At 39.0% G+C, this 462,997-nt stretch overlaps 5 protein-coding genes and 5 long non-coding RNA genes across 26 annotated transcripts; 4 read left to right on the forward strand and 6 right to left on the reverse strand.

The window, feature by feature from the left end:
- Window positions 1-5,425: 5,425 nt before the first annotated feature.
- On the reverse strand, window positions 5,426-32,733 carry LOC138924208 (uncharacterized). The gene is made up of 4 exons (XR_011438971.1): window positions 32,647-32,733; window positions 32,479-32,543; window positions 8,002-8,123; window positions 5,426-7,759 (listed from the first exon to the last, which is right to left on the reverse strand). It is a non-coding gene; the product is annotated as an uncharacterized lncRNA (long non-coding RNA).
- Window positions 15,536-17,585, reverse strand: LOC111773442 (uncharacterized). Its single transcript, XR_002807831.2, has 3 exons — window positions 17,463-17,585; window positions 16,082-16,272; window positions 15,536-15,946 (listed from the first exon to the last, which is right to left on the reverse strand). It is a non-coding gene; the product is annotated as an uncharacterized lncRNA (long non-coding RNA).
- Window positions 32,734-59,097: 26,364 nt separating the features above from the next.
- ATP1B1 (ATPase Na+/K+ transporting subunit beta 1) lies at window positions 59,098-82,368 on the forward strand. Its single transcript, XM_023640511.2, has 6 exons — window positions 59,098-59,853; window positions 64,195-64,323; window positions 75,326-75,481; window positions 77,086-77,270; window positions 79,870-79,950; window positions 80,945-82,368. The coding sequence occupies exons 1-6, from the start codon at window positions 59,757-59,759 to the stop codon at window positions 81,206-81,208; spliced, it is 912 nt and encodes a 303-aa protein (XP_023496279.1). The 5' UTR covers window positions 59,098-59,756; the 3' UTR covers window positions 81,209-82,368.
- Window positions 70,052-315,344, reverse strand: NME7 (NME/NM23 family member 7). Of its 3 annotated transcripts, none has more exons than XM_070266293.1 (12): window positions 315,103-315,344; window positions 258,781-258,888; window positions 257,850-258,016; window positions 246,318-246,428; window positions 242,267-242,317; window positions 239,825-240,032; window positions 231,027-231,132; window positions 189,041-189,105; window positions 185,975-186,043; window positions 179,242-179,343; window positions 128,454-128,561; window positions 70,052-70,072 (listed from the first exon to the last, which is right to left on the reverse strand). In XM_070266293.1, the coding sequence occupies exons 1-12, from the start codon at window positions 315,103-315,105 to the stop codon at window positions 70,067-70,069; spliced, it is 1,104 nt and encodes a 367-aa protein (XP_070122394.1). In that variant the 5' UTR covers window positions 315,106-315,344; the 3' UTR covers window positions 70,052-70,066. The 3 variants fall into 3 exon arrangements, with proteins under 3 accessions (XP_070122394.1, XP_070122395.1, NP_001288072.1); XM_070266294.1 differs by lacking the exons at window positions 70,052-70,072; window positions 315,103-315,344 and adding exons at window positions 82,176-82,460; window positions 312,095-312,274; NM_001301143.1 differs by lacking the exon at window positions 70,052-70,072 and adding an exon at window positions 82,184-82,460 and having other exon boundaries at window positions 315,103-315,188.
- LOC111773444 (uncharacterized) lies at window positions 87,516-98,896 on the forward strand. The gene is made up of 2 exons (XR_002807834.2): window positions 87,516-87,650; window positions 98,632-98,896. It is a non-coding gene; the product is annotated as an uncharacterized lncRNA (long non-coding RNA).
- Window positions 158,409-161,390, reverse strand: LOC138924209 (uncharacterized). Its single transcript, XR_011438974.1, has 3 exons — window positions 161,311-161,390; window positions 160,439-160,588; window positions 158,409-158,548 (listed from the first exon to the last, which is right to left on the reverse strand). It is a non-coding gene; the product is annotated as an uncharacterized lncRNA (long non-coding RNA).
- Window positions 315,259-337,125, forward strand: BLZF1 (basic leucine zipper nuclear factor 1). Of its 2 annotated transcripts, XM_005609636.4 has the most exons (8): window positions 315,259-315,440; window positions 315,543-315,736; window positions 316,775-316,849; window positions 325,487-325,926; window positions 327,776-327,975; window positions 329,938-330,066; window positions 331,728-331,947; window positions 335,746-337,125. In XM_005609636.4, the coding sequence occupies exons 3-8, from the start codon at window positions 316,819-316,821 to the stop codon at window positions 335,929-335,931; spliced, it is 1,206 nt and encodes a 401-aa protein (XP_005609693.1). In that variant the 5' UTR covers window positions 315,259-315,440; window positions 315,543-315,736; window positions 316,775-316,818; the 3' UTR covers window positions 335,932-337,125. The 2 variants fall into 2 exon arrangements, with proteins under 2 accessions (XP_005609693.1, XP_023496278.1); XM_023640510.2 differs by lacking the exons at window positions 315,259-315,440; window positions 315,543-315,736; window positions 316,775-316,849 and adding an exon at window positions 319,930-320,085.
- Window positions 337,126-341,086: 3,961 nt separating this feature from the next.
- Window positions 341,087-385,620, reverse strand: CCDC181 (coiled-coil domain containing 181). 9 transcript variants are annotated; one of them, XM_070267652.1, is made up of 8 exons: window positions 385,487-385,620; window positions 385,040-385,101; window positions 383,495-383,595; window positions 380,362-380,497; window positions 370,723-371,673; window positions 360,843-360,989; window positions 343,363-343,517; window positions 341,087-341,429 (listed from the first exon to the last, which is right to left on the reverse strand). In XM_070267652.1, the coding sequence occupies exons 4-8, from the start codon at window positions 380,476-380,478 to the stop codon at window positions 341,267-341,269; spliced, it is 1,533 nt and encodes a 510-aa protein (XP_070123753.1). In that variant the 5' UTR covers window positions 380,479-380,497; window positions 383,495-383,595; window positions 385,040-385,101; window positions 385,487-385,620; the 3' UTR covers window positions 341,087-341,266. The 9 variants fall into 9 exon arrangements, with proteins under 9 accessions (XP_070123753.1, XP_070123755.1, XP_005609698.3 ...); XM_070267654.1 differs by having other exon boundaries at window positions 343,363-343,514; window positions 385,380-385,581; XM_005609641.4 differs by having other exon boundaries at window positions 385,380-385,581.
- A 10,619-nt stretch (window positions 385,621-396,239) lies between these two features.
- LOC138924210 (uncharacterized) lies at window positions 396,240-402,751 on the forward strand. Its single transcript, XR_011438978.1, has 2 exons — window positions 396,240-396,344; window positions 401,520-402,751. It is a non-coding gene; the product is annotated as an uncharacterized lncRNA (long non-coding RNA).
- A 1,433-nt stretch (window positions 402,752-404,184) lies between these two features.
- Window positions 404,185-436,363, reverse strand: SLC19A2 (solute carrier family 19 member 2). Of its 6 annotated transcripts, none has more exons than XR_011438975.1 (10): window positions 435,934-436,363; window positions 429,090-429,692; window positions 421,597-421,819; window positions 420,277-420,469; window positions 419,770-419,911; window positions 417,392-417,836; window positions 410,639-412,374; window positions 409,027-409,194; window positions 408,343-408,433; window positions 404,185-404,530 (listed from the first exon to the last, which is right to left on the reverse strand). XR_011438975.1 is itself a non-coding variant. In XM_014739500.3 (6 exons), exons 1-6 carry the CDS (start codon window positions 436,138-436,140, stop codon window positions 417,708-417,710), a joined length of 1,497 nt encoding a protein of 498 aa, XP_014594986.2. In that variant the 5' UTR covers window positions 436,141-436,363; the 3' UTR covers window positions 415,800-417,707. The 6 variants fall into 6 exon arrangements, 1 of the variants encoding a protein (XP_014594986.2); XR_011438976.1 differs by having other exon boundaries at window positions 410,624-412,374; XR_011438977.1 differs by lacking the exon at window positions 404,185-404,530 and having other exon boundaries at window positions 407,560-408,433; window positions 410,624-410,670.
- Between the last annotated feature and the right edge of the window lie 26,634 nt (window positions 436,364-462,997).

Here is a 462,997-nt window from a genome sequence, read left to right on the forward strand (position 1 = left end):
AGATTAAACATATGAAAGAGAAGGAAAATGACATAGAGCTCGAAAGTGAATGTCCAGCATGAGCCCCTGAGAGAGGACAGAAAGCACAGGGGTGGACGACATCTAACAGATAATGCCCAAGGATTCTTCTAGAATTGGTGAAAAGCATGAGCCCTTAGATTCTGGATACACAAAGAAGACCAAAGTGGAGAGATAAAAATTGTTTTACATATTTTCCCCAGGTTTTATGCATGTTTTTGGCTATACAGATAAATCATAACCAGAAGCAAAAGTTAACATTATTCTTTAAAAATGGAACTTCAGGCATTAGTAGGAGGCAAGATGGAAAGATTTCAGAGGAGTAAAAAGCCTTCTCACCATCCCCCAAGTACTCATACAGGCGGCTGCATGTTCTCTCAACCCTGTATTCATTCATTCATTCATTCGTTCATTTGTGTATTTAACATATAAACCATGAGGCCTAATAAGTGCCACGCACTGTTTTGGGAACTGAGAACAGAGCAGTGGACAAGGCAGACAAAATCCCTGCTCTCCCAAAGCTTTTATTTGAGTCTACTCTTTGAAACAGACAGGAAATAAATAAATCCAGCAGACAAATTCCGACAGCAATAAGTGCTATCAAGAACATAAAACAGAATAACAAGCAGAGTGGAGGGTTGAGGAGGTGGTGGGTGCTGCTTTAGTTGGAGTGCTGAAGACACGTCCCCCAGGCAGGTAAAGAGTAGGCTGGAGTCTGAACACTGAAGAGGAGACAGCGGTCAGGGTCTCAGGAAGAGGGAACAGCGAGCGCGCAGGCCTTGAGGCTGGAATAAACCTGTTTTTGTGTAAGGAAGAGAAAGAAGGTCAGAATGCCTGGAGCGTGGTGGCTCAGGGCAGGTGCCATGACGTGAGGTCAGGCAAAGCCAGGGACATTCATGAGGCCTTGTGGGCCACGACAGTGCATCTGTATTTTATTCCTGGTGCTACTGGAAGCCACAGGAGTGTTTTTAAGCAGTGAATGGTGGGATCTGATTTAAATATGGCTCCTGTGCAGAGGCTAGATTCCAGATGGGGCAAAGGATGGAGTAGAGACCCCAGTTTCACCCTTATTGCAGTGCTCCAGGAGAGCTGGTCAAACTGGGTCAGAGTGGCGGCAGTGGAGATGGGGAGAAGCAGACAGATTCAAGAGATGTCTTGGAGGCAGAATCAACTCAACTTGTTAATGGGTTGGGTAGAGGAAGAGAGGAAAGGAGAGGAATCAAGGACAACGCCTGGGTTTGGGGCTAATTCACCTTAGTGTATGGTAGAGACACTTCCCTGATACGGAGGAAAAACGGGGAAGAAGAGGCTAAGGTGGAAAAGTGAAGGTGCCTATGAACAGTGTGGAATGTTTATCAAACAACCTAGTAGACAGGTCAAGAGGGCAGCTGGTAATCTGCTCTGGAGATCAGAGGTATTGTCAGGGAGTTAAAAGCATATAGATGGCATCTGAAGACTCAAACTAGCTGAGATCACTAGGAGGAAAGTGTTGATAGAGAAGAGGTGGGATGGGAGGAGAGAGAGGGAAAGGAGGGGAGAAGGGCAGAGAGGGAGGAGAGGAGAGGATGGGGTCAAAGATTCAGTTCCGGAGCCACTAATGTTTAGAGGTCTAATGGAGGGAGGGGGTGGATCCTGAAAAAGCAATGAAAACGAATGGCCAATGTTTAGGGAAAAAACTCAGTCAATAAATTTACAGAAAGCAAAGACTGTGTAGGAAGCTGCCAACAGGTAAAATCAAATAAGGATAGAATAGTGACCATGGCATTTGGCAGGACGGAGGGCACTGGTGATCTTGACAAGAGCAGTTTCAGTACAGTGGGGAGGACAAATCCTTACTGGATTTGGCCAAGGAGAAACAAAGAGGTGAGGAAAGGAATTAAAGTCAGGTTTTTTCCAGTGTTTTACCCAAAAGTGTATGGGTAGTATGTGAGATATGGATTTAATATAGAAAATATCGTTTGCATTCTGATGGTTACCACCTCATGAATGGAGACACTCCACTCAGAGGAGAGAAAAAGCTTGGTTGTAGAAGCCAGTCTTTGAGGAGCCTGAGCAGTGGGGAGGGCTCGGCCCTTGATAAGAATGTGATGCTGCATACCTTGTGAGACAGAAAGGCAGAGGATGGGGGTGCAGATGAAGGAGGGGATGCGGGATCCCTTGTCTGATTGCTACGGGTAAGGCAGTGGAGTCCTGTGCCTCTGAGGCCAGGATGGAGAGCTGAACCCCACTGGACCAGTTACTTCTTTTCATTTCACTGACTGGCCCTGAGTGCAATGATCTGCTTAATAAATGGGTACCCTTTTGTGATTAAACCAGAGAAAAATTGCTAACAAAACTGCAAGCAAGATGGCCACAAATCAGGCACTATTCCAGGCTCTGGAGGACAAAGTCTGGAGACTTGCTGATGGACTGGACACAGAAGAATCATGGGTAATGCCTGCATCAATGAACAGCAATGACAAATAGATCCCTGTCCTCATGAGCTTACCTTCTACGGGGACGAAAGAAGGACAATAAATAATACACATAATAACAAGCCAATTACACTGCACGCCAGGTGATAGCTGCTACGGAGAAAAAAGAAGAGCTGGGCAAAGAGGACCAGGACTGCAGTGGACAGGGGAAGGGGCAGCTGCAGTGTTGAAAATGGTGGTCAGGCTGGGCCTCATGGAGAAGGGAAGACTTGAGCAAAGACTGGTGGGAGGTGAGGATGTGTGAGGGGCAAGGCTGGGGCAAAGGCCTCACCATGGGAGTGTGCCTGGAGTGCTGGAGGAACACATGGGGGCCAGCGTGGCTGCAGCAGCGGGAGCCAAAGGAAGAGTAATGGGCAAACCTCAAAGAGGTAATGGGGTCAGCTTGTGACTGGCCCTGTTGGACACTGTGAGGACTTTGCCTTTTGCTCTCATGAAAACTATGGCATGGTTTGAGCAGAGGAATGATATGATCTGTTCAGTAAGTTAGGGCCCCAGAGGGAGAAGAGGGTTTGCAAGCAGGAGAAAGAATCACACATCTCAACAGGAGAATTCTGAAGTTCAGGGATCAGTACAATAGCCCAGGGAGAAGGTCCAAACCCTTGCTGCTCCCAGCAGTACTCCACAGAGCCACGGGGCTGACATTTGTAGAAGGCGAATGTGACCACGTACCTTTCCCGCTTAAAAACCTCGGTGCCTCCATTGCAGGGACATCCATAAGCCTTCAACAAGAAACACAGGGCCCAGGCCTGTCTCTGAGGGGTCACCTCCCTGCCTTCCTTCCCTCACACACTGCCCTCTCTGCCCACAACGCCCTCCTCCAAATACCAAGCTCCTCCTCATCCTTCACAGCCCAGATCTGAAAACTTCTAACACCACTGCATCCCCTCCGTGGGTCTCTTCTAAGGCAGAACCAACCTCTTCCTCTTCTGCAGACTCAAAGCCTTCCGTGCACAGTCCCATTACCCCTCCACACAGAAATGTAATGTGGACCCACATACCTGAGAGGCAGGCTCAGCAGTGGAATGACCATGGGCTTCAGAGTTAGACTAACCAGGTTAAAACCCAAGCACTTGCTTGCTGCATGTTATTTCATTTCTCTAAGTTCAGTTACTTATAAAGGTAATAATGCCTATTTTATAGGATTGGCGTCGAGATTAAGTGAGACAACGTGAGTAAATCATCCTCTATAGGGGTTGGCACACAATAGGTCTCGAAAAAATAGTATTCGCCCCCAGATCCCAAGCTCCTCCAAGACAGAAAATACGTTTTATGTATATTATATACATCCCGTTATCAGCTGGTCCCCGGCACATAAAGGTGCTCGATAGACGTCACCCTGAATGAGCAGACCCTGTCTTCTCAGAAATGTCTGTGCGCGCATCTTAGAAGGACAGCGGTTCCGAGGTCACGATGGCGATTCTAACCTGGACTGTGGCCCAGATCACCTCGGGACACCCATGGAAAGTTGAGTCCCTCAGGAGCAGCAGGGAGCCTTACTGTGTCTCTAGGGAGCATTCATGGTCCTCTCCAGGAGTACTTTCCTCAGTGCTCTTTGGAGCTTCTGTCGTGGCGTTTCCTCTCCCTCCTTCTCAGCTTTGCCCCACTCCTCCGCCTTCTTTGTCCCGTCTCCCTCCACCATTTTCACCATACACCACATGGCTCTTCCTTGCTTCACAGGGGCTGCAGGCCTGCCCTGGGCACTCGGGGCCCCCTGGGGCTGCTAACGCCCCTCCCGCCCGCAGCCCTGCCCTGAGCGCGCTGGCCGACCCCGAGCCTTCCGAGCATCCAGCCGCAGGCCGGGCGTCCAGTCTCCCACATTGAGCCCAGTGAGAGTGTGTCGAGCAGGCGGTGATCTTCCAAACACGCTGTGATCGACGGTGTGTTTAATCCCAGAATACTGAGACACCTGAAAGGCCCATACAGAAAAAAGCATTTTTCCCCATTTTTTTCAGCCTCCTCCTGTGTCAAAAGAGGCAGCCCCCGCCCCCCTCGCCCCTGCGCAGGGGATGGGGCGCCCGCTCTGGAGTCACGTGGACCTTTGCGTGCCGGCTCTGGACTTTCCCACTGTCATCCTACTCGTATATCTTAAATTCTCTAAATCTTAGTCTCTTCATTTGTAAAATTGAGATAGCAATACCTGTCATGCAGTTATTAGTTGATAACCTGTGTTTTTTAATCTATTAATGCATGACAAATTAGCTCAAAATCTAGTAGCTTTGAACCCCAATGATGGTTTTTGTGGGTGAGGAATTTTGAGAGCGGTGGAGCTAGGCTCCTCTGACTGAGGTCTCTCCGGAGGGTGCAGTCAGCCAGTGGCTGGAGCTGGGGCCATTTTAGAGGTTCTCTCATTCACATATGGCTTCCCTCTGGGGACTGGGAAGACAAGAGTGGGGGCTGCAGCAGCTGGGGCTCTCAAGGCATCTGTCCTATGCTTGGGGACCTCGCCATAAGGCTCTCCAGCTCGGCCCCTTCAGGGTCACTGGGTTTCCTACATGGCAGATCAGGGCTCCAAAGGCACACATCCCAAGAATCTGTATTTTTGTACAGGTGAAACTATATCCCCTTTACTAGTCTGGCCCTGAAAGTCATGCACATTCCTTCCACTGCCTTCTATTCCTTAGAAGCCAGTGGCTACTGCCAGCCCATAATCAAGGGAAGAGGGATTAGCCTCCTCCTTCTTTTAAAGGAGTGTCAAAAATTTGTGGACATGCTTCAAACGCACTACAGTATGTGAAATGCCCGGTCTTCAGTGAATAGTGATATGTATTTTTTTAAATTTATCTGATGACCTGAAAAATAAGACAGAAGAATGTCTCTGACCCCTACCATTCTTGCTTTTACTCCCCGCAAACACACTCATCCTGTGAGGAGGCGAAGGTACTTGTCAACTTAGGAAAGAGATAAGAAGCAAGAATGAAAAGGAGAAGCAAAAATAAAAATAGTTGACATTTACTGATCACTTGCTACATATCAAGCTGGGTGTTAAATGCCTTACATACATTGTCTATTTTAATCCTCAGAACAGCTCCATAATGTTCTATCATTAACCTCCTTTGTGGAGGAGAAGGCCTCAGTCTACTAAGGTTAAGTGAATTGTCCAGGGTAAGATAGCTAGTAAAGGCGTAGCAGGAGTGGAACCCAGCTGGGCTGACCCCAGGGCTTGTGTTCAACCACTGTGCCCGCTGCTTACATAATGTCAGCTGAGATAATTAGCCAGGAACCTTTGACTCAATTTCTCCTTCCCTTGGTTACTCATTTGAGAGGCAGGGTATCTGAGTGAGCAGATGGAACAGAGCCCAAAAATTCAAGAAGTTTTTGAACCCAGAGAGAGAAAGGCCAGGTAGAGGAGACGGAGAGAGGGCAGAGGACTTAGAGGCCCCCAAGCAGACAGCCAGGTCACCGGGGGCTGGGATGCTGTGCCCGCTGGCCACTTACTTGGCACAGAGGGCCCATGAATGGTCTCTAACAAGAGTCCCTTCCGCCGCCGCTGTGCCGGCTCAGCTATCTCAAGTTGAATGGTTCAGCACTGCCTCCCAAACCTCCTCTCACCAGGAATAATTTGGGGGCTTTCCCACAATCTTTCCTCCCAGATGTGGAAACCACCCCCTTTGAGTTTACTAGCATCTTGAAAATTTGCTGGATAATTGAACAGGAAAAGGTAATAGAACAGGGACTGAGGAAAATCTTGTCATCAGATTCGGTCCTCCTGGCTGGGCCGTGGGTGCAGTGCTAAGGGGATAGAGCACAGTTCTGTCCCGGGCCCACAAGAGCATCCCCTAGCCTAGGCCTGGAGCCCAGAAGTGCTCACACAAGTAAAGAGGAGCTGTGTCCTCCCATATGGCTCTTGAGGACTAGAGCAGCACCTCTGGGAGTGGGCCTTCAGAGATCTGCCCCGGGCTTCCACAGCCCCGTCTTCAGTTGTTCCTCTCCATTCCTTTGGTGCAAACTCTTCCTAGAGCCCAGTTGCCCTCAAAGCACTTTCCTCTCTCCTGCTCCACTATGGCCTTTGAAGTATTCGCAATTCAATGTCTGCAGAGTCAGTCATTCCAAGAACACTTAGGAAGCACATACCATGTGCCAGACGCAGTTCTAGGCCCTGGGGAGCCAGCAGGGGACAGGACAGGTGAAGTCCCTGGCTTCGCTGAGCTGATATTCTAACGTTCTAGGGGGCTTTTCATGAAGGGAGAGTTTAGACTTCACCACAAAGGAGCCTGTCTGGATGGGGGGCCCACAGGAAGAACTTACCGAAAATAATGTCACCAAATTACCCCAAATAATCCCTTTCTCATGGGACTGAAACTGCAGCCAGCCAGGGTCGATAAGGCACAGTGCAAGTGAGACACTGTCCCTGGAGTTGAGCAATGGCCTGGGGCAGGTCCCTTTAGCTCTCAGCCGTGATGGCTCAACCCTTTCGGGAGTCACCTATGTGGCCCTTATCTGAGGTAGGAATGTGGTCTGTGCTCCGCTCTGTCACTGCCACCTGCCTGGAATTTCCAGGCTGAGGACTGGAGGAAGGAAAGGTTGCTCATCCTCCCAAGGTACTTCCTCTTGCTTAGACCTCTTCCACGTTTGCAGCAGTGGACCTGTGGCCCTTTGCAAGTTCTGTCCACACACTGCTCCTGGAAGCAGGCGCCCCACCTGTCGGCATCATCAGGCGCTCCCAGGGGTCGGGGTAGTGTTACTTCACACTGAAAATTTGCAGGGGTGGGGGACTTAAGTAATTCAACTGGCAAGTAGGTAAAATACTAGTTTTACATGAAGAAAAAGATATTAAGAAATAGAATAAAAATTTCACATGAATTTCAAAGTTAAAGACTTAAGAAATCAAATAAATGTTAGCTTTTTGTCTGGCAGCTTTAAGGGTTTTTCTTCCCTCCCCTCCGCCCTTTGCAGATGGGTTTAAAAGCCCTAGCGTGAGACCTGCACTCTGAGGGCACCGTTGCCTTAGTGCTGCCTTCTCCCAAACGCTCTCCAAGCCGGAGGGAAATGTGGGCGCCAAAGAGGCAGCTTCATCAGCAGTTGGCAGGCTTTTGTAACAGCAAACCCAAACAGGGTGGCCTCGAGCAACAGGGACAAATTATTCTCTCACAATAAGAGCTTCCAAAGCAGAGACATTCCAAGGTTACTTAAATGAGTGGCTCAAAAATGTCATCGAGGACCCAGGTTCTTTCCATTTTCTCTCTCTACTATCCTCAGCTTGCAGGCGTTTGTCCTCATGGTGTCTAGATAGCAGCTGCAGTCCCAGCATTGTGTCCTCACACGGGGACCTGCAGAGGCAGGAGAGAGGGACCCCTGCTACCTTGCATCCCTTTTAAAGAAGAAGAAAACCTTCCCCAGTTGGTTTCTCCACCCTAGTAGATCTCCCCTCACATCACAGTGGATGGAATTATAGCCCAAAATTACTGGCAAAAGGAGTGGAATTGCTGTGATTGAATTACCTAATCCACTTTCTCCCACCTCCTGGGCCTACGCAGGGACCTGCCATCCTCCAAAGAGTAGTCACCAATACCTGAACCAAACCAGGGTTCTATGAGCAAGCAGAGTGCAGCTGATGGGTGTCAGCAGCAAAGGCAACCAACAGAGTGAGTAAGTCGCAAGGCCATCTTCCCTCATCCGCCATCGCAGACAGCCCTGTGGGAAAAGTGGGATGATTAACTGGGGAAAAATAAATGTCAAGTGGCTCTCTGTTCCAGAGATGAAAGAGCTTCATTCCAATTGCTTTTAATCACATAATTTATGCAACACTTCATCAGGCAAGTCCATCAGACTGCTTTCCGAATTTGAAAAGTTGTTTGAACTTGGACGAAAGGAACAAGCCAAGGTCAGCTGAAGACTGAACTCTCTCCCTGAGCAGGTTATGGATGTGTCTCTCTATTGAGTGTCTATGACACCACTTGTACCCCAGAGTCACTCAGAAGTGCAATCAGAAGCCCAGAATGTGAAAGTTGGATCTTATTGATCATCCACTCCCCGAGACGTTACACATCTCATTACACAGATAAGCAGACAGAAAGCAGCCAGCGAACGGGCTTGCCCAAGTTCAGACAGCAGGGCGGCGGGGGCCAGAAGGGAGCCCAGGATGTTGTCCACCTGTTTTCACAAAGCCTCTTAGCTTCACCTCAGGCCTATTGACCGAAGAGCTGTCTCACAATTCAATAAATACCTGTAAATAACCTAGAGTCCCATGAATATCCCACAGCCCATAAAAATAGAAGGACAGGAGTGGGCGATGGGGAGAAGGGGATTGGAGGTGACCTTCCTGAAACATAAACATCCCTCAAAACATGCAGAAAGTGGGCTCATCTAATCTTGGAGTTGGCTAAAACTAGAACCAGTTCATCTTCTGTAGCTTATACGGATAAGGAAGAAAAGAAGTGCAAAGAGCATTTAGTGATGCAGTTAACAATAGATGTGATACTAGACTATAATAGGTGAATGTGGGTTTAGACTAGAGAAAAGGTCTTTGTTCCTGGTTCACATTCTCCATTGATATAGACAGAGCTGCCTAATATCCCACAGGCCCTAAAAACTTCCTTTTGGCGGTGCTACCCTTCATCATAGCAAGCATATTAAGATGCACCCTTATCACATGTTAAAAATAATTGATATACAACTCAGTAAGAGTTAATTTGCATTGCAGTTGACTAATTAAAAGAAACACATTTTAGACATTTACTTAAATATTCATAACCTTTTTTAATATTGTAGTTATGTTCTGAGTTTATATTTTTTCCATGTCTCACATATCTTAAGTATTTTAATGGACCCCTGAAAAGTCCTAAGCCCTAGGCCCTATGCCTACAGCATCAAGTGGATAAAATGAGAAACCATGGATCTTGAGACCCGGGAACTCCTCAGAGAGGGGGTGGTGGTTGAGTTGAGGAAGGCAACCATTACACCAGTCACCCACCTCAGCAGTATGTCCAACAGGACTGATTCACACCTGCCTAGTGCTTTTCTACCTCACCCACATCTGTCATGTATTTGGTTTCATTTGATTCTCTTCAACAGCCTAGTATATAGACAGTAAATTTGTTTTATTGATAAGAAAATTTGAGTTAAAAGAAATTAAATTGTTTAACATCACACAACTAGTAAATGAAGGAACCCAGATTTAAAGGTCTCACCACTCCAATAACAGTGCACCTTGGACCACAACTTCAACTCCTTATTGACAACCATCTCCTGAGTTTTCTACATGACTGGGAGAGGGAAGAACTAGTTGACTCCACTTCTCCTGGAAGCAAGGGGCCCTCGCTCCTCCTGGTGGAGTGCCATTTTGTCCAGTAAAATAGAGTCCATCAGAAAGAACTGTCCTGTTAGAGGCCACTGAGGATTCACCCATGCCTTTAGTTAAAGAAAAGTTCAATGGTGTGTTCCAGGATGTGGCTGTCCTACAAATTCTTTCCCAGTATCAGCCAAGCACAACACATTTTCTTGTATTTCTCTTTGGTCTGAGTTTTACCAGGATGAGCACTAGCATGGTTGGCGCTGTAGGTAATGCAGGAATCCAGAAGTAATATTTGAACCCTTTGGATGAGGCTGCACTGGAGTGGGAAGCCTGAGGGAGAGATGTCACACTGCTTGGGATAGCCAGCAGGTCTGCTAAGGGATTAAGGAAGATGCCTAATGTAAACCAAAAAAGCACCCTCTTCTGGATGGTGTTTTCAACATATCACAAGGTGAATGGCTGTAAACACAACTCAACACTTTGACCCAAGGCCTGAATCCCAGGAAGGATGAAGCAGTTTGAGAGTTCTGATTTAAGGGAGCATTTGAGGTATCAACCTTCTTGTGTAATGGCAATGCTAACTCTTAAGAGTTTAAGGCCAGTGTCTGTGACAGTGCCCTGGAACATAACAACCACCCAACACATGCCTGTGGAATGAAGAACTGAATCATAGGTGATTAAAACAGGAGCCTGCTCCCAGTCCATCAATCCTACTTCCGGATTCCAATATTACCTGCTGATACTGGGAAAGAATTTGTGGGACAACCATATCCTGGAACAAACCACTTGGTTTTTCTTTGACTAAAACCATGACTGAACTCTCAGTGACCTCCAATAGGACAGTTGGGAGCTTTCTGATGGACTCTATTTTATTAGACAAAATGGCTCTCCATCAGGAGGGGCTAGGGCCTCTTGCTTCCAGGAGGAGAGGGGTCAGCTAGTTGGAGTGAGACATCATTGGCTGGAGTTCATCAGGTCCAACTTGTTCATTTGAATAGAATAAGATCAAATGTCTTTCTCAAGGTAACAGGCCCAGACTCTGAACTCTAACATGCCGGCCTACAACCTCAGAGGCATTTAAGCATGAGCATCTAAGTTTTCTCTACACAAGCTATGTGCAACCTTGTTCTTCTTCCTAATAGATGACTGGTATCAAAAAAGGGGCAGTGTGACATTGGAGACAGGCCTGTACCCCTATAAGAAAACTGAAAGTTTGGGAAATGACCGTGACAGGCAGGGTTCCCAATGTGTGCACAAGCGTCATGCCAATGATAAAAGCATTGGGTGGGCAAACACACACCATCCCAGTTGGCTGCTCTATCCCAGGCGTCTGGAATAAGCCTGTGGGAGGGAAGGACAGCGTATAAGGAGAATCTCAGCTTTCTTGCTTAGCCAAGCCTCATTAGTGATTCATAAACTACTCTCCAAGTCCTCATCCCTTGACCGGTTTCAATTCTGTGTGACGTGTCAGTTAGAAACACCAAATGGAGGTTGTACACACTTTAGCTGTTTGTTACGGGATTGTTCTGAAGTACTCTTGCTGCTATCCCCACTATAATATCTTTTAAAGTCCTTGAGGACAGGGACCACTTTTACATTTTTGCAGCCACTGCAGCATCTATCACAGTGCTGAGCATGGCGTAAATGCTCAATAAATATGTGTTTATTTTGACCCTGCCTCACTCTGGCTGTGCCACTAGAGGAAGTTCAGTGGGAGATGAGTCATTTCTGAAGATTTCACAATTGCTCCAATCAGAACTTCCTTTTAAAACATTCTTCCTTTAAGTTCTCCTTTGAAGGCCATTTCATTATATGAATAGCGCTAATCCTGGAATGGTAAATCCCATTCTCAACACAGATAATTTACAGCCAGACACAGTTCTTTCAAAAGCCCAGAGATTTCAGAGGAAATCAAACACTCATCCCGCATCATTCTCCACTCCAGCATTCTTTCCCTCACTCTAGAAGGGACATGATGTCGTTTCTGACAGAGATGAGGGAGTTGACATTGCATGTTGCCTTCCTGTGACTTCTCCCTAAGATCCAAAACCCTTCCCACAGCTCCTGCCCACTTCTCCATTCTCATTTCCTGATTCCTAATTCTCTCCTCTCCCTCAATATGCCAGCCACAGGACCTATCTTAATCAATTTCTTGAACACACAAGTCTCTTTTTACCATCAGGTCTTGTATTAATGTGACCTCCTTCCTTGACCACAAAAATGTGGTAGATTTGCCCCCCACCTTTTGTCTCTTTTATATTATCTATACTTTATCCTTTGCAGCTCTTATTGGAATTTATAATTGAGTGTTTTGTTGCCTTCTGGGTCTGTCTCAGTAGACTGAAAATGCCTGAGAGCACACACCATGTTAACCTTGTTCCTGACTGGGTCTCTAGTGCCGACTACAGAACTTACGCCAAGGAGGGCCTCAGGAAACACTCGTTGAATGGATGAATGAATGAGTGAATGAATGAATGCCTTGAGAGAATTTATCCCTTGCTCTCTGGCTCTCCTTCCTATTTGCCCATCTCAGGCTGAGGAGCATTTTCTTCTAAGAAGAGCGCTAGAAACATCTTGGGATATCAGGTAAGTGTATGTGTGTGGCAGGGGACAGATTAATTGGTTCCAACCAGCAGAATAAGGTATGAAATGGACCAGGAATGAAGGAAAATGTACAGAGGGCAGGTTGGGAATCACGGTGAATTCAAGAGCCCTGTTCCTGGGAGAAATATGTCCTTACAATCGAAAGAAACCACTCATTTTAGAGCTCACAGCTTAGTAGGTGGCAGATTGTACCCTCTATGAAATGTAGGTCATATGCTGCTGAAAGAGAAAACCCTGTCCTTCTCTCCCCAACAGAACACCTCTGTACTCCAAATGTGTGAGGGTTTGCCCCACACCGAGCCATTCTTTGACGCCAGCGGGGTGTCCTACAATTCAACTCAGTTCTGACATTATCTCCCTAGAGACAGCATGGGTTCCCACAGGACCGCTTTCCCTTCAGATGGCAGTCACAAGTCCCAGGCTGTCTCCCGTGCTCTCACAGACCAGCTATAAATTGGAGGTTCCCATGACCCCCTCCTCGGGTTTGATAATTTGCTAGAATGGCTCACAGAATTCAGGAAAACAGTTTACTATTACTGACTTGTTACAAAAGATATTAAAGCATACAAGTGAACAGCCATATGAAGAGACGCATAGGACAAGGTCCAGAAGGGTTCCTAGAGCAGGAGCTTCTGTCCTCGTGAAGTTGGCGGTGTGTCACCCTCCCGGCACCTGGAGGCATTCTTGTTCACCAACGTGGAAGCTCTCTGAATCCTGTACTTAGGGATTTTCATAGAGGTTTCATTACACAGGCATGATTGATTAAATCATTGGCTATTGACGATTGATTCAACCTCCAGCCCTTCTCCTCTCTGCAGAGGTGGAGGATCTAAAACTTCCAACCCTCTAATTCTGTGGTTGGTTTTCCTGGCAACCAGCTCCCATTGTGAAGTTATCTAAGAGTTTTCCAAAAATCAGTTCATTAACAAACTCAGGTGTGGTTGAAAGAGGCTTGTTACGAATAATGAAAGACTCCATTTTCATCTTTATCACTCTCATCTCTTAGGAAATTCCAAGGGTTTTCAGAGCTCTGTGCTGGGAAAAGGGACAAGACCAATATGATATATTTCTTACCATAAATCACAATCTCACAGCCATCCCGAGGTCTGGGGCTCCATGGTTTCCAGCTGTGCTGGGGGAATGTGTAGGCAACCTAACCTCCTTGCTGTCCCATAGTGGGCTCGCAGTCCATTTGTTACCATATCTCCTCTGTCTGAAGATCCCAGTTTTTCCATGTCTAATTGTATTATAGTTAAGATTGGTAAACAGAGTTTCCATTAATATGTTGCCTATCACACTAACTCTGTGACCACCTTGGGAAACTTACTTAGCTTCTGGATGCCTCAGTCTCCTCATCTGTAAATGGGGATAATATTAGTATCTACCTCACAGAATTGAATTAATTAATAAATGAGCTATCATACGGAAAGCACATAGAAGTGTTTAATAATAATTAGTGCTCAATAACTGTTAGCTAATATAATTAATATGACTGTATCATTATTATTTCACCATTAGCTCCTGTAAGGGAGGAAAATGAACTTATTCATTCCTGTGTCCCAGGGACCTGAGTCAGTACCTGACACATGGAAGTGCTCAACAAATATGTGCTGAACTGAATAACTCCCCTAGCATTTATTGTCTGCACCATTCAAATGCTGCTTGTCACCTCGATGCTTGCTCTGACTTTCAGTGTGCAAATTACATAGCCCCCACTAAGCTGTTGTTTCCTAGGGGTACAGGATATCTCATCCACCTTTGTACACCCACACCATCTGGCTCGTAGTAGGTGCTTGATACCTCTTCGCCGACTTAAACTGACTACATTCCTTAATCATGATAATAAGGAGATCATGTGGGATATATGTAAGAGCAGCTGGCATGCGTGCATTTATACTACAGTGATGCCATAATTTAGGAGTCGAAAGGAGATGTTCAAACCATCAGGGGATTAAGATTGGGGCTGACAGGAAAGTGGAAGCTGAGACTGGTTACCTAGATTGTATGCTACTTGTGGACAAAGACCATGTTTCCTTCTTTCTCAAGCACCTCGCACAGTGTAAGATGCTTTGGGCAGCAAAGGATAGAAGGTCCAACTACAAGTGGCTTAAACAAGAAGAATATTTATTATTTGCATCACGTGAAGTCTGGAGGTAGGACAGTTTCAGAGTAGGTTAATTCATTGACATAGAGACATCATGGATGTAACTCAGCTGTTCTGCAGCTTTCTCCCACAGTCCCAAGATCTGATGTAGGTTGGGCCTCACATACTGTCAACAATCTTCAGAGAAAGAAAAAAGGAACGCCCCTGGCTTGTGTTCCTCCAGCAGACGTCCCTCATGTCTGCTTGGCCAGAATCAGCCCAATCTACCCATGCTTAAACAATTGCTAGGCAAGGCAAGGCTACCACAATGGCCAAAATCAATAAAGGCTCACCCTCTAGGGTTGGGTAGTCCCTAAAAAGGGCATAACCCCTATAACTCCTAAGAGGAGGGCAACCAAAATCAGGCTTTTGACAGCAAGGTAGAAAGGGAGAAATGGCTCCCTGGTAGGCAACCAACAGTGTCTGCAACAGAGAAGGTTGGCGCCATTGATCTCTCTAAGGAAGGAATGAGTAAAATTACGCCAATTTTAGGCTTAGAAAAATGAAACCATTCTAAGACAAAGATTCTGCTTAGTCAGAGCTATACTCTGGTTGAAGAGATAAAGCCCCTCCAAAAGCATTTCCTCAGAAAGGCTCTACCATCGATACCCATGTGGGCTAGGAGCAAGGCCTTGCCAGGATCTCTAGTTTACAAAGTACGGAAGCAGGCTCACCAGTGTAAAGAAAACAAAATCTTCTTGTAGTGCCAAGTCACATGGTTTGATGGTATGCACATCCTGATTCCAGATAAATGTCAAGACTGAAATGGTGATATTTGGCCTCAGTTTCAGTCCCTCATACAAAATTGCCCAATTCCTCCCTCTGGAGAACAGAACACAATAATTTTTTTTAAGGACAAGAAATACAATTTACAGCTTTACTGGAGACTCTGCTAGGGATTTTATAAAGGTTCTTTGGAAACACTTGAAATCTTCCAGTTGCTTATGAAAAAAATAGTACTTTTACAAAGAGAAATATGTTAGGAAACTGAGCCTGAAGACACGATTATAAGTTTTCCTCTCTAAGATTTAAATTAAGCATAAAATTTGATGGTCAAGTTGCAGCTCCCTGATCACTCATTATTTATTCACTTTACCTTAGGTTGGCCCATCTCCGATTTGTGCTTTCTGGGATCTGGCAGGACCTTGGGAGCTAAAAGCTCAGATCTCCATCTTGCTATTCTCAGAAAGGCCAAAAGGCAGAAAAGGACACAGCCTCTGGGAGCCTCCTCTGACTTGTCTACCTCCTCCCTGCCTGGAAGTCCTCCCCCTTAAGTCCTTCCTCTTCCTACAGCAGGCCTTCCTGCTGTGCTCTCCGCCTGTGAGAAACGCAAACCAACGCTCGAGAGGCCTCGGCGCTGAAGAACCAACACTGTCCACACTATGAAATCTCTTCTTTCCCTGACTCTGCTTCTCTCCAGAGAGGGTTGGGGTGTGTTCTGGCTCAGGTCACAGGGCAAACTTTCTCTGGAAGAGCCTAGAAAAGAAGAAGTGAGTTATGGAGCTTCAGAGTTAAGTTACACAGAAAACTCCCCTGAGAAAACAGCTGGGAGTTTTCAAAGGGGAGTCCAGTGCCTCTGCTGTGCCTTGTCTAAGAGAAGGAGGCCTCTACCTGTCAGCAAGAGTTGGCTGAAAGCGGAGGGATGAGGTAAGTAAACTTTCAGGAGTCCTGAGTCTCAAATGTTCCTGCCAGACAGGATTAGATGTCCTCGCCAGGTGTCCTTCTCCTAGGGCCCATGGTATCAGCTGTGTGTGGCCCTTTTTGAGGGAAGAGAAGTGGAAATGCCCATCCATAGTTAGGAACTGGGGATTAAGATGAGAGAAGAGAGCAAGTATCATTCAGCGTTTAAAAATTCAGCAGGTGACCAAAGTTAAAGTTCCCGCTCCACCACTTACTAACTACATGGCTCAAATGCATTAATATCTCTAAGCCACCATCCACTTATCTCTAAAGTGGGAATAACAGCAGCTACCTCACCAAACTGCTGGGTGGAATTCAGTAAGGTAAGGTAGTAGAGCTAACAGAATATGGGATGCAGAAGGAGGTGGGTAGCAGCAGCAATAGTGTGGGTAGCTATTAATGAAATGGATGACCAAGCAGAAGGACACAGTACTGAGAGAGCCACAGCATAGCTTAGCTCTGCACTTCTCCATGGTAGAGAGAGGAGGAAGTAGAGATGTGGGTGAGGAAGCTGGGAGCCAGGACAGAGGGTCCCCGTGGGATGGAGGAATGTTGGGTGGAGCCAGCATTAGACATCACCCAGACAGACACGGAGGTTCTGGGGAAACAACCCCAGGCACTGGAATTTCCCTCTTTGTTAACAAAGTTCATTAACAAAAGCAAGCTAATGCTTCTCGCCCTAGAAGCAGTCAAGTTACTTCATCACAGAAGCAATCTTCCCCAGGAACTATTGCACTTGGAATCACAACAACAAAACCACCTCAGACACACCCGAGGGCAGCAGCCCAAGGCAAACGGCCCTGCCACAGTGGGAGAGCCCGATATTGTGAAAAGTAGACTGAAAAGTAGGAACCCCTCCAGTTAGGTCTACAGCCAGGCCCAGAGGCACAGAGAGAGACCTTCCAGAAAGACCACTGCTGGCCAGCCCAGCCACAGTGCTGTGGTTGGTGCTTGTCAGACTGTAAGCTGATCTTAACCAGGAGGTTCTCCCTTACCTGAGGAAGAAGAATGCTAGAAAAGTCAAGAGAAAGGTGAAGGGTATTTTTCCTCAATTAACAATATATTTACACAGGCCCTAGTATCTATAAAAGTTAGTGGCCCTCAGGAAAGAGATGGTTATTCATGAAATGGTTATAGTGAAATCATTTATTAATGGGAAATATTCAAATCTGAACCTCATTATAAGTCTGTGTAAAACTACTTTCTAGACGGATTAAGAATTTAATGTTTATAAAAAGCAAGAAAAAGAAAGAGACCAGTAACAGCAGCATAAACAGGCTAGGAAAAAAATGTAAATGTGCATTTAACTTACCGTGGGGTAAAGAGGCAATAGGAAAATATGGCCACGAATTCTACACTACATCTCCCACAAAGCTCACTTGAATCTGGGAAGGCTTGAGGCTGCCCCGACTGACAGAGCAGCTGACGTCCCAGGCTGTCATAAAGGGGCTTACAGCGTCTGCTTTGTTTGCTGAACACTCACTGTTGGAGCTCTGAGCTGCCATGTGAGAATTCTAACTACCCCAAGGCCTCCGTGCCGGACAGGCCACAAGGAAGCACTCAGTGGACAGTCCCTGCTGAGCCCAGGCTTCTAGCCGTCCCCACAAGGCCCCAGACATGTGAGTGACGCCATCTTGGACTCTCCTAGTCAGTCAGCTGATTAACACTGAATGCCTTCTGTCCACACCGAGTGAAGCAGAAAAATCACCAGCTGACCCTACCCAGTTCCCTGCCCTACAAATATAAATATAATTAAATGATTATTGTTTTAAGCAGTAAATTTGGGGTCATTTGTTATGCAGCAATAGATAAATGGAACAGGTAGAGAAAGACCTTTCTAGGCATAAAAGCTTGGTAGGAATCAAAATAAAAGAATGGTAGATTTGAAACTGTAAACCGCTCTATGTCGATTATCATCACATACAAAATTAAAAAGCAATGACAAACTGGAAAATATCCCTGTAACACATCTACCAGGCAAACCGTTACGAAGAAAATTACAGTAGGAAAAAATGTGCAAATAACAAAAAGCAGTTATCAGAAAAGTTAACAAGGCAAAAAAGAGAAAACATGTTTAACACTATTCATAATAACATAAATGCGTTTTAGATGACAATAAGATACTTTTTTTGCCTTTAAACTTGCAAAGATTTTTAAAATGATAACACTCAATGCCCACAAGGCTGCAATGAGGCAAGAATTTTCCACTGCTGGTGACAGGAATGTAAATTGGTAGTCTTTCTGGAGAAGAAGTTGATGATAAAAATCAAGCCTTAAACACCCTTTGCTCAAGTATTCTCACTTCCAGGAATTAATGAGACAGACATGTGGTCAAGCATTCTCATCACAGCATTATCCATAATAGTGAGAAATTTTAAACATAAAACATTCAACAGAATTGTTGCTAAATTTCAAATAATTGAATACAGTGGAGTTATCAAAAATCACAGTTTCCAAGTTATTCAATGACAAGGGAATACATTCATAACAAAATTAAAGTAGAGGGGAAAGCTAGTTGAAAGTGTATAAAAAGAGCCACAATTTTGTTTACATAGGTGGATAGACAGGTGGATAAAAAGACTGGATGGAAGCTCACCAAAATATTTGAGGTGTCTTTAGAAAAAGGGTTTAGGGAGGCATTCTTTCCTCCTTTCCCCTTCTCTGAGTTTTCCTAATTTTCCAACATAAAGCTGTATTAATTTTATAATCAGGAAAACATTCTTTTTTAAGTAGGTAATTAAAGAAAAAATTCCAAAGCAGTGCCTCTAGCAAACTTGATTGCAGGGACTTTCAAGGACGAGGAGGTCTTCGCAGAATGGGGGAGCCGTCCCTCCACAGACCCGCTGTGGTCTGTGTCAGACGCACCTGACTTCCAGGCCAGGCCCTGTGGATCCCCCAGCTCCAGTTATCTCTCTGCTGTCCCTCCCTTTTTCCTGCCACATCTCTCCACCCCAGGCAGCCACATGCACAAGTAAACATTTTCATTCCTTCTGTTAACATAGAAATCACAAACTGACAGCGTGGACCAAATAAAGTCAATAGATTTCTTTCCTTTGCCACTCCTTCCCAAAATGTGTTCATTTTATTTTTAACTAGTTACCAACAATAAAACATGAAGAGAGATTTTTCACTTCCAGGAAGATGGAGCAGACATACTTTTTTCTATTCCTCCCACTAAGTACAATTAAAAACCCTGGACATCATATATAAAACAAACATGGGACTCTGAAAAATGAAGAGACGAGGCCAGCTCAGAAATGGATCTCAGGACCTGAGGAACGACACAGTAGTGAGTTCCCCGGGTTTTCATTTTGACTCATACGTCCCAGAGTTGGAAGTAAAGCAGCCCGCAATCCAGAAATGCCAGCAGGTGCAGACAAAAAAGGCCCCAAGAAAAGCCTGCTTTTCCCAGCCAAAAGACAAAAAACCAGGCAGTCTAACAAGACAGAAAACATTTAGATAATAACTGCTCCACTCCAGCCAGACCACAGAAAAAACTGTAGCCCAGCCCCACCCACAGCAGCCAAGCCAAGTGGGGAACCTCATCTTCCCCTGTTGAGAGGTTATAATGAGGCCTCCAAACCACCCCACCGGGTGCTGTCAGAGATGGCCAAGCAGAGAGCCAGGCCTTTCATCCACCATAACTGATGGGCAGCCCTAACCTCCCCCGACATGGGGAGTCTCTCCAGCAGCAAGGAGGCACACCTCCCACTCCTCAATGGGGAGGTGTCAGCAGAGGCCTAGGGAAGAAACAGAACTGTCACCACCACCCAGTGGTGATGAGGACACCCTCACCACCAGAATTCCCACCCCACCAGCAGGAACAAGGAGCTTCCTTACCCACCACCACTTGAATGTCAGTGGAGGCCAGTGGTGAACCTGGCCTTCCACTCCCGCCTGACTGTGACAAAATGGCAGCCCCACTTCCCCTGCCAGATTGTTGTCAGCAGAGGCCACCTAAAAGAGTAGCTTTAAATAAAATCCAGAGGTTCATAAAATAATACCAAAATGTCCCGATTCCAATCAAAAATCACTCAACACCCCCAAAACTGGGAGGATCTCAAACTGGATAAAGAAAGACATTCAGTCGTGCTAGCACCAAGATGACAGAGACGTTAGATTTATCTGACAAAGATTTTAAAGCAGCCCGTGATAAAAGGACTTCACTGAGCAATTGTGAACCTGCTTGAAACAAGACAAAAAAATAGAAAGCCCCAGCAAATAAATGCAAAGTGTCAGCAAAGAAATAGAAGATATAAAAAAGAACCAAATGGAAATTTTAGAGCTGAAAAATACGGCAATCAAAGTAAATCTCAGTGTATGGACTTAAATTAGTTTTCTATTGCTACCGTGACAAATTATCATAAATTTAGTAGCTGAAAACCATAAAAATTTATTATCTTAAAGTTGTGGAGATCAGAAGTTCAAAATGGGCAAATGCCAAGGTGTGTCAAGGTTACATTACTTTGTGGATGCTCCCTTGGCTTTTCCAACTTCTGCAAGCTTTCCTCATTCCTTATCTTATGGATCCCTCCCATCTTCAAAGCCAGCAATGTCTGGTCAAGTCTTTCTCATTTCACGTCACTCTGACACTGACTCCTGTCCTCCCTCTTTCACTTATAAGAACCCCTGTGGGTATATTGGATCCACTGGGAGAACCGAGGATGATCTCCCCAGCTCAAGATCCTTAATCACATCTGTAAAGTCCTGTTTGCCATGTAAGGCAATATATTCACAAGTTCTCAGGACTAGGTGTGGGTATCTTTGGGGGGCCATTATTCTGCTCCCAAAGATGCATGCCTGTCCCACATACAAAATACATTCACCACATCCTAAAGTCCTCAGAAGTCTCAACCAATTACATCATCAACTCAAAGTTCAAATTCTCACCAGCTCAAAAGTCCCAAATCTTATCATCTAAGTCATTTAAACAGGTATGGGGAAGACTCTAGTTACAATCCAGCCTGAGGCAAAATTCCTCTCTACCTATGGACCTGTAAAACTAGAAAACAAGTTATCTGCTCCCAAAATACAATGATACGACAGGCGTAGGATAGCAGTTATAGACATTTCCATTCAAAAGGGAAAATGAGAGGAAGAAAATTGAAGTCCCAAGCAATTTTGATTTTTTTTTTTTTTTTGAGGAAGATTAGCCCTGAGCTAACATCCGCGCCCATTGTCCTCTACTTTATATGTGGGATGCCTGACACAGCATGGCCTGACAAGCAGTGCGTACGTAGGTCCACACCGGGGATCCGAACCCACCAGGCCACCTGAAGTGGAACGTGCGAACTTAACTGCCACGCCACCGGGCTGGCCCCCAAGCAATGTTGAAATCCAGCAGGACAAATTTCATTACGTTTCATGTCCTCTACGGCTCAAGGCTCCATTCTCTGAGCTAAGGGCTCCACCCTTGGGGTTAACCTTTCTCTCTCACGAATGGTGGCACTGGTTTGCAGCTGAATAGTTTTATCAGCCTGTTTTATATCTATAGGGTTTTGGAGATCCAACAGTTCTGTAACTCTTAAGAAAACTGAATTAGTAATTTAAAAAAACCGAAAAAACCTCTTCAAGCCCAAATGGTATTACTGGAGAATTGTAGCAAACATTTAAAGAATTAACATCTACTCCACAGAATCTCTTCCAGCAAAAAGAAGAGGAAGAAAAACATTTCTCAATTCATTTTCTGATGCTAGCGTTACCCTGACACCAAAACTAGACAAAGCACAAAAAAACAAAATTACACACAGAAATTAAATATCTCTCATAAATATAAATATCCTTAACAAAATATTAGCAAATAAAATTCAGCAATATATGAAAAGAATTATAAACTATGACCCAGTGTGGTTTTTTTCCAGGGATGCAAGACTGATTCATTATTTGAAAATCAATGTAATCTACCATATTAACAGGCTAAAGAGAAAAATCATATGCTCATATCAACTGAAGCCAAAGGAGTGTTTGGAAAAGCTCAACACTCATTTATGACTCAAAACTCTCAGAAAAATAGTAACAGAGAGGAGCTCCCTCAGCTTGATGAAGAACTTCTCTGAGAATCCACAACTAATGTATACCTAATGGTGAAAGACAGGGCTTTTTCCCTAAGATCGAGATCAAGGCAGGATGTCCGCTCCCACCACACTCATTCACCACAGCATTGGACGTTCTAGTCAGGGCAGTAAGGCAAGAAAAGAAAACAAAAGGCATGTAGATCAGAAAGGAAGAACTAAAACTTTCTCTTTTAGCAGCGACATGATGATCGTAGAGAATCCCAAGGAGTCTACAAAAACAGAAAACAAAATCCTGCCAGATTTCATAAGTGAGCTCAGCAAAGTCTCAATATTCAAGATAAGCATACAAAATCAATTGTATTTTTATGTACTAGCAATGAATACGTGAAAATCAAAATTAAAAATACAATATCATTTACAATTGCTCAAAAAAACTGAAATACCTAGATGGAAATCTACGGCAACACGTACAGGACTCGTATGCTGAAAATTACTCAGTGCTGATAAACGATATCCAAGAAGGCCTACATAAATGGAGTTGGCAAAGAGAGAAACACCTACATGAGTGGGATGTAATAGACAACCCAGGAATAGACTCACAGAAATATATTTTTGATAAAGGTGCAAAAGCAATTCAATGGGGGAATGATAGCTTTTTCAAGAAATGGTGCTGACATAATTGAGAAAAAAAACTAGCTCAAAATGGATTACTATGTAAAATGTAAAACTATAAAACTATTAAAAAAATCATAGAAAATCTTTAGGATCTAAGACTTGCCAAAGAGTTCTTAAATTGGATAACAAAAGCATGATCCATAGAAGGAAAACTTGATAAATTGACTTTATCAAAATTCTTTTTATAAAGAATCTGTTAGCAGAATGTAATGACAATCTACAGAGTGTAGAAAATATTTGCAAACACACATATAACCAAGAACTAGTATCTAGAATAAACAAGGAACTCTCAAAATTCAGTAAAAAAAAAAAAATCCAAGTAGAAAATAGGCAAAAGGCATGAACAGACATTTCACAAAAGAGGATATACAGATGACAGATAAGCACAAGCAAAGATGTTCAATGTCATTAGCCACTTGGAAAATGCAATTTAAAACCACAAGGAGAGATCTGTACAAATCTATCAGAATGGCCAAAGTAAAAAATAGTGACCACACTGTATGTTGGTGAAGATGCAGAGAAACTGGGTCCCTCATACATTGCTGGTGGGAATGCAAAATGCTCAAGCCACTCTGGAAAACAATTTGACAGTTCCTTAAAAACCAAAACATGCAACTACCATATGAGCCAGGAATTGGCTCCTTGGGCATTTATCCCAGAGAAATGAAGGCTTATGTTCACACAAAAACTTGTACAAAAGTGTTTAAAGTAGTTTTATTCATACAGGCCCCAAACTAGAAACAACCCAGATGTCCTCAAATGGATGAATGGTTAAACCATGGTACATCCATACCACAGACTACTACACAGCGATAAAAAGGAACAAATTTTTGATACATGGAACAACCTGGACAAATCTCCAGGTAATCATGCTGAATGAAAAAAGCCAATCCCAATATAGTGTATAATTTCATTAAATAACATTCTAGAAAAGTCAAAATTATAGAAATGGAGAACATATTAGTGATTGCCAAGGATTAAGAGGTGGTGGGGGATAGGAGGGAAGTGAGTGCAGCTGAAAAAGGGCAACATGAGGGATCATTGTGCTGATGGAAATATTCTGTACCCTGACCTTATCAGTATCAACCCTGGGTGTAATACTGCAAGATGTTACCATTGGCGGAAACTGGGTAAGGAGTACAAGGGACCTTTCTGCATTATTTCTTTCAATGGCATGTGATCTACAATTATTTCAACATAAAAAATTAATTAAAAAATTTTTAATTGTAATTTCACATAAAAATCTAAATCTCTGTCTTCTCTGGAAAAATCATAATGTCTGACTCACTTTCACATATGGCTAAAATGGGCTGGAGCAGAGCAGCAGCTGCAACTCAAGCTTGGGCGTGCACTTACCAGTTTATCCCAGTCCTCACCATTCCCTATTGTCTTCCTATCACCTAGGCTCAGGATTCTCTGCTATTCATTACCAGCTTGCCCTGCTAATTTTCTCACATCCAGTGAAGGTCCCTTGTCTCTCCCCTATAAGCATTTGAATTTCCCATTTTTGTGGATTCCTGACACCAGTAAAGCAGGGTGGAAGCAGAGCTCAGTCATGCTAACACATTAGCTCATGGAAACACCTTAACACTTTATAGCTCACATCCAAAAAAATGTGTACCCGAGACATGATACCATATAGTGGAAACTCCTGGAAGTCAGACAGACTTGAGCTATAATCATGGTTTTTCCACCTGACCTTCAGCAAATTATTTGAATTTTCACATATTTACTTATCAACTGGGAACTGTTAATTCAATCTAACTAAAACACCTACCCCACGTAGATGCTCATGAATATGTTCTCCCCATAACAACAGGATGCCTCTCTTCTCTTATTGCTTTGTGATTCCGCCTTAGTAGCCAATAGCTTCTGCTAACAGAGGTTGGCTCCCACTGGAGTTTGAAACACATGTTTACCACTAACCAGGAAGGTAGGCGCCACTTTGCTTAGCCTCTTTCCAGCACTCTCACCATCCTCACAATAATCCTGCAAAACATGATTACTTGTATTATGCTCATTTTACAAATGAGGAATTTGAGGCACAGAGTTATTTGGTTATTTACTTCTGCCAATAAATCTGACTCTAAAATCTGCATTTAACTATTTTTCCACTGCCTCTCTCTGTTTCAGGCTTGGCAGAATTTTGGTAGAGCTTTTCTTTCCACACTCTCCCCAGGGACCAGCCCGTGTCTTTTGCACGTCTTCACCTATCAAAAAGCTAAGGTCAAGGATAACTTCCCGGGCAGCCCCAGTTTGTGGCCATGGGGAGACTTGGAAAACCCCGTCTCTTTTTTCCCTTCTTCCCTTGACCCACGGAATCTCTTAGGATGAGTGTGTGACTCAGGTAGCTGCAGGTTGCACTGTTTGAAGATTTTCAGATGCCATGCACCGAGCACGTAGTGTTATGATGGAGAACATTCTCCTATAGTAGTTTTATTGGCATCTCTTCACAATCCGATGCTCTTTTCCTGGCACGAACTTATATTGGCAAAGAGAAAGGGACAAAAAACACACAAAACAGGCTGAGTGAAATACCAGCTCTCCCCTGAGGATTGGTTGCTGGCTGAGCTCTCAGGGCTTGTCGCTCACCGGAGATGAAGATACGCAAGAACAACAGGGCACTCCCTGCCTCTTGACAGAGTGTCCAGGAGCTTCCCAGGATATGAAACCGGAGAAACGTCTTCGGCTCACTTCTCAGTGGTTGAGACTCTCCAGTAAGACAAAGCTGGAATGGATTCCTGGCTCCTCGGCTTCTCAGCTGTAGGAACCTGGGCAAGGTTCTTAATGTCTCTTGCTAAGTCTCCGTTTTCTCATTTTGTAAAATGGAGGTCATAATCATGGTAATGCCTTCTTTACAGGGTCTCTGAAGGAAATAAATGAGGTGATACAGGAAATGTGTTTACCCCTCTGCCTCATATGCAGCAAGCACTCAATAAATGTTAGTATTATTATATTAGCAGTGGGATTTGTGATAAGCCAGAAAAAAATAATAGCCATTAGTATAATCATAAGCTGTGGGCTTTGTAATATGCCTGAAAAAAGAGGTGGTGGTGAAGGTGGTGGTATTTTAACCATTATCAGCACAAAAGCCAGAGGAAAAAAAGATCAGACTTCCACAAGTGTTCCAGAGGTAGCTCACTTCCCACAAAAGTTGTATTTGTCGGAGATTCTCTGCATTTAAATATTTAAAAACTAAAACATGTTTTCCCATTAGATGATAATTCCAGGAATGTTTTTTGTTCAATTTTGATAATTTTAACTGTTTCATTTAAATAATGTCCTGTTTTCACCTCTTTGTAGCTTTGTAACCTTGGGCAACGTTATTTACCTCTTTAACTATCAGTTTTCTGGTCTGTAAAACTTAAGTTTTGGCACCTGAGACAGTGTGCACTTTTCATAAGTGCTCTGTGAAAGTGTAACCCCCAAAGAAATGCTGAGTTATAATGGCTCCAGCGCCACGCTCCTGACTTGAGCCATTTGTAAGTGAGGTATACTTTCAGTTAGAAAATAACAACCACTTAATTTGTCCTATAAAGTTCAAATTTTGTACAACATATTATCTTAAAGGAAGGCAAAACTTTAGAGGAAAACGTGCTAATGAGATACAAGCATTTAAGTGAAGAAGAAGATTTGAAAAACTTGATTAATGTCTTAGGAAGATGAGAAAATTCTCCCCATTTCACAGGAAGGTAGATTGATGGTTGAAGAACAGAAGAATTTCTTAGTGGTTATCACAAAACCAGTCTCTTTGACTTCAGGTTCTCCTATTTCCCAGGCGGCCTGAAAAATGTGACCAAACGAATCCTACTCACACACTGGTTTTCTTCTTACACTCCCCTGCTCAAGAATCCCCAGGGTCCCTAACTACCCACCTGGAAAGCTCCAGCTCCATAGCCGGGCATTTAATTGTCTTCCTTTATAACGTGGTCCCCTCCCCTTCTCTGGTCGGGCCCTTGCCTTTGCCCTAATCTTCGTCTTCTCCCGCATCCCTGCTCCATTGTCTCCTGGGCAGGGCGCGCTCATCTCCGAGGCCAAACATTTGCCCCTGCTAGACACTCACCTCCGTGCTTGTCCTTTCACTCTATTTAAATCCTACCAACACCTGCTTATTTTCTTCTTTTTGCCCATCTGTATTTTCTTAGTTTTCTGCAATGTTTTTTACTTAAGTCCTAGGGCCCAGCACCCACACTTCCTTCTCCAAAAGTCTTGGCTGACTTGTATGAGTCCTTCCAGAATTACTATCTGGACCACCTACCAGAGCTCTTCGCTCTCCTGTGGGTGGATCTCTCTCCCCAACCAAACCCTTCGGCGGTAGGGCCAAGGGCCAGGCCTTTTCTTTCTTGTGAATTGTGTTTTGTTTGTTCTATGACTCTTTCCAGAAAGGCTTTAGGACAGCTTACAAGAACAAACACACACACAAAATAACAGCGAAACATAAATAGTAACAGGCAGAAGAGGAGGCCAATGAAGATAAACAGGCAGTGTAGACTCTGACTCAATCCCAAGTATTCTACATCCTAATGTCCATGTTACCACCTTTTCCTGAAACCGTAGCAAGGAGAGAGCAGGAAGAAAATCAAACGCAAGTAAAAAGAAGGACATTGTAACAGAAAGAATCTCATATTCTGAATCCTTCATTCATTCATTTATTCCTTCAGTCAATAAAAATTTTAAGCATGTATTATGTACCATGTACTGCTTATATAACTAGTCCCATAACTTGATCATTTAGCCTCATTTGTTAGATGATAATTTGTGTGTGTGTGTTTCTTCCCTATTGAATGTAAAATGAATTTGAAAGAAAGCATTATTTCTAGATTATCTAACATGGAAAGCCAGGACTGGTCCAAGTGTTTGAAATCTAAAGCTAATTTGCAAAGTAAACATTGACCCTAAAAGTCCAGTGTTTGCTGACTTTTCTTTATAGTTCATGTGTGGTAGGTTTTCATGGAAAGTTGCATTTATGAAGAGAATTGGGTAAATCTAATGACCAATGAACATACAAAAATTCGTCAACCTCACTGGTAATCAAGTAATTGAAAATGTGATGTCATTTTTAAACATAATGTAAAAGCACAATGAAATTTCACTACATACTCACTAGAATGTCTAAAATTTAAAACACCAAATGTGGAAAGGGTTTAGAATAAGCAGGTCTCTGATAAGTATGGAAATTGGCACAACCATTTTGGAAAACTGTTTAGAAGTTTTATAAGAAGTTAAAATGGACATTTACCCTATGACCTAGCAATTCCACTCCCAGCTATTTGTCCAAGAAAAAGGAAAATATTTGTCTACAAAAAGGCTTGTATAAGAATATTCATAGCAGCTTCATTCACAGTAGCCAAAATTGGAAACAATCCAGATGTTCTCAACATAAGAATGAATAAACAAGATGTCACACGGAAAATGTCAAATGGAAAGATATTCACCAATAAAAAAGTAACAAACTACTGATAGATGAAACAATATGGATAACTTTCAAAAATATATGGAATGAAAGTATATGGTATACGATTTCATTTATAGGAAATTCTAGAACTTACAGTGATGGAAATCAGATCAATGTTTGCTTCTTGAGAGGTAAAGGGAGATTAAGAAAGGACACCAGGAAAATTTCTGATATGACTAAAATATTCTGTTTTTTATTTTAAAGATCGGCGCCTGAACTAACAACCATTGCCAATCTTCTTTTTTTTTTTTTTCCTGCTTTATCTCCCCAAACCCCCCTGTACATAGTTGTATATCTTAGTTGCAGGTCCTTCTAGTTGTGGGATGTGGGACGCCACCTCAACGTGGCCTGACGAGCGGTGCCATGTCCACACCCAGGATCTGAACCCTGGGCTGCCGCAGCAGAGCGCGCGAACTTAACCACTCGGCCACAGAGCCGGCCCCTATTCTGTGTTTTGATATACATTCTTCAAAATTTATTGACAGTAGGTACACATAAAATATGACCATTTCACTGTATTCTATCTCAATAAAACAAACAAACAAACTTTAAAAGGTAATGCTGAGGGAAATTTTGGGAGTTGGAATTGCTCTAAAACTGGATTGTGTTAGTGGTTTTACAACCGTATAAATGTATTAAAAAATCATTGAACTGTTCACTTACAACGAGTAAATTTTATGTCAATTATACCTCAATACACTATTAAGTAAAAGATAATGCATTCAATATTTTACTGGAAGTACCAGCTAATATAATAGGACAAGAAAAGGAAATAACAGGTATACAATTGGGAAGGAAGAAATAAAACTGTCTTTGTTTACAGACGACATGGTCATCTACACAGAAAATCCAAAAGAATCAAACAAAAACAAAAAGAAACGTCTGGTACTAATAAGCAATTATAGGAAGGTGGCAGAATACAAGGTTAATATACAAAAGTCTATCACTTCCCTATATACCACCAATGAAAAAGTGGAATTTGAAATTAAAAACACAATACCACTTACATTCACATGCCCAAAAATGAAATACTTAGTTATAAATCTAACAAAATATGCGTAAGACCTATATGAGGAAAACTACAAAATTCTGAAGAAAGAAATCAAAGAATGAAATAATTGGAGAGATATTCCATGTTCATGTATAGGAAGAACCAATATTGTCAAGATGTCAGTTCTTCTCAACTTCATCTGTAGATTCAATGTAATCCCAATCAAAATCCCAGCAAGTTGTTTTGTGGACATCAATAAAATGAGTCTAAAGTTGATATGTAGAGGCAAGAGACCCAGAATAGCTAACTCAATATTGAAGGAAAGGAATAAAGTTGAAGGACTGATGCTACCTGACTTCAAGACCTACCTATCTTTCTGATGCAGTAATCGAGACATGAGGCACTGATGAAAGATAGACAAATAGACCAGTTGAGCAGAATCGAGAGCCCAGAAATAGGCCCACATAAATACAGTCAACTGATCTTTGACAAAGGAGCAAAGGCAATACAGTGAAGCAAAGATGGTTTTTTCAACAACTAAACATCTACATTCAAAAAAAACAAAAATGAATCTAGACATGGACATTACGCTCTTCACAAAAATTAACTCAAAATGGATCATAGACCTAAATATACAACTCCTGGAAGATGAAATAGGAGATCTAGACGACCTCGGGTATGGCGATGACTTTTCAGATACAAAACCAAAGGCAGGATCCATGGAAGAAACAATCGATAATTGAACTTCATTAAAATCAAAAACTTCTGCTCTGCAAAAGACGATGTCAAGAAAATGAGATGACAAGTCACAGACCGGGAAAAAATATTTGCAAAGGACACATTTAAAAAAGGACTGTTATTGAAAAAATACAAGGAACTCTCAAAATGCAACAATAAGAAGACAAACAACCCAACTAAAAAATGGCCAAAGATCTTAACAGATAACTCACCAAAGAAGATATGCAAATAGAAAATAAGCATATAGAAAGATGCTCCGCTTCATATGTCATTCGGCAAATGCAAATTAAAACAACAATAAGACATTGCTACATACCCATTTGAATGACTCAGATCCAGAACACGGACAACACCAAATGCACGTGAGGATGTGGAGCAGTAGGAAGTCTCATACATTGCTGGTGAGAATGCAAAATGGGACAGCCACTTTGGAAGACAGTTTGACAGTTTCTTCCAAAACTAAACATACTCTTACCATGTGATCTAGCAATTGAGCTCCTTGATATTTACCCAAAGGAATTGAAAACTTTGGTCCACACAAAAACTTGCACACAGATTTTACAGCAGCTTTATTCGTAATTGCTAAAACTTGGAAGCAACCAAGTTGTCCTTCAGCAGGTGAATGGATAAATAAACTGTGGTGCATCCACACAATGGACCGTTATTCAGTGCTAAAAAGAAATGAGCTATCAAGCCATGAAAAGACATGGAGGAAGCTTAAATGCATATCAGCAAGTGAAAGAAGCCAATCTGAAAAGGCTACATATTGTGTGATTTCAATTATGTGACATTCTAGAAAAGACAAAATTATGGAGACAGTAAAAAGATAGTGGTTGCCAGGATATGGAGGATCGGGAGCAAAGGAGGGATGAAAAGAAATAGCACAGAGGATTTTTAGGTCAGCCAAAAACTCTGCACTGGACCCACCCAGTGGCATGGCGGTTAAATGCGCACGTTCCACTTCCAGTTGGCAAGCCACGCTGTGGTAGGCGTCCCACATATAAAGTAGAAGAAGATGGGCAAGGATGTTAACTCAGGCCTAGTCTTCCTCAGCAGAAAGAGGAGGATTGGTGGCAGATATTAGCTCAGGTCTAATCTTCCTCAAAAAAACAAAACAAAACAAAAAAAACACCTCTGCACAATACTATAATGATGGATACATGTCATTACACATTTGTCCCAACCTATTGAATGTACAACACCAAAAGTGAGCCCTAATATAAGCTATGGGCCTTGGGTGATTGTGACGTCTCAATGTAAATTCATCAGTTGTAACAAATGTACTCTGATGAGGGATGTTGGTAACGGGGGAGGCTATGTATGCGTGGGGGCAGGGAGTATATGGGAAATATCGTACCTTCTTCTTAATTTTGCTGTGAACCTAAAACTGCTCCCAAAAATAATATCTTTAAAAAAAAAATAATGCACACGGCTGTTGGGGTGCAGAAGATAACCACTTACAGATTTCTGGGTACAACTGTTTTCAGAGTGGTTGGATGACGCATATCAAAGGTCTTCGGGCCGAATAATTCCTCTTTAGAAATTCCCCTGCAGAAAATTTCCCCCACGAAAATAATCAAGGACATGCACAAAGATTTATTTAAAAGATGTACATTGAATTGAAGGTCATTTGTAATGGATAAAAACTGGAAGCAACTTTATGTCTACCATACCACATGAGTGAATAAATGTGTATAAATGTGTGTACAAACTGTAGCTAATACAATAATGCTGTAAATTAATGTTCATCAACATGGAAAGCTGTTCACAACATATTAATAGAAAAAACAGGTTGGAGAAAATATGCAGAAAACAGCATGGTTACTTTTATTACGTAGTACTTTTAGTATTACGCAGTAGTTTTATTATGGAGAGAGTTCTGAAGGGGTATACAGAAGGTGAGGACGGTAACCATCTCTGGGTGGTAGCACTATGGGGATAACTTTCTACTTTTTCATAATAATTATACATGTCTTACAAAAGATATATATGTTATTTTTCAATTTTCAACATCTTTAAAATGAGTTAATGGGAGAAGACAGAGATCGTCAGGACTGTGGTACGTATGTGGTAAACATGGATTTCTGATGAGTTCTGAAAATTTGGTGCACGCTACTTTAACCCAATAGATGCGTGTAAATTGGATTGCATTTTCCATTATGTTAATGGAAGAAAAATCTGCAAGAAAAGTAGAGAATCATTTGATAAGGTGAATGACTGTTGCCCCACGTTTCTGTTTTGGAAGCTCACATCATTTCAACTTCCAGTACTGCTTAAAGCAGAAAACACTCAAATCATTATTCTTTTGTAATATCCTGGTCAAATTCCTAATCACAACCATTTTAAGAAAGGCCAAGGGTCAGTGTTGTGTTTTCACTTTCCCAATTTACAGAGTTTTCACTTTGCCCATTCTCAACCACGCTGGAAACTGTCTGAAAGGGAAGAATTCACATACTTGGAGAATTTGGTTGATTTCTGGGATGAATGAAACTTGTCAGATAACTCTGCCTCCAACGGGCTCTGAGCAGGAAACAAACAGGAGAAAAACAAAGAAAGCAGGCACATCTGGGTGAAATCAACCACTCAAAACAACCCTTCCTAGAAACACGGGAAATAAAGACACCTAGAGTGTAGCTTTCTCCAAAGAGCTGGAGCTCCAGACGTGGATCACTGTGGTTGCACTGTCCCTGTCTGAAGAGAGAGTGAAACTGAAGATTAGCAAGGACAATCTGCCTGAGGTCATGCCAAAAATCAGTAGTGAGGCTCCAATTAGAATCCTTTGTCTCCTGGAAGTGCCAGAGGCTCCAGTAAGTAAAGCAGACAGTGTAGTGTGACGAAAAGACTCCTGAACTAGGAGTCAGGAAGCCTGCATCTCAGAGATGGCTTTGTCACTTCATTAGCCATGTGTCCTTGGGCAAGCACCTACCCTTTCAGGGACTGTGCCTCTTTGCCTGTAAGATGAGAAGGTTCTATGAGACAACATTTAAGGGCTCCTCAGATCAAACAGCCTATAGTTTCTAAGCAGCTCATACCCTCCCCTTCCCTGCCTCCTTCAGCTTTAGTCCTTGGGGGCATTCTTGCCCCTCCATCCTCCTGCTGTCCATAGTCCCTTTGGATGCAACTGTCCTCTGATGACGAAGCTGTGCAAGGTCAAAAGGATGTTCCATGAGCTGCTCAAGCAGGTGGTAAAATATTTCCCCTGTTGCTATTTAGCTAGTCATTCACTTTTTCTGCCTAACTGGATTAACCAGGCACACATATGTCTGTAGACAGAACGCTATTGAATACACTTTGCAGAGTAAACAGAACTTTAATTTTCCTTAAACAGACACCAAGTGCCTGTGAACGAGAGTGATTTTCTCAGGCTGCCTGCCTCTCCCAGGGGATGGGGCTGCCCAGGTCCTGACCCAGAGAGGAGGAAGAACATGATGCAAGAAGAGACAGTTCTGCCGCATTCAGCTAAACCAAATCGCAACTTGAGTGAAAGGAGAGACAGGACCAGGTTGTGTTACCAATCGATTTTCAACTTCAGTTAACTTTATTGGCATGACAACATAGACATATTGCCAAAGTCAATACAGTAGTTCTGTGTGCCTAAGGTAGGCTGGTGCTAACGGGGGTTTTAACGCCAGACATTATGTCCTCTGAATGTTGCCTAATGTCCTTCTTGGTCTCCAACTGCCGTATGTTGTGGTGAGGATCTTGCTATTGAAGGTCATAAGATTTAAGTTTTGCAGGCTCAAACCAAACTTACGGTAAGGGTCTTCTCTCCCGAAACTCTTTTATACTATTGAAAAATCTTGCGAATTTACACTTTCATTTTGTTTAACGTATAGTGCATAATAATAAAAAATAAATATTTTCAGATAGGATAGTACTCAGATGTCACTTACTAGGCAAGTTTTTAAAGTAAAAGATGTCACTTAGAAACCTACCTAAAATTTCCTTATCAAAAATATTGCTATAATGTTTACATTTCTAGTAAACATCTAATCAAGCTGCTGATATCTAGGCTCTTCCTGCAAAGCACCTCTATCCTTAGGATAAACGGAGAAATGATTCTCTTCTGGTTGGACAAAGTTTTACTTTGCAATCTTAGTGGCACAGATAGGCACTGTATTATTATTATTATTAGGAGCTTAGGCCAAGAAGTACATATAGGCAATAGATAAAATCAGATCATGAGCAGATCATGACTCTGGCCAGCAAGTATGTGCTAATGGCCAAGCTTAAGGTTTAAAGAAATATTTGTTTTAAAGGAGGTGAAGGTAGGAGTATAATAAATGTTTCAGATATAACACAGGTATGGCATAAACCTACCATTTGGAGCACATGACCTATAGACAAAGCATCACCCTCACCTGGTGGCAGCATGCACTAATTATACAGTTATTATTTTTTGTGAGCTTTCTACAATAAATGACTGACCGAATGCATTTTTACCTACAAAAGTTAGAATATTTAAGTTGTAAGGAACCTACTAAATCAGATAGTATAACGCCTCTCATTTTACAAAACCAGAGATCCAGATATTTTTATTTTCATATTTTGCTTAAGGCCAACATTTAACAGCTAAGGTGATACTAGAATTCAGGTCCCTTGACTCTCGGAACAATTAATGTTCCATTGTATCAGGATCCTATTGCACATTTGGATTCTGTGCTTTGGCTTTAACATATTCATATAAAAGTTAAAACTTAAGTCTATAAAGAGGCTGAGGTGGGCCCTGCGGCCGAGTGGTTAAGTTCGCATGCTCCACTTCAATGGCCTGGGGTTTGCCGGTTCAGATCCCAGGTGGGGACCTACGCACCACTCATCAAGCCATGCTATTAGTGGCATCCCACATGGAGGAACCAGAATGTCTTGCAACTAGAAGACACAGCTGTGTACTGGGACTTTGGGGAGAAGAAAAAAAAAGAGGAAGATTGGCAACAGATGTTAGCTCAAGGCCAATCCTCCTCACACACACACACAAAAAGTAAGCCAAGGAGAGCGGAGGGGGAAAAAAAATCTATAAAGAGGCCAATGTCCACCAACAGTAAATCAACCAATAACTCTTACCCATTTTTCTGCTTCTCGCAGTGATGTCCTTGTTCATTTGAAAGTCCTTCTGAAGAAAGGGGTTTGTTGGTTGGTTGGCTGAGTTTGTTGGTTAAAGATACCCATTATCTTGGGTATGACACAAACACTCCAGCTCTGGACTTTTCTTTTTTCTCCCAATCAAAGGCCTTGGGAAATTAACAAGTTCTCTGAGTTAGGATCTTAAGTATTTCTGCACACTCCAAGTGTTCTTATGTTTGGGGTCTTTACTAGTTTTGAAGGTGTCCAGATTAAGGGACTGGCGTTAATCGGTTAGGATTTCTGGTTCCCAAGCACTGGGAGCTGTTATCTGGAATCACACATTATCCTTCGGTCAGGGCCGTTAAAATATTCTCCCAAGGTATTCTATTTGTAAAACATTTTCCAAATTGAATTCCAGTTGCAGAAATATTTTTGGCAGGAAAACAGCAGGGGGCTGAGAGCTTGGTCTCTGTCAGTGTTGCTGACTCCAGCAACCAGGGGTGGAAAATTGGGCTGGAGGGGGATAAGAAGGACTGGTCAGACTAAGCCAGCATGAGGAAGGGCAAATGCTCCTTGGGCAGCCGCTCTTTAGCCGCTGGGCACCCCTGTCCGCTCCCCAGACTCCAGGGCAGAGGGAGTGCTACAGTGAAAAGTGCATGCTGGGACAGAGACAGATAGGTGAGGTGGGGAAGAGGTATCAGGTACTGAGGCCCTGTATAAGCTACTGCCTGAGGCCCAGTGAATCTGAAGGAGGCACAGTGGGAGCATGAGCGTGGGCCCACTAGAGCTCCCTAAAGTCCACACGGGAGCCAGCCTGGTACTACTGCTAAACCTTGGTGCCTGGTGTTGTTCACGGCTGGGTCTTGATGTCCTCCTATTGAACAGAAATAATTTCATGCAAGAGCAGAGCATGCTACTCTGTGACCATCATGGAGCAAGATGAAAACAAGAGCACCTTGTGATCATGTCTGAAGAGACAAAAACACGAACGTTGTCCAAACCCCCAAAATGACTCAACAGCCCCTCTCCTGACTAAGATGAATGACCGCAATTTCTGCACTGATCATGTCATTAATCTCACTCTAGTCGTCCTCCACAGTCACAGAATTACCTGTGCTTCCTGGCAGCATCCAATTCAGAGCAAAGTCCTGCTTCTTTAAACCCTACCCAAAACCACCTAACACAAGCAAGCCCAAATCTTCTCCGAAGTTCTTTCTAACACCTTACTGAAATGCCCGATGGTTGCCCATGGTGCACACTCTCTCTTGTTGCAACAAGCAATAAACTCAATTCGTTCCACTACAGATGCACTCCGGCTGGTCTTCAACTGGAGGGCCAGATGACAAAAGTGCGTTTTCCGTGCCAGCATTGTGCTGACTTCCGGGCTTACAACTCTGAGCAAAATAGCTTGTCCTGGCCTCAGGAAGCTCACATTGTAATGGAAGAGACAGGAGCAGCAGGCAGAGCGACCCCAAGAGTCAAAACAAGCCAAACAAAATTCAACAGAACATCAGATTAAACAGCCCTAAGGGTGGCATGCTACTGAAAATGTGAAAGAATGGAAAACTCCGTCAAGGTCAAACGTAAGTTAAAATTAAGAAGAAGATAATGTTTATAAATCTTAGAATTCCATCAGGTTTAAGTTAGATTTACTCGTAAATATATTTACAAATCTTAAGGCATCAAGGAAATGTAAAAGCCAGTCAAGTTATCCATAAGAATGGGAGCAGCAGACTCCCTTGAGTGAACATAAAATTAGATGAAATGGCCAGGGACCCAGCAGACCAGCCTCTTCAGTGTGAAAGACTACAACTTTATACCCATTAACTAAATTCCATCAAGGTCACCTACAAGCCCATGTCCTGGCCAAAACTCTGCTCCTAGATAACTGGGATGGCAAGTGGCTTCCTTTACACAGTGTGTGTGTTTCTTTTTCCTTTTTTTTTAAAGGGATCTTTGGAAGACCATCCACTGGTAAGTTGGGCCTCTTCTTTTCTTTTTAAAGTTATGCTTTTTGGTGAGGAAGATTGGCCCTGAACTAACATCTGTTGCCTATCTTCCTCTTTTTTTTTCTCTCCAAAGCCCCAGTACATGGTTGTATGTCCTGGTTGTAAGTCCTTCTAGTTCTTCTATGTGGGATGCTGCCACAGCATGGCTTGACGAGTGGTGTGTAGGTCCCTGCCCAGGATCCAAACTGGCAAACCCTGGGCCACTGAAGCGGAGCACTCAACTTAACCACTATGCCACCAGGCTGGTCCCAGGGTGTGTGTTTCTTAACACCAGGAAAATTGAGATTAAGTATAGAAATATTTGAGAGGACTAAACCATAGTATTGACAATTTTGCACTAAGAAGAAAATTGTGTATATTTGCTGTTTTTGTATTTGTAATTTTTAAGAGAATTGGGCCAATTACAGTGATAGTCTGTAATGCCAATTTAAAATACAATTGAGTAATTGATGTGGAGTTTTATGGTTCCAAGTTGAATTCTTGCTAAGTTTATGGGAACATATAAGAGAACTTTAGGACCCCATATTTATAAATTTAAGGGCTTATGTATATAACTATTGAAGAACTCCAGAAAGCTTTGTTTGTTAATCCAAATATATACATATATTTATATAAAATTTATATTCACAGCTTAAAATGTTTGAAGGTGATTAACTAATTGTATTCATAGTCTCTTCAGAAGTGATTGCTAAGCTCTGCTAAATTAAAAAATAAAATAATTATATCTGTAAGCTGAACTAAAATAAACTATGTTTTTCTAATTTTAACTTTAGTAAGTGGAATACCAATTTTTCCCAAAAGTAAACCTTTGAGTAATGTTTTCTACTTACAAAAGCCCCCTTCAGTGACTCTAGAAACTCATATGGACATAGCAAATGCTGTAGTGCGTGATGGCCGCTGTGACAGGGAAAGACAAACACTCTCTAGGAACCAGCAGGAGGGACGATGCCTGGGAGCGTGGAAGAGGGCCCTTAAGGATGAGGAATAGGTAAACTGAGAAAATGGGTGAGGATGGAGGGAGGGACAGGAGAGTCACAGGAGGCTCATTCATTGACGAATGCTGAGTAGTACCAGACACAAAAATAGGGGCTGAGAAGACAATAGCAAACAAACAAGGTTCCTTCCTCATGGAGCCCAAGAACTTGGGTAAGAGGGAGCTCAGTTTCTTGGGGGAACAGAAGGAAATTTAGTGTGAGGAAGCCCATCCTGGGTGGTGAGAGGATGAGAGAAGGATCCCACCCAGGCCCCCAGACAGGGGAGCCCCAGGGCGCTGATGGACACATGGGAAGTGCCCGACATGGCTCTAGGAGCCAGAAGGCCCACAGCAAACCATCCCTTTCTTCTTCCAAGTGTCTCATTGAAGTTCTTTCTGCTTTGCAGGTCAGAAAACTATTTGTAAATGAAACATTTAAATTTTCCTTGGTCTCAAAATTCCACATTACCAAACTACCCACCCCTTAGCCCAAGGAGCCCTGAAGCCTAAACAGGCTGAAGACAAGTAAGAAGCTCACTTTTGCTTATGCCTGAAGTCCTAGGCTGTAGGAACCGGCATGATTGGTTCATAAAGACCCCTGAAGCCCTGCAGGAGGAAGGCCCTTGTCTCTTAGGGTTGCCCTGGGGACTGCTGGCTAGGTTAGCTGAATACTCTGCAGATAATGGCTCTTTTTAAAAGAGAAAATAGATCCCATTTTCCAAAGGCCAAACAGGAGGTGAAGCGGTGGTAAGGGGGGAACAGAAGTTCTATGAGGGTCAAACGTGGGGACCAGGGTTGGCAAACTCTGCCTGAAGAAGAAGGAGGGCAGAGACAGCTCCAGGGTGAGGGAGCTGAGAACCATTCCAACCCACCCCAGAGTTTAGGCCTCCACCACAGGATGTTGGCTTTACTCATACAAAGGATTTTATACAAGGGAACTGTAGATCTGGGATTCACAAAACTCATTTTCCATTTCATAGGCTACAGCCTTCAAATAACTCTAAGCTCCATCACCCATCTAATGGAGCAGACACGTGTCTCAGAGGGAGTCCTGGAGAAACGTTCCCTCCAAAGGTCCTAGGGACACTGTGAAATGGGCTCCATCACAGAACCATCTCCATCAGTGTGTACAGGCCCTCTGCGTGTGTGTGCAGTCCTTTTTGTCTGAGGTTATCAGGACATCAAGGCCTCTCACCCCTGGGAACACTGTCTGGGATTGTCTGGCGGCTATCTGGCTATAAGGCTTTGGACATTATCCCCAAATCTTTATGGAAGAATTGCCCTTGTGTTTCACATCAACAATAGTTGAACCAAACTGCCTTTGACATCCCTGAAGTTATCTGATCACCCAGGTGACACTGAACAGAGCTAGATGACTGGGAGACGGCAGTTCAGCCCTGACATCTGCCTAAGGCCAGCAGCAAGGGTTCCAGGAGTTATATGAGCCACCAGGTCCATCCAACCTACCATCTGTCACTGGCTTGCCATGCCACCTTGGGTCACTGATTTCTCTACTCGGTGCCATCTGTGAAATGTGCATAATAGCACATCATGTCCTTCTGTCCCTCCTCTCCTGCTCATGCTCACCCTCCCCCCCCCCGTCATCTCCCCCCCTCCCGTCATCTCCCTCCCTCCCATCATCTCCCTCCCTCCTCCTCCTTCTCCTCCTCCTCCTTCTTCTTGTTTGTTGTCTCTCTCTTTCTCTCTCTCTCTCTCCTTCTCTCTCTCCCTCTCTCTCCTAGAGAAGAAGATAATGTGTCTACAAAGTCCTTTGAGCTCCTTGGAGATAGAGGGTCTATAAATATCAGCTGTTATCACTGTTACCATGGAAACACTCACAGAGAACTGTGCTTCATTCCTGCATTTGCTGAGCATAATTCTGGCCTTCTCACCCTGCTGGTTTCTTGAGGCTGTTAAACAATCCACGGTTCCACAAAGCGCTGTGGTCAGGTGGTGGGGGGCACAAGAGGGCACAACTGGTTTGCTTCTCAACTCTTCTTTATGTCAATTTTCAAAAACTGTGTTTCTGTTTGCTAAGGTAGAGGATGGCACAAGATTGGCCAGAGTCAGCTATTAATCCAGGATGCAAGTCATGACAGGTGTAGGTGTGCCACCCAACCAAGGACCCTAATCTCTATCAAGGTTAAGACAAGGGAGAATTCCAATGAGTTTCAGAATAATATTCCACCCATTTCCTAAATTTGTTCTGAGTCCTGACTCCTCCATTTCAGAACTAGTGGTGGCTAAATATTGGGGTAAAGTGGGTTACGCGTCTGCCCTTTCTGCCAGTCTGTGACCTTCTGGAAAGCAGAGGCTACGTCTTTTTCATTATAGTCTCTGCGGGGCCTAATACAGTGCCTGGCAGATAGCAGATGCTGGACAGCTGTGTGTGAAAAAAAAATGAGCAAGCGGCTGCCATCCTCTCTTACAAAGTGTTGCTGAGCCAGACACGTGCCATTAAACGTTGGCTTGGACTCAAGATCCCAGAGCACATCGGTTCCTGCCACTGCTTGGCTGCTTTCTCCACTTCCATCCCCATCAGTAAGTGGCACAGATGCGATTTCACCTCTAGTTTCATTGGTGGTCCTGGGAAAGTTATCCATAACCGAAAGCCTGATATGGGAGAGTCCAGAGCAACATATCCTGGATGTTAACCAAACAACTGTGAAAGGTCCCGTGCAAAAGGTGAGTGTGGGAAAATGGTGCAAAAAGTCATTAGTCCTTTCAGGCAGCATATGACCTCAAGGGCAAGGTTTCCAGGCCTCAGATGAGCATAGGTAGGAAAATGGAAATGGGCCTGCAGTCAGACAAATCAGAATTCAATGCGTGAGCCCTGCCACTTACCAACTCCCCTGAGCCTCAGCACTCCCCTGGGTGAAATCAGAATCATAGCACTTATCTCACAGGTTTGAGGTGATACTTAAACAAAATAAGTACACAAAGCCACAGCTCAGTGGCTCACAGCAGTCAATGATTAACACACGTTCATTCCATTCCATTAGGTTGGCAATATGCATGAAGAAAGCAGTTTATTTTGAAAAATGCACTTACTTGTTTTTTCTAAAGGCCCAACAGATGTTTCAGATCCCACCAAGATGTGGCGTGCCATAGCCCTGCCTTTGGGAAGCGATGGGGACTTATGGGAGAGAGAAAATGCCCAGGCACATGCAGGGAGCCAGGCAGGACCTGCTACACAATCTGCAGGGGCCAGTGCAACATGAACACATGGCGCCACTTGTTAAAAAATTATTAAGAATTTCAAAAGGGGGACAACAGAGCCTTAAACCCTGTGCAGCTGCACAGGTTGCACATCCACAAAGCCAGCCGTAGAGCCAGAGGCGACGGTGAACTTGACCTTAGTTCCTGGCCCCGGTAGAGAAGATCATCCTGATGAAATAAGCTGAGCGACAATTTTACTGTGTTACTCAAAAGCTGTTTTTGTTGTCACTGTAGGTCTAATACATTCAGAGAGGGCACTGGAATGTTTTCTACAAAATGCTTGAATACACTGAATTCATATTCTAAGCCAAACCTAAGCTGTGGTAAAGGTCATTTCAGGAGGGGAAAGTTCATAAAAACAACTAAACTCTTATAGAAGTGATTAATGATTGTATAAAATGTGTTCAGAGGTTCAGAATGCTCCCATATCCATGTTCACAGAGGTACAGGGGTGAGGGCAAATTACAACCATATAAAGGACATTCGTTATTTATTTAATTGCTATTTAATAAGCCCCTCCTGAATACAAGTCAAGGCTCTAGGCCATGTAAGGGAAACAGAAAAAGAGATCATCTTCAGCCAAAAAATGGGAAGGTTAGACTAGATGATGTCTAAAGTCCCTTTCGGTTCTAACATTTTAGGATTCCTTGATGAAGACATGGGGCCTACCTTCAGGGAACAAGTCTACCGCAATAGCAAAACTAAATTGAAGTTGCTCTGATAGAACGCTTTTAAGTGGAGTGCTTAAAATCTATCATTTATATTCATATGTATGTATTCCTACCTGCTAGGATTTTTATATGGTCTTTCACCTAGATTTTTACTGAGCCCTTCAAACACTGGGAGCCATTGCCTTGTTTTTGTTTTTGTTTTTTTTAATATCTAGTAGTAAAACTAAGTCACAGAGAAGACAATGGATTCTCCTGAAGTCAAATAATAAGGTTGTGGCAGAACATAGCCCCCTCTTAATTAATTATGTGTGGGGGTTCATTCTCAATGGTCCCCAGTTCTCCTCCACTCTCCATCCGCTAATAAAGAATGTAATTAAAATGGGCCATATTCCTTTCCTTGTTGCCAAGGTCTCGCTATTAATGGCAGACCCTTTGCATGAATGCATGGAAGCCAATTTTGAGCGCAGGCTTTAAAAACCAGACAAATCTTGTTCGGATTCTGGCTCCACCGCTTATCAGTTATTAGTGATCTGGGAAAATTACTTAATCTTTTGAAGCCTCAATTTTCTCATAAGTTGAAATGTCAATTCTTCTCCAGTTTATTTGAGGATAAAAGCATCTAGCAGTGCACGGCACATAACAGCCATTCATCTCATGTTGAACCCACTCCCTACCCCTCTGTCTTCCATTCCTTTTATAGGGCCCACTATGGACAGAATGTCATGGGCCTGTAACGGTCCCATCATTTCACTGAAAAATCTGGCCTGTGGAAGGGCAAACTACCCAGAGATAGAGCCAAGAAACCCAGGATAGATGAGACAAAAGACAGGCACCGATCTGATGAAGTCTAAACATTGCCTTCATTTTCACCTTTGAATGGGCAAAATCCTGCCGAGGGGCTCTTCTGCTGCCCCTCAGTTTATTATAACCCCTCACTGTGCAGTCCTGGCACTTTATTTGACCCAGGCCTTGGAACAGCTGGGTCAAACGGTCAACTTTAAAAGGAGGAGAAAAGGGAAACAAGGTTGGGAGAGTAGAGACCCAAGAGTTCTACCCATTCTTCCAGGGGACGGGAGCCCTGAATGGATCTAAGCTTCTCTGAGTTGTCAGCTGGTGGACCCATCAGCCATTCTAAGTGAGAGACTAAAACTAAAGGAAGAAACAAGATGCTATTTCTCTCACCAGACTATTATCTTGAAATGAGGACAGAGAGATGCTGCTACAAGAAGCCAGAAGGACCTGCTTGGGTGTTATTTGCAGGGTGACAAAATTCCCTAACAGACCAAGGGTAACAGCCAAACTGGCCTAAAATTCCTCCATTACTAGAGATTGACATTTAATGATAAGACATGAACCCCAAGGAGTCCCCATTGCACACGCACACAGCGGAACACACAACTTTGAGAGAGTGGACCCGGGATGCGGGAGTTCTGATTCCATAAGGAGCCCACTGGCAAAATATGCAGAAAGAGAATGAAAGCCTGCCAAAGACAGGTTAACACACTTCATGGTTTTGCCTGGAATCAGGGCTCTCAATGGAGGCAGCTGAGAGCACTCAGGACAGCTCAGAACTGTCACGTGGGGGCAGTTCTCATTTCATCTCACCTTACAGCCATCATGGTCAGAACTGCCCTACTCTTCAGTGCTTGTGTTTAGTGCTTGCTCTGAGCCCACCACTCGTTGTCACGTAATGTTTATCTCAAGCTTCACTAAGATCTGAGAGATTTAAGGTACACTTTTCTACCTGGAGCACTTGGTAAAAAGAACAGTTTCCCACTCAAGCTAATTCAAGGAAAGGGGTTTTTAATCTAGACACAGAAATCTGATAGGAATCCAAGGCAGGACTACCTGGTGCTGCTGGGCCCCATGAGAAGAGGAAATGAGAAGCTGTTCACAACTCCGGCAGAGGTTGCTAACTGTCTCCCAGATCTCATTCTTCCCTTCTTCTTAGTAATAGAACTTTCTGTGTTTTATGTGGGCACATGGCTGCCAGTTGTGCACTACAGTTTGCAGCCTGCCTTGCAGCTGGGTATGACTCTGTGAGTAATGGGGTATAAACAGAAAGGAGATGTATAAATTTGGCATCTTCCTAAAGTCAAAGCCACGTGTCCTGGATTTCTCTTTGCAGTAAGACGGAAGGCAGATGCTGTATTGACAGCATTAGTCTTGCACAGAAGGACAGCGCCGTAGAGGAGGCAGAGTAATGAGATGGAAGAAGTCTCCCTGGATTAACCCCATGCAGCAGAACCACCCTGCCGGCCTGGGCTGTTCATCACCTGGCTGATATGGAAGAAAGAAAGAACTGCTCTTTCCTCTGAGCCACTTTAGTTTTGGGTCTCTGTTACAGGGGCTCGGCTTCATCTTAACTGCTATGAGAATCAAGGGCTAGCCCACAGATGGAGCTTCCCTGGAGTCAATCCGCCCTGGTCCACTCTGCCACAGCTGGGTGGAAGGAGCACTGTGTTAATTGGCTCAGGCTGCTGTAACAAAATACCGGACTGTGGAGCTTAAACAACAGACATTTATTTTCTCACAGTCCACGATCAGAGGGACAGCATGGTTGGGGAGCTGGTAAGGCTTGCAGAAGACAGTCTTGTTGGATCTTCACTGGGCTGAGAGAGAGAGAGCTCTGGTGTCTCCTTCTAAAAAGGGCAGCAATCCCATCATGGGGGCTCCACCCTCGTGACCTCACCTAAACCTAATTACCTCCGAACGGCCCCACCTATACCATTACATTAGGGCTTCAACATATGAATTTTGGGGGGACCCAAACATTCAGTCCATAATAGGGACCGTGGTAGAAACAGAGTTGTTCAGGCACTCCTACCTGCAGCATGCACTCACACAGGTCATGCAGTGAGCCAGTTAGCTGAATAAGCATTTGAACTCACAATCCGTCACTCAGTCTAGGTTCCTGAAAGGCTCCTAGCAGGAGGATATTAATTCTGTAAGCATCATATTCTAAAATCTCAGATGGATCATGTTTTCTAGGTGCAAGTCATTGATTCTCAGGCACTGAGCGCTCAGGTCATTTCTAATCAGAGCACAGAAGAGTTTCATACATACCAGTGGTTCCAGTTTTCGAACTTTGGCGTGCATCAAAATCAACTGAAAGATGTGTCGAAACATTACTGGCCCCCACCCTCAGAGTTTCTGATTCAGTAGGTCTGGGGTGGGGCCTGAGAATTTCTATTTCTAATAAGCCCCCAGGTGATGCTGTTGCTGCTGGTCTGGAGATCACACTTTGAGATCTGTTGATATAGGCCATCTGCCTGCTGGTCCCACATGCTGTGGAGTAAACATACAGCTGTTGCCGGCACATACACAGTCTTAAAGTGAGATGTTAATAGAAACACTAAACACTAGACTATTTTAGCATATTCAAAATGCAAGGATACAGTTCTGGTCTGGGACTTGGTAAGTAAACAGATACATCATTTATTTAACAATTATTAGTAGGTGCTTATACTGTGTCAGGTACTGGGAGGCAGCAGGGATAAAGCAAACAAAAATACCAGCCCCCTGGGGCCAGCCCAGTGGTGTAGTGGTTAAGTTCGTGCACTCTGCTTCGGTGGTCAGGGTTGGCAGGTTCGAATCTTGGGCACAGACCTACACACCACTCATCAAGCCATGCTTTGGCAGTGTCCAACATACAAAATAAAGGAAGACTGGCATGAATGTTAGCTCAGCGACAATCTTCCTCAAGCAAAAAGAGGAAGATTTGCAATGGATGTTAGCTCAGGGCCAATCTTCCTCACCAAAAAACCAAAACAAAACCCAGCCCCTGTGGAGCTTAAATTCAAGTGGGAAAAGCTATCATTTATTGAATCTCTATTATGTCCTAAGTCTCTTACACTAATTATTTCAAACTCCCACAAAGACAATAAAAGATAGGTATCATTATTTCAATTTTCAAGATGAGAAAGTTGAGTCTCATATAGTTAGTAACTCACAGCATCAGATGGCTATATTTCCAAAAGCCATGTACTTTCCATAATACCACAATGAAATATATTTGGCTAACACTACAAAGGGACTTTCAGCAGAAATACCCTACATTTTTTCAGCAAAGGATTTCTTTTTCAGTTCCATGGCCTGGAAAGATCCCTGAAAGATTTGGGACCTTTCAAGTGTAAGATCCCAAGGACTGGGAGGGGAGGATCATGGCCTGCAAGGAGGGGACAGTTGTCCTATCTCTTGACCACAACCCACTGTCTGGGTCATCTGACCAGGTAAGTTACTGCTGAGCCACAATAAACTTTTTTGGGTCCAGAAGAAATTTACTTAACACCAATATTGCATTAAAACTAGCAGGTCCCTGGTTAAAACTGGAGATCCTTCCTTCAATCACTTATTCACTAAATATTCCTGGAAACCTCAGTGTGTCAGGCGCAGTGCTAGGAACTGTGGAGAATTCGAGGTGAGACTTTGTGCCCGTTCTCAAGGAGCTTAGAACCTCAGTACAGCGACGTCTCCCCAGCTCACCTCCAGCTACCACGTTTGAGGTCCTCTTTGAGACGGTAATTTTTGTCTTATGTCTTGTGGTTTGAACTTTTTATTTTTATTCATAATCCCAATTCACACATCTGTTTGTTTTTTTAATGGAGCTATTAATATACAAGAGTTGGGTATTTGGTGAGACAACATAATAATTTTTATTTTTTTAAAGAGAAATGACAGTCATTGTCCAAGATCTTAGGGAAACATTAAAAAGAGGAGGTGGGTCCTGGGGCAACTGGAGAAAGCGAAAAACTCCTTGGAAGGTAAAGAATCTATGATCCTTGAAAAAGATAGGAGCCCTCCCTCAAGAAGGGAGAGAGCAGAAGGGAATCTTAGAAAGAGGAAATCTTTAGAGTGAAGTAAAAAGAGCAACTGGGTGGGCAGAAAGAAAGACAGAAACGCTGGGTAGGACTCTTGCTTTAAAGGGCTTTCCCGCCATCTGTTGAATCCCGTGTTTAGGCCTCACTGAGTGTGGCTGACCACGCGCATTGTCAAGTCCAGAGCACAGTATACTTCAATTTTTTTTTTCAAGAAAACAATTAAAGTTTAAAACAATTAAAAGATTAAAGTTTATCAGCTCATAGGTTGGGATGTCTCTCATAGGTGAATATTTGTCTTATTAAGTTTGGAGGCTTGAAATCAGACCCAGGGTTCCATGGAGGACTCAGTTCGTGATTCAGAAGGCCCAGCAAGAATGCTATGTCGCCATTCCACCTGGGGCTGAGGCTGGGGGGAGAAGAGAGCAAGTTACTGGTAACAATCAAGTCTTTGTCTGCTTCTTAAAAGCCCTCTGTGCAAAGGTGCTACACACATTATTTTATTTCCACACAACCTTGACTGTCTTAGCTCAATGAACGCTGTCTCCAAATTTTCCAGGGTGTTTTCAAATCTCAAAGAACAAAGTTGTCTTATAGGTTTCTTCTCCAAATTTAAGCTTACTGAGATAGTCCTTGAGTACAACAGTCTTATCCCAGAGGTGCAGTCCTGTGCCCAGCATGGGGGTCTTAATAATACAAGGGCTCTCACACACCCTATAGTGGGGCTTCTCACACCTTATGGTGCTTAACAGTCACCTGGGAAGCTTGTTCACATGCAAATTCCTGGGCACTATCCAGATAGAGGTTCAGTAGGATGGGGATAAAGTCCAAGAATTTGTACTTTAAAGGGGTTAACCAGGTAAATTTGATGCAGAAGATTCATGGTCAACATATGGAGGGAATCTGTGCAATTGTAAGAGAGTTAGTGAGAAAATGTGCGGGGGAGAGGTGCACTTCAAGCACTCAGCTACATTTATTGAGCATATACTACATGCCCTTCCCTGTGCTAGGCACAGCGGATGCCATAATGGACAAAGCCTGTCCTCATGAAATTCAGGTCTCAGCAAATAACCACACACATGAATGTGGAACTACATCTGTGACAGATGGCACAAAGAAGAGTTAGACGGTGCCATGAAAACCTGTGGCTGAGACATTTTCCCTAGTCCCAGATGTCAGGGAAATCTTCCCCTGAAGGCTCAGTAGGTATTATCTAGCCAAGAGGGGAGAGATGAACATTCCAGACACAGAGGGAATAGCATGTGTGAAGGCCTGTGGCCAAAGGGAGCTTGGAGAGTCTGAGCAAATGCCAGAATTACCCAGTGGACTCAGTAATGTATAGCCCAGTGTTAGCCAACCCCAGTCAGACCTTCACACTCTAACACTCCATCCTTCTGGAAGGCTGATGAAATTGAAGAATTATTGATTTGCTAAAAGTAGCTCTTAATTTACAATTAAATGTGAGCTGCTCTAAGACCCACTGTGTTAGTAGGGCAGCTGGCGTGCCGGGTCTGGGTAAATCCCATACCCTGTGCCACGGCAACCTGCACTAAGATTAGACAACAGCTGTCTCAACCCCACAAACCCCCAGAGAGGCAGGCAGAGATTGAATCCACTGCTGCCACAGGAAGTCGAGAGGTGGTGGGCAGGCTATCAGCAGAAGCAGCCCTTGCCAACAGGGCGGAGTCACAGACTGTGCCCATGGCACCATCTGCAGCCCTTTTCTGCAGACCCTTTTGGAGATCTTTTCTGACTCTGCTCCTCTGCTCCTTCCAGAGCCACCTCCTTTGACTCCAATGTCCTGGACTCTTCTAATGGTTTACTCTTTAATGAATGACTTGTCTCTCTTTCCACAAAAGAAAGAGATTTGATGTGCTCATTGGACAATCAAATGTTAGATAATGGTGTCCCTCCCAGGATTTGTGTTTTGGAAAAGGCCTGGACAATACTAACTCAAAAGAACAAATCAACGTGTCAAATTTCCCTCCCTCGTTGTGGCATAGATAGGGACAGATGCTCTAATTTTCAACTGGGCAAATGGAGCTCAAAATAAAGACTGTATTTCTCAGCTTCCCTGACAGTCTCGTGTTGTCCTCAGGCCAAGTTCTGCCCAATGAGATGGGAGCAGACAGTTTCTAGGACAGATGTTTCTATAAAGGCAGTTGGCACTTCTGCCTTTCCTCTTCCTCTTAGTTCTTTCTTCCAGCCTGGCTGTGATGACTGCTGTCCTAGACACCTTCCTGGGCCATGAGACCAAGGGCCACATAGGAGGGATGGTAAAAGGTTGAGGTTGAAGGGGCCTGACTCCTCGAGGACATAATGGAACAGAGCCATCACCCGGGGCCTGGACCATCTTCCTCTAGACTTGTGAGAAGAAAGCAAATTCTATGTTGCTGAGGCCATTGTTATTTTGGGTTTCTGTTACTCACAGCCAAACTTAACTCTTACTGATAAAACCATCATGAAGATTTTTCTTTCTTTTCCTTTTTTCTTTCCTTTTTTCTTTCTTATTGGAGGATCATAGTGAAGTTTCTTCTTAGGGTCCCTCAAATTGGGCAACAATAATCTCCATCTTCACGTGTGGCTGCTTCTTCAGGTCAACCCAAGCTGCATCACAAGATGGGGAATGAACATGGACTGGGACACGAGGCGTCCGTCTGAAGCCAGCCCTGCCACTAGCACACCAACCATTTTCCCTCGCTGGGCTTCCACTTCTTCATCTGAAAAATAGCCTTGAAGTCCTCTTACAAATCTGATAATTTTTAAGACCTAGAACCCTCGGCTTTACCCAGCCCCTGTGCCCACTCTGCCAGTCAAAGGAAATTATTAGAATGAAGAGGGGGCCAGCCTGGTGGCACAGCAGTTAAGTGTGCACATTCCACTTCTTGGCAGCTTGGGGTTTACCGGTTCGGATCCCAGGTGCGGACATGGCACTGCTTGGCAAAAGCCATGCTGTGGTAGATGTCCCATGTATAGAGTAGAGGAAGATGGACACGGATGTTAGCTCAGGGCCAGTCTTCCTCAGCAAAAAGAGGAGGATTGGCAGTAGTTAGCTCAGGGCTAATCTTCCTCAAAAGAAAAAAAAGGATGAAGAGTTATCATCTTACCAACAGGTTGTGTTTTACAAGTCTATACATTACTTGCTTGGAACCAGTAAAGCATTTTTTCCAAAGGTCAATAATGTATATGAAGGTTAGGTTCCCAAGCAAATTCCAAAAAGATATTTAATCAACATGCAGTTAAACTATAGTGCTGGGAAGGTCACAGACCAAAATAATGTGTAAAATATTGGTGTGGGGGAAAGCGCTCAGTTTCAAATTGGAAAGGGGGCCAGAAACAGCTTCTCCTCCACCCTCCTTAGAGAAGGGGACACCTCCTCCCTCAGCCCTGGATTCTGGTGGTGGAAATAAGCACCTCCAAGTAACAGCACTTCCCTTTCACATCCAGGTCCATATGAAAGCTAAGACAATGAGAGTCTCGGGAGGCGTCCAACATCCTATGAGACTCGTCTGGTTTTCTTCTGTCTAATCCTGACTTCATTTGAAAACTTGCTCTGTAGGTAAAATAAAGCCCATTTTCTGAGCGTGTCCAAATTCCCTTAAGCAAACATTCTGCAGAAGGCCTGGGAGAGGCAAAGGGAGGACAGATGCTTTCCTTTGAGGCCATGGTGCCGTACGGTTAAGTTTGCCCTGTCCTCTTGGCCACAGCGGCACAGAGTCTGGGCGTCACCCACGTCACCAAGGGAGCACAGCGGTGGAGAAGCAGTTAGGGGCAGACCTGATTCTACGCGCTGGAGGAGCTGAGTGTCTTTCCTTCCTCCCCCCCACGAATGTGGGACTGCTGAGAATGCAGTCCTGCTTTTCCGATGAACTCTGATCTGCGTCACTCCAGTCCTTGCTTTAGAAAGGGCAGTCTAGACTCTGTACCTTTCAGTTTTATCTTTCACTATTAAAACAAAATCTATATCCCAGTCAAAGGCGTTCCCTCAATCTACCCTGATTAAACATGGCCCTTTGCACAAGTGTCTCCTCCACCTGCCTCACTTCCTTTCAGGTTAACTCTTCCTTGTCCGGATCACCATCTTTGGGAAGACTCCCAACTCTCAGGAGGTGTTAGGTCCTGCTCCTGTGCGCTCCTAGCAAAGTGACCAGTACGCAGTAAGGTCCATCAATGTTCAGTGAATGAGAGAACCAGCGCTTCTTCCTCTGCTCCTTCTCTTGGTGCTATCAGAATCTTGTTCAGGGCCCACCTCCTCCATGGGTTCTCTCTCTTCTCTAAATTCCCATTGTACCGCTTGTCTGTGGTATCCATTGTGGAATATAATCACTTACCACCTTGCATTGTGGTTTGCTCATTCCTGGGTATCTTGCCTCATTGACTTGATTGTCTGCTGCTAACAGGTTCAGACAGTACCTTCTCTGTCTTGTGTGATTCCCTCAGTTTCCAAGGCAATTCTATATATATGGTAGGCAATTGATGAATGACTGATGGACAAGCACATGAATCCAAGATAGGCTTCTTTAAATTGTGACCCAAGGAAGACTTACATTATGTTGGAGAGGTTTTTTTTTTTTTTTTTTGCTTAAGAAGATTAATCTTGAGCTAACGTCTCTTGCCAATCTTCCTCTTTTTTTGGCTTGAGGATGATTAGCTCTGCACTAACATCCATGCTAATCTTCCCCCACTTTATATTTGGCTCACCACCATAGCATGGCTGACAAGTGGTGTAGGTCCACGCCTGGGATCCAAACCCACAAACCAAGGCCACCAAAGTGGAGTGCACCAAACTTAACCAGTACACCACAGGGCCGGTCCCTGTTGGAGAGCTTTTAACATTAAAAACAAAGAGGCTTTCCATGACTGCACCCTTGGTGCCATGAGTGACACTTGAGGTCTCTGTGTCTACATCTTCCTTCTGAAGAGGCAGGTAGGCCTAAGGGTCTGAGCCTGGGCTCTGGAGCCAGGCTGCCTGGGTCTGAACATGGCCTTCCTTCTTGTCAGCCTTTGGGATTTAATCTATGTGAGACTCAGTTGCTTCATTTGTAAAATGAAAGTAATAACAGGATTTGTTAGTCAGGATTCTCCAGAGAAACAGAACCAATGGGATATATAGAGATGTATAGAAGAGGAGATTTATTATGGGAATTGTCTCACACTGTTATGGAGGCTGAGGGGTCCCATGATCTGCCCTCTGCAGCTGCAGAACCGGGAAAGCCAGTGGTGTAATTCAGTCCGAGTCCACAGACCTGAGAATCAGGGGGCCGATGACATGAGTCCTGATCTGAGTCTGAAAGCCTGAGAACCAGGAGCACCAGCGTCAGAGGGCAGGAGAAGATGGTGCTCTCAGCTCAAGGAGGAGAGCGAGTTCACCTTCCTCTGCCTTTGTGTTCTCCTCAGGCCCTCAGTGTGTTGGATGATGCCCACCCACATTGGTGAGGGCCAACCTCTTCCTCAGTCTCTGGATTCAAACGCTAATCTCTTCCAGAGATGCCCTCACAGACACACCCAGAACGATATTTTACCTGCTATCTGGGTAACCCTTAGCCCAGTTATAAATTAGCCATCACAAGGACCTACCTCGTTAAGTTGTTAAAAAGGTAATATGAAGCAGAAAACAGAAAAAAAGGTAATCCCTACTATATACTTGGCATAGTGTCTGACTTAATAGTGTTTGATAAATGTAGTTATTATTCACCAGTATCGCTTCCAGTATGATGACAGAAGGCTGAAAAGGGGCCAGAGCTCTTGGGGCACCCAGGGCTCAGTCAGTGGTCCTGGTCTCCTTGTCATTCCACTCACTTATGCGGCCAGTGTCCCTGCGGGTGTTGCTGTGAAGACAGGCACAGCAATGACTTTCAGAACCAGGAAACCGAGTGTCCTGGTGGGTAGTGTCATGCCACGTCTGGGACTGAAGATGCATGTCATAAACTTCAGCCAAGGGGGCCTGCCGTCCAGAGGGAGCGTCAGGTGCAATGCCACGTAGATGGTAAGCATGCAAGACTCATTGTTATCGCTTATTAATGAAAAAACATGCTGCTAGCTAGCTGGGATACAGATACTACGAACAGCCAGTTTGCCTCAAGGATTTGCTCCTTGAGAGCACAAAATCCTCCTCACACCTTGGTATAGAGATGAGGATAGATCAAGTTGTAATCCAGTTCATACAATTTTTTTTTTTCATTTTTCTGCCTCCAAGCTCCTCCACAAAGTAAAATAAATGCAACACAGGTTTTTTTTTTTTTTCATTTCTTCCCTTTGGTTTGATCCCTACAAACTAATCATAGTAAAGTGCAATATTTCTAGAATGATGTGGAAAGAGGAAAGAAGGAAACTTGACAGATCTGGGGGTGTATGAGGTTCTTTGTTCCATGTGTTTGTCTGCCTGCTTGTCTGAGTGTGTGTGTCCGTCTTGTGCCAGCCAATAGCCAGGCACCCATTTTGACTCCGCATCCCAGCCACATTGGAAGGAGGAACCTAGGCCAAGACGGTTAGTGCTGAGGTTTCCCAGCTACCTAGGACCTGGAAAAATGGCGTCTGTGCCAACCTGACTCCCTCCACCTGGATCGAGACTAATAGCAAAGTAAGACTTTGCTAGTTAGCAATGGGAATTGCAGCTGCAAGGCCATGAGAAACTCAGGACCATAAAAGCCCTGGCTGGCTGACCTGCACGGAGGCCACAGCTGGGCACTGGGGGCAGCCAAGGACGTTGAGGGGTGGTGAGAAGGATGTGGCAGCATGCAGACTGCAACTGAGCCAGGGCAAAGGGCAAATGCCAGGTGAAGATCTCCAGACCCTGGCCCGGTGCCACCCCCAGCACAGTCCCTTCAAGGTCAGTGTTTGCAGCACTTCACCCTGGAGCCCAGGGACTGGTGTCCCCTGCCCACACAGCTTCATGTGTATCCACTCTCCGTGAGCTGGATCTCAGGTGGAGGGGATATCTCTGTTTTTTGAAAGTGCAAGAGCTTGTTCTAAAACATCCATCTGGCTTCAGTGTTAAAGAGGCCTTGGCTAAAAAATACCATGAAGGTATCATGTTGGGAGAACAGTAATTGATAAAAATGACAGCATCCAGGTCACACATAAAAATTGGCTCCACTGGACTCTGAACTTCTAGGAACCAGGCTTGCTTAGAAAAGGACATCAACAAACGGGAAAATGTGCAGAGGAAGCTAGCTGCTACGATGAGGGTCAGAAACCAGCTCTTACAATAACTGAAGAAACTGGAAACTTTTTATTTTGAAAGGTAAAAATTAGGAAGACAGGAGAGATGTTTACAATATACGTAGAGTGTACACATGGAAGATGCCCCAGACTTGCATCATCTTGCTCCAAAGATGACCATCAGGAGTGGACAGAAGTTACAAGGAGCTAGGCTTTAGGTCAGAGTCTCCCAACAATGGAGGCTTCCACTGCAAGGTAGGGAGTACACAGCCGCTGGAGATGTTCAACTGGAGGCTGGTTGACCTTGTCCCAGGAGATGGGAGTTTGGACCAGAGTTCCTCTGACATTATCGTCAGCACAATGAGTTTATCCATATTGACTGCCCATTACCTCCAGGCCCTCAACTAAGGCTGCAGAGAGAAGTTGAATATTAAGCAGACCATGGAACAGACATTCCTTCTCGTCCCGGGAAGACGTCAAGCGGTCCAGCAAGAAGGGATCATAAAATGCCCCAGATCCTCATTTCATCCACATCTGTCCCTGAGGCCAGTAAGACCGGGCCCTAACAGCAAGCATGACATCTGGTGTAGAATGGTGTCGTGAGACCTCCCCTCTTAGCCTTTCAGAGGCAATGTGTGCGTCTCACCTTTTAAGCAGATGGAAAATTCTGGAATTTTCTAAAACCTAGAGAATGCACTGGTTGGTGCCAGACATTTTCTCGAAGGAAAAAACAAATTCAAACTCTAACCCACCGCCCCCCCCCCCGCATGGGGAAGTACAAAGGAACAGGTAAGCTGGTTCTGAAAGCTCTAACAATAGGGTAGCACCAGGCCCCTACTGGCTTTCAGTCCCAGCACCCACCACATCATGAATATTTGAATGCTTGCAGAGACCACGCACCTCTGTGGTCCAGCCAGAGAATATCAAACGAAAATCATTCTCATTCTCTTATGTCCTCTGCTCTCTACTATGGTCTCCACCATTCACACACCTAAGAACAAACTGGCAAAGAGCAGGGAGGGGTGGAGAGAAATCCTGACACATCTCCCCAACACCGTGCATGCTTTCTGGACTCACCAGCTTCCTGACTTACAAGTTAGGAAACAGCGGAGCAGAAAGCAACTTCTGGAAGTCTGCAGTCAGGGCCTGATGACTCAGGTGGCGAGCAGGTAACCTGTGACTTCCACTGATGGCAGGAATAGTCCACTTTACCAAGTGGGCCTTGCTAAAAAAGCTCCTTCTTCAGTATTTTCATACTATATCCTCACCCAGGACAAGAATTCAATTACAGACCCAGTGAAACAGGAAAGTGCCAGAATGACTTTAGTGAAAGCAATGAAGAGATATTTCTACTTGTCCCCATTCAGGGTCTCTGGCTTCTTTAAGAAACCAGAATCATTCCAGAGCATGATTTGTTTTTCTATCAACACGCAGGGTCCATCGTGCAGCACAGAATGATGCTCTGTGGAGCACAGGGTGCGGTGATCGACAGTGTTAGGTGTTAGCCAGGAATCCACCCACATCCCCCTCTGTGACGTGACAGGTCCAGCATTTCCCGGTGCTCTTCTCTCCCAGGCCTCTTCGCCCTCCATGGCAGAGCTGTGCACCTCGGCTGCTTTCTACTGCAAACAGAGCCTGCCATTGAGCCATTTTCCTCAACACGGCACAGTTTCTGCTGCCAGGATGAGTCACCATGCGACACATACAGTCACCCCCTCCACTCTGTACTTAAAATACTCTAGGGCTGGCTGAACAGAGCCCCGCTGTGCGTGAGCACGTGTGTGAACGTGGGCTTGGCAGCTCAGCTCTCCAGAGCCCTCTGCAGAGTAGACAGCATGGTGTCTGGCCCAGGAGATCAGAGGGCCAAAACCCTGGGTGGGTTGGGAGGGGGCGGTTCTGTTTTCAGATCTCCGTCTCCATACGCAGCCTGTCAAGTTGGACTCTCTCTTTTGCAGGCAGGTGAACCTCCATTTTAGCCTCTCTGATCTTGAGCAGAAGTAGCTGACTGCTAGGGGTTGATCTTCCCGCCTCTCCTCCCAGCTCAGCTTCTGACTGGCCATCCTGCTACAAATAGGACAGTCCTAGCCTGCTTTCACCTTTGGGGCCCTGTCTCAGCACCAGGGTAGATTCTGCTTCAATCACAAAACTGCATCTGGCTGTTTCCTCAGTTAGAACCTGTCATCCTCACTTGGACAGAGGTCCCTAACTTCCCTCTGCTCTCTGCTGCCCTTCCTGTGCTCTGCTTCCCTCTCTATCCACCCACACACAGCACACAGCACCAGCCTTGGGCAGAAAGAATCACAGCGCTCCAGAACCATTCCTCTTCCCTCGCCTGCACACACACACATGAAAAAGTGTTCTCTTTGCCCTGAACCTTTAAGGTGAGCTAAACAATTCGTCCTCCTTCTCTCCACAGAGAAACACTGGCCCTCCACAGGCATGTACTGAACAGCTTTCCTAGTTCCCTGGTCCACACCTCCCCCACCCCCACACCCAGCCACACACTCCACCTGCCAGAGGCACCCCTCCCTCCACGGAACCACACACTTTCCGCTTTCAACCTGCTGCTACAGCACCCTTCACAGAAGGGGCCTCAGAACAAAAGCCCAGCCCAGCACAGCCCAAGGGACACGATGTGCTCAAGTTAGTCATTACTTGAGTTAGAGGAGGTCACAGAGCAGGAAGCACAGTAAAAAGCCAGGGGAAAGGTGGCATAGAGGGTGGGGAATTAGGCAGGGTGACCTTCTAAAGGAACTTGGAATCCGGGGGGGGGGGGGGGGGGGGCTGTGTATCAGAGTGGGCAGGTGGCAAAGTCAGAGCAACAGCCCCAAGGTTAGACAAGGTCAAATGGAAACAGCTAATTATAATTAAGCTAGCTACTTAACAGCTCTTACCATGCACCAGGCCCTGTGCTTAACACTTTCTCACATTTCTCATTTAATTCTTGCAACAACGTATCACTCTAATTATACAACTGAGGGAACTGGCCCTGAAAGAACAAGTGACTTGCCCAAGGTCACCCAGCTCCAAGTACTGAAGCCCGGAGTGTGAATGGAGGTCTGCCTGGCTCTTCACCAGGTTGCTCGTGGTGACACGGTCAGATGGGTGAAGCACTTCTAGGCGTCTGGAGTGGCTGGGCGGGTGGAGTTTGAAGCTGGTCCCCATAGGGCTGAGATCATGTTCTCTAGCTGTAACACCAGTTTTTGGTGGAAACATGGAGGTTCCTAGGAAGCCTAGGGAGGCTGGTTTAGAAGGAGATGCTGCACCGGCTGTGAAGGCACGACCCTCAGGACTTGTCAGAATTCCGGAAGAGGAATGCAGAGGAGGGATGAGGAGCAAAGCTGGGGAGCTAAGATTTGAGGGGGGAATATCCCCAGAGCAAGACAGCACGTCAAGGACAAGAGGAAAAGCTCATCCTTGCCAGACGCAGGATCAGTTACTGGGCATTTGCCACAGCCCCAGAGAGCCAAGGTAAGACACTTCTTTTTTAAGAAAAAATGGGAGTTCCAACGAAAAATCTGTCACTGTGAGCCTTTTTCCACCAACTTTGTTGTACCACATGCTTCTACTGGAAAAGAGACAGCAAGAGCAAGAAAGAGAAGGAAATCAAGGGAGGGGGCGATGGGAAGTGTGGGGGCACCCCCCAAGCCCTCCTCCCTTCCCACAGCTACCTCTGCCCCTACTCATCCTTTTTTGCTGACTCTGCCCACAGGCTTTCCTCCCTCTTACAGGTAGTGGGCACTTAATAAACACATGCCCCTCCCAGCGGCCTGTCCTGCTGGAAACTCCTCAGTGAGGCAACTTCTGCCAGGAGGGGAGCAGGGGCATCATACGTGCAGGTGCAGCCTCTTCCTGCACTTATGCCACCAACTTGGGGCTTTTCCAACATAAACACTGCAGGGGTAAAGACGGGGCTGGCTTCCTTTCTCAACACACTGTTCTGGCTGTCCTTGAGAGAGCCCTGTATGCAGCAGGCCCTGTGGGGCTAGGTGGATACATGGCTGCTTCTCGCCTGAATTTCAGGAATTTTCAGGTTTGCCCAGGTCTTGTAGGTGGGCCTTGAGGATTAGCGCAAAGAGCTCATTCTCTATCAGTTCAAGCTTGTCCTTAGACCTGCAAGGTTGACCTTGGAGACAGAAAGGTGGCCCAGACAAGCATCCCCGTATTAGGTAATTCCTGTATATGGGGCCGAGAAATCTCCTTTTCCAAGGGTCTGTTTCCCCCTGGGGACGGGGCTTCTCTGCAGTGACTGCAGAGCCACCCCTGCCGACTTCTACTGTGTCACCGCCCTGAGAGGGATGTATAAGCTGCTCAGGGGTTCAGCGGAGGGACATGAAACTAAGGAGTGTGGCTTTTCAGCAACAGGGGATAAGGGATGGGAAGGGGGACCGCATGCCCAGGACTGCCCTCCAACGACTCGCCATTTGTGCTGGGTCCCGCCAATCCCTTTTGGCCCAGGGATTTACAGCAGAACAAAGTGGTCAGTGCCCCCAAGGGGGCATAAAGGCATTCAGCGAGAATACCAGCCACCAGCTGGGAGGAGGAGAGTCCTCGATGGCTGGGTCACGTGCAGACTTTGTCACCAGGGGTCTAGACTGGCATGAGCCGCCTGTGCAGGGCGACTGGTTTCCGATGGTATGACCCAATGGGGGCTGGGCAGCCTTCTACACCTCTTACCCCTTCAGTTCCAGTTGCAGGTTGCCGCCCTGGGTGGGTTTGGCAATCGTCCTGCTTGAGGTGGTTCAGGCCGCCCACAAAGAACACCGCCGGGCAGGTCGGAGCCGGGGCTGCCGGCTGGGCTGGCCTGGAAGGAGAGGGACGGGCCGGAACTGCAACCGCAGCGGCGGGGAGCGCGGAGGGGGCGGCAGGTGCAGGAGCGGGGAGGCGGGGCGGAGCTGGGCAGAGTCCCCGACTCTCGGGCGTCCCGGCGTGACCTTCCCGGGCTCCGCCAGGGCCTCGCTGACCTGCAGCGGAGGGCGGCCGGGAGCGGGCGGCTGCGGGCAGGCGGGTGGAAAGGACCGGATCAGGACAGCCAGACCAGGGTCCCCGGGCGTCTGCGGGCCGCGTGGCGACGCAGGTGCGAGGCGCCCACCCCGGCAGGCCGGGCTCGCGGCCCGCAGAGCGAGCGGGGGGCTGCGCGGTGGTCTGCGCGCTCCTCGCCGCTCCCCCCGCCCCTCTCGCCGCCGCGGCTCCTTTGTGCCGGCCCCGCGCCCGCCCCCTCGGGGCCTAGGCCCCGCCCCCCAGGTCGGCGATTGGCCACGCGGGCCTCTAGTGGGCGTGGCCCCGGGCCGCCACGGCGCGGTATATAGTAAAGGTAGGGCGTGCGCCTTCGGCCAATTTCTCGGCTCGTGGCCGGCGCTCTTGTGCTGCGTTCGCAGTCCGTTTGTCCGTGCTTCCCTCTGACTTTCTCGTGCCCCCTGTCTGTCTCTGCAGAGGTCACAGGAGGCGGGGGCCGAGCACGCGTCCCGAGGGGCAGCTTCGGGTCCGCAGAGTCCCCGAACCCCCCGGGGCGAGAGGAGTGCGTGGCGGACCAAAGAGAGCCCGCGAGCGGCCGCGCGCCCACCAATAGGTGCGGGGCTCGGAGCCGCCCAGCCTGCGCGGTCCCTCCCTCCGCCCCCCGCCCCCGCCGCCGCCTCCCCCTCCTCCTGCTCCTGCCTCTGCTCCTCCGCCGCGCGTCTGGCACTCGGAGAGCCGCAGCGGCAGCGGCGGGTGCGCCTGCGGAGAGCCAGGCCGGGGACGCCGACCGGCAGCCGGGGAGGACGCGAGGGCGCACGCCGCAGTCACTCACCCTCAGCGCCCGCGGCAGCGGCTGACCCGCCAGCATGGCCCGCGGAAAAGCCAAGGAGGAGGGCAGCTGGAAGAAATTCATCTGGAACTCGGAGAAGAAGGAGTTTTTGGGCAGGACCGGTGGCAGTTGGTGTAAGTACGGGGTCCGCAGCTCGCCCCCGGCGCCTTGTCTCTCCCGGGCGGCGCATCCCCTGCGCAGGCTCTGCAGACCGCTCCGCACCCGCCGCGCTGGCAAGGGTGGAGGGGGACCGGGTGGTGGGCTCTGCTTGGATCGCGCTCGGCAGGGCTTGTCATCCTGTGCGGAATGCGGAGTCCCCAGGATGGGCGCGGGCTGGGGGCGGGAGCACGCCAGGCAGAGGGTTCTGTATATTGTAGCCGGCTTGTCCTGGTAATTTGCAGTCTATCGGAGCATCGCTTGAGCCCTTCCCTCCTGGGAATGGTGAAGCTCTGGGAGACTAGATATGTCTCTTCCTGTAGTCATGTCCCAAGTCCTTAAAAAAAAGAGAGATTGAGGCTGTGAGAGAACCTCATGAGGGTAACGGGATCTAATGCAGGCGGGGTTGCATGTTATAGCACCTTTCTTTTAGTCTAAATATATACCGCAAAAGGCGGGGGGTGGGGAATCCGTCCACACTGCAGTATTTCATAGCGATGCCCAGAGTTTCCCCTGGTGACCTCCCCTGGAGTCATCGCAACCCAGAAATGGCTCATGAGGCTCCGAAACATGGCAAAGGCTGGTTGTTTTCAGTGTCCACACAGATGCACAATCAGTGGCTTGGGTTGGTTATAGTGAAGGGTTAGGCTAGGAAATAAATGGCACAAAGGCAAAAGCAGCTCTTCTTTTGAGATTTTGGGCAGCCTGTTGCTTGGTTGGATGGATATTGTTTCTTTTTCCCATTGAAAATTAGATACCTTACTTGTTTTCCACCTCCCTACCCCGGAAGGGTGACATGGTTTTTTTGAAAAAGGTCATTTTGAAGGGCAGAGTTGTAGGCAAATCTATAAGAGTCGTGACTGCGGAAGAGAGAGAGGGAGGGAACTCCCCTCTCCTGCATCACCTCCCCCTCCTCCTCTAATATCATCACCACCATCGACACCACTAGCACCACCACTGCAGCCACTGAGGGAGCCCTGGATAGGGGCTGATGCCCTGCTCCTGATTGGGAGGCTCTCTGGGCATCGGCAGGAGGATGAGTCAGGGAAATAGTGCTTGGCTGACATTTTGAAATGGAAGAAGCTGGATTATATGATTTGTGTAAAGAAAAAACATGCGGCCTGTGGTGGGTCTCTCTTGATTGAAAAGTAAAGGGTTAATAATGCATCATACTTCAAGGTTAGTCAAGGTGAAACCTCATTCCAGGGTATAACTGGGGAGCATAGGTAGCCCTGAGCCATGTTAAATGTAGGTCTTTAAAGTGATGGCTTATAGCTTTTATTTTATTTCGGGGAGACCATGCTCTTCAATGAGATTATTGCCATAGTTTCTCGCGCATAAAGATCGCTCTCTGTTTTGTTACTGTGGAAGGGAAAACCTGGAGAACTCAGGGTATGTGTCCGGTGAACAGCTCCGGGCCAGGGCCATCTCCTAGCAACTCCTGGTAACTTGAGTGAGGCCTGGGGGGTGCACTGTGGAGTAGGGCCCCCTTTCCCAGATTTCCCGGAGGTCCCTGCCCTGGTGGTCTGACCCCTGCCTCATCACGCGGACCAGGGCTGCATTGACTCCAGGCATATTGTGAAATTTGCCCTCTAGTGTTTTCTTCTCTCATAAAATATATTTCTTTCCTCATTCCAATTCCAGAATAATATTTGCTTTAGAGGGTACGGCAATATGGAACGACTTGTTCTTTAAGCCGACATTTAATGGGGCAGCACCTCTGTATGACAGCAAGAGAAAAAGAGAGAGAGAGAAAGTGTGTTGTGTGTGAATGAATATTTGTGTCCTGATACCACATCCAGCAAGGTGCCAATGCACTGATTTATGAATGCAGATCCCAGGACTGGTGTGCTTGTCTCATCTTTCCTTCTATTTTCCAAGGTGCAGATACTGGGCTAAAAATCCAGTTTTTATTTTGCGCTAATATGTCTATTGCTTTCTGGCAATGTAAGAAACGACAGAGCTCCTTAGACAGAGAAAGGGGCAGCAGTTGCTGTCTCCCATGGGGAAAATGCCACCTTCCCAGCACTGGGCCCAACACAGATGCCCTTGGGACGAGGGCAGGTTGCCCTTGGCTCAGTTTTGCTTAAGGTAGATTTTCACCAAGATGGACGCAGGAGCCTCGCCTGTCACCTGCTGGAGAAATGGCAGTACGCAGGTCACCTGGTGCTGTCCACGTTTTTATTCGGTTAATACAGGCATTGGCGGCTTTTTATGTTTGCTGCTGGGCCCAGATGCCATTTTTTCCTTCTGCCTGTGACTCTTTGAAGGGTACTCTTTTTTTTTTGTTGTTCTAACTGGAAAACCTCTATATTACTTGTATTTTTTAAAAGGAAAAAAAATTGCTTAAAAGGAAAAAATGCCCCTAAAGCTTATCTTCTGGGTAACTGTGGCCGGTTGGTACAATCTGTCCAGCTTTTTTCCGAAGCAGCTGCTGGTGGCCTGCGTGTTGGTGAGCCCACTGCACCGGCCCCGCCAGACCTGCCTGCTCCAGTCTGAACACGTGACCTCACAACAGTAATGGGAGACTTTGCTAAGTAACGTCTCGGTGCAAAAGAGAAAAATTCCTCGCTTGTAGGCTGTAGTATCAGGCAGAATAGAAAAGCTCTGTCTTCTTAAATTTAATCAATATGCTTGCAAAGTGGCTTGTTTTTCCATTGCTAAATTTGTATTTTAAATTATAGCCTCATTTACATACCTTTTTATGTTGTTAGCATTAGGTGTCTGGAGTCCAAGGAATGAGTATAAAAATGCTCCAGTTGTTGGAAGAGCCAAATGTGGTTAAGCTCAGAACACCAAGCCAGGGTGGGGGGCGGCAGAAAAAAAAAAAAAAGAGGCTACAACAGTTCTCTTCCTGACCCTGTTACACCAACTCTGGCACCTCTGAGGAGCGTTCCCTGGAAAAATTTTCCAGATCTCCTGACGTCACGGCCTTGCCATTAGCCTGCCGCTGCTTGGATACAGAATGCGGCGCTTAACCCCTGTCCTGCCATGAGGCAGCGTCCAGCTGGGCAGCCGTGGCGCCAGCTCATACAGTGCATTTTTCCTTATCTTTCCCTTTTTCTTTGTTCTTTTTTTCTTTTTTGATAGAGGAGAAAAGCAATTATGATTAAGCATTTTGGTGTGGTTTTATGTGTGGTTCGCTTGTTTTTATAGCTCTTGAGCATGGTTTCCCTGAACTCTTTATTTGGTGATGGGAAAGAGGGGCTTTTAAATATATCAAGAGGGCATCCTGGCTAGTTCCGCCCCACTTGCACACACACACTTCTTTTCAAGAATACTGTGTTCTGTAGCGTTTTCCCAAGGACCCCAGGCTTTGCTGCACGCGATCTGGACGCTGCGAGAACTCCCCACGGCACCCCTGGGCAGTCCTGTTTCACACCCATAACCCCTGGTGCGCCATTCCCCCTTCTGCATTCCCGCTGAGTTGTTTGGCTGGCGCAAGGCTACCGGGCGATGCCTAGTACAGCCTGTTACGATGCAGCTAATCGGGAGATAATCCCTGTAAACCGGTAACTGATAGCCTCATTCCATCTGTGAGCGGCAGGGTTTTCTGTTTCTCATTTTCCTGCTTTTGCAGCTCTCGGCCTCTGTCCTGTTATCCTGTTAACTGTGGGAAAAGAAAATGCAGCCCATGGAGTCAGTTATTACTCTGGGTCCAGGCAGAGGATGAAATAAAAGTGTGCTTGCCATTTTTACTCTAGCATCTCCTTTCTTTTTCTTGTTTGGTGCCCCTGAAGGGAGAGACATGTGCCTAGTCTGTGATACAGATCCAAGGCAGCGGGGTGGTATAGAGCTGGGGCTCTTCCCACGGTTTCTGGGTGTCCGTTACTCCTCGCAGCATGAAACCTCTCAGGCATTTGAGCATTTGGAGAAGCAGCAGAGCCTGGCTTGTGGTGCTGAAATGTCGAGGGATAAGCAAGCACAGAAAACATCCGTCTCTAAGGGAGTCTGCTGTCATATGTGAAATGCATTGCATAAGCGGACAAACACAGCCCTGGATTTTATTGGTGATCTTCTTGAAATTCTTTTCTTTTTTATTTAGAGAATGAAATTATTTCCTATAAAGAATCTTAGTTCTAGCTGAACATGCCCCCCCACCCTCAACCACCCCCAATACGCACACTATAATGGGGGCTGCCCATCCCCCCATTTTTCCCTACCATCTGGGAGTGGGGTTCACCACCTTGATCAGTGTTGAAGAAGGAATCCCTGAAGACACCACCCGGGCGGAAGCCCGTCGGTCTCTGGGAAGACTTAGACATGCGTTCTGAGCATGCGCCTGCCTCACAGCTGTGTTCTCTTTGCTCTCCTTGCAGTTAAGATCCTTCTGTTCTACGTGATCTTTTACGGCTGCCTGGCTGGCATCTTCATCGGGACCATCCAGGTGATGCTGCTCACCATCAGTGAATTTAAGCCCACATATCAGGACCGAGTGGCCCCGCCAGGTAAGATGAACCTGAATAACTTCCGTTCTTCCAGAGGGGAAATGGGTGTCACTTTTTCACTTGAGGAAAATTTCTTCTGAAAATCATGTGTAATATAAGAGGAAGCCAAGCCTGTAAAGGACAGATAGGGACTTCTCTCTGATGCGGCCACATCTCCTGCCTGCATTGCAGGCAGAGCTCCCGGGTTGCAGACACCTCATTGCACGGCTCTGCAGTGAGGGGGCAGAGCCCTGTCCTCCACCCAGCCTGCCCCACCCCCCCAGCTCTGGGGGCCCCCCTGTGGCCTCAGTCTCTTCATTCCTAACACCCAAGGGGTCGGTCAGTGGGATCATGACAGGGCCTTTCCAGTTCTCACACACCTGCTTCACTTTCTTGAGGCGACTATGACTCGGATAAATCCTTTGAACACCTACGTTGGCTCCTGTTTTTAAAGGTTAACTTCTTTTCAGGGGTGATGAGAAGCTCTGAAATGGCCAGCTTCTCACAGGAGGAGCCATGACTGCAGGGCGCGTTCTCCCACCTGCTGTTGACTTGCAGTTTGACCTTGAACAGAGCCACCCTCTCTTTTCACTTCTCAATCTTTATACCTGTTTGTTTAATAGGAGTCTTATTGACCAGCTTTCTGGACCTGCTTTGCAGTTTAATTAACTAGCTCTTTTAGCTCTGAAACTTGGGTTGACAAAGAGGTTGGCATAGAAACCTGCCACCTGAGTGCCTGCCGGGACTTGGGTGCTGGCACTGTTGAGTGACGTGCACTGTGTGCACGGATGTGCATTTGCACACGGGTCACTAGCCCCAGGAGGGCCCCCTGCTGTGACACCCAATACTAACAAGGACAAGACAGTGGAGTGACCACAAACGTGATTGTACTGTTTGTGATTGCACGGTCTGGCTCTTCTAGAAATCATTGTCAGGAGGACCTAGAGAGAGAGAAAATGTGGCATAACTTCCAGGTTCTCACTTTATCAGTGACCTTGAGGCTGCCTCTGGGCGGTGACAATGATGTGTCCCCTCTCCACTTTCCCCGGGCAACAGTTTAGTAACAGCTATGTGTAGGTGACAGTCTTGAGGCTGTCTCCATGGCACTGAGCAGCAGCGGTGATTAAGTGTGCCTACCCGTCACAGACTTGTCATGTCCACCTCCTTCTTGGGTATGGGAAAGACTGTCGGAAGAAAATCTTCAGGCCATGAAGATGGCAAACATCATCTTTTAGTCCCAAGTCAAATAATCCTGTACTGTAAGAAAAACCCGAAACATTTCCAGATAAATTTAGATCTAGGGGGTTTTGGAAGTGGAAAAAGAAAACATGTAAGTATATAAAATGACTTAAACCCGCTTAATAATCCACAGTTTCCAGCAACTACTCCCTGAAAGAGGTGGGTGTATGGAAAGGTTGCAGCACAGAAACGCAGGATCGGAAATAAACGTGTTGTGCGCTGGCTTCTGCACAGTAAAGCTCGGTGTGTGTTTTCGTGTCCTCTGTTGGAGTGTTGTATGGTAGCATTCATAGTCGTAATTTCGACTGTGGAGACCTTTTATTGTATTGTTTTTCCATTTAAAAGCTATTCTTCAATCATTATGATATTTTACAGTAAGTCTTATACTTGAAGTCAAAGGTGACCAAAAAGTCAAGCATTTTCTTTAATTTCTTAAATTTAAAAAAATGTTCCTTGACATTGAAGAGGCAGCCTTCAATAAAATTAAATGTTGTCTTCAGGTTCTTGCAGAAAGGGAAATTTCACTTTCAAAAGGAAACAGCCCGAGTGCGGGATTTTTACCTAGGGCCTTGCAAATGACCTTGCCGGGAAAATCTGGTGAGCTGTCAGTCCTTCCAGCACCCTCCCTGCCTCCCGCTGCTTCCTCCCAGCCCCTTCCTAAAAGACACATTCTTCGTACCTATATTTAGTGTCCTTGCAGCAGTTGGACTGACCTGACAAACCGTGGCTTCTCCGGAGGAATGCTGCTGGCTCATCTTGGAAATATGCATTCCTGTCCTTTGGTCTGAGTCACAGGGAAAGTGTCTCCTCAGTCCCCCAGCTTCCCTTCGTGTTGCCTGGTTCTTTGTCATTTCTCTGTCTCTCTTCTTCCACATCCCCTCACTCATTTTCTTGCCAGGAGAGTCTAGGTCGAGCTCCCCTTTACCCTTGCCTCTCCAGGGGACGCGACATTCATTTGAGAATAGGATGGTCTCCGAGTGCCCTGAGGGACCCCAGCTGGTCCCTCCTCTTGGCATCTTTCAGTGCAAATCTTAAGAATTTGTCTTTTTGATAGGCAGTAACAATTCCTTCAGGCCACAGATGGAACAAGCGTATGGAGGAACACCATGGCGATTTGGGGCTTCAATTTAATATACCCTAAGCCTCTATTTTCCTGACAGTTGAAGAGGGAAAATTGTGTATTCAAGTCAAATGAACCTAGTGAGTGCGAAAGAGGTGGTATGTCATTTAAAGATTGAAAGACTTATTAATGCTATTATTAACTGATTCAAGGCATGAACACAAGGCTGGCCTGGCTGGGTTCTGACTGCCCTTTGCACGCTGGAATACCTTGTAATTAGATCTCTTCTGAATAATGCGTGAACGTGACCAAGTTAAGTGGTGGTAATTGTGCAGTATTTGGGGCTGTGTGTCTATAATATTGGATAACCTGATAGGTGAAACATGAAAGTCTCAGAGAAAGGACTAAATCACAAAATGGAAGTGACATTTAAGAAGAAATGGACAACGTCCAGTTTCTTGGCCGGAGCAGTGGTGGCCATTAGGGTGTATGATGTTCCTTACAGAGTCATGTTGCTCTGGGATTTTGGAACCAACCTGTCTACTCAGCCTGGAAGGTATGGGCTAGAGCCTCAGCTGAGATGGTAGGTTGAAACATATTAAATTGCTATTTTTGGGCTCAAAAGCCATTGCTTATTGCAATTTCATGTTGCCTAACCTCAGCGTGAAAGCAGCCTGAGTTCCTAAGCCATTACCCGTCGGTTTGCAGTAAAGTTGACCGAGAAGGAAAAGCAGGGCTTTTGGAGTTGGACACAATTCCCACCATTCCACACACTTCTGACTCTCGCTGGGCCTCCGTTTTCTCATCTATAAAAGGGGAATAATACCCTGTGAGGATTAAAGGAGGATGAAATGATAAACGTGTGTGAAGTGAGTGGTACTTTACAGAGGCGTAACTAAAGGGTGGGTGGCTCTCCCCACTAGCCTCCGTTTTTATAGCCCTGCTTCGCTGGAAGCGTAGTTCTTCTGGCTCCTGAAGTCCGTGTTCCCGGGCTGTGAGCTCTGGGGATAGAGCAAGGATGCATCGTACACTTCTATTTCCATGAAGTTAATAGAGTCTTAGCTTTTCTTGACAAGCAGGAGAAGTTGGATTAGGAAACACATTTAAAAAATTGAGTAAATTTAAGTGACATTGTATTTGTTCTGTAATCTCTCCCTTTAAAATCCCCGCCCCTGTTGGGTTAGCCCCTGCCAGCTTTCCTCCAGGGATACCCCCTCAGGAAGGTCCTCAGTGGTGCTCAGAGGCCTCCCCTCCCACTGTTCGTGCTGTTGGATCTGGAGATGCTGCTGTCGGCCATGCGGGAGCAGCCCCGTCCCGATTTGACCGGGCTCCGGGCTGTGATGGGAAAGTCCCCCTTTCATCGAGCTGCCCATCCCCTGCCCCGTGCTCACTTCACAGCAGTGGAAGGAAATGAAGGTCACTGGGTGTCAGCCGGTGGGTCCAGGGCAGATTCCCAGCTGCCCTGCTTCCTGATGAGCAGGTCTGAAGGTATTCCACTCCTCTCCTTCCGCTCAAGGTTGTGGGCGGCTTTTGGTTTTGCTTTGAAGTAAAGATGGCTCAGCGCTGGAAGAATGCGTTTTAAAAGGGTCATATTCTTGGTGAGATGGGAACCAGAGGGACCAGCAGGTGGGTGAGGACTAGCAGACCACACTGGCACCCCTAGGAGTTTCGGTTACATCTTGATTGCGAGAGAGAAATATCGTGTCTTAAAATCCATTAGGGTACAAGGCATTATAATTCAAATCTCAGCGTGAGTAAGCAAAATTCTTGAGAAGGCATTACATTGATTTCAGAATTGCTTTTTTTCAAGCTGCATCACACTCCTATTTTTCTCTCTCACTTGAATTTCAGAGGGAGAATTGGAAACACTTGGCTTCCTTGTACTTGGGAGCGATTGTTATTTCAGAGTGCCAGTCAGGTGTTTTTCTGCTGTTTCCAATTATACTCCATTGATCTGTAATCCAGGAGCTGATATGATAAATACTCAATGCTCGCCAGGCCCAGCTGCCTCTCAGGCTCCCGCTCCTTCTTTCCTCCCAGCCTCAGATGGATCCTGCACCAGCCCCCCAAATCCCCCCCACCCGGCCCCCAGAGTCTGAGGCTGTGGATGAGCTAGCACTGGTGGCAGTTGGGGTTTGCAGAAGCTACTGCCCAGACTCAGTTTGGTGAAGGGTTTAGGGCGGCAGACTGCAAGTTCTTATTCCTCAGAGTGCCCCAGCCTTGCTTTTTGGCTTCAGCAACTCACCTACCCATGTTCCTGTTTCTTCATTTCTAAAGACCAAGATACAACCAATAAGTTAGCTCTTGGGTACCTAACAAGCCTAATGATTAACTTAAAAATATTCTTGGAGGTATAGAAAAATGGATCCTCCAGTGTATGCTCATTTTAGACGAGAGAGCAGAGACCCCTGATAAATGGGACCAGGTAACAAATTCCATGGAGGGATGGGGCGGGGTGTAAAAGATGCTGAACTGATGGAGCTTCCTTTAGGGCTTTTCTGCTGCGCTCACCTGAGGGAAGGGCTCTGTCGTAGCAGGTGGTCGTGGAAAGAGCACCAGCTCATGGCCTCCATTTCTAGGTCATAAAACAGGATGGGCTTGGACTGGTTGATGCCATGATTCTTCACTCTCATCCTAGCAGTCTTGTGACCTAAGGGCCCATCTGCGGCTGACAAGACTGGAGAGAGGCTGGGGAGATGCAAGGGGACAGGGGTGATGCTCCAGTGGCTTCAGACCAGACTAGTGTGCCTCTCCCCACATAGACGCAGGAACACACGTCATCAAATATCATGTATAATGTGGTGTCTTATTTCAGGATATTGGTCACTTCGCCAGTGTTGCGTTGTGTATCTAGACAAGTCAAATATACTATATGTGCTTGTTCTGAAGTTTGGCCTTGAATAAAAAAGCATAATTAATATAAAATACTAGAATTTGGCTGGAACAGTGGTAACTTTTATTTCACTGGGAACATGCACAGTTATGAGCTGTACAAAATATCAAAGATATGTCCCTATGAAAGCATATGCACTTTTGAAGATAGATCCTCGGAACGAAATAATTCTCTGTTCGTCTAAAAATGAATATGTGACGACAGGAAAAAGTCTAATGGTAAAGGGTAATTCCATAAACGGAGAAGGGCCTTCAACCCGAGTCTGTGGCTTTTTGCCTAGATAGGAGAAAAGACTTCCATGCACCGAGGGTTGTTGAACATCCAGATAGGCTGTGGAGGGAGTCCAGCCACTCATCATAGAAGGACTTTTCATAGGGAGCAGGTTCGCTGGCGTGAGGAGGGTGTAGCCATGTCCCTGCTTGGAGGCAGGGGGCTTGAGTCAGCTGATCCCACGTCGCAGTCAAAAGCTGAGCCTGAGACAGAAGGTGCGGCAAAGGCAGCTAGTTTCCAGAAAGCACAGAGGTGCCTTTTTTTTCCAGTGCCCTCCCTGTATTTTGTTAGGTAAATTGATATTAGTCCTGCAGAGGTCAAACAAAAATTAAAAACAAAAACAAAACCCATAAATATCTTAGTGGCACTTGAAGGAGGAAAATGTGTGTGTTTGTGTCTATGCATATATATGTGTACGTAGATAATGTATGACTGTGTATAAAATCATACCCCCAATTTTTTTAAATGAGAAATTACTTCTCAATGTGGAATACACAGGAGACACACGATATGGAGGTATTGTGTGCATGGCTACGTTTATAGGTGTGTCTTTGCTTCCTGTGCTCTCGTTAGTTATGTGGGTACCCTCCTGGAGGATTCTATGGAAGATGTCTGTTTGGTCTAGTGATATATTAAATGACAGGTACAAGCATCTGTGCTTTGAGATTTGTTTGAGTAACTGTTACAAGGTTAAAAATGGGTGCATTCTAGTTTAAATACTTCGAACTCACAAGTAGATTGAGAAATTATAAACTTGCTACATTATAAACCTAATAAGAAACAAAGTACTTCTTTCTTAATGAAAAGCCTTTCTTTTCTCTCTCCTTTCCCTTCCTCTTTTACTTGTTGGTTCCCTCTCCTGCCATGAAAACCTGCTAAAGCCGAAGACTGAGTGTTTTCCTTATTTATTTCTCAAGAGATGGGGGACCAAGAAAAGGCAAATGTAACTCTAAAAACCAAGTGCGAAGCCAAAGGTTTTTTTTTCCTTTAAACTCCAAATCTTACGTAAAGTTGACATATTCATTAGAAATCAAATAATTAAAATTTCAGATAGCCAGATTATTACTTCAGTCCTTTTAAGTGGCTTTATTAAATAAGAATCAATATATAATTTAAGGCAAATGGTCATAGCAGAGCAAAGCTGTATAGAGCCCAGCATGGTTCATGTTGATTCAAGGTCAGAAGACAGGAGAGGCAAAGGTTAGATGTGTTTCCCGGAATATAATCTGAAACGACCAGCCGGCGAGTGGGTGTTCTGCTATCTTTGGCCTCTGGGAGTTCCCAGCAAACAGAGCTCATCCTCGTGCGAAGGTACAAGTAACAATTTTAAGGAGTAGGCAGTATGGAGAGGGACAAGCTGAAAGTATCCAGTCTCGTGTGCAAACAATGGATGAGGACACCAGGCAGCAAGGTGGGGTGTGCGCAGCCCTGGGAGAGTGTCACCATTGCTGAGGAATCTGTGTGTGGACTCAATAAGGAGGTTGCCAAATCCACTCCCATTCCTGTCTGTGTCTTCTTTCCTTTAGGACTGATAAAGTAACTGATTTAAAGGGTTTAGCTATCAGGTCAAGGGCGCTTCATCTGCCTCTTGTAAGTAATTGCTTTAGAGAAATGACTTTTGAGAAGAGGAGTTTTCCTAATGGGGTAGAGAGGATCTCATCAGAGAACTCTCCTAGTTACGATGACCCAGAACAGGACAGGCCAGGGGATTGATCTCTGGTGGCTTCCAGGAAGAGAAATTCTCAGGCCAGCAGGCTCTGGACAAAGAGAAGAGAGGAGGCAGAGGTGATGGGTGATAGGGCAAGAGACCTTCCAGAAACGTGCGGACAGAGAGCAGAAGAGCCCACCAAGGAGGTGGTGGCCACAGTGGACTCAGGGTGGCCTCCTGGGGCTTCTGTGTGCGTGTATGTGCTCCACAGGTGAGGGCTTAGAGGAAGGAGCTGGTTGTGTGACCTAAGTCCAAACCATTTTTGCTTCTTTTCTGGAAACATTCAGGTCAGAAACTGAGTTTCTGAAAAGAGTGGTTGCTAAGGCTTATGTTAGTTACATCTTCAAGACCCTTCAGCGGCTCCAGAGGGAAACGTTAGCCTCCAGAAGGCAGTAAGGTGTGGCTGAGCTTCCTGAGCTCATTCGTCATTCCTGGGCTCCCTCCTCTGCCAGCATTCCTGTCCGTTTCACCTCTTGTGTTCTTGGTTTCACCAATTTCTGATGCTTCTCTGTACATAACATGGCCACTATTCTTCAAGCGTCTTCCATCTGCATTTCTCTCACATGCTGACATACAGGCTTGGCTGGGCTTAGATCTTGAGCCAGGCTCACGGATGGATTCGGGCTCTTGGGTGGGAATTGGTGTGATTCCATTGTTTCTTCTTTACCTTATCTAGAGACACGAGACCAGTTGTGTATAACTGTTTTCTGGGCCAGTGGTACCCTTGTGCCTGTAATGGTAATATCTACTATTTCCATAAATCAGCTCTTAGATGATTAACAGCAGAGGTGCTTGCTAATGAACAAGGCTGGTATAAGTCTCTGGGTAAGCACGAACTGAGTTCTGACCATAGCTCTTAGACTTCTGAAAAATGCACTTGCTAAGTGCCCTTTTGTTAGTAAAGAGCCCAGAGCGCTGGGTGAGAGGAGCTGATGCTCGGGGGTCTCGCACGTGGTACCTGGTCTCTTTTAATAGTCAGGACCCTGGACTTGGCGTCATGGGGGAATGAGAAGCACTCTGCAGAATCCCACCTCCTCTTGCTCTCCTTTTTCTCTGGGGGGGAGCTGAGAATCGCTGTTCCTCTCACACACTTCAAGGAGATGGCACCCTGAGCAGCCGCTGGAAGAGAGAATGCAGAAGGAGCCAGAAAGCGAGCGCCGACTGCTGGGGAAGGGGGCCGGGGGGGCATCGCCGTGTGTGCAGTCCCCTCGTGGTTTACGTGCTACCGTGTTTCTCAACAGGACCTTCTCGGTCCACATTCCTCTTTTTAGCTCGCTGGGTAAGACTCTGCGCATCTCACACCAGGCTCGTTGACATTCGGTTAGGATTTTGTTTTTGCTGAGTCACCCGCTCTGCTGATGCACTGCGCCTGGCATCATTGTTACTCATCACGCTGATGTCCCTTCGGTCAGCTGCTGGGTTCTTCCCCGCCTTCCTCCCTTCCGGAAGGTTAGGTGAGACTGCTCCTTGGTTGCTGACAGTTGGTCTCCTCCTCTTCACCCTTCTGTCCGTCCACCACTCTCCTGTCGTCTCTTTCCCGAGCCTGGAAACGGCGTTTAGCCCGGTGAACACAGATCTTCTCTTAGTCCATTTCTGCCCCCCACCCCCACCCCCATCACACAGGATGCCTGCAATAGGTCCCGGCAGACGTCCTCGCTGACACTTGCAGAGGCATTTGCCTCTGGGTTCTCTGGCTGCCCGTGCCCTGCTCTGCCAGTGGTCCCTCCCCTGTGAGTGTCCCTCAAGCCGCCATTCTCCCCTGACTTCATGATTATTCTAGGAAAACACCTCCTCCTGCATTCTGTTAGGCCTCTGGCCCTGGGCCCGCCTCTGTACTTCCCTCAGGTCCAGGCAAGTCACCTTGACTTAAATGTCTTGTTAACAACTCAGACAAGAAGGACCCTCCCTCGCACTGCCTCAAGCATGAAATCCCAGTGGAAGCTTCTACTCACCTTTGTTTATTTTACTTTATTTTATGTTTGCAAGTATTGACCATTTTTATTATATTGCCTCTTTGCTCTATAAATGATCGCAATGCCAATTTTCCAACTTATTAATGTGGGAGAAGATTGTTCAGGGTATATTTAAATTGCTTTAGTCATACAAACAGTTTTCTATGGTTTGTGAGCATTTAAAATAATTTTTAATGGTAGTAGCTTTGTTTATTTTTAACTGAAGATTTTTTTATGAGGAAATTCTGCTACTTCCCCTTTCACTCGTGTCCGTGACTCTTGACAGCTTGCCCCTGAATTCCTCAGGTTCTACCTTATCCTTTTTGAGATGATTCTCAATGTCGCTCTTGAAGTAGTTTTTCTCGGGCAAGCCTCTGCCTGGCTGCAGACCGTCACATGCCTTGTCTCCATCTCATCCTTTCCATTCCTCTGGGAACTGCAAGAATGGAAGGACTCTCCCATTCGGGCCCCTAAGCCAGGCCCTCCTCACTTAACCAGTTTGGAAGCTCAAAGCCAACCTTACTCACTAGAAAAAATAACAGCCCTTTAGCCCAGCCCCCACTGACGCCTGTTCTCAGGCCTCACAAATGGTGCTGCTGAAGAGTTCCTGTCCTCTAGTTGTCCCTTCCGCTTTAATTATGTCATTGTCTTCATATCTCCTCACCATTGCCACGCTCATTCCCTGAAGCAGGGGTTCTCAAACCAGGAGTGCTTAAGGATCTCTTCAGGCATGTTAAGCAGCAATTCTCGAGTCCCATCCTTAGGGATTAGGATGGGGCGGGTCTGGAGCGAATGTGCAAGGCTGCTTGTTCAACAGGCCCCAGGTGAGAGAGTGCGGCAGGAGCTCGCAGGCGCTGTGCCCAACAGGCAGAGGGCAGGGCCGGGAGTGGGGGCTAGAATGGGGTTGTCAGACTTAGCAAATAAAAATACAGGGTGCCCAACTAAATTTGAACTTCAGATACACCACAAATAATTTTTATAAGTATGTTTCATGTTTCAAATAAAAAATTATTTGTGGTGTATCTGAAGTTCAGATTTAACTGGGCGTCTTGTATTCGATCTGGCAGTCCCAGAATAGAATGCAGTGGTGATTGACTCTCCGCCCATGGCCCCCGGAGTGTGCTTGTAACACTGTTCACATATCTGTCTCAGAAGTCTTGTGATGGCGGAGGCTTTTGGAAATTGAAGAATCTAAAAAGTTGGTTAAAGAGTGGAAATCCAGGGTGCACATACTTGGAATTTTTCCTGGCTGGCACGTGACTTGCTCAAAGTAACCGCTTCCTTTTGGAATGGAAAGCAGGAGTGGAAAGTGCACTTGAAGCCCATATTCCTCCAGTTTAGTTAAAAGACCCAGAGAGCTCTCTGTCGAGTAGTCTGGAGTCCGCTAGACTTTGTAATGGTCATAAATTAATTGACAAAAAGAAGTGTAAAAGGAGACCTCTGTGCTCAAAGGCTTACGTGCTTTAGAGAAGGGAAAGCCACCTGCACAAAATGCTAGCTGGCAATGCAGTCTTTCGAATGTGGGCATGTGGGGGTTCTGGAAAGATAACAGGCTTTGGAGTCCAGCGTACTTGGCTTGGAATTCTGGTTCTACCACTTTTTCTGTGACCTTGGGCCAGGCACTTAATCTTTCTGTGCAAGAAGTATTTTCATTCATAAAATGGAGATAATGCCGATCATGAAATATTGCTGGGGAAATTAAATGGTATATGATATCATTTAGATCTAAATGCCACAGAAGTGATTTCATAAGAGAGGCCAGAGTTTAACCCGTTCTTTGAGCTGGGTGGGATTAGCACTGTATGTTTTGTACATGAAGAGTCTGCTTTTGAATTATCTTGGTTGACTGCCTTCCCACGAATGATTTCCTCAGTGTTTTTCTAACTCTTTTCCTGCTCCAGGATTAACACAGATCCCTCAGATCCAAAAGACTGAAATTTCCTTCCGTCCTAATGATCCCAAGAGCTATGAGGCGTATGTGCTGAACATAGTCAGGTTCTTGGAGAAGTACAAAGATTCGGCCCAGAAGGACGACATGATTTTTGAAGAATGTGGCAGTAAGTAGACTTATTTTGGGTGTCTGTGGCTGGTTAATTCTTATTTCTTGTTTCTCTTTGTTGCTTAATGATTGAAAGATACGCCTGAAATAATTAAAAGACTGAACTCTGGCCATGTTGAGAGGACACTTTTTTTAAAAAACACGCAGACATTATGGTGTAGGCTTGGATGCAGTGGGAGAAACAGTGTAGCCTCAAGTCTTACTGGCACCTGCACTTGAGAGGCGTCTTCCTTTAAAACACTCCCAGCCACCTCTGCTCTTTATTGCTCAGACTCAGACCGCACTACAGTTCTGGTTCTCTTATTGATTTTGAGAAGTACACTTGCTTATATTTCCAGATTTCTGCCCCTTTCCCCCATCCCTGTTCTCCCTACAGAAGAGAGCACAGGGCTCCTCTCACCAGAATGACCCTTTGGAGTGATTAGCTAGAACTGAGCTGATATTGATGGAGGAGCATTCAGTCGGTACATTTATAGACCCTGGTTGGGATGGGTAACGAAATATGTCTCAGGCAGCTGAGCATCTGGATAAGGAAATGACTGATGAATGGTAAGGGATAGCTCTTGGTTCATTAACCCATTGAAATGAATACGCATGCTCCTCCTTGCCGGAGTGTGAATTTCCCAGCTATGTTGTCTACCCACCCAAACACGGTACCTCTCTGAGTTACTAAGTGATAGCAGAACTCAATTCAAGCATTTACCAACTCCAGTTCTTTAAATGGCAGGCTGTTGCTTGGTCGCAGTATGGGGTGAATTGCCATTTTAAGTCATTTTGAAAAGATTTAGTAATTTAAAAGGAACACTTTCACTAAATGGTTCTCATTAGAACTTAAATGAGGTTTTCATCTTACTTTGCAGTAATTAAAAGGCCCATATGATAGATAATTAGGGTAAATTACTTCATAGGAGATGGACTGAATTGAGGCTTTGTTATGGTATGAATCAAAAATACAATAAAATTTCTCAGGTGAACAAATGCTTATAAAAATTCACAGCTTTAAAAGGCAAAATCTCAGAAAAACTTTTTTTTTTAAAACACCTTGAATTGTGGTTGAAAAGGGAAAAAACAACTCTTTTCTATTCCCTCTTTACTGTCTAACATGCTAAATGGGCATGGCTCCAGGAAATTCTGATCAAAAAACTTGCAGTTCTGAAAATTATTGACAATCCTTTTAATTTGTGTTCTAATTATAACGTCCCTGTTGTTGAGCCAAGCTGATGATGACCCGTGTAAATGATGCTGCTCATGAAGAGCGATCCAGTTTCCTTTCAGTCTTCTGAATAGCTGAGTCATCCATTATTTAAAGGAAGGGCAATATTGCCAGAGACCAAACATCGTGTGCTGATCATCAAGTGCCGTGAAGCCTTGGTGTGGGGTCATGTGTCAGCTGTTGTTTTTGTTGCTTTAAAATACCTTTTCAACATGAGTGAAGAGATGAAGGGGCTTGCTGGAAATCCTTGCTGAATTCAGACAATGCCTTAAATGTCGAGTAGCAGTGTCTTAGCATAGGGAACCGTGACGAGAAGGAGCGCCCCTTCCTTTCTCAGTGGTGCTAAAGGAGTTGTTGGTACAATGTGAAGATGGTGTTTGCATTTTCAGGTGTGCCCAGCGAACTCAAAGAACGAGGAGAATTTAACAACGAACGAGGAGAGCGAAAAGTCTGCAGGTTCAAGCTTGAGTGGTTGGGAAATTGCTCTGGAATAAATGATGAAACTTACGGCTACAAAGAGGGCAAACCATGTGTCATTATAAAGCTCAACCGAGTTCTGGGCTTCAAACCTAAGGCAAGTAATATTTTAAATCCTAGAATTTAGCTGAGCCATTCACATTTTGGATAAGGTACTTAAACAGTATGAGAAGAGAATAAAAGGAAATTTTAAAATACACTCAGTGGCGATTTTGAAGCCTATTCTGTAGAGTAACATCGAAAACTTCTGTGTCCACTTTGAAATTCTTGTAGTTAGGTCAATCATCTCATTTTCTAAAGTTAGAGAAATTCTGAGTGGCAAAGCCAAATTCCGAAGTCAGTCCTGTGGCCCTGCCCTGTTCTCAACACTTCTGCTCAGCATCCAGATAATAGTTTCTATTATGCAAACTCTTCCGTAGTAAAAATAGGAAAAGATATTTCTAAATTTAAAAACTACCTGCGTGTACCTGCAGTCATACTCTGGTTTTGGTGCTCTTGGAGCCAGAGTATTTAAAACAAATTGATAATCTGAAAAAACAATTTCTTTTTGCTGAGTGATGATTTCATTGCAAAATTAGAAGCTGAATACTATGTAGGTGGAACTTTGATAACCATGCTGTTGGCTTTTGACATCATTGTAGCTTATAACAGGTAAACATTACTTGAGATCACTGAAAAGTGGCAAACTGCCATTGCTTACCATTTGGTGAGATGATAGTAATTCTTTAAAAGAAGGAAAAGTGTATTGGTGTTCTCTCTGCCTTTATAAAACTGGTTATTTCATTCTTTCCTTCAGGTCATGAGTAAATAAAGCTGTCCTTTTCCCTTACTCATGGCTTCTTCAGCAGTTTCCCCACTCGCCCGTGTAGGCATTACCATTATGAGTGGTTTTCCAATCTGATAGGACTTGACTGCTGTATATACTGTTATATGAACAACCTCACTTCATTTCTGGAATCTGGCTCTTTTGTTCATTAATTTTCTATTGTTTGCTATTAATTTGTTTCCACAATGATTGTTACCATGAACAATATTTTCAAAAGAAAATCTCTATGGAGATGGAAAGTTTTATAAACTTAACTGAAGGATGCATCAGAACTCTTCTACTGCCACCAGGGGCAAAAATGGACCAGTGGGTGGATGGATGGTTGCCTGGCTGGCTGGCTCGATGGATCTCCTACAGAAATTAACATACCTCTGAACAGAATTTTAATCTTCTTTCCTCTTAGACTAGGATATCATGAGAGAAAAATGGTGAGAACCATGATAGCACACTTTTGGTTGATATTCATATTGCTGGGGAACACTTCCCCAAGATAAATCAGCTATTTGCCAGTGAACGGGATTGGTCTGGTGTGTTCGAAGGAACAGTAATCCTAATCTTTGTTCTCTGAATCCCTCACTTTTGGTAATTCCTCCTCATAGACATCGAGTGATACCTGTAACCCACAGAGGCGGTCCCTGTAGTCTATCGTGAGTCACGTCTCTTCCCACGTCTGTAGGGATAATCTGTTAAGTGATGAATTCAGCTACTCTTTCTTTTCTGTCCTTTTTTTCTTTGGTCTCCAACTTGGTTATCCATTGCCGCTTTCTAATTCATCACTCTCCCCCCACCCCAAATCCCTAGCTCTTTTGTTGTTTGAATTATTTGTGTCAGAGATGGCAGCACCCCAGCATCTCCCTTGATGTGCCTATTTCCTCACCCTCAGAGGACAGAATCTGGCAACTTGTTTATCAATAAGCATATTCTCTCAAATTTTTAAAGATAAATCTATTGCTGGCAGAAAGTTCCAAGAGAGTCAAATCTAGACGATCATTTTCTTATATTCCAAAATGGAGAGTAATGCCAAAAATATTAGTTCCTTACTGACGGAGAATTGTCCATTTTATCTGACTTTGATTAGACTGTGTATCACATCTCATGTCAAGACTCACGTGCTCTGCTGATATGAGTAAGCAGGCGGCTGTCTTCCAGGGATGTGTGCTCATCACACCTCTTTCTGAGGTAGACTTGAGCCAGGGATATAGGAAGGCAGGCTCTGGATACTTCGCTACAGCGGGAATTTTAAAGTGTATGCTGGGTCCCTTCAATGGATTTACCCCTTCACAAGCCCCTTTCATTTAGGGCAATGCCACCCTTACCTGTTTTACTTAGTAGACTTTCCTAACAGAATTGGAAACGCTCCTTAAATGTCAGTGCCTCCAGTGGAGATTCAAAAGCAAGCAAGCAAGCAAGCCTACTTGAAGAAGGTCTCCTTGGAGGAAAAGGATGGCATTATTTATTCATGGCTCGGGAGAAAAGCGCAAGTTTTATAAAAACAAATGTCAACCAGGTTTTCCATCTAATTATTATAATCTTAGCAAACGAGGAGCTATTATTTCTGGGTTGGCTCGTACTTCTCAGTGTCCTTGAGTAAAGCTTATAATGGGTTAGTCAGAAATTCCATTTAGTACTGAGCTGCATCACAGCTTAATTGTAGTGGCCACAAAACCTAGGCAATTAGTTTTCAAACTACAACATGGCCTTTCCTAGACTGGTTAGGGGAATCGCTCATTCTGCTATCTCCAAGTGTTTTGTTATTTCAGTTGACTTACCGTGACCAATGTGTACTTGTTTGGGCTACAGATTAGTTTTATTTTTCAGAAATTTAAAAAGTTATTTACAAATTATTGACCAACATGGGTTTTATTTTTAGCCTCCTAAGAATGAGTCCTTGGAGACTTACCCAGTGATGAAGTACAGCCCGTACGTCCTGCCTGTTCAGTGCACTGGCAAGGTAAGGAGACATTTAGAGTTACTGGAGGAGGGGCCGCGGAAGTGGGGGGAAGAGCGCGAATGAGCGAGGTTATTTTAAGTTACAGGTGAAACTCTCATATGGGAAACAAGAAGCATTGCCTCCAGGAATTAGCCTCAAACTTGTTAAAAGAACAGAAGGATGTAGCAAGAATAAAACCGTATGTCAGTTTTCCCACTGGAACAAGAAACTGAAACATCTGAATTTCATCAGTTAGAATATTGGTTTCTAGAACTGAGAGGTCAACCAGCCCACACAAGTGCTTCTCTGGCCCACAAGGTGTCTTAAAAATTGGAGGCCAGCATTTTGTTTTTTTAATCGACAATTTCACATAAAAACAGTTGTGTTTTTGGCTTTTCTTTAAAAAATACTGAAAGATTAAAGTAACAATCAAGATGTGTCCCCTTTAGACTGGAAAACAGGTACCTGATGGATTGTTTTGAGAGAGAGAGGGCAGAATAAAGAAAGGGAATCTCCAAATAGTCCTGTTTTGTGGTGGTAGCAAGCAAAGAAACGGACACAGGAAAACGAGAGGCGATGGTTAAGCCTTTGGCGATAATGTCACTGGAACTGTCATCTGCTGGACCAACACCAACCCGCTGCTGCTGTTCAGTGTTGGTCCTGTTTCTAGCAGGTGGTGTCGGCTGGGAGGAACACCTGGCTGGCCTTTGCCACAGTTTCCCCCTTTGTACAATGAGAATAGCCTCCTTTTACGACCATTTGTCCCGGCTGCTCTGGATTGGACTGCGTATGTGTTGTTTCCTCTTGTGTCACGTACCGTCCTTATGTCCTCCCGAGGTTAATGGTCACCTACTCTTGAAGGTAGCTTTGGAGCAGCCATGTCACAGCATGACTGGCGTCCCTCCAGCAGAGGTTTGCAGATTCCTCCGTGGGATCCAGAGCCTGGTTTGTACGTGAGTACAAGTAGTGATCCAGGATGCGAGCCATTAAAATCTCATTTCCTCCTGGTTTTTAGCGTGATGAAGATAAGGAAAAGATTGGAAACGTGGAGTATTTTGGACTGGGCGGCTACCCCGGGTTCCCCCTGCAGTACTACCCCTACTACGGCAAGCTCCTGCAGCCCAAGTACCTGCAGCCGCTGCTGGCAGTACAGTTCACCAACCTCACCATGGACACCGAAATTCGCATAGAGTGTAAGGCGTACGGTGAGAACATTGGGTACAGTGACAAAGACCGTTTTCAGGGACGCTTTGATGTAAAAATTGAAGTTAAGAGCTGATCACAAGCACAAATCTTCCCCACTAGCCATTTAAAAAGTTAAAAAAGATACAAAAACAAAAACCTACTAGTCTTGAACAAACTGTCATACGTATGGGACCTACACTTAATCTATATGCTTTACACTAGCTTTCTGCATTTAATAGGTTAGAATGTAAATTTAAAGTGTAGCAATAGCAACAAAATATTTATTCTACTGTAAATGACAAAAGAAAAATAAAAATTGAGCCTTGGGACGTGCCCATTTTTACTGTAAATTATGATTCCATGACTGACTTGTAGTAAGCAGTGTTTCCGGCCCCTAAGTATTGCTGCCTCGTGTATTTTATTTAGTGTACAGGACTATAGGTGCACACACTGGTCATTTTTCAAGCCATGTTTTATCGTATCTGTTTTCTACTTTATGTGAGCAAGGTTTGCTGTCCAAGGTGTAAATATTCAATGGGAATAAAACTGGCATGGTACTTTTTTTTTTTCCTTTGGTTTGGCTCTTTCAAAGATAATGGCCCATCAATGAGCATTTTTAACACACTCCATAGTCTTTTCCTGTGGTGTTAGGTCTTTCTTTTTTTTTTTTCCTGGGGTTGGGGGTGGGTGGGCTGTCATGGGGGAACTGCCCTTTAAATTTTAAGTGACACTACAGAAAACACACAAAAAGGTGATGGGTTGTGTTGTGCTTTGTATTGAATGCTGTCTTGACATTCTTCCCTCGTCCTCCAGTATGTTCTGAGCTATGTATGAGATCTGGATCGCCCGTCACTTTGGCTGGTGACAGGGCTAATTAATTTGCATTGTACATTTTCTTTTACTTTCCTTTTTCCTTTCTCTGGAGGCATCACATGCTGGTGCTGTGTCTTTATGAATGTTTTAACCATTTTCATGGTGGAAGAATTTTATATTTATGCAGTTGTACAATTTTATTTTTTTCTGCAAGAAAAAGTGTAATGTATGAAATAAACCAAAGTCACTTGTTTGAAAATAAATCTTTATTTTGGACTTTATAAAAAGCAATGCAGTACCCCATAGACTGGTGTTAAATGTTGTCTCCAGTGCAAACTCCATGTTCTAACATATGTAAGAAGCCAGGAGTACAGTGCTCTTGTTGATCTTGTATTGAGTCAGGTTAAAACAATGGACAATAAAAGAATGAACACATCCTCATTGCGTGAGTCACTCTTGTCTAAATGCTCCAATCTGGGACTTCTTTACTTTCTATACTGCTAATTATCCAAGATCTTGAAGAAATACTGAACCTGAAAGACAAACCACATGATTTCATTAGTTCCTATGGAAGTTTGGCCTTTTCCACCTACCAGAGGCCGAGAGCTGGGTCTGGACTGGCCACAGACTGGAACACCAAAGACGGCCCTTCCCAAAGAGACTGGCGAATGGGAGGCGGAGACTCAACAAATGAAGCTTTAGTTTAAAGTTCAAGTTTAGAAATATTTTGCAGTGCTGCTTCACTAGGTATGTCTGTTTAAAAAAAACAAGTCAAAGCTGTTGTTAGTAGTTCAGTGTAAAAAAATGAGGTTAGGTTTGAGGTTCAGTAAATTAAGAAGGTTCATACCTAGCTTTTTGGTTCATGGTTTGGCTTAAGTCCTTATTTAGCCATATTTAAAGATTAGCCTCAGTGTGAACGAAGACAAAAATGAGCTTTGTGAAAAACATTCTTCAGGTATAAGCAAGCTGAAGATTTAGTATCACTTAACCAACAGGGGAAATTCCCAAACTAAGACCATGGCATCATTTTTCTGGAAACGGAGAGCCTGTCACAAAGTCTGTGTAGCTAGAGCTCGAGTGACTCCTTCCCGCCTCAGAGCGGTCCTGAAGCGCCCCTCGGGGTGAGGCTGAAGTGCTGCTCCCCTCTTGCGGACAGAGAGACCTCGAGGCCCAGGGCCATGTCTCTGAAGGCACAGCTAATTCAGAAATAGCAGTAACAGCCTGATTCTCACCTTACTGCCCCACATTCCTAATCCTGCTCATCTCTTCTCTTGTTTATTCTTTAAAAACATTGCCTGAGACTGCTATCTCTAGAGCAGCAGGTCGTGGGATGGCAAATTAATACTAGAAGAACAATGAGTCCTTTTAACAAAAAATAGCAAACGCTGAGCTGCAGTTTTTAGGAGCCCGCCTTACCAACTGAGGAAATACAGCAAAATCAATAAACCAACAACATACCTACAGAAAGCTGGCTTCTCCAAAAGTAACCCATGGCTTATAGAAATAGAAGGCATCATTCCTCTAACACAAGATGGTTTGTCTTGCTGGAACATCAGCTCATTTTGCAGGGTGTATCTGAGTCTTTGCGTATAATGTTTGAGAACAAGGGGAATGGCTTTAGGTCTGGGGAAAGGGGAGCATTCATTCAACTTGGAGGATAGTTCGCATTTTGGAGGCTGTTCGCAGGTCACAAACTTGGTCAGACAAATGTAACCCCTGCGTCCTGTGTACCCTGTACCTTCTGTTCTGAGCCACTGTGTGCGTGTGAGCATGTGTACGCGTGTGTGCTCCCTGCCTAGCAATTCCTTCAAGATTCTGTCCAAATCCTCCTTCTCCGTAACCTCTCCAGACTGTGCCAGTCCAGCCCCACATGTGATCCCTGGGGTATAGCACCACTAGGAGATGGGGATGTGGTTTGCACTCTGTGGCTCAGTAGAGACTTGTTCACGGCCTGCTCTGTGCCAAGCACTCTTCTAACAGCTAGGGAAAGATCCTTGAGTGAACAGAACACACAAATCTGTCTTCTTTCCCCTGTGGCTCACATTCTGTTAAGTACCTGCATGTTTCTGGAACTCTCGCTTCTATGCATTTATCGTGTCTTTCTCTTCTCAGTTTACTCCATCCCTTGTCAGGTGGCACATTTCTTGGGTGTAGGGAGAGTGCCATCTACCTCATTTGAGGTGTTCTTATCGCATCCTGGAAAGCGGTTCTCACACAAGTCCAGTCAATCAAATACTTAATTTCTCACACAGAATAGAAAGGGAATGAGTTTGTCCAAGGCAGTGTTTCCCAAAGATGGGCTGAGTACCACTTGGAATCCAAAGCATTAGAGGAAGAGTGGCTCTTTCTTCACTTCCTTCTCCATTCACCGTATTTTCCCTGAAGGAACGCTTCAGTGTGGCGTTAGTATGTCTTCAGCCCACATTCGTCTCCCTTTCATGTGAAGGGAGACGGGCCTTAGGCTCAGAACCTGTGGCAAGCGGTCTTATCTAGCTAGGATTTAATAACTTATTTTCATTGCATTTATTTTATTACCTTCAATTAAGGACAAGTAATACTAGTTTTATGGCAGTAAAATAAATTTATTCAAGTATAACTGAATGGATTTAAAGAAAAATAGGAAATAAAATTTCAGATGGTACTCAGATATGGTAGAAATCATGAAAGTGAAAAATGGCTGACTGTAATTTAGGAAACTCTGCCCAAAAGGCACGGCATTAACAGAAGCCACGGTTTTCTCCCGTACTTGTTCGGGCAAATCTCATTTGAACTCTTCTAGAACGGTAACATGCCTGCCTACTCAAGCTGTTCTTATTACCAGAGGGAGCTGCTCCAACTCCAAATTGAAAACATTATCAGTGATCAGAGACCAAAACCCAGTTTTCAAAATCTTTCAAAGTCCAAAGATAGCTCAAATTCCCGGCTTCTTAAAGGATTAGTAACATTTCATTATCAGTGTACATTTGGCGCATGGAGGAGAACTAAGTGAGGTTACTTTGAAAATCCAGGATGAAGGACCTTATGAATACAGAGGGAAACCATCCAAGAGTGTTCAAGAACAAAGTGAATTGAGTGAGTAGAGTGATCTTGGTTTCAAATGTAACAGAGAAAATGTGACTCTCTTGTCTTCCTTAGGAGGGGGCTAGTATTAACCAGACATGTCACCTGCCCTCCTCTAGGCTCTGCAGTGGGAAAGATGACCAGGAAATAAGGAGACAGTTGAGCCTGTTATTCTCCCAAGTGATGGCTGCAGTTAGCACCTATATCCTACCCAGTGTGAAACAAAGAGGGGTAGCCCTCAAAGGCAGATACCTTGGTTTATGTTTTTTTGTTTTTTTTTTTTAAGATTGGCACCTGAGCTAACATCTGTTGCCAATTTTCCCTTTTCTTTTTCTTCTCCCCGGCCCCCAGCACATAGTTGTATGTTCTAGTTGTGGGTCCTTCTGGCTTTGCCATGTGGGACACCACCTCAGTGTGGCTTGACACGTGGTGCTAGGTCCACGCCCAGGATCTGAACTGGTGAAACCCCAGGCTGCCAAAGCAGAGTGTGCAAACTTAACTACTCAGCCACGGGGCCAGCCTCTAGTTCATGTTTTAATTCGTATTTTTCTCCCAGAGATTAAGGATCTCATTAAGGTACTGACTCTGACTACAGAATCCTGCTATTTTATTTAGCCACAAATTAACGAAAGCAGAAGTACTGCAAAGTGTAAGGGGACCAAATACACACAGGCCCCCAGCTCCGTCTGATCGAAAGCCACACAGGCACAGTGCTTGGGGTTTCTCTTTTACCATTAACTATTTTATAGGGTTCTCAATCCTCATCATAATCCCAGTTCCCCTGTGTCAATATATTATGATATTTTTCTGCAACTTTATCAGGATCGTGAGTTGCCTTAGGAAGGGGTAGTTTTTGCATGCCTCTGCTCCTGGGTGGGTGCCACCATTTACCTCCTGTCCTAACAGGCCTAGGATAATATCTACCTCCTAGAAGGACCTGAGGAGGGAGTGTTCTCCTTTGAGGCTGATTATTAGAAGGCTTCCTCCTTGAGGGCTGTCCAGATTCCCTTACCGCCTTTTCAGGATGGGGTCAGAAGGTTTTTTCCCTTCAGGCTGCTGCTCCCCTGAACCTTCCCTAGAAGGCCAGGTTACATCAGCTTCTTTCCCCTGCTTGGAGAGATTTCCCACAAGATATCCCACGCACAGAAAAAGAACAGCGAGAGCAATACTGCTAAGATTAGTAGCGTGAGTAGGACCAGGAGCTGCCGACCGCCATCTTCTGAGGATCCCCCGTGCGTTCCCTCATCTCTCTCCCGGACCGTGTCCTTGGGTAGAGGCTTAGCTGGCTGGTGGGCGGCTCCTGGCAACAAATGAATCCCATACCCTAAGAAAAGGCCCATATTGTAATAAAACTGTGACGTACTCTCTCCAGCTTGGTTTATCACAAAGTCTTTCAAAAACTGGGTTTTCATAAAATCAGGACTCTTACAAGCAGTCTGCAAAGAGCTACCTTTTCCAAGGAGGTGCATGTCTTCCTCTCGTGTTGGTCCTATGCAGACCAGACGGGAGGCGGCATGGGGGAATCTGAGACCCCCCGATTCAGCCAGCCGCCGTCCCTGATATAGTCATTATTGGATTGGTCCTTTGGTTTAGGTGCTTTAGGGATCAAATATTTCATTCCTGCGAAAGGTGGCCCTTTAGTGCCCATAATTTGTTGCAGGGATTTATGGTTATTACACTAGCGAGTGATGGGGAAGCATGAGACAGTCCTGCAGAAGGCGAAGTAGGATCCATTCCTTTTGATAAGGAGCAGGGGTTCTAAATGAGCAGGGGTGAGGCTCAGGCCTTGGGGAGGGCCTGATGGTTCTGCCCTGGAGCCTCTGGGAGAGAGAATAGCACACAGCTAACAGACACTGCGGGTTGTGCAACAGAAAATGAAATATAGCATGAGGAGAAGTCCATGCAACAGAAACCTTTGTCTGAAGCTGACCTTTCTTCGTTCCTTTCATTCACAAATTTCTCCTGAGCCACCTGCAACGTGCCCAGCGCTGACTGTGAACTAACTGGTGGAGAGGAATGTCCATACAGACAAGGTTCCTGTTCTCCTGTAATTCCTTCCTTCACACTGCTAAATATCTTAAATGGCCTAAACTATTCTCACCTATGCTTGATTCCTTTCTCCTCCTTCTGCCACGCATTCACTTAACTAACATACTGAGCACATCCCATCCAGAAGTCAGTGTCGGGTCAGACCTAGTCCTCAGAAATCTCATAGCCTAGAAGGAGGAAAAGCTGTGCAATCAAATAAAATCACTACAGTGTGCTAAGGTATAAGCAGAAATAATTAACTGCCAGCGGGGACACAAAATATTTCATTAAGGGATTAACATTTAACTTGAATTCTGAGGATGAAATGATTTGACATAGATGGAGGAACAGCACATTTTAGCCGAATATACAATTGCTATGCTAACGTGATGGGTAAAGATACGTTACTAACCTGAAGGTTTGTTCTCTGTCACTGTTAGATTTAAATAAGAACAACAGCTTACATTCATTTCATATGTAAACTCATCTCCTTCCCAACAGCACTGTGAAGTTGGTCCCCTCATCTCAGTCCAGATCAGGAGCCTGAGGCTCAGAGGTCCCCTGACTTCTCTATATAATAAGTGGGGAACTTGCTAAGTCGGCAGGACTGGAACTCCAACCTGTATCTTCCAACGGTAAGCCACACTGGCTCTGTGATCTCCCCTCCAGTAGACTCTGTATTTGCAGATGACTCTCTAAATTACTGCAAATTCCGTAACAATGGGATTCAAATACATGTAAATTTTTAATAATTGCTTCAAGTATAGACTCAAGAAAAGCTTCCAGAGAATCTCTCATCTTTGCTCTGAGTACACTGCAGAGCAAAAATGGGTCGCGATGCTGCTAGTGATTCTAGTCCTGTCTACCACTTCCCCAGTGGAACTTCTGGTGTATGCAGCTAGCATGCAATCTCTGCATGTTTTATTAAGTCTGGCTTGGTATCAGAGTCTCCAGTGGAGCTTACACTGCTGATGCCCAGGCTCCGCCACAGACAACCAAATCAGACACTTTGCAGGTGGAACGCAGACATCTGTTTGCCAGTGGTTCTTAATGTTGGTTGAACATCAAAAACACCTGTAGAGTTATTCTTTTTTCCTTTTAAATCAGAGTATAGATGTGCTGGATCATTCACAGAATTTATCCCACTGTCATGGAGTTCCAGTACCTGTGCCATAGAGTTTCAGATAAAATCTAGTCAATCTGAAGTTGACTGAGGTACAATTTTGTTAGTATTCCACTAATATGATATTGATTTTTAAATATATCCAGCTTATTCAGTAGAGAAGCAACTTTCACCTTCCTTGTGCCCCTTGCAGCCAAGGATGGCTTTATTGGCATGTTAGCTGTCCTGCTGCACAGGGCCACGTGCCCATTTAACGTCCGCTGTCTCCCTCTTGAAGTTCTTAATCTTTGAACGAGGGGCCCCACATTTCCGCTCTGCACCAGTTCTGCTTACAGCCATAGGCCTCTACACTAGGGCTACTTTTGCTTTTCCTGTTGGCTGAGTGGACAATGTGGTTGAAAAGGCTGCTTTTAAAACAAGCAATGAACAGGTCTATCGTGAGAGCTGGTGGGTCGGGGAAGATGCAGGTTGAGGCAGGCTATGGACGATGAGAGCTGGCGGACCTGCCGGGAGAGGAACAGAGGCCCAAGCCTGCACGTCCCAGCCTCGAGCGGGCGAGGAGCAGAGGGCTGAGCTGCGGGGACGGCTGCAGAGGCTGTGCACATGGGAGCCTGAGTCCTTTCTGAACTTTTGCTGAGTCCCTCTGCCTCTTTGTCCTCCCTCTCCAAGTCACTGCTTATTTTTGGCTCCCAAAATAAGGAGCTCAGAAGTGGACACTTGTGAGGAAAGAGGTGGTAGCTGGAGGAAGTCCACAGGTCTCCAGAAGGAAGGGCTCAAAAGAAACCTTCAAGCCTTGATAGAAAGGAGAAGGAAACTATCCTTGTCTGCTCTCGCAGTGGAGAGCCCAGAAAGCCCTCGGGCTGCAGACGTGCCCCCTCAAATCTACTCACAACCTACAAAAGATAAAGCTGAACTTAGTCATACGACTATCTCCTGCAGATACGTTTATCTTCTCCATAGGTTCAGAAGCCACATTTGAAATGTTTTAAGATAAAATGAGAACTTCATATGAAAATGACTATATATTTCAGTAATTCTGTAAACTCAGTGTCCTCAGAGTTCTCTTTTAAAGACCTCTTGATTTTCTTACTGCCACCTACATATGAAAACAGCGCTCTTTTTAAAGCTGGAAGGTAATTACTCCTCCACCCAGAATGCTGCTGGTCAGAAGGGTGCTGCCCTTCCTCTTGAGGGGAAATACATACCTCTTTTCTAATAGAACCAAAGACACAGGAGTCCTTCCCAGAAGTTCATTCTAAAATTGTGTTTTGTGACTCATCATTGTTTGGCTTCTTCCGCCTTGAAGGTGGTTTTGGTTGTAATTAGCCCCTCAAAAAACCTAAAAAATAGATGTCTGTTGCTTCTGTTCCCTTCTCCTCCCCGCCCCCAATGATTACAGAAGTACTCTCTGAGAGCTGCTATATCTCAGTGGGAGTCACGCATAATTTTTCAATGTTTACATTTAAAATTTTACTTACTCTTAAAAAAAAATGGAGTCCTTGCAACATATTAAATGCTTTAATAGATTATCTTGTGTACTCGTTACAACTAACGTTATGAAGTAGATATTATTAGTCCTATTTTTCAGTTGATGAGACTGACGTTTCTAGAGTTAATAACTCGCCTAAGGACACACAACTCTGTTTAGTGCCTCAGGTTCTGCCTATGCTGGTTAATGCTCACACTAGGGAGGGAGCCTGGCTGTAGGGTTTTGACTCCTGGCCTTGCCATTTCCTGGCTGGATGACCCTGAGTAAGTTACTTAACTTATCTGTTTCTCAGATTCTACGTCTATAATATAATAATACCTATTATATAAAGTTGTTATGAAGATTAAATAGTTAATATATGGAAAGCGTTTAAAACAGTGCCCAGCATATAGTAAATCCTACGTAATAAATATCATTATTGGTTCTCCAATATTTTCGCAATGCTGTGGCCCGTCCTGCGGTATGTCAGTGAAGCCATGGGTTTCTAAGCAATTCCATCATGATCTGAGAGCCAAAACTGCTGGGGCAATTCCTGCCTGTCAGAGGAGAGCCTACATAATTAATCTGGTCATGAACAACAAAGGCAGCTGAGGACCTTCAAAGACAAAGACAGTAAAGAGACACAACCAAATGCAGCATGTGATCCTTGCATGGATCCTAGACCAGAAATATTTTTCTTCTTTTGCTACAAAAGACATTTGTGGATAAAACTGGTGAGATTTAGTTGTCTGTACATAGACAGTAGTACTGTATTAATTTCGAGACTTCTAATCATTGTTCTGTGGTGATGGAGAATATCTGTGTTTTAAGAAACATACAGTGAAGAATTGAGAGGTCAAAGGGAATCACGTCTGTAATTTACTGTCAAATATATAATAAATAATTAAATAAATATATAATAAATAGTTAAATTAACACGTACACAAAGAGAGAGAAGAGAGGACGATTAAGTAATGTAGTAAGACATTAATATTTGGAGAATGTGGGTAAAGGGTTTGTGGAAATTCGTTGTACTATTTTTGCAATTTTTCTTTAAGTCTGAAATTATTTAAAAATAAAATGATAAAAATATTAATCAGTAGGAAGAATAGCACAGGATAGTGAAAGAGTACTGAATGTGGACTTGGAAGATACGAGTCTGATTCTAGCCACTATTTCTTAGTGTTCTTAGGCAAGTCACGTAAACTCTCTTAGCCTGTTTCCTAATCTGAAAATCGAGGATAATAAAAGCTACTTCATTGGGATGATGGAGCGTGTAAGTTTATGAGTGGACTTATAAAGTTGCAGCACATTGTACAAATCATAAACTTTCACGAAGCAGCTCAGATGGGCTCTGCCACAAGCCAGTGACAGTGCAGCTAAGGGCTCACCTGGGAGTGTCAGGCAAGCAGGGGAGAGAATTCAGGTGAACTGGACACTTCATGCTAGGAATTTACTTTTGCCGACTCCCTACAGAGGAAAGGTTTTCGACAGGGAACATATTCGGTCCTTAAAATTAAAAAAAAAAAAATGCCTTCAAATATAAAAAGAAAATGTAAACAGAATGATCAATTCTTAAGATTACTTATTTTCAATCTGGTTGTACATCAGAATCACCCCCTGAGCTCTAAAAAACAACAAATAGAAGCTTGGACCCCATCCACGTGGATTCGCATTCATGAGGTCTTGGGAAGGTTCTAGACACCTGCATTTTCAAATGGCTCCACAGATACTTGTGATGTTCATGGTACTGCAAACCACTACCCCAGATAGAGTTAGGAGGTGCCCAGAAATCGGGGCTGGAACCAAGCCCACCTGATATTGCCATAAGTGATCTGAAGGAAAGAGAGAAATCTCCAGTTAACTTGGCTCTGGCTAGTACCAGGGGCCCTCAACATGAATGATGTGCCAAGGTGAAGGGTGAGGCCTCACACAACGAAATGGGGAATGTGGGCAAGCAAAGGAGACAGTGAACTTCAACAGGGTCATCTTGGGCATTCACAAGAAAGAAACCAAAGCAGGCTCACAGAAAGAGTTTGATAAACAATAAACAGTGACTCAGGGAAGGGATCTTGGAGTATGTCCTGATGGTGCCCTAAAGACTTGGGCCTAACGGACAATTGCTGTCTGGGAGGCCCTCACTGTAGACTGACCTCATAAAAGATACTGGAAATTAGGGAAAATACAAGGAATTACAGTACCCCCCCCCTTTTTATTTTTGGTGAGGAAGATTGTCACGGAGCTAACATCCATTGCCAGTCCTCCTCTATTTTCTATGTGGGACACCACCACAGCATGGCTTGATGAGCAGTGTGCAGGTTTGCACCCAGGATCTGAACCTGCAAACCCTGGACCAATGAAGTGGAACAGGTGAACCTAACCACTATGCCACCTACAGTGTATTTGTTTCTTTGGAAGTTCTTGTTGCTATACTTCATACGCATTTCAGTTAGAAAAGCTCTAAGATGAAAATAATCAAATTAGAAATTAGAAAATAGTAACTAAAATTATTTAGAAGACCGGATGTTGCTTTTATTTTTTTTTAATTAATTAATTATTTTTTGAGGAAGATTATCCCTTGAGCTAACATCTGCTGCCAATCCTCTTCTTCTTCTTCCTGAGGAAAATTGGCCCTGAGCTAAGATCCATGCCCATCTTCCTCTACTTTATATGTGGGATGCCTGTCACAGCATGGCTTGACAGGTGGTGTGTAGGTCCACACCTGGGATCCAAACTGGCGAACCCTGTGCTGCCAAAGCGGAGCATGCGAACTTAACCACTGTGCCACCAGGCCAGCCCTTGGGACATTGCTTTTATAAAGCCATATTAGAAAAGTGAAAAAACCTCTTAGAGGAGATAAAAGTTGAGAGACTATATAGTCAGAATTTATTAGATAATGAGAGGATCAGTTGGGATGGACTTTTTCACTTAAATCCAGAAAGAAACTGAGCGGTAAATGTTGAGGTAATTTAAGACTTAAGAAAAAATGACTTCCTTACATCCAAAGATTTAAGGGATCGAAGTGGTTAGAATTATATGTTGATAATATCTTTTGAGGGACAATTTGAGGAAGATGTTGAAGGAATATTCTTAATCTTTGCTAACAATGTTATTAAAGCCAACTGCCATATTTTCTATAAAATTCTTCACTGTTACTAGCAAAAAAAGTTATCCTAGGCTAAATATATGTAAGTGAAATTTCAAGCTTCTCATTATGTATTTAGAGTTTGTCGCACAGGTAAGGTTAATTGAGACAATGACCCTGGGCTGAGGTGGCCAGCGCTCGGGTGGGTAGATAGCAGCTTGGGAGACAGCTGCAGAAGGAGACAGAGATGAGTCGCCAGCGAACACGAAGAAGACAGGGAGGCTCCCAGCCTGTGCTCCACCCACCGCCACTGTCAGTGCCCGGGGCAGTCTCTGAAGCGGACACAGCCTCCCTGCACACTGACTGCTCCCCAGCTCAAGACCTCCACTGGCCCTCTGTTTCCCACTGTCTTACATCAAATCTTCTTTGCTTGGCTTTCACGAGGCCTGACAGTACAGCCCACTAAAAGCAGAGGCTTTTGTCTCCAGTCACTCTTTCTTTCCTGAGGCCCAACAGCAGAGGAAGGCTTCACCGCTTGAAATGCCCTTTCTTTCAGAGCTTCAGGGCAAAGCATGTTCCCCTGCAAGGCGAGGGGTGCCTTTCTTAGGTCTTCCTACACTCTAGAATTCCTCACACACAACAGACCACAAATACTTGATGATGAAATGTCTGCAGCATGTGCTCTCTCTTTCTCTTCCTTTTCACACTCTATCACTCACTCTCCCCAAGTTGGCCTCAGATTAAAAAGAGGCTTCTTGCCCAATCTCCATCACTGCCTTCTGCTAATGATGCTGATACAACAGCAAACACTTACATTCATGAACAGAATGGAAAGGACTCTGTCCCTAGGCCAGCAAAGACCATGGCTGGTTTGCAATGAACAATTTAGGGCAGTAAAGCACTGAAGAGGATTTCAGGAGGGTAAGAAATGAGTGGCTACATTCCTATTAAAAAAGGAAAGTGAATAAGGCTTCCAGAAAGAAACAAGTATGACAGAGAAATGCTTCAGACAAATACTTTTTCTATCATGAATTAATTTATTTGGGGGGCTGGCCTTGTAGCCTACTGGTTAAGTTCAGTGTGCTCTGCTTCGGCAGCCTGGGTTCAGTTCCTGGGTGCAGACCTACATGACTCGTTGGCTGCCATGCTGTGGTGGCAACCCATATACAAAATAGAGGAAGACTGGCACAGATGTTAGCTCAGAGTGAATCTACCTCAAGCAAAAAGATGAAGATTGCAACAGATGTTAGCTCAGGGTCAATCTTCCTCAGCAAAAAAAAAAAAAAAAAAAAGAAGAAGAAGAAAGAAAATAATTTATTTTCAAACAAGAATATCAGTGGCCCATAAAAACTCCAAAAGTTCTTTAAGTTTCTGGAATAGCATAAAACAACGAATTATTTAAAGCCTTATCAGTTTAAACATTCCAGTTAGAGTAGCTCGGTCCTTAGTTCCCAGCCTTATTTTGAATGGTATATTTCTGCTTTGGCCCCATCAAAAGTCTAGATAATGTATTTAAATTAATGTTTCATATTCTCTTAAACTACTTAGAACAGAACAGTAATGTCAAAGGCTAAAACAGAACCCAACCAATTAATATAGGTGACTGTACTACTGGCATACTCCTCTGGTGCTATTTTCAAGATTAATGTTGACAGATTCAAGAAGCGATTTAAAACAGGGAGATGTCCTCTTTTGAGGGATTCTGTCTTTGGGAACTTTACAGTAGAGGAAGGTGACAGTGTCTCAAGGTAACAACAGTAACGAAAGGAACAACAACACTGAAAATAATGTGGCAGAGATCGCCAGTGCCCACCCAGTGCTCATTCTCCCTTTTCCTCTAGAAAGAGAATTTTGATTCTGTGGGGGTAACAAAGTGTACAGCCTCTGTTACAGGCGTGGGGGGGCAGGACTGGGACCAGTTTCTGACCAACGTCATATATGCAAAAGCCATTGGGTAGGGCTTACAGGAAAGCCCCTTAAAAGCACGCACACTCAGCTCAGAACATCCTTTTGCCCTTTACGCTTCAGTTCTTTCTGCCTGGAATGAGCATCTGATGGTAGAGACAGAGTAGCCACCTTGGAACTAAGAGGCAATTACGAGGAAAAGGCCAAGATTACCACAGAGATTACAGGCCTGAATTCTTGAGCTGCTGAGCCAAAGCCTGTCACGGCTACCTCCTCACTTCTTGTTTCATGATAAGAAAACCTCTAATTTGTTCTATTTTTGGCACTTCTGTTCCTAGCAACCAAATTCTTAAGGGATATGAATAACAGTAATAACCATGACAATAATGGTGACAATGACAGTACTGTTCTAAACGCTTTGCATTCACTATCTCATTTAATACTCACTGACCCATGATTATGATCTTTGTGTGACAGTTTAGGAAAGTGAGGCTTGGTCCCATAGCTAGTAAGAAGCAGAGTTAGGATCTGAGTCCTGGCAATCTAATTTCAACTGTATGTGTTGCGCCTTTGACCACCTGCTAAGCGGAGCACAACAGCAGTAGCGCAGTTGGGGTTCTGGGTTATGTGTGCTGTTCTCCACTGCTATTCTCCTTTATGCTAAACACATATGTCCAGTGTAGGCACCTCCAATAAAGATTCCTAAAACATCCAGAATTAATGTTTAAAAAGAGTGAAGTCAGATCAAACAGAAAGAAAATCTTCCCTGTGTGAGGATTCAGAACCATCTGTCCTGGGTCTGTCAACTTCCTCCCACTTCATCAGCCTGGGCATTTGAGCAGGAGCTCATTCTCAACCTGGAAGAGTCTAGGATGAGATCTTCATTGACGTTCTGAAGCCTTACCCTTTTAGATGAAACCATTACCAAGGGAGCTAATTAGTGCCAGCCTCAGAGTGTTTTCTTCAGTGCAGGCACCATGGCCACCACCTAGGACCTGTGACGGCCTTAGCACAGATGGAAATGATCTACCTTTAGCAGGATACACTTGAGTTGATTTTGAAAAAAAACAAAAAACAAAAAACAAAAAAATACCACTCTGAAAACTGCCTATGATATTTCCTAAGGGGATTTTTCAGAGGTGCTTTGTAAGCATGGAATGACCTTTCTGATCACAACTGCTCTTTGAATCAACTGTAACACAACAGTAAATTTGAGGGAAATTTTTAGATACTGGCTATTATGGTTAGGTCAATTTAAAATTAACTGAATAGTTTGGAAAATCAGAGTCACAGAAATTAAGAACTGAAGAGACCAGAGAGAATTTTGTACAATTTCCTCAATTATATTTCTTTCTCTTTTTTATGCACTTGCCATTTCCTAAAGATGAATAATAGCAGAAAATGCTGATGTTTAACATTTCCAGTTCACAGAGATCCATTTTGGACATTAAAACTAGAGATGCTTATGACAAATCCAATTAGAGATGGGACATACCAGTTTTCTAACCACTCTACTTTTGATCTTCTTGCAATCCAGTCTCTATGCTGCCACCAGAGTTTTCTTGCCTCCTTCCCTACTTAGAAAACAAAACACAACCCATCACAACCTGGACCTAGTCTACTGCTCCACGTTCGATCAGAACCACTGGCATCAATTCTACCATGACTACTTATTCCACTCAGATTTTACACTCTAGCTACTCTAATTTAAAATAATTACCTGAATATTCATTTTCTGTTGTATTTCTGGGTCTCTAGACATGCAATTCCTTTTGCCCATAATTCTCTTCCTGGACCCTCTTGCTCCCATACCCACTTTTGCACTTTGTGACTTTAGAATCTTTACTTTAGGCCACCAACCAACTAACAAACAGAAAACAAATAAAGAGAAACTCTTGTGGAACTTAAAAAAACTGATAAAAGGTGGGGCTGGCCCCGTGGCCGAGTGGTTAAGTTCGCGCGCTCCGCTGCAGGCGGCCCAGTGTTTCGTTGGTTCGAATCCTGGGCGCGGACATGGCACTGCTCATCAGACCACGCTGAGGCAGCGTCCCACATACCACAACTAGAAGGATCCACAACGAAGAATACACAACTATGTACCGGAGGGCTTTGGGGAGAAAAAGAAAAAAATAAAATCTTTAAAAAAAAAAAAAAAAACTGATAAAAGGTCAAACTAATCATCCAAATCAGGAGTCACCAAACTTTTTCTGTTAAGGGACAGAGTAGCAAATATTTTAGGCATTGTGGGCCACGCAATTTCTGTTGCAACTACTTAACTCTGCTGATGTAGCTAGAGAGGAGCCACTGACATTATGCAAGTGAACAGGTGTGGCTGTGTTCTAATAAAACTTTATTATAACACCAGGCAGTGGGCCAGATTTGGCTAGTGGGCCCCGGTTTGCCAACTCCTCCTCTAAATTATGCTATGTCTAAACAACACGTCTCTACCTGGCAACATACAACACTTCCCAAGAATATATTAATAAAAAGCAAAATCATATAATCATATACAAGAGAAGATATTTTATCACAAGTCATATCTGCCATCTGGGATGCCTTCATACTTCTTATCAAAAAATCTAATTAAAAATAATTTAAAAACCCATGGAAGCTAATTTTTTAGAGGATTATTGATCATACTTGAGTAAGTGATATAATGTACATTTATATCATTTAACAATTCTTAGTACTTAACAAATGCTAAAGATTACACCAGTTGAACCCAAATGGAATACAAATTCACCTTGTTATTGGTGAATTACACAAGGTGTTTTGTTTTTTCATGTGGCTCCCTTCCTTCCTCACTCCTTCCTTTCTTTCCTTCCTTCCTTCTTTCAAGAGAATTGTCTGACCCAGAGAAGGAGCAAAGACCAACTCCAACTTTGATCATGGCACAAAGCCAGGTCAATTGTAGCTCAGAAAGAGCAGGGACTTAGAGTCTGGTACTAGTGAAATCGGTGCCTTACTATGTTTCTTAATTGATACAAAAGGCTTTGAGTTCTCATCACAGCAGCGATCTAAGGAAAAGGTCTTATTTGTCTCCAGGGGACATTGTTCCCTATAAAGATTAAATATGTCTGCTGCATTTGTTTAAGTTCCTTGCACTGATATTACTTAAATATCATTATCTGAAAAACACTCCTTGCTTTTTGGAAAAAGCACTGAAGTGCTTCGAAACTATTTCTCCATTTAGTTCTGTATTGATAAATCACTCAATATTTAATATGCAGCTAATGCCTTCTTTCCCCCCCCAACTTCTCTTCTTTAGCAAACTTTACGTGGCAGTTAGTCTCTAACGATGGCCATCATGAGTCACATCATGCAGTTTTCGTGGCCTTAGGTATTCCCCCTACACTGAATATGCGCTGGCCTAGGACTCACTTTAACCAAGAGAATGCGACGGAAGGGACATTGTGCCAGTTCTTGACCTAAGCCTTAAAAAGGCTTTTGGCAGTCCTGAGCTGCCATGTAACGAGTGTCTCTGCTGGAGAGACCTCCACGTGGAGAAGGAGAAGCTCTGAGCCTACATGGAAGGAGAGAGAAGCTCAGCTGTTCCAGCTAAGCCCTCTTGTAGTTCTCCTCTGTCTAAACGTCAGACACGTCAATGAGCTATCTTGAACAGTTAGCCAGTTGAACGGCTGGGTGACTGAGGCCCAGCCAGCATCACATGGAACAAACAACTAAGCCCAATGAACCACAGAATTGTGAGAGAGAAGATGATTATTTTTTCAAGCCACTGAGTCTTAAGGTAGTTGATTATGTAGCAACAGGTAATCAAAACACCTTGAAATGATTACAAAGATTATATTAATATTGATGTTTCTTTTCTGGGAACCATTGCAGAGAATATTCTAAACACATAGAGTTCCACCTGGAGTTAGTAAAAAAGAAAAAATATATATTCTTCTGAAAAAAGCTTACTGACTCAGTCTTGACTTGGCCAAGAAGAATACAAAGTGAAAAACTAGATTGCAGAATGGGGTAATTTGGGGATTACCTATAATAAGTGATCAGTCAACACATTTTTTTCTACAGAGAGAAGAAAACAGGTGCTGTGGATACATCATCGTGCTGGAGTCGAATGCAGACCTAGGTTTGAATTCCAGCATTGTTTACTTACTGTGGGATCTTGGGCAAATCATTTACTATCTCCAAACCTCGGTCTCCTCAGATCCCAAATGAGAATACTGGCAGTCCTTTCAGGACTATTTTAAGGATTCAATTAGATAAACGTATGTAAAATTCTCGGCACAGCGTTTGGTACATAATAGGCACTCAATAAATCTATTTTATTGCCTTTCGGAGGTTTCGTGATGAGAACACGGCTGAACTGAAGGCATAAGCCTTGGGGCAAGCCTCTGACGTTGGGCTACGTAGCTCCTCTGATCACCACAAGGTAACGAGCAGCTCCTCAGTGCTTTCCAAGGAGAGGACGGGATGTGGAGAACTGAATCCTGCCTCTAACCAACAAGTATTATGACGTCCAGCTTCGACTACTGTTTTTAACTTCATTGTGTTCCCCCCAAATCCATGCATACCCCAAACACCTCCGAATGTAACTATATTTGGAGAAGGATCTTTAAACAAGTGACTAAGTTAAATTGGGGTTGTTAGGGTGGATTCTAATCTAAAACGACTGGTGTCCCTTAGAAAAAAAAGGAGATTAGAGGACACACACACACACATAGTGAAAACAGAGGGAGAAGACGGCCATCTAAGAGCCAAGGAGAGAGGCTCAGAGGAAACCAAGCCTGCCGGCGCCTTAACTTTGGACTTCCAGCCTCCAGAACTGGAGGAAATCAATTTCTGTTGTTCAAGCCGCCATTTGTGGTAGTTTGTCAAGGCAGTCCTAGCAAACTAACATGGTTACTCTGAAAAAGATTCAGGTCAATGAGACACGCTAATAAACTGCAGGTTGCGAAGGGCGTGGAAAGAAAATATTGTACTGATCACTTCCTAGAAGAAGGAGAGATGGGGAAGAAACGAGAGGAAGGAGACAGGCCTCCGCACTTGGGGAGCTCGGGCTGCGACGGTCATTTGGGATCTGCCCAAGACCGAGTCTGAGCAGGGAAGGTGAAAGGTTCACCTAAGGACAGAAAACATCGAAATAAGTAAATAATAAATAGATAACACCTCCACACCAAATGCAGAAAGAGAGAAAGCTCTGTCACTTGGGACCCCCTTTCTTTTGAAAAGCTTTAAGACATCTTATAGTACAAGTAGAAAGGGAAAACGCTTTGCTATTCTGAGCCGCTTCTTTTGCTTTTGTAAAAGACATCTGTGATGTCAACATTCAGTGAGAGCTATTCAGAATTTGGCACTTTAATTTATGTGAGAATGCCAATTCCAATGAGTAAAGAAGATATTAGAGTTACATTTAACATGAAATGCAAATATTGCATCGGAGTGGGCTAGGGATAAAAATGTCAATTGTAGGTAAAATTAAATACCACCTTCTTGAATCATTTGTCTTGGCATCATGGAAACTTTTTCAGCCTTCTCCAACAAGAATGTCAGATCTTGGTAACAGTAATTCATAAATGGCCAGATTCCACAGTGAGTCACAGTGACTAAAACACTCTGGATAAACACTTCACTTATTTATATTGTTGGGTCAAAATCACAATTTATTTAATTATCTATGTTGGTAACATTTTTCAAAGAGTTACATTTACTACTTTGCATCCTCTCAATGTGCCCCCTATGTTGTTGGCACACACAAGAAACAGAGTGGACGAGATTAATGGGATACTGAATGGATACCCCTAAGTATTAAAAGTCAACAAAAAGAGGATTAATAGGCAGCCACAGTGATTATATTAAAAAATAGAGTTTATTCCCAAGAACAAATGATCTGGGCTTCAAAGCATGACTTTACTACATCTTTGACCCTGGGATTTCTAAAATAACCTCTTTTTTAGTGAACAAGCGACATTAAATTGAAACTTTAATTTAAATTATGGGAGAGTATAAGAATGAAGTTCTTTAATCAAAAAAACCAAGCCACAGGGGCCAGCCCCATAGCCAAGTAGTTAAGTCTGTGCTCTCTACTTTGGCAGCCCGGGGTTTGCTGGTTCGGATCCTGGGCGTGGAACTATGCACTGCTCATCAAGCCACGGCGTGGAGGCATCCCACACAGAGGAACTAGAATGATCTACAACTAGGATACACGACTACGTACTGGGGCTTTGGAAAGGAAAAAAAAAAAAAACAAGCCATAAAAATCTAAAGTTTTCTTTTTTAAAGATTGGTACCTGAGCTAACGTCTGTGGCCAATCTTCTTTTTTCCTTCTTACCCCCAAAAGCCCCCCAGTACATAGCTGTATATTCTAGTTGTGAGTACCTCTGGCTATGCTATGTGGGACGCCGCCTCAGCATGGCCTGATGAGCGGGGCGTGTCTTCACCCAGGATCCAAATCGGAGAAACCCTGGGCCGCCGAAGAGGAGAGAGCGAACATTACCACTTGGCCACTGGGCCGGCCCCCAAATCTAAGATTTTAATGTAACCTCTTTTACTTCCTTTCAAATTTGAAGTTCTTCAGATCATAGAGAGACTTAATCTCTGGTTTAAAATTTAGTGCTAAATATGAACCAAAGGGTAAGGCCTCTGAAGCTGAGATTAAATATGTACTCTTTCAAATTAACCCTGCTGGCTGTTATATTCGTAAAGCACTGGGAGAAGAGCTACGGAGCCCTACTGTTTTACAATGTTAACTTTTCTAACGTTTCTCTTATTTGTGGGTTTGGTTAGTAGTGGAGGGAATCTTTTGAGTTTTTCAGTAACACTGCAGAACTCCCCCATGCTTCTAACTTGGAAATACTCAAAATAATAAATCAGAAGTATTGATCTCTACTTGCACAGGTTATTTTCTAATTGTTTTTGTCTCGATTTATTGATTTAAATGTAAAGCAATATTTTTAAGTTGAAGCAACCTGAATCTAATCTTTGATATGTTAGGGAATAAAACATGCCCCAGAGGCCAGCATGACAGTTACCGCATGGCTAAAATATCATGTGCTTGAATGAGGAAAACTAATATGTATTCATCTGAGCAGAATGTAAAATAATCATAAGATTTCTAGCTGTAAAATGCTTACCATTTGATTTGCTATCATTCTCAAAGGACAAATGAAAATCTCTTTATGTCACTTTGAATAGAAAAAATATTCTTTGCTTCATTCCCTTTAGTTTATAAATCTATTATTTATATCTTTCTTTTAAAAATTTTATCCTTGTTTGGATGGCACTGGAATGGCATGGGCTCAGAATGAAAGTTTCTTAGCCTTAGGTCTAATTTAAAATATTGTTGACCTGAAATTATAATATGCTGTTATCAATGCCCAGTGGTATTTTGTGGTGGAGCCATTAAGTAACCTAGCTAATTTCTATAATCCATTACCTGGTTCCCATTATTGTGCCATTAAATATTACCAGGGTTTTAGTATCGACACATTCCAGGAACTTAGCACGCAGATGTGGTGTGTAGAGAAGTTTGACTTACAGAGAAAAAAACCTCTGTTTGCATTTAATTCCTAATCAGTAGATCATGCTTCATTCGTCCAGCAATCGACTCACAGGATTCTTGGCGGTACTTCTAAGATTAAATCACAACAAAGATGAAGGTATTGGAATAAAAGCGCTTCTGCTAAAAGCAGCTAGGTTACAGAGGGCTTGATGTACCCTCAGGAAAATGCCACACAAGATCCATTCCATGAAAAATTTCACTTTTCCTGTTAAAAGCATATATTCATGATTTCTACTGTACTTCCGATAGGTGTTAGAAAGCAGACAACACTTCTTTTGATAAATGAGATACTGGATGAGGAATATTCCTTCGACACGGTTCCAAACTTTTCCTATCGTTTGCTCTCTAAAGAGGCCAGTTTTGGACTTATGCCACTGAACAGAGAAACCTACCTACCTAAAAAGATTTTGAGGCAGATTTTATAAAGCTGCACTGAGGTATTCTATATGAAATAAATCATTCTGTTTGTGAAATTCTAAACTCCAAACCTGAAAATTAAAGATTCTCTATCTTCTGGCACTTATTTTCTTACTTAAACTTATCTTCCATTCCTGTTTCCCACTACATGGGCCCTTTCACTCCAGCCAAAATGTGTATTCATGTTTCTCTGAACATGTACATTTTTTTTCTTCCAGGTATTGATTCAAAATAATCCTTCTTTGTAAAATACTCACTTCTTCTAATGTCTAGCCAAGTCTCACCCCGGTTTAACACTTTTCTCTAAATGTTGTGGCCCCTCAACTGCTTCTCTCTCCTGATCTCCATTTATATTTATCTGGGAACATACAATGGGGATATATTTTAAGAAACAAGATGATATAACTAGTATTATGAAATATTGTCTCATGTATATGCACTTGCCTCATATCTTTGGATCTCTAGGAAATATAGGAGCTCAAGGAGCATTTGTTGGTAATAACGACAGAAGGAATTTCAGAATGTGAATACCCAGGCTTGCATTTGCTGAGGAGGCTTATACAGAGCATAATGCCAATCTAAGTTTCTACCTTAGAAAACTAGAAAAAGAAGAGCAAATTAGATACAAATTAAACAGAAGAAAATAAATAATAAAAACTAGACCAGAAATCAATACAATTTAAAACAGGAAATCACTAGAGAAAAATCAACAAAACCAACAGCTGGTTCTTTGAAAAGGTCAATAAAATTGATATGCCTCTAGTCAGGCTAACTACGAAAAAAAGAGAGAGAACAAAAATTACTACTATCAGAAATGAAAGAGGGAACATCACTACAGATCCCATGGAAATCAAAAGGATAATAAAGGAACATTATGAAAAAATGTATGCCCATAAATCTGATATCTGACATGAAATGGACCAACTCCTTAAAAGACACAATCTGCCAAAACTCACACAAGAAGAAATAGACAATCTGAATAGGCCTATATCTATTAACAAAATTGAATCAATAATTAATAACCTTCTAAAACAGAAAGCACAGGCTTGGATGGGTGAATCATACCAAATACTGGTGAATTCTACCAAACATAAGAAATTATACCAATTCTCTACAATCTCTTTCAGAAAACAGAAGCAGAGGGAATACTTCCCAACTCATTCTGAGAGGCCAGCGTTACTCTAATAGCAAAACGAGACAGACATTACAAGAAAAGGAAACTACAGAACAATATCTCTCATGAACACAGATGCAAACATCCTCAACAAAAGATTAGCAAACAGAATCCAAAATACATAAAAAGAATTATACACCATGATCAACTGAGGTTTATCCCAGGTATGTAAAGCTGGCTCAACATTTGAAAATCAATTAATGAAATCTATTACATGAACAGGCTAACAAAGAAAAATCACATGCTCATATCCAGACACAGAAAAAAGCATTTGATAAAATCCCGCAAACACTCATGATAAAAATTCTCAAAAAACTAGGAATAGAGGGAAACTTCCTCAACTTAGTATAGAATATCTACAAAAAGACCTACAACTAACATCATAGATAATGGTGAGAAACTCAAAGCCTTCCCACTAAGATCAGGAAAAAGGACATCCTCTCTCACCACTGCTTTTCAACATTGTACTGGAATTCCTAGCTAATGCAATAAGACAAGAATAGGAAGTGAAAGGTATACAGACTGGGAAAGAAAAATAAAACCATCTTTGTTCACAAATGACATGATCCTTTATGTAGAAAAACTGAAAGAATTGACCAAAAACCTTCTGGAGCTAATAAGTGATTATTTCGAGGTTGCAGGTTATAAACTTAATCTATAAAAGTCAATAACTTTCCTATACCAGCAATGAACAAGTTGAATTTGAAATCAAAAACACAATACTATTTATACTACATCCAAAAAATGAAATATGTGTAAATCTAACAAAATATTGTAAATATCTATGAGGAAATCTACAAAACTCTAATGAAAGAAATCAAAGGAAAACTAATTCTCTGAAAGAAGGATATACTGAAAACATACACCAACTATAAAAGTACAGTAACCAAGACAGTGTGTTATTGATGAAAGAAGAGACAGATCAATGGAACAGAATAGAGAGCCCAGAAATAGACTCATGTACATATAGTTAACTGATCTTTGACATAGGAGAAAAGGAAATACAATGAAGCAGTTAATCTTTTCAACAGATAGTGTATATCACCAAAAAAGATACAGAGATGGCATATAAGCATATGAAAAGATGTTCCATGTCACATTTTGTAGATATCAACAAATTGATTCTAAAGTTTATTGGAGAGGCAAAAGACCCAGAATAGTCAACACAATATTGAAGGAGAAGAACAAAGTTGGAGGACTGACACTACCTGACTTCAAGACCTACTACAAAGCTACAGTAATCAAGACAGTGTGGTGGTGTTGATGAAAGAATTGATAAATAGATAAGCAAAACAAAATATAAGCCCAGAAATAGGCCCACATAAATACAATCAACAGTTCTTTGACAAACGAGCAAAGGCAATACAATGAAGCAAAGACAGTCTTTTTAACAAATAGTGTTGGAACAATTGGACATCCATATGCAAAAAAATGAATCCAGACACAGACCTTATACCCCTCACAAAAATTAACTCAAAAGGGATCACAGACCTAAATTTAAAACACAAAACTATAAAACTCCCAGAATATAACATAGGAGAAAACCTAGATGACCTTGGGTATAGTGATGACTTTTTAGTTACAACACCAAGGCATAATCTATCAAAGAAATAATTGATAAGCTGGACTTCATTAAAGTCAATATATTCTGCTGTTCCATGACAATGTCAAGAGAATTAGAAGACAAGCCACAGACTGGGAGAAAATATTTACAAAAGTCACATCTGACAAGGGACTGTTATTCAAAATAAACAAGAACTTTTAAAACTCAACAGTAAGAAAACAAACAACTCAATTAAAAAATGGGCCAAAGGCATTAACAGATACCTCACCAAAGAAGATATACAGTTGGAAAATAAGCATACGAAAAGATGCTCCGTGTCATATGTCATCAGGGAAATGCAAATTAAAATGATGAGATACCACTACACCCTATTAAAAGAGTCAAAATTCAGAATACTGACAACACCAAATGCTGGTGGGGATGTGGAGAAAAAGAATGCTCACTCATTGCTGGAGGTAATGCAAAATGGTACCGCCACTTTGGAAGACAGTTTGACAGTTTCTTACAAAACTAAACATGCTCTTACCATATGATCCAGCAAGCACACTCCTTGGTATTTACCCAAAGGAACTGAAAACTTATGTCTACACAAAAGCCTGCACATAGATGTTTGCAGTAGTTTTATTTATAATTGCCAAAATTTGGAAGAAACCAAGATGTCCTTCAATAGGTGAATGGATAAACTGTGGTACATTCAGACAATGGAACAATATTCAGTACTAAAAATAAATGATCAAGTCATGAAAAGACATGGAGTAACCTAAAATGCTGATTACTGAGTGAAAGAAGCCAATGTGAAAAGTCTACATATTGTAAGATTCTAAATATATGACATTCTGGAAAGGGCAAAACTATGGAGACAGTAAAAAGATCAGTGGTTGTCAGGTGTTGGAGAGAAGGAGGGATGGACAGATAGAGCACAGAGGATTTTTTTTTTATTGAGTTCATAATAATTTACATCAATGTGAGATTTCAGTTGTACATTATTTCTTGACTGTCACCACATAAGTGCTCCCTTTCACCCCCTGTAACCACGCCCCTTCCCCTGGTAACCACTGAACTGTTTTCTTTGTCCATGTGTGTGTTCATATTCCACATATGAGTGAAATTATCTGGTATTTGTCTTTCTCAGTCTGGCTTATTTCGCTTAGCTTAATTCCCTTCCATGTTGTTGCAAATGGGATGAATTTGTCTTTTTTATGGCTGAGTAGTATTCCAGCATATATACCACATCTTCTTTATTCAATCATCAGTCAATGGGCACTTGGATTGTTTCCATGTCTTGGCTATTGTGAATAGTGCTGCAATGAACATAGTGGTGCGTATGTTACTTTGGATTGTTGATTTCAAGTTGTTTGGGTAGATACTCAGCAGTGGAATAGCTGGGTCATATGGTAGTTCTATTTTTAGTTTTTTGAGGACTCTCCACACTGTTTTCCATAATGGCCGTGCCAGTTTGCATTCCCACCAGCAGTGTGTGAGGGTTCCCTTTTCTCCACACCCTCTCCAACACGTGTTATTTTCAGTCTTAGTGATTATAGCCATTTGAACAGGCAGAAGGTAGTATCTTAGTGTAGTTTTGATTTTCATTTCCCTGATGATTAGTGATGTTGAACATCTTTTCATGTGTTTATTGGCCATCTGTATATCTTCTTGGGAAAAATGTTCATCTCCTCTGCCCACGTTTTGATCGGGTTGTTTGTTTTTTTATTGTTCAGTTGTGTAGATTTCTTAAATATTATGGAGATTAACCCCTTGTCAGATATATGATTTGCAAATATTTTCTCCCAAGTGGTGGGTTGTCTCTTTGTTTTGATTCTAGTTTCTTTGGCCTTGCAGAAGCTCTTTAGTCTGAGGAACTCCCACTTGTTTATTTTTTGTTTCCTTTGTCTGAGAGGACATGGTACTTGAAAAGATCCTTTTTAGTTCCATGTCAGAGTGTACTACCTATATTATCTGCCAGGAGTTTTATGGTTTCAGGACTTATCTTCAAGTCTTTGATCCATTTTGAGTTTATTTTTGCGCATGGCGTGAGATAATAGTCTACATTCATTCTTTTGCTTGTGGCTGTCCAGTTTTCCCAACACCATTTATTGAAGAGACTATCTTTTCTCCACTGTATGTTCTTGGTACCTTTGTTGAAGATCAGCTGTCCATAGATGTGTGGTTTTATTTCTGGGCTTTCAGTTGTGTTCCATTGATCTGTGTGCCTGTTTTTATACCAGTACCATGCCGTTTTGATCACTATGGCTTTATAGTACATTTTGAAGTCAGGGATTGTGATGCCTCCAGCTTTGTTCTTTTTTCTCAGGATTGCTTTAGCAATTTGGGGCTTTTGGTTGCCCCATATGAATTTCAGGATCCTTTGTTCTATTTCTATGAGGAATGTCATTGGGATTCTGACTGGGATTGCATTGAATCTGTAAATTGCCTTGGGTAGTATGGACATTTCAACTAAACTTCTTCCAATCCATGAGCAAGGAATCTCTTTCCATTTCTTTATGTCATTATCAATTTCTTTCAGTAATGTCTTACAGTTTTCACTGTATAAATCCTTCACTTCCTTTGTTAAATTTATTCCCAGGTACTTTATTCTTTTAGTGGCGATTGTAAATAGAATTGTATTCTTGAGTTCTCTTTCTCTAAGTTCATTATTAGAGTAAAGAAAAGCAACTGATTTTTGTAAGTTGATTTTGTACCCTGCAGCTTTACTGTAGTTGTTAATTATTTCTAATAGTTTTAAGATGGATTCTTTAGGGTTTTCTATATATAAGATCATGTTGTCTCTAAACAGCAAGAGTTTCACTTCTTCACTCCCTATTTGGAGTCCTTTTATTCCTTTCTCTTGCCTAATTGCTCTGGCCAAAACCTCCAGTACTACGTTGAATAAGAGTGGTGATAGTGGGCATCCTTGTCTTGTCCCTGTTTTCAGGGGGATGCGTTCAGTTTTTGCCCACTGGGTATGATGTTGGCTGTCGGTCTGTCATATATGGCCTTTATTATGTTGAGGCAATTTCCTTCCATCCCCATTTTGTTAAGAGTTTTTATCATAAATGGCTGTTGGATCTCGTCAAATGCTTTCTCTGCATCTACTGAGATGATCATGTGGTTTTTATTCCTCAATTTGTTGATGTGGTGTATCACATTGATTGATTTGCGGATGTTGAACCATCCCTGTGCCCCTGAGCACAGAGGATTTTTAAGGCAGAAACTACTTTGTATGATACCATAATGGTAGCTACATGTCTTTATGTATTTGTCCAAATCCATAGAACACACACCATCAAAAGTGAACTCTAATGTAAACTACAGACTTTGGACAATAATGGTGTGTCAACGTAGGTCCATCAATTTTAACCAATGTACCACTCTGGTGGGGGATGTTGATAATGGGGAGTCTATGCATGTGTGAAGGCAGGAGGTACATGGGAATTCTCTGTACCTTCAACTCAATTTTGTTGTGAATCTAAAACTGCTCTAAAAAAAATGAAGTCTATTAAACAACATCAACAACCAAAACAAAAAAAAATAGTATAATGTTCATGTTAGATCATTAACTCATTAGTAACCACTTGATCTATAAAATTACATACAATACTACATTGTCATTTTATATACTATTTTGCCAATTGTCATTTTCTGCGTAACTGTTTCATCATCTTAGAATGTTAGCTCCATGAGGTCAGGAATTGTATTTTATATAGCAATTCCCTACTGATATATCTAAAGCTTTTAGCAATTGACTTACTTTTAAAGTCCTTAAATAAAATGTGATGCAAAGAAATAATACAATGTAGAAAGTTTTCTGGATTTTAAATGTAGTTAAGTAGGTATCCACGAAATATTTCTTGAATAAATAAGTGAATAGATGATTTTTTAAATTTTATTTACTCTAAACATTAAATTTCAGTTCCTCATACTGACTCTGAAGATAGCATCCTTCTTTCTAAATGTGATCGGTTGGAAAACATAAAATAGAGAACGAAATAAAAATAGTTTGAGAAACTTATGCCACCAACTAGATGTAGGAGAAAGTCACGTTACATTACCCTTTGCTTGACCTTCAAAAGCCAAGTCAAATGCCTAAGCTAACCGCTCTTCTAGTTAGTTGCAAAACTGCTGGTATATTCTTATAAGTCACTTTTGATTAGATCTTCCTATCCTTAAGCAAAAATGGAGTACAATATAAGAATCCCTAGGTGAAAAGGACATTTGGAAAACAGGTGTCCTTGTGTCAGAACAAACAAGGAACTTTATAATTGACCTAGTAGTTTGTAGTTTCTTTTCATCCCAAAATGTGATGGGGAAAAAAAAGGATATTATTAAGGTTTCTGGGTGCCAAAGGCATTTCAGAATAGAAGGAAATGAGTAAGAAAAATAAATAAATAAAAGAGGAGAAAAATGAAAATAATGGTGGTGAGAGCAAGTACTATTGATACAATTACTTTTCCATTAGCATTTAGAAAATAATAATATGGGAATGATTGTAACATTTACAATTTATTCTAGGAAAGAAGATTTAGCCTGTGTCTAGACACCTAATAAATCAACTAGCTGTTTACACCTGAATGCTGTAAGGCATAGCCCATCACAAAACTGTGAACTGAACTGAGTCCTATTATTTTAATTCAGTTATTATGATAACTGAATTAGACAATACATAGAAATTTGCTTCATTGCTCACTATCGTCTTGACGGGATCTTATAAATAACGGGTTCACAACATAGATATTTATTTTTAATTGCATTCCCAGAGTACATCCCCTAAGAACAGAAACAAATCAACCTCTCATGGTTAATAAAAGTTTACGTAGTAAATTATGTGTTGACATTAAGTGATACCTGTACTTCTACTAATATACCAATAGCAGTAAAACCAACAATAACTACCATTTACTATATGCCACACCCTGGGCTATATCTTTGTGGAAGATACTTAGATTGAGTCTCTCACCTTCCATTTCATCCATCTTCTGTTTGGTACCTGGAAAGCTACAAACTACATTTCTCAAATTATCCTTGTAACTAAGGCTTTTGTTACAAATTAGGCTCCATCAATTAGATGCATTCATGCAAAACTTGCAAGACAGAGGCAAGACAAAGGGAATCTTATTGCTGTGAATGCTGGCAAGCAAGTCAGAGGGAAAAGTGTTTGCAGTACTAGTTGGATTCAGCCTTCCAGTGTCTTGTCATCAGGTCCATGGCTGTGAGAGGCAGACATGTCCGTTGTGACCGAGGTGGCAACAAGAGCAGCTGCCTGACCTCTGGATGACAATGACAGTAATGTGGGAAATCAATGGGCTTGTGTCATCCCCACCCTTCCACTGATTTTCCCGGTATTAAATCCCTGTCTTCTTGAAACATCTAGAGTGGTTTCTGTTTTCTACACTGAATTCAGATGATATAGTTCTTGATACGCATTGCCTCTTTTAATGTTTACTATGAAATGTCATTATTTCAGTTCTGCAAGCAGGGAGAACTAGTCTGAGAAAAGTAATTTTTCCTAAGTTACGAAGTTCATAGGTAAAGAAATTAGGGATGTGAACTCAAATCATCTGGCTGCAGAGCCTGTGCTCAGAATCGCTCCACTTGTGGGCCTGCTCGTCCTTTAGACCTTAATGAAGGCTAAGGGGAGCCCACTTGGCATCCCAAGATTCAGATTCAACTTTAAGTTTTGATTGACCTTTGAACTCAAGTTCAAATCAAGTATAAGTTATTAACAACTCAGCTAATTTCTCTTTCTACTCATCACTTCTAAATGCTTTCAGACTTTGGACTGATTTAGAAACAGAAATGCTAGTCCTGCGATATTTTCAGCTTATTCAGAATAAAAAAGTCCTGTTCACCTGGGAAGTTACTTCTAAGATGTTTTCAAGCTTCGAGTTTTAGTAAAAAGATGTGTGATATCTTAGAGCAATACACTTTACCAGTCCTCAAAAAAGAATAAAATGTATTTCTGTTCATAACTAAAGGAAAGTAAAAGAAGCGCCTGCAATCCTGATAATTATGATAACGAATTATCTTATTACAAAGGATATAAAAGTGTGGCATATTAGGAAAACCCAGCATTACTGATTAGGAGACTAATATTCTATTCACTGAGACATGTGATCTTAGGTAAGACGCTTTCCGTTTTGGGCCACATTCTTCTTATTGGTTAAAAAAAAAAAAAAAAGGCGAGGATTAGATTAGAATTTGATTTCCTCAAAACCTAGAATCATGAACTGTTAGGGCAGAAGAGGGGTTTAGGGTGGGACTTCTCAGTCTCTGTCACCTCATGGCACGCACAGAAAATGCTAATTCCTGTGGGGCAGGCACACTGAGGCCACCACAGGAAGCAGTCCAGTGTGGGAGGAACCACTCCTAGGTCTCAGAGGATCGGTTTCTCAGCTCATCTGTGGGGAAGTCTGAGCTCAGAGAACCAGAAGTTCAGCCTCATCAGTTTCCACACAGAAAAACTCAAACAAATTTACAACAACCCATAAATTAAAGTATATCGTATCAATGTATTTTCAGTTGTGACACATATATTTGACAATTTTTCCCTGACGAGTCCTCCTTCATCTCATTTTCTACGTAGCAAACAGGGAGATCTCTTAAAAGATACAGACCTGATCATGTTAGAGCCCATTCTGCCCAACAATTGCCCCTCGTTATTCTTAGGATAAAGACCCACATTCTTTATCCTATTAAAATAGTCCACCAGGCCCTGCATGGCCCAACTTCTGCTCCAGGGTCATCTCATGCTGCTCTCCTCACTGCACTTTAAGTTCCCCTTTTCCTTTCCCAAAACACACCAAGTACTTTCCTGCTTCAGGCCTTTAGAGTGAGGAGTCTATTTCACCTTTTTCCCCAGTTGACACTTAACTGATTTCTTCAGGTCTCAGTTCAAATGTCACTTCCTCCAAGAAAACCTTCCTTAAGCCCCCTTTATGTCAGGTTCCCTGGTACATCTCATCCTATCTTTTAGTAAACAGCACTGGTGGCAGCTTGAACTTGTTCATTTCTTTTTGTGACTATCTGATCAAAGTCTGTCTTTCTCATTAGACTCTAAGCTCTTTAACAGGGACAGTGTCTCCTTTGATCACTACCACCTCCTCAGTGTCTAACACTGTGTCACAAGCCATTTTTGAATAACTGTATCCAAGATCCGACACTCTAGCTAGAGAAGGTTGGAAAATTTTCCATGATACCAAGACAAACAATTCAAGAAGATGGTTTGATTAAGCTTTGTTCAATGAATGAATTTATGGTTTTGTTTTGCTATATATAGGAGTCTTCCTGGCAACTTTAATCTTTGAAGTGATATAGATCTGTACATCAAACTTCTAATGATGTGAAACATGGATATGGTAATGCTTTACTTCATTCTAATTAATGAACAGTATGGTCACTCACTTAAAACCTTTCAGTGCAAATATTCTTAACAATTTTTGGATCGCAGAACACTTTGAGATCTAATAAAGCTTTGGAGGGGCTGGCCTGGTGGTGCAGAGGTTAAGTGTGCACGTTCTGCTTTGTCGGCCAGGGATTCGCAGGTTCAGATCCTGGGCGCAGACATGGCATCACTTGGCAAGCCATGCTGCGGTAGGCATCCCACATATAAAGTAGAGGAGGATGGGCACGGATGTTAGCTCAGGGCCAGTCTTCCTCAGCAAAAAGAGGAGGATTGGCAGCAGATGTTAGCTCAGGGCTAATCTTCCTCAAAAAAAAAAGCTTTGGATACTTTTCCCAAGAAAATGAAATGTATTTACAACATTTTACAATGTCAGGCAGTTAGTCTATGGACTACCCCTGCAAATAAATTCCAAGCTCCTAAACATGGCATAAAATAATCATATGACTTGACCCTTAGCTACCTTTCCAAGCTTATCTGCCATCCTCCAATATTGTCTTAAACTCTAATATATCAAACTCCATGTAGTTTCCCAGCATACATATCATTTCCTCTTCCTGAATCACCATCCCCATCTTTTTTTTCCTTTCAACACCTGGACCAGGGCTCATATCTTCCAGGCACCTCACCTGACTCCCATGCTGGGAAATAGGTAACTTGTAGGGACTCCCGTGACACCCATCAAGGATCAGCCTCCTAGCATTTATTTCCTGGTGTCAAAACTACCTATTTAGATGACAATCTTTCTGAGAGAACATTAAATTCTTTGAGTATAGGGACCGTATCTTAATCACCCCTGGTGTTTGGAACAGTGAATGGCACAAACAGGCCTTCAATAAATGTGTGTTAACCTGAACTGTTGAAGGACCAAAATTAACAATGGTATAAAAGCTAAGAAAAGCCATAGGTAATATCCCTCAAATGAGAAGACAAACTGGGATAACAGTAAATAAACTGAATATCTGCAATGTATAATTGTCAATAAACCCTATTAACACAGAAGGCACATTTAAAATATCAGTGTCACTATGGGTGTCTGTCACAGAAAATCATCATACAACCAATAGAACAATGGAGTCTTTATTAAAATAGTTTGAAGGCAACACTCAGAAAATGTACCATTATGATAACCTTATGGAAAAGTTCAATATCATGCTGGGTGCTACTGCTGTACAAAGTTTTACAATTCTCATTGCCCCATGAATAGTAAGCAGCAGATTTTAGTTCTCAGATGGTGATTGTACTATAACCAAAGAGTTAATGTGTAACAAGCAATGAGGGGAACTTTGCACAGAGAGTTATGTACACTGATATTCCAAGCAAAGAAATTATTTTTGCCACTTTAAACCTGAAGTTGTTATTCATTTACCCAGCAGATTAAGCTATTCGTAATTCTAAGGTTGATGCCAAAGGGGACCAGTATTTATGATGAGAAGGACTGCGATTCCTTACACAGCAGACTATAAACATATAGTCTTAAAATGTTTTTGGGAAGGACTCAATGAGATGGCCAATTCATACATTTCTGTTTTACTAACTCTGGAACTCATCTCTTATGCCAGATTCACTGCTGTCATAAGGTCAGTTATAGCAGCACAGTGAGGGGTGAGGTAAGAGTGGGGTGAGGCAAGCGACAAAAGCATTATCAGAAGCTTCCACGGAAGAACAATTTTTACTGCCCCCCTCACCCCACTAAGAGTTGAAACGCTCACTTCCTTTCCAAGTCCCATTCCAGCCCGCATTCCCACTCAAACCACTCTGGAAATGAGACAGAATAGACTATGTTCTGATGGAATATATGCAGATAATGTTCTGTATATAAAACAACAGGGGCAATAAAAAAAAAGTGAAATAAGCTAAAATGTGGTGAAATATGGGAGTATGGTCGAGACTGGGAGAAAAGGGACATGGAAGTGGAAAGATACAGTATTTAATATTATTGGGGGAAAAACCCTGATGCTGCCACGCTTGTGTCAAGTAATAAACAAATCTGTACTTTTTAAAAAAATCAACCGTAATTTTCCAAGGCAGACTTCCTAGCCTATATCTATACTATGAGATAGAAATTTGGACGCTCCAATGATTTGGGGCCACCTACATAGGTATTTTGTATAAATTCAGCAAAAACGAATATGTTTATCAATAATTACAGATGAAGCTCACTACGAGCACAGCCAAAGCCCTTTGGAGGATGACATAATTATGTAACAAAATTGGGTGGTGTACCTAGGGGATAAAATATAACACACATACTGTTAGATTCCCAATGGCCTCTTCCCCGGGCCTAAGTCATAGGAGCAGTATCTAGTCCAGAAAATACCATATATGTGTGTGTGTGTGTGTGTATATATACATATATATATATATATCTCTCTCTTTCAAAGTTTCCATGATTAAACCCAATAACCTCTTGCTAAATGTAAAACAGATACACAATGATACGAGCTTTATATCTGCCTGCCTGCCTCACACCTTCCTTTCCTTCCACAAACACTTGTCAATAGTCAATCAGGTTATTGATAACCAGATGCTAGATTCTTGGGATACAAAGGTGAGTAAGACATGGTTCCTGCCCTCAAGGAGCTCACGTTGAAGGAAGAACAACTTAGAAACAGATAATTATTTGACAGTATGCCAAAGGCTTTAACAGAAATATGTATAGGAAGATCAGGAATCAAGAGGAGAAAGTGTGTGTGATGTGTTAGTCATATGGCACGTTACCAAAATGAGAGATGAGCATTATGCACTCAGTCACTCAACAACTACTGACTGTGCCCCTACTTCGGGTAAGCAATTTATACACTAAAATCAGAAGAATCTTTTGGCATCCCAGAGGCCCCTGATGTTCCCTTATTCCCCTTGAAAGCTTAATGGCCCATTGCTGCTGACAGTGTAGTAGGCTGCTGGTTGAGAGAGTCTTGAAAAATATATACTTTGATATTTTTCATCTAATACCGAGGGGTACAAGTTCATGAATAAAAATATAAGTTAATACAGATAAAATACATGTAAATATCCAACCATCCCAATTATTTTTGAGGGAGGCCAAATATTCTGGCTCAATATTCCGTAGTATTTTCCCCAAAGCTTAATTTTTGTGCTCTCATTCACCACTCTATCACAAACTCTGGAGAAACAATACTCGTTACATTTAAGATTATAATATAAAGGCAGGGAAATTATAAAATGTAAATTCTGAGCCCAGACTCCGTGGGTTCAACCTCCCTTCTGTGACGTTGGGTAAGTTGCTTAACCATTCTGTGCTTCAGTTATTCATCTGTAAATAGGGTGTTAATATTTACTTCAGTGACAGTTACCTATGTTAACATATGTAACACAATGCCTGGCACACAGTAAGTACTCGCTAAAGCTAGTTAACATTGCCACCATACACATGCATAAAAATACAAAATTAATAAAGCTAGTTAACATTGCCACCATACACATGCATAAAAATACAAAATTAATAAAGCTAGTTAACATTGCCACCATACACATGCATAAAAATACAAAATTAAAAAGCAGATGACAGGATGGAATTAATACAAATCACTATCACAGCATAGCTATCTTTTAAACTTAGCCACAAACATGACTGCATCAAGTTCCTAACTATATGAAGTGAACATTTGTTGAATATAAGATTTAAAAATAAAAACTACAGCAGTTTGGATTTCATCTATACTTGCATCAAGAAAAGAAGGCGTGACTTTGCTGTGGATAAGATGCTTCTAAGATATTTTCTAGTTGCTACCTTCATGGCTGAAGGAATATTGGGGTAAAAGGAGAACAGGAAATAGCTATTGCTATCACAACTATCTCCCAGAAAATTGCTTACACAAAATTAGTGTCTATGTGATAGGACAGGTATTTGATATTTGAAGACTAAAGTCCTTTCAAATTGCTATGAAAGCTTTACTTAACCTGCAAAACCTGCTCAGTACATTTGTTCTTGAAAACACCGGGCCTATCATTTTCCTTCCATTAGTCTATTCCTCTTTCCTCTCTTGTTAAATCACAAATGGCCATAACTGTCTAACGGACAAAGAACAGTAGCTGGTTTAGAACCTTTACTCTGAACCAAGTGGGAGCAGCAATAAGAGTTTATGAATGAAAAAGAGGATGAATTTGACTCGGTCAGCAACGTTTTAGGCTCCTTTCCATGTCCTCTCTAAGGACTTTTAATTAGTCACCTGAGAGTTACTTATTAACTCAGATCATGCTTAGTCACTGGCTAAAAAATGAAGCAGTGTGCATACTAAAGACAAGAGTTCAGAGTCAAACTGCAGAGAGCAAAGGACAAGTGGACAGTTCCACCTTCCTGCTCACTCCTCTTTCAGAATCAGGGAAATGAAGGGACCGGACGGCCTTGGCAGGTAGTGATGTGAATGCAATATCTGATGCGCTAGGTGAAGAGACACAGACAGCTCAGGTTAAAAAGGGCACTTTGTCTCCCATACTTGATATCAGGGTCAAAGTCATGTACCGCTACGTGTGCTGGTCTTGTACCTTTTTTCTTTTACTGGATGCCTGTGTGCATGGTAGACACTACACGAAAGCTATTCTAAAAGTTCTTTCAACTCTAAGATTATTGGAAATAAAAGCACTAGCGAGCATATTTATTTATTAGTTTTAAATAATATTTAACTCAGGTTACTATTTTAGCTAACACATTTCTGTCTGTTGCTAGAGGATTGTATTTGGCTATACTACAGTCTTATCAAATCTAGATTATATAGTCCAGGGATAACTCAGTCTTTTAACTTTTTTCTAGTTTGTGACTTTAGGTCCCTTCCTGATTCTTAATCACATTCATTCAATTACAAAATATTTATTTTAAACCCACAACGAATATTTCTGTGCTCTATAAGATGGCTAAGAAAAACAAATTTAAGGGCAAAAGAGCAAATCAGTTCACTTAGATAATTATTACCAAAAAAGTAAAATGTCACTTGGTGAACAGGTTCCAATTAATGGACTAACGGTTGCTGGCATCTCTCTGAATTTCAAGTACCCTTCCTAACCCCTTCATTTCTCCGTTAAGGAAAAGGATACAGAATTGACCATACTCATTTAACTTAATATGTCAGCATTATTGAAGATCATCATGGTGAAGGGTTACAAAATAGAGGCAAGCATTACACAGTGGGGATGGAAGACAGTTTTGATTTTGTTTTTCGTAAACAGTAGCCAAAGGGAAGTTTTGCTTGTCTAAATAAAACATGTATTCTCATTCCCTTCCTATTAGCTCATCCAGCTTTTGCCTCTCAAGCCTCAGGTACAAAAGGAATCATCTGTGAGTTTCATTTCACTGCCAGGTGATAGACAATCGAGTTTATACAACAAGACAAGAGGTTGGAAAATGAAAAAACAAGGGGACCCAGCTTAGCTGGGATGGCCCTGAGGCTAGCCCCTGGGGACTGACGTTTGGATCTCCTGCAAGGGAATATAACCTGATGTTCATTAGTAAAGGGCTAAACTAAAAGAAGAAAGGTTTCTTTTATTTATATTTAAAAACATATTATCGGGAACCAGGTCTGTATGTGCTCTGTACTTGGTGAAAATAGAATTAAGTAGTTTCTGACAGTGAAATTATACTCAGAGTTTAATTTAACTGGATACTGTTTGTAAAAGAGCCTAACAGGCCTGACATATCCTGGCCATGGAAGTCACAGCCTTCCACTGACTTTGATAAATTGATTTTTCCAATGGTCAAATGAAGTAATAGTAAAGATTATGATAATAATGATAAATATAATAATAACCAGTAACATTTACTGAACAATTCCTATTTTTATTGATTTACATATATCAACTAATTCATTTCTTGCAACTATCCTCTAAGATAAGTGCCGTTATTATCCCCACCTTGAGGATGAGGGAATTGAGGCACAAGAGTTTAAGCAACTTGCTTAAACAGCTAGTAAGTGGCAGAGCTAGAATTCAAACCCAGGTGGTCTGGTTCCAGATGTACTTGCTGAACTGAAAACACTTATCCCAGTGCCTGGCACAAAGTAAGTGCCTATTATTATTATTACTATCACTATCTTTTTTTTTTAAAGATTTTATTTTCCCTTTTTTTCTCCCCAAAGCCTCCCAGTACATAGTTGTGTATTTTCAGTTGTGGGTCCTTCTAGTTGTGGCATGTGGGACACTGCCTTGACACGGCCTGACGAGCGGCGCCATGTCTGCGCCCAGGATCCAAACCGGCGAAACCCTGGGCCGCGGAAGCGGAGCGCGCGAACTTAACCACTCAGGCAGGGCCCGGCCCCATCACTATCTTTAATATTACTAGATTTCCTTGAGAAAAAAAACGTATTGAGTGCCTAGGCACTGGGGAATTAAGCAATGAACAAAAAATGCAAGGTCACTGTTCTCACTGAGCACAGAGTTTAGTGGACAAGATGGAGATTATTCAAAAAATTGTGCCTTTTACAGTAAAATGGATTACTTAAAGTAGAAGAATATTTCTAAGTGTTTTAGGTCCCTAGGTCCTTAAGACTTTTCACTGGATGATTAGAGCATGTGAGTCCATTATTCCTATTATCTATTCACTCAAACTCTGCTCCTGGTTAAAGTTTTGGAAACTCTATCAGATCATTGCCCTATTCAAAATCCTTCAATGGCTTCCAGTTCTCTAGAGCCCAGGTAGCCACTGTGTCATACATACCAACAAACTCCCATCCCTCATTTACAGCAGACATCAGTATTCTACCATGCCTTATTTTTTTCTGTTTAGTTGACTAGTAGTTTTGGAATCCTATCAATAAATCAAGAGTTGGTACTTGAAACCTTTTGCAATCCCTGATCTGGTTTGCTGGGTAGAAGTAGGGTTTTGGACTTAAGGCAGACGTAGGTTTAAATTTCAGTCCCACGCCACTTATTTGTGGTGTGATGCTGGCCAAGTCATTTCACCTCTGGGAGCCTCACTCTCCTTACGTGTAACAAGGGAATAATAGGAGCTACCCAGTAGGGTTTGTAGGTAATGCAGGTAAGCCATTTAGCATAGTGCCTGGTATATAGTGCTCAGTAAACTGAGCAGGTACCATTTTAATCTCCATTATCCTAATGTTCATTATTGTCATCAGAAAGAAGCCTCTATAATCTAGCTCAAATTTACATTTCCAAATTTATCTACCATATGCTACCATATGCATAACCCTCCACTGTAACTAGATTTGGGTAACTCAGTGTTCTCCCAAAACTAGCCTGCCATCTCCTCTTCCTTTCCACATATAAAAATCTACCTTGTTCTTCCAGGCCCTTTTCAAGTGCCATTTCGTTGATGAAATCTCCCTGATCCCTTCAGCCACAGTCACACTGCTCGCCATTAACCTCTCATGATACTTAGTGTCTGTTTCTGACACTTCATCACTCACTCACTGTATGGCAACATTCTCTTGTGCTGGTGTTTAATTTTATATTACTATTTAACTTTATATGTGTATTTATCTTGTTTTCCCAGCTAAACTTTCAATTCCCTAAAGGCTGGGGTTCTATAATGCTTGTGTCCTCAAAACAACACCCAGCGAGATGACTGCACATTCTCATCAATGAATGAATGAAATTGAAATAAAATATATGCACGTTTCAGTCAACTTAAAAATTAGTCATAGATTGAGAAGAGAAAATTAATTTTTAATTATTTATATTATGTTGAAGGACTCAATGTTATAAAAAAATCTCTGGCTTTCTACTTTGCATTAGAATATTCTACCTTTTTGTCAATTTGTCATAATTAAACAAAGAGGTTTTGTTTGCATTCATACCTATGATATCATATCTGTGCCTAGGTGGTCTAAGGTTAGAAGATGACTCTACCACTCCAAACAATTAGAAAGGATTTTTGTTCTTTGTTTTTTGAATGTTTTTTAAAAATTTGTACAGTTTTCTTTAATATGGATAAAATTACCACTCTCAGGACTAAAGAAATCTCAAAAAATTTATATTCCTCTTTGACTTAAGAAACATGATATATGTTTTCCATAGCAGGTTTCAATACAGTTAAGAATCCAAAGACTCCATAGTCACACAGAACTTAGTGCAGTGGCTCCTGTCTACGGTTCCACTGGTGATGCTGGTCCAGAATGACATTTCACTGCTCTCTGGCAAAATGCGGAAAATCAAGGCAATTAAACAGTGGTAAACCAAGGGCTGGCAGGAGTGGTCCACCCTGGGGAGGGAGCAGTATATTCCCACTGACATTGTTTGGAACTGCCTGTGCATGGTGAAAATAAAAAGCAGACAAGCTTTTAGTGGATTCTATTATCGTTTCAAAATTATCTACAGAAAATGCGACCCTGTTTTCTTCTATCTGCAAGAGAGTGCTTCTGCCATCATGCCCTTGGCATGCTACAGCAATAAAGTGAGCTTTGGGAAAAGCGGAATTTATCCAGTTGAAGAGACAGCCCATCATTCTATGATTAAATAACTTTTTTTAATGTCCTCATTTGGTAAATTTTAAAAAGTTGATTGTCAATCCCCAATGTGGGTTTGTTACTGTTGTTCAATGCTTGGTTTGTTTGCAGAAATGTCCCTGATCTACAAAATCCCAAATTTGAGAACAATTAGCCAAGAGAACAACTCAACCTAATAGTCTAAGAGTGTGCAGTGGCTTTTGGCCTAGGGCAGTGGTTCTCAAAGCGTGGTGCTCTGGACCAGCGGCATGAGAGCTAACTGGGAACTTGGTAGAAACGCAAATCAGATCCACTGAATCAGAAACTTTGGAGTGGGGCCCAGCAATCTGTGTGTTTAAAAAGCCCCCATGGGATTCTGCTGCTGCTGAAACCCAAGGACCACTGTGACTGAAAAAGCGCTGAGACAAAATGCTTAGAGATTCTTAAATGTCGCTTTAAGGTCATTTTTAGTCCAATGATTCTGCATCTATTTATTTCACATGGATTTGCCATAGTTATTAATTAACCAATCTTTCCCAAAGAAATTAATTTAGATTTATTTCCTAACATCTACAATGAATGAGTTTATAAATGCCTATACAAAGTAAAATACATCATATTAAATATAGTCCTTAAGTCATTAGGCTTGTTATTTTTCAGATTGAGAAGAGAACCAGTCTAAAGAGGGCTGGAGCTGGGGCTGGACTTGAGAAACTGAAGGCCTTATGGACCTGTAAACTTCTTTTATGGAATGTGATTTCAGTCACTATAAGGAGTACATGGACATTACAGTACTAATGTCTATAGAAATTTCCATGAAGTAAACAGGATTATGATTCTTTGGGAAAAATTATTCTAGCATTTTATGGAGATCCACTGTTGCCTTTAATAAAGGTTAAACTCCTACCATACTAAATGAGGGAAATATTAGAGATCCATTTATTACTGAGATAGTGTGAGGACTCACTGGGGTAGAAGTAATTGACGTAATCTAGCAAGGAACACGAGCTCCACACGTGACAGCATACAGGAGGGAGCACAAAATTGCTTCTTAGTCCAAGATTCCTTTATCTGAGACAATAACTAGTTCTGAAATAATAACTGGACCATAAAGAATCACAATTTGATAGCCTAATGCTTCTTACATTTTAAGGATGTTTTTAAGGTTAATGTAGAGACTTTTGAAAGATTATGTTTGAGCGGAAGAAAATCTACGTAAACCATGAGCTTTCCACATGCACGTATTTCAGGTTTTATCTGCTTTCACAGTCAGCAATGAAAGAAGCTAGCAGCAGCTCACTTTTCTGACAACTGGTAAGAGGAGGGAGTAGTGGGATGTGGCACTTGAAAGTGGGGCTCACCCTCATCAGGGTGTGACATTTCAGCCATATGAAAAGAGAAGGGGGACGGAGGTGCACTCTCCTCATTCACGATACGTTGCCCCTGCTAGACAGGAGTAGAGATATAAAAGTCTGTGCGAGGTCCAGGCCCTCAAGGCACTTACACACCCATCCGGAGAGAAATACATGGCTCGCTCTCTTGCACCCCTGTGAGTCACATGTCCCTATTAAATGGTGAGTGCAGATTTGAAGGACTTGAGAAGAATTGTTTTCAGCTGTGAGAGACCCAGGGCCTCTACCCTCGTTAGCAGCAGAATGCATCGATGTGTGCATGTGAGCACGCGTGTGGACACACACACACACACACACTCTAGGCCTCTAGTCCCTCCCTGGGAAGGCATATGGCAGCCTAAAAACTGAGACTTCCGCCAAGAAATCCAGGTAATCAACAAGGTGATGGCTGGCTCCTTCCGGAGAGGCCAAAGCCTCCCCCCATTCAGAGACCAGGACTTCCTTGAAAGTGTTACAACCCCTGGCAGCAGCTGAGTCCATTGAGAGAAGCTATAGATCCCTTCAAATTTCAGAGGCTGCCGTTGTTTCCAATTCTAAGTGAGTCCTGACAGCAAAATAATCCCTTTGCTGGCCTGCTGACAGGGGCTAGGTTTTCCTCAAAAGCAGAACCATGGCCAACTTTTTCCAAAAAGTTCAAAGGGCAGTGGTTTCCAAATGTTAATTTAATTATTAGCTATATCAGAATCACCTGCAACACAAAAACCCACATATAGGAAGCTCATCCCAGACCTACTTAACCAGAATCTTCTATGAGAGAGCTCCAGGCTTACGCAATTTTAAAAACTCCATAGGTGATGCATTCTATTGGCTGGGAACCATTGCATCAGGGCAGTGGTTCTCAACCCTTAGGGGCACTGGAATCACCTGGAGGTCTGGATTCCTGGGTCTGACCCCCGGAGTTTCTGAATCAGTAGGTCTAGGGAGGGGCCAGAGAATCTCATTTCCACCAAGTTCTCAAGTGATGCAGATGCTGCTGATCACGGGAGGACGGTGGAGAACCACCATACTGGGGAAGAGCAGCGGCCAATTCTACTGGAAACCTGGTCCCTAGCTAAATACCCGTTATCCTTGCTGTGACCGCTTCTGGAAGATACTCCTCTTCATCTCCCCAGTGCTCATTCTCCCTTTCTTCCTTCTAGTACAAACTTGATTTTGTTGGAGGTTGCAATGTTCTCAACTAACAGAACTACATTTACCAGCTCCCTTTGAAGAGGAGGTGGACATGTGACTAAATTCCAGCAAATAAATCATAAGCAGAAGTTGTTGGGTGGGGCTTCCGGCTTCTGAAAAAGGTCTTTAAAGTGAGCGGGGAGGGGGGTGCTGACTGAGCTGGCACTCTTCACTTTCGCCCCTGCTCTTCCCCTTCTTCGTGACTGGAACGCAGGAGTGATAACTACAGTTCCAACAAACGTCCCGGGAGCACACGGAAAAAGCACATGCTAAGATGACTGAGAAGAACAAGAAGGTGGAGGCTGGGTTTGTGACAACATTGGGAAGCTGCCATACCAGGCCTAGGCTGCCTATCTTCAGACCTCCAATTATGGGGCAGAAAAATAAAAGTCCTGGTTTTTAAAGACATTATTTTGAGAGTGTCTATTACTAGTGACCAGAAAAACAATTATTAACTTGCAACACCCCCATCCACCAAGATGGAGACCATTCTAGTCAACTATGTTCCCTCATCCTGTTACTCATACATGACTCTGGAATTCCTCTTCCCTCCTCCGATGTCTCACTGTTCTTGCTCCCTCTGGTAGTTCAGTATCAAAGTAAACTCCCTTGAAACTTGAACTTGTTCACTAAGCCTCCTAGCCTTAAATGAAACCTGGACTCTTGGAGGGCATCACTTCCTTGGGGCCTTCAGATGAAGCATCTGTGCCCATGATGGTAGAAGTAGCCTTCTCCCTGCCCCCAAGCATGAGTCCTGGACTCTGAGGCTATGCCAGCTAGCCAGATCCTCTCTTCTTGTCCTTCTTGCTGTCACTTCTCAAATTCACGTCTCTCCTGTGCTGAAAATTTGAGACTTTGGGTCACCATCTTCCTCTCCATTCTGCCCCCTGGTCTTGATCCTAGGTGACTTTAATTCCACTAAATACTAAAGCCTCCACAACTGTGGTGACCGAAACTGACCTCCACTCCACACTGGCTACCTCTTCTAAGGCCACACCCTGAACCTTAGCACCACCATGAAAAGCTCCACCTCTGAAACTTTCAATTTAAACGAGTCTACTCTGACCACACCTCTCTCCCTCTCTTATTCCAGGACCTCTGTCTGAAAGCCTCAGAAAGGCATTCAGTCCCTTTCTACTTTCTCCCTTGACTCTAGCACCTCCTGCCATCACATCTTTCCTTATTTATAACTTCAACCACTCTTGCTAACATCCTCAATGATCTTTCCTCAGTGTACCTACCTGTAAAAATCTCGCCCCTGGATCAATCCAACTGTTCATCAGAAAAACAATAAAATCATAATAGATATAAATCTCCCAAATCAACTGAATCCTAAATATGTATAAATCCATATTCTGTAATCAGCTCTTTCTCCATGGCTGTTTCAAACCTTCTCCATTATCTTTTATTCAAAACCCCTGGTGACAGATGTTTTGAAAGTTAGAATAGTAACATTGTATACATACTACATATTATATAGAAGTCACTGAATGTATATACATATATATATATACACACACACATACATACTATATATTACGCAAGGAGTCTGGGAAGTTTCCCATAATCTAATACATTAATATTTCTGCAGCAGTGTGAATAGTCACACTAAGCGGGCTATACAAAAATTATACATAGTCATATGTAAGATCAGGTTAGGCTTTGCCATCAAATTTATGAAAAAACTTTGGTTTTCAGAAAGTTTGGTATCACAGATAAGGACGGCAGTCTCTGTACCTCCATCTGTATGTGGGGATGGCAGTTAATCTTGTCTCATTGCCACGGGCTACCCTTCACTTCCAATCACTCTCTGAGGCTGTCAGTCCTACCCTCCTAAATGTCTTCTGAAGCTCACGGCTTCTGGCTATCCCTACTGCTATACCCATTCAGACTACCAGAATCTTCTTCTGAATTACCTTAGCAGCGTTCTACCTGGTCTCTCTCCCTCAGATTGACCCCATCCCACCCTCCTTTGATCTGTTCTGCAGACTGCAGCCAGCGTGATCCCTACAACACAGATACTACTGTGCTACGCCCCTGCATAAAACATTTATTTGGATTCCCATTGCCCTCTGGATAAAGTTCAGATGTCTTAACATGACTTTACAAGACCTTGCTGACTTTTCCAGCCATATCTCTTGTCATTTTTCCACCTCAAGGTCAAAACCCCAGCCTTACTAAACTATTTTTAGATCTCTTAGAGAAAGCTGTTTGCTCTTGTCTTTGTACACGTTGTTCCCTCTTTGACAATGTACTAGTAAAAATCACAACTCTCCTTTCCAGATAGAAACTAAAACAAAAGATAAATGATGAGTGTCAGTGTGTGCAGAGCCTGTGCTAACCACAGCCAAGAAATCTAGGCCTGTCCACTCGTCTTACTCACCCTACAGCTATGCTGATTCCTGGTAGATGCTTGATTAACTCATTTTTTTTTCCAGAGTGTACCAGAACAAGAATCAATGCAGAAATAATTATATATAGAAATTCAGATTTGTTTTGATCAACTATTTATACATACAATGAAATACTTTATATACTTCTTAAATTTTTATTTTGTAACCACAAGTGACATAACCAAGTTAAAGAACATTTGGAAAAGAAAAACGGGAAAGATTCATATTTTTATCATTCTACAAAACAATTACTATGATGATTATCTTCTATAAAGTCATGTAACTTTAAGCCAAGTAGTACTCTGCAAATAGTTAATCCCTAACTAAGAGAACATCCCTTGGTTATATCAGCATTCTTTATTCCATTTTATTGAGAAGAGAAGCGAGGCATGGAAAGAAAAAATGACTTATCCAAGGTCACATCAAGTATGAGTCACTGGCCACATGAGCAGAGGCTGCAGGAGCTCCAACTTCCAGTTTTTGATTAATCCTCTAAACCACACAGTCATTAATTTGCAATTAAATCATCTGTGCAATTAGGTTAGAAAGATTTTAATCATTTAGAAAATGGCTTTGTAAACTGCAGGCAGTAACAGTCTGTTTCATATTGTATGAGCAAAATCACAGGCATATTTTGGATAATGTTTTTTAATGGGCATAAGTTTCATGATTAGTAATATTTCAGTTTCACTGAACAACAGCCTGTATTCAAACCTAGTCTATGGGTCCTCAGCCATCAGAAGGTGAAGGGAATATTTATAAAATAGGTGAAAATTTAAAATAAATATTTAATCCTTTGAGTAACTGAAAAATGAAGTTTGTTATGTTTTTATATTTCACAAGAATGTCAAAATTTCATACCTAAGTACACAGTTTAGATAAGATTTTAGCAGATTAACATGTTGGATTATAGCAAAAAAATTTTTATGGAGCTAATGGAGTCATTCTCTTTAGCAACAAAAACTGATGAGAATAAATTTCACAGGCTATGTCCACGATTCATATTAAAAAAGACTCCACTGCTTACACAAAAGGAGAGGCATAGACCAATGCAGTGGAGAGACTCGCTGTGATAGATACATCACTCCCACATTTGCTTATGAACATATTGTAACGTTAGTCAAAGTCCCATTGCATCCTGTGGGGGTGGGGTAAACAACTTGGTAAACTCATGTAAAGTTCGTGTGGAGGAATCAATTTAAGAGAAGAAACTTTCTTAAAGTTAACTAAACTACAATAATAAAAATAGTATTTTGCCAGCACAGGCCAATGGAATAAAATTGAAAGTTCAGAAACAGGCAGAGGTGTATATAAGTACTCAATAAATAAGCAATAACAATGAAAGAATGCAAGGATTTAATAAACAATGCTGTGACAGCCAACTAGATCCATACCTCATGCCATAAGTCAAGTAAATTCCAGGTGGATTGAACATTTCAATGTAAGAAAATAAAATGTTTGGGGGAGGCTTTTCTATGTATGACTTCAAAGGTAGAAATTAAAAAAAAAAGACTGTGATTTGACGTAAAACATAATACTCTCTAAAATAAATATGTATTATGGATATCAATCATTTCCATGTCATTTATACTATAATCCCTTAAATTTATTATCTGTCTTTTAATTTCACTAGTTCCTTTTGATACATAAAAAATTTTTAAACTACAAGGAAAAAATATCAGTCTTTTCTTTAAAGTTTCTTTGCTTGGCCTAGAAATGACTTTCTTAACCCTAAATCAAACAAATTTTCACTTATATTTTCTTATAATTCTTTCATTGTTTCTTATTTTATGTTAATCACACATATGAGAGGTCAAATTACGATTCTGTCCTATAGTAGCTGTTTGATTTGAGGATGTTACTTAACATCTCTGAGTCTCAATTTCATTTTCCTAAAAAAACAGTCATAATAATACCAACCTGTTAGAGTTTCTGTGAAAATTAAAAGAAATAATTTATACAAAGCATTTATCGTAGTAGAATTTAGTATATAAAAAGAGTCAATAAGTGGTAGCTATTACTTTTACTGCTATCACATTGCGTGTTCCACTTAATTTTCATTGATACATTTTCATGAATAACAACTGAGGTTAATGGTATTTTTACCTGATTTTAAAACAAATATTTAAACAAATTTCACATTATTTAGTTGATGCTGTAGTTTTTTACTTTTTAAACTATTTTTAAACCATAACATATGCCAATCAGAAACATCTCTTTTAATTCTTTGAAGACGATCCAGTTATATCCAGCATCCTACAATTTGGTCTTTTAAAGTTGCAGTCTGAAGTCATTAGACGGCCAAGTAACAGCATAATCCAAGAATATTAAATGGTTTCTTACACACCAGAACTGCTGAGGTTATTTATGAGCTTGAAATAAAAATCGGATGTTTACCCTTTATCTTACCTCTAAGAGGCCATCCTCCGGCAGATCAGTACAGTGAACAGCATTCTGGATCTTGGTTTTACCAAAGATCGCTCTGAGTGTTTCAGGGCGTAAATGCCGGGCAATTTCCTATTAGATACACATTCACACAGAGATTAAAGTTAGTCGTAAAATTTTAGTAAGAAAAACATCAGCTATATGAAACACTTGAATTATTTGCTTATGAAATACATGTATACATTGATGGCGCTGACTTTTCCTGAAAATAGCATGAATGTATGAAAAGTTGGAGCACTGAAAACTTTCAGTTCACTCTTAAGGCTTTTTCTGTGGCCCAACATGAAGTCCACAGTACTCTATGCTGAGGGCAGTAACAATTTTTTTCCTTTTTTTTTTTCTTTAAAAATTGGCACCTGAGCTAACAACTGTTGCCAATCTTTTTTTTTTTTCCTGCTTTATCTCCCCAAATCCCCCCTGGTACATAGTTGTATATCTTAGTTGCAGGTCATTCTAGCTGTGGCATGTGGGACGCCACCTCAGCGTGGCCTGATGAGCAGTGCCACGTCAGCGCCCAGGATCCGAAGCAGCGAAACCCTGGGCCACCAAAGCAGAGCGTGCAAACTCTACTAGGCCATGGGGCCAGCCTGGCAATAACAACTACATCTCTTTTTATCAGTAGATATGGGAATCCCATAAAACATGAATCCAGTTCATTATTGTGAAAGACTTGTATGTTATGAAGACAAGAGAGAGCCTAACAACTTGATTTAAAGTGAACTAGTTTGACAGCATGATTTTAAGTTACAGTTGTATCAGCTTAGTACTAGCTCACAGGAAAAAAATGATTACAAGTAATTCATAAAATTGTGGGTAAAAGAAACACGTTAAAAACATTAAAGATGTGGGAGTATTAATGACCTTTGTAATAGTCTTTAAGCTAAAATTTTTCAAAAATCCTATTTTATTTTCGAAATATATCACACATACACGAAAGGTATTTAATATATATGAATATTTTAAAAATAATGAAACAAATACCCGTGCACCCACTATTAAACTGAATTAAAATAATATTACAATAACTTCAAAGTCCTCTGTGTACCCCATCCTCATTCCATCCCATGCCTATCTCCACCCAGAAGTAACTAAAAGTTTACTTAAAGATTCCCTTATTTTGTTTAGTTTTCAAAACACTGTTTTTCAGATCTCTCCATGTTAATGTGTATAGCGGTAATTCATTTGTTTTTATTAGTATATAGATTCCAATGTATGATTGAGCATATTATTCATTTTCCTGTTGATGGGCATTCAGCTAATTTCTTGTCTCTCTCTCACATACACGCAAGCTTGCACACACATACAATCACAAAGAATTCTGCTGCAAGCACTCTTGTACGCGGTATGGCACATGTACAAGTGTTTTTCTGGAATCTTAGGGCACATATACATTCAGTTTTGCTAAGTACTGCTAAACCATTTTCTTCAGTGGTTGTAACAATTTTCCCTCAACCATCAGAGCACAGGAATTCCCACCATACACAGCAAACATTTGATACTGGTTGACTTTTTAATTTTTCCATTCTGGTGGGTGTGAAATGGCACTTATTATGGAACTTTTCATTTATGATTTGTGCTTTCTGTTTCTTAAGGAATTATTCTCTACTCTAAGATCATAACAACACTCTTTCCTATTGCCTTCTAAAGTTTTTAAAGTTTGCCTTCCACATTAAGTTCTTGGTCCACCCAGAATTATTGACTTTTGGCTATGAAGTGAGGTAGATACCCATTTTCATTTTTCCCATGTGGATATTTAATTGTCCTTGTACAATTTTTGGATAGTGTCTCACCTTCCCCACCGATCTCCAATGAGAGCTCTGTTTTATACAAGGTTTCCATGTATGTATGGGTGTGCTTCTTGGTTTGCTATTTGGTTTCACTGGACGTTTTGTCTATTCTTACATCTACACTATACTGTGTTAATGATCATGAGTTTAATAGGTCTTCATCTGGTAGGGCAAGTCCCCTAGATTTTGGTTTTGAATGTGTTAAGTTTGAGTTGCCTATTAGATATCCAAGTGAAGATGCCAAATACGTGGTTAACTGTGAGTCTAGAGTTCAGAAGAGTCCTCCACACTGCAAACAGAAATTTGGGAGTAAAGAGTAAATGTTTGTTATATAGGGTATTCAAACTTATCAGTTGGACGAGATCATGAAGGCATTGAATATAAGCAAAGGAGAGGAAGCCCAGGGGCACCGTATCATTAAAATTCAAGGAGATGAGGAGAGGTGAGCAAAGGATACTGAGAAGTAATGGCCAACTAGGTAAGAAGAAATGTGAGACAGTCCTTTCCTGGAAGACAGTGAAGAAAAGTGCCAAGGACAGAGAGTTATCAGTAGTGGCAAATGTTGTTGATATATCATGTAGGGTAAAGACTGAGAACTGACCACTAAATTTATCAATATAGAGTCACTGATGTCCTTGACAAGAGCAGTTTCAGAGGAGTAGAGAGGGGCAAAAGACTGATTATTGTGGTTTCAAGAAAGAATGGGAGCAGAAGAACTGGAAAAAGTGAAAACAGGCAACTATTTTGAGGAACTGTGCTGCAAAGAGGAGACAAATGGAGCAGTAACTGGAGAGGGAAGTGGGATCAAGAGAGGTGGTTTTGGGGGGAAGGGGATGGTTTTCGTTTTTGGTTTTTTGTTGAGGAAGATTTGCCCTGAGGTAACATCTGTGCCAATTTTTCTCTGTTTTGTATGTGAGACCCTGTCACAGCATGGCTATTGATAGACAAGTGGTGGAGGTCTGCACCTGGGAACCAAACCTGGGCTGCTGAAGCAGAGCATGCTGAACTTACTCACTAGGCCACTGGGCCTGGCCAAGGGATGTTGTTTCTAAAGTGGGAGAAGTAATGGTACATTTACATGCTGAGGGAATGATCCAATAAAGGGAAAGACCAATGAAACAGGGAGGAGAAGAGAGAATTGCTGGAGTGATGGAATCAAGTATAAGTAGAGGAATTGGCCTTATCTAAAAGGATGGAACATTCTTCCTGAGCATCAAGACAGTATATGGGCCCAGTGGCAGGTAGGTGGGTGTAGATAGTGGTGGGAACTTATGGAAGCTTTTTCTCCATTTTAAATTTTTATTGAGTGATAATCTACATACAATAACATGCATTGGTTTTAAGTATACTGCCCCATGAATTTTGTCAAATGTATACACTCATGCAATCATCATCCTAAACAAGAGATAGAACATTTCTAAAGTTCCCTCTAGAAGTTCTCTTTTGACTGATTCTATTGTCTAGTGAAACAGGCAGCAAGATTATCATCAGCTGAGAGGAAGAATGGGGAAGAGGTTTTGGGATCTGAGGAGAGAAGAGAAGGTATAAGATATATTTTAAGAAAGCAGGAAAGTGAATGGACTAGAAAAGCATAATATGTTTACTGAGCAGCACTAAGGGCCCTCTTGAGGTTAGAGATCATGAATGCAAAAGGAGAACATTCAGGATCTCTGTGTATTCTTCTCCAGCCATGTTGAGCTGTAGGGGTGCAGGCAAAGATTAGGTACAGAGTTGAATTTAATGAGTGTGGGGGATTTTACCAAGAGAATACAATCAAAAAAAGAGAGGGATAAGGGAGTTGATAGTGTATGCAAGGGAATGATTATAATGATGGACAAAAAAATTTAAATTGAATAAGAAAGTAAGTGAGGACCTAGGGGTTGGAGGGATGAGAGACAATGAAAAGGTAGATCAATGGGTTAGAGCTCCTGTTGGGAGGGGATGGTTACTGAAATCAGTGTGTTAGAGGAAATGGGCTGGAAAGTTAAGAGATAGGAAACTCGAAACTGAAACACGGGAGGAGAAGTTACAGTGATTTATAATGGCTAGTTTCAAGGTTTAATTGTGGCTAAGGTCAGGTGGAGGGCAAGAATGTTGGAAGAAAGGAGGACGACAGATTGAGAGGCCAACGTCTTGAATGGGTTACCACTATGGCTATGGAAGTCACCAAGAATTATGACAGGTGTAACTTATGGTACAACGGTGCTGAGCAGTATTCACACCGGTGATTTCAATACTTAAGCATGTTTTAAAGGCATGCATTTATTTAATTACTTAAGTCTTATTTTCAAGATTTTCATCAAATGTCAGTTGTACATGCATTAACTTTAAGAAAAACATTTTGATAAATTAGAAAATAAGGGTAGCTTTATATTTTATTTCTATTTATTACTTTTACTCACTAGACTCTCAACCCTTAACATGATATAAAACTTTTTTGATATGCTATGTCCTACTTATGAACACACAGTAAATATTTGAAACTATTTCTTGACTGACATAAAATGACAAAATTTCTATTCAGGGAGCCAGGATGGAGTAGGAATGAAGAGCAATGGTTGTGAAGGAAGGCTCTCTGGGTTTGAATTTCGCCTCTGCCACTTACTAGTTGTGTGACCATGCCATGTACTTAACCTCTCTGTGCCTGCCTTAATCTTCTCATTTGTAAAATAAGCACACAAATAGGACCTAATTTACAGTGTTGTTGTGAGAATTAAAGGATTAAATACATATGAAAATATTTAGAACAGTGTCTGGCATATGGTAAACTTTCAACAGGTAATAGCCATTAATTTTATTATTTATTTATTCTTTTTTTTTTTTTTGAGGAAGATTAGCTCTGAGCTAACATCTGCTGCCAATCCTCTTTTTCCTGAGGAAGACTGGCCCTGAGCGCACATCTGTGCCCATCTTCCTCTACTTTGTATGTGGGACGCCTACCACAGCATGGCAATTTTATTAATATAACCTTAGAATAAAAGGAAATTAAAATGAGACAATTTTTAAAGAGATCCAAAAAAAGGATATATTTTGATATTTGTCAAAGAGAATCCAATCAAATATTCAAGTATCTTTTAATATATATCATCTCTCAAGAATTTTCATTATAATTTTAGAATAAAGGTAAAAGTTTAAATAATCAAATAGTAAGACATTTAAATTAGATAATACTCTATAAGTAAACAAGCCTCAGAAAATATGAAATATTTTTACTGGTATAAGATATTTTCTTTAGGTAAACAGTAATGATGAAGCATAAAGACAGAACAACAAGTATCTTCTTCATAGCTGCTGTTAAAATTTAAGCTTTCATTTTAGCCCATTTTTTGGGAAAATTTATTGATACACTGATTTTAGTTTTGATTACTATAAAATATCATACATGCCTATAAAAGGAAAACATACTGAAATACTAAAAATAAAATTCCAGAAGAATCCTCTACAGATTTTCCCCATCCATTTCCTGGCAGAGTTTCCCTGATTGTTCCTAACAGATTCCTGCTCCTCTCGCTCCCGTGCTCCACAGTGAAAACCACCCCACCACACACAGCCCCCTCCACACGTGGAGCAGAAATAAGTATCAGATACACAAAAGCAACACAAAGAGCCAACAAGCAATTTTCATTTAACACCATGAACAATTTTTTAAAAGTCAGTATTTATAAGTGATGGGTTATGCTGAGAAAATGAGACTTTGTAAAGCGCAATATTTGTTTGCACTTAGAGGGTGTACAGTCTTTCAAACTCCACCAAATTCCTGGCATATTCACCCCCAGCTACAACCTTGCCTGCTCAGCCCCACGAAGTCAAACCCTTCGTTCTTGTATGGCCCATCGTAAGTGCTAAAAATTCTGCTCAGGTAATCCTGTAGTAGGAGGAAGAATTTTGGCTTAAAGAATGACCTCTAAATCTAAGACATGGAAAAAATGCACTAAGGAGAATGGTGATTAGCAAAATACCGAAAACAAAGAAGAGAAAGGTTATGTAATTATTCTATTGCTGTGTGCATTATAAAGCATATTATTGTTCACTGAATAACAGGTCTATCAGACAGATAACATACGTCTGGACAAAGAAAACAAATTGCTTCCATAGAAAGCCATTCTGTTTCAGTTCAAGAATACAGGAGAGACGCTAGAACGAAAATGACCTTCCACTTAAGGCATGAATTAAATTTGGAAGAGATTTGTGAAATTTACTATCTTTTAAGAAAGGCAACTTTGTGAACACCTATAGAATACATTCCTATAATGAGTGGTACATGGCAGATAATCTCACCTGCCCATTAGTCTAATTTTGGGAAAATTCTAAGTAAAAGGAAAAAAGTCTTCCCCAAACTAAAGGACAACCACGTCAGCAGTGATATGATAAACGGACAAATATTAAAAGAGGAACTAGCATAGCTCCAGTCTTGGAAACCCTAAAACAGCTGTGAAACAAAACAGAAAATCGTGTTTTCATCACTGCCCTCATTTCATAGGCAATGAGGGTAATAGAACTTAACATCAAAGGCCAACGAAGCAACTACCATGATTAAAACAGCAAATAGTCACGGTTCTACCCAATACTGATATTTTTCAAAAATGCGTCCTGTGATATTAAAAAGTACCTGCTAAATCCCCTCCTTGACTCCTCTGATACTTCAAAGACGTCTCAGCAAAGCTGACCCTAAAATGGCTTTTCTTATTTGCATCAATATTATATTAACTAAGTTATTTGCAGGTTTATATTCCTGGGAGATAAGCAACATCAGACTAATTCATAACTAAAACAAGATGATGAAACACTGGAAGGAATTGGAAGCAGGAAAAGAAACCAGAGAACAGAGCCAAAGCTTACTTTCTGTAAGTCTAAGGATCCTTCTAGAACCTATGCATAGGATTCAGAAAGAGTAACTGCAAAATTAAACTTAACTACTTATGTATTACTCTCATTGAATGAGCCATCAGAGAATTCACAGTAAACACACTTATTAGCTCTCAAGATCACATAAATTGTTCATATATGAGGGATCATTAAAAGATCTGGTTTGTGAGCCCTGACAGGCTTCACATCTCCCTTTTCATTAAATAGGAATTAGCTGTAATGTAAATTTATAGAACTTGAAGAGAGTCATAATTTTTTTTTTAAATTTCTTGAGGAAGATTAGCCCTGAGCTAACATCTGCTGCCAATCCTCCTCTTTTTGCTGAGGAAGACTGGCCCTGAGCTAACATCCATGCCCATCTTCCTCTACTTTATATGTGGGATGCCTGCCACAGCATGGCTTGCCAAGCGGTAAGTAGGTCTACACCTGGGATCCGAACCGGCAAACCCCAGGCCGCCAAAGCAGAAGGTGCGAACTTCACCGCTGTGCAAGCAGGCTGGCCCCAAAGAGGGTCATAATTAAATGTGATTTCAAGTGAAACATTTAGACCACTTGATGCTGTCTTTTCCACCAGCCTTCAACAGACCGCATGCCAGAGTAATCACTGCCTGTTACTGAGCTGTTGGCTACTTCAGCCAACAATAGGCACTGGCTGAAATACAGCCGGCTTCGACACAGCTGTTATTTTAAAACGTAAAATGATGATTCTCCTGTTATTAAATAGTTGGGGAAAATCTCTTTGCTCACTTTTATGTAAATTACTTTATATTTTAACAAAAACCACAAGGACTCATTTACATAAGTCAAGTCTGAGAACAAACACTAGTACAGAGAAAAATGATATTACTTTTTGGTAAATATGTTCCTATTTCTTTTTTTTCTCCCAAATACTACCTTATAAGAGATTTAACCTTTGCAGTATAGTCAATATTACTACTGAGAAACTCGAGAGGCATTCTCAAGCTCTCCCCCAAAAAGAAGTGCTCTGCACCGTCCCCCACATCCTGATAAAATAAAGAACTGATAGACAATCTTCCTCTACTCTCCTAAAGAAATCTACAGCTCAATACTCGGAAACTTCCCTAAAGGAAGAAAATAGTAAAATAGTTGAGCCCATTCCTGTCACCTCTATCACCCAATTCATTGCCAAGTCCTGTCAACACGAACGCTGAAATACAGACCATGTCAGTCTACTTTTTCCTATCTCCACTCTGCCACCAGATTCTCTTGGATAGACTACTGCTTCCTTAGCTTTCACTCTTACTGGTCTGTCTAGTCTCCTAGATTCTACTGCTCCCGATACATATATCCTCCACAGAGCAGTCAGAGTGAGCTTTATAAAACATAACTGAATCATATCACTTCCCTACCTAAAACGCTCTGATGCTTTCCTTCTTAAAAGAAAATTCAAAATTCTTAACATGATCTGTAAAGTCCTGAATGACCTGACTCCTGCTTCCCTCCACCCTCACCTGAGAGATCTAGTCACATCAACCCCTTCCAGTTTTTCAGAGCCACCAAGCTCTTTCCTATCTCAAGTATGAAAACGTATGCTATTCCCTTTGAATATTCTGGCTCAGAAATTCTTCTCCTTCTTCTCAAGTACTTCATGTTCCCTACAAACGGTTTAGAATAAGCAGCATAAGTCAGGTGTGGTAGACTCTACAAAGTGGCTCTCTGAACACTTCATCCTGTGCTCTTTCTGGATGGAGGTAAGAAATCTAAAAGCTACATTCCACTAACACCCTTTTGGCTAGAGTTCTTGATGTCAATTAGGTGCCACCAATGAGATTTGGAAGGCAGAACCATGCAGAGGCCATCTTCCTGCTAATGTTGCTACGGGCAGACAAGGTGGGAGCCTTGAGTGTTTGGAGGCAGTTGTAGTAGCCAGACTCAGTGCCTAAGTCACCAGATTCCTGGGTACAAGAGTCTGTGCTGAAGTCAGCAGTGGAGGCAGCAGCAGCAACTCCCGGCTTCTATACGCAGGGATGGTCAAGTGACCTTGAAATCAGTAGTTCCAATGGCAACTCCTGACTTCAGGGACTACAGCCCTTCCAGTGAGTCTGTAAACATCTTCCCTGTGTTAAATCCCTTTTTCAAAAAAAACCCCCAGGGTGCTTTCTGTTTCCTGCTCTGAACCTTCAGTGAGACTCTGAGGTTCCGTCTCTCTTCCTCACCTCTACCGAAATTGATATTCCCTGCTCCTACTTAGTAAGAACCTTCTTGCCATCTGGCTTTCACCTTCATCATTCTCTTGAAATTGCTCCCTCAAAAGTCACCCAAAACCAATTAGTCCTCTTGCTGAAATCTCTTACACAGCAGCAAAGTTATAAAAGTGTCATCAGAAATAGCAGTGGTCTAACAAACTCATCCTACTATAGGCACACTTCAATTTATAAAATAGGACGGAGAGTTTTATAAAATTTAATATGTTTATTTATTCTATAGTAGCAACATAAATCTCAGCAGTTAGTGGAAAGATCTTGATGTCTTAAAGGCCTGGTTCAGTATACCACGCTGAATTAAATGAGATAATGCCCACAAGTGTCTGGCCAAATTGGAGATACTCATCAGTAAACATAATCATTGTCTTCATAATATTATAAATAAACTCAAAATTATAGCTAACGATAAGGCACTTACATAGTACTTTCATTTTGAAAAGCATGTACCAGTTCATATGAATCTCACAACCCTCTACTGTGTTGACAAAGGAGATTTTTTATAGATATAGATAACCTTGTTCTATGGGCAGTCTTAGACCTCTTATCCAGCACTGAAGAAAGAGAGTAACCAAAGATCCAACCACTTACCACAAACTCTCTCCAAAAGAGAGTTTACTTCCCTAAACTGCCCCAGGCCTCTACAATACTCCTTAAAGTCACTGTGAGCAGCTAAGAGTCAGTCCGAGGTTAGTAATTCTGGAAACCATCTAATCATCTCCCATAACTACCAATGACAGTGCTGTCCAATAGAAATACAATGTGGGTCATAAGAAAAAGTAAAAACAAAAAGTGAAACTAATTTTACTAATATAACTTATTTAATCTTTTATATAGCCAGCCCTGGTGGTGTACTGGTTAAGAATTGGTGCTCTCACGACCTTGGCCCAGGTTTATTTTCCAGTCAGAGAACCACACCATCTGTCTGTCGGTTGTCACACTGTGGCAGCTGCATGTTGCTGTGATGCTGAAAGCTATACCACCGGTATTTCAGATACCAGCAGGGTCACCCATATTGGACAGGTTTCAGTGGAGCTTCCAGACTAAGACAGACTAGGAAGAAGGCCCTGGCCACTCACTTTCAAAAAAATTGGCCATGACAACCCTATGAATAGCAGCAGAGCATTGGCTGATACAGTGCTGGATGGTGAGAGGATGGTGCAAAAAGACTGGCAGGGTTCCACTTTGCTGTTCAAAGGGTCCCTAGGGGTAGGAATCGATTTGACGGCACTGACCACAAAAAAAGCCTATATATCCAAGATATTATAATTTCAAAGGGCAGTAAATATAAAAATTATTAATGAGCTATTTTATATTCTTATTTCCTACTAAATCTTCAAAGTCCTAAGTGTATATTATATGTACAACACATCTCAATTCGAACCAGCCATGTTTCAAGTGCTTGAGGGCTACATGTGTCTAGTGGCCACCATATTAGACAACAGAGATCTAGAGACTAGTAGCTCTCTTCCTTGACCCACATATAATTTCTCAGCGACATTCTATCTAAAAGCTGAGCCACAACTGCTCTCTGCAGTATTAACCTCTCTGACACTAAAAGAGACCTTGGTCTACATAGGACAACAGCCTTGAGGTCAGTCAATCTAACCATGCTTCTCACACTGCCATCCCAGGCTATAATCCTATCTATCTATCTAATCTATCTAATCTATCTATCTATCTATCTATCTATCATGGCCGTTGCCCACTTATCTTCCACACCTGGCATTGCAAATGTTCGCCATTATCCTCAAACTTCCATCCTTAGCTACATCTTTCATCTCAGCAGACAACTTTGTTCCCTGCTTCACAGAAAAAATTGAGACTATCACAAGTCACCTTCTTAAAATTCCTATACCCACAGTTATATATATTTTTATCCTCACCTCGTCTCCTTCCATTCAGTGTCAAAGGAAGAAGTGTTTCAAACACTGTATGATTTCACTCATATGTGGAAGATAAACACATAGACAAGGAGAACAGATTAGTGGTAATCTGTTCTCTTAGAGGGGGAGGGGGTGAGGAGAGGGCGAAAAGGGTAAAGGAGCACATGTGTATGGTGACGGAAAAAAACTAGACTATTGGTGGTGAACACAATGCAGTCTGTACAGAAACTGATATATAATAATGTACACCTGAAATTTACACAATGTTATAAACCAATATGACCTGAATAAAATAATTTTTTTAAAACGTTCACCCTCCCATCTCTTGGCCACTCTAGGTCAGGAAATTTGCTCCAATATAATTTCCTTTCTCCTTATTTTCAATCTTTCTCTTTCCAATAGCTCCTTTCCTACATCCTATAAAAATGCTGATGTCTCTCCCATCATTAAAAATTAAATAACTTTAATTACTGCCCCATCTCTTCCCTTCCCTTTTTAGTAGTCTTGATAATCTCCACTTCTATTTACTCTTTAACCTTCTGCCCCACATCTCTACCTAAACTGCTCTGGCAAAGGACACCAATAATCTTCTAATTGGCCACAGATTCTCTCCATTTGTGACTTCTCTTCAGCATTTAGCTCTATGGAACATTCCCTTATTCCACAAGCTCTCCCTATACTCAGCCCACATGACACCCAGTCCAGGTTCTCCTCCTGACAGTTTCTCCTCAGGCTCCTTTATTTACACCTTCCTCCTGCCTAGGGTTCCCTGTTTGCTCTTTTCTTATCTCCTGGCTCTCCCTGGGCAATCTCATTCACTAGTAATCATGTCTCTTCAGATGACCCTCTAATTTCTAAATTCAGCCCAGTCCTCTTTCCAGAGTTCCAAACTGGAATATACAATTGCTGAACCAGCTTCACCTGGGTATTGTACAGAATTCATACTCAACTTGCCCAAAACTAATATCATTATCTTTGCCCCAAATCCTCCCTTTCCTAAATTCCTTCTATTCCAGAATAGCACCACCATTCAATCAAGTTACCTAGGCCAAAAACTTGGGAGTCATCCTAAGACTCCTCTCTTCCCCTCGGGCCCCATATCCAATCTGTCATTAAGTCGCATGGATTCTATTTCTTTAACATAGCATCCTTTCCTTTCTTTCCAAGTCTAGTCTACCCCTACTGCCACAGTTTACTCTTATCTTGTTTAGACTATAGTGGTCTCCTAACAGGCCAGCTTGCCTCTACCATGAAAAATTTATTCTATTTATTTCTTTACACATCTGTCCCACTACTCTTGTGGTATGTAAACTCCTTAAGGACAAGGACTATAACCTTTGTATATCCAACACGCAGAGAATGAAAGGATGACACTATGATGTCAGAGAATGAAAGATTCATTGAGTAACAGTAGTAATGACTTAGTGCAAGAGTGAATAAATGAATGAAATGACCAACATGCCCAGATTTATACACTTTATTAACGTAGTTAACGATAGGGTAGAGAAATTAGGCCTCTTGGTTACCAAGGGTCCAGGTCCCTTTGACTATATTACACTCTTCAGATGTGCCTATTTTAAGGAACCCCAAAGCAACTCCTTTTGAAATGTAAGTAATCACACTTAATTTATCTATTTTGTGAGTTAGTGGTTTTGTGTATCAGATTTTCTCAAACTAGGGCGCACCTGTCTAAGAATGGAATCAAGAACTCTAAGCACTAATCTCATGGCTCTGAAAGTGACTTGCTCTGTGACCTTGATTGAGGATAATATTACTATTTCATCACAGATACAAAACACCATGTGGAGAAAATGAAATGAGATGGGAGCAATCCACCAGAGTAGCGTTAGATCACAAGAGACTTTTCCAGTTGGAATATTAAGACACACCTAAATTCCCCGAAGAACTACTGAATCTTCCAGTGACTATCCATAGTGTAGAAAAGACCAATTCACTCTAAACATTAGAGGTCACATTATAGTAAAAGATCTTTCATTTAATTTGTTGAACTTCTCTAGTACGTATTTTTAAAATATATACTCCTTTATTCCTCCATAATGCTATAACTCACATTCTTACATATAGCCTTGAGGGAAGATCCTTATTTATAAAGGAAAGAATAAACCATAGTTGCAATGTCGAGCATATTTTCTTGGTAACACATTTTTTAAAAGCACTCTTTCGTGTACAGAATATGCTGAAGTATTCTATAAATGAGAACATTTAATAAATCGGAGTATCCCATTGCCTAGATAATTTGGATTAAAGTTGTTGCCTTCAGAAGTATCTTCTTAAGCTTCCCCAAGTCTTTACTGTAAAAAGACTTTCTTCAGGAGTTATATTCTAAAAGGTAACTTTATCCTCCCCTGAAATTCATTTTCTCTTCCTAATAGAATTGTAAACTATGACAATCATCTTGAAACACAAAATTTATTTTGTTAAAAAAAATTCCATCTCCTTAGTCATTCTCTTCTAGACTTTCTGATCTCTGCTTCTCCCTGCCAGAGCAATGTTCAGAATGCATTATAGAAATTAGATTTCTTTTATACTGCTGGAATAAAGCAATCTTTCTTTTTTTTTTTTTTAACAAATGATAACTTTGAAATTCAACTAGTCTGTATAGTTGCATATTTTAGGAAGCCACAGAAAAAGTGATTTCAAAGCTGTCATTTGATAGTAACTGGACTGAATGCCAGCCATCCCAACCCTGGTCTTCTGCTAGCACCTCAAATACACGTCCCAAAAGAATGATCTTCCCTGACTAGTCCCCCAGCCTCCCCGATTTCCTCACTCCCTCCTCCAATTTATCATTACATTGCACACATTTTTATAAACTGCTTTAAATTTTTACTTAAAAAAGGAAATTTAAAATAAATGAATATATTAATGGCAATGTTGTAAGCTTTTTAGGAAATATATGGAGTTAACTTATAATACAATTATCTATACTAACAGATATTTTATATATTATAGTGACACACAACTGCAGGCACTTTCTGTTGCAAGCATTCTTAGACAACAAATGTTTAAAAAACCACAAAATTGCCATAAAAGTCAACAGTAGGGGAGTAGTTAACTAATTCATATGCTGGAATACTACGCAGCTCTTAATAACCATGTTATGGAAGTATGTTTAATGACATCAGAAAAGAACACAACATATTTTTTAATTAAATCAAGATGCTACAAAATAGTAAATATTGCACGATCTTAATTTTATTTTTATAATATGCATAAAAAAGATGTTTTGGTTTGAGGCCAAGATGTTAACAGTGTTTAATTCTGGGAAGTAGAGAAACAAAAGTGGTTTTTAAATTAGTTTGTTTAGTCTTGGTTCTTCTCCACGATTTTCCTTATTTTTGTTTGCTTTTTTAGGGGGTGAAGGTAATAAACATGAACAGCTTCAGTAATTGAAAAGCAAACAGTAGAAATTATATTGAAAAATGTTTCACTTCAGGGCCTCCCTGGTGGGACAGTGGTTAAGTTCGCACAATCCACTTCGGCAGACGGGGTTCGCGGGTCAGGTCCTGGGTATGGACCTCCGCACAGCTTGTCAAGCCATGGCAGGCATCCCACATATAAAGAAAGTAGAGGAAGATTGGCACGATGTTAGCTCAGGGGCCAATCTTTCTCAAAAAAAAAAAAACGTTTCATTTCATCACTTAAGAACAGAGATGTCGTCAATTTTAGTTTGCCTGATTTCACTTGTGAGGAACTGAAATAGATTTGGGGCCTGGGGAGAGAGGCATTATAAAAAAATGTATAGGCCAAGTAGACTCACACCAAATAACATTTGGCACTTACATGTCACAAGAAGGAAGCAAATGAACTATTTCTAGCAAAATATCCAGAAAAATGAGTCCTACTTGGATAATTAAATATTGGCAATCAAAGTTTGAGGTATATAATCTCCTAGGATTATCTTCAATGCACTCTCTATTTGGGGAAACGAGAGGGATAAGGAATACACTCTGCAATAAGGAGCACGAGTTTCTTGGTTGCCATTGAAGCCTGAGGACTCAGGTTCATTGCTTGTTGATAATTCCTAATGGCTTACTTTTGAGTGCATTGAAAAAGGGAAGGAAAGATTTTTATAGGATTTATAGTAAGTATATACATAATTCTAGACCCTGAAATGTGATACCGGAAGTATCTGAGTTTACCAGGAAAACTGTTCCTAAAAGCTAGATGTCCTGAAGGAGAGCAAAAGAGAGAAAAAGACTGGATAGCTCAGATAACTGGAAATGTGTTATAAAGGCTTTTGCTTTCAAGCCGAAATCTAGTGAAGGCAGAAATAGAAGTTATTCACATAAAATCTCACCCGGTCTGGTATCTATTAAGATGGATAAGCTAACATCTATTCCTATTGATCAGATAGATATATCAGAAAAAAACAAAAGACATCCTACATCTTTAATTATTCACAGAAATCGACTTACTGCTGTTTTCCTATTGCAGACAAATGAAGCATGTAAATTAAAAATTTAAATCTTTTGTCCTTTTTTGACACAAAAAGCATCATCAACAGACATCTGGTGAAAGTCTGCCAGAGACTTGACACTTGAAGTGTGGTCTGTAGGCCAGCTGTGTCATAACACCTGAGAAGGTCATAGATGCAGAATTTCAGGCCCCAGCCTACACCGACTGAAATACAATCTACAACTCAACAAGAAAGTTGGAGAAATAGCATGTTAAAGCATTTTTCTGATAATGCAGATACCAAAAAGATATAACACAGGTCCTCTAATTAGTATCTATACCAGGAGGTGAGGAACATTCATAAAAGATAAATTATACAAGGAGCATTTGCCAACTACCAAATGAGAGGTGTAGACAATAGTAGAGGCCTTTAAGGGAAGGCAAAAGTTACTCAAGGCTGGGGCAATTAATGGTGTCTTAAAGGAAAAACAGTACTTGGAAAGAAGGAAAAAAAGCAAGTATGTATACTCAACTCTCCTTTGCATAAACTTACTCTCTGGCAGTTTTGTAAATCTGACATACCTGGAGGTCTGAGGAATGAGTAGGGTCAGGAGAGAAACTATCTAGTCTGAACAACTTAGTTACAATAACTTGAAAATAGCAGACTGATCAGGGAGCAAGACTTCAGAAGACGATGGAGTGAGGAAATCTTGAGATGACAATGGTTTATCCTGAAATGCACAACGTTCTGTGAGTGGAGCAGGCTGTTTTACCCATATATATGTATTTTATGCTTTGCATTAAATGTATTAAATTTAGGTTTCACTTAAAATGTAAGAAAACCTCTTTTTGAAGCACTACTGAAAGGATTCTATTGGAAAGTACAGAATTCTTCTACAATATGAATAGTCAAAGCCCTGGTGGTCTAGTGGTTAAGATTTGGCGCTCTCACTGCTACCACACCACCCGTCTGTCAGTTGTCAGACTGTGATGGCTATTTGTTGCTGGGATGCTGAAAGCTGTGCCACCAGTATTTCAAATACCACCAGGATCCTCCATGGTGGACAGGTTTCAGAGGAGCTGCTAGACCAAGACAAACCAGGAAGAAGGACCTGGCCACCCACTGCCAAAAAATTGGCCATGAAAACCCTCTGACTATCAGCAGAGCATTGTCTGATACAGCACCAGAGGGTGAGAAGATGGCGCAAAAAGTGGGCACTCTGCTGTACACAGGGGCACTAGGAGTCAGAATTGACTTGATAGCACTAACGATTCCTAAATTATATGTACTATGACTTGGTATTTTCATTATATATTAATTAAGTGCTTTCAAAAAGATCATGCCTGTACTAACTATCAAAGAGCAATGATCATTGTTTTGCCATCTAGTGTCACCAATCAAATATCAATATACAAGGGTGAAAAGGTGGCACCTGTCTATGTCGTTACATTTAAGGGCCCCCAAAGTCCTTCTCTTTGGCCTTGCAAGTGGTAGGACTGTCTCACTGAGATATAAATAAAATGCCTTACTAACAACATCCTGAGAACACCGTGGCTCAGTACTATTCCTGCCAACTGTAACTGATCCTGGGCTCAAACCTGGCACTGGTGTCAGTAGCTTTTACCTACTGATAGACTGTTAAGGTGGCAGGCTCTTTTGTATCCAAAAATGGTAATTTCCCAGGCACTCAAGTAGGTTTAAAAATATTTTCCTTCCATTTCAACACAAAGCCTACTGTCTTGAAGTAATACCACCAGGAGCTGACATTTGAACTGACAAGCAGCACATGTGCATTAGGGAGATAAGGGCCTGGAACATGCTGCTGCAGCCTCCCGGGATTTTAAAATGCCAGCAGCTCCAGCTGGCGGCTGTGTCCCATCCCCAGTGTGCACTGCTTTGGGGAAACTCTAGCCCCTCCTTCTGACTCTGATGGGGACCTGTCTGATTGGAATATGGTTATTTTTGAAGATATTCAGAACAAGTGATCTGCTCTATGGATAAAAAGAAAATGGGAAGGGAAAAAAAAAGAGGCAAAATGTGAAGCTAAGAGATCTTAAAGGAAACAATATCATTTCATAGCAAACAGTTAACGCAGCCAAAGAGGTAAAAGAATCACCAGGGAGGAATATTATTTTTAAAAAAAGGAAAATAAATGACAGGGAACCAAGGAAAGAGAAAACTTTTTGTGAGAATCCTTCAGATAAACATGCTGGAAAATGGTGAGGCAAAGGATGATAACATAAGGAATGGGGAAATGAGGGGCCGGACCAGCAGCACAGCGGTTGAGTTTGCATGTTCTGCTGTGGCAGCCCGGGGTTGGCTGGTTCGGATCCTGGGTGCGGACCTACACACCGCTTGGCAAGCCATGCTGTGGCAGGTGTCCCACATATAAAGTAGAGGAAGATGGGCATGGATGTTAGCTCAGGGCCAATCTTCCTCAGCAAAAACGAGGAGGATTGGCAATGAATGTTAGTTCAGGTCTAATCTTCCTCAAAAAAAAAAAAAAAGGAATGGGGAAATGAAAACCAGTTAAATGCCAAAATTACACATACACATACACACCAAACCAGAAAAAAAAATAAAAAGAAAAGGTCCACTATGGAAGAAAGAAGATAGTTACCAAAATTTCGCAATCCCTGTGGGGACCAAAGTGGCAACTATGGAATAAAGGACAGGGGACAAGGAGCTGGGGGTGGGAGTAGAGGGGCACACAGCACTTAGCCATAACAGAAGAGGCTAAGGCCAGAGGAGCGAGCAAAGCCAAAAACCTTACAGGGAAAAGAAAATTCGAAATCTTAGGAGAGTCAGGAAAAGTGCCAAATCCAAAAAGATACGTAGGGAAGCATCTTCAGAAAAGTTAAAAGTCCATGGGTGACAGTTTCATGATGGGTTACTGAAATAAATTGGAATGTCATAACTAATCTTTTGAGGTTGGTGTCTAGAATGACACTACTTTCATCTTCAAGATATCTATTGGTACTATTGTCACTGACAGAAACCATACTTCAGAGACCAGAGACTGATCCAGCTGGAGAATTACATTCTTATGTGCTTTGCAGGCATTCAAAATGTTTCTTGCATAACAGGCAATTAAAATTTGGAGAAATGACATTATTGAAGTTTTGAATCATAAAAAAATTTAATATGGAACCAGGCAGAATGGAGTTCAAATCCTGGCTTCAATTTTTAATGGGAATATGTCCTTTGACAAATAAAAGATACTTAAGAAAATGTTCTTAATAAGCCTCTCCAAGCCTCGATTTCATCCTTCATCTGTAAAATGGGCACCAGAAAATCTACGTAGAAGAGAATCAAGGATTAGAGTGAATGAGCATACAGCTTCTGGGTCAATGACCGGATATAGCAGCCACAATATAAAGTACATGAGATGTATATTTAAGCAATTCAAAATGAATATTCAATTAATATTTTTCCCTATGCTAACATTCATTCTTCCAAAAAGTAAACGTTGAGTACCTACCATGTATCAGATACTCTCTGGATATAGAACCAGTGAAAAAATAAAAACTCCTTCCCCTCCCGGAGTTTACAGGCTAGTGGGAGAAAGTAAAATATAAACGTGTTCAGTAGATAAATGATATAGTATGTTTAGACGCTAATTATTGTTACAGAAAAAAGTAAAAGAAACAGGGTAGGATAAGCCATTGAGAACGCCAGGGTGAGGCGCCTGTGAACGGCAGGGGAGGGGCAGGTTAGACTTCTTTCAGGGGAGACATTCATGCACAAGGGCAACCAACACGCATAACTGATGTAACTAAGTACCAATCTGGATTTCTGCAAGTAAACTGTGGACGAGACATAAAGAGTTTTGTTCTTGTTGTTATCCAAAGGCTTAAATAAGCTAGATTTGCTGTAAGCATCTTACCTTGAAATATTCTAACAACTGTATTCCACTTTTCAAGCTATTCTTAATTTCTCTTTTGCCAGTCAGAGACCAGTGTTCATTTAAAGCACAACCATTTCTTTTGACCTTGTAGCAGCAGCACTTGGCAAGGCCACGTTCACTGGTAGTCTTCAGGGGCTGTCCTTCTCAAAGCACTCCCCACCTCCTTGTTGCCTTATTTTACTTATTTGTTTGTTGTCTGTCCCCTCATTAGAACAAGAACTCTGTGAGAGCAGGGATTTTTGTCTTTTTCTTTCATTGCAGTAACCCCTGGCTTAGCATTGCCTGACAGACAAAAAATACTTGGTGTGTGGCTAACTAAATGAAAGCAGTAATTAAGAATTGTTTTTAGAAAGGAACCACAGTTTGGAAAATCATTAGGATATTTTCACAACTAATAAAAGCCTTGGGATTCAGAAACTTAACATTTGTGGTTTCAAATACTTAAGAATGCTGAGGTGTGTGACATGCAATAATTCTTAATGCTGTAGAGGCTGGTGAATGGGAGCAAGTCACTTAGAGCGTGAGCACATCCTACCAAGCTGCTTAGCCTTTGACATAACACGTGGCTTTGTCATTTTCTACCGGTGACTGAGCACGTCTGTACGGAGCAAGTAATTTGCTAGAGTGGTGCAAGAACTGGAGATTCAAGGCCCCAGCATTCAGCCCTCTTGCTTTATAAAGAGACTTTGATATCAGCAAATGCTGATTCCTAATCTAACAGTACAGAAGCAGCCTGGTGGGGTGGCCAGAGTACAAAGGGGTCAGGAGATCTGTAGACTTGGCTTAAACTGCGTGACTGACCCTGGACAGGTCGCTGCATATTTCCATACTGCAGTTTCCTCACAGACAAAATGGGAAAGACAGTAATATTAGTAAATAACAATACCTATATCTCACCAATTTATGGTTAGGGCCAAGTGAGGTTGTGTATATTTAATTGTTTCATAAATTGAAAAGAAACTTTGGAAAAATATATTATTTTGCAAAATAAAAACTATGATTAATATTTAGAAAAACTTCAGGTTTATGTAATACCTGGTATTCATATTCATATTAATATTTAAGTATGTAATTCTGGATTGAATCATTATTTCTCATGTCTGGTTAGCTCCATTATCATGACTATAAAATTGTATTTTACTCAAAAACTGTTGAAAAAGAAAAAAACCTTATGTGTCTTTTGGGATGTCAACATTCTTTAAAAAAAATAAGACAGAGGCTGGCCCAATGGCATAGAGATTAAGTTTGCATGCTCTGCTTTGGTGGCCCAGGGTTTGTGGGTTCGGATCCCAGCATGGAGCGCTCATCAAGCCATGCTGTGGCAGTGTGCCACATACAAAATAGAGGAAGACTGGCAGATGTTAGCCCAGGGCTAATCTCCCATCAAAAACAAAAAAAGAACAAAACTATTTTCCCAAATTCCTTTAACTGTAGATAATCCTTTTCACTCTATAATTAGATAATAGGCTTAAAAATGCAAGCATTTGTGAATGTTAGAATATCAGGATGGATAAATATCAGCAACAGGACAAATGGCTACTTTCTAACATTTATGAGAAACCCAAAAGCACAGAAGCCTCAAAGTGAGTGCAAAGATGCCCGGCAGGGGGAAGGGAGAGTGCTGGACTGAATAAGCTAGAAATAAAGAAGACAAAGTTGAAATTTGGATTTATGTAGCCCTGTTTATCTTTCTTCTTCCCTAAAAAGTAAAAGCCACATTTGAAAGTTCTTTATGTTCTCTTCATGGTCCCTGTTGGCAGCTTAGCCAAGAATTATGGTTTGGAATTTCTTCTTATCCTGATTGTCATCTCTAACTTTTGGCAACAAAGTTGGAAACCACGTCATATCAGATGCCCTCTTTGGAGATTCACAAAGTATGTTAGCACTCGAAATGTTGTAGAGTCCTGCGGTAGAGAAATTTACTTAACTTCTTCACCCAGTATTTCTCAATCTTATTTGATCATAGACATATGTATCAAATGGAAAAAAAAGTTTATCATGGCAATTATAAGACTTTACTGCAATTACTGATTACACAATGATTTCCTTACACTGGGATTTAAGTTCCTCTGGCTCAAGGAAAATGTCTTCATCTTTTCATTGCCAATGCCCAAGAATATTAGGAAGCTGGAAGGTTTTTTTTTCACTAAATTTTTTTTTCTTTAATTTTTCCTTCTCCCCAAAGCCCTGCAGTACATAGTTGTATATTTTAGTTGTGGGTCCTTCTAGCTGTGGCTTGTGGGACGCCGCCTCAGCATAGCCTAATGAGGGGTGCTAGGTCTGCACCCAGGATTGGAACCACTGAAAACCTGAGCCGCCAAAGTGGAGCACGCGAACTTAACCACTCAACCATGGGGCCGGCCCCTGGAAGGTTTTTTAATGTTGTTTATTTGGTTGTTTGGTTGGTTGGTGGTTGGTAGGCTGCCTGGTGGGTTGATTGGTTGAGTGAATAAACAAATCAGAGAGAAGAGAAGAATTGCGTTGAGCCAAGTTTACTGTGTATATTACCTCTGCAACATGTAAGGAATCTTCAGAAGCCTGATGAGGTTAACAGTGGGCAAGGATAAGAAAGGAAAAATGGTTGTTATCAGTAAACTTTTCAGTGGAAGTCTATACACATAGCTACATTTAAACTAAAATAATAGTGAAATCTTCTTACTGAAGAAAAGGAAGGCACATTTCTATTCTAGTCATTTCTGTAGCTTTGAAACTGGAGACTGTCCTTAAAGATTCAATCAGCATTTCATTTGCATTCTGTGCAAGATTAAATATGATTCCCAGTAAGTGTTACAATTGCTAGCAGTAGATTACGGTAATTAATAGGAAGGTTTAAAGGCCAAAACTGGGAATAATCCCAAATGGTTTCTAAATGTACCCTTTAATGGCTTGGAATACATTTATAGGAGATAATAAAGTAGTAAAAAGATAAACATAGTGTTACAGGTTTAGGAAAATATTAGTTGGACTTCAACGCTGTAAGGTTTTAAAGAAGGCTTTTTCATAGTCCATCTGCTTCTGGATTCTAATCAACTAATCCTACCCACTTCTGAATCCCCAAAGCAGAACTAACAGGAGAGCAACATATGCAGATTACAGCAGGGTGATATAGAGCATTTTTGTTTTTACAAAACTTGAGTTAAAAAAAATCTTCAAAACTAAAATTAAAATTGAAGGAGCTGAATAAGCCCACGATCGCCAGACTACTTTCTTTAAGAACAAACAAAACAGACACACTCAAGAACTTTTCCATCTAAGACCAATGGGTTCCAGATTTACTAAAAGCTGATAGATGCCTAAGTAATATAGTTTAAAATCAAGATTGAATGTTTTTTTTTCTATTTCTATCTCTTACTTTCGAGAGTAAAAGATATTTATATGTATCTAAAATTTAAATTAATAACTCAGGAAGAACATTTCAACAATGAAAACAGTTAAACAGGCTTTGGTGTTTTAATCAAGGTTCTGTATCTCTTCCAAAATATAACAGTCCCTTCTATCGCAAATTTCTTTATCTGTAGTAGATAAACTACCTAGCTGCTCATGCCCACACCCAAATCACCAAGGTCTGCAAGCTGCCCGTCCAAAATATATTTTCAAAACCTTCCCCTGTCACCATCCAATGCTGGTTAGAAGCCCAGGGTGTCATCATCTCTAGACAGACTATTTTGCTCAGCACCAACCAATTTTCCACACAGTAGTCATAGTGGTCTTTTAAAATGCAAATTTAATCACATCAATCCCCCACTCAAACTTTTCCATACAACTTCCCATTGCACTTGAGTAAACACAACTAGTTAACTCTTTCTTCAGTCACATAGTACGCTGCCCTCCTCTTTGCACTCTAAGCTAGAGCCCAACTGGACTTCTCTGAATTCCTAGAATGTGGTAGGTTATCCCCAGATTTAGGGCCTCCACACACATCTGTTCTCTACCCTTCAGATTTTAGAATAAATGAGAACCTTTCAGGAATCTCCCCACTTTAACCAAGCTAAAGCCTCCTGTTCTAAACTCTGGCACAATGATCACACTCTGTTATAGCCCTTAACCATAGTTGTAATACACACGTTTTCATACAATCATTTGCTTAACGACCATATTCCTCATTAGACTATCACTGCCACATGGACAGAGCTAATGTCTATCATCTCTCTGCTGAATACCCCACACTCACAGTATATTCAGTAATTTTAGTTGAATGAAATAAAGTAAATCCCAATCCAACAAAAATGGAGGTAAAAGAACAAAAATCTCTTAAAGTAAAATTTATTTCTACTATACTCTAAGTCTGCACCATAGTGAATCTCTGGAAGTTTTATTCACAAAGGAGACTTTTCTGTATTCTCCATGATACTAGAAGATATACCTATATATACATATTTATATATATATATGTATATATATACACACACATACATATATAGATAAAACTATAAAAGCCAATTATTGTTCTTGTTGCTTGAGACTGAAGCCTGGAAATGTATCACCCAACCCAGAGAGTGTCCCAATGCTTGGTTCCTAGGTGGGGTGGATAGTAAAAACCAGTGTGACAAAATAATTCTTATATCAGAAGCTTTATCCCCTGGGAACTGGTGCATTGGTATTCATTTGAAGAAAATATGTTCTGACTTTGCCGCTTAGATATTCTTTCAGTGGTAGTTTCAGATCCTCTAAAAAAAAAAAATCACCCTTGCTTTTTTTTTCCTTTGGAGGGTTAATAAGTACTGGCTTTTTAATTGTATGGCCTGATAAAATTCTCAAAGATCCAAGTTATTGTTTAAACCATTTATAATAATTTTGTGTGTGTGTGTGTGTGTGTGTGTGTGAGAGAGAGAGAGACAGAGAGAGAGAGAGAATAAAATGTATTTTTTTTTTTAAAGATTTTCTTTTTTCCTTTTTCTCCCCCAAGCCCCCCAGTACATAGTTGTATATTCTTCGTTGTGGGTCCTTCTAGTTGTGGCATGTGGGACGCTGCCTCAGCGTGGTTTGATGAGCAGTGCCATGTCCGCGCCCAGGATTCGAACCAATGAAACACTGGGCCGCCTGCAGCGGAGCGCGTGAAATTAACTACTCGGCCACGGGGCCAGCCCCTAAAATGTATTTTCTGCATCTCATTTTTCTCCTTCTAGATGGAAGATAATTAGCCTTTTAGAGTGATTAGTTCATATTTGTCTAAAACCAGTTGTCTCTCATGTCCTTTCTTTTTTTGAGAATATAATTTACATATAACATTATAGTAATTTCAGGTGCACACATAATGATTTAATATGTGTATATATTGTGAAACGATCACCACAATAAGCCTAGTTGACACCTATAACCACATATAGTTATAATTTTTCTTCTCGTGGTGAGAACTTTTAACATCTACTCCCTTAGCAACTTTCAAATATATAGTCATGTGCCGCATAATGACGTTTTAGTCAATGTAGACCACATACACAACGGTGGGCCCACAAGATTAGTACCATATAGCCTAGGTGTGTAGTAGTCTATACCATCTAGGTTTGTGTAAGTTCACTCTATGATATTCTCACAATGACAAAATCACCTAACGACACATTTCTCAGAACATGTCCCTGACGCATTAACTGATGTGTGACTATACAATACAGTGTTACTAACTACAGTCACCATGGTGTACATTACATCCCCAGGTCTTAGTTATTTTATAACTGGAAGTTTGTACTTTTTGACCACCTTCACCCATTTCTAGCAACCACTAATCTGTTCCCTGTGTCTGTTCTCAGTATTTTTTAGATTCCACATATAAGTGAGATACAGTATTTGTCTTTCTCTGATTTATTTTACTGAGCATTAATGCGCTCAAGGTCCATCCCTGTTGATGCAAATGGCAGGATTCCCTTCTTTTTATGGCAGAATAATAATCCATTGTATATACAGACTGCATTTTCGTTATCCATTCATCCATCAATGGACACTCAGGTTGCTTCCATATCTTGGCTACCATAAATAAGGCCACAGTGGAGATGGGGGTGCAGATATCTCTTCAAGTTAGTGTCTTTGTTTCCTTCGGATAAATACCCAGAAGTGTGACTGCTGGATCATATGGTAGCTCCATTTTTAATTTTTTGAGGAACCTCCGTACTGTTTTTCATAGTGGTTCTACCAGTTTGCCTTCCCATCAACAGTGCTCCCCTTTCTCTACATCCTCGCCAAAATATGTTATTTCTTGTCTTTTTTGAGAACAGCCATTCTAACATGTGTGAGGTGATATATCATTGTGGTTTTGATTTGCATTTCTCTGATGATCAGTGATGTTGAGCACCTTTTCATGTACCTGTTAGCCATCTGTATGTCTTTTTTGGAAAAATGTCTATTCAGATCTTCTTCCATTTTTAATCAGATTTTTTTTTTGCTATTGAATGTATGAGTTCTTTATATATTTTGTATATTAATCCCTCTAAATATATCATTGTTAATATCATAATATACATATTTTCTGTCAGAATAAAGGAGTACACTCTAAATACAAACTGCCAAATCAAGAACTGTATGTTACTACAAAATGACAGTCCTTCCCATTTATGTTATCATCACAAATAAAATGGGGAAAAAAGAAAGAGGAGGATGAGGGAAAATGCTCTATGATCAGAGGGCAACGTGATGCCCCTGGAGATTCACACACTGAACACTTCTCATCAGCTAAGCTGGCCCAATCACTCTCCCCTACTGTTTCTGCTGAGTTCCCCTTGCCTCATGGGGCTCCCCCTTTGTCTCCAGGCCAAGCTGAAGTGAGACTTCTAGACCCACTCCAGCTCACAGGACTATCTCTTATTCCCACCCTGGCCTATTTACAATCCCTTGTCTAGATCACAAGTTCTTTGAGATGAAAGAATACATCTCATGCTTTCCCTTTCTTTTCTTTTCTTAGTGTCACAGTTTATCATAGTATAATATCTTAGAAGATTGCATGACAGATCTTAATTATCACATTTGATGGACTATATAATGCAGAAGTGTTTAAGAAAACTCTGGATTATATAAAAAAAAAACCTTTGAAAAGAATTAAACATAAACACTATTCAACATGTATGTATAAAAATGGTGTTTAAATGGTTTTATAGGGGAAAACATTATTTTGTTTCTGTATATACAGTAAGCCATATCTAGGAGTTAAAGTGAGATGGTATAAGTTCCTTTTATCTTTACTCCAATTTTTTAATGTTTTCTTGAGTTTTGACCACCTATCTACAATATAAGTAATTATGGATATATGTAATATGAGGATAATACTGTCATTTATTTTGTGGCTTTTGGGTCAGCTTGTAGCTAAATCACTCAGAAAAAGATTACACAATCTCTAGTTTTAAAACTTCATAGAGAAGAAAGTACTTCTATATCTAATTTTCAAAAGTCACTTGATTTGTACATGTTTTAGGCCCTGGTAATATTGTGACAGGGTCTCACAGAAATGTCATAAGACAGTATAATGTAATGGTTAAAGGCATGAACTTGGAAGCAACAACATAAAGGTTGGAGTCCCAGTTCTGATACTTAATGGCTGGAACAACCAAAAACAATTTTTTTTTCATTTTCAGTTAATTTAGTTGAAAAATCTACACATTACCAGAAAAGGATATGTAAAATTCCAAACATGTTACTTGTAACTTTAAATTATATCTCTTGCCTTTTCAGGAAAATATTGCTGTTGAATCAGTAATATTATAGTTGAATGAAACTTTGTTTTAATTGTCATGGAAAAATATTATAAAATGTTATTTTATTTAGTAGTTTAATGTCAAGTGCTTTTCTATTACTCTCTTATTAGTTCACATTGTTTCATCTTCTTATAATCACAGAGAGAATTATTATCTTTGACAAGTTTTGGGGCTGTGTTATTTAACACCAAAGCAAAAGAAATCCAAGACAAATAGTTATTCTGAAACGCAGAATTTTCTAGCATGTATTTTGAACTTTTTCAAGCTAATTGTATTAAATCTCTTATAGCCATCTACTCTTTAAGAAAAATTATTTTCCTTATCCAGGATATTTTATTAAGCGGGCACTGCTAATTATTTTTGCAATTTATTTTTCTTTTAGAAAAATCATTTAAGCTTATTGTTAAAAAATGAAGAAAATACAGTCAATCCTCATTATTCACGGATTCCACATTTGCAAATTTACTTACTCACTAAAATTTACTTGTAACCCCAACATAAATACTTGAAGCACTTCCATCGTCATTTGTGGACACGCACAGAGCAGCAAAAATTTGAATCATCACAAATGCTCCCAGCTGAGGCTGCACAAAGCAACACTCTGCCTTCTTGTTTTAGCTCTCAGACTATAAGCAAGCACCCTTTTTGCAATCTATTTAGAACCACGCTTTTTGCATTTTTGTGTTTTTTGGTGATTTCACTGTTTAAAATGGCCCCGAAGCATAATGCTAAAGTGCTGCCTAGTGTTCCTAAGTGCAAGAAGACTGGTATGCCTCCCAGAGAAAATACATGTGTAATATAAGCATCATTCAAGAATGAGTGCTTTTGGTTGTTGAGTTCAATGTTACTGGATCAACAAAATATATTTAATTAGGTGTCTTTAAACAGAAACCCACATAAAGCAAGGATACGTGTTGATTGCTTGATCACACAAAAATGATGTGACCAGAGGTTCATAGAAACCTAACCTTATATTTTCCCTATGAGCAATATTTCAGTATTCACTGATTCAGTGTTCATGGTGACTGTATGAAACATACCTACTGAATAACGAGAATCAACTGTATAAGGATGAAAAAAAATCTCACAATACTACAACCTAGAGTGTCATTTCTACACTATGATTGCCAACACTTAATTTTATCTACCTTTTTAAGTTTTGCTAATTTACTGGTTTAAGAAAATTATATCAGTGTGTTTTAATATGCATTTCCCTGATTAACATGGCTAAGCATGTTACAGGAAACAGATATCTTTCTGTGAATTGTTCCCCATTGTTTTGTTGTTTTTTCTTCTTTTGTCTTCCTCAAGTATAGAATTATAACCAACCAAGCTTTAAATACATCAAATGTTAAAGGAAGGCAGAGAATGAGTACTGAAGAAATTTCCCTGTTCTTTAGCTGGTTGATTGTCCAAAGAGATGAAGATGACTGTTTAGGCCAAAGAGACCCACCCTGATCAGACAGGAGGCCCAGTTAAAATCACTTCAGGTGTTTGCCCAGAGTGTTGTCTCGTAACATTGGCAAAATCTTCTTAAAAGAAAATATATACACATACACGGTGGAAGTTCTGTTAACTAATCTCAGTTCACAGACTCCCAATTACCCACTGCTATAGCGTCATTCCCTTTGTGACACATATTGACTGACGTGACGAGCTCACAGATGTCCATGGCAGTCAGCTACCTTCTGGTAGCACAAGCGTATCTCTTGAAGATCTGTACAAGCAGCCCTCCTTCTGAGAACTTCAAAAGTTAATTAAGAGAACCTTAGTCCTCATTAGGTCTTGAAAGCTGCAGGACAAACCAAGATATGCTAGAAGGAAGTGGTTTGAAGACGGAGCTTACATGTGGGAACGGACTTAAATTGAGCAGATGACCTAGAAAAAAGTCTCAATATTGTTGTCCATCCTTAGTCCCTATAAAAAGATTGGCAGCTCCTTTTCTAAGGTATTCTCTGAGCCTGGTGAAGAGGGGGACAGCAATACCCTTCTTGCCATCACCGAGCCAGAGCTATCACGTCTGTGGCTCCTTCCCTAAGGAAAACCTCCAACTTACTGTTGTAGGCTTTGGAATTAGACGGAGTTCAAATCTGTGAGTTCAAGTCTGTCAGTGTGTGACGTTAACCTCTCAAAACCTCAGTTTCCGCATCTGGACACTGGAATAAATGTACTGGATTGCTGGGAGAATTAAATGATATAATGGCTTTTAGTGCTTGGCAAATACAAATGCTTCATTAATGTGAATATTATCTGTCACCACTGGTCCCCCTTTAGAATGTCACATCTGTTTAAATGGCTTGCTCACTTAAAAATTTTAAATACAGCAAAACTGATAGGTTTCAGATCTTCTTACAAAGGGACTGGACTGATATACGGTATGAGAAAAAAATGCTTCTGGTAATTGAGGGACCCTGCTAGTACATGTAATATTCCTGTTCCCAAGAAGGAATTTTATTCTGTGAGTCTTTTCATTTACTCGGGTGAATCAGCAAAGAAAGAAATGGAGGATCAATCAAAAGTAACTTACAAGATTCAGGCTGCTGAAGGTCAATTGTAGGAGATGGAAACAAAAATGATAGAAGAGACATGAAAATGGGTTAAAAGCTGTGAATATAGAACTTAAGTTATGAATTAATAAAAATAGCAGGCCAAAGTAAGCTGAAAACAATATGCAATTAAACCAGCTAAAAACAATTTATATAATTTATAAAACCATAGGATCTAGCATAAAACCTCAGAGGGCTAAAAAGGTAAAGTAGGTAATAGCAAAAAGTCCTAAACTTATGGGAACAAAGCAATTTCTCTAGACAAGAGCAGTCCAATAGAACTTTCTGCAATGGTAGAAATGTTCTATAGTCTATGCTATCCAATACGGTAATCTTTAGCCACATGTCATTACTAAGCACTTGACATGTGGTAGTGTGACTGAAGAATTAAATTTTTAATTTTATTTAACTGTAATTATTTTAAATATAAATAGCCATCTGTGGCTAGTTAGTGCCTACTGTACTGGATAACACAGCTGTAGACAGAAGTAGCTCCCACAGCCCAATTCCAAGACAACTGTCTTCAGGGCTAAGAGGAGGCCTCTTCCTCTACTGCAGCGCTTATTAACTGTGGCCCCTTTGCAGTCTTCACGTAACTTCTCTCACCTGCAAAGAAGAAAGGAAGCCTCGCAGGACCACAAGCATGAGGGTGAAATGATTTTCCTTCATTCAGTCTTTGACTCAGCTAGAAGAAGTAAAACTTTTTCACGTGTATTCTACATGATGCAAGACGGACCTCAAATAACCTTGTAATAGAAGAAAACCATGTGAAAATGACTGTCTTCCGTCTACCAGTCCCATCGCTCTCTCTGCCCCTTCACCACAAGCTCGCTGACAGAGCAGTCCTAACCCCTCGGCGTCAGCGGCCGTTCTGTGTGCTCTCACAGTGCCATATGGTGACTATCTTAGGCCTGCCATACATTTTAAAGGTCTGGTTTATTTGTTGCTTTCCCTGAAACCCCCACCACAGAAAACAGCTTGAGAGCAGATACTGTATTATTCACGAGTGTATTCCCAATGTATATTCCAACACGTCTTAAATAATAATTAATATTTGATTTATGAATGAATTGAATATACTATGCTTTCTCAAAATCTTTTGTTCATTCCACAGCACATTTGCAGCCTGGCTTCTGTCCTCACTATTCCACTGAAACTACTCTTACCATTTTCATCAAGACTTCTAAATATGCTAAGTTGGATACTTTTCAAACTCTATTCTTTCCACACCAAAGTCAATATGTCCCAAAATGGAATTCAATATTTTCCTCTTAAATTGATTTCTCCTCCTGTATTCTCTAGTTCAAGTAATGGCACTACTTACTATTACTCAAGTTGCCTAAGATAAAACAATGCTGAGTCACCCTTGACACTTCCTATACCACATTCAATTGACCTCTATGGATTCCACATTCCATGGATTCTCCATTATTCCTTAACATGTTTTTAACCTGTCGTTTCTTCTCTACCTACACAGCCACTACCTTAGTTTAGGCCTTCAGAACTGCTTATCCACATTTTTTATAGGACCTTCTCTTTGCTTCCAGTCAAGCTGCCCTATAATGGGTCATCTACACTACCCTAATATTAACTTTTCTAAAATGAAAATATGATCACATAATTGCCTTGCTGAAAACTCACTAAATTCTCCCCACTCTTCACCTTCTACTCCCCAGCTTTGGGAATTAAATCCCAACTCTGGCATAATTTATAAAGCCTCTTCTAATATGGCCCGTGCCGACCCCTCTGCATGCATTGCCACTCCTTTGGAGTGGGACATGCAGTTGGAACTCAGGGTAAGACACATTAGTTGTATTCTGGCCAAAGGATCTAGGAATCTGACTCCTACCCAAGATTCTGGCTAATTCTCTCTAAAGTACCTGAGAGAAAATATGCACAAAGGAGTTAAAACTAAGCAATATAATACTTTATTGTTTGTTTTGACATCAACTCCAGCATAGTACTCCAATAATCGCAGCTAGACTATGGGGGAGGCTCGATATTTCTAAGCAAGGTCTGCTGGAATGGCCCAGATCAGCACTGTCCAATATGGTAGCCTCTATGTCACAGCCACTGTCCAATATTACAGCCACATGGGGCCATTAAGCACTTGATAGGTGGCTAGTGCAAATTGAGATGTGCCCTAAGCGTAAAATGAATGACAGATTCCAAAGACTCAGGAAAAAGAATAAGAATGTAAAATATACCATTAACAATTTTTATATTGATTAAATCCTTATAATATTTTAGATATATTAGGTTAAATAAAATATATAATTAAAATTAGTGTCATATATTTCCCTTTAGTTATTTTAATATGGCTACTAGAAAACTTTAAATTACATATGCAGCTTGCGTTATGCTTCCACTGGATAACATTTGCCCAAAATCATCCAAACTGTGAGGCCTATTCTATATCTATTCTATCCCCCTCTTCCATTTCATTCCCTCAGTCTGAGAACTTACCATATCAGAGGGATGAAAAGTCACAACACAAGGAAACAAGACAAAGAAAGTAAAAAGTATTAGCCCCATGGCCTTCTCCTCTTTGATATATTTCAGAAAACAAAAGACTGACATGTACATTTGAATCAATTCCAAGGTGTAGCACCTTTGTGCTGGTTGCACATCCTCACCTGCCACAGCCGAGAGCTCCACTCTGATCTGCAACGTGAGCTGCCTCCTCCAGGCACCCGCAGGGGAAATGTGCCGCAGGCTTAGTCTCCTTTTCTACACCCACCACCACCACCACCAAAAGCTTTAAGGCATACGTGATTTTACTGAAGCTTTGGGAAGAAAAAGAGGACTTATACTCCAGAAACACAAATATCTTAGACTTAAATTTTAGAAATTCTATTCTGCAAATCCCTTCACTCTCCCAGCCTCTGCACTTGGCTCCAAGTGCACTCTTTTCCCAGGCTCCAGCCTCTGTTGATGGCTTGAGTTCTTTCTTCCCTTTATGTCCTACCCCCAAATTGCTAGTCATTCCTTATACTGAACACTTTAGTTATACTTTTAGTTTCTTATCACATTCCCACTTATTCCCCCAGAGCCTCACCTACTTACCTTCATACCCTAAAAGACCTATGCACATCTTTCTCCATACAAACCACTTCCCACATGAAAAGAAATACTAGTATTGGTTATTAAGGTACGTTTTTTTTAATTTTTATTTTTAGTTGTTGTAGTTGTTTTTTGATGTATATTATACCCCAATGACAGAGCAGCTTGCCTCAAAGCTTCTCAGAGACAGGCAACCACCCTACGAAAGGAGAAAAACCCTCTGCAGAGAGTATAGCCAGGCCCTTTTCCAATAGAAATGAGTGGCCCCACTTCTTATCACTAATACCAATGGAAAGAGAAAAAAAAGGCAAGAGACCAAGATTACAGATTGTGTGAGCGATATCACTTTGGAAAGCAACTCTTTCCTTAAGATAAGTGCCCTGGATCTTGAATACAAGTCCTCTTCCTATAAGAGTGAAATTTCTTACCCAAGATCCAGACTTGCCTGAGGGTAGTAATAGCGAAGGCAGATGGCAGGAGATTTGATCTCCCATTTGGAGCCAGCTCAAACCATGGTCTCTCACCCTACAGTGATAAAAAGGATCTCTTTATTTCTCTGGAACCTTCCTTCCTCACCTAGCCAAATTTTACTCATTACACCTCCAGGCTTCATTTACTCAGGGAAGTCTTTCCTGAATAGTCTCTTCTTTGGAAGCCCATCCCACCTCTTCTCTTCCCAACACTGGCTGGGTTGGGTATTCTTTCTATGTACTTCATTAGCATCCTGTACTTCTCTCAAAGATAGGCATTATCATTTCTGATTGAAATTTATTTGTCTGATTCTCCCATTAGACTGAGAGCTCCTTGAGGGTCCCAACTGTGTATTACTCATCTTTGAATCCCTAACTGATAAGCATTACATCAGGTTCATGGCAAGTTTTCAGTAAATGCTTGAAATTATGAATAAAGAGTAATAGTTGAAATGAACAAGTTAATATTCATTTTAAATCTCCCATTCTGAAACATGTACCAATCTCCACCTTAAATGATAAAGAAGCTACAGAAACTTGACAGAATGCAGGTTAGGAAGATCCTCTGAGATAGGTTTTCCTTACTTTCCTTTCATTTTGATTCTCATCCTTCATGAAAGATTTTCATCAGTCATAACTTTAAGTTGCTACTTCCATTTCAGTTCTGCATGTTTTCCCAAACTCTGCACTTTAGCTTTCAATCCCATGTGTTGTTTTGGGAAACGGGCCTCTACTTAATATCCCTACCTGTAAACAAATTCCAATGAAAGGTTAACTTAAAAAGCAAATAAAGACAGTTTTTAAAACTGACATTTTTAGAACCGAAGCTAAGTAAACTTCTTTGGAGAGGGGCAGAAGTTTAACTGTACTTCCCCTGAACTTTTATAACTTAATACAACATCCATTTAAAACTTCTTCTTAAATGAATGTGAATAGTTAAACCTTCGTTATAGCTTGCTTTTAAGAGATATCATGCAATAATGAGGTAAGTTTTTTGCAGTGGTCTCCCACCTCAGTTTGCCTGGGACTGACAGATTTCAATCTCCGCTCCTTGGGTGCTAAACCTGAAAGGGTCCTGGGCAAACTAGGACAGTGTTGGCCACTCTGCCTGGTACACAACATTGAGATAAGTGGTTCTTGTTTTTTCTGTTAGAGAAATGATTCTTCATTCAAAACATGATAATTTACAACAGGATTATTTTTAATTGCTGAATCACTCAATAGGTATTGTAGGTTATTACATACAAATCACTTTGAATTAAATAAATTACTATCATAAAATTTTTGCATACTACTCTACATTCTTATTGTACTTGGAACACTTTCAATTTTCTTACTTTAAAAATGCACTTAAGCCACTTAATGCTTTCTGAAAATGTATTTTTTATTTTTGTATTTGCTGAAATCAATAAAATGCTTATAAAACAATTAAGTTGATTAGCCTAAGAAAAATGTTTCTTGTATTTTTACTATAAACTAGCAATAGAAATCTTTGGCCTGCTTTAATCTGTGAATATGCCTGTTATCTCTGGTCAGGCATAAAGGCCTTCTCTAATTGTTATGTACTAAACTGACAAGGAAGGAACAGGTATTCACCTCCACTCATCTCATCAATAGACTGAGACCAAACCAGAGCAAAGCGAAGAAAATTCTGTTCCATTCTATTTCCATCCCTTAGAACTAAGGATTCCTCCAAATCCTCTCTCTAGGATTTCACTGATTTTAATCTTTATCCACTAGAGATAAAAAGAAGGAAAGGGTAAGCAACCGAGTAAACACCACCTGGTAAACAACTCAGCATGTCCACTGCTACCATCCTGGTCCAAGTGACCATCATCTTGGGCCTGGATTACAACTTCTCCTGTAGTATCCCTTTAGACCATTCTTAATACAGCAGTCAGAATGCTCCTTTTAAAAGCCTGATCATGTCACTATTCTGCTCAAACTCTTTAAAAACTTACGGTCTCACACAGAGCAAAAGCTAAAACTATTACAAGGGTCTACAAAATCTGCCCCAGCCCTTATCTCTCTGACTTTCTCTCCCATTTTGTTAATTCCTTGGAATTCCCAGATTACCTCAAGGAAGCTCTTCTCCCAGGGCCTTCACATTGGCTGTTCCCTCCGCGTACGATGCTCCCCATTCAGAAACTGGCATGGTTGGCTTTTATCCCTTCAAGTCTTTTCATAGACATCATCTTCTCATTGAGACCTTCTCTGATGACTCCAATTTAAAACAGAATCCTATCTACACATCCTTAATTCCAGTCTCATTTCCTTCCTTCATTTTTCTCCATATGAAATACTATGCATTCTATTTTTTTCTTTGTTTATTATCTGTCTCCAAGTAGAATATAAGCTTGGTGCTCTGTGAGGAGATTCTCTGTCTCTCTGGCTCTTCCCTCCCTCCCTCCTCCCAGTGCGCACACATACACACACATACATACACACACTTGTGTTGCTCACTGGTGTATCGCCAGTACCCAGAACTGTGCTTGGCACACAGTTGGCATTCAAATATTTATGGATGAATGAATGACTGAAGGGTAACTAAGAAGTCCCTTCAGTCAGTTTCTCTTTCCTCATCAACTTCATGGGGTCTAAACCTCCAAAATTGGAATAGTTTCTCTTTTAAGACAAAAATAATGCATTCTGCTTAAAAAAAGAAAAGGAAAAACCGTAGTGATAATAAATTAATTCTGAGTAGTAATTTGCATCTCAGTGTGACTGAATTTACCAGATCTGATTAGAGACTTTGTTCTGTTAAGAAAGTAGAGGAAGCCTAGGACTTCCTGGGACCGTGGAGAAGGGAGGAAGGAGACAAGGAATACAATCTGTTTCTTCTACACTTTTCAGGGAGGCTATCCTTGACTTAAGGGACAATAATCTTTTATTATTTACTTATTTTTAAGCTTTAAGGACCCCACATTTTATTTTTGTTTTATTTTGAAACAATTGTAAACTTAGGGAAAAGTGCAAAGTACAGAGAACTTTTTTTTTTTTGCTATAAACCATTTGAAAACAAGTTGCCAACCTGATACTCCATTACACCCAAATATTTTAGTGTGCATTTCCTACAAATAAGTATAGTCTCCTATATAACTACAATACAATCATCATACTTAGACGCCACTGAGGTTTCACCAATTATCCCAATAATGTCCAAACATATTCATCCATTTACTTTTTCTACCATCAACAATTTGTCAAGTGCTTTCCACATTATAAGTACTCTGCTAGGTGCTAGAAATACCAAGATGAATAAAATAGATCTTACAGGCAACCTTTAAGGAGTAGGCAGACAGTAAATAAATAAGTACAGTAAAATTTAACAGGTGATGAAAATAGTATATATAGGGTCAAGTGAGAGTACAAAACAGCAAGTGGTAAATTGTGTCTGACACTGAAGTAACCAGGAAATAATTCTCAGATGCTTGTACAAGAGTTGACGTGGTATCCACGCCAATTAGAGAAGAACATATAAACAGAGGTGCAGTGAGGGAGTGAAGAAAGACACTGGTTTATTGAGGAAGAATAAGCAGTTTGATATTACTGGAGAGTCGAGTACAAACGTGGAGGATAGAGGAGAGACTAAACATTGCAGTAAGAGATGAGACTAGAAGTAGTAAGAGATGTATCATGGAGGTCTTTGCATGCCTTCCTATGAAAGGTGAACTTTGACTGTAAGCAATAGAGAGCCACGGCAGGGCTTTAAGCTGAGGAGTATTAATTCTCTATTTATATTTTAGGAGTGCTGCATCAGGAATGCTGATGGTGCATGTGAAGGGTAAGACACTGTAAACTGGAAAAAATTTAAGAGACAATAGAAATAACGAGGTTAAGCAATAAACTAAGTAGCAGTGGGGATGAAGATAAGGAGACAGATACTTAGACACAAAAGAAGTCTATGTTATGGACTTGGGACACAAATAGATGTGGTGGGATGAAGGAAAGAAGCGAGTTTCAGATGATTCTCCAGTTTCCAGGTGGCGTGATATTAATGACATCCATAAATATAGGAGAATGTGTGAGAGGAGGAAGAAATATGTAGGAAACATGGAGTTTTAGAAACGCATGGGCCACAGGAGAAGGTAGGGGCTTGAGTTATGGATTTTGGAGTCATTGGCCTATTAATTGGTAGATAATGTACTGTTATATTAATATTAATGGCATCAACCAGGGAGAGCTTATAGACTTTGAAAGAAAAAAAAAGGATGAGGTCCTCAGAACACTCTCATTTAAAGGACAGGTAGTTAAAGAGTTTAGCCAAGAGGACCAAGATAAATGAGTCAGAGAGATAGGAGGAGAAGAAGGAAAGAATGATTCTCACAGAACTTAGTGCAGGGACTTCTGGCTTCCAGTCACAAGAATTTGCTTGTACTGGATAAATATACAGAAAATTAAAAACTCTACTGTCCCCAAACTCTAGATTATATATATATACAAATAGGAGAGGACTGAAGAATCAAAAGATTCAATCCTCGAAAGAAAGAAACCACACTGAGATTTATTATATATATATGTTTTCCCATGAGATTACTCCACAGTCAATGTGACAGAGCTCAAGCAGAAAACCTCAGTATTATTGGCCTCAGGAATAGAGGATGGAGTCTGGGACAGCCAGAGCAGCTGGAAAGTGAGTGTGGCAAAATCCTAGGAGGAGGGAGCCAAAAAAAAAATCTATGGGTAAACTTCCCTCAAATCCTTGACTGATCCCTGAACTATGCATGAGTGGGGCAAGATCCCCAAGAGGGAAGGGAAAAACAACAGTCAGAAAGCTGAACCAGCTAAGTAGAGTTTCCACAGCTATTCACTGCAGGGAAGAATGTGGAGTTTGAATATGTCAAGGTAGAAGGCTTGGTAAACACCCTCAATTGGGTTTTCAATTGAAACCTCAAAGCATCATGCCTTAGGAAAAAACATCAGGCCAGGACTGAAGGAATGACAAAACAGACCCACTCTGACAAAGCCTAAGAAAGATATAACTGTCTACCGGAACTAAACCCAACACACTTCATAAGAAGATAACAGAATCCAGAGTTTGCATAACATATTTTACATAACGTTCCAATATATAACCCCAAATTACTAGATTTCCAAAGCAGTATGTGATTCACAGTCAAGAGAAAAATCAGTCACAGGTCCACAGACTCACAGACAAACCAGATGTTAGAATTAGCAGTCAAGGACTTTAAAATAGTTATAATAAATAATAATAAATATGTTAAAGAAGCCATAGGAAAAGATGGATATAGTGTGTGGAAAGATAGGGAGATTAAGGAAAGTTACATTCTTTGTAAAAATGAACCAAACATAAATCTTAAAACTAAAAATTACTATATCTGAAATTACAAACTAAATGGAACAGAAGAAAGAATCCATAAATTCGATGGTAAGTAGAAATAACCCAAACTGAAGCATTAAAAAAAAGATTTTAAAAAAATGTACAGACACTCAATGACTTGTATCACTTGATCACATATGTAATCAGAGTCACAGGACAGAAGAGACTAGGAAGGCTAAATATTTGAAGAAATATTAGCTGAAATTTTTCCAATTTGATTAAAAAGAGCAATCTTAAGATATAAGAATCTCATTGAATACCAACAGAATAAATACAAAGAAAACTACAATAAGGCACTAACAGTCAAACAGTAAAAAACTGAAGATAAAGCCACACACTGATTAATATTATGTGTATTGGTATAAGAATTGATATACTGATTAATGCAACTTAACAAATAACTTAGAAATAAGGTATCATAAATCAATAGAAAACAAAAAGAGAATTCAATAAATGATGCTATCACAATTGGTGAAACTTGGAGGAGTGAGGGAGTCAGATTTTCATCTTGGACCACAACCAACAACAAAAAATTCAAATGCATCAAATAATTAAATGTAAAGAGTGAAACCAAAAAACTATTAGGAAAAAATATACTTCTCTAATGAGGAAGTATCATCAAAGTTTTTGTAAAAGCAACAACCATAAATGAAAAATTAACAGATTTCACTACATATTAAAATCTTCTCTACATTAAGTAAATTAAAAATTAAACTGGGAAAATATTTGAAATAGAACTCTAATATACAAACAGCACGTTAAAATGATGAAAAACAGTAGAGAATTGATCAAAGGACATTATAAGACAATTTACAACATGAGATATATAAATAGCCAATAAATATGTAGAAGGTTAATCTTTATAAATAATTAATATTAAAACAATGAAATCACAATTTAACCTATTAGAAATATTTTAGCTTAATAATCTTCAATCTTCATAACTATACATTCTTATACATTGCTGGCAGGAATGTAAATTGGAACTGAAAGTAGGTGAGTAAGCACCTGGCTTCCCCAGCTGTGCAGGATGATGCCAAAGAAGCCCATTTCTCTCTCACCCCATTCAGGCTACTGAATTGTTAGCTGCATGACTAGAGGGTGGGAACAGCTGGAAAAGTAGCAGATAGGACTAGTGGAGAGAATTAAAAGGACATGAATCCTAAAAACTGTGTCACAGACTTCATCAAGAAGCCCGCACATGAGCTCCTAGAGACACCCCACCTGCACATCCCACCAACTAGCCCACAGGCACCATCAGCACGCTCCCTCACTCACACACACCTCCCACCCTATGGCCAGCTCCCTGTGTCCATTCCCAACAGCAGCAGAGAGAGAAAGCTTTGGCAGACAGCACAAAGCTGGTAAGAATTTGTGAGCCAGGGAGAGACCACAGACTTGAGCTTTAGTAGCACCTTTAGAAAAATAAAAGAGAGGCTGCCAGCACCTGATCTGGTGCATTGCAAGATCAAGAGAAGGCATACAAGTTTAAAAATTCTGCCAAAAGACGGAGTAATAAGTGTGGAGCAGGTGCATCCATACAAGTTCTGAGAAAGCCTAGAGTCCCTAGCAGGGCTGACAAAAGATATTTCTCTCCCAAAGGCAGTAAGTAAAAAAGGAAGGAGGTGACTGCTACTTCAAATGCGAAGTCAGCAACACAAAACTTCAAGGAATATGAAACATGAATGAAACATGACACAGCCAGAGGATCACAACAATCTTCCAGTAACTGATCCCAAAGACATAGAGACCTGCTATTTACCTGATAAGGAATTCAAAATATCTGTTTTAAGGAAGCTCAATGAGCCTCAAGAAAACACAGAAAGATGATTCAAATAAATCAGGAAAACAATACAAACAGAAAATGAGAACTCTAACCAAGAGACAGAAATCATAAAAAAAGAAAACAGAAATTCTGGAGCTGAAGAATACAATGAATGAAATAAAAAAAAAAAAAATGCACTAGAGAGCATCAGTATCAGAATGGATCAAGCAGAAGAAACAATCTGTGAGTTAGAGGACAGGAACTAGGAAATTACCCAGTTAAAGGCAAACAAAGAAACAAGGATGAAAAGAGTGAAGAAAGTCTACGTGACCTATGCATACCATCAAAAGAAATCATTTGCAAAGTATTGGTAGTCCCAGAAGGAGAAGAGAGGAAGATCGGGGTAGAAAGCTTATATAAAGAAAGAATGGTGGGGAACTTCCTGGATCTGGGGAGACATTTTGATATCCAAGTTCATGAAGCTCATAGGTCACCAAATAAACTCACCTTAAACAGATCCTCTCCAGGACACATCTTAATAAAACTGTCAAAAATCAAAGACAAAAAAAAAGCAACTTAAGAGTAGCAAGAGTGAAGAAGCTTGTAACTTACATAGGGAACCCCAATAAGACTATCAATGGATTTCTCAGGAGAAGCCTTATAGGCCAGGAGAAAGTAGAATGATATATTCAAAGTGCTGAAAGAAAAACAGTGCTAACCAAAAATATACTATCCAGCAAAGCTGGATAAAGACTTTCTCAGACAAATAGAAGCTGATGGAGTTCATCACCCCTGGACCTGCCTTACAAGGAGTGCTGAAAGGAGTTCTTCAGGCTGAAATGAAAGAGTGCTAAGTAGTAATGTGAAAAAATACAACACACTGGTAAAGATAAGCATATAGTCAGATTCAGAATACTCTAATACCGTAATGCAGTGGTATGTTAACCATTTTAGTATAATGTTAATGGATAAGAGTATTAAAAATAACTATAGGTACAATAATTTGTTAATAAATCCACACTATAAAGAGAGGAAAATTGTACACCAAAAACATAAAAGGGGGAATAAAATGATAGAGTTTTTACATGTAAAGTTAAGTTGTTACTAGCATAAAATAGACTGTTATATCTTTAAGATGTTTATGTAATGCTCATGTTAACCACAAAGCAAAAACCTACAGTAATTCACAAAAGAGAAAGAGAAGAAAACAAAGCATATAACTATGAAAAATCATCAACACATGAAGGAAGACAGCAAAAGAGGGAAAAAGGAATGTGTGAATTACAAAACAGCCAGAAAACAATTAATAAGATGGCATTAGTTAAAGGATAGTTAAATCCTTAACTATCAATAATTACTCAATGTAAGTGGATTGAATTTGCCAATCAAAAAGCATAGAGTGGCTGGATGGATATAAAAACAAGACCAAACTATAGACTGTCCACGAGAGACTCAGTTCAGCTTTAAGGACACACATTGGCTCAGAGTGAAAGGATGGAAATGATATTTCATATGCAATTGGAAACCAAAAGAGAACAAGGGTAGCAACAGACACTACCAAAACAACAGAAAAGATCAATGAAAGCAAAAGTTGGTTTTTTGAAAGAAAAAACAAAGCTGAAAAAATTTTAGCTAAATTACTGAGAAAAAGAGAGAAGACTCAATAAATAAAATCAGAAATGAAAGAGGAGACAATACAACTGATACCACAGAAATATAAAGGATCATATAAGTTTACTATAAACAATCATTGCAAACAAACTGGATAACCTAGAAGAAATGGATAAATTCCTAGAAATATAAAACCTACCAGGGCTGAATCATGAAGAAACAGAAAATCTGAGCAGACCAATAATAAAGAGATTGAATCAGTAGTCAAAAATCTCCCAACAACGAAAAGCCCAGGACTAGATGATTTACCTGGTAAAATCTATGAAATATTTGAAGAAGAATTAATGCTAATTCTGTCAAACTCTTCCAAAAAATTAAAGAGGGAGGAAACACCACCAAACTCATTTTATGAGGCCAGCCATTACCCTGATATCAAAGTCAGATAAGGACACAACAAGACAAGGAAACTAGGGGTCAATATCCCCGATGACTATAGAGGCAAAATTTTTCAACAAAACATTAGCAAACTGAATTCAACAGCCCATTAAAAGACTCACACATCATGATCACATGGGATTTATACCTGGAATGCAAGGTTGGCTCAACATACACCAACAATAAATGTGATATATCACATTAATAGAATGAAACAAAAAAATCATATGATCATCTCAATAGATGGAGAAAAAGTATTTGAGAAAATATAAAATCCTTTCATGACAAAAACTTTCAACAAATTGAGGATAAAAGAAATGTATATCAATATAATAAAGGCCATATATGGTATGCCTAAAGCTAACTTCATACTCAATGGTGGAAAATTGAAAGGTGCAAAACCTGGGCTGCTGAAGCAGAGCATGCGAACTTAACCACTACACCACTGGGCCAGTCCCCCAACTTTTTCTTTCTCAGGATATATAATTTCTAGATATTTGGTGGTTCTATACAAATTTTATGATTGCTTTTCTGTTTCTGTGAAAAATGCCATTGGGATTTTGATAGGGATTACATTTAATCGACAGATGGCTTTGAGTAGTGTGGACATTTTAACAATATCCATTCTTCCAATCCATGAACATGGGATATCTTTCCATTTGCTTGTGTCTTCTTCATTTTATTTCATTAAAATCTTATAGTTCTCACTGTACAGATCTTTCACCTCCTTGGTTAAATTTATTCTTAAATATTTTATTGTCCTTGATGCTATTGTGAGTAGGGTTGTTTAATTTCTTTTTTTTCGGATAGATCATTGTTACTGCATGGGAACACAACTGATTTCTATATGTTGGTTTTGTATCTTGCAACTTTACTGAATTTATTGATTAGTTCTAGCAGTTTTTTGGTAGAATCTTTAGGATTTTCTAATATAAAATCATATCATCTGCAAACAAAGATAATTTTACTTCTTCCTTTCTGATTTGGGCACCTTTTATTTCTTTTTCTTACCTGATTACTCTAAGACACTCATTACTATGTTGAATAGATGTGATGAGATTGGTCACCCATTTCTTGTTCCTTATATAGAGGAAGATTGGCAAAAGATGTTAGCTCTGGGCCAATCTTCCTCACAAAAAAAAATGGAAAAAGAAAAATAAAGTTGGAGTCATCACACTTCCTGATTTCAAATTCTACTGCAAAGCTATAGTAATTAAAACAGTGTTGTACTGGCATAAAAGCAGATACATAGACCAATGGAAAGAATTGGTCGAGCCGAGAAATAAATGCTCGCATATATGATCAACAAATACTTGACAAAGGAGCCTAGAATACTCAGTGGGGAAAGGACAGTCTCTTCAATAAACAGCGCTGGGAAAACAGAATCATCACATGTAGAAGAATGAAACTGGACCCCTATCTTATACCACTCACAAATAGCAAAAAGAAATAAGTGGGACTACGTTAAACTAAAAAGCTTCTGCACAGCAAAAAAACCCAATCAACAAAATGAAAGGCCTAATAAATGGGAGAAAAATATCTACATATCATTTATCTGATAAGGAGTTAATATCCAAAATACATAAGGAACTCACACAACTCAATTGCAAAGAAAACCCAAACAATCTGAGTAAAAAATGAGCAGAGGACTAAATAGACATTTTTCCAAAGAAGACATACAGATGGCCAACAGGTACATGAAAAAGTGCTCAACATCACTATCAGGGAAACACAAATCAAAACCACAATGCGATACCACCTCCTACCTGTTACAATGGCTGTTATCAAAAAGACAAGAGATAAGTATTGGCAAGGATGTGAAGAAAGGGAACCCTTGTGAACTGCTGGAGGGAATATAAATTATAACAGCCACTATGGAAAACAGTTTGGAGGTTCCTCAAGAAATTAAAAATAGCACTACCACATGATCCAATAAACCCAGTGCTAAGTATATATCCAAAGGGAATGGAATCAGGCTCTTGAAGAGCTGTCTGCACTTCCATGTTCACTGCAGCATTATTCAGAGGAGCCAAGACATGCAAATAACCTCAGTGACTATCTACAGATGAACGGATAAAGAAGACTTGGCGTATATATAGATATATATATAAAATATATCATTCAGTCATGATAAGAAAATCTTGCCATTTGCAATAAGACGGATGGAACATGGGGGCATTATGCTAAGTAAAATAAGTCAGAAAGAGAAACCTAAGTACTGTATGATATCACTTACATGTGGAATTTAAAAATCTAAAAAGAGCCAAACCCAGAGAAACAGAGTAGAATGGTGGTGGGGGAAGGGAGAGATGTTGGTCAAGGGATACAAACTCCCAGTTAGAAAGTGAGTAAGTTCTGGAGAGCTAATGTGCAGTATGGTGATTATAGTTAACAATATACTGTATTATATCCCTGAAAGTTGCTAAGAGAGTAGATCTTAAATGTCCTCACTCCAAAAAAGAAGAGGTAAGTATGTGAGGTGATGGAGGTGTTAACTAACCTGTGGCAATCATTTTGCAATAAATAAGTGCATCAGGAGCCCAGCCCCGTAGCCAAGTGGTTAAAGTTCCACACACTCCACTTCAGCAGCCCAGGTTTGTGGGTTCGGATCCCAGGCATAGACCTACTCCACTCACCAGCCGTGCTGTGGCACTGTCCCACATACAAAGTAGAGGAAGACTGGCACAGATGCTAGCTCAGGGTTAATCTTCCTCAAGCAAAAAAAAAAAAAAAAAAAGAGGAGGATTGGCAACAGATGTTAGCTCAGGGCAAATATTCCTCAGAAAGAAGTGTATCAAATCAACACATTGTATACCTTAAACTTACACATTATGTGTTAATTATATCTCAGTAACACTGGAAAAAAAGAATGCTCAGTATAATTTGCTTATAGTTATGAAATTTGGGCACACAACTGCAAATGATATAAAAATTGTTAAAAAATTATTTCATACTATAAGATGACATATAGCCAATCTAGTAAAATTATATCCTTGAAAAATTTTAATGACATGAGAAAACGCTCAATATTATATAGTTTATCATGAGCTAGAAAGCAGTATGTACACTTTGATCCCAATTTCATTTATAAAATTGGTAACTCTTGGTGATAGGATTATGGGCCACATTTTCTTTATTAAACTTTATTTCATTTCTAATTTTTCTACCATGGTCATATATTACTTTTACAAGCACAAGAAAAAAACATTATTTAAAAAACACAAGTTCAGAAGAATAAAGTCTTGAAGGGAAGACAGGAGGGGAAGGATAAAGATCAGGTGGAGAGTTTTAAAAGAGGAGAAAAATACATTTCTTTGGGACTGGAATGAGGAGATGAGCACAAGTACAGAAATAAATAAATGTCATGAAGGTGGAAATTTAAGAGGTCCTATTTTTCTCTATGAAATAGGAGATAATGCTATCATTTTGCGGAGAGAAGGATGATTTGAAAAAGAGTTGGGGAAAATAATGAAGGTTTAAAAGAGCTATTATGAGAATTAGCAGAAAGAGAAGAATAGAGGAATGAAAAAAGATTTCTGGGGGGCACAATTGGCCCAGCTTTGTTTGGAGATCATAACGTCTATCAACATGAATCTAAACAACAGAATAACTCATCTCGTAGAACCTTTCAGTCCATGTATAAGAATGAGGTAGTCAGATGGTTGACTTGATCTAGGGTTAGTGTTTTCAGGGAGCGGCCAAAGGACAGAGAGTAAAGATCCTGAGAATGCTAATAAGAAGGATGATCAAAGAGACGAACAATGGTTCAAAGAGAAGGAAGTCAAAAAGTGGCAGTAGCGTCAGAAAATGGAAGGGTCCAAAACCTGGAGGTTTCACTGAAGTTAAAGATGCACTGTGAGGAGGATCAAGAGCCCAGGGGACCACAAAGCTATGACAGACATTACTATATTAGAGATTAAGTTTGCAGATGTATCTCTGCTCTCGATATCAACAAAATATAGAGGATGGCTGTGGAAGAAAGCTGAAAAGTAGAAATGATTAAAGATAATTGACGGAAGGAGTCTATTGAGCTCTGAGGCCAAGTGTTGGGTGGATCTTTCATATGGATGTTCTTTTGCCCAAGTTGATGGTAAGAAGTGGCACGAAGAGAAGGACTATTATCAGGGTTTCAGTGAATGAAGGAACGTGACCAGGAAGTCAACAGATGACAGAAGCAACAGATAGCAGCTCCCAAGCATCTCTTCTCCAAGTTTACAACAATGTCCTACACAATTGTGAAAAAAGACTTGCATTTCAAAATACCACAGTACTTCTACTTTAGTCCTAAAATCAGTAAAGCCTACTAGACAATAGGTAAAATACCACTCTCACAATCAAATGAATGGAAAACGTCATTAAAATTTGAAGAGCTACTTTTTGTGTATGAAAATATTTGACTCAATTCAATCTGGAGATGGGGTAAAGGTTCCCAAAGTATGGGAGCAGATGAGGGTGGATGTTTGCTTGACAAAAAAAAAAATCAGATTACCTTAAATAAGATCCTTTACATAAAATATTTCACAAACACATTTTTCACACCATAAAGGATATCTATGGCAGGTTATTTGGCTTGTCATACCAGCCAGTCCAAGAACAAATACATTCCGCATAATTTTTCCAGACAATTTACCACTTCTTTGGTAACTTTTTCAGTTTCCTAATAGCTCAGCAGGAAAACTGCCAAGCTACTCAACAGTGAAATTCTTCAGCTACAGTCTTCAGGTGCAATCAAAGCTGCTTCCAGAGGCAAATCTGAAAGAGGTTTGCTGCCTAAATGGACATATTTAACGCAAGTGATGGTAAGTGAACGCTCCTCTAATTGTAAAGAAACTTGGGATAATTTTTCTATTCTATGCAGTAGCCAACATTTTTCAAGCATCCTTATCAGAAAAATATGCATATACATCAGAATATGTATATATTTTTAATAGATTATATAAATGTACTTTTATCAGTCCATACATTAAATTTTATTACAACTTAATTTCTTTCTTACTTTTTACATAATAAATAAATAAAAATGGAACTGGAAAGTCTAATACTCCTCTACTCCCAGTGAACTGTCTTGTGCACCACTCCTCTTTGGAGAGCACTTCTAGAGAGACTGGAAGAAATTTTGTTCATACACAATGAGAGTTTCCCTACAGCTCTAAGACAACAGAGAAGAAGAATCCGCCAGTACACAGACATCAACGATGAAAGTGACGTCAATCTGCAACATACATAGTTACAAAGTGGTCTTCTGGTCACCGTTAGGCTGAAAGTTCTTTTGAATCAACTTAAAAAGTAGTTCTACATCTTGAAAAGAATAAAGAAAAAAGGATCCACTTTGGTAGATAAAATACCTTTAAATAATGAGTATCAGATTTTAGGTATGCATACAAGTATAGCCAGTCAATTCATTAATTCATCAAATACTAATTACATGGCCACTATATGCCAGGCATTCTTCCAAGCACTAATAATATTTACATGTATTGTAACTCAGGGTCTCTGTTTAGATATGGGAATGACCACGCAGTGAAGAAATAAATTTCTAAATTATTTTAATATAACACAATACCTGAATAGATTAGCATACCTGGCAGTTTAAAGTGAGATTGATATTTAACTATCATTTCTACCTCCCAGAGCTGAAGCATAAATTCCTCAAAGATAAGGACTGTATTTGTTTGATCATTAGTATAAACCTAGTGGCATTTACCACAGTGACAGGCATGTAGTAAGCATTCAATACCTATTTGCTGGAGGGGTGGCAGAAAAGGGAGAAATGAAGGGAGAAGAAGAAAATGAACCAAATGGAGTCTCAAATCAAACTGAAACAGCCATTTTACAGTCTCTAAAGCATAGTTTGACTATAACTACTAACGGTATTTCCTCTGATTTGAAAAGACCCATCAAAGGCACATGGCTCTGCTTGTAATTCTGTACCTGTACTTAGAAATTCAGGACCTAAGACTCAAGAGGAGAAACAGCCCAACATCACTCCCAACTCCTCATTTAAAAGTTAATTCACTTTCAAGTTTTATGATAAAATAAAAAGTATTTTTCTTATTATAAAAGTAATACAAGTACTTTAAAGAAAATTTTTAAAATATAGGAAAGTAGAACTTAACATTCATAATTCTACCACTCAAAGACAACCACTGTTAATAATTTATATGTTAAACTAGTACCAAATTTTAAAATCTCTGGGGTACAACTTTCTATAATGTGATAAGGGGCTCATAAATAACTAAAATTTAAAAAAAAAAAAAAACAGGGTAATTTCAGCTATGCTTAATGAGGAAAGACTTAGGACCTTGAAAGAGTTTCCAAACTAAGCTCTCATAAGATTATGAGCTCCTTAAGGAAAGATACCTTGTTCTAGTCATCTTTATTATGGCCCAGCCATGGGACCAAGCAGTAAGCCTGTACATACTATTCCTTGCACAAATGTTCATTGATTAAATATCTAGGAATAAAGGGAATCAGCAAATTTTTATCATCAGAACTCATCCTTTATGATTACTCACCTGCTAACTCCCCAATGACCTCATCTTCTGTCATTCACTGCCTTGTACTTTAGCTACAGTAAAAATAAAGAGCTTGGGGCAGCCCAAAAGTGATGCTGTTTTTATACATCTATAACTTCAACTGCATCACTTCCAACCATCTTCATTTACCTAAGTTCTACTCATTCCTCACAATTCCTTTAGATGTCAGGTTCGTTAGGAAGTCTCCCCTGACCCTATCACCCATCCCCAGGCTGAGCTGAGTGCTATAGTTTGGGACTCCCATAGTCTCCAGTGCAAACATCTAGCAATACAATTGCCACAGAACGTGGAAACTGGCCACTTACATATTTTGTCCACTCATATACCGTAAGCTCTTTGAGGCTTCTGTCTTTACATTCACAAATACTAGCACAGATTCAATAAATATTTATTGAATGAACAAAAGAATGAACAAACTCATCTCATTCTTTTTTTGTTCTAGTTTTTATCTCTTTAATTCACCCCTGTTTGTTTGGCCAGTTGATCACTCACAACTTTAATTATCTTAAAAAACAAATGAACAAAAACTCCTCTTGGTCATCAAACAGAAAACAGATATAAAAATGTCCAACACCAAGATCTGCTTATTCATCTAGACTAAAAGTATCTCTTCCTAATTTCTTATGATTAATATTCAATAAACACTAAACATGATCACCACTTTCTTCTAATGTCCTCTATAGCAGAATCACATTTCAATAATCGCTCTTTTACAACATATAGTACTTATTTCTATTCTTCTTTCTCCCTGAAAACATATAAAGTAGGTCCTGCTGCCTCTTTCTCAACTGCTGTCATTAGGTCTGCTCCTTTCTGTTTTGAAAGTCCCTGCCTTTAATCTCTTCCAATTTAGTTCACTCTTGTTGCATCAAAGGGATAATTCAGTATACTCAAAATTAAGCTAAATGCAAGGAATTTCTATTTCCTACTATAAGGGATTCTAATTATACAGAATCCACTATTTTCAGACTGAGTTTTAAAGCAATGCATCCCATAATCATCTCTATTAGCATTCTCCACCTTATTTCCTCTAAGAAAATATATTTCCTCATGCTTCCACGTATCCATTTCCCATTGAAGCCAAGCAAATATTCTGGCTGTATACCAGAGCAAATTCGCAATTCCTTCATTGTTGCCTTTGTACATACTTTAAAGCTTTCTTATTCTCTTTGTGCCTTGATTTGCCGTTAAAATCCCTGTGTACATCTCTCTTCCTCTAACAAAATTTTCTCAATTACCTTCAGGTCATATTAGTTGCTCCTTTTACTAAACAACTTTTCAACATTTGTATTTTACCTTAACTAACAATATTTTAGTCCTTATTTGTGTGTTGCTCTGCAAGTGTTGTAAAAGGTCTTCACAGGTGTCTCTTTCTGTCTCTCGTCCATCATTGAGAACAGCTGTACTTTTCTCCCCTACAGCGCTTACTCTAGCAGCAGTCTCATACAAGCTGATCTCTTAATAGGTGCTGTTAACTATCTTACATCGAAGGGAACGCAATAAATGTTGTCTAAATGGAATTGGCTGCTCATCTTCAATAAATTATTTACAAGTGACAGCGAAATAAATGAAAGAGAGTAAATTTGAATTATAGTTCATTTTTAAAATCAGTAATAGTTCCCATAATCCTACCCTGCTTAAAACATCTGTGTGGAGCTTTCCCATATGTATCCCAATACTACCCCTGCTTTCAACCCTGTGCCCATCTCTGCTCCCCTCACCACCAAATGTCCACTTGAAAATCAACCCAAATTGAAAGGTATACTAGAGAATATTGAGTTTCACATAAGTCTCACTGCCCGTATTTATTTCTGTATCTGGTATGAGGCCACAATATCAATATTCTTTACATTGAAAGCCTCATTTACAGCCGCCCCATGTCCAAGGATAATTAATGCCTTAGATAATTTCTATCAAAGAGCTTGACAAATTTACTTAACCAGACAAGTTAGCATGAAAAAAACAATAAAATAAAATAAAATGCTACAGTAAATGCTTCTGCCCATTCTATATTGTCACTAGGCAAATAAAAATTTCACTTTTTCTTTGAATATTACATAAAAAATAAATTATGTAAAATGCTATTTGGAATAAAAACTTTTGTCTATTATATTCACTTTTGCATTATTCCTTTTAAAGAACAAACTAAAACTATCAAACCTGTTAAGATAGTTAATGGATAAAACAAACTTCATTAATACGTTAAACAATAACTTACAGGATCAGCAGGTCCACAGAATTCTCGAAATGTCTTTGTAGGATTATTTTGTTGAATCTCTATAGCCACGCAAGGGCCAGAATACATTTCTGTCACCATCTCCTATAATGTATAACATACAAGTAAAAAAAAAAAAAATCAATAGAACTTAATAATCTTTTACTCCTCCTCTTTTAATTGTACCACTATTTTACTAATCTCAAAATATTAAGGTTATCTTTGACTTCTTCCCCACCTCTTCTACCCTGCATGCCAAGCAGTTCCCAAATTCTATTTTTCCTGCAAAAATACATTTTAGATATGTTCCCTCATCACCATTCCTACCACTGCCACCATTTTAATGTAATGCTTTGCCATTTGCCATTTCCACTATTTGAAATGATCTTCTAGCACATCTTCCTTTCATGGGGCTCTCTCCTCTTGCACACAGTACTATCAAACGAACATTTCTAAACATATACATTCGAAAATCTTCCTCCCAAAGAGACTTAAAAATCATAATGAGTTCCAGCAATGAGGAAAAATAGGGACCACATTTATTCTATTAAACATCTAGAAACTAGACAATATATTTGAAACAACAGTTTTCAGACCCTGGATGACAGGCAGCAAGGTACTACGATCCCCGAGAAAAGGGAAACATAAGGTAAGCTGTATGATTGCCCCATCTTACTGCCTGAGGGCAGTTTCCAGACAGCGGGACAGGAGAAGAAACACAACAGAACCCAAAATTCTCAGTAAAAGAGACAAAAGTTGGGGTTCAGGGAGGTCAATGTAGCTAGAATCCGTAGGACAGAATACTAGGGGTTAGGAGGAGTAATAAGAGAGTAGTAGCTACAGGGATCTGCAGAGAAGTTCACTTGGGTGTTTGGCTGAGTCTGTGGATGTTTAGAGGAAACTACTGAAGGCCGAGAAAAGAACTACCAGAAAACAGTACATGAAACAATTCACAGAGAGGGCACAAGGCTGGGACAAGTTTGCATCTTTTTTTTTTTAAACTTAAGAAGAGACCCATGTTTATTATCTGATTTACATTTGACAAAGCAAAGGCAGGTGCACAAAGAGCTGTTTGACAGAGTCAAGCCCAGATATCCAACAGCAGTACTTCCCCGGCCACCCCAAGTTTGCACTTTTAAGAGCTGGAGTGAAAAGCCCTCATATGATACACAGGGCATCAGACGGAGTCCTCAGAAGGGGACTGCACCATCGTAGGTGGCCTAAATTAGCCTTAGATATGAGATGCTCTGTAGACATCCTATAAAGCTTAAAGGTAAGTCTTGAAACGGCCCTACTGATACCAAGTTACTTAACTGAGCACCAGGACAAAGTCACTCTTCAAAGGAATATGACATACCATGTAACACTATACATTGACAATATCCAGCATCCAATAAAATTACCAGGCATGCAGAGAAGTAGGAAAATATGAACCATCACCAGAAGAAAGCTCAATAAAAAGATACAGACCCAGCAACGACAGAAATGATATAGTTAGATAAGACTGTTTAAATAGCTGTTTATTGCCTTCTATAAATAATTATTTGTAGAATTATTTCCTTCTAAAAAAAACATGATGTAGAGAAAATTGATTTATAAAATATTTTAATCACATTTAATATTTATAAAATCAATTATAGTCATTTACGTTATGAATTTTTATTTATAAATATATTTATGAAAAACAATTTGTTATTACTTATAACTTTCTAGTTATTTATAAATATTATTTATATTTAATTATCTAAGTAGCATAACTATATAATATAAATATAATTATACACTATTCATAAAATCAATTATAGTTTACAGTTAAAGTAATTATATAATTATTTATTCTATAAGTTATTATTCTATAATTATAGAATTAATTGTAGAAGGTAAACATAGGAATGACACAGAGAAAATCAAAGATATTAAGAAGACCCAAATGGAACTTCTAGAGATGAAAACTACATCTGAATTGACAAGTACACTGGATGGGGTGAACAAGAGAAGGCGCTGCAGAAGAACAACGCATTGGAAGGCATGCAATAGAAACTATTCAAAAGCAAGCATGGAGAGGAACTTGAATCAAGGAAAGTGAAAAGACAAATGACCTGTGGGAAAATCTCAAGCTGTCTAATATATGTGTAATTGGAGTCCCAGAAGCAGAGAAGAAAGGGTGATGAACAGAAAAATATTTCTAGAATAAATTGCTAAAAAGTTTTCAAAATGGATGAAACCCATAAGCCTACATATCCAACCAAATCCAAGGAGGATAAATGTAAAGAAAAGTACAGTAAGGCACATTATAATCAAATTGGCTAAAAAACAAACAAAAACTCAGTTATAAATAGTAAAATCAGTAACAGAAAACTCTTAAAAAAAAAAGCAAAAAGAAAAAAAGGCATATAACAGTAGAACAAAGATAAAGATGAAAATAACAAAACAAAAACCTGTCAACCTGGAGTCCTATATGCAGGTAAGAAGATATTTTTCAAAATGAAGGAAAAATAACTTTTTCAGACAAACAAAATCTGAGAGAATTTACTACCAGCAGCCCTATACCATAGGAAATGTTAAAGGAAGTTCTTCAGATGGAAGGAAAATAATACCAGGAAAAAATACGGATTTGCATAATATAAAATACATTTTTTCTTTTCTAGTTGCTGTGAAAGGTAATTATTTGCAGCAAAAATATTAAAAGTGTATTGCAGGGTTTATAACATATAGAGAAGTAAAAGGTCTGCCAACAACAGCATAGGGAATAGGAGGGGAAATGGAAGTAGATTATTTTAAGGTTCTAACTCCACATGTGAAGTAGTATAACGAAAACCATGGTCAAAGCAAAGTGCCCCTCGTAGTGTCTGGAATACTCAATGAATGTACTTCTCTTCCCCTTAAGTGAGGAAGAAAACTTCAGGCAGAAGTGAAAACAAATACAAAGACTTTGAGGCAGAAGTATAGGTGGGGGGTCTATGAAGACCAGTAAAGAAGCCAGGATGTTAGGAGCTGAGGGAGACTGTAGGAAAGCAGCAAGAGATGTGGACGATCACGGAGGGCCATTTGAATGACTTTGGAGGGTTTATGATACACAATGTCAAAGTAAAATAAAGATAGTTTATTACAGAACATTCAAATATTAATCCCAACTCAGTCATCACATCCACTAGAAATGCCAGAAGTTAAAAGAGAAGAGAAAGGACTTCATAATTAATATGGTACACAGAACCCTACTCATTAGAAGCCCTAGATGTATTCCCTTGAAGTCAGTTTGCTATTTCACAAAGGTCATCAGTAATTTATTTTTTATGGATAATTATGTTGAGGCTGATTTTCTGTACTGCCTACACATAAATGTCAAGAGGCAAGTTCTCAGTAGGGGTAGAAGACCTGAACACATTATCCAAAAAGAGAGGGTTGAGTTTTGTCTCCTTTCTTTCGTTTGTCTCTCTTTCTCTCTCTTTTTCAGTGTTAATAACAAATACCATTAAAAATAGAAACGTAAAGGGCTGCACAAAATGAAAAGAAAAAACATGTTGAAAAAAGGGCTCCATCAAAAGCGTAACATACTCCTTAAAAAAAGGACTCATCAGTTCATTCTCAAGTCACCTAGGTTTTTAATTAAGTAAAAAATTATCAAAAAAAAGAATCTGTTTCCTCCACAGCCCCTGAGTACTCTCCTCAGGCAGCTGCACTGGAACCATTTGATTTAATGTCTATCCTCACCAGAACACAAGCTCCATGAACGCAGGTAGTGCGCTTTTTTGTTGTTCATCTCTACATCCCTGTATCCAACACATTGCCTGGCACATAGTCGGTACTCAATGTATGTGTGGTAAATAACTGGACCATGATTACACTATGAGACAGAAATTATTACCTTTTCATGATTGCAAATGCTGAGGCAGCAAATATACGTGTAAATGATCAAGATGGAATCTACTACAGAGAATTATATCAGATATAATAATAATAGTAATACTAACAATAGCTAATATTTGTGGAGTACTCTCAATATGTGAGACTGCTTTACATTATCTCATTTGAAGAAAATGAAATGCTGCATACCACTATGCAGCATTCCATTCTATAAAATCGAAATAATGCTACTACTTCTCATTTTATAGATGGGTAAACTAAGGCTCAAAGAAGGTAAATAACTTGTCTATGGTCACAAAACTGGTGGATTTGGGATTTAAACCAAGCATCTCACTCCACAAGCAAAAAAAAGGAAAGGTCTACAGTTTGAAGCAAGTAATGTGGGAAACCCTAGAACCAGAGTTGAGTTACCAAACAATGTCTGTACAACAATGTCAGTGACACTGTACTAGTTCACACTCTATATGCTACATTTAAGAGGATCATTTCACACCCTTACACAAACATATCTTTAAATTTAGCATAATAAAATGGATGGAACCATTAATATGATCTTATAGCTTATCATCTACTTTAGAAATAAAAATCTGAAGACAAGGTGGGTAAAGTCTTGTACCAAAAGTCAGAGTAAGAATCATGTTTTTGTCCCATTAGACTATATTGCCTCTTACGATTATTTTTACAGGCCCTACTTCATAGTTGGATAAACCTCCTACAATTAAGTGGTATGCAGCATTTAAAAATTTACCTCTTCTTTGAACTTAAACTCAAGTCCTGGATATTAACTATCATGAGGAAGAAGAGGCCCATCAGGAAACACAATCACAACAGCAAGTGACCCTCAGGATTTGCTGACATTAAAGAATGATTTAATGATTTTGCTACTGTCATTCAAGATTTCTTAGGGGAAATGACACATCTATGCAGTGATTTTTATCCTTGCCTCCAGAATCCCAAGATCCAAAAATCAGAAGAGTAAAGGAGTATTACACAAAAAGAAATCACATGTATGGTATTTTTAAAGCACAAAATAGGAGACTTATTAAAAGTTAGAGATGAGGTTTTTTTTCAAAAAGTTGCTTTCCAAAGGGAAATATGGCCTAACTCAGATATACACACAAAACACTAGTGCCCTCAACTACTATTTGTTATCAAATTCAATACTACATGATAGTGTATGAACATATGACTAAACATCAAGGCTGCTGTGGGATATGTCTCCATGAGTTTATCTTACATACAAAAAAATTATAATATAACGTGAATTAATGAAAGTGGCTGCTTTTAACCATATTTTTTTTAAATCAAATTGAATAAAAGAAAATGTATAAAAGAAAGATTTAAGAAATGGAAAAATGTTGTGACTGGTTGAATAACTGATGTTAAGAAAAGTACACATTTTAAAATCTTCTTCCATTTAAGAAAAGAAAAGGCATAACTTTAAAGTGAAGAAGCTGGTAAGATTAAAGTTCGATAAGCTATAACAAAAGGAAAAACACTCTGGTTCCCCTTAAGAAGGGTGGAACACTACCAGCATGCCAAATGCAAAATAGAGTATTTCACTACTGGTGAGCTAAATAAGATGTAGAGCTAAATAAAATGAAGGCTCAGGCCAGTTCCTGGACCAATATGTCACTGACTAATTGCTGGAGGAACTCAAGGGTGGGTTTGGAAGTATTTAACTGTTTTCCAAATTTCCTTTCTCCTTTTGTTATCTTAAGGAGATGCAATCACCAACCACCCAGACAGACCAAGCCTCAGCATGAGAGCTACACCTATGACCTTTGCCTTATTTTTAATGCTAAGATCTCTCCAGGAGGAGCTTAGGCCTTATTACCATAACCTGCAGTATATGTGGAAGCATCTTTTCCAGCTGAGCCTGTGCAAGCAAATACCCATCTCTCCCTTTTGAAGATTCATTCCCCATCTGAAATAAAAGGTCCCTGCTCCCCTTTGTTCAGGGAAAGCCGTGACTTTGGAAATGATTCTGTGTGGTCTCCTATTTGCTGCAAATATACTTGACTTTGTGAGACAACTACTTCTGGTGGAGAGTCTGAGTTAACTTGCCAGGAGGTGAACACACAGTGGCTTCGGTAACAAGTGCGTTTTTCTTTTTTTAAGGTAGATTGGAAGGAAAGGGCACCGAGACGTGAGGAGAGGGGACTCCAGTCTCATTGTCAGGAATAGGGAACTTTATGCAAAAAGAAAAGCCAAAACTCTCTATAAAACAACATGGGTGATGAGGCAGGCCACCAGCATAAATGTATCTAAGATACCTTGATAAAGATGGCAAGGAAACTGACTTTGATTAAATATCTACTATGTGTTATTTTAAGGAACAAGATTTGGCTCGTTTGAATGCAGTCATTTGTTTTCGAGAACGTATTTCATTGCCCTCTGAACAAATCCCTTTAAGTCTTATTTCTTCAGGCTCAGCCACATTTTCAGATGAATCTATCTGCACTTGTGTCATTGAAGTAGCTATGAAGTACTGCTATGGAGTTATAGGATAATGTTAAGAACGATTTGCTTTATCCTCTGAAAGTATTTTGGACAGTCTTCCACTCTGTGAATATTGTAAACTTCATATATAACATCAACATGTGTCAATATGTCAGCAAGCCTTTTTTTTCTTTTTCGCATTCCTGTATATTTTGTTTCATAAATTAAACAATTTCATATTTTTAAAACTCATCCACTGGCTCTCAGGGATAAGAATGCCTCAATCACTGGGTATGATAAGCTGGCAACTGGAACAATCACAAATACTTTAAGGAATACTTTCATGATTATAAATTATACTGAGATCTCTAAGATATGAGAGCACAAATTGTTTTCAGTACCAATGCTTTACTTTTAATCTGATACTTACGTTATACTCAGATACTACTCCTTTATAAACTTCATAAAACTCTTCAACATTAACCCGATCCATGTTGAACTATATTTAAAAAATAATAAGAAGCAGCCAATCAACAAAAGAGAACAAAATGAGCCACACTTAGTACTCAAAATTTATGATTTCTTGGGTATATTTTCTTTACTTTAAAATGTAAACCTTGCATAAATTAAACACTCTGAAGAAAAAATGTTATTAAAGATCAGCTCATCAATAATAAAAATGTGTAACATTTATTGAGTACTTAAGGTGTCAAGCATTGTTCTAGGTCCTGTACATGCATCATCTCACTGCACCCCCACAACAACCCTACGACAGAAGCAGTATCAGTAGTGTTAATAGCCCCAGTTTACAGATGAGGCTAAGACTCTACCTCTCTCTGAATAAAACCTCATTCTTGATACAAAAAAAAGACATACACAGTGTAATGCTGTTTACTGATAGATCAGTGTCACAACAAAGAAATATTACTAAATAAAAGTACTTCAGATTCGTATTTCAGATTTGTAAAAGGTGCTGAAAATAATACCCTTCTCCTCACAGGCATTCAGAAAAATCCTTAGTTAGTCTGGTTCATAATAAAGCACTTATACAAGTCATCTGGAATTCCTACTACTCTTCAAAAAGAATTGTAAGACTATGCTCACAAGATAAGCCCATAAAGATTCATCCTTATCCAGACTGGATTCAAACTTAGTTAGAAATAAAGTTTCATTAAGTTCTAGAGTCTCAAGAACTAAAACCTTAATTTTTTAAAAAATAGCCTCAGAATTTCCAATCTATTTTCCCCCTTACTTTCCTTCTTTATTGTTGCCAGGATTGAAGATCCCTGAGGAATTTATGCCTACTCAGACAATAATTCAAACTAGGAGGATTTATTTTCATAGGCAACATAACTATCACAGAGAGGGAATTTTGTTTGATTTCAGTTTTATCCTGTTGACAAATAAAAATGGCAAGTAATAGGATATATTGGAGTACATGAGGAAGCCATTTGGTGTAAACCTAATTCGACCTGACCTTGTCTTTCCAAAAGGGCCTGACCAAGGCCTTTGAGCATGCATTGTATATCTGCTTTAGAGATTCCCCATGGCAAGAACAAAGGCCCTTGACATAAAGGTGTAACTTCCCTCCCCCTCCCAACGTTGGCATTTCTTTAAGGATTAAGCATCTTTCCTTAGGCTAGAAACTGATTGCTGCTGCCTCACCTGTGACCACCCAGCTCAAGACAATAGACTTGCCTCCTGCTACGCCTGCCCACCGAGAGAGCAGACCCACTACCTGCTGTGTCCATCAAGTGCTGTGCTGACAGGGCAATCTTGTGACTATCGTGGGACATTTCAATCATATGTGAAATGTCCCGTGTGGGGGTATATAACCACTCTGTATACCTCACTTCCTTGGTGCCCTTTCTTCCTTCGGGAAGAAAGGCCCCGGGCCATGGTCCTCAGATTTCAGCTCAGAATAAACTCACCCAAATTTTCATTTATAGATTGGTTATGGATTATTTTTGTCGACACTGTAAATTGCATTATTTACTTGTTATAATACAATGTGTATTATTAATACAACAAAATAATAACAGAACATATAATTTATTAAGTACTTAGCAATTTGCCCTGGAAATTCTATACAAGGCATTGTGTAGGGTTATCGCACTTCATCCACAAAATAATTCATTGAGGCAAATAATAATGTTCTCATTCCCTAGCTGAGAAAACTAAAGATAAGAATGCTTAAAATTTGGCCAAGGTCACAGACCTAGAAAGTAGCTGACCCATGATTCAGAAACAAAGCTTTCTGACTCTAAAAATCAATGTCTGCAATTGCCACTAAACTACCATGCCTCAACCAGAGGTTCGATTAATTCTTTTTTTATTATTCTTGTTTTTACTGAGCACCTATTATGGCCAATCACTAGGTTGTAGGCCTAGAGTTAGATGTTTAAATGTTTAAATCTAAAATTTCCACAATGAATATTATTTAAGTAGGCTTACTTTCTACAATCCTGTGAATACGTCACCAAACTAACACTTTGAGAACGTTTGGCTAACAATTTCTTTATAGTCCTAGGTAACATTCTTCAAATATCAACTTCCTCATCAATCTCCAAGTTGCGCCTGATGACTTTGCAAACTAGTTCATATTTCTGACCTTTTTTGACTTACGGGCAGTCCCACCAATCAGGGACACAAAACAGGCAGAACCCCAATTAGTGCCCTGACCTCTGATTTCAGATGATCCTAAGACTTCACAAAAATCAAAAGCAGTTCCTTTTCAGAAAAAAGAGCACATAAATTTCACTGGTAAGAAAGTTCTCGGCTTCAAAATCAATTTTTCCCTATCATAACAGCATAAAGTTGCTGGTTTTCAAACATTGTAATTTTACCCAATTCTCATCAAATGCACTGGTGAGTACAGCACAAAGGTATGAGCCCTGCAGAAAAGGACACTGTTTCTTCAAAGGAATGTTTCCCGGAAACGTGTCCACAGGGCAGTTGCGAATGATGGTAGGCTCCGGACACCCAGTGGTGTGACTGCCAACAGAGGGACGGAAACATGCTAACCCCAAAGAAGGTCCTAAGGGAATGTCCAGAAGGCTGCAAAGGGCCCTGGGCAGGGACAACATCTGAACTGATTCGCTTCCTCCATTCTCTTGTTAGTCACGAATCCAGACAACAGAAAACTCATTATAACTACTCACCTTAATTCTATTTTGTGTTTGTAAGAACTAAATACATTATTTTGGTCTGAATTTATTTTGCAGCTAAAGTTCCAGGAATTGTATAAACCTACCTTATAAGCTTAAATTAGGTGTACCATTTGAATATTAGTTCTCTCCGTGAAAGATGACATGGGTAAAATCATTTGAAAAACATTTTTTATTATAAGGTTATCAAGCTCAGTAAATATATCTTTGCATTTTGAATGTGTTGAGTTCTAGAGTGCACACAGAAAATTCAATGTAAAACATTTTAAAGCATACTTCAAAAAAAACACAATTCCTCAATAAGTTATGACTCATCGCAAACTACTTACCATCTGCATAGCTGAGATTTCAAAACCTGCATCTCGGATAGCCATCAGGATCTTCCCCAGCAGTCCTGAAAATACAGAACAAGTGGGTGCAAAAATACAAAATTTCTAAGGCATTTTAGTTTCTTAGAAATGCAAATTTTCTACATCAAAGTACTTTGCTTACACTCTATACGAAGAAACCCCACATTTCTGCAGGGAAACTAAATCCCTAATACTGAGCATTGCATGTATTTACTTAGTAAGAGCTTCAGGAATATCAACAACAATCCTGAAGATTAAAAACTTTTAAGGGAAATTTTTCCTTTAAGGCCCCTGAGTCTAGTGATACAGAGCACATAAAAGTCAAACAAAACAATGTCAAAAAACAATTAAATGCCAAAGTACCAGATACAGAAGGAGTTCAAAGGAGGAGTTCAAAGCAGGAGAAAGATCAGATTAAAATTGAAGAGGTGGCCAGAAGTTTCAAGGGAAAATGAGAGCATGAACTGGTGGTCTTCAGAGGTTTTAGATAGATGGGATTATATAGGGACAGAGATAGAAAGGAAGACAAGCACAGATCTGGGAAAATGTGAGCATGTACACATTGACTTAGTGTTAAAAAAAAAAACCACAAAAGCTGAAAAAGAAAAGAGATTTAATCCGAATTGATGATGGCCTTGGGTGTCAACATGAGGAATTAGGTCTTTTTCCCACAGATCAGTGACTTTTATAGTGGGGTCTGTAGACTCTGGGTGTCTGAGTCTGATTTTGAGATTCCGTTAGTTTGGCACAAAATCTTCTAAGTTTCTTTTTTTCAAGTGAACTAAAATTCTCTGTCTCCCCCCCACCCCAATATTCTAGATCATCTGGATGCTTACTTTGTAACCCCAAGTCACCAAGTAGTATCAGTGCCTGAATATGCATTTTTATTTACTCTCTTACTGCAGTCAAGTAGTACTATTTTAATTCCAGCAGGCTGAGGGATGGAAAAAGAAGAGGAGGACAGACCTATTTCTCAAATGATACATTTGTACCAAGTGAAGGCCAAATGATATCATAGTATACTATAGAGACAAAGGCTTCTCAGAAGTTTGAAGAATAGAGCAGGCCCATGCTGAACTCAGAGCAGTCTGTACAACATTCATGTTGAGCTTGGTAATTTAGTTTTGCAAATATCCTTTGCCACATTAATTTGTTAACTTAAATTTTATCCATTTTATAGTTTTGTTTGTAATGAATTCGTAAATTGTCTTAGTTATACAGTTGTATGTGCAAAAGAGCATGTTTAGTTTTATCTTTGGACATATTTAAGTTGCATTATAATTAAAATAATTTATGTCAACACTGGGATTCCATCAGAATATTTTTACTCCAAAAGGAAACACTGTCAAAAGAAATGGAGAGTCACTGAAAACGTTGAACAGGAGAGTACAGGACAAAAGTAATGTTTTAGGAAGATGACTAATGTAATAATGATGGGCAAGCTGGTCTGAAGAAAGGAACAAGGCATAGTAAGAAGAGCAAAGGCTTTGTGGAATCAGCTAGCATCCCAACTGGACTTGGACGGCGGCAGACAAAGAGAGAAGTAACGAATTTACTACATTTCCAAACAAGAAGTAACAGGACGAAACTGGACACCGAGTGTGAAGATGAAAGAACAAAGGTTGTGTCTCTGTTGACTGGAAGAACGATAGCACCTTTAAGAAAAAAAACACCAAATTAAGGAAAACGGCATTGAATTATTTTGCACATAGAAACAGAATTTTAGAGCAGATCACTGATCAGCATTTGAGGAGACAGCATATCCAATGACTGAAAAAAATCATCAAAGAATGAATGAACAAACTCCTTACACAAAATTAGTGATATGGGATTGCACTCCAATAGCTAGAGAGATGTAATGAGGGGTACAGAGAGGTTAGAGCTGAAATGATGAGAATGGATGACTGCTTGTTTAACAAAAAGAAGGGCCAAAGCAAAAAAGAGCTGACAGGAGTGAGTTTTGAGAAAATATCTGAAGTTTGGAGATTGAAGAATGAAAATTAATAAAGAAAGATATGTAAAAGGAGATGTGCAAGAGAATAAAGAATAAAAATACTACAGTAGTTTCACAATATCAAATGCAGAAGGAAATTTTTAGAATATAGGGATAGTCAAGAACTAAAGGAGATCAAAGACCCTGGGACCAGAGATAAAGCCTTTGGCTTAAGCAACATGGTCTGCTGATATTAAAGACATTTGAGAAAGTTTTGTCAACAGAGTGTTAGGAAAGAGAAATTAGATAGTCTCCTAGAAATCTGTAACAAAGACTCAGATGACATTGGATATGGGACTGTTAACCAAAATTCCACATCTTTTATCGACAGGAAAAATATAGCCAGGAGTTAGGAAGGAAAAAAGTAAATTAACAATTATTGGGTGCTGAGCTCTTTCATATGAAATTATCCATTTAATCCTTAAGGAAATACTTTCAAACTGGGGCTACTATCCCACTGTAAAGATATGAATATATCAAGGTTTAAGGACGATAAATAACTTGCCTAAAATCACAAAGTTATTGGGTCTCTAAATCTCACTGTCTTTCTACAAGTTTTAATAAGAAAAAGGGATGCATTTGTGGAAATCTGATACATAAAATTCACTAGACATTATCTGTAAGGCAAGGACCATGTTCATCTTAGTAGTCATTGTACCTCCAGTGCCTGGCATAGTGTCTGGTATGTAGCAGGTGTTCAATAAATAGTTTGCTAAATTATAAAATTAATAAAAGGAATAACCAAAGAAACATATAATCATAGCTCTGCTTAATGCAAGTCTAAGGAATTCTAAGGTTCTTCAGAGCACAATTTGAAAACACTGGCAAACTGTAAAGAGGTAATTAAAGTTAGAGAAAGGAAAAAGACTTACTAAAAAATATTGGCTTAATGATTTGAGAAAAAAATTTCATACTTAATTCATGTCATATGCAAACTAATCCAAAATTAATTTAAAGCAAATGTAAAAAAATAAAGGCAGTTGAGTAGAAAAACACATAAGTGACTATTTTCCTCTCATGATAAAAGTAGCCTTTTCAAATATAAGCAGCAAAAAAAAAAAGAGAGCTCTGTTTCTGCTATGGCTGAGTAGCTCCTTTTGGAACAACCTTCTCACAGATAACTACAAACTCTAGAAAAAACATAAAAACACAATTACCTGGAAGCACTGAGTGGGTTCCCTGTTTTTACGGTGTTTAGCCTGGGGGAAAACCAGTCTGCAAGGAAACTCTGATTGAAAATCCACATAATTAGAAAGCTTAAAGAACTAAAAGATAAGAGTTTTGGAACCACAGCCACTGGAAAGTGAGTACATAGATACTCCCATAAAAAACAAGAGCCAAAGAAGGAAGCCTGAATTCTGTGTATAAGCTTTGCTCAAATCTTGGGAAAACTGAAGCATTCATGTATGCAGCAGACTCCAAGAAGGGCAGCTAAGATTAAAAGAAACGAACTGAGCTTTGAGTTACCGCCTCCTAAAGTAGAAACAGAGATTACCTGATCAATTTAGCAAGTTTACTGCTAAATCCTGCTTGCATTTAAACTATCAATATACGTTAGAATAAGATGACAAATTCCAGAATTTCTACACTATATCATTCACAATGTTCAGGATTCTATCCAAAAGTATTTGATACATGAGGAAACAGAAAAACACGACCTACTGACATGACAAAAGGGAATCAATGAAAAGCTTACCCTGGATGACACAGATGTTAGAATTAAGAAAGAAAGATTTAAAAATTACTTTCATAAATGCTTAATGAATGAAAAATATGCTCAAAATAAATGAAATGATAGTAAATCTCAAAAAAGAAATAAAAACTGTAAAAAAGAATAAAATGGAAGTAATAAAACCAAAAACTACATCTGAACTACAAAATTCACAGTAGAGACTTAGCAGAATAGGCATAAGAGTAGAGAGAGTCAGTGAATCCAAAGAGAGATCAACAGAAATTATCCAACTTCAAGAAAGAAGAGAAAATACTTGAAAAACAATGAATAGTAGCAGAGTGAAACAACACCAAAAGGTCTAACATACATGTAATTGGAGTCTAAAGTAAGACAGAAAATATGTAGAGATAATGGCTGAATTTTTTTCTAAATTTTGGTGAAAGTCATAAATTTAGATTCAAAAGGCCAACAAATCTCCACCAGGATTCCTTTTTTTTTTTCCTAAAGAAAACAACTGGGCTGTTTATATAATCCAGCTGCTGAACATCAAAAATAAAGTGACCATCTCAAAAGCAACCAGAGAAAGATGACACATTGTACATAGGAAATAACAATTTCAATGACTACTGACTTTTCATAAGAAAAATGGACGCCAATGGACAGCTGAACATTTTTAATGTACTAAAAGAAAAATAAAAACAGTCAACTTGAAATTCTCTGTCCAGCACAAAATCCTTCAGGAATGACAGTAAAATAAAGACATTTTGAAATAAAAGAAAACTAAAGGAATTTGTTGTCAGCAAACCCATACTTCAAGAAACGTTAAAGGAAGTTATTTAAGCTGAAGGGAAATGAAACAAGATGGAATTAAGATCTTCAGGAAGAAATGACAAGCATAGTTAAAGGTAAATACGTGGGTAAATACAACAGACTATTTTTTCCTCTTAATTTCTTTAAAATACATATACTCAGTTAAAGCAAAAATTGTATTGTATTGTAATTGTATTACAACTAAATTGTACTGTAAATTCTAAAATGTATGTACATGTAATATATATATCAGAAATCTAGCATAAACCTGGTTAGAGAGAGTAAATGGACTGACACAATTAAACAATTTCCACATTTTATGTGAAGTGGTACAACATCAAGTCTAAAAGAAAGATTGTGAAAATTAAGTCTGTGTATTTTAATCCTTTGAACAGTGATTATCAAAGAATAGTCCTCAAACAAGCAGCATCATCACCTGGGAACTTGTCAGAAACGCAAATTCTCAGGACCAACACTAGACCCACTGAATCAGAAACGTAGCGGATGGAGACCAAAAAGCACTGTTTTAACAGACCCTCCATGTGATTCTGTTACACACTAAAGTTTGAGAATCATAGTCCTTGAGTAACCACTAAAAAGAATAAAAGAAAAGATATATACCTAAAAGGCCAATGAATAAGTTAAAATGGGATTCTTAGAAATATCTAATTAATCCAACAGAAGGAAGAAAAGGAAAGGAACAAAAGAAGGGAGAAGAATAGAAAATAAATAGTAAAAAAGTAAACCTAAAAAAATCTATTAATAATTACATTAAATGTCAGTGGACTAAAAATTCCGATTTAAAGGCAGAAATTTTAGATTAATTAATAAAACAGGATCCAATTATATACTATCTACAGGAAACCAATTTTAAATATAAAGACACAGGTATGTTGAAAATAGATAGATGGAAAAAGATGTACCATGCAAACAATAAGTATAAGAAAGCTGGAGTAGTTATATTAATTTTATATTAAGTAGAATTTATGACAAAGAGAATTACCAGAGATAAATGTCCCAAGAGGCATTGGGAGATGGTACTTTAGACAGAGAGCTGGAGGAAAATGAGTGTTCATAGCAAAAAGAGCACTGACCAAAGGTACAGAAATGTAAAATAGCAAGGTTCCTTTGGTCGAGGGGACATGAAACATAAGAGAATGTAGGAGAGTTGGCAGAAGCCATATGACGGAAGTTTTGGACCACATACAGAGGTTTGGATTTTATTCTAAGGCCAGAAGTTCTCATAACTTTTTGGTGTCATGGACCCCTTAACTCTTAGAAATTACTGAAAACTGTAAAAAGCTTTTATTTATACAAGTATACCTATCAATGTTATATTAGAAAACAAATTTTAAAATATTTATTAATTCAAATACAACGAATTCTTTACATGTTAACATAAACACCATTTTTGTGAGAAAAATAACTATATTTTCCAAAAAACAAATTAGTGAGAAGAGTGGCTTTGTTTTATATTTTTAAAAATCTCTTTAATGTCTAACTTCATGGAAAGCAGCCGCACTCTCACATCTGCTTCAACCTTCAATCTGCTGCTGTGTGTTGTTTTGGTTAAAGTACAGTGGAGTATTTTAATAACTTTTAATATAAGTATATAGTCTTTAGTTGACAAATGGTAGTTTCTTAAAAGCACATTGCAATACATAATTTCCAACTTCTTACCAATGAACTTTGTTTTTACCTTGTTACGTTCAAATCCATTGGTCTATCTTGTACTTTGAACGAATCTTTTGCCCATGCACGATTTCGTAACATCACACATTGATCATTTGGAAAACATCAGTTCACGGAGTTACGCAGATCTGCCAAATGCTGACTCATCTCATTACACCACACCAAAAAGACCGCATTTGTCAATGCCACTACCAACTCCACCAGAACAGTCTGTCAGTACTGGGAAGCTGTCAAGCGCAAGGTGGTGAACACAGCTTGCTAAGATTCTAATTGTTATTTGTAATTTTATCTTTTGGATTTTTATCTCTGGCAACAACTATTGTCAGATGTCATTTCTTTGAAATGACAAGCTTACTTAATTTGAAAAAAAATAAATGCCTGCCAAATACCCAAGTCTGAATAAACATAGTTTATCTGTCAGTCATTCTTTCAAGTAAAATGGTATTCCATGAAAAAGGCATCTAGCTGAGCTTACAATTCAAGCAATTGTACCCGTGCCTTCCCTAAAGGCAGCCTTCTATTTCAGCACGGAGTAAAAGTGCTTTGTGTATACTTCGCATTTCTTCACAGAGAAGATTAAAAAGGCCTATACTTGAGGGTCAAAAATTTATAAAATTAGTGATTTTTACTGCTTCTTGTGAAGTGAAAGTGGCTTTTTTTTTTTTTCTGCAAGCCTATGATGGTTAAAAATACATTAACTACTAGTAGAGTTTGCTGCCACTATCTGGATTTGTGCTAAGGCACCAGCAGTGTTCCCTACCATAGTTTGTGCACCATCAATGCAAATGTTAACACATTTTAAAAGGCAAATAAACTCTTAGCATTATTATGAGAATAGATTTGATCTGAAGGATATCTAAAAGGTCTTACTATAACCAAGGAAATTCTTTTACATGATTACATAAGAATCCTGATCTAAATATCAAAGTAGTATCAAGCCCTATGCATTATAATCTTTATCTATTATAAAATCTGTAATTGCATTTAACTATGCCCTGTGGAACATATCAATTGAACAGAATAATTCTATTCAAAGAAACACCAAAAAAAGTTATAATCCAAGGAACATTGCCATTCTGCCAAGAACAGTCAGACACGAGTCAAGGATATTGCTTTTTTATATTCAGTTGGTTATGTGTGGAGGGAGCATAGAAGGCATTTAAGAAACCTGTTCTGTGTTTAACAGCTTGAAACAACAAACTGTCAATAATCATATGTCCTTTACTTTGTTCCAGATAGAAAATGTTCATGTGACTGAACAAATGACAATAACTATGTAAATGAAGTAGCAAACAAATAAAAAGTAAAATTGCATGCCACGCAGAGTTCAAGTGGGTCACATAAAGAGGACAGCTTGCTTTATTTGGCTGATGTTTGCATAGCTGATTTGCTTTTATAATGGTTTGCTTATAGCTCCATGAACACTACCTCTTATATGTTTGAATGTCAAATCACCTCTCCATCTCCTCCCAGTGCCTCGATTTATATCCTTATACTTTTCACTTGGATTGTTCAAAGCCTCTTTATAAGTGGCCACTCTGGATCTAATCAACAATATCAGACACCTATTGCTTTGTCCTTATAAAAGCTCTTGCTTCTTCTAGGATCAGGAGCACCGTATCCTCTATCAGGAAAATTCATCCCACAAGCCACTTGATTGAAAGGGGAGCTGCGATCCTCTATGTGACCCTATAATCATGGCTTCAGTGAGTGGTCAAGTGGGCACGAGACCTAAACAGGGTCAATCTTAGCACTCTGCTTCCTAGGCCATTCACCTAGGATGGGCCTATAATTGGCATAAGCCAATCAGAGTCCTTCCCTGGGAATTTTTTAGCTAGAATCAGGAAAAAAAAGCACTCTTTTCACTGTTTATAAGTATATGTGCCCTGCACTGCTGGCAACCTCCCCCTCTCCCAAAGTGCTGGGAAAAGCTTACCTAAAACCAGACAGCTGACAGTCAAGAGAAGCAAATATGAAAGACAGAGAGAACAGAGATACTGACCGAGTCTCCATCCAGAGTCCTCCTTAAGCCCAGCTCGACCCCTGTCCTCCTTGCAGCAGTGTGATTGAATGAGACAGTATTAGGGAATTCAAGTTGGGTTTCTATCAGTTGCATAAATAGCGTCCTCATGAAGCCACCTCATTCATAGAGGAGGCAACGTACTGCAGCCTGGGAAGACAGGTTGTAGTAGGAGGGGTAGAAAAAGAACAAATAGTAATTTTGAAAGCTGCTGTATTCTGAGTGTGCTGATTCTGATAGAAGAAGAATTAAGAGAGGGTATCAAAAATCCTATGCATGCCAAATGACCAAAAAGTAGGATTAGAAGAAGATCCCTGTGTCTATAAAGTTCATAAAATGCTTATGGCTGGAGAGGATAAAAGAAGTAACTGACAATAAAATACTCAGGTACATTAAAGTTCAAACAGTATTTTTAGCAATAGTAGACTTAACCATTTAAATGAAAACATGCTTGCACCAAATAAGGGAAACAAAACTGCAAGATAATTGAACAAAACGGGCAGTTTAACACTAACTGGTGTCCACAATATAAACGGAATAGTAAAGGTTTTCACACAATTCAATTCACATAACACAACATGTCCTGTACCACTTGGGGAAAACAAACTGGCCTTGGGCTTATAGGATGCAGGATGGACGCACAGGTGCATGATAAGGTATCCTAGGTCATCAAAGCAGGTATAATGGGTACAGGTTTAATGAGGAGATGGTATAATGTTCAAGAGTCATTCAGGAATGGAAGCGGCAACATTCTGAAGGTGTCGGGGATCGGGACAGGCTTCTGAGAGTTACTGCGAAAATTCAGCTTGAACCTCAAGTGGAATCAAAGTTCAGATTTTTTTCAGTTTTAAATTAATACATAAATTGAAGTAGAGTATGTATTTTAAGAATCCCTTGTTTCTCCCTCTAACCTGGTACCTGGTCAGGGTAAACAAATCAGTGTTAACACATCTGCCTTGATTCATCATCTCCGCAAGGTTGAGAGGCAGCCCTTATGAATTGAATTAGGATTACATTGCTTATAACAGCCTAGAGTTGAAAATCAGTTGTTCTCTCGCCCCTTACAGCTGCCAAGGAGGAGTAAACCCTCCCACAGCGAAGGCATAGAGAGAGGAAGACTATCAACAAATTAGTACACATGACATATTTGGCCGGTGGCTAAGTGTATCAATTTGCTCTCCAGGCCACAGATGTAAGTGCTAGCAAATTATCCACTTTGAAGAGACTTCTCCTTGGTCTAATTCAACTTAACGTCTCTATAGCATCAGTTTCTTTCCTCTTTTGTAAAAGGGGGTAGTTCCTACCTCACAGGGTTCTTATGAGATTAAATGTGTCTTATATGTAAAATTCATAGCACAGCCAATGGCACACAATAGCACTATTAGGTAATGTTAGCAGTCACAGAGTAGGACCAGACCCAATACAGTCAGAGGCGAGTTAGGATGAATTCAGCTGACTGCACAGCTTTGCTTACAGAATTAACAGGAATTTAACTTTTAGCAGCACTATTAAAATGCAAGCGTTTTATATTTCCCATTTCACAAGAAAACATTGTGCTGCCAAGGTATCTCAAGGAGGCTGATGCTAGTGCCCAGGTCACACCTAATGAGATGGCTGCAGCGAGTGACGAGAATCAGACAACCAGGGTCACAGCAATACTCAGTTGCAGGCACAACAGGGCCTGACAGACCCACTGGTTCTCAGAAGGAAAGCCACTGTTGTCTAAGCCAGCAGTGCCTGGCAAATACAGAGACACATGCAAGTGGGAATCAGAGCAAGAAAAGAGGGAAAAAAGGGGGTCTCACATGGCACTTGACAAAGTTAGGCCTAAGTCTCTCTCCCACTGGGGACTCCTGGAAATATTTGAGGTGAACTTTGTAGAGAGCTGGAGTCCAGTACTAGCAGACGGGTGCGTGTGTCAGTGAAACAATTTCTACTGGCTCATACAGAATACTTAAAACTTTAAGAAGAATTTGAAACAGAAAGTTTGCCTATGAAAATACCTACAAGGGGAAAACTAGCAAGATCACACGTTACATACTGTTTTTGTTTTTGGTGAGGAAGATTGGCCCTGCGCTAACATCTGTGCCAATCTTCCTCAATTTTGTATGTGCGATGCCACCACAGTTTGGGTTGATAAGTGGTATGTAGGTCCACGCCTAGGATCTGAACTTCTGAACCCAAGGCCACCGAAGTGGAGCACACGAACTTAACCACTATGCCACTGGGCTGGTTCTGATTAAGTCAATTTTTTTATATCAATTATTTTTTTTATTGAGTTCATAATAGTTTACATCAATGTGAGATTTCAGTTGTACATTAATTTCTTGACTGTCACCACATAAGTGCTCCCCTTCACACCCTGTGCCCACCTCCCATCCCCCTCCCCCTGGTAACCACTGAACTGTTTATATTCCACATATGAGTGAATTCATCTGGTGTTTGTCTTTCTCAGTCTGGCTTATTTTGCTCAGCATAATTCCCTCTAGGTCCTTCCATGTTAATGCAAATGGGATGAATTTGTCTTTTTTCTGGCTGAGTAGTATTCCATTGAATATATACACCATATATTCTTTATCCAATCATCAGTTGATGGGCACTTGGATTGTTTCCATGTCTTGGCTATTGTGAATAATGCTGCAAGGAACATAGGGGTGCATATGTTATTTTGGATTGTTGATTTCAAATTGTTTTGGTAAATACCCAGTAGTGGGATACCTGGGTCATATGGTTGTTCTTTTTTTTAGTTTTTTGAGGAATCTCCACACTGTTTTCCATAGTGGCTGTACCAGGTTGCATCCCCACCAGCAGTGTATGAGGGTTCCTTTCCCTCTACACCCTCTCCAACATGTTATTTTTAGTCTGAGTGATTATAGCCATTTTAACAAGCAAAAGGTGGTATCTTAGTGTACTTTTGATTTGCATTTACCTGATGATTAGTGATGTTGAACATCTTTTCATGTGTTTATTGCCCATCTGTATATCTTCTTTAGAAAAATGTCTGTTCATATCCTCTGTCCACTTTTTGATGGGGCTGTTTGTTTTTTATTGTTCAGTTATGTTAATTCCTTATATATTATGGAGATTAACCCCTTGTCAGACATATGATTTGCAAATATTTTCTCAAAATTGGTGGGTTGTCTCTTTGTTTTGATTTTAGTTTATCTGACCTTGCAGAAGCTCTTTAGTCTGATGAATTCCCACTTGTTTATTTTTTCCTTTCTTTCCCTGTCTGAGAGGACATGGTATTCAAAATGATCCTTTTTAGTTCAATGTCAAAAAGTGTATACCAATATTATCTGCTAGGAGTTTTATAGTGTCAGGACATATCTTCAAGGCTTTGATCCATTTTGAGCTTATTTTTATGTATGGCATGAGGTAGTGGTCTACCTTCATTCTTTTGCTTGTGGCTGTCCAGTTTTCCCAAGACTATTTATTGAAGAGACTATCTTTTCCCCATTGTATGTTCTTGGTACCTTTGTTGAAGATTAGCTGTCCATAGATGTGTGATTTTATTCCTGGGCTTTCATTTCTGTTCCATTGATCTGTGTACCTGTTTTTGTACCAGTACCATGTCGTTTTCACTATGGCTTTGTAGTACATTTTGAAGACAGGGATTGTGATACACCCAGCTTTGTTCTTTTCTCTCAGGATTGCCTTAGCAATTCGGGGTCTTTGATTGCCACCTGTGAATTTTAGTCATTGGGATTCTGATAGGAATTGCATGGATTGCATTGAATCTGTAGATTGCTTTGGGTAGTATGGACAGTTTAACTATGTTTATTCTTCCAATCCATGAGCAAGGAATCTCTTTCCATCTCTTTATGTCATTATCAATTTCTCTCAGTAATGTCTTACAGTTTTCATTGTATAAGTCCTTCACCTCCTTGGTTAAATTTATTCCTAGGTACTTTATTCTTTTAGTTGCGATTGCAAATGAAATTGTATTCTTAAGTTCTCCTTTCTGTAAGTTTGTTATTGAAGTATAGAAAAGCAATTGATTTTTGTAAGTTAATTCTGTATCCTGCAACTTTACTGTAGTTAATTATTTCTGAGTTTTCTGATGGATTTTTGGGGGTTTTCTATATATAAGATCATGTTGTCTGCAAATAGCGAGAGTTTCACTTCTTCACTCCCTATTTGGATTCCTTTTATTCCTTTGTGTAGCCTAATTGCTCTGGCCAAAACCTACAGTACCATGTTGAATAAGGGTGGTGATAATGGGCATCCTTGTCTTGTTCCTGTTCTCAGGGGGATGGTGTTGAGCATTTTCCCATTGAGTATGATGTTGGCTGTGGGTTACTCATATATGGCCTTTATTGTGTTGAGGTAATTTCCTTCCATTCCCATTTTGTTAAGAGTTCTTATCATAAATGGCTGTTGGGTCTTGTCAAATGAATTCTGTGCATCTATTGAGATGAGGACGTGGTTTTATTCCTCAATTTGTTGATGTGGTGGATCACGTTGATTGATTTGCAGATGTTGAACCATCCTTGTGTCCCTGGTATGAATCCCACTTGATCGCAATGTATGATCCTTTTGATGTATTGTTGAATTTGGGTTGCCAAAATTTTGTTGAGGACTTTTGCATCTATGTTCATCAGCTATATTGGCCAGTAGTTTTCCTTTTTATGCTGTCCTTGTCAGGCTTTGATATCAGAGTGATGTTGGCCTTGTAGAATGAGTTAGGAAGTGTTCCATCTCCCCTAATTTTTGGGAATAGCTTGAGAAGGATAGGTATTAAATCCTCTCTGAAAGTTTGGTAGAATTCCCCAGGAAAGTGATCTCGTCCTGGGGTTTTATTCTTTGGGGTGCTTTTGATTGCTGTTTCAATCTCTTTCCTTGTGGTTGGTCTATTCAGATTGTCTGTTTCTTCTTGACTCAGCTTTGGGAGGTTGTAAGAGTCTAAGAATTTATCCATTTCCTCTAGATTATCCATTTTGTTGGCATATAGTTTTTCATGGTATTCTCTTATAATCCGTTGTATTTCTGTGGAGTCTGTTGTTGTTTCTCCTCTTTCATCTCTGATTTTGTTTATTTGAGCTTTCTCTCTTTTTTCTTTGTAAGTCTGTTTGGGAGTTTGTCAATTTTCTTTGTCTTCTCAAAGAACCAGCTCTTTGTTTCATTGATCCTTTCTACTGCCTTTTTTGTTTCAATAGCATTTATTTCTGCTCTGCTTTTTATTATTTCTCTCCTTTTGCTGAATTTGGGTTTTGTTTGTTGTTTTTCTAATTCAGTTAGGTGTAATTTGAGATTGCTTATTTGAGATTTTTCTTGTTTTTTAAGGTGTACCTCTACTGTGATGAATTTCCCTCATAATACGGCTTTTGCTGCATTGTATATGAGTTAGTACGGTATGTTATCATTTTCATTTGTCTCCAGATATTTTTTGATTTCTCCATTAATTTCTTCAATGATCCATTGCTTATTCAGTAGCATGTATTTTAGTCTCCACATCTTTGTCCCTTTCTCAGCTTTTTTCTTGTAACTAATTTCTAGCTTTACACCATTATGATTGGAAAAGATTCTTGCTATTATTTCAATTTTTTAAATTTATAGAGGCATGCCTTGTTTCTGAACACATGGTCTTTCCTTGAGAATGTTCCATGTGTACTCGAGAAGAATGTGTATTCTGCTGTTTTTGGATGGAGTGTTCTACATATATCTATTAAGTCCAACTGCTTTAGCTTTTTGTCTAATTACACTGTTTCCTTGTTGATTTTCTGTCTGGATGCTCTATCCACTGATGTGAGTGGGGTGTTCAGATTCCCTAATATTATTGTGTCATTATTAATATCTTCTTTTAGGTTTGTTAATAGTTGCTTTATGAACTTTGGTGCTCCTGTGTTGCATACATAGATATTGATAAGTGTTATTTCTTCTTGATGGAGTGTCCCTTTGATCATTATATACTGCCCCTCTTTGTCTCTCTTTACCTGCCTTATCTTGAAGTCTACTTTTTCTGATATAAGTATTAAAATATTTACTTTCTTTGTTTTCCATTAGCTTGGAGCATCATCTTCCACCCCTTCAGTCTGAGCCTGTGTTTGTCATTGGAGCTGAGGTGTGTTTCCTGGAGGCAGCAAATTGTTAGATCTTGTTCTTTAATCCCTCTTGCCACTCTGTCTTTTTATTGGATAATTCAATCCATTTACATTTAGTGTGATTATTGATGTACAAGGGCTTAATGTTGTCATTATATCACTCATTTTCTGGTTTTGCTGCTGTTCCTTTGTTTCTCGTCCTGTGTGTTTTGGTCTACCCATCGAATTACATAGTTTTTTATGATGTGTTTCTTTGTTTTTTCCTTATTTATTTTTTGTGTCTCTGTTCTGCTTTTTAGGTAGTGGCTACCCTGAAGTTTGTATGCAGAATCTCGTGTACAAGATAGTCCATTTTCTGATGGCCTGTTATTTCCTTAGTCTAAACCAATTCAGTCACTTTCCTCCTCCCCTCCTAAGTTGTTTTTCTCCTGTCTTATTCAAACTTGTGTTGTGAATTTGTGGTTAAATTGACAAGATTGTCTTTGTTTGTGGTGTTTTCCTTCCCTTTAGCCTAACGCTATAGTTGAATATTTGCTATCCTATTCTGATTCTTTCTATCCATTTATCTCCTTACTCTGTGTTTTGTGACCCCTTTCTCCCTTTTTTTCTTTTTTCAGATATGAGGGCCTTCTTGAGGATTTCTTGTGTGGGGTGGGGCTCATGGCTATGAAGTCCCTTAGCTTTTGTTTGTCTGGGAAAGATTTAATGTCTCCCTCATATCTGAAGGATATTTTTGCTGGATAGAGTATTCTTGGCTGAAGATTCTTGTCTTTTAAAGTTTTGAATATGTCATTCCATTCTCTCCTAGCTTGTAAGGTTACTGCAGAGAAATCTGCTAAAAGCTTGATAGGGGTTCCTTTGCAGGTTATTTTCTTCTGCCTGCTGCCCTGAGTATTCTTTCTTTGTCAATCATTTCTGCCAGTTTTACTACTATATGCCTTGCAGTAGGTCTTTTTACATTGACAAATCTAGGAGATATGGAAGCTTCTTCCACACAGATTTCCCTCTCTTGCCCTAGATTTGGGAAGTTCTCTCCTATTATTTCTTTGAACACACTTTCTCCTCCATTCTCCTTCTCTTCACCTTCTTGAATACCTATAATTCTTATGTTGCATTTCCTCATTGAGTTGGATATTTCTCAGAGACTTTCTTCATTTCTTTTTAGTCTTACTTCTCTCTCCTCCTGTTGGGAGTATTTCATTATGTCTATCGTCAATTATGCTAATTCACTCCTCTATGCTGTCCACTTGAGCGTTCAGGGAATTCATATTTTGTTTATCTCTTCCATTGTGTCTTTTATGTCTAATATTTCTGATTGAGTCTTCTCATAGTTTCAATCTCTTTTTTGAAGTAGCTCCTAAACTCGTTGAATTGTTTTTCTATATTCTTTTACCTCATTCAGTTTTTTGATGATGGGTATTTTGAATTCATTGTCATTTAGCTTACATATCCTGTGTCCTCAGCACTGAGTTCTGGGTGCTTGTCATTTTCTCTCTGGTCTGGAGATTTGATATAGTGCCCAATGTTAGAAGGTTGGGTCTTTCTCATTCTGATATTATGTGATGGTAGTTCTAGTCTATCACTACTGCATGGGGGTTGAGAGCCGCTTGTTCTGAGGTCTCAGGCTTCAGCCAAGATGGTGTGTGGCAGGTTGGGGGAGGGGCGCTTTCTCCAGTGTGCAGTCCAGGATTTCTTGATCAGCTCTCGATTTCTGGTCTTCTGGGGTCTTGGCTTGATGAGGTCACCCCCCTGCAAAAGCTTTCACCCCATTAGAGGGCTTCCCTCTAGGCTACAAGGGCCCTAGGGAGTCCTGGGTGATCCCAGAAACAAGCATGCCCTTCCCTACTCTTTCCCTCATGGAGCCTACTGTGGCAGCAACCACAGTCTTTACCGGAGGGAGCAAAGATCTCTCTTACCTCGTTCCAGCTCTTCCAAGGGGGCCTCCAGCCTCTCCACCCTCCGTCGTGTGGCTGCATGCCTCTCCGAGGTTTTTGTGTTGTTAGGATATCTTCTGTTGGAGTATGGTTGCCCCTTTTTGTTGTATGTTGGAGGGGAGAGAGTTCTGGGCAAGTTCACTCCACCATGATGCTAATGTCACTCCCCAAGTCAATTTTTAAAATAAACAAATCAAAATCACAAAACAAGATGGCAAAGGTAGGATCAATCAGTTTATAAACCCCCATCTAAAGACAGTCTCTGTTTGGGGTAAATGCTAAAGCCCAACTATGCTCTATTTACATGACATAGAATGTAAAATGAATTTAATGTGAAAATTTAAAGGACAATGATGTAGCAAGCAAAACCAAAATACTCAAAGGAGTAGAATATTAACAATGGACAAAATGAAAATTGGGGAAAAAAACATCATTGGATAAAAAAGGCAAAACTAGAATATCACAAGTTTATATACATAATACATGACATAACATATTTGTAAAGAAAAAGAATATTAGAAGTAAAGAAGAAATAAACAAATACCATTCTCAAGCTCCTAGACTCAATAAAAATATTAATAAAATATAGGAGATTTTTACAAAAATTAAGCATATTCTAAACAGACCATCAACATAACTCTAATAAATAGAAATTATTTGACCAAAATATAATAAAATGAGAAAATTTCCATAAAAGTTAACAACAACAAAATTCAAAATCTTGGAAATTTACAAATACTCTCCTAAAATCCAGTGACATGGCCATACAAGGAACATTAGGAAATATAGTCTCTGACAGGGCAGTCACTTATCAGAAGCAAGTCTACACTGTGGAAGGATAGCAGAAATTCTGAGAGACCCGCTAGTCTTCTCTCTCCAATGTGTTGTATCCGCAAGTCTTATTACTGCATGTAATCCTCACAACAGCCCTATGAGGGGGGTCCTATTATAAACTTCATTTTATAGATGTTTACCATCTATACTCAAGAGTTAAACAACATGCCCTAATAGCTAGTAAGAGATAGAACTAAAATTTAAACCCAGTTTGGCTTGCCCCCAGAATCTGAGATTACATTATATTACAATAAAACAGTCAAAAATATGTAATTGGCTTATACATAACACTCAATTAAATACTTCATGTATATTGAAGGAATTTAGAACATGCTACCCCAAAATAAACTGCTCTGGAATATTGACTATTTTGAGCTAAAGGCACTTGAAAAACAGCAAATACAAGAAAAACATTCTGACCTTCCTTCTTTTTCTTAAAAACAAGAGATGAAATTCCCAAATGAAAGATGTCTTCCCTATACCAGAAGAAAGCAGATTCTTAATATTAGGGATAAGAAGTTGAGACAGAGAAAATTCTATACAAACTGACCTTGTTAAAATAATTCTCATCTTCCTTTAGCCTCCCCATATAGTTTAGTCACTTTTCCACAACTGGCACAATTGTCTCTCTTTGTTCAACCTAATATAAAAACAAATAGGCCTTCTCCATTTATCTGGGTATTCATTTCTTCTGAAGCCTCCTGTGTCATGTAAAACTTGTATTATATAAATTTGTATGCTTTTCATCTGTTGATCTGTCTTACGTCAATTTAATTCTCAGGCCCAGCCAAAAAAGCTCAGAGGTTAAAGCGAAAAGTTTGCCTCCCCTACAATATGCAAAAATATACATTATTTATATGTGTTCAACTTATCTTTTTTGATCTTCTGGACAGAAACTCTAAAATTGTTAACAGAGAAGAACATAGAATATAAATGTAGTAAATTTTGAATTGTTCAGAAGATCATCACCCAATTTATTGATTATTCAGAGTTTAAGGTTTCCTTCCTTCTTACCATTTTGATACTTATCAAATTTGAAGGAAAAAAGAGAGAGGAAACAATAATCATTTTACTATTTATTAGTAGTTCTAGATAGTTTTACAGATAGAAAGTCATTAAATTGTTAACAAGGTAAATGGACAATATTCTTCAAAATTATGGTAAAATTGGTTTTCACAGTTAATAATCCAGTAGTTGCAATTTTGCCACAAGTCCCTACATAAAAAAATATTTCCTGTGGAAATAACTAATTCTCATGTTAAGGTCTCTCCTGAAGTGTTGATATTTTCTGTTGATTTCACAGTTTCTATACTCTACAGGAACCTGTACATCTGAAAGCAACCTTGCAGCCAAGGAAGCCCCCTCTCTTATACTGTGGAAAAACTTGAAAAACACCTTTACCATGAATGTTAAACTTACTCCTTGCAACAGTAAGGTAAAATAAGAAAAGAAAACCCTACTCATAGAAATGAGAGCCTGTGAAAAGGATGCTTTGATAAGCAAAGCAACTTACAGAACTAAACTTTAAAGAAGCAGCTGGGTTGTGGTACAAGACAGTTCACCATAACCTGGATGGATGGTGAGAAATTAAACCGAAAGAGGGGAAAATGTCAACAAAGAAATCTTGCATTTTACTGGGTAAGATCCTATCAAAGAAAAGTTTACTCCTGATATAGCCAAGAATGCATGAACTAACAAAATTGATACATAAATAGATGATATGTTTAATATTAGTAACCAATTTAAATCAACTTGGAGAAATTTGATTTCTTTTTAAATTTAATTCTAGTGAAATAAAATTAAAAGATATTTTAACTAAAAAATAGGTCTAATGTGTCTTTAAAATGTGACTGATTTAAAGCCAAACCAAAGCTAGAGATTATAACAGTTTAGATTAATTTTCAATGCCAAAATACAAAAGAAATCACAAGCATTACTATCCAACAGAAGGAATTTAATACTAATCCTAGCAAACATGCATAACAAATAATCTTAGGTATAAAAAACAGGTGGGAAAGCTTTCTGTCTCCAGCTAGCAATATGTTACTAGGCAATACCACTTCACTGATAATCTTCCAGTAATTTTTAATTAGATGAAAAGATAAACTCACAGATCAGTTTGGGTGCAAATGCCTGTTATAATTTTCTGCCTTCTATTAAGCAAAAATATTGTAAAATCACATTAAATCAATTGCAGATGAGAGTTTGGATTCAGCAAAATTGTTAAATTGAGAACTAATGAGGCACTTAGGTCTTAAAAGATCTCAAATTAATCCATTAGCTGATCATAAAATCTATTCCAGTAGTAAGTAGGCTTATAAACGATAGACCTAATTCTAATGCTAATCCAATAGCATTTCTGATTCTCCACTTATACCACACACCCAGATCTAAAATACACGTTTTTCCTTCCCAATGTCCTAACAACCATAATCTGTAAATTTCTTACAGGGCAATCAAAAGAGTAACCGATATAGCTTTATAGATGTACCCACAATATGGTAGCTCAGTATATTAAAATTCATCATAATGTAATTAAGAGAGCAGGAAATAGTAAAGGCAGCCTCCACACCAACATAGGAACAACAGAGAAGACTCATAGGATCTAAGATCTCTAGGAAAAGGCAGTCAAGAATCCTTCCCTACTGGGAAGACAAGGATAGACTCAGCACAGCAAAAGAAGCCAAAAACAGCTAGCATGGTTGGAATAAGATTGTAGTTTTAAAATAAGGGCAGTCTAAGAAAAATAAAGTAGGGTACTGGATAGATAGGCCAGAAACTGAAAATTTTGTAATATCAGGCAAATAGGCCAGCACAAGTCCAAAGTCAAGGCCAGGTTACCACATAAAACAAGTCAATCACACAATCACAAAGCAATGCTAAGTTTCTATACCACAGAACACTGCCAGCTTCTGGGTAGGGCGAGACCCTTCCTAATCTTACAAGAGGCCAGGCCCTCTTGTGGCAGGTGGAGTAAGCACAAGTCCCACTAGAAGCCGACTTCATGTTTCTAGGAGATTTTCATGAATATGATTATACAAGTGCTATAGATGTTATAACTCATCAATGGAAATCTGTTAGTTTTATAGCCAAACACAATGGAAAAGACTGAAAAAGTAATTCAATACCAGGTTTCCATTAACTCTAACATGAACAAAATGAAATAAATAAATCCTTTCCTTTCCTTAAAACTAGTTCTGCTGTTTGTCGCCTTTCTAAAAGACATATAAAGAAAAAGGTTCTCAAAGTTAGTCTTTCCACACTTTTTTTTAAATAGGCACACTGATTTTTATTTATTCCAGCTATCCAAAGTCACAGTTAAGGAGATCCACAAATTTAGGGATCTTATTTCAAGAACATTGTTTCTTCTGTTGATTTTAAATGGCTCTATCTGTTTTCCCCAGCTGGCAAGACCTATATTGCCAGTCATAGACAGGCTTAAAAACAGATGAAATGCCAAAACATGGGCCATAAATTATATAATTCATGCTCCTTGTCTGTTGGAAGCACATACTGCATGCACTGGATACGGACCTCCATTTTTGCTGTTTCCCAGCATAGTCCTTATGGAGGGGGCAGCTTTGCTGTCTGGTGGTTCTCAAAATGGGCTGCCTGCATAAGCAGCATTAGCATGACCTTGAAACTTGTCAGAAATGCAGATGTTCTGAATCAGACACTCTGGAGGTAGAGCCCAGGAATCTGAATTTTAACAAGCCCTCCAGGTGATCTGGATGCACACTAAAATTTGAGAACCGTGACTGAGCAAGATCTCTAAGGACAACAGAGCACCACGGTGACCACTCTCCTGGCCATGAAAAAGGCTAACGTGTGCTGAAAAGCCTGGGATTGGAATTTTCAGTCACATTCTTCCCTAATCCCACTACTTCAAACCTACATAATCTTAACAAGGAAGTCATAAAAGTGTTAAACTCTTAAATTTTGAAATTTTTGTCTTAATTTCCCCCACCCTCTATCATTTAATGTTTAAGAACATCCTCCACTGGAAAACATGCAAAATGGGAATAAAAGGGTACGTAGTGAAAGCAAGTCTCCCTCCCATTGCAAGCCCAGTCCTTCTTCTCAGAGGCAATCACTCTTGGTAATTTCTTACATATTTTCATAGAAATATTCAACATCTGCACAAATATACAGACACGGCTTTTTTGTTTTTAATGAAATGAGAACATACTATACCATCTATACTATGTCTTGCCCAATTTCTATATATTTGCTGTAAAATATTAAAAGTATATATTTTATGGTAAAACATAACAGATATGCTTAGTCTAATAAATAATTTTAAAGCAAATACCTGTGATAACCACCACTCAGGTCAAACACAAAAAAAACAACAAAAACAGAACATTGCCCGTACCCCAGAAGCCCTCTGAATGCGCCTCCTATCATCACCATTTCTCCCCTCAGCAACTACCTGACTTTGAAATAACCTTTTCCATGCACTTTTGTACTCTTTACTACCTACATTTACATTCTTGAAAAACACAGTTGACTTTTGCCTATATTTGGACTTTATGTAAATAGAATCACATGATATACATCCTTTTATGTCTTGCTTATTTTGCTCAACTTCATGATCGTGAAATTCACCCATGTTGTCGTGTTTGGCTCTGTTTGACAGAGAAGGAAGAACATGCCACATTGTAAATAGAGTCTCTGAATGGCAGGACTAAGTTATTTTTAAAATAAACATTTTTCTGTATTTCTAAATTTTCTATAAGGTGTATTACTTCTATTAATACAAGAAAAATCCCAGTAAAAGCTATTAAGGCAAATTGCTGGCTAAAACTTGGTATTACCCACCTCTGTATCTCTTTGGTGTCTATTCCTTAAATGAAGCCTTCTGGTAGTTTAAATGGCTGAAGAGCACAGTTACTAAGGAAAACATTCAACTTTATTTAATATATATCAGTGTAAGATGTTTTTCTTAGAGTCATGACTTTTCCTAAAGAACTCAAATTGGTTTTACATATATTACCTAATTTATCCTCACACATACTTGCAAAGAATTTGAGGCATGTATGTGGTACCACATTAACTAATAGCAATCAGATTAAATTAAAACTATCATTAATACAAAGCCAATCACTGTAAAACTCACAAAGAGACGTTGCAAACCATCCCTTTGATAACTAGGCTATTCTATAATAACTACCATGAAAACAGCTCTGAAGAAATAACAGAGTAATCCACTCCCCACTTTCCATAAACACAAGCTACAGTATGACCACACAGAGATGTAGCAGATGTAAGTTGGTGATACGTTACAAATGAACTAACCACCAAAACAAGTTTGAACCACGGGCTTTCTGGAGTAAGAAAGATGTACGCAGGTGCCCATCAAGGGACGAATGGATAAAGAAGATGTGGTATATATACACAATGGACTACTCCTCAGCCATAAGAAATGATGAAATCTGGCCATTTGTGACAACATGGATAGACCTTGAGGGTATTATGCTGAGTGAAATAAGTCAGAGGGAGAAAGTCAATCAGAAGTAGAAGATAAAAACAACGACAAACAAATAGCAATGGAGATTGGATTGGTGGTTACCAGAGGGGAAGGGGGGGAGGGCAAAAGGGGTGATGAGGCTCACACGTGAGGGGATGCACTATAATTAGTTTTTGGGTGGTGAACATGATATAATCTACACAGCATTTGAAATATATTACAAGGTACATCTGAAAGCTATATATTGTTATGATCCAATGTTACTGCAATTAAAAAAAATTAAAAACTAAAAAAAGATGTATGCATATGTAGAAAAGCAGACTAACATTTATTAATCCACTCAAAAGGCAATTACAGCAATGATGTCCCTTTAGCATTTGTTTTGTGTCAACTCCCATCTTTTAACATGTCATTTGGAAACTCGAGCTTTTTAACAGAACTTTTTGTAAGGTACCATCTTTTCTTTAGATGTGTGCCCTTTTTCTTCCTCATAAGAATCAATTATATGATCAGAATTTAAGCATTTATAATCTGCCATGTAAACTGAGTCATCTTTTAAAGTCTTACAAGAAGAGATCATGCTAATTTGGCCTTTCATCTTTAAAATATTTTCTGAGAAAGTAAACCATGTGTTCTGAATCCCTGGATCCCAGCTCCACAGGGATTGGTCCAACTCCTGGGGTGGAGGAAGGCAGCAGCCTGAAGAACAGGACCACAGCCTAGGCGGGAGTAACTCCTGTCTTCCTTCTGTCACTGTGCAATTACACAGGCAGTTCTGCAGAGGAGGGTGAGGAGACAGAATAAACCAGGAGCAAGGGTTCCTCCAAGATAGTGGAATGGGAACACACTACCTTTGCTACCAACTCTTTCAGATATGTTTTCCTCAAGGCTAGATCACATCTAGCTATGTTCAGCATTAGTTATCATGAGTTCTAAAATTACATGGTCTTCTAACAAACAGGTGCATGAAAATTAGGCAAAGGCAGCGGTACTTTGTCATCAAGTTCTGCATAAAAGCTGGCATTGATCCTGTTCCTGCTAGAAGTCTCTGCACATACCTAGAACCTAATAGGTCAACAGATCAATATTTCAAAGGCATATGTGTCAAGTTGCTTCAATAACATCATTCCCTGAATGGTGACTGCTGAATCCTAACGTATGCAAAAGTGAAACGAAGGAATGGGAAAATGAAACTTCCAACTTGTTTTCAAATGAAACAACCCTCCTTCCAATAATCATCATCCCTTAAGCAATACAGCATGTTCCACAAGTCTTAGTGCAGGTTTTAGTAACTTAGAAGTATAAATGCTACAATTGTATAATAAAATACGATTTGAGAGTTTAATCATATAAATGTCTTTTTAAAATGTTTACCAAAACATAAACGTTATCCAAAATACAATAAAATGGAATAAATATAAAAGATATTTAAATAATTAAGCTTGCAAATGATAAGTTTGTAGCTTCTATACTTCTAAAGTTATAAAAGCTTAAAACGGCATTAAATGGACTTTCAAGACACCTACCCTAGAAGTCACTTTCCTTAACGTTACACTTCCTCCAATGCTCTTTCTTTCAGTGAAACTGGGTTTCATTCCAATCTCACTAGAAAGCAATGTCAATCTAAGGACTGTCTAGCGGCAGATCAAACTTTTCTGTTATTGTCATTAAACAACTGCTGTACAGGTAGAAGAGTATTAGAGAAGCCACCTTGTCAGAGCAGAGTGCCCTGGATACCCAAATTTTCCATCAGGCCAAGAAATTCTCTCCAATCTAAAATCTAGCACAGGAGACTGCTTCTGAGTTATAGGAACAACTGAAAACCAAAGGTGACTCTTCCCTAACCATCCCCATGGCCGTCCTTAACCTGCCACAGGGAACCACTATATAATATTCATAGGGCTAGCCTCTGCTAAGGCAGAGCATCAGAGGAAATGCAGGGTACTCACCGCCCTCAAATCTTCTGATAAATGATTCTCAAACTGGGTATTCACTGGGACAACCTGGAGACACTTTTTTTTTTTTTTTTTAACATTTTATTTTTTCTTTTCCTCCCCAAAGCCCCCCCGGTACATAGTTGTGTATTTTTTTTTAGTTGTGGGTCCTTCTAGTTGTGGCATGTGGGACGCCACCTCAGCATGGCCTGATGAGCGGTGCCATGTCTGCGCCCAGGATCCAAACTGGCGAAACCCAGGGCTTCTGAAGCAGAGCACGCAACCTTAACCACTCAGGCATGGGGCCGGCCCCGGGACTTTTTAAAATGCATATTTCTGGGCTCTAGTCCAGTGATGTTAGGGCCCAGGAATATGCATCCTAAACAGTACCCCAAGTGGTTCTGGTGCACATTAAAGTTTGAGAAGCACTGTCTAACATACGAATGGCACAACACTGCTAGTTCAGGTTCAAGTATCACGTTGCAACTATGTGAAGGTCTTAGGATGCTTCATACCACTTGAGGGAGACTGCTACACTGGTGGTCCCCAGTGAACCATAATTCCTGATATTCATGCCTTTGTGTTATCCCCGCTTATATTGACTCTGGACTCGACCACGTGACTTGCTTTAGCCATTGGGACATTAAGGCATGAGGCAAGCAGAGGGTTGATGAGCACATGCACATTGAGGACTGTCTTGGAATGCTCTCCCTAGAAGCTAGCAACCATGACATAAATTTAGAAGCTCTGGATGATGAGCTACTGAATAGGATAGACTACTGAACGAGGAGATGCCACATGGAAAGAGTCTCTGGAGGACAAGAAGCCATCTTGTACATTCTAGCTCCAGCACAGCTCCTAGTTGAATGAAGCCACACAAGTGACCCCAGATATACCACAGAAGAATCTCCAGCTGAGGCCAGGGAATCCACAGAATTGTGAGAAATAATAAACTGTTTTTAAGGAACTAAGTTTTGGAATGGTTTGTTATAAAGCAATAGATAACTGAAACACTATTAACTCAAATTTTAAAAAAATGCATCATGTGATATAATCTCTAAAATGACTATTACTAATAGCTAACATTTTACTGATCCTTACTATGCAAACCGTTCTAAGCGCATCACGTGTATTAACTTACTTGTGAAGTAGGTTGTCACCTCCATTTTGCAGATTAGAAAAACGAGGCTTTAGAGAGGTCAAGAAGTGATTCCAAGATCATACAATTTGTAAGTGTCAATCCACAAAAGTATAACAGACATTCCAAACAATTACCCTTGCCAGGCACAATAGGATTTTCACTGAACTTTTTGCCATTCCTTTATCTAGATTCTCGCCTCTTCTAACTCAGACAGATGAGTATAGATCTTTTGCTTGAAATCACATCACTGAGCTCTGAAGAGAGCCTGTAGTTCCTGATGCACACATCACAGTTGCTAGGTGCCAGTGCTTTGGCTGCCTAGCAACAGATGTTTCTTTATTCCAGTCAAGTGTGAAGAACAAGCCCTGACTTGCAAAGATAAAAGACACAATGACTTCATTGATAGAGAACCTATAGTTATAAAGCCACAGTTAAGCCTGGAACCAATCTATTCAATTGTCCTGCTTTCACAAAGCAACATATTCAAACAATCAAAACTATCTACTCATCCTCGAACTGTCTCCAAAAAGGAGACCTCAGATAGAACCAGGTTTATATGTTAGGAAGGACTTCTTGACTCTGAGTTTGAGACACTATAACATAGTGCCAGAACTGTACACTCAGAAGGTGTGCATTTTATGTTATGTAAATTATATATCAATAAAGCTGGCTAAAAAATAAAAGTTAAAAAATAGAATTAACATTCTCACACCAATTACTTGGAAGATGGGAGGAGACGATTTTAGTGGCTATTTACAGCATTCTAAAGTCTCTGTCTTTGGGTCTGGTCTGGTGGCGCAGCAGTTAAGTGCACACATTCTGATTCTCAGCAGCCCGGGGTTCGCCGGTTTGGATCCTGGGTGCAGACATGGCACCACTTGGCAAGCCATGCTGTGGCAGGCATCCCACGTATAAAGTAGAGGAGGATGGACATGGATGTTAGCTCAGGGCCAGTCTTCCTCAGTGAAAAGAGGAGGATCGGCAGCAGTTAGATCAGGGATAATCTTCCTCAAAAAAATGATAATAATAATAATAATAATAATAAATTTAAAAACATATATATATATAAAAATAAAGTCTTTGTCTTAGGAAAGATCTGGAGAGGGTGAACAAGTTTACATTTTACTAATAAAATTTAGAGTTAAGTACTCGTGCTAAAATTTAGGTAGAACCAATTAAAAATATATACTCTATGGCAGACGTCAGTAAACTTTTTCTGTAAAGGGTCAGACAGTTAATATTTTAGTCTTTGTAGGTCATACTGTATCTGTCACAACTACTCAAGTCTGCTATTGTAGCATAAAAGTAGCCATAGATAATACATAAATGAATGAGCATGGCTGTGTCCCAATAAAACTTTATTTACAAAAACAGGCAGCTGACCCAATTTGGCCAAAGGGCTGTAGTTTGATGCCCCCGATCTAGGGCTTTCAAACCAGCAGATAAACAAAGGAGAAAGAAGGCAATAAAGAAAACTTTATCCATCCAACAGAATGCTGGAAAGAAGCGGGGGGTTGGGGAGGAGTGGCAGGGAGGCAGGGGAAAAGAAAGAAAAAACTTTAAGCAAGATAAAGAAAGGACTCCAAATAGATCAGTAATCACAATAAATGGCAGTAGGTTAAATTCAACTATTCTATGACAAGACTACTAGATTGGACTAAAAAAATAAGAATTTTAAAAATAGAAATGAAACAAAATTCAGCCATAGTGACTATAAGATACATATCAGAAGCAAAAGGCTAAAAAATAAATCAGAAAAAGATAATGCCTCTCTTTAAAGTAAATGCATAAAAGAATTAACAGGGATAGATTAAGACATGCCATAATGAGTAAAAAGATATAATAATCCCATATAGCAACAAAGCCTCAGGATATGAAAAGCCAAAACAGAAAGGAGAAACTGACAAATTTATAATAGGCAATTTTAACATGGAAAAATTTAACAAAGCTTTTTTCAGAAGCTGACAAACCAAGCAGACAAAAAAACGTAAGGCTATAGATTTGAACGACAGGTTTGAATCAATAGTTTTTTATGTATAAAGAGAGAACAACACAACAAATACCTTCTTTTCAAGCATACATGGGAAATGTTTCTTAAATTAACCCTGCACTAAGTAACAAAGGATATCAACAAATTTCAAAGAACCAACTGTCACAGAGCGCATTCTCTGACCAAAAGAGACTCCTAAATAACACGTGGGCTAAAAAAAAAAGTTACAGTGGGGAGTACAAAACTTTCAGAAAAGTATGACAATGAAACCAACACTGTCCCGGCAATCAGAGTTTGTAATCTGGTGGAGGACACATATAATGATCACTAGTCAAAATTAATATATTATATACTGTAGCTGTATATTAATCATATAATAACAGAAACAGTAAACTGTGCTGAGTGCTACGAAGGAGAAGCAGAGAGCGCCAAGAGAACAGGTCCCTTGGGAACCTAGCATTTTGTGGGGGGGGGGGGGGAAGTTATTAAGTTAGGTTTCCCTGAGGAAATGACATTTGGGGGGTGGGAGGAGGGGGAGGGGCTGCTCAATTTAGGCAGAGGGAATGTAAAGTCATACAAAAAGGCCGTGAGGAGAGAAGGAACAAGGGGTGTTTATGTAACTGAAAGGCAGACAGTATGCTGGAGAGCAGGAGCAATGGAGAGAGTAACAGGGTAAATAAATCATACCCAGGAAAAGCAGATTCTTGAAACAGAAGAAACAAATAACTGCTTTAATCAAATTAAACATCTTTAAAAATATGAAAAGGATTATTCCTATTTAACTAGGAAGTTTGAAGAAGGTATTCTGAGTTTGTAATTCTCAGGAACTTGTTCGTTATTCATCTCTTAACTGCCATCACCTGGGCCAGAACAGCAGTAATTTCTCTAAGACCTATCCTACACTCCAAGTATTTTTCACGAGTCAAGATGTAGGTATTAAAATCACCCTTCATACCAATTATTAGATAACCCTCTACCAGGAATGCCCTTCCACAAGCAATCAGTGGACCTCGGTATTCATGGAATAATGCAAATAGTCCCAGCTGTGGAATCAAATAGCTCTGGACTTCAGGACGTTACCCACCCCTTCTGATTCTTAGATTCCACACCTTAAAGTGCGGTTAATAATCAAACTCGATGATAGGGATTTATAGGGTCCAACTGATAACACACGTAGAGGCAGAATGGCACAATGTGATAGAGTGAAGACGAACCATGCAAATCCCAGCTCCACTGCCCAGGAGCTGTGTGACTCTGGGCAAGTTACTTAACACCTCACTGTCTAGATTTCCTCCTCTGTGACATACCTAACCTCACAGTTTTGAGAATTAAGTAATTCATGTAAAGTACTTATCATTCCATAACATGAACTGCAATTAGTAATAAAACTGTTTTTGTTGTTCTATACTCAAGAAAAGTCCTAACAGTTTCATCAAGAAAATTTGAGGAGACCTTCTTGCCCTCTGCTCTCAGTCAAGTCATTACAACTGATAATCATAGGAATTCTCATTTTTCTCTAAAGCTTATTAGATGTTGGAACATATTTGCAAACAATTTCACTATTTCTAAATGAAGTTTTTTAATAGCCGCAGAAAGACCTACTTTTCAGGACTTGTACAAGTGATTAAACGTAATCCTTCCTGGGGGTGCAGATTCTTTTGCGGGGACTAGCAGAACTGTTGAGATTCCGTATAAATCAATATATCGCAAAGTTCATTTAAAGCTCCCCTAACTTACAAACTCATTAGACATTTTCACTGTCTATAATTTTGTGTCTCAAAAATGCATGCTAAGCTCTATGCATTCGAAGTCAGGGTCTTAGGCGTAGTTCAATGTACTTGGTGCATGTGTTACAGATTCCCTTTAATTGTCTACTCTCTCAAGTAGAACATAAAACAATCACAAAACTCCAAATCTGTGACATTCTAAGCAAAACCGGGCCCACTCCAAGAATTTTTAGTGAAACAGAGTTAGATTTACAATATTTAAATCCACTCTCTTTACACCAAAAAACTTTACACCTCTTCCATAGTATCCCAGAAGTTGAAGTACTTGAAGGAAATCTAATACAAAAAAGCTGGGAACTTAACCAATTCAATCAGCCCAAAAGCAGGGGTTCCACATGGTAGAATGAGCCTTCTAGGGCACGTGGCCTACCGAGCATCAAAACTACCGCTCAGGGTGTAAATTAAAACTCTAAAAGAGGCTCTGAGGACTAACAACGCAATTTTTAAAACTGAGAAACTTGATAAATAAAATCTTCCTGATACCAGTCCTGTTTTAATTAGCATATCAGAGACGATTCTGGCATTAAATTTACAAACTGGCCAATATTCTAAGAAATTATTTGCTTCCTAACTAATTAAATGTAAACTGACAACTCCAAGACTGTCTCTCTGTCTTTTTATTTTTTTTTATTTATTTTTTTTTTTATTAATGTTATGATAGATTACAACCTTGTGAGATTTCAGTTGTACATTTTTGTTAGTCATGTTGTGGGTACACCACTTCCCCCTCCGTACCCTCCCCCCACCCCCCCTTTTCCCTGGTAACCACCGATCAGATCTCCTTCTCAATATACTAATTTCCACCTATGAGTGGAGTCATATAGAGTTCGTCTTTCTCTGACTGACTTATTTCGCTTAACATAATGCCCTCGAGGTCCATCCACATTGTTGTGAATGGGCCAATTTCGTCTTTTTTTATGGCTGAGTAGTATTCCATTGTGTATATATACCACATCTTCTTTATCCAATCATCAGTTTCTGGGCATGTAGGCTGGTTCCACGTCTTGGCTATTGTAAATAATGCTGCGATGAACATAGGGGTGCAACGGACTCTTGAGATATCTGATATCAGGTTCTTAGGATAGATACCCAGTAATGGGATGGCTGGGTCATAGGGTATTTCTATTTTTAACTTTTTGAGAAATCTCCATACTGTTTTCCATAGTGGCTGTACCAGTTTGCATTCCCACCAACAGTGTATGAGGGTTCCTCTTTCTCCACAACCTCTCCAACATTTGTTGTTCTTGGTTTTGGATGTTTTTGCCAATCTAACGGGGGTAAGGTGATATCTTAGTGTAGTTTTGATTTGCATTTCCCTGATGATTAGCGATGATGAACATCTTTTCATGTGTCTATTGGCCATATTCATATCTTCTTTTGAGAAATGTCTGTTCATGTCCTCTGCCCATTTTTTGATCGGGTTGTTTGTTTTTTTGTTGTTAAGCAGTGTGAGTTCTTTGTATATTATGGAGATTAACCCTTTGTCGGATAAGTGGCTTGTAAATATTTTTTCCCAATTAGTGAGCTGTTTTTTTGTTTCAATCCTGTTTTCCCTTGCCTTGAAGAAGCTCTTTAGTCTGATGAAGTCCCATTTGTTTATTCTTTCTATTGTTTCCCTCAACTGAGGAGTTACAGTGTCCGAAAAGATTCTTTTGAAACTGATGTCAAAGAGTGTACTGCCTATATTCTCTTCCAAAAGACTTATTGTCTCAGGCCTAATCTTTAGGTCTTTGATCCATTTTGAGTTTATTTTGGTGTGTGGTGAAAAAGAATGGTCAATTTTCAATCTTTTGCATGTGGCTGTCCAGTTTTCCCAGCACCATTTGTTGAAGAGACTTTCTTTTCTCCATTGTAGGCCCTCTGCTCCTTTGTCGAAGATTAGCTGTCCATAGATGTGTGGTTTTATCTCTGGGCTTTCAATTCTGTTCCATTGATCTGTGGACCTGTTTTTGTACCAGTACCATGCTGTTTTGATCACTGTAGCTTTGTAGTATGTTTTGAAATCGGGGATTGTGATTCCGCCGGCTTTGTTTTTCTTGCTCAGGATTGCTTTAGCAATTCGCGGTCTTTTGTTGCCCCATATGAATTTTAGGATTGTTTGTTCAATTTCTGTGAAGAATGTTCTTGGGATTCTGATTGGGATAGCATTGAATCTGTATATTGCTTTAGGTAGTATGGACATTTTAACTATGTTTATTCTTCCAATCCATGTGCAAGGAATGTTTTTCCATCTCTTTATGTCATCGCCTATTTCTTTCAAGAAAGTCTTGTAGTTTTCATTGTATAGATCCTTCACTTCCTTGGTTAAGTTTATCCCAAGGTATTTTATTCTTTTCGTTGCGATTGTGAATGGGATAGAGTTCTTGAGTTCTTTTTCTGTTAGTTTATTGTTAGTGTATAGAAATGCTACTGATTTATGCACGTTAATTTTATACCCTGCTACTTTGCTGTAGTTGTTGATTATTTCTAATAGTTTTTCTGTGGATTCTTTGGGGTTTTCTATGTATAAGATCATGTCGTCTGCAAACAACGAGAGTTTTACTTCTTCGTTACCTATTTGGATTCCTTTTATTTCTTTTTCCTGCCGAATTGCTCTGGCCAGCACCTCCAGAACTATGTTGAATAGGAGTGGTGAAAGTGGGCACCCTTGTCTTGTTCCTGTCCTCAGAGGGATGGCTTTCAGCTTTTGTCCATTGAGTATGATGTTGGCTGTGGGTCTATCATATATGGCCTTTATTATGTTGAGGTACTTTCCTTCTATACCCATTTTACTGAGGGTTTTTATCATAAATGGGTGTTGGATCTTGTCGAATGCTTTCTCTGCATCTATTGAGATGATCATGTGGTTTTTGGTTTTCATTTTGTTGATGTAGTGTATCACGTTGATTGACTTGCGGATGTTGAACCATCCCTGTGTCCCTGGTATAAATCCCACTTGATCATGGTGTATAATCTTTTTGATGTATTGCTGTAATCGGTTTGCCAAAATTTTGTTGAGGATTTTTGCATCTATGTTCATCAGTGATATCGGCCTGTAGTTCTCCTTCTTTGTGTTGTCCTTGTCAGGTTTGGGGATCAGAGTGATGTTGGCTTCATAGAATGTGTTAGGGAGTTCTCCATCTTTCTCAATTTTCTGGAACAGTTTGAGGAGAATAGGTATTAAGTCTTCTTTGAATGTTTGGTAGAATTCTCCAGAGAAGCCGTCTGGTCCTGGACTCTTGTTTTTGGGGAGGTTTTTGATTACCGTTTCTATTTCCTTACTTGTGATTGGTCTATTCAGATTCTCCATTTCTTCCTGATTCAGTTTGGGGAGATTGTAGGAGTCTAGGAATTTGTCCATTTCTTCCAGGTTGTTCAATTTGTTGGCATATAGTTTTTCATAGTATTCTCTTATGATCTCTTGTATTTCATTGGTATCTGTTGTGATTTCTCCTCTGTCATTCCTGATTTTATTAATTTGCGATTTCTCTCTTCTTTTCTTGGTGAGTCTGGCTAGGGGTTTGTCAATTTTGTTAATTCTTTCGAAGAACCAACTCTTTGTTTCATTGATCCTTTCTATTGTCTTTTTTGTTTCAATATCGTTTATTTCTGCTCTTATTTTTATTATTTCCCTCCTTCTACTGACTCTGGGCCTTGTTTGTTCTTCTTTTTCTAGTTCTGTTAGGTGTCGTTTGAGGTTGCTTACGTGAGCTTTTTCTTGTTTAGTGAGGTGAGCCTGTATTGTGATGAATTTCCCTCTTAGGACTGCTTTTGCTGCATCCCAAATGATTTGGTATGTCGTGTTCTCATTTTCATTTGTCTCCAGATAATATTTGATTTCTTCTTTAATTTCTTCAATGATCCATTGTTTGTTGAGAAGCGTGTTGTTTAGTCTCCACATTTTTGCACCTTTCTCTGCTTTTTTCTTGTAGTTGATTTCTAGTTTAATAGCGTTATGATCAGAAAAGATGCTTGATATTATTTCAACTCTCTTGTATTTATTGATGTTTGCTTTGGTTCCCAAAATATGGTCAATCCTTGAGAATGTTCCATGTGCACTTGAGAAGAATGTGTAACCTGCTGTTTTTGGATGAAGTGTTCTATATATATCTATTAAGTCCATCTGGTCTAATTTTTCATTTAATTCTATTATTTCCTTGTTGATTTTCTGTCTGGATGTTCTGTCCATTGGTGTTAATGGTGTGTTGAGGTCCCCTACTATTATTGTATTGTTGTTGATGTCTTCTTTTAGTTCTATTAAGAGTTGCTTTACAAATTTTGGTGCTCCTGTGTTGGGTGCGTATATATTTATAAGTGTTATGTCTTCTTGGTGGAGAGTCCCTTTTATCATTATATACTGTCCCTCTTTGTCTTTCTTTATCTGTTTTGCTTTGAAATCTACCTTGTCTGATATTAGTATAGCGACACCTGCTTTCTTTTGTTCATTATTAGCTTGGAGTATTGTTCTCCATCCCTTCACTCTGAGTCTGTGTTTGTCTTTGGGGCTGAGGTGTGTTTCCTGGAGGCAGCATATTGTTGGATCTTGTTCTTTGATCCATCCTGCCAGTCTGTGTCTTTTGATTGGGGAGTTCAATCCATTTACATTTAGAGTGATTATTGAGACGTGGGGGCCTACCACTACCATTTTGTGTCTTGTTTTCCGGTTTTCTTCAGTTTCCTTTGTTTCTCGTCCCATGGTTTAATCTGTTCTGCTGTAGAGCTGCTACTCTCTGTTGTTGTCCTTCTACTTATCTCCTCTGCTCTTGGTTTTGTAGCCCCTTTCCTTTTTTGGATTTTTCAGGAATGAGGGTTTTCCTGAGGATTTCCTGAAGAGGAGGTTTTGTGACAATGAACTCCCTTAATTTTTGTTTATCTGGGAAAGTTTTTATTTCTCCATCGTATTTGAAGGATATTTTCGCTGGGTAGAGAATTCTCGGCTGTAGGTTTTTGTCCTTCAGATTTTTGAATATATCATTCCACTCTCTTCTAGCCTGTAAAGTTTCTGCTGAGAAATCTGCTGATAGCCTGATGGGGGTTCCTTTGTAGGTTAGTTTCTTTTGCCTGGCTGTCCTTAATATTTTCTCCTTGTCGTTGACTTTTGCTAGCTTCACTACTATATGCCGTGGAGTTGGTCTTCTTGCATTGATAAAGTTTGGAGATCTATTGGCTTCTGTCACCTGAAGATCCATCTCCCTCACCAGATTTGGGAAGTTCTCAGCCATTATTTCTTTGAATAGGTTTTCTGCCCCTTTCTCCTTCTCTTCTCCCTCTGGTATACCTATAATCCTTACGTTGCATCTCCTAATTGTGTCTGATAATTCTCGGAGAGTTTCTTCATTTCTTTTAAGTCTTGCTTCTCTCTCCTCCTCTGCCTGCAACAATTCTATATTGCCATCTTCCAAATTGCTAATTCTTTCCTCCATATTATCGGCCCTACTGTTCAGAGCATCTAGATTTTTCTTAATCTCCTCTATTGTGTTCTTCATTTCCAATATTTCTGTTTGGTTCTTCTTTATCGTATCAAACTCTTTTGTGACATAGCTCCTGAACTCGTTGAGTTGTCGGTCAGAATTCTCTCTTAACTCAGTGAGTATTTTAATGATGGCTGTTTTGAAGTCATCATCATTTAGGTTATATATCTCATTTTCTTTGGGATTGTTTTCTGTGTATTTGTTACTTTCTTTCTGTTCTGGAGATTTAATGTATTTTTTCATATTGCTTGATGATGTTGATTTGTGCCTTCGCATGGAGATAGAGTTTAGTTGCTCCTTTCACTTGTTTCAGCTGCTGCGGTGGGGGGAGCAGCTGTTTATACTTCACCAACCAGGAACCCTGTCCGTAGTTGCTAACTGGGCCTGGGCCCCTCTTCGTAGCCACAGTGGCCCTTTGGATTCCCTCCTCTGCCGTGGGGGCCGTCACGGGGGGCTTCAGGCTGCAGGTGCCTACTGTTGTTGCCCACCTAGATGCGCTCTCTCCTTGGGGTCTGCAATGGTGTTATGGGCTTTTCCAGCGGCCAGGGGTGGGATCACTTATATTTGTCGCTCCGTTGCTGTCGGCACCCACCAAATCTCACTTGTCCTCTATGGGTCGCAGGAGAGCTATTGGCATCTTCTACAGTCTGTGGTTAGTACACCTAGCTATGCTGCTTTTGCCCTGGGGTCTTCCAGCCTTGTGGCTGGCGGCTGGGTGCCTTCTACTGGTGCTGTGCAGAGGCTTTCCCTAAGGCTTCTGTGAGCTTGTAGGGTTTCCCCCTGGGCTACTAAGCTGGGTCTCTGGAACTCTCTCCAGCCCCAGTCCTCTCTGAGATCTCCGGCAATCCCTAGCCTCACCGGGCGGGCAATGGCAGCTGGGGGTCGCCCCGCCCTCTGGGCTTCTCTCCGGGCCTCTGCCGGGAGCTCTGAATGCTCAGCGTGGCCCCTCTGCTACCGGCAGACAGAGAGTTTTGTCTGCTGCCTGGTGGAGCTCCGGCGCTTCCCCTCCGGGTCGCCGAACCGGCCTTTGAAAGTTCCCCCGCCCCGGTCCTCTCCGAGATCTCCGGCAATCCCTAGCCCCACGGGGCGGGCAACGGCAGCTGGGAGACCTCCGTGCCCTCCGTGTCTCTCTCTGGGACCCTCCGGGTGCCCCGAGCACCAGGCTGGGTCTCCCCGCCAATGGCGGGGAGAGCCTCTCCCCGCGGGCTCAGGTGTGCAACTCCAAAGTTTCCCTCTGCGTTTAGGAGTAATTGCGGGGGGTTTAAGTAGGGTTCTGGTCACCTGTTTCCACCGTCGCTCCTCTGTTGTGTTCTCGCTCCTGCCCTAGATGTGTGTGGATCCTCTGGGGGCGTCCGTTGGAAGAAAGCCGCTTGCGGGTACTAGGCTGCCCGTCGGGGTCGGAGAGTTTTCACCTATTTCCACATCCTCCCGGAGGAAAGTCCGTCCGCCTTCCGATGTATAGTCGCGTGGGTGTCTCAGACGTCCTGAGATGCTGTCTGGATATCCTTTGTCAAGCGATAAGTGTCCAAATAATTGTAGACTCGAAGGGCGAGAGACAGAGGACTACTCAAGGCGCCATCTTGGATCTTCTGGCCTCTCTCTGTCTTTTTAAAAATAAAACCTAAAATTGCTTTGAAACAGTCTGACAAATAAAAATGGCAAGCAATAAGATATATTGGAGTATATGAGGAAGCCATTTGGTATAAACCTAATTAGGCCTGACTTTGTTTTTTCCAAAAGGGCCTGACTGTGGCTGTTGAGCAAGCATTGTATATCTGCTTAGACATTTCCTATGGCCAGAACAAAGGCTTTGAGATAAAGGTGCAACTTCCCCCCCATATTAGCATTTCCTTAGGGATAAGCATTTTTCCTTAGGCTAGGAATTGATTGCTGCACTCACCTTTGACCACCCAGCTCACCTGTGACCAGTCAGCTATAGACAACAGACTGCCACCCTGCTGTTTCCATCAATCGCTGTGCTGACAGAGCAGTCTCACGACTATTGTAAAAGGGACATTTCAATCCTACGTGAAACATCCTCTCTGGGGGTATATAACCAGTCTGCGCACCCCACTTCTTTGGTGCCCTTTCTTCCTTCGGGAAGAAAGGCCCCAGGTTATAATCCTCAGATTTTAGCTCAGAATAAACTCACCCAAATTTTCACTTATAGATTGGTTATGGATTATTTTTGTCGATAAGTCTCTATGAAAATAGAATTTCTACAGCCAAAACACAACATTGAGATACAGAATACAATTTTCTTCTATAAGAATTTTCACAGAATAATAGAATATCTGGATTTAAAGGCTGAGAGGAAATTTTAAACCATCTTGACTCATTTTACTGAGGAAGAAACTAAATTTCAGAAGGGGCAATGTTATGAACAAAGCAATAAAATTGTTTAATGCATAAATCTATTTTAAAAAAGAAAAATTTCCAACAAAACTTCAGGGTTCTAATACTTCAAAAGGCTAAATTTTTTGGCCACTACAAGTGCAAAAAACAGCTCTCCCAGATTTGGCTGTCACCTCCTGCCCAATGCCAACCGTAATGGACAATCAGAGCAGGTAACAGCTGAGGGCTGCTGAATCCATTAGATGTAAGCAAGAATCCTACTGCACGGACTTACATTAGACCCAGACTTTAACTGAGGAAAACAACAAAAGTACTTCGTTCCTTGAACAATGACAGGGATTTTCTTTCTTTCTATGGATAATGGATGTGGATGCTGGATTTTATTAGCATTGCAAACTATTGCTTTGTTATTAAGGAGTCATTCAACTTAAAAATTAAAAGATAATGATAGTAGTCATAGTGGTAGCAGTAGCAGTAATAGAGTAGTAATCATGATAGTAATGATGTCTAACACAGATATAGCACTTAGCTAAGTGCTGGGCACTGTGCTTAGGACATTAGTCCCTACATTTAATCATTTAACCACTTCATCATTACATTCAATGCATTTAATCCTTACAGTTACCCAGCGCAGAAGGTATGCTATTACTCTCATCTTACAGATGAGGAAACAAGGTACAAAGAGGTTATGTAATTTATCCAAAATTCCACGGCTAGTAAGTAGCACAGCCAGAAATTCAGAGTATGCAGCCTGATTTGAGAGTAAAAATAATTCTTTTCAGCGATGGAATTAAACTAAGTACATATGAAGGATACTGAGGACATCAAAACAAACACATTGCATCATTTTGAATTGAACAAAGAAGACATGAACATTCACCTTTTTTCTTCCCTTTTAACCTGAGCCCCCAAATGATAAAATATATTTCAATATAGATATATAAAAAGATCACAAATGCTCCAAGTATACCTTATTATTTTTTCCCTCCACCTACTCCACAAACTAAGCCCTTTTTTTCTAGCTCTCTTAGAAGTGAGAAGTGAACCTCCATAATCTTATAGATTAACTACAGGACTAAGAACTAAGGCCACCTACATCCACATTACTTTATCATTTGTGCCAAGAAATTCTTACTCACAAAGATAAGGCTGTAAATCAGTAAATAACTTCATTGTTTGCTTCAGGAACTTCCCAAAAGTCCATTTACCCCAACAATAGACTACTCAAACAGTCCCCTTCTCACAATATTCCTTCGGTTGGGCAAACAACTCACTTATCAAATAACCGCGTACTTAAAAGACTTGGTTAAAAGCCTTGCCTCGCTGTTTCCATTCATCCTAAACTACCTTACCATGAACTTTGCCCAGTTTCAATCAGATCACTGCACTGGTAGACCTACCTTCCATCTCTCAGGGTCATACCCGAAACTACAGTGTCTCCCTTGTAGTCCACTATGACTCCATCAGAGCTGCTCTCCTCACCATAGGACCAAGAAACTTAGTTTTGCTCTATCAACAGGCTAATGTGGCCTTCTGTGGGGCAGTCAGCAGTCAATAGAAGGGAATGACCCTATTCCATTTCAGTTGCTTTTTTATCAACAACTTTTTAAAAAAATTTCTTCTTCTCTCATACGTATATTAGATCACAGGTGAAATTAAATATATCACAAAATGAGATCACTATAGAAAAAGATAAACGTAAATCAGCAATTGAAAAGGGAATGAGCGAATCTAATAACATTCAATATGAGACAGCAAACTATATTTCACTGTAGCCACAGTTTAAGCTGAATTGGGTTAATTACATATTTCAAAACAGTCTTAAAGTCTCCCTAAAATCAAGATTTAGAAATAAAAGGAAAAAAAGCCCTAAAATGTCAAAGTTTAAAGTATTCTGCCATCTGATTAGATTTTACAAAAGTTTCCTTTACTTTAACTCATATGCCTCTAATGTTATATATCAAATATGAATATATGAAATATAGTTGATCTTTAAAAAACAGCTCTGACTAAAAATAATTTAAATCTGTATAAATATAAAATTAGTCATTTTTTTATTTTATTTATTTATTTTTCAATTTTTATTTTTTTCGGACGTACATCATATTTCGAATTCTGTATACACTACATCATGTTCACCACCCGAACACTAATTATCGTGCATCCCCTCACATGTGACCCTAATCACCCAAATTAGTCATTTTGACATCACCTTTTATTTATATAATCACTTTTATTAGATTTCAGTTATATTTATTTATGGAATTATTAAAGTATATAACTAGTATTTATTTTAATGTTATTTGATTTTATTTCTGACTCTTTCCATGTATCATATTTTTCCTTAGAAAAAATTAAATCAGATGAAAATCAAATTGGATGTATTAAAATGCCAAGCTTTTTATAAAGTTGAAGGATTTAGACAAGAAGAACTTATCTCTTCACATTAAAATGTGTGTATATACTGTGTGTGTGTGTGTGTAGGTACGTTTATATATATACATCCCCATCTATCCCTAGGTAAGAAAAATGAGTGCAACATAAAATATCTAATTTTTTTCATAGATTATCAACACCAACCATCTCAAATATTACTACTACTTTCCATGGAAGTGTTACTAACTATGTGACATTTTTGTTGTTATTGCCGTGGAGCAATACGTGTAGTGTAGAGAACAGAACAGGGAGGTTAAAACAGAGCAGGGTTTGCATCCTGGGTTCCCTACTCTAAATTGGGGGAAATAACTTATATAGCCTCAGCTTGCCTATCTGGAAAAGAATGATATATCCCCCTTCTTGACATAAGTGCTGTGAAGATTAAGGAAATAATACAGAAGGTACTCAGTCTACTACCTAGGACATAGTGGCAGTTCTCCATAAATGTTTGTTACCCATCATGCATGTTAGTTCCCTGTAATTATGGTCCTAAGTGTCTATAAGATATTGAAGTGCTTCCTAAATAATTAAAGAAGTATTAATTATGCAACAAGATCTCTAAGGTTCATATTCTTTCAACAAATAATTCTACCTCTAGGAAACCAGCCAGAGGAAATGATTAGAGATATTCTCAAATATTCATGTACAAAGAGTCTTCAAAACTCTTTTTTTTTGGGGGGGGGGGGAGTGAGGAAGACTGGCCCTGAGCCAACAGCTGTTGCCAACCTTCCTCTTTTTTGCTTGAGGAAGACTGTCCCTGAGTTAACATCTGTGCCAATCTTCCTGTATTTTGTATGTGGGACACCACCACTGCTTGGCATAATGAGCAGCATGTAGGTCCTTGGCCAGGATCGAAACCCACGAAACCCAGGCTGTGGAAGCTGAGTGCACAAACTTAACATCAAAAAAATGGAAACAACCTAAGTACCCAAATATTATACTACATCTATTTGGCTGCATACTGTACAACTATTAAAATATTCATGAAGAATTTAAGAGCATTCAAAAATGCTTCTAAAAATTAAAACAGCCTGTAGATCTACATGTTAACAATTACATTCACGTGTGTCAGTTACACATATATACATATGCAGAAGAAAAGGATTGGAGAAGATATCAAAATATTAACAATGACTAACTCAGGATGATGGGAAAACAGGGCATTTTGTTTTATTTTTTACTTTTTTTTATTTTCCAAATTTTCTACCATATACCTGAATTATTTTAATACTTAGAAAAAATAAAATTTAAACAATCTATTCAATTATGTTTATCATTTAGTATATTCTAGCTTTTTAAGGGGGATCTTTTAAATTATACCCCATCTCATTTTCAAAAGATTTGAAATAGCTGACAGAAATACACATAACAGACTAAAATAAACAGATGAAAAAAAATAAAGAAACGTGCAGACTCTCAGCATACATCCACATATACATATTTATCTACCTATCTATTTATCTTATGCATGTGTGTATATATATATATATACATGTCAGTCAAACTTGGTTTCAGATACTGAAAATGGAAGGAAGTTTCTTCAGCTTTCTCAGAAAGGGCATACTGCAGATATGATACACATTGTTTCAAATTGTACATAAGGAGTGCTATTTAAGTGAATTAAGTCAAACACAGTTATGTGGTTGGGAGGAGAGGAGGTAGATTAAAAGTCAAGAAATCAAGACCTGTAACAAGATGAGCATGACCATGATCAACCACCCAAAGAACGCCTCTTAAAAGTGCACAGATACAGGGGCCAGTCTGGTGGAGTAGGGGTAAGTTTGCACGCTCCACTTCAGCAGCCTGGGGTTCGCCGGTTCAGATCCTGAGTGCAGACCTACACACCGCTTGTCAAGCCATGCTGTGGCAGGTGTCTCACATATAAAGTATGGGCACAGATGTTAGCTGAGGGCGAATGTTCCTCAGCAAAAAGAGGAGGATTGGTGGCAGATGTTAGCTCAGGGCTAATCTTCCTCAAAATAAAAAGCAAAGTTACAGGGTCAAGCCTGGTGGCATGGTGGTTAAGTTCACACACTCCATTTCAGTGGCCCAGGGTTTGAGGGTTCAGATCCCAGGCAAAGACCTACACACCACTTGGCAAGCCATGCTGTGGCAGCATCCCTCATACAAAGTAGAGGAAGATGGGCACAGATGTTAGCTCAGAGCCAATCTTCCTCACCAAAAGAAAAAAAGCACGCAGATACAAAGATAAAGAGAAATCTAGATTTAGACAGATTTTTCCCTCATATTTTGACACCCTTATTCATGTGTCTTCAAAGAAAAAAATAAATGGAAATATTAAAATTATACTTTAATTTCTACATAAAAAATATGTCAAGAAAATAAACATTAACAAAATAAACTCCTATTAACAAAACATATTGGATATTGTGTAGCGCTTACCTTCACTGATAGCATGGGGCTTAATAATGCAACAGGTACAATCGGTAAATTTAGCAGTGTTTGCTGGCCCACAAACTCCACTCGAAGGAAAAAATAACTCCATTTCCTAAACACAGAGAGAAATGATTTTGCATACGTAATCTCTTATCTTGAACTCCTAAGATGGTTATGTAAGGAAGAACTATACAATTCTTTTAAAGTTTCATAATATAAATTCTTTGTTTCAGACTTTCTAAAAATGATTTTTACAAAGAATAACTGAACACTGTTTCAAGTATTCTAATCAAAAGAATATATAAGAAGTATAATTAAAGCAATAAGAATATGTATCAGGGGCCAGCCCAGTGACATAGCAATTGGGTTCGCACACTCTGCTTTGGCAGCCCGGGATTCGCAAGTGTGGATCCCGGGCGCAAACCTGTGTACCGCTTGTCAAGCCATGCTATGGCAGGCGTCCTACATGTAAGATAGAGGAAAATGGGCACTGATGTTAGCTCAGGGCCAATCTTCCTCAGCAAAAAAGAGGAGGATTGGCAGCAGATGTTAGCTCAGGGCTAATCTTCCTCAAAAAATAAAAATAAAAAAGAATATGTATCATTCTGTCCCGGTATTAAAATTGATAATGTCTTATATTTTAAGCATTGGAAGTAATCAACATAAAGTTCCTATTTTTGCTAAAGCATTAGTTCATGAGACAGGTCTAATTTTAAACTTTTCATTAAAATATGTAAAATTAAAAACTAGGAAATCTTTATATAAACAAAGATTAGTATTCAAGAATCAGAAGTATAATTAGTTAAAACTAATTAACCTACTATGGTTCCAGTATAAAATCAAATCACATGAACCTTACTTCATAAGCAGATTCAGGGTGTTATTTGCTCTGCATATGGTTTATTAAAATGACAACCCAGCAATCGGAACTAGCCAGAAAGATGGTCACACTAATCAGTTATTTTAATGAGACAGACGCTTTTCAGCCTCTAAGCTTTTACTACTATTATTTCTACTATTCCCTCTAAAGCCCTCTGTCCCAAAGACAATGTATAAATGGCCAGTTCAAATAGCACCTCCTCCAGGAGGCCTTTTCTAATACCCTCCATCAGTACCCTGTGCTCCTCCAGAGTTGTGGTTATTTGGGTAACTGTCCTCTACTAATTATAAATTAGAAGAAAGGAACTAACTCGTGTAGGTTTGTAGGTCCTTTAGCACCCAAAACAAATGGCTCAAAGTACTCATTTTATTGAATTTAAAAATTGAAAGATCATGTTAATGCACCACACTGATGTGTGTGTGTGTTTCTGTGCGTGTGTGTATATATATATATAAAAGATTGGCCCTGAGTTAACATCTGTTGCAAATCTCCCCCTCTCTCTCTTTTTTTTTATCCCCAAAGCCCCAGTACATAGTTGTATATTCTAGTTGTAGGTCCTTCTAGTTCTTCTACATGAGCTGCCACCTCAACATGGCTACTGACAGACGAGTGGTGTGGTTCCATGCCCAGGAACCAATCCCAGGCCGCTGAAGTGGAGCACACTGAACTTTAACCACTAAGCCATCAGGACTGGCTCTGATGTATATTTTAAAAAATAACTTGGGAAGATGAAGAATTGCTTAAATAGTAGTATATACACTTGAGCAATTCTAGTGCTAAGACATTGTAGAAGAAAATTAAAATGTTCTATCCCTTAGACACCAAGTACCTTTCCATGATATTGCTGCCTTTGTTTATTACTCTTCTTGATCAAAAACAACAGCAACTATAACTTCCAGTCCTGCACCAGATGCTTTCACTACATATTCTCAGAGAACCTGTATGGTACAGGTGCAGACTCAGAGTCCTGGCAGGTAGTCAATGAATGAATGAAGTAAACCTGGAGTGACAAGAAGGCGCGGTAGAGGGCTACAAACTGGGAAAGGCATCCCTTCTAGAGTTCCCATTTGTCTGCTTCCTTCACAACAGAGCTTCTCAAAAGAGATGTCTTTATTCTCTATCTTTACTTCCTTTCTTCCATTCTCTCTTAAACTTACAACCAATTAGGCTTTCATTCCACCAAAGCTGCTCACCAAAATCCCTAACCACTTCCATGTTGTCAAGTCCCCTGATTAATTCTCAGACCTCATCTTACTTGACCAAACAGTATCTCACACAACTGATCACACCTATACCCTGGAATACTTTCATCACTTGGCTTTCTTCCTGCCTCACTGCTTGCTCCTTCTCAGTCTCCTTTGATGGTTTTCTCCTATCTAGCCGACCCCTAAGTGTTGGAGAGCTCCAGGGCTCCATCCAGTCTTGTATCTATGGTCACTCTCTTGGAGAGTTCCTCAAGGCCTATGGCTTGAAACGTCATCTATATTCTAATGGCTCCCACATTTTTACCTCCAGCCCAACCTCCTCCCTAAACTCCACACCCATATAGCTATGCCACTACCACTATAGACATTTCATATTTAAAATGTACAAAACAGAACTCCTGATTTCCACTGTGTCCCATAAATCTGTTCGCCTCACCCTATTTTCTCCATCCTTCCAACTGCACAGGCCAAGAAAGAAAAGGCTTAGAGCAATCCCTAAGTCCTCTCCTTTTCTTATCCACCCATCCAGTCTATTTGGAAATCCTTTAAAGTATATCCAAAATCCAACAGCTCCACATATGTCACCCTGGTCCATGCCACCACCAACTCTCTTTAACGATTGCACTAACCTACTAACTGACCTCCCATTCCAGCTTCCCACAACACACCTACCCCCACTCTGCCTGGTCTATTCTTAAGACAGCAGTCAGAGCAAAACTCATAAAAACAGATCCTGTCACTCCCCTGCACAGAACACTCCAATGGCTTCCTATCTCATTCAGAAGGCATTTCAAAGTCCTATACGTCTTACAAGGCCTTATGTGACCTGGCCCTTGGCTATTTTGCTGTAGTTGTTAGTGCTGTGGAGTGGATTCCAACTCCTAGAGACCTTGTGTGAAGCACAGCAGAACTATACCTGGTCTTTTTGAGCCATCCTCTCACCTTCCAATGTTATATAAGCCAATGATCTGCTGCTATTCCCATGTTTTTGGGTGGGTGGCCTTCTTGCTAGTCTGTCTTAGTCTGGAAGCTCTGCTGAAACCTGTACACCATGGGTGACCCTGCTGGTATTTGAAATATGGATGGCACAGCTTTCAGCATCACAGCAACATACAGCCACCAAAGTCTGACAACCGAGAGACAGACAGGCGGTGTGGTTCCCTGACCAGGAAATGAACTCAGGTCATGGTGGTGGGAGCACTGAATCTTAACCACTAGACCACCAGGGCTGGCTTAAGTATCTTAAAATGAGATAATTCTAGGTTATCCATCAATATAGGCCCTGAATCCAATGCAAGTGTTCTACAAGAGAAAGGCAGAAGGAGATTTGAGGTCGATAGAAAAGGAGAAGACACAGACACACAGAGATGGCCACGTGAAGACAGAGGCAGAGATCGGAGTGATGCAGCCACAAGCCAAGAAACTCCTGACCTAATCTCCTATTCCCATGAAGCACTCACATTTCTGCCCCAGCACCACTGGCCTCACCAACTCACTGTTCCTTGAAGACAGCAAACATGTTCCCATCTCAGAATCTCTGCATGTATTATTCCTTTCTTCCTGGAACACTCTTACCTCAGATATTTGCATAATTTTCTCCCTCACTTCCTTCTGACCTCTGCTCAAACCAGAGATCATAAGAGTTTCCTGAATATCCCATCAGTCATGCGTAGCTCAATGGTGGGGATAAGTTCTGAGAAATGCATCATTAGGCAATTTCATCACTGTGCAAACATCACAGAGTGCACTTACACAAACTAGATGGTATAGCCTACTACACACCTAGGCTATATGGTACTAATCTTACGGGACCACTGTCGTATATGCGGTCCATGGTGGACCAAAACGTTGTTATGCAGAGCATGGCTGTATTTAATAGCATTCCGCTCAACACACAATCCTTCCTCACCCTGGTCACTTTCTATCCCCTTCCTAGGCTTCATTTTCCTCAGAGCAGTCACCACCTGACATGTCATATGTCTATTATTATCTGATATCCCCCAATCAGAAGAAACATAAGCTCTATGTGAGCCAGGACTTTTGTTTTGCTCACTAGTAGCTTCTCAATAAACATTTTGAAATGACTGAAACACAGAAACTTATAAATTCTGGATGTGCTAAATGAAATATATCCATCCATATTGTATAAATGAGAAAAATGACACTCAGAAATCTCAAGTAACAAGCCCTTACAAGTCAGCAAGTGGCAAAGCTGGAATTCCAATCCAGGTCACGCCAGCCCCAAAGCTCTGAACTTCTTCTATCATCTGTCTTTCCAAAGTCAAAGCCAGGCCAAATTGTTCTCCTCTAGAGGAACCAATTATTTTTGTCCCAACTTCCCTCTAGTTTCTTCTGTTGCTCAGTTTTTAAAAATAAAATGCCAGCTTTCCAAGTACTCATTTACATGTACTGAATAAATATGTATTTAAGGCAAGGAATATAAATATATCTTCTTGGTGAAAGTGAGTAATTCTATTTTATGCCTTTGCTCTCTCTTTCTCCCTGTGCAGGTTGTCATATCTTTCCCAACTATTAATCCAAGCTAACATTTGCAAGAGTACTTTTACTAGGTCATTGTCATGGCAACTAACTCAGGGACTTCATGAAACAAACGTAAAGTTGCACAACAAATTTTCATATTCTTTTGTGATTTGACCAGCTTAAATATTTTGCATAAAGCTTCTCTCCTTCCAAGGGTCCCTGCTATTACCCTTAGCCTTTTATATGTCCCTAATTGCCTAGCAGGGAAGAATAAAGATATGTAACTTTCCAAGAAAATAAAATTCAGACAGTAACTAACAAAAATTCAAGGTCAAGGAAAGGTTATTTGGGGCTGCCTGTGTGATGTTTTTCAATCTCCGTTAACATGTGCGGTCCTCATCTCCTCGTGTATGATGTGTGTTCCAGCCACAGTATATCTCTCCTTGATAGCTAGTCAGCTAACACAGTGTCCACAGCACTCGCTCTTCCCAGACAAGAGTCAAGACTATGTATATACTAAAGCGTTGACACAAATGATGGGGTATTTCAGGGACAAATGTCAGAAAGAACTAAAAAATTTAAGTTCACAAAATAGGAACAAATATGTTTAAGACATTTCTTTAGGATAAAGGATTATGGGAGATAACTTTGCAGAAGCTTCTCCACTACAAAAAGAGGGGAAAAAAGTCATTCTGCAAATTGTATTTGCAGATAGGAATTTTTCTACCAAGCTTGTACATGCGTTATGTATGTGCACGCATAGAAAACCACAAGCATATGTACTTAAGGCAAGTCTAGCTTTAGCAACGTTAAGGTACAAGACTTTCCTTGCATTTCTGAATCCACTTATTTTCAGCATCAATAGTATTACTGAAATAAATGTACAATGTACATTACTATCCAATAAAGACATGGTATAGTTAGAGTCAAGATTGCTGGTACTTCATAAAAGGCAAAGAATATTTGAAAGGTAAAGCATCTTGAGAAAAATACCAAAATGATATGCTGACATTTTTCCATTTCTTTCCATTTTACTTAGATTATATCAGAGTTTTTAATACAAACACTTTAAAAATACATTGTTTACTAATGGGATGTAGCTAGGGACCTTAATGACCAGTATCAGGAGAATTAATTCATCCAACAGAAATACTGATGAGCATTTATTATGTGCCAGGCAAGTTCTAATGATGAAAACAAAACAGATAAAGATCCCTGCCCTCTTGGAACTCACCAGTGGGGTCACTGAATGTGTAAAACAGAGAGAGCCTAAGTTATGTGAAATCTGACAAGCATATTTGTGCTCAAATTTATTAAATGAACTGGTGGAAATAAAGAACAAAGAAATAAATGGGGTAAGATGGTAACGGGGGGAAACAGGAAAATATAAATGAACATGGTCAGTGATTTTCAGTTCAGCCCTCCATTATTTCCTTCATTAACTATTTATGCCTATCATTTTTATAATATCCTAAAAAATCTGGTAACTTCACTATAGAAAATAATACTACATTTACAGTAAACATTTCCTACTAAGATCAAAGGTCGAAGACTACAATCACTCTCTTGGCTACACCCTTGACTACCTCGACCCTCCTATCATATTTGCTTCACAAAACCACAGCCATGGTTAAAGCCAACTCGCCATTTGCTCTGCACCTACACCCATGTAGGCAAACACGGCTGGAGAACGACCACACTCACCATTCACCACCATAACATCAGGGGGGCCATTAATTCAGCACAGCAATCATACCATATTTCCCTAACCTGTTCCTTTTCCTAGTCTTTTAGATGACTATTTCACATCTCCTCTCTCTTGAAACCAACCAATACCTTCCCCTCATCCTCACTTTTAGCTGACCTGGCTTCCTACTTTCTTATTGAGAAAACTGAGGCAATAGGAAAAGAATCAGCATCTACGCCCACATACTCTGTCTTCCCATTTGTTGCGATAGCCGACTGCCCGCGCAATAATGTGCGGTCAGTCTGGGCTCTAGTTTCCAGTCCCTCTGACCCAATCAATGGCATTGCTCCAGTAAGCCTCCCTCTTATTCACACTTTATCAATTTTTCACATCTGTAATTCTTTGCATCTTAAAAACACTGTTCTTGCTTTTCCTTGCAGTTACCACCTCATTTCTTTGCTCACCTTTGCAGCAAAATTCCCTAAAAGAGTTGTCTATATTCACTGTCTCCAATTCCTGTCTTCCAATTTTCTTTTAAATCCACTCCAAGCAGAGCCTTGCCTCCAACTCTCTATCAACATTCATCTTACCAAGTTCACCAATAATCTCCGCATTGCAAAGTCTAATGGCCAATTCTCAGTCCCCTTCTTCTTTATATGCCTGCCTCCTTTGACACCACTCATCATTCTCTCCCCTTAGAATATTTTCTTCACTTGGCCTCCAGGACACAAAAGCTCCACCTTTGTTCTTTTTCCTCTCTAGCTACACTTTCTCCTTGGTAATCTCAACCAGTCTCATGGCTTTAAATACCATCTATTTGCAAATGACCCCCATATTTATGCCTTTAGTCCAGACTTCTCTCCCAAACTCCAAAAACTCAATTTTTTGCTCAACATCTCTACCTGGATAATTAACATACATGTCAAGTTTGCAGAGTCCGGAATGTAACCTCCAATTTTCCATCCATACTGACTCTAGCCATAGCCTTTCTCATTTCAGTTTATGTAAATTCTATCCTTTCAGTTGGTCAGGCCAAGAACTTTGGAGTAATCCTTGATGCTTCTCTTTTTCTCATACTCTACATTCAATCTGGAAGGAAATCTTGATCATTTGACCTTCAACCATTAAAATACATTTTAAAACATATCTTAAACATATATTTTTAAATATATCTCTATATTCCTCTCATTGCTACCACCCTAGTCCAAGCCATCATCTCTGTGGATTATTGCAACAGCCTCTTAACTGGACTCTCTGTTGGTACTCTTGCCCTCTACAGTCTATTCTCAATGCAGCTGCCAGAGTGATCTTTTTAAATGGCAAGTCAAACATGTCAGTCCTTTTTTCAAAACCCTGCAGTGGCTCTCCATTTTCCTCGGAGAAAAAGCCAAAGACCATGTGATATCTCCCTTGATTACTTCTGTGATCTCATCAGCCCCACCTTCCTTCAATCTCAAGCAACCACATTGCTCTCTTTGCTGTTAATTGAATACGCCAGGCAGAAATATGCTATTCAAGGAATAGCAAGATGGTCAATGTACCTAGGACACAGTGAATAAGGAAGAGGTGGGTCAGAGATAAAGATGGAGAGATAGATAAAGGCCAGATTAGGTAGAATTTTGGAGGCTACAATAAAAACTTTAGATTTCTACAAGAAAAAAAATTCACTAAAGAGTTTTCAATAGTTGAATTGTCAATCTGATTTGTTTTAAAAAGATAACTCTGGGCATAATTTCACTTGGGCAAGGTAAAATTTCATAAACTGAGTGTAAGAGGACGAGAGGAAAGAAGAATTAGGAAGCTTTGCAGTAGTCCAGACAAAATATAACAGTGATTTAGACCACAATGATCAGACTCAAGGTCTAATTTGAAAGGAGTGCTGAAAGGATTTGTTGATAGAGTTGTAAGAAAAAGAAAAAAAAATCAATTATTATAAAACTGTCCAATGTTATTTCCTTGCAGACATGACCAGACTAAAAATCACCTTAAATTGGGTGAGGAACTTTTCATGATGTTAAGAATAAATTTGTACTTTGTCAGTTCAATGTCAGTATAAACCTAGTGTAATATTTTATTTATACGGATTTAAAATAAGGAGTCATTTTAGAGAAACTTTTTCATAACAGTAACTGTAAATTAGAAAAGAAAAAGATGCTAAGTTTGAAAATACAGTGTTAGGTCTTGGTCAAAGAGAGAATGTATAAAATGATGCTTTCTTTAATATTTACCATCTATAACTGGTATTCGTACATGAATTCAATAATTCAAACATTGATGAGTCTCAGTAATTTAATTCTTTGGAACAAGAAATGGGACAACAAGTGTTTTAATTGGAGAAAACATATCTTGACCATGACCAGCTTATCAGTTCACAAAGGAGAAATATCACTTGAAACACTGTTTGATCCTAAACAAAAGGTCAAAGGTTTTCCCTACTACTAGTTCAACTGGATAAATCCACCCTAAGTCAGCAGTGACAGAAATGCTTTACTTTGACATAAAACATTTAACAAAACTGAAACAGAATTAAAATATTTTTAGAACACCTTACTCTGGCAGCACAAGCAAAAGAATCAGGGCCATGAGCTGCGTTTCTTATGCCGTCTGTTCCAAAGAGGGCTCTAACGCTTCCAGGAGCATCTGTACGTGCCACCCCAGAGTTTGCAGGTCCAAGTAGTCTTTTCCATTCACATATAGCATCATCTCTTAAAATCTCCATGGCAATAATAGGACCACTTGTAATAAACTGGATCAGCTCACTGTAAAACAGGTAAAAGATTAATCTGCTTCCTTTTTCTGTCAACCTAGGTATCTCTCTTAACAACAAGGATATATTACAATTTGAGTATTTCAATGCACATGAATATTATGATCTCAGAACTATTGGATATAGTGAGTTTTACATGGGTATGAGAAAATTATCATAAGTTGAATGCCGTGCAGGAGCCTGAGTCACTACAAAACACTAATGTTGTCAAATCTATTAGTGTAAGCAGAAAAATCATTTCATTGAATTAAGACTATTTCATTGACTTAAAATGCATATTGTTGATTTAAGCTTTTCCTATTGCTTGAAAGGTACAGAAGAATCTTCCTTTTTGTTTTCATGTGGCTTACCATTGTAGTCAAATAAAATTTCATAATATAGAAAGTGATGAGAGTGATGTCTTATAACATATTTGCAGCAAGAATTTATTCTTTTTGTGTACAACTCTTAGAATTCCAAGAATGACAATGAACTTTCAATCAATAAGCATTGAGTTGTTTTAGTGATTAAAAAAAAGAAATCAACAGGTCTTCAAGAAATATCCTTTTATTATTGTAAAAACTACTCTGGCTTATTCCTACTTTAAATTATTAAAGCATACACATAGGTTCTTGATTAAAAATCCAGCACTGAGTCACAGCACCCAAAGGCATAAAAAACAATACCTCATTTTATTTTTCCACTTCTCTATAAGGCAGCAATGACAAGTTTAACTGTGAAATAAGTGACACCATTCCTCCTACTATGTCAAGCAGAGACAAAATACTTTTTAAAGTAAGCCCAAGTTTCTCTCTCATTCAAACCAAGAGAAGGACAGGACCCTCCCGGAGAAAGGAGCATGGTATGACAAGCCCTTTTGTGTCTATTACCTCCTAATGGTTTTGCACATTTCCTTCCCTCATGAACCATGTTACATGAGCTAACCCCCTTCAGCACTTCCTTTTTAAATCACTTCAATTCATTTTGAAGAATATGTCTAAGAAAATAGCAAGTACAAGGAAGTATTCACACCATCTATCCTAAAAGGCCCACATGAGCTCCTCATACATGTTCTGCTAGGCCTTAGCTGCCAAAAAAAAAGGAAATTAGATTTAAGGAACTCAAAGCAAGGGGACACCCATGCTTATCCATTCAACGAGCATTTAATGATTATCTACTACAAATCAGACTATGCTGTAAAACAAAATCCTTTCCTCAAGAAACTTATAATCTAATGTCCTGTTAATAGGAAGTTCTCCGAACACATAGCAGAATGGGGCCATAATAGCAGTGTGGCACGTAGTGATGCAGGGAATGGTGCGCCTGATCATAACAGACACTGCTTCACAAATCTATTTCCCATTACTACAGCTACGTCTTTTGAGTTTTTCTCAATAACAGAAAACTAGTTAACTCATTCATTTAATACAATTTACTGCACACCAGTAATTACATATAAGACACTAAACTAGGAGCGATAATATAATGCTACAAACATACACAAAAACTATAACAAAGAATAATTTCCAAGAAAATTATATATGCCTCTTCTAAAAAGTCTTAGGAATATTTTATAATGCATGATTTAAAATAATCTAAAACATAATAATTTTCTCTTTAAAAAAACCACTGTTCTGTGCAGAATAACAAATGGCATGTCTATTGTGAGGTCTTGGCTAATATCCCTCTTCATGAGACACGTATAGCACTCCCTTGTCAACATAATATGAGCTGCATAATAGTCACTTAAATTTAAATACATCCCAAATATTTAGAAAATAAATTCAGTTTCTAACATATATTAGTTGCTATATTTTAAGGGATAAAATGTATATCAAACTATTTAGTCAAAATATAAGGGTTCTAGGAACATTGTTTTATGTACATGAGAATACCAAAATAAGGGTTTAAAAGCACAACAAAAATAAATATTCAACATAAAATATAATTATCACTTTATTGTAATCTACTGAAATCTAAAAAAAAGCTATGCTATTTATAATTTAAACGACTCATCTCATTTGCTTCTGATTAAAGTTTAAAATACTTAATGATGAAATAAGAATTCTTATCTAATAAAAGGACAGAAAAAGCAATTCTTAAAAAAAATGTTCTCTACAGTTGTAAGATGCTGCCAGGGTCGTCTTGACAGATTATTCTCATGTAACAAATTTTTGAATTGTAAAAGTCTCCAGTTTTCTGGGATATCCTCCATTACACACCACTCACTCCAAATTCAGCACCTACTTTAAAAACGGCCTTGACTGATGGTCTACATGAAAATCCGTTGCTTCTTTCCTATAAAATAATCAAAAGGACAATAGTTAAGAATTGTGTAAGAATATTATTTTAGCTCACTTTAATATAATAAAATAAAAATGAAATCTATTTATTTGATCTGTATGTGAATTGATTAATGATTTTTCACCAAATATTCTGCTCAAATCCCCCTTCCTTTCAAACTTCTTGCTAGTAGGGAGGATATCTATGTTAACATGTAACATTAAAATGAATATAAGAGGCTATGTTTACTTTTCTACTCATATTCATACCTATTCTCTTCCTTTTCACCAGGATCTTTAACATTCTAGAAACAAAGTTTAACACTTGACCAATAAGAATTATTTGTTCTATTTAGAGTTCAAATAAGTTACATCAAAAAATGCAAAGCCATCTTCAAATTCAAAATTTGTCAGTTTCTTCTACTGGCTTTAAACTTGAGAGGTCAGGCTAGAATTTTAATACTTACAGTTTTCTTTCTTAGATAGATCTCTCCAAAGAAAAGACTATATACTTACATTTTTAAAAACTGCTCGACAAATTATGCATATCAATGTATTCTTATTGGTTATTAATGTATTAAAAACTAATACTTTAACTGATATCACCAAGGGGATAATATGGAGATATTCAGAATTCCGGATTTATTAAGGGAAATAGGGATTTGCTTTTTAAATGTATATCCCTGTTAAAGAATATCTATAGAGAAAAATGAAAGAATAATGGACTTTAAACTGATTCGCTGAAAAGTCTAAATCTCAAATCAGGTGTCTCTCAAACTCGTCGTTTTCTTAAAGGCTTTAAAGTGAGTTCGTAGTATGTGACAAATATATGCCAACATCAACTATGTCCTTTTTTCTTTTTTTTTTTTCCACTGAGGAAGATTCACCCTGAGCTAACATCCGTGACAGTCTTCCTCTATTTTATATATGGGTCGCCACCACAGCATGGCCAACAATGAGTGGTGTAGGGAAACAAACTCAGGCTGCCAAAGCAGCATGCATGGAACTTAACCACTAGGCCACAGAGCCATTCCATCAACTACTTTTTAAAATAGCAAAGAAGTTAAAGTGTCCTCTGGCAAATGATTAACCTTTCAGACTTGACAATTTAGTATGCAATGGTTTAAGATCTTACATGCCTATTTCAAAATGAATTCACATAGTAAGCTATATCAGGGCATCCTCTTATTGAAACCAAATGTACTGAAATATTCTGTTTGGCTATGAAGAGATTATGAAAGTATACTATGCAAGTACATAAAATAAAATTCATCCCAAAAAATGGGAGGGGAAGAAAACACCTTTCTAGAGCCTACCATATGCCATTAAATTATTTTACATATTCCTCACAACAATATATTGAAATAGGTATGATCGCCTTCCTGTTACATATGAACATAGGTAAGTTCAGCAGGATTACACAACTTGTCCAGGTCAAAGTGCTAGTAAGGGAAGCAGCACAGGGGGAGCTGAACCCAAACCTCTCTGGCTGCAAATCTCTGATTGCATATACCCTTCCTATTACCAACTGCAGAAAAAAAAATTCTAGAGGGTAAGGAGAAAAATTCACGCAGATGAAATGGATGTATTGTACTGCAGCCTAAAATGAGGTGAAACTGAACACCTAAAAAACTCAGGTGGGGAATATTTTAGAAGAGTTAGCAGCAAGCGTGCTAAAATGACCAATTCTAAACTTTTCAACACAACTGCACCACTAAAAAAGAAAAAACAATCATAATCTTTAATATCAATGAACCGAAAAGTCTCAATTACTGAAATTGCTTCATTGTTTTCTTCTAACATGTCACTAACCCCATAGTTATCTCCATTCAAAATCTAAAATTGAAACCAAGATGAGAGTTCATGAACTTTTCCCCATCAGTTTTATCTAATTCTTCTCCTGAAAAGTTTAGACAGAAATATTAACAAATGCATCACCACCTAGAGAAATTTTATTGTTGTCGTTTTGTTATGTCTTGTTGTGTTTTTATAAAGAAACTCACCATTCTCTCGCAAAGATCTATCTATTAATTCTTTCATGAAATATTTACTTAGTGCGACCTTGAATCAGGCACTGATCCAAGAACTAGAAGTACAAAGTCAGATGGAACTCAGCTGCTACCTTTCAGATACTGTCATGACGGAGGAACTGAAGTTTGAGCAGATAAGTTCAGAAAAGATTTAAGCACTGGGACATACTCCTCCATGGGTCTCTGGCACTTCTAACATGGCTTACTGGGTATGCCAAGAATGCAAGGCCCCAGCTGCTCTTTATTCTAACCATTTCTCAGAGTTATGTTTACAGTGAGCAACTTTGATGGATGAGGTCATGTCTCTCTTCAGTACAAAAAGCAGGCTTGTTTACTGCTTGCAAATGAAGCAGTGGGTAACCCAAGTTCAATGCTCCTCAGCTGTGATGCAATCAACTGTGTATACAACATCCACCCGGGCCCATATCATATTATTCCCAAGGGACATGGAGGCAAGGGGAACCAACAAAAACATGATGCTCATGCTGCTTGCTGTACCATAATAAAGTCCTTTGTCTCTAACCCAGAAGTCTCACGTCTTCTGCTGGCATCCACAAAAGAGTAACAGACTGACTTATTAGCTTTTAAGTTGGGTAAAATCCAAGAGTCAACAGTAATATTAATAGAGATGTATGAGGGGCTATGAACAATTAAAGCAGCAGTTACATTTTCTTGGGCATCTTTATTATGGGAAGTTTGATGCCAAATTATCAAGCACTGGATGTGCAGAGATGCAAAAACTTTTTAATCTCACTAAAACTATTCAAAGTCATCTCTCCAGAATTCAGGCCCATTGTACGCTATATGAGCAAGCATTCTCCATATGTACAGAAATACGACAAATTTCACCACTTAAAAAGGGTTATGACCTTGGTTTCCACTAAATAATAATGATATCACTAGTACTACAGCTAATAACAATAATAGCTAACATTTATATACACTTACTTTGTGCGAAGGTTTTTCAAAGCACTTTACATATATTAAACTCATGTGACCCTCATAACAACTTTTCGGACAGGTGCTATTATAAGCTCCATTTTGCAGATGAAGAAACTGAAGCACAGAGATAAATTGTTCAGAGTCACACACCCAGTAAGTGGCACAGTTACAAGCACTGTGGCTCGAGACTCTGTGCTCTGAAATATAAGCCTCCTTGCCTTCTAGAAAATAAGTAAACTGGGAGATCTTACATTGGGTGAAAATTTAAATTAAACATATGTCGTTGTTGGGGTAAAAGTGAGGATGTTTTGTTAAGGTTTCTAGGGATCAGACTTATCAAAGCTGCAATGAACATCTATCGTTATCCATTGTCCCTGTTCTCACAGAGACAAAAAACAACCGTCCCATGGAATAGATGTCCAGGAACAGCAGTAAGAAGACGTCTGACCAAAAACAAAGAAACAGTGGAGAAACAAAAGAACACCACGGGAGCCAGCTCTGCCTGGCTGCTACATTAACGCCCCGACCTATAGGGAAGTCTTATTTTCACGAAATAACTTAGAGAAAATGGATTGCTTTTCAGAGTAGTAAATAGGTATGTTACCAATTATATATATTGGGAGGAGCTGACTATAAACATTTCCAAACGCATCAGTTTTGGAAATTTCAACAGTAACAATCTCTTGTCAAATAGAAATCAACATTCATTTCCTCTTCTATGATTTTTATACAGTGTGTTATACTTGTGTACTAAGAAGAAGAGATTACAGTTATCAAGCATTGGTGTTACAAAGCACACGGGGTTATGGAAGACAAACAATTAATGAGGCATGTGGAATCTGACAACTCCCAGTTGCGTAGAGTTCAATCATTATTTATGCATCTGATTGCCTGTTGTCTCACATTTTCTCATTCCAATACTATACTATTCTTTGCCATTCAGTGGGAGGTTTTTTATTTTAAACAATGACATGAAAGATAGAAGATGAAGTTTTTAAAAACAGGAACCAGACATTACATAATTTAAAACGATCAACAAATTACCTTGAAAGCATCATCATTTTGAGTTTAGTTATAGTAAATCCAGCTTTGTTTATCATTTCAATTATTTCTCCAGCTTTTGATATTGCATCTGGTTTAATCAGGGCTAACGTTCTGTAAAGAAATAAAAATACATGTGAAAATAAAAATAGTTCAGCAGTTTTTACTTATAATTCTCAAGCTGTGCTAATTTCCTTAATCATCCTAGATCATCCAACATCAAGATGAATTATAAAGTGTATTAAAAGTCTCTTAAAAACTTATACAAAGTAAGTTAATTATTTTTCCCAAGGAAATCAAAATTAGGAACCCAACCTAAAAATAATTATAATAAAATCTTAGGGGGAAAAAAATTAAAATTGTCATTTTGAATGTGCCCAAATTAGAAAACACAGGTGTTTAAAATTTCTATTTCTTAGAATACATTTTATAAAAGAGGAAAAATCTCTAAAAAGTTGCAGTAAATATATTATGAGCCTGACTTTTGGTCTCTTAGACTTTAACATATGTATGCTATGCAGTCAGTTCAGCATTGATTTGGAAATAATTACAAATTCTTCTGTTAACACTTTATTCATTGCATGAGCGATGCAAAAAGAACCAATATCTTCTCACCTGATAAAATACATGGAGAGCGAACCCCAGGCTAACCTTTACAATCACACTCTTCTTTAAGAGGATACATTAGAGCAATGCACTCTCCTCCTCTGAAGCCACAGAATTAATAGATTTTTGGAGATGGAGATCACCTGAGTGCCCTCATTTTACTGAAGAGGAAACTAAGCCCAGAGAGGTAACTTGCCAAAGGCTACAGAGCTGGTCAGTGGCATCTTCAGGGCAGGGCAAAACACCCAGCTCACAAGACTCCCAAGTCTGTGCTCCTTCCACACCACAAATAATGTCACTATTAATATTATTAAAAGGAAGCATAATCCCAAAACCCTCAAAGGTATTATTTGCAAATGCAAGATAAAAATCAAATTAGTTGGAGTAATTCAACTTATATGACATGCAAAATTATGATAAAGAATTGCTGCCACTTTCCCCTCTTTATGTTCAATTGTTCTGAGACATTGGCATTAACTCAAGGAATCTATAAAGGGAGAATGGTTGGCCTTTTCCCAGGTGGTTTTTCTCACCAGTGAGACAAACTCAGTTGAAGATATGATAATTCAATTATCATTACTTACAAGTGGATATAACTTATGGCTGGCCTTTAAAGCTTTCCAATAACAAAACTTGGTCATCTTACACTGTTTATTATAAGCCATACTGGACTATCTTTTTCTTTGTTTTGAGGCAAATGAGTCACTTACAGTATTTTATATTATATGGCTTCATTGAAGATACAATTAAAACTTGTCACTTTTTAGCCCACATTATTTAAATATTATAAGCCAAACTAAATTGTTTATGCTAAACTCTGGAAGAACTTTCATGAACCATCGTTCTTAAAGAAAATATGAAACACATCAACAGTCATCAATTTCTGTGAACAAGCAGTAACATGAAAATAAAAAACAGACAGAACTTAGTTTAAAATGCAATTCCATTTGCTCTTTACATGACGACAGGAGACAAAGAGTTGATTACTATGATTAATTACTCTAAATAAATTTCTCTGTCATGTCTTCAGTGCTTAATTGCTCAATAGATAATAATTAAGATGTATTTGGGAGGGAAAACAAGACAGGTATCAATCATATGTGTTATTTAAAAGTGAAGATGGCGCACAAAGAAAACAGGGGCCACAAAAATGTATTAACAGTGCCAGTGTTGTCTGGTGCTGCATAACAAACCACTCTAAACTGTAGTGGCTTAAAACAAACAATTTCTCAAGCTCTGTAGGCTGGCTGGGTGGTGGTTTCACCTGGGATCATTCACGCAGCTGCACCTGGCTGGAGGGCTCAGCTAGGGCCTGGGCTCAGCCAGGACAGCTAGGCTTCTCCTTCCTTGCGGTCTTTCATCCTTGAGGAGGCTAGACCAAGCTTCGTCATGTAGAGCCACACAGGGTCCAATATACACGCACTTATCGAGCATCCCCTTGAGCCATGTTTGCTAATATCCTTTTCACCCATGCAAGTCACATGGGCGAGTCCAGAGTCAGCGTGAGATGGGACTAGACAAGGAGGTGCGTACCAGGAGGTATGATTCATTGGGGACCATCACTGTAACCATCTATCACACAGTAATCCTCTCTCCTGCATTAGGCATGCACTGCAGGATGTAGTACGAGAAGCTCTCAAAAGAAAACAAAAAAATAAGAAAATTGTTCTTTTACATTAAAACTTCTTAGCAATGGAGAATGAAAAAAGTTTACACAACCTTCAAAAAATTCAGACAGGTTACAGATTTCTGAAAAATAATAATTCTCACAGAGCCGTGCAAAAAATGTGTCTTCATACACCATCAGGCTCTGAGCAAAAACTGCAGCAAATATGTGTGTGATAAAGATGACTAATCAATTGCAGTGTAATAAACATCCTTGATAATATAATGCTATGGACTCTGAATGCTGTCCACCAAGAGGAATACATTCATAAACTTTAATCCACATTAATTTACGCAAATATTTCAAAAGGTATTCATATTTGCCTTAAGCATATAAAAATCCATTCTAAAACATCAACCGAAGGCCAAATTTATGGTTTCTTTTATGTTTTTTTGGCAAGCATAAAGTGTGCACTTGCCCAACAAATAAAGGAAAATAGTCTTATATGAGGCACCTGTGGAGGAAACTACACTGAGCCAGAGCTTTCAATTGGCAACAATGGCAAAGTTATTCAGAGCAATTCTTCCACTGAAAACTAAAAACAGTGTATAAGATATCTTTTAAATATTTTTTAAAAGCAAAGATAGATTGACTAGATACTAAGTAATAATTAGTACAAAAGTGAAAGAAAAAGAGAGTCCGGAAAAATGAGAATGAAAGTTGTACTTGCCTTGACAGCACCGCGTGTCTCGCAAATCTGAACTTTAATTTGTATTATGTCACTGGGAGAGGGGATCAAAACTTAACAGAGGAATCTCTCTGGGACCAAGGCTATATCCTAAGGGTGAACAGTAACAACCAGGCTTTGTGTGGTCTGGCAGCACAATTTCATATCACCTCGGTGGTCTGGGAACTTCCAATTTTGAATTTAAGAGTCATCCAGATTGCTGATGCCTCCAGGACACAGTCCGAAGCAAACACAATTCCTCCCTAGGAGGAAAGTAACTTCATATTGTACCTCAAATAATTCACATATAGATACACAACACACATATATCACACACATACACGCACCCAAACACATACACACACATGACAAGCAACATCACACAAAGATAACCACGCATACACAGACACACACACACAGAAAACACCAGCATGAGGGAGAATGAGAAGAAACAACATGGAACAGAGAGAGACCTACAAATACTCAGATACAGGAAGTATCAGATATAGTCCATAAAATAACCATGCAAACTATGCTTAAAGGACTAAAAGACAACCTGCAAAATATCATCAGGCAACAGAAAACTATAAGCTATAATGAATAAGTAGATTTGAAAAAATCTATTATAATATCTAGTGATAAGAACAAGAACTAGACAAACGGTTTCACAGAAGAATAGATGCAACCAAAGAAAGAATTTTGAGCAGATTCAGAATGAAGCACAGAGAAACAAAAAGATACAACACAGACTGGAGGGTAGTATCAAGAATGTAAGTGAAATAAAGACATTCTCAGATGAAGACAATACTGGTAGACATGCTTCTAAATGACTAATGGATCAAAGAAGACAACATAGGAAGATTAGAAAATATTTCAAACTAAATAAACATTATAAAATTTCATAAAAAACTGTATGTGATTATAAGCAGTATTTAGAGGGAAATTTATACTCAATTGCATATATTAAAAATATTGAAAATTGATGGAATATATAATTCTCAAACCAATAATAACAGAAAAGAGGAATAAAGGAAACTTGACTAGCTATAAACCTCAAATTGTATACCTAGCAAACGCATCATTAAAGAAGAACGGCCAGGGGCCGGCCCGGTGGTGCAGCGGTTAAGTTCGCATGTTCCACTTCTCAGCGGCGCGGGTTCACCGGTTTGGATCCCAGGTGCAGACATGGCACCACTTGGCAAAAGCCATGCTGTGGTAGGTGTGCCACGTATAAAGTAGAGGAAGGTGGGAATGGATGTTAGCTCAGGGCCAGTCTTCCTCAGCAAAAAGAGGAAGATTGGCAGTAGTTAGCTCAGGGCTAATCTTCCTCAAAAAATAAATAAATAAAAATAAAGAAGGAAGGCCAAACAAAAAACAGAGATTTTTAAAAAAGAAAAACCGAGATAGTTTACTACCAAGAAATGAAGGATAAATTTAAGAAGAAAAATGATTCCAAAGCACAGTTGGATATGAAAGAAGAATTGATGAACAAATGTGCAGCTAAGTCCAAATAAAACTCTATACATAGAATTATATAAACTCCAAACCAATAGAGAATAAATACAGTAGGCAGAACAGTAGCCACACAAAGATGTCCGCGTCCTAATCTCTGGACTCCGTGAATGTCACCTCACGTGGCAAAGGGACTTTGCAGATGTGATTAAGATTACAGGCCTTGGGACGGGGAAATTATTCTGGATGTTTACTGTGGGCCCAATCTAATCACATGAGCCCTGGCTGCAGAGAACCAGGGAGATGTCAGAGTGAGAAGGACCCAGGCTGCCACCACGAGCTTCAAATATGGGCGGACACCACAGCCAAGGAATGTGGGTGGCCTCAAGAAGCTGGAAAAAGCAAAAATGGATTATTTCCTAGAGCCTCCAGAAAGGAAGGCAGCCTTACCAAAACCTTGATCTCAGCCTGGTGAGACTTGTGTTGCACTTCCATCTACAGAACTATGAGAGAATAAATTTGTATTGTTTAAGCAACTGAGTCTTTGGGAAACTCTTATGGCTTCAATAGAAAACTACAGAGTGGGGGGAAAAAACTGAACTGAGAAAAAATACCCCAACTAAACAAAAGAACCAAAAATATAAAGAAGAAAAAACAGAAAAGCACTAAAATAGTAGAAATATGTACAAAAATACCAATAACACATGTAAACGTGCATTTATTAATCTTACTAATGAAAATCTGAATGTTTTCAGATTAAATGAAAAGGAAAAAAAAAGAGCTATATAGTTTTTGTCCAGTATCTCAAAGTTCACTTTACATTACTTCACTTTTATGAAAACCTACATTAGTACCTGCTTTTGCTAACAGAAAGAAATCCGAAGAGGATTTTTGCTTTTATGAAAAAAGGCAAAAAGCAAAAATAGCGTTCAGCATTTGTTTTGCAGCGAGCTGTTACAGAGGCTAAGCAGTCAAGCACACTGTCCTATTTCAGGCCTTCCACAGCAGCCACAGCAGCCACAGCAGACGGCGAACCCCCACCTTCCACGTGAGGCAGGCAGACGTGGAAGAAAGAGTAGACGTTAGTGACCGGCCTGCCCTGGTGGACTCAGAAGGTGATGAGATGTTGGCAGACGACCCTCTTCCTCTCTCTCCTACACCCCAGTCCCCTGCAGCTCCCACCACCCAGCCTCCGACAACCTAGCCTACCGCACGTCCTCACCACCGCCTCTCAGCCTTCCAGTGTGCTCGCTGCCTTCCTGGTTCAGGTAAGTGAAACTACGTGGTGTGCACGTTATTTCTACCTTCTGTAGGCTGTGTATTTATCATATCGTTCCTGCTTTTACTATATGTTAGCGTTACTTTAGGCTTTATTTGTAATTTGGTATAATCTGTTAGGTTATTTTGTAGGTCTGGGAATGTTCAAAAAATTTTCCCATACAGATTAATGCTAATTGCTTCTTTGCTTTACACCATTTTGGTTTACAAAAGGTTTCACGGCACTACTCTACTTTGTACTTTCGGATAGCAAGAAACACCTGTATGCTGTTTACAAGAGACATACCTAAAATATAACGAGGCTGAAAGAAAGGTGGCAAAAAGACATTAATTAACCCAAATACATTATCAATCAAGCCCACTCTAGGGAAAGATGGCTAAGGCTGGAGCTGAAAAGGAGATCCAACTCTAATCTGTTAACTGACCAAGGGTTCTCTAATTGAGAAGTCAGAATTTAATTTTATTTTACAGAGGAAGGAATCTTCATTTCTCCCTGGGAATTTAATAATGGGAAGGCGTTTTTCAACTTACTTTTTGGGGTGCAGTTATGCTGTTGTTAGGGCTATCATATCATCAATAGTAAGCCACCTTGGATGAGACCATAGATAAGTAAAGATGAGAAAAAGATCAGGGGGCGAATTTTTAGCAAGGCCTTGGTAATTGAATTAAGGTCTTATTCTAATGCATTTCAGTGCCTTTTAGCAGCCAAAACTTAACTGCTCCCCCCTGGTTTAGGAGGATACGTAAAGTAACAGTAACTGGTCCTGATGGAGTAGCTTCCCAAAGGTGAGAGCAGAGCTGAACTAATATTCTGCTGTTGTCATCCCCAAGAAGCTGCATTGCCTGCTCGAAATTGTAAGGCCAACCGGCTCAAAGAAATAAAACTCCTAAAACAATGGGAACATGTGTGCCCTGGATCCTCATGAGTAAAGTGACTTCTACTCCATTCCCAGGAGAGAGCGCCCTGTCTCCACCCGTTCATTTGCTCCTTCACATCTGGCCACACTTAAGGGTCTCTGGTTCCATGCGGCCCTGCCTCTTCTATCAGACCTGCAGGCCCTCAAGCAGGGCATAGTCTATAGTTCTTCTCCCACTTCCACCTGGTTCACAGCTGAGTGGGAGTCCAGCATAGAAGCCTCTCTGGTGCTCCATCTGCTACGCCCGATGGGCTGTGAGGCAGGAGGAAGAGCCTGGGCAAGTGCTCTGAAGGTCTGTCCTGCAGATCCATCTCTCCCTCAGGCAGGCCCCAAGGTCCAGATTGTGGAAGGAGTGAGGGCAGCGGGTGGGGTGGGAGAAGATGGAATAGGAAGAAAACAAAACCATTTTCAAATGTAGCTTATACCAAACAGTCTAAATAAAACTCATACCACTTTGATCTTCATCTGGCTCCTGTGTCAGAGCTCCATCAGTTAATAATTTGGAGAGAATAGGGACTGAGCTCAAGAGATGACAAGCAGCTTGTACCATGTCTTCACTTCTAAACAGTAAAACCGCAAAGCATCAATTCATTACTATCTAAAATTAAAATCAAATGCTCTGACTCACGGACAACTAAGAACATTTACCCATTTGATTTGAGGAGCTTTATAAAGACATGATAGATTAAAAACTAGCTAAAAGAGTAGGTCTTAAGTTCTCTTACCATGAAAGAAAAATCAATAAAAAAACAAGAAGAAAGGGAGCGGGAGAAAACTTTTGGAGATGATAACTGAGTCTATATCCTTGATTGTGGTGATAGATTCAAATGTGTATACTTATCTCCAAACTCATTGTATGCATTAAATATCCATGGATTTCTGTATGTTGATTACACCTCAATAAGTGATTTTAAAAAAGAGAGAGGATAGAAATGTGAATCAAATGTCAGGTTGCTACAGTCAAGGCAGGTGGAAAGGTGAGGCTAGCTTGTGAGCTAAATTGAATTATATATATCAAGGATCTGGTAGTTGCCTCAAATTTAGCTGACAGGCACCATGGAGATCAACTCTCCTCCTCCCTCTCACTACTCCTCCCTCACTCTCTGTGACTCCCTCTCACTGCTCCTCCCTCACTCACTGTGACTCTCACTACTTCTTTCTGGTGTAAAGAAGGGAGTTGAGTATGATGAATAGGGATGTAATTAGTTCATGCATTTTCCTTGACACGACACAGAACTGAGAACTAGACTAAGTTACAATTATTACAAAGAAGCTATTGCTATGAGGCCATGACAGACATACATGTATTTCTCCATATGCCTACTTCTTTTGGTCATCTACATGAAACAATACATTTTAAAACTCTTGAATTCTGAAGAAGTTTACTTAAATCACCCAAATGGTTGCTGGATTTACTAACCCACATGCAGTCAAGAAAGAATCAGAAGAGAAAATGGTGAAACAATTTAAGTCAGTAAAAATGTAACACTGCATATATTTTCATTAATTATATTTATAAAGCCAAATACTTAAAATCTGTCTTCACATTCTTCTGTTCCTCCTGTTTTGAAATCATCCTCATTCAGTAGTATTTACGGACATATTAATGAGAGGTTTAATAGGAAGAAAATGATTGCTAGAGTCAAACACAGCAAGGCTTACTGGTTTCCCTTTACTTTCTAGCTGTGTGGTGATGGTCATGTTACTTAACCGTTCTATAAAATGGAATCAACAATATTCACTTTAGACAAATCACAGTTAATATATATATAAATTACAATTGTTATAGCTATTATTATTTTATTTTGATTGCATCACATTATTAACCCCATCTCCCTAATTCATTTACTGTTGCATTTACTTTTAAAGGAAAACTTAAAGTAGTCGAACTGAGATGCATATGAAAAGTGCCTATCACTGTGACAGGTATAAAAAAAATGTGCTCAAGAAAATTAAAGCTGTAAACATTTACCACTTGCAAATATAGGAATTATGGTTGATATTTCTTAATCCTATAGACATTTACCATTAGATCTCATAACAATGAGAGATTTCTATTTAACTGATATCCTAAATTTTTTTCTCACTTCAGAGTCATCCTGGGAATCTTTGGTCTTCCTTTTTTATGAAGCATTCACCACCCCAATGAGCCATCACCACCTATGTACCAACACCCACACTGAGTATCAAACCACCTGGAAAATTATAAAGGGCTCATAAAGAAGTCACAGAAAGAATATTACTATGAGAGTGATTCCGATGATATGTAATCAGCTAGTTATCTGGGTGGGAGATCTCAAAAAACAGTTTGGCAGACTTTTTTTCCTATCTAATTACTTTTGGAGGTTTTTATACAAACAGCCTTAACTAGCACTGGTGATTGTGTGTGTGTGTGTGTAAGACGGCTCTGAGCCAACATCTATTGTTGCTGAGTTAACACCTGTGCCAATCTTCCTCTGTTTTTTGGAGGGTTTTTTTGAGGAAGATTAGCCCTGAGCTAACATCTGCCACCAATCCTCCTCTTTTAGCTAAGGAAGACTGGCCCTGAGCGAACATCCATGCCCATCTTCCTCTATTTTTCATGTGGGATGCCTGCCACAGCATGGCTTGCTACGTGGTGCACAGGTCCACACCAGGGATCCGAACCGGCAAACCCTGTGTAGCCAAAGAGGAATATTCGAACTTAACCATTGCACCACCCAGCTGGCCCCTTCCTCTATGCTTTTGTATGTGGGACACTGCCACAGCATGGCTTGATGAGCAGTGTGTAGGTCTGTGCCCAGGATCCGAACCCACGTACCCTGGGCCGCAGAAGCAGAGCATGCAAACTTAACCACTATGCCACTGGGATGGCCCCCAGGTGATACCTATTTTTAATCACTGCAACAATCACTCCACAAATGCAAAGAATCCACCAAAACAATACAAACTACAAGCCACAGAAACCAGAGCCAAGAAAGATGACAAAAGAATTAAACCTCCAATTCAAATACAGTCATTCTAGTCTCAGAAAGTTGCAAACTCATAAATGTAGAGATTGAAAATTATATATTTTAATGATACTGAAAGTTGACATTCAGAAGAAAAACACTATTAAAAAGTCCTTGTTTTTGGTATAACCTGATTTTCAGCTGCATCTCCAACTTCTTCTCTCTTCTAAATTAAAACTGAGGAAAAGCCAGAATGACAAATGCAGCTTTGACAATCAAGAGAGAAGACTAAAGAGCCACACATGGAGGGCACCATGCTGTGGCTTCTCTACTTCAGAGGAAGAGCCATGTGCAACGGGATGGAGGGAAGTAGATACTGAGGCCAGCCAGCAGCTCTTCCTGCAGACATGGCCGCTATTCACAGTGATAGAAACTCACTCGCTCAATAAATGTGTGAATAATTTCACACATTTGAATAATTTACTGTTCGAGGCATCACTAGAATGGTCTTAAGGGACACACTTGTGAACAAGACAGATAAGTTTCTCTGTATCACTTTTTTAATGTATTTTTTTCCTTCAATTGATCAGCCAATATTTACTGGACATACGTTAAGTCTGTGAATAAAGCTCAAGAATAGACAACATCTGGTATGAACAATCTAGACAAAAACATCTTTGTTGACTAGATCAAAGGTCATCATTTGAAAACAAGGGGGAAATAAAAAAGAATAGATAAATTTTAAATTGTTATTCATTGATCCATTCAGCCAATACAGACAAGGTGCTTGTACCGCGTGAGGAGATGTGCCAGGTGCCACAGGAGACACACAAATGAACTGAGACAGAAAGAGGGCACCTACTTCCAGGTCCTATCCATTCGCCTATGACTAAATCCTCCCATTCTTGATTCAGGCCAACTTCGGGCTTTAATCTTGCCTCTACTCTTGACCTTCAGCAAGTAACTACCTAACATCTTGAAGCCTCAACTTCCCCATCTGTGAAGTGGAACTAATCATAATATAACCTTTTTTATTAGGTTGCTGTGGGACTTAAATGATAGTTACAAATCATTTTAACACCATGCCTGATATAAGAATAGCTAACAGTCAATGAGTGCTTATTATTACTCCTATTACTCTACTTTTGTTAATCGTATACTTTCCTTCCTCTTCAGACCTATTGCTACCATCCCAATTCAGGCTGTTATTTTACTAATTAAATTCAAAAGTTTTTTTAACCACCAGCCTATCCAGCCGAACAACGGCTCATCCCAGCACCTGACACACAATTTCCCACCTCTGAACCTTTGCTTAAACTCATGCCTCTGACCAGCATCCCCTCTACCTGATCTAACCAGGTAATAATTCACTCCATCTTTCATTATCCAGCTCAAATACCTTCACAAAGCCGTCTCTGCTCTTTCACAAGAAATTACATTACTTTCTTCTGAGTTTCCATTGAGCATAAGGCACTCACTACTTTTTTCCCCAGAAGCCATGTTTAACCTATACACCAAGACATTTTATATTCAAATATTCTCAGTTCCCAGTTAGATGCATGTTTCAAAGAATGATGAGGATGTATAAAAAGTTTGTATTTTTTCCTCCAGATATAATGTCTGCCTAAGACTATGGGCATCACTTTGTTATCTGAGTGAAGGGCAAATCACAGAATCTGCTCCACAAAATTCTAACAATGTCCTAACACTGAACTGCATCACTGAAAAATATCTACACTGTAAAAACACAAGATAGAATCGAGAAATTAGAATTTGATACCAAGAAGGACCTGGTCATCCACTTCTGAAAAAAGTGGCTATGAAAACCCTGTGAACAGCGGCAGAGCATTGTCTGATACAGGATGGAAAGTAAGAGGATGGTGCAAAAACCCCAGGCAGGGTTCTGCCCTGCTGTCCACAGGGTGCTAGGAGGCAGGATTGACTCAGAGCACTGACAACAACACGCCCCGACATATATAATATTTTAAGAATGAAAAAAAGATTCTACAATTTTCTTACTTTTCTTTCCTACTGCCCAGTTGACGAGCTGTATACTGATCCCCATAGTCAATCAGCACAAGTTGTCGAGAAAAGATATTCACTTTGTTGCCTATAAATAAATCTTCCAAGTGAAGGTCATCATATTTGGTCCGCTTTAAAAAGGTGCGATGATTCTTTACATCATGCTGGAACCAAAAACAATACAATACAACAAAGAATTATCAATGGGGAACGTTAATCTTATTATAAACTAGAAATAGTTCTTAATTCTACTTTATTAAATATAGGTTACATTGTTTCATTTTCGCTACAAATACAAATCATAATTTCTTTTATATTATAACTTCTGTATTTCCTAGTAACATAAAAACTTCTTATTACAAACTTAATACTTTAAAAAACCATAACTAGAAAGATTTGTTTATTGCCAAATCATTTCAGCAAATTAGTGCCCATGAAATCCTGGAGAAAAAATTCCAAATTTCTGCTTTCCCGCCTACACAAAATCCCAATGCCAAATAGATTCAGCTGTAAAAGGGAATGCCAGTGAAGGGACACAAAGAAAGAAGTGGGACTCTCTCAGCTCGATCCTCTTCAGTTTGACTTTTTGTAGAGAGAACAGTTTTCAATAATGGTGATCTATTTATGATCATGATAATCTTTATCTATAACCGCTTTCTGATTATTGCTTAACGCAAAGTATAAATAATCCCACTTCAGCTTCCTAATCAAAAAATATTAACTTCTATTTTTGAAATTAAAAATAAAGGCACAAAGTTATCTTCTTGTATTGGAATTCTAATACCAAAAAACAAAAAGAATTTCCACTAAATATACATGTATGTATATGTATGTATTTTTAAAAGCAACTACATAAAAGGCAATCCTATTCTTCCCATCCCACCTTCACTCTCTTTCTCAATTTTTAAGCAAAGAAAGGCTTATTTACCATTTCAACAGATCCATCCCCCGGGTAAAATAAAAGCTCATAGCGTCGAAAAAGTGAAGCATTTGGATCATACCACTCTGCAATGAAAACGAATCTTTCACTATGATTCTGAAAAGAAAAATAGAATAATTTTAACACTAACATATAAAATATAAGCACTCTTATATAAACCATACAAATTGAAAGCAAGAATTACCAAATGTTTGCAACAAACAAATCTTACTCCTTATTTATTATAATAATTCTGCTTTTCAATAATATATCAGTTATCAACACACCCTCAGAAATACTGCCTTCTAATTTCTTATTGAATATCCTTAGAATATCTCAAAGATGACTTACGAACTCCTAAATACTTCACAGCCATCCAATCACCCCGAGTAAATTAATGTTTTAGAACATGAGCTCCTGATCTGACTACTGCAATAATTCAGTCCTTCTGGAAGAAACTGTACTTATAAACAGATGATCAATAAACTGGTAAGAGAAAAAATTTCTGAGAGGCTAGCTCTTAATTACATGAAGTTGTCACTGTCCTAAATTTAAGAATACGGCACTATTAGAATATTGTTGTCATTAAAACTATAGTAAACACCCTTTCTCTCCTTAGTAATTTCACACGATCTATCTTTTTATAGCAATAGCAGAAGAACGTGCTAGTCTAGGTCCTCCAAGCAGACGAAATGCCAAGACAGGATTACACATGCAAGAACTTTGTTCCTGTAAGGGAAATTCCTGTGAGAAAATGGGAAGGGACCCAGGGAAAGCTGACAAAGCAGAATACAGATCTGACCCTGAGTGAAGGAGAGAGGGAAGGAAGACTAGATGGAATCCTCTGGTATTGCTGTACAGTCTAAGGGAGGTTCACAAGACCAGCAGGGAGTGCTGCAGCCAGTTCCTCTGAGAGGAGTTCCCTGACTTCCAGGCACAGGCCTGCTTCAGTATCCCTGTGCCTCTCCCCCACTGCCGGGAGCAGCCCTGGGGTAGCATGCCCAAAGTGCACAAGTAGCTGCGGATTTCAGAGCACAGTTGGTGGGGCCCGTGGTCATTTAAGCTCCCTCTAGTTGGGGGTCTGTGAGGTGCATTCTTATGGCAACCACAAAAGATAAAATGAAAAAATAAGTCAAAGATGGGCCCTCTTTCCTTGACTATTAAGCAGGATTTCCCTCATATACGTTATTAAAAGTATCTTAGCCCCCAAAGGTCCTTCATTACAATAAGTAAATGAGAATATAAGGAAGTAGGGAATCTAGGAGTTTGTTGCTAGCTCTGGATTTAGCATCTGATTCTCTGGTTAGGGAATATGGATGGGTTCCTTTTATGTTAATAATTTACTTATAAATTCTAATAGTAGAAGTTGTATGTCTAGTTGTATCTATGACTATATTCATAAACTATAATGTAGATAGTTTTTAAGATGTTATTTTATTTTTCCCACAATCATCCAAAAAGACACATTTAAACAATGCTTATTAGTCAAGAGAAAATAAAGGTAAATTAAGAGACATACTATGACATTTGTAAAAGACTTTCTTCATACTTGTTTTTTCATATTGATTCTTACAAATACAGCTTTTTTAGATTTCGGTTTCACTGTGCACACTAGTATTGTACTTCCATTTTAATATAAAATTTAAATATTAGTAGCTTATTAAATTTTTTACTATCTATATTAAAATATTCATTCACTCAAAGACATTATTGAACTATGGCCTTCACTAAAATAAATAAAATTATAAAATGGAAGAAATGATGGCACATCTAACTGAAGGTAAAAGGGCAGAATGATGAGGTAAATTAAAAACCAATGAAACTTGGCACTTCCATTTATCCAGGTGGCCTAACCAAAAACCTGCCAATGACACCATAATTCCAAGGCAGGTAGTACAATTTTGCACAATATGCTATCCAGAAAACAGTTTTAATACGAAGACGATCAACCGAGAACTACTGTTTCTGGCTGACAGAGAAGCTTATGGCAAACCAATGCTATTTTCCAAGAACAACTAGAAAAGTGGAATATGAAAAATAAATCTGTTTGAAGACCTTGAAGAGCCTCTAAGGGAGCTAGGATTTGAGCATCCAAGATCCAGGAAGACGGGAAGCTCACTGAGGTGAGCCCAACAGTCTTCGTGCTGCTTTTCCCAGATGACATGTGCAGAGTCTAAGTCAGGAGGGACAACAGACTGAGAAGCCCAAGAAGCTGGCAGAGGGAAGCTGCCAAGAGGCAGAGAAGCCAGCAGAGCTTTTGACAATCTCACAGGGTGAGGAAGACGAAAACTGGAATTTGGGCCTGCCAAAGCAGCCTAGACCTGAGGGGCAAAGACCTTGCAGAGAAGGAAACCAGAGAGAAGTGAGCTCAAACATGTGCTTGCTCCATAGAGCTTTCAGTAGTCTCACAGCACTGGGGAAAGACAAGAATTCAAACTCACCAAAGAGGAGATCCCACTGACCTTTCTGTTAAGACTCCTAGAGCATCACATTCCAGGAGCATGGGTAAACTAGAGGTAACCTGATCCTTTCAATGTTTGAAACAAGTCTTGTGTTCACTCAACACTTAGTTCTTGATCATACTGAGGTGAGATTTCCCTCATTCTAGCTCCCTGCATCTCCAGAAACTCTACAACTTTTCATACTCAATGTTAAGCATTCAAAGATAAACTACCAGATATAGCAAAAAAGAGTACCAAGTGAAAAAACAGGCAATACAAAGAGATCCATGAATAGCCTAGTTATTGTCTGACAAAGGCTTCAAAATAACAATGATAGGTATTTAAAAAAAAAAACAAAACATGTTGAGATAAAGAATTTCACTAGAGAGTCAGAATCTTGAGAAGAAAAAATAACTGCCAAAATAGCATTCTATAACTAGCACAAATACCCTTCAAAAGATGAAGGTGAAATAAAGACTTTTCCAGACAAGCAAAAAGAGAAAATTTATTGCCAGTGTACTTGCATTAAATGAAATTCTAAGCAGAGTTCCAAAGGAAAAGGAAAATGATACCAGATGACTCAAGAAATTGAAGAGAGGACTGAGAAACAATGGAAATGTAAATATGTGGGTAAATCTAAATAAATAATGAGTACACAAAATAAAAATAATGTCATATGGGATATAAAATAAGTGGATTTGAATGATGTCAATAAGACTATAAAGGTTGTGAGTGATAGACAGTGTTCTTCAAATGATATAAAGCAAAGGAAGTATCTCCTATATCAGCTGCTAAACCTGTTCTCAAATTCCAATGAACATTAGTGAACAAGAATCTCTCAGAAGATTAACAAACAAATCAGGGATCTTCTGTTCAATTTATCACCCTCTGTTCTATCTAAATGACTTTTCTTCCTCTCCTACTCCTCAGATAACAAGAAAGCATTTCTCAGAAAGTCTAATAAGTCAGTGATAGTTAAATTTAAGAAATTAATGATAACCATTAATCATGTCAATAACCATAATAATAATTTTTAGAGCACCTAATAAGCAGCAGCTTCTTTACATACATTATCTCATTTTGTTCTCACAACAGACAATGTAGGTAGTATCCCTATTTCATGGACAAGGATAGCAAAGCTCAGAAAATTTGAACACTGGCCCCAGGTTATACAGCAAAGAAATGAATAAGTCAGAACTCAAACTTTGGTCCTTCAAATTTTTCAAAGCCCATGCTCTGTCCCATTAAACAGCACTGCCAATGGAAAATGGGCACAAGTCAGTATTAACACAGTAATCATTCAATGAGCATAATCCAATGATGAAGTGAGTTATTTAGCTACTCCTCCATGTAAAGTTAAACAATTCTACACAGTGTCAAGTTTTGTAAACTTTAACAATCATCTAGGAGAAGTGAAATGGATTATGAAAAAATAGGATGAGGAAATCATGTCAGTCCCTGTAACATCAAATGTACTTAACAAAATATCTCTTTTCAATTATATCTCAATTCCAGAATCTTAAGGAATCAAGAGTCAGTGACATGATCCGTGTAAGACATCATCAGTTTAAGGTAACCAAAAGATTTTACAAAGCAGATCTTCTCTGGGAAATTATAGAAATTATAGGCTGTGTTGCCCATAAGTTGCTGCTTTGAAACCATTTTCACTGTGAGCATTAGTTGTTCTAATGTAGTCATGACCTCTAGGGAAAAACAATAAAAACAATTTCTTTTATTGTAAAGGAAAAAGAAAGTAAATTGATACCAGAGGTTATCAGGAATAGAGTTGTGTTATCTTTTTAAATTCCATCAGAAACCAAACCACTTAATGAGGTGTTGAAGGGAGAGTTAAATAACACACCAGTTAAATAAATCTCTGATAAATAACCATCACACAGAAAAAGAGACAATGACTATGTCCACAAGAGTTCAAAAATGCCTAAGCTCTTGGGTCTGACCTCTTAGAGTTTTGAGCTAGAGTTTTCACAACAGCACCTACATACAAAGGAAAAAAAATCTTTCATATTCTCTCAAAAAACTAGTCCATTCCTTCATCTATAACTGTGATTTACCTCAATGATATTGTTAAAAACTATATAAGAATATTAACGGAATTTCTGTTTATAGATGAGGAAACTAACTCTCAAGCAAGGCAGTACTGTTTCCTCTATGAAAAAAGGTTTATTATGCCAAGTACAAACTGCATTCAAACTTGATTTAAACTTAACTTTCTGATTTGCCTTTGCAGTAGAAACTCTGATTACTTCCCAGAGTCAAAAGATGTCTAGAAATATAAAGTGGTACTTCCGGACTTGGCCAAAACAATGGTACCTGTGAACATCCCATTCAGGCTGGCCTTTCAAGTAACTGCCTGACTACACATGCACACGCACACGTAAACATACCCACATCCACACATCTAGACTATACCTCATCACCTTTGAAATTAAAAATTTTACTGTTCAGTTAAGTTGAGCCAAATCTAGCAAAGAACTTGACTCCTCTTTTTGGTAAATGATTTCAAAGCTGAATATCATTTTGTTAAACCCCTTCATTTTATGGATAAAGAAACTGAGGCCCAGCGAATATAAATGACTCTCATAAAGTGACAGAGCTAATTAATGACCCAGCCAAACCCAGAAACCACACTTGCTGTGACTCAGATCTTTCCGTAATACCAGACTTTCAGGGCCAACTCAAGAAGGAGAAACAACACTTTAGTAGCACATAGAGAGACCTCCAGTTTTTTGCCACAGATCTTCTAATAAGAATATGACTGCCTAGATGATGACAGGAACAATAAAGATTTCAGTTTCCGTCAGAAATAACATTATGCAGAATGGTTAAATATTACACTGAGGCAAAAAGAGACTTTTTCTTCCATTCTCTCCTAGCCTGTAAGGTTTCTGCAGAGAAATCCACTGAAAGCCTGATAGGGGTTCCTTTGTAGGTTATCTTCTTCTGCCTTGCTGCCGTAAGAATTCTTTCTTTGTCATTCATTTTTGCCAGCTTTACTACTATATGCCTTGCAGGAGGTCTTTTTACATTGACATATCTAGGAGATCTGGAAGCTTCTTTCACATGAATTTCCATCTCCTTCCCTTGGTTTGGGAAGTTCTCTGCTATTATTTCTTTGAACATGCTTTCTGCTCCATTTTCCTTCTCTTCTCCTTCTGCAATACCTATAATTCTTATGTTGCATTTCCTCATTGAGTCGGATATTTCTTGGAGACTTTCTTCACTTATTTTTAGTCTTAGTTCTCTCTCCTCCTCTGTCTGAAGCATTTCAACATTTCTATCTTTGATTAAGCTGATACACTCCTCTACGATGTCCACTCAAGCGTGCAAGAAATCTGTATTTTGCTTTCTCTCTTCCATTGTGTCTTTCATCTCCCATATTTCTGATTGATTCTTCTTTATAGTTGCAATCTCTTTTGCGAAGTAGCTCCTGAACTCACTGAATTGTTTCTCTACATTCTCTTTTACCTCGTTGAGTTTTCTGATGATAGCTATTTTGAATTCATTGTCACTAAGATTACATATCTCTGTGTCCTCAGGACTGAATTCTGGGCATTTGTCATTTTCTCTGTGATCTGGAGATCTGATATTGCTAGAGGGGGTGGCTCTGTTCTTATGCATCCTGGTATTACTTGATTGCAGTTATCTGCTATCGCCACTGGGTGTGAGGTCAAGAGTCACATATTCTGAGCCCTCTGCCTTCAGCTGAGATCCCCAGCAGTGGGGCCACACTGGGCGGGTGGGAGGAGGGGCACTTTCTCCTGCATGCACTCCAGGCTTTCTCAATCAGCTCTCGCTATGTGGTCTCCTGGGGTGTTGGCTTGATGAGATCACGCCCCGTGAAAGCTCTCCCCCTGGTAGACGTCTTCCCTCTAGGCTGCATGGGTCCCCTGGGATCCTTGTTGTTCCTGTGAATGAACAGCCCCTCCCCTGGTCCTTCTCTCTCGGAGGCCTCCTGTGGTCTCAGATCAAAGTCTTTAGGGCAGGGAGAGAAGTTTTCTCTTACCCGATTTCACCCACTCTGAGAGGGTTCCAGCCTCTCTGCCCTCCATCAAATGGCTGTGTGTGTCTCTCTGACATTATTTGTGTTGTATTTGGATGTCCTCTGTTCGAGTATGAGTGTTTTTTCATTGTATGTTGGAGGGGAGAGACTACCCAGAAAGTTCACCCCGCCATGATGCTGACGTCACCATTCAAAACCTTTTCTTAAAAAAGCCAAAACCTTTTCCTTCTTCTGAACGTTTTAAATATAATTTACATATAATAAAACAGTAGATCCCTCACATTCAAGCGCACTCTGTTCTTATTTTGTAAATCATCAATAGTGTAATACATTGAGTATTAAACTGAAGGAGTTTGAGAAAATGGCAGAGGCGGGGAGGTTACTCTGACCTTTACCCAACCCTTTTTCCCTGAAACACATCACAAAACTCTCATGTAAGATGTACCCTCCCCATGCCCAGAAGAAAGAAGGATTCCATCTCCAAAGACAAAGGGACACTGAGAAAAATCCCAACAACCGGACCTTGCTAAGTTGCCCCAGTTTACTGCACTCAGCTCATATTCTTTAACCTAGCATGTTCCACCAGGACTGTCCAGTCTTCATCAAACCTAGCATTAAAACGCTCAGGTTGAACTCTTTCTTCAGGTCCTCATTTCCTTATGACAGCTCTTGTGTCACATAAAATTTACAGTAAACAAATTTGTATGCTTTTCTCCTGTTAATCTTGGTCAGTTTAAATTTCAGACCCAGCCAGGGACCCAAAGAGGATCTTGGAGAACTTTTTCCTCCCCTATACATGCTATAGTCAGAAAGCTAAAAGAGAGCCAATAAAATGGAACAGAAGCTTTCATGAGCTGCAGGGGGTTAGGGGTTGTGTGGAGAAACAGAGGTAGAGAAGTTAAGCAGCAAAAAGCACAGTGATTCTGCAAGATGATAAATAATAAGAAACAACACCAGTGGTTATGTAACAATAGTTAACCCTGATACAGAGTCGGGAAACTATAATTGGAATTATTATTAACCCTAAACAAAAAGGGGTTCTGTTCCTACTGCACAAGATCAACAAAGAACAACATAATGATCACTCATTTTCATTGCAAAGGAACTTGAGTGATGATAACCCAACTCTTTAACATTCCATTTAAAATCCTAGTATAGGTATGGAACAGTTTTCTGGAACGACATTCAAAAATATGCCAAAAGTAGTTGCCACCGGGGAGTGCCCAGTGTGTGAGGGGGTGGGAGGGCACTGGAGAGAATACTTTCCAACTTACACCTTTCTGAACTGTTTGGCCCTGTTTGGTGCTTGTACTACTTTTTTTTTTTAAGATTTTATTTTTTCCTTTTTCTCCCCAAAACCCCCCGGTACACAGTTGTATATTCTTTGTTGTGGGTCCTTCTAGTTGTGGCCTGTGGGACGCTGCCTCAGCATGGTTTGATGAGCAGTGCCATGTCCGCGCCCAGGATTCAAACCAACGAAACACTAGGCCACCTGCAGCGGAGTGCGCGAACTTAACCACTCGGCCACGGGGCCAGCCCACTTGTATTACTTTTTAAATTTAATATCAAGAGGGGTTTAACTGTTTTCTAGTTTATAGTCTTCTTTATAGTTTAATTTCAAATTATATTGAAAAACAGAAGCCAGTTTTTTTTCTTTAATTAGGTAAGGACTAATTAAACATCCAAGAACGATATCACTTGTCAGCAGACCCTTTCTCATATATCATTAGAACCTTTGGAGTTCTTGCTTATTAACCACACTATAAAATCAGAATGTGGAGACAAAAAAGAAACAAAAAAAAATAACAAACAAAAGAAAAGAATATGAATGTTACAGAAATATACCAAGATATAAACAGTTAAATTTGGGTGGTAGCATTCTGTAATTCATCTTGGCCTTCATGTGGTTATTGTTTGTGTTCTCCAGATTTACCATTTGTTTATAGAATCATAAAAGCAGCACCTTAAAAATCAGTCTAAACAATCACGTATCAAATATACGGTACAAAAAGAAGGGGAAAATTTACACACAAAGTCTAAGAGTCATTTTTCTTCTACTTCTCTGTATCTTCTAAATTCTATATAATAAATATCAATTTCCTTATAAAGAAAAAGGTTATATTCATTTTAAAATATTTTAGATGGTAGAACTTTTGGCGACTACACAATTAGATATACAGTGTTGTTTATTTTATATAAAATTTACCCCCTCCCCTTATAAAAAATAGTAGAAAGATAGATTGGGGTTGGGGGACGGATGCTTTGAAGCAAAATGCATTCTTAAGTAGCAGTGGAATGCAGAGGAAATAACAGAGGACAAATCCCCAACACAAAAGCAGAAAGGAGAATATCCTTCTGCATTACAGACAGAGGTACATCCACTAAAAACACATCTAAACCCATGGTTTTGGGACTAAGAAAAAGGAAAATCAACCAGATTTTTAAAAGAAAAGCCTATTAGTTTTATAAAGGTCTCAATATAAAGCACAGTTGTGTATGTGAGTTTCTATACGTTATATTAAAACTTGGGTTTGACTTCCAGTTAATGTAAACATTAGCCAAAATAAATATATGTGATGTTTGGAGCATGGTCCTGGAATTAAACAATCTACAACTAACTAGCTCCTAGCTTTTGTATGCTCAGTCCCCTCATCTGGAGAATGAGGAAAACCATACTTATTACAAACTGTTGTCAACATTAGCATAATCACATTTGTGAAAGGATCTGGCACATGGTGTCGAAAATAGAAAAAGTCTTCTGTTAGAACCAAAAGGCACTGATTGGCTAGTGTTCAGCAGTAAACAAAACAGCGAATTTTTAACATTGTCAATAAATCATCATGATTAAAGATCCGAAACAAATCAGCAAAATTACAGGTCAGAATTCCATGGTGAAATGATCACTCTCTAATCTCAGAGCATCTCCAACATCTCCAATTCTTGTAATATTTAAAATTAGAGTTTAGATTCTATGAGAAATAAATACAGGTTCTGCAAATTAGCATTCACTTGAAGGCCTGCATAATAGATTTTTCAATCTCATGTCTGCAATTTAAATAGTGTATTTCAGTATTCTCTGAATTAATAAAATGCTTACAATTGTCAAAGTGACTTGTTTCAACCTATTTACATCTTTATATATAAACTTACCATTGTTTCAGTATTGTCCTCACCATGTGCTTGCTAAAAAGGATAAGGCAAGGCCATCAGACCTTTATACCTTATCTGATTCCCATCCATCAATTCATTCATTCAACAAATTCAGCACTTACCATGTGCTAGTGTTATGCTAGGTACCTGAGCTATGTCAAGTTATAACAATGGCGATTAGAAACAAACACCGCCCTTGCCTTCACGGATCTCATAATCTAGCAGGGAGGATAGCCAATCAAACAATCACACAAATACATCTTATTTGATGAAAATAAGGGAAACTGTTGTATTGTGTTACTCTCAACTCACTTCATGTCCAGCTTTGAATTCATTGTTCTTCTATAAGTCACAATTGACTGTTAAGATAGGTCATTTAATTTTTCTCTCATCTTACTCAAAATTCATTCTACACTGTTTATATAACTCTTCATCAGAATGTGCTGTAAGGCACTTTACAATTTTTATTTTTAATTTCCCTTTGATAGTATGCATTTTTAAATGTAGAAAAACCTCAGATTATTTTTCAAATTTATTTTGTTACGCTTTCTGAAAAAGGAAAATGTCATTTTAAAATGCAGCATATGAAAACTGCTGTCTATTCAAATGACAGTCTGGTATGAGTCATTTCCCAGTGCTGGTATTTTTTTTTTAAATAGTCAGATGATACCAAGCATGTGCTGATTACGTAGGTAAGTTTCTTCCATTTATTTTGAAGACATTTTCCCTTCTTTCAATTCTTTTTTCAAAAAAATAGGTGACAACCAATAGAAATAATAATATTCTTTTGTAAAACAGGTGAAATTTAAAAAACATATGTATATTGATTATAAACATGACAATGACTGAACTTGCAGATAATGCTGGGAGAAAGAACAGGACTAACACAGATGAGTTAGCCACATCTTGGCCCTTATTATTACCTGAAAGTATTCCACCACCGAACTCAGTGATCCAAGCATCTGTTCACTGCCCATATCCTCCTGTCCTTACAGCTAGTTTGTTCAGCTTCTCCCTCTTTTACATCATCAGGCTTTCCAGTGCAATGGTCCTTTTACACATTCCCAATTCATCAGCCTCTCTTTCCTTCACTTCCTTATCCATCTTAGATTCCTTGATTTGTCAAGGAATGGATTTCAATCATACTCAACTCTTTTCACTGCATTGTTTAGCCAAGACCCAAGACTAGGTGAAGTTAACCACTGTGCTTTCTCTGTGCTTGCAGCAGAGTTTTATAGTTCTGCATTTTACATTTAGGTCTGTTATCCATTTAGAGTTAATATTTGTGAAGGATGTAAGTTCTGTGTCTATTCATTCATTTGAGGTATCACATACAGAGAGAGAGAGTGAGCAAGTGTCTTCCTAGAGCATCAGTCATAATGGTAAGTAATGTAAGCAATTTTACATTAAACAAATATGTATACATTATTAAGTAGAATGTAAAATTCACATAATTTGCAAGATAAAATATGTGATTTTAAGAAAATTTCAACCAATGTTGGAATTTCAGGTGAAATAATATTTGAAGAGCAACCAACCCTTTGGAAAATCAAATCATACCACATCTCTCGTGGCAGTGCTTAAAGGCACAGCCCCACATGGATCATGTGAAACTAACAATCTTTTCCATGTACATGTGCTTAAAAAGACACAATCCCTTAGTTCAAGAGTAAGTTTATCAAGCTTGTGCTATCAAATATAATTGTGCCTTGATCTCCTACATTTCAATATTACTGATCAGAAAGAGCCATTCCATTCCTGATGACACTATAACAGTAAATCAACAAATACTCATTGAACCTGGCCCTACCAGTATTACTGAGTGCAACGCGTGTGTCAAATTGAATTGCTGCTGCTGCTCTTGCTGCTCTCATTTGCTAGCAGCCTATGGCAAGTGACACGGCCCTGAACTATGTTGCTTGAAGAGAAGATCCAGGAAACTATAAAGGGTTTTCTTTTGGAGTCAGATGGGGAATACTTCAGAATGGCTACGACCATGCTCTAGAGTCAGACAGACCTGGGCTACGTGACCTTGGACAAGATACTTACCCTCTCTAAACCTTAGTTTCTGCCTCCGTAAAATGGGCATGGTAATAGTACTTTCCTCACAGGGTAGTTGTGGGGATTAAATGGCTTAGTGTACATAAAGCCCTTTGGATTTCTGTTGCCTGTCTCCTATAGCAGTGATGGTGGCTTATAGGGCTACCAGTGACCAAAGCTGCACAGAGCACACTTATCTTCCCACTGGTCTTCTTCTGATATACAGGAAGGGCCTCTCTTGACTTGCGATGCTACAGCCTCAGCTGCAGCAAATCCTAAGTACTTTTTAATGGTCTTTGTAGAAAATATCAGTATAAAGGGACAAAGAATTTGTGATGGACAGAAAAAATAGAAATGTGACTAAAGTTATCTTTATTATGAAAGGAAAAGATATTGAACATATATAGTTATTTCTGCAATAAGTAATTTTTTGTAAAGGAAATGTAATAAATCAGAGTTCAAATTCTTGCCTTTTAGGAAGCTTTACCAATAAAAAATTGAGTAACAATTTTTTAAAATTTTATAATACCATCTGTTACACATTAATCATTAGTATTATAATTCAAACTTCTCAAGGAAAAGGCACAATTGAAAAAAATCATAAATTACATTAATCAACACAAAATTGTGGCTAATTGTAAATGCGAAAAATTAAATGCTGTGCCTTGGCTTGGCACTGAAACCAAACATGCTATGGAAAATAATACCAAAGCATTTACATTTTATAGTTAATATTTAAAGTCATATAAGACATTATAGTTATTAGCAATCTATATGTTCAAAAGAGCAGGTATCATATCTTACTATTTAACTACTCTAAGATGCAAAATTAATTATGTGGCCAGGTTTCCAGGACCAAGCAGGAATCTGAGGAACTGTGTGAATGTTTATGAAATAGGAGTAAAATCTGAAGAACCTGCCTCCAATTCCACAAAGCAAAGCAGAAACGTTCTATATTTTATTTAAAAGACAAATATTACATATGAGAAAGCACATACATCCAAGGTTTCTCCAGGATCAAAAATAAAGTGCAGAAAGTTTTTTCCAAATAAACTATCTAAATCTCCATTTAATGGCTCAACAGTGAATTAAAACGTCTACTTAAGGCATCTTTTTTTCAAGTAATTTTTCACTCTTAATAGCAATAAACCTGGGGGAAAGGCAGGAAAAATTAAAAATCATACTCATGATCTAACTGCACATCAACTATAAATTCAGAGGAAACAAAGCAAAATATTAATATGGGTGAAAAAGTATTCCTGGACCCAGTTCATAAGCATTTGGGATGAAGGATGAGTTTATGCATTTGTGTGCATGTTAAGATATTTCTGAATAATACATGATAATAGAATAAAATTACCTATTGCTTTTTAAAAATAAATTACCAGGTATCTAAAGAGGAGTTTTCATAGTAAATTGCTCCAATATAATGGAGCCCCTTAACAAGTAAAAGTTCCTTATTCTTCCAGGGACCTTGTAAGGACCTTCTCAGGCCTTCGGGTAAGGCCTCAAGAGGATATAGGAAAGTAAGATAAGGTATTAATTCAGCACACACTGACAAAAATATCATCACCTTTAAGAACTGAACACTTAAAATGATTAAAAAGAAAGAAAGAAAAAAAGGCAGGCAGGCAAGCAGACAGGCAGTGCCATTACTGTTTGGGAGTTTTAGAGTACCAACCATCATTAGCTTGCAAGAATCAGTGGGATCCACTGTTTACAGTTGACTGCTTGTACTTTTGACTCTCTTAGTGTTCTTTAAACTGCTACCATTTTAATTAACCTTTACAAATCTCACTTACCTCTCACAACAGTTAGAACCAAATATTAAGCAGGTAGGGAAGGAAGGAGATAAGCTAACAGTATGTCAGGTGTTTGTAATACACTCTCTCGGTTGATTCTCACCACACCTGTAATGGAGGTACTCCCCCTATTTTCATCAGTGGGGAAACAGAGGCTCAGAGAGGTTAAGGTTAATTTTTCAGAGAGTACACAAATCAAACAGCTAGTCAGGGCCGGAGATGGGATTCAAACAAAGGTTTGTTTGATGCCAAAAATCAATGCTCGTTTCCAGACACCAAAAGCACTGAATCACGAAAAATACCAAAATCAAGAGTTCTGGATCAGCCAAAAGAGCAGCAGAGATGGGAGACAGTGAAACAGGTAACCTGTCTACAAGGTATAGCTGAGCACAAAAGCAGACAGCAAAAATAAGAAATCAGAGGAGATCACTAACAAGGGAAAATCGGTCTAGCCTCGATCCTAGAAAGAACAAAAATCATTCCAGAGTTACATAAGGACTCCGACAAGGTTACTGAAGCCATTTTCATGTTCCTGGTGTTGCATTTAAGATGTGTCGTAGGAGATCAAGGACCAGGAGTTATTCAGAGTCAATACCAGATTTCTAGGGAATGAAAATCAGTTCATGGAATACAAAGGCATACATGGAAAAGAAAAAATGCAGTGGCAACAGTAATATGATGTGGTGGTGTGCGCTCAAAGACACAGATGTTTGTCTCCAGTATTTTGCAGAGTATTTTTGCTGGCTATAGAGTTCTATGGTATAGAACTAACAGGTATTCAGGAATGCATCCTGAAGAACAGTACTTTGGATTCTTCCACCCTAAAACAGTAACTGAGAAGACGACTATCCCAAGTAACTTCAGTTTTTCAAAGAACTGCACTTGTTAAAACTTAATGACATGATGCACTAATGATTTATTATGTCTGACACATAGTACTGTACTTCTATGTCTGAAATTATGAAAGATGAAATTTTCAAATAGCTGCTGCTTACATATTTTATAATTACAGAACTGCAAAGGGTCATTGTTAAGGGATAAATACTGCTTGAGAGTCATCAAAGTGCAAAATAGTATATTAGGCACAGAGGTGAGGAGTGGAAAACGTTTACAAAGTCGAACGAATACGACTGTTGAAGCTTGGAATCTAATTTAGAGCAGACTCAGTTATTAAAGTTATTTTTAAAAATCACAGAAAGCACATATGATTAGGAACAGTTACTTATTATTGTATCGTTTCTTTTCCATATCTTTAAAAATCCATTATAATGGGGGGCTGGCCCCGTGGCCGAGTGGTTAAGTTCACGCGCTCCGCTGCAGGCAGTCCAGTGTTTCGTTGGTTCGAATCCTGGGCGCAGACATGGCACTGCTCATCAAACCACACTGAGGCAGCGTCCCACATACCACAACTAGAAGGACCCACAACGAAGAATATACAACTATGTACTGGAGGGGCTTTGGGGAGAAAAAGGAAAAAATAAAATCTTAAAAAAAAAAAAATCCATTATAATGGCGGCTTTCAAACTTTTGATTATTACTCATAATGACAACCTCACCTCATGACCCTAATACACACATACATGTAAATATATTACTGAAAAATTTCACGCAGCAATATTTACCCTTCCTATGTGTGGTGTACTATCATATTTTCTATTCTACTATTTTTAACACACTGATAGAGACCCACTTATCTGATTTCATGACCTACAAAAGGTCAAAACCCTTTGAAAAACACTGTATTGCCACCCAAACCCTCCCTCCACATCCTCTCCTTGACTCTCAGGCCCACCACCCTCAAAAAAAAAAAAACTTTTTCCCTACTGGAAGCAAGCAACATATCAGTCACTACAATAAATGTGCTGAGTCAAAATCAGGCTACAAAGGGAAACAATTGTATATTCAAAGAGCTGGAGGAAATCATTTCTGAGGGATATTTAATTCACCTTGGCTATTGACTTATCCTTGTACAGACACAGTAGTAGCTCAAAAGGAAGAGGACAATACGACTCTGTAGTTCAATGAACAGATAAGCACATGAGCTTCTCAATTAAATATATAAGGCTGTAAGGAAACAGGAAGTAGCCTGTGGTGCTACTGGACTGTGTGGAACAATGAGTCATGCTGCATAAAATTCTCATAGAGGGGCCAGCCTGGTGGCACAGTGGTTAAACTCACACATTCCACTTCGGCAGCCCAGGGTTCACCAGTTCAGATCCCAGGTGTGGACCTACACACTGCTCATCAAGCCACGCTGAGGCAGCATCTCACATAGTAGAATCAGAGGCACTCACAACTAGAATATACAACTATGTACTGGGGGGCTATGGGAAGAAGAAGAAAAAAGAAGAAGATTGGCAAGAGATGTTAGCTCAGAGCCAATCCTGAAAAAAAGAAAACAGAAAGAGCCAATACATTTCACTGGGATTAAGCAATTATGTTCTAGCCAGCAGAAAATCACTTTAACAGAATTAGTTTAATAGCTAAACATCAAGTGTAAAAAGTATATTATTTGAATATTTATTTGCATATATTATTTGAACCTATGAGATCATCACTCAATGCCACTTAGAAGTTTTTATTTCTTCCATCAAGCAATGAAGTACTTGGTAAATTAAAAAAAAAAAGCGAAGATTTCTTAGCATATTTCTCATTCCTTTTCCCCACTTGCCCAAGAATTGAGAGTGAACCTTTGCAGCTTCCCTCACTTCCTACGTCATCTCACAATTCAGCCTTCTACAAATCAATACAAGTTTAACAAAATATTCACATATAGTAATTTAAAATTCAAAAAATAATAATTTAGCGGACTGTAAGGAACTAGGAAATTTGGGCTGAAGTTTTGAAATACCAGTTCTCCTTATGACTGGACACCAAATAAACACCCTCCATTACTGTACTTCAGTTTACTACTTAATGCAAGGAAACACCTAAGATCTAAGCAATGTAAAGCTGTTTACACAGTTCATCTTATTCTAGTCCTTCTACCTTCATCCTCTTTTCCACCCTTCCAAATTTCAAAGTTGTTAAGTTTAACACAAACGTCTTTAATTAAATCCTCTGTTTATTGAGCAAAAGCTATGAAAAAAGAGAAGAAAATCTCTCTCACACAGATTTGCCAAAATAAAAGCCCATCTGCTCAGGAAAATGGTTAGCCTTCCAACTAGCTACACTCCCCGTCATGAAACTACAATCGGAATTTCCTCTTCCTTTGGAGGCACCTAGCGACTGTCTATGAAGGGTGGGCCAATGGCCAGCCACAAACTGTTATTTGAGGGGGATAAGTCAGGGAACTAGTTCCTTCCCATCATCAAATCCTAGGAAGAACTGGCCAGCTCCTTCTGGATAGTAAGTAAAGATGAGTACAGAGTCTCTACCATAATGCTACGTAAACAACTGGCCTATTTAGTTTTTCCAGGAACAAACCAAAAAAGGATCACACTTCAGTTCTGAATGCTGCTGAAATAAACCCTTAAATACTCTGCAGACCCGGATTAATGATATGTACCACATATCTTGTTATTTACAGCACTTCTAAACCTTTGAACACCCTCTCTCAGTTCCTTCAAAACCCTTATATATCTTCTTGTTGACAATTCAAATTCCACCTGCTCGATAAAATTCTCCTTTAGCCTCCCAGATGAAAGGCATTTTTCAGTACTCTGAAAACCCCTTGCACTTTATCTGAGCTTTTGGAAGTATATTTATAGTTGTGTGTGTGTATATATATATATCTCTTATCTGTCTACTGTAATGTAAGTTCCTGAGGACAAGATTGAGGGCCTCATTCATCTTTATATTCCTCAAAGTGTCTATCCCGGTGCCTTCTACAAGTCAGCACTCAGTCAATACCTGGTCAATGCTTCAATCTGAGACTCATTGAAGAACCAACCCCTATTGAAAACTGTTTACACAAGACATTTGAGCAGGTTTTTTACATGATTATTTTATCTGTTGTTGCAAGATGACAAAAAATTTCACTGCTTATGTATTTCTATATCTTACTACTGTACTCCCACTTCTTAAAAACTTTACCTTGCCTATCTACTAACTTAGGTGATAACCCATGGTTTGTCACTAACATTTACAGGGTTTTTTTAATGTGCTTCAGCCAAATCGTATATATATTTTTTTCATTCAAACAAGAATAAATTTAATTATTCAATGAACAAACAAAATAGCACTTTCTAAGCTCCTATCAGGCCCATCTTTCAGGTGGCAAATGAGGTGCCCACGCTCAACCCCTACAAACACCAGTGTGGGGGAGGGAAAGAAGAGATATGACACAGGGCACTAACCTTACTCTCCCTGTCTGATTATTACTAAAAGTTCAACATCAGATTTTCTATTTTTAACAATATAACAAACAGCCTATAAAATATGCTGACAGTGTGAGTTCCTTTCACATGGGCTGATCTTCAGCAGGCTCTGTGCAGACTGAATGGATAGGGGGACAGAATAAGCGCCCTTCCAGACTCAGCCCTAGGTCCTGGGTAGAAGGAAGGGGCATTTGCAGAGGTCAAAATAATGATCCTGATCCTCAGGTGCTTTGCAATCATCCTAAATTGACAAATAAAGACCAATACACATGAAACAGCAGCAAAAATACAACATAAAAATAAGTCAGAGACTGGCTGTATTTCACAAAACTACAGGGTTTTGAAGGTGTTTAAAGAAGAGCAGTCCATATGGTAACCACAGCAAAAGCCACAAGAACACAGAGCTGGGAACAGGCCTGGGTGTGAGTAGAAACCCAGGGGAATGGAGCTTGCAAGAAGACATAGAAAGTTTGATAAGTGATATGCTTAAATTTTAAAAACACAATGAAAACAGTGAACCATTGAACCAGTGAACATTATGAGTAGAGAAATATGATCATGGGGCTAATATTTAAATAATATTCCTCTTAATATGGATGTGGGCTCTTGAAGGAGGGACCATACTGCCAGGGTCTAGAAAAGCATCCGGCAAAAGTAGGTGCTCAATGATGTTTTCCAATATAATGGTTGGATGGATGGATGGATGGATGAGAGCTGAGTCTAAATCAGGGAGACCAATTAGGAGACCAACTAGATGTTTAATTCAGGCCTAAAGGAGTGACAGTAAGAATGAGGAGGAAATGATGGATGCAAGAGAAATTTTTAAGTAAGCAGTAGTAAGTCAGTCAGTAACAGAAAGGGAAGAGATATGGGAGTAAGAGGTAGGGATTGATCAAAGATGTTTTTAAAGTTTCAAGCCAAAGTGAATAGGAAAATGGAGGACCTTTTCAAGGTAAAAATGATGAAATTACATTTGGGCCTGTAGATCTTGAAGTGAAGGCAAATTTTTAATTATTATAGAAACCATTTGGAGCTATGGGACTAAAATCTGAGCAAGACAACGGAACTGATGATTTAGGAATCAAAAAAAGAGTATTAGAATAGATAAAAGCTGGCAATTTCAAGAAAAATTCCCAAAGGAAAAATATCTTCCAAAAAACATTATCATCATCATAATCATAATAGCAATAACATAACTCTAATTTATTATCAGTATTATTATTATAGCAGCTAACATTTATGGAGTGTTTATTATGTACCAAGCACCATAAGTTATTCCTATGTATTATTGTACTTAATCTTTACAATAACCCTACAAAGTTGTTATGATTATGCCCACTTTCCAGAACAGGGAACTGGGGCACAGAGTAAGTGAGTAACCGCATTTATTTAGTACCAGAACCAGGACTTAAATCAAAGTCACATAAAAATATCTTTTTCAATACCAATAGTCTCTCAATTTCTATACCAAATAGTCTCCAAGATCCTACTGGGGGATGGGAAATTTCTATTTTCTATTTTTTATCTTAACCTATTGAAGTGTCTATTATTATCTATTACTTACGATATATATATTAATACAGTTGTATATAAATTATAACTAAGCACTCATTTATGAGAGATATCCTTTTTTTTCTAATAGGAATGTATGATCAAAGTAGCTTAGAGATTGAGTTATATATTCTGCCTCCTGTCTACCTTTGTTTCTACAAGAATTCAATGTCAAGCAGTTTTATCTTTTTTTCCTCAAAAATAGACCACATATATACCCAAAAGAATTAAAAGCAGGGTCTTGAAGAGACAATTACATACCCATGTTCAAAGCAGCATTATTCACAATAGCAAAAATATGGAAGCAATGTGAGTCTCCATTAATGGATGAATGGATAAACAAAATGTGGTACATACATACAATGGAATATTATTCAGGCTTAAAAAGGAAGGAAATTCTGACATAGGCCACAACATGGATGAACCTTGAGGACATTATGCTAAGTAAAACAAGCCAGTCACAAAGAGACAAATACTGTATGATTCCATTTATATGAGGTACTTAGTCAAAATCATAGATACAGAAAGTAGAATGGTGGTTGCCAGGGACTGGGAGAGAGGGCAATGGGGAGTTATTGTTTATCAGTTATCGAGTTTCAGTGCTACAAGATGAAAAGAGCTATGGAGATGGATGGTGGTATGGTTGCACAACATGAATGTATTTAATACCACTGAATTGTACACTTAAAAATGATGAAGATGATAAATTTTATGTTGTGTGTATTTTACCACAACAAAAAAAATTGGGGGTGAAAAAAGACCACAGATGATCAGATACCCCATTCACCTATTCCTTCCAAAAATATTTATCAATTGCTTATCTTGTGTCAAGTTCTGTGGTACATTCTGTGAATTCTAAGAAACAATCCCTGACTTTAAAGAGGTCAGCAACGTAAAACCCTGATATGTAAACAGATCATTAAAAATCAATATTAGAAGAACAACAATAGTGATAGTCAAGAGCTAGCACTTTCTATTAGGTACTTGCTACATGCTAAGTACCCAGTCCTCCTAAACACTTAGATATTTTATCTAAACAACATTACGGAGCGAGACATATCATTATCTCCATTTTACAGACAATAAAACTGAGGCTCAGGCAAGTCAAGAAACACGCCCAGATGACACAGCTTATAAACAGGTGAACCCAGGCGGCTTGATTCCAGACCCCGTGCTCTTAACTACACTCGTTGGAGTGGCGAAAAGGGCTCTGAGGGAAATAGGACCAAGCAGCCTACCATGCTGTCTGTTTGCTAGGTCTCCAGAACTCGCAACCATACCCTTCCAAGTTAATTGCCTATTAAAACAAGTCAGATCTTAAAAAGTAACACAACAATAAAAATCAGGCCATACTTTTCAGACTTGTAATCCTAACAATGCATTGAGAAATGGATATTGCACTCTCTAATGCTTATTTCAGGAAAAATTACTCACAATAGGCAACATTTTTGTTCATACAAAAGTGCTCCCTTGCTTAAATCACACTGACACAAATTTATACATCATGGAGAGTAGTCTTGAACAAACTAGAAGTCTGATTTTCAGAATTTGCATGTTTAAGAGTCAGTAACTGGCCTTAATCTATTTTAAGACAACTGCTTTGTGTGACTTCATATACATCCGGAGTAAACTATATAGACGATAAAGTTTACAGTTCAACAGGTTTCCAAAGTCTAATTTAAGTCTCCATCAATATTCCGACATCCACCCTGAATGACAGACATTATAACAGAAAGCAGCAGTGGATGAGAACCTGCCACCTCGAGCCAGCTGCTTCCAGTGTGGGTTAGCAAAAAGTGGTTTCCAAAGGACAAACTTCACTTTGCCTTGAACTTTGTGAGAACATAGTGGATCATTAAAGATTTATCACCTGACACGGTAGGCAAGTAAACACAGCAATTCCTACTGCTTTCCTTAGATGCCACGGTGATAAGTACAACAGAAACAAAAAGACAGCACCAAAAGGTTTGTATTTTCAAATTACCACGGGTTAGACTTTAAGCAACAACTTGCTTTGTACCAAACAGTCTTCCTCCACGGCTTCTTTCGAGGATCAAGTACGCCCTCACATTGGATTGTGTCAAACATTAACTTTCCTTTCGTGTGGCCAGAACCAGCTCTGAGCCTGTCCAGACTGTTCTCAGAGGCCATTGCTCCCTCATAAATCCACCTTGAAAGGCACACGGAAGGTGAGTTCAAATGAAAGGGTCTTCATGTGGAGTTCGAGCTTAGCATTTCTCATTAATAAAGTCAGATAAACATGTGACATTAAGAGGAAAAGGCAGGCCAATTATTAAACTTAACTAATTATCCTATTCCACTTAAATTGTCTAAGAACTAAGTAAAACCGGTGCAATCACTTTTATCCTTAAAAAAAGTTAGTTTAAGGCCAAATGTCTTCTTCCTTTGTGAAAAATAAAATGTTCAACATGAGGATTCCACATATTTCCAAGGTGTTATTTTCTTTAAAACAAAGTCATCTGAGATAATATCTCAGAAGTTGAATGCATTATTATTTGTCTTTCACAGAAAAAAGTCAAGCTGCAGTGAACAGAATACAAGCTCAGGTTTTTCCCCAACTGTGATACTTAGGAAAGCACTTTCAACTTAATTCCTGCTTAATTCTGTTAAAGACTGGAAAATGCCAGAAAAGAACCATTTCCATAGTATAAGCGTAAATCAGGAAACTGATAAACGAGATGGAACCATTTTTAAAGGCACACATCCAGTTTCAGGGAAGAAAGGGCTTTTTCAAACTTTTTCAGCATGGGCCACGTATATCCTTGAAAATTCTTCCTCTCACAGTTCTGCAGATCACTACTGTAACCTAAGTCCACATGTTGCTATCTAAAAGAATAACACTGCATGATGTCTACCAGGGGAAACCTTCTCTTAGAAAAACGATGCTGAACTTTGCTTTAGCTATCTTAAAGAAAACTCAATTTTTGTGTAGTCTTCCCAGACCAACCCCAGCCAACTGATATTTCTGTACTTGGACTTTGATTTTCACAGAATTTCAGAAATCAAAGAAACATTAGTGATGAGGAAACAGACGCTCAAATAAGTTAAGTGACTTGGCAAGAGTTTTGAGACTTGCTAAGCAGCAGAGCTTAACAAAGACCCTTGCTTCTTGATGGCCAGATTGATGTTCCCACAGTAGAACAGTGGGCTGTCATCTGGCAGGTTTATGCAATGTAAATCCTCTCGCTAACCAAATTATGAGCTTCTGGAAAATAGAAACTACATCATCTATTTCTTTTAAACTCCAGCTTGACTTTCCTAGTTCTAAGACCTTAAAAAAAATCAAATAAATAATACGAAAAGATCAAAAGGAGTAAATAAACGTATTTAGCACTAGATCTTGATAAAATGGAAAAAACTCACTCTTCAAGTTTCAAAAACACCCAGCACTCATTTGTTTGCATGTCCGTTTATTTCTATTTTCAGAAAAATTCTTAAAGAGGACATTTTTTTCTTACTTTTTTGTATAAGTATAGCTTCTCTGACTAGCACTTTAAAAAATATCCTTGACAAAGTATTAAGTAAATCCAGGTTATTCATCAGGGATGTCTTGTCAATAATTAGCTGAACCACAATACTCCAAAAAGAGCAATGGATCTGAAGCTAAAAATAATACTGGGTCTAATTAGAGAGGCAAGAGAATATTTAAGCAATCATACATTATTCACTTAATATTCAATTAGAAAATTGACTCTATTATTGGGCTAGAAATCATCTGAAAACACAGAAAATTACAATATAAATGGAACTTTAAGTTTGTTGATCCAAATAGCTGTTGTCAAGGGCACAAGGATACCAGGCCACATCTTGTTATGCCTTTCTTGAACCCATAGCCACTGCACCACTGAGCCTTGAAGTGGATGTGCTAGCCATTTTCCACTGGTCCCTCCAGACCTTCACTCTACTCTTGTTCAGTTTGCTCTGAGCTTGGCCAGCCAACCAGCATAAACTCATCAAAGGACTCCCTTGCCTTTGGACCCTCACAAGGGTATAGCCAGGGGGAAGCAGTGGCTGAAGATCAAAGGAAGAAAAGTCAAGATATTTATTCTCCCAACTTCCTCCCTGCCAGGTTGCATTGGTCAGTTGCCCCCTCTACCAAAGACCATAGCTCCTATCGGTCGGCCCTTCCTTTACAGCTACTCTCTGGGAGCTCTCTCCCTTTGCCCTGACGGGCCTTGAGGTGGTAATGGCTGCTGCTGTTGCCAGCCCCTTTCCTCATACTCAACCATCTCGTTAGTTTCACTTAACTCTGCTCACACCTTTGTATTGGTCTGTTTAATAAACTTCTCAATTATCCACACTGAGTATACCCTGTCCATGTCCTGCTAGGACCCAAACGATATCTTGGAATAGAGTTGCTTGCTGCCTTACATGCTAAGTTCCAGGTCATTTTCATTGCAAGAGAGGGTTTGATCAGGAGGGTTGGGAAGTAAACTTTGATCACTTGTGCTTTTGTTGTCATATCTAAGAAGGCTTTACCTAACCCAAAGTCACAAAGATTTATTCCTATATTTCTTCTAAGAGCTTTATAGTTCTACCTCTTATATTTAGGTCTATAATCCATTTTGAGTTACTTTTCATTTTAGGGCCTAAATTTATCTTTTTGCATGTGGATATCCAACTGTTCCAGCACTATTTGTTTCTTCATTAAATAAGAGTAGCATTTTTGTTGAAAACAACTTACCATAAAAGGTTTATTTCTAGACTCAACATCATCCAAACATCCAGCCCTATGCCACTACTACCCTGTCTTGATTACTGTATCTTTATTGTAAGGTTTGAAACCAGAAAGTGTAAGTCCTCCAGTTTTGCTCTTTTTTAAAAAAAAAATTGTCTTAGCTTCTGGGTCCTTCACATTTCCCTATCAATTTTAGGATCAGCTTGGCAATTTCTACAACAATGTCAGCTGAAATTTTGATAAGGACTGCACTGACTCTATTTACCAATTTAGAGAAAATCTCCACCTTAATAATATTGATTCTTCAGATCCATGAATGGGGAATGTCTCCATTTACTTAGATCTTCAATTTTACTCAGCAATGTTTTATAGTTTTCAGTGTACATCTCGCACTTCTGCTAAAAATTTTCCTAAGTATTTATTCTTTTGATGTTATTATAAATAGAATTGATATCTTTAATTTTCTTCTCAGGTTGTTCATTGTAGTATATAGAAATAAAATTGATTTTTGTATATTGATCATATATTTTGCAACCTTGCTGAAAATCTTATAGTTTTTTGTTGTAGATTCCATAAAATTTTCTACATATAGTTTCATATCATCTGTGAATAAAGACAGTTTTATTTCTTCCTATCCAATCTGGCTGCATTTTATCTCCTTTTTTATTGCTGACTACAATGGCTAGAATATCCATTACAATGTTGTATAAAACTGGTGAGAGCAGACATCATCGCCTTGTTCCTGATCTTAGAAGAAAGCATTAACATTTTCACCATTAAGTATGTTAACTGTAGGTTTTTCTCTCAGTCAGGTTGAAGAAGTTCCCTTCTATTCCTAATTTGTTGAGAATTTGTATTATGAATATAATTGGATTTTGTAAAATATTTTTGTGTCTAGTGATGATCATGTAGATTTTGCTCTTTATCTTATTAATACGGTGTAGTATATTAATTGATGTTCAGATGTTAAACCAACTTTGCATTCTTAGTATAAATCCCACTGGGTCATGTTGTATGATCCTTTTTGTGTGTCACTGGATTCAGTTTGCTGATGTTTTGTTAAGGACTTGTGCATCTATATTCATAAGGGATATTCGTAGTTTTCTGTGATATCTTCCTCTAGCTTTGGTACAAGGGTAATACTGGCTTCATTAAATAAGTTGGGAAGTATTCCCTCCTCCTCTATTTTCCAGAAGAGTTTGTGAAAGATTGGGATTATTTATTCTTTAAGTTTTTGATAGGATTCACCAGAGAAGTCATCTGGGTCTAAGATTTTCTTTGTAGAAAGATTTTTAATTACTAGTTGCTTTGCTTGGTATAGGTCCATTCAGATTTTCTCTATCTTCTTGAGAACATTTTAGTAATTTATGTCTTTCAAGGACTTTACCCATTTCATCTAAATTGTCCAATTTGATGGCATAAAGTTGTTCATAGTATTCCCTTATAATCCTTTTAATTTCTGTAGGGTCAATAGAGATGGAACCTCTTTCATTCCTGATTTCAGTATTTTGTATCTTCAAAACCTCTTTTCTTAGTCTAATTAAAATGTTATCTATGTTAATCATTTCAAAGAACAAATTTTTGGTTTCATTATTTTCTCTATTATTTCTCAGTTTTCTATTTTATTGGTTTCCATGCTAATCTTCATTTCTATCCCTTTTGTTTTAGGTTTAATTTGTTCTTATTTTTTCCTTTTTCTAATTTCTTAAGGTAGAAACTTAAGTTACTGATTTGTAACCTCTCTTATGTTCCAATACAGGCATTCCTCCTTGGTTTCTTAATGTTAAAGTACCCAAGGACTTGGTCTTTAGACCTCTTAACTCTATCTACATTCATTCTCTTGATCTTATCTGATCTTACGGCTTCAAATACATTCTGTACACTGACAGTTCTCAGGCTAGACCTCGTCCTCTAAATTTCAGGATCATATATCCAACTGCCTCTTACCCTGGATATCAAAGAAACATCTCCAATTTAACAAGCTCCAAACTGAACTCCTACCCTCAGGCCCCTTACCAAACTTGCTCTTTCACCAGTATTCAACATCTCTCTTTATAGCAAATCCACCCTTACAACTGCACAGGCCATAATCCAAGGGTTATCTTTTAACTCTGTCCTTGACTCATTCTTTCTCTTAGACCTCATATCCAGTCCAGGAGGAAATCCCATTGGCTCTACCTGCAAATACATACACTCTAATCACTTCACTACCTCCACTGCAACCACACTATTCCAAGCCACCCTACACTCTCACCTAGATGAGGTCTTATAACTGGTCTCTCTACCGTCCGCCCTTTTTTTTAAATTGAGGTATAACTGACATACAACATTTTATATTAGTTTCAGGTGTACAATATAATGATTCAATATTTGTATATATCAAGAAACGATCACCATAATAACTCTAGTTAACATCCGTCACCATACATAGTTACAAATTTTTTTTCTTGTGATGAGAAATGTTAAGATTTACTCTCTTAGCAACTTTCAAATATGTAATACTTATTATTAACTATAGTTGCCATGCTGTATATTACATCTCCATGACATTTAATTTTATAACTGGAAGTTTGTATCTTTTGACTTCCTTCACCCATTTTGCCCACCCCCTACCCCCTGCCTCTGGCAACCACCAATCTGTTCTCTGTACCTATGAGCTTTGTTTTTGTTTTGTTTTGTTTTAGAATCCACATATAAGTGAGATCATACAGTATTTGTCTTTCTCTTACTTATGTCGCTTAGCATAATGCCCTCAAGGTCCATCTATGTTGCCAGAAATGGCAAGACTACACTCTTTTTTATGGCTGAAAAATATTCCATTGTGTGTATATATATATACACACCACATTTTCTTTATCTGTTCACCCATTCATGGGCACTTAGGTTGCTTCCAAGTCTTGGCTATTGCAAATAATGCTGCAATGACCACGGAGGCACATATATCTTTTTGAGCTAGTGTTTTTGTTTTCTTTGCATAAATACCCAGAAGTGGAATTGCGGGATCATATGATAGTTGTATTTTTAATTTTTTGAGGAATCTCCGTACCGTTTTCCATAGTGGCTGCCCCACCAAGTGCACAAGTGTTCCCTTTTCTCCACATCCTTGCCAACACTTGTTATTTCTTGTCTTTTTGATAATAGCTATTTTAACAGGTATGAGGTGATAGCTCATGGTAGTTGATTTGTATTTCCCTGAAGATTAGTGATGTTGAACATCTTTTCATGTACCTGTAGGCCATCTGTATGTCTTCTTTGGAAAAATATCTATTCAGATCCTCTGCGCATTTTTTAATCAGACTGGTTTTTTGCCATTGAGTAGTCTGAATTCTTTATATATTTTGGATATTAACCCCTTATCAGATACATGATTTGAAAATATCTTCTCCCATTTAGTAGGTTGACTTTTCATTTTGTTGATGGTTTTCTTTGCTGTGCAAAAGATTTTCAGTTTGATGTAGTCCCACTTATTTTTGCTTTCACTGACTTTCTTTTGCTGTCAAATCAAAAAAATCGTCGAGACCAATAGCCAGAAGCTTATTGCCTATGTTTTCTCCTAGGAGTTTACAGTTTTAGGTCTCACATTCAAGCCTTTAATCCATATTGAGTTAATTTTTGTATATGGTGTAAGATAGTGATCCAGTTTCATTCTTTTGCATGTTGCTCTCCAGTTTTCCTCTACTTCCATCTTTGACCTCTCCCACATCTATTCTCAGAAAAGAAGCCACAGGGATCCTGTAAAAATGTCAGCTGAACCACCTCACTCCTCTGCTTAAAACCTGCAGACTCAGATTTCCTATTTCTATCAGAAAAAAAGACAACCTGCTTCCAAAGGCCTACGAAGCCCTACAAGATCTGGCCTCCAATGCCCTGTCTGATCTCATCTCCCACAGCTTTCACTCTTGCTTACTTTGCCCTAGCCACACTGTTCCTCGAACACAGGACATCCTCCCACCTAAAAGCCTTTCCATTGGTTGTCCTACTTCCTGGAATACTTTTCCTCCAACATCTGTATGGCTCATCCTTTCTCCTTCTCAAGTCTTATGACATTGACACTAGCCATGTCCCTTTAAATTGCATTTACAACCACTACTAGCACTCCCAGTGTTCATTACCTTGTTCATTTTTCCCTATAGCATTTAATACTTTCAAATATCATGTATATTTTACTTAATATGTTTATTATTTATTGTATCTCTCCCTCAATAGAATGTAAGCCCTTTGAGGGCAGAGATTTTTGTCTATTCTGTTCATGGATACTGCAGGTTCAGTTCCAGATTACCACAATAAAGCAAATATTGCAATAAAGCAAGTCACACAAATTTTTTGGTTTCCCACTGTATATAAAAGTTATATTTACACTATAGTATAGTCTGTTAATTGTGCAATAGCACTATGTCTAAAGAAAACAACATATATACCTTAATCAAAAAATACTTTAGGGGCCAGCGCAGTGCATAGTGGTTAAGTTCACACACTCTGCTTCAGTAGCCTGGGGTTCACAGGTTCAGATGCTGGGCAAGGACCTACACACCACTTGTCAAGCCATGCTGTGGTAGCACCCCACACACAAAATGGAGGGAGATTGGCACAGATGTTAGCTCAGGGCCAGTCTTCCTCACCAAACAAAAAAAAATTTTATTGCTAAAAAATGCTAACCATCATCTGAGCTTTCAGCAAGTCATAATCTTTTTGCAGGTGAAGGGTCTTGCTTCACTGCTGATGGCTGCTGACTGATCAGGTTGGTGGTTGCTGAGGCTGGGGTGGGTGTGCCAATTTTTTTTATTTTCATTTTTGTTTCTAGGGAATGATTTGCTCTGAGTTAACATCTGTTGCCAATCTTCCTCTCCTTTTTATTTCCCTCTCCAAAACCCCAGTACATAGCTGTATATGCTAATTGTAAGTCCTTCCAGTTCTTCTATGTGAGCCACTGCCACAACATGGCTACTGACAGACAAGTGGTGTGGATCCATGCCTGGTAACCAAACCCAGGCTGCCAAAGCAGAGCATGCCAAACTTTAACTACTAGCCATCAGGGCTGGCTCAGCAAGCTTTTAAAAATTATTTTATTGAGGTCACATTGGCTTATAACATTGTTTAAATTTCAGGTGAACATTATACATCAGTTTCTGTATAGACTACATCATGTTTACCACCAATAGTCTAGTTTTTATCCATCACCATACATATGTGCCCCTCCCCACCTCTCTCTCCTCTGGTAACCACTAATGTGTTCTCCTTATCTATGTGTTTGTTTATCTTCCACATATGAGTGAAATCATAAAGTGTTTGTCTTTCTCTGTCTGCCTTATGTTCAACATCACTAATTTTTAGGGAATCACAAATCAAAACTACAATGAGATTTCACCTTACACACATCAGAATGGCTATAATTAACAAGATAAGAAATAACAAATGTTGGAGAGGATTTGGAGAAAAGGGAACCCTCATACACTGCTGGTAGGAATGCAAACTGGTGCAGCCACTATGGAAAACAATATGGAGAGTTCTCAAACAATTAATGGTAGAAATATCATATGCTCCAGGTATCCCACTACTGGGTATTTAGCCAAAGAAGATGAAATCAACAATCCAAAGAGATTTATACATCCCTATGGTTTTATCACAGGATTATCATAATAGCCAAGACTTGGAAGCAACCCAAGTGCCCATCAACGGATGAATAAATAAAGAAGATATGGTATATTATACACACATGCACGCGCACACACACACACACACACTGGAATACTACTCAGCCGTAAAAAAGACAAAATCATGTCATTTGTGACAACATGGATAGAGCTTGAGGGCATTATGTTAGGCAGTTTTTTAAAATAAGACAACAATGAAGTTTGCCAGAATGATTTACTCTTCCTTTCAACTGATTTTTCTGTAGCATGCGATGCTGTTTGATAGCATTTTACCTGCAGTAGAACTTCTTTTAAAATTGGAGTCAATCCTCTCAAATCCTGCCACTGCTTTACCAACTAAGTTTATGAAATATTCTAAATCCTTTGTTGTCATTTCAACAATCTTTATAGCATCTTCACTAGGAGTAGACTCCATCTCAATAAACTACTTTCTTTGCTCATGCATATCTGTTCAAGTTTTATCCAGAGATTGTAGCAATTCAGTCACATCTTCAGGCTCCACTTCTAATTCTAGTTCTCTTGCTATTTCCACCACATCTGCAGTTACTTCCTTCACTGAAGTCTTGAACCCCTCAAAGTCATCCATGAGGGTTGGGATCAACTTCTTCCAAACTCCTGTTAATGTTGATATTTTGACCTCTTCCTATGAATCATGAATTTTCTTAATGGCATCTAGAAGGCTAAATACTTTCCAGAAGGTTTTCAATTTACTTTGCCCAGATCCATCAGAGGAATCACTATCTATGGCACCTATAGCCTCATGAAATGTATTTCTTAAATAATAAGACCTGAAAGTCAAAATGACTCCTTGATCCATGGGCTACAGAAGGGATGTTGTGCTAGCAGGCAGGAAAACAATGTTAATCTCACTGTACATCTCCATCAGGGTGATGAGGTGCATTGTCAATGAGCAGCAATATTTTGAAAGGAATGTTTTTCTGAGGAGTAGCTCTCAACAGTGGGCTTAAAATATTCAGTAAACAATGTGCTGTCATCTAGACTTTGTTGTTTCATTTAGAGAGCACAGGCAGAGTATATTTAGCATAATTCTTAAGGGCCCTAGGATTTTCAGAATGGGAAATGAGCATTAGCTTCAACTTAAAATCAACACCTGCATTATCATCCTGTCCTTTGAAACTTTGAAGCCAGACACTGACTTCTCTTCTCTAGCTATGAAAGTCCTAGATGGTATCGTCTTTCAATATAAGGCTGTTTCATCTACATTGAAAATCTGTTGTTTAGTGTAGCCACCTTCATTAATTATCTTAACTAGATGTTCTGGATCATGTGCTGCAGTTTCTACATCGGCACTTCCTGCTTTACTAATTGTTAACGTAATTAACAATTTTTTTGTGTAATGGAGAAAGCTTCTTTCCTTAAACCTCATGAACCAACCTCTGCTAGCTTCAAGCTTCCTCACCTCTCTCACCCTTCACAGAACTGAAGACAGTTAGGGCCTCACTCTGGATGAGGCTTTGGCCTAAGGGACTGCTGTGGCTGGTTTGCTCTCCTATCCAGACCACTTTCTCCATATCAGCAATAAGCCTGTTGTGCTTTCTTATCATTTGTGTGTTCACTGGAGTAGCACTTTTAATTTCATTCAGGAACTTTTCCTTCGCATTTACAACTTGGCTAACTGGTGCAAGTGGCCTAGCTTTTGGCCTCTCAGCTTTCAACACACCTTCCTCACTAAGCTGAATCATTTCTAGCTTTTTTTTTTCAAAGATTGACACCTGAGCTAACATCTGTTGCCAATCTTTTTTTTCTTCTTCTTCTCCTCCTCAAAGGCCCCAAGTACGTAGTCCTATATTCTAGTTGTGAGTGCCTCTGGTAGTGCTTGTGGGAGGCCACCTAAGCATGGCTTGATTAGCAGTGCTGGGTCTGCACCCAGGATCCAAACTGGCAAAACCCTGGGCTGACAAAGTGGAGTGTGAGAACTTAACCACTCGGCCAAGGGGCTTGCCCCCTATTTCTGGCTTTTGATTTAAAGTGAGAGACACAGACTCTTCCTTTCACCTGGGACATTTAGAGGCCATTGTAGGGTTATTAATTAGCCTAATTTCAATATTGGTGTATCTCAGGGAATAGGGAGGCCTGAGGACAGGGAGAGAGGCAGGGGAACAGCCAGTCAGTAGAGCAGTCAGAACACACACATTTATCAATTTAAGTTTGCTGTCTTATAATGGGTAGGGTTCATGGTGCCCCCAAACAATTACAATAGTAACGTCAAAAATCACTGATCACAGATCAGGGGGCCAGCCCCACGGTGGAGTGATGAAAGTTCCACATGCTCCACTTGGCAGCCTGGGTTCACAGGTTCAGATCTCGGGCATGGACTTACTCCACTCGTCAGCCATGCTGTGGAGGCATCCCACATATAAAATAGAGGAAGAATGGCACAGATGTTAGCTCAGGCCTAATGTTCCTCAAGCAAAAAAAAAAAAAAAGAATCACTGATCATAGATCACCATAACAAACATAATAATAATGAAAATGTTTTAAATAGTGTGAGAATTACCTAAATGTGACACAGAGACACAAGTGAACAAATGCTGTTGGAAAAATGATGCCAATAGATTTGCTTGATGAAGGGTTGTCAAAAACCTTCAATTTACAAAAAACACAGTATCTGCAAAGTGCAATAAAGCAAAGCATAATAAAACAAGGTATGCCTGTGTATGCATGGCATATAGTAAGTATTAAATATTTGTTGAATGAACAAATAAAATTTATGAGCAGAACTTATCTACTGGCCATTATCAAATGAACAGTTAGTCATGCCTGAAAGTTGACTTTATTCATTCCTTCATTCAGTCAACAAATAGTGAGCTACTTCCTTTTGCCAGGCACTGCAGCAGACACTGGGGACATTCTAGACACAGCTTGCCTCCTAATTATCCATCCCTCCTCACATGATGTAAAAAAATAAACAGTATAATTCGTGTAATAATAAGTGTTACAAAGACAATAGAATATATAAGTAAATGTGTTAATAATTAAAGACAGAGAGCTAGGAGTTCTCCTTGAACTAGAATCGACAGGAAAGCCATCTATGAGGAGATGTCATATGAAGCAAAACCAGGATGAGGGGAAGCCATTCACGCAGAAACCTGGAGGGAAAATATTCCACGGAAACAAAAAGTATAAAACTTTGAGGGGGAAATGGAGCTTTGTGAATCCAAGAAACAAAAAAGCCAGTATGACCTGAAAGTGGCGTTAGAGGGCAGATACAATGGGAAGGCATCCTGCCTCCACTGTGGAGGCTGCTAAACCCATCCTGACCCTCACTTTTTAGCAACTTAGACGGATCCTGGAATGTTATTTCTTTTATCACCTCCTCTCTCCTGTGCTCCCTCTTCTCTTTTTTCTCTCTAGGAAAAGTGCCAATGGCACTAAGTGCCAGTGTCCTTGAGGTGAAATTTGAGAAGCCCGTTTGTTCTTTAGCCGACCTATCACTTCTGTGCAAATCAGAAAAAGTTGTGCTTTCCTCGGAACATTTTACTGACATCTATTTAAAAAATATGTAATAAATAAGCATATCTCCAATTCACTCATAGTTGTGCAGTCAAACATGCATGGCAGGACGTAATGGCCCTGGTTGCAGAGACAGAGGCGGATAGCGCTATGCAAACCAAACTGGTTCCAGTTTTCCTCTATTTCAAATACCAAATGCTGCAAATGCAAAATATGCACGTAGATTTGCATGCACTACAAATTAGTACTATTCAGCATTAACTAAAATTGGCTACTGATTCTGTTATCAAAACCCTCATGAGAAAAGGAATGAGTTTGAGTACTTTTGAGTATCAGTCATTGGAAAAAATACTATGTGCATGGTCAAGTGATGCAGGTTCAAGTGGCTGTGAGCATGAATGTGCCTCTATACAAGTGGTGAAAGCCTTGGCCCTACCAGCAAGGGTTAGAAGTACCGATCACCAGACAGTCTATCTGAGCAGCTACAGAGGATAATCTTTTCTACCCTTTGGAATGCTTCTGCTTATATTATGTGATTCATAGATTATTGTAATGTAGTAGTTTACGGTTTTAGGGGTTTTTTTAAAATAAGATAAAGGATATTTTGGTGGAGCAACAGATTCTAAAAGAAATTTTCAAGTTTAATCCCAAAGGAGGCCATTCTTTTCATCATTTAGGCTTCAGTTTTCTAATTTATGAAAGGGAAAAGTGTACGATTATTATGAGACATAATATGTGGTCCAGTGTCCTTTGTGCTTTCTAGATGAATGGTATTCATATGTCACATCAATATGACTAAAATGAATAAGCAACTAATAAAATCCGCAAAGAATATCTTTTTCTGAAAGAATGTTTCCAATGATGGAAGAGTGCCACCTAATGTTCAATGAGGATCTCAACATATCCATGCCACACAGTCATTTTACATTAAATCATAATAATTTTTTAGAGGCCCTAATTGAGTATCAAAGTATGAATTACGACTTGTTGAAGAAAATTTGTATCACTAATTTGGTCTAGAAATTGAGTTTTCAACAAGGAAATCAAAAGTCTTCGCTTCTCTCTGTAACTACAAAAATGCAGAAGAAAGTTACACCCTAAAAAATGACAGAATTTGAAACCTCTTGGCCCCAGTTGTGGTAGATGAGAAAGTGCATGGGTTTCCAGGCTAAACAGGTTCGAATCCAGGCCCTGGCCCTTGCTCGCAGTATAACCTCGGGTTTATTTCAACCTGAAACTGTACCCTTACATGAAAAGGACTTAATACACAGTAGGCAGTCAATAAATTATAGATATTAACTATTAAGAAAAACAGGTTTCCCATTCTGATTTATAAGTTAAAAGTTTCTTTTGGTTTTTAATATATCCCCTCCAGTCATCAGGGCTTTAAGAAATGTTTGAATGAAAAAGCACCAGATGCCAGGTCAACACTTCCACTTCCGTCTAATCCCTTGCATAAAAATGTCTAACCTGAGTTCTTTTTTGATCCTTCCCCCAACCAGCCCCAAGTTTAAAGGGTTTTTTTTTAGCCCTGAAGAAATTATCAGTTCAAACAGCCACTCTTATGGAAAACGAGTGACATTCAGTGAATCCTCTGCACCTGCTTTGTAACACCTAATAAATTACAAAACAGGGCTTCAAGCAATTAAAAGGATTTTTAAAATCCTGTTAAACTATTTTGATAATATCTTCCTTGTGACATTTTAAAAAAGATTTAATCTGGGCAGGGGTAGGGGTGTGTGTGTGAAAGAATCTTTTTATTAACCCTTGGATTAATTTCATCAAATTTCATGAATCTACCCTTAGAAATTCTCCAAAATTAAATCTCTGTTGAGCCTAATCCTCTATTTATTCTTCCTATAAGTAAGAATTTAGCTGTAAGACACAGGAACAGTCAAGCAAACTGTTTCTGAGGGCCTCCAGGCCTGCGAGTGCAGAGGAGCATAAGATAACCCTGCTCTCTAGGAGCCTACTCTCCTCGCTGGGCTCATCACTGAGTCCTCACTCTGAGAGCCAGAGGGCAGGTTTTAGTGGTAAATTCCCAATGCACATGTTTGAAAGTGGACAGACTCACTTCTCCACCAGCACTGCCTTCCCAGGAGGCCAGGGCCTTTGGGAAGGGGCTGAGGGGCTCGTGGAGACAGCAGGAACAGAAGGCAAGGCAAGGATGTCCTACTTCTCTCTAACCCTTGGCTGTCTCTCTATTTTCTCTCCTGGATTTGGGATGCCTCTCCCTTTCTCTCTTTTTCTCTTGGTCCCAGATTTCTTTCTCTCCCTTTCTCTCTGTCTACTTTGTATAGCTTTCTTTCCTAGAGAAGTAAAAGGACATTTAAGAAAATAGAGAAAGTAAAGGAAAATAAGACAAACGGTGTAAAACAGGATCACAAAACACAACTGAAGTGGGTACTTGTTGATATGGTATTGACTAAATAAAGTTGTTTTTTTTTTTTTAGTTTAACCATGGTTGTATTTTACCTTTTTTTCTTTTAAAGATTGGCACTTGAGCTAGCATCTGTTGCCAAAATTCTTTTTTTCTTCTTCTTCTCCCCAAAGCCCCCCAGTACATAGTTGTATATTCTAGTTGTGAGTGCCTCTGGCTGTGCTATGTGGGACGCCGCCTCAGCACGGCCTGATGAGTGGTGCCATGTCCACATCCAGGATCCAAACCAGCAAAACCCTGGGCCGCCGGAGCGGAGGGCATGAACTTAACCACTCAGCCATGGGGCCGGCCCCTAAATAAAGTTTTTAATTCCTTCTCTTCATTTAGAAATTAGAACTAATTCAGTGTGGAGTCAGTGATACCAACATACAGACGCATACTGCGTGTAGACGGGAGCCGAGGGGAGCAAGAATACCACACCAAGGGAGAAGACACATGGGCCTTTGAGGACGTCCCAACTCAGTTTCCTCATCTATAAAACTGGGGGATAAGACTAGATCAGTGGCTCCCACACATTGTCTTTTTTTCTTTACCAGAATCTAAGAACCATAAGCTCCATTAGAAGCAATATACACACACACACGTGTGCACACATGCACACACCTCACACCTGAAAAATGTTCCATGAAACAATTTTTATCCTCTGTACGTGCAATATACTAATATTTTATACTGGTTTTTAAGGCTAGTTGCTGTTTACAATTTAGAGTTCACAATCTACCAATGGATCACAACCTCAGTTTGAGAAACACTGGTCTTAGAAAAATCCAAAGTCTCTCCTTATGATTTCACACCACACAGGGCCTATGTGATCTGACCTCAGGCTACCTCTTGACTGCGTTTCTGCCACGCTCCCCCTCATCCTCGGCTCCAGTCACGTTGATTTTCTTGCTGGTCTCTGGATAAGCTAAGCAGACTCCTACCTCAGAATCTTTGCACTTGCTATTCCCTCTGCCTGGACTCCTCTACTGCTAGGATTACTAGGGCTCTCTACTGCATCACGTCATTCAGGTCTCTGCTCAAATGTCACTAAACTGTTGAGGTTTCCCTGACCATCCAACTAAACACCATCCTCCTCCTACTTTATTCACTTTTTTCACTTTTCCCATAATCTGTTAACTTTTTCATTTGTTGTTAGTGCCGTGGAGTCGGTTCTGACTCCGACAGACCCTGTGTGCAGCAGAGCAGAACTTTGCCGGGTCTCTTTGCGCCATCCTCTCACCTTTCAGCGCTCTATCAGCCAATGCTCTGCTGCTGTTCATAGGGTCTTCATGGCCAATTTTTCAGAAGTGGGTGGCCAGGTCCTTCTTCCTAGTCTGTCTTAGTCTGAAAGCTCCAGTGAAACCTGTCCACCCTGGGTGACCCTGCTGGTATTTGAAATACCGGTGGCACAGCTTTCAGCAGCACAGCAACATGCAGCTGCCACAGTGCGACAAGTGACAGATGAGTGGTGTGGTTCCCTGACTGGAAATGAACCCTGGTTGCCTGGTTGTGGTAGTGAGAGCACCAAATCTTCACCACCAGGGCTGGCTAATTTTTCATAACACCTACCAATACCTAACATTGCATTATATGTTAACTTGTTTATTGTGTGACTCGCTACACCAAAAATTTGAGCTCCACAACAGCAGGACTTTGTCATTCATTGATATATCCTGGATGCTGAGAACAGTGCCCAGCACATAAGAGAAACTTAAAAATAATTGTTTAATGAATTAATGAATCTAGAGTTCTCTCTCAGAATAGAAGTCTTCTATTTTCAACTTTGACTTCTGGATTTTCTCTGGTCATGAATAGCCCTCAATCAAAAATAGTTTTCCACTCCTTGTCTCTACAAATGACTAGCAGGGAAATTCAATGGAAAGTTAACTTCCTGTCTTTTCAACCATCTTTTCAGAGCATTATTCTTCTTCCCTGACTGTTTGTGCCTCTCTGCTCTCTACTGATATTCATCTCCCTTCTCCATACATTCAATACTTATCTCTAAAGGACACTGTGAACTAGTTAAGAATCTTAAATGCCTTAAAAAAATGGAAAATGTTATATAAATGTTAGGCACTATCGTTATTAAAATTGCAGCTGTGCCATGCTTTTGTCAGGTGCTAAAATGAAAGAAGAAGGTGAGGAAGAAGGGAAGAGGAATGAGAGTAGCTGGAGCTGCTACTTTAGAGAGGGCGGAGAGGAAGTCCTCTCAGATGAGGTGTCTTTTGAGCACTGGACGAAGTGAAGGAGCATTTCAGGAAAATGGAACAGCAAGTGTGGCTGAGGTGCACGTAAATCCGAAAAGAAAAAGGATGTAAACTCATAAAAATGTATCTCAAAGGGTTAAACTAAAAAGGATTTGCTTAAAAATTATATTAATAAGAACACCTCAAATAAGTACTTCTCAGTAGTCACCAAATGCGTACGTCTTATGCCCACTCACAGCTCACTCAAAGGGACATCTGGGTCAATAAGCAAAAATGTTTAAAAGAAAGGAACAAAAAGCATCTGTTAAGCACCTAATTGCACAGGGCACTAGGCCGCACCTTGAACAAATGAATCACAGTGACATAGTCTCCTAGTCTGTTTCCAAACGCCTTCTGATAAATTTAAGGAATCAGTTTGACATTAGTATGGTATGCATAAATTCAATTTTGGATTTACATATATTCACACGTTAGGAAAATCTGAAACTCAGTCAATGAAAAACAACACAAAAAAACTGTAAAGTTAATGAATCTTGTTGTCTTTAACTAACACTCCTATGTAGCGATTACTCTCTCCTCTCTGTTCCCATTCAGTAGATCTCAATCTTACACCTATCAATAACACCAGCAAAAGCAGTAACAGCAGCTAACATTTATTGGGTGATTACAATGTATAAGCCTTAGGTTAAGCACTTAAACTCATTTAATCATAACAATATCCCAGTGAGGGAGCTAGTATTATTACCATGTTCATTTTATACAAGGAAATAGAATTTCCCTAAGCTAGTATTACAGTGTTACAGTGTATCATGTTTCTCTCTTCCTCTAAGATTGTGAGCTCTTTAAGAGAGAGATCTAGTCTTATTCATCTTTATATCTCAGATATATGACAAGAACCCAATAGTAGGGCAGAAGGATGAGTTCAAAAGGTCCTGCCCCATTTCTACGTAAATGCTTAGTAATTCAATTTTAGCTCTAAAAATATTCTAGCGACACAATATACACCTATGTGTGTATTGGGAGACAAGATAAAATCTTAAGGCCATTACTAGATTTTAAGTGAAAATGCTAAGAAAAAAAATGATCATATTATTATAGGAGCCATTCTCCGTGTGGATACAAAATCTTAAATTTTAATTATGAAAAATATTCAGATACCTAAGACACAAAACTATTCACCTTTCAGAGATCTGGGTGCATACAGTAAAATTCCATAAACTACTTAAAGAGCAAGGTGATGTAATATAAATGACAGACCTGTACTTGCCACTAGACAGAAGGGTTTTCCCTTTTTCCAAAGCCCTATTTCTGAGCCTATGTAGCAAAAAACAGCTTGGGCCTGAATGAGCTCATTGTACTTTCACAATCAAATTACTGAATAATAAAATTTCAAGACTAGCAGCAATAAAAGTAAATGTTCCCAGCTAATCCATTTAAGCTGAGTAGAAATTCATGGATTGCAGATCTAATACTTGCTAAATCCATATCAGACATGCTTAGCACTGTTCTCCCCCAAAGTATATGAGAATTATTAAAACTGGTCTCAAGAAATATTCCTACCACTTTCCACCTTTCCATCCCTTTTCCCCGACCTTTTACTGTTTCCATTAGGAAAATGAACTATAATAGACATTGAGAAAGAAGGAATTTAATATATAAAAGTACATTTTTAAATATCCACAAAATTAGACACAAGCACCATTAATCTCAAATATTTATTGCTGACACTTGTTTTAGATTTTAATCTCCTTCCATTTTCCCCAACTATCTTCTCCTTAGGCAGAATTCTGGTTAATATGAAAAAAATACATTTCATATATGTAAAGTATATTAGAGTATATAAATTACTTTCATATACATTATCTCACTTGATCCTCACAGAAATGCTTTAAGGTATTCTGAACAGAAATTGTCATTCTGATTTTACAGATGAGAAAAGAGGTGCCTGGAAAGATTACATGTCACAAAGTAAACAAGTGCTGAAGCCAAGAGAACAACAAGGATTGAAAGTTGAAGACTTCTAGCTCTACACCAGCTCCTGTGTACAACAGGCTGCTTCTTCAAAACAGGTGGGCAAGAGAGGACTGGAAAATCTGTCTGTGAATAACAGTTTAGTGAAGGGTACCTCTATCTTGTTCAGTATACACAGGCAACAAATTTTGAATTCTAACAATCTCTGAAAGACATGCAACAATAACTACAGACACATACTTTAGATAAGTACTAACAATGCTTTTCATCTACAGAACAGATGGTAATTTACAATCTTTCTCTCTCAACATACTGGATAAGGAAGGTGAAATTTTCAATAAAAGTTCAAATCCAGAGTGACGTCAGCATCATGGTGGAGTGCACCTTCCTGGGACTCTCTCCTCTCCAACATACAACAAATAGGGGCACCCATACTCCAACAGAGGACATCCTAAAACAACACAAAAAATGTCAGAGAGAGGGAAGGAGGAGAGGCTGGCGCCGCCCTTAGCGGAGCTGGAACAGGGGAAGAGAGAACAACGCTCATTCCCCTAAAGACTGTGATCCACCACCCCAGGAGGTTCTGTGAGTGAAGGAATGGGGGAGGGGTTGCTCATTCACGGGATCACCAAGGACTCCCTAGAGCCCTTGCAGGCTAGAGGGAAGCCCTTTAATGGGACGAAAGCTTTCGTGGGGGGTGACCTCATCAAGCCAAGACCCCAGGAGACCAGATAGCAAGAGCCAGAAAGCCGAGAGAGCACACAGGAGAAAGCACCCCTCCCCAACCCACCCAGGGAGGCTCCACTGCCTGGGAACCCAGCTGAAGGCAGAGGGCTCAGAATACGTGGCTCTCAACCCCCACCCAGTGGCGATAGGCAGTATCTGCAACCAAATAATATCAGAATACATAAGACCCAACCTAACTTCTCTAACAACATCAGACACTACATCAAATCTCAAGACAAGAGAGAAAATGACAAGCATCCAGAATTCAGTCCTGAGGACAGAGAAATATGTAATCTAAATGACAATGAATTCAAAATAGCTATCATCAAAAAACTCAACTTGGTGAAAGAGAATGTAGAGAAACAATTCAATGAGCTGAGGAGCTACTTCACAAAAGAGATTGAAACTATAAAGAAGAATCAATCAGAAATATGGGAGATGAAAGACACAATGGAAGAGATGAAACAAAATGTGGATTCCCTGAACGCTTGAGTGGACATCATAGAATGAATCAGCATAATTGAAGATAGATATGTTGAAATGCTCCAGACAGAGGAGGAGAGACAACTAACACTAAAAAGAAATGAAGAAAGACTCCGAGAAATATCCGATGCAATGAGTAATGCAAGATAACAATGATCAGTATTGCAGAAGGAGAAGAGAAGGAGAATGGAGCAGAAAGCATTTTCAAAGAAATAATAGCAGAGAACTTCCCAAACGTAGGGAAAGAGAGGGAAATCTGTGTGGAAGAAGCTTCCAGATCTCCTAGATTTCTTAATGTAAAAAGACCTACTGCAAGGCATATAGCATTAAAACTGGCAAGAATAAAGGACAAAGAAAGAATACTAAGGGCAGAAAGGAAGAAGAAAATAACCTACAAAGGAACCCCTATCAGGCTTTCAGCGGATTTCTCTGCAGAAAACTTACAAGCTAGGAAGAAGGAAACAACATAGTCAAATCTTTAAAAGACAAGAATCTTCAGCCAAGAATACTCTATCCAGCAAAAATATCCTTCAGATATGAAAGAGAAACAAAAACTTTCACAGACAAACAAAAGCTAAGGGACTTCGTAGCCATGAGACCACCCCCTCTACAAGAAATCCTCGGGGCCGGCTCCATGGCTGAGTGGTTAAGTTCACGTGCTCCACTGCGGCGGCCCAGGGTTCAGTTCCTGGGCATGGGCATGGCACCACTCGTCAGGCCACGTTGAGGCAGCGTCCCACATCCCACAACTAGAAGGACCTGCAACTAAGATATACAACTGTGTACAGGGGGGGTTTGGGGAGATAAAGCAGGAAAAAAAAAATAAGATTGGAAACAGTTGTTAGCCCAGGTGCCAAGCTTTAAAAAAAAAAAGAAAAGAAAAAGAAATCCTCAAGAAGTCCCTCATACCTGAAAAAAAAAGGAGAAAGTGGTCACAAAACATAGAGTAGGGAGATAAATAGGTAGACAGAATCAGATTAGGATAGCAAATACTCAACTATAGAATTAAGCTTAAGGGAAGGAAAACATCAAAAACAAAGATAATCCTGTCATTTTAGCCACAAACTCACAACACAAGATGGAATAAGATATGAGGCAAACAACTTAGGAGGGGACAAGGAAAGGGACTGAATCAGTGTAGACTAAGAAAATAAGAGGCCATCAAAAAATGGAGTATCTTATACACGAGATTTTGAATACAAACCTCAGGGTAACCACTAAACAAAAAAGCAGAACAGAGACACAAAGAATAAATAAGGAGAAAACAAAAAACACATCATAAAAAACTATAAAATTCAATGGGTAGACCAAAACCCACAGGAGGAGAAACAAAGGAAACGCAGAAAAACGGGAAAACGAGTGATAAAATGACAGTATTAAGCCGTCAGACATCAATAACCCTAAATGTAAATGGATTGAATTCTCCAATAAAAAGACATAGAGTAGCGATAGGGAATAAAGAACAAGACCCAACAATATGCTGCACCCAGGAAACACATCTCAGCTCCAATGATAAACACTGGCTCAGAGTGAAAGGATAGAAGACAATACTCCAAGCTAATGGCAAACAAAAGAAAGCAGGTGTCACAGTACTCATATCAGACTAAGTGGACTTCAAGATAAGACAGGTAAAGAGAGACAAAGAGGGGCAGTATATAATGATCAAAGGGACACTCCATCAAGAAGAAATAATGCTTATAAATATCTATGCACCCAACACAGGAACACCAAAGTTCATAAAGCAACTATTAACAAACCTGAAAGAAGATATTAATAAAAATACAATAATAGTAGGGCAAATCAACACTCTACTCACATCAATGGATAGATCATCCACACAGCAAATCAACAAGGAAACAGTGGAACTAAATGAAAACTTAAACCAGTTGGACTTAATAGACATATATAGAACATTCCATCCAAAACAGCAGAACATACATTCTTCTCAAGTGCGCACGTAGCATTCTCAAGTAAAGACCATATGTGGGGAAACAAGGCAAGCCTCAATAAATTTAAGAAAATTGAAATAATAACAAGCATTTTTTCCAATCATAATGCTATAAAGCTAGAAATTAATTACAAGAAAAAAGCTGAGAAAGGGACAAAGATGTGGAGACTAAATAACATGCTATTGAACAAGCAATGGATCATTGAAGAAATTAAAGGAGAAATCAAACAACATCTGGAGACAAATGAAAATGAAAATATACCATACCAACTCACATGGGATGCAGCAAAAGCTGTACTAAGAGGGAAATTCATCACAATACAGGCACACCTTAACAAACAAGATAAATCGCAAATAAGCAATCTCAAATTACACCTAACTGAATTAGAAAAAGAAAAACAAACAAAGCCAAAAGTCAGCAGAAGGTGAGAAATAATAAAAGTCAGAGCAGAAAAAAATGCTATTGAAACAAAAAGGCAGTAGAAAGGATCAACAAAACAAAGAGCTGCTTCTTTGAGAAGATAAGTAAAATTGACAAAACCCTAGTCAGACTGACAAAGAAAAAAAGAGAAAGCTCAGATAAACAAAATCAGAAATGAAAGAGGAGAAATAACAAACACCACAAAAATACAATGAGAGAATACTATGAAAACTATATGACAACAAAACAGCTAATCAAGAGGAAAGGGATAAATTCGTGGACTCTTACAACCTCCCAAGGCAGAATCAAGAAGAAACAGATAATCTGAATAGACCAATCACAACGAAAGAGAGGGAAACAGCAATCAAAAGCATCCCAAAGAATAAAACCCCAGGACCAGACAGCTTCCCTGGGGAATTCTACCAAACTTTCAGAGAGGATTTAACACCTATCCTTCTCAAGCTATTCCAGAAAATTAGGGAAGATGGCACACTTCCTAACACATTCTACAAGGCCAACATCTGATACCAAAGCCTGACAAGGACAGAATAAAAAACGAAAACCATAGGCCACTATCACTGATGAACATAGATGCAAAAATCCTCAACAAAATTTTGGGAACCCGAATTCAGCAATACATCAAAAGGATCATCCATCGTGATCAAGTGGGATTCATACCAGGGACACAAGGATGGTTCAACATCCTCAAATCACTGTGATACACCACATCAACAAATTGAGGAATAAAAACCACACGATCATCTCAATAGATGCAGAGAAAGCATTTGACAAGATCCAACAGCCATTTATGACAAAAACTCTTAACAAAATAGGGATAGAAGGAAATTAACTTAACATAATAAAGTCCATATATGACAAAGCCACAGCCAACGTCATACTCAATGGACAAAAACTGAATGCCATCCCCCTCAGAACAGGAACAAGACAAGGATGCCCATTATCACCGCTCTTATTCAACATAGTACTGGAGGTTTTGGTCAGAGAAATTAGGCAAGAGAAAATAAAAGGAATCCAAATAGGAAGTGAAGAAGTGAAACTCTTGCTGTTTGCAGACGACATGATCTTATATATAGAAACCACAAAGAATCCATCAGAAAACTAATATAAATAATTAACAACTACAGTAAAGTTGCAGGGTACAGAAACAACTTACAAAAATCACTTGCTTTTCTATACTCCAATAACGAAATTACAGAAAGAGAACTCAAGAACACAATTCCATTTACAATCGCAACTAAAAGAATAGAGTACCTAGGAATAAATTTAACCAAGGAGGTGAAGGACTTACACAATGAAAAGTATAAGACATTACTGAAAAAAATTGATAATGACATAAAGAGATGGAAAGACATTCCATACACATGGATTGGAAGAATAAACATAGTTAAAATGTCCATACCACCCAAAGCAAGCTACAGATTCAATGCAATCCCTATCAGAATCCCAATGACATTCTTCACAGAAATAGAGCAAAGAATCCTAAAATTCCTAGGCAGCAATCAAAGACCCCGAATTGCTGCGGCAATCCTGAGAGAAAAGAATAAAGCTGGAAGTATCACAATCCCTGTCTTCAAAATGTATTACAAAGCCATAGTGATCAAAATGGCATGATACTGGTACGAAAACAGGCACACAGATCAATGGAACAGAACTGAAAGCTCAGAAATAAAACCACACATCTACAAACAGCTAATCTTGGACAAAGGTGCCAAGAACATAAAATGGAGAAAAGATAGTCTCTTCAATAAATGGTGTTGGGAAAACTGGACAGCCACATGCAAAAGAATGAAGGTAGACCATTATCTCATGCTATACACAAAAATAAACTCAAAATGGATCAAAGACTTGAAGATCAGTCCTGAAATCATAAACTCCTGGAAGATAATATAGGTAGTACACTCTTTGACATCGAACTAAAAAGGATCTTTTCAAATACCACGTCTTCTCAGACAAGGGAAACAGAATCAAAAATAAACAAGTGGGAGTTCATCAGACTATAGAGCTTCTGCAAGGCAAAAGAAACTAGAAGCAAAACAAAGAGACAACCCACCAACTGGGAGAAAATATTTGCAAATCATATAACTGACAAGGGGTTAATCTCCATAATATATAAGGAACTCACACAACTGAACAATAAAAAACCAAACAATCCTATCAAAAAATGAGCAGAGAATATGAACATTTTTCCCAAGAAGATATACAGATGGCCAATAAACACATGAAAAGATGTTCAACATCACTAGTGATCAGGGAAATGAAAATCAAATCTACACTGAGATACCACCTTACACCTGTTCAAATGGTTATAATCACTAAGACTAAAAATAACAAATGTTGGAGAGGGTGTGGAGAAAAGGGAACCCTCATACACTGCTGGTGGGAATGCAAACTGGTGCAGCCACTATGGAAAATAGTATGGAGATTCCTGAAAAAACTAAAAATAGAACTACCATATGACCCAGCTATCCCACTACTGGGTATCTACACAAACAATGTGAAATCAACAATCCAAAGTAACATATGTACCCCTATGCTCATTGCAGCACTATTCACAACAGCCAGGACATGGAAAGAATTCAAGTGCCCATCAACTGATGATTAGATAAAGCAGATGTGGTGTATATATACAATGGAATACTACTCAGCCATAAAAAAGAACTAAATCATCCCATTTGCAACAACATAGACGGACCTGGAGGGAATTACGTTAAGCGAAATGAGCCAGACTGAGAAAGACAAACACCAGATAATTTCACTCACGTGGAATATGAACAAACACATGGACAAAGAAAACAGTCCAGTGGTTACCAGGGGAAGGGGGGTGGGGATGGCCACAGGGGGTGAAGGGGAGCACTTATGTGGTGACAGTCAAGAAATAATGTACAACTGAAATCTCACATTGATGTAAACTATTACGGACTCAATTAAAATTTTTTAAAAAGTTCAAATCCATTGTTAGATGTATGTATGAAATGGATAGAAATAACAGGTTAGAGCTTACGAGAAATAGGCACCGTGGCACACTGCTAGCAGAGTACAAACAGGTAAAACTTTTCGGAAAGTAATTTGGCAATGCATATCAAAAAACCTTCAAAATGCACATGGCCTCTCACCCAATTACTCCATTCCTAATTATTCTAGGGAAACAGTTACAGATGTGCATAAAAATGTGTCTGCAAAGATATATTAATTATGGTGTTAAAAGACCAAATTAATAAAAGGATTGGTTAAATCAGAGTAAATGAAAGAATAAAACGTAGTTCTTAAAACTGATCTGGAAAAATGTATAAAATATATTAAATGAAAAATATTGGAAAGGAATGTATACAATAGGGTCACATTTTAAAAGATATATACATGTATGTGTGTGCATATATGTATGTATGTATGACTGGGATATTATACTAAAATATTAATAGTGATTATATATAGTCAGTGATATTAGAGACAAATTTAATTATATTTTTTTACTTCTATATTTTCAATTCTCCAAAAATGACTATATTTCTACAACAGAATAATTTAAATATTTTATATATATACATGCTAAATATATATGTTACATACGTTTTATACATTATGTATTACATATGTGGATTATATATTATATATTATGTATTACATATATAATATAAAATATATATTTTATATAATTATATGTTTATATAATTATAATATATTATATATAATATAAAAGATGCATACAGCATATATATATTTAACTTGTATCAAAACGATGGAAAACAGAGCATGAAATTTAAATTTACATATATCAAAGAACCCTAGAGCCATTATGCATGCATATGGAAATACATTTTAAAAAATAAAGCAATCTGAAGAAAGCATAGCACACAAGATGAGCCAGGAGAGATAACAACAGCAACTTAATTAGACAAAGTGCCTAGTACCAGAAAATAAACTTGAATTGAGAAGTACATCTTAATAGCTACAATTTCTCACATCTAAGTACAGAAAGTCTTAAAATATCAACAGCTTTTGGAAGTGAAGTAGTTTATACAGGAAAGTGAATACAAGGTTCATAGGAAGTGTTGGAGATATTTCAGGAGAGCAAGATTTTTCAGTTTTATGCCAGGGCACCATCACAAAAGGCACCAGGTGGAATCACAGCAGGACACATAACATCCAGGGAGAAAGTGTGATGCACACCCACCTGGAAAGAGCAGCTTGCCACACCTTAAAGAAGATATGATGGAAACAAAAGGTCCAGAAAAGGGCAATTAAACTATGAAAAGGAAATTATAAAGGGAGAAATTAGCAGGGTCTGATCTTTAAAGATAACAGTGAAATCAGCAGAGGGTTAGCCACTGATGATTAGCTAGGAACTAAAGTCTTTCTTCTTCTTTGCAATTACTGATTATATCTTTTAGCTGTTTAACCCACCCATGGTTAACTGTGCTGTTTAGGCAATGTGCTGTCTGACTCTCACTAGGCTCCTATAGATAACATCTCCCTGGAGCCTGGGTCACCATGGTAATGGGCGTGTGAGCTGTTTTTCAGGAATTAGAACTCCTTGTCCACTTCAGGCCAGTTGAGACCACCAGCCCATCAACTGGACCCATGCAGATGTCTGATAGGCGACCTTCTGACATCAAGAGGCTAAAAACTCCACCCTCAGATCATGCTAATGCTGCCATTTTGTGAACATGGGTCCTGTGAAGAGGCATGGAGTCTGACTGCACCTGCGCGGATCATCAAACCTCACCTCCAACCACCTCTCTCCACATTCAGACCACCTTGCCCCCATCCCATAAATATCCCTGAGTCCCTATTTTCGGGGAAGTGAATTTGAGGCTCAGGCTCTTGCTTCCTCACATGGCTGCCTTGTGAGTAAATTCTCTCTCTGCTGCAATCTCGTCATGTCGGTGTTTGGCTTTCTGGGAGGCGGGCAAAAACGAACCTGGTTCAGTAACAAGAGTAGAACAGAAAAGTATTTTCCTAAGTTTATAAGATCACAAATGTTACAGATAGAATGAAAATAGGCACTGAAAGAACAAACTAATATGACTGAAGTTTAAATAAAGTACATCCAAGGAAAATAAAATATTTAGATGAAATAAAAAGGAAATGTATGCAATGCATTATCCCATTGCATTTAGAATGAAATCCAAAATCCTTCCCAAATGTCGTAAGCCTCAATAGTCACTGGCTCCTTCTTGTCTCTCCCATCTCTTCTCTTCCCGTCCTTCTCTCCTTCCCCAGGCCCAGCCACACTGGCTACCTCTGGGTCCTCTAACCTGCCTCTGCCCTAGCTGTTGCCTCTGCCTGGAATGCTCTTTGTCTAGATCTCCAACCGGCCAGGTCCCGGTTATTGAGATCTCAGCTTAAAAGTCACCTTCCCATGAGGACCTCCCCTCATTGTCCCACCTAAGGCTACCTGCTCTTGGGACCAGCCGCTATCACATTACTTAGTTTAATTTTCCCCATAGTATTTAGCACCATATGAAGTGACCTCATCCATTTATTTGCTTACATATATTATGTGTCCCCAACTAAGAGAAAAAGGAATTGAAACGCTACATAATCAAGGAGGTTTTCCCATTAGGCGAGGTCAGACCACTCTATCTTATTACACATTTCCACCTCAGGTTGTAATTTTTCTTTTGTAACTCAACTTACCCTTGTAATTTATTTTCTAATGTCTGTTTTTCTTGATAAGTTCCAAGGGGTAAGCAAGGTGAGCGATGGCCAGAGAAGGACTCAAATGCCAATTAAGACATTTGGGCTCTACCATCCGGGCACTGGGGAAGGGAAAGGACACTGTGTGCTATCTTATTACTCAATGTACAGCCAGTGCCTGGCATACAAAAAGCACCCAATAAATACTTGTTTGAATGGATGAGTAATTGGTGGATAAGAAAGAATGGATGGGGGATGAAATCGGACCACTATCTTACACCACTCACAAAAATTAACTCGAAATGGATTAAAAACATAAACATAAGACCTAAAACAACCAAAACTAGAAGAAATAGGAGAAAATATCCTTAACATTAGACCGGGCAACAATTTTTTTGAATATGACATCAAAAGCACAAGCAATGAAAGCAAAAATAAACAAGTGGGACTACATCAAACTAAAAAGCTTCTGCACAACAAAAGAAACAACCAACAAAATGAAAAGGCAATCTATGGAGTGGGAAAAAATTGCAAACCATATATCTGATAAGAGGTTAATATCCAAAATATATAAAGAACTCATACAACTCAGTAACAAAAAAGATCTGATTAAATGGATAGAGAAACTGAATACATAGACATTTTTCCAAAGACATTCCAATGGCCAAGAAGCATATGAAAAAGTGCTCAATATCACTAATGATCAGCAAAATGCAAATCAAATACACAATGAGATATCACCTCACACCTGTTAGAATGGCTATTATCAAAAAGACAAGAAATTAGCAAGTGTTGGCAAGGATATAGAAAAAAGAGATCTCTTGTACACTGTTGGTGGGAATGTAAATTGGCACAATCACTATGGAAAACAGTATAGAGATTCCCCAAAAAATTAAAAACCCCATTTCTTGGTTTATATCCAAAAGAAATGAAAACAGGAAATCAAAGAGATATATGCACCCCCATGTTTTTTTGCAGCTTTATTCACAATAGCCAAGATATGGAAACAACCATCAACAGACGAATAGATAAAGAAGATGTCACTCACACACACACACACACACACACACACACACACGCACGCACACAGAGGAATATTATCCAGCCATGCAAAAGAAGGAAATCCTGACATTTGTGACAACATGGATAGACCTCTTGAGGGCATTACACTAAGTGTAATATGTCAGGCAGAGAAACACAAATACTGTATAATAGCACTTACATGCAGAATCTAAAAACGCCAAACTTGTAGAAACAGACAGTAGAACAATGGTTACCAGGGGCTTGGGGGTAGGGGAAATGAGGAGATGTTGGTCAAAGGGTACAAACTTCCAGTTAGAAGATGAACAAGTTCTGGGGATCTAATGTACAACATGGTGATTACAGTTAACAATATTCTGTATTATACACACAAAAGTTGCTAAGAGAGTCGATTTCTTTTTTCCAAAAAGGGCATTTGCATGTTTAATAGCATTCTCTTATTACATTTCATTTATTCATGGCCAGCCCCTGAATCAATGTAAACAGAAGACAAAGGAGTGGCAACATTTTTAAAATTAATTTTTTGTTATACAAGTAATATGTGAATACACTTCCCTTGATAAAAAAATAATGAAACCATTGCAATCCAGGCTCAGATTCCTTTTGATCAGTCCCTCAACTCCAGAGCCTTTCCCCTAACACAGAGATGGCCACAGTTACCAGCTTGTCTATCTACCTGCATAATACGTCCATAGAAAATATAGGTACTATTATGTGGGTCTGGGTTTTGCTGTTATTTTTTTTTTTTTTTTACATAAATTGCAAATCAGGAATATTCTGCAGCCAAATTCATTTAAAAAAGTCTCATCTGTCTAACTCAGTAGTACATATAAATCTACAACAAGCTCTTTAAATGCTACATAATCTTCTCGGCATGGGCACATCATGCTTAACTTAGCCACCTCCCTATTGATAGACATTTAGGTTGTTTCTCATTTTCTCCCATTACAAACATTGTGTCACTGTCACAGGCTTGAGCTTTCTCCAACCTGGTCCTGCCTGGGTCCTATGTTCCTACCCCTTGTGCACAAGGAGATTTATCATTCATACTGTTTTAAGGGCACAAAAATAGCAAAAGGGTCCTTAGGAGCATTTTACAACAAATTTATAGTAATTTTTTTTCAAAATCCTGGGTCCCACCAAGATGATTTCTTTTTGTGTTTGTTTTTGGATTTTTTTTGAGATATAATTGACATACAACATTACATTAGTTTCAGATGTATAACATCATGATTCCAGATTTGTATATATTGAGAAATGATCACCACAATAAGTCTAGTTAACATCTGTCATCATATATAGTTACAAAGTTCTTTTTCTTGTAACAAGAACTGTTAAAATCTACTCACTTAATGACTTTCAAATATGCAATACAGTATTATTAACTATGGTCACGATGTTATATACTACATCCAAGAGTTCTTTATTTTATACCTGGAAGTTTACACCTTTTAACCCCCTTCACCCATTTTGTCCACCCCCCACCTCTGGCAACCACCAATCTGTTCTAAGAGAGTAGATCCTAAATGTTCTCACCACAAAAAAGAAATAGTAATTATGTGATGTGATGGAGGTCTTAGCTAACGTTATAATGGTAAGCATTTTGCAACATATATGTGTATCAAATCAGCAGGTACATCTTAAACTTACACAATGTTATATGTCAATTATATCTCAATAAATCTGGGGGGAAAAAGAAAGGACAGAAAATAAAAAGGCAGAAAAAGGACAGAGAAAAGACAAAGAGCTACACATGAGGAAAATGGTATGAATCAGTTGCCATTCAGTTTTGTAAATACTACTGGTTCCTACTAAAGAAGAATATAACAGGCTCCAGACTGCATTCACAATAAAATATATAGGGAAAATATTTTCTAAGTTTCGGCCTTCTAATTTAGGCTCTCTACTTTCTGAGTCCGTTGCAGTAAATGAAATCCAGCCTGGGGCTTTAGACCTGCAGTCCCCCAGAGTTAGCCGTTCAAGTCACACAAGGGATTCTGGATGGATAAGAAGCACGTGCCAAAGACAAAAACAGTAAACCTATTTAGAAGAAACTTTAGAAAGCTGGAAACTGAAAAACATTTCATGGAATAAAATCCAGTTCTTTATTTAGCAATCGTGAAACTCTTCTTGAAGTTTCTTTTAAAAAAACAACTTTGAGACGTTTGTTTCGTCTAATTGTTGTGAAACAGAGTTGATAATCTGTAAATACCTTAGTTATACTAGCAGTTCATGTTGGTTAATAGTAAATCTATGCTCTATTTTAGATCTATAACATTCACATCTCTTTATTAGTCCAAAGAATCTTGGAATTATCTTCTATATTTCCTTTATACATAAAAGTAAATAAATTGATGACTCTAGTATACTCTTTATCTCAAACAATATGTACGTGAGGCAAACCAAACGACATTTGCCTATCTCTGCTTCAGAAGATAGAGGCGGTTCCAGAATTTGTGGCCAGAACGTAACTCTGGTGCTGGAAGCTACAACTGTAATGAACCAGACGCAGACAGAAGCTGACTAGAGCATTCAATTGCAGGTCAGGAAGCCACACCAGCAGAACACACAAGCTCCATGCTCAGCTACTTAGAGAGAGACCACAAGCCTTTGATACAATACATATGCCACCGGCTAGACTGAAGTAGAGAAAGGACATCTTTTCTCTCTTTTTCGAAAGGCCTGCTCTTTCTCATAAAGGATTGACAGCAACTGACACACGAGAGAGATCTGGATGCAGAAAGAAACTTGAAAATTCTACTCTAGTCAATTTTAGGCTTTCATTAAATTCAGAGATTTTCCTGCCACACAATAACATTGTCACTTGGTCAAGGAGGAACAAGAAATCTGCATGCCTTGAGATCAACTATTGCCTTTTAAAGTATATATTGTTCAAATTATACTATCTTTTGAACATTGTGGATCATGACTCACAGTAAAAAAATATATTTTACATCATAACCCAGTACAAACAACACACATACAACGTAAAACAAAAGTTTCATACAAGTTACCCTCACTACTCGCAATGAATACGGTGTCCATTTTACGTTGTCTTCTTCTTTAACTCTGGCTACATAACCCAAACTGACTTCATGACCGAGTAATGGGTTATAACCTACAGTTTGAGCAACACTACTGTAGTACACACATGTGGTCGGGCCTTTGTCTACCTCTCTAACCAGATCTCACACTATTCTCCACCACACTTACCCCACTGCCGCCGCCCCCACCCCACCCCACCACATAACTGCTATTCTTTTTTACATTAAACCTAAGATCAGTTCCTGAAACATACCAAGTTCTTTGCTGCTTCAGGGCCTTCATCTTGTTGTTAGTGCTGCCTCTTGGTACACTTCTTCAGATCACTACACTTTATCACTAAGATCTCAATTCAAAAGCCCCTTCCTCAGAGGGGCCTTCACTGACCACCCAATTTGAAAGAGCCACCACAGAGGGCTCCGGCCAGCGTAGAGGGAAGCGGGGGAGGAGTTCACTACTCTTAGAGCTGTTGGGAAGTCTGAACGACAAAATGTAAGATAGCCACAAAAAAACAGTATTCTGCAAATGTCACTTTCCATCTCCCTATGGTGCTACACAGGCCACTGAAGTCTAGCTATTGAAATTCTGTTCCATTTGCTTCATGATGGCTTTTCTGACTCTGAAAAGTGGGGACTTCATCCTCCAATATCCCCCAGGTACACGGAATACTCCTAGAGCACTTAACACATTCCTTCTTATTTTTTACTTATTCAGCAAATATCTGAGTGCCTAATATGGCCTAAGCAATAGCAGTAAACAAAATAAAGTCCAATTCCTCTAATAGTTCAGTTTAGTAAGAGTGACAAATTTATAAACAAATAATCTCAACTGAATGTGCTAAGTACAATAAGAGAGATGTGTACTATGTAAAGTTGTGACAAAAAAAGAATGAAGAGTCAACTCTCTTTGAGTAGAGAAGTAAGGCATCACAGAAGAAGAGATACTTAACCTGGAAGGTCTGGAAGGGTCTGGAAGGATCAACAGGAGTTTGACAAGCAAACAAGGAGGTGAGGGTATTGCAAGTAGAAAGAACAGCAGGTGCAAAGCAGAGGGAAAGGCTTACTACCAGTTTGAAGTTGCTGAGAACGTTCAATGAAAGGCAAGCGGCTAAAAGGCAATGGGCTAAAAGGAGTGTCTAGGAAAGGGAGAGGCACGAAAGAATGCTAGATTGTGGAGGGTCTTGTGCGTCACTCCAGATACTCTGAATTTTATACTGTAGGGAATAGGGAGTCTAAAGTTTTAAAGAGGTGAGTGACAGCAACAGATTTCGGTTTTAGAAAATTCCTTCTTGTGTCAGAGAAAATAATGGGTTGGAGAACTGCCACACTAGGCTGTTAAAGACACCATTACAATAGTCCAGGCAAAAAATGAGGGGATCTTAAACTAAAACAGGATCAAGTGACCAAATGAATACAGGAGACACAGGAGAGGAAGGAATGTAGAGTAACTCTGGTTCAGGTTATATTGTGACTTTGGTTATAATACAGTGGTACCATTTATTAATTTGGTGAAATAAGAGAAACCAGATGGAAAAAAAGCAAGTTCAGTTTTGGACATGTTGAGTTTGAGAAGGCTTTGTGGTAACCAGGTAGAGATGTCCAGGAAGTAACTAAGTTAGGCCTTAGCAAGTCTGAGACAAAAAGTGAAATGTAGGAGTGAAAGTTTAGGCATTAGTATAACTCATGTGGGTGGATGAAATCACCCAAGGAAAATGTATAAACTAAGAAGTGAAAATAATTAAGGAGTGAGTCCTAGAGAATTTTATTTAAAAAGCAGGCAAAGCCAGTGAAAAGAAGTGGGAATGAATGCCCATGAATTTCAGTTGTCACAGAGAAGCTAAATAAAATAAATTTTGAGAAGAAATTACTGGATTTGGCACCTAAAAGGCCATCAGAAACTTAAGCAAGAGCAACTTCATTGAAGCCATTTGAAGGTAAGTCAGACAATAGAATATTGAGGATGAAAGTGAAGAGGCAGAAGTTGAAGCACGTGAAAACACTATGCTTTCAAGCAGTTTACTGATAGATGGGAGGATGTTTTTGTTTTATTTCATTTTCCTAAGATATACAGCATGAACGCTGAGGAGAAGGAAATGGAGAGGAAGAGACTAAAAGTATAGGAAAGAAAAAAGATAACCAGAAGCAAAAAGTCTTGTAATGAATGGGAGACAATGAGATCTAGAGCAAAGATGGATGTATTACCCTTCAACACCTTTCTCCAAACTTGAAACGCAAGACTAAATCATGGGGAAAAGAGATCAATGTGTAGGTTTGGGGGAACGATGTTGAAGAAATTGACTATTAAACTCTGTCATCTGCTTAGAAGGGAGGAGAGAGGGGGTAAGGGACAGGACTTTGTGAAGACTTGGAAAGGGCTCTGCAGGAAAAGGGCGGGGGCAGACCTGGATAACAAAAAGGATTGCTGAGTAGTACTGGAGAAAGAAGGGGCTCTGTTGCTAAATTCATAGTTGTATCCATTTGACAACAGTCATTTTTCTATCCTCCAGTCTGTTATTCATAAGTGTTTAAAAGATTTGGTAATTAAGTGAATTAACTAGAACCGTGGTGTTTTCAAACATGTGAGGGAATTAACATCACCTGTAGGCTTTCTAAAAATGCAGATACCGAGTCCCATTCCTATTTATTCAGAATTTTGGCAGGTGAAGCTCAAGCAAGTGAATTTTCCACAAGCTCTCCAAGAGACCTTAAGGAGCATTCCTGTTAAAAAGCACGGACCTAGAAGGTAATCAACTGCCTAGAAGAGAGCTGATGCAAAATACAGCTATTACTAAATGGCCCTTAGACGGGGTGTGGGACAGTGCTCCGCCACTCAGGAGAGCAAGAACTGCAAGATCTAGGGAGATTCGGATCAACGTTGAGACAGTCACATACACACCACCACATACCCTTAAAGGAAGCGCGTTAAGGTGAAGCTGACAGCTGGAAACATCCAATGATGAAAAATGAAAACATTTAAAACCTTTGTTCGAAATAACGTCTCACCCTCAGGCTCTTATTCTCAGTCTTACCCCTAAACTTTGTTACATTTCTCTAGAGGCTTAGCAATACCAAAGTGGAATTCAGGGTGCTGCCAGAAATAGGGAGAGCGAGGAAATTGCGGGGGCAGCCCCTGGAAAGAGAGAAAAAGATAACGGGGCGAAGGTGGAAGGGGCGGGGACGCCTCTGAGTGCCCATACGCCCCAGAACCTGGGACGCTGCGTACCCAGGACGCCAGAGCCGTTCTTCTGGCCTTGCCTGCACTCACCATAGTCTCAGGACCACGGCACGAGGAAACAGGTACCGTAGAGACAGGAAGACACCAACACCACCACCACTAACGCCCGGTTGTCTGGCAACAGAGCCCCGCCTACTGCCAGACCCCGCGTGGACCTTCCCCCTGCCCCGCCCCTTCGTTCCTAGAGGCTGGGAGTCATTGCAGCTCCGCCCACCCAGTCAACAGGCCCGCCCCTTCACGGCGTCGCCCGGGGCGACGGAACACCGCCTACCTCTTTCCTGTATCGTCACTTCCGTTTTGTTGACAGATGACCCGGAAGTTCAAGGCAATATGCAGATGGGGTCCAAATGTTCTGTGTTTATTTTTAAGTAGGCATCTATCTACTTTTCACTTGCTGAAGCCTTATACCTTGTATTCTGTGTTACTTGAATTTAAATGCACCACAGAGTATGTTTACCTTTTTCTTTTAGAAAAATATTCCGGAAACGAAACCCTGAGTAATCGGAAATGATTAGTAGTGAGCGAGAAGCTTCGCGTCACGAAGGCCTGGGCGGGTCGGCTTGCGAATGGAAGAGGAGCGTGCGGGGAAGTTAACCCAGTGACGCCGAGCCGAAGGACCTGTAAAGTGAAGCCCCCCGGCATAGGGAGAGTAAGAATCTTAGAGGTAAGTCCAAGAACGGCTTGTGTAACTAAGAAGGGATGTTGGAAAGTCACGGAAGTCTGGGTTGGAGTTTGGTGTTCGCTCGATTTGGATTTAGGGAAGGGTTGCCTGTTGTTTCGCATTTGTTCAGACAGGGACGGAACTTCAGATTCGACTTCCCGGGACGGCAGAGGTGGACAGGCTTGTCGCTTTCGCACCTGTTACCCAGCACCCCACCTCCACCCCTTCACTTGGGGTTGCCCGCAGACGCTCGCCGTGCTCGTACATTTCACCGTGCATCTTCCGAGCGCAGTTTCAGGGCTCATTGCTCTTTCCAAGGGTCTTCAGAGACCTGTTTCCAGAACATAGAAGGAGGGTTTGTGACTGTTGAGGAAGGTAGTCGTGGAAGACCCTGCGCCGAATTATGTCGAGTACTCAGAGTGATCATTTTTGCGGTGAAACCAGTTGTCATCTGATGTACAGTTGATCATAGTAATATCATTGCATTAGTGTCCCCTTCCTTCTCGTGTTCTCCAGTGAAGCTGTAAGGCCATGCATATCTTTCTGAAAACATATTCTGTGCCATTTTAATTTTATTACCGAGAAAGTGCAAATTGTTATCGTGAATATTTTTGTCGCTTGTTAAACAGATGAACAGAAGCTCCTCTCTGATATATACAGTGAACAAATTAGTGTCAATAATGTCTCCTGAGAAAGTCATTACTACAATTAATTTGAAATTCCTGTTGTCATATCATTAATACAAAAACCCCTCCGGTAACTTCAGTGCTGTTTCTGACTAAAATTCAGACACACTTCTGGTCTTTTAGAGTCTACTGGTGAGGACAGTGAAGCAGAAATTTGAAAGTAAATCACTCCTAATTTTTTTGAGAAATGTGGTAGCTGTAACAATATCACCTGTGAAAAAGGGATGTGAGCAACACTCCCTTTGTAAATGCATCTGTACAAAATGCAGAAGCAAAGAGAATAGAATATTTAAGTTACAGGGAGTTAATGAATGTGTTTATGTGGTTTTAATTCTTTCACTTTATACATTTTTAGGTTTTTCAGTAGAAATCTTGGGGCGTGTTTTCATTGGTTAAAAAATGACTACTCTTGAAAGTTTAGAAACCAAAGGTAAGTGTTCTTCTTTTGATGATAATTGTGTTTGAAACATGAAATTTATGACAATAGGATGAGGGAATGTTTGAACCAGATAACTAAATCTCACAGAGCCCTTGGGAATTATTTGTGTTTCAGATCTCTTCATGTTTGTTTTGTAATGCAGTGTGTACATTTTAGTAGTTAAGATATACAATTAAGGGGCCGGCCCTGTGGCCAAGTGGTTAAGTTCCCACACTCCACTTCGGCGGCCCAGGGTTTCACCAGTTTGGATCCTGGGCGCGGACATGGCTCTGCTCATCATGCCATGTTGAGGTGGGTCCCATATAGCACAACCAGAGGCACTCACAACTAGAATATACAACTGTGTACTAGGGGGCTTTGGGGAGAAGAAGAAGAAGAAAAAAAGAAAATTAGCAACAGATGTCAGCTCAAGCACCAATCTTAAAAGAAAAAAAGATATATAATTAAATATTAACATCATTCGGTAGTATTTACTAGATGACTACTGTTAAACTTCTAGTGTAAAAGCAAAGTTTTACAGCTATGGACTCTATCCACCAGAAGATTAAGATTTAAATAAACAAGACTATGCATTCTTAAAGATTGAAGTAGGTAGACAAACAACTAGCAGGTATAAAGGACCTCTTTCTTGTTGCAGTGGTTTGCGAGGACTGCTGTAACAAAGTACCGCAAACTATGGGGCTTAAACAGCAGACACTTATTGTCTCACAGTTCTGGGGCTAGAAAGCCAAGATCAAGGTGTTGGCAGGACCAGCTCCCCCTGAAGGCACTAGGGCAGGATCTGTTCCACCCCTCTCTCCTAGTTTCTGGTGGTTTGCTGGCAGCTTTTGGTATTCCTTGGCTTGTAGATGCATCATCCCAATCTCTGCCTTTCTGTTCACATGGCGTTCTCCCTGTGTGTGGGTCTCTGTGTCCAAATGTCCCCTTTTTATAAGGACATCAGTCATATTGGATTAGGGGCCCGCCCTACTCCAGTATTATCTCCTCTTAACTAATTACATCTATAACGACCCTATTTCCAAATAAAGTTACCTTCTGAGGTATAGAGGATTAGGACTTCAACATATGAATATTTGGGGGGGACACAATTCAACTGACAGCACTTGCTAACTTCAGTAGTTACTTTTTAGTGTTCCTTGCTTGTCTTCTCTATAACATTTTATACTGGTGATCATTCCACCTTTTGAAATACCTTGTTTCCTTGACTTCTAAGACATCACTCTTATTTTCAGCCTACTGTGTAACCCTTCACTGTCCAATACAGTAGCCACATGTGGCTCTTTTATTTTTTATTTATTTTTTTTAAGTCAAACCAACACTTTTATTGAAAGAGAAGAGCAAAGCCCCCCACCCCCCCAGTCCTGGCAGCATAGGCCTCAGGCTTGGCATCTGGGTGTCCTGTAGCCCGAGAGCTCACATGTGGCTCTTTTAAATTAATTTTTTTAAAAATTAAAAATTGAGTTCCTCAGTCACACTAGCCACATTTCAAGTGCTCAATAGCCACATGTGGCTGGTGTCTATTGTACTAGAAAGTGCAGATATGGAACATTTCCATCATCGCAGAAAGTTCTGTTGGACACCACTGCTCTAGCTGTATTTTCTGTTTCTTTTCATCCCCCTCTTCTGGTTTATCTTTTAAATATTAATGTTTTTCAGCTCTCTTACTCTTCTACTCTCAGGGCTTCAGCACTTATCTGTAAGAATGATTTCTTATAGATAATCTATCTATAGTTCAGGTCTCTTCCCTTGTGATTCAGACCTTAGAGCCTACTGCCTACTGACTTTATCCACTCAGACATTGGTAATAGTCTTAGCATGTCCCAAAGTGAACTCCTCCTAATTCAGGTTATTCTTGGGTGGAGTGAGTTCTGGAGGTCGGGGCTGTCAGTGAGAGATGGGAAACTATTTTCTAGAAGCCAACTTTGCAGCAAGCAGAATGCAGCAGACTCATTAAAGGGGGTTTAAATATGTTTAGGAAGCAAGGAAGAGAAGATTATGCCAATAAATATTTAATTGAATTTAATTCAGCTATGTGCAACAGCATTTCGAGTTACCAGAAGGCTTTTGTGGTATTAGAATAAGCAAACCAGAGTTTGTAATGAAAGTAATAAACTGGGGATTAATGGGAAATCGGAAAATTAAATGGTAACTAATGTGAAAAGGTGCACTTATCATGGTTGACATTTGTCAGTTGCCTGCACTTCCTGTAACTGCCTCAGAAGAGAAGCAAGATTGGTTTATAGCGACAGAACTTCCTCTCAGTGGATGTCTGAGCAATAGTATCATCATGAGGGGGATGTGTCCTTGCTATTTTTGAAAGGGAAACATGCGATAAATAGGAACAATTAGAAAATTAGAATTTGAATCCAAAACTCTTCTTGGTTGCAAGACTAAAATTAAAATTAAAGGTGTTAAAGTCAGTTTAGTGAAAGTAGACCAAATAGGAAAGTCTGAGACAGTTGAATATTTATAATTCCGTAAAATAGTCTAACTTTAACATGCTTTCTATAGAATAATAGGTATTAGGTGAAAAAGGTTTCCATGGGCAGATAAATTTGGGAAATGCTGGATAAAAGGAGAGATGATACTACAGGACCTCTCAGAGCCTCTAATACTCTAATGTACACTGTGAAGCTCCAAAGAGATATAGTATGCAGCATTATCCACAGTTCTTTGATCAGGGAGCTCTATTCATGAAGCCTGTGACAAAAAGAATGTTTGGATTCCATGTCAATAAATGTGGGCCTAACTCCCTACATTTCACCAGTCCTTGGGGAAGGCAATAAGAATCCCTGGGGAAGGCCATAAACCTTAGATACATTTTAATTCGTTGATAAGCGATCACGGTGTGGAAGTGACATTGATGAATAATTGAAGAATTGTTTTGTTGAGTCCCTTCAAAGAGTGGAGAAGAACAGGGGTTGACGTTTGCTTTACTTAAATATTACTCATAATTATGGAGCTGGTACCTTAGATCATTGTCTTCCCACTTGAGAGAAGGTAATTACTTATGAATGTGTCCTGGATTGTGCCTCGTTCATATGTAATAAAGGTTCCTATGTGTGTCACAAGGAAAATAGAATTATGAAGGGCAAGTTGCTGGGTGAAAACATGTAAATCCTGGACTCCTGCTGCCTGTCTGGGCCCATTAGTTAGAGGCATAGTTGTTACAGGGAGGGAGCTGCCATGGGATACGTAGTACAGCGTTGTTACTCATAAATGCTTGAGTAAGTAGAACAATTTAAATAAAGTTAAGAGTAAACTGAGGTTCACCAAGTTGACTGAATTTCTTGATTCGAATTTTATGACATATTTTGTTTGAAAAGAGATTTCCATTAAATACTCAGTGTTTCTTTGGCTTTTAATTTTAGCATTAACCACTTTGTGATTTGTTCTCAAATCTCCAGTACCTAAAATTCCAACTCAAAAATGTTATGACTTACCTAGAAATCCTATTTAACCATGACAGAGTGTCGTCCCTGCTTCTTATTTCTTCAGCTTCAGTGGGGCTGAATGGTATAGCTCTAGTTTGTCTTTTTGTTGTCTTTTTTTTTTTATTATTAATCTGTAGTTAATTCATGATTCTACATTACTTCTTAAATGCCAGAATGTCTTAGTGACAAAATTAAATTTGCATTAGAGTTAGACAAACTTAAAACCAGATCTTCAGAACATGGGAACAGGTCTTTATTTTCCGAACAGTTCAGTAAAATTCTCCTCCTTAGCGCTACCGTGCTACAGCATCAACTAAGATACCCAACCCTTTATTTCACTTTTTGAAGTATTCCTTTGTTCATCTTTTTGAAAGTAGAGTCAGTCCTAAGACCCAAAGGATGTTTTAGTTAACATTTACTATAGAAATGACAAAATATTTTATTCTAATGTAAAATGTTTTGTAAAATAGACCACATTAGTTATACCCCAGATGTCTTTCCACCTCCTGTCTAACTAACATAACTCAGGATTGCCAGTACATTGCTACATATGTAAGAAAAATTCCAGAAAAAATCTGTTAAATGCAAAAACAGTTCCAAAGTCTAGTGATAGAACTTTGTAAGACTTTAGCATAAGACAGTAAAAGAATTATATTTTGTGACATTAATTAAGCTTTCTTTCTCTGTTTAGTCAGGATCCAAAGTTTATTAGGGATTTTTTAAAGATTAATAATAATATAAGTAATAGGAGCTAACATTTAATGAGTGCTTACTGTGCCAAACACCATTCTAAACACTTTACATATATTTCTTATTTAAGTATTGCACTAAATCATAGGTATTAAGCATGCAGAAAAAAACTAAGGACATAAGGAATTGATCTACTGACACATTGAGAGAGTCATTTTGCGAGGCAGTTTGACAATACAGGTCCTCACCTAGCATATTAGTTCTACTTCCAGGAATTTATTCAGAAGAAATAATTCAGAAGTGGAGAAAAATCCCTAGGCATAAAAGTGTTCACTAAAGTGTTATTAAAGTGAAAAATTGGAAAGAGTCTAAACATCCAAGAATAGAATAAGTAATACTATATTAACTTGAAGGAATAATGTAGCCATAAATGAAAAATATGAAGACTGTAGCAAAGTGGAAAAATATATTAAGCTTATAAAATTAATTATAATTACAAGTATATAAAAATATTGAAGAAATTTTAAATAATGAAAAGTTATTTTAGAGTGATGAGAATATAGGTAATTTTTTCTTCTAATAGCTTTTAATAATGTAATGTTTTTTAAAATAGTAATATAAAGCAGAAGAGATGTGACTGTCTGTGAAGAGAATCTGTTCTCTGTCTATATTAAGAAACTTTGAAAGAAGAAAAACCAACCTTATTAAAAAGTAGAAACCTAATAAATAAACCTAAGGGAGTATTCTTGTTAGGTATTTCCCTTGCTGTAAAACACCCTAACAGGTGATTTTTTTCAGTTATTTCTTAACACTACCCTGAGCAGGCTAACCAGTTCCTGTGGTTCTTTGGCTGGAGAATTCCATTTCGAGGGCCAGGATCCAGGAACCAAGATAACAGCAATCTTTACTTGAATTTGGAATGTTTAGAAATTATGTAATCCCTCTTTTAATATGTCTTTGTACTTTAGAAACTCTTAAGAAAGGTTTAGTTTTAATAAGACCTTATTATTGCTCTTACCAAATTGATTAAGTTCTCCTAACTGCATGGTTACAGGAAAACATGATTAATATTTAATTAATTAACATTGATTAATATTTAATTAACATTAATTAATATTTAATTGATCAGGGCATGGTACTTAATATCTAATAATTGAGACTAAGGACGTAGTTTGCTTTTCTTTTAAAAACTAGGCATTCTGTTTCCTGTCTGTGCGTGAGAAGATATATATATAGTATATAATAACATAATCATATATACATGTGAATATATACATATATATATGATTTGGCTAGATAGTTATGAGTTTACTAAAGGGCTGGTCAGTAGTCCATGATTATTCTTAATTAACGTTTCTGTAGAAATAAAATTTCTATAGAAATATTTTTGTACCATTTATTGCACACCAATTATATATTACGCTGTAATACATGTTATCTTTTTACATGTATGTCCTGTCTCCTAAATTAGCTAGTAAGTTTCTTGAGTATAGATGTCCCCACTATTTCACACAATGTCTAGCCAATATTAGGCACCCAGCAAGATACTTGCTGCCTGTGACCAAAGTTTATCATAACCATTGTTACATGTGCTTGTCCTTTCCCCCTCCCCTTGTTATCATTCATTTAGTGTCCATCAGATAGAGAGTACCAGGCGCAAGGCACTTTGCTAAGAATATAGTGGTTAACAAGAGACACATAGTCCCTTCCCTCTTGGAACCTATATCCTAGTGGAAAGCACAGACATTATATAACTAATTACACTGAACAAAATGTCTATTTACCATTTTGCTAAATGGTAAAAAGAGAAATGCAGGGTCTTTGCTATAGGAGCATATAAACAAGGTACTCAGCCTAATCAGGGAAGGTTAGAGAAAGGCTTCCCTTCAGAAAGGTTGAACTGAGATTTGAAGGATGAATAGGAATTAACTGCAGAGGAGAGTGAGTTAGGAAGAATATTCTAAACAGAGAAGTGTCTGCAGAGGAAGGAAGGCTTTTGCTGCTCTTGAGACTGAAAGAAAACAAATAAGGCTGGAATATAGGGTCTGAGGGAGTGAACTGCAGAAGTTGGGACCTCGGATATAGGCAGGAGGCCAGATCACGGAGGGCCGCGTAGGCCATGCTAAGATCTTGGTCCTTATTCTGCAAGTGATGGGAAGCCATTCAAGGGTTTGATGCAGATTAGATCTGCATTTTCTTAAAGCTCACTGTAACTGTTATATAAATTCTATGGGCTTTTGTGGCCTGACAAGTAGGGTTGTTAGCAGAGGCAATAAGTTCAGGTTAAGGAGGCAGAAGTTGTGGTTTGTGGAAGGCCTCTCTGACCAATTAACAGTCAGATTTGGATTCAAATCCAATTTTGACACTGATGATTTGGACAAGCTATTTAACCTTTCGAAGCCTCTGTTATCCATCTATGAAAGGGGTACTGGTGTGCTTGCCTCATGAGACAGTTATAGAAATTCCATGATATAATGCATCTGAAGGTCTTAGAAGAGTCCTTGCCACATAGTAAACTGAGTAAAAGTTAATTATTACTACTATTCATAGGCCTTGGCTTCCTTTTCCTCAAATGTATGCTAGACTTGTAAAATGAGAGGGAATCCAGCATGTAGCTCAAAGGGATGTTACCGAGTGTACTAACTCAGGCGCTCCATGCAGGTTCGGTACTGTCCTCAGCTGCCTCCTCAGGGCTCGCAGCATTTCCCGTTCTCGCATGTCCTCCATTCTTTGTAAGCTTTAAACCACTTATTTTCTTGAGTCTGAGAAGTTAGCCCTTTCTTGGAGGCAGGTGACTCAGTGAAACTCTTCTTATACTCTTAATTTGAGGTAAGGTAAAATGGGGGAGAAGAAACATTTTTGTGATTTGGCTGGAGCAGTGGTAGTGTAGTGGTGAGCACAGCTGTCTTCCAAAAGTTATCTGAACTAATGATGGCTAGTCAGGTTTGGCTTATGTGAGGGAAGATCATTTATTTCAGTTGAGCAAATTAGTTTGGTACACGTGTGCAGCAATCCATTAAGTGTTATGGAGAAAAGGGATGGAGTTACCATTTACTGAACGCCGCTAATTGTGTACGAGACACTTTATACACTGAGGCGGCAGGAGTATATAGAGTGGTTAAGGCCCCTGTCTGTGGCCAGGCTACCTAGAATTGAATTCTGCCTCTTCTACTTACTAGCTGTGTGGTGTGACCATGGGCAAGTTCCTGAACCTCTTCATGGCTCATTTCCCTCATCTATAAAATAGAGCCTATCATATCTACCTCACGGGGTTATTGTAAGGATTAAATGAGTTATATGTAAAGCATTTAGAATAGTGTTTGGCACATAGTAAGTCTTTTATAAGTATTGGTTGTTGCTCAATATTTTCTCATTTAATAGTCAAAATAACCCTAGATGTAGATATTACTAAATTCATTTCATGGAGATAAAAACTGAAGCTGAGATAATTGTAGGATTTTGTCCAGAATTGTGCAGGTAGTAGTGGTGGAAACGGGGTTCAAAACCAGACCTGACTGACCCCAAAGTTCATATCATTTCTATAACTCCATGCTCCTTCCGCTTGTTTAGGGTATAATGCCTGACCTAATGTGCTTATCAGACATTGGGAAATTGAGATTAGCATATACAAAACCCATAAAATGATCATTATGGTTCATGATTAAGTTCCAAACTGAATGTTTGAGACAGTAAGTGCCATGGGCATTCAGAGAGTGGGCTGGAATAACTGGGAAGATTTAATGCAAAGAGTGGAGTTTAAGCTGACTTCTTAGGGATAACTTAGAATCACAGTAAGCAGTGAAAGCAGCCATTTACGAGAATAAGGAGCAGCAGGAACAAAGGCCTGATTGGAGGCCTGGGAGAGAGAGTATCGAACAGTCCGGTTAGACAGCTTGTGCAAAGCATTCTTTGCCAAAAGTTCACAATAACAGATGAATCTGTTTTGAGGTAGATGGTTTCAAATATGCATATATATAGCTATTTATTTTTTTATTGTTTATTATGATAACAGTGGTTTATAACATTATATGAATTTCAGGTGTACATCACTATATTTTGACTTCTGTAGCTGATACTTTTTATATCTAACATTATTGAGTGCCTGCATCGTGCCAGGCGCTTGATCTTACTGTGCTCTTTCTTATCACAGCTCTGTTGCATAGTTGTTACTGTCTCCATTTCGCAGATTTGGAAACTGAGATTCATGGAGGGTTAAATTATTTACCTAGGGTCATACTAGGAAGTAGAAGTCAGAGCCAAATACCTTGATTCCAGATCTCTTGCATTTTCTACCAAGAGAGAAACCATTTACTTGAGGAACGTTTGAACCTGTAAGACTTTGTCTTTTTTTGACACATAATTATTTTGAAAATTGCTTTTTACTCTGAATTTTTTTCTCTTCTTTTTAGTGCCAGTAATTCTGAATGTTGGGTAAAACATGACATAGCATGTTCCTAGGATTTCCCTTCAGTAAGTACTTTATCTTTGGTTTTCCCCTTTTTAGTCACCCTCACTTCAACCCCAATCCGAGGAGCAGGAGATGGAATGGAAACTGAGGAGCCACCTAAATCTGTTGAAGTTACCTCTGGAGTCCAACCCATAAGGCATCACATCCTTCAGAGTCCACGAAAGAAAGCAGTGACATCAGAGAGCCCAGGAGTTCTCCAACTAGGAAAGATTCTCACTGAAAAAGCAGTGGAAGTCGAAGCTGTAAGAATATTAGTTCCCAAGGCTGCTATAACCCATGATACGCCCAGCAAAAATGCAAAGGTTAAGTCTCTGGGACATCATAAAGGAGAATTCCTTGGTCAGTCAGAGGGAGTTGTCGAACCTAGGAAGGAACTATCAGAGGTAAAGAATACACTGGAAAAGCTCAAGAACTCTGAAAGGAGGTTACTACAGGACAAAGAAGGTCTTTCAAACCAGCTCCGAGTACAGACAGAGGTAAGAACAGCCTTCAGTGTTTTAGGGAGTACTGCTCCTTACATCTGGACCTTCTAAGCCTGCATGTTAGAAAATTAGAACTTGGGGCCAGCCTGGTGGCGCAGCTGTTAAGTGTGCACATTCTGCTTTGGCGGCCCGGGGTTCGCTGGCTCGGATCCCAAGTGCAGACATGGCACTGCTTGGCAAGCCATGCTGTGGCAGGTGTCTCACATATAAAGTAGAGGAAGATGGGTATGGATGTTAGCTCAGGGCCAGTCTTCCTCAGCAAAAAGAGGAGGATTGGCAGCAAATGTTAGCTCAGGGCTAATCTTCCTCAAAAAAAAAAAATTATAATTCCTCTTGTGAAAATAGTTGTCATTCATTATAGCTTGTCATTTTTCTAAAATGCTTCCACTTAAATTTCACACTCTCCCTCAGGGCCTTTAGTAGAACTAGTTGATTTTGGGAGCTTATACTGTAGACCAGGTTGAACACGGAAGTGTGAGGTGTTTTGGACAAGACCACCTATAAGTTGTAAAGGAGGTGACAGTCTATAAACTCCCAGACCAAGGACTGAGCAAGTCAGGCTTTGAAACTGACTCGTTAGCGATACTTGTTTTAAGGATCCATAAATTCCAAGTAGTTTTGCATATGTGTACATAGTACTTGGAATAAGGAGAATGGTGGTATAAATATTGGTATCTTCACTGTAAATGGAAAACAATGCGCAGTGCTTGACTGTGTTTCTTTCCTCTTTCCACCTTAGTCACCATTGCCTTACACTCCACTTTGTTTCTCTGTTAGAGTCTACATCTTTTTGCTACATGTTAGTCTTTGTAAGTGACACCATGGTTAGTGGTTCATATCCAAATATATTTTTAAAGAACTAATTTCTAATCATAAAAGTAGTACCATATTTGTAAACATTTTAGGAAATATAGAAAAACAGTGAAAATAGTACCACCTATAATCATACCATCCAAATGTAACTACAAAATTATACATATTGAGTTCATTTTTGTCTTATAACTCACTTTTTTAAGTTATTAATGTTTTCCCATGTCATGAAATATTCTTCTACAATAGCATTACTAATAGTAACAGCATTCTTCAATGGCTGCACCATATACCAATACCTATTACTGGACATTTGTTTTAATTTTTTGTGTTTTCCATAACAAGGTAAAGAACATGCTTATAGATAGCCTGAATTGCTTCCTTTGCTTAAATTCTCTTTTTTCCCCCATCTTCTTCTTCTCCCCAAAACCCCCCAGTACATAGTCGTATATTCTAGTTGTGAGTGCCTCTGGTTGTGCTTGTGGGATGCCACCACAGCATGGCCTGATGAGCAGTGCCATGTCCATGCCCAGGATCCGAAACGGCGAAACCCTGGGCCACCGAAGCGGAGCTCGCAAACTTAACTACTCCGCCATGGGTCCAGCCCCCTATTTGCTTAAATTCTTAAAAGTAAAAATCCTAGGGCACAAGGAAGTTAATTTTTAAATGTTGAATAAGATAAAAACAAAAACCCACATAAAATATTCTCTGTCAATTTATTGGCTTAGTTTTCTAATTTTTTGCCTTTAAGTGTTGACTGGAAGCAGTTTGGAATTTTTATGATACTGATTTGTATTCTTATTATAAAAGGCTCAATTTATAACCACATGAGCTATAGTTATAGATATATAAAGATAGAGATGTATATGGTTTGTATATATTATGAAACTTAAATACTTATCATTTTTTGATATACACTTAAGTAATAGAGGTCCAAATTACACAGAAACACAGTTTCCCTTTCATTCATTTTGTTACATTAGAGTCAGTGACGTTGCTTAGAGCTTGTTGTGTTGGTCATGTGTTCTTCTAGGTCAATCGTGAGTTAAAGAAGCTGCTGGTAGCTTCTGTTGGGGATGATCTTCAGTATCACTTTGAACGTCTAGCCCGTGAGAAAAATCAGCTTATTTTAGAAAATGAAGCCCTAGGTCGAAACACAGCTCAACTTTCCGAACAGTTAGAACGTATGTCAATACAGTGTGATGTATGGCGAAGTAAATTCCTCGCAAGCAGGTATTTTCTATCTTAAAGAGTATTTCATTTTCTAGTTTTTGCTCTATCATATTTTTGACCCATAACACAAGAAAGTAGATTGTATTGTGAAAATTTCTGACTCAGTTTGTCAAAGTATTTCATATATTATTTAAGATGTGGGCTCTCCCTCCTCTGGATGGCCATATAGTCTCCCTAAATGGAGAAGTGATATCATAGGGATCCTCCCTCATCCCAGGATCCTAGGGCACTACTCTATAGTAGAAATCACTCCTACTACAATGTTTAAGACCAAAATAAAATTGTAAATTCAGAAATCTAATAAATATTAAAATCACAAAAACAAACTAAATTATTTTTCCCCACTTTCTCTCTGGAGAACTCAGATTTCATTGCCACTCCGTTAACATAATATTATTTGTCCCTCATGTTCTATCATCATAGCTCTTTTAACTATGTAATAGAGCTTCCCAACCTTTTCCTCTCCATGCGCCCATAGAAAATGATAATATTTGCATGGCCTACTGGGTGAGGCTACTCTCCAACAAGGTGAAAACCCCAGGGCCCTAGTCCAGGCCATGGACACACTTATAGTTGGTAAATTCTGCTATATATTATGATTCTTGTCTGTTTTCCTCTTCTCCTTCTGACTTTGAGTTACTGGAGAACAGAGTCTAGGTGTTAGCCATCTCTGTATGTTCACTGCTTAGTGAGGTGCTTCTCACATGATATGTTTAATAACTGTTGGTTTAAATTCAGTCACCTAGAGGTTGCTCACAAAACACCAAAGGTTTCCAGGCTGTAGCTTAAGAACCACTGATTGTGATGGATGAATTTTTAGGAAAGTGATTCTTCACATCTTATTATCTATGATACTTTCTGATAATTGATGACTTTCTTAAAATCCTTAATTTGTTTTCTAATTATGCTACTGTAAGATGCTATTTGGAGAAATGAACTTAATGTTCATTGACGTAGAATGAAAGTTAATTCTCACTGAACAGCTTAAGAGGCAAATCGTGCATATATTATACAGATTATTGCAATATGTAACTTTTTAAAATATCCTCATCAACGCTGATTGTAACATTCTAAGGGGAATAAAAATTATACTCAACTTTATTGGTATTTTAGTTGATTTACTTTTTTGGTGTCAAAATTATTTTAAGGAATTCAGTGGTTGCTATGGTCTGAAACTTTAGTTTTAAGATTTTCAGCTAAATAGACATATTTAAAATTTTGCTTCAGTTTGATCAATAAGGAACTGGTTAGATAAACTTTGGTACATCCAATCAGAAGAAAACATGAAGCTGTTTTTTTAAAAAAAAGGGAATGAGATAGCTCTATATGTGCTAATGTGAAAAATCACCAAGATAAATTATTAGGTGAAAACAGCAGAGTATAGAAAATTTGTATTCAATAATCCCTTTCCTTAAATAAAATGAATATATTTATTTTTAACACATACTTTTATATTGAATATACATCAATTATTTTAATCTGGAAAAATGTATAAGAACTTTACTGATTACGTATAAAAGAAGGACGGGGATGCTGGACAGAAGGAAAGACTTAGTTTTCCTTTTATTTAAGTCTTTCTATATTAATATTTTTCTAAAGGCAAAGAGGTAACTGAATGGTAGAAAAATAACTCGTTTTTTCCTCTAAAGTTTTCTGTATTTAAAAACATTTATTTTTTTTCAAAATACGATCAAGATTGAAATACATTCCAAAAGTCACTTATAGAAAAGTTAAATAACTGTTTCCTTTGTCATTTTGTAAATGAATGTTTTAATTGAATCTCTTTAATGAATTCTAAGCTCATAAATATTTTAAATGCTTTTTAGTGAAGATTTAAAAACTGAGAAGTTATGTCAAATCTTCATAAGCTTTTGACAATAACGGACACAAAAGTAGTTTATTAACTTTTATACAGTGTGCTCTTGTCAGAGAATTTATATGTAAGGTTTTAATCTTTTCCAGGGTCATGGCAGATGAGTTAACAAACTCCAGAGCAGTTTTGCAGCGTCAAAACCGTGATGCACAGAGCGCTATACAAGATCTCCTGAGTGAACGGGAGCAGTTTCGTCAGGAAATGATAGCTACCCAGAAGTATGGCGCTGGTTTACATTCTGAATTCTTGTACTTTCTCCTGCAATTTTTGTTATTGTGATAGTTTTTTAGTGTTTCTCCATTTACTTACTGAGCATATACTTTGGAGTAGTAGCATTTCAAAATAGATACCCAGGGGAGGGAGAAAGACTAAAAATATGTAAGACTTGCTTCTTTATGTTCTTAATTGGGGTGAGAATCAGTTATATCTATAATAGAAGAGATCTCTGGATTTAAAGCAGTTTTTGGTTATAGTTTTAGCACTTGTGTATAATTTTTGGTAGAAGCCAAAAACTGTGCCTGTCTTTCCTTTGGAAGGAGAACTTTTGGGGGACCATTCTACAGTATTAGATCTTATTTTCATGTCCATATGCTCTAGAGCTATCAAAATTGATGGTCTTCCTTAAAAGTGCTTCGTCCTCTATATAATTGATTTATTACATAGCAAATCAATAAAGGTCACAGAGGAAGTCATAGGGGAAATTAGAAGAATGAAAACACAATATATCAAAATACCAGATTTTGTGGGAGCAACTAAAGCTTAGAGGGAAATTTATAGCTTTAAATGCTTATTTTTAGAAAAGAAGAAAGTCTCATCAGTAATCTAAGATTCCTCCTTAAGAAACACAAAGAGCAAAAGTAAGCAGAAGGAAGAAAATAATGATAAGAGCAGAAATAAATGAAATAGAAAGCCAAATGCTGGTTCTTTGAAAAGATAAATTTAAGAAACCTCTAGGCAGTATAATCAGGAAAAAAACAGATATATATTATCAGCATCAGGACTGAGGAGGAGGGTGTACACTATAGATTCTGTAGACATAAAAGAGAGAACAAGGGGATGTTATGAACAGCCCTGTGCCAGTAAATTCAACAACTTAAATGGAATGGACTAACTCCTCAAAAGACGCAAACTACCAAAGGGTACTCAAGAAGAGATGACTTGAAGAGCCTTAAGCTATTAAAGCAATTGAATTGGTAGCTAAAAACCTTCCAGTAGAGGAAACTCCAGGCCCAGATGGATTCACTGGTGAATACTAGCAAACATCTAAGGAAGAAATAAAACCAAATTTACACAAACTCATCTAGAAAATAGAGGGGAAAGGAATAATTTCCAAGTGAATTTTATGAAGCCAGCATTATCATGACACCAAAACCTGACAGAGACATTATAAGAAAAATACAGACCAATCTGTCACATGAACATGGATGCAAAAGTCCTTAACAGAATTTTAGTAAGTCAAATGCAACAGTTCATAAAAGGCTTATACATCATGGCCAAATAGGTTTCATCCCAGGAATTGTAGGTTGGTTTATCATTCAAAAATCAATTCATATAACTCACCAAAAAAAGAGATACCATATGAATATCTCAATAGGTGCGCAAATCAAATCAGTAGTTCTATACTACTAAATGAGTATACTAGTCTATTTTATCTATACTAAAATATGAGAACTAAAGAAAGTACTGTTGAATGATTTCCAGATAACAACCTAATAAATTAGTGCTTTCTGTAGTCTAACGTATTTTAACAGACTTCCTGATTTATTGAACTCTGAAAGATGATATGATTTCAGAATTATGTTTCTCATTTATTTAATATTCTGGATTTTTATATTTTATCCTCTTATTAACGTTCAGTGTTCATGTGTGTTCTGTGCAGATTATTGGAGGAGCTCTTAGTCTCCTTGCAGTGGGGAAGAGAACAAACTTACTATCCTAGTACGCAGCCACACAGCACAGCAGAACTAGCGTTAACAAATTACAAGTTGGCAAAAGCAGTAAATTCTCATCTTCTAGGAAATGTTGGCACCAATGTTCAAAAAAAGATTCCATCAACAGTTGAATTCTGCAGCACCCCAGCAGAAAAAATGGCTGAAACGGTAAAATATTTCTCTGTCGTGACTTGTGTGGAACTTCCAAGTATGTTTTCTTTCTGAAGGGTGACATGTTCTAATGGAAAGTGCCTGGCATGGGGACTTAGGGCATCTAAACTTTATCTTAAGGAGAAAAATGTAATTGTTTTTAAAGAGGGTCTATTTTTTAACTACTGAATCATTGATAATCCTTTTCTTGAGTTCATTTTGATATGAAAACCACTGTGTCGAATTTTTAATGTAGTAATCATGAATGGATAAAGATTACTTCGGATCTAAGAACTTATTTGTTAATTCCCACACATAGACACAAATGTGACGAACACTACAGAATCAAATCGTGTAGACCTGGTACCTGCAGTCCTAGGTGAATTCAGGGTTCATGCAGATGACCTGTCAGATGCTGTGGTCTCACAGTTCTACTACCACCAAGGTCACCTCCATTGCTCTTCAGTATCTGCCTTCTATGTTCCCATCTTAGGCCTTGTCATTAACCACAACTGTTCCACTTCTGAAATCTTCAACTCAATGCGTCTCTCCATGATCTGTGATCTCAGCTTCTTTTCTTTCCAGCTCTGATTCTTTCATTCTGATTACCCGTTTCTTGATCACATCATCATTTTTATTCCCTTGATCCCTACATGTCTTCTTCATGTCATCAGCTCACTCTCCCGGCTTTTCCTGCCATAGCTTGTCTAGACTCCATTCTTAAGCGCCTTTCTCCCTTATCCTTCTTTTGGGTACCCTGACAAGCCTAGTCCTCTATCAGTTCAACTGCTTGTGACCTTTATTTCTATACCCATCAAACTGTTACCTCACAATCAGCATATGACTTTGGTTCCTAATTCACAGAAGAAAAAGAGGGCAGAGGCAGAAAACTCCCTCAAGGTCCCACTTGATATCTAGCAGCCTACCTGTATGGCAACCAGCCGTACGTACATTTCTCTCACTGGAAAAGGCGTCCCTCCTTCTCCAAAGCACAGCTCCCCTCCAGGCTCAGCAGGCCTCCCCCCAGCAGTTATCCCTTCTCTCTATTGCCTCTTTCTTTTTTGGCTTAAGCATATGCCAAGTGTCGTCCATCTAAAAAAGAATAATCTTCCCTCTAGCCTAAGTTCTCCGTATATGGCCTTATCACCTTCCCTTTACAACCAAGAATCTTGGATAAGTTGCCCATACTGGTTTCTGCATACATGCCATCCATTCCTCAATTTCTGCCATCACTTATCCCAATAGACTTCTAGCTTGATCTCAAAAAGTACTCTTATAAAGGCATGAATGTTTAAATACTTCATTGTCGTGTTTTACTCTATTAAGCACTCCTTCCTTGAAACTCCTTTGACTTTTGTAACATTACTTTTTCTTGGCCCTCTTGCTACCTCTCTGAATTCTGCTTCATACCTTTTTTCCTCCTTTAAATGTCGATGTTCCATAGGAATCTGTTCCCTATGCTTCTCAAACTCCTCTAGTCCCTGAAACACCATACTCTCCGAGCTCTTGCTGCTTCTGTGACCATTCTTTCTCAGTATTTGGGGGAGGAGAGCATCCTCTTCCTGTGCCTATTCTTGAGCCTTTCCTCACATAACAGACTTCTGTATTCTCTAAGGACTATCCAGGCCCAGTGTATGCTTATGACTTGTTCGACTGAGACATTTTTTCTGAGTTCAAGAGACATCCAGGTAGACATCCCCATTTGCTTGTCCCACAGAAAGCTGAAAATAGAACAACCTCTTTTTGCTTTTGCATTTCTGTTCCCCTCTCTCTCCCCAAAAAGAAGAAGAAAAATAACCTGCTTCTTCTCCTGTACTTCCTATCTTAATGAACTATACCTACCAAATAGGGATGTTTTAAGGATTCCATAAAATAATGCATATAAGGGGGCCGGCCCCGTGGCTGAGTGGTTAAGTTCATGTGCCCCTCTTCAGCGGCCCGGGGTTTCGCCAGTTCGGATCCTGGCCACAGACATGGCCCCGCTCGTCGAGCCATGCTGAGGCGGCATCCCACATAGCACAACCAGAGGGACCTACAGCCAGAATATACAACTATGTACTGGGGGGCTTTGGGTACAAGAGGAAGAAGAAATAAAAAGAAGATTGGCAACATATGTTAGCTCAGGTGCCAATCTTTAAAAATAATAATGCATATAAGGCCTATAGCAGATTCCAATATATAGTAATTTCTCAATAAATGGTAGCTATAATTTTTATTTCCTTCATCTCCCTAATGGTTTTACAAATCCTATCAGTTCCTTCTAATTTATCCTCTGTCCCCAGTTCAGACACCTGGCCTGCAGCCTTGACTGTTACAGTAGCCGCCACACCAGTATCCCTGCCTTGCTGCTTACTGCCTTCCAGGCCATGCTCTGCTGCCACAGAGTTCTTCCAACTGCTAATCCAAAAAAGAAGAAAGTCAGTCCAGTCATCTTGGTACTCCTGTTCAAACAGCTACCAGTCTCCTTCATTATTCCTAATCTTTAGTGCATCTTCCCTTCTCAAAGGTTCAGGTGTCCCGTCCCTTCCTTCCCATGCCCGGCACCTCACCCTCCAGCACTGTTAACCACTTTTCATTCCACGGGTATGCCACTGTATCTCATGCCTCTCTACCTACTTACATTCTGCCTACACTGCCCTCCTAGGAACTCTCTGCCTTTAAGAATCAGCCCTCCCTGAATCTCACCGGCAAACTTCGATGTTCCTTCCTCCAGGCTTCCAGGGCATTTTATACATCTATCCATTATAACATATTCAGGTGTTAATTGTTTGACTCTCCATCTCTCTCCCAAACTGGAAGCTCCTTAAGGCCAGGGACTGTGTCTTATGTTTCCTCAAGGTCTGGCATAATCCCTTGCACATAGTAGGTGCTCAACTATTCACTGAATGAATTAGTACCTAAAACTAAACTCATCATCTTTATTCTTTCTCTTCTCTTTTTCTGTTCTCTTTGTTCAAAAATTGTGTCGCTGACTACACAGTTGCTGCCAGTAGCATTTGGTATAATTGACTGCTGCTCCTTTCTTGAAATACTTCCTTCCCTTGGCCTGTGTAACCACTGCTTTTCACAATTCCTTTCCAATTGCAGTGCCTATCTCCTTTATACTATAACCCGTGGTGGTGGGGGGGAGAATATGAATATGATAAACAGGAGCGTTGAGCCAGACTTGTTATCCTTGCCCTTAATTGGAGAATGTTTTTCAACCCAAGAATTCCCCGTTGTGGGTCTCAGTAAAGGAGACAGAATAGGAAAAGTCAGAGCAGAAGAACTGGGAGAGCATGGTGTCCATGAAACCCATGAAACAAGAACATGCTTGTTACATAAAATATCACATATAAATGAGAAAAAGAGAAATGAAAAGCAATTTATTTTACAAGTAAGTGATCAAAAACTTTGAAATAAGATTTCAATAGAAGAATAAAAGCAGAATCCTGATTCCAGGCAGTTGAATGAAGGACTGGAAAAGGAAGGCAGGGGTGCTTTGTGGTTAAGGACAAAAATTGACATCACTTAAGGAATTGATATAACCTTATTTTCTATGTTTTCATGGTTTTTCATCAATATCCATAAGAGAACTTTATTTCATAATTTTTTTAAAAATAGGTAAACTAGGTAATGTAACAACTAGAAATCACTGTTAAATTTAGAACTTTTTGAGAAAAAAGATACATTTTCTAATCAATCAAATTCATCATTCAGATTTTTTTATGGTAGTTACATATTAATTAAGTGAAACTTTATAAGTAATTATACATCAATAAACGGCTTTTACAGTCCCTACTGCATACTTCTGACATTACTTCTTATTTTCCTTAGGTTCTACGCATTTTGGACCCAGTAACCTGTACAGAAGGCTCACCTGATAATCCATTTGCTGAGACTTCAACAACCACCTTACTTGCTACAAAGAAAAATATTGGACGATTTCATCCCTATACTAGATATGAAAATATAACTTTCAATTGCTGTAATCACTGCCAGGGAGAACTTATTGTCCTTTAACATGCCAAGTGTTGAAGGCATGCTACAGCACTTGCTTATTACCCAAGAGTCATTATTATTTGGGAGCTGGGGTTCTTACAGTGCTACAAGTAATATCACTTTCTATTTAAATAATATATATCCCCAAAGATGTTTCATGTACTGGACTCCAGATTACCCTTTCTTAATATTTATCTCAGGGTAAGAAAAGAATGAAACTGTAGATATCTTTAAAATAGAGAAGGCTTTCTAGGCATTACATGATGCTTTTCCTAAAGGACACTAAGAGAAAAAGATTCTGTACCTGTCTTTTAGGCCCTAAGTAATTATTTATCTTGCCATATATTTTATATGAGCAGATTTAATTTTGGCATTATAAAGCAAGGATTGGCAGACTATGGCTCTGGGTCATGTGCAGCCATACCCATTCATTTACTATTGTCTCTGGTTGTTTTGCACTACAACAACAGAGTTGAATAGATGCAGCAGGGCCTGCAAAAGCCTAAAATATTTATGGCCTTCAAGGCCTAAAATATTTACTATCTGGCCTGTTACAAAAAAGCTTTTCTGACCTAGTACTCTAAAGTAATAATAGCTGGGGCAGGGTAGGGGGGTAATTTGGGGGGCCACAAAGGAGGCTTATGGAAATACTATGGGTGAAAGGAATAATCTTTTAAAAATAAATGCTATATGCTAGGAAAATTCAAAATATTTTACAGCCGCATTAACAAGTGTTTCAGCAAAACATCTTCTCATGTTGGTTTTATGCAGGGGATTCCATATTTTGAATGGATGTAACTTGACATATATAAAAGAAACAGATTCTAATTATTGAGCTCATTTTGGCAAATGCAACAGAACAGGAATATCCAGTCTATTTATAAAATATGCTGAAAAAAGTAGGATCTTTCTAGAACATTGTGCAAACTCAAAAGTACAATCCATCAATTAATTTATATTATGTAATATATATTGTTTATTTATGATGGACCATCATAAAACACTCTTTTATAGGCCTTTAAAAATGTCCACAAAATATTTATACCTAATTATACTAATTAGTTGCTGAAGTGCCTATCAATAGAGAAATCTTTAAAAGACAAATCTGGTCAAATAACAATATATTTTAATTTCAACTTAACGATTTTTTTTAATCTGGTTCATCTGATTTATATTTATAGTTTCAAGTGGCAATAAATTTCTCTACCTTGTTCATTTTGAATATTGATTTTTTCCCCCGAAAATGATATGCTTCAGTTCACGTCTTCATCTAGCTTATTCTATTCACAGTTGATTCTTCAGCCTTTCCTTTAGGTTTATTTAGTATAAGACTTAGAAGAAAACATAGATGAAAAGGTTCATGACATTGGATTTAGCAATGATTTCTTGGATATGACACCAGAAGTACAGGCAACAACAAGAACAAAAATAGATAAACAACGTCATCAAAATTAAAAACTTCTGTACAGCAAAGGACACTATCAACAGAGTGAAAAGGTAACCCACAGAATGGGAGAACATATTTGCAAATCATATATCTAATAAGAATCTAGTGTCCAGAACAAATAAAGAACCACAAATCAACAACCAAGAAACAAACAACCCAATTTCAAAATGAGCAAAGGACAAGAATAGACATTTCTCCAAAAAGATACAGATGGCCAATAAGCCATCAAAAGATGGCCAATCAAAAGATGCTCAACATCACTAATCATTAGGAAAATGCAAATTGAGATCACCTCATACCTATTAGGATGGCTATTATCAAAAAAGCAAAATAACAAGTGTTGGCAACAATGTAGAGAAATTGGAACACTTGTGCATTGCTGGTGAGAATGTCAAATGGTGCAGCCACTATTGAAGACAGTATGAGAGTTCCTCAAAAAATTAAACATACAATTACCATATGATCCAGCAATTCCACTTGTAGGTAGACACTCAAAAGAATTGAAAGTAAGGACTCAGATAGATATGTGTATACCAATGTTCGCAGCAGCATTATCACAGTAGCCAGAAGGCTGAAGTAACACAGTCATCCTTTGGTGGATGAACAGATAAGCAAAATGTGGTATATACATGCAATGAAATATTCAGTCTTAAAAAGAGTGAAAAACTGATACATGCTGCAGCATAGATGAACCTTTAAAATATTACACTAAATGAAATAAGTCAGAAAGGACAAGTAGTTTATGACTCCACTTATATGAGGTACCGGAAATAATCAACTTCATAGAGACAGGAAGTAGAATAGTGGGTACCAGGAGTTAAAGGAATGCAGAACGGGGAGTTTTTAATAGGTAAAGTGTTTCAGTTTGGGATGATGAAAAATTCTGGAGATGAAAAGTGGTGATGGTTGTACAACAATATGTACTTAATGCTACTGAATTTACATTTAAACAATGGCCAATTTTATCTTACATATATTTTACCACAACTTTAAAAAAAAAATTGTACATACACTCTTGTAACCAGAAACTAGAGGCACACTTCTACAGCAATTGGTTTAAGAGTATCAATAATAATAAAGATAACAGCTAAAAAAAATCTCAAATCAAGAACCTAACATTACACTTTATGGAATAGAAAAAGAAGAGCAAACTAAACCCACAACCTGCAGAAGGAAGGAAATTGAAATCAGAGTGGAGAGAAACAAAATAGAGACTAGAAAAATAGAGGATCAAGGAAACCAAAAGTTGGTTCTTCGAAAAGATTCACAAAATTGACAAACCTGTAGCCAGACTGACTAAGAAAAAAAAAAGTAAATAACTAAAATCAGAAATGAAAGTGAGGACATTATTACCAACCTCATATAAATAATAAAGGAACAGTTGTACACCAACAAATTAACTTAGATGATATGGCTAAATTCCTGGAAATACACAAATTATCAGAACTGACTCAAGAAGAAATAGAATACGTGAACAGGCCTATAACAAATAGAGATTAAGTCCGTAATCAAAAACCTCCCGAGACCAAGAGCAAATCCAAATGTAAGCTATCAGTGTTGGGTAGTGATGTGTCAATGTAGGTTCACTGACTGGATGTTGATAGTGGAGGAGATTCTGAGGAGGTGGGGCAATAGGAGCCATATGGGAACTCTGTACTTTGTGCTCAATTTTGCTGTGAACCTAAAACTGCCCTAAAAAATAAAGTTTATCAAAAAACAAAAACTCCCAACAAAAGTCCAGGTCCAGATAGTTTCTCTGGTGAATTCTACCAAGTATTGAGAGAATTAATACCAATCCTTCTCAATCTCTTCCCAAAAAAAGAAGGGAACAGGGAACACTTCCTAACTCATTCTATGAGGCCAAGATTGCCCTGATAGCAAAGCCACACAAAGACTCCACAAGAAAAAAGTACTACAGACCATTATCTCTTACAAATATAGATGAAAAATTCTCAGCAAAATACTGGCAAATAGAATGCAATAGCACAGTAAAATGGTTACACACCATGACCAAATGGTATTTATCTCAGGAGGGCAAGGGTGGTTCAACCTAAGAAAATGAACAATGGAATAGACCACATTACTAGAACAAAGGAGAAAAACCACGATTGTTTCACTAGATGTAGAAAGAACATTCAATAAGCTCCAGCACCCTCTCATGATAAAAACACTCAGAAAAATAGAAGAATATGAATAAGTAGAATAGAGGAGTAAGAAGAGAACTTCCTCAGCTTCATAAAGGTATTTCTAGAAAACCTAGAGCTAACGTCCTCCTCACTGGTGAAAGACTAAAGGCTTTCCTCCTAAGATAAGAACAAGATGAGGATGCCTACTTTCACCACTACTATTCCACATTATACTGGAAGTTTTAGCCAGAGTAATCAGTCAAGAAAAAGAAAGAAAAGGCATCCAATTTAGAAAGGAAGAAGTAAAACTCTATTTGCAGATGATATTATCCTATATATAGAAAATTCCAAAGAACTCACAAAAAAATCTACTAGTACTAATAAATTCAACAAAGTTGCAGGGTACCATATTAATGCACAAAAATCATTTGTGTTTGTGTTTTGAGTACACAACCCAAAAAGGAAACTAAAAAAAATGTCCATTTGCAATAGAATCCAAAAGAATAATATATTTATGAATAAATTTAACCAAGGAGGTAAAAGACTTGTACATTGAAAACTAAAAATCATACTGCACTAAGTGAAAAGACATTCTATGTTTATGGATTGGAAGATAATATTATTCAGATGGCAATACTACCCAATGCAATCTAGAGATTCACTGCAATCCATAACAAAATTCCAAACCTTTTCATAAAAATGTTATGGAATATTTAAATGTCAAGTTGGTTCTTCTCCTTAAGGATAACTTTAAACAACACAAGACTAGTTACAATGAAATGTTAAATTGCCTGATATTAATGCTCAAAGTACTGTAAGAAGTTGAGACAGGATTGAATAGTTCTGTGTTTTCTAATTTAGGGTCAAATGATTAAGGTACAAATACGCAGTTGATAAGAACCTTGTCTTCTGAAGTTTTAATAGAACTCCTATAGTGATTTCCCACTCTCCGTCACTCTTGAATGCTCTTACATGGATCAAGGGTACTGTTCCTCCACACATCGGATTCTTGTATAGTCTTAAATATTTCAAAAATGTCTACCAAGGTCTGTAAGCTTTATAATATAACTAAGAGAAAGGATTTTGCAATCATACAGATCTGAGTCTGTGAGTGAACCACTCACCTCTATTCCTTTGTTTCCTCATCTGCAAAACCAGCCTAATAAGGTTGTTATAAGCATTATATCAAATTATTTATATAAAGCATTTACAACAATACCAGGCACATTATAAACTCTCAATAAGAATTGGCTAATTTTGTAAGATATCTAAACTAGTATTGTGCATAACTGTTACTATCATTGTTTTTGTAAAAAAAACAAACATGGAAGCAGGCCTTCCCTATTGCTTATTCAAATCAAAAATTGACAGAAATAGGATTTTGTGTAAGGTTTGAACCAGGCTTGTTTAAGAGGTCACTCCTGCCTTAGGAAATGTCCTATTGTAATTTTTTAATGATAATAGGAACTAAGAATGGAGCTCTGATCCTTTCTTGTGTTCTTTCCAGCTAGAAATGTTAAGATAATCTAGAAGTAAAGGAATGTACAGTTCATTTGTTGTTCAATTAGTTTCATGGACTAAGAGATGTATAACACATTACAACTCTGTGAGAGAAGAAATTTATTTTGTTCTAGTATTATAAAAAAAAAATTCACTGTCAACATCCCAAAAGATCCGTACCATTTCCATAATTTAGAGTACGACCACAGCACACAGGCCATAAGAAATGATATCCAAAATTTTGAGGATAGCAGCTTCCAACTGAAGTATTTAATAGATACTTTCAGTTGTAATGATCAGTAAAACGAAAAGATTTGCCTTCTGGCATATCATATAGGTTGTACTGTAACTGCTTAGAACGCTTTGCTTCTAGTCGGAGCTGTCTAGTTCTTTCTTTGGCAACTTCTTGCTCTGCTAGTTTTTCTATCTGTTTCCTTCTTAGCCATCTGTAGAAAGAGACATGATCAATCTGGTGAGTATCAACCTGAATACGCTCTTGATGCTATAACATTATTACTATAGACAATTAAAGGAAGTTACATTTCTTTACTTTGAAATGCTGTAGTCACAACACAAATTATTAAAGTATCAACTGAAAAATTTCAGGCTTACACCCTAGGCTTACACAAGAAAGCAGTTAGATGGTATCAAGCGTTTAAAATTAAGTTTGTCTTATAATGAAACTGCCAACATAATTGTTTTTTTAGTAATAAACACGATTTTATATTTTATATGTGATATAGAACCCATCCTTTTTTTAAAATGTGGTTTTCTAAGAAAATAAGTATTTGATAGATTCCAAATAACTTTTTTTTTTTGCAACTAGCTGTATTCTAAAACATTACTTAACCAGATTACAGATTAAGAAGAACAGCATGCAGGTGGCCAGCCCCATGGCACAGTGGTTAACTTCAGCATGCTCTGCTTTGGTGACCTGGGTTCATGGGTTCAGATCCGAGGTACAGATCTACACCACCTGTCAGCCATGCTATGGCAGTGATGCACATATAAAATGGAAGAATATAGGCACAGATGTTAGCTCGGCTAATCTTCCTCAAGCAAAAAAAGAGGAAGATTGGCAACAGATAGCTCAGGGCTAATCTTCCTCAGCGAAAAAAAAGAAAAGGAATACCAGCATGCAGAAATGTTGCCTTGCTTTACTTGGTAGGGAAATTATAGAGCTCTTGCTTTTCAGTACATAAAATAGTCCTTCCTTAAAATGGAAAAATAAGCCTAAGCATAAAAAACTTCAAGAAGGGTGAAGGAAGACTCCACATTCTAAAAATTTAAGTCTACAAAGCTTGCTTAATAAGAAATGATGAAATCTGGCCATTTGTGACAACATGGATGGACCTTGAGGGTATTAAGCTGAGTGAAATAAGTCAGAGGGAGAAAGTCAAATATCATATGATCTCACTCATAAGTAGAAGATAAAAACAATGACAATCAAACACATAGCAATGGAGAATGGATTGGTGGTTACCCTGGTGGGGTGGGGAGGGCAAAAGGGATGATTAGGCTCACATGTGAGGGGGTGGACTATAATTAGTTTTTGGGTGGTGAACATGATGTAATCTACACAGAATTCAGAATATATTATGATGTACATCTGAAAGCTATATAATGTTATAATCCAATGTTACTGCAATTAAAAAATTTTTAAAAAGCTTGCTTAAAGAAAATAACATCAAAAACAACTGTATACACATATCTGGTATGTATGTATGCTGTGTGTGTGTGTGTGTGTGTGTATTTTTTTCCAGAAATAACCTAAAAAACTAGATAGCTGTATTAGAATAAAAGAGACTTAAGAAACATCATAACCCAATGTTGTGTGGTCCTGAATTGGATACTAGTTTAAGCAAATTAACTATAGTCATTTAGGGGTCAACTGGGAAAAAAAAATGGCTATGAGCTGGGTTTTAGATGAGATCATTAATGAAAATAAGCAGATTTCAGAACAGTACATACAGTATGATCTCGATTTATATTTTAAAATTGTAAGTATATATACAGAGAAATATCTAGAAAGTATGCAGTAGGGTGCTAACAGTAATGATTTCTGGGTGATGAAAATGTGACATTTTCCCCCTCCACACTGTACATTTACTGCTCCCATTGGATAGGCTATCAAAGGCTATCACACTGGTGCCATAAGAAATAATTTAACATTGAAAAATATCTTGGAGAAAGAATGTTATCAATATGCAAAGTATAGGGTTAATTTTCTCACACTTTTAAAGTGTGGATTTACAGTTGAATAGGTATGTGATGTAAGAGAGAAAATATTTGGGGTGTTTCTTTTCAAGCTTTACTGATTATTTAACTTCCTAAAATGACCTTCAGGAAGGGGGAAAACATGTCCAGCCTTTGACTTACAGTTTAAAGGCCCTTTCCCGGCCTTCTGTTCCTTTAAGGAAGAATAAGCACTCCTCCTGCTTTCGTAGCTCTTCAGTCTTTCTTTCTTTCAGCTGCTCTTCGTGCTTTTTTTTAAGCCATAATTGAAAAGCTTGTTGTGGATCTCTGTTTTCCTGCTAATTATAAAAACAAGCTTTGCTTACTTTAAATAAACCAAAACTACCTTTTGAGGCCCCGCCTATAGGATCCTACAAGAATACATGTCCCACTCATCAATTTTTCATGATAATACCAACCTCATTACCTGTACTCCTAGTATCAAAACCCAGTACATCACCTTTGAATCAGCAACACTGATTACACTTCTGTCAGAAAATTCAACATTGAACTCATTGTCATCTGGCTTCTTTCAAAAGTCTTATTTGGGTAATCAATAAATGAAGAAAGTCTAAGAGTAATTTGCAAGCTTTTCAAAGTTGTGCTCTTTGACAAAGAAAATAATTTTACACTGGCATACACACATAAAACAGGGTTGAAGAAAGGCTGGAAATAGACAGTGTGAGTGGAGTTGAGGTCTTTGTAGCAATTCCTGAAGGAGCTCCATGGAATACAATTTGAAGGTCAATGATCCAACACATGTCATTCATCTTTTCTTTTAAATTCTATCTTAGTTTTTAAGTTTTTAGAGCATCTAACTGCCCAACCCATCTCCAAAACTATAATTACTATTATGCAGGGTGGCCATAAGGATTTCCAGCCATAAGAATTTTCTCATAAGGATAACAGCATGTGGATTTTGTCATAAGAAGAAGCTAGTGGGAGTAACTTATCATGGGTTCCTCAAACTTCATGATGGATATCATCTTCAGGGAATTTTCAAAAGCTGAAAGAGCTCTTATTTGGGAGAATAAAGAGAGCAAAGGGACAGATTTGGGACTCTTTAGCCTTAGGAAAAGTATGACATTATATGGATGCCTGGCTAGAATGCAAAAGGAAAGGAAGCACTCATTTAATACCTTCTACAAATACAGTCATGCGTCACAATGACTTTTTGGTCAGTGACGGACCAAATATATGACAGTGATCCTATAAGATTAGTACCATTTAAGCCTAGGTGTGTAGTAGGCTATACCACCCAGGTTTGTATAAGTACACTCTATGATGGATGCGCAATGAGGAAATCACCCAATGACACATTTCTCAGAACATATCCCCGTCATTAAGCGACGTGTGACTGTATGAGCTCTGTGATGAAGACGTCTCCTATATCTTGCATTTTCCCTTATCTGCAACTCATATTGCCAAGTGTGCTCCAGTCTAATTTACAAAATGTATGTAACTTAGGATCTTTGATGTACAACACTGAACTGTGAAAAGAGGACCCATGGACCTAAAGGATTATGGCTGAATACCTGGAAGTCTGGGAATGACTGAGATGACTAAAAGTGTTCAATCTGGAATTATAGATCAAAAGAGTTAAGGATTCAAGAATAAACATGACTGATGGGTATCTCTGTTCATTTATTCATTCAACAGATATTTACAGAGTATCTAATACGTAGAGTATCTACAGGTACATAGCTACTGGATTGCATCAATGGAAAAAAACAAGGTTCCCTCTCTCATACATTCTGTGCATGCACTGTACAATACAGTAGCCACTATTCACATGTGGCTACTTAAATGAAACTTAAAATTCAGTACCTCAGTCACATTAGCTATATTTCAAGTTATTAATAGTCACATTGTAGCTAGTGGTTACTTTATTGGGGGATGCAGATTTAGAACATTTCCATCATCACAGAAAGTTGTATTGGGCAGTGTTGTTCCTGATGAGGAGATGAAAATAGATGATTGATGGATTGATTGATTTGTCAGATTCTAAAGAAAAGTATGGTAAAGAGAGAGAGTAAATAAAGGGAAAGGTGAAGAGAAGGGATGGCATTTACATAGAAAGTGAGGGAGCAAGTTATGGGATATCAGGAGAAAGAGTATTTCAAGCTGTAGTCACAGTAAGAGCAAAGGATCTGAGAAGGGATTGTGAATGGCATGTTCAGTAAATATCAAAGAAGTCAAAGGGAAGCTGTAGCAAAGTGGCTGGAGAGTGGTAGGAGATGAAGTCGGAGAAGGAACAGGGATCAGATAATGTACAACCTTGTAACCTATAGTAGGAATTATGGATTTTATTCTGAGATGAGAAGCCATTGGAGGTTTCTGAGCATAAGTGACACAATCCATTCTACATTTTAGAAGGATCACTCCGACTGCTATATGGAAAATAGACTGGGATGGGAAAGGCAAGCTGGAAGAAGGGAGACCAGTTGTTAGGCTTTTGCAACAGTTCAGACAACAAATAACAGTGGTTTGGATTAGGGTGGTGGGACTCAGGATATGCTTTGAACATAGAACTGACAGAATTTGCTCACAGATTGAACGTACAGTTTTATGTCGTGCTTTAAATGACTGTTTTTTTAATTTTTTCAGGATTTCTTTTCATGGTTTTATAAACCCAACCATATAAAAAGCAAACATTTCTGCATTACAAAGAAGTGAAATAAAAAACAAAAGGAAAAAAGTATGCAGTGAATTTTTCAAAGAACTGATGCATAATTTATAAACAGTTCCCATATATAAAAAAGAAAGGACCAATATTGCTAACGGAAAAGTTGACAGAGGATTTTTATATGAAAAGAAAACTCAAACAGCTCATAGATGTTCAATCTCACTGATAATAACACAACAATCAAACATTTCCTACCTATCAGATTGGTTAAGATAAAAACACTTGAGAGCACACTTCTTAATTAGGGTCCAGGGATGGAGACACTCTCATATACTGTTTATGAGAGTATAAAGTCACTCATCTATGGGAAGCAATTTGGCAATATCTGCCAAAATTTTAAAAAGGAATACTGAGGGCTGGCCCCGTGGCTGAGTGGTTAAGTTTGCGCGCTCCGCTGCAGGCGGCCCAGTGTTTCGTTGGTTCGAATCCTGGGCGCAGACATGGCACTGCTCATCAGACCACGCTGAGGCAGCGTCCCACATACCACAACTAGAAGAACCCACAACGAAGAATATACAACTATGTACCGGGGGGCTTTGGGGAGAAAAAGGAAATAATAAAATCTTTAAAAAAAAAGGAATACTGAGCACCTCTACCTCCTCAAATGCATCCTCTATTTAAACACTTAGATTTTCAAATTAACATATACAAAGGATAATTATTACAACATTGTAATATCAAAAGATTAGAAACATTTCAAAGGTAATCAAAAAGGGAATGATCAAATAAATTATGATCTATCCATGCAATAGAAAACTATGCAATTATTAGAAAGCTCCATCTACACACCAATATGGAATGATCTCTAGGGTATATTCAATGAAATGTCAAGGAAGAGCAAATCAATGTATAGGGTATGATTCTATATACATACATGCTTATATATACTTAGAAAATATTCTTGGGAGAAAGCACAAAAAACTTGTAACACTGGTTATCACTGGAAAAGGAGAATTTATAGGCAGGGAAAGTGGGTGCGAGAAAAAATTCTTTGTAACTTTTGACTTTTGAACTATATGTTTCATTATCCATTCAAAAATATACTGAATATTTTCTAAATGTTGCTTGCAAGGTTACATTATTTTTTGAAGTTTTAATTTAAAATGATGAGCATGATAACCTTAGGTTAACAAAAACAGGGAGGAAAAGGGCACATAAATCCCAAGACCCTTATCTTCCTCAAGGGAGGATCAGAATCTCCATTTCTATTACATTTAATTTAATAAAGGTTTAAGAATACATGATTTTAAAGTTTAATGTAAATTGAAGTAGAATTTAAAAGACTATCAATGAAATCACTACATAAGGTAACAGGAAATAACTATCTATAGTAGGGGAAACCAAAATAGAAAGAAATTAAAGGAAATATAACAAAACAAAGAATTTTAAAGATAAAATATAAATTACAGAAATAATTACTAATGGGCTAAACTCTCTTATTGTAAAAATAAGTAGATAAATAAAAGACTTCAGCATCTAGCCATGATGGAGTCATTGGTATCAGACTTACCCTCCTGCTCTAGTCAACTATAAAATAGACAAAACATACGTGGCAGCTGTGATTTGCTGAAAGAAAAATACATTATAATCACTCCAGGTTTGCCCTGGCTCTCAATTTACTGGCATCTTCCTGACCACAATGTAGGAAAGTGGAGCCTTAGCATGGAGCAGTTAAAAGTCTCCCTGAGCTGATGAAAAGAGAGAAGAGTTTGGGGTTGCTGGGACAGCTGGATTTGCAGGGCAGCATACTAAAAAGAAAAGAGCTATGCAGGAGGAGAATCCAGAAGGCTGTGTGGTGGTTTCCCTTGGGGCTTGGCAAGGACTGGGCTGTGCAAGCACAGAGTAAAGCTCTGGAAGATCTAGCAGAGAATAGCTGCTGTGAGTAACGAAGATATCAGAGGTTGCACAGTTCCGGGAGACAGTGGAATTCAAGCCCCAGCAGAGTGGAGATATTTCACTGAGTGCTTTGGTCATACACATACAACCCCAGAGGGGCTATGGTTCAGGAGTAAGTGTCATATCTCACAGTAAGGACCATGTCCTAGGACTAAGGACAAAACCAAAATAGGCCCATCACAATCAAGCATAAAACCATGCCTAACAGGATTGAGAGGATCCATTACTAATTTAACTACCTACCAGAACAAGCTTAACACCTTTTAAAGGAAAACAATGTAATACTCACTACAACTAAAGATTCAGAGTCTATCACACGTTAAAAAATCAACAGATATAAGGAAAAACAGAAAAATGTGACCCATAATCTAGAGAAAAAGGGAGTCAATAGAAACAGATCATGAGATGACACAGCTATTGGAATTTACATACATGGACTTTAAACAGGTCTAACATTTTCAAGAAATTAAAGGGAAATATGAATATAATGAATGCACAGATAGAGAATCTCAGGAAAGAAATGGAAACTTAACAGGAGGTCGACCAAAATGCCAACATAGGAGACTCCTGAACTCCGCTTTTCCCATGGACACACTGAAGGTAAGCCCCAAATGGACAAGTACCTCTGAAAGAAATCCAGAAACTAGCTGAGCAACTCCTACGCTTCAAGTGAATGATAAAATACCACATCAAAATGGGTAAGAAAGGCTGAGATAAACTCTCACCATAAACCCCATGCCTAGCACAGCGCCATGCACTTGGGAGGCAATTTCCAACTCCCAGCCTCTCACTGAGGAGCAAAGAGTTTGGACCCTACATGTAGCACCCCAACTTTTAAGACTCTCATGCAAGGGGGAGGTCCTCAAATCATCTAGTTCTGAAAGCCAAGGAAAGTTGCATCCATGAAATCCACAAGACTATAGCAAACAAAGGAACAGTTGTTAATGGGCACACAAGCACTTGCTGCAGCTATCACCCCAGGGCTCACCACAAAGAGAGCAGGCAAAATTCCTAGTCTTTCCATGCAATGGATCCATATGCACACTTTGAAAGCTGCCACTTGAGGGTCAGAGTTCTAATTTAGCACACATCTAGGTGCTGGCTGCAATCCTCCCCAGAGAATGGGGAAACCAATGGACACCTCAACTGCCATCTCCCTGTACCCAACTCCAGGTCACTGGTATCTCCCTGGAGGGAGCTTGTATACACACCTACACCCCACCTTTTGTGCTACCACCTGAGAGACAGGTCACTGGATCACCTGGCTATGACAGCCAAAGCGATTTCCATTCACAAGTCCCACAGGACTATAACAAACAAAGTTCTTAACTGGCTATCACCCCAGGATTCAGTGCACAGGGAGCAGGCAAAAATGCCCACCTACCAGTCTTTCCCTGAAACAAGTCCATCTGCATACTTTAAATGCTGCTACTTGAAGGTCAGCCTTCTAATTCTAATGTATCTAGAGGCTGGCTACAATCCTCCCCAGGGACCAAGGAAGCTGGCAGACACCTTTCCTTCCATCTCCTTGTAGCCTGCTCCAAGTAGCCAGTATCTCCCTGGAAGGAAATTGTACAAACATCTGTATCCTGACTTTTGCAGTTGCAGCCCAAAGAACAGATCCCTGGATTGCATAGCTCTGATATCCACTGGGGCTTCCATTCATGAATCCCACAGGACGGTAGGAATCAAGCAAGCAGTTCTTAATAGGTGCAGGAGCACCTCCCTGTGGCTATACACCTGGGCCCAGCACAAAGGGAACATACAAAAATACCCATCTCCCAGTTTCTCAATGGAAGGGGCTTAAGCACATACTTTCCCAGCTGCTGCCAGAGGGTCTGGCTTCCAATCAGCCTGCATTTAGGTGCTGAATGTGATCCTCCCATTTGGAATACCAACATATCTTGGCACATCCTCAACTACTGGGAGCCACTAAGAACAAGGAAAGCAGCTTGGACAATTCCAAAGGTTTGAGTGACAACTAAGATGTCAGGATAGGCTGATTGATGAGCTTGATCTCCTAAACGAGACCACTCTGTCGAGATTGGGAGAGGTGGCTATTTTATCTAATGTATAGAAACCAACACATAGAGTCAAGGAAAATGAAGACACTAAGGAATATGTTCCAAACAAAAAAACAAGATAAATCTAGAGAAACAGATCTTAATGAGACACATAAATGATCTACCTGACAGAGAGTTCAAAATAACAGTCATAAAGATGCTCACCAGGTCAAGAGAACAATGCAGGAACAACATGAGAATTTCAACAAAGAGATACAAAATATTTTAAAAGTACCAAAGAGAAATCACAGAGTTGAATAATACAATAAACGAACTGAAAAATTCAATAGAGGGGTTCAATAGCAAACTAGATCCAGCAGAAGAAAGGATCAGCAAACTCAAGGACAGGGCAGTAAAATTTATCCAATAGAAGCAGCAAAACTAAAAAATAATGAAAAAAAGTGAAGATAGTTTAAGGGACTTATGGGACACCAAAAGTGGATGAATATACACATTATAGTGGTCCAAGAAGGAGAACAGAGAGAGAAATGGGAAGAAAGCTTACTCAAAGAAATAATAGTCGAAAACTTTCCTAACCTGAATAAAACAGACATCCACATCCAGGAAGCCCAGAGAGTTCTGTGATGTGGAAGCCCAGAGAGTTCTGAATAAGATTAATCTAAAGAGACCTACACCAAGACACATTATAATTAAATTGTCAAATGTCAAAGACAGAATCTTAAAAGCACCAAGAGAAAAGTCACTTGTTACATACAAGGGAACCTCCATAACTGTAAGCAGATTTTTCAGCAGAAACCTTGCATGCCAAAAGGGAATGTGATGATATATTCAAAGTCCTGAAAGAAAAAATTGACAACCAAGAATACTCTAACCAGCAAAGATGTCCTGCAGAATTGAAGGAGAGATAAAGAGTTTTTCAGACAGACAAAAGCTGAAGGAGTAAATCACCACTAGACTAGCCTTACAAGAAATGTCAAAGGGCATTCTTCAAGCTGAAACTAAAAGATGTTATTAGTAACAAAAAATATGAAAGTATAAAACTTACTGGTAAAAGTAAATATATAGTTAATATCAGAACACTCTAATGTTATAATGATAGTGGGTAAATCACTTATAGCTGTAGTATGAAGGTTAAAATACAAAAGTAATAAAAATGACTATAACTACAATAGCTATTATAAATACAAGATGTTTTAGGTAAGCCTCATGGTAATCACAAAGCAAAAATTTACAGTGGATACACAACAGATAAACAGCAAGAATCAAGCATATCCCTATAGAAAATCACAAAGGAAGAGAGTAAGAGCAGAATAAAGGAACAAAGTAATTACAAAACAACCAGAAAATATTTAATAAAATGGCAATAGTAAGTCCATACCTATCAATAAGTACTTTAATGTAAATGGACTAAATTCTACAATCAAAAGACAGAGAGCAGCTGAATGGATATAAAAACAAAACCCATCTATATGCTGCCTAAAAGAGACTAATTTCAGCTCTAAGAACACACATAGACAAAAAGAGAACAGAAAGAGATGGAAAAAGATATTCCCTGCAAATAAAAACTAAAACCCAGCAGGGGTAGCTATACTTAAATCAGACAAACTAAACATTAAGCCACAAACAAAAATTTGTCTCTGTAATAAGAGATAAATAAGATTATTATATAATGATAAGGGGTCAACTTATTAAGAGAATATAATAATTATAAATATTTATGCACCAATATTGGAATACCTAAATACAAAATGAAACTATTAACAGATCTAAAAGGAGAAATATACAGCAATACAATAATAGTGGTGGACTTCAGTACCCCACTTGCAACAATGGATAGATCATTCAGACAGAAAATCAACATGGAAACACTGGACTTAAACTACACATTAAATCAGATCTAACAGACATTTACAGAACATTCCATCCAATAGCAGCAAAATACATTCTTCTCGAGCACATATGGAACATTCTCCATGACAGATCATATGTCAGGCCACAAAACAAGTCTTAGCAAATTTAAGAAAACTGAAATTATATCAAGCATTTTTTCCAACCATAATAGTGTGAAACTAGAAATCAACTGCAAGAAGAAAAATGGAAAATTCACAAATATGTGGAGATTAAACAACATGCACCAAGCAACCAATGTGTCAAAAAGGAAATCAAACGGAAAGTCAAAAAATATCCTGAAACAAATGAAAATGGAAACACTACGTATCAAAACTTATGGGATACAGCAAAAACAGTTCTAAGAGGGAAGCAAATAATAAATGCCTACATTAAGAAAAAAGATCTCAGAAAACAACCTAACTTTACACCTCAAGGAACTATAAAAAGAAGGACATAACAAAGATCAGAGTGGAAATAAATAAATAGAGACTAAAAAGACAATAGAAATGATCAATGAAACTAACAGCTGATTTTTTTGAAAAAATAAACAAAATAGACAAACCTTTAGCTAGACTTACCAAGAAAAAAGAGAGGACTCAAATTAATAAAGTTATAAACTAAAGAGGAAACATTATAACTGATATCACAGAAATACAAAGGATCATAAGAGACTGCTATGAACAATTATAAACCAACAAACTGGACAACCTAGAAGAAATGGATAAATTCCTAGAACATACAACCTACCAAGACTGAATCAGGAAGAAAAAGAAAATGTGAACAGACCAATTACTAGTAAGGAGATCAAATCAATAACCAAAAACGTCCCAACAAACAAAAGTCCAGGACCAGATTGCTTCACTGGTAACTCCTCCCAAACATGAAGAATTAATAACAACCCTCCTCAAACTCTTCAAAAAATTAAAAGAGGAGGGAATACTACGAAACTCATTTTTCAAGCCCAGCATTACTGTGCTACCAAAGCCAGAGAAGGACACTGCAGGAAATGAAAATTACATGCCAATATCCTTGATGAACACAGATGCAAAAATACACAACAAAATATTGGAAAACCTAATTCAGCAGTACCTTAAAGGATCATACCACATGACCAAGTGCAATTCTATCATACACCATGATCAATAGAAACCCTAAGACTCCACTCAAACAAACTGTTAGAACTAATAAACAAATTCAGTAAAGTTGCAGAATACAAAATCTATATACAAAAATCAATTGTGTTTCTATACACTGACAACAAACTATGAAAAAGAAAATTTAAGAAAACAATCCCTTTTACAATTGCATCAAAAATAGTAAAGTATGTACTTAGGAATAAATTTAACCAAAAAGGTGAAAGATCTATACATTGAAAATTATAAGACATTGATGAAAGAAATTGAAGAAGATACAAAATAAAGAGAAAGATATTCCATGATCATGGATAGGAAGAATTAATATTGTTAAATATCTATACTACCCAAAACAATCTACAGATTCATTGCAATCTCTATAGAATTTCCAGTGGCATTTTCACAGAAATACAAAAAACAATCCTAAAATTTTTATGGAACCACAAAGATCCCAAATAGCCAATGTAATCTTGAGAAAGAAGAACAAAGCTTCAGGCATCAGACTTCCTAGTTTAAAACTATATTCCAAAGCTATAATAATCAAAACATTATGGTATTGGCATAATAACAGACACTTAGATCAATGGAACAGAACAGAAAGCCCAGAAATAAACCCATCCATATATGGTCAATTAATTTTCAACAAAGGAGCCAAAAATATACCATGGGGAAAGGATAGTCTCTTCAATAAATGGAGTTGGGAAAACTGGATTGCCACATGCAAATGAATGAAATTGGACCTCTATCTTACACCATACACAAAAATAAACTCAAAATGGATTAAAGACTGAAGAGTAAGATCTGAAACAGTACAACTCCTAGTAGGAAACATGGAGGATAACTCCTTGACATTGTCCTTAAGAATGATTTTTTGGATTTGACAGCAAAAACAAAGGCAACATAAGTAAAAATAATCAAGTAAGACTACATCAAACTAAAAAGCTTCTGCTCAGCAAAGGAAACCTGCAACAAAATGAAAAGGCAACATAAGGAATGGGAAAAAATATTTCCAAGCCACATATCTGATAAGGGGTTAATATCCAAAATATACAAGGAACTCGTACAACTCAATAGCAAAAAAAACCCCACAATATCCCAATTCAAAAATGGGCAAAGGATCTAAATCGACATTTTTCCAATATACAAATGGCCAACAGGTACATGAAAAGATGCACAATATCACTAATCATCAGAGGAATGCAAATCAAAACCACCATGGGATATTACCTCATACCTGTTAGGATAGTATTATCAAAAAAACAAGAGATAAGTGCTGGAGAGGATGTGGAGAAAAGGGAAACTTTGTACACTGTTGTGGGAATGTAAAGTGGTATAGCCATTATGGAAAATAGTGTGGAGGGTCCTTAAGAAATTAAAAATAAAATTATTAAATGATTCAGCAATCTCACTGCTGGGCAGATATCCAAAGGAAACAAAACCATTATCTCAAAGAAATGTCTACACTCCTGTGTTCACTGAAGCATTATTAATAACAGCCAAGGTATGGAAACAAACTAAGTGTCTGTCAACAGATGAATCAAGAAAATGTGACATACATATATATACACATACAATGTAATATTATTCAACCTATTTCATAAAGAAGGAAATTCTATCATTTGCAATAACATGCATAAACCTGGACGGCATTATTTAAAGTGAAATAAGCCACAGAAAGACAAATACTGCTTGGTATCACTTATATGTAGAATATAAAAAAGAAAAAAAAAGTCAAACTCATAGAAATGGAAAGTAGAAGGGTGGTTACCAGGGACTAGGGGTGGAGAAATAGGCAGAGGTTGGTAAAACGGTATGAACTTTCAGTTATAAAATGAAAAAAGTCTGAGGATCTAATGTATAACATAGTGACTACAGTTGATAACACTGTATTTTATCATTGAAATTTGCCAAGAGAGTAGTACTTAAAACTTTTCACAAAAAAAGGGGTAAATATGTGAGGTGATGGATGTGTTAATTAACTTAATGGGCAGAATCCTTTCACAATGCATATGTGTATCAAATCATAACGTTGTACCCTTAAAAATCTTACAATTTTACTTGTTAATTATACCTCAATAAAGCTTAAGAGAAACAAGTCACAAGAAAAGATCTCAGATGGCAAAAGAAAAAATAGAAACAAAAAATACACAAGCAGATAAAAACAACCTAAATTCCCTGAATGGGCTTAACAGTAGACTGGACACTACAGAAAAATGTGACAGTGACTGAAGACAGATCAATAGAAATTATGCAAACTGCACAGAGAAAACAATAAACAGAACCTTAGTAACATAAGGTTAGTAACCTTAGCAACATAAGGTTGCTGTAGTAAGTAGCAAGTGTTTCTAACATAGGTGAAATTTGATTCTCAGAATAGAGAGAGAAAGAACATGGGGCAGAAAAGATATTTTTAAAAATAATGGTGAAAAATTTCCCAAATTTGGTAGAAAACTTCAACCTACAGATCCAAGAAGCTCAGCAAAGCCCAAGTTAGGCAAATTCAAAGAAAATCACACGTATAAGAAACTGCTGAAATCCAAAGCCAGAAAATGTTTAAAGCAGTCACATAAAAAAGAATATCACATACACAGGAACAACGATAAGAATGATGGCTGACTCCTAACGAGAAACAATGGATATCAGGAAACCATTGAACAGCATCTTTAAAATGCTGAAAGAAAAAAAAACCCTGTCAGCTTGAAATTCCATATTCAATTAAAAAAATCCATCAAAAACAATATATTTCTGATACATTCAGGAGATACATATTATAATCCCTAGAGCAATGATTTAAAAAATAATTCAAAGAGGCATAACTAAAAGACAATAAAAAAATGGAATATTTTTTAAATACTTGATTAATAATCTATAAGAAGGCAGAAAAAGATGAATAATGGAGCCAAAAAGAAATGGAACAAATACAAAACAAATATCAAGATGGTAAACTGAAAACCTTGATGGTAAAATATCAATAATTACAATTAAATAAACTACAATTAGGAGGAGGAGATTTCTAGATTGGAAGATCCAAACATATGCTGTTTACACAAGTAACTCTTTAAACATAAAGACACAGATAAGTTGAAAGTAAAATATGAAATAAGATATAACATGCAAATGTTAAGCATAAGAAAGCTAGTGTGGCTGCATTAACATCAAACAAAGTAGACTTCAAGATAAGAGGGACATTTCATAATTTGAAAATGTGACTCATCAGGAAGACAAATTCATAAATGTATATACACAACACTGTAAAAGGGAAATAGGCAAGTAGACAACGATAGTTCGGAGGTTTAACACCCCTTGCTCAGTAATTCATAGAACAAATAGGGGAAAAACAGTAAGGTTACAGAGGATTTAAACAACACTATCAACCAACTTGATCACATTGATATTAATACCACACTATATCCAAACGTAGAACACACAATGCATGCAAGTGGCCATGGAGAGCTCACCTAGAGAGACTGACCATATACACACACATGTTTGCATATGTAGAGGCAGAGGTTGGTAAAAGGGTATGAACTTACATATAGCACACACATCATTTATATATATATCACTGACCAAGAGAAGCAAAGTTCACAACAGACTAAAAGACATTTTTAGCTATTTTTCCTAAAATGGCAATAAAAATTCCATTAAAATCTTTTTTAAATCCAATGTAAAATAGGTGATCCCACAGTCTATATATTCTGCAGATATTTTCTGGAAACTCTGCTCACTTTATGCACAATGTCCCACAGAAATAACCAGCAAAATAAACTTACGATCACAACATGTTTATACCCCAAATTAATCAACTGCCAAATTATATTACAGCTCAAATTCAGTAGAGACAAAGTTCACAAAAGTTCTTCAGAATACTATTTGTTTACGATTTAATTGCTCATTAAAGTTAATTTTTGAGACAGACTTGAAATACAGCAAAAAATAAAAATTCCAAAGGGAAATATATAACCACAATGTCTCCCAACATAAAAATTTTTTGAAATAAATTTTGTTCAGCATGACTCATATTTTTAGATAATACAATTCAAAATTTCTATTTATTATCTCCAAATAGAACATCAAAGTATACATTTATTTTTATGAATACCCAATAAAAATCTGACCCTAGGCTGAATGCCACGAGGCTTGAAGGTCCATCGTCCCCTGGGAAACTATCAGCAGTGCATTCAGAGCTGTGTTTTGGTCACTGATTAAAACATAAGCTCCTCTTGTCTTCTATACTCTTAAACACTACAGCAATCTGCTGTATCTCTCCCCTACCCAGTCCCAAATTCCCTTCATCCCTCAAAAACCTTTCTAGTTTGTTCTCTGTAATTCCCATTCAATGACAAAAATTCCCAAACATCCCCCAAACTCCCAAGCTGCTGAAAAGGCCCTGGTCTTAAACCTCCTCTCTTACCCAAACCCTGATTCTCCCCCAAGACACAGCTTTCCTCTCTCAAACAGAAGCTGTATTTTCTGCCATACTTCAAGTACTTCACAAGTCGGATGAAGAAGTTAATATACTCCCTACGCCGTCATAGTTCTTCAGAACTGTATTCCTCTGCTCTTCTAAGCAAAGCCACACTCCTTTGACATGTATACCATTTAGCCCTATTAACCTAACAACCTCTGGTGGCACCTGGCTCAGTGTTCCTCTCCATCCTAATCCTAAATAATATTTATAACTACATTGATGAGCCATTCAACATCCAGCCTCACAGATTTTTGATTTTCTCATCTTCTATGACTTTCTCCACTGAACAGAGCCACATCCACATCCCCGTAAACTATTGCATCTTTGAAATTTCTACTCTTCTCATTCATACTTCCAGTCTCACCTTCTCTCCTGAACACTAGATACATTTATCCAGTCAATCTTCAACATCTTCACCTGGATGTTTTGTAGATACCTCAAACTCAACAAATTAAAAAATGAAATGATAATTTCCCCTAATCAGTAACCTTACTGCTCCAGTGAGGGGCACCATCATCCACCAAATTTCTCAGAAGAGAAACCTGGTATATTCTCTTTACATCTCAATCTCCCTCACACACATTATCTCATTAATTATGACGTTCTTTCAATTAATACTCCAAAACATAACTCAAATTTCTCACATCTCTCTCTCTCACTCTCTCTCACACTCTCCTGTTATAAATTCTAGCCCAAGTCACCATCATTTCTCACCTGGACAACTATACCTGCTTTCTAACTGCTCATGTATTTGCTCTTGCCCCCTCCAATCCATTCACAGCATAGCAGTCACAGGATAGCACAACTATAGTGTTGTGGAAATGCATATCTAATACATCACTCCTCTCTTTAAATAATTTGAATGGCTTCCCATAACGGGATTAAATACAAAATCATTACAGACTCCAATATGCAACATGATCTGATTCCCACTCAATTTCCAGATCTTCTCACATTTATCAAGTTATTTCCCATCTCAGGGCATTCTCATGTGTTCTCTTGGCCTGAAATAAATTCTCCCCATTCTTGTCCTATCTAATTTCTACTGCTACTTCCACCAACTAGGAAAAATCTTTACTGAACTTCCAATATGCACTTATTTTCCTCATTATGATCTCTCATAGCTCCTTCTTTTTTCATAGCATTCATCACTATTTATAGTTGTAAATTTATCTTATAAATGCATTTTTAATTTTTCAACCCCTCCTAGATGAGCTTTATAAAGCAGAGACTAAATCTATTTTGCTCAGGACTATATTCTTGGGTGCATGTGCATGGAACAGCAGCTGTCAGATAATAAGAAGTTAAAAAATATTTATTAAATACACGAAAATTTTTGAATTGATATTTCTAGGGTTCTACAAAATTTGCATATTTTTTCATATACTATGGAAGCTGTATTTATTCAAATGTAAACTTGCAATACATATCCTTTGCCCATTTTTTTCAATTGGAAAATTCAAAAGTTTTATGAATATGACAACAATTTTAAAAATTCTAATCAGTTTTTAATGGAAATTATATTAAATATAAAGATAAATTTGGAGAAACCCAAATCTTTATAATATTTCGTCTACCCATGTAGGAGTATTATTTTTTTTTTATTTAACAAGGAACTCACATATTTATAATATTTAACCCACCCAACCAGGAATATTATATTTGTTTTCATTTACCAAAGTCATCTTTTTGGTCTCTTGCAAAGCTGTACTGTATTCTCCCTAGATGTCTTACATATTTCTGTTTAACTCAAAGTATTTTATATATTCCTATATTCCCTCTCCTTTTATACTCTTCTATGAGGTTTTTGCTGGGATATAGGAAGATTATAAATTTTTGTATATTTATAATGTAAAGGGCCACTTTGCTAATACTTATATCTCATTTGCTTTCCTCTTAATAATTTGGATAGAACACCCAGAATGAAGTTACTTAATACAGAGGGGAGCCTTACCTGTTTCTGACTTTAACAGATGTGCCTATAGTATTTTGTAAGATAGTATTTATGCTGTAATGCATATTTTATGGGAATATTTAAATATAAATTATAGTAAATACTAATAAAAACTTTTTCTGTATCTTTCAAGATAACCATATATTCTCTTTTTATCTACCTATTGATGTGATGAATTATATTAATAGATTTGTTATTATCGATTCATAATTTCCTTCCTAAAATAAACCCCACTTGGTTATAGTTTACTATTATTTTACCATATAGCTGCAGTCAAATTTCTCATTATTTTCTCTTTCAGTTTATGGTTTTTGTGTCTTGCCTGAAAAGGTGCTGTCCACCCACCTCAAGACTTTAAAAGCTACAAACTTCTACAAATGGCATAATAAACAACCTAAAAAAGTATATTGTCAGTCTAGAAAACATATTTAAGACAGATATAATAGACAAAGGATTAAAATCTCTAATATACAATATAATAAGAAAAATAAAACTGAAGAAAAGATAAAAGACTGTAAAAAAAGGAAATTCACAGAATACACACATGCTCATATATGCTCATTTAACATATTATTAATTTGAAGAAAAATTAAGAAGATAAACCACAGACAATGTTAGGCAGGGTGTGGTAAACATTCACTTTTACACACTGCTAGAAGGATTATAAATTGATACAATCTTTTGGGAGGTTAATTTTGCATATTTGACCAAAAATTTCACTCTGGACATGCAATAATCATAAATTCCATACTTAAGAAACTCTCCTATGGAATACTGATGTTCTACAGAATGAACATGTTCACTACAGCACTGTTAATTAAGAAAACAATATTGGAACCAACCTAAAAATGAGTAATGGTTTAATAATCAAGTTACCTCTGAACAGTAGACTACCATAGAGCTATTTTAAAAGAGAGATCTAAATACAATGACCTAGAAATATGTAGATGATGAAGTGAAAAAAAAAGTAAGTTGCATAATAAATTTTTGGCATATAAATATGAAAATATAAAGGATTTGCATCACATTGTTAAAAGTAATTATCACTGAGAGATGAGCCTGGAAAAACTCAGGGTTGAATTTTGAATTTTTACTTTATAAACTTTAAAAAAAATAGTATAGATGTGGATATTTTTTTACTTTCTCTTGGGTTTTCTCTATGTTTTGAATTTTTAAAAATTAAATAATTTGGTATCTTTAATTTGTTAGCTTTCACATAAGATTGCTGTACCTCTACTCTTAAATGAGATGAGTCTGTAGGGTTTTTTGCATACATGTTATCTTTGTCCTATTTGAATATCAAAGTTAAACTACCTTGAAAAAATTGGTAGTTTTCCATTTTCTGTGACATAAAAGATCGAATAACATAGGAATAATTTGATTTTTACAAGACTTCTTAGAATTTAATTGTAAAGTCATCTGCATGTTGCATTTTTTGCAAGGGTAGTTCTTGGACCACTTTTTCTACCTCTTCCACAGGTGCTTAGGCTGCTATTCAGACTCCCTTTTGGAAATAAATTCAACTTTCACATCTGTATGAAATAACTTTTCATAGAGAACTGTTACTTACTCTACTATTCATGTCCTCAATTTGCTTAGCTCGCTGAATTCTTCTCATGTCTAGGACCTGCTCTCTTTTCCTTTGCAACCATGCTTTAAATACCATGTCATTCTCTCTTTTCTTTTCTTTCTCTTCTTCTATTTTCCGTTGTTCTTCCTGGTAGAAAGAATATCAAAAGGCATTATTAATGAAAGATTAATAAAATCGCATATGAGCTGTCAGAGTAGAGAGATACATTTTGAGATTTAAAATTAGGATTCCCTTCCCCTAAAACTTTCCACCTAAAAATTGGGCTTCCTTAAAAAAAATAGGGCCTCAAATATGCTTAGGAAAAAAACAAAGACTTTTCAGATAAATCAAACTATAGAGATAAGTTTACAATTACATAGATGTATAACACATACATGCTGTTCAGGAATTCCTTGGCTCTCGCGTTCACTTCCTAGTTTAATTTTGGTATTAAATTACTCAAATTGCAGCTATGCAAAACAAAAAAACCCCACCATACTCTAGAAACACTATAGTGTCTATAGAAGCACTAAACCTGTCTTAAATATTTTTACATTATTGTTAAACATATTAATTGTGAGAAATGGCATTGTCATTACAAAAGAAAATGATATAACTATTTAGAGATGTATATTGAAGTGTAGAAGGGAGCAATGATGTGCTGTCTAGAGCTTGCTTTAAAAATACTTCAGCCAAAAAAGGAGGAGATAAGGACATCAGCATCATGGCCAAGTAAGCTCCTTCCTTAGTCTCTCCCTGCTATGACACAACAAAAAGGCTATTCATGAACCAACAGAGAACATTCACATAACACAATAGATGTCCGAGAGATCCACACAGCCATATGTCTGAAGGTGGGGGTGCTGGACCCCCTGGGAGGCAGTGGAAGGAGGTAAGAAGATCTCCTCTCCCTCCCAAGAGGCAGTAATCTAGGGCACGGGACCTTGCATGGCAGCCAGGATGCAACACTGAGAGGAAAAGGGAAAAAGGCAGCCCTCTGCAGGAATGTTTGCGCTCTTGGAGTTGCCTCCAAGCCTGTGGGAATGGTCCACACCGAGGCAGCTAAACAATCATGGGGGCATCCACAACAAGCTGAGCAGCCCATGCAGACCAACAGTCAGCGCAGAGGAGGGGCACACAGGACCATGCATGTGAAAGAAAGAGCCCCTCCCCTGCTCCTGCCTGGCGCACCAACTCGGCCATTTGCCCAGAACAGGGGATCCCTGCCAGAGCACCAGCACCTATGTGTGTAAAGCATCAGTGGCCAGCGGGCAAACACAGATGGGCCCTGTCAGCACAGCTTCCAATGGATGGGCATATCTGCCAGGGGTAACAGAGGGCTCAAAAACACAGCTCCTGGGCCCCCCCAGTGGTGAAAGGTGGAATCTGTGACCAGATACTACTACTATGTGACGGCAAAGGTCCACCCTATCAAATAGTATGAAGAGGTAAATTAACACTCCAGATCAGAAGGAAAATGACAAGTATCCAGAAATCAATCCTGAAGTCACAGAAATTTACAGTCCAAATGACAGAGAATTCAAAGTAGTTATCATAAAGAAACTCAATGAGTTATAGGAAACTCAGAAAGACAGTTTTATGGTCTCATGAATAAAATTAATGAACAGTGGAATTCTTAACAAAAGAGATTGAAACTATAAAAAGAAAACAATCAAAAATGATGGAGATGAAAAACACAAGGAATGAGATAAAGAAAAATCTAGACTCCTTAAAAAATAGAGCTGATATTATGGGGGACAGAATCAGTAATTTAGGGGACAGAAATACAGAAATGCTGCAGATTGAGGAGTAGAGAGAACTAAGACTAAAAAGAAATGAACAAATTCTCCAAGAAGTATCCAACTCAATTAGAAAATGCAACACAGAAATTATACGTATTTCAGAGGGAGAAGAGAGGAAGGAGCAGAGAGCTTGTTCAGAGAAATAATAGCTGAGAACTTTGACAAACCTGGGGAAGAAGCTGAAATTACATGTAAATGAAGTTAATAGAACTCCTAATTACATCAATGAAAAAGACCGTCTCCAAGGCACATATTCCTAAAACTGGCAAAAGTCAATGACAAAGAAAAAATGTTAAGGGCAGCAAGGCAGAAGACAATAACCTACAAAGGAACCACTATCAGGCTTTCAGTGGATTTCTCAGCAGAAATCTTACAGGCTAGGAGAGAGTGGAATGATATATTCAAAATTCTGAAAGACAAAAGTTTTCAGCCAAGAACACTCCATCCAGTGAAATTATCCTTCAGATATGATGGAGAAATAGAAACTTTCCCAGATAAACAAAAGCTGAAGGTATTCATCACCACAAGACCCCACCAAGAAATGATCAAGAAGGCCCTCATACCTGAAAAAAAAGAGTTTACAAAGCCTTGAGCAAGGAGATTAAACAGAAAGACAAAATCAGAAAATTTCAACTCTCTATCAGAACAGGTTAGCAAACAATTATAACATTAAAGATTAAGAGAAGGAAAGCATCAAAAGTAACTATAAACACTTCAACTTAGTCATAAACTTGCAACATCAAATGGAATAAGTAGTGACAACAATAACGTAGGGAAGAGGAAAAGGGTGGAACCCACTTAGATTACAGAAACAAGAGGCTATCAGAAAATGGACTATCTCAACTATGAGATCTTTTATACAGACCTCATAGTAACCACTAAACAAAAAATCAGAACAGAGGGCCAGCCCCATGGCATAGTGGTTAAGTTTGGTGCACTATGCTTTGGCAGCCTGGGTTGATGGGTTTGGATCCCAAGTGTGGACATAGACCAGTCATTAGCCATGCAATGGCGGCAACCCACATACAAAATACAGGAATATTGGCATTGATGTTAGCTCAGGGTGACTCTTCCTCAGAAAAAATAATAAAAAATCAGAACAGAGGCACAAATGGTAAATAGAAAACTGAGAAAACTGTCACAGAGAAACACCAAACTGAACTGGCAGTCAGAAAGTCATGGGACGAGAAACAAAGGAAATACAGAACTAATGGAAAACAAATGATAAAATGGCAGTATTAAGCCTTCATATAACAATAATCACTCTAAATGTAAATGGATTGAAAACTCTAATAAAAAGACACAGATTGGCTGGATGGATTAAAACAGAGGACCCAAGAATATGCTGCCTCCAGGAAACACATCTCAGCTCTAAAGATAAGCAAAGGATCAGAGTGAAGGGATTAAAGATGATACTCCAAGCTAACGTCAAACAAAAGAAAGCAAGTATTGCCATACTTACATCAGACAAAGTAGACTTCAGGATAAAAAAGGCATGAGAGACAAAGAGGGGCAGTATATAATGATAAAAGGGATACTCCACCAAGAGGACATAACATTTATAAAAATACATGCATCTAACACAGGAGCACCAAAGTACATAAAGCAATTATTAACAGACCTAAAAGGAGAAATTAACAGCAAAACAATAATAGTAAGGAACCTCAACACCCCACTTACAGTAATGGATAGATCATCCAGAAAGAAAGTCAACAAGGAAACAGTGGAATTAAATGAAAAAACTAGACCTGATGGACTTAATAAATATATATAGAACACTCTATCCAAAATCAGCAGAATACACATTCTTCTCAAATGCACAAGAAGCATTCTCAAAGATAGACCATATGTTGGGAAAAAAGGAAAGCCTCAATAAATTTAATTAGACTGAAATCATATCAATTATCTTTTCCAACCATAATGCTATGAAACTAGAAATTAACTACAAGAAAAAGGCTGGCAAAGTCAAATATGTGGAGACTAAACAACACGGTACTGAACAACAAATCGATCAATGAAGAAATTATAGAAGAAATTAAAAAATATCTGGAGACAAATAATGAAAATACACCATACCAACTCATATGGGATGCAGCTAAAGGGGTCCTAAGGGAGAAATTCATAGCAATACAGGCCCACCCTAACAAACAAAAAAAAATCTCAAATAAGTAATCTTAAACTACACATAACAGAACTAGAAAAAGGAGAACAGAAGTCCCAAAGTCAGCAGAAGAGGAGAAATAATAAAAATTAGAGCAGAAATAGAAATCAAAAGAACAGTGGAAAGGATCAATGAAACTAAGAGCTGGTTCTTTGAGGAGATAAACAAAATTGACAAACCCTTAGCCAGAATCACTAAGAAAAAAGAGAAGGTACAAATAAATAAAATTTAAAACGAAGGGGCTGGCCCCATGGCCGAGTGGTTAAGTTCACATGCTTTGCTGCAGGGGGCCCAGTGTTTTGTTGGTTCGAATCCTGGGCGCAGACATGGCACTGTTCATCAAACCACACTGAGGCAGCGTCCCACATGCCACAACTAGAAGGACCCACAATGAAGAATATACAACTATGTACTGGGGGGCTTTGGGGAGAAAAAGGAAAAAATAAAATCTTTAAAAAAAATAAAAATAAAAATGAAAGAGGAGAAATCATAACAGATACCACAGGAATACAATGGATCATAAGAGAATACTATGAAAAATCATGTGCCAACAAATTTGACAATCTAGAAGAAATGGATAAATTCTTAGACTCATACACCCAAAACTGAATCAAGAAGAAATAGAGAATCTGAATAGACCAATCACAAGTAATGAGATTGAAACAGTAATCAAAAACCTTCCAAAAAGTAAAAGTGCAGGAACAGATGGCTTCTCGGGAGAATTCTACCAAACATTCAAAGAAGATTTAATACCTGTAATTTTAAAACTATTCCAAAAAATTGAAGAAGATGGAACACTTTCTAACTCGTTCTATGAAGCCAACATCACCCTGATCCCAAAGCCAGACAAGGACAACACAAAGCAGGAAAATTACAGGCCAATATCGCTAATGAATATAAAAGCAAAAATCCTCAACAAAAATTTTGGCAAACCAAATACAGCAATACATTAAAAGGATCATACACCATGATCAAGTGGGATTTATACCAGGGATGCAGGGATGGTTCAACATCCGCAAATCAATGTGATACACCACATTAACAAAATGAGGAATAAAAACCACATGATTATCTCAATAGATGCAGAGAAAGCATTTGACAAGATCCAACACCAATTTATAGTAAAAACTCTCAATACAACGGGTATATAGGAAAGTACTTCAACATAATAAAGGTCATATATGACAAACCCACGGTCAACATCATGCTCAACGGGAAAAACTGAAAGCGAACCCTCTGAGAAGAGGAACAAGACAAGGGTGTCCACTCTCACCACTCCTATTCAACGTAGTACTGGAGGCTTTGGCCAGTTCAAGTAGGCAAGAAAAAGACATAAAAGGTATCTAAATTGGCAAGAAAGAAGTGACGCTCTCGCAATTTTCAAACAATATGATTCTATATGTAGAAAACCCTAAAGAATTCATCAGAAAACTATTTGAAATACTCAACAACTACAGCAAAATTGCAGGTACAAAATCAACTAACAAATATTAGTTACATTTCTATACTCTAATAATGAACTAACAGAAAGAGAACTCAAGAATACAATCCCATTTACAATCACAACAAAAAGAATAAAATATCTAGGAATAAACTTAACCAAGGAGATGAAAGGCCTATACAATGAAAACTATAGGATATTGAAAGAAATTGATGATGACATAAAGAAATGGGATGATATTCCATGCACATGGATTGGAAGAATAAACACAGTTAAAATGTCTGTACTACATAAAGCAATCTACAGATTCAATGCAATCCCAATCAGAATCCCAATGGCATTCTTCACGGAAATAGAAGAAAGAATCCTAAAATTCATATGGGAAAACAAAAGACCCCGAATAGCTAAAGCAATCTTGAGAAAAAAGAATAAAGCTGACTTTGTTCAGCTGAAATCACAATCCCTGACTTCAAAACACACTACAAAGCCATAGCAATCAAAACACGATGGTACTGCTACAAAAACAGACACACAGATCAATGGAACAGAATTGAAAGCCCGGAATCAAAACCAAACATCTACAGACAGCTAATCTTCAACAAAGAGCCAAGAGCACACAATGGGGAAAGGAAATTCTCTTCAATAAATGGTGTTGGGGGGTCGGCCTGGTAGCACAGCGGTTAAGTGCGCACATTTCACTTTGGTGGCCTGGGGTTCACTGGTTCACATCCTGGGAGCAGACATGGCACAACTTAGCATAAGACACGAAACCATAAAGTTCCTGGAAGAAAATATAGGCAGTACTCTCTTTGACATTGATCTTAGTAACATCTCTTCAAATACCATGTCTACTCAGGCAAGGGAAACAAAAGAAGAAATAAACAAATGGGACTTCATCAGACTAAAGAGCTTCTGCAAGGCAAAGAAAACCAGGAACAAAACAAAAAGACAACCCACCAACTGGGGGAAAATATTTGCAAATCATATATAGAACAAGGGGTTAATCCCCAAAATATATAAAGAATTCACACAACTCAACAACAAAAAACAAATAACCCAATAAAAAAATGGGAAGAGGATATGAACAGACATTTTTACAAAAAAGACATACAGGTGGCCAATAGGCACATGAAAAGACATTGAACATCACTAATCATTAGGGAAATTCAAATCAAACTATAATGATATATCACCTTACACCTATCAGAATGGCCATAATTACCAAGACAAAAAATAACCAAATCTTAGAGAGGATGTGGAGAAAAGGGAACCCTCATACACTGCTGGTGGGAATGCAACTGGTTCAACCACTATGGAAAATAGTATGGAAATTACTCAAAAATTAAAAATAGAAATACCATACAACGAACTATCCCACTACTGGTTATTTATCCAAAAAACTTAAAATCAACAATCCAAAGAAACATACGAACCCTTATGTTCATTGCAGCATTATTCACAACAGCCAAGACCTGGAAGCAACCCAAGTGCCCAATAACCAACCAATGGATAAAGATGTGCTGTATCTACCTATCTATATATAGAGAGAGAGAGATAGATACACACACACACACACACACACACAGACATACACACACACAGACACACACACACACACACACACACACACACACACACAATGGAATACTACTCAGCCATAAAAAAGACAAAATTGCCCCATTTGCCACAACATGGATGGACTCTGAGGGTATTATGTTAAGTGAAATAAGCCAGGCAGAGAAAGACAAACAGCATGATTTCACTCATATGTGGAAGACAAACACATGGATAAAGAGAACAGACTGGTGATTACCAGAGGGAAAGAGGGTGGGTGGGGAGTGGGCATAAGGGGTACAGGGACACATGTGTACAGTGACTGGTAAATAATAATGTACAACTGAAATTTCACAGCGTTATAAGCTATTATGACCTCAATAAAATAATTTTAAAAAGAGGGAGATAAGCAAATACGGCAAAATCTCAATGACATTTGAATCCAGGTGTTGGGAATGTAGGGGTTAACTGTACTTTTACACGTGTTTGAAATTTTTTTATTATAAGGTTTAAAAATACTTTCAACTAGTGTATATTCATAAAGTAATATTTTTGCTATCAGAAAAAATTGTAGACAAAACATTTTGTCTAATTAGTTAACTATAAGAACAAAACAAATTTCTTAATGTGAATTAGTCAGCTAATCTTATAAAGGAGAGTGACTTGCACTTGAAGGGAGGTGCTTAAACCAGCTATGCAGAGCTATAAAACAGTTACTGGGAGCAAAGCAGCATGCCATAGTGGAAAGAGCTCCGAGCTAAAGTCAGGAGATCTAAGTAAAAATCACACTGCCATCATTCTATGTCAATTTGGGAAAACCATTTAATTCAGTATTCTTATCTATAAAGTGGAGTGCTATTAACGAGCTCTTAAGTCTCTTTCAATACTAAAATTTTGTCATTTAAATGAATTGTATTATACAATCTATGCTTAAATTTTCTTCAAATAATGGAATTCAGAGTTCTTTCCTTACATTTTGATAATATAGCAAGCCCTTCTAATTCCTTTCTAGCAAGTCCTTCTAATTCCTTTCGATTGAACAAAATATAGGAGGAAAGGAAAAATAATTCTATCCAATTAACAGCATAAAATATCTTTTAAAATACCTATATACTATCTTCTAAGCCCTAAAGGAGCTCACATTATATAAAATGTGAATTTATTAAAGATTACAGTTTATGTTTATTTATAAGTTCCTTTTTACAAAAAGGACTTTGGATGCCTTGCATGAATACAGACAGTATAGTAAGATGATTATGTTTCCAGAGGGATTATTTAGAAACATTACACAGAAGATATCAGCCAAAGCACAGATAATGCACTTACCAAGGAGAATGGTAAAATGATGCACTTAGAATAGAGAAAGAGAGTATAGCAGCCCAACCCAGGAAATATTTGCTCAGGCATAAAAAAGGAAAGACTTCCCCTGAAACTAACTATAAAATATTTAAAAGCCTTAGCACTTAAAGACCACGTGCAAGTAAATAAGCAAAAGGAAATCTAGTAATGAGGATCCTGACATGAGAAAACTGTGTTCTAAAACAAAGAGTATGTGACAGCCAGAAAAGAGGATCAAAATGAAAACAGAACTATCTACCAGTCACACAAGTGAACTACCATTAGTTGATTAGTGAAAAGACACTGCAATTATATAAAACCTCCCATATAACTTTTCTAGAAATATACACACACATACTTGTACATGGGCGTACAGCAAACGTTATATAGTTCATTCTCAACAAATTCTTTTGTATTGTCATAGAGTTCTGAGTTAACAGATGCTTTTAAGTACTGCTATATAGCCGTACCAAGTAAACTGAGTCTGACTGTTAGAGTTTAGATTTTAGTGGTCAAGTAGGCAAAACATCATTAAATATGCACCCTTTCAGATTCCTGCCAGAGTGTTTTACAGCTTACATGTTCTTGCCAACTTTGATTTTCACCTTTTTCTGCTAATGTGGGTTCCTGATTCCAATACCAGAGATTTCCCTGATAATTTCCTACATAAATGGAAAATATACCATTTCTCAATGGATACCAATAAAACTGGAATTTTGACTTCAACTTTGCCAAAAGCAAGTTGAGCGACTCTAGTAAAGTTATTTAAACTGTCTAGACTAGTTTTCTTATCTGTAAAATGAGGTTTCTTCTAATTGTAAAATTCTATCAAGCTGTGACTCTGCTGAGGTTTGGTATTTACAGTTAGACATTTGTATGGTTCAACTTAATAGCATTAGGTATTCAGTAAAACAGAACTGAGGCACTGATTTAAGTAACTGAGAGAAAACTCACCAGTTTTAGTACCTGGGATTTTCAATTATAAAATACTTTTATTTTATTTAAGAGCTAAAAAGCTCCCAAAATAATAATTTGGGATTCCATAGAGTATTTTTGAGACATTTCATAAAGGTTATTAGGTTCTATTCTTAATATAAAACTAAAATCTCTGAAATCAAGGAATTGTAGGCATGGAAGAGATATGAAACATACATGGAAGTCAGAGAATTATAATCCAAGTCTACCTGTTACCTCCTAAACCCCAACAAATTTGTGCCTTCTTTTTTCCATCTGACATTGGATTTTCACCTATGTCCTATCAAGATTACATTCAGCAGTCACTTAACTGTTCTGAGGCTCACCTTTAAAATGAAAGGATCAGAAGAAGTCATCACTGAGATCTACTCTAGCTCTAACACAGGGCATTACTATGCTTTGTGAGCCTTACAAGAAAGAACCAAAGTAATCATGATGTTTGTTCCATAAATCACATTCTTAACACTTAACCACTTAATCTAACAATAGAGGAAAAAAACAAGCAGGTAACTACACCCAATACTTTGAAGGACTATTTCAATTCCTACTGCATGTATAAAAGATGAAAACATATTTTACTTTCAATATAATGCCCACTTGTGCTCTCACCTCTCTCTTTAACTTTTCTCTCTTTTGTTGTAGCCGTTTTTGCAGTTCTTTCTGTTTAGCAGAAAGACAATATGTTGAGGTGACTGGAGATACATTTGCAGACTGTGTCCTGTGACTAACTTTTCCATTCCTCTTACTTCGATCTGCATTGGCAGCAGAGCTTGGACGAGTCTTGGGGTTGGGTGGTGGTTGAGGGATATAAGCCAGTGGCTCTTCCGTTGATGAGTGAGCAATACCATGAATCCTTGCTATCGGCTCCTCTTTATTGACACCATTGACAGATGAGTTGGAAGATCTGGGTGATAACTGCTGAGATTCATTTTCTGTACTATTAGCACTATTAATGGGAGGCAAAAACCCCTGACTCTCAATATCCTGTAAATTCAAAAGTTCAAACTTTCCGTCTCTCTCTACTAGTATCTTCCTATCCTTGTTTTCTTCACAACTTCCATCAGTAAAGGACAGGAGCACATTTTCTTGCCCAAATTCACTGGAAATACATAACTGTGACAGTTTTCCAGACACATTACTTTCATTTTCAAAATAATTTTTGTAAGTATCAGTTTCATCCAGTGGAGGAACTTCCAGATCGACTAATTTGTCCTTGAACTTAAGTTTTCGCTCCCTTTTATCACTCACGGGTTCTTGATTCTGTAGAAGCTTGTTGGCTTGTATAATTTTCTCCATAATATATCTCCTTACTTCCTCATCCTCCTCTTCTTCCAGGTCTTTCTGGCTTTCCAGTTTGGATTCCTGGAAAGAATTCTCACTATCTGAATCTGATATTTGATCCAAAGGTTGAATACTTGGTACAGAAATGAAGTCACTTCTTCCTGGTGAAGCCTCATCCTTCAAAGACTTGTCGGGATCAGAAAGCTGTTTGGTGTGTTCTATTTCTGTTTTATTCTCTTTTAATTCTTGATTAATATTGCCTTCATTCCCACAAGCCATCTGAAAAAAAAGATATGAAGTTCTCTTTTTCAATAAAAATTGACTCTTTGCTCATTTATATGCAGACAACCCAAAATGGATTTTCATATTTATGTAATTAATTTTAGGAGTGGGAAAATTTACATGATTCTTATTCATACTTCACTCATACTCTACCTCATATTTATGAGCACCCCAAAGGAAATACATGTGACAACAGCATTTCAGGAAAAGTACAATTCTAAATTTGAATTTGATGTTGCTAAGTGCTATATTGATATTTTAAATTTTTTATGAATGAAAAGGTAACTACAAATAACACAATATTAAGTTAACATTCCTCCCTCTATAAAAGTTTCTTCCCTTTACACTTTCATAAGAATAGGTTTGAAAATGTTTTCTCCTTGTAATGTTTGTATTCTTCAAAAAAGTATCTTTCTTCTCCCCAGGACCATTATAAGGTGACTGCCTTTGGTCAAGTCCTAATTATTTTGAGCTTCTTATAATCTTTTCAGATTACTATTGCACCTAGTTTCTGCAGGACCTATATCTAAATTTCAGGTCAATTGTTATCTCTAGATCATATTTTCCTCCTTCAACTATCCTCAGAGGCTCCTATAATCTATACTAAACACCATCATATAACTTGGTCTTACTTTTTTTTTTTGAGGAAGATTGGCACTGAGCTAACATCTGTACCCATCTTCCTCTACTTTATATGTGGGACACCTGCCACAGCATGGCTTGATAAGCAGCGCATAGGTCCACATCTAGGATCTGAACTGGTGAACCCCAGGCCACCGAAGTGGGATATGCAAACTTAACCACTCTGCCACCAGGCCAGCCCAAGGCTTACATTTTTTTTAAAAGAACTTAGTTTCAGTGAAGTCAGCATCTTGGCGGAGTGAACTTGCCTGGGACTCTCTACCCTCCAACATGTAAGAAAAAGGGACATCCATACTCCAATAGAGGACACTCTAACATAACGCAAAAACCTCAGAGAGACACACAGCCACACAACAGAGGGTGGAGAGGCTGGAGCCCCCCTCAGAGGAGCTGGAACAGGGTAAGAGAGATCTTTGCTCCCTCCCCTAAAGACTGCGATTGCGACTGTGGGAGAATCCATGAAAGAAGGAGCAGGGGAGAGGTTGATCATTTGTGGGATCACCAAGGACTCCCTAGTGCCCTTGCAGCCTAGAGGGAAGTCCTCTAATTGCGAAAGCTTACACAGGGGTGGTGACCTCATCAAGCCAACATCCCAGGAGACCACATAGGGAGAGCTGACCGAGAAAGCCAGAGTGCATGCAGGAGAGAGTGCCCCTCCCCCCACCCACTCTATGCCACACTGTGTCACCCCGCTGCCTGGGATATCTGGCTGAAGGCAGAGGGCTTAGAATACACACCTCTCGACCCCCACCCAGTGGCAAAAGGTGGTAATTGCAACCAAATAATATCAGAATGCATAAGATCCCACCTTCCAACACAGACACTACATCAAATCTCCAGACCAGAGAGAAAATTACAAGAACCCAGAACTCAGTCCTGAAGACACAGAAATGTGTAAGCTGAATGACAATGAATTCAAAATAGCTATCATCAAAACACTCAACTTGGTGAAAGAGAATGTAGAGAAACAATTCAATGAGTTCAGGAGCTACTTCACAAAAGAGATTGAAACTATAAAGAAGAATCAATAAGAAATATGGGAGATGAAAGACACAATGGAAGAGATAAAACAAAATACGGATTCCCTGAATGCTCAAGTGGACATCACAGAGGAGCATATCAGCATAATCAAAGATAGACATGTTGAAACGCTCCAGACAGAGGAGGAGAGAGAACTAAGATTAAAAAGAAATGAAGAAAGTCTCTGGGAAATATCTGACTCAACGAGGAAATGCAATAAGAGAATTATAGGTATTCAAGAAGGAGAGTGGAGCAGAAAGTGTGTTCAAAGAAATAATAACAGACAACTTTCCAAACGGAGGGAAAGAGAGGGAAATCTGTGTGGAAGATGCTTCCAGATCTCATAGGTTTGTCAACGTAAAAAGACCTACTGCAAGGCATATAGTAGTAAAACTGGCAAGAATGAAGGACAAAGAAAGAATACTAAGGGCAGAAAGGAAGAAGAAAATAACCTACAAAGGAACCCCTATCAGGGTTTGAGCGGATTTCTCTGCAGAAACTTTACATGTTAGGAGAGAATGGAACAACATATTCAAATCTTTAAAAGACAAAAATCTTCAGCCGAGGATACTCTATGCAGCAAAAATATCCTTCAGATATGAAGGAGAAGTAAAAACTTTCCCAGACAAACAAAAGCTAAGGGACTTCATAGCCACCACACCCCCCTACAAGAAATCCTCAGGAAGGCCCTCACACCTGGAAAAAAAAAGCGGGGAGAAAGGGGTCACAAAACACAGAGTAAGGAGATAAATAGGTAGACAGAATCAGATTAGGATAGCAAATACTCAAGTATAGAAATAAGCTAAAGAGAAGGAAAGCACCAAAAACAAAGATAATCCTGTCATTTTAGACACATAAACTCACAACACAAGTTGACATAAGATAGGAGAAAAACAACATAGGAGGGGAGGAGGAAAGAGACTGAATTGGTTTAGACTAAGGAAATAAGAGGTCATCAGAAAATGGACTATCTTATACACAAGATTCTGAATACAAACCTCAGGGTAACCACTAAACAGAAAAGCAAAACAGAGACACAAAAAATAAGGAAAAGACAAAGAAACACATCATAAAAAAAACTACGTAATTCAGTGGATAGACAAAAACACACAGGACAAGAAACAAAGGAAGTACAGGAAAACCAGAAAACAAGTGAGAAAATGCCAGCATTAAGCCCTGAGACATCAATAACACTAAACGTAAATGGATTGAATTCTCCAATAAAAAGACACAGAGTGGTGAGACGTATTAAAGAACAGGATCCAACAATTTGCTGCCTCAAGGAAACACACCTCAGCTCCAATGACAAACACAGGCTCAGAGTGAAGGGGTGGAAGACAAGACTCCAAGCTAATGGTAAACAAAAGAAGCAGGTGTAGCAATACTCATATCAGACAAAGTAGACTTCAAGATGAGATAGGCAAAGAGAGACAAAGAGGGGCAGTATATAATGATCAAAGGGACACTCCATCAAGAAGAAATAATGCTTATAAATATCTATGCAGCCACACAGGAGCACCAAAGTCATAAAACAACTATTAACAAACCTAAAAGAAGATATTAATAATAACACAGTAATAGTAGTGGACCTCAACACTCCACTCACATCAATAGATTAGATCACCCAGACAGAAAATCAACAAGGAAACAGTGGAATTAAATGAAAAGCCAAACCAGTCGGACTTAATAGACATATATAGAAGACTCCATCCAAAAACAGCAGAATACACATTCTTCTAAGGTGCACATGGAACATTCTCAAGGATAGACCATATGTGAGGAAACAAGGCAAGCCTCAATAAATTTAAGAAAATTAAAATAACAACAAGCATCTTTTCCAATCATAATGCTATAAAGCTAGAAATTAATTATAAGAAAAAAGCTGAGAAAGGGACAAAGATGTGGAGACTAAACAAATGCTATTGAACAAGCAATGGATCATTGAAGAAATTAAAGGAGAAATCAAACAATATCTAGAGAAAAATGAAAATGATAACATACCATACCAACTCACATGGGATGCAGCAAAAGCTGTACTAAGTGGGAAATTCATCACAATACAGGCACACCTTGACAAACAAGAAAAATCCCAAACAAGAAATCTCAAATTACACTTAACTGAATTAGAAAAAGAAGAACAAACAAAGCCAAAAGTCAGCAGAAGGAGACAAATAATAAAAGTCAGAGCAGAAAAAAATGCTATTGAAACAAAAAAGGCAGTAGAAAGGATCAACAAAACAAAGAGCTGGTTCTTTGAGAAGATAAATAAAATTGACAAAACCCTAGCCAGACTTACAAAGAAAAAAAGAGAGAAAGCTCAGATAAACAAAATCAGAAATGAAAGAGGAGAAATAACAACAGACTCCACAGAAATACAACTGATTATAAGAGAATACTATGAAAAACTATATGCCACAAAATGGATAATCTAAAGGAAATGGATAAAGTCTTAGACTCTTACAACCTCCAAAATCTGAGTCAAGAAGAAACAATTTGAATAGACCAATCAGAAGGAAAGAGATGGAAACAGCAATCAAAAGCATCTCAAAGAATAAAACCACAGGACCAGATGGCTTTCCTGGGGAATTTTACCAAATCTTCAAAGAGGATTTAATACCTATCCTTCTCAAGCTGTTCCAAAAAATTGGGGAAGATGGAACACTTCCTAACACATTCTCTTAGGCCAACATCACTCTGATACCAAAGCCTGACAAGGACAGCACAAAAAAGGAAAACTACTGGCCAATATCACTGATGAACATAGATGCAAAACTACTCAACAAAATTTTGGCAACCCAAATTCAGTAATACATCCAAAGGATCACACATCATGATCAAGTGGGATTCATACCAGGGACACAGGGATGGTTCAACATCTGCAAATCAATCAATGTGATACACCACATCAACAAATTGAGGAATAAAAACCACATGCTCATCTCAAAAGATGCAGAAAAAGCATTTGACAAGATCCAACAGCCATTTATGATAAAAAAAAAACTCTTAACAAAATGGGGATAGAAGGAAATTACCTCAACACAATAAAGGCCATATATGAGTAACCCACAGCCAACATCATACTCAATGGGCAAGAACTGAACATCATCCCCCTGAGAACAGGAACAAGACAAGGATACCCGCTATCACCACTCTTATTCAACATAGTACTGGAGGCTTTGGCCAGAGAAATTAAGCAAGAGAAAGGAATAAAAGGAATCCAAATACGGAGTGAAGAAGTGAAACTCTCACTCTTTGCAGATGGCATGATCTTATGTATAGAAAACCCCCCAAAACCACTGGAAAACTAATAGAAATAATTAGCAACTGCAGTAAAGTGGCAGGGTACAGAATCAACTTACAAAAATCAGTTGCTTTTCTATACTCCAACAACGAACTTACAGAAAGAGAACTCAAGAATACAATTCCATTTGCAATCACAACTAAAAGAATAAAGTACCTAGGAATAAATTTAACCAAGGAGGTGAAGGACTTAAACAATGAAAAGTATAAGACATTACTGAAAGAAATTGATAATGACATAAAGAGATGGAAAGAGATTCCTTGCTCATGGATTGGAAGAATAAACATACTTAAAATGTCCATACTACCCAAAGCAATCTACAGATTCAATGCAATCCCTATCAGAATCCCAATGACATTCTTCACAGAAATAGAGCAAAGAATCCTAAAATTCATAGGCAGCAATCAAAGACCCCGAATTGCTATGGCAATCCTGAGAGAAAAGAATAAAGCTGGAAGTATCACAATCCCTGTCTTCAAAATGTATTACAAAGCCATAGTGATCAAAATGGCATGATGCTGGTACGAAAACAGGCACACAGATCAATGGAACAGAACTGAAAGCTCAGAAATAAAACCACACATCTACAAACAGCTAATCTTGGACAAAGGTGCCAAGAACATAAAATGGAGAAAAGATAGTCTCTTCAATAAGTGGTGCTGGGAAAACTGGACAGCCACATGCAAAAGAATGAAGGTAGACCACTACCTCAAGCCATACACAAAAATAAACTCAAAATGGATGAAAGACTTGAAAATATGTCCTGAAACTATAAAACTCCTGGCAGATAACATCGGTAGTACACTCTTTGACACTGAACTAAAAAGGATCTTTTCAAATACCATGTCTTCTCAGACAAGGGAAACAGAATCAAAAATAAACAAGTGGGAGTTCATCAGACTAAAGTGCTTCTGCAAGGCAAAAGAAACTACAAGCAAAACAAAGAGACGACCCACCAATTGGGAGAAAATATTTTCAAATCATATATCTGACAAGGGGTTAATCTCCATAATATATAAGGAACTCACACAACTGAACAATAAAAAAACAAACAACCCAATCAAAAACTGGGCAAAGGTTATGAACAGACATTTTTCCAAAGAAGATATACAGATTGCCAATAAACACATGAAAAGATGTTCAACATCACTAGTGATCAGGGAAATGAAAATCAAAACTACACTAAGATACCACCTTACACCTGTTAAAATGGCTCTAATCACTAAGACTAAATATAATAAATGTTGGAGAGGGTGTGGAAAAAAGGGAACCCTCAAACACTGCTGGTGAGAATGCAAACTGGTGCAGCTATTATAGAAAACAGTATGGAGATTTCTCAAAAAACTAAAAATAGAACTACCATACAACCCAGCTATGCCACTACGGGGTATCTACCCAAACAATTTGAAATCAACAATCCAAAGTAACATACGCACCCCTATGTTTATTGCAGCACTATTCACAATAGCTAAGACATGTAAACAATCCAAGTGCCCCTCGACTGATGATTGGATAAAGAAGATGTTGTATATATACACAATGGGATACTACTCAGCCATAAAAAAGACAAATTCATCTCATTTGCAATAGCATGGAAGGACCTGGAGGGTATTATGCTAAGCAAAATAAGCCAGACTGAGAAGACAAACACAAGATGATTTCACTCATATGTGGAATAGAAAGAAATACACGGATACAGAAAACAGTTCAGTGGGAAGGGGGATGGGGATGGGCACAGGGGGTGAAGGGGAGCACTTACATGGTGACAGTCAAGAAATAATGTATAACTGAAATCTCACATGGATGTAAACTATTATGAACTCAATAACAACAACAACAACAATTTAATTCCACATGAACCACAAACCAGTATTATAACATCACAAAACCTTGGTGCACATGTGCTGTTTCTAACTAAAACCTTCTTACCTAGCATCTCTCTCACATCCTCACCTACCAAACGCTTTACCCCTACAATAGGTCATTTTTTTTCTCTTTGTCAGGCAATTCTCCACCTCCTAAAACAGTTTTATGGGAGCTACAAGTTGTTGCTCTCTTCAACCCCTTACAATTCCCTTCCTGTTTTACTTGCTCGGTGGCCATCTTCTTCTGACAGCCTCCTCTTCCTAAACTGCACAACATTGCTAGATGTCCAATAAGCAAATAAACCTGACACATTAAAATGACTACCAAATAACTACGATTAAACTAAGAAATCTGCATTGTACTTGTTCTTTTTAGCAATATTTGATTCTCTGGTTCGTTCTTACAGTATCTGTTTCCAAATTCTCCTTTGGCTTTCACTTCTTTCTTTTTAAACCCCACTACAATAAAAACTACCACCTTTTACAGTGAAATCTTCCCCCAACCCTCACCCCTGTCTCTACCTCTCTCATCCGTTTTTTTCTCCCAGCCTCAAAGGAAGAAGTGATTGTAATTATCTACTGGAATGAGTCCGATTCAGGAAATCACTTTATTTTGACCATTGCTGAATCCCCAGCACCCAGAACAGCCTCCGACACGTGGCAGGTGATCATTAATATTTGCTGAATGACTAAAGAAATGAAACAATGAATCATCATCACTTCTCTATCACCCTGTGCTTTGAATATCACACCGTTTCAGTCATGAGACTAGGTTCAAACTTACCACTCTGGGATATCTCTACCTCTACTCATTCTGATTATTTTTCTGTTAAAGATGCACAAAACTCCCATTACAAGCCGTCTTAGAAAAATGTTCACTTTTGACTCTGTTGCGTTTTTCAAATATCATCTATCCCATTTGTCTTCTCCATTGCATAAGAAAGCAAGATGGAACTAAGAGAAGTTTGTGATGTAAAACCTGCTGCCTTTATTTCCTCATATTCTTGTCCTTAACCTTCTTAAATCTAGCTTCTACTGTAACTGCTCTAAAGTTACCTGTTCTTATCCCAGTCTTGATCTTTTCTTCATTACTTCCCTATTTATTGACAGTAATTATATATATACTATACATACACATGCATATAAATATACACACATATCGATACACAGACATAAACACACACACATATACATTATATATAGATACACATACACACTATATATACGTAAAGAGAGAAAGAATAAACCTTCCATGACCAGAAACTGTTTCATTTTCCTGGATTTCCCTTCTACACGTCTGATAGATGGTAGGTGACCATGTTTAATGGCTCCACTTTTTCCTACAAGTATTCCTATGGGTCAGTCTTTGATCCTTCAGTTTTTTCTCTATGTTCATTCCCCTGAAGAGCTAATTCACTCTTAAGGTTTCAACTACTGGCTGGAGGACAATTTTTTTTGAGGTTTTGTTTTATTTTTCATTTATATTAAAAGTATAGCCCCATGATTTTACCCAAGTTCATATAAAGTAAAAATTAACTGTATTTGTTTTTACTTTTGATGCAATCAATGATCTTATTTATTTATATTGCATAAATAATAATTTTAGCTTTATTAAGTGCTACCTTAATCCCTGCTCTCTCACTAATTAGCCCTATGCTTCAGGATACAACATTTAAACTCTCAATTTTCTATGCCTCAACTTTCTCTTCTCTAAGATGGGGATAATAATACTTGCTCTATGTACATCAAAGGAATTTTGTGAGGTTTAGATGAGAGAATATATGTGAAACTCTTCAAGAATTACAAAGCACGTTGTTAATGTAATTATTACGAATGCTGTTGGCAATTTAAATATACCTCCATTATGCCGGCATCACTTTTTTCTTTTTCATTAATTAACCACTCCAGGTCCTTTTCAAAGTCATCTTCATATTCTCCACTTTCTTTTGAATCAGCATCTTTATTTTCATCCATTTTCCGTTAAAGAATAATGCTATAAAAGAGATAAAGTATACGTTATGCCCACTATAAAGGCAGTATGGAGAATGGAGATTAATGTTGAAATTAAGCTAATTAACACATAAAAACACAAAGAATGGAATGTTCAGAATAAACATGTATCTGTATACCCCAAAAGAGAGACTTACAATGGCCAGACATTTTCTAGGTGTACCACTCCTAACAACCATCCCACCTTCTCCCAATTCCTGGAACCCTAATTTACAAGGAGACTAAAAAAGGTGACTAAGAAGACTATCCGAGGCTTAAAGAAGGATTTTCCACATCCCCTGCCAATCATTAAAACTCCCTGACCAGGTGAGAGCAGATGACTCAGCTTTTCAGTCTCAATCACTCACATTTTCTTATGTTCAAATAAAAACAATCCTATCAATTCCCATCTTCAGTTTCTCAATCCTTCTAGTAATTTATGTGGCATAATTATAATTTGTGATCTGGGCACTTTTTAACTACATAGCAACTGATTCTCATTTATGGTAAATGCTGACTTCCACAGAAGTCAAACTGTTGTCAATTCTAAATAAAACATATTTTTCATTAAAAAAACAAACTGTGGGGGCCAGCCCGGTGGCATAGTAGTTAAGTTCGCACACTTCACTTTGGTGGCCTGGGGTTCATGGGTTCAGATCCCAGGCACAGACCTACACACTGCTCATCAAGCCATGCTGTGGTGGCACCCAACATACAAAAATAGAGGAAGATTGGCACAGATGTTAGCTCAGGGCTAATCTTTCTCGCCAAAAACAAACAAACAAAAACCCCAAACAGTGATGCCTCTTTGTATCAAAGACAGTGACAAGAAATAGGGATGTCAGATAAAAGTTAATAAATGTTTTCCTTGTCTTTTCCTAGCCCTGATGTCAAGGAAAGAAAGGGCTTCCACCTCATGATTAAAAACAAAATACAAAAAGGGCTGGCCCGGTGGCACATGTGAAAATGGTGTACAAATTCAGTCATTCTTAAGAGAACTAAGCTAAAGTTTTCTATAAACTGAGGTCAGTTCCTAGGCTTGCTAAATTTTTGTGCATAATTTTTCCAACAAAAGAAGCACATAAATCCTTACTCATAATGTGAATGTATATGTATGTGAGCATCCTATATATATATATATATATATATATATATATATATATATATGTATGTATGTATATGTTAAACTTTTGACAAACATTGTGAACATTTACAATGTTCCTATATCTATTCCTATAAAGATTATAAAAGAGACCTATCCCCTTGAGGTGCTTGCAGTCTGGTACAAAAGACAAACATAAACAAAACACATAAATTAAAAATGCAGATAAAAAACATACATAAGAAATGTAGATAAGTGGAATAAAGCTATACATAAAGGACTGTGGAAGGGAGAATTAAAAAAAGCAATTAAACTCACTCTAAATTGGAATATTAAGGAGAGCTGAGATGGGGTTTGCATACTGAGTACCAGAGTTCACCAGTTACTCCAGACAAAGAGAAGAGCATGATAAAGAACTAACAACATAGAAGTGCATGGGACTGTCCAGTGTGGCCTGAACATAAGTGTGTTCCTGAAGAAAGATCTGGAAGGAGTGAGAAGGGGTCAGTTTGATGTCATAATATCTTTCCAAAAAGTAAAGGATTGAGGTAAAATTGTTTATATAGATCCAATTGTCATGAAATAGCCAAAGGTAAAAATACATAGCAATAATCTGAACGTTTTCCACTACTGATTTAACCAAAAACAAAAAGAGCGGTGCTCCCTAAATGGACATAGAATTTTAGGTCCAGTTTCAAAAGAACCGTAGAAATCTGATCTTCAGGGCTCCAAGCACCTGGGACCCTCTTTCTGTACCTGCCTTCTCTTGCTCCTACATCAAGAATAAGTGGCCTAAAGACCTTTTTTGAAGCAGAAAGCACAGATGTCAAGAACACATGAGACCCAGGCACATTTTTAAAGATATGAAATGAGCGCTATTCTGCCTGAATTAACAAATTATCCACAAACTTTGTTTTGGCCATTGGCTTCACTTTACTCTCCCCAAATCTTTGACAAGACTACCTAATCTGGTGCCAATTTTACTAAAGTGAGATTTGCACTTTCTTCCTGCCACAGTTTGCCATCAAACGATAGTGAAAGCATGTGGGAGAACATCTTTCCACTAGCTGCAGAAGCACCAGCTAAGCGAGGAGATACAGCTTTTCAGGACTATGCGTGAAAAACATTTTAATAGGTTTTAGTGAACCGTAGGTTCAAAATGAGTTAAAAGAATGATAAGCACATCCCAAACGTAAATGAGCCCCAAGGCTGAGACCATGGGTGAGATACAGATACCGTGTGAAGCACCCTACCCAGTGTCCTGCACTACAGTTTAAGGGAAAAAACACAAGCTGGAATACATCCGGAGGCTAGCAAATCAGGAGAAAGGGGGATAAAGGAGAGGAAGGGACTAAGGCAGTCTATGAGAGTAAAATGCCTCAAAACCAGCTTCTGATGAATACTTGAAAATACTGGGAATGTTAGCCCAAAGAAGAGAAAACACAGGAGAGTCGTGACAACTGCTTTACAATATTAAGTGGCTGCCATGTGAGGAGGATTGGACTTGTATAATTTCATGTAGTAAAACAAGCATCAAGGGCTGGAAACTCAGGGACAGATCCTGGCAACGTAAGACAGAAATAACATTTTCAAACTTGTCCTGAAGGGTAGTGAGCTGCCTATTGGAAGTGCTGTGTTCTCTGTCAATGACAACGGAGAGTGCAGCTTTAGAAAAACAGTTGAGCTAGATGACCCTTAAGGTTTCTTATAACTTTTTCCATAAGATGTAAACTGGCAAATAACTGCCAACTCACGAAGAGCAAGAGAATTTAAAAGCAAAAACACAGTACCATGACAAAGCTTAATCTAAAATAAACGATTATTGTCTGTATAATTGAATTCAGGATTTAAAAAAATTCTAGACTATATAGTAGACTATAATTCCTTTTAGATACTTACTTCTTTTAAACTAAGAATACAACGTGGACTTTCTTAAAGGACTCAAAGTAAGGCTTTAGTAACTTATAAAGCAGAGGTTGAGAGCAATATTTTGAGATGACCTAGAGAAACCAAATCATTATTTCAGAGTGAGTTTATTTACCACTGCGTAGCTGCAAGACAGACTAAACTATGTAAACTGTTATGTCTACCTACTAATTAAAAGCAAGGGTGCCATGAATGATGTAGAATAAATTAAAACTCATTGTGATCCAAGATACTTATTTAAATAATACTATTTTCACAGTCACAAATGCCTTAGGATAATCAGCTCCTTTTCAGATCAGGGATCTTGGTATTTACTATTTTAAGATGTTTAAGTTACATAACTAATTGTTAGAATAAGATTTCTGTGGAACTCTTCAGTCCTTTCCCTTAATTTTATAATAAATATAGTTCAGAACTTATAAATAACTGGTTGCCTGAAAATTTTAGTGTATATGCCTTACTATTTACAAAGAATCTCACCCATGTGAAAACTCCATTTAAAACTAAAACACAGAATCAGCATAATAAATAAAAGCAAAATGCTTGAGACGTTAAACATATTAGGTGTTATTAAATTATCCTATTATGCCTTAATTAAAAAGAAAAAAGCCACAGTTGAAGTGCCTGAAACGTAAATGAAGTTGCATCAAATCCGAAGTGCCATTGTTTTCCTATCTACATCTTCAAAAAACTCACGGCTGGTTCTAAAGTAAACAAAGAACATAAATCACAAACTCTGGTTAGCAAATCCCTTAAGCCTTTTTCAAATGCGTCACAGGATATTCAATCCCCTTCAGTTCTTTTAATCTTCATCCCCTGGGTATCGGCCATATGGTACACAGTCAACAAACGGGAACAAAATTACATCTTACAAAACTGAGTCATCTAACTCTCACTCCTTGTGAGTTGCACACATTTAAATTTCAATGTTTATCATCAGTAAAAATCTATGTAAGGCACTTAGACCAGAACCACCCTCTTAATAGGGAACTGTAGTAGGAGACAGAAATTAATTCCTTCCTCCTGGGTGTCTGCTAAATCCCATGAGGGAATGTGACTGCACATTTTTACTGTGCGTCCAAGCTAAGTCCAGACATATACACAATTTTGATAACTTTCTTTCGGGATTCAGAACATTCAAAAACAGCTGAATCTAATTCATTGACTCCAATCTTATCTCATAGCCTTTTAAACATATGCTTGTTTAAAATCTAAGAGAACTGAAAGAATGTCAAAAAGAACGTCTTTTAAATAACTACTTAAGCAAAAGCTAAGCCATACTTATACTTAACATGAGACCATCTGGCCCATTCTTCCTGGGGCATCCTGCCAAACCTGTGATCCCATGAGTAAATTTTTTTTAGAAAAACTCATCATCTGTCACAAAGTATAACGATAAATAATACTTAATTATTTAATTATGTTTATTAATAAATAAAATTAATAATAATAACAAACACTAGGTGATAATTTTAATTTGTATGCAGGGTCCCAAGGTACCACCGATTAAATGAATACCTTAGCCTCTTCATGAAAACCAACATTTCAGCAGTGACTTTTTTCTCCCATGGATGAGAACTCTGAGAGGGGAAAGAATAGAACAAAAGTGAGAGACTAAGCTACCCTCGAAGGGGTTTTCCTCATACAAAGCGAAGCAAGGCGTTGCCAGGCTTCCCCACCAGCGCCAGGCTCGGTGGACCCCAGACTCCGAAGGATGAGGCGCCAACAGAAAGGCTCTTCCCTCGTTTCTCTATCCACCTTTCCTCCCAGCTGTCCCAGACTTTAACCCTTTTCCCCTCTTTCCCCCGTAAGTATCTCCGCATCATCCTTCCCTTTCTCCCTCTGTATCCCCTCCTGCCTGTGTAAGATGCAGCGGCTGGGGTCACACAGCTGCCCGGGGAAGTTCTTCTCTCCTCCTCTTTCTAAGCTCTCTGTAAGCCAATGAGACGAGGGAGAGCCCAGCACCTGCTCCCACCGCGGCCAGGGCCCGGCTGCCATGGTAACGGCGCGCCGCCGCGTTCTCCATCCGGGCCTCTCTTACTACGAGGGTGCGGTGGCCCCGCGCAGGCGCAGACGACAGCCTGACTCACCCTACGGGCGCTCTGGCTGGTGCCTATGAAGGACCTGTCAGGCTGCGGTTTCCAGGGTGACGACCGAGCAACCCACGCAACACCCACAAGTTTGCAGGCGTTAGTAGGAACTGGCGTTTTGGCTGTGAAGTTACTCAACGTGTAGCTGTCTCTCGCCAGATTTGGAATTTGTGAGAACAACTTCTAGAAGTGTAGTTCTGTATGTAATTTTCTTCTCCCTTAATGTCAAAAAGTAGTTTCAGTTTTCATTAGTAAGCAGACTGCTAATTAGTTACCAGATTTTTGACTCGAGATTTTGTTTTGTTTGTCCTGCATCAAAACCAGAACTTTATTTACCCAAGAGAGTGACCAAAAGAAATAGGATGTTTGCTCCAGCTTTCTAGCATGTCTGAATGGTCAACTAGACTTTTCTGAAATCTTCCTAAAACCTGGTCTTTATGTACAAAGAAGCAGCAAGATGAATTCTACATTGTGATGAGAAATGACAAGATTTTAGGAACTGTCCATTCTCTGCCAGAAATAAAAAGAGGAGAAATGAAAATTTTTCCTCAGTACAATCCAAAAGTTCAGATTATTTTTTGTTTATTATTAGAATTTTTTTTAAGGAAAATTAGCTCTGAACTAACATTTGCCACCATCCCCTTCTTTTTGCTGAGGGAGATTGGCCCTGAGCTGACATCTTTGCCCGTCTCCCTCTATTTTGTATGTGGGATGCCACCACAGCATGCCTTGATAAGTGGTGCATAGGTCTGCACCCCAGATCCGTGTAAGCCAGGAGCGTGAACTTAACCACTGCACCACCCTATCATTTGGTATGATGGAGAGTACATTTTCTTCAAAGAGGGACATTTTTAAGTATTCTCCGAACTTTAGAGTAGACTAAGTTTAAAAAAATAGACAATATTTAAAGTTAAAATTAATTACAATAACGAGTGCACTTCCTAGCTGCAGTGTAGAATTTATACTTGTAATGACCTAACATTTCTTCTGCCACAGGGCTTAGGTCTTAGGCCAAACACTTGAAAAAGACAAAACATATAAAATTATTGACTGTTGAAGGTGGAAGGAATTTTAGTCAAATCTCTATTAGTGAAGCTAGAATTACTACCAAAGCCAAAGTAGACGTCAGGTTTCAGAACTCCTAGTTTAACATTTTTCCCACTGACCCTCCCAAATATTTTAAATGTTTTTGCAAATATTAATGGGTTACAGCACCATTGTTCATAATAGCCAAAAAGTGGAAACGACCCAAGCGGCCATCAAATGATGAATGGATGAATAAAATGTAGTATATCCCTACAATGGAATATTTTCAGAAATAAGAAGAAGTGAAGTACTGATAAATATTGTAGCATGAGTGAACTTTGAAAATGTAAATATTATGTGAAGAAAGCCAGACACAAAAGACCACATATTGTGTGATTCCATTTATATGAAATGTCTCAAAGAGGCGAATCTATAGACACAGAAAGTAGATTAGTGGTTGCCCAGGGCTGGAGTGGGGACACTTTTGGGGAAAAGTGGGTGGGTAACTGCTGAAGGGTGTGTTGTATGGTATATGAATCACGTGTGAACGATAAAAATGTTACCAAAAATTACTAACGCAATAGTGAGCAAACCATGACTGGAGAGTTGAAAATATTGGTTTTCAAGATTGCTTAATGTATGGATCCTGTCTCCTGTGCTTAACTAGCTTATAGAAGATTTCATTTCTAAGTCTAGATGCTCTGTCTATAAAATAGAGCTAATTATAGTTGCCTTTAGGACTGTGAGGATTAGTGAGGTAAGCCATTTGCTCAGCACAGTGCCTGATGCATGCAAAGTGCTCAATAAATGGTGCCTATTGTCATTACGTAGTTTTCCAAAAGGATGAAAGTGGGTTCTAGAATATCTTTAAATGTCCAAAATGGAAATAAGAAAAAATTTTAATTATGTATGGAATTCTACAAGAAAAATTTCCCCTACATTATCAGTTTTTGAGTATAAAAGATCTGGATTTTAATATATCGATTTCAAAGAAATGTATGTTGAACAGTACAATTATACAGCCCTTGTGTTATATAACTGATTGAGCATTAAAAGTGGAACGGATAGGTCTAAAATCCAGAAACACGTCCCACTTAAATGGAAGTCAGAGTTCCAGTTACTTCAACCACTTACAATCCAGTGGCAAACAAAAACAAGTGTAAAAGGCTTGGAAGCAATGATAAAAAGTTACTACAAAGTTTGTGAGCTGAGCTTGAGCCATTTGTAGGAGAGTCTGTCACTGTCCTTTGGCTTATTTTATACTAATAAACTCAGGTCTCTGAGTTCCCAGCCCAGAAATTAGAATGTAACCATTTGAAAGGAAGAGAAAGAGAAGAGATGGGCTGTTAAAAGTAGGCACACTGAGTAGACTACATGATGTTCACCACCCAAAGACTAATTACCATCCATCACCATACACGTGTGCCCTGTCACTCCTTTCGCCTTCCTCTCTCCTCCCCTCCCCTCTGGTAACCACTAATCTAATCTCTGTATCTTTGTATTTGCTTGTTGTTGTTTTTATCTTCTACTTATGAGTGAAATCATACAGTATTTGACTGTCTGAGTTATTTTGTTTAGCATAATACCCTCAAGATCCATTCATGTTGTTGCAAATGGCAAGATTTCATCTTTTTTTTTTTAATAGATGAGTAGTACTCCATTGAGTATATATACCACATCTTCTTTATCCATTCATCCAATGATGGACATTTAGGTTTCTTCTAAGTCTTGGCTAGTGTAAATAATGCTGCAGTGAACATAGGGGTGCATATATCATTCATGTTTTCATGTTCTTTGGATAAATACTAGAAGTGGAATCGCTGGATCATATGGTAGTTGTATTCCTAATTTTTTTAGAAATCTCCATACTGTTTTCCATAGTGGCTGCACCAGTTTACATTCGCACTAGCAGTGTATAAGAGTTCCCTCTTCTCCACATCCTCTCCAAGACTTATTTCCTTTCTTGTTGAAGACAGCCGTTCTGATGAGTGTGAGGTGATATCTCATTGCAGTTTTGATTTGCATTTCCCTAATGATCTAGTCTACACAGAAATTGAAATATAATGATGTACACCTGAAATTTATATAATGTTATAAGCTAGTGTTTATAACAGTGTTTATAACCAGTGTTACCTCAATAAAAAAAAAAACCAAGAGGTGGAAGAGAAAAATAGTAACAATTAAAAAATAATTATTGAGAGGCCAGCCCAGTGGCATAGTGGGTAAGTTCATGTGCTCTGCTTCGGCAGCCACAGGGTTTGCCAGTTTGTGTCCCGGGTGCAGACCTATGCACGGATCATCAAGCCATGCTGTGGCAGCATGCCACATACAAGATAGACGAATGTTAGCTCAGGGACAATCTTCCTCAAGCAAAAAGAGGCAGATTGGCAACAGATGTTAGCTCGGGGCTCATCTTCCTCACCAAAACAAAAATAAAAACAAAACAAAAAATAATCATTGAGAGCTTATTGCACAACCTTACTGATTAAATGTTTACAAAAAAAAAAAGTAGGTACACTGACACCAGAAAAAACTGGAGGGGTGACAGAGAGACATGCAGGGAGAAAAACTAAAAAGAGTTGAAAGCAGAGACTACCTAGAATAAAACCAAAATGTTTGATCATCTTTTCTAAGGGCAAGCAGAGACAAACAATAAATTGCAACACTGTGCAATATTTCACAACCTGTAGTGATAAACCTGAGCTACTCAAAAAGATTTATTTCTATCTCCTGTTTAAAAAGGTAGGAAAATACTAGGTTTTCAAAAATTTCGTTCCATTTTTCCTGTTGAGTTCTTTACTTATGGGCCCACCTGGGAGATGAATAATCCCTAATCTCTGCCTGAAGGAGCTCACAGACTCATAAAGGAGATAAATTTAAACAAAGGGAGCACAATGTGACACACAAGGCACAGATTTAGCTAAAACAATGGAGGGATTAATTAGGAGAAGGGTGACAATAAAAAGGCGTCTGCAAAGTGTTGACATCAGGGCTGACTTTGGACAAATGCAAAGAATTGTGCAAGAAGGGTAGGTAGGGGGTAGGCCTTGTACATAGGAATGGTAGCATTTGCAAAGGCATGGGAGGAGGAATCAACCAGTCTGCTCCAGGATCTTCATGTAATTCAGAATTGCTGGCTTAAAACATGCAAGATGGGGCATGGCATAAGATGAACTCTTATCCTTCATTGCCTATGGCAGCATCTGAGATCTTAAACATGTTGTGAAAACAACTGCGATATGATCTGTGAACATTTCCAAGAAAATTAATAATATCCTTGGGAAAGTTAAGTATATCATTCATTTTTTCGAAACCGTGAGTTCCTTAAAGCAGAGACTGAGTTTTAGGTATTTCTGTATACCTAGCAGAACTGGCATTTAAATGTTTAGTAAATATTTATTGAGTTTACATACCCAAATAAATGAACTAATTTTATTGTGAATAACCTTAATCATATAATTTATATAATCAATTTCATAATTTCCTCCTAATATCTTATCAGATCAGAAGTTACTAAAGGAATTAGTGTTTTGATGATCAGGGAGGAGAGAGGGATAAATTTCTAAAATGGGGCACTTTGGAAAGTGCAGAACTCTGGTAATCAGAGGTGCCATGAGTCCACGAGAGCACAGGACTATCATGTAAGTGAGGAAGGAAGGATGGGGGAATACTAATGATACATTTGGCAATTTTATAGTGTTCAGCGGCTCACTGCACCTTCTCCCACTCCACACACATGCCATTTAAATAATCTCATTTACAATAGCATCAAAAAGAATAAAATACTTAAGAATAACGTTAACCTAGGACGTGAAAGATCTGTGCGCTGAAAACGAGAAGACATTGATGACAGGAATTGAAGAAGACACAAGTGAATGGAAAGAGCTTCCAGTTCATAGGTTGGAAGAAGAGTGCTAGAATGTCCTTACTACCCGAAGTAATGTACAGATTCAACGCGATCGCTCTCAAAATTCCAATAGAACTTTTCACGGAAGTAGAAAAAAAAACCCTAAAAATCATATGGAACCACACAAGACCCTGAATAGCCAAAGCAATCTTGAGAAAGAACGAAGGTAAAGGCATCACACTTCCTGATCTCAAACCATTACAAATCTAGAGCAATCAAAACAGTATGGTGATGGCGTAAAAACAGACGCATAGACCAATGGAACAGAATAGAGAGCCCAGAAATAAATCCAAGCATATACAGTCAACTAACCTTGGACAAGGGAGCCAAGAATACATAATGGGGAAAGGATAGTCTCTTTAATAAAAGGTGTTGAGAAAACTAGATATCCACTAGCAAAAGAATGAAATTGGACCCTTATGTACATCAAACACAAAAATTAACTTGAAATGGACTAAGGAGTTAAATGTAAGACTTGAAACCATAAAAATCCTATAAGGAAACATCAGGGATAGTCTCCTTGATTTTGGTCTTTGCAATGATTTTTTGGATATAACACCAAAAGCATAGGTGACAAAAGCCAAATTTAAAAAGTGGGACTACATCAAAGTAAAAAGCTTCTGCACAGCAAACAAAACCATAAAGGAAATGAAAAGGCAACCTATGGAATGGGAGAAGATAATTTGCAAACCACATATCCAATAAGGGTTTAATACCCAAAATATATAAGGAACCCGTACAATTCAATAGCAAAACAAAAACAAAAACAAAACAGTTGAAAAAATGGGCAAAGGACCTAAATAGACATTATTCCAAAGAAGACATACAAATGGCCAGTAGGTATGTGAAAAGGGGCTCAATGTCACTAATCATCAATGTGAATCCAAGCCATAATGGGATATCACCTCCCACCTGTTAGGATAGACATTATCAAAAAGACCAGAGATAATGCGTTGATAGGGACATGCAAAAAAGGGAACCCTCATACACTGTTGGTGGGAATTAAATTGGTACAGACACTATGGAAAACAGTATGGAGGATCCTCAAAAAATTAAAAATAGAACTACCACTGATTCAGCAACCCCACTTCTGGGAATATTTCCAAAGGAAATGAAATCAGGATCTTGTAGAGATATCTGCACTCCCCTGTTCTCTGCAGCCTTCTTTATAATAGCCAAGAAATGGAAAACAGCCTAAGTGTCCACTGATGGATAATGAATAAAGAAAATGTGATATATATGTATGTATGTATATATATATATATGTGTGATGGCCTATTATTCACTGATGAAAAAGAAGGAAATTCTGCCATTTGTGACAACATGGATGAATCTGAAGGATATTACATTAAGTGAAATAAGCCAGACACAGAAAGACAAATTCTGTATGATCTCACTCATATGTGGAATCTAACAAGGTTGAGCTCATATAAAAGAAAGTAGAACAGCAGTTACCAGGAGCTGGGAGTGAGGAAAATGGGGAGGTGTTGGTCAGAGGGTACAAACTTTCTGTTATAAGATGAATAAGTTCTTGGGATCTGTATGGTATGATGATTGCAGTTAATAATATTGTATTGTACACTTGGTTTGCTAAGAGAGTAGATCTTAAGTGTTATCACCAAAAAAAAGGTACTTCTGTGAGGTAATGGATGTGTTAATTAACTTGATTGTGGTAATCATTTCAGAATGTATATATATATTAAATCATCATGTTATACTCCTTAAAAAATCATGTCATATAACCTAAATATATATAATTCTCATTTGTCAATTATACCTCAAAAAAAGTGGAAAAATAAATAATTATAGACCTCTTCTGTCTCCTTTCTGATGTGGGTTCCCTCAGGCTATCAGTGACTGCACAAGAGGGGAAAATTAAGGAAATGTAAGAACAGGATGATTTAGGTAAAGCCAGGTACATAAAGAAAAGCAGTTGTCTGCTGTCCAGGGCCTTTCGCTTTGATGGGCTTTACGATTTTTAAAGTCTGAAAATGTTAAATATCAATAAATGACTGTATTTTAGTTATAGGCAGTATAAGTGTGTTTGGAATTTAGACTCATCAAAAACTATGGGATTTTAAAAGTACAAGATCACTGTACATGTGAAGACTCCATGTGTTTTCCCTCCCCACTGTTCAATTTAACACTAGGTATCAACTACAAATTTTGGATGTGCATTCTGAAAAAGGATCCCAGAAATGAATAATACTCTCCCAATTTTTGTCATTGTTCATTACAGAGCATATAGAAATAAGTAAGTACATAACATGAGGAAGAGAGCAACGTAAAGTTGAGCAACTCTCCATTAAATAAACATTTTGAAGGAATGCTTTAACTTAGAAAAGCCAATATTTATTTAACTTAAGTAACCAAGAAGAGATTAAGTGTCAAGAATTAAGAAGACATGACGGTACATGTCTCCTATAACACTGTTCAAAGTAACACACTTTATAGACAATATTCAGATTCTGCAAAGTCATAGTACTTGATATCATTCCACAAGTGATTATTGAGCACTTACATGCCAGACATTGTTCTGGATACTTGGAATATATCAATGAACTATTATATTCCCTAGAAGTCAGAGTTCTAATTATTTCAAAGATAGAGAACCCAGGTGCAAAAAAAGAAAAAAAAGCAAAAGCCTTGAAAGCAATAATACGAAGCTTACAAGGCTCGTGAGCTGAGCTTGAGCAGTTTGTAAGAGAGTTCTCTCGCAGTCCTTAGGCTTACTTTGTTCTGATAAGCTCAGATCTCTCAGTTCCCAGCCCAGAAACTAGAATGTGATAATTTGAAAGAAAGGGCCAAAGAAGAAGTGAGATATTTAAGTGGATATTTTCCTGAATTTTACAATTATCCATTCCACCTTTAATACTTATTCATTTACGGAACACAAGGGCTTAAAGGTCGTAATGTTTACCATACGTGTATTTAAAATCGATACATTCACATTCGATTTTTGTAAATTAAAAAAACTATTGATAACATAGGGAATATTTTCTTTAGAGAGTTAAAAATTGTCTTCATGGAGCTCACCTTCTAGTAATAGAAAAGACAATAAATAAACATAATAAATAAGAAAATTATATTGTGTGTTAGAAGGTGATAAATGATACATAAAACATGGAGCAAAACAGAGAAGATCAGCAGTGTGGGTGTGGTTTCTGCTAGTGGGGTTGCAATTTCAAACAATGTAGACAAGTTATGCGTTATTGAGATGACTATCGATACTTTTATTATAGTTATGTATGGATTTGACACATAACATCTATCAGTATGCATCTATATTACATATCATATTTACCTCATATCTAGATATAGTTATAATGAAAATATAGCAACTATCAAGAAAATCAAGACATTCTTTCTATAATTTTCTATTACAAGTGTGTCACACTAAAGGCTGGAGGGCTTGAGTTTGCTTGTGACCCTTAGCAGCAGACAATTCCACTTCTAGCTTGTATGCCAGCAATATACTCCTTAAAATGAACCATCTAAGTAAGAAAAGATTTACAGTATAATTACATTCACTTGTTCAGCAGTTGTTTCGTGTGTTCAGTGCTTTTGCGTGTGTGTGCAGCCCCCACGAGGCAGAAGTTTCAAGGGACCTCGGGCTGTGAGGTTCTAGCTTCCTCAGCACGTGATTAGGGATCCTGTGATCAATGCTTCACTGGGGCAGGATTTGATAGAGTAAGTTATCATGGAAAGGAAACGAAATGAATCAGAGATTAGCCTTTGAGAAAAGCAATAAACATAATTTACTGTTTAATTTTTAACTGGTAAACACTCTGTTTATAAGTGGTGTTTTAATGCCCACTAAATAATTACTCCTTGAAACTAGCTACCCATATGGTTGAACGTAAGTGCCATTTGCTAAGTTATCCTGTAGGTCTAGCTCTTTTCAGTGCAGTTTTATAGCAGAAGTTGCACTTTCTTGACTTGCAGACATACATATTTAACATGAAAAGCAAAAAATAATAAAATAAGGAAGCTAAAGTACAAAGGCTCTATTTAAGGTAGACAAACAGTGTTGATGACTAGAGATAAGAATGACCCTGTCTTCTGCTTCTATGCTGTGCTAGAGCAAAGACTTACTGACTCGTATACATGAGGAAATGCACTTCAGTTCACTCTGTTGACATAAAAATGCTTTTAAATTAATAATCTCTAGTCCTTTGCATTCACTTATATTCTTTACTGTTAATCACCCCACAGAAAGACTTAAAGCACTTGGTTTATTAAAGGTAGTAGACAATTAGTCATAAAATTTGCCTGGGTAAAATATATACTCAATCTATTCCCAAATGGATTAGAAGCTGCTTTCAATAACATCCTAGATACAACGAGTGGTAGATATAGATAAGGAGAATGCCAATATTCTAATAACGAGTCAGTTCCGTTTCTGTAACTGAGTCGCAAATTTTAAGCAGCCAGTGTAAAATGGAAATAAAGTGCATTATCTAGCTCTTACTAGAAGGAAGAAATCACATGTGTTCCTCAGGAAAAACCTGTTGTCCTGACATTAATTTTTAAAAGAATTTCTTAGGTGTGGTTTTTTGTAGGAGTAGTGAGTGATGAAAGGGACAAGGCCTTCAGTAGCAATTTCACAGCAAAAGCATAGACAGGTTCCATACGGCTGTTCAGATTTTCTTGAGAATGGTAATTTTTTAAAACTATACTTCAAAACCACATACTTTAAAAAATTGACTTTGAATTCTTCCAAATTTTTTCTCTTCATGTATGCCTGGTGCATGCCTCCTGCTGTATAGTGACAATCCGGTAGCAGTGGTGGTTACATATTTTTCTTCTCTAGGGTGGGCAATTTTATTAAGGCTCATTACGAAACTTGGATATGCGAGAGTACCTTTGGCATTAGCTGCTAATGGACTCTGCCGGGAGCCTTGTTACCGACGCCTATACAGCCGTCTGACAGGGTCCAGGCTGAGAAGGGCCAAGGGGCGCAGGGACGCCCCTCAGTGAAGAATGGCCGACCAACACCCCTGATATTTTCTGAAATGTATGCATGCTTTCTATCAAGGTTATGACTATACTTGTTTCTGCTTTACATGGTTTAACTTATCTTTTCAGCCTGATGCTTTACTAGCAAAATGATATTTTCTCCCGGCAGTGTGCTCAAGGGACAATTAGCCCTACCCCCTGAAAGACAAAGGAATGCTTTCACCCACTAAGGGGCGCAGGAATGTAAAGAATTTTAGCTACCCGCTGAGAACGCACGTAGCCCTGGGGATAAGATACCCAGGAGTTGCCTTTTGTTCCCATTAGCCATCTATACTAATGACATGGATGATCGAGGGAGGCATGGGTGGCTCCCCCAGGACGTAAACAGACGGAATGCTGTCCTGTCCGGAGGTCTGGACCTTCTCTCTTTGATTTAACTTTACCATGAATTACAACTGATGTCAAGGTACCTATCTCTTTTAGCTTAGAGACAATAAATAACAGTCAATTGCGAAGAAGACGATCATTAACCTTATGCTCTATACAATGGAATGCTAATAAATATTCTTGTGCTCGCTTTGTATGTCCTTATCTCTCTGAGAATATTTGTAGAGCTATTTCTGTACTAATCCTGAAAAATATAAAAACGACACTTGTGCACAGTAAAGTTAGACTTGATTATACCAACTCAAGTCTCACGTCTCTTCCCTCACTGCGCCGACTCCGTCCCTCCCTCAGGAACCTGGACTCAGCTGGAGCAGGACTCCAGCAGGACTCATCTTCTGAACCCAGATGCAAAGAGTGAATATCTCCCAAGGACGTACATGACCACAACTGAGAGGTTCGTGTCAGCAACTAACACTTTTAAAAGTGTAAGTCAGATCATAGCCCTCTCTGACTTTCCAATGCTATTGGAATAAAATCCAAATTCCTTACTTTATTTCCAAGGTTCTGCATAATCCGGCCCTTTCTTATTTCCGTAATCTCGCCTCCTACCACTCGCCTACTCATTCATGATACACCAACCATCCTAACCTCCTCTCTGTTCCTCAAGCTCATCAAACTCTTTTCCGTGATTGCTGTTTCCTCAGCCTAGGATGCTCTTCCTCAGATATTTTCATTGCTGCCTTCTTCCCATCATTCAGGTAAAACTGGACAACTTGCTTCTTCCTAATCTTAGGGAGAAAGTGCTCGGTCTCTCACCATTAAGTACAATGTTAGGTGTAGGTTTTTTGTAAGTGTTCTTTTGTAAAATTTAAGGAAGCTTCCCTCTATTCTTAGTTTATTGAGAGGTTTTATCATGAGTGGCTTTTGCATTTCGTCAAATGCCTTTTCTGCCTCAATTGGTCACATTATTTTTCTTCTTTAGCCTGTTTATGTGATGGATTACATCGATTGATTTTTTAATGTTGAATCACCTTGCATACCTGGCCTAAATCTCAGTTGGTTGTGGTGCATACTTCTTTTTATACATTGTTGGATTCAGTTTGCTAATGTTTCATAGAGGATTTTTGCATCTATGGCCATGAGGGGTCTTGGTCTGTGGTTTTTCTTTCCTGTAATGTCTTTATTTGTTCTTGGCATTAGGGTAATGCCAGCCTCATAGAGTGAATTAGGAAATGTTCCTTCTGCTTCTGTTTTCTGGAGGAGGTTGTGGAGTATTGATATTTTTTCTTCCTAAAATATTTGGTACTATCCGAGCCTAGCGTTCTTTTCTGGAAGGTTTTTAACTAATGATTCAATTTCTTTAATAGTTATGGACCTATTTAGACTTTCAATGAGTTACTCTATTCCATCTAAGTTATCAAGTTTATGGGCATAGAGTTGTTCATATTATTTCTTTATTATCCTTAAGTGTCCACAGGATCAGTAGTAATGGCCCCTCTTTCATTTCTGATATTGGTAATTTGTGTCTTCTCTCTTTTTTTCTTAGCCTGGTTGGAGGTTTATTGATTTTATCTATCTCTTCAAAGAAACATCTTTAGGTTTTGTTGAGTTTCTCTATTTATTTCCTGCTTTCAATTTCATTTATTTCTGCTCAAATTTTTATTATTTCCTTTCTTCTGCTTGCTTTCAGTTTAAATTGCCCTTTCTTAGTTTTCTAAGGGGGAAGCTTAGATTAGAGATTTTAGATCTCTCTTCTTTTCTAATATATGTATTTAATATTATAACTTTCCCTTTAAACATTGCTTTTTCTGGATCTCATGAATTTTGATAAGTTGTATTTTAACTTAGCTCAAAGTATTTTTGAATTTCTCTTGAGACTTCTTTTTTGACGTGTTATTTAGAAGTGTGTTGTTTAATCTGCAAATATTTGGATGTTTTATAGTTATCTTTCTGTTATTTATTTCTAGTTTAATTCCACTGTAGTCTGAGAGTATAATTTGTATGATTTGCGTACTCTCAGATTTGTAAAGGTGTGCTTTTATAGTCCAGAATATGGCCTATTTTGGTGATTGTTAATTCAAGTTTGAAAAGAACAGGTATTCTGCTGTTGTGGGACAGAATATTCTACAAATGACAATTAGATCAAGTTCATTGATAGTTCTGTTCAGGTCAACTATATCCTTACTGATTTTCTGCCTGTTTGATCTATCAATTACTAAACGAAGGTATTGAAGTCTTTAACTGTAATAGTGGATTTTTTCTATTTCTCCTTTCAGTTCTCAGTTTTCATCTCCTGTATTTTGATGCTCTGTTGATAAATGCAAACACATTAAGAATTGTTATGTCTTCTTGGAAAATTAACTCCTTTATCATTATGTAGTGCCCCTCTATATCTCTGATAATTGTCCTTGTTATGAATTCTGCTTTGTCTGAAATCAATGTAGCTACCTCAGCTTTCTTTTAATTAGTATTAACATGGTACATCTTTCTCCAACTCTCTGCTTTTAATCTACATGTGTCTTTATATTTACACTGGTTTTCTTATAAGCAACATACACTTATTAACAACATAACCATTGTTTTTTATCCACTCTGACAATCACTGTCCCTTAATTGTTGTATTTAGACAATTTACATTTAAAGTGAGTACTGATATAGTTGAATTAATATCTACCATGTTTGTAACTGTTTTCTATTCCTTGCATTTATTCTTTGTTACTTTTTTCTCCCTCTTTTTCTGCCTTCTCTGGTTTTACTTGAACATTTTATATTATCTATTTATCTCCCCTCTTAGGACAGCAATTATACTTCTTTAAAAAAATTTTTAGTGGTTTCCCTAGAGTTTACAATATACGTTTTTAACTAAACTAAAAACTAATTTCAAATAATTTTACTGCTTCACATGTAGTGCAGGTATTTTATAGCAGAGTATTCCTGATTCTGTCCTCCTGACCTTTGTGGTATCACTGTCATTCGTTTCACCTATCCATTTGCTATAATCATCCAGTATATTGTTCCTATTATGACTTTAAACAATCTAAAAGTTTTGTTTTTAATAAATTACTAATAAGAAAAATAAAGATTTTATTTTACCTTCATTCATTCCTTCTCTGACATTCTTCCTTCCTTTGTGTAGCTCTAAGCTTCTGACCTATATCATTTTCCTTCTCCCTGAAGAACTTCTATTAGCATTTCTTTCAGGACTGAACAGTTTAACATTTCTTGCTTGTAATGAATTCTCTCAGGTTTTGCTTTTCTGAGAAAGTCTTTATCCTTTACTTGTGAAGGATAATTTTGCTGGATATAGAATTCTAGGTTGATGGGTTTTTTCTTTCAATATTTTAAATATTTCACTCCACTCTCCTCTTGCTTACATGGTTTCTGACAAGAATCTGCTATAATTCCTATCTTTTTTCCCCTACAGGTAAGTTTTTTCCAAATTCTGGCTTCTTTCAAGTTTTTTTTGTCTTTAGTTTTTTGCAGTTTCATTATGATGTGCCCAGGTGTAGATTTTTTTTTATCTATCTATCCTGCTGAGTATTCTCTGAGACTTCTGGATCTTTGGTTTGCCATCTGTCATTAGTTCAGGGAAGTTCTTGGGCCGTTAGTACGTCAAGTCTTTCTTCTGCTCCATTCCTTCCTCCTTCTCTTTTTAGTATTCCAGTTACATGTATAGTACACCCTTAATCGTCCCACAGTCCTTGCATGTTTTTCTTTTTTTCACTTTGCATTTAATTTTGGGAAGTTTCCATTGGCTGGTCTTCGAACTTACTGGTTCTTTCTTCTGCCATGTCAAGTGTCCTGATGATCCTGTCAAAGGCGTTCTTCATTTCTGTCACAGTGCTTTTGATTTCCAGCATTTCCTTTTGATTCTTTCTTAGAGTTTCCATATCTCTGCTTACATTACTCATCTGTTCTTGCATGTTGTCTTATACTTTCCACAAGAGCCCTTAACATATTGACGATAGTTAAATTCTCAGTTTACTTATTCCAATTCCTGTGTCAATCTGAGTCCAATTGTGAGGCTTTTTCTGTCTCTGTATTTTTTCTGCCTTTTGGCATGACTTGTAAATTCTTTTTTGCTGGAAGCTGGACCTGATGAAACAGATAATAGGAACTGAGGTAAATAGGCCTCTAATGTGAGATTTTATGTTAATCTGGCTAGGAGTTGGGCTGCGTTTAATGCTTTCTATAGTAGCAGGTGCCACAGAGTTCAAATTCATCTAGTGTCCTTTTTCTCTCTCTAGTCTTTGGGCTTCCATTAGAACTCCTCCTCAGACACAGTCTTTCTTGCACCTTCTTCAGCAATACTTCACTGTTATTCTACTGGATCCCTATTGATGTAGTGTTAAGGTACGGAAGAGAAGAATCATTCTATAATCTTATGATTAAATCTCAATCTTTTGAGGCTAGCCCAGTGGCATACTGGTTAAGTTTGTGCACTCTGCTTTGGCGGCCCACAGTTTGTGGGTTTGGATCCTGGACACAGACCTATACACTGCTCATCAAGCCATGCTGTGGTAGCATCTCACATACAAAATAAAGTTTGGCACAAATGTCAGCTCAGGGCCAATTTTCCTCACCAAAAAAAAACCCACAACAAAACAAAAACTCAATCTTTTTGTGGGCCTGTGTCCCTGGACTGTGACCTTCACAACTATTTGTTAGCATTCCCTTTCATCCCATTTAGGTGAGACGGAAAGCCTAGAGGGAGCTGGAGTTGAGGAAATGCCCTTGCTCCACATAAGCTAAGGTTCTGGTATTGTCTTTTCCCTGGAGAGTAGGCCTTTGGAGAGTAGGCATATTTCACAATGGTTACTTTCCCCCTCTTTCTACAGAACTTTCTTATCTTCCCTGAGTGGAACTTTGTGCCCATTAAACACTAACTCCCTGTTTTCTCCTCTCCCCAGCCCCTGGCAACCACCATTCTACTTTCTCACAATATGTAGTCTTTTGTATCTTTAGCATAATGTTTTTGAGGTTCATCCATTGTGTAGTATGCATTGGTATTTTGTTCCTTTTTATCACAGACTAGTATTCATTGTATGGATATACCACATTTTGTTTATCCACTCACTGGTTAATGGACATTTGAGTTGTTTCTACTTTTGACTATTATAACTAATGTTGCTATGAAAGTTTGTGTACAAATCTTTGTGTGGACATATTTTCATTTCTCTTGGTTATATTTCTATAAGTGGAATTGGGTTACATGTAATTTTTAAGAAACTGCCAATCTCTTTTCAAAAGTGGCTGTACTATGTTACATTCCCACCGGTAATGTATGAGAATTCCACTTTATGCATATCCTAGCCAACATGCAGTAATTTTTGCTTTTTTAGTTATAACTTCCTTGAAAGTATATAGTGGTATCTCATTTGGTATTAATTTTCATTTCTCTGTTGACTAAGGATGTTAGGCACTTTTCATGTACTTGTTAGCCATTAGTATGTCTTCTTTGGTGAAATATCTATTCAAGTCTTTGGCCCATTTTTAAATTGAGTTATTTTATTTACTATTGAGTTGTAAGGATTCTTTATATATTCTGGGCACAAGCCCTTTATCAGATGTATGATTTTTAAATATATTTTCCAGTCTGTGGGTTATCTAATCTTCCTTTTGGTTCTAGGTTTTTCCTTTGTTTTTCTTCATTAATCACCCACCAGCTCAGCCTTCAGATGGTCAGTAAATCAGCATTACCTCTGATCCAATGGAGAATTTTCCAAAGCAGAATTGAACTGCAGCAACTCTCACCTCTGGAGCCAGTCTCAGCTGAGCCATAGCCCTTCCTACAGCACAGTGGCACTTGTCACAACCTGAGTCAGGGTCTTTCTCCAAATTGTTGATATTTGTACATAGCAGACGGTTTAGCAGACTATGAAATCAACCCAGCAGTGGTAGGTTGACATATATTAAGAGCTTCACTAGTATATATTCTATCCATCCCTGAAATTACATCACAGGTTATAAGTAACAGAGCCAGAATTTCCTTCAGTCACTAGCTTTGAATACATAAGATGAAAATCATATTCCCCAAAGATATTTCCTCCATGAATTCATATTGCTAAAGATGTGAACTTACAAAAATTTAGAAATCTCCACTTCAACCAATCAATTCAAGAACATTTGTAGGGTATTGTTCTGGGTACTACAACATTTATAGGGTATTGTGCTGGGTACTAAGAGACAAACAATGCACAAAACAAGTCCCTGCTCTCAAATAGCTTAAAGTGAATGTATACACACAAACGACTACAATACATAGCTAAGTGTGCATGGGATAGTGTAGAAACACTGGGGAAGGCTGCCTATAAAAAGTGGCATCTGAGCTAATCTTGATGAATAAGTTGGCTATCAAAGGAAGAAAGGGACTAGCATATACAAATGTATAGAAGCTGACGCTCCTAGGGAAAGTCAACAACACAGCATATATTCTGGAATAGTGTAGGATGATACAGTGAAACAAAGCTGGAAACTGAGGCTGTAAAGAACCAGCCTTTCAAGGTTTATTGACCACCTACTGTTCCCAACATTGCTAGGTAATCTGATGGAATGGTTCTCAAATTTTTGTATTTGTATCATCTAACAATCACTACTCTCTCAAAAGATTTAAATTTTCTTTTATGAAGACATTAATGAGTTCACAGGTAGTGTATTTGTCATTTATGATTAGTTTAAAAGGCATTAAATATGCAACATAATGTGGTTGATAGTAAATTTGTAACTGCGTATTTTAAAAGATTATTCTGAAAAATTATTTTGTAAGAATAGAAAAATTTTAATACCTTATGATAATTTTTCTGATTGTCTATGAAGAAGGCCCATGTTTTTGGACATTAATAAAGTCTTCTCTTCACATGATATGTTATTCAAGAACACTTCAGATGTGTTATTATATAATGACAAAATCCTTTAGATGTGTATCAACTAGTTACATGTTATATTCACGGTCTTTTGTGAATCATTAGTTTTGTTTAAAAAGATGACCTATTTTGAGCCTTTGTATGGGTACATTTCTGTTTTTGTGGGGAAAAAGGTGACTTTAAAACTGTCCCAGACAGAAAAATAATGGTTTATTAGGAATATGTCACATTTTGGTGTGAGCTACTGTTACTGTATTTGTTTGTTATAAAGGTGAAAGGTTAATATTCAGTGCAGTTTTCAATAAAAATTTCTAAGTCCTGAATTCAAGCATATCTCACCAATGTAAAAATTATCTACTTGAGATGTTAAAAAGCAACTGAATTTTCAATTAATCAGTTTCTAACTCCATTACTCATGGGTTCAAACTTAAACAATTATTGTTTTCTATCTGCCTAATCCATAGTCAGACTCAAGAATGCTGACAATTACTTCATGTGATGAAAATTTAATTTTAAGAGTAGAAAGTAGTATAAATTTTGCTGTTATGATAATTTTAAAGCACACATATAAGTAAATCACAATAGTATTTTTAATAAATGAGGTTGGTAGGACGTGGCATGGAAGTAGAAATCCTATAGGCTGAGCACTTGAAATTCATGACTACTTTTTTTTTTTTGAGGAAGATTAGCCCTGAGCTAACATCTACTGCCAATCCTCCTATTTCTGCTGAGGAAGACGGGCCCTGAGCTAACATCTATGCCCATCTTCCTCAATTTTATATGTGGGACTCCTGCCCACATTCCTTGATGAGTCGTGCCATGTCTGCACCCACAATCTGAACCGGTGAACCCTGGGCCACCAAAGCAGAATGTGTGAACTTAACCACTGCGACACGGGACTGGCCCCTCATGACTACTTTTATCCCCACTTTTATTTGGCCTAATGTGGCAGTGAACTAAAATATTTTTAGAAAGCAGAGAGGAAGGTGTTATGTTGGTCGCCTCTCTCTTTTTGCTTCCCTCCCTTTTAAGGGAGCAAGAGAAATGCAGAGCAAAACAAATCAGTTCTGCCCAGGCTCTACCCCATTCCCTGGTTGTAGGTGACAAGCACAAATGGATGAGTTCACAAAGAATTACACAATGTTCAAGCTGATGCAATCAGAGAAAGATGGCATGGAAAGATGGGGAGAAATATTGTCAATAGGACTTGCTAACACATAGGGCAAGGAGGGAGCGAAAGGAAACAGGAGTCAAGGATGACTTAAGGCTTTTTTAGCTTGCACAAAGGGAAGAAGGAAGTGGCCATTTCCTGAAATCCAGGACAAGCAGGGTGGACAGGTGCAAATCAAGAGTTTGTGTTTGGGGTCTGCTGTAATTAATTAGGTAATCAAGTAGAGACAGAACTAAGCAGTTGGATATATGAGTCTGGAATTCAGACAAGAGGAAAGGGCTGTTTTAATATATATATAAATTTCAGAGTGATCAGTGTATACACGGTTCATAAAGCCATAGGACTGGACGCAGACACACAAGGAGGGAATGTAGATGAGGAGGGAGCAGAAGGTTGGAGAAGTAAGCATCAGGGTTTACTCAGCAGCCGTCAGGAAGAAGAGGAAGAACCAGCAAACGAGACTCAGGAGTGACCAGTGAGGTATACAGAGAGAATCCAGAGAGAGCTGTGTTCCAGAAGCTAAGGGCAGGATGTGTTCACTGTGACAAACACAATGAGGACGGAGAACCACTGTTGTGACAGTCGTTTTAGTGGAATGGTGGGATCCTAAACAAAATAAAGGGGAGTAAATAGATACAGCAGTATTGACAGTTCTTTTCAGGGAGTTTTGCTATAAAGGAAAAGGAGAAATGGGGCAGTAACTAAAAGGACATAGAGGTTCGAGCAGAGGAGGATTTATCATGAAGCAAACGAAGCTTAAGTTTCAGGACTTCTCACCTGCACAGGTTCCTTCTGTAGCCCTAGGAGCGGCCCTAATAATGTGTTTATGTGAAAATAGGTTTTTATAAAATTTCCAAAAATAAGATATTTTAAGGACAATAAACCAGTGTCTCCTTTCACTCCAACTTCCCTCCATCAAGTGCTCTCTGCCTCTGGCTGGCTGCAGACACTACTGGAATTGGACTAATGAAGGGCTAAGTTACATTAGGAATATATGTAATTTGGGTTTACATTTGTTTTAATTCTGAAAACAAAAAAAAATATTTTCAAGAATAACAAAAACAATAATTGCATTGAATTGAGAATTATTTTCCTCTTTCTCTACCACTTAAATCCTGAAGAACTTGAGTGAGAAAAAATAAAATTACCTATCCAAGTCTAAACTACTATGATAAGGGAAGTGGCGTAAATTCTTGCAAATTTCTGGTCACTAAGATATAAGTGGATGCCCTTATTCTTGTCTGTAGTCTAGATGTGCTCATAATTTTCATCTTTTGAAGAAATATGTAACAATGTGAAGGCAAATTTGAGAAGGGATGGATTTTTAAAAAGAAAAGAAATGCTATGAGATATTAAGGAAGGTGACTCAGCAAAATATGCATCTTTTTACAGTTGATGCCTAGTCTATCAAGAACCAAACCTCTTTATTAAACCTAGTAAAATAGAATTAGCAAAGAAGTTATATTTCCATTAGAATTTCTTAGAGTTTTCTGAAATAACTCAACAGGCATAATTTGGTTAATATTAATTTGAACCACTCAGTGGCAAAACTTATCTCTGTAAAATATAGTATTGTCTGAACACTAGAATTTATGATGATGCACATGAAATAGTAATAAGTGTGGAACTTCTGTTTTTTTCCATAGATCTCTAAATGAATTTTTATAAACGGCTGGATTTTCATACAACCCTTTCCTAGTGTAATACACATACATGGTCATTCAGTCTCTCCTAGAAGAACGTGAGGGACACAGAATCTGCCACTTTCACAAGGAGCCCATATTTTTGTGTCTCACTCAGCTTCATATTATAGCAAGGAGCGCCATGACTGCAAACATGGAGCAGAGTCTCTAATCGTAGACATGTTGCTCCTATACTCATTCTCCTTTTCGTTTTTACTCTTTTCCTTAATTTCCCCCCAGTTCTCACCTTTTGGTCTCCACAGGCATTTTGTTTTCCTTTTTTGACATTGATAATAGACATTTAAAAGAGCCTAAAGTAAAAGCCCCTTCCTACATGTGGGCCTCAGTGAGGAAATGCATTCCTGGAATCATAATTGCCACCATAGGAGCAAGAGAATAAGACATCTGCATAGCTGATGAATCCCACTTAAATGAACGTTGAAATGACCTCCAACTTGTGGTGGTGGGCTTCTTTTTCAAAGTGACACCAGACTCCTCCATCCCTATGACACCTGTGGATTCTCGAGAGCCTTACTCAAGTTGTTGCTTTTGGTGCCTCTTTCTTCCTAAGGACCCAACAGATGCATTACTAAAACAGTTTCAAACCCACAGCTGACTTTCTCCATTTTCACAGTCTTCATTATAAAACATCCGTTTTTGTAGTAGTTAGAAAAAGCATAACTTCCATGTTTTAGAGGTATTTTTTTCACTTCATAATATTTTTCATCAAGAAAAAGTGAAATCTATATTGCAACACGATTGGATTACAATGTAGTTAACACAGGAGAAGTGGATATTTTTTTGTCTCCATTACTCCACAGAATGAAAATACCCTCACTCATTTACCCTCTTTAAGTAAGTGAAGTTTCTAAGGTTGTAGGTAATTCCTCACAAAATTATTTTCCAACTCTAAAACAGTATCACAAATACAGTTGTGCATCACCTGATGAGGGGGATATGTTCTGAGAAATGCATCATCAGGCGGTTTCCTTGTTGTGGGAACATCATGGAGTGCACTGAAGAGGAACAAAATTTGCCACCCCAAGTGTGTCTCTTTAACATAAGTATTATTTTAGGCTGGTTATTATTTTAGAAACAAAAGACTCAGAAAGTTTTTCTTATTACCTTCCCCTTAACTGCCTAAAAGAATTCAGATTAAAAACAAAACCTGTCTCAGGAAGCGAGCTATCACCTTAGCATCACATGAACCAGGTGGTAGACAGGGAGGATCCTAGAAGAGCCTGTTTGTTGGGCTCCCCTGTGTTCTTCTGTTTCTGTGTGGCCAAACAAACACTTCTCTTCCAAACATTTGTTCCTTTTCACCAACATGTGAATTGCCTTCCTTTCCATTGAAGTCCCTGACTCTCCCCTCTCTCAACATCTTCTTTTGTCTTTAGTTGAGGATATACTTAAGGTGAGGGCTTCAGCCATTTTGGCAAGTTACTTGATTTTCCTGGGTTTCTCCCATGTATATATGTTATTGAACTTTTGTTTCTTTTTCTCCTGTTAATCTGTCTCATGTTAATTTAATTCTTAGACCAGCCAGAAGAACCTAGAAGGATAGAGGGAAATTTCTTCCTCCCATATGGTACCTACACAAACCTAGATGGTATAGTCTACTACACACCTAGGCTATATGGTACTAATCTTATGGGACCACCATTGTATATGCAGTCTGTCCTTGACAAAAATGTTGTTATGTGGCACATGACTGTAGATACAGTATTTTCATATTTTTGTGTTTGTTCAGATATTTTGCAGACCTGTTCCATCAATTGAGGTTTATATTTGAGGGTTAACCAGACATTAGGGAGAAAATAAGAGCTTACAATAAAATGAGGCAACCATTAGATTTCTCCTACTTAGCTGAAATGTTTTCTTCAGGATGTCAACCATAATTGACCTGAATTCTGGGCAAGGAATGCAGAACGATCATTGAAATACTGATCAAAATTCACAGGAAGTTGGCAATGATTTACTCTTGAATAATATTATATTTGATACACACAAAAGAATATATATAAAATATATATGTAAATTATAAAGTATGATACAATTCACCTAGCAAAAGGAGAACATTACCAATATTCATGACCTACCTATGCCATCTTCCTATCTTACCAAAAAAGGTAACCACTATCACAAATTTTGAGTGTATCATTATATTCCTTTCAAAATCTTTTTTTTACCATTTATGTATGTTATTCTTAACCAAAACATTGTTTCATTTACTTGCTTTTGAGCTCATTTTTTAAATGGTATAATGCAGCATGGACATACCAGCTGTTTGATTTTCTCTCATTTAACAGTATAATGATTTTCTAAAATTTATAAATGTTTTACATGCAATTATATTTGTTTATTTTTTGCCACTGTATAATGTTCTATAATATATGAAAATTTTTCTATTCATTCTCTTGTCAATGAGCATTTGGGTTAGTTAATGGTTTTGCATGTTTTTGCTTAAATTGTTATATTTTTACTTTCATAATTGTGTTTTTATTTGATCACTATGCAGTCATTATGAATGGTACGTAAAGATATATTTAAATTTAAGTACCAAAAATCTAAAACATCATACAGTTGTAATTTTTTTTTAAATAGTTAATCCAGTGATAAAAATTTGGAGGCAAGTTGTCCTTTAAATATATTAGACACTAATATCTTCAAATATTGATAAACTGTTACATTTAAAGCTCCACTAATTCACAATTTAGCATCATACACACTACATACCCTAAAATTTCCAATCTTTAATGGAACATTAACAGTTCTGATAGGGATAGCCAAGATTAGAGAGCAGTTTTCTTCAGGAGCAATTCTTTCTCTATATGTAGGGAGCAACAACATGAAGATAGACACTAAGTAGTTTGAAATATTTAAGGCATATTAAGTGAATAACTGTGACTCCAAATCTCTATTTAGTTATACTTCAAAATATAGCTTATGAAAGCTGCCTCCCTATCAAGACAGTCAAAGCCTCTCTTAAGTCAATATCCCAACAGGTTTTGGTTGTTCAGAAAAATAAATAACCAGCACCTGATTTCTTCTTTTAAAAAAAGTATGTACACACACACACACACACACACACACACACACACACACAGTGTCAGAGGAACTGGTGTCCCTTCCTTGTAAAAATATGTTTTTAGAGCTATTTTTAAAATTTTGCATTTACAAAATAGATTATAAAAATATTTCTCTGGATTGTAATAAGGATACAGGAACCACTAAGACTTGATAAATGATATTAATCAGACTGACTTTTCTGTCTCCTGCTTAACTAGAGGCTGAAGGCTACTCATTTTTACTTTCTTCAGTTTCTGCAGGTCGTTTGCCTTTAGTTTCTTGGATAGCCATTTCAGTCGGTTTGCCGTTTGCTCCCTTTTTTCATTTGCAATTTTTTGGCAGAACACTTACCCTTTCTTATTGCCCTCTTTGGTTTGGTTTCAACTTCTTCAGGAACTGGTTTAGATGACAGCCTTGCCAATGTCCTCTAGGGCTCTTTCTTTACTATCCCTTCTTGGCAGTGGTTTGTGGTGAGGAGGGCAGGTGCCTGAGTGCCCATGGCCACAACACTTTGGGAACCTTCACAAAGCCAGGTTGTATGATTACTGCTGGTAAAATCATCCATTAGGTTTGTTTTTGTTCCAGTTTATTCACTCAATTGTTTGGTAAATTATACACTCTACTTTTATGCTTTGCTGCTCTTTAAACTTCACTATGATACCTAATTTAGCAAAATCTAATTTAATCTGTATCTTAATATTCCTCATGAATAACATAAGTACTTTAGGATGCTTTATTTCTAAGCATCCCTCATCAGCCCAATTTATATACTCTCCATGTGTAGTATTTTAAAATATAAACCACAAAATGTTTTATCATTATTAATTAATAAAGTTAATGTTCATTTAGATTTATATAAATGCTTACCCCTAGCTTTTCCTAGCTTCATCCTAGCTTCTTGCATATCAGATCTTCCTACTAGAGTCTTGTGCCTTTCTCCTGAGATAACCTGTTGTTGGTGTAAAGTTTTTCCATTTTTGTTCATCTGTAAATATTTTTACTTTACTCTTGTTTTTAAAAGACCATTGTTCTCGGTACACAGTTCTAGGCAGACAGTTATTTTCTCTCAGTAATTTGAAGCATTCATTACATTGTCTTCTGGCCTCCATTGGTGTTCTTGAGAAACTGGCTGTCAGCTAATTGTGTTCTTTTATGGATGACCTGTCTTTTCTCTCTGGTTGCTTTTATGATCTTCTCTTTGTCCTAAGTTAATTGCAATTTTACTACTGTGTGTCTAGGTGTGAAGTTATTATTTTTTTAGTCATTTTTCTTGTGATGCACTATGATTCCTGTATCTGTGGGTTCTTGTTCTCACCAGTTCTGCAAAATTCTGTCATATTGTAGCCTTAGAAGGAATGAGTAGATATAACAGAGGAGACAAAATATTCTACAATATATCTCAACCTCTTTTTACGTTTTTAAAGGCATTGTCTCTTTACTGCATACTAGGTAATTTCTTCAGTTTTATTTTCCACTTCACTAATTCTCTTTTCAGCTGTCTTTAATGTGCTATTTAACCTAGTTATTGAGTTTTTAGTGTAAAATTTAAGGAACATACAGAAAAAAAACATAAAACATAAGTGTATTGTATAATGAAGAATCATATAGGAAGCACACTTGTATCATCTTCCAAGTCAAGAAATAAAACAAAAGTACCCCAGAAGGATGTGTGCCCCTTCTTAATCATATCTCTCTTCCATTCCTTAGAAGTAAATATTTGAAAGAATTTTATAGTAATAATGTGTTTGTTTTATACTTTTACCACTTATGTATATAGATTTAAACAATATAGTTTGTCTCCTTTTGAACAAGTGGAATTGTATTGATATATTCTATTATATCTTAGTTCTTTTGCTCAAAATTATGTTCATAAGATTCATTGAAATTGTTGCTTGTAGCTCTGGTTGATCAATTTTCACTCCTGTATAGTCACATTTCTAATACTTACTCAACACAGGCATACCTTGGAGATACTTCAGCTTAAGTTCCAGACCACTGCAATAAAGCAAATATTGCAATAAAGTGAGTCACACAAATTTTTTGGTTTCCCAGTGTATATAAAAGTTATGTTTACACTATACTGTAGCCTATTAAGTGTGCAATAGCATTATGTCTAAAAAAGACAATGTACATACCTTAATTTAAAAATATTTCATTGCTAAAACATGCTAACCATCATCTGAGCCTTCAGCAAGTTGTAATCTTTTGCTGGTGGAGGGTAATAATTAGTAGAAAATGCATTATCTGTGAAGCACAATAAAGCAAAGCACAATAAAACAGAGTATGCTTGCAGTCCCAAGTGTCTAGTAGTTGCCATATTTGAAAGTGCAGCTCTGTGGTATATACCTAGGAGTGGAATTGCTGGGTCATAGACTATGCCTATCTTTAACTTTAAAGGACAACAGCAAAATGCTCTTCAAAGGAGTTGTACCAATTTACACTCTCATCAGCAATTTATGAGACATAATCCATTGAATTTTAACTTCAACATTTCTATTTTAATTTCTAAAATATATTTTTCAGTTCTTTGAAAATCAAGCCAGTCTTTTCATTTTTGTTAGTCTTGTTACTTGCTCATTTTTAAACATTTTTTATATTTAACGTTTTATAGATATTCATTTCATACTCTGTATCTGATAATTCCAATATCTGAAACCATTAGGTCTCTTCATCTGTTGTTGTTTCTGCTGATTCTTACTCATGGTTGCTTATTTATGTCTTTGGTAATTTTTAAAATAATGTATTTAATTTTTAATGACATTAATTTCTAATAGTAAATATCTTATACACTTATTTGATCTGAGAGTGATCTGCCACTAAGAGTCCTAGTAACTACTTATGCTCTGCTGTGGTTTCTTGTGGGTTGTGAGAGGACAAAAGTCATGCACAGGGGATTAGAGTTGACAAATATTAGGAGTAATAATTATTCCATATGCTTTTTTACATTTCCCAAATTTCTTACCATGACCACATAATGCTTTTAAAACCACACAATAATGTTAAAATAACCATGGAATCAGAATATTTGCCAACCACAATAAAGCTCAATTAGTAACATTTGATTCTATGTTATGAGGTGGGATTTTAGGGCCCTTCCCAGGAGGCTACTTATTGAAGATTATGGTATCCTCTTTGTGATTTTCTGTTCCACACTGTGCACAACTCTATCAGCGCAGGGGCTTAAAAGGGAATGCTTTCCTCTAGGGACGATTTTTAAAATATTGTTTCTACTATAAACCAGGCGTTCCTACCATCTGGGACTACTTCACATCCCGCCTAGGACCTCTGGCTTAATGCTGGAGTCCTTTCTACCACTAGATATAGCTAGATATTTTTTAAATTTAAATGGCTGTGGAGGAATGACTTTGGGTAAGTATGAAATGGCTTATAACTAAGGAAAGGAGACCAAAATGCAAAGAAAAAATCAGGGCGGGGAGTAAAGAATCATCAAACTGTAACTGGGAATTAATTACGAGAGTTGGAGATAAAAACAGATCTTTAAGCAGACGACTAATTTCCCTATGGACACATTCTCTGGCCTATGGCTTCTTAATCAGTCAAGCACAAGACCCAGGCGAGAATTTCCAGGTAGCTGTTCCGTCCAAAGGCTCCATCCTAAGTACTGATCCGGAGGTCAAGGTCCACCTTTGTCCACACTCCCAGAACATCGCGGGTAGGTCTTCCAGGATTTTTGGCATCCTGCAGGGAATGATGGTCAAGGTATGCAGTTTCATATTAGAAAACAAGAGGCTAGTGGTGGTGTGGGTAGAAGATGGAACTATATCAAACAGATGAATTAGTTTAGGGGTTTCAAATATTTAAGTATTAAATAGTTTTTGTTAACATTTCAGCATTTGGGGCAGAAGGTTGAATTTTCTTAGTTGCAATTCCTCTTGTGATTTTTCTGGAGGGTAAGACTGTCCTCTGGAAAGGGCTGTTGTCCCCTTGGATTCACTTATTTTAAAAGAGGACAATTTGGTAATAACCGTTTCAGAGAGTGATCCGTAGCCGGCCGCACTGATTACCCAAGAAGTTTTAAACGTCAGAGACAGCAGCCGGTGCCTTTCACAGCACATGACCTTCACCGGAGGTCTCCCCACGCTGAGGTTTGGAGGAGGAGTTTCAGAAATGGTAACTGCAGCCCACAGCCGGGCCTTCTCGGAGGCCCACGCCCCCTTCCTGCGCCGGCAGAGACCGCGAGCCGCTTCCCCGACACAGCGCGGACGGAAACCCGCGGCGGGCGCGGCCGGCGTGCGGCGGGCCGCAATGCGCAGGCGCGGGGGGGCCCCCCTCGGGAGTGGACCGAAGCAAGCGAGGCTGCACGCCCCGCCCACCACAGGCCCGCGGGCTCGTTTCTGGCATGGAGCCGGCCGGCCTGGGGGAGGCGGTGGCCGGGAAATCGGGGTTTAGGTTTCCTGCAGCTTTGTCTAGCTGTACACCCACAACTTGTACCCCGAGGCTTCTCAGCCTTCTGCCACTTACCCAGCCATTCTAGAACAGCCCCGCAGCACAGCCATCCTGCAGCTGCTGGTGCCCTGCCTGGCATTCTTCTTCTCCGGGGCTGTTTTCTGAGCTGGGGGGCTCCCTCCCGCCCCCTCTTCCCACTGCAGTGTAATCCCTACAGACTTGAGAAGGGTATGGGGCGGAAGCGACCGTTAATTTGCAGTGTAGGGTGGGAATCAGACTCCCATCCAGGCTTCTCCACTTCACAGAGTGTGATGTTGGGCAGGTTATTTACTTTCTAAGCCACCTTTTGAAATAGGGGCACACATTCTAGAACGTTAACGTAGTAACCCCAAGTCAGTCCTCTCTGTTTCTTCCACTGCGGTAAGTTATAAAGGCCTACCTCATCTACACCTAGCCAATTGAAATGGTCCCTGAACTAGCAATTTTAGGTAGTACCTTCCATAAAATTCATCCTATCCACTGCTGCCAAATTAAACTTCATAAAACTTAATCATTATTCTCCATTTCCATCTCCAATTAATAAACATTGGAAAATGTCGCCAAACTGTCTTTTCAACTTTATCTCACCCTACTCCTATTTCTCGCTGATTGTACACAGAGTTTTCGGCCTTTATACCTTTATTTGTGCCCCTTTCTTTACTACACAGTTCCCCCTTCCAAATTTCTTTAAAATTCTACCCATACTGCATAGCCAACTCAAATGCCACCTCCTTCAGGAAGCCACTCATGATTTCACCAATGTCCTTGTTCTCTTTGAGACCCAAGCCTTTTAATTGTTATGGTACCTGACACACTGTTGTGGATTGCAGTTGGGCATGTATTATCCTTTCTACTTTTTCTTATCACACATTTTAAGGTCCTTGAGAGCAGGAATCATGACTTTTTCTTCCTTGTATCCGCAGAAGAGCTTTCCAAAATATAAATTAAAAATAAAGGGGGCAGGGGCTTAAAAGCTTCTGATCATTTTCATTTTGATTGCAAGACTCAAAAACTTTCCTTTGAAAGTGTAATTTTAAGATTGATAGCTACAAATTAACTGTAAATGGAGAGTAAGGGGACTAGAACTGCCTTCTCAGTCCCCTACTCTGCATCTCCAGTACAGGTGCTTTCACGTCTTCCTTCATTTCTTCACAACAGTCCTGCGAGGGAGGCATCATCCTCACGTACTGATGAGGAAACTGAAGCTTAACAGAGACTTCCCTAATGGACCACAGCTTTGAGTGGCAAATCTAGCACTTTGAACTCCCTTTATCAGCATTACTTAATGAAAAACAGTAGAGGAATTAGTACTCCTACAAGATCCCTTTCCAGAAATCAAAGGAGATGATGTTCACAAATGCCCTTTCAAAACTAAAACATGTTAAGCAAATGTAAGGTATTAATTATAAGGAGGATGCCATAATAAGTAAAACAAACATATCCAATTTCTATCATTTAAGCATAATGCCTTGAATAAAGTAGTGGACTAGAGATCATTGATAGGCATTTTAATCTTAATGTTCCATGTTGATGTACTTTTCAAAAAATAGTGGGCATTTAGCTATTGTACTGGCAGGGGGCTATACTGAGTCCATTACATATCAATTATATAATTCAATATTCATATGGCACTAGGAAATGTTTTGCAACAAAAGTCAAAGATAAGACATGGTCCCTGCCCAGAAGGCTTGCAATCTGAAAGGCATTAAGATACAGGGGATATAACTATAGGGACAGAAAACTTTATCTTTAAAAAATTGTTTTGGGGGCCAGCCAGGTGGTGTGTGGTTAAGTTCGCGTGCTCCGCTTTGGCAGCTCGGGGTGCACTGGTTTGGATCCTGGGTGTGGACCTATACACCATTCATCAAGCCACATGGTGGCAGCATCCCACATAGAACTAGAAGGACTTACAACTAGCATATACAACTATGTACTGGGGCTTTGGGGAGGAAAAAGAAAGAGGAAGATTGGCAACAGATGTGAGCTCAGGGCCAACCTTCCTCATCAAAAAAAATAAAAATAAAAAAAGTACTCTCATAAAAAAAGTTGTTTTGCATGAAAAATTTCCAAGTCTTTGGTGATAATCAATGAAATGCCTCAATGAAGCAGGTTTTGGAATGGGATATTAAAGGGAAGGTACTAATTTGGCTACTGAGAGGAAGACTGACTTGTTTTCTAGGATATAATAAACTGACTCTCAACTGATGGCAAAAAGATGCTTCGCTGGGTATCAGAATATTTTGGGCCAGAACAAAGAGGCTATGAAGTTTCAAAACAAGATGGCATCTTCTGCCCTTGATTTAAGTTCCTTTATTTTTAAAATTCAGTTAACACTGAAGGGAATGTGGGCCTTTTCAGTTTTTAAAAGGGTGAACACTTTAAACAGAGAGATGAGAGGTACCAAGATGAAGACCAGGAAAAATAAAGTGGTGCTAGATTGCTAGCAATGTGGTGCTAGAAAAAACTTGGGAAAACAACAGAAATAAGGGGGAGGAGTCAAAGGAAAAGATCACAAAGCAATGAAAGAATGAACAGGATGACAAGGTTAATTAGGAGGGTCAGCAGAGGAGAAGGCTTAAGACAAAATTTGTCCTAGGAGAAATCATTTCAGGATGGAATCTAAAACTCCTACTGAAGCAAAAGACAAATTTAAAATAATTTTGATTAAAAAGGGAAAATATACTGTAAAACATTTATTTAATAAAAATAATTTTATAATCTATACAGAATTGAATAAAAATTACCAATTATTTCCACACTTATTTGCAAAACGGCATACAACTTGCAAATTGGGGTCAGCATTCTACAAATACGGCCACACACCAAATTGTGAACTTATCATTTTCTTAAATAAGTAAAGGTTCTGGCTGTGTGCCACAGTCTTCAAATTAAATTCCAGGGAAATATTACTTTGGTAATGTGAACAATTTGTACCACTATCTATTTTATTAAAAAAATTAAAATCCCTCAAACACCACTTTTCTGCTCATTTGAGTAAACAACTCCCTATGTAGCAAGAAAAAAAAGACAAAATATAAAATTAGAGGTTGCTACTTTTATGACATCACTACCCCTTCCCTTCCTTAGCTAGTGTTCTCTTCCTTTCCCTTAATCTGAAAGGAAGGCAAATGGGAAATGACCTCTTCTTATCCTCATTCACTTACTTCTAGAATTCCTGCTTAAACCAAATAAATATATCAATTTTGCAATCTTGACACTATTATTCACACTGTTTAGCTGTGTCATTCTAAAAAAAGTTAACACCCAGCTGGAAGCAGCTACCTAGATCCTTTTCAAGGGAAGGCTTTAAAATAGTTTTCATGTCTCACATACTCTAGCAGCCACTTGGTAGGCTGATTTCAGAATTAAATGTATACAGAATAATATTTTTTCAAGTTAACTTGGAAATGGACTCATGAGCAATTCTTATTTTAAGCAAATATTCAAGATGATCCACCCTTAGACACAAAGGCAGATTTAACGTACAAAATGCAGGAACCAAATCTATCCTAGTTCCTGCTCCATTATTAATTAGTGAAACAATTAAAAAGAGGCTCAGTTGGTGAAAAAGGCTTTGGAATAATCCAACACCTAATGACATCTTTATCTTGGATAAGAAGAACAAATAATATAAAAGCTATAAATGGGGATGAAGTTATTAAAAAAAAGACTTTTTCATTTAATTCTGGAAATAAAAGGGAATGCAAATACAAAATGGGCTCGTTGTCTTTAGCCCATATACTAACCTTTCATCATGGAATTAACAGTCCTTCATACTGAAGAATAAAAGACAAACAAACCTACCTTTAAGTTTTCTGATTAGGTCTCTTCATTTAGATTATTAGTAGGCTTCAAAACTTGCCTTATTTTCTAACTATATGAGCTTCTCTGAGAAGCATATGAATAAGCAAAACTGTACTTCTAAAGAAAATCTACACAAATATATAATCGTCAAGATAAGAACTGAGAACATTCATATAATGAATTTTTAAAAAATAACTTATTAGAAATGACATACACTCCTTATAGGACAGAACACCCAACCAGAGCAAATATTGCCAGTGATAGGAACGACTTTCATCTGTAGAAACACAAATGCACATGAGTAACACAGAAATAAGACTCAAGTTGAACAGGGGCAAGTGCTGTTAGAACATATTTCTATCCTGACCTGTGACATCTTGTGACCCCTGTGAAGCCTTGGTCCCACCAGCCAAGCTTCTGGCTAAGCAGATACAGAAGCATCTGCCCTATGAAACATCAAACTCACCTGCTATCATGTGTATAACAGCACGTGCTGCTTGAGTGCTCTTGACTACTTGGTTTTCAAAGTCAAGTTTGTTTTTGAATCAGAAAAAAGTCAGACTTAAATTAGCTCTCATAAATAACCCACAAAATAAACTTCACTTCTGGCTCCTCTGAACAGTATTATGTTACTCCAGGAACACATGACATAGTCAAGCGGCTGCTCTGAAGCCATGAAATACACATTCATAAATATGTGTCCACATCTTCAAAAATGAAATACATCCAGGCACAGTGCTGTGCAGAGTTCTTGCTAGAAGCAGCAGCTCGTCAGCAGTATATTATGAAGTGGTTACTTGAGAACTTGATTCTGGATCTTCCTGCTTTCTGTATTTCTTCATAACACTGACTGCACCATTAACCAGGAAAACCACAGCGATGAATGCAAAATAACCGGCGTAGATCAGAAACTAGAGAGGGGGAAGTAGCAATTCATAGAATTATCAATTAGAAGATGAGCTGTCCTCTTACATACCTGTGAACATATACTGCAATTAAAGATATATTCAGTTTCTCCATAAAACTTCAAAAAGCATTGTGTGCTTACACAGTGTGCCGGGTACTGAAGATACACGGAGGCAGCAGTGCGGTGGGACTGAAGCCAACTGAAGCCTGACTACCTCCCTCACTAGCTGGGTGACCTTGACTGAGACACTTAATCTCAGAGCCGTGACTTCATTTACAGAATGCAGTTCATATTTCCTTCTTTACAGCATTGATGGGAAGGGATGAGATCATGAATGTAAACGTTTATTAGCACAGTGCTAATACTGTTAATACTATTGTTTTAATTTTTATTGCTGTTATTGTTATACCTGAATCCTGGTCTCCACCCTCAAGCTGACAGGTGGGTATGACTAACAGGCCAAGTTCTGAAGATCAAGAACTTCTATTCTTCCCCAGAAGAGGGCAGTGGAAGGTCAACTATATACCCTTATAGGATTACTTTAAGAATCTTCCCTAAGCCAAATTTTTAATGTGACCATATAGTTACAACTTCATCATCATTATCTTCTTAAAACTTACTAAATACTTATAAGCTAGCTCATAGGTGCAACAAGAATGTTACTCTAAGTCTCTGGGCCAGGTTCTTTCAAATTTGTATACATTTTCCTGTAGGAAACCTGCTAATTAATCACGGCAGTTAGAGTTTCAGCGTAGCCCACAAAATTCTATTATTCCACAAGTTTAAACCCACCATTTCCGTAGCAGGATGACAAGCACTTGGTTTCTCTCCCACCCTCCATCCCAAATGTCAGCACCTATCCCTTGAGAGGTCTTCTCGAGGTTTTTATTGCTGGTAGTAATTGGGAAACATACAGAAAGATTACTAGTAAGCTCCCACTCATCTGTTCTCCCCACCACGCCCCCTTTTGAGGCCGCATAATGCAGTGGGAGACATGTAGGCTTGAGAGTTAGATGCTAGTTTCAATCATAGCTCTGCCACATTATTATTATCTGTGTGACCTTAAACAACACTTAACATTACTTATCTCTCAAACTCATTTTCTCAATTTCTCATCCTGACAACACTTGCAAAATTCTATATAATGTACCTGGCACGTAGAAAGTGCTATATGCACGTTACCTATTATTATTATTATTTCTCTTTTAAGTCTCTTCAATAAAAACAAAGTTAATTACTGATAACATGTTGCGTTTTTGTATTCTAAGAAAATTAAGATGCAAGTATGGAGGGAATAATGGAGAAGGAATCATTTGGGCTGGGATGGGGGTGGGGCTGGCACTTCTTGATTCAATTGCCCATTTTCAAAGTACAGAGCAAGCCCTACCTACAAACTCACAATGCATGAAGGCATATGCAACTATACCATTCCTGAATGAATAAAAATATTCACATTGTCTTTGGGTGTTTGTGCAGGTGTTTCTCAATCGGACATATGTTAAGAATCATAAGGCTACTCATCAACAGCCAAGTCATCACCTTGGTATTTGGGTGGGGGGTATTTTATATAAAGAAGGGAGGAGACTTAGAGAGCTGTGAGAGGGATACAGCATTCCAGGCACAGAATGAAAAATGGAGGAAAATATTGGATGAGGAAGCAGAGAAGTTGGGCTTGGAGGAACCAATATTACCTCTCAGCTCCACCAGGCTGGTTAGTCACACTCAGAAATGGTCTAGGGCCTCATCAGAAAGATGACGGTCCCAACATCCTCCAGGTAGAAAAGACCTAAGGATGGGGGATGACTGAAGGAAAGAGGGAACACTTTCACTTTTTATTTTATATCTGTCTATATTGTTTGAATCTGTTTTCAAGCATGCTCCACCTCTGCCACCCTGATCAAATCATAACATCTGCAGTGTTGAATCAGAGATCTTACCTGAGTGGTAATTTCTAAGCCAAGGCCACTGGCATCTACCACAATTAGAGTGAGCAGAGTCTGAAGTGCGAGAGCAATGAAGGTGTTTACACCAAACACTAGGGCGTAGCGCTCCATGCTGAGGTTTGCCGCAATCTGAAAACTGAAAAAATAAACAAAAGAAGAATAAATAGACAAGAATTACTTCCTGGGTAGTTACAATTTTTACTTTAAACGTGAAGACTATGCCCTTCTTTCTGTTAATTCCCTTCACAACAAAGTGAAAAGTATTTTGTTGCTTAATGATGTAAATCTCACACAAATATCTAAAAACAGCAGGAACATGTGAATGAGAAAATAAATGAACCTTGCCTAAATGCTTCCCCAGGAGAAAAACCGCTGATGCACATACAGTACAATGCTTTCTCCCATTTGCCTCTTTTTAACTAAAAAATTTGTTTGTAAAGAAACCAAAAAGTTTATCCTGTCACAAGTTTTCCTAATGCTTTTTTGAATCAAAATACATACGTTGCTATAGTGATGAGTAACATGTAGATGATTCTGAAGACCACGTAGGATGCGTAGCACACCCAGATGGTCCCTGCAGTGTCCATGATATACACTGTGGCAGCAATCAGGAGAGAAAACAGAGACAGTGCAATTTCTCCCCAAGTTGACCAGGATATTTTTATGTAACCAACTGCAAACACGGCAACAGCACCTACAAAACAAAAAGAGAAAAGTCATCCAGTTATTTTGCTAAACAAATACTATTTCAGTAAATTAAAAATTCAGCTCAGATTATTATATTTTAAAAGCTTTAAACTTACAAATAGCATAGTTCAAGATTATGGAGGGCCTGAGGGTCAGGCAGAGAATTTTGGACTTGATGGAATGAATAATATGGAGCCACTGAGAGATGATGTGAGACTGAATTAGGGCAGCTGGCAATGAGATGGAAAAGGAGGCTGTAGACCCAGGGATGCTGCTAAGGAAAAAACTACTGAGGCTGAAGCAGAGGAAAGAGTCAAAAAGAACCACTGCTTCTAGCTTGGCAACATGGCAGGATGGCTCATCTCTCCTCTTAACTGAGGAGCAGTTTAGAATATGGCAAAGGGCATCTCTGCCCCTTGGTAAATGATGGCAGTGATAATGACAGCTAAAAGGTATAGAGTGCTTTCTAGATGCCAGGGCACAGTTATAAATGCTTACAGAAATCATATAAAATCTTCCAAAAACGTTATGAAATAGGTTAACAAATTAAAGAGGGACAATAGAATATAATGGTCAAGAACATGGGCTTCTGAGTCCAAATCTTGACCTTACTGCTTACCATCTATATGACCTTGGGCAAGTTATTAACCTATCTGTCCACAGTTTCTTAAACTGTAAAATGGGGATAATAATTGCATCTATCTCAGGAATTTTCTAAGAACTGAGTTAATACACATAAAGTCCTTAGAACAGCACTTAGCACATATTAACACTTAACAGTTATTAGCTATTATTATACACTATTGTATATTGCTACTTAAAGTTTCACATCAAGTGGCAAAAAATACCCAGTAAACACAGATAATGGAAACTTGGATAAGAAAACAATTTTGAAAATCAATACATTAGGTTTCCTCAAAGGTTATAAAGAATTCAAGTTTGTTAGTCATGTCCTCTACCACTTGAGCACTTCTAAATTTTCCTCCTAACTTATAAAATCAGAGCCCCAAATAAGCAAATCATTCTTTGGGGTTACTTCTAATTTGGGAGGGGAGAGAAAATATGATTATGGTTGACTTAACCAGCAGAGGAATCTCTCTCTCCCAACCAGCCTCTCCATCCTGCACTGCTTACCCAGTAAGGTTGAAACGGCCTCCACACCACCGTTATAGATAGCAGCATCGCGAGAAGGCATCACCACCTCCCACAGGCCCTGTGTGTAGTTCACAACTTGAAAATAGCCACAAGTGGAGAGGGCCCACCACACGGACCAGCAGAGCAGAGGGCGAGAGGAGTAGCACACAGAGAAGTCATTCCACAGTACCCTCAGCACAAGGAGATGGTCTGGCTTGGGTTCCTACACAGCAAAAGGGAAGAAAGCTCAAACATCTTGAAGGCAACCACACAGAAAGCAATATATATATACATATATATATATATATATATATGCGTGCACACACACTTCACTTCTTAGAAATTACATTTATCTCCTCTGGGGAAAAAATACATTCTCATACAATTTTTGCTTTAAATCCTCAGTAGCACAGCTGTACATAATCAACCCAGCAAAGGACGCATTGTTTACAAAGTGAAGGCACAAAGATGGTCAGATATTGCATACTTCAGCCAAAGGGAGATGACATTCCGCATCTCTCCACACAGTGGCAAGCAACATTAAGAATAAGGAACAACTAGTAACTCTACTAAATCACTGCTGGGTTGGAATCTGTTGGTGAGACCCTCCTATCCTTATAAATGACAGATTCACTGAACAGTAATGGTTAGGGTAGAAATCTTAGAAAGAAATAGACCAAAATACCAGCAGCAGTTCTCTACCCAGCAGTTCTGGGTAGGAGGATGATTAGGGATTTTAATTTTCTACCTTACATTTTTTATTTTACCCAATATTTATACTATGGGAAATATTAATATTATAATGAAGTAATAAAGTATAATTGAGTGGACCCAGACATTACTGAGCTATGCACCATCCCCATACGATGCCATTAAGTCAATATGAAATTCCAGACACCCTGCGAGATTCTCTGACTCCAACGGTATCAAAGTTTGACCTAATTCCTGAGCCTTGCTCAGAACATAGGAAATTTTACTTTTGTGGCTAACATGGAAAAGCAAAATGAGAACCCAAATGGAAGAAACGGGAGTTGGAGTTGACCATGAAGTAGCATGGAAGAGGCAGGACTTGTGACAGAAGCTATGTTACAGATTAATAACACCAATGGCAGCGGCATGATTCAACCTGCTCTCATCGGTCAGAGGCCACGTCTTGCATGGCAGAACCTCCAGATATAAAATGATTACTCCCTTCTGCTGTGAGCCCCTGCTCCTTTAAACAGAATCTTGTAGTAGGTACGCTTAGGTGTTTGCAACACCAAGTTAAAAGGCACTATTTTCTCAGCTCAGTTATGTGCAGAGGGAGATTTTCTATAGTCAAACCAATGGCTAGGATGGAAATACTTGAGAACAAGTTTGCTCCTCTTATTAAGTGCTTTTGAAGGACTTAATCTTGATACTAACTCTTGCTATAAACAACAAACGTTTTTGATGATGAAAGCAAGACTCTCATTTCCTCAGCTGTTCATATTCCATTACCTGAAACATAGTAAAAATATGTAATGAGCCTTAACCAATGGGGACAAATAAAGTACATCTGGTTTCAAGGAAAAGAAACCAAAATATGTATCATGGAAAAACTCGTGCTTGAGATAGACTGAGCAAGAGATAAGAGTTGAACAGAGAAATAATGAAGAAGCACATTCCAGGCAAAGGAAACAAGAACAAAAGCATGGCAGAAGGTGCTATTGAGGTATATTTAAGAATCAGCAACACTGAAGTTTTCCCCAAACATAAAAGGCTTCTAGGACACTCTCTCCTGCTCTGGCCTGCTGTGCACTCATGTTGCTCCAAGAACAGTCATTCCTGCCTTGGCCTGGTATCTCAGAGGCCTGGTTCATAAGCCTGAAAGCAGGGCATTAGCCACCTGTTCAGAGTTGGCCTAGAGATCTTGTTCAAGAGAGATGACATTTATCTGAGTTTTAGGGGCACTGAGCTGTAAGAGGGAGGGGTACAACCATGTATGGGAGCACACCCTCTCCCTACCATCCCAACTCAGACATATCCACTGGCAGGAGTCTGACTGGAGATATCCAGAGGGAAAGGTTTTGTGACCACAATGAGGGGAAAAAAGGAGCGTCAAAAGGCAGACTATCTTCTTCACATAAGTCTCTGATTCTGGCTTTAGTGCTCAGGGCCAGCCTGGTGAGAAAGGCAGAATACAGCCCCACACAAACCTCCCAGCAGCCACTTTCACCATTATGGTTTCATTTCTTTGGATTCTGAAGGCTATTTTGACATGAAAAGACACAGAAAGATGAGTATTACATAACAATGAGTAAAACAAAAAAAACCATAAAATTACAAAACCACATGTAGATTATAATTTCATTTACTATAAAAAGTATACATATAAATACATACATATGTATATATGAAAAGAGATTTTAGAAAGAAGGTCACTAAAATGTTAATTGTGGTAATCTTTGGGTGGTACCAGTTCAGATGATTTGACTTCTTTTTATCTAGTTTTCTGTATTGTTTAATTAAAAAACTAAGTATGGGGGCTGGCCCCGTGGCCGAGTGGTTAAGTTCGCGCCCTCCGCTGCAGGCAGCCCAGGGTTTCGTTGGTTCGAATCCTGGGCGCTGACATGGCACTGCTCATCAAACCACACTGAGGCAGCGTCCCACATGCCACAACTAGAAGGACCCACAATGAAGAATATACAACTATGTACTGGGGGGCCTTGGGGAGAAAAAGGAAAAAAATAAAATCTTTAAAAAAAAAAAAACTAAGTATGAATCTTTTTTATAAAGTAGATTTTTTTTCCTCTTAAGATGATATATTTATTAACTATATATTGTAACAGTGACTACTGCAATTAGGTAAATAAAGGCCATTTTCTCCCTAAAATGCTAGGATAATCACACTGGAATGAGAACCAAGCAATGTATTATAGTTCTGCTTAATCATACCATCCCTAAGCTCAGTTTTTACTTGTTTATCACAATGGGCATCTAGCTTCACATTTCAGTTAAAGAAAAGGTTCTGATCCTGTTTTTAAAAAAAACCTTGAGAAATCATTTCTCTCCATCAAGAAATGGGAATCTCTAGTGTAGAGGTTTTTAAAATCTGGGTTAGAAATTTTGACTATGTCACTTTCTATGTGCCTTTGGGCAAGTTACTTACTTAACATAAACTTCAGATCTCTCATCTGTAAAATCAGGACAGTGATATACATCATAGAGTTTTAACAAGAATTAAATTAGATAATGAACCTAAGGTTCTTAGCACAGTACCTGGTACACAGGTCAAAATAAATGGGAGGTGAGCTGATGATGATGAAGAGGCATACCTACCTGAAGGCAGATGAGAAAAATTTCTCAATCTTGGGCTTTTTATTACAAAATGGAAATTAATGCTTATTTCAACAGTCTAGTGGAAGACTAAATTAGTGTTATTCAGTGTGTAGCAAGTGCTCAATAAATGTTGGTTTCCCTTATATTTTTATCATGACTCATTTATGCAATCAACAAGTATTTACTGAGTGTCTATGTTTTTGGCAATGTTCTAGACACTGGGAATATAGCAGAAATGTCCCTGCCTTCAAGAAACTTACATTTTAGTAAGGGAGAGAGATGAGAAACACATATAAAAGAGAGCTTATAGTACCAGTAATACAATGAAGAAATAAATAGGGTAATGGGGTAGCAAGTGACTGTGGTATGGAGAAGTAATGCTTCCTAAGAGTATTGAATAGCTTTCCGAAAAGCTGAAGTCTGAGTTGATACCTGAGTGACACAAAGCAACCAACCATGAAAATCAGAATGAAGGGCAGTCTTGACTGAGAGAACCTTCCGACTGAAGTTCTAAAGTAGGAATAAGCTCGATGTGTTTCAAGCCAGTGCTTTTTGGAACACGGCAGTAAGAGATAAGGCCAAAGAGGTTAGGAAGGGGCCAGACTGTCTTATATGCCATGATGAGAATTTTGGATTTTCTTCTACACACAATAGGAAAATATAGGGGGAGTGATAATTAGGGTTTAATGTCTAAACTGTGAAGATTTAAGTCAAGAGCTGATGATTGCAATTTAAACCACTTCTATGATATGAATTATGTGTTCCTACATATACAAGAAACTGAAGAGGACAGGCAAAGTTGCTCATGTCATGCCTGAGAAGCAGAAGGAAAAAAAGATAGTGCCTTCAGACCAATCAGCTCAAAAACTCAGGATTCTAGAGCTGAGGAAAGCTTAGTGATCATCTGATTTAACAGTCTCTACATTTCAGAGCAGCCTAACTCAATTCAAGCATTAGTGATGGAATTAGTACCAGATTCTAGTGACACCTTTCCTAATGTCCGGAAGACCAGGGGTAACTAATTCAAAGTGAAAGATTATTTACAGCCTTGCAAATAATTATCTAATGTAAAGGTACAAAGTGTTCTTGATTATTCATGCTAATGATAAAGATAACAACAGGAATTACCATGTATTGATTAGCTACTAGGAATACTCATATAAAAGCTTGACATTGCCTCATTTAATACTTGAAATGACTGTATGAGGTAGATATATGAATGAGCTAAGTATAAGAAGTGGAGTTTGAACTTACTTCTCTTTCTTCAAAATCCACTATATCATGCTGCTAGAAACGACATTAAGTACAAAGTGGAAACATTAATTTTGCTGCTGTCAGTGTTTTACAGAACTCAAATATAAATACACGCAAAGAATGCTTGTTAATAGTAAAAGGTGTCTACAAATAAAAGTACAGCTATACTAACAGATATTATTTAATAAGTACTAACTACATGTCAGGCCCCGTGCTGAAGAAGTGGTTTAATTTACATCATTTATAATGGATGCTCAACTTAAAATAAATCAGATCCAGCTATAAGCCAAGCACAGAATGAGTCCAGTTCCCTGCTTAGGTAAGAAAATCACTGGCTTTGGTGGCAATGTCAGCACCCTTCGCCCCAAAGCAATAGACTCCTTTTGAAAAGAACTCACAAATACTCTAAGGGAACTTGTGGACTGCGCTATCACTTGACTCTGTCTCCTTCATTTTCCCTTTCTGTAAAATCAAGATCAAACCACCCTCCCCACCTACCTACTCTTCTTTACCATAATTACCACACTTACAATTTATGGTTCAATTATGGGCTTTGTCAACTTAAAACGGCACTGCGATCCCCAATCCATATCCATATTCTGAACTTCCTTCAAGCTTGTCAAAGAAAAGCAGCAGTATTTGGTGGTGTACAGCTGCCAAGCAGCACTGCCTGCCTGTCACGGTGTCAGCAGCAGAGCCAAGGATTTCATGAAACTGACCTGAATCCTAATTTTTACCACACTGTAGCCGACATGATGGTTCTGACCATGACCCCACTGAAAGGCTTTATGAAACAAAGCATAGATCGAAATGATCTCATATACGCTCTTAAATTATGCTTAGTATATGTGTGCAACTCTGCACAAGTTGCTAATCTCTGCTCTCAGTCCTCAGCTCTAAAATGAGAGGACTGAAGAGATCTAAAGTTCCTTGTACTTTAAGTTGCTCTGATCATTCCATGACCTGTGGTAAGAATCTCTTCTAACTCCAAAATTTTATAATTCTTCAGCATGTTAAGTACTGGCACTTTACACATCTATAAACAACAAATATCAAGTTGGTCTAGGACAGAAGTTTTTAAAAAGGTCACAACTTATTAGTAGGTAATAAAAGCAATGTAGTAGGCAGTTAGTTATCTGCATTATAAAAAATAAACTGAAGGGAATGTGTCAGAATAAAGTGTTGTGTTACAACACTTCTGTTTCAGTTATATATAAATATATACATACCTATGAATGTACTGGTTGCTGAGTAAAATGTTCCTTACTACGTTTCTTATCCATATTCAAAAAAGTTTAAAACTCACCAGTCTATAAAAAATCTTCAGAACCATGTTAATATGTAATATATACATGTACATCTATGTATTATACATATGTGTATCATATTAATTTTAGCTAAAGCCATTTTAATCCATTTGAAACAGATAAGAATAAGGGCCCTTTTTTTTTGTTCTACTCCACGAGATCTATCAGATGACTATACCGCTTTCCCTTCTCCATCGACCCTTTGTTTACTCTCCAACATCACCTGACAAACTATGAGGGAATCAGCATTTCATTCCTAATTAATCCCTGGTAATTTTTTTATTTTGCAGGGAAAGATTCACTCTGAGCTAACATCTGCTGCCAATCTCCCTCGTTTTTTCTTCTTTATTTTTCCCCAAAACCCCAGTGTATGGTTGTATATCATAGTGTTTCCTTCTAGGTCTTCTATGTGAGCCACCACCACAGCATGGATACTGATGGACAAGTGGTGTGGTTCCATGACTGGGAACCAAACCCAGGCCGCCAGTGAGAGTGCCCAACTTTAACCACTAGGCCATCAGGGTTGGGTGTAATCCCTGGTAAATTTGACTGAAGCTGCACACAGGTGTCTCAGAAATCAAAGTGAGTTTCATGAGTGTCACCCAGGCTCTAAAAGGTGACCCAAGCTCTTTGGGATGATAACCTAAATTTCAAGTAACCAGAAATGAAGAATAGGGGTAGGCAAAGAGAGTAATTAGATCCCACATTGAAACAATCTGAGTTAACTCCAGGTAGAGAGCCAAAGACTATTCACATTGATTCTTTACTCTAATCCAGCCTACAAAGCTTATGGAGGTTGGTTTTAATGATTGACAGAGCCCATCTGCAAAACCTGAATGTTATTACGCTTATTTCCAAACTCGTCCCAGGAGACCTAAGACTAACTCAGTACGGTTGGAATAAGCTTTGCCCCTCATAGCTTAGAACCTGACAGAAAGATAAAAAGCTTTTATAAAAAATCGTAAGTGACTGGGAGAGGCAATTAATCTTCCTGGCTAGACAGAATGCATGGATGAATTATTTTGATGGCATATATCTCTCTTCTAAGGAATAATTTCATAGTCGAACTTTTAATATTTATTCCATCATCAGCTTAAATTTTCCTCTTGTGATCCTCTGTATCATTCATTAGTACCTCACTTTGGCAAAGTATCATTTGCAAATAAATATCAGATAACACTTCCAGCACAGAAGAGGAAGATAACTTTCTATCCTTAATATTCTGGGCTGCAATTCAAAAACTGGAAGTAGATATTCATCATTTATTAGAATTATTTCATCTATTCATTTAGCAAAGTTTTCTGAGCGCTTTATTTATACACCAAGTACTGGGGATAGAAAGAAGAAGAACAGACAGCCCCTGCAATCTAAGACTTCTCTGACACGAGCAATACAATGCTGTGCCAGTCTGACCTCAGAGATCATTCACTCCAGGGGAAAATATATTTGTCATCCCTAGTATAAAACTGACCTTATCTTGAATCTATGAATGAAGGAATCAATAAGCCAATTCAGAATAAAACCTGAATCCAGATGGATACAAGGTCTAGCAGGAGAAGGCTTCCTGTCCGTTTCGTCACCATTGGGGTAGCCCCCAAACAGCAACCACAAGACATTTAAGGCTAAACTCACCGGCTCCTCCATGGGACGGTCCTCCACATTTAAAGGGATTTTGGACTCAATGTCCTCCCACCCAGGAAGGTGGTTAGAAGCTGAGGTGTCAGTAACCATGCCGCCATTTTGTACCTTGATGCCATTCATTCCCTGGCAGGCAGAAGGAACGTGGTGAAAGAAAAGGCTCTTCTGTGGCATAGGCAGAAACCAGGCCACAGCAAAAGCCACAGAAACACAGGTAAGAGAGATGACATTCAGGCTAAACAAGGACCAGCCTGCCACCGAGACAAGGATTTGCCCTAGGACAGAGCCTACTGTGAAGCCCACCAAGGTGGCACTTCGACAGTAACTTGTGACTTTCTGGTACATGCTCAAGTCTACCACACTATAGATATATGAGTAATAGGCAATTTCAGTGGCTGTGGCGACGCCATAGAAGAATTCCAAGAACTGAACAGCCAGCAGTCCCTGGGCATAGAGCAGCATGAACCATGTAACAATAAGGCTGAGTCCCTGCAGCAGAACAACAGGCTTATAACGGAGGTAGTCTGTGGCAAGGAACACAGGAAACAGCAGCACCAGGTAAGAGTAAGTCCACACTGGATAAATTTCATTGAAGACCTGATAGAAAAAGAAGAAGAAAAACCCATTAGTGATATCAAAGGACCTAGAATATTCATAACAATTTATTCTTATAAAACAACTTACCAACATGTCAAATACGTCATCCTTACCAACTAAAGAAATCTCAACAACAATTCTGATAATTGTTTGGAATACACTTCCCCATTTCCACCCCATCATCTTTTTCCTAAAATCCTCCCCATTCACCAGGCCTCATTCAAAGACTTCTTCCTCCTGGAAGACTTTGCTGAAGCTGACAGTATTTGTATTGCAACATTCAAAGCTCTGTTGATACTGCTTTGTAATGTGTCCATCTCCCCAGTTACCTCATAGCAACTGGCTCTTAACCGTGGTTGCACATCTCCGAGGAGCTTTAAAAATTTTGGATGCCCAGTCAAAGGCATTTTTAAAAACCTCCCAGGAGATTTTAACATGAGCCAGAGTTGAGAACCATCACCTTATAAGGTTCCTTAAGGGTGGACTCGACATTCACCTGCACAACCTAACAACCAGCATACTGTCTGGAAGATACTTGGCTCGATAAGTGTTTTGGAAACAAATAAATGTTTTGGAAGTGTTGTCAATTCTTACTACTAACCACAGACTAAGGAGCCCTGATCCTACCATTTGACTAGGTTTCTTTGATTTTATGTTTCATTTCTCTGGGGCACAGGAAGAGGTAAGAAGGGTAAATCTGTCCTACAGTCCTGACAGGATAACTGTCTATAGATGGTAGGATAATAGGCAACTTTGATGTCCTTCTTTTCGTCTGTCTGTAATAGGACAAAAATAGAAGATTTTGCTGTTTTCTTTTTAATGTGTTTTTTAAATTGGGATATAGCAGAAATAATCTTTAAAATAAGCTTTGAACCATAAAGACCCCAGGTGGAACTTCAGTTCCATCATTTGCTGTGTGATTGTAGGCAAGCTTTTTCTAGTTCCCTTTAGCCTTAGTCTCCATTATCAGTAAAAGAGGGGTCAGACCTATGCCAGAGGGTTGTTCGTTGCAAGGATTAAATGAAAGAATACATGTAAATTAAGCTGAAACACAGACCACTTGGGACAATATGAATTAACTAAACTAATCCAACTGCCAACCCCATTCTTCCAACAACAATCATTGTAGGAGACTTTTCCCTCCTCTGACACCTATTGAGTGTCCAGCAAGGCCCTGGGGGGTCAGTCAGTCAGTTCTTTAAATGATCATTTCAAAGTCTGGATCAGTGGCCCCAATTTTTAAGTGCTTTCTAGAAGATAGCTTTGGTAACAGGCTAAATACTTTGCAATGGAGCAATCTAATCCTACACTTTGACAATCTAAGACCATGGGTAACTTTCTTTTTAACTTTCATGTATACCTCAGTTCACCGGAGTATAAAATGGTCTAATTTTTTTTAAGGTTTTAAAGGAACCATAAAGTAAACAATTATTGTAAAACTTTTTGCCAGTGCAGAGCACAACTATAAAAGTAAAACACAATCTGAAACATATTCCAGACTTGATTTCTGTTTCTGACTGGCCGAATCTCAAAAGTCATTTGTCTAATAGCCTCACCTTCATGAATTTTGGTCTAATTTGTGTTTATAAATCATTTAGCAACCTCTACTTGATCAGGAAATTTTCTTGCACCTGAATATGTATGAAAGAATAATCAAGAACGGTAGAAATGGTTCTTATTCCAGTGAATGAGGAACAAAGTGCACTTGGCTAGCTGGCGTAACTACAGCATAAGACGCCTCTTAGTAGAAAACCAAAGGGGATAAGGGTCACCTTGAGATGAAAGCCAGAAGGAGTGAAGGCTTCCCTACAGACTTTTCATAGTTCTGTTTAACAACTTCCCACTCCTTTTTGCCTATAGTTTTACAGATATTCTCCTACAGTTTTCTTAATTTTGAAAGTGCCTCCTCTGTTTACTCCACGTTTCTTCAGCTTCACATTTTCCCCAACACAACACCACAAAGCTATTAGCCATGATACCTCTCCTTTAAAATACCCCCATCTCTTCCTTCAATACCTCATCTCCCTGTTTTCCACCATATTCCTTGGGATTTTAATTGATTTCTTCACTCTAGTAGTATGGTCTGCACTTAAACACGTCATATAACTTTCAATAATAGTTGTCCCAAACGATTAATTGCCAAGTCTTCATTATATAAATCTCATCCTTTTAATTATCAATTTAAAGTCTTTATACTTAGGAGTCTAATTTTACTCCTAATACAAAACCACACTTTAGATAATGACAAGGAGGAAACATAAGATCGCCAGACTTGCAATGCCAAGTAGAATCAAAAACAAAGGCAAGGGGGCGGGGGGGGGGGGGGGGGGGGGTGGAGGCGGGTAGGAGTGAGGGCGTGGAGATCAGATGGGTCCTCTAACTTATTCTGCATAAGAAATCTGACTTTTCCCCTGAGAGAGATCAACCCACGATGAATGTCCTTCTTCCAGTATTATCGGCATTATAATAGCAATCTCTACTGATGTGCTCCACACTATGCTAATCGCCTTACCTCCATTACCTTACTTAATACAAACAACAACCCTAAGAGGTAACTGCTTTTACTATTTCTATTTTACAATCAAGGAAACTTGGCCTTAGAGAAATGTTAAGTCAACTGTCCAAAGTTATCAAAGCTAGTAACTGGCAGAGGGAGGAGCTGAACCTAGATATTCTGAATCCACCGCACTGAAATGCCTCTTTTCTTCTATCAGAAAACTGTTACTGAGCATGTCCTCTGGTCCAGGGTTACTTCTAATGCCTGCAGCAGCTTTGTCAACCTGCACTGAGGTGCTTTTACAGAGCATTCATGAAGAGAAGAAGACTATATAATCTCCAGAGCTTAGACCCTGGGTCTCCAAAAGAAGACCCCTCTTCTCTTTCAGTGCCTCCAAGGAGAAGCAGTTACACAGAAAATGCTTCTTTGACAGATTCTTTGAATCCTGAAGGAAAACTTCCTACACAATACCGTACAAATTACAGACTCCTATTGTCCGTCCCCTAGACAATCTTCTTATCTCAGGTAAAATCTGCCATGTGGCCAAAGGGAAATCATTTTACTCTGAGGTGACTTTCACAACTCTCGATTAGAGCTCGTTTGTGCTTTCTTCTGAGATACAAAAAGTCAAGGGAAAATAAGTGTTCAGTTTTAAGTTCTAATTCAGATTTGGACTGTATTTTAGAATCAAGTTTCAATTAAACAACTAGTTAATAATCATTTAATTGCACGACTCTGTTTTCAAGCTGTATGGGGATTATAAAAACAAACAAACAAATAAATAAATAAATAAAATGAACCCTCAGTTCTCCAGGAGTGCTGAACCTAGTGAGGAATATACACACATACGTTATTGGTAAGGGAGATCAGAAATACGAGGTTGCTTCTTTGAGATGCAGCTTCAAGGATCAGAAAGTCAGAGGCTAACAGAAAGATATCAACAGATATGTATGGGAAGATTATTCCAAGCAGAGACCACTCCTTCGAGTACACGCCAGTAGATGAGAGACTGCGGATATGCTGGACTTATGAGTATAAGATTAATGTGGACGGGGCTTGGGCTTGTGGAAGCAGGCAAGGGAAAGAGGATGCAGTAGAAGATAAGGCCATTAAAGAGAGAAGAGTCAAATTCTGTAAGGCTCTAAATATCAGGCCGAATTGGTGGAATGTTTCAAAAACATCAAAGAAAGGTAGTGAATGTCTGTCAAGTCACATGCTAAAAAACATAAAAGGATCAAAAAAATTTTGTAGAGAAAGTGTTCTGTTTTATTGGAAGTTTGGCTTTCAACTATTGGAATACAAATTTTAACCTGTTTAAACTTATAAAGTGGTACCTAAAACAGATTAGCACTTTCCCTGAAATGTAAGAAAAAGTCCTTTGAGAGTGGAAAGACAGAGGAAATTTTGTCCTTTTTCCCCTCCGTATGTCTCTGGATTTGGTTAATAACAGCTCCATTTAAGATGATCCAACTTGCCCTTTTAAAGTCTTCTAGGAGGAAATACAAACATCACTGACTGTGATTTGACATTAGCTTTGCCTAAAAATCACATAATATTTTTTATTTAACTGTCCATTGGTGAGAGCAAGCACTCGGTCAGGATGGAGACCAAGTTGTTCTATTTACTTCAGTTATTAGATTTGAAAAAAATCTAGGGGTCCAGAGAGAGTAAACAGAGCCATCCCGTACACAACCAACAGAATCAGCCACGATGTTAATGTCTTCAGACAAATGACACGCCTTTCTAGACTACTAGATTGCTTTTCAGACCCTGTCCTCTTCCTCATCTAATTTGCAATAAAACAGAAATGTACTACGTTTTTATTATATAATCAGCAACTATTTACTGGGCGTGACACCTCTGCTTTATTCCTATACTCCCTGAACATATTTCACTCACACTAGAGAGCTTTCTGATAAGACAGGGCACATGATGGCACATCACACAGCAGCTCTCTGCCAAGGGCACGTGACAAAATAGGTCTCAAAACAGATCAGCTTTCAAATATCAACACCGGCAGCATGTTTCTCCCCCACGTATTTCTCTGTCAGGCAAGGCGCACAAACTGTGCAGATCACATGGCAGTTCACATGAAACTTTAATTGTGAGCAGCTCACAAGGAGTATCACTTCTGCTTCAGTGGCCAGACTTCAGATTCAGCGGCTGTTTTGGGTCTCCAGAATCATTCTCTCATATTTACTGCAGGAAGTTCCTTCTTGTAAAATCATTTTGTTCACAAAATTTGGCCCTTTCTACTTTATAATTGTTTTTAACCAATATTAAAACTCAAACAGGTATAATGAATAACTGTTACAGTCCCTGGTGGAGGGGTCCATAAGACTGAGAAACAGAAGATCGGAAGTTTGGTACAAGTCAGGGACACTTGCTAGACGTGAGACAATAGGCGAAACTCAAATGCAAACCTCAATCCAGGATTCAACACCAGCTTTCAATTCCTTGATAAATGCCCTTGAAAATAGAGGAGCAATGCAACAACAAACTGGACTATGAGTAATTGCATCCTGCTCTGACCGGTTATGCAGGGATACTGAGCTGCTACTCAAAAGAGCTAACTACTAACCAAGGGAGAAGAGTAAGGTTTAAACAGGAGGAGTATTTCACAGCGACTGGGGCGGGAAGGCAGGGTGGGAGAAAAGGAAGCACAGGAAAAAAGGAACAGCTAACAAGTGGCCACTCAGCTTTCACCCTTTGTAGTGTTCCAGAAAGAGACACCAGACCTCAGCTCTCACACTTTGTAGTGTTCAAAGAGAGGATGTTGAATCTGCTTTATTTTGGTTTTTCGATATAGCACCTTGAGTTTAATTCCTTTTCCAGTTAACATAATGTCTTTCTTCTTCAAAAAACAAGTGTTGAGATTGACTATACACTTTGAGTTGAACACATTTTTACAGTACGTGACGCACTTCTGAAGAACTCGACTAAGGGAAAATCAGTCAGCAAGAAGTTCTTAATCACGACCTATGTGCTCTCAATTACCCTGAGCATCACAGCGGGACAGAAGCTTTCCAAGATGTTGAGAAGCAAAACTAACATCTGTGAAGCAACAATTCACAATGCAACAAAAACCATAACTAAGCGCCAATTATGTGATACTAAGTATCTGCTTCTGTCCCAGGAGGTAGGGACTAAGGGTGGGAGGCAGCATGTCCTTGTTCACAGCCTCACACAATTAAAAATCAAGACGAATCAAGATGACAGATTTTTGTTGTCCTGTACTGTCCTTATTTGAGCACCTCCGTCTGTCAAAGGTAAAGGAAGTAAGCCATGGGAAGGAAGAGGGTGCGAAGGGGGAGGGAAGATCCTTTCGGAAAAGCAAGGATTACTCACCTCTGGTTCCCTACTTTCAGACAACAAATATTTACTAAGCCTTTACTACCATGTCCAAAGTACAACTTGCTGTTTTCACTTTTTTATCCAAATATCCCTCCCCCCCCGCCCCGCAGCGGGAACTGCTGGACCAGTCTGAGCAGAGTGGGGCTAAGCTACATTACCGCATCATCAGCACATCGCCTGGGGCACACGTGCACTGGGGCTCCCGACCCTTCACGCAAGACGTGCCCTATAAACCCCACGGACGACAGAAAAGCAGCACAAATTAAAGCCGCGCCCCGCACGGAGCCGCCTTCCCAGCGGGGAGAGTCAGCAATCCCTGCCCAGAACGCTTTTCTCACCGCCTGTCCTTTCCTTGACCGCATCCCCCCGCACGCGCCCCGCCGGGCGTACCTCCCTCTCGGTTAGGTTCTTGTCGGGCCCCAGCAGGTAGGGAGTCAGGAACGGCTCGGACGGCCTGAGGCTGGCGAAGAAGCCGTAGGCGCAGAGCAGCGCGGTGGGCAAGAACCAGCACTCGCGAGGGACCCGAGCCGTGCGCAGGAGCATGGTGGCCGCCGCCGCCGCCGCCGCCCGCCGGGACACCGGGCCCGGCACTTCCATCCGGAGCGCGAGGGGCGGGGACCCGGCCCGGCCCCTTCCTTCTCCTTTTCCTCCTCTGCCACCTGGAGTGAGGTTCAGGCGCTGCCCTAGCGCAGGCGCCTCCTTTCTGTGGGGCCGGGCCGTTCTGGGCTCGCCGCCGCCTGGGGCCGCCAAGCCCCCGGCCTTCCCTTGCGCCGGCGCCTCACGCGGGGCCGCCCGCCGCGCGGCAGAAAACCGGACACGCCCACCCTCCGCCCCGCCTCCACGCTGAGAGCCAATCACAGCGGACGCCGGGAATGTGGCTTCTCTCCCATTGGTCGTTGGGTCACAGGATGCGAACGGGCGGCGGCCCGCCAGACCGCTGACGTCCGGGGGCTCCGGCGCGGGGGACTTGAAGGGCTCCGGGACGGACGCCGTGGTTGTCCTGGCGGCGCGCGCTGGTCAGGCGGGGAGCTGTCGGCCCACGCTCGCAGCCGCTTCGGTCATCCTCTGTCAGGAATGCTCCATGCGGCCTAATCCCCGCCGGAAGGAACGCGCTGTTCCACGGTCACCCTCTCATTCTTAATCACCGTCCCTCTGGACGTCCTTTCATATTCTCTTTCCCGAGAGACTTAGTGGCCAAGGCCGGGCAACGATTTAACCTTGAGGCGGGGGAGTGTTAAACCTCTCCTCCAGCAGCTTTCGTGTTTTAAACTGTATTCAGCTGCCGAAGAAAGGCACTGGAAGCCTCGGCTCTGAGCGCTCGGGACGTTTCCGACAGACTGAAGGGAAGAAAGTAACCTCAAGTATTGTGAGAAGGACGAAGGAGCTAGTCCCTTAACTGAAGGACCGTAATGGAGTCCTAATTAAAGGGTTTTAGCTTTATTTCGTCACTTTTTGCAAGCAGGATACAAAGAGAACAAACATAACTGTATGATACAGCCTGTGTTTAAAAGGAAAGTGGGAAATCCTGAGTCATTGACGCAATCACGAAATATCACCGGTCTCTTCATTAAGAAAAAAAAAAAACACCAAAAAAAGAGGTCTTGGCATAGTTTTCAAGGGCAAAGCATGACAAGAATTCCCAGTGCTTTCTTTCGTCTCAATGTATAAGCCTCTTTCTGCCTGACTCACGGCCTGACTCTATCCCAGTCCTTTCCACTGCAGACCAAGCTGCACCACGTAAAGGAGTTTTCCCTGTGCAAGATTTGCGGAGTAACACATCCTCCCAGAAGCTCACAGAGAACATTTTTGAACTCTGTTTTGTTTTCATGTATGTTACGACCCATCTAGCTCAATTTTTCCCCTGTGTCAGCAAATGACACTTTTTGCAAAAGGGATACTTTTTGCATTCAGCCGGAAAAATGAGTCTTACCAGATGGCACAACATGCTAGTAAAAGGAAAGAAGGCAGACTTGTTTCTAAGGCTGCACAAGTGAATGGCACCAAAATATGTGAGTTGATTAATCTTTGAAGAAATGCAATTGTTGGTATTTACATCTATCATTGGGTCTCGAAGTGTGATCCAGGAAGCCTTAGGGGTTCTTGGGACCTTTTCAGAGTTCGACAACGTCAAGCTATTCTCATAATAGTACCAAGACTTCATTTCCTTTTTCATGCTAGAAACTACATGATGTGTGATGACATCATCACTTTAACAGCTAAGAGAATATTTGCTTGCATATTTTTGTGTTTAAAAAGCTTTTCAGATTTAATTTCTAATATGGCAACTATCAATAAGTGTAACCCACAAAAATAAAGAGTCTTTAGGGTCCTCAATAACAGAAGTCTTGAGGCAAAAAAGTGAGAACTACTATCTACATAATACAATCATTTAGTCCCCTAAACTCCAGCCGTAGTATCCGCCTCTCATCATGACTACAGAGAGAACACTAGTGGTCCTCTTGGCAATTGCTTTGCATTTAAATTCAGTGCTTTGGTAGAAAAGAAAAAGAAAAAAGAAAACCGGGAGAGGCCTCAGAAAGAGTGAGCCGACTTATGAAGAAGAGCTTTCTGTCCCTTCCCTGAGGCTTGGAGACCTGAATTGTGTTAATCTGTAAATTACTGCTTTTGAAACTTTTCCATGGTATAAATCAATTAGACACCTCAGCTCCTCTTTGCAATGTTGGGCACTAACAAATAATGTTTGTTCTTGAATTGGGTAGAAACTATTTTTTGCTATTTTTCTCTAAGAGGCCGTGGTAGGCAGAGTTCTGAGAATGACCTCCAATGACCCTTGCCCTTGTGTAATCTAATCCCCACCCCATTGAGTGTGGAGTGGAACCCCTGAATTTGATGAGATAGTACGATTGTGATTGTTACATTATATGGCAAAAGCTAGATTATCCTTGTGGGCCAAATCTAATCACACGAGCTCTTTAAAAGCAGAGAAGTTTCTCCTGCTGGTAGCAGAAGAGGAAGTCATAGGTAATTGAAGAATGAGAAAGATTTGATGTTGGAGGAGGTTATGTACCAAGGATGTGGGTACCCTGTAGCAGTTGAGACTGACTCCTGGCTATACAGCCAGCAAGGAAGAGGGGATTTCAGTCCTACAGTCACAAGGAACAGAATTCTGCTAATAACCTAAAGGAACTTGGAAGTGGATTCTTTCTCAGAGCCTCCAGATTAAGAGTCCAGCTTGGCCAACACTTGAATTTCTTCCTGTGAATCTCTCAGTAGAGAACCCACCCAAGCCCACCTGGACTTCTGATCTACAGAACTGTGAGCTAAGCTGTTATCGTAATGTTTTATACTGCTAAGTTTGTAAAAATGTGTTATGCAGCAATAGGAAACTACTGCAGTGGTAAATAGAATATATTTTTTAAATTGAGGCAATATTCACATAAGATTACCCATTAACCGTATTTGAGTAAACGACTCAGTGGCATTAGTACATTCACAATGTTGTGCAACCATCACCTCTATCTAGTTTTAAGACATTTCACCACCCCGAAAGGAAACTTGTACCCATGAAGCAATCACTCCCTATTCTCCCTCTCCCTTGGCCCTTGGCAAGCACTAATATGCTTTCTGTCTCTATGGATTTACCTATTCGGGATATTTCATACAAATGGAATCATACAATATGGGACCTTTTGTGTCTGGCTTCTTTCTTTTAGCATAACATTTTCAAGGTTCATCAACATTGTAGCATATATCAGTACTTCATGCCTTTTTATGGCTGAAAAATATTCCGTTTTATGTATATAACACATTTTGTTTATCCATTCATCAGTTGATGGACATTTGGGTTGTTTCCACTTTTTGGCTGTTGTGAATAGTGCTGCTGTGAACATTTGCGTGCAGACATTTGTTCGAGTACCTGTTTTCAATTCTTTTGGGTACGTAGGAATGGAATTTCCAGATCACTTTATAATTCTATGTTTAACTATTTGAGGCAGTATCAAACTGTTTATCACAGAGCCTGCACCATTTAATGTTCCCACCTGCAATGTATGAGGGTTCCAATTTCTCCACGTCCTTGCCAACAGTTGTTATTTTTTCTTTTCTTTTTTTTTTTTAAAAAATATCCATCCTAGGGGTGTGAACTGATATCTCATTGTGGTTTTGATTTGCATTTCCCTAATGATTAATGATGTTGAGCATCTTTTCATGTATTCATTAGCCATTTGTATGTCTTCTTTGGAGAAATGTCTGTTCAAGTCTTTTGCCCACTTTTTAATTGGGTTGTCTTTTTGTTGTTGAGTTGTAAGAGTTTTTTTACACATCTTGGATACTAGAGCCTTGTCAGATATATGATACGCAAATATTTTTGCCCATTCTGTAGGGGTAAATAGAATATTGAGAGACGTTTTTCTCTATTTATGTATAAAAGCATGTGGGAATGTGTATTTTGCAAAAAGTAGAGTTATATTATGCACCCTTTTCAATCTTGCTTTTCTGACTCAGGAATAATTCACGAGAAACATTCCACGTAATAAGGTTAAGCTCTAATTCTTTCTAATGTCCCGTTGTGTGGGTGTACCATCATTCAACCTTTCCCTATTTATGTTCATTCACCGTGTTTTCAGTTTTTTGGTCACTTCCAACAATGTTGCAATTAACATCCTTGACAATATATGTCTATGTAGTTTTTGTTTCATTTTTATGGGTTTTATTCCCAGGCGTGGGATAACTAGGTCAAAGAGTATATGCATTTTTTATTTTAATAGACATTGTTCAGTCATTTTCCATAAAAGCTATAATAACTTACATTTTTACTAGCAACATATGAGTCTTTGTGTTGCACTGCATCCTTGCCAACAACAGGTGTAATCAGGCCTTTAAAGTTTTCCTAGTCTGATAGGTGAAAAGCAGTGTTTCTCAGCCTGTAATGATTTTGCCCCACCCACCTCGCCTGGGACATTTGGCAAAGTCTGGAGATAGGTTTGATTGTCATAACTGTCACTCATGGTTGGGGGTAGGTGCTACTAGCTTCTAGTGGGCAGAACCAGGGATTCTGCTAAATACCCTACCATGATCAAGGCAGCCCCCATAACAGTTATCCAGCCTAGAATGCCAATAAGTTTGAGAAATCCTGGTATAAAGTGATACCTCATTTTATCTTCAATTTGAAAGTCTTTATGGGTGAGTGTGAGCATTTTTCCATGTTTGTCAGCTATTTGGAGTTACTCTTCTGTAAATTACCTATTCATGCCCCTTGCTCATTTTTCTTTTAGTTGTTTATCTCTCTCTTATCAATTTATAAGAGCACTTTATATATATATTTTTTTAAAGATTTTATTTTTTCCTTTTTCTCCCCAAAGCCCCCCGGTACATAGTTGTGTATTCTTCGTTGTGGGTCCTTCTAGTTGTGGCATGTGGGACGCTGCCTCAGCGGGTCTGATGAGCAGTGCCATGTCCGCGCCCAGGATTCGAACTAACAAAACACCGGGCCGCCTGCAGTGGAGCGCGCGAACTTAACCACTCGGCCACGGGGCCAGCCCCAAGAGCACTTTATATTTTATAAACCAGTATTTGTCCTCTTCATTGAAAATATTATTTTTCAAATAAATATAATTTTTATTGACTCGTTTACATTGTCTTTTGCCAAATAGTAAGATCTTACTGAAGAACATAAAACAAGGGCTGAACAAATGGTTACACATACTATATCCTTGGACAGGAAAACAACATCACAAAAATGTCCGTTCCCCCAAAGTTAATTTATAGCTTTAATGTAACTCCAATTGGAATCCAAACAATATCCAATTAAGAACCCGAAACTATCTTAAAGTTTATATAGGACAAATAAATGTGCAAGGATAGCCAATAAGAATTTGCAAAGAAAGACTGGTAAGGGGGTACTTGCATTACCAGATATCAGAACATATTTTAATGGCTCCAGAATCAAATAAATTTGGCAATATAATTGAATAGGCAAATATATAAGTGAAACAGACTAGGGAATCTAGAAATAGGGGTCAGTATATATGAAAATTTAATAAATGACAACTATTTTGTTTAATTAAATGAAAAAGGGATGGATAATTTAATAAATGTTATGGGAAAAACTGTTGATCCGTATGAAGGAAATTAAATTTGGTACAATCTTATACCATATATAAAAACAAATTCCAGATATAGAAATGACTTAAATTTAAGTAATAATAATCCTCCAAAAGAATCTAGGAGACTACATGTTTACTCTAGGAGCCAAAGAAACCCATTAAATGAGAATGGAAATGCACTAATATAAAATATTTTTAAAAATGAAGAGAATGATAAAATGATCATATTTATTAACTTGATCTTATTGAGGGGATTGCTGGACTGAGAACAGAGACCTCGTCTTCATCTCTTATTTTTCTGGCACAGTACCTGACAATTTGAAGGAGCTTAATGAATCTTGGTGAATGAATGGCCCTCTATAGATCGTTGGTTCTAATCCTTTAAGTGACCCATGGCAAAACCTCAAGGACAGCTTCAGGAGCAAGTGGTGATCTACAAAGCATGAGAAAGTCAAACATTTTATCATATGGTGCTGGCGAAAAAGGAGTGTTGATTCATACCCATTGTGTGACATGTAGAATTTCAGAGCAAAAGGAAGAATTAAGATCAGCTTGTCTATTGCATTACTTTCCAGAGGAAGACTCTTGAGTTACAGAGATGTTAAGGGACATGTGATATGATTAAATTGGTAACATGCGGGGGCTGGCTCCATGGCTGAGTGGTTAAATTTGCGCGCCCCACTGCGGCGGCCCAGGGTTCGGATCCTGGGCGTGGACATGGCACCGCACGTCAGGCCACGTTGAGGCGGCGTCCCACATCCCACAACTAGAAGGACCTGCAACTAAGATATACAACTGTGTACGGGGGGGCTTGGGGAGATAAAGCAGAAAAAAAAAATTGGTAACATGCCTGTTGGTTCAATTTGAACTTTGTCCTACAATAGAAATAATGATGGAATTCAGTAAAACATAATTATAATCATAGACTGTTAATTTTGGAAGTAATATTGAAGCTGAGGCCAAGAAGTGTAAATCAGTTTACCAAGATCATCAAGAAACAAACTCAAAATTGTCTTTGGTTGTGTAGACGCCCAGTCCAATACCAATCCTCCATGCCGTGCAGCCTTTTATGTTCTCTTCTAGTTAATGTTTCTTTATTTTTCAATATAATGTACCCCAAAACAGTTCTCCTGGAAAGCAGAGTAATGAAATGCCTTTCAGATGTATTTACTAGAACTTATATTCTTAGTTCATAGATACAAATAGACATTTTCCTCAGTTTATAGATGGGAACACTGAGAGACAGGAAATCTCAGTCCTTTAAAGTCACATTTATTCCCTCAACACAAGTTTATTGAGAGCCTATTGTCAAAGGCATTATACTTGGTGCCATAGGGAAACAATGATAAGACAGTCGGCAACCTTGGAGCGCTCATATGATGAATCACTAGTGAGTTAGTCATTCAAACCTTATTCTAAGCTGTGCCTCTGAAATGCCCCTACATTGATGACCTATGTCACAAACAGGAGCAAGTTGTGTCCTGACAATAATATAGACTAAATGACTATGCAGTAAAAGGCCAGCTCAGCTCACAGTGATTCTCCTCCCCATTTCTTAATTACTTGACCCAGAATTTCATATGTAGTCATCAAGACATTGGCCCACAGCTGAAGCGTGTCATGGAGAAGCCCATCTAAAGGGCTGCCTACTCATCTGCCTGCTCAGCCTGTGTGGGCTGGGAATGTAGTACCATATAGGCAAGGCATTGCCACACCAACAAGGCCCTTTGAGAAAGTGCTCTGGGGCTTGCTCAGGACAACACTTTGTGGAAGAATTCCTCCCTCCTGCCTCTGCTTGTCTTCTGCCATCCTTTGACATCCAAATTGGAATGCTGCCATTACCAATTTTAAAAAATTCTATCCTATGTGAAAAGTTAGTACACCCTATGAGAACAAACCTATTGTTAACCATAATTCAGTTATCATTAAACCACTACCTTCTTCCTCTGACTTGCATCTATTTAACTTCAGTTTTCTGGCCTCTGGTCTCTCTGTAGCCCAGGCCAGCCTCCATACCACAGTCAGAATAATCTTCCTAAAATCGAATATTACCCTTGTCCTTACCTCTGGTTGTTTAAGAATTTGTGGTGCTTACTGAATAAAGTCAAAACTTCTTATCTTTGAGTTTTGCTAACCCCTCCAGTCTCATTCTCCACTCTGGCCCATACACTCCCTATGTTCAGCTACAAGTTGCTCACCAATTTCTCAAGATGCTGCTCAGGTGTCTTATCTCCTCCACTACTACAACACTGGTCCAAGCCATTACTATTTCTCCTCTGAGATACTACGCTAGGCCCCTAGCTTGTTTTTCTGACCCTAGCCTTCCCCAACTATAGTCTATTAGCACAGCAGCCAGAGTGATCTTCCTAAAGCCTGAATCAAATCATGCAATTGGTCCACTCAAATCCCTCCAATGGCTTCTCATTCCATTTGGAATTAAATCCTAAGTTTTTACCGTGGCCTGTAAGGCCCTTCTTGATCTGCTTACTCCACCTCAGTATATCTCTGGCCTCATCTCCTGTGCCTCTCCACCTTCCCACTGTGGGCCAGCCACTCTGGCTCCCTCATTGTTCCTTGCATGCACCAAACACACTCCCACCTCAGGAGGCTTACACTTGCTCTTCCCTCTGCCTGGAACAGTCTCTTCTTAGATACTTGCATGATGTCCTCATCCTCCTCACTACTTTCAGGTTTCTGCCTAATTATCACCTTATCCTACTTAAAATAACACATATCCTCATCCTGGCACCACTCTGTCCCTCTACCCCGCTTTATCCATCTTAGTACTCATCCCCACTTACTATATTGCATATTTATTTACTTGCGTATTTCCTAGAATGAGCACTAGAATGAGAATTCCACAGAAGCAGTGACTTTGCTGCTCTAAAACAGTGCCTGGCAAAAATCGGACCTCAATAAATATTTGTTGAATGAATGAATGAAATGTCAGTTTCTCTCTGCACACTTCCCTGACACCTTCAGGTCACTTGTTCTATTCTCTGTTCCATTGGAGCTATGTATATACCTCTATTATAGCTATCACATTTTATTGTAACTTTGTCTCTTTTCCCTTACTAGTCTATAAAATCCTCAAAGACAGATGTCTTACTCATCTTCATATCCTTCCTGGAACCCAGCACTAATTTAGTGAAAATGTGTAGGATGAATGAAGGTGGAAGAAGCAGAATGATACAGCTATGTTGGAGGTTCTAAGTGGAAACGTATGGGCCTTTTACTAATCACATCTTTAGGAGGCTACATGCAGCCTACTAAATGCAGGCATTTATTTCCAAATAGATGCCCAAGGCAAAATGTGAAAACAATTTCCTTCTAGTCTACCGTTATTTACCAAATTTCTCTTCCTAAGGACTTCTGGCCTTTGTGGGGCCTCCAAAAACTGCTTGGATGGTGATTACTCCTGAAGCTTTAAAAACAAGCTAATGTATAATAGTTCTGACATACAAGTCATGTCATGAATACCGATCACCTGTGGAATTGAATAAGAAAATGAAATTGATGGTCTTAGGAACAAGGCTTTAACCCTTTATGTGCCTGGATGGCATGAGTCTATGGACCTTATATGCTCCAGGAGCCTGTCTAAGGTTAAAACTTATTGGCACTGCCCAGTGTTGTAATGGTTAAGTTCACACCTTCAGCTTCTGCAGCCCAGGGTTTCTCCAGTTTGGATCCTGGGTGCGGACCTAGGCATTGCTCATCAAGCCATGCTGTGGCAGGCGTCTCACATATAAAGTAGAGGAAGATGGGCACAGATCTTAGCTCAGGGTCAATCTTCCCCAGCAAAAAGAGGAGGATTGCCAGCAGATGCCAGCTCAGGACTGATCTTCCTCACACCACACACACAAACCTTACTGTAGCAGAAAAGAGCACTGGGTAAGGAGTTGGAAGCCTTAAGTTCTACCTCAGGTTTTCCTACAAATAGGATACGTGATTTTGGATAAGTGGCTGCATCTCAGGTTCCTCTAACATGGAAATTGGGACTGGATGATTTCCAAAAGCCTTTCCAGCTATAAAATTCTATTGATTGATTCAGCTGGAATATTGTACCTGAGTGGCAGAAATAAATTGAGTCTGGGAAAGGAATGTATTATCTCTCAGCACCAATGACCTTGCATGGTGAGGATACAACAACAGCCTGACAGCTGGCAGAGCCTGGACCCAGGCCTCAAGTCCCATTTGTACTCCTGTTCCTGTTGACACAACTGCCTTTCTCAATCTTACAGCAGCTGGGTTCCCACAAAAATGGAAGAGGAGGAGAAGCGGGGAGGGGCAGGCTGCCCCCTAGTGGGATTTAAGCTATCTGTGTAGCTGAGAAGGGCTTAATCAGGACCCTGCAAACCTGCCAGCACTGTGATGGTTGTCTTAGCTCAGCTGTTGGGCTTTTCTCTGAGAACTAGAATTAAAGTGGCTCGGGGTTCAGGGTGTGCCCTTTGGAAGTTCCCAGAGGGATGCTGGAGTTTGCCAGAGGCACACTGGGTGCAGCCACTTGTGAGGTGGCACCCTGGAAGTCCTGTCTGTGACTCAGCTGAAGATCCTGTCAGACCACACAGAATGGATTTCACCTGAGGCCAGAACTGACCAGACTATTTAGTCAAGCGAGGTGCTGAAATAATTTATTTTCTGATATACTTTATCTTTTTTAAATATCTTTTAGATGTTTAAACTTCTTGGAAAAATGTTTTAAGTCCTGTTTTATAAAAGCGTGTAGCCCCTTATGGCAACCTCCAAAAACAGCATTCACAATCATATGTGAGTGAGTCATAAGTTAGGAAATCCTGAATGAACTGAAATAAGGGCGTGTTGATTTTTCTCATCTAGTAATCATTTGTGGCAACATAATTGGCCAAGGACTAGATCAAGTGCTTTATCAGATTCTCACAGCTACAGAGTCAGGCCGTATCTATTAAAATATTTCTGATGTGTCACTCTCCTTGCTCCCTCTCAACAACGTATAAACACATACAAACACAATCACACACATTTTCTCTCCTCTCATTTAGTTATGTATTCCCCGTGTGTTTTGGTAAGGTATTTTTAAAATACTCTCCAATGGAAAGTTAAAAGTTCAAACATTTTGTGTAAAATCTGCCCAGATAAAAGAGATTAGTAAGGAAGTGCTCTTCCCACCTCTTAATCTGAATACTAATTCGGGACCTCCTGTCCAGGTTCTAAGAACCATGAACTCCCATTAAGGTATTCACCTTTCATCTCTCTATTCTGAGGGTGAGGGCTCCTGGCTGGAATCCTTTCTAACAGAGAGAGCATTTTCAGTTCTTGGTGAAGTATTGGGATATTAAGGGACATGACTACTCAAGCCGCGTGTATTGTGCTAGGCCCTTGTCACATCCTCCCTGGTAAATGATTTCTGGTAGTTGTATACATGACTTCTCTCCTGCTAACTGTGGGCTTTTTGTGATCAGAAACTGAACGTGGTCTTCATCTGTGTGTTCCCTGTGTCTACTCTGGTGTTTTGAGCATAGGAGTTGTACACTCAGTGTTTATTGGTGTACACATTTGCCAGACTTCATGAGTTATACTTCCAACCTTCAATAATGTTTTCTTACTGCTTATTTACAAGTATTATAACATCACACTTAGCTGTAGCAGAAGCATTCTATGCTTATAGCCCAGTTCTTCTATTTTGATGTAAAGATCTATTTTGATTTCCGATGAAACCAACTTTAGAGTCTGTTAATAACTACAGGGTAAAAAAGGCCTATCTTTGGGCCGGCCTGGTGGCGCAGTGGTTAAGTGCACACGTTCTGCTTCTCGGCGGCCCGGGGTTCGCCGGTTCGGATCCTCGTGCGGCCATGGCACTGCTTGGCAAGCCATGCTGTGGTAGGTGTCCCACATATAAAGTAGAGGAAGGTGGGCACAGATGTTAGTTCCGGGCCAGTCTTCCTCAGCAAAAAGAGGAAGATTGGCAGCAGTTAGCTCAGGGCTAATCTTCCTCCCAAAACAAAAAAAGGCCTATCTTTGTATCAGGGAATGAAGGTCCTTTAAGGAGAGCAATTCATTTGTGCTTTCATCTGTAACTGATACAATTTATATTTCTAACCTCACCTTTGCCAGCTCTCCACGTGTGTCCCAGGACAGAGGCTGTTCCTACTTTGAAATATAAGAGAGGGCCTACAGATTCAGGATACTGTGTCTGGTGGTCCACCAAGAACTCTGTGCTCAATTCCTAATTCTGGCAAGGGGTAGTTTGGTTGGCAGCACTTTGCTAAACCCCCAGTAATGAGGACAGGGGTTTCACACAGGATAGAGAAACACATGAAACTTGTGAGCAGCTGATTATTCTGGCTCTTACCTCTCCTCTCTCACCCCACCTGAGACCCCATCACCTGGCTTATTATATGAAGAACTTAGTGTGAGATGCATCGCACAGACCTGGGTTTAGGGCCCATCCCCCACTATACCTTTTGGCAAGCTTGAGCAAGGTACCAACCCCTTCTAAGGTTCAGTTTTCTCAAATAAAATGTAGATACATTATTTATTTCTTAGGGTAGTTGGGAGGATTGAATAAGGTTAGATATGATAAATGCTTTGCACAGTGCTTGGCACAAAATTGATCTAAAAAAATGAGATCTATTATTTTCTAAGTATCATAGTGGGTCAGCTTCCAAGTACTTAGGAGAGACCAGTAGAAGCTCTTTAAACGCTTATGCAGTTGGCAAATGCAGACTACGTTTTCAAATAGCTTTTGTTTATTTTTTTAGAGGCTGGAGTGTATTCATGAGCAAAGGACAAAAGGACAGAAGAGATTCAGGGTTTTTTTTTAATCTTTATTTTATTGAGGTATAATTTTCATCCAATAAAAATCATCCATTTTAAGTGTTAGTTCAATAAGTTTTGATAAATATATGGAATTGTATAACTACCATTATGAGATTCAGGGCGTTTTTGAAACAGGTGTCTGAGTTGGGGGAGCTGCTGGGTTCTAGGACTGAAATGCAAGGTTTGGCCTTGATTAAGAAAGAAGGAGTGCCTTTTTCCCTCAGGGAAAGAGAGAAGGGGGATGGAAATGTAGATAAATGGGCACTGGGTAGAGGTGGGAGTGACATTGACAGCATTTCCAAATGTTAATCTGTTTTTGCTGCATGGTAGGAGGCTAGGTATGTGCTGAAAAAACGGTCAACAGAAATGGGGCAAGTTCTACCACAGGGTTTGAAAGTTTAAAATAGCTTATGCAGGGAGTGACTGACAAGGGATGTGTATAGAGATTGACCAGCTAAGCCTGCCTGACTGTGAGATACAGCCTGGCTGTGGGCATGCAGAGTCAAGGTTGGGGATTTCTCAGGGCATGGGGAAGAGGGACAGAAGGACAGAGACAAGAGTATTCTCAGGGTTTGTAAGTAATGCTGATGAACCATGGATATAGGCTGCTTAGAGAAGCAAGTGAAGCCACAAGGGAGTCAAGAGGCAGGACATGGTGGAGGAGTTGAGAGAACTGGAGGCCTCAGTGAAATCTGAGTGGGTGGGGTGGAAGTTTATGAAATCCATAAGGAGTTTCTGGCTGGTTGGGTTTAACATTCCACAGGTGGACTGTTCTGAGAGATGACAAGGTTCAGGTCACGCTCTCAGGAACTGGCTGCTGAAGTAGAGTGGAATGCGAAGTGATCTGTCAACAACTGATAGAAAACACGAAGGAAAGATGAATTCGACGATGCTGGGCTTTAAAAAAGCACTGCCAGTGTTTCACTGGGCAGGATTTTTCCCCATAGTTTTTAGGAGTACAGCTGTTGTGTTTGTTGTACACTATCCAACTCATCAGCAAATCCTATTGGCTTAAAATATGTCCAAAATCCCACCACTTTATTCCCACCTTTATTACCACCACCCAATTTATGGATATCTGCAATTACATCTAAATTGGTCTTTCTGTGAATATTCTTGCTCTCCTACAGTCTGTTTTCAATACAGCAGCTGGAAAGATTCTTTTAAAGCATAACTCAGATCATACCATTTTTCTTTTCAAAACTCAAGAGTAACTTCGTACCTCTTTCAGCTAAAAAGTCCAAGGGCTTTCTAAACCTATACTGCAACCCACCTCAACCCCCTACCTCTTCCCACCCACTTTACTCCCCAAGCCATTGCATCCTCTACTCTCCCTCTTGCTCAGTTGCCTTCAGGCTCATTAGTCTCCTTGCTATTCCTGGATCGCCCCCTGCTTGCCTTTATTGCCAGACGTTTGCACTCACTGTTCTTTCTACCTGCTAATTTTTTCACCCATATATGTTGTTTACTTCCTCATCTTTTTCTGGTCTCTGCTTAAAAGTCCCCTTTCTCTGTAGGGCCTTCCCTGACCATCCTGTTTAATAATGGCCTTCTCCCTTCTCCAAACACCTTGTTCTCTCTGATTTATTTTTGCCTTAGGACTTACTGTCTGACATCCTGTACGTTTTTCTTATTGTTTATTGTCTGTCTCTTTCAACGTGCAGGCAAACACCATTAGAGTAGGGGTTTTGTCTGTTTTATTCTCTTCAGTACTTAGAGCAGTGCCTGGCACTTAATAAGCAATCAATAAATGAATTGACTGAAGAGATATTTGCTCATGACTGTATAATAAAATTTTAATTGAATGCAAACTTAGATAGACAAATGAGAAAGAGGCATGAAGAACAGGCTATTTTCTCTGGAAAAGGGGAAGAGAGAAAATGAGAAAAGAAAGAAGAAAAGAAAAACTAAAAAGCCACCAGTATTTACTAACAGATCCTTAATAGTCCAAAGACTGAGAAAGATCAAAAGTCAGAGAGAGAAAACAAAAGGGTAGGATAAGGGTTCAAGAAATCTCCTGGAAGCCTTGCACTCCAAGTACATCTTCTAGGGAAAAAAGCCTGTAGTCGAATTTAACATCCCTCCACATCCTTATAAATGTGGGTTGTAAGAACCTGCAGAACACCATTAGAGAGGATGTTTTTTAAAGCGTGGCATTAGGTTTAAGTAGGACAGTACTTTAAAGGGGGCTAAACACAGGATGACAAGACATGTCTTGGTAAAGTAGGCAATAAAAATGATTACTTTGAAAGAAGCTCTCAATATGAAAAGGGGAAAAAACATGCATGCATCTTGTGAGTATCGAAAAAGAACAGCAAGTAAAGTGTTAGGGAAACGGGTGTGTGTTGGAGAGGAGAATGAGGGAAGGTAGTTAAATATAAACCTGGTTTTATTTGCAAAGCTTTCATCTTGATAATGGCACCTTTTTAAAGCAAATAACTTGTCCAGGGAGCTCATAACATATTTATGTTTCAAAATCTAGGCCATAGTCCAAATGGTTTCAAATTCTGGGAGAAACTATTTGTTTAGAGTCCATTGTACTGAGTGTTAATATGACAACACACTAGAAAATGTTAAGAGCTAGCTATGAAGAAGAAATTAACATGTGATTACTCAAACCAGATCTTAATAACTAGAAATTTGTAAGTAAGTCTTTTAGTTCCTTTAAGACTGTTTGTCTGCTAGGCACTTCTCTGCAGTACCCAAAACTTTCTTTTCTATACATGATTAGCAGGAAATATTTCTTTAACTGAATTGAAAGATGCCAAACATATTATATTCATTTTCAGGGAGGGTGATTATTAGAAATGATTCATCTGTACTAAATGAAATGTTATAAATAAGAATCAGATTATATCTATATATAAAATGTTTGAATGTTGATGTGTTTTCCATAGGTATTCTGTGAGTTGGATTTAGGTGTTCTACTACCAACAGAGTGGCGCTCTATTACAAAATTACAGGAAAAAATTAGATTAATGGAAACAATTTTCTCAATTTATATATTTTTCTCCCATTAATTGTTCTGAAACATTTGGCTTCTACTACAATTTGTTTATAAGAGAATTGGGTGCAAGAACATAACAACAAGTTTAGTTGTTTTACTTTACAGAGTCTACGATCTTAAGCTCATTTTCACTGAATGGCCATCAAAATCATGACTTAGAGAAAATATTTATGATATGAGCTGTTGTCTGAAGGACAACTATTTTCCTTTAGAGACTATAAATCTACCTTTGTCTTAAGCCAGACCAGCAGAGAGCCATGCACTTGGACCACATGGCACTGGCCTTTGGAATCTTGTTTTTACAGAACTGTGCTTTGGTGAGAATCCACCAGCCTTTCCCGAGGGATGCAAAGGAAACAGCCCTATAAAATCTACTCTTGTTAGAGAGGCACATTACATCATCCTCTTTTTGCTGAGCAAGGTTGGTCCTGAGGAAGATTGGCCCTGAGCTAACATCTATGCCCATCTTCCTTTATTTTATATGTGGGTCACCTGCCACAGCATGGCTTGATAAGCGGTGCATAGGTCCGCGCCCAGGATCCGAACCAGTGAACCCTGGGCTGCCGAAGCAGGGTGTGCAAACTTAACCACTACACCACCAGGCTGGCCCCTGGAAGAAATTTATTTTTAATTTCAGTATCAAAAAAAGTGCTTCTTTTGACCATTTTTGGGGGTCACTCTATTGTATAACTGATAAGATTTTTCCTTTTGTATCTGCTATTAAAAATTGTCCTGCTAAACTTAAGCCCACCCATAGCAAGGTGAAGGGCTTTACGGTATGCATTTTCATGTCATCCTCTTTCTTGCTTCTTGTTTATGTTCCTACCTCTGTCTTTGCTTTCTCTCCTACTTCTAACATATGTTATCTAGTAGTATTTTTTCTTTTAAGCAACCTTACGTCTTTTAGGGGGAAGATGAGAGAGAAATAAATACGTTAATTCATTCATATATACATAAAATTGTGTTGTGTTTAGTCATTTGAGTTTTATTTTTTGCTAAGAGCATGGTGCTTCCCTATTACTTTGCCACCTGAAGTAGTATGAGAACCTTTGACTTAGAATGTTAGCTGCTAAGAGGGCATAGAGAATTCTTTATAATACTTGCAAAATATCAAACCATACTATCATCACCAGCAAATAATTTTTAAAGACATATTTGGTGCGTTGCAGAAAAGCACAGTCTTCACAATGCATACTATAATCTAGCATGTTGACCATTCTTCCTAGTTTAGTCTCAGGCAAAACTTATTTACATCTCCCTATTTCAAGCTTCCTTCATGGGCAACCAATTGATTTTTCTTGTAGAGTAAACTTTTACTTAATTCTGTTAAATTATCCAATTTGTCTATGAATAATTTAAAATAATTTCTGAATCCCATGCTAGGCCTGTGGACTCAGGATATAAACTAATGTTAAATAGTTCCTACCCCCGGGAAAACATAATCAGGGCAGTAAAATCCACAGAAGAAAATCCATGAAAGCTGTTCAATTCTTTGTTTAGCCTGGATAATTAAGGCTTGACCTTGTCGTGAAAGTCCTCAGAACTCTGGCTAGGTACAGTGAACCAGACTTGCCACCTACTGGGAAAAGCATGGAGTTACAGGTAGAAAATAGAGCAGTAATAAAAAGTAATGATGGTTGCACAACAGTGTGAACCACTGACCTGTACACTTACAAAATTTACCACTTCAGTCACTTTTGTTATATATATTTACCACAATTTTAAAAAATGTCAGAAGCGATATAAAACATGGTATTCAACAGAGCATAAATTAATAATAATGGTTTATAATAATATCATTATATTGATATTATAGTATATCATATTTATATTATCATTGTTTTTATTAGTAATGTTAATATTAATAGCAATAAATACCTATATAGTGCTTACTATTGCCAAATACTATTCTAAGCACTTTACGTAGAAATATAGCCTTTATCACCATTTCCTTAAGACTACCCAGAAAGAAGTTTTATGTTCTTGTCTATCATATCTGTAAACACAGTTGCCACATTCCAGACTAAAGCCTCTTTGGTCAACCAGGAGGAACTTCAATAGAAGGCAGTTGAGATAAATACAATGGGTAAAATCATTACCAAACTTCATGCCAAAAAAAAGCAGGTGGGTATATGAAATTATTTGCACATCATTCCTAAGATATTGGGAAGCTGCCCCTAAATCTAAAGTATGAAAGTGCAGATGATTTTCTGATGGCTGAAATGTGGGCTAGTGGTGAAACAAAACAGAACAATCAAATAAGCACTTTAAAGTCTTGTCATTATCCAAATATACCCATGTGATTGTCTCACCTCTGGATTAGTCAATTTCCTATGTATGACATACTTTAACCACATTTTTCCTACTCCACTGCCTTTCCTGTTGATCAGTATGCCCTATCCTCTTACCCTGAACGAATTAGAGTGCTGTCCAATGTTGGCATCTTCCATAACATTTCCAAAGGTGACCCACTTTTAATCTGGTCACCACCATCTATCATTCACAGTTTGCAGATATGTTTTGTATCTATATGTTTCTTTTGCCCCAACCTCAGGTCATCAGGTCCTCTACATAGCTGTTGTTTTCGTTTCTTTTGACCTTGCAAACACACGGGATTTATGGGCATGGTGCAGCGGATGGAGGAAGGTGGATGGGTAAGCCAGTATCAGACTGTGTACAGAGGGAGTAGGGAGAATGGGTGGGTATGTCAAGGAAAACTTTCAGGGTCCTGAACTTAGGCATAAAGCTCTTATATTTCCCTGGTTTTCATTGACCTTTATCCCAATCCACTTCTTTGGGACGCTATACCGATCTGAGTCAAATCACCTTCTCCAAAAGCTTTCACAGTCTGACTCCTTCCCACATGGGTTACTCCTTTGATTGACTTTTTACTACTCTGGGTGTAATCTTCTCATAGTCTCTATTTTCTTCCTATGGTTATCTTCTCTATCCAACTAGATGATAAGTGTTTGAAGATCCAGGGCAGTATCTTTGTTTTCTTTATATCCTCTCCTCTACAATGCCTATTATAGTGCTTTGTTGTATAGATAGATGAGCTTAATAAATATCTTTTTAATAATGATGGTGTATATCTAAGGAGCTTAATATTATTAAGTTTTCTTTCCATATACCAAATGCAAAATACATGTATATGTTTTGGTGAGGACATTTTATGCAACTGAGAGGTATCAATTCTTAAAGCGCTGGAGTCTCTTCCAGCACCAGTATGTAGAAAAACTGTCACTGGGCATAAATGTCACTCCACACAAAGTCATTTTATCTGCCTGTGTTCTACTGCTTTCCTTATCTCTAGTCTATGAGAACCTAAGAACTTGGGAGAATTAGGCGTTCAGGATTTTCCATAAAATAACTCTCTATTAGGAAAACAAAAGAAAAATGGTAGCGCGGAACTCGGATATTTTTAAGTGTGTGTTAGGCCCACTGCTTCAGTGCATGTGCCAGTTACAGAACCAAAATCTACTGCCCCGTGACGTGCTCCTTCTTGGTCCATCCAGAGAAGAAAATGCTGAAACATTCATGGCTCTTTGGAGGATCTAAGCTGTTTGGTTAATACTTTCTCCCTGAGTTTGCCACTGGTCCTGAACTGAAACTATAGAGATTATTCAAAGTTATTCTAAAAAGTGGCATGAAGTTTGTAATTTCTTTTAACAACTTGAAAAAATCCTGGAGAACTAATTTCATGTTTCCTCTGACCCTTTTATATTTGTGACTCACAGTCCCTCTTTTCCAACTCTCAATTAGAATGATTAATAATGTTTAGGATTTTGTCTGTTGGTTTCTTCTTGCAAGTCATGATTCTGCTCTGAGTCACTTAACTCCTTTCCATAGTAACCAGGTATGATATAACAAACATTGGACTATTTGATGCCAGTGGAGGATACACTATACAGCAAAAGTTGTAATTTCATCTAAATTACTTCAAAGAGAGGAATAAAAATATGAAAATACTTTTTATTTCAAAATAAGAGAGGTGTTAATATTTCTACACAGTATCAAGTGTAATCCAAACATCTCATTGATCCCCAAACAAGTATTTTTCAGATCAATTAGTAGTTCTTAATATTCATGTCTACCTGTGTGGGGGGGATGAATCATAAACATTATAATTTCTACTTTATGGAGGAGAAGCCAAACTGAAAGAGAGGCTGGGAGTCTGATCATCTGCTTCCTGGTTTCAGCTCAGACCTGAATGAGCAATAGCTTCAGGCAGGTTGTTGAACCTTTGTGGTCGTATTTTTTTCATATATAGGATAACAAAGTTTGATATCATGCTCCGTTCTCATCTCTTCCCCTATCTATTACTCCACGTGATTTTCTTGTGCCTTTTATACCTTCATAGCTTTTTAGATCAGAAGAGATTCTGCCCATTTCTGCAGTAGAGAGACCCAAGAATAGCTACATAATTTGTGGGGCCCATTGCAAAAAGAAAATGTCAGACTCCTTTGTTAAAAACTATTAAGAATTTCAAGAGGGTGACTGCAGAGCATTAAACTAAGTGTGGGACCCCCCTGGTGTAGGGCCCCTCCAAGTGTGGGACTCTTCATGACTGAACAGATCACATACCCATGGGGCAGGCCCTGGAGAGACCAAAGGAATTTTCCCCTTACATTCACTCTCTTTTGCTCTTAACGGAATGAAAATAAGAGAAATTTTGGTGGAACAGTGACATGAAGCATTAAAGGGAGGAAATAATTGGAATGTGATACTAGAAAACAAATGTTTTAGATCGACCAAGATGGTGAGAAGGGAGGCTCCTGACTTTCCCTTACCCCATGGATTCAATGAATATACAGCCTCATAGGAGCCAATTCCCTCCAAGAGAAATTCAGAAACTTACTGAGTGAGTCCTACATCAGGTGACTGAGAAAATACCCATATCAAAATGGGTAGGAAAGACTGAGACACACATTTGCCATAAACCCCACCCCCAGCATAGTGCTTTTCAATCAGGAGGGAACTTCTAAACTCCCAGCTTCTCCCTGTGAGCAAAGAGTTTGGACCACACATCTAGACCCCAACTTTTAAGGCTGCCATTCGAGGGACAGGAGTCCTCAAATCATCTAGTTCAGTGAGCCAATGGAGCTTGCCATTTACTGTCCCACAGCACCATAGCAAACAAAGAAGCAGTTGTTAAAGGGGCACATGAGCACTCCCTGCAGCTATACCCCAGGGCTCAGTGCAAAGCGAACAGGCAAAACTCCCATCTCCAAGTTTCTCCCTAGAAGGAACTGACTGCATACTTTGCCATACTGCCTGAGGGTCTGGCTGCTAATCAGCCTGCATCTGGGTCCTGACTGGGATCCTCCTGGGAGTCCAAAAGAGCTAGTGGGCAGTTCCCCTGCATTCTCCTTCTGGCTCACTCCAACAAACAAACAAAAAAACTAGTTGCCAGCTTCTTCCTGGGAATGTGCCCCAAACTTTTGAGCTGCCACTCAAGGAATGGGTGCTCAAATCATTTAGCTCTGAGAGCCAACAGGGCTTGGCATTCAGAGTCTCACAGGACCATATTAAATAAAAAAAGCAGTTTTCAAATGAGCATGCAAGCACTTCTTGCAGCTACTCCTCCCCTGGACTCAGCACAGAAGGAGCAGGTGAAAATGCTCATCTCTCAGTTTCTCCCTAGAAAGGACTTGACTGCATACTTTTCCAGCTGCTGTTTGAGGTTCTGGATTCTAATCAGTCTCCATGTGGCTGCTGACTGGGATTCTCTTGGGAGCCTGAAAGAGCTGGAGGACATGTTCCCTGCTGTCTCCCTCCAGCTTGCTGCAGCAGTAAAACCAAATCTCCAGCTTCTCCCTGTAAAGAGCCTGTCCATACATATAGCATCTCAAACATTATGAATGCCACATGAAGGAATGGCTTTCAAATCACCTAGCTCTGGGTACTGATGGGGCTTGGCACTTACAAGTCCCCCAGGACCACACAAAACAAAGAGGTGGCTCTGTATGGGTGTACAAGTATTTCCACCCTCTCTGACTCAACACAGAATGAGTAGGCAAAAACACCCAGCTCCAAGTTTCTCCCCAATAGGGGCTAGACTGCATATCTAATGTCCCGACTTTCTTAGATGCTGCCTGAAGGTCAGGCTTCCAACTAGCCTGCATTGGGGAGCTGATGGGACTGGCAATTAGTAGTCCTCTAGGAGCCTGAACAGCCATATGGGCATTTCCCACACCTTGGGGACGATGGCAGGTCTTGGCATATCCTAACCTACTGGAAGCCACTAGAACAAAGAACATGGCTTGGACAATCACAAAGGTTTGAGAGGCAACCTTGAGCTTAGGCAGGGCTGACTGAAGAGGTTCATTTCCTACACAAGCCCAGTCTCTCAAGACTGGGAGAGGTAGTTGTTTTAGCTAATGCATAGAAACCAGTGCAGAGAATCAAGAAAAAGGAAGAAACAAGGAAATATATTCCAAACAAAAGAATAAGACAAATATCCAGAAATCAATCTCAGACAGAGATAGGTGATTTACCCAACAGAAAATTAAAATAATGGTCATAAAGATGCTCACCAAGGTTAGGAAGGCAATGCGTCACTGAAATGAGAATTTCAATAAGGAGACAGAAAATATAAAAAGGTACCAAACAGGAATTATAGAGAGCTAAAGAATGCAAACTGAACTGAAAAATTCAATAGAGGGGTTAACAGCAGATTAGATCAAGTGGAATAAAGGATCAGTGAACTTGACAGGGCAATGGAAATCATCTAATCAGAGAAGCAAAAATAAAAAAGAATGAAGATAGTTTAAGAGACTTATGGGATATCATCAAGCAGATCAAAATATGCATTATAACTGTCCTAGAAAGAAAACAAAGAGAGAAAGGGGTAGAAAGCTTATTTAAAGAAATAATGGCTGGAAACTTCCGAAACCTGGGGAAAGAAACAGACATCCAGATCCAGGAAGCCCAAAAACTCCTAAATAAGATGAACCCAAAGAATCCACACTGAGACACATTAAAATTAAATTCTCAAAAGTTAAGTCAAAGAGAGAATCTTAAAAGGAGCAAGACAAAAGTGACTTGTTACATACAAACGAACTTTCCTAAGATTATCATCAAACTTTTTAGCAGAAACATTGCAGGCCAGTAGAGGGTGGGATGATGTATTCAAAGTGCTGAATGAAAAACACTGCCAGCCAAGATACTTTACCCAGTAAAGTTGTTCTGCAGAATTGGAAGAGAGATAAGAGATTTTCCCAAACAAAAGCTGAAGGATTTATTCACCACTAGACTAGCCTGATAAGAAATGTGAAAGGGAGTTCTTTAAGCTGAAATGAAAGGATGCTAATTAGTAACATGAAAAAATCTGAAAAAACTCACTGGTAAAAGTAAATACAGTCATGCATCGCTTAATGATGAGGATACATTCTGATGAAGGGTCATTAATCAATTTCATTGTCATGTGAACATTCTAGAGTCTATTGAAGGGAAACAAAATTTGCAATGAATCTAACATGAAGATTATTTTAGGCTGATTATTTCTAAGAAACAAAAGATTCAGAAAGTTTTTCTTGTTATCTCCCCCATAGCTGCCTAAAAGAATTCAGATAAGAAAAACCTGTCTCAGGAAGTGACCTATCACCTTAACATAACATGAACTAGGTAGTAGACAGGGAGGAATCTAGAAAAACCTGTTTGTTGGGCTTCCCTCTGTATTCTTGTTTCTGTGTGGCCAAACAAGGACTTATTTTTCAAACGTTTGCTCCTTTTCACCTGCCTGTCAATTGCCTTCCTTCTATTTAAAGATCTTGACTTTCCCCAACCCCAACATCTTCTTTTGTCTTTAGTTGAGGATAGTATTTAAGGTGAGGGCTTCAGCCATTTTGGCAAGTCACTCAGTTTTCCTGGCTCTCTTCCATGTATACATGTTATTAAATTTTTGTTTGTTTCTCTCCTGTTAATATTTCATGTCAATTTAATCCTTAGACAAGCCAGAAGAACCTAGAAGGGTAGAGGAAAATTTCTTCCTCTCCTACAGTATTTACACAAACCTAAAAGATATAGTCTACTACACACCTAGGCTATATGGTACTAATCTTATGGGACCACTGTCATGTAGGCGGTCCATTGCTGACCAAAACATTGTTATGCATCACATGACTGTATGTAGTTAAATTCAGAATATGCTAATATTGTAATGGTGGTGTGTAAATCACTTATAACTCTAGTGTAAAGCTTAAAAGGAAAACTATTTAAAATAACTATAGCTACAATAATTTGCTAATGGATACACAATATAAAAAGATGTAACATCAGTAACATCAGTATGTGACATCAGTAACATAAAATGGGGGGGACTGTAAATGTGTAGAGCTTTTGAATGCATTTGAAGTTAAGTTGTTTTCAGTTTCAAATAGATAAAACTATAAGATTTTTTTGTAAGCCTTGCTGTAACCACAAAATAAAAACCTCTACTGGATACACACAAGATAAAGGAATCAAAGCGCACCACTACAGAAAATCATCAAATAACAAAGGAAGAGAGTAAGAGAGGAAGAAAGGAACAAAGGAACTACAAAACAGCCATAAAACAATGAAGAAAATGTCAATAGTAAGTGTGTACCTATCAATAATTACTTTAAATGTAAATGGACTAAATTCTCCAATCAAAAGACATAGGGTGGCTAAATGGATATAAAAATAAGCCCCAACTATATACTGCCCACAAGAGACGCACTTTGGCTTTAAAGACACATAAAGACTAAAAGTGAAGGGATGAAAAATACTCCGTGCAAATGTAAACTAAAAGAGAGCAAGGGTAACTATACTTATATCAGACAAAATATACATTAAGCTAAAAACTGTAAAGAGGAAAAGACCATTATATAATGATAAAGGGGTCAATTCATCAAGAGGATATAAGAACTGTAAATATATATGCACCCAACATTGGAGCACCTAAATATATAAAGCAATTATTAGCAGATCTGAAGGGAGAAATACACAGCAATACAGTAATAGTAGGGGACTGAAAAACCCCACTTTCAATAATGAATAGATCATCCAGACAGAAAATCAATAGGAAACACAAACTTAAACCACACATTAGATCAGATGGAACTAACAGATATTAACAGAACATTCCATCCAACAGCAGCAGAATACACATTCCTCTAAAGTGCACATGGAACATTCTCCAGGAGAGATCATGTTAGGCCACAAAACGAGTCTTCACAAGTTTTAGAAGATTGAAATCATATCAAGCAGCTTTTCCAACCACAATGTAATGAAACTAGACATCAGTTACAAGAAGAAAACTGGAAAATTCACAATAGTGGAAATTAAACAACATACCTGAATGACCAATGAGTCAAAGAAGAAATCAAATTGGAAATCAAAAGATATCTTGAGAAAAATGAAAATGGAAACACAGAGTACTAAAAACTTATGGGATACAGCAAAAGCAGTTTTAAGAGGGGAGTTTATGGTGGTAAACACTTACATTAAGAAAAAAGAAATATCTCAAACAACAGTTCCTTTATACCTCAAGGAACTAGGAAAAGAAGACTAAGCCCAAAGTTAGTAGAAGGAAAGAAATAGCAAAGATCAGAGTGGAAATAAATGAAATACAAACTAGAAAGACAATTGAAAAGATCAACAAAACTAAGGGATAACTTTTTGAAAAGATAAGCAAAATTGACAAAACTTTAACTGGACTAAAAAAAAAACAACAGAAAGAAGACTCAAGTAAAAATCATAAATGAAAGAGGAGACATTACAACTGATAACATAGATATACCAATAATTATAAGAAGCTACTATGAACAGTTATACACCAACAAATTAGATGACCTAGAAGAAATTGGTAAATTCCTAGAAACTATCAAGACTGAATTATGAAGAAATAGAAAATCTGAACAAACCAATAATGAGTATTGATATTGAGGCAGCAATCAAAACATTCCAACAAAAAAAGCGCCCAGGACCAGATGGCTTCATGGTCGAATTCTACCAAACATTTAAAGGAGAATTAATACCAGTTCTTCTCAAACTCTTCCAAAAAATAAAGAGGGAGCATTCTCAAACTCGTTTAGGAGGCCAGCATTGCCTTCATACCAAAGCCAGATAAGGACACTACAAGAAAAGACAATTACAGGCCAATATCTTTGATAAACACAGATGCAAAAATACCAAAATTTTAGCAAACCAAATTCAAGAGCACATTAAAAACATCATACACCATAACCAAGTGGGATTTATCCCTGGGATTCAAGGATGGTTCAACATATGCAAATCAATAAATGTAATACACCATAAAAAATGAATGATAAAAATCATATGATTATCTCAATAGATGCAGAAAAAGCACTTGACAAAATTCAACATTCACTTGTGAATGTTCACTTCATTCAATTCATTCAATGTGAGAGATAAAAACTCTCACAAGTAAGTATAGATGGAATGTACCTTAACATACCACAGACCGTATATGACAAGCCCACAACTAACATCATATTCAATGGTGAAAAGCTGAGAGCTTTTCTCTAAGACCAACAATAAGAAAAGAATGTCCACTTTCACCACTTCTATTCAGCATAGTGCTGGAAGTTCTAGCCAGGGAAATTAGTCAAGAAAAAGAAATAAAAGTCACCAAATAAGAAAGGAAGAAGTAAAATTGTTTTTATTTGCAGATGATATGATCTTATATGTAGAAAATTCTAAAGACTTAACCAAAAAACTGTTGGAACTAATAAATGAATTCAGTAAAGTTGCAGGATACAAAATCAATATACAAAAATCAGTTGTGTTTCTGTACACTAACAATGAACAATTGGAAAGAGAAATTAAGAAAACAATCCCATGTACAATAGACTCAAAAAGGATGAATAAAATACTTAGGAATAAGTTCATCCAAGGAAGTGAAATGTCTGTACACTGAAAACTATAAAACATTAATGAAAGAAATTGATGACACAATTAAATGAAAAGATATTCCATATCATGGATTGCAAGAATTTATATTGTTAAAATGTCCATACTACCCAAAGTAATCTACAGAGTCAATGCTATCTCTATCAAAATTCCAATAGCCTTTTTCACAGAAGTAGCAATACTCAAATTCCTATGGAACCACAAAAGACCCTGAATAGCTAACGCAATCTTGAACAAGAAGAGCAAAGGTGGAGGCATCACATTTCTTGATTTCAACTATATTATAAAGCTATGGTAATCAAAACAGTATGGTATTGGCATAAAAACAGACACATAGACTGATGGAACAGAATCAACAGCTCAGAAATAAACCCATACATATATGGTCAATTAATTTTTGACAAAGGCATCAAAAATACACAATGGAGAAAAGATAATCTCTTCAATAAATGGTGTTGGGAAATCTCGGTACCCACAAGCAGAAGAATGAAATTGGACCTCTATCTTACACCATACAGAAAATTCAACTCAAAATGTATTAAAGACTTGAATGTAAAACCTGAAATCATAAAACCCCTAGAATAAAACATATGGGATAGCTCCTGACGTTGGTCTTGGCAATGAGTTTTTGGATATGACACCAAAAGCTCAGGCAACAAAAGCAAAAACAAACAAGAGGGACTATATCAAA

The sequence above is a fragment of the Equus caballus genome, chromosome 5 (genome assembly GCF_041296265.1).
Source record: "Equus caballus isolate H_3958 breed thoroughbred chromosome 5, TB-T2T, whole genome shotgun sequence".
Lineage (NCBI taxonomy): Eukaryota > Metazoa > Chordata > Mammalia > Perissodactyla > Equidae > Equus > Equus caballus.

Bases quoted from the DNA above. Each gene is read 5' to 3' on its own strand.
- ATP1B1 (XM_023640511.2), top strand. From the start codon at position 59,757: ATGGCCCGCGGAAAAGCCAAGGAGGAGGGCAGCTGGAAGAAATTCATC. The intron at 75,482-77,085 runs GTAAGTAGACTT...TTGCATTTTCAG, and splicing joins GATTTTTGAAGAATGTGGCA to GTGTGCCCAGCGAACTCAAA. The intron at 77,271-79,869 runs GCAAGTAATATT...TTTTATTTTTAG, and splicing joins TTCTGGGCTTCAAACCTAAG to CCTCCTAAGAATGAGTCCTT.
- NME7 (NM_001301143.1), bottom strand. The intron at 240,033-242,266 runs GTAGGTGCTGAA...CCTGTTTTACAG, and splicing joins CAGTCAAGGCCGTTTTTAAA to TGAGCTGATCCAGTTTATTA. The intron at 231,133-239,824 runs GTAAGGTGTTCT...CTCTGTGTTTAG, and splicing joins CTTTTGCTTGTGCTGCCAGA to GAAATGGAGTTATTTTTTCC.
- BLZF1 (XM_005609636.4), top strand. From the start codon at position 316,819: ATGACTACTCTTGAAAGTTTAGAAACCAAAG. The intron at 325,927-327,775 runs GTAAGAACAGCC...GTGTTCTTCTAG, and splicing joins AGCTCCGAGTACAGACAGAG to GTCAATCGTGAGTTAAAGAA. The intron at 331,948-335,745 runs GTAAAATATTTC...TATTTTCCTTAG, and splicing joins CAGAAAAAATGGCTGAAACG to GTTCTACGCATTTTGGACCC.
- CCDC181 (XM_070267653.1), bottom strand. From the start codon at position 380,478: ATGGATGAAAATAAAGATGCTGATTCAAAAGAAAGTGGAGAATATGAA. The intron at 360,990-370,722 runs GTGAGAGCACAA...TCTTTCTACCAG, and splicing joins GAGAAAAGTTAAAGAGAGAG to GAAGAACAACGGAAAATAGA. The intron at 341,430-343,362 runs GTAAGTCAAAGG...CTCTTTCTACAG, and splicing joins CGGGAAAGGGCCTTTAAACT to ATGGCTAAGAAGGAAACAGA.
- SLC19A2 (XM_014739500.3), bottom strand. From the start codon at position 436,140: ATGGAAGTGCCGGGCCCGGTGTCCCGGCGGGCGGCGGCGGCGGCGGCG. The intron at 420,470-421,596 runs GTAAGCAGTGCA...TTTGTTTTGTAG, and splicing joins GGCCGTTTCAACCTTACTGG to GTGCTGTTGCCGTGTTTGCA. The intron at 417,837-419,769 runs GTAAGATCTCTG...CCCCCTCTCTAG, and splicing joins GCTTAGAAATTACCACTCAG to TTTCTGATCTACGCCGGTTA.